At 44.2% G+C, this 576716-nt stretch overlaps 4 protein-coding genes and 2 non-coding genes across 14 annotated transcripts in view; 3 read left to right on the forward strand and 3 right to left on the reverse strand.

Annotated features, from left to right (window-relative positions):
- Positions 1 to 46006: 46006 nt before the first annotated feature.
- Positions 46007 to 476063, forward strand: LOC124716979 (fasciculation and elongation protein zeta-2). Its single transcript, XM_047243583.1, has 8 exons — positions 46007 to 46629; positions 329073 to 329184; positions 396348 to 396512; positions 413162 to 413270; positions 441808 to 442058; positions 447934 to 448009; positions 451618 to 451683; positions 473845 to 476063. The coding sequence occupies exons 1-8, from the start codon at positions 46169 to 46171 to the stop codon at positions 473859 to 473861; spliced, it is 1257 nt and encodes a 418-aa protein (XP_047099539.1). The 5' UTR covers positions 46007 to 46168; the 3' UTR covers positions 473862 to 476063.
- On the forward strand, positions 52752 to 52826 carry Trnas-cga. The gene has a single exon. It is a non-coding gene; the product is annotated as a tRNA-Ser (tRNA).
- Positions 476064 to 483230: 7167 nt separating the features above from the next.
- LOC124717009 (CST complex subunit STN1-like) lies at positions 483231 to 508028 on the reverse strand. 4 transcript variants are annotated; one of them, XM_047243650.1, is made up of 5 exons: positions 507908 to 508028; positions 507560 to 507735; positions 494826 to 494956; positions 487955 to 488093; positions 483231 to 483633 (listed from the first exon to the last, which is right to left on the reverse strand). In XM_047243650.1, coding segments are annotated over exons 1-5 (462 nt in total). In that variant the 5' UTR covers positions 507922 to 508028; the 3' UTR covers positions 483231 to 483631. The 4 variants fall into 4 exon arrangements, with proteins under 4 accessions (XP_047099606.1, XP_047099605.1, XP_047099603.1 ...); XM_047243649.1 differs by having other exon boundaries at positions 483233 to 483640; XM_047243647.1 differs by having other exon boundaries at positions 483234 to 483651; positions 507897 to 508018.
- Positions 495158 to 495232, reverse strand: Trnat-ugu. The gene has a single exon. It is a non-coding gene; the product is annotated as a tRNA-Thr (tRNA).
- A 445-nt stretch (positions 508029 to 508473) lies between the features above and the next one.
- Positions 508474 to 523433, forward strand: LOC124717010 (leucine-rich repeat-containing protein 58). The gene is made up of 4 exons (XM_047243651.1): positions 508474 to 509358; positions 511223 to 511439; positions 512909 to 513098; positions 521546 to 523433. Exons 1-4 carry the CDS (start codon positions 508850 to 508852, stop codon positions 521725 to 521727), a joined length of 1098 nt encoding a protein of 365 aa, XP_047099607.1. The 5' UTR covers positions 508474 to 508849; the 3' UTR covers positions 521728 to 523433.
- A 27671-nt stretch (positions 523434 to 551104) lies between these two features.
- Positions 551105 to 576716, reverse strand: part of LOC124717382 (glycogen synthase kinase-3 beta) — a 326873-nt gene continuing 301261 nt past the window's right edge. For all 6 annotated transcript variants that reach the window (XM_047244229.1, XM_047244232.1, XM_047244231.1 and 3 more), the window contains one exon: positions 551105 to 554322. In XM_047244229.1, the coding sequence (XP_047100185.1) occupies positions 554060 to 554322 (263 nt within the window). In that variant the 3' untranslated portion in view covers positions 551105 to 554059. The remainder of the gene's footprint in view (positions 554323 to 576716) is intronic.

Below are 576716 nucleotides of genomic sequence, written 5' to 3' on the forward strand. Positions count from 1 at the left end.
TGGGGCTGCCTTATAGACGGATCAAATTCTACTTCCGCCGATCCGCGTATTAATATGTAACGCAGCCAAAGAGATTGCTGCTAACGTAGAACCATTTTTTCCTCGCGGATCACACTCGCGCAGTGATACCTGAACGCGCGAGGTATTTAACGAGTGTACAGACCTCCGATTAGTCAGTCTGCATTTGTCTGCACCAGTCTGTATGAGTCTGCATTTGTCTGCACCAGTCTGTACGAGTCTGCATTTGTCTGCACCAGTCTACAGTCAAGTTTCAGTCTGCGCCTAATAAGATTATCATATTCCTGTACGTAGCCATGAAGATAAATGTATAGACACTTTGTCAAGTATCAGATATATGTGAGAATAAGATTAACGTACCAAGACCAAAGGAACTTCATATTGTCAATTGTAAATAGCATCCAGAATCAAGTTACGTAAGGTTTATGATTATTATTATTTTAATAAATGTGTGTCAAAATTAGTCAAGTTCTGTTTAAAGTTGGTCACCGTCAATCTGCTACTCTAAGCGTGTAAGTGGCATTCGTATCGTCTGACCTAACGGCAGAAGATAAACACGCCACGATAAGACCACGAGACATATTGCTGACACTCGCCTACTTCGTTAGAGCGACAAGTCAAATAATCTGATGGTGTGTGTAACGAAGGTCTTACAGTACGCACACCACAACATGTACATCTTTACATATCCAATAAGCATGTCACGCAAATTCAAGCAACTGAGTTTCTCAACAACTTGACATATCGGCAATAAACGCTTGACTGTAAATCCAAGCTACGCGTTTATCTGTCAGAGATAATGCTTTTACCAACCAAGTGTTCCGAGACCACATAACATTCCACAACAAAGCTTCAATCTAACAGCAATTTTCGTGTGCGTCTAAAGACAAATAAAAGCATCTGGACTATACTGGCTGTAATTGCATAATTATCTGACGCTACGAGGCAAATACGGAATTGACAGAAAGCAGATGACCCATACCTTGTGCTGCTATACGGCAGTCCCCGCCTCCCACGAAGAAGCGGCTTAGCTTTCTACAAAGCCGGCAAAATAAGTAGAAGTCTTTAACACCTGATCTTATGCCGTGTTAGAACTGTACGGACAGCCGGTACAAATACGACTGATAATGTTTTTCCTTACTAACTCAGAGCACAAAAACTATTCAGCACACGGAAGAATCGATAAGAACTGCAAAGCGCTGCTAGGCAACGGCTCACGCGGCTTCAGACGACAACGCATTGTTGTGAGCATTCCCTGCGGATTGACCGCACCGCCGTTAACTGCAGGCCAGGCACGGCGTTTGGTGGTGGTGATGGCGTCTGCGTAATGACGACTGTTCACAATAATTAAGTAAACAGGAAACAGCACGTCTATATACTTCATCAATCATCTTCGTTGATTGCTGCGAAACATTATTACACAAATACAAATAGGGTCGGTGTACTGTCATTTTAAGTAAGATACCGATACATCAGACGACTTACTTTATCAGCTAAATGATTGTACGGCGTCTGCTACATTCCTCTTCAAACTACAGCAGGCAGACAGAGGAATCAGAATAAAAGAAAGTTTTTGACTTTTCTTGTACCAATAAAAGTATCTCAGACATTATCTCTTCTGCCTCTCACATGTATGCAAATTAATTTTTTGCCGCTATTCGGAAGATTTATTCCACACACTTCTTTTTCATTTTTTTAATGATCCATTATACTGCCCACTGGCTGAGTGTGAGACGACAGTCAAACTACACTACTGGCCATTAAAATTGCTACACCATGAAGATGACGTGCTACAGACGCGAAATTTAACCGACAGGAAGAAGATGCTGTGATGTGCAAATGATTAGCTTTTCAGAGCATTCACACAAGATTGGCGCCGGTGGCGACACCTACAACTTGCTGACATGGGGAAAGTTTCCAACCGATTTATCATACGCAAACAGCAGTTGACCGGCGTTGCCTGGTGAAACGTTGTTGTGATGCCTCGTGTAAGGAGGAGAAATGCGTACCATCACGTTTCCAACTTTGATAAAGGTCGGATTGTAGCCTATCGCGATTGCGGTTTATCGTATCGTGACATTGCTGCTCGCGTTGGCCGCGATCCACTGACTGTTAGCAGAATATAGAATCGGTGGGTTCAGGACGGTAATACGGAACGCCGTGCTGGATTAATAAGGCCCAGTATCACTATCAGTCGAGATGACAGGCATCTTATCCGCATGGCTGTAACGGATCGTGCAGCCCCGTCTTGATCCCTGAGTCAACAGATGGGGACCTTTGCAAGACAACAACCATCTGCACGAACAGTTCGACGACGTTTGCAGCAGCGTGGACTATCAGCTCGGACACCATGGCTGCGGTTACCCTTGACGCTGCATCACAGACAGGAGCGCCTGCGATGGTGTACTCAACGACGGACCTGGCTGCATGAATGGCAAAATGTCATTTTTTCGGGTGAATCCAGGTTCTGTTTACAGCATCATGATAGTCGCATCCGTGTTTGGCGACATCGCGGTGAACGCACATTGGAAGCGTGTATTCGTCATCGTCATACTGGCGTATCACCCGGCGTGATGGTATGCGGTGCCATTGGTTACACATCTCGGTCACCTCTTCTTCGCGTCGACGGTACTTTGAACAGTGGACGTTACATTTCAAATGTGTTACGACCCGTCGCTCTACCCTTCATTCCATCCCTGCGAAGCGCTACATTTCAGCAGGATACTGCAGGAGCGCATGTTGCAGGTCCTGTACGGGCCTTTCTGGATACAGAAAATGTTCGACTGCTGCCCTGGCCAGGACATTCTACAGATCTCTCACCAATTGAAAACGTCTGGTCAATGGTGGCCGAGCAAATGGCTGGTCACAATACGCCAGTCACTACTCTTGATAAACTGTGGTATCGTGTTGAAGATGCATGGGTAGCTGTACGTGTACACGCCATCCAAGCTCTGTTTGACTCAATGCCCAGGCGCATCAAGGCCGTTATTACGGCCACAGGTGGTTGTTCTGGGTACTGATTTCTCAGGATCTATGCACCCAAATTGCGTGAATATGTAATCACATGTCAGTTCGAGTATAATCTATTTGTCCAATACATACCCGTTTATCATCTGCATTTCTTCTTGGTGTAGCAATTTTAATGGCCAGTAGTGTATTTACATATAAGATTTGTTTACGCACATATACCAGTTCTCTTTTACATTTTTTTACGATGTTGTTCTTGTTGTTGTTGTGGTCTTCAGTCCTGAGACTGGTTTGATGCAGCTCTCCACGCTACTCTATCCTGTGCAAGCTTCTTCATCTGCCAGTACTTACTGCAGCCTACATCCCTCTGAATCTGCTTAGTGTATTGAGCTCTTGGTCTCCCTCTACGATTTTTACCCTCCACGCTGCCCTCCAATACTAAATTGGTGATCCCTTGATGCAAACAGAACATGTCCTACCAACCGATCCCTTCTTCTCCTCAAGTTGTGCCACAAACTCCTCTTCTCCCCAATCCTATTCAGTACCTCCTCATTAGTTATGTGATCTACTCAACTAATCTTCAGCATTCTTCTGTAGCACCACATTTAGATAGCTTCTATTCTCTTCTTGTCCAAACTAGTTATCGTCCATGTTTCACTTCCATACGTGGCTACACTCCATACATATACTTTCAGAAACGACTTCCTGACACTTAAATCTATACTCGACGTTAACAAATTTCTCTTCTTCAGAAATGCTTTCCTTGCCATTACCAGTCTACATTTTATATCCTCTCTATTTCCACCATCATCAGTTATTTTGCTCCCCAAATAGCAAAACTCCTTTGCTACTTTAAGTATCTCATTTTCTAATCTAATTCCCTCAGCATCACCCGACTTAATTCGACTACATTCCATTATCCTCGTTTTGCTTTTGTTGATGTTCATCTTATATCCTCCTTTCAAGACGCTAACCATTCCGTTCAACTGTTCTTCCAAGTCCTTTGCTGTCTCTGACAGAATTACAATGTCATCGGCGAACCTCAAAGTTTTTATTTCTTCTCCCTGGATTTTAATACCTACTCCGAATTTTTCTTTTGTTTCCTTTACTGCTTGCTCAATATACAGATTGAACAACATCGGGGAGAGGCTAGAACCCTGTCTCACTCCCTTCCCAACCACTGCTTCACTTTCATGTCCCTCGACTCTTATAACTGCCATCTGGTTTCTGTACAAATTGTAAATAGCCTCTCGCTCCCTGTATTTTACCCCTGCCACCTTCAGAATTTGAAAGAGAGTATTCCAGTCAACATTGTCAAAAGCTTTCTCTAAGTCTACAAATGCTAGAAACGCAGGTTTGCCTTTTCTTAATCTAGCTTCTAAAATAAGTCGTAGGGTCAGTATTGCCTCACGTGTTCCCATATTTCTACGGAATCCAAACTGATCTTCCCCAAGGTCGGCTTCTACCAGTTTTTTCATTCGTCTGTAAAGAATTCGCGTTAGTATTTTGGAGCCGTGACTTATTAAACTGATAGTTCGGTAATTTTCACATCTGTCAACACCTGCTTTCTTTGGTATTGGAATTATTATATTCTTCTTGAAGTCTGAGGCTATTTCGCCTGTCTCATACATTTTGCTCACCAGATGATAGAGTTTTGCCCAACTGGCTCTCCCGAGGCTGTCAGTAGTTCTAATGGAATGTTGTCTACTCCCAGGGCCTTGTTTCGACTTAGGTCTTTCAGTGTTCTATCAAACTCTTCACTCAGTATCATATCACCTATTTCATCTTTATCTACATCCTCTTCCATTCCTATAAGATTGTCCTCAAGTACATCGCCCTTGTATAGACCCTCTATATACTCCTTCCACCTTTCTGCTTTCCCTTCTTTGCTTAGAACTGGGTTCCTATCTGAGCTCTTGATATTCATACAAGTCATTCTCTTTTCTCCAAAGGTCTCTTTAAGTTTCCTGTAGGCAGTATCTATCTTACCCTAGTGAGATAAGCCTCTACATCCTTACGTTTGTCCTCTATCCATGCCTGCTTAGCCATTTTGCACTTCCTGTCGATCTCATTTTTGAGACGTTTGTGTTCCTTTTTACCTGCTTCATTTACTGCATTTTTATATTTTCTCCTTTCGTAAATTAAATTCAGTATTTCTTCTGTCACCCATTCATTTCTACTAGCCCTCGTCTTTTTACCTACTTGATCCTTTGCTGCCTTTACTACTTCATCCCTCAAAGCTACCCATTCTTCTTCTACTGTATTTCTTTCCCCCATTCTTGTCAATTGTTCCCTTATGCTCTCCCTGAAACTCTGTACAGCCTCTGGTTTAGTCAGTTTATCCATGTCCCATCTCCTTAAATTCCCACCTTTTTGCAGTTTCTTCAGTTTTAATCTACAGTTCATAACCAATTGATTGTGGACAGAGTCCACATCTGCCCCTGGAAATGTCTTACAATTTAAAACCTGGTTCCTAAATCTCTGTGTTACCATTATATAATCTATCTGATACCTTTTAGTATCGCCAGGCTTCTTCCATGTATACAACCTTCTTTTATGATTCTTGAACCAAGTGTTAGCTATGATTAAGTTATGTTCTGTGCAAAATTCCACCAGGCGGCTACCTCTTTCATTTCTTAGTCCCAATCCATATTCACCTACTATGTTTCCTTCTCTCCCTTTCCCTACTACCGAATTCCACTCACCCATGCCTATTAAATTTTCGTCTCCCTTCACTATATGAATAATTTCTTTTATTTCATCATACATTTCTTCAATTTCTTCGTCATCTGTAGAGCTAGTTGGCATATAAACTTGTATTACTGTAGTAGGCGTGGGCTTCGTGTCTATCTTGGCCACAACAATGCATTCGCTGTGCTGTTTGTAGTAGCTTACCCGCATTCCTATTGTTTTATTCATTATTAATCCTACTCCTGCATTACCCCTATTTGATTTTGTATTTATAACCCTGTATTCACCTGACCAAAAGTCTTGTTCCTCCTGCCACCGAACTTCACTAGTTCCTACTATATCCAACTTTAACCTATCCATTTCCCTTTTTAAATTTTCTAACCTACCTGCCCGATTAAGGGATCTGACATTCCACGCTCCGATCCGTAGAACGCCAGTTTTCTTTCTCCTGATAACGACGTCCTCCTGAATAGTCCCCGCCCGGAGATCCGAATGGGGGACTATTTTACCTCCGGAATATTTTACCCAAGAGGACGCCATCGTCATTATCCACACAGTAAAGCTACATGCCCTCGGGAAAAATTATGGCCGTAGTTTCCCCTTGCTTTCAGCCGTTCGCAGTACCAGCACAGCAAGGCCGTTTTGGTTAGTGTTACAAGGCCAGATCAGTCAATCATCCAGACTGTTGCCCCTGCAACTACTGAAAAGGCTGCTGCCCCTCTTCAGGAACCATACGTTTGTCTGGCATCTCAACAGATACCCCTCCGTTGTGGCTGCACCTACGGTAAGGCTATCTGTATCGCTGAGGCACGCAAGCCTCCCCACCAACGGCAAGGTCTATGGTTCATGGTTTTTTTTTACGATAATGAAATTTAAATTCTTGAGATGCGCTTCCGGCGCTTTGTTATTATCTCAATGCAAGCAAAGTAAGTCACAACTGACGTCTCGCAACGTCAGGATATTCTAAAGATGCTGGTCTCGAATTTCGATATGTAATAAGCATCATTTTTAACCAAGAGATGTCTTCAGACGTAAAGCTAACAGTAGGCGTATCCTAAGAGAGTGTCATAGGACCATCGGACTATCCACCACAACATGTTCAATTCCACGGGAATAATTGTGTCCCACGAGCAATGAGTGAGTTAGACTGGAATATGTGCCGTTACAATTACGTTCAGTCTACATGACGACTTTTAACGCACTGATGACAGCTGCATTCTCAGTTGAAATCTGATCTTCAGTGCAAAGAAAAAGACGGATGGCGTTACGACCGATTTTGACCGTCTTTCCGCCATGGTTCACAATACATCAAAGCGAAATTTATTAAAACTTTCCATCGTTCACGGAACCGTAGGACCGCAGACGTTTCGTAAGTTGCTATTAAGAATAAATTTGCCTCAGACTGCAATTAACAATCTTCACTTTTTATTGTAACATAGTCGATAGCTATTTACGCTTATCAAACGGCTGCGTCCCCACGATGGAAAGTTTTGATATTTACAGAGTGTTCATAAATTTATTTACTTATTGCTTATTTAGTCTACCCAGGATAGGTCCTCACGACCCTCTCCTATATCTGATCAGGAATCACGCATACCAAGCATATTACAAAACCTGTCCAATAATAATAATTATAACAACAGTTATGTGTGAGCAAGAGGCATTCAAAAATTGGAATAGTAAACAAAACTAAAAATATATACAACACTTTTCTAACTGTAAGAAAAGAAACATCTAAATTAATCCAACAGACTAAAAGAAACTCCGAAAACGCCCAACTTTTAAGAAATCGAAAAAGGCTTCCAAAAGGACAATGCTAGAAACTTTTATAAAACATTCAAAACAAAACGAACCAGTTACCAATCTCAAAGTCTTTGCTTCAAATATTAAAATGGCCGTTTGGCTCTTACCGACCAGGAAAATTGTAAGGTACTTGCTAATTATTTTGAAAAACTATTAAACTGTCCAGAACCAGCGAATAAATTCCAACCACAGAGAACCAATAACACCAACTCTGAAGAACGTCAAAAATCGAAATAACTAAACAGTTTAAGAGACTTAAAAACAATAACTCATCCGGAGAAGACGGTACAATTACAGAAATACTGAAATCTGCTGGCCCTAACGCTATAAACGAGATCACTCAGCGAATAGGACATGTCTGGCGAACTGAGAAAAGTACTTGAGTACTGGAAAACTGCCTTAAAAACTTGCATAAAAAAGGGGATAGAACCGATGTTAATGATTGCCGAGGAATCTCTCTTCTCTCGATCACATACAAAATTCTCTCGCAATGTTTTGTTGATCGAGTTCAAGAACAGTTAGAACCTAAAATTGGTGAGTACCAGGCAGACTTTAGACCAAACAGATCCTCTCCGGAACAAATTCTAAATTTAAAACTAATCCTTAGGCACCAAAGGATTTCTAGTAACTATATTATATTTACATTTGTGGATTTTAAGAAGGACTATGACTCTATTGATCGTAAATCTCTTTATCAAATTTTAAAGTAATAAGCGTTAGATAATAAAATTCTAACACTGATCAAGGAAACATTAAGAGACACTAGCTCTAAAGTTAAATTCGTGGGAGAAATTTCTGAACCATTTGATATTAAGAGACTGGTGTTAGACAGGAAGATGGACTCTCCCCATTACTATTCAATTATGTTTTGGGAAAGCTAATTACAGAATCGCGAGAGCAATATAGATCAATCAAGTTAGGTAGAAGCAATATTACAGTAGATTGCCTCGCCTTTGCAGATGATCTGCCAATTTTAATTAGGGATATTACCACTGCTCAAAAACAGGTTGAAATCCTTAAAGAAATTGCGGAAAAGATAGGACTACCAATATCTTTCGAAAAAACGGAATATATGACATGCAACAAACAAGCACCAACGTTTTTGAACATCAGATACGGAAAAATAAAAAGGCTTTCTCAGTTTAAATACCTAGGGGAAATCGCTAAACACCCTAATAATTTCAATCGAAAGGAGGAGGGCGTGAAATTAAACGGTACATGGATGCCGGTGTACCACCCGTCCACTACTGGGTGATGGCAACGGCGATCGATGGCAGCGAACAGCGGCCAATTGCACTGACGTTCTCAAAACACGTGACTTCACGCCGCGGCGCGGGAGCCTCCGGGCACGGAATTTAGCGGCAGTCAGTAGCGAGCCAGTGGGTGTGTTGGACCTTCCATCGAGCTGCAGACCCACTTGAAGATGTCTCCCGCAGACAGGGACGAAACGTTGGGAATTGACACAGAATTCATCAACTGACCACGGCATAACAGCCCGGATAATTATAATTCACGCCGGCCGGTGTGGCCGAGCGGTTCTAGGCGCTACAGTCTGGAACCGCGCGAGCGCTACGGTCGCGGGTTCGAATCCTGCCTCGGGCATGGATGTGTGTGATGTCCTTAGGTTATTTAGGTTTAAGTAGTTCTAAGTACCAGGGGACTGGTGGCCTCAGAAGTTAAGTCCCATAGTGCTCAGAGCCATTTGAACCATTTGAACCAATTATAATTCACAGTCTTTCTGCTGCACAATGAATACTATATTATAATGGCGTAGCAATTACTGTGTCCCAGAACAAAGGTGATGGCAACAGAGCTACAGCAAGCCATCGGTCTAGTCTCGCAGAAACATGGTGAGACTATAGGAGGATTCCAACATCAGTCACGGAGAAACGCACTTGCAGGGTGTCATAGAGACACTTGCTGTAGGCCAGGACACGTTAGATGATAGGCACAAGTGAAGGGTAGCCACGGTGTTATGGCGTCGCGCCTGCAGAATCCCTGTAGTACTCTGATGGGGAAGCAACTCCTGTGTCCCAGCGCCAATGAGAGAGAGCAAGGGTTGCAATAAGCAGGCAGCTGTGCCTCGGTTACAAACCATTGGACACCCACATGTCGTTTGATGGTGCGAACTCGCAGAAATACTCCAGCAACGTCGATGAGACAACTGCAGTAGCGCGGCACCCCGGTGGTGGAGGGACTATTCCTCAATAGCAGCATTAGTGTCAAGGTAAGGCGTCTGGAGAATGCCCGGTAATAATAAGATGGCACTAGAGTTACACTAATTTAGCAACTGTGCCTCAGAGACAGAGTATTTGACATCCAAAAGAGGTTCCATAGTGAGTCCAGTGCTAAATTCCAGCAGTATTCTCATAGAGAGGCACTCGAAGAAATACTCCAACAATGTCGACGAGACACTTTCAGTAGGCCGTAGACCGTGTCATGGCGAAGCAATAACAATAGCTATAACAATAGCCGGAGTGTCACATTGTGGCGTCTGCAAGATGTCTATGCTATTGCAATGGCGAAGCAGTTACTGTGTCCCAGTAGGAAGGCGATGGGAGGAAAGTTTCAGCAAGCCATCGGTTTTCTCGCAGTATGACTGCTGGACATCCAGAAGGCGTCCCATGGTGAGACGTCAGAAGGATGCTAGCAAAAGTCTCGGAGAAACACACCTACAGAATGACTCTAGCAGTGTTATAGAGAAACTTGCTTTAGGCCAGCACACGACAGATGGAGAGGCGACTCCTGAAGGACAGCCATAGTGTCATGTTCAAAATGGTTCAAATGGCTCTTAGCACTATGGTACAACATCTGAGGTCATCAGTCCCCTAGAACTTAGAACTACTTAAACCTAACTAACCTAGTGACATCACACACATCCATGCCCGAGGCAGGATTCGAACCTGCGGCCGTAGCGGTCGCGTGGTTCCAGACTGAAGCGCCTAGAACCGCTCGGCCACACCGACCGGCTGTGTCATGGTGAGGTGTCTGCAGAATGCCTGCAGTGGTCTGATGGCGAAGCAACTTCCGTGTCCCACCATCAATGTGATGGAGCGAGGGTTCCAGTAATCCAGCACCTGTGCCTCGGTTACAAACTATTGGACACCCACATGTCGTTTGATGGTGAGAACGTTGGGGAATGATAGATGACGTCGCAGACTTCAGCAGTGTGATGGACTGACATTTGCAGTCGCCCAGTAACGTTGAGATGGAGAATCATTTCTAGAACGATCTCAGGAGTGTCATTGAGATACATCTGCTGAATGCCTATAGTAGAGCAAAAGCGAAGCATTTTTAGTGTCCCAGCAATAATAAGTTGGCACGAGATTCACACTAATTTAGCAACTGTGCCTTGGAGAAAGATTATTGGAAATCCAAAAGAGGTTCCATGGTGAGACCAGTGCTGAATTCCATCAGAATTTTCAAAGAGACACTCGTAGAAATACTCCAACGACGTCGACGAGACACTTGCTGTAGGCCAGCAGTCGTGAGGCAATAACATAATGGTAGCGGGAGTGTCACGGAAGCCCATTTATGATTCTGTGTTTTCCTAAAATGTGATCCTTAAACTGTATTTAATTGATGTGCCTTAAAACTGTATTAATTTCTATAAATTACAAATTTGCATTTGGAATTTGTCTAAGAAAACAGCTTTAACTTGTTTCTTGTCTCTTATTGTAACTTAAGTACTAAGTTTGTCTGCTGGAGGTTCGAACATCGTGTTATTTTACAGTAAGTAACAAAACTATATTATTTAGCATGGAAAAGTGGCAAAGGTATTACATGAAATACATAACAAAAAGAAAAAGTTTGTATAAAATCAAGAAAAGTGGTGCAACTCAAACAAGAATTAAATATTGCCCGATAACATCTGACACTCCACGAACACAGGATAACATGAAACTTCCTGGCAGATTAAAACTGTGTGCCGGACCGATACTCGAACACGGGACCTTTGCTTTTCGCGGGCAAGTGCTCTACCAACTGAGCTACCCAAGCACGACTCACGCCCCCTCCTCACAGCTTTACTTCTGCCAGTACCTCGTCTCCTACCTTCCAAACCTTACAGAAGTTCTCCTGCAACCTTGCAGAACTAGCACTCCTGAAAGAGCTGCTTCCCCCATACCAATAAATCCTCAGTCCAGTCACAAATTTCGGTTGGTACGCCATACAAGGGTAATTTCGATAATAAGCATAGACGTAATACTGAGTCAAATGCAGTTCGGAAATCAATAAATAGTGCAAATACTTGGTCGCCTTGATACAAAGCTTTCAGTGTATCATGTGAGAAGGTGGGAGTTGGGTTTCACATTATCTATACAGGGTGAAAAGTATTTAAACCGACAAACTCTGGGAGGCTGTAGGGGACATAAAAACAAATACTTTTCTCTAATGTCATTTTTTCCTATGAGTAGTATTTTAACCGGTACAGGAAGATTTCTCTGGTGGCAAATTAATTAAACCAACAAACACTTATCCATTTTATGACCAACAGACAACACATTAACACAATCCAATTTCAATTACAGCATATTTTCAAAAATGCTTCCGTTGACATGTAAACAAAGGTTACACCGTCGTATCATGTTCTGTCTGACACGGGCAAAAACCCCAGGAGTATCCTGAATTGTTCCTGCAGCTGCTACTATCCGGGCAACCAGATCCTCTTCTGATGCAACAGGAGTTGCGTAAACAAGGTTGCGCATCTCTCTCCACACAAAAAAGTACAGAGGGGACATATCTGGCGATCGAGCAGGCCATGGTACAGGACCACCTCTGCCAATACACGTTTTTGGGAACCGTCGGTCCAGGAATCGACGCACACGACGACTGAAATGTGCCGGCGCCCCGTCATGTTGGAACCACATGCGTTGTCTTGTACGGAGCGGGACGTCTTCCAGGAATTCTGGCAATGCTCTGGCGAGAAAATTGTAATAGTGCCTGCCATTTAATGGCCTACGTAGCAGATACGGTCCAATTAAACAGTCTCCAACAACACCGACCCACACATTATCGAAGAACAGCACTTGATGAGCGCTAGTAACTGTGGCATGTAGGTTATCCTCACTCCAAACATGCGAATTGTGCATGTTGAAGACTCCATTACCCCCGAATGTTGCTTCATCGGTAAACAACACAGAGGATGGAAATGTAGGATGCATTTCACACTGTTCCAGGTACCACTGCGAAAACTGTGCTCTGGGTGGATAATCAACTGGTCCCAGGCTGTGGACGCGCTGAAAGTGAAATGGACGTAGCAACTGCTCTCGAAGGACTGTTTTTACATTCGTCCGATTCGTCCCCAGGTTAAGTGCAATTGCACGAGTGCTGACTGAAGGAACCCGCGCCACATGCTGCAAGACAGCTTCCTCAAATTGCAGCGTTCTTAGTGTGCGACGGCGTCCCTGTCCACGTAATCTGCTAAATGACCCGGTCTCACGCAGACGTTGGTACACAGCAGCAAAGGTCGTATGATGCGGGATACGGCGAGTAGGATATTGTTGTTGATAAACCCGCTGTGCAGCTCGTCCGTTGTGGTGCACTACGTAGTACGCACCAACCATATCAGTGTACTCACTCCAGGTGTATCGCTCCATTACACTGGTGGACAGCAGTTGTTTACAACTGAAGATTGTAATACGCCCTCTAACAACTGAAGATTGTAATACGGCCTCTAACAACTGAAGAGCGTAATACGGCCTCCTCCGGTTTAAATAACTCTCATAGAAAAAAATGACACTAGGGAAAAATATTTGTTTTGATGTCCCCTACAACCTCCCAGAGTTTGCCGGTTTAAATACCTTTCACCCAGTATTTTCGGAATCCGTCTTGGTTGGCATGGAGGAGGTCATTCTGTTTAAGGTATCTCACTACGTTGGAGCGCCGAATATTTTATAAGATTATGTGGATGGCAAGGAAGTCTTGTGGATCGCTTCTTCTGCCCTCTTGTAGACGGGCGTGCTATCTTGCAACTACTGGGGACGATGTTTTGTTCGAAGGGCAAGTTGAGTATAGAATCGGATAGGGATTCCGTCGGACCATGGAACTTTGTTCAGTTTCAACCATTTCAGCTGTTTCTCAATGCCACTGACTCTAATATCTATTTCACTCATCTTTTCAGTGGTACAATAATTAAACTTCGACAACACTCGTATGTTTTCTTTTGTAAAAGAATATTTGAAGCCGGAGTTAAACATTTCTGCTTTTCATTTGCTATCCTTATTTCCAGTTCCTGCTCATCCGTGAATCACCCGGCACTTAACATTGATGCCTCTACAAGACGATCCGAATTTCTTTGGGTTTAGTGAAACATCTGATTTACCAGAATGGAGAAAGTTTTACAACAGCTGTGGGAAGACTTCGCGTGATTCTAGGGTGCAATGAAACACCGAATGATTCAAACAGTTTGCGGGATTATTGTAATGTGGAATGAAACGGGTTCAACACTGAACTTTAAAGAGTTCCGGGCGCCCTTGTTCTCTGCCGATCTCTGGAGACTAGACCGAAAACTACACTTCGGTAATTTTGGCACACTACATAAATGACGTAGTAAATAGTAAAATTACTGGTAGTTCGGTAAAGCTGGTAGGGAAAGAAACATAAATGAGTGTGTAAGAGAGAAACTGTGAAGCGACGACTTCTCTTTGTTGTTTGTTTGGTTGTTTGCTTTGCTCACGATTACAACCGCACGTCATTCATTATCAGTCCAATGTGTATTTTATATCCTTACAGATCATAAATTGTATTTTATAAGTAATAAAAATTAGTTGTAGTGCAACTCCTGCGCTTTTATGTAACCATAGCAATTATTTTTGATGCAAGTAGTTTACATACATAAGCAATATACAGGGTGAGTCACCACCTATTTCAAACTAGAATAACTCCGAAAGTATGGTAGTAGCTGAAACGTTTGTGGGACAAACGTTGCATGGGACAGTGGGGGCCATAATATGACGTTGGTTTGTTGTTGCTAGGTGGGGTCGCTTCAGAGATATGAAGGTCAGCTTTGTTTTTTTAAATGGGATGCTGTAGTTTGATACTTATTTTTTGATAGCGGCTATCGAGATGAATCCAATGACGTGTAACAGTAAGGTCTTTGAAAGCCGACGAAGGTCAAAAAGGTGGCATGAACGTCCATTTACAGAAAGTGTTCGAAGTGCTCCAATGCAATGCTCCAATCTTCTTATCCTGGATTGAGTGGTATTCCTTATCACTTCGGAACTTGTCGAAGCTTGCTCTGACAATTCTCTCTCGTACATCGTGCAAATAGTAAATACACTACTGGCCATTAAAATTGCTACACAACGAAGATGTGTTACAGACGCGAAATTTAACCGACAGGAAGAAGATGCTGTGATATGCAAATGATCAGATTTTCAGAGCATTCACACAAGGTTGGCCCTGGTGGCGACACCTACAACTTGCTGACATGAGGAAAGTTTCCAATCGATTTCTCATATACAAACAGCAGTTGACCGGCGTTGCCTGGTGAAACGTTGTTGTGATGCCTCGTCTAAGGAGGAGAAATGTGTACCATCACGTTTCAGACTTTGATAAAGGTCGGATTGTAGGCTATCGCGATTGCGGTTTTATCGTATCGCGACATTGCTGCTCACGTTGGTCGAGATCCAATGACTGTTAGCAGAATATGGAATCGGTGGGTTCAGGAGGGTAATATGGAACGCCGTGCTGGATCCCAACGACGTCGTATCACTAGCAGTCGAGATGAGAGGCATCTTATCCGCGTGGCTGCAACGGATGGTGCAGCCACGCCTCGATCCCTGAGTCAACAGATGGGGACATTTGCAAGATAACAACCATCTGCACCAACAGTTCGACAACGTTTGCAGCAGAATGGACTATCAGCTCGGAGACAATGGCTGCGGTTACCCTTGACGCTGCATCACAGACAGGAGCGCCTGCGATGGTGTACTCAACGACGAACCTAGGTGCACGAATGGCAATACGTCATTTTTACGGATGAATCCAGGTTCTGTTTGTCGCATCCGTGTTTGGCGACATCTCGGTGAATGCACATTGGAAGCGTGTATTCGTCATTGACATACTGGCGTATCACCCGGCGTGATGGTATGGGGTGCCATTGGTTACATGTCTCGGTCACCTCTTCTTTGTATCGACGGCACTTTGAACAGTGGACGTTACATTTCAGATGTGTTACGACCCATGGCTCTACCCTTCATTCGATCCCTGCGAAACGCTACATTTCAGCAAGATAATGCACGACCGCATGTTGCAGGTCCTGTAAGGGCCTTTCTGGATACAGAAAATGTTCGACTGCTGCCCTGGCCAGCACATTCTCCAGATCTCTCACCAACTGCAAACGTCTGGTCAATGGTGGCCGGGCAACTGGCTTGTCACAATACTCTTGATGAACTGTGGTATCGTGTTGAAGCTGCATGGGCAGCTGTACCTGTACACGCCATCGAAGCTCTGTTTGACTCAATGCCCAGGCGTATCAAGGCCGTTATTACGGGCAGAGGTGGTTGTTCTGGGTACTGATTTCTGACGATCTATGCACTGAAATTGCGTGAAAATGTAATCACATGTCAGTTCTAGTATAATGTATTTATTCAATGAATACCCGTTTATCATCAGCATTTCTTCTTGGTGTAGCAATTTTAGTGGCCGTTAGTGTAATATCCATGTAACGTGCAATTGACATGTAAACACCATTCGAGGGTTTCACAACACAACATTAATAGGAACGATAAGACTAGTTTTGTCGAATCAAGCGAATGTGAATGATGTATTCCCTCGAAGCACAAGTCCATATGCTTCTCATTTACGGAGAATGCCAACGAAATTCAGTGAGAGCTAGAGACTTAAACGCTGAAAGATATGCTCAGCGTACTCACCCTACAAGTCGTACATTTAAATATGTGCATGATAAATTGAGAACAACTGGATCTTTAACGCATCGGAAACATATCCCGCAGAGGAAAGTTACTAACGAGGAAACGGAAATTGGTAATCTTGCCACTGTGGTTCGAGATCCTTGTGTTAGTTCGCGCCAAATCGCAAGGAAATCTGCCATGAGCCAGAGTAGTGTTGCTCGTGTTCTGCATCGCCATAAATATCATTCTTACCATACCAATCACCACTAAGAAGTAACTGGTACGGATTGTATGCGTCGCACTGAATTCTGCCGATGGGTCAACATCAGATTCAGAGCGATGACCCATTTATTAATTTGATTTTATTTACTGACGAGGCTACATTCATGAACCATGGAAATATTTATTTGCATAACATGATTTATTGGGCAACTCAGAATCCATGTTGGTTGCGACAAGTTGCGCACCAAAAACCGTCGTCGGTCAATGTATGGTGTGGAATTCTGTAGGACAGAACTATGGGCCCCTATTTGATCGAAGGAAATCTTAATGGTAGGAAGTACACCACATTTCTGCAATAAACATTAGGTCTCGTAAATGTGAATATATGCTTTCCCGGCGTATAAGCTGGCGAAGAGTTCTCGGGCTTCCAGCCGGGTGGCGGTGTCTTCAAACTGCAACGTTTCGACGAGTGACATACTCATCATCTTCTGGTGAAGTGCCGAGACTTTCCGACTCCGTTACTCATGTGCCTACCTGAGGCACGTGTGTGAGCAGGGTAAGCACTTGTGTGCTGTTCCTGCAGGACCTGAAAGAGATGTTTTAGAAAAGACTTCCTAACCGTTGTTGGGGTCCTCTCGGTGTTTATCTCGTGGGTCCTGGTGTTGTTGGGGGAAGGGTTATTCCCGCAACAGGTCCGGCCAACGGGTAGTTGGTCGATGGTGTTGCTGCTGGCCCAAGCCCCGAATGAGCCGATTGCGGGATTGACCCGCTTTTTGGTAAAACTGACGTGCTAGGACTCGGAATCGGTCCCGCAACGTCAGGATGCCCGTGTCTTCATGGAGAAAGGTGGTTGGGTAGAACCTGGGAAGGCCCAGCGCAAGCTTCAGCGCCTTGTTTTGCACGCATTGTAGCGATCGTATCGAGGAGTCGGCGGCATTGCCCCACACCACGGCCGCGTACTCTAACACTGGACGTACCAGTGTCAGATACAGCGTGATGCCGTGACGGGAGGGCAATGTGGACTCCGGGTTTAACAAGGGATAGAGTGCACGAAGCCGCCCTATCGCCTTGTTTCGGATCCACTGGATGTGTGGGGCCCAGGTGAGCCGCTGGTCTAGTCTCACTCCGAGGTAGGTAGCTGTTTTTGACCACGTGATGGGGCCTCCCGCGATGTGTAGGGCTTCTAGGTTTGGCGGCACTCTGCGCTTCGTGAACGCCACCGCCTGGCTCTTGCCAGCGTTAAATTTAAGGCGCCACATGGTGGCCCAAGCACCAAGCGCTTCACATCCTTGCTGGAGGCGACGCCCCATGGTATGCGCGTTCATGCTCCGGGTGAACAGAGCAGTGTCGTCCGCATAGAGGGCCAACTCTACTCCGTTCACTCGCGGAGCGTCGGCGGTGAAGAGCGTGTAGAGTATGGGGCCTAGTACCGATCCCTGCGGTACGCCGGCACGTATGGGTCTGTTTGTGGACCTTCCCTGTTCTGCCCGGACGTGGAAAGTCTTGCCAGATAAGTAGGACCTGAGAAGCACTCCGTGCGACGTCGGTACCCCGAGTACAAACAACTTGTAGACGAGGCCGTCATGCCACACGGAGTCGAAGGCGCGTGAGACGTCCAGGAATACCGCCCCAAGGTATTCCCTCGTCTCCAGCGCCCTCATAGCTGGTTCCACGAGGCGGAGCAGCTGGTGGGTCGTGGAGTGACCACCTAAACGGCATACATAAGAATATCACCTTCGCGATGGAAGTAGAAGAGAATGGCTGTATTCCATTCCTGGACATACTGATCAAGAAGAAAGCGGATGGCACGCTGGGCCATTCAGTATATAGAAAAAAGACGCACACAGACCTGTACCTCCATGCAACCAGCTGCCACCATCCGGCGCAACGCCAGTCAGTACTGACCACCTTGGTACATAGGGCGCACGTCATTTGTGACAAAGAAAGCCTCTCAGACGAATTACACCACCTAAGAGAGGTATTTCGGAAAAACAGGTACAGTGAAACACAGATTGGCAGGGCTTTCAAGAGGAGACAGGCTGACAAATTTCAGGAAGAGGAACAGGAAGTTAACAAGAGACTCCCTTTTCTTCCATATTTGGGGCCCACGTCAGCCAAAATCCGGAGGCTATTAAGAAAAGCAAGCATAAACACCGTCTTCCGACCACCGCCGAAGACGAAAGAGCTGCTGGGCTCAGCTAAAGACCCACTCAAACTAAACACACCTGGTATATACAACATTGCCTGCGAATGTGGTGTGCAGTACATCGGTCAAACGCAGCGCTGCATCTCTAAAAGGTGCGAGGAACACATCAGGCATGTTCGACTTAGACAGATGGAGAAATCTGCTATAGCTGAACATAGCATCAAAGAAAACCACACCTTTGATTTCGAAAACACCAGGGTGCCGTGCCGAGCCGGGAGCTATTGGGATAACGTCATTAAAGAATCAATAGAAATACGGGTCCACGAGAATCTTGTGAACAGGGACGAAGGCTATCAACTGAGCGCGGCTTGGAATCCAGCATTAGCCGCAATACGCCAGGAACGCAACAAGAACCGTCGAGCTCACGAGACGCGATCAGAATGCTCTGACGGAGACACGAACGGCGCACCCGCTTCCACCTCCACCCCGCCCGCCGCCTCCTCTAGGACCCAGCCTCCCGCGGCCAGGTGGTGGGGGGCACACCGCAGGTATAAAGAGACCGACATCCGCAAAGTCTCGGCACTTCGCCAGAAGGTGATGACTATGTCACTCGTCGAAACGTCGCAGTTTGAAGACACCGCCACCCGGCTGGAAGCCCGAGAACTCTTCGCCAACATTAGGTCTGCTATTGGAAGAAATACCTTTAGGAACAATGAACAGAATGTGGTATCAACACAATGGGTGTCCGGCACATATTTCGCAGATGGTCAGAAATGAGTTGCAGAGAACAATTCTCAAATCGTTGGACTGGAGGCGGAGAAGATGTGTCGTGGCCGGCTCGTTCGCCAGACTTGACGCCTCTGGACTTTTTCTTGTGGGGATTTGTAGAAACACAACGTTTATAAAGACGTTCCAACTACACCTGTAGATATGCGAGAGAGAATTGTCAGAGTATGTGCTTCGATAAGTGCCGATGTGGTCAGAAATACCACTCAATGCATGATAAGAAGATTGCAGCACTGCATTGATACCAGTGGTCATCACTTCGAATACCTTCTGTCAATGGACGTTCATGCCACCTTTGTGACCTTCGTTGATCTTCAAAGACCTTACTGTTACACATCATTGGATTCGTCCGATAACCGCTATCAGAAAAAAGTACCAAACTATAGCATCCCATTTAAAAAAACAAAGTTGACCTTCATTTTTCTGAAGCGACAGCCAGCCGGGGTGGCCTAGCGGTTCTAGGCGCTACAGTCTGGATCCGCGCGACCGCTACGGTCGCAGGTTCGAATCCTGCCTCGGGCATGGATGTGTGTGATGTCCTTAGGTTAGTTAGGTTTAAGTAGTTCTAAGTTCTAGGGGACTGATGACCACAGCAGTTAAAGTCCCATAGTGCTCAGAGCCATTTGAACCATTTTCTGAAGCGACCCCACCTAGATAATAAAAAACCAACTTCATATTATGGCCCCGATTGTCCCATGCAACTTTTGTCCCACAAACATTTCAGCTCCTACCATACTTTCGGAGTTATTCTTGGTAGCAATAGTTAGTGACTCGTCCTTATATTTATAGAATTGGTGTTATTTTGTATTCAATAGAACGTTCTTCATCATGATCAAAGGCAAGAATTTTCTGCTACCGTTGATAAATGCCTGAGTTGCTTATGAGTGACAGAAACGTGTTTTAGTTCGACGAATTCGACGAAATATTGCAGCGATGTATCATATATTTTTGTTTCGCGGTTTTTTTGCTTTCCCTTTTCGTTGAGAAAATTGTGTTTCCTAGCACTATATGACAGACCTGTATTGTTTATTTTTGCTACAACATTCCTCTGCTTCGCCTTACAAATCAACAGTTTTTGAATGAAACCAGAATTAAACACTGATAATTTCAATTTTGCTGTAAATACTGTAAGTGAGAAACACGGCGCTTTGTATAACCACTCTCAGTTTCTAGACGGCTAACCTCTTTCGGGCTTTAGGGGACGCCGACCCCTTACGTAATGGAAGCGACCGTTATGAGTCTACGCCCCATTGCCACGCATCACACCTAACGTACAGGTGATGCGGGTGGTACCGTAACTGACCAAGTCTTCAAAAAATGGTTCAAATGGCTCTGAGCACTATGGGACTTAACATCTGAGGTCATCAGTCCCCTACAACTTAGAACTACTGAAACCTATCTAACCTAAGGACATCACACACATCCATGCCCGAGGCAGGATTCGAACCTGCGACCGACCAAGTCTACCGGCAAAACCAGCCTACAGTAGTTCTCCACCGCTAGTGGAACCCAATGCTGTGATTCGTGACGGCGTGGCTGTTAGTCCAGTGAAATCGGTTCTTCGCCGTTCCCAAGAACTGGGCACGCGGTATTCTTCACTACGGCAAATTGTGCTGTATGATTTCCGATACCACCTGTACAGAATTGAGTTGACGCCGAGACTGAAAGAAGTCGACCATGAGAAAATGTGCCTTTCGAGAAAACCACAGGTTTTGCGAGGAGCATCATTAGTGAAAAGGCGCACTTTCTCTTACAATGATTTGTAATAAATAGAATTGACGTACTTTGGGAGGGGAGGGGAGGAGGGGCAGTGGAAAATTCTTACGTGGTTGAAGAGAGGGAAAAGCATCCATATCAAGTGACGGTTTAGTGTGGCGTTTGGGCGAGTGGCATCATCGGCCCTTTTCTTTTCTTTTTTTTTTTTTTGTTTTTTTTTTTTTTTTTTAATAGAAATGTTTTGGAGCAGAAGAAGCTGCGACAATTAATGTAGACCGATACCATGCGCTGCTAACAGATTTTTTTGTGGCCTCTTTTCAATGGAATGGTCGTTCAAAGGTCGTGGTTACAGCAGGACGGCGCCACCTTTACACTCTCCCTGAGACAACTGAGTTGCTCCACGAGCGGTTTCCGGATCATTTTGCGTAATAATGCCTGACGGCCGTCACCAAGATCGTGTGAATTGAACGCTTCAGACTTTTTTTTGGGGGGGGGGGGAGCGGTTATCTTAAATCGTCGGTTTATCTCAACAGACCCTGAATCGTTCTGGAGTCAGTGGAGGGACTTTAACTTGTCAGCCGGCCGATGTGGCCGAGCGGTTCTAGGCGCTACAGTCTGGAACCACTCGACTGCTACGGTCGCAGGTTCGAATCCTGCCTCGGGCATGGATGTGTGTGATGTCCTTAGGTTAGTTAGGTTTAAGTAGTTCTAAGTTCTAGGGGACTGATGACCTCAGAAGTTAGGTCCCATAGTGCTCAGAGCCATTTAAATCATTTTTAACGTGTCTCTGGCGAAGTGCAAACGCACTCTTGTCAGGCAGGAGCAGCGAATTCCGCGAAGGGAGTTCTTGCATGGCAGTGTAGCGGAGCATGTCACACGCCGGACATCATATTCCGTTTCTAGAATGAAATTTTCACTCTACAGTGGAGTGTGCGCTGATATGAAACTTGCTGGCAGATTAAAACTGTATGCCGGACCGAGACTCGAACTCGGGACCTTTGCCTTCTGCGGGCAAGTGCCTTACCAAGGCCGACCGGTGTGACCGTGCGGTTCTAGGCGCTTCAGTCTGGAGCCGCGCGACCGCTACGGTCGCAGGTTCGAATCCTGCCTCGGGCATGGATTTGTGTGATGTCCTCAGGTTAGTTAGGTTTAAGTAGTTCTAAGTTCTAGGGGACTGATGACCTGAGATGTTAAGTCCAATAGTGCTCAGAGCCATTTGAACCATTTTTGCTCTACCAACTGAGCTACCCAAGCACGACTCACGCCCCGTCATCACAGCTTTAATTCCGCCATTACCTCGTCTCCTACCTTCCAAACTTTACAGAAGCTCTCCTCCCCCAGGCTGTGGCTAAGCCATGTCTCCGCAATATCCTTTCTTCCAGGAGTGCTAGTTCTGCAAGGTTCGCAGGAGAGCTTCTGTGTAGTTTGGAAGGTAGGAGACGAGGTAATGGCGGAATTAAAGCTGTGAGGACAGGGCGTGAGTCGCGGTTCGGTAGCTCAGTTGGTAGAGAGCACTTGCCCGCCAAAGGCAAAGCTCCCGAGTTCGAGTTCGGTCCGGCACACAGTTTTAATCTTCCAGCAAGTTTGATCATATTCCGTATCTGAAATGGTAAGGTATGATGAACAAGTCTATGTATTTTGTTAATGTATTGTGAAAGAACTCATCTCATCTTCTTCTTCTTCTGCTTATACACTTCTATGTATTTTGTTAATGTATTGTGAAAGAAATCATCCTCTTCTTCTTCTGCTTCTAAACTTCAAGGGTTAGGCATTTGCTCCTGTTCCGTATTCACTTTTCGCTGCCACCTCACTCTGAGTCTTCCAACGTCCCTTCTCCCTCCCGGTAGATGCAGCATGGCCAGATGTGGGGTTCTCGCATGCACTCATTCCATGTAGCTGATGTTCCCACAGTTTTTTATTTTCTTCAGTCTTTTCATTAATATTATAAATATCTAGTTCGTTGCTAATATCTTCATTTCTTATATGGTCTTCCCTGGTAATACCTCTCACTTTCCCAAGAAATCTCATATCTTCTGCTTGTAGTTTGCTATTATCATGTTTTTTTGGGATCCATGACTCACTTCCATACAGCAATACAGGTGTAGCCTTGGTTTTATAAAATTTTAATTTCATTTCCTTCTGCATTTTGTTCTGGAATGTTTTGTTTTTCATTCCACCTATTGATTAACACTTGTTACCGGTAATATTATTTTCTGTGTTCTTGTCCGTGACATAGCTTACAGAGCATCCTAAAATATTAAAGTTGGAGACCTGCTCGAGTGATGTGTTGCGTATTATTATTATTATTATTGTTACTGAGTGTGTGAGGCACTTTCCATTATCAGCTATGATTTCAGTTTTGTTTGCTGATATTCGTAGATTATATTCTCTAATCCATGACTGATACAATTTATGGACTGTTTTTTGTAGTTCATCTTCGCTTTCTTCGAAAATGGAAGCACCATCCGTATCCACAAAGATGTTAACATGTTTATTTCTATTATTCTGTATACGCGGATTTATTTCCCGTCACCATTTTTTATCGGATCATTTATATATACATTAGGTAGAGTTGGCGACAGGCTAGAACCTAGTTTATAGTCCCTTCAAATTGGTAGTGAGTCCTTAAGTTTTATCATTATCAGCTTTTATTATTATTTTATGTGACTGTAAAAGCTTTTTATAGCTTCAGCGCGATGTTTAGTACATGCAGTTTTAATGATTATGTCCCGTACTTTCTTTCTGTTGAAACTGTCAAAAGCTTTTTCCAAGTTAATAAAAGCTATATGTGTTTCTAGATTATCGTCGTTTTACTAAAATTATTTTTGTGGTAAATATATTATCACTGCATGAATGGCCTTTCCGGAATCCACATTTCTCTTCTAATAGAAGATTCTCTGTTATATATTTCTTAAACGATTATTGATTATTTTTGCAAATGTTTTAATGGCTGAGTTTAAGAGGCCAATTTCTCTATAACTTCCACAATTGTTTCTTTGATATTAGACATCACTCCAGCTATTTCCAAGTGTTTGCGATTTTAATGCAGTGCTAACGTTTATTAAATAAAAGTAATAATCAAATAAAATCAAAGCAGGGACCAGATTATTGTAGAAGTTCCATATTAACCCCATCTGATCCATATGTTTTCCTTTTTTCATATTTTTAAAACTACTTGCAGCTGTTTTATAGAGCCCAAGAAAAACTCCCGCGGAATAAACAACAGAAACTGGAGTTTAAGCAAAACCTGATGATGCCAAAGAAGTAACTGGGCTAGCACAAAACTAACTAAAATTGAAAAAGAAATAGACGGAAGACAAACTTTTGTCTATAAACTAATGACGCACTCAAACAGAACGGAGAAAAATACTGCAAAACTACATATTTTGAGAGACATAAAATTCATAATTTGATATACCAAACTAGAGCGCTTTTTTAAGAACCTATACGTCCAAATAAACAAAAAGTGCATTACCTGTCTTACTTTTGTCGAGGTGATAATGAAAAGCTTATGAGTAGCTCTCGTAAGGCAGCGATGGTGACATTTATTTACTATCACCTGTATGAATATCTAGATCTACATCCGTGCAGTGCAGACTGGTGTGAAGTTCATGGCAGAGGGCACGTGCAGTCGAACAAGTGATAGGGCTTCTTTCCGTTGCATTCACGTATGGAGCGCCAGAAGAATAATTGTTTGAACGCCTCCGCGCGTGCTGTAATTATTCTAACCTTATCCTCACGAACACTGTGTGAGCGACACGTAGGTGGCGGTAGTATATTCATCATTTGAACTCAGTTCTTGAAACTTTGTTAGTAGACTTTCCCGTGCTGGTTTACGTCTGTCTTCTAGAGTCTACCATTTCAGTTTCTTCAGAATCTCTGTGACACTGTCCCACAGGTCAAACAAACCTGTGACCATTCGTGCTGCCCATCTCTGTATACCTTCAATATCCCCTGTTAGACACATTCGGTACGGGTCCCACACACCTGAGCAGCATTCCAGAAACGGCCACACAAGTGCACGGTAAGCAATCTCCTTTGACTGCATTTCCCCAGTATTCTACCAATAAACCTGCTTTCAGACCAGAGAAAAGACTCTTGTGAAACATTCCTGTTTAGCGTGGAAGGCAGGTGTAAAAGTGTCGCACACCAGCCGCGTCAGAAAAGCGACGGGTGAGCTTTCTGATCAGTCCACGGCGAGGCGGCATCGCGAAGAAGGGGAGCCCCTATCGTACACTCGCCGTCCTTGGCACACAAAATAACTGCACGGCGCTAAAGACGTGGCCAGCTGAGGCGCAGACAGTCGAGATAGCGGCGTGAGATACTGGCAAAGCATCGCGTTGCGAAACGTCTGCCCGTACATATACTGAAGCGGGCAACAGGCCGCTGTGTAGCGCGTGGCGGAGAGGACATCGAACTGATGTCAGTGAATTACTTAAATAAAACACGCAAGTCTTCCGGTCCAGACTGCATACCAGTTAGGTACCTTTCAGAGTATGCTGATACAATAGCTCCACACTTGACAATCACATATAACCGCTCGCTCGACGAAAGATTTGTACCCAAAGATTGGAAAGTTGCACAGGCCACTCCAATATTCACTAAAGGTAGTCGGAATAATCCACTAGATTACAGGCCCATATCAATAAAGTCGATATGCAGCAGGATTACGGAACACTTATTGTCTTCGAACATTATGAACTACCTCGAAGAAAACGGTCAACACGGATTTAGAAAATATCGTTTTGTGAAACACAACTAAGCTCCTTATTTATACGAAGTGCTGAGTGCTTTTGACAAGGGCTTTCAGATTGATTCCGCATTTATAGATTTCCAGAAGGTTTTTGACACTGTACCCCACAAGCGTCCTGTAGTGAAACTGCGTGCTTATGGAATATCATCTGCCGGCCGTTGTGGCAGAGAGGTTCTAGGCACTTCAGTCGGGAACCGCGCGACCGCTATGGTCGCAGGTTCGAATCCTGCCTCGGGCATGGATGTGTGTGATGTCCTTAGGTTAGTTGGGTTTAAGTAGTTCTAAGTTCTAGGGGACTGATGACCTCAGATGTTAAGTCCCATAGTGCCCAGAGCCATTTGAACCATTTTTGAATATCATCTCAGTTATGTGACTAGATTCGTGATTTCTTGTCAGAGAGATCACAGTTCGTAGTAACGGACGGAAAGCCATCGAGTAAAACGGAAATGATTTCTGGTGTTCCCCAAGGTAGTCTTATAGGCCCTTTGCTCTTCCTTATCTTTATATACGATTTAGGAGACAATCTGAGCAGCCGTCTTAGGTTGTTTCCAGATGATGCTGTCGTTTATCGACTAGTAAAGTCATCAGAAGATCAAGACAAATTGCAAAAAGATTTAGAAGAGATATCTCTATGGTGCAAATTTTGTCAATTGACCATAAATAACGAAAAGTGTGAGGTCATCCACATGAGTGCTAAAAAGAAGTCGTTAAACTTCGGTTACACGATAAATCAGTCAATTCTAAAGGTCGTAAATTCAGCTAAATATCTAGGAATTCCAGAACAACTTAAATTGGAAGTAACACGCAGAAAATGTCGTGGGAAGGCTAACCAAAGACTGCATTTTATTGACAGGCCACTTAGAAAGTGTAACAAATCTGCTAAAGAGACTGCCTACATTACTCTTGTCCGTCCTCTTTTAGAATACTGCTGCGCGGTGTGGGATCCTTACCAGATAGGACTGACGCAGGACATCGAGAAAATTCAAAGAAGGGCAGCACGTTTTGAATTATCGTGAAATAGGGGAGAGGGTGTCACTGAAATCATACAGGATTTGGGGTGGATATCATTGAAACAAAGACGTTTTTCGTTGAGGCGGAAAGTTCTCACGAAATTTCAATCAGCAACTTTCTCCTCCGAATGCGAAAATATTTTGTTGACGCCGATCTACACGGGGAGAAACGATCATCATTATAAAATAAGGGAAAGCAGAGCTTTTACTGAAAGACATAGGTGTTCGATTTTTCCGCCAGCTGTTCGGGGTTGCAATAACAGAGATATACTGCGCAGGTGGTTCTACATCTACATCCATTCTCCGCAAGCCACCTGACGGTGTGTGGCGTAGGGTACCCTGAGTACCTCTATCGGTTCTCCCTTCTATTCCAGTCTCGTATTGTTCGTGGAAAGAAGGATTGTCGGTATGCTTATGTGTGGGCTCTAATCTCTCTGATTTTATCCTCATGGTCTCTTCGCGAGATATACGTAGGAGGGAGTAATATACTGCTTTTCGGTGAAGGTATGTTCTCGAAACTTTAACAAAAGCCCGTACTGAGCTACTGAGCGTCTCTCCTGCAGAGTCTTCCACTGGAGTTTATCTATCATCTCCGTAACGCTTTCGCGATTACTAAATGATCCTGTAACGAAGCGCGCTGCTCTCCGTTGGATCTTCTCTATCTCTTCTATCAACCCTATCTGGTACGGATCCCACACCGCTGAGCAGTATTCAAGCAGTGGGCGAACAAGCGTACTGCAACCTACTTCCTTTGTTTTCGGATTGCATTTCCTTAGGATTCTTCCAATGAATCTCAGTCTGGCATCTGCTTTACCGACGATCAACTTTATATGACCATTCCATTTTAAATCACTCCTAATGCGTACTCCCAGATAATTTATGGAATTAACTGCTTCTAGTTGCTGACCTGCTATTTTGTAGCTAAATGATAAGGGAGCTATCTTTCGATCTATTCGCAGCACATTACACTTGTCTACATTGAGATTAAGTTGCCATTCTCTGTACCACGCGTCAATTCGCTGCAGATCCTCCTGCATTTCAGTGAAATTTTCCATTGTTACAACCTCTCTATACACCACAGCATCATCCGCAAAAAGCCTCAGTGAACTCCTGATGTCATCCACAAGGTCATTTATGTATATTGTGAATAGCAACGGTCCTATGACACTCCCCTGCGGCACACCTGAAATCACTCTTACTTCGGAAGACTTCTCTCCATTGAGAATGACATGCTGCGTTCTGTTATGTAGGAACTCTTCAATCCAATCACACAATTGGTCTGATAGTCCATATGCTCTTACTTTGTTCATTAAACGACTGTGGGGAACTGTATCGAACGCCTTGCGGAAGTCAAGAAACACGGCATCTACCTGCGAACCCGTGTCTATGGCCCTCTGAGTCTCGTGGACGAATAGCACGAGCTGGGTTTCACACGACCGTCTTTTTCGAAACCGATGCTGATTCCTATAGAGTAGATTTCTAGTCTCCAGAAAAGTCATTATACTCGAACATAATACGTGTTCCAAAATTCTACAACTGATCGACATATATAGGTCTATAGTTCTGCACATCTGTTCGACGTCCCTTCTTGAAAACGGGGATGAACTGTGCCTTTTTCCAATCCTTTGGAACGCTACGCTCTTCTAGAGACCTACGGTACACCGCTGCAAGAAGGGGGGCAAGTTCCTTCGCGTACTCTGTGTAAAATCGAACTGGTATCCCATCAGGCCCAGCGGCCTTTCCTCTTTTGAGCGATTTTAATTGTTTCTCTATGAATCCTCTGCCAGGCGCTTAAGTGTGATTTGCAGAGTATCCATTTGGATGTAGATGTAGAAGTCTTAACGCGCGAGGTGTGGTCTATGTCCCCCTCCCCCCTTCCTCAAATCGCCAGCCAAACGATGTTTCGTTGTCAGTTGCATTATCACCTTCATTGTCTGTTCATGCGTATAGTGGCATACGTTGGGGTCTCCTAGACAGCGCCTCGTGAGCTATGTACCTGTTCTCTTCATTATAGCACAAAATGCGCTCGCAGGAACGTCTCAGCTTTAACGATCCTAAGTTAGATGAAATTGTTTGTTAGTGGATGGAGAAAGATGTCAGTGATAGAGATCAAGAAAAAGCCGGTATAGACGACGATTTTAGAATAGCCGCCGATAGCCGTTCTGCTAGCGGAAGGTCATTCAGAGGAGCAACTTGCAAGACAGCCTGTAGTGGTGTCCTCTGTTTCTCCAACAAAATACTTAAAGCGTCAGTTAAAATTAAATGAGTTTTCTGTGGCGATAAAGAAAGCTGTGCATCCCAGCACTGAATTTCGCTTCTGCAGACTTTCTTTTTGTACCTGTCCAGGACAATTTTTACGTACGAGTTTAAACCCTAGAATTTAGTTTCATGTGGAAATTTACTTGCTAGTGATACTATAATTTTTCAGAAAGTAAAATTCAGTTCTTTAACAGTTCGTTTATGAATACTTTTTAAAAAGCAGCAAAAATCTGTGATTTTGTGTGATACAAAGTAAATTCCTGCAGGTTTTATTTATCGCAAAAATATCGACAAGGAGTAGTTAAACAAAACTTAAGAAATTCTTAAACTAAATGTTATTTAACTTTCAATTTCAAATTATTTGCGCCTTACATCTCGGTTTAAACATAGCGTTCTCAGAGACACCGCCTTTTAGTATAGAAAAGTCACCTAATGATTTAAGGGTTACTATAATAAGTTTTTGAAACGGACTAAAAAGTAGACTCCATCACGTTCTATGGCCGTACGCAAACGTTGTGGGAGAGCGTGTATTCCCTGCTGGTGAAAGCTCTTGTCGTGTAGGCTTGGCCATGTTTTCACTCCATGACTGACAGTCTCGTCATCTTCAAAGTGTGTTCCTCGCTCCAACAATTCAGATGGAATGGCCCTTCTCTGAATGTTGAGGTCCACTGTGAGCATTCTTGGAACTCATCGTGAGCACCTCTTTGAATATTCGAGAGTCTCGATCATTGCAGACGCACTTCCAATACTAACCGACAAACTGTAGAGCCAATTGTCGAGTTGTGAAGCGTCGGCCGGCACGAATGATGGCATCCGCACGATTCAGGATGTCTGGAGCAGTGGCTGTGACAGGACGTCCCCAGCGTGGCTGATCATGTTTCTTCATTTCCTGAGGCTGTAACTTTCTTTACTCATCGGCCAACTGTATTCTTATCAACTGCAGCATCGCCATACACTGCACACATACGGTTATGGATGTTCACCACGGGTTTTTTTCTGCACCCAAGAATTCATTAACAGCACGCTGCTTGTAACGTGAGTCGTATGTGGACGCCTTTTTGACGCTGTACTGCGGCTGTGCCATCTACCAGAACGGTTCAAAATTTCTCCGGCGCACAGAACAAACATCAAATGTGAAACGCCAACAAGGACGTTTGCCTATCTATATTAATACCTTCTTAAACAACGTGGGAATTACTTATTGAACAACCCTCGTACATGGGTAACGTATAAAGGGAAAATGTTGTTACAAAAAATCTCGGAAATTTTTACACATTACTCTAATAAACGTTCGGAATACAGGGCGTACGTCATCTGTAACGAAGGAAGCCTCCCAGACAAACCTGAAGGAGGTATTTTGCAAAAATTGGTACAGCGAAGCGAAGATTAGGAGGGCGTTCGAGACAGGTCACGGAAAATCGGGAAGAGGGAGAAGAAGACAAGAAACTCCCTTGTTTTGTATATTTGTCACCGCTGTCAGCCACAATTAGGAGACTTCTGGAAAAAAAAGAACATAAAACCCGATTTTCGACCACCGCTGAAGACGAAAGAGTGGCTTGGCTCTGCGAAAGACCCACTTAAACTCGAAGCACCAGGAATGTACAGCATATTCTGTGAATGTGGTCAACAGTACACTGAACAACCGCAGCGACGTATTTCTACAGGGTGAAAAGTATTTAAACCGACAAAGTCTGGGAGGTTGTAGGGGACATCAAAACAAATATTTTTCCCTAATGCCATTTTTTACTATGGGGATTATTTAAACCAGTGGATGCCGTATCACGCTCTTGTTAGAGGGCGTATTACGCTCTTCAATTGTAGGCAACTGCTGTCCACCAGTGTAGTAGTGCATTGTCTCTGTTTACTAATGAAGCGATACACCTGGAGTCAGAACACTGATATGGTTTGTGCGTACTACGTAGCGCACCACAACGGACGAGCTGCACAGCGGGTTTATCAACAACAATATCCTAATCGCCGTATCCCGCATCATACGACCTTTGCTGCTGTGTACCAACGTCTGCGTGAGACCGGGTCATTTAGCAGATTACCTGGACAGGCGACGCCGTCGCACGGTAAGAACGCAGCAATTTGAGGAAGCTGTCTTGCAGCATGTGGCGCGGGATCCTTCAATCAGCACTCGTGCAATTGCACGTAACATGGGGACGAATCAGACGAATGTAATAACAGTCCTTCGAGAGCAATTGTTACGTCCATTTCACTTATACCGTGTCCACAACCTGGAACCAGTTGATTATCCACCCAGAGCACAGTTTTCGCAGTGGTACCTGGAACAGTGTGAAATGCGTCCTACATTTCCATCCTCTGTGTTTACAGATGAAGCAACGTTCGGGCGTGATGGAGTCTTCAACACGCACAATTCGCATGTTTAGAGTGAGGATAACCCACATGCCACAGTGACTAGCGCTCATCAAGTGCGGCTCTTCGTTAATGTGTGGGTCGGTGCTGTTGGGGACTGTTTAATTGGGCCGTATCTGCTACCTAGGCCATTAAACGGCAGACACTATTACAATTTTCTGGCCAGAGCATTGCCAGAATTGCTGGAAGACGTCCCGCTCACTACAAGACGACGCATGTGGTTCCAACATGACGGGGAGCCGGCACATTCCAGTCGTCGTGTGCGTCGATTCCTGGACCGACGGTTCCCAGAAACGTGGATTGGCAGAGGTGGTCCTGTACCGTGGCCTGCTCGATCCCCAGATATGTCCCCTCTGTACTTTTTTGTGTGGGGAGAGATGCGCAACCTTGTTTACGCAACTCCTGTTGCACCATAAGAGGATCTGGTTGCCCGGATAGTAGCAGCAGCAGGAACAATTCAGGACACTCCTGAGGTTTTTGCCCGTGTCAGAACATGATCCGACGGTGTAACCTTTGTTATCGTGTCAATTGAGGAATTTTTGAAAATCTACTGTAACTGAAATTGGGTTGTGTTAATGTGTTGTCTCTTGGTCATAAAAAAATGGAAAAGTGTTTGTGGGTTTAATTAATTTTGCTGCCAGAGAAATCTTCCTCCACCGGTTTAAATACTCCTCATAGGAAAAAAATGACATTAGGGAAAAATATTTGTTTTGATGTCCCCTACAACCTCCGAGAGTCGGTTTAAATACTTTTCACCCTGTATACGCTGCAAGTGACATACCAGGCATGTGCGGCTGGGACAGACGGAGAAAAATGCGATAGCGGAAGACAACGTCAAGGACACACGTTTGACTTCGAGAACGTCAAAGTTCTCTGCCGAGCTGTCGGCTATTGGGACAACGTCGTGATAAGAGTCCATCGAAATTCGGATTTACGAGAATCCTGTAAACAGTGACGAAAGATACCAGCTGAGTGCGGCACGGGATCCAGCGACAGCGGCAATTCGCTGAAAGCTCATCAACCACAGCCCGCCTCACGAGAATGGACCGAAATGGTCTGACAGAGACGCGAACAGCGCTACCCCCCACCAACCCGAGTTCACCCCCCCCCCTCCCCCACCCCGTCCACCAGTCTCCCACACTCAAGTGGAAAGCGGCACACAGTAGAAAATCTCGACAGTTACGCAGATTGCGAAGGCAGTCACCATCCAATGGACCCCAAATGCCCCAACAGGCTGCAAGCTACCGCCATAATGTAAATCACTCAGGCAGTCAAGTGCACTGACAAACCTGCAGTCGCCGACCCGGAGGAAACACCGGACGAAGATTTCGTCGAGACAGACGATTCCATCAGGGCGATCATTACCCCCGTGATAAACAACCTGCCGGACAGGAGAGCAGAAGTGGTAGAAGCAGTGAAGGAAGTGTCCAGAACCTACTTTGGGAAGAAATTAGAGTCGCTGTCTGCATCTGCACCTGAAGTGCAGCAAAACTAAAACGGAACCCCATAGCACCAACACCCAACAAGTGGAAGCGGCAACCAAAAACTAAACTCCGCCCGAACAGGCCATGAAAGCCCAACGGTACCGACCGGCCGCCGTGTCATCCTCAGCCATAGTTGCTAGTGGATACGGATATGGAGGGGCATGTGGTCAGCACACCGCTCTCCCAGCCCTATGTCGGTTTACGAGACCGGAGCCGCTACTTCTCAATCAAGTAGCTCCTCAGTTGTACCTCACAAGGGCTGAGTGCTACCCGCTTGCCAACAGCGCTCGGCAGACCGGATGCTGTGATATTCGCTATTTTTGAATTCATTAAAACAGCAAATAGTTAATACTTTCAGCCAGAAGGCAAATACTTGTTTATAAAGAATGATTAATGTATAATAAGGCGTCGCATAGCGACGGTGGAATTTCCTAAATAATGTAATTCGTCGTCTTTGGGCGGCAATATAAACATAAGAATACGGATAAATATGCGATCCTTCACTATTTTGTTCGCTGGAGAACAAATGAAGCCTTGAGCGCAAAAGACTTGAACTGTTTTTCTTAAGTAAGACGGACGCAGATTTGTAGCAGTCTGATCTAACTTTTACTAAATGTATAAAAACGTGTTACGTCTAAGTTTGAGTGAAGTGTAAAAAGAAGATGAATTGTTATAACTTATCGTGACGACACACGGGTGACTCAAAAACACAATGGCTATATAAAAGAGCGCTCAATGGACATGAAACGGACATAAAAATCTACAGTCATTGTAGTACTAAGCTTAAGGTACGATATATGTTTCAGTTATAATAAATATTTGTTCTGGGAATACTGAATCATTTAGCAGTGCTCATTCCTATCATCTCCTCAGTATTATTTTCATTTTAATTATGCATTTTGCTAAGATTACAGACACAAAGATTAGCAGTCCAGTGTGCGTGTTACATTGATAAAAAGAAAACTGTTTTATCGTCTCTTCTTGCATCAGCTTTAATACTGAATTTCCCTTTTGTGTGATGTTACAGTTGTTTTTGCGCCCTTAAGAGCTTTCTGGTCCCTTAGGAAATTGTTTTGTCATAACAATAACTTCACCACCTGGTATGTTCGTATCTACGATCATGAAGTAATTAGAAAGACGATAATGCAATTTCTTAATCAATAGCACGCTAGCTGTGACTGCTTCAAGCGACGCGAAACTGCAAATAAAGACTATTCACATTTCATAATGCAATATTTTATGACAATGGTCAATCCATGATTCTTACGCCAATTGTGATTGATAAAACAGTAAGCGAAATCTCAAATTCCAACTTTTCCATTGAATAACAACATCACTTTTATTTTGTTTCATCACAATACCAACCCATCCAAGTGTTGGCCCAGCGCTTAACTTCGGTGATCTGACGGGAACCGGTGTTACCACCAGCAACTGCGTCACAAAAATCTATCACAGGACGAACTCCCCAGCAAGGAAATCCAACCACCAAACCCAGAACATCCAAAGAAGGTGCCAAAGAGACATCGCAAGAAACAAGCGAAAAACAAACCCCTGCTGCAAAAATACACATCAGTCAACCACCCCCCAAGAAGAAACAACTGACCATAACGTTAAAACAGCACAGGGGCCTCATACCGAAAAAGCCTAGACAGAAAAATCGAAGTCACCACAGCCCTAAAACCAAGCTCACAAGCAACGTGCAAAAGCACTCGAAGAAGACCTGACTGTCGGTTTCATAAACGCCAATGGCTTCAAAACCAAGCACTCCATGATATAGCACCTAGTAACGAAAGAAAAATTACATTCAACTTACCTTATATACCGGGTGACCAAAAAGTCAGTATAAATTTGAAAACTGAATAAATCACGGAGTAATGTAGATAGAGAGGTACAAATTGACACACATGCTTGGAATGACATGGGGTTTTATTAGAACCAAAAAATGTCCATAAGATGGCGCTTCATCTGATCAGAATAGCAATAATTAGCATAACAAAGTAAGACCAAGCAAAGATGATGTTCTTTACAGGAAATGCTCAGTATGTCCACCATCATTCCTCAACAATAGCTGTAGTCGAGGAATAATGTTGTGAACAGCACTGTAAAGCATGTCCGGAGTTATGGTGAGGCATTGGCGTCGGATGTTGTCTTTCAGCATCCCTAGAGATGTCGGTCGATCACGATACACTTGCGACTTCAGGTAACCCCAAAGCCAATAATCGCACGGACTGAGGTCTGGGGACCTGGGAGGCCAAGCATGATGAAAGTGGCGGCTGAGTACACGATCATCACCAAACGACGCGCGCAAGAGATCTTTCACGCGTCTGGCGATATGGGGTGGAGCGCCACCCTGCATAAACATCGTACGTTCCAGCAGGTGTTTATCAGCCAGGCTGGGGATGATGCGATTCTGTAACATATCGGCGTACCTCTCACCCGTCACGGTAGCAGTTTTGCTGTCCAGCGCCATGTGTCGGACATTTTGTGAACTTTTTTTTTTTTTTTGTTCTAATAAAATCCCATGTCATTCCAAGCATGTGTGTCAATTTTTACCTCTCTACCTACATTATTCCGTGGCTTATTAAGTTTTCAAATTTATACTGACTTTTTGATCACCCTGTATGTATGAAAAGTGTCACAACTCTGAATATGCCTCTCTTTTTGAATGAACCGTACGTTTCTGCCAGTAACAACAGTGAGATGACACAGTTCTTGCCATGGCGAATCTTTAAATAGCCCACAACAAAACTGACACGACTGCCCTGAACTGGACAAATTGCGAGGTAGAGATGTAATGTTTGTTGTGCACGTCGCGACAGCCCACACGTATTCTTCAATGACAAATACTAAAAACTGGCTTTTTTTTACTTTCGTCGCTTTTTTTACCGGGGGTGCGATGTACTCAGCCGCAGGTAAACCAGTTGGCAGACGTCGTTTCATTGTCAGAGCACTAGGGAAAATGTCGTCAGTATACAAACGAGACTGCTTACAAAAGCACAGGTGACGCCCATCTTAGAGTACTGTTCATGTACGCGCGACCCATACCACTAGGACTGACAGGGGATATTGAACGCACTGACAGATGGCAAGCAACAATGGTTACAGGTTTGTTTGACCCATGGCGGAGTGCCACGGAGGTGCGGAAGAAATTGGACTGGCAAGCGTGTAGTAGGGTGGACGCAAAGTGTACCGTGAAAAGATACTTAGAAGTATGTACAACCAACTTTAACTTAGGAATGTATAAATATACTACAACTCCCTACGTATCACTCCCTTAGGGGTCCCGAAGACAGGATTAGACTTGATGGAACGTGATATGGCGCGCGCCGCTAACCTGTGATCTAGTTCAGAGCGCGCACTGTAATCGATTATAGTTCGCTGTCCTGGTGCGGGTGGCGCTCCGGTGGCGATTTGCTATGACGTCGCTGGCGTGTGTTTGAGGTGGCCGGCGCAAAGCGAGAGGGTAGTTGGTTTTGCGGGTACTGCACGGAACGTGAAGTTCGCTCTGCCTGATCTGCTAGTGACTAGCGATAAGGCTGTTGTGCCTCGCAATATGAGCAGAGTGGTCTGGGGCGGAGGCGACTCGCCGCTGTGCTGGCCATGCGGTGGTGATTAACTGGAGTCGGGGTACTTGTTCTTCCTGCCTGTCTGATGTGGAGGTCCGGTGGGGTCCTGTGATACTCTGGCCCGGAGACGACTAGTTGCTGAATTTTGGAGTCGTCTGCCAGGTTAGGGTGTGGGCTCGGTTGGCTCGTCAGATTTTCCGCTGGAAGCTCCAGCAGCGGTTTCTGAACTTCATTCTGATGTGAGACGGCGCTGTTGGAAGTTTTTGCTGTGTGTGTGTGGCACGTTACGATATTTGTTGGTACTAATTTATTTGCTCAACTGGAGTCCTGCCTGGAGTTGCGTTCATGTGTGGTACATTTGGCAGTCGATGTGTTAGGTAAAGTCTGCCTAAGAAGGGCGGTTTTGTACAGAATATACATAGTTAATTACTGCCGCTTGGTATATGTGGTCTTCTGGGACCTGAACAACACGATCTAGTCAATTTGGTTGTGTAACAGCATTTAGTGGTATGTTCTGTATTTTTTTACTGTGTTATTATTAGATTGGTGGAATAGTCGCGTTTGGTGTCATTAAGGCACTTCTAAGACTGTGGTTTGACTATTCGTGTGCGCTTGGCTTTTATTGTTTCGTTTTAGGAAGCGAGAATTGTTTGAGACTTGTGTGTGTTGGCTTCCGGCACTTATTAAGAGCGCCCGAGTTAACTGCGCTGTGGTTATGTTTTGTCGGGATGTTATGCTGTATTTTTGAATTTTATCTTGTGTTCATATTATCTGTAGTGTGTTACAGAACATAACCAAGGCGCGTAAGTGATGGGCAGTTGTGGGAGGCATGTCGGGGAGCTCTCAGCGGTTTATTTCGGGGACCGTTTCTAGGGGGAAGTCTCCGAAGTGTTGAGAGCTCGCTCGTCTGTGATTGCGTTGGGAATTGCCCCTGGCCTTTGGTTGTATCAAATTATTATTTTGTTATTATATTTATTGTGAGTTGCGTTTCTTTCATTTTATGGTGCCAAGCGCCATTATCTTAAAGTTTTTTATATAAATCATTTTAAATTGTAATGCCAAGTTAACTTATTATTGGATTTTGTCTTTTGGATAAACTCTAAAAGCACTATTGTAAAAGGTTCTTGATTTTATGGTGGCAAGCCGCCGTTATTGTTTTTAAAGCTCACTCTTTAACCATTTGTTAAGTTTTGTAAGTTATATGAATTTGTTGTTATTTAAAAGTGTTTAGTATTGGCAATTTAATTAATTTTGTACAGAGTCTGCTGTTTGGATATTATTGGGTGGAACTCATTGGATAGTCGTCCTATAAGAATACACATTTCAGAACGCAAGAGGGGGGGGGGGGGGAGAGGAGACGCTTTCTATTGATTACAGAATTGTCTTACTTTCCAGTAATTTTTATCAGCGACCATTCTCTGCTGTACGTTTAGCGCTGCTAGCCCGGCGAGAAATATTGTGACTTCAGCAGCGACTATACGTATATCTGTGTTGGACTTTTTGCAACTCTGTGAGATGAGAAAATTCGAGAAATTAGGGCTAATATACAGGCTTCCCTACAATCGTTCTTCCCACCGTTCGCGAGTGTAACAGGGGAAGGGGGATCAGTTAGTGCTACCAGAAGTATCCACCGCCACACTCCGTCAAGTGGCTTGCAGATTACTGATGTAGCTTCACGGGAAACTATGACGATCATCGGCGTCCGCGGTGCAAGGAGGGGGGGGGGGGGGGGAGGGTGGCTAGAGGGGACACTTCTGCCCCCTCCCGCCACAGAATCTGGAGTACAGAGTTCTTATTCATCACAGAATTCTTGTACACTTCTAGGAGTAGTTTCCGTGATTGCGCAGAATTTGTCGTTTAGCCAGTTGTAGCATTATGTGGCTCATCGCAGTGTGACAATACTATAGCAATTACCATCTTCTCTTTAGAAAATGTAACACCAGCCATTCGATTACGGAGCACTGGCTCCAGTCGTTTGAAAGTCGCTCTGCTTTTCTTAACACTGAGCACGTTGATACTCCCAGGATCAAAAGCAGACGGGAAAAAGCCGCTCCCGTGGACCCTGTCGACTTCGTTTACTGCCTTCTTCCAAGTATTGTTATCAAGTTGGCTACGAGGTGTTTCCGAACTATACTGGGACTAGGACTGTCGGTATTTTCAAAACTATAGGGAATCCGATGCATCGATAAAAAAATTATCTATTTATCGGCGGGAAAAACCGGCGTATCGGCCAAAAAAGTACCGACTGCTCATTGTAAACACACTGCCAGTATTAGAGGTGTATATTTAAGTATTGATTTATTATTAGACATTCTTTACGTCAACAAGCTAGCAGCGTGCTTATCATCCTTAGAGCAAGAATTGAAGGGAAAACGATGCACGTTCATGCTTGGCGATTACCACTTTTCTAACAATGGTAACAGATGTAAGTGGCACAACAAAAGGTTCGTCACATATCGGATTAGACTGGAACACTTCCTGTCGACTTTCCTGTTTTTATCATTTCTGCAAACGCCAGTAAACTAGCAGTCGTAGTATCAAAATTGTGTAAACTTAAAACATCACAGTTTCTATTGGTACTCTTTACCCACGACAAAGAGCAATCTTGGTCATTTAGATTTTTGTTCATCAGTTTCAGCCACTGTTTCTGAAGAATACTTATGTGAAGAATTAGCACACTAATTGCCTTAAAAATTGTTTTTTTAACGTAACTGATGTGTATTTCTTCACGTCTTGCTTTTCCATTAACCCCTTCCCCCCCCCCCCCCTCCCTTCCAGTGCGATCGGAGTTCTCCTTTGTGCCATGTATGCTTCCTTCACACAGTCAAAGAGAAAAACTGGGCGTGATGCTCAAAAACTACTAAGACTCCTTCACACAGTGAAAGAAGAACTAAGTTCTACCACAATTTCAAAAGAACAATATCAAATATTTACCGAAGATTTTACTTTCACTGAGTGAAGTAGTCTTACTAGTTTTTGAGTGTTCATCACGTTCTCTTTGACTGTGTGAAGTATACATGGCACAAAATTGCACTGGGAGGGGGAGGGGGGGAGGGGTTAATGGAATAACAAAATGTGAAGAACAATATTTATTTATTTATTTATTTATTTAAAGGTGGCTACACTGAGTCACAGCGCCAGAGATTGCGCCAAAGACTATTTTTCCGCCGCCTCCACTGGGGCAGTAGTAGTTCAGAGGTCGCCGTGGGCAGTGCTTGTTGAGAGCAGTACTAGTTCAGAGTATGTCGTTTGCAGTTGTTCTGTTGGGCGAGACAGTAGATGCTGTTCGGTTGGTGTAATGTATAGATGGAACATGTTGCAATGATCAGTGTATTTTTCGTCAATATATATGGACGCAAAAGAAAAAAATTTTATTTCACATTTCCTCAATGACAATGCCTCTTGGTCACACGTTCAGTCAACAAAGCATCTGGCTCGTGTTCATGTATTAGACTTGCAATTCTCGTTTCTATGTGCAATTATAGTATTTCTGGTTTTTCAATTAGTTCATTGTAAATGGTGTTCAAAATATCTTGTCGTATTGAGGAAGAACCGTGCCAGATACGTGTACGTTGAATCACACTACCACACACAGAACAGTTACACTTGTGCTTTGTTGTTTCGTAGCTTTTATAGTTGGAGGGGACTTAATTAATAAATTGTGTTAACGGAAATTTCCTTTCATTCTTTATTGTTATTTTATGCAGTCAGATTGCGTACTAATACTAGTCAGGTCCAACCGGTTACGAGACTTCGTAACCGGACACACAGCTACTAAAATGACTGCATAATAATTAAGCCCCCATGCAATATATATAAGAAATATCGACATATCGATATTTTTTGGATACTTTATCAACAGCCCTAAGTCATCTTATTCCTTAAATGGTATAGGGGGTCAAAAAGTAGCTTCTAGTGTTCGTCTTTAAAAATTCGTTATGTTTCATTATCTAAATCTCGTGGTTATAGTACCTTCCAAAATGTCAGCTTCACAGATCAATAAAAACCAGAATTCCACTGTCAAAGATGGGATCAGACACGATCGGTCATACAAGTTACGTAAGAATTGTTGATGAAGAATGTGACTGCTTTCTTTTATTACCTGATGTTCAATAATAGTTAATCAGTGACAAAAAAGGTTATGTTTAAAATAAAAGATGTCTGAGCCTGAATGAAACACTGAAACAGTGAAGCTGACGAGCCATCACATCAAGGAAGAGAACATGAGTCAGGTTTTGAATTGTCGCTTACTGAAGATGGAGAGCGAGATATTGGTAACAGTTCTCATTTCTTTGGCATAGGAAATAATTTGAGATGGTCATCACAGCCTCCTGCGTGCGATGTGAGAACATCAGCACATAATTTAGTTAGGAAATATTCAGGCTTCAGGGCTGTTGCAAGGACTGTTGACAATGATGCAAATGAAATTGAATTTTAGTCCTGTCTTTTCTCTGACAGTGGTTAATGAACTAATAAAACACACAAATGAAAAAAAATATCTTGCCAAGGCCAAATATTCAGACAACAGCAGTAACATAGTCCGTGAAGCAGACATAATAGAAATGAAAGCCTTTTTAGGTCTGTAGTGTTTTGCTGTTGCATTCATATCAGGACACAAAAATCTGAATTCTCTCTTTGTCTCTGATGGAACTGGTCGTGATATATTTTAGTGCTCCGTGACTCTCAAGCGCATTTGTGCTAAGCTGAACAGGGAGACAGGCCAATCCTGCAGTAACTGCAAACACCCATATGTGGAATGTGTACTGGCCGGGTTTGCAAAGTGCGAGTCTCAGAAAATAAATGAGAATCGATACAAAATAACCTTTCCATTTTACTTCATTACGTACGGTAATCTTATGACAGAAGAATAATCAGTATAAATATTTGTCATACATTATACCTTCTACTTATTTTACTGATTATCCACCAGTCTTGCAAAATTTACAAGGATCTCATAACGACTATTTTTCAAAGCTTAGCCAACACAACTAATTTTTGTATTTGTCATACAGCATAATCTGTTATATGATTTGGTAATCAAATGGCTCTGAGCACTACGCGACTTAACTTCTGAGGTCATCAGTCGCCTAGAACTTAGAACTAATTAAACCTAACTAACCTAAAGACATCACACACATCCATGCCCGAGGCTGGAGTCGAATCTGCGAGCATATCGGTCGCTCGGTTCCAGACTGTAGCGCCTAGAACCGCACGGCCACTCCGGCCGACATATGGTAATCATTCACTTGTTTTGAATACTTGTCAAAGGGTCAAATATATGTGTTTCTTTATGTTCATCTGGAATGTAATGCTGTTTCCACGATTTAAAAAAGTTGATCATTTTGACCCTAATCATACTACTTAAGCAACAAAAGCTTTCGATACCAGTCAACAATAGCTAAACGCAGAGCATCCTGGAGCATAGTTTGGTTTCACATAACGCAATACAATGTAGTATAAAACGTGTTCTCTGCGTTATTACTTTTGAGGAAGGTTAGTCAAAGACTTTTTACGACTAGAAATTTTTGTTTATAACCAACAGTATTCTCACTTCTGGTTATTTCCTGCTTCAGCCTTTTGACATTCACTATCAACAAACATTACTGGTATAAGAACAAAAATATCTTTTCTAAATATTTTGTTACTTAATTTTCTAGCTTATTGGTAAAAAAAATGGTTCAAATGGCTCTGAGCACTATGGGACTTAACTTCTGAGGTCATCAGTCCCCTACAACTTAGAACTACTTAAACCTAACTAACCTAAGGACATCACACACATCCATGCCCGAGGCAGGATTCGAACCTGCCCCCGTAGCGGTCGCGCGGTTCCAGACTGTAGCGCCTAGAACCGCTCGGCCACTCCGGCCGGCGCTTATTGGTCATTCTGTTGGAAACATGTCAAATTCAATCGTAGAAAGATATACTTTTAGAATGTGAACTTAAAAAAAGTGCACATCCATTCTCGTTTTAATAATGAAAAAAAGTTTACTTTGAGTGTAACCATGAGTTATCAGTTATTTTCAAAAAAATTCTGTATATTGTCTCAACTGCATTCAACATTAATTTTGTTTTTACATAGCGATGACCAGTTTCGTAGCTTAACTACGATCTTCAGATCACATGTAGCATAGCACATGCAACTAGCAGTTCGCTACAGCGTTGTTCGTCCATAACATTCTTATTTTAAATAATCACGTAAAATCCGTTATGTACAGCCACGCTATCTGCGACAGCAATTGAAACAAGAAGCCTGTACTGTGTCATAAAAGATTTTTATGCGCTGAAACGTCCACACAATTATTTTCGCTACAGTCAGTAACTGCAAGCAGAGATTTGCCATGTAAACTGTACTTGAAGTCAAAAGTAAAACATAAAATATGTACACAACAGCGTCACACTGGGTAACTTGTCCAAACAGTAACCAGAACACTGGCTGACACGTGACCCTCAAGTACTCACAGTTAGCAGCAAAAATAAAGTAATCCGTAGAGTGTAGCGGCACATTAGATATTTCGCTGAACTAGAGCGGCCCTCTCACGTTCAATAATATTGTGAGACCATTAACATATTGAGCGACCGACAGGGCGTATTGGCGTATTGTGAGTACCAGAAATAGTGACGAGCAGTATCACAGCCCCCCCAAAATATTTTCAGTGCTGTGAATACCTAATGAGTGAGTACTAGCGGTTTGACGCATTCGGACATTCGGTTGTTTGACGGAGCTTCATGACCAGTGGGCACTGTTTGTGCTTAAAGTTCGCCTTTGTTCCTTTCAATAGATGTTCTGCTTTCTAAAATTAACAAAGAAATGATGGCTGACGTTATCGGGTGCCACAGAAGAAAAGACTCTCTACAATCAGTCTGCATAGGAATATACGCACAAAAATAAATAACAATATGTTGTTTATGAAGAATTACTGATTACTCACACGAGTCTTATAGGCCTGTGTCGGGTAGTCATTGTGTTTACGACTTTAGTGTGGCAACTGGAGATTTAGTAAGGCTTTACTTCCTTCATTAATTTGAAAACTTAAAGTTATTTCTAATGTCTCGCCAACTGCGATTACCTCTCTCATTACCCCTTTTCGCTTCTCTATTTCGTGTCGTATCAACATTTATGATACGGGACTTGTCCGAAAACAGATTATGAAGTCTTTCGGGTCCATAGTTCCGATTTCAGTCAGTAAATTACCATTCAACTAGCAGCTCCTTTTTTTAGCTATTCTCGGCCCCATTTTCTTGTTTGATTGTACTGTAGCGTGGAAAAACGCTTCTACTTTCAGAAGTACGTCATAATCTACATATATAGACGTAATGACTAGTAGGAGGTCTGTGGTATGGATGTCAATCTCACCACAATGCATAAAAATGTTTACGTTAGTTAACTGAATATATCCTTTCAGCGCACGTGCAATCGCTTCAGAAGTTTCCACAACAATTTTCCTAATTGTGTTTGCTGATATTACAGCACTAAACTTCAAATATTCAAATGACTTACCAGTCGCCGGAAGTCGAGAAGTTACTCCTAATCTCTCGTTAATTGTGGTTGCCTCCGTCATTGACGTATTTTGCTTCTCTATTTTACGTCGTACCAACATTAATAATTTGTCTTTACATTGCAGCAGTCATCCGATAATAGATCATGAAATCCTTCAGGTCCGTGGTTCTGATTTCAGTCAGTACATAGATATGCGACAAGCAGTTCCATTTTTTCGGCGATTCTCGTCCTTTTTTGTTTGTTCGAACTATAGGTATATTCTAACTATAGGTATTATAATTGCAACACGCGCTTTCTTTTGGAATGTTGGATATCATAACCTTGCGAAACTGCGTTGCCAGCTAACGATATTGATAACATCATTGATGGTGCGAGAGTCGCTTCAAGATATTGAAGAACGTGTGCAGGTCGCGTCAGTGGGATGTACGTAACACTTTTTTTTACACCAGATACTTCTGTAGCATGTTATAAATATTGTCTCCTGTGTTAAGAGTTTGATTCGTGCTACAATTAATGGAAAAGCCATCTTGTTTCAATCAATGCGCAGTGCTACGCACACTTTTCTACGCTGCTATTGGACAGAGCAGTACGATATTTTATTACTTCCTGCCATCACAGAAGACGTCTGTAGAGTATAGAAGGCTGTGAGTCCATTTTCGATGCGATTAATAACGATTTATAAAAGAAATGCACACGTGTAGATGAGTCGTCCAAAGACAACAGTTTGCTCGTCTACTATCGTTAGAACTTCCTCATGTGATGCTTCTCTGGTATTCAGTGACGGTAACACGGCAAGAACCACAACCTTTCTGAGACTAGGATTTGGTGCAGGTTGCTTCACTGAAATGAAGAAGACTGAAGATGTGCCTATTGCTAGTTCTGCTAGCCAGTGAAGGATATTGCCAAAAGGCCATGCTAGAAGGATCGGACTAGAAGTAAAGAGCTACATGAAGACCAAAAAGGCCAAATGTGTGGTTATGGCCAACATCATGAAACTTTTTTCTGGCATAAATGATAATAAAATGGTTTTTTTCTGCATTTCTCGCAACTTTTATTTTTCAGTGTATAAGGAACATTTGCTGGTAAACCACAGCAAATAAATAGGTGAAATCTGCTACGGACTTCGTGCATTCTAAAACGTAACTTCATGTGGGACAATTTTTTTCAAAGTTCATTACTGTCAATTAACAAAAATAAAAAAGAAAACAAAAAAATTCTTGCGAAATTTCTAAGACTAGTATTAACAAGCTGGTACACAGATTTGTTTATCTAACTGCTAAGAACAACCGACCACGTTTTGAAAGTGAAAAGTAAATTAGCCTTTGAGAAAACTTTTCTGATGCGGTAGTAGGTACTCTGAAGGCATCCAGCAACTTTGAGGAAAGTATTTGACAAAAAAATTGAACAAACATCCACATTATAGTCAATAATATGATAGCATGTGAAAAATTTAGTTGAATTATCTGTCAGATAATAAAAGCTCCATTAGTGTACACGTATCCGCGTATTTTCTCATACTTCCCCCCTTACGAGTTTGGCAGGTTATATTCTCTTACAGCGGGAAACGAAAAACATTCTCGTTTGCGAAAGCGCTATGGAACTGTCAGCAGCTTGTCCATCTAAATAACAGCGAATGTGTGCGAGTCACACGTACGTATACACATACACAGAACACAAACAACGTAGCAAAGTGAGAGAGAGAGAGAGAGAGAGAGAGAGAGAGAGAGACAAACGAAATTCGCACTTCTGCAACTGGATCAATAGGCCGCGACGGTGGCGCTAGTCTGGTGGCGCGCGACGGAACTAGCGAAACGAGCCCGGCGCTCTCTCGGGCCGGCTGCTCAGTCGCCCCTGGGACTTGGACGCGCGCGGATCGGCAGAGCAGGCGCGGGTTGGCGGAAGGCCGTCCCGTCCAGACAGTAAACAACACAGGTGTGCGAGAGGCGGCGGACACACGACGGAGGGGCGCACGCAGAAGGCCTCCGCTGCCCGTAGCGGGAAGCCGTGATCCAGCCATGCGCGATATGGCGGGCAAAATGGCCGAGCTCAAGTTCGAAGCTCCGCTGGCACAGTTCGAGGAGAGCGAAGAGTGGCCCCAAACCACCGGCACGACGGCCCTGTCGGACAACACGAGGCCGGGGGCCGATCCCGCGCCCGACGACAACTTCAACCCGGCCACCAATGGCGAGGGTGGCGGGACCACCACCCCTCCTGGAGAACAGCTGGACAACGACGCGGCCAACAAGCAGTTCCAGGAGCTGCAGCAGCAACAGCAGACGACGACCACCACCATCACAGCGGACCCGGCCAGCGTGTCCAGTGACACTTTCAACGAGATGTTCTCCGGGTCACTGGAGGACCTCGTCAACACGTTCGACGAGAAGATCACTCGCTGCTTTTGCAACTACGACGAGAGCGTCGAAAAGCTAGCCCCAGTGCAAGTTCGCAGCCAGGAAGAGATCATGAACGAGTGCCAGTAAGTACCCGCCGACACTATAGCTGCTTTGCTTCCCGCGTCTTAGCTATTATTGTTGTTGTTTCTGTGTTGGCTTCAGTGCAAGAACAGGTTTGATGCAACTCTGCACGCCACTTTATCTTATGCGTGCCTCTCCATCTCTGCATAACACTAGCAACCTACATCCATTTGAACATGTTTACTGTACTCGAGACTTGACTAGAATTATTACCCCCTCTCTCACACGCACACACACATCTCCATTACCGAACTGCAATTCCTTGACACCTCCAGTGATCCTTTTTTTTAGTCAAGTTGCGTGATAAATTCTTTTTCCCTTAATTCTCCGCCCTAGTTACTCAAGCCATACAACAAATCCTCAGCATTCTTTTGTAGCACATCATCTCAAAACTTTTCATTCTCTTCTTGTCTAAACTGACTATCATCCTCGTTGCACTTACATACGTGGCTACATTCAGGAAAAATATTTTCAGAAAAGACTTCCTGACACTAAATTATTGGTGTTAACGAAGTTCTCTTTTTCAGAAATGCTTTCCTCGACATTGCCCAACTGCATTTTTACCTTCACTAATACGACCATCATCGGTTATTTTTCTGCTCAAATAACAAACCTCACTTTTAGTGGCTCATTTCGTAAATTAATTCCTTCAGCATCGTCTGATTGAATTCGACTACAGTCCAGTTTCTTTCTTTTACTTTTGTTGATGTTTATCTTATAATCTCTCTTCAAGACAATCCACGGCTCTTCCAAGTCATTTGCCATCACTAATAAAATTACTGTTTCAGTGGCAATGTGGAAAGCTTTTTCTCTTCTCTGTGAACTTACGTTCTCTTCGCAAATATCTCTCTGGTTCCCTTTACTGCATATTAACATTTGGATAAGACTATAACTCGTGTTGTTTTTGTTGTTGTTGTTTTGTTGGTGGTCTTTAGTCTGAAGACTGGTTTGATACAGCTCTCCACGCAACTCAGTCTGTTCAAGCCTCTCCATCTCTGCAGAATCACTGGCACATGTACCCATTTGAATCAGCTTACTGTGGTCAAGATTTTCGACCTACAGAACACAAGATTCGTGTTTGAAACGGTGACATCGTCACAGGGATGTAGCGATCGTAATAGTGTTGGTAACAATTATATGTTTTTGTCTCGATCGCAAAGTATTTTTCTTTGCAAACGACACGTTTCAGTGTCTTATGCACTAACGTCAAATATAGAAAGAACAAACAGCAGACTGCTGCTAATGAGATTGCAGTGCACATTGACGTGTCATTCATTTCCAAACATGTTATACCTCATTGTGGTGCGCAAGGCATTGAAGCCTATCATATATTAATAAAATTCTTTATAACTGAGACGTAAAACGTTTATATTTGTAACATATTTGTTTTCCCCAGGGACATGTTTCCGAGTAGTCCCTGACCAGAGATCCGCTTGGGGATTATTTCACCTCCCTAATTCCTTACCCATGCGGATGCCGCCACCATTGGACCACACAGTAGACTTGCATGTACTCAGGAAATACAACGGCTGTGGTTTACCCATGCTTTCAGCCAATCACAGTATCAACATAGCAAGACTATGTTGGTCAGTGTTACAAGGCCAGATCTGTCAATTATCCAGTGTGTTGCTGCTCTTCAGCAACCATACATCAGCCTGTTCCCTACAGGTATCCCTTCCTGTAATGTGGTTACACCTATCGTACAGCTACAGGTATCACTGAGGCACGCAAGCCGCCCTTCCTCTGCAATGTTCATTGTTTGTGACAGATGCGACACACGTAGAACAGAACAATAAGACCTAAAACAAATATTAACAAACTACGATGAAATTATGGCCTGTTTTAGAGGGGTCATTAATGTTACAGTTCCACCAGAGCTCTACATCCAGGAAACATAACCTCCCAACAGCTTTTATAGAGATCTTTATCAAGTCGTTGCAGTTACCTTTGATTTCTCCTACTGGGTAATGTGTTACTGTACAGCCTATTATTTGCTCCATATATACTGGTTTATGTGCAGTTTAATTCTATCCAACCAGAAACGGATGCTTTGCGTTTTGCACGGGGTTGAGATGGTTTCAGATTTCCTTTGGCAGTTCCACACCAGTTGGCGATATGGCTAGCCAGTCTAACTTTCAGGCCTCGTCCCGGATACAGTTTCAAGATCACTATAAAGCGCTCTTCTCAGTGGCAAGGCTGTGATCAAGACAGTAGAGATGAGTGTTTTAGATTGAAGCCTGATATGTGTTAGGTGAGAAAGAGCTTTGTTGATTGGAGAGTTTGTAGAAACTGGCCTGTTACACATCGCTCACTGTTTCTGTCTGAGCTTTAATGGTGCAACATTAATGATACACGCTAAAATCTGCACCAGTTCCCTGTCTTCATGTCTTACTAATACAGCGGCGCTTCATCTCAGACGACGACAACAAGCAGTAGAGTGAGAATGAAGTAAGATGTGGAACAGCTCAATATATCAGTGTCTTCGAGCTGCCAGAAACTAGCATATATTTCCTCAATAACTCTTTGCCACTGCAAAACCGTAAACACAGCTCCCTTGTCTTAAATCACTGACAACGTCACCTATTCACCTACTAACTTTAAAATACTGATAGCCAGCAGTTTGAAAATCTCGACAGAAGGTCATTTTTGTATGATAATATCAACAATAGCTGCGTAGTACGTATACTTATTCAATCTTACCACACTAATGTGGTGCATCGTGATTAGAAACATGCATAAGAAAGGTAGTATACACGTGTTGTGACGTGTGCCATCAAAAATATATCGGACTTACGCCCTGACGCAAACATAGCTACGGTACAATACGAAGACTCGTAAACCATTAAAAAAAAAGTTCAGTGTCCTGGCATTTATCCGTCACTGAATGACAAGCAAAGCAGATGATAGATTCTTCGCAGATGATGCAGTTATCTACAACAAAGTACTGTCTGAAAAAAAAGCTACACATATATCTCGTCAGATCTTGAAAAGATTACAGAGTGGTGCTAAATACTGGCAATTTTTTTGGAATGTTCGGGGATGTAAAATTCTACACTTACCAATGCGAAAAAAGTTATATCCAATGAGTAAAACACCAGCCACTCACAACTGGAATCAACAGACTCGCGTACAAACACCTAGGTGCAACAATGTCTGTAGGGATATGAAATGGAACGATGACAAAGGCTCAGACATAGGAAAAGCAGTTGGCAGACTTGGTTTCATTTGTAGAATACCAAGAAAGTGTAGTCAGTGTGTACAATAAACTTCTTACAAATCAGTTGTGCATTACATCTCAGAGTACTGCTCACGTGTGTGGGAACCATTCAAATAGGATTGAAAGGGGATGCTGAACGTATACAGAGAAGGGAAGCACGAATGGTCACAGGTCTGTTTGATCCACAGAGATGCTGAAGAAACTGAACTGGTAGGCTCTTTAAGATAGACGTTAACTGTCGCGAAAAAGCCTACTTACAAAGTTTCAAGAACCAGCTTTAAATGACGACTCTAAGAATATACTACAACCCCTTCGGATCTCTCCCGTAGCGATCATGACGACCGACAATGTAAGACAAATTACAGCACGCAAATGTAGGCCATTCTTCACTCAGTCCATATGCAATTCCAACATGTGGTATCAAGTTAAGTACCCTTTGCCACGCATTTCACGTAGAATTGCAAAGCATGTGTGTAGATGCAGACATGCCAGTATTACGCTGTTAACCACGGAAATAGTGTTTGCCTGGCCCAGCTGCAAAAGTTCCGCTGCTGCCGAAAACAAATTACTGCACGATATCCCACTTAATCGATAGGCTCATCCATTCTGTTTTGACCCCTCTGGCGGCGTGCTACGGTCATGTGTCGCGTGGATCTCTGTGTGTAACAGGACCGCAGATATGCACAGGGAGTGAACAGAGGTATGAAGAAACCAAAAACTCAACACATTCCCACGCGGGAAACAGTTGGCATTCAAAACAGCTACCAGTCGTCTCGTGATGGATAAATACAGGTCCTGTATGGTTTTCATGGTAATCTTACACCATTCTTCCTGAAAGTTCAGGAAACCATGATGCGAAACGTAACTCGCCCTTTTTCCACATGATATCTTGCAAACCATGGATGAAGGGTATCAGACGGATGTCATATTCCTTGACTTCCAGAAAGCGTTTGACTCGGTGCCCCACTGCAGACTCCTAACTAAGGTACGAGCATATGGGATTGGTTCCCAAATATGTGAGTGGCTCGAAAACTTCTTAAGTAATAGAACCCAGTACGTTGTTCTCGATGGTGAGTGTTCATCGGAGGTGAGAGTATCATCTGGAGTGCCCCAGGGAAGTGTGGTAGGTCCGCTGTTGTTTTCTGTCTACATAAATGATCTTTTGGATAGGGTAGATAGCAATGTGCGGCTGTTTTCTGATGATGCTGTGGTGTACGGAAAGGTGTCGTCGTTGAGTGACTGTAGGAGGATACAAGATGACTTGGACAGGATTTGTGATTGGTGTAAAGAATGGCAGCTAACTCTAAATATAGATAAATGTAAACTAATGCAGATGAATAGGAAAAACAATCCCGTAATGTTTGAATACTCCATCAGTAGTGTAGAGCTTGACACAGTCACGTCGATTAAATATTTGGTCGTAACATTGCAGAGCGATATGAAGTGGGACAAGCATGTAATGGCAGTTGTGGGGAAGGCGGATAGTCGTCTTCGGTAGAATTTTGGGAAGATGTGGTTCATCTGTAAAGGAGACCGCTTACAAAACACTAATACGACCTATCCTTGAGTACTGCTCGAGCGTTTGGATCCCTGTCAGGTCGGATTGAGGGAGGACATAGAAGCAATTCAGAGGCGAGCTGCTAGATTTGTTACTGGTAGGTTTGATCATCACGCGAGTGTTACGGAAATGCTTCAGGAACTCGGGTGGGAGGCGTTCTTCTCGTGAATCGCTACTGAGGAAATTTAGAGAACCAGCATTTGAGGCTGACTGCAGTAAAATTTTACTGCCGCCAACTTAAATTTCGCAGAAAGACTACAGAGATAAGAGAGATTAGGGCTCGCTCAGAGGCATATAGACAGTCATTTTTCCCTCGTTCTGTTTGGGAGTGGAACAGAGAGAGCTTGTATGGAGATGTAGATGTGGATAGCGACCCATGGAACACCACGACATGGCTGTCGAAATCTTCACTGAACCCCCACGACATTTCACTCTCGAGTCGGAAACTCGGTCAGAAGCTGGAAACAGTGTGCAGAAAAACTTGTCCAACAAAATGACTTTCGCCCATTGGCACATAGGGCCAGGTTCTTATGACTTCGGCACCATATTGTTGACGGCATTTGCACCACTGATGGGTGATTTTGAAATTTCAGCTCGACCTGCAGTTCCACGCTTCTGAAGCTCATATCGAATTGTTTTGGTGCTGACAGGCTTTGTGAGTTCGACACACAGTTCTGCAGTGACTTTTGCAGCTGTCGTCCTCCTATTTGTTATCAGAATCCTCTTCAGTGACCGTCTGTCACTATCATTCAACAACTACTTTCGCCTGCATTGTGACTGAGCGGATAACGTTTATCCGCTTCCACTGTATACGGTGTAAATCTTCGATGTGGTGCATCTTGAAACACCATACACTTGGACTCCCTTGGTTGCGGAAGCATCCACCGTATGAACGTCAACAACCTGCCCACGTTCGAATTCTCTCAGCTCCGACCCACAACTACACAGAACACTGTTCTCACACTGATACTTGCTACACGTTGAGTTCATTGCACAGCTGCCGTTTTGGTCAAATACAACGGCGCTAGTGTGGCTGGCATCTGCATTTATGTTCAAGAAGGTCTTTCTCGCAGGGATTTCTTATTTTTGTCCAACCCCAGTATGTGCGAATAGACAAAAAAAATTTTTCTAGGTTATATTAAACCTTAAAATGCCGCAAGATGTTCCAACTATCCGGAAAATACAGGGTGTCCGAAAAGTTTTTCCCTGATTACATAAATTGATAACTCAGGCTACAAGTAAGTACAAATATGAAACTGGCGTCTAACTGTTTACAGACTATCAAAGTTTTCAGAATGAGATTTTCACTCTGCAGCGGAAGTAAAGCTGTGAGCACCGGACGTGAGTCGTGCTTCGGTAGCTCAGTTGGTAGAGCACTTGCCCGCGAAAGGCAAAGGTCCCGAGTTCGAGTCTCGGTCGGGCACACAGTTTTAATCTGCCAGGAAGTTTCATATCAAAGTTTTTTTTTTCACACCTCAGTAAACTTCCACATGAGCACCCTTGGTAGCATGTAGCACATCTAGGCGATATTCAATTTCTATCCACACATTAGCCAACATCACTGGAGGGATCGATTCAACGACTGTGGTTATCCGTTGCCGCAGGGTTTCAAGATCTGGTACACGTGTTCGGTAGACCTAGTCCTTGACATAACCTCATAAAAAGAAGTCTAATGGGGTTATGTCAGGAGAGCGTGGAAGCCAAACCGTTGGCCCATCACGACCAATCCATCGCCCAGGAAAGGTCATATCGAGATAGGCACGGACGTCCAAAACCGAGCGAGGTGGCGCAATGGTTAGCACACTGGACTCGCATTCGGGAGGACGACGGTTCAATCCCGTCTCCAGCCATCCTGATTTAGGTTTTCCGTGATTTCCCTAAATCGTTTCAGGCAAATGCCGGGATGGTTCCTTTGAAAGGGCACGGCCGATTTCCTTCCCAATCCTTCCCTAACCCGAGCTTGCGCTCCGTCTCTAATGACCTCGTTGTCGACGGGACGTTAAACACTAACCACCACCACCACCACGGACGTCCAAACCCCAATGAGGCGGTGCACCGTCTTGCGGAAACATGACATCGGGGTGATACTGAACCAGCTGAGGAACAGCATACAGTTGCAACATGTCCAGATACACTGCAGATGTGATGGTAGCCTCAGCGAAGAAGAATGGCCCGATAATTCGATCGTGCAATAGCGCGCACCAAACATTCACCTTTGGACATAACACTATGACCTCGCCAGGGGGTTGTGAACCCCAAATGCGCACTACTCCACTGACAAAAAAGGTCCCTTCGTCGGAAAAGGCAATTCGTCTGAGATAACCATCATCGTCCTCAATACGTGATAGCATTTGGACCGCAAAGTCATATCGACTTGTACTGTTATCGGGCAACAAGGCCTGAACGATTTGCACTTTGTATGCACGAAACAGTAAACGTTTGTGTAAAATGTCATGAAGAGAGCTTTTTGGCATCTGTAAGTCACGTGAGGCCCTGCGCACTGATTTCTTCGGACTTCGCAGAAAAGACTGCCTTACAGCTTCCACCCTGTCTGCTGAGGTTCTTGGTCGTCCGGACTTCGGAAGGTCAGCAACCGATCCTGTGTTCTTGAACTTCTCATACCAGGCTTTAATGCTCTTGACATGAGGTGGATTCCTTCCAAATGTTGTATGGAAGTGTCTCTGCACTGTGGTTGGTGATCGTGTCTCATGGTACCACAGGACACACAGTGCCTTCTCCTGATTGGTTAACATGGCTTCTTGGGCACTGCACCTCATCTACTACTTACGTACTGCGAACCTAAAACAGAAAAAAACTTTGATAGTTGTGAACAATTCGACATAAGTTTCGTATTTGTATCTTACTTCTAGCCCGAGTTATCAATTTATGTAATCAGGGAAAGTCTTTTCGGGCACCCTGTAGTGTAAGCTATACGAAAAGACGGGTAATACACAATATGCATAAGAACCAAGAGGTACAGTAACAATGGCAGACGAAGAAGTAAGTGCTCGGTAAATGTGTAAGACGCGGATACAGCCTTTGTACCTAACTGTTCAATCGGTTCATCCAAGAAGGAACGACTGATATATAAGATAGGTTCAGGAGTGTGATTAAAAGTCAGGATAAAAGAATATCAACGATAAGGTTCACTGATGACGAGGTGTCCTCACTGGAAGTGAGAAACAATTACAGGACATACTGAACGAAATAAACAGTGTACTGAGCGCATAGTATGGGCTGAGAATAAAGCAAAGAAATATGAAAGTGATGAGGAGAGCCAGAAATGATAGAAATGATAAAATTTCGGACCACGAAGTCGACGAACTGCTGAAACTCTGCTACCTTAGAAACAAAAAACACATGATGTGCAAAAGGAGGAGGACGTAAAAAGTTGACTAGCACAGGCAAACAAGGACAAGCCAGAGCAAAATAAGTCTACTAGTAGCAAACATCTTCCTTAATTTCAAGAAGGGATTTCTGAGCATATAGATCTGCAGCACAGAGTTGTATGGAAGAGAGTCATGGGTTATGGGAAACCTGGAGGATCGAAGTGTCTGAGATGTGGTGCTACAGAAGCACCGCTGTTCTAACCTCAAACGGGACAGTCGGGACCGACCGACCGCCGTGTCACCCATCAGGGAATGACGTTACTTGGATGCAGTGATCTGTGGTCAGCACACCGCTCTGCCCAGCGTTGACGGGTTAGCAGACGCGGAGCCGCTACTGCGCTGGCAGCAAGTAGCTCCTCAATTCGCACCACGATGCTGAGCGGGGTCCGTTCCATTCCACCCACCGAGGAAAAATCCTTGGCTGTAATGGAAATCGAATCCGGGTCTTCCGCATGGCACCTGCACTGTCCGCTCGTCTACAGAGATGGGCGGTGATATACGAAGCTTGTTCAGAAAGTAAGTGTGCTGTGATCATAACACACGGTTGCTTTTTGTTTTTTTGAAGGTTGTCAACACTGAGTGGTACAAATGGGGAGGGGGGGGGGGAAGGGGGAAATCCCCTGACCAGTGCAACCATCGCAGGAACACGGCAGTACGTGAACTCACGTTGTAGCGTCCAGTTTCGTGAAAAGACGTCGGTAAGCAAGCCCGCCCATTGCGAGCAATGTGCTGTCATCCGCTTCCTACTCGCGGAACGTATAACACCAACCTAATTTTTTTTTTTTTTTTTTTTTGCGAATCAAAACAGTTTATGACAAAAGTGTTTTGAACTGGTAGAGCGTGTTTAAGTGTTGTAGGGAGTTTAGTGGAGGCAGAGAAATGTTCGAGACGAACAGAGGCGTGGAAGACCTTCCTTTTTGTCTGATGATTTGGTGAAAAAATCGAGGAAACCGTGAAGACCTCCGACTAACAGTTTATGGAATTTCTGCGATGTTTCCACATCTGTCTTATATGAGACGCAAAGAAACGCTGGGCTTTAGGAGACAATGCGTAAGATGGGTCCCTAAACAGCTGAAAGAGCAGCTCAAGAAATATCGGATCAATAGCGCCAGCCGGCCGGAGTGACCGAGCGGTTCTACGCGCTTCAGTCTGGAACCGCGCGACTGCTACGGTTGCAGGTTCGAATCCTGCCTCGGGCATGGGTGTGTGTGATGTCCTTAGGTGAGTTCTAGGGGACTAATGACCGCAGAAGTTAAGTCCCATAGTGCTCAGAGCCATCTGAACCATTTTTGAACAATAGCGCCCTCCAGTTTCTTGAGCAGCTTGAATTGGAAGGTGATAATTTTCTGAGCTCTGTTGTGACTAAAGATGAAATGTAGGTGGCTCATTACAGGCATGAGAGAAAAAGACACTCGTCAGGGTGGCGTCACAGCAATTATCCATCTGCTAAAAAATTCAAAACCGCAATGTCAGCCAGAAAATTACGGCCTCTGTCTTTAAGGACTGAAAGGGCAATATTCGGACGAATTTCTGCCTCAGGAGGAGACTGTGAATCCACCACGATATTTTGAGACCCTAAAAACACTCAAAAGGAGCATTCAAAACAAAAGGAGGGGGATGCTGACGAGAGGAATATTCTTGTTACACGACAACAGCCTCAGCCACCCAGGCGCTCTTGAACACATTTTGTTGGGATGTTTTGAATCACTCCCCGTATTCCCCTGACTTGGCGAGTTCAGATGTCATCTTTTCACTTCCGTGAAAGCACACGTAAATGAAGTTAGATTTTCAACCGACGAGCAGGTGCAGAAAGAGGTCGTGGAAGGACGGAAGTAACTGTAGAGACAGTTCTTTGAGGAGTGCATAAAGAAGTTTGCGGCACGTCTCGCCACATCCATTGAACATGACGGCGGTTCTGTGGAAAAATAGTCAACAAGTGTATCAACAACATCCCGTAATATATTTTTCAAATACACTTTTTTTAAAAAAGAATATGAAAATTTAGTACGCTACTTTCTGAGCATGCCTCGTATAAGGATGTTGAAATTACGCGGACTGATAAGATGTGAGGATATTCTGCACATAACCAGCGAAGAAAGGAGCGTATGGGAAACATTGATAAGAACAAAGGACTGGGGAATAGGACATGTATTGAGGAGGGAGCATACTATTTTAAAGATACACCAAATCAACAATTTTGAAGATACGGCAGTGAAGTTTTGTACCATGCCTTACATGAAATTAACACTTTTACTGTTAACTATTTTGGAGTATATACATTTAACTTTTTCACTGAATTTAAAAAATTTTCTTTCAAAAAATAGTATATACATTTTTCTCGGCAACTATTCGAGACATCTCTACAAAATTTTCTCTGTTTGATCTCTTTGCGTATAGTAAACTTCTCGCATGAGGGTTTTTTAATATATCGAACAGGAGAATTTTAATATTTTTGTATTATAATTCTGTAAGTATAATATAAAATTTATGCAACATTCCAAGCACTTTGGTACATACGTCACTCTGCACTCAGAATTTCAAAATTTACTCTTGCGACAAGATTTATGGGGTTTATTGAAATAAGTGTACAAAGTCTCGTAATTCTAGCCTTCATAGATTCTGAGGAAAAGGTGCATGAACTTTAACACACGTAATTTTCAGGAAATGAAATTTAAAAATCAAGCTAACGTTTTCTCTTATTCACCTCAATCAGGATGCTCCAGATTTGTACTCAGGGTCCTCTTTCCTTTCTAGGCTTATCTTCTGGTTTCTTGTTTCCTGCCCTCATTCCTTTACCAGGTCTTCAACTGACTTTTCAGTTGCAGAAAGATGCTGTAAATCTTTTTTCTCAATATTCCTTGAATGACATTTCCTAGCTTACGGCCCATTCTCCCTAATATATCCTGCATGCGTTTTCATCACTAAATACGAGAACTGCATCATAAGTTGCATCTGTGGCAGATGAAAATGTGGTTTTGGGCATCGTTTCGCTGTGAGTCAGAAGCACGGAGGTACGGAACGGAGTCACAGATAATGTATAAAACCAAAGGGTATATACCACAGCCTTCTAGAAGTATCCCGGGAGAGATTGCTTGAAACTAATCCACGGAATCTTTGTTCATCGAGCTAATATTGAAGTGTTGCTTCGAAAAGTGGGCGTGACAGAAAGGTTGCGTCATATATTTAATTATTTTTGAAGCACCTCGGATGCTACTTCATCACTGAAGCTTCGTGAACTTATTGTCCACGAGTTCTACTAATAAATAAAAAATAAATTGAAAATTGACATTTTCGTTCAGTTTCATAAACGTCTCACGTTAAGACAGCAGACAATACTATCCACGATACAAGAGGGAGCTGCAGAGGGTAAAAACTGTAGGGGAAGACAGAGGTTGGAATACATCCAGTAGATAATTGACGATGTAGGTTGCAAGTGCTGCCCCGAAATGACGAGGTTGGCACGGGAGAGGAATTCGTGCCGGGTCGCGTCAAACCAGTCAGATGACTGATAAGCCCCAAAAAGAAAATTCAAACTTTATGGCAACCCGTCAGAGACGCTGTGTTACATTGATCATGTAAAGAGAGCTGCCATTCATTACAGCAAGAGAAAAATGAGCGAAAGGATTAGGAAGAATATGGAATGGTACTACGAAGCCATGTTCTCTCTGCCACTCACCGTGCGTGTCTTACAGAGTTCATATACAGCTGTAGATGGGATCACGTGACTCGCCATCATTCAGTGTCCTTCCGGAAGGCCTAATCGGACGCTTAGATGGCATAAGAAGTGGCGGAGGCGAGAAACTTCTGTTGGGAAGAATACCCGCTTTCAGCCATTCGATGAATAATGTCCGTTGGCCGAGATGTCGCTGTGAATAATTCATGCCCGTCTCCCTGCGGAGGCCTGCGAAATATTTGCTATGCATGAGCCGCGCGCTGTTTCGGACAAGAAAAAGAGCGAGTCTTTTAAGGACCCCTCTCGCCACTAATAAAGTTGTCATTTCCACAACACAAGCAAACTGTGCAATGCCACGACGATATTTTTGATACTCATCTAATGCATATTATTAATGAAGGTTAATTCTTACAAAGAAGAAAACAGCAAACAGCCGCTATTAATACTGCTATTTATTTAGGCAAATAGCGCCGTTACCGGTTTCGAACGGGCAAGTTCATCATCAGACGGCTGTTCACATGATTTTTCAAGATACACTTTACATTATCGTCCGTTTTCGATTTTTATTATTCCACTGTGGCGAAGTATTTTTGGTGTGTTGTTGCCGTCGATAATGTAAAGTGTACCTTGAAAATCATGTGAACAGCCGTCTGATGATGAACTTGCCAGTTCGAAACCGGTAACGGCGCTATTTGCCTAAATAAATAGCAGTATTAATAGTGGCTGGTCGCTGTTTCCTTCTCTGTAAGAATTAACCTACATTAACTGTACACAGCCAAGGTCTCACCATGTCAGTTTTAGACAAAATAGCATATTACTGTTCCATAATAACACGGGAGAACTGCCGGATATCAGTATCGTCCTGCCACGATATTTCGGCGCAGAGTCTTCTGGCCATCTTCAGGTGAGTGCCACATCACATCTAGCATACTATTAATTTTTGAAATAATGTCTCGAAGAGAATAACAGAATATAATACTTCGGTTTGCTGCAGAATCCTCGAACGTATTCTCAGTTCGAATGTAATAACCTTCCTTGAGACCGAAAACCTTATGTCCACGAATCTACATCGTTTCAGAAAACATCGCTCATGCGAAACTCAGCTTGCCCTTTCCTTACATGATATACCGCGAACTATGGATGAAGGACAACAGGTAGATTCCAGATTTCCAAAAAGCGTTTGACACCGTGTCTCACTGCAGGCTGTTAAGGATGGAACAGACATATCGAGTAGAGTCACAGATTTTGAGTGGCTCGAAGAACGTCTGTTGTTCTCTGTGATTTGGCGGACAGGTTGGCAGCAGTCTACGGTTGTTTGCTGATGATGCCGTGGTGTACGGGAGGGATCATGGCTCTGAGCACCATGGGACTCAACTGCTGAGGTCATCAGTCCCCTAGAACTTAGAACTACGTAAACCTAAGGACAACACAAACATCCATGCCCGAGGCAGGATTCGAACCTGCGACCGTAGCGGTCTTGCGGTTCCAGACTGCAGCGCCTTTAACCGCACGGCCACTTCGTCCGGCGGAGGGATCATCATTGAGTGACTGTAGAGGTAGATGACTTAGACAAAATTGCTAGTTGGTGTGGTCAGTGGCAACTAGCTCTAAATGTAGAAAAATGTTCCTTAATGCGGTTGAGTAGGAGAAACAAACCCGTAGTTTTCGGATACAGCATTAGTAGTAGCCGGCTTGACAGAGTCCGTCGTTTAAATATCTGTGCGTAACGTTACAAAGCGACATGAAATGGAACGAGAATGTAACGGCTGTGGTAGGAAAAGCGGATGGTCGATTCGGTTTATTGGCAGAATCCTAGGAAAGCGTGTTTTTTTTTGTAAAGGAGACTGCATATGGGACGCTAGAGCGACCTATTCTTGAGCACTGTTCGAATGTTTGGGATCCATACCAGGTAGAATTAAAGGAAGGTATCGAGGCAGTTGAGAGGCGGGCTGCTAGATTTGCTGACGGTAGGTTCGAACAACACGTATGTGTTGCGGAGATGCCGGCCGCGGTGATCTAGCGGTTCCAGGCGCTCAGTCCGGAACTGCGCGACTGCTACGGTCGCAGGTTCGAATCCTGCCTCGGGCATGGATGTGTGTGATGTCCTTAGGTTAGTTAGGTTTAAGTAGTTCTAAGTTCTAGGGGACTGATGAGCACAGATGTTAAGTCCCATAGTGCTCAGAGCCATTTTTTTTCTTGCGGAGATGCTTCAGGAACTCAAACTTCCGCGGAGGAAAGGCGACGTTCTTCTGAGAAACACGAGAAACGTTAGAGAACCGGCGTTTGAAGCTGACTGCCAAACGATTTTACTGCCGCCAACATACATTGCGCAGGACCACGAAGATAAGATGCAAGAAAGAAGGCCTAACACGGAGGCATACAGAAAGTCGTTTTTCCTTCGTTCTATTTGCGAGAGGAACAGGAAAGGAAATGACTAGTTGTTGTACAGGGTACCCTCCGCCACACACCGTAAGGTGGATTGCAGAGTATCGATATAGATGTAGAAGCCACTTCTAAACAGCTTCCTACACTTTGGACTGCACTATTAATATCAGTTCTTTCCTTTATATTTTATTTAAAACACAATTATTACAGAATAATTGCATACCTCCTTGGTAATACGAGGGATGATTAACGAAAATGAAGACTGAAGATTGATTTTTTTTTTCACAAATGTTTATTACTCCGTTTCAATGTTTGCACGAGCTTCTTCAGAGTACTCCCTTCCTATGTGAATGCACTTTTTATATCTTCTCTGCCAGTCCTCGAACACATGGTGCAGGCCATTCTTTGTCAGGTGCTTAAGAATCTCTTCACTTTTCTTCAGCACTGTCTCGGAGTTCTCAAATCAAATGCCCCCAAAATTTTGCCTTTAGTGATAGAAATTAAAAAATAAATCGCAGACTGCAAGATCGACACTATAAGACGGATGCGGTACACATATAACGTCGAATTGAGTCAGAAAAGGCATGACATGATTTGTAACGTGAGGCCGTGCATTGTCATGATGAAGTCGCCACCCAGTCCGAGAAAGTTCTGGTCATTACCCTGTATTGGGGAGGGGGGGGGAGATGGATGCTGACAACACACATATATAAAATGTGTGTGAACTGTTTATTTTACGTTATTCCATGCATTTATTTACAGACTTCCGTTCTTTTTGCAAAGGTTCAATCGATTTGAAGAATTCTCAACAGTTAAAACTAAAATTCACAGCCACTTACAGTTCTGCTTTTATAAGCTCCTTTTTACGTTCGTCGCGCATCTTTGTCCACTTCTCGTTCATTAGGGGAAAAACTATTTCTGCTTCAGAATCTGAACCAAGAATGCTTAATACAAACCAACCTACTTTCAACAAATTTGGAAGCTGAACGTTTTTGGCTATCCAGTACACAAAACGTTTACCCACCTTTGTGACTTTTACTAATCAGAGCCTTGGCTGCCACAAACGTTTCCATTATACTAAGATCAGAGCGTTCTTTACATTAGAAAAATCTAAAAGAAGCAAGAAAGAGAAAGTGTTAAATAAATATCCAAATAAATATCTTTCATTGCCCTCAGAATTATTAAAAATATCCTGTTGGATCACACGGCCGGTTTCAGGCTCTTATACACCCATCTTCAGGTGTCGTACTGAAATAGCAAGAGATGGGAGATGATTTTTACACGCAGCAATACACATAAAAAGCCAAACATTTCATAGAAAGGTTTTTAGTTTTCTGTGTGCATTGCTGCGTGTGAAAATCATGTTCCGTCTCTTGCTATTTCAGTACGACACCTGAAGATGGGCGTACAAGTATAAGAGCACGAAACCGGTCGTGTAACAATAAAGAAAAAGAACTTTACAACTGTAGCGTTATTTTCAACCTCTGGCATTGAAAATATCTTTAGAGATTTGAGACATTCGTTACTACTTTTCATGTAAATTTTAATGAGTCCCCAGTTTGTAATGATTTTGTCAACTGTTAATGCCAAAAAAAGTCATCTAGTTGTTTCATGTAGCATTTCACTCCATTGCACGTCTACAAATTCAAAAAAGGTATTTAGAACTTCCCTTCGTTTTGCAGAAATGGAAAAGTGACTATACGATTTTAGGACAAAATTTTCGAGATCAACTTCTAGGATATCACAGGCACGTATTGTGCAAAATGCAGGACTCGGTACCTGACAAAAACAAGCTTTGGAATTTTCCGGGAAATGCAACCTGTACGGGGCCAGAACAATCGGAACTTCCCGCGGAAATCGACTCATTTGGAAACATTATCCGGACCAGCAACCAGAGGAACCAGCGACTTACGACAGACAACAAGTTAAACTTTTCGTTTTGATGCACTCCCGAGTCCCATTGTTCCTTAATGTAGACTGTTAAGACACTGACCGAAAACGACAATTTGCAATTTATTTTTTTATTTGTTAGTAGAATTCGTGTGCAATAAGTTCGCAAAGTTTCAATGGTGAAATCACATCCGAAATGCTTGAAAAATAATTAAATACGTGACGTGATCTCCGTGCCACGCCCACTTTTTGAAACAATACTTCGGTACTAGCTCGGTGAACGACGATTCGGTTAATTACTTTCCAGCAGGATACATGCAGAAGGCTCTTTGGCTTTATAGATCATCTGTGACTGTGTTCGGTATCTTAAAAACAATAAGAAACCAGCTGTTTTATTTATGAAGAAGCAATTCTTATTTTTCCTTATGCTGCTAACGGATATTTAAGGAAGTTTTTGATTCTTGTATTGAATGATGCGAACGCAGGGAAGCTGAAGACATTAGAGAGAATGGGCCTTAAGTTATGAAATTTCACTCAAGACATCTTTAGAAAAAAAGATTTACAGCGCCTCTCTGCAGCTGAAAAGTCAGTTGAAGACCTGGTAAAGGAAAGAAGGCAGAAAAAAAGAAGCCAGGAGAGAAGTCTGAAGGGAAAGAAGATCCTGAGTACAAATCTCGGGCCTTCGGAAGAGTTAATATAAAAAAAGTTTGGTTGATTTTTAAATTGCATTTCCTGAAAATTATGTTTTTTAAGTTTATTTACAGCTTTCTCAGTACTTTGTTCACTTATTTCTATAAACCCAATAAATGTATCAAGAATAAACTTTTAATTTCTGAGATCAGCTGAGATATGGGGCAAAGCACTTGGGGTGTTGCATGAATTTCTACATCTACATCTACATGGATACTCTACAACTCACGTTTAAGTGCCTGGCAGAGTGTTCATCGAACCACCTTCACAATTCTCTATTATTCCAATCTCGTATAGCGCGCGGAAACAATGAACACCTTATCTTTTCGTACGAGCTCTGATTTCCCTTATTTTATCGTGGTGATCGTTCCTCCCTATGTAGGTCGGTGTCAACAAAATATTTTCGCATTCGGAGGAGAAAGTTGGTGATTGGAATTTCGTGAGTAGATTCCGTCGCAACGAAAAACGCCTTTCTTTTAACAATTTCCAGCCCAAATCCTATATCATTTCTGTGACACTCTCTCCCATATTTCGCGATAATACAAGACGTGCTGCCTTTCTTTGGACTTTTTATATGTACTCCGCCAGTCCTATCTGGTAAGGATCCCACGCCGAGCAGCAGTATTCTAAAAGAGGACGGACAAGCGTAATGTAGGCAGTCTCCTTAGTCGGTATGTTACATTTTCTAAGTGCCCTGCCAATAAAACACAGTCTTTGGTTCGCCTTCCCCACAACATTTTCTATGTGTTACTTCCAGTTTAAGTTGTTCGTAATTGTAATACGTAGGTATTTAGTTGATTGATAATTTCATATTATACTCACAGAATTATAATCACAAATTATTAAAATCCTCCTATTCGACATATTCAAAACCCGGACAAGAGAAACTTGCTGTATGCAAAGAGATTGTTGTTGTTGTTGTTGTGGTCTTCAGTCTTGAGACTGGTTTGATGCAACTTTCCATGCAACCCTATCCTGTGCAAGCTTCTTCATCTCCCAGTACTTACTGCAACCTACATCCTTCAGAATCTGCTTAGTGTATTCATCTCTTGGTCTGTCTCTACCATTTTTACCCTCCACGCTGCCTTACAATGCTAAATTTGCGATCCCTTGATGCCTCAGAACATGTTCTACCAACCGGTCTCCTTCCCCCTTAAGACCTGTGAAATCGGATGACGCTTTTTGAAAGGCAGTGTATTTTCGTCTAGAGTTTGTTACACGAGATCATAAGGAACACGGCGTTTTGATCACTGCTCTCCCCAAACACGGCTGCAGTGACTTCAGGGACGGTGCAGCAGGGTCAGAAGTGCCAAAACAGAGCTGCTGCCGCGGCGTTTGTTGACGGCTGACCCACGGGTTGCCGTGTCCGACATCAAAAGACTGATTGTGGCGCCAAGGCGGAGATATGACAGGTGTCCGCTCTCCGTTTACGAGTAGCGGCGAGACAAAGGCCGCCAGTGCTTCTCGCCGACGACAGATCGGGCCAAGCAAAAGGGCGGCAGCAAAGGCGCCGAGAAATTGTGCAGCCATCCACAAGCCGGCATCTCAGTGCGACTCAAGGATAGAGGCACCGTGTGAGGAAAGTTTATACTGAGGGTGTAACCAGAAAGCACGCGTCGCTTGGTAATACACTGAAGCGCCAAATAGGCAAGTCGATAGGCATGCATATTCAAATACAGAGATACGTAAGCAGGCAGAATACGGCGCTGCGGTCGGCAACGCCTATGCAAGGCAAGTGCCTGGCGCAGTTGTTAGATCGGTTACCGCTTCTACAATGGCAAGTTATCAAGATGTGAGTGAGTTTGAACGTGGTGTTATAGTCGGTGCACGAGCGATAGGACACAGCATCTCCGACGTAGCGATGATGTGGGGATTTTCCAGTACGACCATTTCTCGAGTGTGCCGTGAATATCAGGAACCCGGTAAAACATCAAATCTCCGACATCGCTGCGGCCGAGAAAAGATCCTGCAAGAACGGGACCAACGACGACTGAAAAGAATCGTTCAACGTGACAGAAGTGCAACCCTTCCGCAAATTGCTACAGATTTCAATGCTGAGCCATCAGCAAGTCTCAGCGTGCGAATCACTCAACGAAACATCATCGATATGGGCTTTCCCAGCCTAAGGCCCACTCGTGTACCCATGACGACTGCACGACGCAAAGCTTTATTCCTCGCCTGGACCCGTCAACACCGACATTGGACTGTTGATGACTGGAAACATGTTGCCTGGTCGGACGAGTCTCGTTTCAAATTGTATGGAGCGGATGGACGAGTACGGGTATGGAGACTGTGATGTCACCGCCAGACACCACACTTGCTAGGTGGTAGCCTTTAAATCGGCCGCGGTCCGTTAGTATACGACGGACCCGCGTGTCGCCACTATCAGTGATTGCAGACCGAGCGCCGCCACACGGCAGGTCTAGTCTAGAGAGACCCCCTAGCACTCTCCCAGTTGTACAGCCGACTTTGCTAGCAATGGTTCACTGACTACATACGCTCCCATGTGCAGAGACAACTGTTTGGCATAGCCTTCAGCTACGTCATTTGCTACGACCTAGCAAGGCGCCATATTCAGTTACTTCAAGAATGTATTCTGAACAGATAGTATTGTGAATCATTCTAATTCCTTGTCATGTTCCAGACCTCACGTCAGTACTTCCCTCCTTACGCCAGCCTGCGTGACCTAAAACGCGTGCATTTCGGCCTCCTCTAGTAACACGGTGGTGGCTCTTCTCCCAACACAACAGAGACAACCTCGTGAATCCACGGGCCCTTCACGTCATCAGGAGAGTTCAAGCTGGTGGAGGCTCTGTAATGGTGTGAGCCGTGCGCAGTTGCAGTGATATGGGACCCCTGATCCGTCTAGATACGACCCTGACAAGAGACACGTACGTAAGCATCCTGTCTGATCTCCTGCATCCATTCAGACCCATTGTGCATTCCGACGGGCAATTCCAGCAGGACAATGCGCCACCCCATACGTCCAGAATTGCTACAGAGTGGCTCGAGGAACACTCTTCTGAGTGTAAACACTTCTGCTCGTCACCAAACTCCCCAGACGTGAACATTATTGGGCATATCTGGGATTCCTTGCAAAGTGCTGTTCAGAAGAGATCTCCACCCCATCCTACTCTTATGGATTTATGAACAGCCCTGCAGGATACAAGGTGTCAGTTCCCTCCAGCAATACTTCAGACATTATTTAAGTCCATGCCATGTCGTGTTGCGGCACGTCTGCATACTTGTGGGGGGCCTATACGATATTAGGCAGGTGTACCAGTTTCTTGGCTCTTCAGTGTAAAAACAAGAGTAGAGACACGGGAAAACTATTTATCGAGTAAAAAATCAAATCTTAAACTATCACTCCACATAGCTTCCACTGATTTCGCACGTAGCTGTCACAGCGCGCCACAACTTCTTGTATGCCTTGCACGTAGAAAGTTACTGCCTGTGTTGTCAACCGTGTGACCTCATCATAGTCTAATTACTTATCGTGGCAAGATCAGGGCCGCCAGGTGCTCGCTTACATCCAACCACACATTTTGCATAATGTACGAGGGCGTGTTGAAAAGTAATGCCTCCTAATTTTGTATGTGAAAACTCAAGGGTCTCCGGAAAGCCCTATCTTTCCAATGTTAGAATAGCGCTTATAAATTACAGGTCACAAAGTATTTGAACTAGGAAGTTGAAATTTTGAGATGTTATTTCCTAGAGAATTGGCTACAACTTAACACAGGGATTTTTAAAAATTTGAATTCAGTTGTTAGAAATTAGTTTTTTCTATTGTAATAAAAATTAACTACTTTTTTGTGCCATTTGTTGTTTATAAATTCTACAGTATACACGTATTTGCAAAACACGCTGTGTTAAATTGCGCAGAAGGAACTGTGGCACATTTCCTGAAAATTTGAAGCAAATTGTGGTAGATCCTCAGAAAACATGAAATTAGTATGAAAAATAAAACTTCTGCGAATCGAGCGACAAAGTTTGAATTAGTGCATTCCACGTACATCGTCTGCAAATTAGTCCTGCAGCTTCCTCTTTGTCCTCCTCTTGTCCACTCCGGCTCGTATTTCTAGGCTGTGTACAGCCTTGTCATCTGCCCGCAGACGTTCCTTTTCTAAAGCAGCATCGTTCGTGCCATGTTGAAAACTATCTTCATTCTCATCTTTCGAAATACATTGCACCTTCACAACGCTGCCATCAATGAAAGTAGCAACAGCATTGTACACACCAAAGTGAAGTGTTTATGTTCCAACAAACACGGTCTTGGGAATTCTTTTTCAACAGTTGAAGTGCCGCTAAGTCTCTGAAAATAGGATTTATCACCTCCATTACCACATCAGGCAGACTGTTTATGAGTGTACACTTCATGAGCACAACATCTGACAGCAGTTTAACAGAGCCACAGTGGGTCACGACAATGCAGACCATATTTCTAAAATATTTTTGAGAACAGTTGTAGTCTTCTGAACTGAATAAATTATATGTTGAAAGAGGAAAGTGTAGATTTTTTTAAAATGCAAAAAAGTAAAATTTGAACAATTCATGATTTTTGAACGTTTCTGGATCACCTTAAAGCTTTTTAAGTAAAACAAACGTTATTAACAATGCACATCTTTATTCTTCGTGTCTACATATTTATTTCTCAACGTATACATCTGACGAGGAACACGTTATTCCCAACGAGAGACCAATTTGTTTATACCGTCACTGTAGAGTGTTTGCCTTTGTTGACTGAGCCACTACCTCACCTCTGCTTGCACCGCTTCGTTACTATCAAAGTGAAATCCTCGAAGGTGTTCTAAAATTTGTGGAGACAGATGGAAATCGGTTGCGGCCAAGTCGGGACTGATCGATGATGGTGAACCCAGTGCGTCGGATAGTTGCAGGTGTCGTAACGCTCGTGTGTGCTCCGACATTGTCATGGTGAAGGAGAGGGTGCCCCATGTGTGGACGAAGTTTTCTGCGGTTGGAAACCCGATTACGGCACCCCGTTTCTCACGCACCGACAGAGTTGCGTTACGCACCGCCGTGTTGCACGGTACAATTCGGAGGCCTCTTGAGGCAGATGGTTGCGACTTGCCTCAGCGAAGCGGCAACGTCGATTGAGTAATATGCACGACATGTAAATCCTCAACTAATATTGAGAACAGAATAAAAATAAAAATAAATCGGGGGGGGGGGGGGTTTCTTCCTAGCACGTCCACGTATTTATTTATTGCTGCACTAGTATCGGGCACATGTGCATAAAGGTACATTCTTAATATATGCTAAAGACCTTTGCCAATAACAGTGATATAATTATCTACTTGTATAACTGTTTTAATCCGTGTATTAATTTTGGAGATTTTATGATTGTGTAAGACGTGTCTATTTCTATTGTCTAATCACAATTTATGAAAGATGTTTATATTTTATTAAGAGGTTTAAGTAGGAATAATTAATATTTGTCATGTTGGAAATAATTGTGGTAGCAGGGAATGTCTGCACCAAAGTATTGTTGACAAGAGAGACCGGAAATTGATATAATTTTAAAAAGGGCGGGAGAGGTCGCGTATGGATACATTTTAAGAAAAGAGCGGGAAAGATCGCGCATTGATACATTTTGTAATGGTAGCAGGGATTGTCTGCACCAGAAAGCATTGTTGGCAGGAGAGACCGCACTTTAGCGTTTGTAGGAAGTCAGTAGTAAGCGAGATGTGAAGCGCAGGTCTGAAGCGAGAGGTTGAGAGGAGTAGTGTGCCTGCCAGCCACCAGCTATGATTTACAAGAGATTATAAACGAATGTACAGAGACATCAACTAACTATTATCATAAGAGGAACTAATATTATTGAATTATTTTCTTTGCGAAACTCAAGACTACTGAAGATATGTTTGCGCAATGCTAGTTGTAAGATTATTGTAAAAAGTAAGTCCCATTTGAACTTTTGTAAAATCGTTTCATTACCAACAGTAAATATCTGACGCGTTTTCAGAATATAATTAATTTTTGCCAACAACGTTGCATTACTGATTATAATCCATCCCAAAAACTATCAACATAAAACTTGGCAAAACTTTTATTGTTGTCAAGAAAAAGTGTAACTATGAGCCGGCCGCGGTGGTCTCGCGGTTCTAGGCGCGCAGTCCAGAACCGTGCGACTGCTACGGTCGCAGGTTCGAATCATGCCTCGGGCATGGATGTGTGTGATGTCCTTAGGTTAGTTAGGTTTAAGTAGTTCTAAGTTCTAGGGGACTGATGACCACAGCTGTTAAGTCCCATAGTGCTCAGAGCCATTTGAACCATTTTTGTAACTATGAATTACCTAACTTCAGTCAAATTAATTAAAGAATAACGTCAGCTTTGCTAATAAAGAATAACGTCAGCTTTGGTAATAAATACAGCCACTTATTATGACAGGCCACCAGCACTTAATAGAGTATAGTAAACCAGAGCAAGTATATTCATGTCGCAGTTAGATGTAGCAGTCAGATGGCGATCCAGTAACAGTAAAAAAGGTAAGGAACAGTTTTGGATTATTGCAGATAACGACTGAGGGCAACGACGACGGCACATTCTACGTTTCGTCGAAATAATGAGAAAAATCACTTTTAATAAGCAGCAATTAAATTTGTATGCGAAGATTGAGAAAGAGAAAAAATTTCAAAGGGAAGATTTCATTTGTTATTATTAAGCAAGAGATAGAAATGCTAAGAAAAGGTTACTTAGGTTATTGTAAGAGGGAAGGTTATCACTAACAATAGAGATATAGAGGAGACGGGAAGATTTCAATTGTCAATGGCGATGTGCTTAGCATTCAAAGTACATAACAACCCCAAATTAATAGGCTGATCGAAACTGTCATCTAATTAGATAATTATACGACTGTTACTGGCAAACGTCTTTGGCATCTGCTAAGAAAAAAATGGTTCAAATGGCTCTGAGCACTAGGGGACTCAACTGCTGAGGTCATTAGTCCCCTAGAACTTAGAACTAATTAAACCTAACTAACCTAAGGACATCACAAACATCCATGCCCGAGGCAGGATTCGAACCTGCGACCGTAGCGGTCTTGCGGTTCCAGACTGCAGCGCCTTTAACCGCACGGCCACTTCGGCCGGCATCTGCTAAGAAACCAGCAACCGAGCGAGACAGCGCTGTCGTTAGCAAGCTGGACTCGCATTGGGCAGGACGATGGTTCACACCCGAGTCCAGCCATCCACCTTTGGCTTTTCGTGATTCCACTAAACAGCTTGAGGCAAGTGCCGCGATTGTTCCTTTGGAAGAGCACGGCCGATTTCCTTTTCCGTCCTTCCCTGATCCGGGCTTGCGCTCCGTCTCTAATGACCTCGCTGTTGACGGGACGTTAAACACTTCTCTCCTCCTAAGAAAGCGGTACTGGTACGCAAGATGCCACTAGTAACGGGCATGCGCTCGGTACCAATCTGCCAGTAAATAAACAAGGAAAAGTAATCTCTGTTGTGCAGCTTACGTAAATGTATATGTAACACATCTTAGAAATGGTTTTGGGCCCTTATTGTTTCTTATAACCGTTCCCTTTCACGTATGCACTTCTAAACAGAGTTATCATTCATTACGCCAAGCCCTAAAACTGTTCAAGTCTTTCTGTAGTTAGCCTACTTACGACCGTCCAACTACTGTGCTTTCCTCCGGGCAGCCACATTGTCAGTGCTTGATAGAACATTTACATATACTGAGAGATGTTCCCAGTATGGTGAGCGAGAGGCCTTGGAAGCGAGAAGCTGCCGAGTTCCGCAGAGATACCTCCCCCTCCCCTCCTGTTGTGCTGCAGCCTGCTGCCAGTGGCTGCAGTGCGTGGGAGTCGGCCAACTGGGTCACGACACTGCGACTTGGCTCGGGATTCGCACAGCGCAACACTTACACTCTCAGGACACGGGATCTGTGGACCAGTACGCGCGAGGTCACTCATCCGCGGGCGCGGTAGGTCAGGTCCCCTTCCGGATCTCCGTAAATTATCGGTGGTTTCCCAAAGTCGCTTTAGGCGAAGTTTGGGGACGTTCCTCGGGAAAACACACGGCCAATTTCGTTGCTCATCCTTCCCCCCAATCCAAGGTTGTTCTCCGTCTGTAATGACGTTCCCTACTCTTTTTTTTCTTTCCGGCCAATAATTTCCCTGCAACATTTCATTCACTATCGTTTCTATTGCAGAATCTCCGTTGCGCTTAATAGAAGAACTGCCATCCTGAGCAAAGAACAGTGCAACTTGAGCGATCACTTACGTATGGCTGGAGTAGGAGCGGATCCAGTATTGAACCCTGCGGAACGCCATTCGTACTTTACCACCACTCAGAAGAAAATTCGTGGTGACAACTGCATTTGTTCGTCGTGAAAGGAACGCTACAACCTAATCTTCCCTCTCTTTTACGTCCGTGGTCTCATCTCAGAAGAGAAACACTGGTTGCTGTAGCTCTCTCAACGAAATATCACCATTACAACCACTCTGTGCGATTGCACTTCACAAAATTAGCAGAAATTACCACCTGGATAGCGCTTCCTCCTAATAACAGTGTTCTCTTTTGCGCCATCAGTCTCATGACTGGTCTGGTGCGGCCAGCCACGTCTTTCTCTCTTGTGCCAATCTCTCACCTTCAGAGAAACAGTTGGGTCCAACGTGCTCAGTTATTTGTTAGATGACCCATATTTGCCAATTCTCCGAATTTAGGCGGAAAACTCACGCCTTCCACTTCTTCTACCACCTCCCGATTATTCCATATTTCTCCCGATGTTTAGCTGAGTATCGACAAGCGTAATACATTTGTTTTGAAAACCACAGTTTCAGTTTTTTTCGCTCATTAGTCGATCTTCATCGATCAAATTCTATAAAAATCAGGAACGTGTATATCCATTGTTATTTTTCCTTATTCTCGCACTTTCTGTAGAATGTAAACTAGTATTTCTCAGTCGAAACAGATCACGACTTGTGTTTATACATTGTCATTGTGCTTAAGTGAAGTCGCTTGTTATTCAGCGCTTTTACAATAGATACAAATCTTTAGAGCGTATGATTAAGAGTGTTATTTTGTTACCTCAACCCGTGAAAGGCTTTAGTTTGTGTAAGCGGTTATTAGGAGTGTATCTTATTCGTCATATTCGCAATGTTTTCATTCGGTGTTTTGTTTCTCATTATCGTACAGTCTAGAAAAGCTCCGTCGTCCCCGTTTTGTATTTTTTGCCCATCTGACATTTATATACCACATGGTGGAAAAAACTGTTTCAAAACACGTACCAGCTGCAATCCTATGGAGGCCACTTTGAATATCTTTGTGACATGGATGCGATGCAGCTCTGTACAGTGTCCCGGGACGATTCGTCGTCTTTGCCAGCACACCGTCCATTTCCGCACACATGTTCATAGGGCCTTTTTTCCTCTATTTCCAGTCAAGAGCTTTGGGACGTGATAGGGAAGACATCAGTAGTCTCGAGATAATATTGAAAATGAGCCGCAGTCTCTGGTCATTTGTACCTCCCGCTTTTGAAAAGTGAATCTCCCGATTATTGGTCTTTGAAAGTTTGCCTGTATGTAGATGTATTCCAGCGTATGTCTTCCCATACAGTTTCTACCCCTGCCTCATGAACCACCGAAGTCGTCCGCTGGTGTCTCAACAGATGTGCTGCCATCATCTCCCCTCCCCCCCCCCCCCTTATCAGTGTGTATGCTGTGGTGTACGAGAAGGTGTCGTCGTTGAGTGACTGTAGGATGATACAAGATGACTTGGACAGGATCTGTGATTGGTGTAAAGAATGGCAGCTAACTCTAAATATAGTTAAATGTAAATTAATGCAGATGGATAGGAAAAAGAATTCCGTAATGTTTGAATACATTAGTAGTGTAGCGCTTGACGCAGTCACGTCGATTAAATATTTGGGCGTAACATTGCACAGCGATATGAAGTGGGACAAGCATGTAATGGCAGTCATGGGGAAGGCGGATAGTCGTCTTCTGTTCATTTTCAGAGTTTTGGGAAGATGTGGTTCATCTGGAAAGGAGACCGCTTATAAAGCACTAATACGACCTGTTGTTGAGTACTGCTCGAGCGTTTGGGATCCCTATTAGATCGGATTGAGGGAGGACATAGAAACAATTCAGAGGCGGGCTGCTAGATTTGTTACTGGTAGGTTTGATCATCACGCGAGTGTTACGGAAATGCTTCAGGAACTCGGGTGGGAGTCTCTGGAGGAAAGGAGGCGTTCTTTTCGTGAATCGCTACTGAGGAAATTTAGAGAACCAGCGTTTGAGGCTGACTATAGTACAATTTTACTGCCGCCGACTTATATTTCGCGGAAAGACCACAAAGATAAGATAAGAGAGATTAGGGCTCGTACAGAGGCATATAGGCAGTCATTTTTCCCTCGTTCTGTTTGGGAGTGGAACAGGGAGAGAAGATGCTAGTTGTGGTACGAGGTACCCTCCGCCACGCACCGTATGGTGGATTGCGGAGTATGTATGTAGATGTAGATGTTTTCCGTACACTGTTTCACAGAGGAAGACCGCACTGCAGATCCTTCTCTAAATCCTCGCACAAACGAAAAAATGGCTGACATCGAAAGAAGTGTCCAAGGAAGAGAAAAGCAACCGAAATCACTCAGGAAAGTCCACTGGACCTGACGGGATACCCATTCGATTCTACGCAGAGTACGTGAAAGAGCTTGCCCCCTTTCTAACAGCCGTGTACCGCAAGTCTCTAGAGGAACGGAAGGTTCCAAATGATTCGAAAAGAGCACAGGTAGTCCCAGTCTTCAGGAAGGGTCGTCGAGCAGAAGCGCAAAACTATAGGCCTATATCTCTGACGTCGATCTGTTGTAGAATTTTAGAACATGTTTTTTGCTCGCGTATCATGTCGTTCCTGGAAACCCAGAATCTACTCTATAGGAATCAACAAGGATTCCGGAAACAGCGATCGTGTGAGACCCAACTCGCTTTATTTGTTCATGAGACCCAGAAAATATTAGATACAGGCTCCCAGGTAGATGCTATTTTCCTTGACTTCCGGAAGTTCCGCACTGTCGCCTGTTAAACAAAGTAAGAGCCTTCGGAATATCATACCAGTTGTGTGGCTGGATTGAACAGTTTTTAGCAAACAGAACACAGCATGTTGTTCTCAATGGAGAGACGTCTACAGACGTTAAAGTAACGTCTGGCGTGCCACAGGGGAGTGTTATGGGACCATTGCTTTTCACAGTATATATAAATGACGTAGTAGATAGTGTCGGAAGTTCCATGCGGCTTTTCGCGGATGATGCTGTAGTATACAGAGAAGTTGCAGCATTAGAAAATTGTAGCGAAATGCAGGAAGATCTGCAGCGGATAGGCACTTGGTGCAGGGAGTGGCAACTGACCCTTAACATAGACAATTGTAACGTATTGCGAATACATAGAAAGAAGGATCCTTTATTGTATGATTATATGATAGCGGAACAAACACTGGTAGCAGTTACTTCTGTAAAATATCTGGGAGTATGCGTGCGGAACGATTTGAAGTGGAATGATCATATAAAATTAATTGTTGGTAAGGCGGGTACGAGGTTGAGATTCATTGGGAGAGTCCTTAGAAAATGTAGTCCATCAACAAAGGAGGTGGCTTACAAAACACTCGTTCGACCTATACTTGAGTATTGCTCATCAGTGTGGGATCCGTGCCAGATCGGGTTGAGCCGTGGTCTAGCGGTTCTGGCGCTGCAGTCCGGAACCGCGGGACTGCTACGGTCGCAGGGTCGAATCCTGCCTCGGGTATGGATGTGTGTGATGTCCTTAGGTTAGTTAGGTTTAAGTAGTTCTAAGTTCTAGGGGACTGATGACCTAAGATGTTGAGTCCCATAGTGCTCAGAGCCATTTTAGCCAGATCGGGTTGACGGAGGACATAGAGAAGATCCAAAGAAGAGAGGCGCGTGTCGTCACAGGGTTATTTGGTAAGTGTGGTAGCGTTCGGAGATGTTTAACAAACTCAAGTGGCAGACTCTTGAAGAGAGGCGCTCTGCATCGCGATGTAGCTTGCTGTCCAGGTTTCGAGAGGGTGCGTGTCTGGATGAGGTATCGAATATATTGCTTCCCCCTACTTATACCTATACCTCCCGAGGAGATCACGAATGTAAAATTAGAGAGATTCGAGCGCGCGCGGAGGCTTTCCAGCAGTCGTTCTCCCTGCAAACCATACGCGACTGGAACAGGACAGTGGCACGTAAAGTGCCCTCCGCCACACACCGTTGGGTGGCTTGCGGAGTATAAATGTAGATCGCTTTCCTCGCCGATTATGCGGAGAATCTCCTCATTCTGCACCTCACCAGCCCACCTAATTTTCAACTTCGTTCTATAGCACCCGTATCTCAAACGCTTCCGTTCTCTTCTGTTCCAGTTTTCCTACCAGTCCACGATTCACTACCACACAACATCCTCAGAAATTTCTTATTGAGATTAAGGCCGGTATTTGACACCAGCAGCCTTGTCTTGGCCAGGTGCACTCTCTTTGCCCCTGCTAGTCTGTGCGCCCCCCTCGCTTCGTCCGCTACGTGCCACGTACAGCGCTATTCGCTCCCTACAGCTGGCGGTACGGGCCGCTGCAGCCGCTACCCCGGCACTGACTCAGCAGCCGGAGATGATTTAATCTGCGGCCCTCTGCAGCGCGAGGCGAGATAAGCGATGCTGGCGGCTGACGCACGCCGGCAAAATGGAATTCTGCAGAACTGTCGCGCTCACCGCCGCCCACGTCTGGACGCGCAAACGTCGTTCAGAACCGCCCAGAGCTGCTGATAATCACTTCCTCATTCACAGCCGGTTTCCATCTTAAGATCATCGTCAGCTGCCGCACTACCAACCTGGATCAAATTCAGACCATCCTCGGGCTATAAAAGCCATCACCAACGAACGAGAGGAAGGAGTAGGGGTGTTTTAAGCCCGGTCAACAACGAGGTCATTACAGACGGACCTCGACGTCGGATATACCAGTCTACCGTATGTTCCTTCGTCGTCGGCGTGGTCGTTGTTGCCGTGAGGCACCGTTATACCAAGTGGAAAGGCGCGTCGATCTTAGAACATGGAATATGGTAACCTTAAGTCATTGACAACACACAGCGGTCACGGTAGCACCTGATTCCAGAATAGCTGCAGTAGTTAGGATCTACCAACTACCCCCTCTTGACCAGGTCCCCAAGACTTAACGCCTAACGAGATCCCTTCGAAGCAAATTGTCATAACGATCGTCTATAAATGCTTCGTACAACGATAAGAAATGTTACAGTTCATGGAATAATAACAGATACGACCAAACTGTCTTGCTTCTTCTGTTTTATTTAACGTAACTTTGTTCACAGTTTTGTTTCGCATTCACCACTCATTCACACTCTGATGTGGAGTATATGCGAGTGCCTGAACCCTAACTCCCAAGTTCCATCGAAACCCTTTGATGAACAGTTTTGGTTGCTCGACACCAACAGTCAATGATAATGATACAGTATTGTGTAAGTGACTCTTCTAGTTTAGCCATCGCCTCCACGAATGTTTGTTAGGCGTAAGACAATTACACACTTTTCTCTCCGATCCGCAATTATTAAGAGTTCGCGTAAAAGTTAACGTTTTTCTCCTTTTCATAAATTGGAGCCCGCTCTCCGCGATATAATTAGAAGAAACGGTCTCAATACCGCGTTCCTCGTGAGATGCGTGTAGATTTATCCCTGAATTGACCGCCCTGTAGGTGTACTCAGTTTAATGACCACACTTCGCTATCCGCGATTTCGTGTAACTAAATGCCCTTTTGTTACTCTGATTGTATACCGTAGTTATTTAAAACTCGCCCCTATATTTTTTTCACTACGCACAATTAGCACTTCTTTACTTGTTTATTTCTAAGAGTAAACGAAAAAAATGACGCCGTATCATCGGCTTCGTCAGTATAAAGCAAAACACCTCAATATGCTCAATTTTACCTCTTCTTATAGGATCGGTTACCTTACTCATTAATTTACTACATATTATTTCCAATAACAGTAAACAGGTGTCGCCGTTATATTTTAATTGTATTCAAAAGCATGTTATTATTATTAAAAATCGTAACAAATCGCGCGGCGTGTATTTCTAACGATAGCTTTACACTCGCCCAGCCTTTATTCTTGCAATATTATATATAAAGATACAGACAGGACCGAAAGATCGACCTCTCTACCGTAAGCAATAGAGGCAAATACGCTATTCAAGTTCCGTTACATCTATCTTGGCTCGTATTGTTACAACAGTTTACTCAAGTAATGGAAGAGCAAGGTAAGAAGAACTAGGTTAGAAAAATGAGTATCATAGGTGATAGGTTAAGACAGGCAAATTTACGTTTATAAGATTTTTAGACTTAGGGAGAGCTTTTCACAATGTTGATTGGAATACTCTTCGAAATTCTAGAGGTAGCGGGGAGTCGAGGGGTATGAAAGGGAAGCAGTGGTTGATTAGGGAGTCAGACAGGGTTGTAGAATGAGATTTTCACTCTGCAGCTGAGTGCTGATATGAAACTTCCTAGCAGATTAAAACTGTGTGCCGGACCGAGGCTCGAACTCGGGACCTTTGCCAATCGCGAGCAAGTGCTCTACCATCTGAGCAATCCAAGCACGACTCACGCCCCGTCCTCACAGCTACGGTGAAGTTTGGAAAGTAGGAGACGAGGGACTGGCGGAAGTAAAATTGTGAGGACGGGGCGTGAGTTGTGCTTGGGTAGCTCAGACGGTATAGCACTCGACCGCGAAAGGCAAAGGTCCCGAGTTCGAGTCTCGGTCCGGAACACAGTTTTAATCTGCCAGGTAATTTCAGACAGGGTTGTAGTTCACCCCCGATGTTATTCGGTCTGTACATTGAGCAGCAATAAAGGAAACCGAAGGAGGAATTAAAGTCAAGGGAGAAGGAGTAAAAACTTTGAGGTTTGCCGATGACATTGTAATTCTGTCAGAGACAGCAAAGGACTTGGAAGAGCAGTTGAACGGAATGGACAGCGTTTTGAAAGGAGAATGTGAGATGAACATCGACAAAAGCAAAACAAGGATAATGGAATGCAGTAGAGTTAAATCAGGTGATGCTCAGGGAATTAGATTAGGAAACGAGGAACGAAAAGTAACAGATGAGTTGTGCTGTTTGGGTAACCGAAGAATATGTAGCCTGCAATAGTAAGAAAAGCGCTCTTGAAGAACAAATATTTCATAATATGGAATGTAGATTAAAGTGTTCGGAAGTATTTTCTGAAGGTATGCGCCTGGAGTGTAGCTACGTATGGAAGTGAAACATGGATGATAAACAGACAATAAGAGAACAGAGGGTTTTGAAATGCAGTGCTACAGAGCAATGCTGAAGATTTAGACGGGTAGGTCGCATAAGTAATGAGAAGATTCTGAACAGAATTAGGGAGCCAAAAAATTTGTGGCACAACCACTAAAAGACGGGGTCGGTTGATAGATACGGTCTGGGACATCAAGGGATCACCAATCCCGTATTGCAGGGAAGTGTGGGGGGTAATAAATCGTAGAGGGAGACCGAGAAATGAGTAGAGTAAGCAGAGTCAGAAAGATGTAGGTTGCAGTAGTTATTTGATGATGATGATGATGTTTGGTTGTGCGGGGCGCTCAACTGCGCGGTCATCAGCGCCCGTACAAATTCCGAACCTTTTCTCAGCCCAATTTCGCCACTTTTCATGATGATGAAATGATGAGGACAACACAAACACCCAGTCATCACGAGGCAGGTGAAAATCCCTGACCCCGCCGGGAATCGAACCCGAGACCCCGTCTTTGGAGATGAAGAGGCTTGCACAGGATAGAGTAGCATGGAAACTGCATTGAACCAGTCTTCGGACTGAAGACCACAATAGCTGCAACAAGACAAAAATGTGGAACATATGACGACGATAACAACAACAACATACGGATGCAGTATGTCACCCGTCAGTTTCAGGAAGAAATTTCTGGGAAAGTACATTTGGAGCACAGCATTGTATGGAAGTAAACCATGGTCTGTGGAAAAAAACGGGAAAAGAAGAGAATCAAAGTGATAGTGTAGAAGAATGAAGGAAATTAGGTGAACGGGTAAGGTAAGAATCGGCGAGGAGACGAACACGTGGAAAACATTGACAAGAAGAGGGGACAGGATGATGGGGCATGTGTTAAGAAATCAGGAACTGGTACTGGAGGGAGCCGTAGTGGGTAAAACTGGACGGGGTGACAGAGATTAAAATGCACCCAGCAAGTCACTGAGCGAGTTGGATGCATGTGCTGCTCCGATATGAAGACGTTGGCAAAGGAGAGAAATTCATAGCTGGCCGAATCGAACCGGTGAGGTAAAGGAAGAAACGAAAAGACTAACAACATGTCCCCAATGAAGTATATCAACGCCTGTTTGCAGCTAGGGTGTCCATTTAATTATCATTTCATTTCTAGTAAAGCTGCATGGTCGTCAACGGTAACTGTTCTTTCGGGAACAGATACTACCGTCTTATATACACTAACAACTATCCCGACTTTCCCTCTAATAGGTTTTAGAGGACCATCAAAAATCTAAACCCCCAATGGGAGATCGAGGTTTGAACCGCGGTTCTGCGGAAAGCGAGTGACATTTGCCTCAGCCACCGCCGCAGTTCGCTCGGTCGGAGCGTGCGCCCTCCGGCTGAAGAGGACGGGACATTTCCGATCGAGGCCGCGCTATCAGTGCGTGGCGCGATAAGCGTTATCGGCGGCACTGAATCAGCTGTGAGCAGCGCCTACTGAGGACTGGAGTGTTTGCGCGGCTGTAGCAGGTTACCGGGTGTCAGACCGAACTACAAGCAGCGGCGGCCGTGGCGATAGCGCCAGCCGAGCAAACTGCGCTCCCGGCTTACACTGCGGGCTAACCAAGTTTGCTTCTCCAGCGGTCCTACCTCTTCACAGAGGGGCGCAGAATTCCGGAAGATCCTTTCATGTCGATAGCATGAAGACCAGCTAATCAATACGTATAATGTCCGTTGATTCGAACTTCTCAGACGAAGCAAAAAACCGGTACCTATCAAACTATTGAATAACAGTTAGTTCCGTGTTGAGATACTGAATTACGAGGGTTGCTCAGAAACTAATGCGCCGCATTTTTTTTTTTCTCAGCCGAAAACAACGCTACGAATGCCAAACGTTACGCATGTATTATTTGAAGTACCCTGAGTGAGCGCGCTAAGTTCCCGTCACTTCCGACAGATAGCGTAGCTGCAGGACATTTCAAAATGGCTTCTGAAGGTGACGTACGTTAGAAGCATGGAGGTAAAAATAAGAGGAATTGTCATGACGTCACAAACTTGAAGCCGACCCAAGTGAAGATCCGCCATGTTAGCTACCCAAAAACATTCGCTTCTGGTGGTTTGATTCTGTGTAGTCGTGAAGAGTTTTGATAAAAAATGCCAGCTTGCATCGCTTACGGGTGTACTAATCGTCCTGATTGTAGTCTAAAGTTTAAACAAATCACATTTCATTCGTAAGTGGACTTATTTAAGCGCTATTTTCCTATATATGCTTGAAATTCTGATGTGCTGTTAAGTTTTGCAGTATGGTTTTATACCTGTGATTTGACTTTAGATTTCCAATCAATCCAACACGAAGAGCTCTCTGGAGGTTAGCAGTACACTTGGTTTTCATTGTTTGGTTATTCCCAAGTAACTGAAAAGTCCTGGCAAGAAATATCCTGGAAATGGGGACAAATGTTTTAAAATGCGATAAATTAATATAAAAGTAATGTAACCACATGTAGTTAATTAAATCTTCAGTAAAATGTGTGGAACACCTGTTACTGTGGTTAAATTATAAGTACTTAAAGGGTTACATATATTTTGTTAAAGCAAAGTTCCCCATCTAAGTCCAGGCTATTTAGATTATTACATTAATCGCTGTGCTGTCGTGTTACCCTGTAAATTGCTGTTATCTGCCGCACTGAATGTCATTTGGTAGGTACAATTTAAAAACAAAGCAGACGTGTAAACTATAATGGGCCTCACAATCTTAAATCCCATTTTTTTTCCTTCGTAATTTAACGAATTTTTCACTTTGTTGACATGACAGCTGGCTTGTTTATATCATCCCTGCATACATCTATGGGACACAACAAGTTTCTTGCAAACTTTAACATTTAAAATTTGCATTTGACTTGAAAATGCAACGAATACAAATCGGTGCCCGTAAACTATCAATAATTGCTTTTGGAGTTCTGGCTTTATCAATTATCGATACAAACATAAGTCAATGAGAAAGTGAATAGAAATGGATTACGAAAGCACGCTCTTCATAGCACATACTTCTCGGTTATTCGAAGTGTATAAACAAAAAGGAATTACGGTACTGAGGCCAGAAGCGTCATGTTTTCGTGTCGTATTACTGTATCGATTACGCATTTAAGACCAGAAAAACGTTTGAACTTGCGTTCCTTATGCTGTGTTGTTCACTAAAATAGTGTAACATTTACAATATAAAATAAATATCGCGTGCACACGACAGAAATAACGAACAAGAAGCAATTGTAAACACTCGTCTGCTAATGTTTTGGGGGATCCAAGATGGCGGCAGGCCCCGCACACTGGCTTCAAAACAACGTACAGCGTAAGTATGTAGCGCCATCTCCCCTTATTCTACCTCCGTGGTTAGAAGCAACGTGCCGTCGTTGAATTTCTCTCTGCAGGGAAAGGAACTTGGGGTATATTCACCTACGCTTGTGCAAAGTCTATGGAGCGTCTGCTGTCGACAGCAGTACAGTTAGTCGCTGGGCACGGAGGGTGAGGTTTTCAGAAGGCGGTTCGGCGGAGCTCCACGATTAGCAGCGGTCGGGGAGACCATCCACGGCTGCATGTTGCAGCGAGCTGATGTTGTCATTTGCGAGGACAGATGCATTACGACTCTACAATTATTCCATTCGTAGAAGACATTTTGAGGACAATGAGGAGGTGATTTTCACAGTGAAGCACTGACTCCGCCGCCAGGACAAGGATTTGTATCGACAGGGCATACACGCCCTTGTTTCGCGCATGAGGAAGGCCATAGGACGAGATGGAGATTACGTGGAAAAATAGGGTGTCTAGATAAAATACCATTCTTTCGTGCGTGTAATTCTCGTTATGTTCAATAAAGAATTGTTGCACAAAAAATTGAGGTGCATTACTTTCTGGGAAACCCTCGTAGATTTCGTGCTGCAACAGATCAAAATTTTATTAGGGAGCCTTTTTTTTTTCTTAGTCATCAGCCTTCTGACTGGTTTGATGCGGCCAGCCACGAATTCCTCTCCTGTGCCAACCTCTTCATCTCACAGTAGCACTTGCAGTCTACGTCCTCAGTTATTTGTCGGATGTATTCAGACCTCTGTCTTCCTCCACAGTTTTATGCCCTCTACAGCTCCCTCTAGTACCACGGAAGCTATTCCCGGATGTCTCAACAGATGTCAGATCACCCTGTCCCTTCTTCTTGTCACTGTTTTACATATCTTCTTTCCTCGCCGATTCTGCGGAGAATCCCGTTTATACCGTACTGTACCAGTCAACGTAATTTTCGATACTGATTCTCTTCTGTTCTCGTTTTCCTACGATCCTTGTCTCACTACCATACGCACATTATTACAATTTCGAGGCCTGTGTTTGATTATAAAAGTATCCTTCTCTTGTCCAGGAACGCCGTTTTTTCAGTGCCAGTCTGCATTTCATACCGCACCGGTTCCCGTGAGATCACCGAAGTGAAGCGCTGTTCGGCGTGGCCGGCACTTGGATGGGTGACCATCCAGCCGCCATGCGCTGTTGCCATTTTTTCGGGGTGCACTCAGCCTCGTGATGCCAACTGAGGAGCTACTTGACCGAATAGTAGCGGCTCAGGTCAAAGAAAACCATCATAACGACCGGTAGAGCGGTGTGCTGACCCCACGCCCCTCCTATCCGCATCCTCCTCGGAGGATGACACGGCTGTCGGATGGTCCCGGTAGGCCACTCGTGGCCTGAAGACGGAGTGCTGTACATACTGCGTCTCTCATAAGTTATTTTGCTGCCCAGATAGCAGAAATCCTTGACTTCGTCTACTTCGCGATCCCCAGCACTGATGTTACGTTTTTCGCTGTTCTCATTTCTGCTACTTCTCATTACTTGCGTCTTTCTTCGGTTTACTCTCAGTCCATATTCTGTACTCATTAGATTGTTCATTCCATTCAACAGGTCATGTAATTCTTCTTCACTTTCATTCAAGATAGCAATGCCATCAGCGAATCTTATCATTGATATCCTTCCACTTTGAATTTTAATTCCACTCTTGAACCTTACTTTTATTTTCGTCATTGCTTCTTCGATGTCTAGACTGAATAGTAGCAGCGAAGTCCCTGTCTTACATCCTTTTTAAAATGGCTTCGTTCTTGGTCTCCCAGTATTGTTGTACACTCTTCTTTATTTTACATATTGTTTACTACTCATCTTTCCCCATAGCGTAATCCTATTTTTCTCAGAATTTCGAACATCTACCATTTTGGGAGGTTAGGAAATCGATTTACGTTTTTTGAACATATGCTTTTTGATGTTTCATCTAGGGCATTACGCTTTTTGATGCGTTTTCAATGTTGTACCTTCATAACTTTACCTTAACTTAAATACCTGAAAATATTAACTTACGTTGGATTTTCAATCACTTCACATTAATTATATCGGTTGAGACACCCTAGGATTGACATTCACTTGAAAGAGTACAATAAAGACCTAAATTATTTTGAAAAACTGTTTCAACACAATTTATTACAGGCAGAATACTACTGTGTACAATAAATGTACTACATTTTGTCCATTCCAGCTTCTTCAAGAACACAATCACATACAGTATGTTCAGGAGTGAAGCTGTTGCGTGGAACCTCTAAAGCCCACGAAAAAAAAAAAAGTTGTGCTTCTACTTTCTATCGTTCTGGTCAACACACCTATCAGCAGAGAGTCTGAGAGATATGATAGTTCGGTCAAAGCATGTATCAAAAAGGAAATCTGTTATAGCTGATGTAATTTTTTTGGGCGTGTTTCAGCTTTAGCTTTATTCCGTACATAGAAAATAGGCCGTGTAGCTTCAACACATGTTACACAGAAGCTATAAAATACCATTTGTGGGTCGTAATACGCCTCTCCAGTATTCAGTTTTGGCAGAGGCTGAACTTGCTGTAAGTCAAATGCAAAATGAGGCTTATACTTCCATGTGGCTATTGCTTCATTAATTTTGAAAAAAAAGCTATAGATTTCATACTATGAACACAAAGTTTTGTCATTAACTTTTCCTTTTGATTAGTAACTACAAACCCGGAATTCCATGCCGTATTCTAAGGCAATAACCGCACGCATCACTGGCAGGCAACCTAAAACCCAAATTGAATTGCGATTTAAAACTTCTGACGACGAATTGATCTGAAATTTTCAGATCATTTGTTGCTGGGATGTACAATTGAAAAAGTTTGTTTATACTTAATTCACACAAGAGGTATAATCTTTCGTTTTTTTTCTGTCGTAATCACTTTCGGTGACTTCCAATTATGGTAAGAATTCTACCACATACTTTCTTTTAGTTCTTCAACTAAATGTACAAGATTCGTGCACATGACCGCGACGCTAGACGGAATAAGCAACGGTAATCTGAACGACGGATAGGGTTTGGAGCCAAAGAAGAAAGGAACAGACAAAGGAAGATTACCGCTTAACGTTCCATCACAGTCTGAGTGTAAAAAAACTGAGGTAATTGGCAATTAAATTAATACTGTCGGGTTCTCGAATCTCCAAAGAAAAATGGCGCAGTCAAGAGGGAGGGGACTGCGCCTTTGAAAGGTCGCCCTGGCCCGCTGGAATTTGCGAACTGCGCACCCCGTGATTGTAGCCAAGAACGCGCCATTTGCACACGAGGCGGAAGAACTCGGACATTTCCCAAGGCGAACTCAAAAGGGGGAAAACGGCCTTTTGTCTACTAATCCTCAGACAAGCGACAATTGTCGCTGATCGCACCCAGAATGTCTTTCATTGTTTATGAAATAAAATGTCGAGATGCAGGTACAATATTTCTCCACATACCCTACCTACCCATAAGATGAAGTTAAGATATGTTCAACGTGAACATACATTTCAACAAAACATTGATAGCCGCGCGGGATTAGCCGAGCGGTTTGGGGCGCTGCAGTCATGGACTGTGCGGCTGGTCCCGGCGGAGGTTCGAGTCCTCCCTCGGGCATGGGTGTGTGTGTTTGTCCGTAGGATAATTTAGGTTAAGTAGTGTGTAAGCTTAGGACTGATGACCTTAGCAGTAAAGTCCCATAAGATTTCACACACATTTTTTGAAATCATCGATATGAGGTGCAGCTACAAAATAACGGGACTACTGCTGTAAAATATTTTGTTTCAAAACTTCAAATATTGAGTTGTTGTCACGCTCAGTGTACCCCCATACTCTATTCGTACAATGTTCCGTGCGAATTTTGCATTAACTGAAACAGTTCAAATGGCTCTAAGCACTATGAAACTTAACATCTGAGGTCATCAGTCCCCTAGAACTTAGAACTACTTAAACCTAACTAACCTAAGGACATCACACACATCCATGCCCGAGGCAGGATTCGAACCTGCGACCATAGCGGTCGCACGGTTCCCGACTGAAGAACCTCTGTGGGCTCCTTGCTGACGCGTGCCGCTTTTTCATTCACTGGTTTAACAGCATCAAATCTTGTTCCTTTTAATGAAGGTTTTACTTTCGGGAATAGCTAAGTCACATGGTGCTACGTCAGACCAATAAGGTGTGTGGTCCAACACTGAGATACTGTACTCCGCTAGAAACCACTTAACAGACAATGCGGTGTGAGCCGGTGCGTTGTCTCGACTTGTTCTTTCACGATTCGGGTCTTTTTTCATATTTTCACACGGAGTTGAGGAAGAACCGCAAGGTAGTAATGTTGATTAACAGTCCGACCTATAGCAACACAGTGAAGAAACACCATTCCATGAATATCTAAACAATCATCGTCGCTTTGTCGAACTTCCTCTGCTCCCGGTGAAGGTCGGCCCTTCCAGTGCATGGAGCCAGCTTAGTTTCTGTACCATAAGTGAGAAACCAAGATGTCATCAGTAGATTATATAAAATTTGCCTTACGCATTCCTTCTCAATTCCTACAGTTTCAGCAATTATTGATCGAATACTCTATGACGGTCAGATCGAGTCATACTAGCTACTTTTTCGGTATTGTCATCCGTTTTTTATTTTGAAGGGCGTCTCCACCGTGCTTCACCTACAGCGTCTTCTTGGAAAAGTTTGACCCACTCAAAACCTCGCGTACGTGATAAAAACCTTCGCCACGCACTTCTTTTAGTAAAGGATGAGTTTCGATAGCAGTTTTTCCATGTTTCGTGTGAAACTTCACGACAATTCGTTTCTCTATTGCTACACCTCTCATTTTTCCGACAAACAAAATAAACACAAGCGAAAGCAAAGACCGCACGAATCTTTCTACAGACACAGAAGGTGCGGCATTCGACTGAGAAGGCTTCGCGCTTCAGGGCTATTGGTCGTTAATCTTCGGCGCATGCGTACTTATTCTGTGACAGCATCAGTCCCGTTATTTTACAGCCACACCTCGTATACTAAGTATGTTCGTCTTGGAGCTGGTGTCCACTTATAAGGGACATAAACTTGGTGACAACATTAAAGAAAGAGAAGAGCAAGTTAATGAAGATGAGATGGGGTATATGATACTGCGACAGGAATTTGATAGATATTGAAAGACCGAAGTCGAAACAAGACCCCGGTAGTAGACGACATTCGCTAAGGATTATTGATAGCCTTGGGAGGCACAGCCATTACAAAACTACTCCACCTTCTGTGCAAGAGAAAAAATGTTCAAATGTGTGTGAAATCTTATGGGACTTAAGTGCTAAGGTCATCAGTCCCTAAGCTTACGCACTACTTAACCTAAATTATCCTAAGGACAAACATACACACCCATGCCCAAGGGAGGACTCCAACCTCCGCCGGGACCAGCCGCACAGTCCCATGACTGCAGCGCTTTAGACCGCGCGGCTAATCCCTCGCGGCTATGCAAGAGAGGCGAAATAATCTCAAGAAGAATGTAGTCCATAGGATTTCAAAGAAGGCAGGTGCTCAGACACGTGTGAATATTAAGAACCATCAGTGTCATAACAAGCTTGCAAAATACTGACGCGAATTGTTTACAGAAAAATGGAAACAATGGTAGAAAACATCCTCAGGGAAGATCAGTTTGGGTTCCGAAAAAATGGACGAACGTACGAAGCAAAAATGATCCTACGACTTACGTTAGAGCAAAGCTATGTTTACGGAATTTCTGAATTTAGAAAAAGCTTTTAACACAGTTGACTGTATACATTCTTAGAAGTTCCTAATTTGGCAGCGATGAAATATAGGGAGTGAAAGGTTACTTAGAACTTTTACGGAACTCAGAACGCAGTTATAAGAGTCGAAGGAAAAGAAAGCACAGCGGTAGTTATGAAGGGAGTGAAACAGGTCCGCCTGTCCCCACTGCTATTCAGTGTGGACACTGCGTAAGCAATAAAGAAAATGAAGGAGGAATTTGGAAAGGGGTATAAGGCTCAGGGAGAAGAAATAAAAACTTTCAGATTTGCCGCTGACATTGCGATTTTATCAGACGGGATAGGACTTGCAAGAGCATCTGGACGCAATGGACAATGTGTAGAAAAGAGACTGTCAGATGAATGTTAGCAAAAGTAAAGCGTGGAAAATGGAATGTAGTCGAAGTACGGCCGGCCGGGTTGACCGAGCGGTTCTAGGCGCTACAGTCTGGAACCGCACGACCTTCACAGTCGCAGGTTCGAATCCTGCCTCGGGCATGGATGTGTGTGATGTCCTTAGGTTAGATAGGTTTAAGTAGTTCTAAGTTCTAGTGGACTGATGACCTCAAAAGTTAAGTCCCATAGTGCTCAGAGCCATTTTTTTTTTTCGAAGTACGAGAGGCGTTCAGTACGGAAAGCAAAACATTTTTTTTCTGAAAGCAGGTCAGTTTTGTTCAGGATTCCAATATACTGTATTATTCTGCACTCTTCTGGTTGCAAACCCTATTTTTCAACATAATCTCCTTTCAGTGCAACGGCCTTACGCCACCTTCTTGGGAGGGTCTGTATCCCGCATGGTCGACATCGGAACCAAAGCCTCGCTGCTTCAGTAACCTACAATCACACACACGTACTGCTTCCAGTGTTCATCCTTCATCGGGCCAAACAGATGGAAGTCTGAAGCTGCGATAGCCGGGCTGTAGGAAAGTTTGATGAGCTCTTCTCGGGTGTGCAGACTTGTGTGAGACCTTGCGTTCTTATGGAGAGCGTGAAATTCGTTTCCAATTTTGTGGCGAATAACACGCTCAAGGTATCACAATACACTTCAGAGTTGAGTGCTTCCTTCATTGCGCCAAAGAAATGGAAGTCGATGCACAAAGGTTTACATTTACATTGTAGGCCTAAGCCGGCCTGAGTGGCCGTGCGGTTCTAGGCGCTACAGTCTGGAGCCGAGCGACCGCTACGGTCGCAGGTTCGAATCCTGCCTCGGGCATGCTTGTGTGTGGTGTCCTTAGGTTAGTTAGGTTTAAGTAGTTCTAAGTTCTAGGGGACTGATGACCTTAAGTCCCATAGTGCTCAGAGCCATTTGAACCATTTTTTGTAGCCCTAAATGAAATGCAAAACGAAATGCGTCGGTTCTTAATTGCAAAAACAGGCACACTCGATGTTTGTTGATGCGCCATCTATCACGAATACAAAAGAATGATATGCGTAAACCGTGCGTACTTTTTGGCGTAGACTCCGAATATGCAATAAAAATGGGGAGGTTCCCATTTGAAAATACGAAGTTGATGCCGCCCACGCACGGGTGACTATTCCTACCGCAGAGAGATGTCCGCTTTACTAATATTAACTCTTCGCCTAGGACCTTTTTCCGCACAATACCTTGTTTTCGAAATATTCAGTTTAGTCAAGTTAACAAAATGGTTCAAATGGCTCTGAGCACTATGCGACTCAACTGCTGAGGTCATCAGTCGCCTAGAACTTAGAACTAATTAAACCTAACTAACCTAAGGACAGCACACAACACCCAGCCATCACGAGGCAGAGAAAATCCCTGACCCCGCCGGGAATCGAACCCGGGAACCCGGGGTCAAGTTAACAGAAAGGCCCTGCATATTATATATAAAAAATCTGCATAAAACAGGTACATAGGAACACGTATGTATTCAAACACAACATGGTGAATTTCAAAGCAATCGAGGGACTACTTTTCGAGTTTTGCTGGCGCAAATACTAATAAAACCGAGAAACTGCAGGAACAGGTTCCTGATTTGAAATCGAGGAGAAAGGGTCCTATGAACATGTGTCCGGAAATGGGCAGTGTACGTGCAACGTTTTCCGGGACACAGCACAGAGCTGCATCGCAGCCACGTCACAACAGGGGTGCAAAGCGGCCACCATTCGATTGCTGGTGATAGGGATAGTAGTGGGAGTCATGCAGGACACACACAACCGTACTTTGGCTCACACCATGTTGGCGGACCGCTTGCCTGGCACTTGTACTGGGGTTCGTCTCAGTATCTACATCTACATGGATACTCCGCAAGCCACCGTATGATGAGTTCAAAATGCCTCTGAGCACTATGGGACTTAACTTCTGAGGTCATCAGTCCCCTAGAACTACTCAAACCTAACTAACCTAAGGACATCACACACACCCATGCCCGAGGCAGGATTCGAACCTGCGACCGTAGCGGTCGCGGGGATCCAGACTGTAGCGCCTAGAACCGCTCGTCCACTTCGCCCAGCCGTATGGAGAGTGACGGAGGGTACCCTGTACCCCTACATGTAATTTCCTTTCCTGTTCCAGTCGCAAATGGAGCGAGGGAAGAACGACTGTCTGTAAAGCCTCCGTAGGAGCCCTTACCTTCGTGGTCCCTACGCGCGACGTATGTTGGCGGCAGCAGAATCGTTCAGCAGTCAGCTTCAAATGCCGGTTCTGTAAATTTTCTCAATAGTGTTTCCCGAAAAGAACGCCGCTTTACCGCTAGAGATTTCCATTTGACTTCCCGAAGCATCTCCGTAACACTTACGTTTTGGTTGAACCTGTAGAACCTGGTCCCATTTGACTTCCCGAAGCATCTCCGTAACACGTTTTGGTCGAACCTGTAGAACCCGGTCCCATTTGACTTCCCGAAGCATCTCCGTAACACTTTTTGGTCGAACCTGTAGAACCCGGTCCTCTGTAACACGCACAGTCCGCCGCCTCCCTGCCCGGAAGGACCCACGATCAAACAAACGCCTTAAGAGGGCTCGAAACGTTGTGCGATGTCGTTGGCGTCTGTGAAGGTGCTTGTTTTGGTGTGGCCGTGTCGCGTCTCCCACCGTTTCCATCAGCTCGGTCGTACAGATCTCGCCTTGTTCCCGACGTGAATACCGGACCACTCAGCTGCTTACGCTACGCTGCGTCAATCACACAGCCTGCGACATACAAGGGAAACACGGCACTTCGTCAGAGGAAGTTTCATTTGTGAGCGCCAACGCATTTCGGACAGATGTTCATAGGACCTTTTTTTTCCTGCATTTCCTGTCAGGAATCTTACCTGCAGTTTGTCGATTTTATTAACGTTACTTATAATCCGTCTTGATTGCAAGGTGTAGATTTTAATATTGATAACGAAACGGCGCGTAAAAAGTTGCATGCTTTTTATGAGAGGGTCGTGAACTTAACTGAGATAGAATAAACAAAGGATGAGCAGAATCTTTTAAATAAAGGGCTGCAATATAACCTAAATCCCGTAATTAACTCAAATACAATAAAAAAAGACTGTCAGAGAAGTGAAAGTTGCATGTGATATCGCAAATATGAACAGATACGAACAGACCAACACGGCAGTTAAAGCAAAGAAGTCGATTATAGATAAAATGCACTCTGCTCACAAGAACAGAAACGAACTACTAACTCTTAAGGGCTTGAATAAGAAAGAATCACATAAGGCTATCGTCACAAAGGCAGATAAGGGCGGCACTATGGTTTTAATACATGATACAGACAATACAGACAATACAGAGAAAACCGATAAGTTCTTTATGGAGAACGGAATAGTAGAAGTCAAGAAAGATCCAACCAGGAAATTTCAAATAGACATAAGGAAACAAATAGATAACACTGTGTTTCTATTCACAGAGGAGGAAAAGTTTAAATTGAAAGTGATGAATCCGCGAATCCCCGAATTACGGTCACAAATAAAGCTCCATAAGGTTGAAAAATCGATTCGCCCAATCGTTAATAATACCAGTAGCCCAAGTTATAAATTAAATAAAGAACTAAATAACAGATTGAAGGCGGCATATACATATCGTCGGACTTTCAACATTAAGAACAGCTACGAATTTGCCGAGCAAATTAAAGACGTACTTATACCTCAGAATGCGTCGCTAGCTTCATTGGATGTCACCAATCTGTACACAAACATTCCCGTAAAAGAAACGATTGAGATCATTAAGAACAATCTCCTCACTCATGGTAAATTGGCATTGGGGGAAGTGATTGAACTAGTGGAAATGGAAAAAGTCTTGTCGTTCAATTACTTTACTTTCAATGGTAAAATGTATCAACAGAAAGACGGTTTGGCAATGGGGAACAGTTTAGCTGGGACGCTGGCTGACATTTTTGTAAATCACTTGGAAAACGAATTCTTTGATGAAAATCCTAATATCGCTGAGAAAATTGTATATTACAAGAGATATGTTGACTCTATTTTATTATACAAAGGAGATAAAAATGATATCAAAAACTTGGCACAAAAAATGAGCTCTCAACACCCGAAAATTAGATTCACCATGGAATTTGAAGAAGACAACCGTGTAGATTACTTAGATTTAACACTAATAAAGAAAGATGGGAAGCATGGCTTTAGCATATTCAGAAAACCTACGTGTACAGATTTAGTTATCAATGAGCGCTCTTGTCACCCACCGCGATAGAAATGGGCATATTTTACTTCGATGGTATACAGGCTACTAAGATTGCCACTAAGCCAACAGGAAGTAGAAAACGAGCTAAGTATTGTAAAACAAGTAGCCGTAGCGAACGGATATACGTGTAAGCAGGTGATATTTATGAGAAGATGAAGAGGCAAATGAAACAAATAGTAGGAAGTCAAGTCGCAGTTAAGAGGAACAACAAGAAAAAATATGTGGCTCTCACTTACAGTGGAAGAATTACAGATAAGATTGAAAGATGCTTTCGTAAATCCGACGTTAAAATAGGGCTCCGAACAAATAACACGTTAAAATTGAAGCTCCGGCACAAAATATGTAATAGTAGGAATAAATTTCAGGATTCAGGTGTATATAAGATCAAATGTTGTAGACAATATATAGGGCAGACTGGTAGAAACTTTGAGACCAGCTTTTGGGGCGCATATGGCTGCCTCAAAGCACTCAGTCACGAACATTGAACACAATTTAGACATCCTGCATAGAGCTCATAAGGGACGGTTTCTTAACATTTTGGAAGAAAATGAAATATACACCCACAAAGATAAAGATCCGGATTTAATCCTCAACGAGCAAAGCGAGTTCCATCATAACGCCTATTTTAGCATTTATGACGACTTACTAAGATGACAACTGTTGCGTGTGGAGATCCAGGCCGAGGGATGAGAGATGGTGCGCGGTGGAGAAGCCGGAAGACGCGTGCAACGCCTGGCGTCGTTGACGGGGCCCTCCTGCGCGGCCCTCTTGCCCGCGGCGATGGACAGCAGACGACTGAGCGGACCACGGCACAACACCAAAATGGCGGGAACCACGGAAGCAGACCGTAGAGGAAAACAAGTTCACACCAGCGCCATAGATATAGAAATCGCCCTAGGTTTTTTTAGATCGTATAAAAATGATAATTTTACTGTTTTTTAATTTTGATAAGTACAGATTTTAATCTTGACATGTACAGATTATAATTAAGTATTTTTGGAGATAAAAGTTAATAAAAAAATCTACTGAATACAATATGTGCAAATGGAATGTAACAAATGTACCAGACGCCACCTGTCGGTAATAGTGTAATAAGTAATATAAATGACGTGCATTCTGCCAACCAGTTTTATGTGACGCAGCATGTGAAAGTTGCTGGATTTGGACGGGTTACTCCTGTGACTGAAATATCAGGTACGTTCTGGTACATGTTGATTAGATAGGATGAAAAAGATTTGCTTTCGCGAAATAGTAAATTAGTATCATTATCGTTACAGATCTGAAGATGGTTCTGAATGAACCGAAACCGGTCGTATGAATAAAAAAAAATGCAATCAAGATGGATTATAAGTAACATTATACAATCACTGATTGCTGCTATCCCATCAGACATTGTGTCTGTTTTTTGCAAAGATTTTATTAATGTTTACCCCGTGTATAGCGATAGTCAGATTCGAGTTTTTGTTGCCTCTGAAGGCCGTTACATAGACGACCGTTTTCGCCGTTTCGTAACAAAGACAGCAGAGGCAGCAAGTAGCAGAGGACCGGCACCAGACCGGGATGCTGGGAGAGTTGGCGGCCGCGAGACCTTGAGCTGTTTCGCCCGGACCGCCGTCCAAGGTCCGTTGAGGATGTCAGCGGCGGGCGGCCGCTCATCACGCATTCCACACGCGCCGCTTGTCGCACGCACGCGCCTGCGTGCGCCTCGTGCTTCCCCACCCGCACTCACACACGCGCCCACGCCCGTTCACAGACACGCACACATATATATAGCCGGCACCGCACCGGCGACTGGGAGACTGATGCGACACGCCGCGAGCCACGCGCCTGTGTTTAAAGCACCCTCCGCCATGCCTCACGCGCTGTGTTTTTGTTTGCGGACCCCGGCAGCTACTGAGGAACGACTTGCCTAGACTCGCTCCCCTGGGCCACACGCACCCGCAACTATTGTGCGCCTCTCCCTGCCGTTATAATTAAACTTTCCCTATAACAAGGCCCCGGGAGTACACAACACTCCATTAGAACTACTGATAGCCTTGGGAGAGCCAGTCATGACAAAACTCTTCCATCTGGTGAGCAAGATGTATGAGACAGGCGAAATACCCTCAGACTTCAAGAAGAATATAATAATTCCAATCCCAAAGAAAGCAGGTGTTGACAGATGTCAAAATTACCCAACTATCAGTTTAATAAGTCACAGCTACAAAATACTAACGCGAATTCTTTACAGACGAATGGAAAAACTGGTAGAAGCCGACCTCGGGGAAGATCAGTTTGGATTCCGTAGAAATGTTGGAACACGTGAGACAATACTAACCTTACGACTTATCTTAGAAGAAAGATTAAGAAAAGGCAAACCTACGTTTCTAGCATTTGTAGACTTAGAGAAAGCTTTTGACAATGTTAACTGGAATACTCTCTTTCAAATTCTGAAGGTAGCAGGGGTAGAATACAGGGAGCAAAAGGCTATTTAAAATTTGTACAGAAACCAGATGGTAGTTTAAGAGTCGAAGGGCATTAAAGAGAAGCAGCGGTTGGGAAGGGAGTGACACAGGGTTGTAGCCCATCCCCGATGTTATTCAATCTCTATATTGAGCAAGCAGTGAAGGAAACAAAAGGAAAAATACGGAGTAGGTATTAAAATCCATGGAGAAGAAATAAAAACTTTGAGGTTCGCCGATGACATTGTAATTCTGTCAGAGACAGCAAAGGTCTTGGAAGAGCAGTTGAAGGGAATGGACAGCGTTATGAAAGGAGGGTATAAGATGAACATCAACAAAAGCAAAACGAGGATAATGGAATGTAGTTGAATTATGTCGCGTGATGCTGAGGGAACTAGATTAGGAAATGACACACTTAAAGTAGTTTTGCTATTTGGGGAGCAAAATAACTGATGATGGTCGAAGGAGAGAGGATATAAAATGTAGACCGGCAATGGCAAGGAAAGCGTTTCTGAAGAAGAGAAATTTGTTAACATCGAGTATAGATTTAAATGTCAGGAAGTCGTTTCTGAAAGTATTTGTATGGAGTGTAGCCATGTATGGAAGCGAAACATGGACGATAACTAGTTTGGACAAGAAGAGAATAGAAGCTTTCGAAATGTGGTGCTACAGAAGAATGCTGAAGATAAGGTGGGTAGATCACGTAACTAATGACGAGGTATTGAATAGGATTGGGGAGAAGAGAAGTTTGTGGCACAACTTGACTAGAAGAAGGGATCGGTTGGTAGGACATGTTTTGAGGCATCAAGGGATCACAAATTTACCATTGGAGGGCAGCGTGGAGGGTAAAAATCGGAGAAGGAGAGCAAGAGATGAATACACTAAGCAAATTCAGAAGGATGTAGGTTGCAGTACCTACTGGGAGATGAAGAAGCTTGCACAGGATAAAGTAGCATGGAGGGCTGCATCAAACCAGTCTCAGGACTGAAGATGAGAGTCGCTTCTGCCTTGGTGCCAATGATGGTCGTATGCGTGTTTGGCGCCGTGCAGGTGAGCGCCACAATCAGGACTGCATACGACCGAGGCACACAGGGCCAACACCCGGCATCATGGTGTGGGGAGCGATCTCCTACACTGGCCGTACACCACTGGTGATCGTCGAGGGGACACTGAATAGTGCACGGTACATCCAAACCGTCATCGAACCCATCGTTCTACCATTCCTAGACCGGCAAGGGAACTTGCTGTTCCAACAGGACAATGCACGTCCGCATGTATCCCGTGCCACCCAACGTGCTCAAGAAGGTGTAAGTCAACTACCCTGGCCAGCAAGATCTCCGGATCTGTCCCCCATTGAGCATGTTTGGGACTGGATGAAGCGTCGTCTCACGCGGTCTGCACGTCCAGCACGAACGCTGGTCCAACTGAGGCGCCAGGTGGAAATGGCATGGCAAGCCGTTCCACAGGACTACATCCAGCATCTCTACGATCGTCTCCATGGGAGAATAGCAGCCAGCATTGCTGCGAAAGGTGGATATACACTGTACTAGTGCTGACATTGTGCATGCTCTGTTGCCTGTGTCTATGTTCCTGTGGTTCTGTCAGTGTGATCATGTGATGTATCTGACCCCAGGAATGTGTCAATAAAGTTTCCCCTTCCTGGGACAATGAATTCACGGTGTTCTTATTTCAATTTCCAGGAGTGTATAAGAGTCGACGGGCATGGAAGCCAAGCAGTGGTTCAAAAAGGAGTGAGGCAGGGTTGTAGCCTGTCCCCGATGTTATTATCTGTATATTGAGCAAACAGTAAAGGAAACAAAAGAAAAATTTGGAGTAGGAATTAAAATCGATGGAGAAGAAATAAAAACTTTGAGGTTTGCCGCTGACATTGTAATTCTGTCAGAGACAGCAAAGGACCTGGAAGAGCAGCTGAACGGAATGGACAGTGTCTTGAAGGGAGGATATAAGATGAACATCAACGTAAGCAAAACCAGGATAATGGAATGTAGTCAAATTAAGTCGGGTGATGCTGAGGGAATTAGATTAGGAAATGAGACACGTAAAGTAGTAGATGAGTTTTGATATTTAGGAAGCAAAATAACTGATGACTGTCGATAGGATGTAAAATGTAGACTGGCTATGGCAAGGAAAGCGTTTTTGAAGAAGATAAATTTGTTAACATCGAGTATAGATTTAAGTGTCAGCAAGTCTTTCCTGAAAGTATTTCTGTGGAGTGCAGCCATGTATGGAAGTGAAACAAGGACGATAACTAGCTTAGAGAAGAAGAGAATACAAGCTTTCCAAATGTGGAGCTACAGAAGAATGCTGAAAATTGGATGGGTCGATCACGTAACTAATGAGGAGATAATAGAATTGGGAAGAAGAGGAATTTGTGGCGCAACTTGAGTAGAAGAAGGGATCGGTTGGTAGGACGCGTTCCGAGGCATCAAGGGATCATCAACTTAGTGTTGCAGGGAAGAGTGGATGGTAAAAATCGTAGAGGGAGACAAGAGATGGATACACTGATTCAGAAGGCTGTATGTAGGCTGGAGTAGTTCTTCAGAGATGAAGAGGGTTGCACAGGATAGAGTAGCATGGAGAGCTGCGTCAAACCAGTCTCTGGACTGAAGACCACAACAGCAACAACAACAACAACAACAACAACAACATAAACCAAACTTGGTAGCATTAACTTGAAGGACATGGGAAATAGAAAAAATGCAGAATCAATTCAACTGAAATGCTTTTAATGTGCTGCTACGGCACATCATACCATCACATAACTGTAGCATTACTGTTTGAAAAGGGGCTCAGTATGGCCCCCATCAGTGTCCAGAAGACTGAAAGAGAAGGGTTGCATTCTGCCCAGCAGAACGAAGCGTGTCCGTAGGTACGTTGGCTACCTCTCTTTACATGCTGTGCTTCAGATCAGCACATATATGATTGTTTTTCTGGTAGCCCCATATCCAGAAATAACAGCGAATGAGGTCAGGTGATCGTGTGGGCCAATCATTTGGAAATGAGCGGCTGATAACTCGAACGTTTCCAAATGTGTTTCGGAGAAGCAGGCGAACTTTTTAGCGATGTGCGGTGGGTTCCCATCTTGGATGAAAACTGTTGAGTTCAATGCGTCTCTCCTGTAGGGCGGGTATGACATGCCGGCGAAGCGTATCACAGTAACGCTTGTCAGTCACACTGCTCGTCTTTGGTCCCTGAGCGCCAACCTGTTCACAGATGAATGGTCCAATGATGGACGTATCCGTGAAGCTACACCATACGCTGACACGTTCACCATACAGAGGAACTTCATGCACAGTGAGTGGAGGTGAAGATCCCCTCACTCAGAACTTCTGTGTGTTCATGTTACCCATCATAGAAAATGAGTTTCGTCTCTCCATCGGATGGTCCAGGTCCAGCCCCCGTCAACTCCAATCCTTGCGAGAAAGTGGAGAGCGAAGTCAACATGTCGTTGTGCGTCCTGTGCTGCAAGCTGCTGTCCAGTATGGGTCTTGTACGGATACCATTTGAGAATGGTTCGAAGCAACTTCCGAACGTTGGGCCACGGGATGGTCGACTGTCGTGACACGGCACGCGCGCTCTCTGACGATCGGTAACTGCGAGCAGCGTTGTCTGCCGTAGCAACAGCGATTTCCTCAACCACCTGTGGTGCAACCGGTCGTCGGCCTCTTGTCAGAGCAACGCCCAGTTCTCCAGTTGATTCAAATTTCTTCATCACGGTCCGCGCAGCAGATGGAGAAAGAGGATCCTTCCGTAATCCTGTCAGCTGCAACATTGCTGTTGCTTTGATAATAGAGCTTCACCAGTAATGCCCTGCTCCCTTAGTCCAAGCTCACGTTGACACGTCGACGAGTGCACTGCGAATGGTCAGGTGTGTGAGACCGTGAATCACGGTGACTGATGAAGGCTCCTGGTGGCTGGACGGTGGCGCTGGGACGAATGGAAATCGTGCACCCAATACTCTGGACGTTAATGCTACCACGTTGGTACTCGTACGTAATTAGTTCCCGTGTTATGACGTGTTAAAGAGGGAAAGTTTAATTACAGCCACCCGGTACTTTGCTCCGCTTCCCATTCCAGTAGCAGGCCGACTTGGCTGGAGGAAGCGTGTATCGCGCCACACTCTCTCACAGTCCATCCGGCAGCGATAACAACACGCACACTGGTCTTCCGAGTCAACCGAGTGCATCAAGGTCACCCAGCTTGAGACCATCGAACCGGTGACTCCACAGTTACAACACGGTCGTTTCAAAAGTTCCTCACACCATAAGGTAGAATTGAAGAAAACTATCTGTTTAACGAAATACCTTTACAGCCCTTCAGTGTAATCTCCATTCTCGCTTATGGCAATTTCCGAACGTTTTGGCAGCTTCTGTATTCTGGATGGGTCACGATTTGTGGAGCTGTTCGATCACTCGGGCCACCTTGCTGGAAGCTTAGTCAGTTGTATCAACATGTTTCCTACGCAGATATTCCTTCAATTTGGAAAGAGAAAAACGAAAGACTGGTAGGCTGACATCAGGACTGTATGGTAGGTGTGGAAGAATTTCCCCACCCACTTTTGTCGAGCGTAGGGCAATACGCGGTCTTGTATCTTCGTGCAAAATGAGAATACCATTTCGTCAGGTCTTCTTTGACGAATTTTCAGGCCCAAAACATTTTACAGGAACAGCTTGTAGTAAACGCCTGTTACGGAAGTTTCCTGGAGCACTGTATTTGTAGCTATGATTTCATTCATGTCTTACGCATAAGGTCCATCATGCTTCATCTTTGATTGTTGGCGGTGGAATTTTTTCGGACGTGGAGAGTCGGAACTATTCCATTGTGACGACTCAGACTTCAGTTCTGGTTCAGAGTCTCGTATTCAAGTTTCATCGGGTGCAACAATCCTTTCCTGAAACCGTTCTGCTCCTATTCGATAGGGTCGAAGCAATTCTTCTGCGATTCTTTTGCGACTTGCCTTCTGCTCTTCACTGCAGCAACTTTTCTCATCTTCAACTTTTCAGTTACGATTCTGTAAACTGAAGTGGTAGAACTTCTGGCCTGATATGCAGTTTCCTCAAATGTTATCCGCCGGTCCACTTTTAACAGTAACCTGAGAGGTGTAACCTGTCGCAGTTGATGGCCTCCCACTTCTCGGGCTCTCCTCAGTGCTTAGTCGACCTTGACGAAACGAGCAGATCACCGTCATATTGTGCTGCAGTCCACTGCGCTATACCCAGACACTTCTCTCAAAGTGTCGTAAATTTCTCATGGGTTCTTTCGACGTAAGGATTCGATTCTGATGTAGGAACATTGGCCAGCACGTGTAATCGGATCTGAATTGGTTTTCAGCTTCCATTTTAAAACTGAAATACTCACGACACAACCATGCGAAACAGCAAACAGATACCGTGTCCGATCGTCACGCTTAAGGTGCCGCTCGCAGCTGACATTAATTTCGGTTTGATCTCGCCACCGCAACAGACGCACATGCGCAGTGTGATGGACTGTTTGATCCTCGTATTTCTGCACTACACACTCAGCTGACGGCCACCACGTCGTTATTGACATTGTTTTATACCTAACATGGTCCGGAAATCTTCAGAGCCGATTTATAGGTGTTTATTTGTTATGAGAATTGCATTCCACTGCTTTAGGAAACTGATGACCAGGCGTAAACCTTGAAATCCTGTAAGTCTGAAGAGAGAAGAGAATCTAAGAGGGCGGATTTGATATTTACGCACCAGGCTTAAGTGGCATCAGAAATTTTCGCAGTTCGAACAGAAGAAGCAGCTGACTTCAGCGACTGATTAGAATGGGCTCTAGGTCGCCCGACTATCCTTTAATCCGATCAGCGGATTACAGCTGTAAAGTGAAAAGTGAAAATGGTGCAGGGAATCGTTTCCATAAGAAATTTTAATTTCATTTTAAAATCAAGATATAAGAGACATAATAATCAAACATTCCTAAGCATGTAGTACAGCTGTTTTCTGAGTACCTCTCTCTCTCTCTCTCTCTCTCTCTCTCTCTCTCTCTCTCTCTGTGTGTGTGTGTGTGTGTGTGTGTGTGTGTGTGTGTGTGTGTGTGTCTGTCTCCCCCCCTCTCTCTCATTACACACACACACACACACACACACACACACACACACACACACATATACACACCACCACCACCACCACATACATTCCCCCATTCCCCTCCTCAGCTGAGACTCCAGAATAGTTGTCATCAAACATTCAGAATTAGCGCCAAATTAAAGATAAAGCAAACGATGAAAAAGTCAGCAGCGACGACAACAACATAGCACCTCTCAGTGAGTGAGCCACATACAAGTGTCTGCCCAGATTACGTTTTGCCACGTTTTGTGGAAAATATGTATGAAGTAAATTGTGAGCGAAATTTTTCTGGAAATAACAGTGTGAAAACCGGTAGCAATTGAGAGAGAGATCCACCAGAGGTACACAACCTGGCGGAGAATGTAAGTACAGCAACGTACACAACCACTACCTATGAAACAGTACTTCAGAAATGCTCAAAAAATTTCTTCCTGACTGCTTTGCAGATGACGTGCTGTCAAAATAGACGAAGAAAGGACACAGACACCCATCTATAATAACGCAGTTTCACAAGTAATGTAACTTTCAGACCAGCACTCGAAACAAACCAGACCAAATGCACATGTTACAATTTTTAGGTCTACAATAGATAACTCATTATAAACTGTACATTACACATTACAGAAATAAATCTGCCCCACAGAAGTTCACACATAGGTTCGAAACATGTGTGAGTGAATAAAAATAAATAAATACTGTTTGCATTAGGCGGATGTTGAAAACAACCCAAATTTTAATTAGCAAACTGGAGAAACGTCAAGAGTAACTTGAGAGCTGAACGACATAAGGCGCACTCATGAAGAAATTAGCCGGATACGATATAAAGGAAGCTGCTGAAGGGTTCGCAGTACCATCCCCTACGGGACACGCTGTGGTGGCTGTCTACGTCTGCATACACACTCCCCAAGCCACCGTACTGTGCATGTCGGAGGGTACCGCGTACCAGTAATAGTCGTTTCCTTCGCTGTTCCACTCGCAAACGGAGCGAGGGAAAAACAATAGTCTATAACCGTCCTTACGAGCCCTAATTTCTCTCATCGTACCCTCTGCAGTAGAATCGTCCTGCAGTAACTTGCATCGCTCTGGCGCGAGGAATTCTCTAGAGGCACCTCTCGGAGGCGAATGGCAGTGGGTGGTTCCGCCCGCCGGTGTCTCGGCGCAAATCAGCTGCCGCAATGGAAACCACGTGTCGGCCCTCCCACGTGGGACTCACGTGCAGGCAGCTCTGCGGCTGGTTTGTGCAGGAAGCACGGGTGCGCAGCCACCACGTCTGTGAAGAGGGGAAGTCGGGTCACAGCCTGAAATTCCGCAGAACACGGCACTACTCCTCACATTAGGCATGGCATGATCTCTAAATTTCCTCTGCAGTGCGTCGCCTTCCTTCTAGCGTTTCCCATTCGAGTTCACGGAGCACCCGCCGTAATACTTCCGTACTGATCGGACCTAGAGGACGCCTCGGAATTGCTTTGATGTCTTCCTTTAACCCGACCTGATGGGGATCGCAAACACTCGAGCAGTACTCAAGAATGGGTCGCCGTGCCCGTTCTACACACCGTCTCCTTTGTGGATCAGCTACACTTTCCCACAATTCTCCCAACGCAACCGTGTCGACAACTCGCCTTCCGTACTACCACCAAACCTGACGCGCTCATCCCATTTCATACCGCTTTGCTACATTTCGCCTAGATACTTACTCATTAGACGAATTTTGTAGGGAGCACATTATGCTCATGTTGGAGCGATCTAGATGCTTGTAAAACAATGAACTGGTAGCCAAGATCGCAGGAATTCCTTTTATTCCATGATTACCGGTTTCGGTGAGTACGTAGCTTGCGCGTGTATGTGACGGAGACACTTAACATTTATGTCATCTCTCTTGGACGCTGTAATGGTACTTAAATTACGTAACCATTACGGCACCTCACCTGAACCTCTCGATACCAGTAATATTCTACTGTCTTTCCGTAAAGTAATTAACATATTTCTGGGACAACATTCAGATTTGAATTCATTAATGTAGAAGTACTTTGATTCATCGATATGTTTATATTGCAATGATATTATTCTTATGTGTATTCTTTCTTTTGTCACTATGATCTTTGACGTACTTGTAATTCTGATTTTTGGGGGCGTAAGCGATTATTAGTTTTGCTAGAGAGTCGGACCCTGAAAAAGTCAAGTCTTGGACGTCATGTTTGAAAGACGCATATTGTCAGCTTATAAAATGTGAACTTTAACAGTGAGGAAGATGTTTTCAAGTATGTTTTGTATTGTGAGGTGATGTTTTGTGTGTTACGTGATATTGCAACAAAAGCAATAAAAAGGAAGTGTAACTTAAATTCGGAGTGCTGATTATTTTTTTACATCAGCATTGTGCTAACTTTGAAAGGTTTAATCTTCAAGAATGGTTTGTGAAGCGCATCTACAAAACTTTTGAATATGGCAGAATAAAACCTAGGCCTCTTTGCATCCGAGCTTGGAATCATCACCACCTAGATTTTCCACGATTGAGCCATGATTTTACAACGAGACCAGCGTGGGAAACACGAAAGATGAGTGCCTAGTTTATTCATTATTAGATGAAATGACTTTATTAAATGTACTCTAATTACACCTGCCACATAATAACTTTGTTGTTGCCAGAAAATGCAGTATTTAGCAGCGTGAGCAACACCACAATCATTATTAAATTTTGACCTTTGTTGTGGTAGGGTTGTTAGAACGCCTATATGCCACTTACGATCATTTTGTAAGGCCTGCGTGTTATAGGCAACTATTAATATCACCATTGTTTGTCCTGATGTTGTAACACGTATGTGTCATAAGATCCGATGATGGCGGCTTTAGTTTCGCCGAAACCGGTAATCATGGAATAAAAAGAATTCCTGCGATCTTGGCTACCAGTTTATTGTTTTATTAGACGAATTGTTTCTCCTATACACTATATCCTTTCTTCCTATATATGATTTTAAACTAAATGTGTATATACAACAATGCAGTGTTTCGTTTTATTCCACGCAGTCGGTTTAACATAAAACAGGAAAGTTGTACTTACGGCTTATCAAAAATGGTTCAAATGGCTCTGAGCACTATGGGACTTAACTGCTGAGGTCATGAGTCCCCTAGAACTTAGAACTAGTTAAACCTAACTAACCTAAGGACATCACACACATCCATGCCCGAGGCAGGATTCGAACCTGCGACCGTAGCGGTCGCGCGGTTCCAGACTGTAGCGCCTAGAACCGCTCGGCCACTCCGGCCGGCTTCGGCTTATCGACTTGTGGTTAGAATACTACTGCGGAATCTGAAACGTCTGAAACATTGTAATCCTACCCGTTCGCAGAATAAAACCATGCAAAACACTGTTACTGAAGCTAAAATGCACACCGATGCAGCAGCTGCAGAGGTCTCCCTCATACCTCACATAACAATGATCCCACCCGATTTACCCTTTCATTTTAAGCGACTTCGCTTGTCAGTCAAGGTTTTCTTAACAAAACTAATAGACAAGGCACAAAATCAGAAAGGTAGGGGGAGGTGGTGAACAGAGAGGGAGGGGATGGAAATGAAAATAATGAAGGCGGAGGTGGAGACGGGTAAAGCGAAGAGTGAGGTGGAGAACGGCAGAGAGAGGAGGAGGTGATGAACAGAGAAAGGGGGCGAGGAAGAGATAGATCAAGAGAGGGCAGAGAAAGAGGAGGGCAGAGAGAGTGGCGAAACGGAGATTAGGGCGTACATCCAATTCCCACACATGTTTAGCAATTGCCAGGCATTCACGGCTTCGCTAGTTTTAAATATGTAACTATAATAATGTCTTAAATTACGAGCAGTGAACGCTGAACGGCGCGCGCAAAGAATTGTAAGTCCACGTTTGGCAAAAGGTGTGCAACTGAACGAGGAGGGGCAGACGCAAAACTGAAAGAACTAAAGCTACACGAAGAGTAGCGGAAGTCTGAACGAGTGACCTCTAGAGATGGGTAGTTCGCGAACGAACGGGTGCAAAGGAACGGTTCACCAAGATGAACAAAAGGACCGAGGAACGAATTCCAAGGAACGGTCGGTTCATAGTTCACTTCGCTCGTGGCGGTCTACTAATAGTTCCCGGCAACGATGAACGATCGGTTCATAATTCACTTCGGTCGCGGCGGTCACTTCTGCAGTTCTCGTTCCAGCCTCGGTCGCGAGCTCGTCTCAGTCTCGGTCTCCCTCGGCCGCACTCGTCGTTCTTCGCATGATCACCTACCTGTCTCAGTTCCACTGCCGACTGCTCTTAGTTAGTTCAGTATCCAGTTGTTCGTTTCTTTCACTGCGCCCACCCATTTTACATGTGTTCCAAACTGTTCTTGCACTTGGGTCTGGCTATTCATCGTCCACGACCGGTAATCAAATACACTCCTGGAAATTGAAATAAGAACACCGTGAATTCATTGTCCCAGGAAGGGGAACTTTATTGACACATTCCTGGGGTCAGATACATCACATGATCACACTGACAGAACCACAGGCACATAGACACAGGCAACAGAGCATGCACAATGTCGGCACTAGTACAGTGTATATCCACCTTTCGCAGCAATGCAGGCTGCTATTCTCCCATGGAGACGATCGTAGAGATGCTGGATGTAGTCCTGTGGAACGGCTTGCCATGCCATTTCCACCTGGCGCCTCAGTTGGACCAGCGTTCGTGCTGGACGTGCAGACCGCGTGAGACGACGCTTCATCCAGTCCCAAACATGCTCAATGGGGGACAGATCCGGAGATCTTGCTGGCCAGGGTAGTTGACTTACACCTTCTAGAGCACGCTGGGTGGCACGGGATACATGCGGACGTGCATTGTCCTGTTGGAACAGCAAGTTCCCTTGCCGGTCTAGGAATGGTAGAACGATGGGTTCGATGACGGTTTGGATGTACCGTGCACTATTCAGTGTCCCCTCGACGATCACCAGTGGTGTACGGCCAGTGTAGGAGATCGCTCCCCACACCATGATGCCGGGTGTTGGCCCTGTGTGCCTCGGTCGTATGCAGTCCTGATTGTGGCGCTCACCTGCACGGCGCCAAACACGCATACGACCATCATTGGCACCAAGGCAGAAGCGACTCTCATCGCTGAAGACGACACGTCTCCATTCGTCCCTCCATTCACGCATGTCGCGACACCACTGGAGGCGGGCTGCACGATGTTGGGGCGTGAGCGGAAGACGGCCTAACGGTGTGCGGGACCGTAGCCCAGCTTCATGGAGACGGTTGCGAATGGTCCTCGCCGATACCCCAGGAGCAACAGTGTCCCTAATTTGCTGGGAAGTGGCGGTGCGGTCCCCTACGGCACTGCGTAGGATCCTACGGCCTTGGCGTGCATCCGTGCGTCGCTGCGGTCCGGTCCCAGGTCGACGGGCACGTGCACCTTCCGCCGACCACTGGCGACGACATCGATGTACTGTGGAGACCTCACGCCCCACGTGTTGAGCAATTCGGCGGTACGTCCACCCGGCCTCCCGCATGCCCACTATACGCCCTCGCTCAAAGTCCGTCAACTGCACATACGGTTCACGTCCACGCTGTCGCGGCATGCTACCAGTGTTAAAGACTGCGATGGAGCTCCGTATGCCACGGCAAACTGGCTGACACTGACGGCGGCGGTGCACAAATGCTGCGCAGCTAGCGCCATTCGACGGCCAACACCGCGGTTCCTGGTGTGTCCGCTGTGCCGTGCGTGTGATCATTGCTTGTACAGCCCTCTCGCAGTGTCCGGAGCAAGTATGGTGGGTCTGACACACCGGTGTCAATGTGTTCTTTTTTCCATTTCCAGGAGTGTAGTATTTTATAGTTACGTAAATTACACAAAATTACGTTGTATGTAATAGGTACGTCTTTTCAGGTAACAAAAGGGCATATCAGCTCACTTCATTATATCGATGAACAGCAGAAGACATACTTATAACAAGGCAAGTTTTTTTTGTTATTCATATATTTTTTGGTTTCGTCGACTTGATTTAGAGGCCGCAGTGGCCATGCGGTTCTAGGTGCTTCAGTCTGGAACCGCGCGACCGCTACGGTCGCAGGTTCGAATCCTGCCTTGGGCATCGATGTGTGTGATGTCCTTAGGTTAGTTAGTCTAGGGGACTGATGACCACTGATGTTAAGTCCCATAGTGCTCAGAGCCATTTGAATCATTTTTTGACTTGATTTAGCAACTAACTTTCAATAATTTGCTTAATTTTTAGATTAAGAAAATTCATATAAAACGATTTTCGTGTATCTTTCATATACAAAACATGACATTTAGGAAGGCTCTAATTATTTTTAAGTTTGGTTGTTTCCAATTTGCATTACCTGCTAGTTTGGTATCTTTGGAAAAAAAAAAGTTGTGGGTTGGGGGTCATTTTGGCTCGGTAGGAAAAGCGGTGCCTCTCCATTTGAAAAGACATAGCTTGCCATAAAATCGTATTTACTTATTATCTCAAAAACATTTGTTCAGAAGGAGCTTTCAAACCAAAAACTTTATTACTGCGAACTTATTATTATTATTATTGCTGCATTAACTTTAATAATGCAACATAAAAACCTAATTTTTACTAAGCGTGTGACGCAAGTATGATGAGAAAACCACATTTTATCTTATGCTTCCATAAAGTCCCTACTTCGCCTACGAACTCAGAGACAACGTGAAGTATATATAGGGTGTAAATGATTATTGTTTACAACGTATCGTAGCTATGTAGTGGAAGTCGAAACGAAGAATTTTATACAAGACACTTGTGGTCTATTAACTTGGGAAACAGCCACCAACAGATTTACAAGACTATATGTGCTATAGCCCATGCACGTTACGTGAGATTTTCATGTTCTCTTCTCCAACTCTCTACACATCATCATCGATTGTTTCGCCATTGTTGCTTGCATTAGCTTGTTATTTCTTCACTGCCTAGTTATTACATGTTTGTCTGTTTGTTGTATCTGCTCATAACGGGCAACGCACCGTGCGTAATTGGCGAGCAGTCTGTACTCGGGGCCGGTTTTCCGTGCGCCACCCTATATTACTTCCCTGCGATCAGCCACACAACGCTGCAGTTGGCTAAACGAGAGGATCTGCAGAATCACAGAAATTCCTTCTAAAAATGAGTAAGAATTCTGTAATGAATAAAAACTCTATACTGCAGGGGGGAGGCAAGTGCCCCCTCTTGGTGCCCTCCATCTTTCAGTCACCTTCACTATCAGTTTTCAGTTTTTCATAAGAACCATATACCAAGCACAAACGAATGGTGAACGAGTAAAAATGAACGGTTCCCAAAGAAGAACGATCAGCAGTGAACTAGTTCCCAAGGATGAACGAGTTTGCCCATCTCTAGTGACCTCACGAAAAGGACGAAGCCGACCGAACCAGACCGAGACCGACCTGAAGACAACGGTGAACGAAGTCATTCCTCGGTCCTTCCGCCCAGTTCAGTGAACCATTCCTCTGGGCCCGTTCGTTCGTCGGATGACCCACCTCTAGCGGACGGTCGCGCAGAGTTTCCGACTTGACCTGCGTCGTTGATACGCCGTCCCCGGCCCGTGGCGGCTGACGCACCCTTTATTAAGGCTCCCGCTGGGCGGCGCTTGCGTCACGCGCGTTGTAAACAGAACGCGCCAGACCACTCCGCCCGCAGGTTTCATCAGCGACACTCTGCCCCCCTCGTACAGTTCGTCCCATCTGCTACTCTCGTTCCACACTGCACGTCAGTGCGAATGAGTACAGTCAGCACAAAGGCTCCAGGACAGGCGAAAACGAAAAGAACTCTGAGAGGAAAGCCACAACTCACAGTATGTTTCCAGCACAACTGTCTTGCCTCTAGTAAATCATGGCTCTTCGTACGGTTGTGACTTTACGATAGAATGGAAAGGTTCTTAACAAATACGAGGGGCGTTCAATAGGTAACGCAACACATTTTTCTCTGGAAGCAAGTTATTTTTCAGGATTCGAATACATCATATTATTCCCCACTCTTTTGGCTACAAAACCGTATTTTTCGACATAATCTACGTTCAGTGCCACGGTCCTAACTCACCTGACAGGGGCGGGGAAGAGGGAGGGGGGGGGGACCGATTGTCCGCATGGTACCACTTTTAACGTATTACTATCTTTACGTTCCGGGCGGGAAGGAGCGCCTGGTCCCCGGCACGAATCTCCTCGGCGAATTTGTGTCGAGGTCCGGTGAACCGGCCAGTCTGTGGATGGTTTTCAGGCGGTTTTCCATCTGCCCCGGCGAATGCGGGCTGGTTCCCCTTATTCCGCCTCAGTTACACTATGTCGGCGATTGCTGCGCAAACAAGTTCTCCACGTACCCGTACACCATCATTGCTCTACCACGCAAACATAGGGTTACACTCGTCTGGTGTGGGTCCACGGGGGGGCGAACCGCACAATAACCCTAGGTTCGGTGTGGGGCGACGGAGGAGTGAAGTGGATTGCGGTAGTCGTCGTGGGGTTGTGGACCACTGCGGCTGTGGCGGGGACGGAACCTCTCCGTCGTTTCTAGGCCCCCGGTTAACATACAGTACAATACAATACAGTACCATCTTTACGAAAGGAAATGCTACCCCTGTCCAACACCTTTGGCTGTCACGCCATATATGGGTCTCCAGGGCGTCTCCATACAGGTCTTCTGTCTGGAATCTCATGGAGTAGAGGTGTCTTCAGTGATGAGCCGCCCTCCCCAATGACCAACAAAGTGCGCCCAGGGGCGTCCTATACAGCGGTGGGACACCAACCTCAATGTCGACCGACATCCAAGGTGCGATGGTCTGGGATGACATTTCCTTTCATAGCAGGACTTCTTTGGTTGTCATCCGCGACACCGCTACAGCACAACGCCGGCGATATTGCACGCCCCGTTTTGTTGCCCTCGATGACAAGCCAAGCTGGGCTTCCATCTGAGCCAGGTAATGATCGCCCTTACACTGCGAGACTTTCCACTGCCTGTCTTCGTGCTTGCCAAATCCTGCCTTGGCCAGCAAAATCACCGCATCTCTCTCCAATTGAGAAAGTTTGGAGCACTATGGGCAGGTCCCTCCAACCAGCCCGGGATTTTGACCATCTAAAGTGCCAATTCGACGGAATTTGTCACGATATCCGTCAGGAGGACATCCAACAACTATAACAATCAATGCCAAGCCGCATCATGGCAAGATGTGAATCAACGCTTTATTTTCTTGATCAATTTACGAAGCTCTCTGTCGCGCGGCCTCCCCCCCGCCCCCCTCCCCGTCGGAGGTTCGAGTCCTCCCTCGGGCATGGGTGTCTGTGTTGTCCTTAGCGTAAGTTACTTTAAGTTAGATTAATTAGAGTGTAAGATTAGGGACGCAGGAACTTACCACAAATTTCCAAAAATATGAAGCTCATTCTCTTGAATTAAAATGAAGAACAAACCGCCTTCAGTCACAAGTTGCATTTATTTACTGCACTATGCATTTCGAGCCCTGGAGGCTTAACTTCAGGTGCTTTCTAGTGATTTACATCAAGTTTTTTAGTTGTTTGCCTGTTGATATTACATTTTTGTGTTACAACATGGTATATTGTAGATATAAGTTTAACAGCGTTAATAATATGAAACTAACTTACAGTTTAACATTGTATGATGTCTGCTTCTGTTGTGCGGTTGGTATACACTTACTCATCTTTAATTTTGCAGTACATACTGGGATATATACATTGTCACACACATTTTTTCGCATATTGTAGTAGCACAACGTAAACATGCCAAAGATTCTCGTTCATACAGATATTCTACTTCTAAATATAATCGATTTTCTTGTTTCATAGAAGATAATATGAGATAGTATTACTAGTAAACAGGTATTATTGAAATAATTATTTGGCACCATGTTGTAGGTTGTCAGCTGTTTGTACTATTATAGATTTGATTCCTCAGGAAAAAATAAACTTTTAAAGGTGTAGAAAAAATTGTGGCTGTTAAACTCTGTTTCTTCATTCAACAAGTTTTCGGAATATTATTCTTTGTGTAGCATTATTTCCAAATCTGTTCTAGTAGATTAAGTTTTTTACTGTTGGGTTCCGTGTGAAGCACAGTTAGGCTGTTGTGGATGTCGTCAAGTCTGTGTTTATTAATATATATGTGGTTATCTATTGTAGATTTTTCAAAATGGTTTAGTCGAAAGGCGTCGGTGTGTTCTTTATACCGTGTGTGGAAGGTTCTTCCAGTTTTTCCTATGTAAAATGCAGGGCAACTGTTACATTGTAATTTATATATTCCACTGTGTTGTGTTATTGGCTTGTTTGTGTTCACTGTGTGAGGTAAGTGGTATGCAAGTTTGCTGTTTGTGGAGAAATATAATTTAATATTGGATTTTTTGAATAAGTTAGCTATTTTTTGTGATACTGTGTCAAGTATGGAATGCTTGTGAAGATTTGTTTTGTGTCGATAGTTTTCTTTTCAGTGTTTTTGTGAGTGATGTTGGTCTGAATTTTTCTAGATAGTTTATGTAGTGCTGGCAGAAGATCCAACACCATGTTACTGGTGGAGGCCGAAACGCACGCGTTTTAGCTCACGCAGGCTGGCGTGAGGAGGGAAGAACTATACGGACGTGAGGTCTGGGACATGACAGGGAATGATAATTCAGCAAGCGGACATAATTAGTTTGATACTTAACTTTAATCCATTACTGATGAACATCGCTCTTGACGGTACATGATTCACAATATTATCTGTTCAGAATAGTAACTGAACATGGCGCCTTGCTAGGTCGTAGCAAATGACGTAGCTGAAGTCTATGCTAAACTGTCGTCTCGGCAAATGAGATTGTATGTAGACAGTTCAAAATGGTTCAAATGGCTCTGAGCACTATGGGACTCAACTGCTGTGGTCATAAGTCCCCTAGAACTTAGAACTACTTAAACCTAACTAACCTAAGGACAGCACACAACACCCAGCCATCACGAGGCAGAGAAAATCCCTGACCCCGCCGGGAATCGAACCCGGGAACCCGGTATGTAGACAGTGAACCATCGCTAGCAAAGTCGGCTGTACAACTGGGGCGAGTGCTAGGAAGTCTCTCTAGACCTGCCGTGTGGCGGCGCTTGGTCTGCAATTCACTGATAGTGGCGACACGCGGATCCGACGTATACTAACGGACCGCGGCCGATTTAAAGGCTACCACCTAGCAAGTGTGGTGTCTGGCGGTGACACCACAGTATATCAATTGATTTTACAGAGCAACCATTATTTACTGCAATTGTTTTGATAGTATCTATTTCTTGTGTTAGTGCTTTGGGTTTCAAAGGTAATGTATGTGCCCTGTTCAACATTGATCTAAATGCAGCATACTTATGTGTGTTCGGGTGGTATGAAGATTCATGTATTGTGATGTCAGTGTAGGTTGGTTTTCGGTAAATGTACAAGTTACGTTCTTGTTGTTCATTCACAATTGTGAGGTCTAAGGAATTTGTGGATTGATTTGTTTCATGTTCTATTGTGAACTTTATTTTATTGTGGAGTGAGTTGAATGATGTGAGGAGTTCTTCAAGTTCATCTTTAGTGCCATCAAATAAGTGTGTCATCTACATATCTCTTGTAATACACAATTTTTTGAACAAGTTTATTTTCTCCTTTGAAGAACTTATTCTCTAATTGGTTGATGAAAATGTCAGCTAGAAAACTTGACATGCAGTTGCCCATAGCTAAGCCTTCTTTCTGTTGATAGATTTTGTTATTAAATGAAAAGTAGCTGTGGGACAGTACCAGTTCAAGTAGATCTACCAACTCTGTAATCTCTGGTATGGTTAGTTTTTTGTGTGTGATCAGGTTTTTTCTAATAATTTCAATTGTCTCTTTAATAGGTATATTTGTGAACAGGTTGATAATGTCAGATGAGGCAAATCTAGCTTCTCCGGGGATTTTTACATCTTTGATGAGTGTTGTTAGCTCATGTGAAACACTGAAAAACAATGGATAAAATTAAGTCTTTCTCTTGAATAAATCATCCATTGTTTCTGAAATTGTAATAATTTTTCTGTCTGTACATGTACGTCACATCTATCCTATTTGGATAATTCCTTCACAGTGCGTCGTCTTTTTTTTGCTATTTTTTTCAAGAGTGAATAACGCAGTGGGTTTCTCGTTCAGAATTGAGCGAAATGTGGGTTCCTGAGTGTCTATCAACAGAGATGCCCACAGGAGGGATAAACGCTGAAGGGGGGAAAAAAACCGTGACGACGAAAAGGGGCGTTGCGATCGCTCTGGAGCGAGGAATTCTCTAGAGACACCTCTCGGAGGCGAATGGCAGTGGGTGGTTCCGCCCGCCGGTGTCTCGGCGCAACTCAGCTGCCGCGATGGAAACCACGTGTCGGCCCTCCCACGTGGGACCCACGTGCAGGCAGCTCTGCGGCTGGTTTGTGCAGGAAGCACGGGTGCGCAGCCACCACGTCTGTGAAGGGGGGAAGTCGGGTCACAGCCTGAAATTCCGCAGAACACGGTACTACTCCTTACATTAGGCATGGCATGATCTTCTGACAAACAAACAACATTCAAACATGCTTCTGAACAAGTAATGCTTCCTTGCATAGAGAATGCAGATGATGGTACTCCTGCCTACGTACTTCGGTTGTACTAAAGTGGTAACGAATGTGAGGGATAGCGGTTATCGCTGAAACAACGGGTTTTCCGTTATACTGTTTTTTTTTCATCTCCAGTTTAACCAGTTAAAACCGCTGAAAATAATTTTCGATTTTTTATTGCTAGTATTTCCAGTAGTAGACGTAGACACCAACAGTGCTTAAAAAATTCTAAGACTCCCTCAGGCCTCTACATTATAAATTTCAAGTTACCTCGAATCAAAATATGAAATAAGATAGGTAAATAAAAAAACTTTGTCCATGTACTGTTGGTTACTTTTCACGAAAAGTACTGACGAATTGAATACTATACAAAAAAATCAGTATTCACGTATCGTTTCCAGTTTTCTGAAACTTTGTTCAAATATCATTTTGTAATTGGGGATCATACTACTATTTGGGCATCATGCATAGTCAGTGTTCAAGAATGAAAACTGCGGGCGGTCAACTCTATTTTTCGTGTTATGTTGTCCGTTTCCAATGACTACTGACAGGCGTACTATGCAGACACAGGCAGCAGATCAGATACTTTCTATTTATATTATAAATAATGAAAGAATTGTTTTTAATTTGTTACTGTTGCCTCAGTTTCCTTTCTCTTTTATTATTTAACTCAAATGGCAGGCAAATAAGAGGCTTGTGTGTAAAATTTGTAGCGTTCTTTTTCTTTCAATCATTTCGAATGGAAAACTAGTTTTCTAATCAAATACATTTTTTAAAACTGGAATTTGAGTACAATTCATTTTTACGAGGAAACCGAAACTGAAAAATGAACAATTTTGATAGTAGGCAAAATGGAACATTTACCAGGGACAGTTGGCAACAGTTAAAATTACAGGAGTGAAGAAATCCAATGGCCAATATTTATTGTCCTCTATGTCCATAAATACTTATTCTATAATGTGTTTATCTGTAAGGCTTTTCCTTTCATCAGAAACAATATCATTCAAAGACGCTGTCGATTCTTCAGAAGCCACAGAACTTCCTACCAACTGTAAATATTTTTGGGCTTCATATTACAAGCTACCCACAGGTAGGGGCAGCTGAATCGCCCCGTGTAATACTGACCAACAGAGTGGCATTGATAGTTTGTTGCGCGTTATACTGAATAGGGTAGAGAGCTTTCAAAAATATTGGCGCTCGCTCGGTATATTGTTCTGTGTAATTATAGTACTGCGCAGTAAGTGGCAGTTCCTGCCGGACTCGAGAGAAATTCAATTTGCTCCAAACGAATGTCTGCAAAGAAATGAGGAAACCAAATGACAAAAGATCAGGGACTGTGCTGGACGATATATATGAAAGCATCATGTGGAACTTTGAGAAATGAAATTCTTGTGTTTAGGAAACACCAAATACCTCAATGGTAAAGCGACCGCTGGCGGTAAGCGGGAAATCCGGTTTTGAGTCGCGGTCCGGCACAAATTTTCACTGTCGTCATTCCGTTCTACAGCCGACAGCAGTAATTTTTGGCAATTGCGAATTCATCTGGTGTGTTTCGTAAAAGGCTTTGGTCGCCGCAGCGCATCGTCATAAGAATAACACGGGCACCGCAATATCGTAAATACCTCACTGTCACCAATAGCAAACGAAACTGAAGATTATGGTGTAATGGCAGTAAGAAGAAATGTTTCTTTTACTTGTTGCAGTTGTCAGAATTGGCAAAGAAGATCATCTCAGCTGTCCAGGGAGCTTTCTTCTAGCTCTGTTCACCTGACATAATCATTCAGTGCAGGAGGCAATCTATAATTTTGTACTGTACTCTTCTTTTGAAAACCTGTTTATTCCAAGATCGCTACGGTAGCGTAATTACTGGGTACCATTTGCGGCAATATGTGTTGACATCCTCAGATCTATAAAAAGAAACTATGTCGAGTTACAGGCTTACAGAAAAAAAAGAAACAATGTAGAAGAGCAGACACAGCGGCTGAGTAAGATGTATATCCACACGGATGTTCTATAAATCACACTTAAGTTACTCGCAATTACATACCTATAAAACTGGGCAACGTTAGTTATGTGATACGAGGGTGGTTCAATAAGTAATGCCCCACATTATTTTTTCTCAGAACACATTTATTGCTAAGAGTCAGAATTTGGTGACAACACACATCACCATGTGTTGTCCATGTCCTATTTTTCTACGCAGTCTGCTTCACGTCCTATGGCAGGACGCCAGCGTTGTGGAAGAGCATGTATTTCCTGCTGGTAAAAGCTCTTGTCCTGTAGGCGTAGCCATGTTTTCACTGCGTGACTGACACACTCGTCATCTTCAGAGTGTGTTCCCCGTAGAAAATCTCCGTAGATCTCAAAACGCGCCAACATTTCAGATGAAAAGGCCTTTCTCTGAATCTTGTGGTCCGATGTGCGCATTCGTGGAAACCATTTTTATTTATTTATTTATTTATTGTTCCGTGGGATCAAATTACGGAGAAGTCTCCATGGTCATGGAACGAGTCAATACATGAAATTATAACACGATAGTAGAAACGGATACGATGAAATGTAAGAAACATATTCAGGCAACAAGTCGTAAGTTTAAATAAAGAAAATCAACACTGTAACAATGGAATTTGCTTAATTTTTCAGCTCTTCCAGGAGCTCCTCGACAGAATAGAAGGAGTGAGCCATGAGGAAACTCTTCAGTATAGACTTAAAAGTGTTTGGGCTACTGCCAAGATTTTTTAGTTCTTTTGGTAGCTTATTGAAAATGGATGCAGCAGAATACTAAATGGTTCAAATGGCTCTGAGCACTATGGGACTTAACTTCTGTGGTCATCAGTCCCCTAGAACTTAGAACTACTTAAACCTAACTAACTTAAGGACATCACACACATCCATGCCCGAGGCAGGATTCGAACCTGCGACCGTAGCAGTCGCGCGGTTCCCGACTGCGCGCCTAGAACCGCTAGACCACCGCGGCCGGCAGCAGAATACTGCACTCCTTCCTGCACAAGAGTCAAGGAAGTGCATTCCACGAGCAGATTTGATTTCTGCCTAGTATTAACTGAGTGAAAGCTGCTAACTCTTGGGAATAAGCTAATATTGCTAAGAACAAACGACATTAAAGAAAATATATACTGTGAGGGCAATGTCAGAATTCCCAGACTGTTGAATAGGGGTCGACAAGAGGTTCTCGAACTTACACCACATATAACTCGAACAGCCCGTTTCTGTGCCAAAAATACCCTTTTTGAATCAGAAGAATTACCCCAAAAAGTAATACCATACGACATAAGCGTATGAAAATATGCGAAGTAGACTACTTTTCGTGTTGAACTGTCACTTATTTCAGATACTGTTCTAATGGTAAATAAAGCAGCATTTAGTTTCTGAACAAGATCCTGAACATGAGCTTTCCACAACAGCTTACTATCCATCCGAACGCCTAGGAGCTTAAACTGTTCCGTCTCGCTTATAATATGCCCACTCTGTCTGATCAAAATATCGGTTCTTGTTGAATAGTGAGGTTAGAAACTGTAAAAACTGAGTCTTACTGTAATTTAGCATCAAATTTTTTCCACATGCCACGAACTTATTTCATGAACTACATTATTTGATACTGTTTCAATATTACACACAAGATCCTTCACTACCAAGCTGGTGTCATCAGCAAACAGAAATATTTTTGAATCACCTGTAATACTAGAAGGCATATCATTTATATAAATAAGAAACAGCAGTGGCCCCTGCACCGACTCCTGGGGAATGCCCCACTTAACAGAGCCCCATTGGGACTGAACATCACTACCACTCTCAATATTGCGGAGAATTACCCTCTGCTTTCTGTTCTTAAAGTAAGAGGCGAACCAATTGTAAGCTACCCCCCTTACTGCATAATGGTCCAACTTCTGCAGTAATATTTTGTGGTCAACACAGTCAAAAGCCTTCGTTAAATCAAAGAAAACACCTAGCGTTCGCAACCTTTTATTTAATCCATCCAAAACCTCACAGAGAAAAGAGCATTTTCAGTTGTTGAACCATTTCTAAAACCAAACTGTACATTTGACAGCAAATTATGTCAATTTAAATGCTCCAGTAACCTTGTATATACAACCTTCTCGATAACTTTAGCAAACACCGATGGCATAGAAATAGGTCTAAAATGGTCAACATTATCCCTGCCTCCCTTTTTGTAAAGTGGCTTCATTACCGAGTACTTTAATCGGTCAGGCAACCGACCACTCCTAAAGGAAAAGTTACGGATATGGCTAAGTACTGGGCTAACATACATAGAACACCTCTTTGAATATCCAAGGGTCTCGATCATTGCAGACGCACTTTCAATGCTGACCGACAAGTCGCATCCGCACGATTCAGCATATCTGGAACAGTGCCTGTGGCAGGATGTCCCGAGTATGGCTGATCATGGAGCTCTGTTTCTGCATTTCCTGAGGCAGTAACTTTCTTTACCCATCGCCCAACTGTACTCCTATCGACTGCACCATCGCCATCCACTGCACATAAACGTTTTGGATGTTCACCACGGTTTCTTTTTCTGCATACAAGAATTCAGTAACAGCACACTGCTTGTGAGTCATATGTAGACGCCATTTTGACGCTGTACTACGGCTCTTCCATCTCCAGAACGGTTCGAAACTTCACCGGCGCAGAGAACAAACATCAAATGTGAAGCGCCAACTGTCTATATTAATGGCGTTTAAAAAAAGTGGGGCATTACTTATTGCACAACCCTCGTAGAATGCTCGCATGACTCTGTCACAGGAGAACTATAAAGTATGCTACGAAATAACCACACACATGAACTTATGCTCATATGAACGGATATAATCCAAAGTAATAATGTATAGGTCTAATAAGAAATATGTTTAAAGAAAAACATACCATAAAAAAGTCGAGGCAGTTAAGCGACATACCATGCGTTCTATCATAAAATATGTGTAACTTTGGGTACGTATGTCACATGTTGCCGCTTCGTGGAAGAAAGCCATGCTGGCTGCGACGGGGTAACTGACGACTAGGGATAAGACCAACGGAAGCTAGTGCTGTAAGCTACCGCCAGGTGGCTCTCTGCACTGTCTAACGTCGATTGCAGGGTCACACTTGTGTTTAATATTGGAATTTTTTTCTTGCAATAGCTGTCGCACCACCAACATAAGTCCCTGTAAGCCTCCAATCAGTAGTCAATAAATATTCGTAATTTTTCTATTTCGTTTGTGGAAGTTGTTACAGTGTTGCAGTAGAGAAGTACATAGAAAACAGAACATGTACACAGAAAACAGAAAATGTACGCAATTTATTATACGGTTCCCTTGGTCCACTGAAATGTTCGAAAGCTTTTCAGACTCACTTCATCCGCTCTCCACACTTTGTGCCTGTGTTGTACAAAACAAGCAACTCAGCCGCAACAGTGCAAGGTGCATGTTGTCGAGCGCCGACGTGTTCGCCACGAAGGCAGAACGCTAACTGACGCATCCCGGGCATAAATATTGCGCAGTAATATCTCGCCGTTCTGAGCTACGCACTGTCGCGCATTATATTGGCACAATATTATTGTGGAATAAGTAACACAATATTATTGTGGAATAAATAATGAGCGTGCGATGGCGCCTTTACAAACGGGTATCAACAGAGAAGAAAAATGAAGCAGGTCGAGAGACGAGAGCTCATACTGTGTCCTCCGTTTGCGCGCCGTGTTACGAGTGCGTGTTTACTGTACCCGCCTCGCCAGAGCAACGAAATTCATCTGGCAGCACCCGCAGAAAGACGGATGACAGAAGCATAGCCTTGCCGCTCGTTTATGTTGCTGGTGGAAAAAAGGAGAAAGAAAGTGGTAGAGAGACATGGGACGAGAAGACCAACAAACACCTCCCGCGAGTGTTTGTCCGTTGCGTGCTTCCCACCACCACCGCCTCTCACGCGCGCGTCCCATGAGTCACCGCGGCCGGCCACTTATGTCCTTAGCGGTGCCCGAGATACGTCACACACTCGTAATGAACTCAGCTTTTTTTTTTCTTTTTGCCGCTAGCAGACGGTCTGAGTTACAGACCTGCGGGGCAAATCCAGCGAGGGTCACTTAGTGAGTGCGACTTAGCACTTTAGCAGAGACCACTAACCCCACAACACCACCCACGATTCCTCAGTGAGTCCAACTCCCACGCACAAAATAGATTCGGACGTCTGATTACTGTAAGAATGACTCAATGTGTTAAATACGTACCAAGACAAATGGTTCAAATGGCTCTGAGCACTATGGGACTTAACTTCTCAGGTCATCAGTCCTCTAGAACTTATACTACTTAAATCTAACTAACCTAAGGACATCACACACATCCATGCCCGAAGCAGGATTCGAACCTGCGACCGTAGCGGTAGCGCGATTCCAGACTATAGTGCCTAGAACCGCTCGGCCACTCCGGCCGGCGTACCAAGACAAAAATCGATGCACCACAAAGAAATTATTCTAATGGTACGGAAATCGGTAGATATGACGTACATTTACAGACAAACAGATGATTACAATTTCAGAAAAACTGGATAATTTGTTCAAGAGAAAGAGCTCCTCAAATTCAGCTAGTCACCAATGCGTCGGTCCGTATCTGGACATTACGCATTATTCGGCTTGGCACTGATTTTCAGATTTATGTATGTCCTCCTGAGGGATATCGTGCCAAATTCCGTCGAACTGGCGCGTTAGATCGAGAAAATTCCGAGCTGGTCGGAGGTCCCCACCCATAACGCTCCAAACTACCTCATTTGTGGAGACATCTGGCGATCTTTCTGCCCGAGGTAGGGTTTGACAATCAGCAGAAACTCTGGCCTCGTGCGGATGGGCGTTGTCTTTCTCACATGAAGTCCAGGATGGCTCGCCACAAAGGGCAACAAAACACGGCACAGAATTCCGTCGTCCTGCCACTGTGCTGTAAGGCTGTCGCGGGTAGCTACCGAAGGGGCCCTAACGCGGAAAGAAATGCCTCTCCTGCTTGTGAGGCGGGCAACAGACATTGCGGTATCCCACCGCTCTTTGGGGCGACTCCAAACACGTCTTTCCTGATCACCGGGGATCGTTTCGAAGTGAGCCTCACCAATGAACATCCAGGCCAAAGACATGTCTGAAGACACTCCGGACAGCAAGAGTATGCCAATCTGACACCCACGAGTGATCTACATCTACACTACTGGCCATTAAAATTGCTACACCAAGAAGAAATGCAAATGATAAACGGGTATTCATTGGACAAATATATTATACTAGAACTGACAGGTGATTACATTTTCACGCAATTTGGGTGCATATATCCTGAGAAATCAGTACCCAGAACAACCACCTCTGGCCGTAATAACGGCCTTGATATGCCTGGGCATTGAGTCGAACAGAGCTTGGATGGCGTGTAGAGGTACAGCTGCCAATGCAGCTTCAACAGGATACCACAGTTCATGAAGAGTAGTGCCTGGCGTATTGCGACGAGCCAGTTGTTCGCCCACCATTGACCAGACGTTTTCAGTTGGTGAGAGATCTGGAGAATGTGCTGGTCAGGGCAGCAGTCAAACATTTTCTGTATCCAGAAAGGCCCGTACAGGACCTGCAACATGCGGTCGTGCATTAGCCTGCTGAAATGTAGGGTTCCGCAGGGATCGAATGAAGGGTAGAGCCACGGGTCGTAACACATCTGAAATGTAACGTCCACTGTTCAAAGTGCCGTCAATGCGAACAAGAGGTGACCGAGCCGTGTAACCAATGGCACCCCATACCATCACGCCAGGTGTTAAGCGAGTTTGGCGATGACGAATACACGCTTCCAATGTGCGTTCACCGGGATGTCGTCAAACACGGATGTGACCATCATGATGCTGTAAACAGAACTGGATTCATCCGAAAAAATGACGTTTTGCCATTCGTGCACCCAGGGTCGTCGTTGAGTACACCATCGCAGGCGCTCATGTCTGTGATGCAGCGTCAAGGGTAACCGCAGCCACGGTCTCCGAGATGATAGTCCATGCTGCTGCAAACGTCGTCGAACTGTTCGTGCAAATGGTTGTTGTCTTACAAACGTCCCTATCTGTTGACTCAGGGATCGAGACGTGGCTGCACGATCCGTTACAGCCATGCGGATAAGATGGTTGTCATCTCGACTATACGAGGCCGTTGGGATCGAGCACGGCGTTCCGTATTACTCTCCTGAACCCACCGATTCCATATTCTGCTAACAGTCATTGCATCTCGACCAACGCGAGCACCAATGTCGCGATACGATAAACCTCAATCGCGATAGGCTACAATCCGACCTTTATCAAAGTCGGAAACGTGATGGTACGCATTTCTCCTCCTTACACAAGGCATCACAACAATGTTTCACCAGGCAACGCCGGTCAACTGCTGTTTGCGTATGAGAAATCGGTTGGAAACTTTCCTCATGTCAGCACGTTGTATGTGTCGCCACCGGCGCCAACCTTGTGTGAATGCTCTGAAAAGCTAATCATTTGCATATCACAGCATCTTTTTCCTGTCGGTTAAATTTCGCAACTGTAGCACGCCATCTTTGTGGTGTAGCATTTTTAATGAGCAGTAGTATACAGAGATACTCCGCAAGCCAGCATTCGGTGCGTGGCGGAGCCTAGTGTCTGGCGTTCCATTTCGTAGTAGCACCCCGTTGGTTGTCATCCGTGGTTCCCTTACAGCACAGAGGTCGTCGTCGATATTCTGCGCTACGTTTTGGTGCCTTCCATGGCAAGCCGTCCTGGGCTTACACTGCCCTCCACAAGTTTGGAAACACCATGCTGCGTATTACAACGGAGCAAAATGGAAGTGATCTATGTGAGTTATTGGTTAGAACACGGAAGAGCAAACTCAAATAACGGCTAATAGTGACCCGTACGGTATTGTACACTTAATTATTGTACATTATACATACATATTGGAACATATTAGTATTGCCCCGTTTTATTTAAACCGACATTACCTGTCCAAGCAGTTTCACTAAACCCGCCAGGTGGCGTGAGTAGACCGCATGGCTATGTAGAGGTACCTTGTTTACATTTCTGTTCACTTGTAGTTGCGTTTGCATAAAGGTATAACACGCCGCAAAAGTAACTGAAAATTGCCCCAATGTGCCCGATTCCTTATGAATCACAGGTAATGGTAATCACTTTACACCAAGAAAGCAACAGTGTCCGACAAGTAGCAAAGAAACTGATGATTTCCATCAGCGGAGTTGTCAAAACCGTACACCGGCATCGAGAAACAGGCGCCTATAGAAATCGGCCTCGCTCAGGAGCACCCAGGAAAATATCAGAACGCCAGGAAAAGTATTTGGTAGTGACCAGTAAACGTAACAGATTAAAAACTGTCCGTGAACTGACTGGTGAACTAGACGCAACGAGGGATACACCGGTGAGTGAGTCAACAGTGAGACGACACCTGGCAGACAACAACCTCCGAGGTTATGTAGCAACAAGGAAACCATTGTTGCGCCCTGTTAACAAGAAGAAAAGGCTTCAGTGGACTAAGTCACAAAAACATGGGAAATAGTCTTATTCACTGATGAATCCGAAATATTTGGAAGTAAACGCCGTCAATTTGTACGCCGTTGCACAGGAGGACCGAAAACGGGAAATCATGGGTGGGTGACAATTGTGGGAGGTCCTGCAGCAAGAATGGATATTAATTCCAACTGAAACCTTGGCAAAACTGACGCAGCGCATGCCGAGAGTGTGCAAGGCAGTGATGAAAGCAAAGGGTGGCTATTTTGAGGAATCGAATATTTAACTGTTGCAAATTCCTGTGTATTATTTGAGCTTAATAAACATTTGGAAAACAATAAAATGAATTTTTATACTGTATTTCCTTTCCATTGTCTATAGTTACCATGTGTTTCCAAACTTATGGGGGGTAGTGTATATTTCAGCATAATAATCCCCCCCTCCCCGCATACTGCTAGAGTTTCTACTGCTCGTCCTCGTGCTTCTCAAACCCTACCTAGGCCAGCAAGATCGCCGGATCTTTCCCCAATTGGGAACGTTTGGAGCATTATGGGCAGCGAGCTCCAACCAGCTCGAGATTTTTACGATCTAACGCTGCAGTTGGAGAGAATTTGGTACGATATCCTGGAGGAGGACATCCAACAGATCTAACGCGCGAATTGGACGGAATGTGGGACGATATCCCCGAGGAGAAAAGTTTTGAAATAATATTTAAAGGCTGTCGGAAGTGTTTCATTGCTGTACGTATGAGATCTGTATTACACACTGACTCAAGTATTACGCTTAGGAGCTGTGCACACGTCTTGAGGCAGCACAGTTTGCGGCGCGCAAATTACCCAGACTTTGATCGTCCAGTATTTGAAAGTGAGAGCACTCAAAAAAGAGGTTCAAGTGGCTCTGAGTACTATGGGACTTAACTTCTGACGTCATCAGTCCCCTAGACTTAGAACTACGTAAAGCTACGTAACCTAACGACATCACACACATCCATGCCCGAGGCAGGATGCGAACCTGCGACTGTAGCGGTTGCGCGGTTCCGGACTGAAGCGCCTGGAACCGCTCGGCCACATCGGCCGGCTGAGAGCACTCACCCACAGAAGCCTTCCTGTAAGTTTTTGTAACCAGTATTCAGTCAGGAGTCTACGAAAAAAACTATGCACCCGCAGGGTTCGAGAGGTGAAGATCAGATTAATTACAGCCACACAGAAGCACTAAAGCAGCCATTGTTCCCGCGTCTCATATGTGTCTGGTACAATGGGAAGTACGCTCCATTGTGAGCTGCAGTGTCTGGCTGTAGTTCGGTGTCCCTAGGCTTTCGTAAGAGTTTTGATTCCGTACAACTTCAACCCCTTTTAGAGAAATTTGTTCCTCTTGGATATGTCACTAGACACCTGGGCACCGGTGGGATACGATCCCGGCTTCCGCTCCCCTCCCCCCCTTCTCCACACTCTCTCTCTCTCTCTCTCTCTCTCTCTCTCTCTCTCTCTCTCTGCCTCTGAGGTAGACTAGTCCATATCGAGCCATATCGAACACCTTTCACTCGTCTAGATTCCAAACTTATTTTATTTGGCTGCCAGTTTCGGCGAATTACTACGCCATCTTCAGGCCCCTAGGCGACATGTAGGAAGATTTCACCTCGGTTCTGGTCAAAACAGGGCCCAGCATTCGAACACTGGTATCTGGAGATTTTTGCTTGCTATATCTATCATAAAGTCGGCAGATGATGACTGATACAGCAAGCAGAAATCCAGTATTCGAATGCTGGCCCCTGTTTTGACCAGAACTTCCTACACGTCGTCGAGGGGCCTGAAGACGGCGTAGTAGATCGCCGAAACTGGTAGTCAAATAAAATAAGTTTGGAATCCTGAAATTACAAACGTCTGCTGAAATACCAGAGGAAATGCATCTGACAATTCTTAGGAGAGATACCTATCCATATATGCCCGTCTGAATGTTCATTGAAGCGTCGTGTAAAAATTTGAAGTAAACCGGTCAAGAACTTTCCCAGATTTTTGGAAACAACGTAAAACAATGTCTTGTCTTTATGTAATAGTATAAACATAAATTCCCCGTCTTCCCCTATTGCTTACTCCTATTTCCGTTAGAATTTTGAACATCTTGCACCATTTTACACTGTCGAACAAATCGTGTGAAGGCGTATCGATTTTTAGTCATCTTTGCTTTCGCTGTCAATCTAAACGTCACAAGTGCCTCCCACCCTTCCGGAAGCTAAACTGATCGTCATCTAATAGATCCTCAGTTCTCTTTGCCATTCTTCTGTGCAGACATACAGGGTGTCCGAAAAGTCTTTCCCTGATTACATAAATTGATAACTCAGGCTGGAAGTAAGATACAAATATGAAACTGGTGTCTAATTGTTTACAAACTATCAAAGTTTTTTTCATACATCAGTAAACTTCCGCATGAGCACCCTTGGTAGCACGTAGCACATCTAGGCGATATTCAGTTTCCGTTCACACATTAGCCAACATCACTGGAGGGATCGATTCAACGACTGTGGTTATCCGTTGCCACAGCGTTTCAAGATCTGGTACACGTGTTCGGTAGACCTCGTCCTTGACATAACCCCGTAAAAAGAAGTCTAATGGGGTTATGTCAGGAGAGCGCGGAGGCCAAACCGCTGGCCCATCACGACCAATCCATCGCCCAGGAAAGGTCATATCGAGATAGGCACGGACGTCCAAACCCCAATGAGGCGGTGCACTGTCTTGCGGAAACAAGACATCGGGGTGATACTGAACCAGCTGAGGAACAGCATACAGTTGCAACATGTCCAGATACACTGCAGATGTGATGGTAGCCTCAGCGAAGAAGAATGGCCCGATAATTCGATCGTGCAATAGCGCGCACCAAACATTCACCTTTCGACTGTCTCTGGTGCACGCCAAGACCTCGCCAGGGGGTTGTGAACCCCAAATGCGCACATTATGGCGATTTACTACTCCACTGACAAAAAAGATCGCTTCGTCGGAAAAGACGATTCGTCTGAGATAACCATCATCGTCCTCAATACGTGATAGCATTTCGACCGCAAAGTTATATCGACGTGTCATTGGGCAACAAGGCCTGAACGATTTGCACTTTGTATACACGAAATAATAAACGTTTGTGTAAAATGTCATGGAGAGAGCTTTTTGGCGTTTGTAACTCACGTGAGGCCCTGCGGACCGATTTCTTCGGACTTGGCAGAAAAGACTGCCTTACAGCTTCCACCCTGTCTGCTGAGGTTCTTGGTCGACCAGACCTCGGAAGGTCAGCAACCGATGCTGTGTTCTTGAACTTCTCATACCAGGCTTTAATGCTCTTGACATCAGGTGGATTCCTTCCAAATTTTGTCTGGAAGTGTCTCTGCACTGTCGTTGGTGATCGTCCCTCATGGTACCACAGGACACACTGTGCCTTCTGATTGGTTAACATGGCTTCTTGGGCACTGCACCTCATCCACTACTTACGTACTGCGAACCTAAAACAGAAAAAAAACTTTGATAGTTGTCAACAATTCGATACAGGTTTTTATATTTGCATCTTACTTGTAGCCTGAGTTAACAATTTATGTAATCAGGGAAAGTGATTTTCGGACACCCTGTATTATCCTTGTCAGCAACTTGCGAAGATCAAAGTGCAGTTGTTGGGAGCGCTGACGTTTGACGTTTGCCTGCCGGCACGTGAGGTCGTGCATTGGCGAGCGGTCGGCAGCCGAGGACGCTCCGGCGCTTGCCACACAATGCGAGTATAGGCCGGCCGGCCACTACGGGTACAGTTAGGCTTCCGCAGTCCGGTCACGCCTCGGCCACACGTGCCGTACACGTGGATCCAGCTGCCGCCTCATCCCGCGCCGTAAACATGTCACTTTTCTCGACCACGTGACCTGACGCTCCGCTCCCACCTAACCGCCGCTGCTCTGACAAAACGAAGTGAAACAATCGTGTGGCACTATTGGCCGGGGGCACCGTCTGGGCTGCACGCCTTCTATTTGATGCCGTTTCATCGTCTTACGCACAGGCGAAAATGGCATGAAATTGTTAGCAAAACACAAACACCCAGTCACCGAGTGAATAAAATCTCCGATGCTGCCGAGAATCGATCTCAGGACCTCGCGATCTAGAGGCAGCGATGCTAGCTACTAGACTGCATCTTTATTTATTTCTTAGGGACGCTACAAACAGAACCCCTATGGATGACTATATTATCCGTCTGTCTGTCTGTCCGACACTTAATACCCCTTTCTCTCTGAAACGTCTAGACTTATCCAATTTATGTCAAATACTAACCTCTACGTTCCATTGTCTGTGTAGAAAATTTATGCTTCTAAGTCAGTGCAATCATTTATGTAACATACTTTGATACTCGCAAACTCACTCATGAAAAGTTACGGGCTCAGCTCCCGTTGGCCTAGAATCACGAAGTTTAGCGATAAGCAGGGTGTCACAGTACAGATAAAGAAAGATACGCTACTGGTCATTAAAATTGCTGCACCAAGAAGAAATGCAGATGATAAACTGGTATACATTGGACAAATATATTATACTAGAACTGACATGTGATTACATTTTCACGCAATTTGGGTGCATACATCCCGAGAAATCAGTACCCAGAACAACCACCTCTGGCCGTAATGACGGCCTTGATACGCCTGGTCACAGAGCCAAACAGAGCTTGGATGGTGTGTACAGGTACAGCTGCCCATGCAGCCTCAACACGATACCACAGTTCATCAAGAGTAGTGACTGGAGTATTGTGACGAGCCAGTTGCTCGGCCACCATTGACCAGACGTTTTCAATTGGTGAAAGATGTGGAGAATGTGCTGGCCAGGGCTGCAGTCGAACATTTTCTGTATCCAGAAAGGTCAGTAGAGGAGCTCCAACATGCGGTCTTGCATTATCCTGCTGAAATGTAGGGTTTCGCAGGGATCGAACGAAGGGTAGAGTCACGGGTCGTAACACATCTGAAATGTAACGTCCACTGTTCAAAGTGCCATCAATGCGAACAAGAGGTGACCGCGACGTGTAACCAGTGGCACCCCATACCATCACGCCGGGTGATACGTCAGTATGGCGATGACGAATACACGCTTCCAATGTGCGTTCACCGCGATGTCGCCAAACAGGGATGCGAACATCATGATGCTGTAAATAGAACCTGGATTCATGCGAAAAAGTGACGTTTTGCCATTCGTGCACCCAGGTTCGTCGTCGAGTACACCATCGCAGGCGCTCCTGTCTGTGATGGAGCGTCAAGAGTAACCGCAGCCAAGGTCTCCGAGCTGATAGTCCACGCTGCTGCAAACGTCGTCGAACTGTTCGTGCAGATGGTTGTTGTCTTGCAAACGTCCCCATCTGTTGACTTAGCGATCGAGACGTGGCTGTACGATTCGTTACAGCCGTGCGGATAAGATGCCTCTCATCTCGACTGCTAGTTGTTGTCTTATATAGGAGTTGCCAACATCCGCGCCGTATTCTACACATCTCTGTATATGCATACCTATACCAGTTTCTTTTGCGCTTCTGTGTACGTTCTACGTGAAAAGTTAATATCAGTAAAGGGGACACCTGTCTGTGCTACAGCTGGCCACTTCCTAACCGTCCCCCGTCCGTGGGCGGCGTCGACTTCGTCTTTTTAAATCGAAACCCCTTCCATTTTTATTGCATATTCGGTTTCTATCTCAAAAACATACGTATGGTGTGCTCAACCTGTAGTTTCCCATTCCTGGTAAATGCCGCTGTAACCGACAAGTGTCAAGTGTGCCTGTTTTTGGAATTAAGAACCGTCGCATCTGATTCTACATTTCATTTACGATGTGAATGTAAATCTTTGTGTTCTAACGATTTATATTTATGTTGGCAATTTAGTGTTGCAAATTCGATTGTACAGTACAACACGGTTAGCTGTTTCAATATCTGGTTAGAAACTCCCTTTTGTGCGATCCAGGTGCACCGACGTGGATGTGATACTTTTTTCTTCCCATCGCCATTCTTGATTCGTTACAGCCGTGCGGATAAGATGCCTCTCATCTCGACTGCTAGTTGTTGTCTTATATAGGAGTTGCCAACCTCAGCGCCGTATTCTACACATCTCTGTATATGCATACCTATACCAGTTTCTTTTGCGCTTCTGTGTACGTTCTACGTGAAAAGTTAATATCAGTAAAGGGGACACCTGTCTGTGCTACAGCTGGCCACTTCCTAACCGTCCCCCGTCCGTTTGCATTTCAACACCGGAGTACTCGATTTCGGTGAGTCTCCATGGCAGATCAGCCTGACACTTCATGCCCATGCTTGCTCAAACGTTCATTCTACATTAGGACATGCAGTGAATGTTTGGGCAAGCACGGGCATAATATGTAATGACTTGGTTGTGCCACCATTGCCTCAGTTGCCTGGTCTCATTATTTCTCATAATTTTTGTAAGACCTATGGTCATAATGCCCATTGTATACATCCTACAACTGATGTTTTACATTTGAAAATGACGACGTAGTTCGTTGAAACTGGCAATGTAAACCCTTCTTCTAAAGAAAAAAAATTATGTACTGGGACTATGTCTTCACTATTGTAGTGTCAAATAATCTGTTGGGAATCCCGGGAGGGAAGACGACGTTTTTTTTTTCGGAAACGCTATTACGAAAATTTTGAGAACTGGCATTTGTTGTTTATTGCACAACGCTCATGTACAATCGTGTGACAACTGCGGAGACAAGAGAAATTATGAGTTGTACGGAGGCATATATACGGTCTTTTATCCTTGGCTACATTTGGGAGTGGAATAGGAAAGGAAATGACTGGTAGTGACACAGGGCACCTCCGCTGTGTGCAGTCTGTGAGTATGAGTCTACGTAGACGTAGAGTAGTGGCGCCGTCTCATATAAGGGCAGGTAGGCGAGCGCCTGCTGTGTTTGGACTGGTTGCCTATTGCAGCAACGCGCCTCCCACTTGTTAGCGCGCCTCGGCGCTGTATGCGAACAGCTCCTCCCCCGCCCTGCCTTTGTTTGCGCTGCCTTCGCAGCCAAATTGGAGGTTCGCCTGCAGTTAGCGGGCGACTAGGCAGCTAGGCAGGTAGGCCTTACGTAATGGCGCGCCCGCGCTCGCTGATGTATGCGGGGGAGCGGCCCAGTGCGTGTGTGTGAGTGTGTGAGGCAGAGTCTGCAGACGGCGCGCCACCGCAATACCAGCGCAACGCCTTCATACACACGTCGCGTCTCAGCTCGGCGCCAGGGCTGACACCCGCAGACATCCGCCAAGTCCACTTAACCCTTAATATACCAAGCCTGTGTCGTCAACCTTGTCGACTACGCTTGCGTCCTCTGGGGAATCCATGTTTTGGTTTCTTTTTTTTTCCTTTATTGTCATTTTAATACCTGAACAAGCAGGTAGGCTGTCAGCGGCATGCTACGCCGCTCTTCAGCCATAGTGGTAACAATAACAGTACACAGAATGGAGAATTAGAAAGAATATAGTGACGGGCAAAAAATAGTGGTCACAGATACACAAAAAACACGGGGCCGTTCACACTCGACGATAACGACACTGAAAACACGTTGACACGGCGCACATGACACTGATGAATTCGACGGCACAAGTGAACGTAGAAGTGGAACGGCGGACACTAAAAACACAAAACGACGTCAGACACACGAGACACTGATGGCGATGATCTCCGGCGCGCGAAAGTCCACGTAGCGCGTGCGAGTCCGGGGACCTGCCAAGAGAGGAAGAAGGGTGAGGGGGGGTGGAGAGGGGAGAACAAAGATGCCAATGGCTGAGGAGATGGGAGGAGGAGGAGAGGGACAGCGGAGGGGAGGCCCGGGGGAGGAGTGGGGAGAAAGGGAGGAGGGAGGGAGGGTGCCCAAAGGAACAGACACAGAAAGAGGGAGGGAGGATCAAAGTTGGTAGGAGGGGTAGATGGAGGGAAGGAGGACATCATCAGGGAGGGGGAGCTGTTGGAAGCCACCTTGGGAGAGGGTAAGGAGGGTGGAGAGATGGAGACCGGGTGGGACGTGGGAATACAGGCGCGGCAGCGGGCGGGGGTGGGAGGATGGGTGAGACAAGCGGATGAGGAGGATCGAGTTTGCGGGAGGTGTACAGGATACGTATCTGTTCAAGGAAAAGGAGGAGGTGGGGGAAGGGGATGAGATCGTACAGGATCCGCGTGGGGGAGGGGAGACGGATGCGATAGGCGAGGCGGAGAGCATGGCGTTCAAGGATTTGAAGGGATTTATAAATGGTAGGGGGGCGGAGATCTAGGCCGGATGGGCGTAACAAAGGATAGGGCGGATGAGGGATTTATAGGTGTGGAGGATGGTGGAGGGGTCCAGACCCCACGTACGACCGGAAAGGAGCTCGAGGAGACGGAGTCGGGAGCGTGCCTTGGATTGGATTGTCCGGAGATGGGGAGTTCAGGAGAGGCGACGGTCGAGGATGACGCCAAGGTACTTGAGGGTGGGAGTGAGGGCAATAGGACGGCTATAGATGGTGAGATAGAAATCAAGGAGGCGGAAGGAAGGGGTGGTTTTGCCTACAATGATCGCCTGGGTTTTGGGTTTGGGTTTCATAATTCCTGAAACCAATAGTGTAGATGGTTACTCACAAGGGGTGAGCACAACGTACGGATGACGGATTTACTTCAGACTTCGTATACTTTTAATACTCCATTTGGACAAAATTATGTGCAAGTAATGTGTCTTTTCCAACACCAGTCATATCATTCCACATTTATTAAGTTTGAAAGGTTGTAAGAGGTCCATGATTAAGGAATTTGTTGCTAGCGCCCTCGAGCAGATGTATTTCGATGGATCGCTCACGCGCTGCCTGCGATATGTAAGCTGTAAGAGAATCTCAGACCAGAGAGCGGTGTTGTATGCAGTAGGAACTGTGTAGCAGTAGGAGTTTGTAGTTGCGAGCTATCAGTCGTGTGTGTGGAGTTGGCTGGGCCGGTCGTGGGAGCGATGGCGGTGCCTGAGCGATATAATATAAGGTAAAAGCAGCCTCGCGCATATGTACTATTGTTATGTCAAGCCCCATGTAAATGTTTTTAAAAAATCTATTAATAATAATCCTTCTTATAAAAAATTAACTTTTGATAATCATTCAACTCAATTTAAAGAACTTACTAATTTCTCCAATCCATGGTCATCCCGATTGTTGTAAAGAAAAGTCAGTTGTTTCTTTTTATATATGACAAATCTATCGGCCAGCGATGCACAGGGCTGTGCCAGAAAAATTTCTTATAGGAGCAGATATATACGCGTTATCCGACGACCTTATTGAGGTAAGAATTTTCAATTTATTCAGAATGATCTTTCAGGGCCATGACGCAGCGTTGCTGACGTGCAAAATTCACCACTTTAAATTCACAGTCATTATTGAAGGGTTATAAGTGAGCGACAATTTTATTGAGAGATTAGTCACATTGTGTTATTGGTAGGTTACGAAATTTTACTGTTGGGATGTTTTGGATATATCTGTTGGAAGGTTACGCTGACTGTGAATTATAAATAATTACATTTTTCTGTTGGGAGGTTTTCGGAACTTTTCTGTTGGGAGGTTACAAGGTATATAATAAAAAGACACGTGTATTTGCACGAACTTCTATGGAATTTCCAATGTTATCAGACGGTTTATTAATTTTTGTTATTACAAGAAATATCATACAACTTTAATTTCTATAGACTAGTTAAAAACTTTATCAAGCCCCTTCAGTCTTGTTCATATCTGATTGACAACGAACGAGAAATTGCTTTTCGTGGAGATCTTACTAAAATACATTCTATGGTACATCGTCAATTTTCAGTACCGATACGCGTGGTTTACATCCAAATTTTCAGAAGAGAGGAAATTTTTAAAAAATGTGAACTAGCTTCGTTTTTACTTAGAAACTCAAGATTCCTAGTGCATTCGGGAAAATTTCATTCATTCGATGAAACAGATGTTTTAATTCATGTTTTCCGTGTCTATATGAGAAAAATCATCCTGCGACTTGTAATGTCGAAAGCTCATCCGACGATTAATTGTACATTAGCCTCCTATTCTAGAAACTGGTAACTCACTGTATTATTGAATAATGTTGCCGATTTGCCAAAGAAACTGGTATACGTATGCATATTCAAAAACAGAGATATGTAACAGGCAGAGTAGAGCGGTGCGGTCGGCAACGCCGACATAAGACAACAAGTGTCCGGCGCAGTTGTTAGATTGGTCATTGCTGCTAAAACGGCAGGTTTTCAAAATTTAAGTGAGTTTGAACGTGGTGTTACACAGTCGGCGCACGAGCGACGGGACACAGCATCTCCGAGATGGAGATGAATTGAGAATTTTACAGTTTCACGAGTGTGCCGTGAGTATCAGGAATCCGGTAAAACATCAAATCTCCGACAACGGATAAAAATTCGTGAGATTGTAAAATTGCAGGCGTCTCAACTGCACGGAGAATTGGCTACGGAGAAGCTGTGTGTGAGGTGGATGCCGCGATTGTTCAAGACTCGACCAAAAGTGAATCCGGAAAAACATTTTAACACAATGTCTGGCGATGTTTAATCGCAACCTTCAAGACTTTCTGCAGCACTGTTTAACTGTTGATCAAACATGGATCCATCATTACACAACAGAGTCAGAACAGCAGTCAAAACCGTGGACAGAGGTTGGTGAAAGTGCACCGAACAAGTCAAAGGCCATTTTTTCAGCTGGTAAGGCGATGGCCGCTGTTTTTTGGGATTCCAAAGGAATAATCCTCATAGATTACTTGTTAAAAGGCAAAATCATAACTGGACACTATTATGCTTGATTGTTAGATCGTGTGAAACTTGCATTGGCTGAAGGAAGATCAAGGTCGGAAGGAAAAAAAGTGCTCTCTCACTAGGATAATACACCATCCTAGGCATCAGCAATAACAGTGCTCAAAGTGCACGAATTGGGCTCACACACCGTATTCATCAGACGTAGCCCTAAGTTCAAAAATGGTTCAAATGGCTCTAAGCACTATGGGACTTAACTTCTGAGGTCATCAGTCCCCTAGAACTTAGAACTACTTAAACCTAACTAAGCTAAGGACATCACACACAGCCATGCCCGAGACAGGATTCGAACCTACGACCGTAGCGGTCGCGCGGTTCCAGACTGTTGCGCCTTGAACTGCTCGCCTAGCCCTAATTGACTTATTCCTGTTCCCTAACTTCAACTTTTGGCTTGCTGGCGAGAAATTTTCTTCAGATGAGGAGGTGATATTTGTAATCAACAAGTATTTTGCAGAGTTTGACAGTACCCATTTCTCCGATAGGATGAAACTGCTGGAGGATCGCTAGTGTTTATTTCTCAACTATGTCGAGGCGTAAGTTAAGTTGTTTGCGAAACAAAAGATTTTTCTTGCTCTGTTACCAGATTTACCAAACAGCCGTCGCTCATAACGGTAGTAGCGTTATTGATACTTTCCTTGTCACATAGCTACCGCGAGTGGAACAAGGAGCGAAAAGGGCACAAGTAAACAAAGCACCCTTTGCCACACGCCGTACGGAATACAGACGTTCGTGTGTTACGAGTGATGTTATGTGTAGGCTCCGTGAAGAAACGACGAGTAGGAGTAATCCATCGAACTACAGACCTATATCATTGACGTCGGTTTGCAGTAGGGTTTTGGAGCATATACTGTATTCAAACATTATGAATCACCTCGAAGGGAACGATCTATTGATACGTAATCAGCATGGTTTCAGGAAACATCGTTCTTGTGCAACGCAGCTAGCTCTTTATTCGCACGAAGTAATGGTCGCTATGGACAGGGGATCTCAAGTTGATTCCGTATTTCTGGATTTCCGGAAAGCTTTTGCCACCGTTCCTCACAAGCGACTTCTGATCAAGCTGCGGGCCTATGGGGTATCGTCTCAGTTGTGCGACAGGATTCGTAATTTCCTGTCAGGAAGGTCGTAGTTCGTAGTAATAGACGGCAAATCATCGAGTAAAACTGAAGTGATAGGTGTTCCCCAGGGAAGCGTCCTGGGACCTCTGCTGTTCCTGATCTATATAAATGACCTGGGTGACAATCTGAGCAGTTTTCTTAGGTCGTTCGCAGATGATGCTGTAATTTACCGTCTAGTATGGTCATCCGAAGACCAGTATCAGTTGCAAAGCGATTTAGAAAAGATTGCTGTATGGTGTGGCAGGTGGCAGTTGACGCTAAATAACGAAAAGTGTGAGGTGATCCACATGAATTGCAAAAGAAATCCGTTGGAATTCGATTACTCGATAAATAGTACAATTCTCAAAGCTGTCAATTCAAGTAAGTACCTGGGTGTTAAAATTACGAACAACTTCAGTTGGAAAGACCATATAGATAACATTGTGGGAAAGGCGAGCCAAAGGTCGCGTTTCATTGGCAGGACAGTTAGAAGATGCAACAAGTAAAGTAAAGGGACAGGTTACACTACACTTGTTCGTCTTCTGTTAGAATACTGCTGCGCGGTGTGGGATCCTTACCAGGTGGGACTGACGGAGGACATCGTAAAGGGCAGCTCGTTTTGTATTATCACGTAATAGGGGAGAGAGTGTGGCAGATATGATACGCGAGTTGGGATGGAAGTCATTAAAGCAAAGACGTTTTTCGTCGCGGCGAGATCTATTTACGAAATTTCAGCCACCAACTTTCTCTTCCGAATGGGAAAATATTTTGTTGAGCCCAACCTACATAAGTGGGAATGATCATCAAAATAAAATAAGAGAAATCAGAGCTGGAACAGAAATGTTAAGGTGTTCGTTTTTCCCGCGCGCTGTTCGGGAGTGGAATGGTAGGGAGATAGTATGATTGTGGTTCGATGAACCCTCTTCCAAGCACTTAAAAGTGAATTGCAGAGTAATCATGTAGATGTAGATGAAGAAATTTTCTTCAGATGAGGAGGTGATATTTGCAATCAACAAGTATTTTGCAGAGTTTGACAGTACCCATTTTTCCTGTGGGATGAAACAGCTGGAGGATTGCTGGGCGAGTGTTTATTGCTCAACGAAGACTATGTCTTGACGGAAGGTAAGTTGTTTGCGAAACAAAACTTTTTTGTTGCTGTATTACCAGACTTACCAAACAGCCGTCCCACATAGCGGTAATTGGGGTTATTGATACTTTTCTTCTCACATAGCTTCCGCGAGTGGAACAAGGAGCGAAAAGGGGACAAGAAAACAAAGTACCCTTTGCCACACACCGTACGGATTAGAGAAGTTCGTGTGTTACGAGTGATATGTGTAGGCTCGGTGAAGAAACGGCGAGTGCTGATCGCTCGGGAGGAGCAGGGCAGAAATACTTGTCGACGCCTCGGCCGGTGCGACCTTCAAGTCTCGCGACGGACGAGGAAAAAGCACGGAGCCAGCCTTCCGCGCCTTCCGCCCCGGCAGCTGTGGCGAATCGGCACCTTCTGTCGGCAGACGTCAGCGCGCCAGCACGCCTCCACGGCGACCTTCACCGTCCCCAGACTGGGCGCCCGCATAACACGGTACACCGGTGTGCGGACATTTGCCACGCCGGACACCTGCCACGGTTTTACCTGCTCCGAAGGGTTGGGTCGCTTGTCTCCCCCTCCTCCCCCTCCTCCTCCTCCTCCTCCTCATCGCTTACTGAGCCTTTCAGCTGCAGAATGTCTTTGGATTTTTCGCCACATTTCTGGAGAGAGTTTCTTTGTGGAAACTATTAAATGCATCTCGCATTGAAATCCGCACCAAAATTTCGAGCCACACTAAAACTTCGCCAATCTTGGAGATTTTGCGCTCGTCTAAATTATACGTGCCCTTTTCGGCGCTCCTGCAGCAGCTTTCTGTCGTGTTTTGTGTACCGTGGGGGATCAGTTCCGTCTGATATAAATTTATTTGGTGTGAATTTCTCGAGTGCTGTTGATACTATTTCTTTGAACTTAAGCCACATATGGTCTTCACTTAGTTTGGAAGGATTGGAGACTGTCCCTTAGAAAGACTTCAACCGAATTTTTAGTTGCTTTTATAAATACGTATATTTCGCGTTTAGTTTTGGTGAATTTCTTTGTTACGGAATTGAGCCTCGCTACGACTGTGTGTTCACTAATTGCTGTACCCGTCGTTAGAACAATTATGGAAGTTGTTTTCTATCTACAGTAGGGTATGAAAATGTATTTTTGTCAACATACGGAAGGTAGACTGAAGGCACAGCCAACTATAATTGTGTGAGCAGGGTACCTATTTGCGATGAGACTCGGGTTTTCTTTGAAATGTTCGGCAACTGTGTCATCTCAGACCGGGGTTCGGTAAAAGGAGCCAGTTAATTTATTCCAGTTCTCGAATATAACCTCTGTCTATAGTAAGTCACAGGAGCTACATGCTTCAATGTCGCTTGTGAGCTGGAACACACATTACATTATCTTTCCTTAAGTTGTGCTTCTTGTTTCTGTTGTAGTGCAGATCATTACAATTACGGCTTTTCCCTCCACAACCTAGGATAAAGCTCTGTGACCCCGTAAACACCAGAGCTAAACAACGTAGAACAACAACGTACGTTACGAGCATAGCATTCTGTATTACTTCATTTCCTTATTTCTAACATTTTAAAATTGTACGTCGACTTCAGATGACATGTCAATCACAGATGTTCTTATCTCTGTTTGTGAACGTACTTTCAGTCATGTTTTGAACAATGTCCCGCTACACTTTATTAACTAATGTTTCGCCGCAAGGGATATCGCATTTTAGAGAGTAAATTAATATGGAGTATGTCGTTCTTCGTTTCAAACACTCACATACCCATTTCTTCTTTCCTTATTCTCTTTTGGGCATTCAGCTGTAGTAATTAAAGTAGGAACAAATGCAGCGATCAAAAAGAAATGATTAGCGCACATTCGCATTCTCTTTACATCGCTCCTTTCTTGTTGCTCCCATGGCGATGGACTGTTTCTATCGCAATCGGTAAGCGTGAAAGAAAGCTACCGTACAGACAGAGGGATCTAAGTTTATACTTGGCAGAAATAATCACACACTGACATAATCGTCGGAATTGCTTTCGTTTCCCAAAAGATATAAAAATTTCGATTTGGGAAAAGAAGCTCTGTATTTCGCCAAGATGTCGAAGAAGAAGGTACCTTACGTACTGGTTGTATCGAGTAAGATGTGGAGACGGCGGTTTGAAAGCGGATAGAAGCAGTACGAGGATGGGCGTCCGTTACCTGAGGGATCGCTACCTGGCGAAGTGGCAAGTGTGGCAAATGTCCGGCATTCGGTACACCACAGCCCCTCGGTGGGAACGACAACCACGCACTAATCCGTGAGGCTGGAGACGATCCGCCTCGAAAGGTGCTGGTTAGAGAGCCTGTATAGGGAGAGAGTGGCCAGCCAGACGATACGGCGGCCATTTTTCTGACAAACTGCGGGCGGGACTTTTGAATGGCCAGTACTGGAGTACACACTCACCGAATCAAAAGCACAAGACAATATGGCGAAATCATTCGTTAAATGCCTTTCTTTACTGCTATAATATACTCATATTAGCCTACTACGTACAGCACAGGAAAATTTGATACAATGGCTGTAAAAATTATTCGTTACTTGCATTTATCTCCTTTAAAGTTCGTGTACTAGACATATTGCAATGAAAGTAACGTAAATAAAAAAATATAGTGTGTAGCATTTGTTTTGTATCGTACGTGCAAAAAGCTAAAGATTTAATGTACCTGCATTACATCAGATGAATGATAGTCGTAAGCAGTTGTTTACTTGTGACATGCAAAATGTGTGAGACGTATTAGTACTTCTCGTCACGTCTTCAAACTTTTTGCATGTCACAAGTAAACAACTGCTTACGACTTTCTTTCACACACACACACACACACACACACATATATATATATATATAAAACAAACGAAAAAGATTACAAAAATCAGGTAATGTTAAATGTAGCCGGCCAGAGTGGCCGAGCGGTTCTAGGCGCTACAGTCTGGAACCGCGCGACCACTACGGTCGCAGGTTCGAATCCTGCCTCGGGCATGGATGTGTGTGATGTCCTTAGGTTAGTTAGGTTTAAGTAGTTCTAAGTTCTAGGGGACTGATGACCTCAGCAGTTAAGACCCATAGTGCTCAGATCCATTTGAACCATTTGTTAAATGTAGGCTACTGTAATAACGACCAAATAAAACAAGAGAACTACCGTATCCCTTCTACCCCACAGTAAGTAGGCCTATTAAAATGTGTCTTCAAGAGTACCTACAATTATTTACTACGAGTAATGTTTCAGCAACCACGACAACTGCGGAAAACGTGCTTACAACTTGCCTGCGTCAACAGTCAGGCAATAATAATAAAACCAAAATAATGCCTAGTGTTCTGATTCGGAACGAAATAAAGTTTGACGCTATAAAGTCTAATGAGCATGGCACAACAATTACAGGGACTTCCTGTTTCCAGCAAGGACTGTCAGATACTGGCTTCAGAAAAGCTTGTGATGCTACCAGTATACACGGACTGTTAAAGAAATAAGAGCTTAAAAACGGTATACAACTAAATCGAACATGCATGCACAACGTATAACAGTCTCTCAATTATTAAAATACCTTTTAATAGTTTCCAAAAGTCCTCTGAACTTCAATTCATCTCAAAAGCACACGAGAGATCTTTGGCAGAAAAATGCCGCCAAAGCTAATCAACCAATCACGGGCAGCTTCACCTATGGCCACTCTCTCTGTATACAGGCTCTCTAGTGCTGGTCCAGCGCGACAGCCATCCAGCGGAGAACGGGTGACAGTACGAAAATAAGCAGACACATGATCCGCGCGTTAGAAGTCAATCCGCGCATGCACACTAGGCTGACAACTCGCGCATGGGCAGAAGGGAGTACTGCAATGCTTTCTGCTTGTTATTCGCTTATTGTTACTTTCGTGTTGGGGATTTTCCGCATTTTTTTCAGTAAGCAGGTTTTCATAAATTCAGAAAAAACATTTTTTTTTTTTTTTTTTTGCGAGTACAGCTGCAAAATACTAAGGCGAATTCTTTACAGACGAATGGAAAAACTGGTAGAAGCCGACCTCGGGGAAGATCAGTTTGGATTCCGTAGGAATGTTGGAACACATGAGGCAATACTGACCTTACGACTTATCTTAGAAGAAAGATTAACGAAAGGCAAACCTACGCTTCTAGCATTTTTAGACTTAGAGAAAGCTTTTGACAATGTTGACTGGAATACTCTCTTTCAAATTCTGAAGGTGGCAGGGATAAAATACGGGGAGCGAAAGGCTATTTACAATTTGTACAGAAACCAGGTGGTAGTTATAAGAGTCGAGGGACATGAAAGGGAAGCAGTGGTTGGGAAGGCAGTGAGACAGGGTTGTAGCCTCTACCCGATGTTATTCAATCTGTATATTGAGCAAGCAGTAAAGAAAACAAGAGAAAAATTCAGAGTAGGTATCAAAATCCATGGAGAAGAAATAAAAACTTTGAGGTTCGCAGATGACATTGTAATTCTGTCAGAGACAGCAAAGGACTTGGAATAGCAGTTGAACGGAATGGACAGTGTCTTCAAAGGAGGGTGAAAGATAAACATCAACAAAAGCAAAACGAGGATAATGGAATGTAGTCGAATTAAATCGGGTGATGCTGAGGGAGTCATATTAGGAAATGAGACACTTTAAGTGGTAAAGGAGTTTTGCTATTTGGGGAGCAAAATAACTGATGATGGCCGAAGTAGAGAGGATATAAAATGTAGAATGGCAATGGCAAGGTAAGCGTTTCTGAAGAAGAGAAATTTGTTAACCTCGAGTATAGATTTAAGTTCAGGAAGCGTTCCTGAAAGTATTTGTGTGCAGTGTAGCCATGTATGGTAGTGAAATATGGACGGTAAATAGTTTGGAAAAGAAGAGAATAGAAGCTTTCGAAATGTGGTGCTACAGAAAAATGCTGAAGATTAGATGGGTCGATCACATAACTAATGAGGAGGTATTGAATAGAATTGGGGATAAGAGGAGTTTGTGGCACAACTTGACAAGAAGAAGGGACCGGTTGGTAGGACATGTTCTGAGGCATCAAGGGATCATCTGTTAAGTATTGGAGGGCAGCGTGGAGGGTAAAAATCGTAGAGGGAGACCAAGAGATGAATACACTAAGCACATTCAGAAGGATGTAGGTTGCAGTAGGTAGTGGGAGATCAAGATGCTTGCACAGGCTAGAGTAGCATGGAGAGCTGCATCAAATCAGTCTCAGGACTGAGGACCACAACAACAACAACAACAGGCAATGAGTCCAAAACCTTCAGATAGGATGCACATTTGCGTTCGACCTTCAGGGGCAATGTCAAAGTAGTGAGCATGGAGGACACGGTCCGGAATTGCGGATAAGTGGCACTAAGCGGGAGTGCTGGTTGCGAGCAAGCGGGCCGAGGTCGCATGTACGGTGAACAGTGTGGTCGGATGGCGCAGTGGGGGACGCAAGTGACTAATGAGCGCCGGCACGGTAGCGCAGCGGGTTCGGATTGTTGCCTTCTGTAATAAAAAAACTGAGGGAATAGATCATCGATGAACTTGAACGGGTGTCGTTGGACGTCCGCCCCGAATAAATGCAACGAACAATGACGAACAAAATAAGGTAAAAAAAATAAAATAAAAAGCTGCAGATCCCGGGTTCGAGTCTTGGTCCGGCATACAATTTCACTCGTCGCCGTCGACTCCGCATGCAGTTGCGATGCACCTGATAACAGCAGCTCCTTCCCTCTTCTTTCATTTTTCCCCCCTCCTATCTCCACGTTGAATGTACGCAATAATCAGGTACGTAGCGATACGCACACCATCTTATCTATGGCTAACATTATTTCAAGCGCCGAGTTACTGTTTGACGTTTTATTAAATCTTTGCTAGTGTAATTCCTGCCAACGAATGGCCAGATGGTCGCGGTGCGGAGAAAGTGCGTGTGGCTGGCGAATGGCGAGGCGTGCGGGGCCAGCAGCGTGCGGGTGTGCCAGCGGCTAGGCGCCCGACCCAGTTGGACCCGTCGGGCCGCCGGTCAGCGAACCGCAGTTGAGCCGGCTGCCGGCTGCCGGCCCCTGGCTGCCCCTCACGTCTCGTCTGGCACGGCCAGTCCAGCAGCCTAGATGAACGTTCGTAATCTAAGGCAATACAATACAAACCGAAAACCACCGTCTAACGTCATGACTCACAAGTAAACTATTGGCGACGTACCTTATCATGGTGCAGCGGGTCCTTCGGGTCATACCTGCACCGTTCCTCGCTCTATGCCTGAATTACGACGCTTAACGCCTCTTGCCTCCATTCCACTTATAGAATAAAAAAAAGCTTTTACAAATAGCTACTATAAAAGCGTACGTTGTTGTTGTGGTCTTCAGTCCAGAGACTGGTTTGATGCAGCTCTCCATGCTACTCTATCCTGTGCAAGCATCTTGATCTCCCAGTACTTACTGCACCCTACATCCTTCTCAATCTACTTAGTGCATTCATCTCTTGGCCTCCCTCTACGATTTTTACCCTCCACACTGCCCTCCAATGCTAAATTTGTGATCCCCTGATGCCTCAGAACATGTCATACCAACCGGTCTCTTCTTCGAGTCAAGTTGTGCCACAAACTCCTCTTGTCCCCAATTCTATTCAATACCTCATCATTAGTTATGTGATCTACCCATCTAATCCTCAGCATTCGTCTGTAGCACCACATTTCGAAAGCTTCTATCCTCTTCTTGTCCAAACTATTTATTGTCCATGTTTCACTTCCAGACATGGCTACACTCCATACAAACACTCCCAGAAACGACTTCCTGACACTGAAATCTATGCTCGATGTTAACAAATTTCTCCTCTTCAGAAACGCTATCCTTGCCATTGCCAGTCTACATTTTATATCCTATCTACTTGGACTTGCTTCCCAAATAGCAAAACTCCATTACCACTTTAAGTGTCTCATTTCCTAATCTATTTCCCTCAGCATCACCCGAGTAAACTCGACTACATTCCATTACCCTCGTTTAGCTTTTGTTGATGTTCATCTTATATCCTTCTTTCATGACAGTGTCCATTCCGTTCAGCTGCTCTTCCAAATCCTTTGCTGTCTCTGACAGAATTAAAATGTCATCGGCGAACCTCAAAGTCTTTATTTCTTCTGCATGCATTTTAATATTTACACCGAATTTTTCTTTTGTTTCCTTTACTGCTTGCTCAACATACAGATTGAATAACATCGGGGGGAGGCTACAACACTGTCTCACTCCCTTCCCAACTACTGCTTCCTTTTCATGTCCCTCGACTCTTATAACTGCCATCCGGTTTCTGTACAAATTGTAAATAGCCTTTTGCTCCCTGTATTTTACCCCTGCCACCTTCAGAATTTGAAAGAGAGAATTCGAGTCAACACTGTCAAAAGCTTTCTCTAAGTCTACAAATACTAGAAATGTAGGTTTTCCTTTCCACAGTCTATTTCCTAAGATAAGTCCTAAGGTCAGTATTGCCTCACGTGTTCCAACATTTCTACGGAATCCAAACTGATCTTCCCCGAGGTCGGCTGCTACCAGTTTTTCCATTGGTCTGTAAAGAATTGGCGTTAATATTTTGCAGCTGTGACTTATTAAACTGATAGTTCGGTAATTTTCACATCTGTCAACACCTGCTTTCTTTGGGATTGGAATTATTATATTCCTCTTGAAGTCTGAGGGTATTTCGCTTGTCTCATACATCTTGCTCACCAGATGGTAGAGTTTTATCGAGACGAAAAAGTTGCACGAATACAATACCTTCTTATTTTTCTCCTTTCCGAGATGGCAGCTCAGCTTATTAATAATGAGTCCCACATTGCCTGTACCCCCACGGATAGGCGCGTGTGATAGAGCGCCGCTTACGGTACTGCGAGATGCGCCCAGCGGGTTAGCAGCGAGGGTGGAGCGTGCCGGCACTGGTCCAGCCTGTCGCCCCACTAGCTGCTGCCCAGCTCCTCTCACACTCGCACAGTTCGCAGGCGGTCAGCACACTCTCCGTTGATCCAAAGTTGGTATTGTACAGCGGCCCGTCACATGTTTACCAAAAAAAAGTCACCAAACAGCCGTGTATTTTCAGAAGGTGTTACTTTACTTAAGTGACAGTTTCGGCATCTCATTAACACCGTCACCAGGCCGCTACGCGCACCGTGTATAAACAATCAGATTCGTCGATACCTGTACAACAGGGACCGTGCCGTACCTGGGCTCCGTGCGTTTTATGTGGCGAAAGACTTTTTCGGACTCCAGGTGGGCTCAGTTATCGGTTCTTCGAAGTCCACACATTGGCTTTTGTGTTAGCAGAAGAGCCAACGGCGTGTTACGAGTGGAGGCCGAAATGGACGCGTTTTAGCTCATGCAGGTTGGCGTGAGGAGGGAAGAACTATACTGACGTGAGGTCTGGAACATGACAAGGAATGAGAATTCAGAAAGCGGACGTAATTAGTTTGACACTTAACTTTAATCTATTAATGATGAACGTCGCTCTTGACGGTACATGATTCACAATATTATCTGTTCAGAATACATTCTTGAAGATATTACTCATAGTAACTGAATAGGGCGCCTTGCTAGGTCGTAGCAAATGACGTAGCTGAAGGCTATGCTAAACTGTCGTCTCTGCAAATGAGAACGTATGTAGACAGTGAACCATCGCTAGCAAAGTAGGCTGTACAACTGGGGCGAGTGCTAGGGAGTCTCTCTAGACTAGACCTGCCGTGTGGCGGCGCTCGGTCTGCAATCACTGATAGTGGCGACACGCGGGTCCGACGTATACTAACGGACCGCGGTCGATTTAAAGGCTACCACCTAGCAAGTGTGGTGTCTGGCGGTGACACCACGTTGACAATGTGTATGTTCGACTTCTGGGGAACGTGAGGCACCATATGGCAGCTGTAGAGTATTTCAAAAACATCCATACGATTTACGGGACTTCCTGTTTCACTAAACGCCTAAAGCCAAGGCACCTTCACACTTGCAGATCGTTTATTTAGGGGCAACAAAAGAAATTTCATTCTTCATACAGATACGGACCGAATTACAAAAATGTAAAACGCTACAATGGGGCAGTGGGTTTGTATCCTCGGCTGAAGATCTCCCGTGCTCGTCGAGATGTGTAAGCTCTGGGTCCGTGAGGTACAGAAATAGGCGCACACAGAGTAACTGGCCCTCACACTTTATTCCCACAAAAACAGTTACAGTAAACTGCGCGCTGCGCCGAACGTCCTAACTGCGTGTGATTCAAATGGTTCAAATGGCTCTGAGCGCTATGGGACTTAACATCTGTGGTCATCAGTGCCCTAGAACTTAGAACTAATTAAACCTAACTAACCTAAGGACATCCCACACATCCATGTCCGAGGCAGAATTCGAACCTGCGGCCGGAGCGGTCACGCGGTTCTAGACTGAAGCGCCTAGACCGCACGGCCACACCGGTCGGCAACTGCGTGTGTCGCCCCAGCATCGCGTAAATAGACGTATCGAGACTCAGTTGAGATCCGAGATTCGCATTTATTCCGCGTCCGATTCGCGCTGGTTAACACAACTGTTACTGCGTGCGGTGGCCAGCGACTCGACTGAGGCATGTGTGTGTGTGTGTGTGTGTGTGTGTGTGTGTGTGTGTGTGTGTGTATGTGTATGGGCGCTCTGCGATAGCCGTGTCCTGACACCGTAGTTCGTCAGCATTCCGAGACAGCGCCAGCTCTCACGCATGAGACGGCTTCGTGAACCTCTGGCCCTTACAGTGCTGTCACAATTCACTCCTTAAGAACTGTAACCTTGTGTAAAAAAGGTTTAACGCAGTACGACAAGCTAGAAACTGTGTGTTTGTGTGTCATGAGGGAGCATAGCTCGCGGCGCGAAAGCTACGCATACCACGTCCATTAAGTATTTGAAAATGAGAGCACTTTCCGACCTCCAACAAACGCTCCACATAATTTCAAGCCTTTTCAACACCCCGAAAAATGACAAAAGAAAAAAAAACCGTTTATTCACCGAGTCTTCCCTATCCGAGCAGATCCAGCATCAGGCATAGCATTTTAAATTAACACTTATTTACACATTCTGCAGACAGTATCAAAATACGCCACTCAAAGTAACTGCACCATTATATCATCGTACGACACATAGTTCAGGAAATATAACGTGATAAATAGGTAGACGGCGTGGTCCTTTACTTTCGATACAGTTTTGGACTCCGCCGGCCAGCGTGGCCGAGTGGTTCTAGGCGCTTCAGTCTGGGACCGCGCGACCGCTACGGTCGCAGGTTCGAATCCTGCCTCGGACATGGATGTGTGTGATGTCCTTAGGTTAGTTAGGTTTAAGTAGTACTAAGTTCTAGGGGACTGATGACCACAGATGTTAAATCCCATAGTGCTCAGGGCCATTTAAACCATTTTTGCACTCCAGTCTAATGAACAAAATACGAGCGTATGGAATATCGTACCATCTGTGTGACTGAATTGAACAGTTTTTAACAAACAGAACACAGCATGTGATTGTAAACGGAAAACAGTCTTCAAACGTAAAAGTACTTTAGGGCGTTTTATAATTGTTTATATATATATATATATATATATATATATATATATATATATATATATATATATAGTGATCGTATCTATATATCAGTAAATGGAATAACGTGAACTGGATGCTTTTAGATACTCTTTACTATCAATATATCTTTTGTAATTATTTATGAGCCAGCGTGAAGCGTTTAATGCATGCCACATAACTACGTACGTAAGAATATTGCAAACAGAATTTTTATATCAGGCATTTGTCACAGATTAAAAGCGTGAGGAATTAATTATCGTGGAGTTGCGTTGTGAATATTGTATGTAACTGTTAATAATTTCTTTGTTTAGCATTCTTTCTCTTTAATTCTTCAAAAATCAAATGGCTCTGAGCACTATGGGACTTAACTTCTGTGGTCATCAGTCCCCTAGAACTTAGAACTAATTAAACCTAACTAACCTAAGGACATCACACACATCCATGCCCGAGGCAGGATTCGAACCCGCGACCGTAGCAGTCGCGCGGTTCCGGACTGAGCGCCCTAACCGCGAGGCCACCGCGGCCGGCTTTAATTCTTCAAAAGCTATTAATAAAACATCGGCCGAGAACTAGCTTAATGAAATCACTGTAGTCCTGGTTGAATTTCTTAATATTTTTAAAACAATTGTCATTTCTGTATTTTGAATTTATTTGCACAGTACGTATATGTCGCACTCCCCCGTATCTCGTGCAGGAAGCTGTAAAGGAATTTATTATTATCTGTGGCGTTGTATGGCTGCCAACAATGTTGCCGATCTCGCAGCGCTTAAGTAGGTGCGGCTTCCTCTAAACTATTTAACAGTATTTTGCCTTGAAGGAGGGATCGACTGAATACTTAGATTAAAACAATTTCACCCTAGATAACATATAATTAGCATAAAGTTATTACAATAGTTTACACAAGTATTTTGCTTTGGGAGGAGGGATCGACTGAATACATAAGTTAAAACAATTTTACACTAGATAACACGTAATTAGCATAAAGTTATTACAATAGTTTACACTTTCGTAGTCAATGGCCGACCGTGCGTAAAATAATGTCCTTTGCCTCAAAGAACATACATTTTTATATAGAGATTCGCTGCCGCATTTTCACGACAGTGTAATTGCAGACTGTCTTTTTACTTTTTATTATTATTCGTAGTTATTAATCTTTACTTAAACCAAGAGTCTTTTCTTAATTGACGTTCCCACGAGCTTACAGTACAGCGTGCTCCAGGAGAGTCTTACGGTACCATTACTTTTCGCAAAATGTATAAGTGAGTTACTCCAGTACGTAACATGGGATGTTTGGTGAGGCTTTTCGCAGACATTAGTGCTGCATAGAGATCGCGGCGAAAGAAAACTGCATATACAGGGAGACCAGCGGAGATTCGACACTTGGTGCTGGGTGTGGTAACTGACCCTCAACAAATGTAGCGTGTTGCTGACATATAGACAGAAGGATCCTTTACCGCACTGTCACTAAATTCCAGAATAATCACTGGAAGCGATTACTATATCTAGAAGTGCACGAAGCGGTTTGATGTAGGACGTCCACATAAAATGAATTGCGAGTAAGGCAGGTCCATCAACAAAGCAGGTACATTACGAAACTCTTGTTCGATCAGTACTAGCATAAGGCTCGTCAGTCTGCGATCTGTGCCACATAGCATTGATAGAGGAAGTAGAGAAGATCCAAAGAACAGCAGCACGTTTCGTGACAGGTACACTTAGTGAGCGCCAAAGCGTCACGGAGATGCACAGCCAACTCCAGCGGCAGGCACTGAAAGAGAGGCGTTCTGCATCGCGTTTTGATCTTCTGAGAGCGCACATCGCTGGAAGACTAGCAATGTGGTGATCCCTCATACGTTTATCTCGCAAAAAGAGCACGAAGATAAAATTAGAGACACTCGAGCCCATCACACAGGGACTTCTACGCGCAGTCGTTCTTCCCACGAACCGTAAGCAAGTGGTACACATGAAAACGGGAAAGTGAGATTGGTCCACGAAGCACCCTCCGCCAAACACCGTGAGGTCGAAGTACCCTCCACCAAACACCGTGAGGTGGCTTGCGCAGTATAAATGTAGACCCACAGAGAGCTGAAAGTGTTTTGCATATTTCCCGAGACTCCACTTTTTTAAAAAAAAAATATTTATTTAATTGCAGGACGTACGGTATATACAGCCATTTCGGTTGCACAAAATTTTGTCAGTTTACCATGGTTTCGATTGCACTAGGTCAATCTTCATCAGAATAGAAAGTTACATGGAATACCTAAAAATATAGGGACACCGACTGAAATAATATACACTTAATAGGATTACTTCCATAAATTACGTACGAACAGAATGTACTTACATGTAATCACAGCATGCTTTAAAACGTTTGAGCAAAAGTGCTCTCGTGAAACAGAAATGTCATTCGACTAAGAACTAAAATGTTAAAGTTCTTTTTTATTTTGTAAATTTTTGGTAAGATCTTATTGGACCAAATTGCTGAGGTCATCGGTCCCTAAGCGTACACACTACTTAATCTAACTTAAACTAACTTATGCTATGGACAAGACACACCCACGCCGGAGGGAGGACTCGAACCGCCGACGGGGATAGCCACGCGGACCGTGACAAGACTCCCAAGACCGCGCGGATACCCCGCACTGCTGTAAAAGTATATCATGATTGTCAAGCAGATAGAATAGTCCATGGAACAGAATGACAGCCGCAAGATCGCTTAGGACCTAGAGGGGCATAACACAGCCGCTATCGTCAGACTAAACGGCGAACACGCCGAGGCAGCCACGAGGTGGACGCGAAAACAGCTTCCTGCCATCTAGCAGGAAGCTATCGAAATACAGACAACAGCAAATGAGGCACTGCACGGACAATTTTAAACGTTACTGGTAATAAATAGGAAGTACTGTATGAAAGTTACAACACAACGTACTGTAACAGTCTTTTTTACAAAAGAAAATACAGTTGAGGTAATATACAGGCAGAACATAAGATTGGAAGGGAAAACGATGCTTGGGAGACTACAGTGAGGAAAGTGTCGCCATTCAAACAATTTTAATTAGCGGCTATATACGTTGAAAAAAGTTTTTGTAGCGTAATTGCAACTGTTCGTTAAGAATGAGACCGTCCTTTAGAGATGTTTAAAAATTTCTAGCTCTTCTAAGATGTTCAGCATAAAGCCTTTTTTCTCTGCGTGCAAGAACAAGACGTCTTTTACATCTTTAGCATTATGCCTTGTGATTAATAAATGATCGGCGAAAGTCGAATTATGAACATTGCTGCCTTTTTTTTGCTAGACGATGTTCCTTGAACCTTACCGAAATAGTATGTACACTACTGGCCATTAAAATTGCTGCCGGCCGGAGTGGCCGCGCGGTTCTAGACGCTACAGTCTGGAGTTGCGGGACCGCTACGGTCGCAGGTTCGAATCCTACCTCGGGGATGGATGTGTGTGATGTCCTTAGGTTAGTTAGGTTTAAGCATTTCTAAGGGTGGAGCCACGGGTCGTAACACATGTGAAAAGTAACGTCCACTGTTCAAAGTGGCGTCAATGCGAACAAGAGATGACCGAGACGTGTAACCAATGGCACCCCATACCATCACGCCGGGTGGTACGCCAGTATGTCGATGACGAATACACGCTTCCAATGTGCGTTCACCGCGATGTCGCCAAACACGGATGCGACTATCATGATGCTGTAAACAGAACCTGGATACATCCGAAAAAATGACGCTTTGCCATTCGTGCACCCAGGTTCGTTGTTGAGTACACCATCGCAGGCGATCCTGTCTGTGATGCAGCGTCAAGGGTAACCGCAGCCATGGTCTCCGAGCTGATAGTCCACGCTGCTGCAAACGTCGTCGAACTGTTCGTGCAGATGGTTGTTGTCTTGCAAACGTCCCCATCTGTGCAATCAGGGATCGAGACGCGGCTGCACGATCCGTTACAGCCATGCGGATAAGATGCCTGTCATCTCGACTGCTAATGATACGATGCCGTTGGGATCCAGCACGGCGTTCCGTATTACCCTCCTGAACCCACCGATTCCATATTCTGCTAACAGTCATTGGATCTCGACCAACGCGAGCACCAATGTCGCGATACGATAAACCACAATCGATATAGGCTACAATCCGACCTTTATCAAGGTCGGAAACGTGGTGGTACGCATTTGTCCTACTTACACGAGGCATCACAACAACGTTTCACCAGGCAACGCCGGTCAACTGCTGTTTGTGTATGAGAAATCGGTTGGGAACTTTCCTCATGTCAGCGCGTTGTAGGTGTCGCCACCGGCGCCAACCTAGTGTGAATGCTCTGAAAAGCTAATCATTTGCATATCACAGCATCTTCTTCCTGTCGGTTATATTTCTCGTTTGTAGCACGTCATCTTCGTGGTGCAGCAATTTTAATGGCCAGTAGTGTACTTGTCCCCTTTTTATGGGGAAAAGACTGTGACAGGAATCGTTTAGGCTACTGAAGAGAACAACAATAGCATTAGTGGGTACGGGGAGCTGCTATTTCAGTGTCACGCCGCCGTTCGGTGCGTGTGGCGTGAGGCAGAAGCCACGGCCGTCGGATGGACCCTACTAGCAGCATATGTGCCGGATGGAGTCGTGCCTGGGCAAGTGTGACGCGGCTAGAGTTGACCGCTGATCTCTTCCCACCAGGAGACGCCGCACTGGCTGCCAGGCCGCGCCGGAAGGGCTCGTTAAGGAGAAGCGGCGACTGCGCAGTACACACGCCTCCTGCCCTTTGCTCTGCTCCGTCTTAAGCCGCCCACGTGGCCACGTGCAGGCGCGCGCGCGCAATCCCTCCTGGACCGCTGCTCTCACGTCACCTCAGCTCCGTATCTGAAACGGCAGACTCCCTCGCCGCTTCTACACTTGGGCTCATTTATCTGATTATTATTGCTTACAGTCTCGACACCCTACTCTATAAGACAAGAAAACCCGCACCAGGAAAGAATGGGACGGAAATGTTAGACGTGATGTACCGGGTGATCAAAAGGTCAGTATAAATTTGAAAACTGAATAAATCACGGAATAATGTAGATAGAGAGGTACAAATGACACACTTGCTTCGAATGACATGGGGTTTTACGAGAACCAAAAAAATACCAAAGTTCAAAAAATGTCCGACAGATGGCGCTTCATCTGATCAGAATAGCAGTGTTTAAGAAGGGTAGTAGGAGTAATCCATCGAACTACAGACTTATATCATTGACGTCGGTTTGCAGTAGTGTTTTGGAGCATATACTGTATTCAAACATTATGAATCACCTCGAAGGGAACCATCTATTGATACGTAATCAGCATGGTTTCAGAAAACTTCGTTCTTGTGCAACGCAGCTAGGTCTTTATTCGCACGAAGTAATGGCCGCTATCCACAAGGGATCTCAAGTTGATTCCGTATTTCTAGATTTCCGGAAAGCTTTTGACACCGTTCGTCACAAGCGATTTCTAATCAAGCTGGGTGCCTACGGGGTCTCGTCTCAGTTGTGCAACTGGATTCGTGATTTCCTGTCAGGAAGGTCGCAGTTCGTAGTAATAGACGGCAAATCATCGAGTGAAACTGAAGTGATATCAGGTGTTACCCAGGACCTCTGCTGTTCCTGATCTTTCAAAATGACCTGGGTGACAATCTGAGCGGTTCTCTTAGGTTGTTCGCACATGATGCTGTAATTTACCGTCTAGTAAGGTCATCCGAAGACCAGTATCAGCTGCAAAGCGATTTAGAAAAAATTGCTGAATGGTGTGTCAGGTGGCAGTTGACGCTAAATAACGAAAAGTGTGAGGTGATCCACATGTTTCCCAAAGAAATCCGTTGGAATTCGATTACTCGATAAATAGTGCAATTCTCAAAGCTGTCAATTCAACTAAGTACCTGGGTGTTAAAATTACGAACAGCTTCAGTTGGTAAGACCACATAGATAATATTGTGGGGAAGGTGACCCAAAGGTTGCGTATTATTGGCAGGACACTCAGAAGGTGCAACAAGTCCACTAAAGACACAGCTAACACTACACTCGTTCGTCCTCTGTTAGAAAATTGCTGCGCGGTGTGGGATCCTTACCAGGTGGGATTGACGGAGGACATCGAAAGGGTGCAAAAAAGGGCAGCTCGTTTTGTATTATCACGTAATAGGGGAGAGAGTGGCAGATATGATACGCGAGTTGGGATGGAAGTCATTAAAGCAAAGACGTTTTTCGTCGCGGCGAGATCTATTTACAAAATTTCAGTCACCAGCTTTCTCTTCCGAATGCGAAAATATTTTGTTGAGCCCAACCTACATAGGTAGGAATGATCATCAAAATAAAATAAGAGAAATCAGAGCTGGAAGAGAAATGTTTAGGTGTTCGTTTCTCCCGCGCGCTGTTCGAGAGTTGAATGGTAGAGATATAGTATGATTGTTGTTCGATGAACCCTCTTCCAAGCACTTAAATGTGAATTGCAGAGTATTCATGTAGCTGCAGATGTAGAATTAGCATAACAAAGTAAGACAAAGCAAAGATGATGTTCTTTACAGGAAATGCTCAATATGTCCACCGTCATTCATCAACAATAGCTGTAGTCGAGGAATAATGTTGAGAACAGCACTGTAAAGCATGTGCGGAGTTATGGTGAGGCATTGGCGTCGGATCTTGTCTTTCAGCATCCCTAGATATGTCGGTCGATCACGATACACTTGCGACTTCAGGTAACCCCTTAGCCAATAATCGCACGGACTGATGTCTGGGGACATGGGAGGCCAAGCATGACGAAAGTGGCGGCTGAGCACACGATCATCACCAAACGACGAGCGCAAGAGATCTTTCACGCGTTTAGCAATATGGGGTGGAGCGGCATCCTGCATAAACATCGTACGCTCCAGCAGGTGTTTATCAGCCAGGCTGGGGATGATGCAATTCTGCAACATGTCGGCGTACCTCTCACCCATCACGGTAGCAGTTATAAAACCAGAATCACGCATTTCCTCGAAGAAAAAAGGCCCGATAACGGTAGATGTGGTAAATCCAACCCACACCGTGACTTTCTCGTCGTGCAATGGAGTTTCCAGGGTAGTTCTAGGATTTTCGGTAGCCCAAATTCTGCAGTTGTGGGCGTTGACAGACCCTCGGAGCGTGAAATGAGCTTCGTCGGTCCACAACACGTTACTCAACCAATCGTCATGTTCCGCCATCTTTTGAAAGGGCGCACCTCAAATGCCCTCCGCTTCACTAAATCGCCAGGTAACAGTTCATGATGCCGATGGATTTTGAACAGATAGTGTTGTGACTTGGCAAGACAGCCAAGCCACTATGAGAGGAAGCCGAAAGGCACGCGTTTAAGCTCACGCAGGTTGGCGTGAGGTCTGGAACAGTTAAAGGAGTTGAGTCTAGTAAGAAAAGTACGTAGCTTCTGGAACACTTAACTTTAATCCATAATTGGTGAACATCGGTCTGATGGTACATGCATCACAAGATAAATAGCAAATGATAATGGCGCCTTGCTAGGTCGTAGCAAATGACGTAGCTGAAGGCTATGCTAACTATCGTCTCGGCAAATGAGAGCGTAATTTGTCAGTGAACCATCGCTAGCAAAGTCGGCTGTACAACTGGGGCGAGTGCTAGGAAGTCTTTCTAGACCTGCCTTGTGGCGGCGCTCGGTCTGCAATCACTGATAGTGGCGACACGCGGGTCCGACGTATATTAACGGACCGCGGCCGATTTAAAGGCTACCACCTATCAAGTGTGGTGTCTGGCGGTGACACCACAGATAGCATCGGAGGGTGCGCCTAAGTTCCAACCAAACAGTAGTGTATGGAATGCCGTTCCGACGTGCGACTGCATGAGCGCTGACTTCCCCGTGCATAGAAAAACCCCCTACAGTCTCCATTTCTTCCTGAACTGTCTCAGCAGCATTACACCTTGTGCTCGGCCGGCCACTACGGGGTCTATCGTCTAAACAACCCGGGGATTCGTACTTCGAAATCATTCTCGTCACAGCTGCATTTGTCAACGGACCTTTACCCGCTCGAATCCCCTTCCTATGGCGATAGGATCGTAACGCTGAACTAGCACATTCCCCATTCTAATAATACAGCTTCACTAAAAGCGCCTTTTCAGGTAACGTCAACATGCTGCGACTGCTGGCGCATCTGATTCTTTATCTCACTACAGTTCCTTTTATACACGATTGTCATGCGCAGTCACTGATGTTTTGCTGTCCAGCGCCAGCTGTCGGACATTTTGCGAACTTTTGTATTTTTTTGGTTCTAATAAAATTCCATGTCATTGCAAGTATGTGTGTCAATTTTTACCCCTGTATCTACGTTATTCCGTGGTTTACTAAGTTTTCAAATTTATACTGACTTTTTGATCACCCGGTATATGTACAGCAAGCAAATGATTTCAGTTTCAGAAAGATTGGATTAGTTATTCAAGAGAAAGAGCTCCCTAAGTGCTGAAATGTAAGGCCAGGATAGCCTGCCACGAAGAGCAACAAAAATGGCCGTAGAATATCGTCTATGTACCACCGTGCTGTAAGATGGTGCTACCAAAGAGGTGGTGCAATGAAAAGAAATGACGCTCAAGACCATCCGTCACTCCTGGTTCTCCTGCTGTATGGAGGGCGACAGATGGGTTGATGTCCCACCGCTGGTTGTAGGGGCTCAGTTCGAAGCCGGACTCGTCACCGAGGGCAGTACTATCCCAGTGAAGGCTGACAGCGGCGGGATACCAGCGTGAATTATGCCGCCTTATGTCCCTATAAAAAGGTGTGACTCTCTGGCGTGCCATTTTCTTTCTGTAGCAGGACCCATCGAGCAACACCCCAACATCGAAGATATTCTACGCCCCGTTTTGCTGTCCTACATGGCAGACCATACCGGGCCTACATTTCGGTAAGATAATAGACGCACGCACAAAGCGGAAGTTTCTACCGCTTGTCTTCGTGCCTGCCAAATCCTAAGTTCGCCAGAAAGGTCCCGAATCTCTACCAAGTTGAGAACGTTTGCAGTATTACGGGCAGGGCCGTGCAGGTAATTGGGGATATTTACGATCTAACATTCCAGCTGGACGGAATTCGGCACGATAACCCTCAGGACATCCAAAACTTGCATCAACCAGCGGCAAGCCAAATAACTACTCGCATAAGGTCCAGAGGCGGACCAACGGCCGGCCGCAGTGGCCGAGCGGTTCTAGGCGCTTCAATCTGGAGCCGCGTGACCACTACTGTCTCGGTCCGGTACAAAGTTTTAATCTGCCAGGAAGTTTCATTGTGGAAAAAACTGCGCAGTTTCGGCATAGGAAAAACAAAATTTAGCATTGTTATGCAAGCCTCAGCAGACTTTTTCTCATCAGTAATCAGTTCACAGTTTGTGATAAATTATCAACTAGAACTTAACGTCCTCTCGACAGACACGTTTTCCTGAATACGCGGTTCGACACGCACACAGTTCGGAAAGCAGTCACGAAGATCCTTCGTAAGGCGCTAAGCGGTGACGTTCGTCAGATGACGTGCTGCGTGCTTCCTGCCAAGAAATCCTCAATATGTCGTATTGGAGTTTTGAGGTCAGTTTCGCCCTTGCTGAAAATACTAATTAATTATGAAATTTTCCAAGTTCACGAATTATTGTTCTGTTTCAACACCCAAACATGTTTCATCACACATACAGGGTGTTACAAAAAGGTACGGCCAAACTTTCAGGAAACATTCCTCACACACAAATAAAGAAAAGATGTTATGTGGACATGTGTCCAGAAACGCTTAATTTCCATGTTAGAGCTCATTTTACTTTCGTCAGTATGTACTGCACTTCCTCGATTCACCGCCAGTTGGCACAATTGAAGGAAGGTAATGTTGACTTTGGTGCTTGTGTTGACATACGACTCATTGCTCTACAGTACTAGCATCAAGCACATCAGTACGTAGCATCAACAGCTTAGTGTTCATCACGAACGTGATTTTGCAGTCAGTGCAATGTTTACAAATGCGGAGTTGACAGATGCCCATTTGATGTATGGATTAGCACGGGATAATAGCCGTGGCGCGGTACGTTTGTATCGAGACAGATTTCCAGAACGAAGGTGTCCCGACAGGAAGACGTTCGAAGCAATTGATCGGCTTCTTAGGGAGCACGGAACATTTCATCCTATGACTCGCGACTGGGCAAGACCTAGAACGACGAGGACACCTGCAACGGACGAGGCAATTCTTCGTGCAGTTGACGATAACCCTAATGTCAGCGTCAGAGAAGTTGCTGTACAAGGTAACGTTGAGCACGTCACTGTATGGAGAGTGCTACGGGAGAACCAGTTGTTTCCGTACCGTGTACAGGGTGTGCAGGCACTATCAGCAGCTGATTGGCCTCCATGGGTACACTTCTGCGAATGGTTCATCCAACAATGTGTCAATCCTCATTTCAGTGCAAACGTTCTCTTTACGGATGAGGCTTCATTCCAACGTGATCAAATTGTAAATTTTCACAATCAACATGTGTGGGCTGACGAGAATCCGCACGCAATTGTGCAATCACGTCATCAACACAGATTTTCTGTGAACGTTAGGGCAGGCATTGTTAGTGATGGGCCCCATGTTCTTCCATCTACGATCAATGGAGCACGTTATCATGATTTCATACGGGATACTCCACCTGTGCTGCTAGAACATGTGCCTTTACAAGTACGACACAACATGTGGTTCATGCACGATGGAGCTCTTGCACATTTCAGTCGAAGTGTTCGTACGCTTCTCAACAACAGATTCGGTGACCGATGGATTGGTAGAGGCGGACCAATTCCATGGCCTCCACGCTCTCCTGACCTCAACCCTCTTGACTTTCATTTATGGGGGCATTTGAAAGCTCTTGTCTACGCAACCCCGGTACTAAATGTAGAGACTCTTCGTGCTCGTATTGTGGACGGCTGTGATACAATACGCCATTCTCCAGGGCTGCATCAGTGCATCAGGGATTCCATACGACGGAGGGTGGATGCGTGTATCCTCGCTAACGGAGGACATTTTGAACATTTCCTGTAACAAAGTGTTTGAAGTCACGCTGGTACGTTCTGTTGCTGTGTGTTTCCATTCAATGATTAATGTGATTTGAAGAGAAGTAATGAAATGAGCTCTAACACGGAAAGTAAGCGTTTCCGGACACATGTCCACATAACATATTTTCTTTCTTTGTGTGTGAGGAATGTTTCCTGAAAGTTTGGCCGTACCTTTTCGTAACACCCTGTATAACCAAGACGTCAGTTTGTGTACAAAATCCTGCGTCGCCTACATTTAATGCAATTATGGATGGTTATACAGGCAGCATGGAAATTTGGAAATTTGTGGTAAGGACTACGGGACCAAACTGCAGAGGTCATCGGTCCCTCGGCTTACTCACTAGTTAATCTAACTTTAACTTATGCTAAGGACAACACACACACACACACACACACACACACACACACACACACACACACACACACACATGCTCGAGGGAGGAACCTTCGACGGGGGGAGCCGCGCGAGCCGGCCGTTGTGGCCGAGCGGTTCCAGGCGCTTCAGTCTGGAACCGCAGGTTCGAATCCTGCGTCGGGCATGGATGTGTGTGATGTCCTCAGGTTAGTTAGGTTTAAGTAGTTTTAAGTTCTAGTGGGCTAATGACCTCAGATGTTAGTTTACTACTCAGAGCCATTTGAATCATTTTTGAGCCGCGCGATCCATGACAAGACGAGAGGCAGCGTGGTTCAATATTTCTGTTGAGTCCAAGCCATGTCGTGTTGCTACATTACGCGGGACATATGGAGGTCCGACCCCCTATTAAGATGCATCCCACGGTTTCCGTTACCTCAGTGCATTGTCACGTTCCATTAGCACTAGGATTACTTCGGTAAACAGATCGTGTAACCAGCCAGTATCATTGAGTTTGGCACTTGCCTCGAGGAAACGCGGAGGACATTGGCGAGTCATTGACGCGGGAGCCTTTATGCCGACTTCCGACGCCCGCCACGCCCTCCGGATATGTCGCCTCGTCGCCCGCCTACACACACACACACACACACACACGCACACGCACACGCACACTTCCTGAACAGGCGCGCGACAGCTCCTTCGCACTGCTGCTGTCGGTGACGTCACCCTGAGGACACGGCGCATGCGTTGTTCGCCAGTGCAGCCTGTGCCACTGGAGCCGGGTGCTTGCGGGTATCGGTTCGACGCCGCATTACAGACACGTAAAATTTGAAATACGAAATCCATGCAAGCGATCCTGTTTAACTGCACTTTATTATCTCCTTGAGTCCTCACTAACCAATTTCGCCTACTATAGCAATTTTACTTCGGCAATGTACGCTTCAAGTTGCAGCTCCATCATCAAGGCTTCTATTGGTATCGAAAGATACTGACTACGACGCCTTCACGCCAGAAGCGTACATCTTTGCGAATTTCTTGGTATCTTAATTTAAATTCGGAAGTCTTGCTAGAACATGCATAAAATTACAAAAGAGTACAGAATAATATATTAGATTTTCGTTAAAAAATTCAATATATTATGGGTACATAATATACACCTCCGTCTACGCTACAGTTAAATCTGTCAGCGCAATGTCACAGAACTGAAAACAAAAGCGCGCCCGCACACACACACACACACACACACACACACACACACACACACACACACACACAATAGTTTCGAATACAGTGCAAATCATCACTCCCCTCAATGGATCACCATCTGAACTCGATCTACGAAACATCCGCATTCAGCTTTAAACCTCCAATATTCCTACACCTGTTACGCAAATTTGCCCCTAACTGTATATGCTGTATCCGTCTTAACACGCTTTGCTACCTCTGACTAGACGTAGTTCACAATACGGTGTAATCCATCATCAAGAATAAATAAACGACATGGTATAAGCAAAACATACGAGTAACATGCTCAATTCAAACGTAGACACAAAACCATTCCGGGCACCATCTACATAAAATTGTAAAATATGACGTGTCATTTTGCATTTTCACTAGACCCGAAATTGGTAGCGCCGATGTTTCAATGCGAGACATGAAACATACCACTTACTTCTAAATACACTCTTAAGATAAAAAAAAAGGCGACATACCAAAAGGAATTATCTGAATGGTACGCAAATCGGTAGATGTCGTGTAGGCTAAAAGTACAGACAAAGAAATGATTACACAGGAAAATTGGATGATTTATTCACGACAAAGATCTTCAGAAGTTGAGCAAGTCAATAAGGCGTTGGTCCGCTCAAATGGCTCTATGGGACTTAACATTTGAGGTCATCAGTCCTCAAGAACTTAGAACCACTTAAACCTAACTAACATAAGGACATCACACACATCCATGCCCGAGGCAGGATTCGAACCTGCGACCGTAGCGGTCGCGCGGTTCCAGACTGAAGCGCCTAGAACCACTCGGCCACATCGGCCGCCTTCGGATTAGGGAAGTGTGAATCCTGAATCCTTCCTGGTCACGCTGACAAAGTTTTATGAATTTATTTGTAAAAGTATGTTGTTGTGGTCTTCAGTCCTGAGACTGGTTTGATGCAGCTCTCCATGCTACTCTATCCTGTGCAAGCTTCTTCAACTCTCAGTACTTACTGCAACCTACATCCTTCTGAATCTGCTTAATATATTCATCTCTTGGTCTCCCTATACGATTTTTACCCTCCACGCTGCGCTCCAATGCTAAATTTTTTGATCCCTTGATGCCTCAGAACATGCCCTACCAGCCGGTCCCTTCTTCTTGTCAAGCTGTACCACAAACTCCCCTTCTCCCCTATTCTATTCGATATCTCCTCATTGGTTACGTGATCTACCCATCTAATCTTCAGCATTCATCTGTAGCACCACATTTCGAAAGCTTGTACTCTCTTCGTGTCCAAACTATTTATCGTCCATGTTTCTCTTCCATACATGGCTACACTCCATACAAATACTTTCAGAAATGACTTCCTGACACTTAAATCTATACTCGATGTTAGCAAATTTCTCTTCTTCAGAAACGCTTTCCTTGCCATTGCCAGTCTACATTTTATATCCTCTCTACTTCGACCATCATCAGTTATTTTGCTCCCCAAATAGCAAAACTCATTTACCACTTTGTCTCATTTCCTAATCTAATTCCCCGACTTAATTCGACTACATTCCATTATCCTCGTTTTGCTTTTGTTTATGTTCATCTTATACCCTCCTTTCAAGACACTGTCCATTCCGTTCAACTGCTCTTCCAAGTCCCTTGCTATCTCTGACAGAATTACAATGTCATCGGCGAACCTCAAAGTTTTCATTTCTTCTTCATGGATTGAATACCTACTCCGAATTTTTCTTTTGTTTCCTTTACTGCCTGCTCAATATAGAGATTGAATAACATCGGGGACAGGCTACAACCCTGTCTCACTCCCTTCCCAACCACTGCTTCCCTTTCATGCCACTCGACTCTTATAACGGCCATCTGGTTTCTGTACATATTGTAAATAGCCTTTCGCTCCCTGTATTTTACCCCTGCCACCTTCAGAATTTGAAAGAGAGTACTCCAGTCAACATCGTAAAAGTATAGACAGTGGAAATTAAAATGTCCTGTGGTGCCTCCCCTTCTCGAAGTCGGCGTGTTTGACGTTCTGCACCCTTAAGAGCGGCAAGTTTTGGCCAGCGGCGCGGCCTCGCACGGGTGGGCTTTTTGTGAAAACGACTGCCGAGATGACGCCGACGCCTGGGCGTCTCGCGGGCGCCGGCCGCCGTCTTGTCTGGCAGGCGTCGCCTCACGGGCGCCGGACCGGCGCTGTGACGTCACCGGTCCCGCCGCGCAGTCGCCGTTCGTTCGACCTGCGAGCTATCGATCCCGACAGTCCCACCCTCGCCTCACATCACCGAGCAGGGGCGGAGGCGCGTTTATCCACGAAAAGGCCGCAGCGATCCACCGAAACAACAACGCCGAGCTGCCTTCAAAATTTCGAAGAGTGTATTATACTCAGCGTAGTGGAAAGCTTTCTCTGCACCTACAAAAATTTTCTAAAGGAAGGTTTACGTCTCATGAACCTGTTTTTTAAGATATGCCATACGTTTAGTATTCCATTGCGCACTCGTAAATTTCTCCAATGATATTCGCCGAGCTTGACCCCCTATAACTTAACTTTCTTCCATTTTTGCAGGTCGAATGGTTCAAATGGCTCTGACAAGGGAACATCCCCATCACACACCCCTCAGGTTTAGTTATAAGTTGGCACAGTGGACAGGTCTTGAAAAACTGAACACAGATCAATCGAGAAAACAGGAAGAAGTTGTGTGGAACTATGAAAAAATAACCAAAATATACAAACTGGGTCGTCCATGCGTAAGATAGGCAATATTATGGGGAATGTGAGGCGAGGAACGCCGTGGTCTCGTGGTTAGCGTGGACAGCTGCGGAACGAGAGGTCCTTGGTTCAAATCTGCCCTCGACTGAAAATTTTGCTTTCTTTATTTCCGCAAAGTTATGATCTGTTCGTTCGTTCATTGACGTCTCTGTTCACTGTAATAAGTTTAGTGTCTGTGTTTTGCGACCGCACCGCAAAACCGTGTGATTAGTTGACGAAAGGACGTGCCTCTCCAATGGGAACCGAAAACATTTGATCGCAAGGTCATAGGTCAACCGATTCCTCCACAGGAAAACACGTCTGATATATTGTATACGACACTGGTGACAGCATGTGCGTCACATGACAGGAATATGTTGTCGACCCACGTAACTAATACACTTGGCGAATGGGTGAAAAGATTCTTCTACCTTGCCCGATTTAGGTTTTCTTGTGGATGTAATAATCACTCCAAAAAAAAGTGATGAAAACATAAGAGTTTTTCACATAAACTGAAAATAAAAAGTTAAAATTTTCGGTCGAGGGAAGATTTGAACTGAAGACCTCTCGTTCTGCACCTGTTCACACTAACCACGGGACCACGGCGCTCCTAGTCTCATACTGCCCTTAATAGTGCCTATATTACACATGGACGACCCAGTTTGTATATTTTGCTTATTTTTTTCATAGTTCCACACAACTTCTTCCTATTTTCTCGAGTGATCTGTGTTCAGTTTTTCAAGGCCTATCCACTGTGCCAACCTATAACTAAATCTGAGGGAGGTGCGATGGGGATGTTCCCTTGTGAGCACTATGGGACTTAACATCGATGGTCATCAGTCCCCTAGAACTTAGAACTACTTAAACCTAACTAACCTAAGGACATCACCGAGTCATCACGAGGCAGAGAAAATCCCTGACCCCGCCGGGAATCGAACCCGGGAACCCGGGCGCGGGAAGCGGGAACGCTACCGCACGACCACGAGCTGCGGACTTTGCAGATCGCACCAGTGTTTAAGAAGGGTAGTAGGAGTAATCCATCGAACTACAGACCTATATCATTGACGTCGGTTTGCAGTAGGGTTTTGGAGCATATACTGTATTGCAACATTATCAATCACCTCGAAGGGAACGATCTATTGATACGTAGTCAGCATCGTTTCAGAAAACATCGTTCTTGTGCAGCGCAGCTAGCTCTTTATTCGCACGAAGTAATGGCCGCTATCGACAGGGGATCTCAAGTTGATTCCGTATTTTTAGATTTCCGGAAAGCTTTTGACACAGTTCCTCACAAGCGATTTCTAATCAAGCTGGGGGCCTACGGGGTTTCGTCTCAGTTGTGCAACTGGATTCGTCATTTCCTGTCAGGAAGTTTGCAGTTCGTAGTAATACACGGCAAATCATGGAGTGAAACTGAAGTGATATCAGGTGTTCCCCAGGGAAGCGTCCTGGGACCTCTGCTGTTCCTGATCTATATAAATGACCTGGGTGACAATCTGAGCAGTTCTCTTAGGTTGTACGCACATGATGCTGTAATTTACCGCCTAGTAAGGACATCCGAAGACCAGTATCAGTTGCAAAGCGATTTAGATGAGATCGTTGTATGGTGTGGCAGGTGGCAGTTGCCGCTAAATAACAAAAAGTGTGAGGTGATCCACATGAGTTACAAAAGAAATCCGTTGGAATTCGATTACTCGATAAATAGTACAATTCTCAAGGCTGTCAATTCAACTAAGTACCTGGGCGTTAAAATTACGAACAACTGCAGTTGGAAAGACCACATAGATAATATTGTGGGGAAGGCGAGCCAAAGGTTGCATTTCATTGGCAGGACACTTAGAAGATTCAACAAGTCCACTAAAGAGACAGCTTACACTACACTCGTTCGTCCTCTGTTAGAATATTGCTGCGCGGTGTGGGATCTTTACCAGGTGGGATTGACGGAGGACATCGAAAGGGTGCAAAAAAGGGCAGCTCGTTTTGTATTATCACGTAATAGGGGAGAGAGTGTGGCGGATATGATACGCGAGCTGGGATGGAAGTCATTAAAGCATAGGCGTTTTTATCGCGGCGAGATCTATTTACGAAATTTCAGCCACCAACTTTCTCTTCCGAATGCGAAAATATTTTGTTGAGCCCAACCTACATAAGTAGGAATGATCATCAAAATAAAATAAGAGAAATCAGAGCTCGAACAGAAAGGTTTAGGTGTTCGTCTTTCCCGCGCGTTGTTGGGGAGTGGAATGGTAGAGAGATAGTATGATTGCGGTTCGATGAACCCTCTGCAAAGCACTTAAATGTGAATTGCAGAGTAATCATGTAGATGTAGATGTATAAATGTCAGTATGTTCCAACTTGTTAAACTGATGGTTCTGTAATATTCATACCTGTCAGCACCTGACGTATTTCGAACTGGGAACACTGTATTCTTGTTACGGTACGACGCTCTTTCGCCTGTCGCATGTGCAGTGCCTTACACACCAGGTGGGATAGTTTTCTCATGGGGTATTCTCCTGACTAACTCAGAATTATGAGGGAATATTTTCTATTCCAGGGGCGTTTTTTTCGATTTGAGGCTTTCAGTGCTCTGTCAAAAACTTCTTTTGCTGAAATTTTTCCCATCTGATCTTCATCGAATTTCTCTTTTCTCTCTACACATTGAGCGAGGTGACGCAGTGGTTAGCACACTGGGCTCGCATTCGGAAGCACGACGGTTCAAACCCACGTCCGGCCATCCTGATTTAGGTTTTCCGCGATTTCTCTAAATCGCTCCACGCTAACGCCGGGATGGTTCCTCTAAAAGGGCACTTGCAGGTGTATGAAACTCTAGAATTTATTTAATCTATGAAAAAATGAATGGGCTGTTACGTTTTAAACTTCGTGTTAAGAGAAAACTCCAATTTTATAGTTATTTATCTCAATTTTTTAACAGATTTGGGAAATTCTAGAGTTTCATACACCTGTAAATATGGTTTGTATGCTGTGCAAAATTCATCGAAGAATCTCTCTTACTTATGAAGAAAAGTGTACCTACAGCAACAAATGCAGCCAATACCAAGTGAAAAAATGATGAAATTTCACATGTAGAAAAAAATTTTGTTTTGTTATGTTTTTGAACTTCCTCTGCTATGAGTGTGAATCCTGAATTCTTCCTGGTCATGCTGACAAAGTTTTATGAATTTATTTGTAAAAGTATAGACAGTGCAAATTAAAATGCCCTGTGGTGCCTCTCCTGCACCAAGTCGGCCCGTTTCACGTCTTACCCCCCTTAAGCCGTTTTCGCACGATGAATGAAAGTGTTCAAGAAAGATTATAGTCGACTTAAGGGCTCCAAGCGTACTAGGACCGAACTATAAACTTGTACAAGACCTTGTCACAGCGTGTGTAAATGACAAAACGTAAACAAGCGTGGCGTAATTTCGCAGTAGCGTACCATTAATTATTTATGAAATTTACGAAGATTTAAAAACTTTCGTGAAAATGTTTACGAAAAGTGCACTGTACTCGCTTGCTGAGAGAAATGGCCATAAACAGAAACAGAATTTAACATACGGTAAGCAATATGGCAGAGCCGGCAAGCAGCTGAGATGTGACCATAGCAGGCAGCATGCACAGGGAGGCCATTAGTACCGAATTTGAAACTGGCCCTACTCCTTTATCCCTAAAACTATCGCCCGTCGCTGCTGGAAATTTGATAATTTGTGGTGAGATCTTACGGGACCAAATTGCTGAGGTCATCGGTCCCTAAGCTTACACACTACTTAATCTAACTAACTTGTGCTAAGGACGACACACCCACCCATGCCTGAGGGAGGACTCGAACCCCTGACGGGTGGGAGACGCGCGGACCGTGACAAGACGCCACAGACCGCGCGGCTACCCCGCGCGCGTCGCTACTATCGCGATCATCATAGTGTGCCCGTTCACACGATAGACGACCGCTATTAACGCAGCTGGTTGTCAATCGATTACAAGTTCGTTCATCGTGTAAAACTGCCATTACACGGCCGTGTAGCGGACGCGACTAACCCACAGTCGCGTGGTGCCCGATTCACGTCGCATCGTTTCCATTCCTGTATTCCCATTTCCGATACTTACTGCAATTGTTGTGGATTGGCAAGACAGCCAACCCACTATGAGAGGAAGCCGAAAGGCACGCGTTTTAGCTCACGCAGGCTGGCGTGAGGTCTGGAACAGGTCAAGCAAATGAGGCTAACAAAATACGTACGTAGCTGCTGGAATACTTAACTTTAATCCATAATAAGTGAACATCGCTCTTGACGGTACATGTTTTACAGCATCAATAGTAACTGGTAATGGCGCCATGCTAGGTCGTAGCAAATGACGTAGCTGAAGGCTATGCTAACTATCGTCTCGGCAAATGAGAGCGTAATTTGTCAGTGAACTATCGCTAGCAAAGTCAGCTGTACAACTGGGGCGAGTGCTAGGAAGTCTCTCTAGACCTGCCGTGTGGCGGCGCTCGGTCTGCAATCACTGATAGTGGCGACACGCGGGTCCGACGTATACTAACGGACCGCGGCCGATTTAAAGGCTACCACCTAGCAAGTGTGGTGTCTGGCGGTGACACCACAGTCATACTTCCACAAAAAAGTAAACGGGGTCTACTTCGACAGATATTCACATTGAAAAGTGATTATCGTGACTGTTTTTTAAGCTCTGCTATTTTTATATTAATAAACATTGGGACTTGGATCAAAGGATTACATGCCAGTTAGCACAATACGTTTCCTAAAATGCAGAGGAAGTAATGGAAAAAAATGTACGTGGCCAGCGAAGATAACATGGATTTGGCGACACACCTGACTGACCTGTACTTCCACCACAACTGTCATCTTCCATTCCGGTAGTGGTCAATATTTCTAAAACACAATGAAACTTTGACCATGCATAAATAAATGCATTCATCTAAAGTTTTCTGGGTGCTTTATCAAGCTTCATAAACGAACCTAGTACCGTACATACATCAATGACATCGATCATCAAAATCAGGAATATAATGAAAGGTACTAAGATGGAGTAACTCCAAATTTACCTGGCCACAGTACCTTCAGTTTCATCCATTTTAGACCCAAACGCCCCTTTCAAAACAACCATTGCAGCTAGGTTTAAGATTATCTGACACTTATGGCCAAAACAAACGTCATTCCTTCTTTCCGGAGACATTTTTCATTGTATGTCGCATTTGGATCTCCGCCTGACCCACACAATTGCAATTTTACCAAATATGACTAACATCTGTCTTTCTTAGTTACAGGTACATTAACAATTACAAATGAGGCTCCGTCTGTATACCGATGGTTGACGGATGTATTCCCTACTTTCACACTACCATTGGCATCAACATTTTTAATAAATTGTGTATCTGTAGTGCTGGGGTAATAATCACCGGTGGTCGAAGTAGTCCCGAATGAGAGAAATCATAGTAGCAGACATGTGCAAATGCACAAAACACCAATGAGGGGTCTGTTTTGAGGATTAATCGAGTGACATACGCGATATACTCGAAAACACCGACCACTTTGCAATTAAATGGTATAGGCAGACTTTGAACAACCTGATTTCAACACACTTTTCCGTATGCAGTTATAAGTGGCAACAGTTTCGCCAACTGTTGCACAAGAAAATCGGCACTACACGGTGCCATCTAGAGCATATTGATGTATGTTACGTTATGTTATGTTACGTTAACCGGAGACCTAGAAGCGACGGAGAGGCTCCGTCCCCGCCGTAGCCGCAGTGGTCCACAACCCCACGACGGCTACCGCAGTCCACTTTACCCCTCCACCGCCCCATACCGAACCCAGGGTTATTGTGCGGTTCGGCCCCCGGTGGAACCCCCAGGGAACGTCTCACACCAGACGAGTGTAACCCCTATGTTTGCGTAGTACAGTAATCGTGGTGTACGCGTACGTGGGAACTAGTTTGCGCAGCAATCGCCGACATAGTGTAGCTGAGGTGGAATAAGGGGAACCAGCCCGCATTCGCCAAGGCAGATGGAAAACCGCCTAAAAACCACCCACAGACTGGCCGGTTCACCGGACATCGACACAAATCCGACGGGCGGATTCATGCCGGGGACCGGCGCTGCTTCCTTGGCCGTGCGTTAGACCGCACGGCCAACGGGTCGGGCATATTGATGTAACTTTACCACCAAACAAAGTATGACACCAAACAGGGAGACGGCAGAGAGCTGTAAAACTTTTGGTGTATGAGTGGTAACCACGGCGATCAAAGTATGGCCTTTTTACGGTACTGATTCAGTTAATTGAGAGACGAAATTCGGGCGCACAAGCAAGCACGTTAGTTGGTTTTTCGTGTTCCACGGATCGTTTGCAGTATAAATCGTAATGACGTGAAAACTTCATTTTACATTTCCATCACACATATAACCACATGCTAACAATTTAGAAGCGTTTTCTTTTTTTATTTGGCATTGTACCACATACGGTATGACGGCTTCTTCCCCCAACTCGCGCCAGGAGCGTGGGAACAACAACTGCTTAAGTGCCTCTTATTTATTTACTCGTTCGGCATTTTAAAACGCAATCATCACGTAACGTATTAACTACAATATTCTGGTACATCTTCAGCGCATTATAATATTCTTTACATATGTCCTTATAATTCTACTAGTTGGCAAGCCTGGCATTACCCAGAAACTCATTTCGCCAATTTCCTACAGAAACTAAAACAAAAAATGAAATTTGTTTGTAGTGTAATATCGAAAAAATTTCATTTACATGTATTCGTCAAAATACCCTTGAAATTATGAAATAGTCCTAGTTAGAAATATGCATAATGTACAAGTACAGTATCCAAGCTACGAAACATAGTATGCAAAATACAAATTCTCTGTAACGTTTATTTAACTCAGAACTTGATAACGAAGAACATTTCTAGTACGCTGGGCGCAGCAGCTTAGCGTTGTCTGCAACGCGATTTTGTAAACGTCTCAATGGTAATGCCTTTCGTCCCATTATAGACGGCTATTGTTTTCCATTCGCAGGTTAAAACTACACGAAGGACTGCTATTGAAGCTTCTATCCTCCACATGTAGCAATGGAGAGGTGTTTGTCGCACCCCATACCAATGATCCCAACCGCTTTACCCATTAATTTAAAGCGACTTCAGTTCCTGATCAAGGTTTCGTTTGCAATCGCAATAAATAAGGCTTCAAGGTCTGAGGGAAAGATAAGAGGGCAAAGAGTGAGGGAAGAGGAGGAGATGTGCAGACAGACTGGGGGAAGGAGATTAGAATGTATGTGCAAGTCCCACACGTATATGTCAACACGAAGCACTGCCTGGTTTGCTGGTTTCTTACATATACTTCACATCGTCAGTATGTGGGCGATATGCGTTGTATGGAAACAAGGAAACTTCACAAGCCAAGACCGCTAAGAAAGCATTTTACTGGATTCGACAGAGCTATGCTGTAACCAGGGGGATCTGGGATACGTCGAAACCGGTACTCGAATGAAATGCTTTTCTAGCGATCTTGGCTTGTAAAGTTTCTTCAGTTACCAATTTTATTTCTGTTGCTCGTCATTGCTATCATCTTTCTTCAGTTTACTCTCAGTCCACATTTGTGATCAGTAGGCTGTCCATTCAGTTCAGAATTTCCTGCTGTTCTTCCTCATTTTGCAGACAGCAATGTCGACAGCGAATCTTATCACTGATACTCATTCACCCTGAATTTTAATGCCACTCCTGTGTCTTTTGTTTCTATCATTTGTTTTTCCATGTTCACATCGAACAGTAGTGGAGAAAGCTTGCATCCCTGCCTTTTGCTCTCAAAATGCAGAACATTTGCTAAACGTTCTTCGTGATTTGATCTCCAGTGAGCTGTCTCGGCTCCCGGTTTTGGGTCAGGGAAATGCACAGCCAGCGACTTGCTCGCCTATCTCCAGTGCAGCGAAGAGTCGTCTCGAGTGGGCGGCGAGAGTATCGTATCGCATCGCATCTCGCCGAGGTCGATAGCGAAAGTAGTGCCCTCAGGGGACGCCGAGCTGACTGGCCATTGCGCATGCGCGCTAAGGCAAACCCGGCGGGTCAATGCAGAAGCTCAGGAGATGCGCAAACGGGACGATACGCGTGTCGGAGCGAGCACGTCTGAATCTGTGGTTTGCACATCCCTGTGAACTAAGTACTAGCGACGTTGAAAACTGATCGGCTAACCCGATACCGGTATTTTAATTCTGAATAATCTGTATTTTTTGGTATTTGGTCTCAGTTATAATGGGTGTTTTTTACTAATGACTGGGCAAAAAAAGGAAATATCAATTAACCGCAGCAACAGTGCTAAAACTTTTCGTTTTTAAATAAACCTTTTTGGAGTCATTTCAATTCGTAAAATTTTCAATGGTTCCAAATAATGCGTTATTACAGAAAATGGGAAAAACGATCAGTACCAATTTACTTGCGATGCCGGCAGAAACGAGGAACAAACACACTGCAAAAGAACTTGCACAGTTTTGCTGACTCAATAATTCTCTGTTGCTGTGTGTCCTCGCTTAAGCTACACGACTCGTACAATAAAAACAGAAAGTAGTGTATCTGCTGCCAGTGTCTACATAACATGTCTTTATCTGCTTGTAGCCCTAGAAGAAGTAGAAATTAACACCGAAAACAAAGTTCTTCAACCGCAACGAAAAACGCCCTTCTTTTAATGATTGCCATCCCAACTCGCTTATCATATCCGTGGAATTCTCTCCACTGTTTCGCGATAATAGAAAACGAGCTGCCCTTGTTTAAGCTTCTTCGATGTTCTCCGTCAAACACCTGGTAAGTGTCCCACACAGCAGAGGAACACTTTAGCAGAGAACGAATAATGTAGGCACTGTTGTTTAGGAGACATGATGCATCTTCTAAGTGTTCTGCTGATAGAACACAGTCTCTGGTTTTCCCTCCCGACAACATTGTCCATGTGGTCGTTCCAGTTTAAGTTGACCGCAACTGCAATTGCTAGGTATTTAGTTGAACTGACAGCCTGCAAATTTCTGTGATTTATCGTGCAACAGAAATTCGACGGATTTCTTTTCGTAGAAATGGATGACGTCACATTTTTGCTTATTCAGGGACAAGACTCGGAAGTCATTTTGCAATTGGTTTTGCCCATCTGATGACTTTACTAGGTGGCAAATGACAGAACGATGCGCAAATGATCAATCAGATTGCCTTCCAAAGCGTCTATATAGATCAGGAATACTGGAGGGCCTGTAACACTTTTTTGCGGAACACGGGATATCACTTCCGTTTTATTCGATGATTTTTCGTCGCTTACTACGTACTGCGACCCTACTGAGAGGAAATCTGGGACCCAGTCGCACAAAGGAAGTAGGTTACAGTACGCTTGTTCGCCCACTGCTCGAATACTGCTCAGCAGTGTGGGATCCGTACCAGATAGGGTTGATACAGGAGAGAGAGAAGATCCAACGGAGAGCAGCGCGCTTCGTTACAAGATCATTTAGTAATCGCGAAAGCGTTACGGAGATGATAGATAAACTCCAGTGGAAGATTCTGCAGGAGAGACGCTCAGTAGCTCGGTACGGGCTTTTGTTGAAGTTTCGAGAACATACCTTCACCGAAGAGTCAAGCAGTATATTGCTCCCTCCTACGTAAATCTCGCGAAGAGAACATGAAGATAAAATCAGAGAGATTAGAGCCCACACAGAATCATACCGACAATCCTTCTTTCCACGAACAATACGAGACTGGAATAGAAGGGAGAACCGATAGAGGTACTCAGGGTACCCTCCGCCACACACCATCAGGTGGCTTGCGGAGTATGGATGTAGATGTAGATAGTCTCTTGTAAGGAACGGTGTCAAAGCCTTCTGGACATCTAGAACTATGGAATCAGTTTTGTATGTCCTGTTGATAGCAATCTTTACTATCTGCCAATAAAGATCCAGCTCTATCTGATAAGAGCGATACCTCCTGATTCCGTGCTGCCTCTGTGGCAGTAGACCATCGAGGTCATTCATAATCTTCGGATGCAGTACACACGGCGGCGACAACGGTGATGGTATAGCGATATGCACATTTGCAAAAAGATGGTTCAAATCGCTCTGAGCACTATGGGACTTAACATCTGAGGTCATCAGTCCCCTAGAACTGAGAACTGCTTAAACCTAACTAACCTAAGGACATCACACACATCCATGCCCCAGGCAGGATTCGAACCGGCGACCATAGCGGTCGCGCGGTTCCAGACTGTAGCGCCTAGAACCGCTCAGCCACTCCGGCCGGCGCACATTTGAAGATGGCGGTAGTATCGCGTACACATATAAAAGGGCGTGTATTGGCGGAGCGGCCTTTTGCACTCAGGTGAATCGCGTGAAAAGGTTTGCGACGCGATTATGGCCACACGACGGGACATAACAGACATTGAACTCGGGTTGGTAGTTGGAGCTGGAAGCATGGGACATTCCGTTTCGGAAATCATTAGGGAATCCGATGTTCCGAGGTCCCACAGTGAAAAGAGTGTGCCGAAAATACCAAATTTCGGGCATTACCTCTCACCATGGCCACGACCTTCACTTAACCACCGAGAGCAGCGGCGTTCGCGTAGCGTTGTTAGTGCTAACAGACAAGCAACATCAGGTGAACGACGTGACATGAGGAACTATCCCAACTACTTTCATCACCTCAGTGTGTGTACCAAAATCCTGTTGCAATTCGACGTTAGAGATCTGGGTCTGTAATCCAGTGGGTTACTCCTATTTGCTTCGTTGAGTACTGGTGTCACCAGTGCAATTTTCCAATCATTTGGACTGCTTGTCTTGTCTCTAAAAGCACGTTTAATTTTCAATATGCTGCATCTGTTGTTGTTGTGGTCTTCAGTCCTGAGACTGGTTTCATGCAGCTCTCCATGCTACTCTATCCTGTGCAAGCTTCTTCATCTCCCAGTAACTACTGCAACCTACATCCCTCTGAATCTGCTTAGTGTATTCATCTCTTGGTCTCCCTCTACAATTTTTACCCTCCACGCTGCCCTCCAATGCTAAATTTGTGATCCCTTGATGCCTCAGACCATGTCCTACCAACCGATCCCTTCTTCTAGTCAAGTTGTCCCACAAGTTTCTCTTCTCCCCAATCCTATTCAATACCTCCTCATTAGTTATGTGATCTACCCATCTAATCTTCAGCATTCTTCTGTAGCACCACATTTCAAAAGCTTCTATTCTCTTCTTATCCAAACTATTTATCGTCCATGTTTCACTTCCATACATGGCTACACTCCATACAAATACTCCCAGAAACGACTTCCTGACACTTAAATCTATACTCGATGTTAACAAATTTCTCTTCTTCAGAAACGCTTTCCTTGTCATTGCCAGTCTACATTTTATATCATCTCTACTTAGACCATCATCAGTTATTTTGCTCCCCAAAAAGCAAAACTCCTTTACTACTTTAAGTGTCTCACTTCCTAATCTAATTCACTCAGCATCACCCGACTTAATTCGACAACAATCCATTATCCTCATTTTGCTTTTGTTGATCTTCATCTTATATCCTCCTTTCAAAACACTATCCATTCCGTTCAGCTGCTCTTCCAAGTTCTTTGCTGTCTCTGACAGAATTACAATGTCATCGGCAAACCTCAAAGTTTTTATTTCTTCTCCATGGATTTTAATACCTACTCCGAATGCTTCTTTTGTTTCCTTCACTGCTTGCTCAATATACAGATTGAATAACATCGGGTAGAGGCTACAACCCTGTCTCACTCCCTTCCCAACCACTGCTTCCCTTTCGTGTCCTTCGACTCTTAAACTGCCATCTGGTTTCTGTACAAATTGTAAATAGCCTTTCGCTCCCCGTATTTTACCCCTGTCACCTTTAGAAATTGAAAGAGAGTATTCCAGTCAACATTGTCAAGAGCTTTCTCTAAGTCTACAAATGCTAGAAATGTAGGTTTGCTTTTGCTTAACCTTTCTTCTAAGGTAAGTCGAAAGGCCAGTATTGCCTCACGTGTTCCAACATTTCTACGGAATCCAAACTGATCTTCCCCGAGGTCGGTTTCTACTAGTTTATCCACTGTAAAGAATTCGCGTTGGTATTTTGCAGCCGCCTCTATCTTTCCCATAGTCGTGCATTTCCCATAGTGCTTGTGTTTCTCTTGCAGCCACTCGAGCTTTGCCAGTTTTCACTTTGGTCAGTAAGTTTGCAGAGTATACAAAATGGTTCAAATGGCTCTGAGCACTATGGGACTCAACTGCTGAGGTCATTAGTCCCCCAGAACTTAGAACTAGTTAAACCTAACTAACCTAAGGACATCACAAACATCCATGCCCGAGGCAGGATTCGAACCTGCGACCGTAGCGGTCTTGCGGTTCCAGACTGCAGCGCCTTTAACCGCACGGCCACTTCGGCCGGCCGCAGAGTATACATGTAGTGTGAATAGCACACGATATAAAGACCGAGTTGCCGCGCACCAAATACATGGAACTGTTCACCCGGTTCAGAGCACCGCGACTGGCATCCCTCCCTCCCCCTCGGACAGCCAGGCGCAGCTGTGGCAGGCTTGTCTGTGACCCACGTGTGTGAGGTGTCGAGGGGCGGGGGCGAGTTTCGTTCCTCACGAAGCCGCCTTTGTGTGGTCGGCCGCAGCGCAGGCAGTCGAGGTCTTTGTGCCTCTGTACCGGTCACCTCCACCTCCATCTCCGCCTCCACCGCGACCGCAGAGTCTGCCCCGCTGGCAGCAGCAGCCCGCACCCCGACCAGTCTTCCCACACTCGTGGACTGCCTACCGTACCCCTCGATCCCTCCTGTCTTCAGCGTCTACTGTCTGCTTGCGGCGGTACAGCACAGAGACTGCCAACACTACACTAGTTCATCCTTTTTTTTAAAATACTGCTGCGCGGTTTGGGATCCTTACTGCTGTGTACATAGTTCCGCGTAGTCAGCGCGTACACAACTTTCCCACTATAGCCCGCCCCGCTAAGCACAGCAGCGCAGGCGCAGCTCTCGTCCGTCTCCGCAGTACGAGATGGCGCTGTCTTACAGACGGACCAAATTCTGCTTCTGCCGATCCGCGTATTAATATGCAACGCAGCTAATGAGATTGCTGCTAACGTAGAACCTTTTCTCCTCGCGGATCACACTCGCGCAGTGATACCTGAACGCTCGAGGTATTATAAGGAGTGTACAGACCTCCGATTAGTCAGTCTGCATTTGTCTGTACCAGCCTATAGTCAAGTTTCAGTCTGCGCCTAATAAGATTGTCATATTCCTGTACATAGCCATGAAGAGAAATGTATAGACGCTTTGTCAAGTGTCAGAGATATGTGAGAATAAGATTAACGTACCAAGACCAAAGGAACTTCAGATTGTCCATTGTAAATAGCATCCAGAACCAAGTTCAGTTATTTTTATGCTTGTTATTATTTTAATAAATGTGTGTGAAAATTAATCAAGTTGTGTTTAAAGTTGGTCACCGTCAATCTGCTACTCTAAGCGTGCAAGTGGCATTTCTATCGTCTGACCTAACGGCAGAAGATAAACACGCCACGATAAGACCACGAGACATATTGCTGACACTCGCCTACTTCGTTAGAGCGACAAGTCAAATAATCTGATGGTGTGTGTACTGAAGGTCTTACAGTACGCACACCACACTTACCAGGTAGGATGACGGAATACATCGAGAAAGTTCAAAGAAAGGTAGCAAGTTTTGTATTATCGCCAAATAAGGCATCGATTGTCTCTGAAATGATGCAGGGTTTGGGATGGTCTTAATTATGGACATCATCAAAACAGATGCGCCGGAATCTTCTCACGAAATTTCAATCACGGACTTTCTCCTCCCAATGCGAAAATGTTTTTGTGATGCCGACCGAAACAGGGAGAAAAAATATAGGTGTTCGTTTTTTCCTCCCGCTGTACGGGTTTGGAATAATAGTTGTGAAGGTGGTTCGATAAACCCTCTGCCACGCACTTAAATATGATTTGCAGAGTATCCATGTAGATACACAAGGTGAGTGATCGTGTGCAACTACGCCGTCATCCAGGGGACTCGAAACGTTCACTGGACCACGGAACTGGCTGCTGGAACACTCACCTGTGACGGCAGTCGAAGGCACCGTGGCAGCTGTCGAATACACGTACTGCGGACGGCCTGCATCCATTCGTGCATGATGCCTCCCGCGACGACGGTGGTATCTTCCAACAGGATAACACTCTGTGCCAGAATCGCGCTACAGTGGTCTGAGGAACATGATAGTGAGCTCACGTTGCTCTCTTCCCTACTAGATTCTACATCTACATCCATACTCCGCAAGCCACCTTACGGTGTGTGGCGGAGGGTACCTTGACTACCTACATCTACATGACTACTCTGCAATTCAAATTTAAGTGCTTGGCAGAGGGTTCATCGAACCACAATCATACTATCTCCCTACCATTCCACTCCCGAACAGCGCGCGGGAAAAATGAACACCTAAACCTTTCTGTTCGAGCTCTGATTTCTCTTATTTTATTTTGATGATCATTCCTACCTATGTAGGTTGGGCTCAACAAAATTTTTTCCCATTCGCTAGAGAAAGTTGGTTACTGAAATTTCGTAAATAGATCTCGCCGCGACGAAAAAAATGCAGGAGGATCTGCAGCGAATTGACGCATGGTGCAGGGAATGGCAATTGAATCTCAATGTAGACAAGTGTAATGTGCTGCCAATCCATAGAAAGAAAGATGCCTTGTCATTTAGCTACAATATAGCAGGTCAGCAACTGGAAGCAGTTAATTCCGTAAATTATCTGGGAGTGCGCATTAGGAGTGATTTAAAATGGAATGATCATATAAAGTTGATCGTCGGTAAAGCAGATGCCAGACTGAGATTCATCGGAAGAATCCTAAGGAAATGCAATCCGAAAACAAAGGAAGTAGGTTACAGTACGCTTGTTCGCCCACTGCTTGAATACTGCTCAGCAGTGTGGAATACGTACCAGATAGGGTTGATAGAAGAGATAGAGAAGATCCAACGGAGAGCAGCGCGCTTCGTTACAGGATCATTTAGTAATCGCGAAAGCGTTACGGAGATGATAGATAAACTCCAGTGGAAGACTCTCCAGGAGAGACGCTCAGTAGCTCGGTACGGGCTTTTGTTAAAGTTTCGAGAACATACCTTCAACGAGGAGTCAAGCAGTATATTGCTCCCTCCTACGTATATCTCGCGAAGAGACCATGAGGATAAAATCAGAGAGATCAGAGCCCACACAGAAGCATGCGGACAATCCTTCTTTCCACGAACAATACGAGACTGGAATAGAAGGGAGAACCGATAGAGGTACTCAGGGTACCCTCCGCCACACACCGTCAGGGGGCTTGCGGAGTATGGATGTAGATGTAGAATCTGGTAGGCAAGAGAGCAACGTGAGCTCACTATCATGTTCCTCCGACCAATGTAGCACGATTCTGGCATTCTGGCACAGACTGTTATCCTGTTGGAAGATACCACCGTCGTCACGGGAGGCATCATGCACGAAGATATGTAGATGTACATGTATTCACACAAATATATCCAACCGCGCTCTTATTGTCTGCTGAGACTCGGTAGATATAACTTCTGGACGACGAGATGGAGAGAAACGCACCGCAGACTCCGCTCACACCCCCACACGCCGCCAGGCACTTGTTATGCCGGCCTGGTGCGCACGTTACGCACGCTTCGAGGGCCCTTTGCCGCGCACTCAAAACTACCCCCACGTCTGGCCGCCCTGTTGCTATGGCGACTGCGCTTTCGAGTTATCGACCTCGAGCGGGGAAAACCCTGCCTCCGGGAATCGAGGGGGAAAAGCGCCAGTGACGTCACGCCGAAACTCACGAGCTTCTGTGCTAAGGTAAGAGCAGGCGACGGAAATGTGGACGCCTTCACAACAGAATAGTGATGGGCAAACTGAAACACGTAACTGTTTCGAAACAAATGAAACACTACAATGTAATGTTTCGATACGCTGTTTCGAAACAGTGAAACAGTTTTGTTTTGTAATCTAATAAACCTACACATTTTATCATCTTGAATGTCTACTGTATAAGTATGTCCATATAAACACAAACGAGATGCGAGAGCGCTAATCAAATCGCAGAAAGTATGAAACGATCACTTAGGCGTCTTGGCAGTTTCGTATTTCCTGCAGCAAATGCACTGCTTTTGTGTCGTGTGACTTTCATACTTTTCAATTGGCTGAGGACAGCCATAGCTGAAGACAGAAGAACCACCACGAACGGAACTGGCGATGGGAGCAAACTGCAGGAACAGCGGATATGCTACTGGGATTCCCACATTCCGTTAGTGTGGATAATATACCCATCCTTCTAATTTCCATGCACACAAAGGGAATCATTGTGGATAATAGGCACGGTGACTACAGACTCACAAATAACGCCAAATAATTCGAATAAATAACAAAAAACAACAGAAAAAAATTTTGCCTTGCAAGGTGTTTCGAACCGTTACTATAAATTCACCATGCTTCCCAGCCCTTCCCGTTCACCATTACACTATCAGTGATATGTCAAACAGACTGCTTGCAATTATACCTACATCAGATTTATGTATGTGTCTAATAACTTTCTCTCTACGCCTTTTTTTATTCAAAATGTGTAGGTTTACTTGCGTTTCTTAATATGAATACTGTACATGAACAGAGAAGCGTATGTTATAAAAAAGTGTAATTTAACTGAATGATTTTCACATATTTGTTATTTTGAATGTGAATAATATGCGTTGTTTTATTGTTTGGTTAGTGTTTATAAAGCAGATGTTACGCCATTGCGGAATAGGAGAGTCAGCTAGAAACGAAGCTTTATTTTCGGATATCTTAAGCTTCATGCTATTGCTTGTCGAAAAGATTTCGACACTCTTGAAAGTGTTTCACGAAGTGTTATGTTGTGTTTCAGTACCTGTGCCAAGCCCGAATCTCGTCCGACACAGAGCGGAATGAAACATCACTGTTTCGATACAATTAATCCGTTCTAAGCACAGGTGGACTGAAACAGCCTTATTTTGAAACAACGATACAGTTTCTGTGTCTGGCTCGAAATCGAATCTGGTCCGGTTATCCGAGACAGGGGCGGAATGAAACACCGCTGTTTCGAAATAGTGAACCACAGCCGTTCCGAAACACTGAAACAGTTCCACGTATCGATACACTGTATCGAAACATAGAAACAGTGGCCAAGTCGACAACAGAATATGGCGCATTGCGCTTGCTGAGACTGATTGACGTAAAGATCTCAACTAACCCGTTTCGTCCAATTTGGCAAGGCAGAGAGAGCGACGCGTCCATTGTGTGCGTGGTTTTTTCCCCTGTTTTTCGTATTACTTGTGTGGCCCAGTGGTTAAGTATCATCCAGTCCACATCCACGCGGTTACTCGAAGGTTCATAGAACCAATTTGACTATTTCTCCATCGTTCCACTCTCATATCGCACATGGGGGAAATGAACATGTAAATCTTTCCATGCGAGCTCTGGTGTCTTATTTTATCACGCCAGTCACTTCTATGTATGGAGGTGGGAGTCAACAAAATATTTTGGAACTCGGTGGAGAAAGTTGGTAATTGAAATTTCGTGGAAAAATCTCGCCGCAACGGAAAACGAAAATGAATTGGTACCACAACTCGCGTATCATGTCCATAAGACTTTCTCTCCTATTTCGGGAGAACTCAAAAGGAGCAACCCTTCTTTGAACTTTCTTGATGTCCTCCGTCAATCTCATCTGGCAAGGATACGTTTCCTTCCCTAATTTTGAGTTCACGTTGTTGAGTTGCTGACGGCGAATTGTTCAGTGGCGGATGCACACTTCAGAGGCACCCTACAATGAATTAATTCCTGTGCGACAGCTTTTTTTTTTTTTTTTTTTTCATAATGTAGCACCTCCTTGCCTAGGTGAGAGTCTATGGCTTTGTAACAAAAAAGAAAAGAAAAGAAAGCAGGGCATGCCTGTTCATAAACACAGAAAACCACTTATCTCCCACTGCCTTTTGATTCTTCAAAGCAATTCCTTTCTTCTTTGTTCCACGTAATGGAAACTATCTTGTTTAGCTTCAAAACATCTTACTTCAAAATTTCTACTTGAAAAAAAAGTTTTCAGTTTTTCTGTCGATCTTCTTTTACAACGCAAATAGAAGAGTTCGATCCCCAAATGATTTTTGAGTAAAAAGTCTTTCAGTGCTTTCTAGAATAATTTTGCCCTGCGACGTGCCACTTCAACCTATAAAGTCGTGAAATACACGCGTACTCTGAGGAAATTTCAACCATAAACCAGGCACTGGACCGAACGAGGTGGCGCAGTGGTTAACACACTCGACTCGCATACAGGAGGACGACGGTTCAATCCCGCGTCCGGCCATCCTGATTTAGGTTCAAATGGTTCAAATGGCTCTGAGCGCTATGGGACTTAACATCTATGGTCATCAGTCCCCTAGAACTTAGAACTACTTAAACCTAACTAACCTAAGGATATCACACAACACCCAGTCATCACGAGGCGGAGAAAATCCCTGACCCCGCCGGGAATCGAACCCGGGAACCCAGGCGCGGGAAGCGAGAACACTACCGGACGACCACGAGCTACGGACCATCCTGATTTAGGTTTTCCGTGGTTTCCCTAAATCGCTCCAGGCAAATGCCAGGATGGTTCCTTTGAAAGGGCACGGCCAACTGCCTTCCTAGTCCTTCCCTAATCCGATGAGACCGATGCCCTCGCTGTTTGGTCTCTTCTCCCAAAGAACGCAACCCCCCCCCCCCCCCTCCAGACACTGGTGAACGACGCCTCTCTCGCAGCATCTGCCACTTTTGTTGGCTGAGCTTCTCCGTGACGACTTTGCGCCCGGCAAACGAACGAGTGACGAAAAGTGCTGCTCTTCTTTGGATCGTGTATCAACCCTGTGTGGTACTGACCCCTGACTGACGAGCAGTATTCAAGTACTGATCGAACGAGAGTTTTTTAAGCTACGACCTTTCTGCGTGGACTACACTTATTGAGGATTATTCCAGCGGAATTGCCCGACATCTACCCTATGTGCGATTGGTCTTGTGTGGTCGTTCCACTTTAAATCTCACCGTAGGCATACGCCTACATATTAAATGGATGCGACTGGTGCGGCGCGGGCTAGCCGCGCGGTCTAGTTGCCTTGCCACGGCTCGCTCGCAGCGCCCCCCGTCGGAGGATCGAGCCCTCCCTCGGGCGTCGATGTGTGTGTTGTCCTTAGCGTAAGTTAGTTTAAGTTAGCTTACGTAGTGTGTAAGCCTAGGGACCGGTGACCTCAGCAGTTTGGTCCCACAGGAACTTACGACAAATGGAAATTCATGTGACTGGTTCTAGTGATGGGTCTGAAATCGTGTAGCCATACAATAATGGAACTTTCGAGCTATTTATGAGGAATACGTTACATCTGTTTACGCTGCCAATCCCTGCACCGAGCGTCTTTACTCTGCAAGTATTCCGGCATTTCGTTCCAATTTTCTAGTTTCGCAACTTCTCTGTACACAGCAGCACCATCCGCGGAAAGTCTCACGGAACTTTGTATACAGGACGCATATCATAAGATTGATCAAGAGCGTTTTCTGTGGTGTTTCGGCAGACATTAGCAGTAGCGTTATCGCCATGTGTAGCTGGAGCCAACCCGAACAAATACTGTTCATTAAACGTTTGGTGCCACGCCCAAATGCAACGGAAAGTGTGGGTCTATTTCCCATTACAGTGCTTTTTAAAGTGGAATTTTACGTGCCACATTTCAGATGTGTTACGACCCGTGGCTCTATCATTCATTCGATCCCTGCGAAACCCCACATTTCAGCAGGATAATGCACGACCGCATGTTGCAGGTCCTGTATGGGTCTTTCTGGATACAGAAAATGTTCGACTGCTGCCCTGGCCAGCACATTCTCCAGATATCTCACCAACTGAAAACGTCTGGTCAATGGTGGCCGAGCAACTGGCTCGTCACAATACGCCAGTCACTACTCTGGATGAACTGTGGTATCGTGTTGAAGCTACATAGGCAGCTGTACCTGTACATGCCATCCAAGCTCTGTTTGACTCACGTTGATGTAGTACGGTATACGTGTTACCGATACGCATTAACAGGGGCAGTAAAACACTAATAATGTGCAGGACCCCAAAAGCGACTGAGCAGCGCTGCTGCATGGCCGTAGCAGTTAATGTAGGCTGGGGCCTGCTGAAGAACTCTTTTATCGTCCCTGTTAATAAATATGGGTAACACGACTATCGCACCACACTGACATGAGTCCACTCTGTCGAATGGGCACGTAAAATTCCACTTTAAGAAGGATTTCGTGTCTAACGAAAAACAAACCGACGCTTGCCATTGAGACTGCGCTTAGCATAGAAGATGTGCTTAGCACTATTTGTTTGGGTCAACTCCATGTAAACATTGTAAAAGCGAAGTTTCAAATATGTACCGAAAGATCAGAGAAAATGTACCTGACGACTCTTTGGGGAGACAGCCGGTATATTTTGAAAAGTAATGGTCATACAATACTTAAAGTACGCCCGCAGTAACTTTCTACGTCTGAAGATTGCGCAGAGTCTATTTATTCGTTGACAATGTGTAAAAACCTCGAAACCTGCGCCTGTAGAAGATACGTCGATGTAAAAGGTTTTAAAAGAACAAGGGCTAGATAATAAAACTCTAACACTGATTAAGAAAACGTTAACCCACAGTAGTTCTAGAGCTAAATCAGGGGAGAAATTTCTGACTCATTTGATATAAAGATTAGTGTTAGACAGGGAGATGGACTCGCCCCATTACTGTTTAGCTGTGTTTTGTAAAATGTAATTACAGAATGGAGAATGGCGAGAGCAAAAGTCGAGTCAAAATACAGATCAATCAAATTAGGTAGAAGTAATATTAGAACAGATTGCTTCAAAAATGGTTCACATGGCTCTGAGCACTATGGGACTTAACATTTGAGGTCATCAGTCCCCTAGAACTTAGAACTACTTAAACCTAACTAACGACATCACACACATCCATACCCGAGGCAGGATTCGAAACTGCGACCGCAGCGGTCGCGCACTTACAGACTGAAGCGGCTAGAACCGCTTGGCCACAGCGGCTGGCAGAACAGATTGCCTCACCTTTGCAGATGGTCTGACAATTCTAAGTAGGGATATTACCACGGCTCAGAAACAAATTGAAATTCTTAAAGAACTTGCGGAAAAAGTAGGAATACAAATCTCATTCGAGTAAGCGGAATATATGGCATACTACAAACAAGCATCAAAGTTTTTGGACACGAAATATGGAAAAATAAAAAGATTTCTCAATTTAAATACTTGGGAGAAACCATACAAGAAAACGGTATGGAAAAGTGCAACCGAAGTTAGCTGTCAAAAAATGGCTACTGCATTCAGATTAACACAAAATATTTATAATAAAAATTCACTTTCCACATTCAGTAAACTTAGGCATTACATTAGTCAAACCTGAATGTCTTTATGAAGCAGGAACTTTAATTTTAAATAGAAAGAGGAATATTGCAGAAATTCGAAAGAAAGAAAGAAGCATTATTAGGAAAATATTAGGCGCCAAAGTTATTGACGGAGAAACTTATAGGCTGAGAAGTAATAAGGAAATAGAAGAATACACAGACATACATGATGACATCAGAGAACAAAGGTTAGCAAAGCAAATAGTAGAATTCTACGAAAACAAAAGTAAGACAAAAACTGAGTCAATGAAATGGATCGCTGCGATTGAGAAGGATAGTAAAGCAGCCGGTATAACTCAGGCAGACGTTACAGATAGAAAAACATTCAGACAAAAGATTTTTGTTTGTAACTTGGTCAGGTGGAAATTAGAAAACGGACTGGAACACCACGGCCTGATGAAAGAAAGAGACTTCATTCTAAGAGGCAGAAACAAATTTGTAGACAAGGAAAGGTCAATCATCGAAAGCGACAGTGATTGATTGTATTTCGCGTGGTCGTATTGGGTCCATACGTGAATAATTATAAGTGCGGGATCCACAAAACTCGTCGATTTGTCTACCTACACACCGGGTGATCAAAAAGTCAGTATAAATTTGAAAACTTAATAAACCACGGAATAATGTAGATAGAGAGGAAAAAAATTGACACACATGCTTGCAATGACAAGGGGCTTTATTATAACAAAAAAAAAAAACACCCCGTATTGCTAGACGCGTGAAAGATCTCTTGCGCGCGTCGTTTGGTGATGATCGTATGCTCAGCCGCCGCTTTCGTCATGCTTGGCCTCCCAGGTCCCCAGACCTCAGTCTGTGCGATTATTGGCTTTGGGGTTACCTGAAGTCGCAAGTGTATCGTAATCGACCGACATCTTTAGGGATGCTGAAAGACAACATCCGACGCCTATGCCTCACCATAACTCCGGACATGCTTTACAGTGTTGTTCACAACAGTATTCCTCGACTACAGCTATTGTTGAGGAATGATGGTGGACATATTGAGCATTTTCCGTAAAGAACTTCATCTTTGCTTTGTCTTACTTTGTTATGCTAATTGTTGCTATTCTGATCAGATGAAGCACCATCTGTCGGACATTTTTTGAATTTTTTTTTTTTTTTTGTTCCAATAAAACCCCATGTCATTCCAAGCATGTGTGTCAATTTCTACTACATTATTCCGTGATTTATTCGGTTTTCAAATTTATACTGACTTTTTGATCATCCGCTATTTACAGTGATGAGGCGTAGAAATGCTTGGCAATAAACGCGAGGTAAGTCGCGAATGCCGGACGTTTGCCACGCCGGACATTTGCCACGCCAGACATTTGCCACACTTGCCCCTTCGCCAGATAGCGATTCCTCAGGTAAGGGACGCCCTTCCTCGTACTGCTTCTGTTCGCTTTCAGACCGCCGTCTCCACGTCTCTTTACCGAGCGAGGTGGCGCAGTGGTTAGCACACTGGACTCGCATTCGGGAGGACGACGGTTCAATCCCGTCTCCGGCCATCCTGATTTAGGTTTTCCGTGATTTCCCTAAATCGTTTCAGGCAAATGCCGGGATGGTTCCTTTGAAAGGGCACGGCCGATTTCCTTCCCAATCCTTCCCTAACCCGAGCTTGCGCTCCGTCTCTAATGACCTCGTTGTCGACGGGACGTTAAACACTAACCACCACCATCTCCACGTCTTACTCGATACAACCACTACGTAAGGGACCGTCTTCTTCGACATCTTGGCCAAATACAGAGCTTCTTTCCCGAAATCGAAATATTTATAACTTTTGGGAAACGAAAGCAATACCGATGATTATGTCAGTATGTAATTAGTTCTGCCAAGTATAAGTATAGATCCCTCTGTCTGTACGGTAGCTTCCTTTCACGCTAACTGACTGCAATAGAAACAGTCCATCGCCATGGGAGCAACGAGAAAGGAACGATGTAAAGAGAATGCGAATGTACGCTAATCATTTCTTTTTGATCACTGCATTTGTGCCTACTTTAATTACTACAACTGCATGCCCAAAAGACAACAAGGAAAGAAGAAATTGGTATGTGAATGTTTGAAAAGAAGAACGACATACTCCATATTAATTTACTCTCTAAAATGCGAATCCCTTGCGGCAAAACATTAGTTAATAAAGTGTAGCGTGACAATGTTCAAAACGTGACTGAAAATACGTTCACTAAATAGAGATAAGAACATCTATGATTGACATGTCATCTAAAGTCGATGTACAATTTTAAAATGTTAGGCTTCGTGATGACTGAGTGTTGTGTGATGTCCTTAGGTTAGTTAGGTTTAAGTAGTTCTAAGTTCTAGAGGACTGATGACCATAGATGTTAAGTCCCATAGTGCTCAGAGCCATTTTTTTTAAATGTTAGAAATAAGGAAATGAAGTAATACGGAATGCTATGCTTATAACGTACGTTGTTGTTCTACATTGTTTAGCTCTGGTATTTTCAGGGTCACAGAGAAAGCATCATAGGTTTTGGAGGGAAAAGCCGTAATTGCAATGATCTGCACTACAACAGAAATAAGAAGCACAACTTAAGGAAAAATAATGTAATGTGTGTTTCAGCTCACGAGCGACATTGAAGCACATAGTTCCTGTGACTTAGTATGGGCAGAGGTTATATTCGACAACAGGAATAAATTAATAAATGGCTCCTTTTACCGACCCCCGGTCGCAGATGAAGCAGTTGCTGAACAGTTCAAAGAAAAGTTGTCTCTCATCACAAATAGGTACCCTACTCATACAATTATAGTTGGCAGTGACTTCGATCTACTTTCCGAATGTTGACAAAAATACATTTTCAGACCCTATTGTACATAGAAAACAAGTTCCGTAATTGTTCTAAATGCTTTTTTTAAAATTATTTTGAACAATTAGTTCATGAGGCCATTCAAATTGTAAATGGTTACGAAAACACACTTGACCTCTTAGCCACAAATAATCCTGAGCATCACGATGGATACAGGGATTAGTGAACACACAGTCGTAGCGAGGCTCAATTCCGTATCACCAAAACTAAACGCGAAATATATCTGTTTGTAAAAGCAACTAAAAATTCGGTTGCTGTCTTTCTAAGAGACAGTCTCCAATCCTTCCAAACTATATAAGTGAAGACCATATGTTGCTTAAGTTCAAAGAAATAGTATCAACAGCACTCGAGAGATTCATACCAAATAAATTAATAAGAGACGGAACTGATCCCCCATGGTACGCAAAACACGACAGAAAGCTGCTGCAGGAGCACTGAAAAATGCAAGTATAATTTAAACGAACGCAAAATCTCCAAGACTGGCGAAGTTTTACTGAGGCTCGAAATTTGGTACGGATTTCAATGCGAGATGCATTTAATAGTTTCCACAACGAAACTCTCTCTAGAAATGTGGCGCAAAATCCAAAGAGGTTCTGGTTCTATGTTAAGTAAACCAGCGGAAAGGCTCAGTAAGTGATGATAAGGAGGAGGAGGAGGGGGAGACAAGGGACCCAACCCTTCGGAGCAGGTAAAACCGTGGCAAATGTCCGGCGAGGCAAATGTCCGCACACCGTAAGTCGCAGATCGTCGCACTGCTCTTCCGTGTCCCGGAAGGAGCGCACAAGCCGAGGTGCTAAGCCACGCACAGCCGAGCCTTTGTCCCTGCACCAGGCGGAGCACACGGGCGCTCGCCTCGCGTGTGCAAGTCTGCCGGGAACAGCGGCCCGCCACTGCACTCTAGGTCCTGAAAAGTGTTACACCGTGAACTACCGGTCCTAGTGTCCAAGTGTCCCTCACATAAGGGGTATTGCAGAGGAGGCAAAAGTCATGAGAGCGATCTGCATAGATTGGGTGTTACAAAAAGGTACGGCCAAACTTTCAGGAAACATTCCTCACACACAAATAAAGAAAATATGTTATGTGGAAATGTATCCGGAAACGCTTACTTTCCATATTAGACCTCATTTTAGTTTCGTCAGTATGTACTGTATTTCCTCGATTCACCGCCAGTTGACCCAACTGAAAGAAGGTAATGTTGACTTCGGTGCTTGTCTTGTGTGGTGTCACAGCCAGACGCCACACTTGCTAGGTGGTAGTCTTTAAATCGGCCGCGGTCCATTAGTACATGTCGGACCCGCGTGTCGCCACTGTCAGTGATAGCAGACCGAGCGCCACCACACGGCAGGTCTCGAGAGACGGACTAGCACTCGCCCCAGTTGTACGGACGACTTAGCTAGCGATGCACACTGACGAAGCCTCGCTCATTTGCAGAGCAGATAGTTAGAATAGCCTTCAGCTAAGTCAATGGCTACGACCTAGCAAGGCGCCATAGCAATTGATAGTTATCGTATGAAGCATGTTTCATCAAGAACGATGTATACAAATGATGGATTAAAGTTAAGTATTCCAGAAGCTACGTACTTCTCTTTATAGCATTCATTCCGTATCCTGTTTCAGACCTCACACCATCCTGCGTGAGCTTATAGCGTGCATTTCGGTCTCCTCAAACCACACTGTGTCGGCACTTCTGTCGACACATCATCTTGACATGCGACTCATTGCTCTACAGTACTAGCATCAAGCACATCAGTACGTAGCATCAACAGGTTAGTGTTCATCACGAACGTGGTTTTGCAGTCAGTGCAATGTTTACAAATGCGGAGTTGGCAGATGCCCATTTGATGTATGGATTAGCACGGGGTAATAGCCGTGGCGCCGTACGTTTGTATAGAGACAGATTTCCAGAACGAAGGTGTCCCGACGGGAAGACGTTCGAAGCAATTGATCGGCGTCTTAGGGAGCACGGAACATTCCACTCTATGACTCGCGACTGGGCAAGACCTAGAACGACGAGAACACCTGCAATGGACGAGGCAATTCTTCGTGCAGTTGACGATAACCCTAATGTCAGCGTCAGAGAAGTTGCTGCTGTACAAGGTAACGTTGACCACGTCACTGTATGGAGAGTGCTACGGGAGAACCAGTTGTTTCTGTACCATGTACAGCGTGTGCAGCCACTATCAGCAGCTGATTGGCCTAAACGAGTACACTTCTGCAAATGGTTCATCCAACAATGTGTCAATCCTCATTTCAGTGCAAATGTTCTCTTTACGGATGAGGCTTCATTCCAACGCGATCAAATTGTAAATTTTCACAATCAACATGTGTGGGCTGACGAGAATCCGCACGCAATTGTGCAATCACGTCATCAACACAGATTTTCTGTGGACGTTTGGGCAGGCACTGTTGGTGATGTCTTGATTGGGCCCCATGTTCTTCCACCTACGCTCAGTGGAGCACGTTATCATGATTTCATACGGGATACTCTACCTGTGCTGCTAGAACATGTGCCTTTAGAAGTACGACACAACATGTGGTTCATGCACGATGGAGCTCCTGCACATTTCAGTCGAAGTGTTCGTACGCTTCTCAACAACAGATTCGGTGAACGATGGAGTGGTAGAAGCGGACCAATTCCATGGCCACCACGCTCTCCCGACCTCAACCCTCTTGACTTTCATTTGTGGGGGCATTTGAAAGCTCTTGTCTACGCAACCCCGGTACCAAATGTAGGGACTCTTCGTGCTCGTATTGTGGACGGCTGTGATACAATACGCCATTCTGCAGGGCTGCATCAGCGCATCATGGATTCCATGCGACGGAGGGTGGATGCATGTATCCTCGCTAACGGAGGACATTTTGAACATTTCCTGTAACAAAGTGAAGTCACGCTGGTAGGTTCTGTTGCTGTGTGTTTCCATTCCATGATTAATGTGATTTGAAGAGAAGTAATAAAATGAGCTCTGACATGGAAAGTAAGCGTTTGCGGACACTTGTCCACATAACATATTTTCTTTCTTTGTGTGTGAGGAATGTTTCCTGAAAGTTTGGAAGCACCTTTTTGTAACACCCTGTATACAGACGGCGGTAGTATCGTGTACACGAGATGTACAAGGACAGTGCGCATGTGGAGCTGCCACTTGTACTCGGTTGATTCACGTGTGTATATGGCCACATGACGGGGATGGGAGGTAGTTGTGCTAGACTCACGGGATATTCCACAGTCTGCCGAGAACACTACATTTCAGGCATTACCTCTCACCACAGACAACGCAGTAGCCGATGGGCTGCACTTGGCGATCCAGTGAAGAGGAGCTCGCGTAGAGTTGTCAGTGCTAACAGACAAGCAACACTTCCTGAAATAACCGCAGAAATCAATGTGGCACGTACGGCGAATGGGCCCATCAGGACGGTGCTGCGAAATTTGGCGCATCGGGCTATCGCAGTAGATCATTGACGTGAGTGCTTTGCTAACCATACGAGTCGCGCGGGATTAGCCGAGCGGTCTCAGGCGCTGCAGTCATGGACTGTGCGGCTGATCCTGGCGGAGGTTCGAGTCCTCTCTCGGGCATGGGTGTGTGTGTTTGTCCTTAGGATAATTTTTTTAATCCTCATTCCTTGTAAGTGACATTGCCACGTTTGTGACAAGATGTTGGACACTGGCTCTCTGACAAGAACTGAGACACACGTTGATGTGTCGCCTTGTGGATTAGTTATGTGACAAGTTTCATTGAAAAATAAATTCTTTCACTTACTGCGACTGTATGGGCGGTATTGGTGCTTAATACCCATCTGTCAGTTTGCTTACTGTCAACCACATATTTGAGCACTTTTAGGTATGAACAGTGAGTTTCATAGGCTACTATATTTTGCACCTTCTTGTCACACAGCAAAAAATGGTTGAAATGGCTGTAAGCACTATGGGACTCAACATCTGAGGTTGTCAGTCCCCTAGACTTAGAAATACTTAAACGTAAATAACCTGAGGACATCACCCACATCCATGCCCGAGGCGGGATTCGAACCGGCGACCGTGGCAGCAGCGCGGTTCCGGACTGAAGCGTCTAGAACCGCTGGGCCACAGCGACCGGCTGTCACAGAGCCAGGAACCAGTACCACGGTATGGAAACAAAGATGTAGTTTCTGTATGACCCATCTGAAGATGAGTCTCAAAAGCCACGAAAAGTAGGTAACAACTGTTCTCAGCACGCCGCGCGGGATTAGCCGAGCGGTCTCAGGCGCTACAGTCATGGACAGTGCGACTGGTCCCGACGGAGGTTCGAGTCCTCCCTCGGGCATGGGTGTGTGTGTTTGTCCTTAGGATAATTTAGGTTAAATAGTGTGTAAGCTTAGGGACTGATGGCCTTAGCAGTTAAGTCCCATAAGATTTCACACACATTTCACACACGCTAACCATACGACATCGCCTGCTGCGTCTCTCCCGGGCTCGTGACCACATCGGTTGGTCCGTAGACGACTGGAAAACCGTGATCAGATGTGTCACGATTTCGGTTGCTAAGAGCTGATGGTAGGATCCGAGTGTGGCGCAGACTCCATAAATCCATGGACCTAAGTTCTCAAAAAGGCACCGTGCAATCTGGTGGTGGCTCCAGAATGGTGTGGGCTGTGTTTACATGGAGTGGACTGGATGCTCTCGTCCAACTGAACGCATCATTGCCTGGAAATAGTTGTTTAGATGCTTGGAGACCATTTTCGGCCATTCATGGACTCCATATTCCCAAACAACGATGGAATGTTTGTGGGTGACAATGCGCCGTCTCCTAGGCCACAATTCTTCTGGACAGCTGGAGCGAACCGATTCGGCCACCCAGGTTCTCCGACATGGAACCAATCGAACATCTACGGAATGTAATCGAGAGGTCAGTTCGTGCACAAAATTCTGAACTGGCAACAATTTCGCAACTATGGACGACTTTAGAGGCAACATTTGTTCAATGTTTCTGCAGGGGACTTCCAACGAGTTCTTGAGTCCATGTCACGTCGAATTACTCCACTACGCCGGGCGAAAGCATGTCTGACACGATATGAGGACGTAGCCCATGACTTTTGTGACTCCAGTGTAAATGACTAAGGTCTCATTCCATTCCAATCTTGACTGAACGCTAGCAAAGTAAGAGTCCAGCATTTCCATGCCATTGCCATATCTTCATTAAAGTTTCATCCTTATGCGAGCTTATTTTCAGTAAAAAAAGTTGGCACCCCTACAGATGAAGAACGGCGTGAGTACATGATGACTGTTGGAGTGTCTAACGTTACTGGAAGTTGGTGGAGATCGCAACACAGCATGACCGAAGGACATGCACGTGCGGCTTATTGTCGTCTTTCGGAATTTTAGAATTGTGTGTAAAACAACATAGACAACGGTAAGCAGACATGGGCTATAGAGTGGTGGGGCAACTGTCGTCATAGGAAAGCAGAAATGATTACCTAACGAGTTAACACAGTAAATAGAAGATTTACTGAACTTTTATTTCTCCAATTGAACATAGACTCATTACACATGTTGCAACATGAAATAAGTTCAGCTACTACAACAGCAACAGCAGTGAGGCTCTCTAAGCACGTATGATGGTCTCATAACAAAGAGCGTCCAAGTGTGAGTGGCGTGAGAAGCCGCTGCCGGCCATCCTGTATCGCGGCAGGAGAGGGCGCTCGTAGTCCAGAGCTGTGGCTCAGCGAACGTGCACCATTGGGTCAGCCGGGTCCCGCACGATCGCTATCGGCGTCTTACACAAACTTGTAATTCCATTGCCAACTTAAAAGACGCTTGTGGAGTGGTATCGGTAGGTGATACCACAAAAAGAGAAAGGTCGAGTTATTAGCATGTGAGATGCCAGAACGGTAAACCCTGTTGTCATTCTCTTCTCGACCATCGTAACAAACGCCATATTCCAGCAGGATAATGTAAGGTCCCAGCTGCAGTTCACACCGCAAACGCCCTGGGCAACGTACAGATCCTTGACTGGCCCACGTCGTCCCCCAATTTGCCACCCATGTCTCGGATTTGACGGGCTGATACCTCCAGCAAGCAGTCATCAAGAACTAGCAGCATTTCTTTCAGACATGGCAAGAACTTCCTCCATGTCGTATTTGAAGGTCGTTTGCTTCCATGCCACAACGTACACTCGAGTTTTTGTCCCTGTGTAGGGTGGTCGCACTTCATTCTAATGCTGGTGTTGGACATCAGTCCCGAATGGAGTGAATCTTTAATCATGTAATACCAGTTATGTGGTGAACATCTCCACTAAGTTGGATAAATATGGGTAGGTGATAATGGTGTTAACACGTTCCACTTTCGTCAGTGCAGTTTTATTACTTGAGAAGGGAGTGAACGCGCCAGGAAGGAAGTACAGCGAGGTGACAGAGGTCGTGGGGTACCTCCTAATATCGTATCGGATCTCCTTTTTCCCGGCGCAGTGAGGCTACTCGACGTGGCGTGCAGTCGAAAAGTCGTTGAAAGTCCCCTGCAGAAATACGGGGCCATGCTACCTCCACATTCTTACGTAATTGCGAAAGTGTAGCCAGTGCAGGATCTTGTGCACGATTTGACTTCTCTGTTATGTCCCATAAATGATCGATTGGATTCATGTCTGGCGATATGGGTGACAAAATCATTCGGTCGAATTTTTCAGAATGTTCTTCAAACCAATTGCGAACAGTTGTGCCCTTGTGGCATGGCACATTGTTATCAATAAAAATTAAATCGTTGTTTGGGAACATGAAGTCCACGAATAGCTGCACAAGCTCTCCAAGTAGCTGGACGTAACCATTCCCAGTCAATATTTGGTTTAGTTGGATCGAAGACATAGTCTATTCCGTGTAAATACAGTCCACACCATTAGGGAGCTTCCGACAACTTGCACAGACCGTTCTTGACAACTTGGTTCCAGAGGTTCGTGGGGTCTGCGCCGTACTCGAACGCTACCATCTTAGAAACTGAAACTGTTACATCTGCCACAGACGGCCCCTGCCACGCAGACTACACTCAAGACACCCCTGTGTACCATATAACATACACAAGCACTTGCAGGCGCAACCAAGAGGAAAACAATTCTTCAAAACAAACAGAACTTGCTAGAGACTAATGCGAACCTTTTTCTGCAGAGGTCGCCTCACAGATACAGGGAAAGATGTAGCGCTGTTAGCAAAGGCACTCGCGTCGGTCGTCTGCTGCCATAGCCAGATAAGCCATTTTTTCACAGCGCTGTCCTAACGGATACGATGGTCATACTTCCCACATCGATTTCTGTATATATTTCACGCAGTGTTGCTTGTCTGTTAGCACTGACAGCTACGCAAACGTCGCTGATCTCGGTCGTTAAGTGAAGGCCGTCGGCCGCTGCGTTGTCCGTAGTGAGAGGTAATGCTGTGAATTTGGTATTATCGGCACACCTTTGACACTGTGGATCTGGGTATACTGCTTTCCCTAAAGATTTCCAAAAAGATATGCGTATAATTGCAACTACCATTGTGGTTTGAAAGTCTGTTGAATCCCATCGTGCTGCAGTAATCACGTCACCTGAGTTCAAATGACTGCCGGCCGGAGTGGCCGTGCGGTTTTAGGCGCTACAGTCTGGAACCGCGAGACCTCTACGGTCGCAGGTTCGAATCCTGCCTCGGGCATGGATGTGTGTGATGTCCTTAGGTTAGTTAGGTTTAAGTAGTTCTAAGTTCTAGGGGACTGATGACCTCAGTAGTTAAGTCCCATAGTGCTCAGAGCCATTCTTTTTTTCTTTTCTTTTTTTTTTTTCAAATGACTGGTCCACCAATGCGCTGCCATCTGTATATCTCGTCGCATTTGTCAGCTCAATGTAACACAGAAGAACACGACAGTGTTCGTGCTTGTGTGTGGTGATCACACCTCATTCTAATGTCGATGATGAATATTACTTCCAAATGGAGTCAGTATTCAAGCATTTAATACCCGTTATGTGGTGAACATCACCACGAAATTGGATAAATAGCGGGCAGTGATGTGAACACGTTTCTTTTCCGTCAGTGTAATTTTATTACTTGAGAAGGTGAGTGAACCTACCAAGACGGAACGTCACGAGTTCAACGAAAAAACTGTTTGTCGGAAGAAGGCGTATAAAGAGATTCTGCGAAAGGTGGCGCCTGTCCTGGACGGTGGGCGTGGGCCGCGCGACTTCTGGGAAAGGCCCAGCGTCTCGCGTTACGCAGGCCGGCTGCCTGGTCGCCTACACGGCCAATAACAGACACGTGTGCCGCCTCGCTGCCTAGCGTACAGCACGGGCACATGTTTGTACAGGTGCGCCACCACGCGCTCTGACAGCGGGAGGAAAGCTGCACGGCGTCGAACGTGGCGCAGCGGTAATATCCGGCAGGTGTCGCCACTGTACACTTGTCTCGGCCGTTTACGCTCGAGCAGGAATACATTGAATAAATCTTTCCTCTGCCAGTGTCAGGAATTCTTTGTTTGTTTATTCACAAGACCAGTTTTGAAATATTATCTCGTGCCCCACAGGGTTCCGTTCTGGGCCCACTGCTTTTCTTAGCGGGCGTCAGCGTCCTGTCACTAAACGTATCAGGTGTCTCAAATAAATTACCTGTTTACAGGCGAACACAAGTGTCACTGGGAAGGATGTAATGCACGGTCCGGTCCCAATAATGTTACCACGGCCTGTGTTGGATCTCAACGCGTAATAACCACTCACAGACGGCAGGTAGAACCACTGGCAGTGGCGGGTATATGAAGCGTGCCAGTGGCGGGAGGTTCTGGGATCCCCTGGAATGAGGTGCATTATCCATTTTATGTCCTGCAATTTTGGCAGTGATATTGGTTTACCATTTGGCCACACCACAAACGCCAAGAATCCTGTCAGTACGGCGAAGGTGGGCAGCTTGCTGTACGTCTCTAAATATTCAACGAAATTCTGATCGAAGTTCTTATTCAAGAATACTGAAGAAGGTTTCTCCTCGATATTTGACGAAGTACCAGCGAATTAACTTTGGCGTTGTGTATGTCACACTTCCTGTTGACTACGGTTTTTTTTTTTTTCTTTTCTAACGGTGAAGTATCCCAGAAGTTTTCGTTTGCCATTCTATGGATTTGACGGTGTGTTCTTTTCTGGCTCGTTGCATGACAATGACGTAATCTCCTTGGGCTAAACAGTCTTTGTTGAATCTCCTTGGGCTAAACAGTCTTTGTTGAATCTCCTTGGGCTAAACAGTCTTTGTTGCATTTTTAGTTCACTTTCTCTGTCACCAAAGTCGCTCTCATTCGGTAAGAACGAATGAAATTTTAGGCTTATCGTTTTAAAGGAGACATGTTCCTGCAGAGCAGTCTTCAACACCCTTACATGTATCTGGTTCCGCACTGCAAATCACTGCCACATGGATGCAGCAACTGGTGATTGTTTCAGATTTTTCTAGAGGTCAGTACATTATGGAATGGAGTTTATTCTATTTTGCGTCACGTACTACACATATTCTGTAGTGTCTTCGCCGCCAATGTTGAGTCTTGAATCATAGGAATCAAGGGAGAGGATGTTGTTTGGTGCCCAGTATCCTCTGTCTGCAACACAACTGGACACTTGTATTAACAGGGTTGTTTATTCACCCACACAGGAAGCTACTTATCTTTAAAAAAGTCCAAGAGTTGTGATACAAGCTCTTCCGTAATAGTCTACGTTAGCCTCACTGCTGATGAAGTACAAATCCTGCTACCTACACTAATCTGGTCACAGTGTGTAACCTCCCCCTCACTTATCGACCTTAATGACTGTGAAAAATTAAACCGCTTGCACCTAATGGAAATTTGGGAAAAGCAATCGTCACCGAGCCGGCCGAAGTGGCCGTGCGGTTAAAGGCGCTGCAGTCTGGAACCGCAAGACCGCTACGGTCGCAGGTTCGAATCCTGCCTCGGGCATGGATGTTCGTGATGTCCTTAGGTTAGTTCGGTTTAACTAGTTCTAAGTTCTAGGGGACTAATGACCTCAGCAGTTGAGTCCCATAGTGCTCAGAGCCATTTGAACCATTTGAATCGTCACCGAAGTTAATTTGTCGGTGAAGAGGGAGGAAAGGGTTACATCTAAATGAAAGGAAAAATGCAAGTGAAATTGGTGGAAATTAATTTTGAGAAAAGGATAAAATTAATAAAGAAAGTAAATGTGCGGTCGTTACATTAACAATTAACTGGCGTTAATTAGATATTTGAGATTTGGGGAAAATTACGGTCGCCAGTCCTATGGACAACTACTATAATAACTGAAAATGAAAGATTAATCCACATATAATTAGCACTAAAAGCGTGGCAACTGAAGTAATAAATTTCGCTACACTCTGTCTTAATTTATCAAAAGAATTAATAAAACCGGAAAACTGAAAGTTAATTTCCTGACTGAAATTAATAATGAACTTTGTTTTTGAAGCACTTGAATTAAATGACTCTGAACAATTAACAATAGTAAAATTTAGTACGTACCAACCTGATCTGCAGTCACAGGTATGCTAAAATATGGTAACAAAACTCGCACTCTTAATTTCTGCTTGTGTAATCTAAATATTGTAGCCAGCTATGAATACTTTAACTGAACTTTGAAATTAAAGCAGTGAAATGGAATGATATTACTTTAATGCTGGCGTATGAATTTCAACGACACTCGGGTTCGTTCCAGAAAAGGAAGGGACCCTGCTTGGTGATACAATTGGGACAATGAGCAACAAAGGTTCATGCTAAGTTGCTGTATTTTTGTGATGCAACAGTTTGAACAGCTGAGGTCTGCCATACAGTTCTAAAACTTTGCGTGCTTTTAGTCTTCCTTGTTGGTTGATTGAAGGTTTGAAGTCGTCGATCGAGGAGGTGGCGACAGTCACTCATTGTCGGCCGTCGCTGTTGCAGAAGCTGGATGTTGGCGCGCCTTCTTCTCGACACGGTCACCAGGCGAAACGGGCTCTTGATGTGCGCCAGCTAATGCTTCTCGTCCGCGACACCGTGTCAGAAACTATCATAGGAAATCGAGCGCAATTACATGCTGCCAAACCCCGAAAGCGCGGCAACTCGCGGGAGCGTCACACAACACACCTGCTCCACTGCCGTACTCCAGCCAGACTCTCTCTGCCCGCGCTCCATGCGGCAGAGTTAACACTACCAAAGATCCTAAACACTTTGTGTGGTGTCACCGCCAGACACCACACTTGCTTGGTGGTAGCCTTTAAATCGGCCGCGGTCCGCTAGTATACGTCGGACCCGCGTGTCGCCACTGTCAGTGATTGCAGACCGAGCGCCGCCACACGGCAGGTCTAGAGAGACGTCCTAGCACTCGCCCCAGTTGTACAGCCAACTTTGCTAGCGATGGTTCACTGACAAATTACGCTCTCATTTGCCGAGACGATAGTTAGCATAGCCTTCAGCTACGTCATTTGCTACGACCTAGCAAGGCGCCATTGTCAATTCCTATTTGTCTTGTGATGCATGTACAGTCAGACCGATGTTCACCACTTATGGATTAAAGTTAAGTATTCCTGAAGCTACGTACTTTTCTTGATAGTATAATTACTTTACCTGTTCCAGACCACACGCCAGCCTGCGTGAGCTTAAACGCGTGCCTTTCGGCTTCACCTCCTAGTGGCTTGGCTGTCTTGCCAAGTCACAACACTTTGGTTCTCCACACGACCTATCGATGAAATCGTTCGATACCATAGTTTTCCCTAGGCCAGACCCAGCGTAAAAATAGAAATAATATTTATAAAAAAAACCAACTATACATCGACATAAATGCACAAATATATATATATACAAATAGTAAAACAATTACAATATATAAAGACACAGAAATGTCATATCTTCAGGTAACAAGTAAGGAAAAAATTTATAGTACAATAGATGGAAATAGGAGGATATGCATTTCCGGAGTTACAAGTGTAGTGACGGACTCCAGCTTGCAGTGCCAGTGTGCCAGTGACTGAGCAGCTGAGCTAGTGACTCAGACTAATGACTGGCTGAGACTGAGCCGTCCGGTCTGCAGCGGCGATCTAAATACTTGCGGTCGAGAGGGCGTTGGCGGCGCGTTGCTCGCGAGTCTGTCTCTGGCCTCTCTCACGACAGGCGCATTTGACCCAGAGCCTACTATCGATCTTGTTGCTACGTCTTTGCAGACCGGTGTGCTGGCGACAGCTTACGCCAGCACGTATTCCATCACAGTTTGCAACAGAGAACCGGAAATCTAAAAAGTGGTAGATGGTTCCCAAAGTATAGCGATTGAAACCCATACTGGCAACGCACAGCTGTGCCCCCGCCAGGACGCGACCTGGTGGTGTCATCGGGCTGGAGAAGACAATGCCTCCCCCTGCCCCCCTCTTCAGTGTCTTGAGCTGCTGCCGGCAGATTTAGCGCTCCTCGCCTCGGACGGTATTGCCTGTGCTCGCCGTAACACACCTCCACACACGGATTTACGTGTCGTCAGTGCAGGCTGCTCGTCTTTCTTTGTGGTTTCTTTTTTTCCTTTTCTTCCCTTTCTCGGCAAGTGCACCTGCGTCTCGGCTGTCGCATTCTTGCTGACGCGGTCGTTACGAGCCTGTTTTGAAACCCGACCGCCGCGCGCTCGGTTCCCAAGCACTGGGCGCCCGCCGTGTCGACACCCGACCCGCCAGCAAACCACGCCGCCACACGACGCAGCTCTTTCTGCCCGCTTAGCGCTCAGGCGCCGCCGCCAAACGGGTTTACGACGCGCATCGCGTCTGCCACCTAACTAAACAACATCGCACTTCCCAGTCGCCGAGGATACAGCTAACCCAGCGAATCCCCAAATACATGACTGGGAATAATAAGTTTAAGTCGTCAAGCCGCCATTCATTTTGCTAGACGGCGAGTGTCTACACTACGCGAGACAATTAGAGGATCACTTTATCGAGACTCTATAACTGTTCCCCACTGCGACGGGGAAGTTCGATATTCGACTCAAAGGTCCTCTATAGTGGCGTAAAAGCGTGGCGCCCTGCGAAGGCAACCTCGGGTTCGGCTAGTCTTCGAACAGCAAAGTGTCGAGACGTGCGAGAAGTTCATGTGAGGTGTAAGATGTGTTAATGACGTCAAGTTCACACCAAATTTGAACATAGTTCTGCTCAACGGCGCCGTAGACGCTGTATCCGAACTGAGAATACGTTCAGGGCTTCTGCAGCAAATCGAAGTTAGGGATATGGGTCCGTAACTTTGCGGGTCCTTTCTTTTGCTGTTCTTATGTTCTGGATTCACCTGCGCTTTTTTCCAGTCGCTTGGTGTTTGTGCTGAGCGAGACATTTACGATGAATGCAAGCTAGGTAAGGAGCCAATGCCATAGAGCAGGGCTTCCCAACCTTTTCAGCTGGCGGACCCCTTTTTCAGTCAAAAATCCATGGCGGACCCCTATTCAGTCAAGAGCACAGTAACTTCAGATTTCAGAGCGAAAACCATGGGAACTGAAAGCTTCTTAATGCAGGTGCCATGTTCTCAATGACACCCCCCCCCCCCCCCCCCCCCCCGAAGTATCAATAGTCTTTGGTTTAGAGATGAATGAAAACAACTTGAAATTAACGATCCAATTTGAATTTCCACTGTATCCAGACACTTACTAGTGGATTTACTCCCTTTGTTCAACACACTATAGCCTTATTAAAATTACTTGGTAATTGAAATTTCACACGATGGAGCTTTCTTCCTCCGAGAGCAATCAACGTCACGTTCAAAGTGGTCGCTGTTGACAAGCTGCCGCTTGTGGTCTGTTCACTTCCACTATTTGGCTACTGTTGTTTAAGAAGCATGCATATTTCGTAACAGTCGTGTGTGTGTGTGTGTGTGTGTGTGTGTGTGTGTGTGTGTGGTTTGTCGTGAAATCCGAAGAAAAATGTTCAAATGTATGTAAAGTCTTCCTTTGGTCGTCCTCCCTTCTCAGTCATTTCAACTGGAAACTTCCCTTGATGTGAAGGCGATGGATAAATTGCACCCTTATTCAATGATCCTGTCTTCAGCCACCGATCCATGTTAGAAGTAATAAACTGGTCAAAAATCGACTTATGAAACAGGTAGTGCGTTGACAAAGCAAGTTTAACATTTAATGATGCCTGGGGCTGCATACGTGCCAGCGAGCGCTGTGATTGGTCGACAAAGCTCGCTCCGCGCATACGTAAAAGGTTTCAGCGCATCTAGCGAAACAGTCAATCAGAGAAGCCGCATTCTCCGGCGCTAAACTGTGTATACGTTCTCACTTAGGAACGGCAAAGGCTGCTTGGGGATACGACCTGAACTAAAAGTACACATGTTTTTCACACGAAAAAAAATAGTGATGAATTTGATTTTCACATTTTTATTCAATAATTTTACTCATTATTTTACACTATTTGGTGAAAGGTGGCTGCGGACCCCCTAGAAGGAGCCAGCGGACCCCTAAGGGGTCCGCGGACCACAGGTTGGGAAGCCCTGCCCTAGAGTATTGTTTGCAAAACTGAAATGGGATTCCATCCGGACCTGGTGATTTATGTGGTTTCAAGTCTTTCAGTTGTTTCTCTATCGCAGTGCTGCTTGTTTGTGTGTCATATGTACGGGAGTCTGGCCGTCAAGTCCTTGGAGGAAGGCGGCATTCTTTTCGAGCAACACTATTGAGAAAATTTAGAGAGCTGGCATTTGAAGCTGACTGCAGAACGATTCCAACGCAGTCAGTGGACATTTCGCGTAAGGACAGCGAATATAAGATAACAGAAGTCATTGCTCCTATGGAGGCATATATAGAGTCGTTTTCGCGTCGTTCTATTTGGGAGTGGAACGAGAAAGGAAATGAGTAGTAATTTTACAGGATACCCTCCGCCACGCCCCCTACGGTGGCTTGCGGAGCGTCTATTTAGATGTAAATCTATGTGATCAGAAGTATCTGGACATTTATGAGTGGACATCAATGTGGAATGTGTGGTGTCACCGCCAGACACCACATTTGCTAGGTGGTAGCCTTTAAATCGGCCGCGGTCCGTTAGTATACGTCGGACCCGCGTGTCGCCACTATCAGTGATTGCAGACCGAGCGCAGCCACACGGCAGGTCTAGTCTAGAGAGACTCCCTAGCACTCGCCTCAGTTGTACAGCCGACTTTGCTAGCGATGGTTCACTGTCTACATACGCTCTCATTTGCAGAGACGACAGTTTAGCATAGCCTTCAGCTACGTCATTTGCTACGACCTAGCCAGGCGCCATATTCAGTTACTACAATTACTTCAAGAATGTATTCTGAAAAGATAATATTGTGAATCATGTACCGTCAAGAGCGACGTTCATTATTAATGGATTAAAGTTAAGTATCAAACTAATTACGTCCGCTTTCTGAATTCCCATTCCTTGTCATGTTTCAAACCTCCCGTCAGTATAGTTCTTCCCTCCTCACGCCAGCCTGCGTGAGCTAAAACGCGTGCATTTCGGCCTCCACTCGTAACACGGTGTTGGCTCTTCTGCTATCACAAAAGAATGTGTCCACTCTTCGTCTTTATAAAGGCTTGAACCTTCTGGAGGACGAAGCCGAAACCAGACTAAGAAGTGACGTTGGGCGCTGAGGTTTGGAGTGAAATCGACCTTCTAACTCTGCCCAAAGGTGTTCCATTGGGTCGAAGTCGGGACTGCAGGCAGGCCACTCCGTTTCAGGACCGGTTTTGTCCTCAAACAGCCTCACAGTTGCTGCTTCATGACTGTCATGCTGATACAAACAGTCATCGTCGTGAAGCTGTTCCTCCACTCCACGCAGTGCATAATGATGTACTCCTGTCGTTCCGCATTTAGCGTTTGTTTAGCGGAATAAGGGGAAAAGTCCTATCCACGTAAAAGACCCTCATACTGTTAAACTACCCACTACGCTTGATGGCGGGCGACGTTCCCCAGGCATTCGCCAAACCCGAAGCCATCCATCAGTTTCCCACAGGATACAGCTTGCTTCGTCGCTCCAAATCGCTCGTTCCCAGTTTTCTCTTTACACCAACTCAAGCCTCGTTTAGCGCTGAGTGCAGAAATGTGTGTCTCATGAGTTTCTCGACAACTGTACCCCATTCTTCTTACCTCCCCACGCACAGCCACTGTGCTGCCTCCCCAGCTGCAAGCACAGTGGGACTCACCAGTGATCCCCTCCAATCATTTCATGCGGTTTCTTAGAACCACCTTGCGCATAGCTGGACGGTCCTCCTCTGTCAGTACGTGAGGTCTGTCTTCTCTCGGTTTAGCAGTGCTTCTTACTTCGCATTTCCACTTGACAGTCAAGTGGGCAGCTTTAGAAGGGCTGCAATCTCCCTGATGGTTTTGTTGCTCACAAGGGAACCTCCCAATCGCATTGCCCTCAGATTCAGTTATAAGTTGGCACAGTGGATAGGCCTTGAAAAACTGAACACAGATCACTCGAGAAAATAGGAAGAAGTTGTGTGGAACTACGAAAAAAACAAGCAAAATATACAAACTGAGTAGTCCATGCGCAAGAAAGGCAACATCAAGGATAGTGTGAGCCCAGGAGCGCCGTGGTCCCGTGGTTAGCGCGAGCAGCTGCGGAACGAAAGGTCCTTGGTTCAAGTCTTCCCTCGAGTGAAAAGTTTAATTTTTTATTTTCAGACAATTATTTTGCGAAGCTGCACAGGCACACAGAGCAGTATTGTATACGTGATCGTGTGTCAATTATCAAAGTTCAGGCACTCACACATAATCAACTTCGCTCTCCAAAATTCCAGGACATGTTCAGATTTGCTTGGACATATGCAGGATTTGACGGTCTACACACGGAAAAATTTGAAAACATATGTTTTGACAGAGCACAGGGAAAACTGTGCGACTGTGAAACTGTTGCATTCATTTGCTGCAGTTTATGTGACAAACTCTTATTTTTTCATCACTTTTTTGGGAGTGATTATCACACCCACAAGAAAACCTAAATCGGGCAAGGTAGAAGAATCTTTTTACCCATTCGCCAAGTGTACAAGTTAGTTGGGTCGACAATATATTCGTGTCATGTGACGCACATGCCGTATAGAATATATCAGACGTGTTTTCCTGTGGAGGAATCGGTTGACCAATGACCTTGCGATCAAATGTTTTCGGTTCCCACTGGAGAGGCATGTCCTTTCGTCTACTAATCTCACGGTTTTGCGGTGCGATCGCAAAATACAGACACTAAAGTTATTACAGTGAACAGAGACGTCAATGAACGAACGGACAGATCATAACTTTGCGAAAGTAAAGAAAGTAAACTTTTCACTCGAGGGAAGACTTGAACCAAGGACCTTTACGTTCCGCAGCTGCTCACGCTAACCACGGGACCACGGCGCTCCTGAGCTCACAGTATTCTTTATGTTGCCTATCTTGCGCATAGACTACTCAGTTTGTATATTTTGCTTATTTTTTTCATAGTTCCACACAACTTCTTCCTGTTTTCTCGATTGATCTGTGTTCAGTTTTTCAAGGCCTATCCACTGTGCCAACTTACAACTAAATCTGAGGGGGGTGCGATGAGGAGGTTCCCTTGTCAGGTGACATCCAGTGACTGGTCCACGTTCCGAGTCTCCGAGCTCGCCTGAGCGACCCATCCTGCTGTCACCGCGTCTTCGCTGTCAACACGAGACTCCCCGCCTGCTATTATGAGTACATACTGGCTGGCACGCCTCTGGTGTGACGCCTAGCGGTCAGTTACGCAATACGCGCGGGTATCCGCATACAGTTGTAAAAGTGATTTGTGCAACGGAATTAATATCGTGGATGCAGCTAACTGTAAACAATGCCATCAAGTCGATCTTACAATTGAAGTAGTCCCATATTGTAATCTCCATCCTCCTTCCTAGTCCACCGTAAGCAAAGTCCTTTATGAAAAAGTTGAGAGGAGCGAACATTACAATAAACTTTCTAGTTTACTTAGTTTTTCGTGTAGAGTTGGCTCCAGTTCTTCTTGTGTAGGGGTCATATTCTTTGTAGTGTTGGCAGAAGAGCCAACACTGTTTCTAGAGGAGGCCGAAATGCACGCGTTTAATTATACGCTGACTGGCGTGAGGTCTGGAACAGGACAATATCTTGAGAATTGCAAATAAAGTACGTAGATGATGTAATACTTAACTTTAATCCGCAATTGTAGAACATCGCTCTTGATGATACATGCTTCACATAATAAATATCAATTGAATACGGCGCCTTGCTAGGTCGTAGCAAATGTAGCTGAAGGCTATGCTAACTATCGTCTCGGCAAATGAGAGCGTATTTGTCAGTGAACCTTTCCTAGCAACGTCGGCTGTACAACTGGGACGAGTGCCAGTACGTCTCTCTAGACCTGCCGTGTGGTGGCGCTCGGTCTGCTATCACTGACAGTGGCGACACGCGGGTCCGACGTATACTAATGGACCGCGGCCAATTTAAAGGCTACCACCTAGCAAGTGTGGTGTCTGGCGGTGACACCACATTCTTGAAGCTGAAATTCTCACATTTTAGGTCCTCGTGGTTGACTTGATCTAAATAAATTTGAATATTGTTGTTGCAGAATTTTTGTTGTTACGTTAATACACTCCTGGAAATTGAAATAAGAACACCGTGAATTCATTGTCCCAGGAAGGGGAAACTTTATTGACACATTCCTGGGGTCAGATACATCACATGATCACACTGACAGAACCACAGGCACATAGACACAGGCAACAGAGCATGCACAATGTCGGCACTAGTACAGTGTATATCCACCTTTCGCAGCAATGCAGGCTGCTATTCTCCCATGGAGACGATCGTAGAGATGCTGGATGTAGTCCTGTGGAACGGCTTGCCATGCCATTTCCACCTGGCGCCTCAGTTGGACCAGCGTTCGTGCTGGACGTGCAGACCGCGTGAGACGACGCTTCATCCAGTCCCAAACATGCTCGATGGGGGACAGATCCGGAGATCTTGCTGGCCAGGGTAGTTGACTTACACCTTCTAGAGCACGTTGTGTGGCACGGGATACATGCGGACGTGCATTGTCCTGTTGGAACAGCAAGTTCCCTTGCCGGTCTAGGAATGGTAGAACGATGGGTTCGATGACGGTTTGGATGTACCGTGCACTATTCAGTGTCCCCTCGACGATCACCAGTGGTGTACGGCCAGTGTAGGAGATCGCTCCCCACACCATGATGCCGGGTGTTGGCCCTGTGTGCCTCGGTCGTATGCAGTCCTGATTGTGGCGCTCACCTGCACGGCGCCAAACACGCATACGACCATCATTGGCACCAAGGCAGAAGCGACTCTCATCGCTGAAGACGACACGTCTCCATTCGTCCCTCCATTCACGCCTGTCGCGACACCAATGGAGGCGGCCTGCACGATGTTGGGGCGTGAGCGGAAGACGGCCTAACGGTGTGCGGGACCGTAGCCCAGCTTCATGGAGACGGTTGCGAATGGTCCTCGCCGATACCCCAGGAGCAACAGTGTCCCTAATTTGCTGGGAAGTGGCGGTGCGGTCCCCTACGGCACTGCGTGGGATCCTACGGTCTTGGCGTGCATCCGTGCGTCGCTGCGGTCCGGTCCCAGGTCGACGGGCACGTGCACCTTCCGCCGACCACTGGCGACAACATCGATGTACTGTGGAGACCTCACGCCCCACGTGTTGAGCAATTCGGCGGTACGTCCACCCGGCCTCCCGCATGCCCACTATACGCCCTCGCTCAAAGTCCGTCAACTGCACATACGGTTCACGTCCACGCTGTCGCGGCATGCTACCAGTGTTAAAGACTGCGATGGAGCTCCGTATGCCACGGCAAACTGGCTGACACTGACGGCGGCGGTGCACAAATGCTGCGCAGCTAGCGCCATTCGACGGCCAACACCGCGGTTCCTGGTGTGTCAGCTGTGCCGTGCGTGTGGTCATTGCTTGTACAGCCCTCTCGCAGTGTCCGGAGCAAGTATGGTGGGTCTGACACACCGGTGTCAATGTGTTCTTTTTTCCATTTCCAGGAGTGTATATTCTGTCATATTTTAATACATCATATAGTCTTTTCAATTTTCACATTAACAAAGCCTAAATTTACATTGTTCGCCCAAATTACTTCCGGTCGCATCTCAGAGGCATGCTTACTGCTACTTCACTCTGCGGCAATAGCCATATTTCAAAGGGTTTACAATTTTTGTATTAATTTTGATCATTATTTCATAAATGAATCCAGAAATAAATTTAGTGAACAATACTAGATCGCATAATTCATAATAGAAATATTAAGTGTGCCAAATAATTCGTAATTTGAAACGTTTCTAAAAAAAATAATTTTAACTCTACATTCAGAGCTAACACTTATCGATTGTAATACAGAAAATAAAGTAATTCCTTTTCATAAATTTTAGCTTGAAATGTGGGTAAAATTATATTAAAGTTGTCAGAAAAGTTGCTGAGATAATATTGACCTCTCCAAAATTCGAAAAATAATACTGGTATCGACAACTACTGTTGAGGAAAAGTAATGCTAGAGGAGTATCTCCAGTTACAATGTTCTTCGCCGCTTCCAGTGCGTGCTTGTTTCTGTATTATATTACTGAGATTGTCGAACAATTAAGTTCAGCTACTTTTGCGTTTCGCATACTTGCTAACCTTGGATACAAACGTATCATCCTCCTGACATATTCTGCGTTTTTCCACTCAGTAATGCCGCACCGAATAATTTTCTGCGGTATCTCATTACTGGGAAAGAAAGCATCGATTGCACAAAAGTGAGCAGTAAGAATAATACGCGGTGTTCACCCACGGACGACGTGTAGGCTCCTCTTCAAGGAGCTATGGATTTTAACTGCGCCGTCACATTACATATGTCGCTAGTGAAATTTGTCATAACTAATCCACCACAATTTGAGAAGAACACGATGTCTGTGCCTACAACAGTGGAAGGAAAAAAAAAAGCTTTTATAGCCCATTTTTAAAGCTGTCAATGACTCAGAAAGGATGCAGCAACAAAAATTTTTGATCATTTGCCCAATAACATAAAATTTCTGACAGGTTGCGAAGCAAGTTTTAAATTTAATTTAAAATAACTGCTTCTATTCCAGTGATGAATTTCTACTTGAAAACTGGTAGGCATTAAAAACTAAAAAAATAAATATTTAAGTGTAATTGCATGAGTAAAGCTAAAGTAACAAAGTGTTAATTAAATATTAACATTAAGCATATGTTCATGCCCTGCACATTGGCTCGTTCCACACCATTTCGATAAATAAATCGTTAATATGATTTATGGAGCACGTAACCAACTATCCCTTTCCGTCTTGCAATAGCCACGCACCGATCTCCACAATGTTGTGAACGGGTGATAGAAGTTGACCGTCTGATGTTGAGCAGCTAGAAGATTAGAAACCGGTGGCGCTAAAATTAAAGATTTCTGCCATCACAGAAGGTAACTAATAGCGGTTAATCCTGGAATCTTTTAGCCGTCACAGTCCCACTGGATAACAGTTTTATTTACAGATTTTATTTCCCGTAGCAATGAACATCAACAAAAGCAAAACGAGGATAATGGAATGTAGTCGAATTAAGTCGGGTGATGCTGAGGGAATTAGATTAGGAAATGAGACAAAGTAGTAAAAGAGTTTTGCTATTTGGGGAGCAAAATAACTGATGATGGTCGAAGTAGAGAGGATATAAAATGTAGACTGGCAATGGCAAGGAAAGCGTTTCTGAAGAAGAGAAATTTGTTAACGTCGAGTATAGATTTAAGTGTCAGGAAGTCGTTTCTGAAAGTATTTGTATGGAGTGTAGCCATGTATGGAAGTGAAACATGGACGATAAATAGTTTAGACAAGAAGAGAATAGAAGCTTTCGAAATGTGGTGCTACAGAAGAATGCTGAATATTAAACGGGTAGATCACATAACTAATGAGGAGGTTTGTAGTTGTTGTGGTCTTCAGTCCTGAGACATTTGATGCAGCTCTCCATGCTAATCTATCCTGTGCAAGCACCTTCATCTCCCAGTACCTACTGCAACCTACATCCCTCTGAATCTGCTTAGTGTATTCATCTCTTGGTCTCCCTCTACGATTTTTACCCTCCACGCTGCCCTCCAATGCTAAATTTGTGATCCCTTGATGCCTCTGGACATGTCCTACCAACCGATCCCTTCTTCTAGTCAAGTTGTGCCACAAACTTCTCTTCTCCCCAATCCTATTCAATACCTCCTCATTAGTTACGTGATCTACCCACCTAATCTTCAACATTCTACTGTAGCACCACATTTCGAAAGCTTCTATTCTCTTTTTGTCCAAACTATTTATTGTCCATGTTTCACTTCCATACATGGCTACACTCCATACAAATACTTTCAGAAATGACTTCCTGATACTTAACTCTATACTCGATGTTAACAAATTTCTCTTCTTCAGAAACGCTTTCCTTGCCATTGCCAGTCTACATTTTATATCTTCTCTACTTCGACCATCATCAGTTATTTTGCTCCATAAATAGCAAAACTCCTTTACTACTTTAAGTGTCTCATTTCCTAATCTAATTCCCTCAGCATCACCCGACTTAATTCGACTTTGTTGATGTTCATCTTATTTCCTCCTTTCAACTGCTCTTCCAAGTCCTTTGCTGTCTCTGACAGAATTACAATGTCATCGGCGAACCTCAGGGTTTTTATTTCTTCTCCCTGTAGAAGAATAGAATTGAGGAGAAGAGGGGTTTGTAGCATAATTTGACAAGAAGAAGGGACCGGTTGGTAGGACATGTTGTGAGGCATCAGGGGATCACAGATTTAGCAGTGGACGGCAGCGTGGAGGGTAAAAATCGTAGAGGGAGACCAAGAGATGAATACACTAAACAGATTCAGAAGGATGTAGGTTGTAGTAAGTACTGGGAGATGAAGAAGCTTGCACAGGATAGAGTAGCATGGAGAGCTGCATCAAACCAGTCTCAGGACTGAAGACCATAACAACAACAACAACAGCATTATATTTAACAACGCTTGAAGTTTGCAGCCCTGAGGAAGAGACAAGACAGTGGAGAGTAGCGCCTGGCACGTTAAGGTGCGCGGAGTGCTGGCGACCATAGCAGTCGGAAGAGCAGCCTGCATATTTTCCCCTTCTCAGTTTGAATCATCTCGTGACGTTCAGTGGGTGACAGTTGAGCAGAGAGAACGTGGGTTTGGCTGCTGGCCACACGCGCTTCCTTGGTGGCTGAAGGGCAGAAGTTTCCGACCATAAGCGGTGCGCACAGGTCATGAGTCAGCGGCTGATAACGCTCATCTCCCGGTGACTGCTGACTCAAGGTCAGCGGCGTCAGCAGCTGGGACGCTCCTTATCAGTTCTGTGCTACGCTGCAGCGGAAAATAGCCCGCTGGCAACTGTGAAAGAAACCACTGCATTTGTTTACTTTTAGAAGATCGTGACCCATAGCTCGTAAATATTTGAGCTGCTGACAAAAATACACGGGGTAGACAAAAATACGAAAACACCAAAAACACGACACATCACCATTCCCAATACGGTGTAGGAGAATCGTTGGCTTTCGAAATAACTTCTCGACGTCTCGCAATGGATAAAAGTAGGTGCTGTACAGTTTTCAAGAGATACCATACGCCATGCAAAAAAAACACTGACCCCTGTCTCCAAAGTACACCACAGAGGGTCAATAATACTGAGATTTGGTGACTGTGGCTGACACGACAGATGCCAAAAGTTATCCTCGTGCTCACAAAACCAGTCGGGGGCAACGTCAGCTGTGTGGACAGATACCCTGTCATCTCGGATTACTGCATCGTCACACAAATATTGTACCACGGGATGCATCCGATATGCCAAAATCTTCATATGATCCTTGGCAGTAATGTGACATTACCGGAGTAACCGTGTGGCCCATGGAACATCACGATGTTGTTGTTGCGGTCTTGTCCAGTAACTGGTTTGATGCAGCTCTCCATGCTACTCTATCCTGTGCAAGCTTCTTCATCTCCCAGTAACTACTACAATCTGCTTAGTGTATTCATCTCTTGGTCTCCCTCTACGATTTTTACCCTCCACGCTGCCCTCCTATACTAAATTGGTGATCCCTTTATGCCTCAGAATATGTCCTACCAACCGGTCCCTTCTTCTAGTCAAGTTGTACCACAAATTTCTCTTCTCCAATTCTCTTCAGTACCTCCTCATTAATTACGTGATCTACCCAGCATTCTTCTGTTGCACCGCAGTTCCAAAGCATCTATTTTCTTCTTATCTAATCTATTTATCATCCATGTTTCACTTCCATACATGACTACACTCCATACAAACACTTTCACAACAGACCTCCTGACATTCAAATCTATACTCGATGTTAACAAATTTCTGCTGTTCAGAAACACTTTCCTTTCCATGGCCAGTCTACATATTATATCCTCTCTACTTCGACCATCACCATTTATTTTGCTTCCCAGGTAACAAAACTCATCTACTACTTGGAGTGTCTCATTTCCTAATCTAAGACAAGTGTCTGGCGCAGTTGTTAGATCGGTTACTGCTGCTAGAGTGGCAGGTTATTAAGATTTAAATTTTTTTGAACGTGGCGTTATAGTCGGTGCACGAGAGATGGGACACAGCATCTCCGAGGTAGCGGTGAAGTGGGAATTTTATACGACCATTTCACGAGTGTACCGTTAGTATCAGGAATCCGGTAAAACATCAAATCTCTGACATCGCTGAGGCCGGAAAAACATCCTGCGAGAACGGGAGCAACGACGACTGAAGAGAATCGTTCAACGTGACAGAACAGCCCTTCCGCAGATTGCTGCAGATTTCATTTCTGGGCCATCAAAAAGTATCAGCATGCGAACCAATCGACGAAACATCATCGATATGGCCTTTCCGACACGAAAGCCCATCCGTGTACCCTTGATGACTGCACGACACAAGACTTAACGCCTCGCCTGGGTCCGTCAGTAGCGAGACTGGACTGTTGGTGACGGGAAACATGCTGCCTGGTCGGACGAGTCTCGTTTCAAATTGTATCGAGTGGATGGACGTGCAAGGGTATGGAGACAACCTCATGAATCCATGTACCCTGCATGTGAGCAGGAGACTGGGAGACTGTTCAAGCTGGTGGAGGCTCTGTAATGGTGTGGGGCGTGTGCAGTTGGGGTGTAATGTTACCACTGATATGTCCAGATGCGACTCTGATAGGTGACACGTACGTAAGCATCCTGTCTGACCACCTGAATCGATTCATGTCCATTGTGCATTCCGGTAGACATGGGCAATCCCAGCAGGACAATGCGACACCCAACACGTCCCGAATTGCTACAGAGTGGCTACAGGAACACTTTTCTGAGTTTAAACACTTCCGCTGGCCACCAATCTCAGCATACATGAACATTATTGCTATTCAGAAGAGATCTCTACCACCTCGTACTCTTACGGATTCATGGTGTCAATTCCGTCCAACACTACTTCAGACATTAGCTGAGTCCATGCCACGTCGTGTTGTGGCACTTCTGCGTGCTCGTAGGGGCCCTACACGATATTAGGCAGCTGTACCAGTTTCTTTGGCCCTTCAGTGTATTGGTCAGAGAATCAGGTGCACGGGGGGATGGTGTATTTGGCATATGCGTCGTATATGCTTATGTTAACCGAGCAAATTTGCTTTTGTAGAACAGTACCACTGACCGGTTGTCCTGAGGTATGTAACAGCACAAAGATTCTAGCATGCACTTCCACCTACTGGGATAGTATTGGTAAGGAAGCAGTTGAGATTAAATTAGCTAGTGACCTTATAAACAGAGATGTAGGTTTTTACTTAAATTGTGCTTGGAATGCTGCTCTCTCCCTACAAACAATAGACAGGGTTAATTCAAATGGCTCTGAGCACTGTGGGACTTAACTTCTGGGGTCATCAGTCCCCTAGAATTTAGAACTAATTAAACCTAACTAACCTAAGAACATCACACACATCCATGCCCGAGGCAGGATTCGAACCTGCGACTGTAGCGGTCGCGCGGTTCCAGGCTGTAGCGCCTAGAACCGCTCGTTCACTCCGGCCGGCACAGGGTTAATTCCGTTTGCTCACCCACTGGTAATTAATATTCAGCCGGCCGAAGTGGCCGTGCGGTTAAAGGCGCTGCAGTCTGGAACCGCAAGACCGCTACGGTCGCAGGTTCGAATCCTGCCTCGGGCATGGATGTTTGTGATGTCCTTAGGTTAGTTAGGTTTAACTAGTTCTAAGTTCTAGGGGACTAATGACCTCAGCAGTTGAGTCCCATAGTGCTCAGAGCCAATTAATATTCACTATCGATAATTCCAGATGTTCGTCGTTCTTTGGTTGTGTTGTGGTGCTAGCCTTGTGAGTGTGTGTGTGTGTGTGTGAATGTGTGTGTGTGTGTGTGTGTGTGTGTTTTGTCTTTTTGCATATGCAGTGTTACGGTTCTCGATGGGCGTAACCCCGCGTACTGAGGGTTTAAACTGCCTTGCACGGCGTTGCTTTGTGTATGTTTCTTGAAAATGTGGTTGGAACACTTGCACATAGCGACACTTGCACGAGTGGAAGTTACACGGAGCCTGGGGCTGTTGCCGGGCTAGCCGGCTTTTCGCAGGTACAGGCGCACTAACAAGGGAACCTCCCCATCGCACCCCCCTCACATTTAGTTATAAGTTGGCACAGTGGATAGGCCTTGAAAAACTGAACACAGATCAATCGAGGAAACAGGAAGAAGTTGTGTGGAACTATGAAAAAAATAAGCAAAATATACAAACTGAGTAGTCCATGTGCAATATAGGCAACATCAAGGAGAGTCTGAGCGAAGGAGCGCCGTGGTCCCGTGGTTAGCGTGAGCAGCTGCGGAACGAGAGGTCCTTGGTTCAAGTCTTCCCTCGAGTGAAAAGTTTAAATCTTCATTTTCAGTTTATGTGACAAACTCTTTTGTTTTCATCACTTTTTGGGAATGATTATCACATCCACAAGAAAACCTAAATCGGGCAAGGTAGAAGAATCTTTTTACCCATTCGCCAAGTGTACAAGTTAGGTGGGACGACAACATATTCCTGTCATGTGACGCACATGCCGTCACCAGTGTCGTATAGAATGTATCAGACGTGCTTTCCTGTGGAGGAATCGGTTGACATATGACCTTGCGATCAAATGTTTTCGGTTCCCATTGGAGAGGCATCTCCTTTCGTCTACTAATCGCACGGTTTTGCGGTGCGGTCGCAAAGCACAGACACTAAACTTATTACAGTGAACAGAGACGTCAATGAACGAACGGACAGATCATAACTTTGCGAAAATAAATAAAGTAAAATTTTCACTTGAGGGAAGACTCTCACGCTAACCACGGGACCACGGCGCTCTAGAGCATATACTATGCTTGATGTTGCCTATCTTGCACATGGACTACTCAGTTTGTATATTTTGCTTATTTTTTCATAGTTCCACACAAATTCTTCCTGTTTTCTCGATGATCTGTGTTCAGTTTCTCAAGGCCTATCCACTGTGCCAACTTACAACAAAAACTGAAGGGGTTGCGATGGGGAGGTTCCCTTGTAAGAAGCCTGGCAGTTCGGCACAGCTGTGAGCAATCGTGTAAAGCTTCACGGCGACTCGTTAACGCACTTCGTGGCAAATTTATTTTTTAAGACTGTTCTATTAATGAGTAGTTGCAAAGAACTTCAACATAATGAAAACTGACAATGAAATTCAACATCTCTTTTAATATTTTGATAATGCAAAGAACCGGGGGCAGCTAAGTTAGAAACACGGTATTTCTTACGCCTGTTTTAGCCTTACGATTACTGCCGTTTTAGAACGAAATTTAAACTGACAAATATATATTTCGGAACCATTTTATTTAAATATTAAACATAAAAACACAGACAATTGCTTTTCACTTAAGGTTCAAAGTCTGGTACCACTTTTCGGGTAATGCTAATTCGAAGACAAGCTGTTGAGCTGAAGTCTGCCAGTGACATTAGTCGAGTCGATGCGACGTCGTTTTGCGGCACTTCTGCGTCTTGTCACGGGCCCTACACGATGTTACGCACAGGTGTACCATTTTCTTCGGCTCTTCAGTGTGTGTCGGAGAGTGAGGAGAACAGCGTGCTGTGGTCCAGTGTCGAGTTCGTCAGCGCCAGAACACAGAAGAGAGCTGCGACATAACGACGCACGGGCTCCACTGTCATCCATCATCCTCCATACAGACCCGACTTGGCCGCATCCGATTGTCCAAAACTTGAAGAACGCCTTCGAGGGATTCGATTTAATAGTCACGAAGCGGTGCAAGCAGAAGCGGCGTTGAGGGCCCGTCGGCAAAGAAACATCCTACAGTGACGGTACCAACAAAGTTTTCTCTCGTTGCGAGAAAAGTTTCCGTCGCCAGGCTGACTATGTAGATGGATTAAAAATGGAGACATCGAGAATATAGAAGTTAATAACGTCTCTTCTATTTAGAAAGCTTGAAGAGTTTCCTAATAAAAAAAATCGGAGGCATTACTCTTCGGCACGCCCAAGCATCCTTTATTATACAAGCAGTTTTGCACCGCAGACGATCACCAAGGATGATAAAATATTTACAACAGCTTACAACGCGATACAAAGTCAGTAAAGTAAAAAATATTCGAGGAATTGTGGATTTTTATTATTTTAAGTTCCTCGTTTTATATCAACTGGGGAGCCGTTGTAAACATTTTGCTATACCTGATGATGGCCCGGGACTGAAACTGTTTGAATAACAAAAATTTTTTGTCAGCAGCTCTTAACGGTGAATGATGACGTTATCTCATGCATTTTTTTTTACATTACCAACCAATGTGAGTAACATATCGAAAAAGATTGTGCAGGACCCCTTGCAAAGTGCTTCATCAAAAGCAGTACGATATTAGCTGACGGAAGCAATTTTTGAGTGATTTATGCGAGACGTTTCTCGGCCCACGCACAAAAGTCTCTGGTTTGACTAAACTTTGGCATTTTAGTGGCTTTATTTTTTTACCCCACTAACATAAAAAGCAGGTCTTACAGAATACACTGTTTGCTTTCCTAATAAAGTACAACTAGAAATAAAGTAAAGTTTAATCAATTATGGATAAACTTGAAACGTCCCCCCCTTAGAAAAATTTATGAATGATTGTGCTGGAAAACCTCTTACGTTATTTGATTTTCAAGCAGCTGAGCAGAACTGAACGTACTCAAACATTTCTCTCTTTACTTATTCTGATCAACACTAAACTGACACACAACATTTTTAGCTCAACGCAATCTGACTTTCAATAATCCCTACAAAAGAATGGCCCTGGCTGACAATAACCTATACCTTTCATGATCGCTTACCTCACAAAAATCTTCGTCACTCGAACTACTGCAATGCAGCGAGCGCCAGTACTGCCAGATACATAAAAGATTCTAACTACTGAAGGCACTAACTACTACTGATAGGCATAGTTAGCAAATGAAAGATTTTGGTAGAGAACAAACAATGTATTTACCTTAATAGTGTTCAAAAGTCATAATATATAACAGTTCATGACATCCAGTCTTACAAATCTACTGTCTCCGATGGACACACGTCCAGATCATCCGCTCTTAAAACTCTGCCACCTGTCTCCCCACATCCACCACTGCTGGCGGCTCACCTCCAACTGCGCAACGCTACGCGCTGTTAACAGCCAACTGCCCAACACTACAATAGCGAATATTCTAACAATGCCAACCAGCCACAGACTGCACACAGCACAGTCAGTGATTTTCATACAGAGCGCTACATGGCGTTACCAACATGAAAACCTAAACAGCCTACTTACAAACTATATGCGACAGACGAAAAGGTAAAAACAGTTGTGAAATCGGCATAAAAAGTTTTTCAAGAACATAATATATTTATTTTCAGGCTCCTGATATTAAGCACACTGCTGTAATTAATAGGGGGTTACACACGGACGGTGCATTCACGCAAATAAGACTGACTTGAGTGTTACGTATAGCCCACTGGGCACCCGGCGCTTTTTCTCGCCTCTAGAATTAGAAACGTTTGGCCCGGAAGCGGTGCCTGGAGCACTTACGTCTTCCGCCTCGAGTGGACGCTCTTGACTCGATGCCAGCGCCAATTCAGGGCGGCTCTCTCCCAAACCTGAATGGCTGGAGGGGCGCCGTCCAGCAGAGGCCCAACGGCGGCAGCGATCGGTGCCAGAGACCACGTCGCGTCGCGTGCTGACCCCGGGTATGTCTGCAGGCGTCACACGGAGCCTAGAGGCGAGGGAGCGACATTATTGATATTGCTAACTATATGCCAATTTCGACATCAGTTTGGAAATACAAATAAAATATGTATACGTTTAGGAGACTAAAGTCACGAGGTAGCGGTATGCATATACAGGGTGTTACGAAAAGGTACGGCCAAACTTTCAGGACACATTCCTCACACACAAAGAAAGAAAATATGTTATGTGGACATGTGTCCGGAAACGCTTACTTTCCATGTTAGACCTCATTTTATTACTTCTCTTCAAATCACATTAATCATCGAATGGAAACACACAGCAACAGAACCTACCAGCGTGACTTCAAACACTTTGTTACAGGAAATGTTCAGAATGTCCTCCGTTAGCGAGGATACATGCATCCACCCTCCGTCGCACAGAATCCGTGATGCGCTGATGCAGCCCTGGAGAATGTCGTACTTGTAAAGGCACATGTTCTAGCAGCACAGGTAGAGTATCCCGTATGAAATCATGATAACGTGCTCCATTGAGCGTAGGTGGAAGAACATGGGGCCCAATCGAGACATCACCAACAATGCCTGCCCTAACGTTCACAGAAAATCTGTGTTGATGACGTGATTGCACAATTGCGTGCGGATTCTCGTCAGCCCCTACATGTTGATTGTGAAAATTTACAATTTGATCACGTCGGAATGAAGTCTCATCCGTTAGGGGGGATTTGCACTGGAATGACACATTGTTATATGAACCATTCGCAGAAGTGTACCCGTGGAGGCCAATCAGCTGCTGATAGTGCCTGCACACGCTGTACATGGTACGGAAACAACTGGTTCTCCCGTAGCACTCTCCATACAGTGACGTGGTCAACGTTGCTTGTACAGCAGCAACTTCTCTGACGCTGACATTAGGGTTATCGTCAACTGCACGAAGAATTGCCTCGTCCACTGCAGGTGTCCTCGTCGTTCTAGGTCTTGCCCAGTCGCGAGTCATAGGCTGGAATGTTCCGTGCTCCCTAAGACGCCGATCAATTGCTTCGAACGTCTTCCTGTCGGGACACCTTCGTTCTGGAAATCTGTCTCGATACAAACGTACCGCGCCACGGCTATTGCCCCGTGCTAATCCATACATCAAATGGGCATCTGCCAGCTCCGCATTTGAAAACACTGCACTGACTGCAAAACCACGTTCGTGATGAACACTAACCTGTTGATGCTACGTACTGATGTGCTTGATGCTAGTACTGTAGAGCAATGAGTCGCAAATCAACACAAGCACCGAAGTCAACATTACCTTCCTTCAATTGGGCCAACTGGCGGTGAATCGAGGAAGTACAGAACATACTGACGAAAATAAAATGAGCTGTAACATGGAAAGTAAGCGTTTCCGGACACATCTCCACATAACATCTTTTCTTTATTTGTGTGTGAGGAATGTTTCCTGAAAGTTTGGCCGTACCTTTCCGTAATACCCTGTGTACAGATGGCGGTACTATCGCATCACAAAGTATAAAAGGGAAGTGCACTGTCGGAGCTGAGTTTCTATCACGTCAAAATGCGTCCGACGTAATTATGGCCGCACGACAAGAATTAACAGACTTTGAACGCGGAATGGTGGTTGGAGCTACCCGCATTGGACGTTCCATTTCGAAAATCGTTAGGGAATTGAATATCCGAGACTAAAACTGTGCCGAAAATACCAAATTTGCCGGCCGGAGTGGCCGAGCGGTTCTAGGTGCTATAGTCTGGAACCGCGCGCCCGCTAAGGTTGCAGGTTCGAATCCTGCCTCGGGCATGAATGTGTGTGATGTCCTTAGGTGAGTTAGGTTTAAGTCGTTCTAAGTTCTAGGGAACTGGTGACCTTAGAAGTTAAGTCCCATACTGCTCAGAGCCATTTGAACCACTTGAACATCACATACAAAAAGACAGACCAGTGCAAATGAACACCGACATGTACAGTGTGTAAACGATAGTTCTTTCCGACGCACCACGGTCGTGTAGCACAAGTAGAGACGAACAGTTTGATAAAGGACGCTTATGCTCTGTCGAGCCACCCCGGCCGGCTGTATGTGATGTTGCAAAGAGGCTTCGAAGAGGAGTTCAGCAACACGGCAGTTGTGAAATGTGATCAAACAGTAACAAGACCACAGAGCAACAAACATCTTTCTGCCGTCAGGACAAAAGATCCGACAAACTTAGGCTGTTCTGCACCAAATCTAAGTAGCCCGGGTACTTCTGGCTATCGCGTCCAGCATGACGGGTGGTGCTTTGCTCCCTGACAACGGTCGCGGGGTGAGATGTAGAGATGGGTAAACTCGTTCATCCTTGGGAATTAGTTCACTGCTGATCGTTCTTTTTTTGGGAACCGTTCATTTTTACTCGTTCACCATTCATTTGTGCTTGGTATATGGTTCTTATGAATAACTTAATACTAGAAGTGTAGGTGACTGAAAGATGGAGGGCACCAAGAAGGGGCACTTGCCTCCCCCCTGGACTAAAGAGTTTTTATTCATTACAGAATTCTCACACACTTTTAGAAGTAATTTCTGTGATTCTGCAGAACCTATCATTTAGCCAACTGTAGCGTTGTGTGGCTGATCGCAGGGAAATAATATATGGTGGCGCACGGAAAACCGGCCCCGAGTACAGACTGCTCGCCAATTACGGACGATGTGTTGCCCGTTACGAGCAGATACAACAAACAGACAAACATGTAATAATTAGGCAGTGAAGAAATAACAAGCTAATGCATGCAACAAGTGCGAAACAATCGATGACGATGTGTGCAGAGCTGGAGAAGAGAACATGAAAATCTCACGCGACGCTCATGTCGTCTTGTAAACCTGTTGGTGGCTGTTTCAAAACTTAATAGACCACAAGTGTCTTGTATAAAATTCTTCGTTTCGACTTCCACTACATAGCCATGCTACGTTGTAAACAATAATCATTTACACCCTATATATACGTCACGTTGTCTCTGAGTTCGTAGGCGAAGTAGGGACTTTATGGAAGCATAAAATAAAATGTGGTTTTCTCATCATACCTGCGTCACACGCTTAGTAAAAATTAGGTTTTTATGTTGCATTATTAAAGTTAATGCAGCAATAATAATAATAACTAAGTTCGTAGTAATAAAGTTTTTGGTTTGAAAGCTCCTTCTGAACAAATGTTTATGAGATAATAAGTAAATACGATTTTATGGCAATCTATGTCTTTTCAAATGGAGAGGCACCGCTTTTCCTACTGAGCCAAAATTATCCAAAACCCACTTTTTTTTCCAAAGAAACCAAACTAGCAGGTAATGCAAATTGGAAACAACCAAACTTAAAAATAATTAGAGCCTTCCTAAATGTAATGTTTTGTTTATGAAAGATACACGAAAATCGTTTTATATAAATTTTCTTACACTAAAAATTAAGCAAATTATTGAAAGTTAGTTGCTAAATCAAGTCGATGAAACCAAAAAAATATATGAATAACAAAAAAAACTTGCGTTGTTATAAGTATTTCTTCTGATGTTCATCGATATAATGAAGTGAGCTGATATGCCCTTTTGTTACCTGAAAAGACTACCTATTACATAGAACGTAATTTTTATGTAATTTACGTAACTATGAAACACTTTTTGATTACCGGTCGTGGCCGCTGACTAGCCAGAACCAAGTGCAAGATCTGTTTGGAACACATGTAAAATGGGCGAGTGCAGTGAACGAAACGAACAACTGGATACTGAACTAACTGCGAGCAGTCGGCAGTGGAAGTGAGACAGGTGGTAATGCGAAGAACGACGAGTGCGGCCGAGGGAGACCGAGACTGAGGCGAGCACGCGACCGAGGCTGGAACGAGAACTGCCGAAGTGACCGCCGCGACCGAAGTGAACTAATGAACTATGAACCGATCGTTCCCCGTTCCCGGGAACTATAAGTAGACCGCCACGACCGAAGTGAACTATGAACCGATCGTTCCTCGTTCCCGGGAACTATAAGTAGACCGCCACGACCGAAGTGAACTATGAACCGATCGTTCCCCGTTCCCGGGAACTATAAGTAGACCGCCACGACCGAAGTGAACAATGAACCGATCGTTCCTCGTTCCCGGGAACTGTAAGTAGACCGCCACGACCGAAGTGAACAATGAACCGATCGTTCCCTGTTCCCGGGAACTATAAGTAGACCGCCGCGACCGAAGTGAACTATGAACCGATCGTTCCCTGTTCCCGGGAACTATAAGTAGACCGCCGCGACCGAAGTGAACTATGAACCGATCGTTCCTTAGAATTCGTTCCTCGGTCCTTTCGTTCATCTTGGTGAACCGTTCCTTTGCACCCGTTCTCTAGTGAGATGCGGTGTTGGGAGGTCGGCAGGTGCCCGGGGTTTCTGGCTCCGGCGCCGAACCGCATGTCATCGGCGGGAGCACAGCCGCTGCCCGCCGGCCAGCCCGCGCCATTGTGGCGAGCACAATGGGCCGGCCCAGAGAATGGTCCGTCTGGGGCGAGCCCAGCCATTCTCTGCTTTCATCCTCCCTGGAAACAATGGCTGCCAACGCGGGACACGACACGCCGCCCTCCGGCGCCGCAGGTGCCGACGTCTCCGTCTCCAGCGCCGTCCGAAAACTCCGAGCTGATCGTGTGCTACCCCAACACAGTGTCGGAAGGGTAATGGAGCGAGGCGACAAACGAAATTTTTATTTTGTTTATTTACTTGCATTAGGCGCCAGTGCAAGCTGCACACCCCGCTACTTATTACATCAGCTGATAACATAATAAAACATCGTTAACAGGCAACCGATACGAGAGGCTTTCAGTCAAGCACCGTCACGTCGGCCCGGAACGTCGCAGCAGAGTGGGGGGGGCTCTGAGGCGACGGCAGGCAATAGAAGGCTGACGAGGACAAAACCACGACAGGAGCGGCACCTATGTGAAGAGAATATAAGCGCCGCTCCAGCTAGCCACGGCCGCAATAGAAGGCGAGCCGTCACCTCTCATCTACCGGGTTATTAATGGCTATACCACAGGACGCCATTCGCGCCTTATACGCACCGATGCCATGACGCATGGAACAAGTCATCGGGGCTCTAATCATTTCTGGACAACATGTTAATGTACATGTCCTCTGAATATGAATGTCCTATCTCCAGTCGTTCAAGGTGTCTGTTTTTTTCTCAACATGGGTGATCAAAAAGTCTGTATAAATTTGAAAACTGAATAAATCACGGAATAATGTAGATACAGAGGTACAAATTGACACACATGCTTCGAATGACATGGGGTTTTATTAGACCCAAAAAAATTCAAAAGTTCACAAAATGTCCGACAGATGGAGCTTCATCTGACCAGAATAGCAATAATTAGCATAACAAAGTAAGACAAAGCAAAGATGTTCTTTACAGGAAATGCTCAATATGTCCACCGTCATTCCTCAACAATAGCTGTAGTCGAGGAATAATGTGGACAGCACTGTAAAGCATGTGCGGAGTTATGGTGAGGCATTGGCGTCGGATGTTGTCTTTCAGCATCCCTAGAGATGTCGGTCGATCACGAGACACTTGCGACTTCAGGTAACCACAAAGCCAATAATCATACGGACTGAGGTCTGGGGACCGGGGGGGCCAAGCGTGACGAAAGTGGCGGCTGAGCACACGATCATCACCAAACGACGCGCGCAAGAGATCTTTCACGCGTCTAGCAATATGGGGTGGAGCGCCATCCTGTATAAACATCGTACGTTCCAGCAGGTGTTTATCAGCCAGGATGGGCATGGTGCGATTCTGTAACATATCGGCGTACCTCTCAGCCGTCACGGTAGCAGTTAGAAAACCAGAATCATGCATTTCCTCGAAGAAAAAAGGCCCGATAACGGTAGATGTGGTAAATCCAACCCACACCGTGACTTTCTCCTCTTGCAATGGAGTTTCCACGACAGTTCTAGAATTTTCGGTAGCCCAAATTCTGCAGTTGTGGGTGTTGACAGAGCCTCGGAGCGTGAAATGAGTTTCGTCGGTCCACAACACGTTACTCAACCAATCGACATCTTGCGCCATCTTTTGAACGCCCGCACCTCAAATGCCCTCCGCTTCACTAAATCGCCAGGTAACAGTTCATGATGCCGATGGATTTTGTACGGATAGCGTCGGAGGGTACGCCTAAGTGCCAACCAAACAGTAGTGTATGGAATGCCGGTGCGACGTGCGACTGTACGAGCGCTGACTTCCCCCTGCATAGACGAACCCGCTACAGTCTCCATTTCTTCCTGAACTGTCTCAGCAGCATTACGCCTTGTGCTCGGTCGGCTACTACGGGATCTGTCGTCTAAACAACCCGTGGCTTCGAACTTGGAAATCATTCTTGCCACAGCTGCATTTGTCAACGGACCTTTACCCGTTCGAACCCCTTCAAATGGTTGAAATTGCTCTGAGCACTATGGGACTGAACTTCTGATGTCATTAGTCCCCTAGAACTTAGAACTAGTTTAACCTAACTAACGTAAGGACATCACACACATTCACGCCCGAGGCAGGATTCGAACCTGTGACCGTAGCGGTCACGCGGTTCCAGACTGCAGCGCCTAGAACCGCACGGCCACTTCGGGAGGCTCGAATCCCCTTCCTATGGCGATAGGATCGTAACGCTGAACTAGCACATTCCCCTTTCTGATAATACAGCTTCACTAAAAGCGCCTTTTCAGGTAACGTCAACATGCTGCGACTGCTGGCGCATCTGATTCTCTCTCTCTCTCTCTCTCATTACAGCTCCTTTTATACACGATCGTCATGCGCAGTCACTGACGTTTTGCTGTCCAACGCCATCTGTCTGACATTTTGTGAACTATGTTTTTATTTTTTGTTCTAATAAAACTCCATGTCATTCCAAGCATGTGTGTCAATTTTTACCTCTCTGTCTACATTATTCCGTGGTTTATTAAGTTTTCAAATTTATACTGACATTTTGATCACCCGGTATATTAATTGCTTGCATGGAATTTGTATATATCGAAGGACATTGATTACTTGCATGTCTCAAATTGCTTGCGACACCTTTTTGTAAAAATGCAAGGTTGAGTATTGTCAATTCAGCTTATTGTAATAAGCTCCATTAATAAGATTTGCATGTATGTTGTCTAGCTATCCGAGAAAACAGCCTCCTAGGCATCCTATATTAGATGAGTGAGCAGGATCCCACACTTTTGGGTACGAAACCCTATTTTTCAACGTTATCTCAGTTCATTGCGACAGCCTTACGCCATTTTACTGGAAGGGCCTGTACGCCCGCACGGTAGCAGTCCAATGATCGACGTCAGAACCGAAGTCTCGCTGCATCAGAAACTTCCCCGTCATCTACGTATCACTTCGTGCGGACTGTCTCCTCCATTGACCGAACAGGTGGGCGTCGGTAGGAGACACGGGCTGTAGGGTGGATGAGGAAGAACACTCCAGTAGAGTTTTGTGTGCTCCTCTCGGGAGCGAAGACTTGTTTGAGGCCTTGCGTTCTCGTGTAGAAGGAGAAGTCCGTTTGCATTTTTTAATCGACGAATATGCTGAAGTCGTTTCTTGAGTTTCCTGAGGGTAGCACGATACGTTTCAGACTTTGTCGCTCCATCATGAGGGAGGACGTCAAACAGAGTAACCCCTTCAGACCGCCGCCATAGCTTTACCAGCTGAAGGTCTGCTTTGAACTTTTTCTTTGCAAGTGATGTGGTATGGCGCCATTCTATGAATTGCCGTTTTGTTCCCGCACTGATAAGTCCGCAGCTCGTGGTCTAGTGGCTAGCGTTGCCACCTCTGGATAAATGGGCCCGGGTTCGATTCCCATCCAGGTTCGGGATTTTCTCTACCCGGGGATTGGATGGTTGTGTTGTCCTCATCATTCCATCTTCATTCATGTAAGTGACTAGACTGGACTGTGTACAGTTGGGAATGTGTTTGGGTGAGGATTGCCGCCCAGATGAGCGCCCCACAAACCAAACATCATCATCATCATCATCGAACTGATGAACTCTTGTTTCATCGCCTGTGACGACGTTCAGTCAACCTCTCACCGCCGAAGTAATTCCGCACAGATCGTCCGCCGAAGCAGTTCCTCACAGATGGTCCTTTCTTTGCTCTTTACGGTCTTGTGTTGAGCGGCGAGGAACCCAGCGTGTACACGCCTTTGTGCAGCCCTTCGACGGGTGCCGACACTACCTACAGAGACGTCCAGTTGTGGTCAGTCGGTCACCTCAAATGAGAGTGTCCGCACGTTCCAACGTTTCTGGACTCACACTTGTATGCGGCCGGCCGGCACGCGGGAGATAGGACGGGTTTGCGATGATGTCAGACGCCTCGCCCGTCGACTGACAGTGCTTTTGTCCACTGCCAGGTCTCCGTACATATTCTGCAAGCACGTATCTGTGATGTTCTAGCTTTCCACCAAAAGAAATTCAGTGACAGCTCTCTGCGAGGAAAGCATTTTCGAAGCCATTTTGAAGGCTACGTATGGCGCCGCCACCTAGCGGAACTTCATGAAACTACAGGGCATGAAGTTGGAATACACCACGATGTCTCATAACAAATTTTGCATCTTTTCAACTGAAACTGGCCAAGAGCAAAAATATGTTGCATTACGTATTGGACGTCCCCTTGTGCAGTTCTACGATATTGCAAACGTGAACAGCGTCCACAGGCCGTTGTCGGCCCATCGCTACCGACCGACAGCTTTGTCTCCGTGCGCCAGTGGCCTCACTGGATACGGTGCCGAATCAGCAGGCCGCTCTCACGGGCGTTGTCGGTTTTCGTGACCTGCGGCCGCCACCGCTCTGTCGAGTAACTCCTCAGTTGGCATCACGAGTCTGAGTGCACCCTGTTCCAGTCGTCCCAAAAAAAAAAAAAAAAAAAAAAAAAATCCCTGGCAGTACCGAGACTCTGTAAGTAGGCTGTTAAGGTTTTTATGTTGGTAACGCCACGTAGCGCTCTGTATGAAAATCACTGACTGTGCTGTGCGCAGTCTGTGGCTGGTTTGCATTGTTGGAATATTTGCTATTGTAGTGGTGGGCAGTTGGATGTGAACAGCGCATAGCGTTGGGCAGTTGGAGGTGAGCCGCCAGCAGTGGTGGATGTGGGGAGTGAGATGGCGGCGTTTTGAGAGCGGATGATCTGGACCTGTGTCCATCAGAGATGGACACACGTCCAGATCATCCGCTCTCAAAACTCCGCCATCTCACTCCCCACATCCACCACTGCTGGATAATGACTTTTGATCATTATTAAGGTAAATACATTGTTTGTTCTCTATCAAAATCTTTCATTTGCTAACTATGCCTATCAGTAGTTAGTGCCTTCAGTAGTTAGAATCTTTTATTTAGCTGGCAGTATTGGCGCTCGCTGTATTGCAGTAGTTCGTGTAACGAAGATTTTTGTGACGTAACTGATTAATGAAACGTATAGGTTATTGTTAGTTAGGGCCATTCTTTTGTAGGCATTATTGAAAGTCAGATTGCGTTGCGCTAGAAATATTGTGTGTCAGTTCAGAGTTGATCAGGATAAGTAAAGAGAGAAATGTCTGAGTACGTTCAGTTTTGCTCAGCAGTTTGAAAATCAAATAACGTAGAGGTTTGTCAGCACAGTAATTTATTAATTTTTCAAAGGGGATATTTCAACTCGAACCCTAACCATTGTCTTTGCGGGCAAGTCATCTACGACTGGGCTGTCCAAGCACGGCGGGGGCAAAGGGGTGGGGAGGCGGTAGTCTTTACAAACTAGATGACCATGTAAGAGCCCTCCGCCGTTCTACCTGCCAGATAAGTTGGCGAGTCCGGACACACACACACACACACACACACACACACACAATAGACTTTTCCTCGACGTTTTCTTGCCGTAGATTTGAATGGGCACAGTTTATCCAGGACATCGTCTTCAACTACAAGCACTTTAGCGGCGAAGACGGTGAAAGTTGCGCTATTGTCGTTCCCACGCGCTCCTTGCAAGTGATACGCTATCAGCCTTGCTGTATATCACCCCAGCTATTGAGGTGAGCGCGTTAAAAGCGGCCGTTACCGCTTTCCTCGGAAGAAGCGAAGTCGCCTGAACGTGAGAGTTACCATTTGCTCCGCAGTTAGCTGCTCGCTTAGCAGGTGGCGTTATCACTGCCGGGGCCGACTTCGTGATAAGGCGAACCGGCAGGAGCTACGCGCCACCGTGCTCTCACTGTGGGGGGCCAGCACGGCGTCTAACGCGCGTGGAAACAGACCAGTTGTACCAGCCGCAGACTTGCAACAGTAAAATAGCACCTCATTGAACATACACCTACGAGAGTGGAAGCTGTCATGAAGGCTAAGGTTGGGCCAACACCATTATGAATTCCAGCATTGCCGATGGAGGGTGCCGCGAGCTTGTAAGCCATTTTCAGCCAGGTGTATGAAGAAGGAAGCGGGGGCAGGTTGAGAAGCAAGACGGAGACAAACTGTGACGGAGTGTGCGGGGGAGGAAGCGGGGGCAGGATGAGAAGCAAGAGGGAGACAAACTGTGACGGAGAGTGCGGGGGAGGAGGCGGAGAGCAGCGGGCTGCTACCTGCGGCGTGTTGGCCCTGCCCTGCCCTGCCCCGGCGTGACGCCTCCAGCGCGCCGTCTATTTCGGCGGCCGGCGTGTTTGCTTAGTTAGCCGCGGCGGCGTCAACCGGCTGCTCCTCGCCTCAGAGCCGCCGCCGGCGCGCTATTAATGTCGCTCGCCCGCTGGGCGTGGCACGGCCCCCAAGTTCAAGTTCGGCGCAGGGCGCATGCGCGTCTGGGCCAGAGGGCCGACCTTCCCTATGCCGCGGGCTGTTCGCCCTCCGACGTTCCTCTCAGCCGGTGGAACAGCCAGACAGCGTCACGTCTCACGTCTACTGCACAAGCCTCGACACCTGTGCAGTCGCTCAGTGGTTCAGCACTCCCTGGAGAGCCACCTATACAGGGTGTTACAAAAAGGTACGGCCAAACTTTCAGGAAACATTCCTCACACACAAATAAGGAAAAGATGTACTGTACTTCCTCGATTCACCGCCAGTTGGCCCAATTGAAGGAAGGTAATGTTGACTTCGGTGCTTGTGTTGACATGCGACTCATTGCTCTACAGCACTAGCATCGAGCACATCAGTACGTAGCATCAACAGGTTAGTGTTCATCACGAACGTGCTTTTGCAGTCAGTGCAATGTTTACAAATGGGGAGTTGGCAGATGCCCATTTGGTGTATGGATTAGCACGGGGCAAGAGCCGTGGCGCGGTACGTTTGTATCGAGACAGATTTCCAGAACGAAGGTGTCCCGACAGGAGGAAGTTCGAAGCAATTGATCGGCGTCGTAGGGAGCACGGAACATACCAGCCTATGACTCGCGACTGGGCAAGACCTAGAACGACGAGGACACCTGCAATGGACGAGGCAATTCTTCGTGCAGTTGACGATAACCCTAATGTCAGCGTCAGAGAAGTTGCTGCTGCACAAGGCAACGTTGACCACGTCACTGTATGGAGAGTGTCACGGGAGAACCAGTTGTTTCCGTACCATGTACAGCGTGTGCAGGCACTATCAGCAGCTGATTGGCCTCCACGGGTACACTTCTGTGAAAGGTTCATCCAACAATTTGTCAATCCTCATTTAAGTGCAAATGTTCTCTTTACGGATGAGGCTTCATTCCGACGTGATCAAATTGTAAATTTTCACAATCAGCATGTGTGGGCTGACGAGAATCCGCACGCCATTGTGCAATCACGTCATCAACACAGATTTTCTGTGAACGTTTGGGCAGGAATTGTTGGTGATGTCTTGATTGGGCCCCATGTTCTTCCACCTACACTCAATGGAGCACATTATCATGATTTCACACGGGATACTCTACCTGTGCTGCTAGATCATGTGCCTTTACAAGTACGACGCAACATGTGGTTCATGCACGATGGAGCTCCTGCACATTTCAGTCGGAGTGTTCGTACGCTTCTCAACAACAGATTCGGTGACCAATGGATTGGTAAAGACGGGCCAATTCCATGGCCTCCACGCTCTCCTGACCTCAACACTCTTGACTTTCATTTATGGGGGCATTTGAAAGCACTTGTCTACGCAACCCCGGTACCAAATGTAGAGACTCTTCGTATTCGTATTGTGGACGGCTGTGATACAATACACTATTCTCCAGGGCTGCATCAGCCCATCAGGGATTCCATGCGACGGAGGGTGGATGCATGTATCCTCGCTAACGGAGGACATTTTGAACATTTCCTGTAACAAAGTGTTTGAAGTCACGCTGGAATGTTCTGTTGCTGTGTGTTTCCATTCCACGATTAATGTGATTTGAAGAGAAGTAATAAAATGAGCTCTAACATGGAAAGTAAGCGTTTCCGGACACATGTCCACATGACATATTTTCTTTCTTTGTGTGTGAGGAATGTTTCCTGAAAGTTTGGCCGTACCTTTTTGTAACACCCTGTATACACCATTTATCTTTACATCCAAAGCCCTCAGTACCACTGTAACGTAGCGTTTCGTGTCAAAGCTCGTGTGCTCATCATGTGGCTATCGTGTATGCTGGAACTAGTATCTGGGGGTGGGGGGGCTGGTGTGTTTTCTCGATCCTGGAGGCGATGCGCCGGACTTTCCTTAATCCTCATAAAAAAGAGTCGAGGTCGGAGCCTGTATGGCTACTGTAGAGGTTTGTTATCGGCCACAGTGGCCGGAGTTTGGTGACGCCCATAGAGAAAAAAGTCCTGACAGGAAACCTACAGCTCCGGCTATAGATGTGATCCCAGTCGCTGGTTGTGATAGACTGACCGTACATGTGGGGACTGGAGTGTGGAGGTCTACATCAGACACACCTATTCTCACCTGGTGTCTTCTAAAGATGACACATGTCAGTGTCCCATTCTCTGCAGAAGACAGTGCCCTGCCCGGATGTCGCTTTGTTTGTCGAGTGGCCCTACTAAGTTAACGTTGTAGTAGTAGTGTTATAGGCACTCTGCTGCTTCTTATATCTTTATAAACAATTTAGGACACAATCTGAGTAGACGTCTTAGGTTGTTTGCATGACGTTGTTGTTTATCGTCTAGTAAACTCATCAGAAGGCCAAAACCAATGACAAAACGATTTAGAAAAGATATCTGTATCGTGCGAAAATTGGCATTTGACCCTAAATAATGAAAAATGGTCGGTGTAAAAAAGAGCGTTTTGGGGATCACCGTAAATGGGGACATGGAACCTGATCGCAAAAATCTCAGCGGGGGAAGTGTAGCCATCGGACGTATACGGCTTTCGACGTAGGAAGAACTTTGTGAGAAGATTTTCAGATCTAGCTGTGCTGCATGATTATGATATCAATCTCCACTTGAGAAACAACACAATCAAGCTGCAACATATAGCGTATACATAATATGCCTGGTACAAATCAGGATGTTTAGAGGATCACGCACCACAATTTTTAATGCTACTGAATTTTATATTGTGTTGTCCGTCCTGTCTATTATGTGAAGATATTTCGTTCATTTCATGTGCACGCTGCTAAGAAAACGTTATGTTTTAAGCATTTCTTTACAGATAATCTTTACTGTAATGAATTTATATCATGATAGTGAGTTACTTATTGTTTTGAATGTCCATCTGAAAGATTAAACTGAAAAACACAAGAAACATCACTGTTAAATGTAAAATGACAATTTAAGACAAAATAAAAGTAAGTAAAGAAATAATTAGGATACTAATGAACGTCTAGATATTTTATCTAGGTATGAGGAAATACTTAAATGGCTCTGAGACTATGGGACTGAACATCTGTGGTCATCAGTCCCCTAGAACTTTGAACTACTTAAACCTAACTAAGCTAATGACATCACACACATCCATGCCCGAGGCAAGATTCGAACCTGCGACCGTAGGAGTCGCTCGGCTCCTGACTGTAGCGCCTAGAATCGCTCGGCCACTCCGGCCGGCTGGAGTTTGGTGGTCAGGGAGTACGGTAAACTCATCCTGGTGCTCTTGGAACTACGCACGTACCGTGCGAGCGGTGTGACACACTGCACTGCCCTGCTGCCAGATGCGATCGTGCCGAGGAAAAACAAACAGCTTGGATGCAGGAATTGACATGTTCCCCTACTATAGACTCATACTTCTTCAATAACTTAATTGCCGTCTATATAATTTGTATATTTGCAACTGCGGAAAAAAGAGGCCGAAAAACAAAGTAGACAACATGTAGTTGCATACTTGTATTGATACGTCGTGCCTTCTACAGTGAAGCGCCAAACAAACTGGTACACCCGCCTAATTTCGTGTAGGGCCCCCGCGAACACGACGTGGCATGGACTCGACTGATGTCTGAAGTAGAGCTGGGGGGAATTGACATCATGAATCTTGCAGGACTGTCCATAAATCTGTAAAAGTACGAGGGGGTGGAGATTTCTTCTGAAGAGCACGTTGCAAGGCATCGCAAATACGCTCAATAATGTTCATGTCTGGTGAGTTTGCTGGCCAGGGGAAATACTTAAACTCAGAATAGTGCTTCTGCAACCAGTGTGTAGCGATTCTCAACGTCCTGCTGCATTTGCCGAAGTACGTAGAAATGCACAATGGACGCGAATCGATGCAGGTGATCAGACAGGGCCGGCCGGAGTGGCCGAGCGGTTCTAGGCGCTTCAGTCTGGAACCGCGCGGCCGCTACGGTCACAAGTTCGAATCCTGCCTCGGGCATGGATGTGTGTGATGTCCTTAGGTTAGTTAGGTTTAGGTAGTTGTAAGTTCTAGGGGACTGATGACCCCAGAAGCTAAGTCCCATAGTGCTCAGAGCCATTTGATCAGACAGGATGCCGGCCGAAGTGGCCGTGCGGTTAAAGGCGCTGCAGTCTGGAACCGCAAGACCGCTATGGTCGCAGGTTCGAATCCTGCCTCGGGCATGGATGTTTGTGATGTCCTTAGGTTAGTTAGGTTTAACTAGTTCTAAGTTCTAGGGGACTAATGACCTCAGCAGTTCAGTCCCATAGTGCTCAGAGCCATTTGAACCAATCAGACAGGATGCTTACGTGCATGTGACCTGTCAGAGTCGTATCTAGATGTATGAGGGGTCCCATATCACTCCAACTGCACACGCCCCACACAATTACAGAGCTGACATGCAGGGTTCTTGGATTCATGAAGTTGTCTCCATATTCATACAGATCCATCAGCTCGATACAATTTGACACGAGACCCGTCCATCGGGCAACCTATTTCCGGTCAAAAAATGGCTCTGAGCACTATGGGAGTTAACTGCCGTGTTCAGAACTTAGAACTACTTAAACCTATCTAACCTAAGGACATCACACACATCGATGCCCGTGGCAGGATTCGAACCTGCGACCGTAGCAGTCGCGCGGTTCCAAAGTGTAGCGCGTAGAACCGCTCGGCCACTCTGGCCGGCTGTTTCCGGTCATCCACAGTCCAATGTCGGTGCTGGCGGGCCCAGGCGAGCGTAGGGCTTTGTGTCGCTCAGTCTCCAAGGGTACACCAGTGGGCCTTCGGCTCCGAAAGCCTATATCGATGACGTTTCGTTGAATGGTTCGCACGGTAACATTTGTTGATGGCCCAGCACTGAATTCTGCAGAAATTTGCGGAAGGGTTACACTACTGCCACGTTGAACGATTCTCTGCAGTCGTTGTTCGTCCCGTTCTTGCGCGATCTTTTTCCAACAGCAGCGATGTCCGAGATTTGATATTTTACTGCATTCCTGATATTCACGGTACACTCGTGGTATTATCGTAGAGGAAAATCGCCACTTCATCGCTACCTCAATGTTGCTTCCAGCACCGTATTCTGCCTGTTTACGTATCTCTCTGTTTGAATACGCTTGCCTATACCAGTTGGTTCGGCCGTTCAGTGTAGAATGACGTGATCAGACAGGGTATCACGAAAGTGTTTTGCAGAGAATAGCTCTCCCTCCTCCGGCCTCGACCCTTCCGACGATTGTTGCAGGGTGTGTGCTTTCAGATGTTTCACGCCGATGGGGCATAAAGCGTTATTCATCTGAGAAGGCCACCTGCGGCCGATTAGTCGACGTTCAGTTGCGGCACTGGTGTGCCAGCTAGCATGGCTGCACGAACCAGGTGCCTGCTGCCAAGTCCCATACGCTGCAACGTTCGTGGAAGAGGCTGTGCTGGTAGCCCACTGGATCATCTAGGCAGTCGGTTGCTCAAGAATTTCGTGTCCGCTCGTTCACATTTCCGCACCCGTCGCTGACCCTTAATATCTATGGCTGGTGGTGCAGCACAGTTACCACGGTGCCTATTTTGGATGGCGCCATTTTGCCACCCACGGTATAATTTAACGACGCCGGCAGGCGAACAGTTTACCAACTTAGTCGTCTCGGGAATGCTTCCACCCCTGGCGCGAAAGCTACTGTGCGTGGGCCGTGCAGGGCCCAGTATGGCGCCGCCCTCACGCTGCGTTCTCAGCGCGCCGACCTGGCCGTGCACGGTTGTAACGCGAGACGCTGCTGCAGTTGAGGACGCTTTGCCAAATTCCGCAGCGCCGGCCGGCGGACTAGCGAAGCGAAAAATAGACGCGGCCTTCTCAGTCCCACTCAGCGAGAAACCCGGAACTGGATAGCGCCGCCCACGCAGCGAACGCCAGTACCACCCACACCGACGTACACACACACACGTGGCTGTTCTCGCGGCTGTATACCTCCACACAGAGCTGCGACAACTTTTGGCAAACTCCCTACACGTGTTTGGAAAAACAACAAACTCTCTTTGACCAAAATTCTTGTATATCAAACTTCCGTCCTCAGCATCCTTTTGTATGCATTGGAAACATGGACTACCTATGCCAAACAAGAACGTCGCCTTAATGCTTTACACATGCGGTGCCTGAGATCCATCCTCGGAGTGCCGGGCGCAGTGGCCGAGCGGTTCTAGGCGTTTCAGTCTGGAACCTCGCGACCGCTACGGTCGCAGGTTCAAATCCTGTCTCGGGCATGGATGTATGTGATGTCCTTAGGTTAGTTAGGTTTAAGTAGTTCTAGGGGACTGATGACCTCAGATGTTAAGTCCCATAGTGCTCAGAGCCATTTGAACCATCCTCAGAGTAACGTGGAAGGACCGAGTGACCAACGAAGCAGTGCTATCTAAAACTAACTGCAACAGTACTTCTTGACGACTCCGCTGGCTGGGACACGTCCACCGTATGGATCCTGACGGATTACCACTTGAGGTGATGCTTGGAGAGACCTCTATAGCCAATAGACCTGTAGGACGTCCTGTATTGAGGTTCAAGGACTCCTGTAAACGAGATATGGAGAGCTTTGGAATCGACACAAACAGATGGGAGGCACGGGCTAGCATAAGACCAGAGTGGCGTGATGATATATCATCTGGGATGTCGAAGCACGATGAAGGCTTGTTAGATTAGGGCAGAAAAACCTTCGCAATGCTACCACTGCTGCTGCCTCAGCAGCCAGATACACTTGTGACAATTGCGGCAAGAGATGCCCGTGCTGCCATTGGCTTGACAAGTCAGATGAAGAAATGCAACCCATAAACACACAGACACTGCAAAAATCATTTATCAAGATGTCATGGCCAATACAGGGTGTTACAAAAAGGTACGGCCAAGTATGTACTGTACTTCCTCGATTCACCGCCAGTTGGCCCAATTGAAGGAAGGTAATGTTGACTTCGGAGCTTGTGTTGACATGCGACTCATTGCTCTACAGTACTAGCATCAAGCACATCAGTACGTAGCATCAACAGGTTAGTGGTCATCACAAACGTGATTCTTCAATCAGTGCAATGTTTACAAATGCGGAATTGGCAGATGCCCATTTGATGTATGGATTAGCACTGGGCAATAGCCGAGGCGCGGTACGTTTGTATCGAGACAGATTTCCAGAACGAAGGTGTCCCGACAGGAAGACGTTCGAAGCAATTGATCGGCGTCTTAGGGAGCACGGAACATTCCAGCCTATGACTCGCGACTGGGGAAGACCTAGAACGACGAGGACACCTGCAATGGACGAGGCAATTCTTCGTGCAGTTGACAATAACCCTAATGTCAGCGTCAGAAAAGCTGCTGCTGTACAAGTAACGTTGACCACGTCACTTTATGGAGAGTGCTACAGGAGAACCAGTTGTTTCCGTACCATGTACAGCGTGTGCAGGTACTATCAGCAGCTGATTGGCCTCCACGGGTACACTTCTGCGAATGGTTCATATAACAATGTGTCATTCCAGTGCAAATCCTCTCTTTACGGATGAGACTTCATTCCAACGTGATCAAAATGTAAATCTTGACAATCAACATGTGTGGGCTGACGAGAAACCGCACGCAATTGTGCAATCACGTCATCAACACAGACTTTCTGTGAACGTTTGGGCAGGCATTGTTGGTGATGTCTCGATTGGGCCCCATGTTCTTCCACCTACGCTCAATGGAGTACGTTATCATGATTTCATACGGGATACTCTACCTGTGCTGCTAGAACATGTGCCTTTACAAGTACGACACAACATGTGGTTCATTCACGATGGAGCTCCTGCACAATTCAGTCGAAGTGTTCGTACGCTTCTCAACAACAAATTCGGTGACCGATGGATTGGTAAAGGCGGACCAATTCCATGGCCTCCACGCTCTCCTGACCTCAACCCTCTTGACTTTCATTTATGGGGGCATTTGAAAGCTCTTGTCTACGCAACCCCAGTGCCAAATGTAGAGACTCTTCGTGCTCGTATTGTGGACGGCTGTGATACAATACGCCATTCTCCAGGGCTGCATCAGCGAATCAGGGATTCCATGCGACGGAGGGTGGATGCATGTATCCTCGCTAACGGAGGACATTTTGAACATTTCCTGTAACAAAGTGTTTGAAGTCACGCTGGTAGCTTCTATTGCTGTGTGTTTCCATTCCATGATTAATGTGATTTGAAGTAATAAAATGAGCTCTAACATGGAAAGTAAGCGGTTCCGAACACATGTCCACATAACATATTTTCTTTCTCTGTGTGTGAGGAATGTTTCCTGAAAGTTTGGCCGTACCTTTTTGTAATAACATATATATATATATATATATATATATATATATATATATATACCTCCACACCGGCAGCCAAACCTCTGCAGCTGCCCAACTGTGGCTTGCGGCGGAACGCGGGGCCTAAAACAGTCGGCAGACGGACGTAAACGATGTGCGTGCCGAGATCAAGGTGCTGCTGATCGCTCAGCAACGATGCGACTTGTGCACACGGTACGTGGGGCTCAACGTGATGTACGCGATCGCAACGCGCTCTAGCGGCGGTTGTCGTCTGTATCCGGCTCGTAAATCACACTGCTTGTTTACGAAAAGGACGGACGTAAAATTCCTTCATTAGCTCCACTAAAACGGACTTTCCTCTCTTGTCCATGTGCTAGTCATGTTGTCCCGTCTGCAGCATACATAAATAAGAACCTCAATATCCGTGAAAATCTTGTAAGACAAAAAGGAAAATAGGATATCTAGTCAATAAGGACATCGGCTTATAAAAGTTCAATTACAAATAGTGCAATACAAATTTACAATAGTTCTCGGCATAAGATAAAAATTATTTCATCCTTCTCACTTTTTAGTAAAACCCTGAGGTTATTCATTCTTACCTTATCAATGTTCCTACTCAGTAACAGAATCTCTACATGTTAGCTACAAAAGTTAAAAAAAAAGGCAAAATATCTTTTGCAAGTAGTGCAAGGAGCCCTGTAGATTAAACCAATAAAACAGCGCCCTTATAAGTTTCCTTTAATTTACGTCTGTGGTCACAATCTTTTTTGTTTAACCGATTACCGGTTTCGGTCTTTAATGACCATCATCAGATCTGTTTCATAAAAACAAAGTCCTAATGTACTGCAGCCATAGTGGCATCGTCAAATGTTAAATGCGGATTCAGCACCAGGATCGTCAAAAGACCGAAACCGGTAATGTATCAAACAAAAGAGATTGTGATCATAGACGTAAATTAAAGGAAACTTATTACATATACGGGTCACTGTGTTTTTTCGCGACGATGTCGCAGCTTGTGAAAGCGCCCTTATATTTACATAACATCGAATATTATAGTATATACTTGTATTAAACTAATAAGAAAGTATCAGAACCTATTAAAAAAGCGAAGCTTAAAAGAAAAAAAAAATTTGGGTGAAGTGGGATGCGTACCACCAAGACGTCAAAATTTCCGTATGCACCTGCGACGCTTCTCATTGCGCTACCGCCACGGTGAGTGTTGTATGACCATTTACAGAATCTTACAGTCTTCTGAATGTTTTGGTTGTAGCTATATTACTAATTGAAATTTAATTTTAACAAATTGTACCAAAACAATGCGTTTTTAATGGATGTTCAACATGCTATTGATTTCCATGGGCCTATTCTGATAATACACTACTGGCCATTAAAATTGCTACACCACGAAGATGACGTGCTACAGACGCGAAATTTAACCGACGGAAAGAAGATGCTGAGTTATGCAAATGATTAGCTTTTCAGAGTATTCACATAAGGTTGGCGCCGGTGACGACACCTACATCGTGCTGACATGAGGAAAGCAGTAGCTGACCGGCGTTGTCTGGTGAAACTTTGTTCTGACGCCTCCTGTAAGGAGGAGAAATGCGTACCATCACGTTTCCGACTTTGATAAGGGTCGGATTGTAGCCTATCGCGATTGCGGTTTATCGTATCGCGACGTTGCTGCTCGCGTTGCTCGAGATCCAATGACTGTTGGCAGAATATGGAATCGGTGGGTTCAGGAGGGTAATACGGAACGCCGTGCTGGATCCCAACGGCATCGTATCACTAGCAGTCTAAATGTCAGGCATCTTATCCCCATGGCTGTAACGGTTCGTGCAGCCACGTCTCGATCCCTGAGTCAAAAGATGGGGACGTTTGCAAGACAACAACCATCTGCACGAACAGTTCGACGACGTTTGCAGCAGCATGGACTATCAGTTCGGAGACCATGGCTGCGGTTACCCTTGACGCTGCGTCACAGACAGGAGTGTCTGCGATGGTGGGTGCCGAACGACGAACCTGGGTGCACGAATGGCAAAACGTCATTTTTTCGGATGAATCCAGGTTCTGTTTACAGCATCACGATGGTCGCTTCCGTGTTTGTGGACATCGCGGTGAACGCACATTGGAAGCGTGTATTCGTCATCGCCATGCTGGCGTATCACCTGTCGTGATGGTATGGGGTGCCATTGGTTACACGTCTCGGTCACCTCTTGTTCGCATTGACGGCACTTTGAACAGTGCACGTTACATTTCACATGTGTTACAACCCGTGGCTCTATCCCTCATTCGATCCCTTCGAAACTCTACATTTCAGCAGGATAATGCACGACCGTAATTTGCAGGTCCTGTACGGGCCTTTCTGGATACAGAAAACGTTCGACTGCTGCCCTGGCCAGCACATTCTCCGGATCTCTCACCAATTGGAAACGTCAACGGTGGTCGAGCAACTGGCTCGTCACAGTACGCCAGTCACTACTCTTGATGAACTGTGGTATCGTGTTGAAGCTGCATGGGCAGCTGTACCTGTACACGCCATCCAAGCTCTGATTGACTCAATGCCCAGGCGTATCAAGTGGTGGTTGTTCTGGGTACTGATTTCTCAGGATCTATGCACCCAAATTGCGTGAAAATGTAATCAGATGTCAGTTCTAGTATAACATATTTGTCCAAATAATACCCGTTTATCATCTGCATTTCTTATTGGTGTAGCAATTTTAATGGCCAGTAGTGTACACAAGTTACAGTAACTGTTTTACGACGAATATGGCGTTTCTTGTCGTTTTATTACAACGAATCATACAATCAACGGAGTGTTTTGAAGAGTTCCCAAGTTTGTCAGTGTTCAGAAACGGCGTATATACATATAGACTTCAACTGGAAGCCAATATGGCGCCTCACAACTCTGCTCGGAAGGGAGATGGCGTGCATGTGACGCTGTGCCATCTCGCTGGTGAACGTTTAACCGCACGTTCAGAATATCTGACATGCTAGATATTGGTCTGCACGTTCGGAAAGACGTGCCAACGTGCTATTCCACGCTATGGCGTCAGAAACTCGGCACGCTCAACGTTCGGATGCACGGCCCGTGTGCAGACAGCTGAACTGCAGAGCCCATCTAGAGGAATGCTTCATGCCCCAACGCGTCTCACCCACCGGACCGTGAAGACCTAATTCCACTAATCACAGCACGTTCAGAAGCTCCTACACAGTCGTCTTTCCTGCTCTGCACACAAGAATGGAAAGACAGCAGTCCCTAATGGTATAAGCAGAAGTACCGTTACCATATCCTTTACACAGGTTCCCAAAGTATAGATGTAGATCTATTGCGTTCGTACATACGTTCGTGGAGTTTTTGTTTCGTATGTTGGTATTCCGGCTGCTATGGATCTACTTACCGATTGTCATTTTTATTTGTGTTTCACTGTTGCTATCTGAACTTACAGGGTGTTTCAAAAATGACCGGTATATTTGAAACGGCAATAAAAACTAAACGAGCAGCGATAGAAATACACCGTTTGTTGCAATATGCCTGGGACAACAGTACATTTTCAGGCAGACAAACTTTCGAAATTACAGTAGTTACAATTTTCAACAACAGATGGCGCTGCGGTCTGGGAAACTCTATAGTACGATATTTTCCACATATCCACCATGCGTAGCAATAATATGGCGTAGTCTCTGAATGAAATTACCCGAAACCTTTGACAACGTGTCTGGCGGAATGGCTTCACATGCAGATGAGATGTACCGCTTCAGCTGTTCAATTGTTTCTGGATTCTGGCGGTACACCTGGTCTTTCAAGTGTCCCCACAGAAAGGAGTCACAGGGGTTCATGTCTGGCGAATAGGGAGGCCAATCCACGCCGCCTCCTGTATGTTTCGGATAGCCCAAAGCAATCACACGATCATCGAAATATTCATTCAGGAAATTAAAGACGTCGGCCGTGCGATGTGGCCGGGCACCATCTTGCATAAACCACGAGGTGTTCGCAGTGTCGTCTAAGGCAGTTTGTACCGCCACAAATTCACGAAGAATGTCCAGATAGCGTGATGCAGTAATCGTTTCGGATCTGAAAAATGGGCCAATGATTCCTTTGGAAGAAATGGCGGCCCAGACCAGTACTTTTTGAGGATGCAGGGACGATGGGACTGCAACATGGGGCTTTTCGGTTCCGCCAGTTCTGTTTATTGACGAAGCCGTCCAGGTAAAAATAAGCTTCGTCAGTAAACCAAATGCTGCCCACATGCATATCGCCGTCATCAATCCTGTGCACTATATCGTTAGCGAATGTCTCTCGTGCAGCAATGGTAGCGGCGCTGAGGGGTTGCCGCGTTTGAATTTTGTATGGATAGACGTGTAAACTCTGGCGCATGAGACGATACGTGGACGTTGGCGTCATTTGGACCGCAGCTGCAACACGGCGAACGGAAACCCGAGGCCGCTGTCGGATCACCTGCTGCACTAGCTGCGCGTTGCCCTCTGTGGTTGCCGTCCGCAGTCGCCCTACCTTTCCAGCACGTTCATCCGTCACGTTCCCAGTCCGTTGAAATTTTTCAAACAGATCCTTTATTGTATCGCTTTTCGGTCCTTTGGTTACATTAAACCTCCGTTGAAAACTTCGTCTTGTTGCAACAACACTGTGTTCTAGGCGGTGGAATTCCAACACCAGAAAAATCCTCTGTTCTAAGGACTAAACCATGTTGTCTACAGCACACTTGCACGTTGTGAACAGCACACGCTTACAGCAGAAAGACGACGTACAGAATTGCGCACCCACAGACTGCGTTGTCTTCTATATCTTTCACATCACTTGCAGCGCCATCTGTTGTTGAAAATTGTAACTACAGTAATTTCGAAAGTTTGTCCGCCTGAAAATGTACTGTTGTCCCAAGCATATTGCAACAAACGGTGTATTTCTATCGCTGCTCGTTTAGTTTTTATTGCCGTTTCAAATATACCGGTCATTTTTTAAACACCCTGTAAATATTGCCATTATGTCTTCTGGAGACAGCGAGTAGAACTGTGGACGCTAGAACATGGAGTGCCAGTTGCAGGTATCGGCGTATTCATGTGTTTGAGTTCAGTAGAGGTGTGACACCAGCGGAGGCAGCCAAAAACGTTTGCGCCCTGTATGGGGATAATGCCATTGGACAGAGCACGACAAGAAAATGGTTTTCTCGTCTTAATGAGGATCGTTTTGGCGTCAGTGATTCTCCACGTCAGGAAGACTTTCAGGGCTTGATTACTACCGCGTAAACGCATTAATCTTCAACGATCTACGTCAGTGTATTCGAGAACTGGCGAAGGTGATGAAAACTGATCATTCGACTATCGTGTGAGATCTGCATGCAGTTGAGAAGGTTCAAAAGTGGGGTGTGTGGGTAGCGCATCCTCTGAGCCCAAATCACACAAATCAGCTGGTGGCCATACGTGCATCTCTGCTTGCTCGTCATCGATTCGCTTGTGAACAACACAGACCATTCCTGCCCTGTACCTGCTGACAAGAAGAGAAACGAATGGCTGAACCCAAGCAGAGCAGCAACTCTCCATCCTGTGCGTATCCACGAAAAGTAATGTTACGCAGATGGTGGGACAGCGGCGGTATGGTGTACCAGTAATAGCTTCCCCGAGGTGTAACCATCACTGCTGGTATTTATTGCGAACGACTGGGACGCCTTGCAGACACAATCCAAGAAAGCGACCAGGAAGACTGACGAAGTGATGCTACTCCAAGGTGACTCCCACCCACATTCTGCTAAACTGACAATAAAAACTGTACAGGAGTTGGATTGGCAAGTCATTTCGCACCCACCGTCTTCACCCGATCTTGCACCCTCAGATTCTGACCTTTCTCGCTCTCTATCGAACGACCTTCAAGAAACTTCACTTCTCTATGAAAATACACCCAGAACATGGCTCGGTGAGTTCTTCGCCTCAAACCCACGTGAGTTATCCCAGGGCTGGCAGACTGTTGTAAACAGCGAAGGAAAATATTGATAACCAAGATCTCTGTTATATGTATCTGTTCTGTTTATCAAACTTACGGAAAAACGCTACGAACTTATGCGCCAACGCAATAGTTGTTAATCGCCTACCAATAAATGTTAATAACGCAATTTCTTAAGAACAAGCAGTTCCGTTACGGGCTTTGAACAGACAGCTTCATCAACAGCCTCCTATTCGCCTTTAAAGACACATATAGGGTGAAGCGTTGCTGATTTTGGTTGTGCCGAATGAGTGACAGGCAAAAAAAAAAAAAAAATAAAAAAAAATAAAAATAAAAAAAAGAAAAACGACTATATCTATATACATACTCCGCTAGCCACCGTACGGTTCTCTGCTTCATCGTAACTGGACCTATGAATAGACTAGAATAAAGTAGCCAACTTTCTAAGGTGAGAGGTGAGTTGGTTTTGTGTACCTTGTGTCGAACACCCCCGCCTCACTTGGTGGCATTGCTGACTGCTTTTGAAGAACTTCATACTTCGCAGAATGGTAATGAACCTCAAAAGAAGTCAACAGTGCCATAAAATGCCGTAATTCTCCGTTTCCGAAGAACATTGTACTCGGCACAAAAAAAAATAACAAAAAAAACGCTGCTATTCAGGGTATCGAACGAAATTTTTAACTGACTGGAGATTCTTGGTACGGAGGATGCAGTGTGTTATCTTGGATGACAGTCATCGACAGATGTAGAAGTAACTTGAGGAAAGCGTGTTGGGACCATTGAAATACCTGGCTGTTGCACTTGGTACGGATATGGAATGGAACGATCACAGAGGCTGAGTGGTGCGTAAAACAGGCGCCACAGTTGTGTAACTGGCAGGACTACAAACCAGTTTGAGAACATTGCTCAACTGTGTGGGACACATACTAAACACAACTGCCGGCCGGAGTGGCCGTGCGGTTGTAGGCGCTACAGTCTGGAACCGAGCGACCGCTACGGTCGCAGGTTCGAATCCTGCCTCGGGCATGGATGTGTGTGATGTCCTTAGGTTAGTTAGGTTTAATTAGTTCTAAGTTCTAGGCGACTGATGACCTCAGAAGTTAAATTGCATAGTGCTCAGAGCCATTTGAACCATTTTTGAACCAAACACAACTGATAGGCGGTACTGAACACATGCCAAAGAAACCGACACAAACGGTCACACAGAAACGTTGGAGAAATCCAAGTGCCAGACTCTTGAAGATAGAGGCCATCTCGCGGAAGCTACTTACAGAAGTTCAAGAATCAGTATTAATTGCTGAACGTAGAAACACACTTCAGCCTGTGCGTATCGCTCCTGTGGTGAAATGAAGATAAGATTAAACTAATTACAGCAATCTTACAACCGTTTACGCAGAGTATGGGGAACGTTACCGGCCATCATCTCTAGTGTCAACAGGGAACTACGGACGGGGTAACACAGGGTGCATCAAAAGGAATCATCCCATTTTTAAAAAATCATAATTATTTTGTTATTTGAGAGATGTGCGTGAACAACGTACTGTTGGAAACAGCAAAATCTGGAGCTTTACATGGTTCCCGCTAGGTGGCAGGAGTGTGCGCCCACTTCTCGTAAAAATGGTGTCGGGACAACAGAAAGCTGTTTTGTGTTCTATGTTTTACGCATTGCAGGTCAGTAGTAACTATTCAGTGTGACTTTCGACCTCGTCCTACAGTACAGACCATTAGACGATGACATGAGCAGTTACGAGAAACAGGTTCTTTGCGTAAAGGCAAATCGCCGTGCTGCCCCCGAGTGTCTGACACATACATTGAACGCATCCGCCATAGTTCCACAAGGAGTCCGGAGAAATCCGTTCGCCGTGCACCTCGACAGCTCAACATGCCCCCGATGTCTGGCGTGTGTTGCGTCGGTGTTTATACGTGAAACCGTACGAGATTCAGATACTGCAATCGCTTCTTGAAGGTGACAAACATCGACGTGTAGAGTTCTGTAATTTCATTCTTGGCAAGATGGAGGAGGACAGTTTTCTTCCACGTTTAGTGTTTAGAGACGAGGCAACATTGCATTTAAAAGGAAAGGTGAACCGTCACAATGTGAGAAATGGGGTACGGAACAACTGCATGAAGTTGCAGAACATGAGAGGGACTCTCCAAAATTAGTGTGTTTTGTGGAGTTTCACGGGAAAAGGTGTGTGGTCCATATTTTTTGCCGAGAACACTGTTACAGGAAGCACATATCTCGTTATGCTTCAGAACTTCCTTTTCCCACAAACTGATTCCAACGGTTTCATTTACCAACAGGATGGGGTACCGCCACACTAGCATCTGGAAGTGCGTGAATTTATCAAAGGGAACAATGGATGGGTCGCACTGGACCAAATGATTCAGCGTTACATTACAGGCCTCCAACGTCAGCGGACCAGAATGTATGTAACTATTTCCTATGAGCGTTTATAAAAGACTCTTCTTACGTGCCTCCGTTACCATCAACAATGAATTAACTGATACATTGCATAACAGCAGCTGTGGAAGCTCTAACTCAAGACAACTCCTTGCAATGTGGGAACAATTTGAATACCGCATTGACATACGCCGTCCATCTCAAGGGGGCCACATTGAACACCTATGAAAATGTATGAAAGAAAGACTTTCTGAGTTTAGCGTACATCAGAAAACAAAATTCATTGTATATCTTTATTAGTCTGAGAAATATAGAAGTGCCAAATCGGATGATTCTTCTTGATACACCTTGTATTACGGCGGTATGGGGGTGTTTTTCGTGGTCAAGGTGTAGTCGCCTTATTGCGCTTCAGAATACACTAAATACGGAACGTCAGAAACACATTGTGTACTGCGTGTAGTGCAGGAACAGTTCCAAGACGATGACACTTTCTATTAGCATGACAATACACCTGGGCCGCGCGGACTGGCCGCGCGGTTTGAGGCGCCTTGCCACGGTTCGCGCGGCTTCCCCCGTCGGAGGTTTTAGTCCTCCCTCGGGCGTGGGTGTTTTAGTTAGATTAAGTAGTGTGTAAGCCGGTCAGAGAACAGCATCTGTTAAGCACAACGGTTTGTGGACAATGACGTGACAGATGTGGACGGGCCTGCCTAGAGTCCCGGCTTAAACGCAATGGAACGCCCCTGGGCTCCGTTAGAACGTCTGTTTCGCTCCAGACCTCAGCGCCCAACATGACTACTTTGTCTGATCTCGGCTCTGGAGAAAGAATGGGACAATATTCCTCCAGATATCCTCATTGAAAGTGTCAGTAGCAGGGTTCAAGGCGTTATAAAGCCGAAGAGTGAACTCGTCCCACATTAATGTCCACTAATAGGCTAAAAAATGTTTCAAATGACTCTGAGCAATATGGGACTTAACATCTGACGTCATCAGTTCCCTAGAACTTAGAACTACTTAAACCTAACTAATCTAAGGACATCACACACATCCATGCCCGAGGCAGGATTCGAACCTGCGACCGTAGCAGTCGCGCGGTTCCAGACTGAAGCGCCTAGAATCGCTCGGCCACAACGACCGGCCACTAATAGACGTCCAGATACTTTTGACCAGATATATCTACAACTTCATACACACTCCGCCAGTTACCGTACGACGCGTGGCGGAGGGTACCCTGTACAATTGCCACTCATTTCCTTTCCTGTTCCGTGAGGAAATAGAGCGAGGGAGAAAAGACTATCTGTATGCCTCCGTAGGAGCCCTTTTTTCTCTTGCCTTATATTCTCGGACCTTACGCGAAATGTACATTGACTGCGGAGGAATCGTCTGCAGTCAGCTTCAAATGCCAGTTCTCTAAATATGGCGCCTCACAAGTCTGTACTGAAGGGACACGGCGTGCGTGTGACGTAGGTGGCGTTGTACCATCTCATTGGTCAACGCTCAGACGCACGCTAAGAACACCTGACATGCCAGATATTGCTGTGGACGTTCGGAAAGACTCCCGAACGAGCTATTCCTCGCTATGACGTCAGAAAGTCGGCACGCTCAACACTCAACGTTCGGGTGGACGGTCTGTGTGCCGAAGGCTTTATTGTAGACGATGGTGGAAATGTGCGTTTTAATACAGCTAACGTGGTAATTTTACGCGCCCCCGTTGAGTAAACAGTGTGGTTTACGAACTAGAAACATCCCTCAAACTGCCGCTGGAGTGCGTTGCGATCGCGTATACCACGACGGGGCCCACGTACCGTATGCACGAGTCGCATTGTTCCTGAGCGTTCAGCAGCACGTTGAACTTGGCACGCTCAACGCTAACGTTCGACAGCACGGTCCGTGTGCCGACGGCTTAACAGGATGCAGCAGGAGCAGAGGCGGCGACCGCCGTCAGCTTCCAGGGCAGGTCGGCGGGAACCGGTCCCGGTTCCCCCTTGCTGTGCCCTGGGGCCTCTGCCTCTGCCTCTGCCTCTGCCTCTGCCTGCTCGGCACACCTGTGTGGAGGGAGGCGGCGACCCGGCCTGCAGCGCGGGTCAGCGGCCACCACCGTCGCCTCAGTCCAGCCAGCACACAGCGTGGCTGACCAACACCGAAGGCCTCAGCGCTTGTTCGTGACGTCACGTCAGATAGGCACGGCCAACGCCAGGTCTGTTGCAGGCATACTCATAATGGTGGTGTCTCCCTCTCTGACACAGGAAAATGTGAAACTATTGGCCGTAGTTCACGAACACACATTGTTCTGAGAGATTTCTGCAATCAATTAATTGAGCAATTCATTACACTTCTCAACAAATAGTGTACTCCTGAACTTAAATTTCCACCCGTTTTAAGGATTGACATACAAAAACAACGTCATGGTCCAGCAGCAACAGAATTCGTGCTTCTTTACCTTATTGGTAAATCTGAGCAAGTTACGTTTGTACTGGGTTGCTTTTACAAGAAACTGTGAACATATTGGTGCTCTTCTTTAGGTATCTTCGTTGACTATGGGGTGAGGAGGACTGAATGTTAATGAAATATCTTGCGATCGTACACGTTTGGGGATGAGGTGGGGGACAGAAGAAGAGGCAAAAGAGAGATACTTGTTTTATCAAATAAAATTTTTTTATCTTATAAACTTTCTCCTTTCAGTTGCAGGAGGGGAATATTTGTCTTTTCTAATGTGCATGTTTAAAAAAGTTTAAGCTCAGCAGTATTTTCGATGTATGAAGCTATTTTGTTTCCTGTTTACAATTCGTTTCGTTGAAAATGACTGTAACCTAATGACTGGCAACAGCTGGACATTTACACATGTAAATTAGTTCACATTTCCAGTGGCGATGTCAAACGAAAATAAATAAATAAAAGAAACGAGTTCATTGTAAGGGGATAGGGGTAAGTTTCGACAGCAAAATGGATCACGTAAATATAGTTACTCGAATGTAAAATTTCCGAAGCTTGCAATGGGGCAAAGCGTCTTGTCATATTGGTCTACGTTTGTTTCGACAGGATTCAGTATTAGAGAACTATGATCTTCATTTGTAGCTTTACGATAGTAAGAAAATCTTTTATCTAAATAAAACTGCAGAATCCAAAACAATAGCAAACATTTTGTCCGCAAATAAGAGATTTATAGTGATAAGCACGCCCAGGCGATTTCTGCCTGCAACAGACGTGGCTTTCGCCGTGCCTAGCTGACGTGAAGTCACCAGCAAGCGCCGAGGTCTTCCTTTGAGTCGGTGTTCGGCTGACGCAGCCTCCACGGGAGGGCGCGACAAAACCTGCTGCCGTGCGTGGCGGCAAGGGGCCAGCGACGGCACTCAAAATACTGTCCAGGTACTAATCAGATTCAAACTCGCTGGCGGGCTGAAAATGTATTAAACAGGGAGTCTCATCCGGAATCTTGCCTTTTGCGGGCAATACTCTTACCGACTCAGCTCTCTCCCTAACTCTCACTCTCTCTGTCTCCCTCTCTCCGCCGGCCGAAGTGGCCGTGCGGTTAAAGGCGCTGCAGTCTGGAACCGCAAGACCGCTACGGTCGCAGGTTCGAATCCTGCCTCGGGCATGGATGTTTGTGATGTCCTTAGGTTAGTTAGGTTTAACTAGTTCTAAGTTCTAGGGGACTAATGACCTCAGCAGTTGAGTCCCATAGTGCTCAGAGCCATTTGTCTCCCTCTCTATCTCGCTAACTCCCTCTCTATCTCGCTAACTCCCTCTCTATCTCGCTAACTCTCTCTCTATCTCCCTAACTCTCTCTCTATCTCCCTAACTCTCTCACTCTAACTCTCTCTCTATCTCCCTCACTCTCTCTCTATCTCCCTAACTCTCTATCTCTCTATCTCTCCTTTTTTTCTCCGAAAAACATTATTGTCCTGAAATACGAGCCAACATCAAAAAGTGCCGAAAAAGTGGGTTACGGACGGAAAAGACCCACCGTGCCTTAACATAGCAATTTGGAGAATCTAGAATGAGATTTTCACTCTGTAGCGGAGTGTGCGCTGATATGAAACTTCCTCACAGATTAAAACTGTGTGCCAGGCCGAGACTCGAACTCGGGACCTTTGCCTTTCGCGGGCAAACATCCCCCAGGCTGTGGCTAAGCCATGTCTCTGCAATATCCTTTCTTTCAGGAGTGCTAGTTCTGCAAGTTTCGCAGGAGAGCTTGTGTAAAGTTTGGAAGGTAGGAGACGAGGTACTGGCAGAAGTAAAGCTGTGAGTACGGGGCGTGAGTCGTACTTGAGTAGCTCAGTTGGTAGAGCACTTGCCCACGAAAGGCAAAGGTCCCGACTTCGAGTCTCGGCCTGGCACCCAGTTTTAATCTGTCAGGAAGTTTCAATTCGGAGAATGCTCAGGAAGCAAAGACAGTTGCACTCGCGGTACAAGGAAGATCGGGAAAATGAGGACAAGCAAAAGTTAGTAGAGATTCGTGCTGCTTTAAAAAAAGAGCGGTGCGCGAAGCATACAACCACTACCACCGTCATACCTTAGCAAAAGATCTTATTGAAAACACAAGAAAATTCTGGTCTTACGTAAAAACGGTAAGCGGGTCGAAGGCTTCCATCCAGTCACTCACTGATCAGTCTGGCCTGGCAACGGAAGACAGCAAAACGAAAGCTGAAATTTTAAATTTAGCATTTGAGAAATCTTTCACGCAGGAGGATTGTACAAACATACCGCCGTTTGAGTCTCGTACAGATTCCTGTATGGAGGACATTGTGATCGACATCCCTGGGGTTGTGAAGCAGCTGAATGGGCTGAAGGTAAATGAATCGCCAGGTCCTGATGGGATTCCAATTCGGTTTTACTTAGCTTGCATTTATCGCGAATCTCTTGCCCAACGTAAAGTCCCGATCGACTGGAAAGGGTAGAAGGACGGATCCTCAAAATTATAGACCAATATCCTTAACATCGGTTTGTTGCAGGATTCTCGAACAAATTCTCTGTTCGAATATAATGAATTTCCTTGAGACAGAGAAGTTGCTGTCCATGCATCAGCACGGCTTTAGAAAGCATCGCTCCTGCCAAACTCGCCCCTTTTTTTACACGATATCTTGCGAACCATGAGTAGTGTAGCGCTTGACACAGTCACGTCGATTAAATATTTGGGCGTAACATTGGAGAGCGATATGAAGTGGGACAGGCATGTAATGGCAGTTGTGGGGAAGGCAGATAGTAGTCTTCGGTTCATTGGTAGAATTTTGGGAAGAAGTGGTTCATCTGTAAAGGAGACCGCTTATAAAACACTAATACGACCTATTCTTGAGTACTGCTCGAGCGTTTGGGATTCCTATCAGGTCGGTTTGAGAGAGGACATAGAAGCAATTCAGAGGCGGGCTGCTAGATTTGTTACTGGTAGGTTTGATCATCACGCGCGTGTTACGGAAATGCTTCAGGAACTCGGTTGGGAGTCTCTAGAAGAAAGGAGGCGTTCTTTTCGTGAATCGCTACTGAGGAAATTTAGAGAACCATCATCTGAGGCTGACTGCAGTACAATTTTATTGCCGCTAACTTATATTTCGGGGAAAGACCACAAAAGATAAGAGAGATTAGGGCTCGTACAGAGGCATATAGGCACTCATTTTTCCGTCGTTCTGTTTAGGAGTGGAACAGGGAGAGAAGATGCTAGTTGTGGTACGAGGTACCCTCCGCCACGCACCGTATGGTGGATTGCGGAGTATGTATGTAGATGTAGATGTAGACGTAAGTTGCACACTATCCACATCTTCACCTATACTCCGCGAGACACTGTGAAATGCGTGGCAGAGGGTACGCCGCACTGCACCAGTTACCAAGGCTTTTCCCATATGGACCGTGGGTAAAATGGTTATTTAAATGCCTCCGTGCATGCTGCATGAAACGCCTGGTTAAATCCACAAGACAGAACAGGTAGTTGGAATTGTGGAAAGGGGCCAAAAATGAGCGGCTGTCAGTTACACTCGAACACAACTGAATACGTCACACAATCTTATGGCTTAAGGGCAGAACCTATAATTTTTAAGGGAGGGGGGGGGGGGAGGACGTCAAACGGGCTTCGTTATGATTTCGAACTTCCACTGCCATGAGTGTGAATCCTGAATCCTTCCTGGTGATGCTGACAAAGTATTATAAATTTATTTGTAAACGTATAGACACTGGAAATTAAAATGTCCTGTGATGCCTCTCCTGCTCCAAGTCAGCCCGTTTGACGTCCTAACCCCCTTAAAACAGCTGAGGGCCCATGATTTAAAACACAACTACAATAAATTTTCAAAAGGCAGAAGGCCCAAAGCTTTATCGAAAAAAATATTTTAAATGATGCTGAAGGCCCAAACAATGCAAGACTTGACAAGTAAGTACCTTTCAATTTTAAAGCGGCTGAAGGCCCATTATTTAAAACCCAACTAAAAGCATATAGGTTCAAACCATCACCTATGAGCCATTAAAATACACAATCAAATACCAATAAGAACAGGCAGTACAGCCAGCGGCGCTCAGAAGTTTCCGGGGGTCGGTCTGCACTTGAAACATTAACGATCGCTTAGGGGAGACAGGTAGTCGGCCCAGCTATATCCGATCCGTCGGCAACCCAACCAAGAGACAATCAACGGACCCACCGACAAAACAACACAAGGAACTCCAATGCCAAAACGTAAAAGGCGTAGCCGCCCACAGCCAAGTATGCATAAGCTGTCCAAACTACACACACGTGTTGGACAGCGATAACAGTGAGGAAAGGACAATGCCTGAATTTTACGTCAGCGGCCAGGGCAGGTAACTGGAACACTAACGGCCACAAGGCAGAAAATTCCGCTGGTGCACTTGGACTTCAAATAAGTTACCCTCCACCGGATGGTGGCCAAACTGTCGCCAACTCGAACACTCGCCGTTGCTCACGGGAATACCCCGAACAGCCAACTATGAAAACCAGCGGCACAATGTGAACGGACTGGCTTCGGTAATTAAATCACCACTCAACTTTGATGTCCTGGGTCGGTGAGCCACGAATCCCGTAGCAGTCGGAACAGCCCCCACACACTCCGACACTGCGTAGAGACCGCCAGCGGGCCCAGCCCACTGCGCCGCGAGATTTCCTGGCTGATCCACACCAACCGACCCACTGCCGCACACCGGCTAGCTGGAAACTATAAGCACCAGACCAAAGATAGTACAAGGTGCGAATATCGATACACACCGCTGCTGCCACACGTAGAAACAGGAAGAACCACGGCATAACCCCAATAATGGCGGGAAACGAGACGTAGAGTAACAGTCATGGTTTAAACCAACGCATAAGCCGAGCCTAGCACGGCTCACTTAATTTATTCTACTGTTCTCTTCACGATCCCTACGCTAGCGATCTGTGGGGTGATTTGTAGGGTATTCCTAGAGTTGTCATTTAAAACCAGTTCTTGAAACTTTGTTAGTAGACTTTCTCAGGATAGCTTCCGTCTAGCTTCAGGTGCCTGCCAGTTCAGTTCTTTCAAATCCCCTGTGACACTCTCTCTCTCAGGCCAAACAAACCTGTGACCATTCGTGCCGCCCTTCTCTGTATACGTTCAATATACCCTGCCAGTCCTATAGGGCACGGGTCCACACACTTGAGCAGTATTCTAGGATGGGCCGCGCGAGTGAATTGTAAGCAGTCCCCTTTGTAAACTGATTGCTTTTCCCAAGTATTGTACCAATAAAGCGAAGTCTGCTACCTGCTTTACCCAGGACTGAGCCTATGGGATCGTTCCATTTAATGTACCTACTAAATGCTATACTCAGGTATTTCTATGAGTTTACAGATTCCAGCTGTGACTCACTAATATTATATTCATACGATACTACGTTTTCTCGTTGTGTGAAGTGCACAACTTAACATTTTTGAACAAGCTGCCAATCATCACACCACTTTGAAATCTTATGAAGGTCTCACTGAATATTTGTACAGCTTGTTCTACAGCTACAGCTACATCTACATCTACATACATACTACGCAATCCACCATACGGTGCGTGGCGGAGGGTACCTCGTACCACAACTAGCATCTCCTCTCCCTGTTCCACTCCCAAATAGAACGAGGGAAAAATGACTGCCTATATGCCTCTGGACGAGCCCTAATCTCTCTTATCTTTGTGGTCTTTCCGCGAAATGTAAGTTGGTGGCAGTAAAATTGTACTGCAGTCAGCCTCAAATGCTGGTTCTCTAAATTTCCTCAGTAGCGATTGACGAAAAGAACGCCTCCTTTCCTCTAGAGACTCCTGAAGCATTTCCGTAACACTCGCGTGATGATCAAACCTACCAGTAACAAATCTAGCAGCCCGCCTCTGAATTGCTTCTATGTCCTCCCTCAATCCGACCTGATAGGGATCCCATACTGTATTCCACTGTAGGTAACTGCATCATCTGCAAAAACTCTGAGGTTACCTTAATATTGGCTGCAAGTCATTAATGTACAACACGAACGGCATGCATCGCAACACACTACCCTGGAGCACACCCGACGTTACTTCTACATCTGACGATTCTCCGTGTCTAATAGTTTCCAACCCCCGATAAGCTTTCCATTTCACGTTTACTAGGGAATCAGCTGATTCATTGTATGTCCTTAGTACTACCTGCGAATTCAGGATGCAAGTTACTGCAGCAACGGCCGTGTGTGCTTTTCCTTTGCGTGGTCTCCTACAAGACCCCTGCCGCTCGCCCCCGCACCGTCCCCCCACTCCGGTCGTTGCTCCCACGCCTCCTCCACCTGTCCACACACACACACACACACACACACACACACACACACACACACACACACAGCTGGCAGACCGCTTTCAGAGACCGTGGCTTCCTCCCAGGTTCCCTTTCCGACTGGGAAGCTTCCCACGCCAGCCGCTAGAAGAAAAGACCGCCATTAGCGGAGAATTGCTGCCTCTAGTGCAGCATTCCTACTTATGTATTGCATACATTATAACTAAGTTCCGTTAAATGAATATTCTTATGTTAAATGAATATTCTAATGTATTAACAGCCATCGATGTTTTTCTTAATCACGCTTTGGTTATGAAATTTTTATTTAAAAAATTGTGTGCAGTCACAGCCTCTGCACTCTTGCGTTCTGATTGTTGCGCTATTGATGTGCAGTACGAAAATGGCTGAGGCTGCTTCTTCCTCCATAATGAAACACGCGTGTGGAACACGGTTGAAATGTGCCGAGAAATAGGTCGTTCTTAATATTTTTCATAAATTTACGGAAAAATATCGGTTTCGAGGTTTTACGAAGGGCTGTATTTGATATAGTTGCGATACAAAATGGTTCAAATGGCTCTGAGCACTATGGGGCTTAACATCTGAGGTCATCAGTACCCTAGAACTTAGAACTACTTAAACCTAACTAACCTAAGGACATCACACACATCCATGCATGAGGCAGGATTCGAACCTGCGACCGTAGCGGTCGCGCGGTCCAGACTGAAGCGCCTAGAACCGCTCGGTCACACCGGCCGGCCTCTTGTTTGTAATTAGATAACTGTGTCAGGGGAGAACGAGAGCATTTTATTCTCCTCGTCTGGTCACATAAGAAGCGTGCGGAAGTGCTGGAGCTTTTCCGAATATTATATCATTCCCGTTAAGAATTAAATGACATTCGAAGTTATATTGCTCCTTTGCCCGTCTCTTTTTACGTCTGAACTGCAACTGCTCGCATCATTGCAGGTCAGTTGGATCAGCTCGCTGGCCAGTGCCGTCCGAGTTTAATACGCCAGTAAAGCTGTTGTCCCACATTGCCGTTCAGTCCATGTGCGTGTAACACAGCATAAAACACATCCTTATGATCGTACTTAACTGTACTGGTCACGGCTTCTGCTGCACTTGAAACGAAATCTAATGACATTCAAGAATACGTGGTTTAATGTTTACATCAGGTTTATTCTTATGATTAACGGAGTACAGTGCGGGATGAGGAATTCCTTTGCCTCTCTTATCACTTCCTTTTCCCTTACATCTACATGTACATCCATACTCCGCAAGCCACCTGACGGTGTGTGGCGAAGGGTACCTTGAGTACCTCTATCGGTTCTCCCTTCTATTCCACTCTCGTATTGTTCGTGGATAGGATTGTTGGTATGCCTCTGTGTGGGCTCTAATCTCTCTGATTTTATCCTCATGGTCTCTTCGCGAGATATACGTAGCAGGGAGCAATATACTGCTTGACTCCTCGGTGAAAGTATGTTCTCGAAACTTTAACAAAAGCCTGTACCGAGCTACTGAGCGTCACTCCTGCAGAGTCTTCCACTGGAGTTTATCTATCATCTCCGTAACGCTTTCGCGATTACTAAATGATCCTGTAACGAAGCGCGCTGCTCTCCGTTGGATCTTCTCTATCTCTTCTATCAACCCTATCTGGTACGGATCCCACACTGCTGAGCAGTATTCAAGCAGTGGGCGAACAAGTGTACTGTAACCTACTTCCTTTGTTTTCGGATTGCATTCCCTTAGGATTCTTCCAATGAATCTCAGTCTGGCATTTGCTTTACCGACGATCAACTTTATATGATCATTCCATTTTAAATCACTCCTAATGCGTACTCCCAGATAATTTATGGAATTAACAGCTTCCAGTAGCTGACCTGCTATATTGTAGCTAAATGATAAGGGATCTTTCTTTCTATGTATTCGCAGCACATTACACTTGTCTACATTGAGATTCAATTGCCATTCCCTGCACCATGCGTCAATTCGCTGCAGATCCTCCTGCATTTCAGTACAATTTTCCATTGTTACAACCTCTCGACATACCACAGCATCATCCGCAAAAAGCCTCAGTGAGCTTCCGATGTCATCCACAAGGTCATTTATGTATATTGTGAATAGCAACGGTCCTATGACACTCCCCTGCGGCACACCTGAAATCACTCTTACTTTGGAAGACTTCTCTCCATTGAGAATGACATGCTGCCTTCTGTTATCTAGGAACTCTTCAATCCAATCACACAATTGGTCTGATAGTCTATATGCTCTTACTCTGTTCATTAAATGACCGTGGGGAACTGTATCGAACGCATTGCGGAAGTCAAGAAACACGGCATCTACCTGGGAACCCGTGTCTATGGCCCTCTGAGTCTCGTGGACGAATAGCGCGAGCTGGGTTTCACACGACCTTTTCGAAACCCATGCTGATTCTTACAGCTGTTACATCAGCCGAAACGCAAAGAGTTTTAATAAAGAATTTCTTTCATACTCTGACTTTTTTATTGTCTTTGTTCGAGTAGTATACCTTAGAATCTTTACGTATTTTCAGTGGTTGAACAGTACTTCGTCTCCGTGCTGGAGTTAAACTCCTTGTGTTGCAAAGAATACAATCCTTTCGCCTTGTATAATCACAGTCCCAGAAGCTTCTACAAATAGAGTAACTAATTTCGTCAGAGAAATTTTTGTTGCACTTATATCTACATCTTTCACAGTTAACTGGCTTTGGCTTTTTGTTTTTAATTTTACACTTCTTAATTACATTCTTCCTCCCATTTTTGGGATCACTTTTCTTCCATCTTGGTCGTTTACCGCTAGTAGTTTCCTTTACAGCACTGATTTCTTTGCTCAGGAGATCCGTACCATCTGTATCACTCGAATCTGGTTCGTAGGATTCTTGATGGAGCAATCTGAGTCAAAATCAACGGCTTCTGCACTTTGATTGACACTTTCACTTAAGTGATTCCCCTGTGAACTCACCTGATACAGTTCCTGCTTCGGTTTATCTTCCCCAATAGACTCTACGTGGACGTCATCGAATTCTCTGCGTGCATCATGAACTCTGCTTCCAGTTGTCACACTTGGAGATACACATTCATTACCTTAAAATAAAAATATGAAATAAAATTTATGTATTAATTTTTAAATGTCAGTATACTGTAACAGTTCAGTTCATGTTTACAGTATTGTATTATTCTATTGCTTACCTCCAATACCTTCCGCTGTGAGTATCGTTTTCTTGGTCAATGATACAGTCGGGGCACTTCCTGAATACATTTTAGAATTAAACACACTCTCGGCAAACAGCAAAATGCTACCGCACTCCCTGATAGGGTCTTATTCAAGCAAACTGAAATAATCGACAGTAATGCTGTTCTTGCATTGTTCACGTATTGATATTATTACAGCCTATGTGGAATCACGTGCATTGTTGTTGGCTGTTGGAAATACGATACACAGATTTACCGCAGTCTGCTAAACGAAGCTGATGTAAGAAATACAAGCTTGCATCAGTCGACTTATAAAATTTAAATCCAGTAAGTTGTTGTTTCTTTTTCTGCTGAAATCCATTAAGTAAACTTGAAGGATTCTCGTTGTTCCAATTATTTCATCAAGCATATTGAAAGGTATTGTGTTAGCAGAAGAGCCAACACCGTGCTACGAGTGGAGGCCGAAACGCACGCGTTTTAGCCCACGCAGGCTGGCGTCAGGAGGGAAGAACCATACTGACGTAAGGTCTGGAACATGACAAGGAATGAGAATTCAGAAAGTGGACATAATTAGTTTGATACTTAACTTTAATCCATTAATGATTAACGTCACTCTTGACGGTACATGAGTCACAATATTATCTGTTCAGAATACATTCTTGAATATAGTAAGTATAGTAACTGAATATGGTGCCTTGCTAGGTCGTAGCAAATGACGTAGCTGAAGGCTATGCTAAACTGTCGTCTCTGCAAATGAGAGCGTATGTAGACAGTGAACCATCGCTACCAAAGTCGGCTGTACAACTGGGGCGAGTGCTAGGGAGTCTCTCAAGACTAGACCTGCCGTATGGCGGCGCTCGGTCTGCAATCACTGATAGTGGCGACACGCGGGTCCGACGTATACTAACGGACCGCGGTCGATTTAGAGGCTACCACCTAGCAAGTGTGGTGTCTGGCGGTGACACCACAAAAGGTACTGGAAAAATCATTCAAGTGCACCTGAATGATTTTTGTTGTACAAAACAATCGCTTATGTACTTAGTGGAATCTTGGCATATCTCTCTGACTCCTTAGAGTGATAAATGCTCTTAACTGGTTTCTCCAGACGAAAGATATTCGTTTTCTGATAGCGTCTGTGTACATAACTCGAAAATGTCAAAAATTGGAGTTTACGAGTTTTTGCAGTAAGCCCGCGATATACAGGGTGTTACAAAAAGGTACGGCCAAACTTTCAGTAAACATTCCTCACACACAAAGAAAGAAAATATGTTATGTGGACATGTGTCCGGAAACGCTTACTTTCAATGTTAGAGCTCATTTTATTACTTCTCTTCAAATCACATTAATCATGGAATGGAAACACACAGCAACAGAACCTACCAGCGTGACTTCAAACACTTTGTTACAGGAAATGTTCAAAATGTCCTCCGTTAGCGAGGATACATGCATCCACCCTCCGTCGCACGGAATCTCTGATGCGCTGATGCAGCCCTGGAGAATGGCGTTTTGTATCACAGCCGTCCACAATACGAGCACGAAGAGTCTCTACATTTGGACCGGGGTTGCGTAGACAAGGGCTTTCAAATGCCCCCATAAATGAAAGTCAAGAAGGCTGAGGTCAGGAGAGCGTGGAGGCCATGGAATTAGTCCGCCTCTACCAATCCATCGGTCACCGAATCTGTTGTTGAGAAGCGTACGAACACTTCGACTGAAATGTGCAGGAGCTCCATCGTGCATGAACCACATGTTGTGTCGTATTTGTAAAGGCACATGTTCTAGCAGCACAGGTAGAGTATCCCGTATGAAATCACGATAACGTGCTCCATTGAGCGTAGGTGGAAGAACATGGGGCCCAATCAAGACATCACCAACAATTCCTGCCCAAACGTTCACAGAAAATCTGTGTTGATGACGTGACTGCACAATTGCGTGCGGATTCTCGTCAGCCCACACATGTTGATTGTGAAAATTTACAATTTGATCACGTTGGAATGAGCCCCATCCGTAAAGAGAACATTTGCACTGAAATGAGGATTGACACATTGTTGGATGAACCACTCGCAGAAGTGTACCCGTGGAAGCCAAGCAGCTGCTAATAGTGCCTGCACACACTGTACATGGTACGGAAACAACTGGTTCTCCCATAGCACTCTCCATACAGTGACGTGGGCAACGTTACCTTGTACAGCAGCAACTTCTCTGACGCTGACATTAGGGTTATCGTCAACTGCACGAAGAATTGCCTCGTCCATTGCAGGTGTCCTCGTCGTTCTAGGTCTTCCCCAGTCGCGAGTCATAGGCTGGAATGTTCCGTGTTCCCTAAGACGCCGATCAATTGCTTCGAACGTCTTCCTGTCGGGACACCTTCGTTCTGGAAATCTGTCTCGATACAAACGTACCGCGCCACGGCTGTTGCCCCGTGCTAATCCATACATCAAATGGGCATCTGCCAACTCTGCATTTGTAAACATTGCACTGACTGCAAAACCACGTTCGTGATGAACACTAAGGTGTTGATGCTACGTACTGATGTGCTTGATGCTAGTACTGTAGAGCAATGAGTCGCACGTCAACACATGCACCGAGGTCAACATTACCTTCCTTCAATTGGGCCAACTGGCGGTGAATCGAGGAAGTACAGTACATACTTGGCCATACCTTTTTGTAACACCCTGTAGAGTGTCGTTTTGCCCTACTCAAATTGCAACTGGAAAAGGAAACGCAGTGAGTAGCGGTGGTACACGTACCTTGCTCCGCGCACGATACGGTGGTTTAGCAGTACGTGTGTGGCGGTAGATGCTGTTGGTAGAGCAATTAGCTGCCGGCGTGACCAGAGCAGAGGAGTGGTCTTGCCACAGCACAGCAGAGGCGTGGCCCGCCGTATACTGGGTGCTGTGTGCGAGCCACGCCACACCACGCCATGCCGCAAAAACGGCAGCGCCTGCAAACAGCCAGCAGCTCCGCCAGATGTTCTCCAGGGACGTCCGTTTGCAGTCCCACGCTAGCGGCCTCTCGCGAGCCGGCGAATTCTGCCTCCGCACTCAAACCTAGCCGGCACTATCACTGCTCCTTATTTACTGAGACACTATTGTACCGACCGTACTTTTGGGATTACTTCACGCCGGTCTGTACTTATAAGGCCGTCGTCACACGGGACGAGGCAGCTAACGTTGACGTGGACGGTCACGAGAAATCCAGCCACAAGATGTTCAACGTGATTTTGCGCTCTCCAGCGGCACTAGTCGGCTCGCAAACCGTACAGTTTGTTCACCGAAGTGGACGGGCGTAAAATTCCTACGTTACTTCTATTCAAACGCGCATTTCCTCCTTTGTTTCTAGGCTAGTCATCTTGTTCTCTCTGTAGTATACGTAAATAAAAACTTCAATATCTACGAACATGTAATAAGACAAAAAAGAAAGGCAAATGTCCAGTTAATAAGGACATCAGCTTATAAAGCTTCACAAAATTGAACAAATTTACTCCTCACAGACAGCACACTTGTATTTACGAGGCGTGTTTTTTAAGTAAGTACCGTTTTGAAATTAAAAAAAGACGTGCGAAGATGTCCCAACAATTTTATTTTTACTTGGAAGTCTGTACCTCAATCTACGCACTGACGCCATTACAGTCTGATTCTTCCTTGTTTACGTTGTGTACTGAGTGTTTAAGATTCCTCCGATAATCGTGAGTCCCGCCGACTATGAAATACGGGCTGTTATAAGATTTCTTAGTGCTAAAGGCCCAAAAGCGATCGATATTCATCGTGAGATCTGTGCAGTTTACGGAGAAAACATTATGAGTGATGGAATGGTAAGAAAGTGGGTGAGAGCATTTAAAGATGGCCGCACAAATGTGCATGATGAACAACGGAGTGGGCGTCCTTACGTCGTTAATGAAAGTTTGGTGCAGGAAGTGGACAATAAGGTGAGAGAAAACAGACGCTTTACGATTTCCTCCTTGCGGGATGACTTTCCTAATGTTTCTCGTGGTGTTTTGTATTGTGACCGAGCACTTGAATTACCGAAAATTGTGCGCACGTTGGGTACCGAAAATGTTGACGGATGTGCACAAAACCAAACGTTTAGACAGTGCATTGACTTTCCTTGAGCGGTACCACAACGACGGTGATGATTTCTTAAGCCAAACTGTTACGGGCGATGAAACATCGGTGGCCTACGTCATACCAAAATCAAAGCAACAGTCCGTGGAAGTTGAGCCTCGTTTTGCTGCAAGACAATGCCCGTCCGCATGTGGCGAATCAGACCAAAGATCTCACCACATCTTTTCGATGGGAAACTCTAGATCATCCTCCGTACAGCCCCGATCTTGCGCCCAGTGACTACCACCTGTTCCTGCACTTGAAGAAACACCTGGGCGGTCAGCGTCTTCAAGACGATGGCGACGTCAAATCAGTGGTGATGCAGTGGTTAACAAGTCAGGCGGCAGACTTCTATGAGGAGGGTATTCAAAAACTGGTACAATATTAAGACAAGTGCGTCAATATTGACGGAAATTATGTAGAAAAGTAGAGTAAGGTACAGGCTTTCATGTAAAAATAAAATTATTGAGATATCTTAGCACGTCTTTTTTTAAATTTCAAAACGGTACTTACTTAAAAAAACACGCTTCGTACATAACATGAAATATTACAGATATTACTTCTGTAATATTTACATAACATCAGATATTGCAGAAATTATTTCTATTAATTTAATAAGAAAGTCACACAACTTTTTCAAAAAGGCGAAGGTGGAGAAAAAAGGCTGGATACCGCACTACGCGAGCCCACTACCCATGATTTCTATCGTGGCGCCCCTAACAACTGCCTCACGCTGAAGTTGTATAGCAGTGATCTTGTCTTTTATGTTATGGCCGTCTGAAGAATTTAATGGCTGATCGTACACACTGTTTCTCAAAACTCAACATCACTTTTTGTTACTAATCGTACAGCAGTGAATGAGGTATCGTTAGAAAGGTTTTTTAACCAGCTTCTGACGTTGCATAACAATTTTGAGCTAAAACTTACTATTTTTGGAAAATTTTAACGCAAAAGGGACTTCTAACCATTGTAAGCACAAGGGCATCATGGATACCCGACTTCATACTTATATTTTATACAGGTAACTTATTAATCGCGAATAAAAGACTTCCTTTTCATATTATCTTACTATAAATATCTTATAAATATATTATCTTATTATAAATATTTTCCTTCTCATTCTGTACGGAAAGACTCCACTGACCCGCGGCTCAGGGTGACTTTCCAGAAATCTATCCCTTTTCCTAGACCTTTCCACTCCTTGTCCTTCACCTCTCTTCCTTCCCTTTCAACCATTCTGCCAATTACAACCGTCTTTTATGTATGTGTTCTCCGCCGCTTGGTTCAAAACTTGTTCAAAATGTTCAAATGTGTGTGAAATGTTATGGGACTTAACTGCTAAGGCCATCAGTCCCTAAGCTTACACACAACTTAAATTATCCCAAGGACAAACACACACACCCATGCCCGAGGGAGGACTTGAACCTCCGCCGGGAAGAGCCGCAAAGTCCATGACTGCATCGCCTGAGACCGCTCGGCTAATCCCGCGCGGCTCAAAAATAGTTCAAATGGCTCTAAGCACTATGGGACTTAACATCTGAGGTCATCAGTCCCCTAGACTTAGAACTACTTAAACCTAACTAACCTAAGGACATCACACACATCCATGCCCGAGGCAGGACTCGAACCTGCGACCGTAGCAGCAGCGCAGTTGCGGACTGAAGCGCTTAGAAACTTTTTTTTTAAATTATGAACATCTTTCATCATTTCACAATATCGAAAGCTTTCTGTTGGTCGATAAATCCTATGAAGGTGTCTGGATTTTCTTACAAGCCTCGTATCCATTATCAAATGCAACGTCAAAACTTCCTCCCTGGTGCCTTTGCGTTTCCTGAAGCCAAACTAAGAAAACCTATACTGTATGTTAAAAATGCCAGATTTCACCGTGGTTCAGACTACATGTTAATCTATTGTTTCGGCTAGATAGGCCAGTTGAAACAGCCAGGAGAAGGCGACGGCATCCCACCTCTTAATAGAACCATAGCAAAGCACCATAATGCCCAAACTAAGCTGTAGCTTGGGGATGTTGTTACCTAGTTTTTCCTTTACTTTTATGTAAAGAAGTAGCATAGAAGTCCATTATTTGGGCGTTTGCAGATGTTCTCCTACCTTAAACGGCTGTTCTCTAGCCGCAGTTGGTGTTGGCGTATGTCGCGGTAACACCCCGTGCCAAAAGTCTACGTCGTGGCTGGATTCGCCGCACGGCGGGCCGGAGCCGTAATTCAGCCAATCAGAGCCCTTTTCCCCCCTCACGGCTGCAATCACGACTTCCTACTTCGCGGTGGGCAGCTCCCGTTGAGCGCGCGGAACCTTCCGCTGTCCCAAGACTAACCCTGTAGCGCTTTTCGTGCCGCCGTTTTTCACTTCTTTATTTTCGGGCCATGTGATTTTATTTCAGGCTTTAGAGGAGTTCACGAATTAAAAGAGCCTGCTTTCATAAGCGATTCAGCGCTATTGTGGCCTCTTCAGTGGGTTTTCACTTTAGCGCTTCCCAAAAGCCATACATACGACGGCTGTTCAGTAAATGAAGATCACAATATTTTTTGACAACATACCTCCACTCATCCTCATAATTTTGAAGATCCTTCTCAGAACACGACGCACTTTCCCCAGCGATTCTGCCAGTCTGGTTGGTTCAAATGGCTCTGAGCACTATGGGACTTAACTTCTGAGGTCATCAGTCCCCTAGAACTTAGAACTAAACGTCGTTTGGTGTAGGGAGTGCCTATATTGCTGGCGACACCACAAATCAATTTCGGCTTCCCGGCCTGTGTTCGGTGTATACTGCGGAGCTTTACGCTGTTCTCCAGGCTGTCCACTACATCCGCCGCCATCAGCGGATACAGTATGTTATCTGCTCAGATTCTCTCAGCTCTCTCCTCAGTCTGCAAGCTCTTTACCCTGTCCACCCTCTGGTCCACCGGACTCAGGACTGTCTGCGCTTGCTCCACCTGGGGGCCGTCTCGGTGGCGTTCCTCTGGCTCCCGGGACACGTTGGTATATGTGGAAATGAGGCGGCCGATATGGCGGCCAAGGCTGCAGTCTCTCTTCTTCGGCCAGCTATTCAATCGATTCCCTTCGCCGATCTACGGAGCGTTTTATGTCGTCGTGTTGTTCTTTTATGGCACGCACATTGGTCGACACTTCCCCATAATAAATTGCGGGACGTGAAAGCTCTTCCTTGTACTTGGACCTCTTCCTCCCGAACGCGTCGTCGGGAGGAGGTAATTTTAACTAGACTCCGGATAGGGCACTGTCTTTTTAGCCATAGACATCTATTAAGCGGCGATCCTCCCCCACTCTGTCCCCACTGCTCTCAGCTGTGGACGGTAAGACACCTTTTAATTGAGTGCCCCTATTTTACTCCATTACGCGCCCGTCTACAGCTGTCGCCTGATATATCGTCAATTTTAGCAGATGACACGCGCTCAGCCGATCGCGTTCTCGAGTTTATTAGTGCCAGTGAAAAGCCGTCAGTCATTTGAAGTTTTTTTTTGGGGACAACCACCCCCTTTCTGTAGTGGATTTTTAAGCCTTCCTTCTGCTTTTAGTCTCTCCAATTTTTTGAGTTTCGTTCCCATTGCTGCTGGTTTCCATTTTCGGTTTTTTACTGTTTCCTAAGTCACGGACCGGGCGCTAATGACCATAGCAGTTTTGCGCCCTAAAACCAAAACAAAAAAAAACTTAGAACTACTTAAACCTAACTAACCTAAGGACATCACACACATCCATGCCCGAGGCAGGATTCGAACCTGCGACCGTAGCGGTCGCTCGGTTCCAGACTGTAGCGCCTAGAACCGCTAGGTCACTTCGGCCCTGCCAGTCTGCAAAGATTTGTTGGAACCGATTTTCGAAAAGTCCTTCAGAATCGCCTCCGCAGCCTTCACTACTGCTTCTGGTGGTGGAAAATGTCTCCCACGAAGTTGTTTCTTCAGGTTAGCAACGTATTCAGTAACAACATTCGCAGTATGTGGCCTTGCATTATCATGGCGCGGCATCCAGCCTGTTTCACGGATATGTCGTCTTTTGCACCCCGATGCGGTCGTGTTAAGTTTTCAGGACATTCTTGTAGCATTGTCCGATTACTGACGTGTGCTCAGTTGCAGCACGCTGATAGATATATCAAAAAATGAGATGGCCATAACTTTCCCAGGAGATGTAACAAGTTTGCCTGGTTGGGGACTGTTGAAGAATGAGATTTCCACAGTGAGCTTTGCTATTTGCTCTCAAGATCAAAATGATGTAGTCAAGTGTCATCAGGAGTGATTGCCTCTGAAAGAAACTCCGGATCTTCCTCTAACATTAAGTTCAACTGCATGCAGAGCTGCGCGCGAATGTCCTTTCGTTCCGGCATCAGCAGACGTGGAACAACTGCGCACAAATGCGTCTGGTTCTGTCACCAATTTGTGGGTGGCACAGAATGAAATTATCAGTATTTCATGAAGTGTTGGTAAGGTTATTGGTCGATCCTCCGTCACAATGATGTCAACGGTGCTGATGTTTTCTTCTTTACCAGCAGTAACTGGAGCGCTGGGTCCAGCTTTCTTGGGAATTGATTTTCTCCCCTCTCTAACCAATTTAAACCACTTTTGAGCTGTGGTGAGGAGAGGAACACTCTCCATAGGCCTCCTGCAACACTGCATAGACCTTAGCTGAAGATTTATAGAGACGAAAGCAAAGTTTCAAAAGCGCATTGCTGCGCCTTTCCGGCTTAGATTGTTTTAGAATGTGACTTGTAAGTACTGCATCTCTTCCCAGTCAGTAGACACTTTAGTTTATTAATGTCTTATATACCTATTATGTTTTAGAACAGTTACTTTAATTCTGAAGACGACGCTCATAGTAGCGTCGAAACCTGGTCAATTTTTACTTAATATTTGTGACCGAGGGCTTATTTGTTCTAATATAATTCTGACACGGTCACAGAACCTTAGCAGCTATGTTCAAAGTGTTCGTAATCTTATATACCACCTCCTTCTGCTTCCAGCCAATAATTCCTCATTAGGACAAGTAATTAGCGCAGGCGTCGATCGCGTTACACTCCTTTTCTCCCGACAGTCTCGCGAAGTACCCTCGTGCGACTGCAAGGTGTGGGAGCGGGTGCACACAGCTGGGGTCTCAGCCTTTGTCCAGGGCCAGCGAGAAGCGCCAGACTGCATCTCCTGGCGAGAGCCGCCCTACACCCCGGAACAATCGTCGCCCCCGCAGCTGCGATTGTTCCGGCACTTCGCAATCCGTAAAACACGACTGTGAATTTACGGCCTCGCCGCCGCCGCCGCTGTACGCACTTTCCCTCGAGGCAGCGGCCGTTTTGTTGTTTCACGCCCCGTGAACAGCTGCTGTTGGCACGGCCCTGCACCGTATCTCCTTTTCGACTAAGCCCTCCTAAAGAGACCCTCGCACCGGCTGTTTTGAGTGTTGACATTACAAACGCACCCTGATCCGGAAAGTACCGAGTCGAAAGTCATAAGCGAAAATCGTTCTGATATTCCTGACTGGAATACATGTGCCGGTACCCAGGTTCGTGCAAGATATTCGGCTTGTTTTTCGTCAACGAATTGATTCCAAGTTTTCCACGCCGTGGAGCCCGCTGTGAGGCCTGGACGAATGGTTTGTGAACAGCTGTATCAGACAGTCCCTCGAGCACCTTCGAGGAGTTCACTTTGATAGTGACGAAGCGCTGCTAGCAGAGGCGAGCTTGTGGCTCCGTCAGACATTCTGTAGTACTACAGTAAAACTTTGTTTTCTTGTGAGCTGCTTAATTTTACATAATCCCGTAGATAATCGTATACGGTCGGTTTATGATCACTTTTTCGGTGTATGGCGACCTGTTAGCTCGCCAGATACTGGAACTCATGGTCAGTGTAATTTAGTACTATTTTACCTACCTGATAGTTTTTTTATTAGGAATTTCATGTTTTTACTTTTCGTCCTTTCTGGGTATTACGGGAGCTTTCTATGTTATTTTGCGTTTTTTTATTAGGAATTTCATGTTTTTACTTTTCGTCCTTTCTGGGTATTACGGAAGCTTTCTGTTATTTTGCGCTGTTTTGTATTTGGCGTCCGTTACTTACAAGGGAACCTCCCCATCGAACCCCCCCTCAGATTTAGTTATAAGTTGGCACAGTGGATAGGCCTTGAAAAACTGAACGCAGATCAATCGAGAAAACAGGAAGAAGTTGTGTGGAAGTATGAAAGAAATAAGCAAAATATACAAACTGAGTAGTCCATGCGCAAGATAGGCAACATCAAGGATAATGTGAGCTCAGGAGCGCCGTGGTCGCGTGATTAGCATGAGCAGCTGTGGAACGAGAGGTCCTTGGTTCAAGTCTTCCCTCGAGTGAGAAGTTTAATTTTTCATTTTCAGTTTATGTGACGGACTCTTATGTTTTCATCACTTTTTTGGGAGTGATTATCACATTCACAAGAAAACCTAAATCGGGCAAGGTAGAAGAATCTTTTTACCCATTCGTCAAGTGTACAAGTTAGGTGGGTCGACAACATATTCCTGTCATGTGACGCACATGCCGTCACCAGTGTCGTATAGATATATCAGATGTGTTTTCCTGTGGAGGAATAGGTTGACCTATGACCTTGGGATAATATGTTTTTGGTTCCCATTGGAGAGTCACGTGCTTTCGTCTACTAATCGCACGGTTTTGCGGTGCGGTCGCAAAACACAGACACTAAACTTATTACAGTGAACAGAGACGTCAATGAACGAACGGACAGATCATAACTTTGCGGAAGTAAAGAAAGTAAACTTTTCACTCGAGGAAGACTTGAACCAAGGACCTCTCGTTCGGCAGCTGCTCATGCTAACCACGGGACCACTGCACTATTGAGCTGAGACTACCCTTGACATTTCTTATCTTGCGCATGGACTACTCAGTTTGTATATTTTGCTTATTTCTTTCACGGTTCCACACAACTTCTACCTGTTTTCTCGATTGATCTGTGTTCAGTTTTTCAAGGCCTTTCCACTGCGCCAACTTATAACTAAATCTGAGGGGGGAGCGATGCCGAGGTTCCCTCGTTAGCGAAATATTACTATGACTGATGGATCGTCCCACTCTCTTTTCTCGATCGACATCTGACTTGATTTTTTTAGTATATTCGTTCACTCTACCTCCTTCATTTTAGTTGCGTTTTCTTGCCTTGCATGGCTTTTTGTCTATTAATTTGTACAGCTTGCACGTGATGATGCAGGTAAAATGCCGAGAAACCGGTCGTGCTTATACATACAGGGAACTTACAGCTAAAGCGGTGTTATCTTTAAAATGTTGTATCCGGGCTGTGCCTGCCCTGAATACAAAGTCCGCTGCCAGTGGAGTACCTTTGGGATGTGTCACAACGCCGACATCGCTCCATACCCCAGCGTGCAATATGACTACGTTCCCTGGTTTCGCCTGCCATTCCTCCACAGACATTCACACTGAAAGTGTTTGCCGCGCAGCTGGAGCCTTCGTAAATGCGACGGCTGGACCCAGAAGCGCAGCCACGTCAGTGTGCGCTGATACGTGGCCGGGGACTTACGTGTAGACAGTGTGTACAAGATTTATCAGCCACGGTCCGTAAGGAAACGCGGGAAGACTTACACGTGATTTCCACTTCGTCCAATAGTCGGAGACTCAGAATAAAAGTGTCTATAAGAAAGCGGTGAATGTCTTGAGCACGTCACATCGTGTAACTGTTTCAGGATAATACTAAGAAGCGATATGAAATGCGACTATCAAGTGAAATCTGTATTTTAAAAAGAGTTCTAGCAAAGTGGAGTGCATCTGTAAAGGAAATCACGTGCGGGACGATACTGCGACCAGTTCTACAATACTGTTCTAGTCTTTAGTAAGTGGGAATGACTTCTAACGAGTTCACAGACGTGTTGCCAGGAAAGTGTTACGCAGAAATAGACGCAAAGACGCGTTATTGTACGGTTTCATGGTTGCAGAACAATTGAAACGTCCCCTTAGAAAATTTAATGAATTACTGTGCTGAAAAAACTCTTACATTATTTGCTTTTCAGACATCTGAGCAAAACTGAACGTACTCAGAGATTTCGCTCTTTACCTATTCTGTTCAACACTAAACTGACACACAATATTTTTGGCGCAACCCAATCTGACTTTCAATAATCCTTACAAAAGAATGGCCCTGACTAAGATTAACCTATACCTTTCACAAATCACTTACCTCATAAAAACCTTCGTTACTCGAACTACTGCAATACAGCGAGCGCCATTACTGCCAGCTAAATAAAAGATTCTAACTACTGAAGGCACTAACTACTGATAGGCATAGTTAGCAAATGAAAGATTTTGATAGAGAACAAACAATGTATTTACCTTAATGGTGTTCAAAAGTCATAATATCTATAGCAGTTCATGACAAATGGCTCTGAGCACTATGCGACTCAACTGCTGAGGTCATCAGTCGCCTAGAACTTAGAACTAATTAAACCTAACTAACCTAAGGACATCACACACATCCATGCCCGAGGCAGGATTCGAACCTGCGACCGTAGCGGTCACGCGGTTCGAGACTGAAGCGCCTTTAACCGCACGGCCACACCGGACGGCTAGTTCATGACACCCAGTCTTACAAATTTACTGTCTCTGATGGACACACGTCCATATCATCCGCTCTCAAAACTTCGCTATTTCTCTCCCCACATCCACCACTGCTGGTGGCTCACCTCCAACCGCGCAACGCTACGCGCTGTTAACAGCCAACTGCCCAACACTACAATAGCGAACAACAATGCAAACCAGCCACAGACTGCACACAGCACAGCCAGTGATTTTCATATAGAGCGCTACTTGGCGTTAACAATATAAAAACCTAAACAGCCTATTTACACAATTACAGGTAATGGTCACGTGCATTAAATATCTGCAGGCGATTTAAGGACGACCGACCACAAGAAACAAATTGTGCAGAAAGCAGATGTCAGTCTGAGAATTACTAGGAGAGCCCTAAGGATGTGTAGTCCAACCTCGAAGGAGGTCACTCGCTAGTGTGCTATGCGCGCCGGATAGGAGTGATAACGCAAGTAGAGAAGATCCAAAGAAGAACAGTGCGTTTCGTGACAGGCTCGTTTAGTGAGTCCGAAAGCGTCACAGAGATGCACAGCCGACTGCAGCGGCAGACGCTGCAAAAGAGGCGCTGCGGATCAGAGTGTGGTCTACTGTTAAAATTCCGAGAATTTTTGTGTCAGAGGCAACAGGTATGTTTCTCCCACCTAGGTACATGGCCCGAAAGGACAGTGAAGGTAAAATTGTAGTGATTCAAGTTTATACGGAGACTTACAGGCATTCGTTCTTCCCTTGCCCCATTCGCAACTTGAACAGGGAAAAAAAGGGGTGGACGGGTGGAGGAGTGGCAGTGCTATCCTAAACTACCGTCCGCCACACACCATAGCGTAGTTTCCAGAGTTCAGATATGCAGGGTGTTACAAAAAGGTACGGCCAATCTTTCAGGAAACATTCCTCACACCGAGCGAGGTGGCGCAGTGGTAAGACACTGGACTCGCATTCGGGAGGACGACGGTTCAATCCCGCGTCCGGCCATCCTGATTTAGGTTTTCCGTGATTTCCCTAAATCACTCCAGGCAAATGCCGGGATGGTTCCTCTGAAAGGGCACGGCCGACTTCCTGCCCCATCCTTCCCTAATCCGATGAGACCGATGGCCACGCTGTCTGGTCTCCTTCCCCAAAACCAACCAACCATTCCTCACACACAAAGAAAGAAAATATGTTATGTCGACATGTGTCAGGAAACGCTTACTTTCCATGTTACAGCTCATTTTATTACTTCTCTTCAAATCACATTAATCACGGAATGGAAACGCAGCAACAGAACGTACCAGCGTGACTTCAAACACTTTGTTACAGGAAATGTTCAAAATGTCCTCCGTTAGCGAGGATACATGCATCCACCCTCCGTCGCATGGAATCCCTGATGCGCTGATGCAGCCCTGAAGAATGGCGTATTGTATCACAGCCGTCCACAATACGAGCACGAAGAGTCTCTACATTTGGTACCGGGGTTGCGTAGACAAGAGCTTTCAAATGCCCCCATAAATGAAAGTCAAGAGGGTTGAGGTCAGGAGAGGGTGGAGGCCATGGAATTGGTCCACCTCTACCAATCCATCGGTCACCGAATCTGTTGTTGAGAAGCGTACGAACACTTCGACTGAAATGTGCAGGAGCTCCATCGTGCATAAACCACATGTTGTGTCGTACTTGTAAAGGCACATGTTCTAGCAGCAGAGGTAGATTATCCCGTATGAAATCATGATAACGTGCTCCATTGAGCGTAGGTGGAAGAAACTAAAATGAGCTCTAACATGGAAATAAGCGTTTCCGGACACATGTCCACATAACACCTTTTCTTTATTTGTGTGTGAGGAATGTTTCCTGAAAGACGCGTTATTGTACGGTTACGTGGTTGCAGAACAATTACAGGAAACGGTCACGTCCATTAAATATATGGAGACGATTTAAGGACGACCGACCGCAAGAAACTAATTGTGCAAAAAGCAGATGTCAGTCTGAGAATTACTAGGAGAGCCCTAAGGATGTGTAGTCCAACCTCCAAGGAGTGTGACTCGCCAGTGTGCTATGCGCGCCGGATAGGAGTGATAAAGTAAGTAGAGAAGATCCAAAGAAGAACAGTGCGTTTCGTGACAGGGTCGTTTAGTGAGTCCGAAAGCGTCACGGAGATGCACAGCCGACTGCAGTGGCTGACGCTGCAAGAGAGGCGTTGCGGATCAGGGTGTGGTCTACTGCTAAAATTCCGAGAATGTGCATTCGTGTCAGAGGCAACAGCCGGCCGCTGTGGTCGAGCGGTTCTAGGCGCTTCAGTCCAAAACAGCGCTGCTGCAACGGTCGCAGGTTCGAATCGTGCCTCGGGCATGGATGTGTGTGACGTCCGTAGGTTAGTTACGTTTAAGTAGTTCTAAGTCTAGGGGACTGATGACCTCAGATGTTAAGTACCACAGTGCTTAGAGCCATTTTTCAGAGGCAACAGGTATGTTTCTCCCACCTAGGCACATGGCCCGAAAGGACAGTGAAGGTAAAATTGTAGTGATTCAAGCTTATACGGAGACTTACCGACGTTCGTTCTTCCCTTGCCCCATTCGTAACTTGAACAGGAAAAAAAGGGGTGGACGGGAGGAGGGGTGACAGTGGATTCCTAAGCTACCCTCCGCCACACAGCATAGCGTAGTTTCCAGAGTTCAGATATAGATGTAATCGTAGAAGTTGGAGGGTAAACAGCTGAGACCTACTCCGTATTCAACAGCGCATGCACGCGCGCGCACACACACACACACACACACACACACACACACACACAGTCTTCCTGATATCCAGGTAATTACCAAGTGCGACGCTATTCACTGTTCTGTCACCACTACTGCTGAGGTACTTACCTGTGTGGTGGTCCTATGGCGTGAAGGAGAGAGAGAGAGAGAGAGAGAGAGAGAGTACTACATTGCCAGCATCGTGCTAGGAGCGGTCTAAACAGCGCGAGAGTAATTGCCCGGCGCGTCTCACTGAATACTGCTAACACGCCGCTCCGGGCATGTTTTGGACCCGTCCGCTAACTGCAGAGAAAGCGATGGCGCGTGCTCCGTTTCAGAATGTAGGTCCCAGGCTCAGTGTAACGCTTTCGTATGGAACAGCCCGACCGGTTACGTGTTCTATCGACAAGGGATCTCAGACTGATGCCACTTCTCTAGATCCGAAGAAGGCTTTTGTCACCGTTCCCCTCTAGTGGCTTCTAATTAAACTGCGTGCCTATGGAGTTCTTAGTTATTCCTGTGAATTGGCGACTTTCTGTCAGAAGAGTCACAGTTCGTGATAACTGGCGGAAAGTCATCTAGTGAAATTCAACTCATAGTTGTGATTCTTCGCCGGCCGTTGTGGTCGAGAGGTTCTAGGCGCTTCAGTCCGGAACCGCGCTGCTGCTACGGTCGCAAGTTGGAATCCTGCCTCGGTCATGGATGTGTGTGATGTCCTTAGGGTCGTTAGGTTTAAGTAGTTCCAAGTCTAGAGGACTGATTACTTCAGATGTTAAGTCCCATAGTGCTGAGAGCCATTTGAACATTTTTTTTTATTCTTCAAGGATGTGCTGCAGGTGCTCTGCTGTTTGTAAACTACGAGAGTTGCCCAGAAGGTAATGCACCGCATCTTTTCTTCTCAGTCTATGGACCATCTGCTGTGGACAGAAGTACAGTTAGTCGCTGGGCACGGAGGGTGAGGTTTTCAGAAGGCGGTTCGACGGAGCTCCACGATTTGCAGCGGTCGGACAGGCCATCCATGGCTGTCGCACCTGCTAGGGGATGCCATGGATATCGCGAGCGATGGCTTATCTCGCGCTTACATGAAACTTCGATCTTGCAAAATTAATCACACAAAAACGTTACGTAGACAAATGCACTCCCGAAATTTCATTACTGTACATTAACTATTTTTTAGTGTCATTATATACTGGGTGATCAAAAAGTCAGTATAAATTTGAAAACTGCGTAAATCACGGATTAATGTAGATAGAGAGGTACAAATTGACGCACATGCTTGGAATGACATGGGGTTTTATTAGAACCAAAAAAATACAAAAGTTCAAAAAATGTCGGACAGATGGCGCTTAATCTGATCACAGTCGCAATAATTAGCATAACAAAGTAAGACAAAGCAAAGATGATGTTCTTTACAGGAAATGCTCAATATGTGCACCATCATTCATTAACAATAGCTGTAGTCGACGAATAATGTTGTGAACAGCACTGTAAAGCATGTCCGGAGTTATGGTGAGGCAGTGGCGTTGGATGTTGTCTTTCAGCATCCCTAGATAATTCGGTCGATCACGATACACTTGCGACTTCCCAAAGCCAATAATCGCACGGACTGAGATCTGGGGACCTGGGAGGCCACGCATGACGAAAGTGGCAGCTGAACACACGATCATCACCAAAGACGCGCGCAAGAGATCTTTCATGCGTCTAGCAATATGGGGTGGAGCGCTATCCTGCACAAACATCGTTCGTTCCAGCAGGTGTTTATCAGCCAGGTTGGGGATGATGCGATTCTGTAACATATCGGCGTAATAAAACCCCATGTCACTCCAAGCATGTGTGTAAATTTTTATATCTCTATCTACATTATTCCGTGGTTTATTAAGTTTTCAATTTTTATATATATATATATCATCAGATATCTGCTATATTAGCAGGTCCTTTGCCTCTCCAATTTCTGCGATCCATTGCTTCCTTGTTAAGGCTGCTGTATGTTGTACCGTCCATCATGTCATCCAGTATCTGGAATCTCTTCTTTCCTCGCTTCCTTTTCCCTTCTACATAACCTTCTAAAACTGTTCTTAGCAGTCCGTCATTCATTCTTAATATATGCCCAATCCAGTTTCTTTTTCTTCTCTTTATTACATCTATGTCTTTTCTCTCCCACTCTCTCAGTACCTCTTCATTTTTTACTTTGTCCATCCAACTTATTCTTTCCAGCTTCCGCTATGTCCAGATCTCAAAAGCCTCCAGCCTTCCTCTGTCTTTTTTTCCTCATAGTCCATGTCCATACAAGACATTTTATGGGTCTCTTTCTGAGTTCTCTGTCCAGACCGCTGCAGAAGATTCTCCTTTTCTTATAAAACGCCTCTTTTGCCATTGCTATCCTTGTTTTAATTTCTGTAGTGCACTTCCAGTCGGTGTCTATCCCGCTTTCAAGATACTTAAAATTTTGCACCTGTTCTAGTGTTTCTCCATTCAGCATAATTTTTATTTCCTTATTTCCTCCTAGTGCCAATACTTTTGTTTTATTTGTGTTAATTTTCATTCCACATTTTTTCCGTTAGTTGCAATGGTGTCCACCAAATCCTGTAATTCTTTTTCCCCTGTGTCTAGAAGGACCATGTCATCAGCAAATCGCAAACACCCTACTCTTCTTCCTCCTTCCTCACCTACTCTTTTCAACCTCTACTTGGAAAATATGATTGACCGACGCTCATTAGATGACAAAGGAGTAAAAATTGGAGGAAGAATACATACACACACACACACACACACATATATATATATATATATATATATATATATATATATATATATATATATATATTTCTGAGTGGTAGAAAATTGCTACTACCTTCCACAAGGTTCACTACTGGGATCTTCTATATGAGGCAGGAGTATTCCAATATTGAACATTGAGGAACACCAGTATTAATTGATAGCTGCGATTCATCACGAAAACAGTGTGAAATATCTAACATGAGCTTTGGTCCCTATTAAATGGAAGGTAATGTATAATCAACAGCAAGAGTGGTCCCAGTACTGCACCTTGTGGATGACCAACAGTAGTCTGTTGTTTCCGAGAAGAGGATTCATAGTGAAAACTGCGTAACAAATGTCGAACGTAGCGACAGAGTAAGTAGGTGCGACATTTGACGCCGCTGCGAGCGTGGAGACTGTCTGGGTCGGGTTTTGTGCAGCCCTGCCCCGCCGCGGGGACTCCTCCCCCGCGCAGACATCGGCGGTTCGTGATCGATGGTCTGCCGCCTCCAGAGGGTGAGCGCGCCTGAGACCGGTTCCCTGCTCACCTCACAACAGCCCGCAGCTGCCCGGCCGTGTACAAACCCCACTTTCGTCGCCGAATAGAGATGGGGCCCTCCACGCCCGCACCAACGTGGTGACCAAACCAAAAATTCTACTGTCACCTCCGTCAACATGTTAGTTATCTAGTAAGTGGATCACAGGATGCTGGGCTGTGATGTTATCCGTGCGTCTGGATACGCATTAACACGGTCCATCAGGTGATAGATAATAGAGGACGAAACGCGAGTGAGGGTAGCGATTTGAAGAGCAGAGGGGAAAAAGCGCCAAGGCTCGTGCCGCGGGAAAAAAACCTCTGCGACAGTGGGATGGGTAGTAAGAGCATTAGTGGCTTACTAGCTGCGATAGTTCATGCAAGGTTGGATTTGTTAGTATGGGTATCATGCATTACCGTGGCAAGCGATGGCGATATATCCCAGTTGCTGCAGCCGCTACATTCATGGAACAATCGAGATCGTTATACAGTAGTGGGAGATCGGCCATAGATCATCTCACTGTGTGGGGATGTGTGGAGCTTGTCTGCATGCAGTGTACGGTACGGCTTCCCTGCGTGGTGCCAGTTATTCGGCAGTGTATTCCAGTTGGATATCCGGTAATGGCGTCTGATTAACAGGGGCTCGCCTGTACCGTTGTGTTTGCGTGTGCTTGGCCATAGATATTAGGTCTTTTGGTCTTTTATGTTTCCATCTATGGTTGTGGTCGTAGTTCCCCAGATTCAGAATAAACGGGTTCTGAGAATGTTTGGCTTCTGCTCCACACCAAAGATCGGACACTGCATTTACATCTATAGGGTGGCAATTACTGAACTACATGAGAAGAAACGTGAACTACTTACAAACTATGGTGTGCACACACTTTCTTCAACATGTATTCGGATTTAGATTATGATGTTCGACATGCCTGCCATCATTGGCTATGATGTGGCGCAGACGAACTGCGAAACTCTGCATGATTTGCTGAAGTGTCGGAACATCGATTCTGTCGATGGACTCTTGAATGTCTGTTTTCAGATCAGCAATTCTTTTGGAGCTATTGCTGTACACCTTGTCTTTAACACAGCTCCCAAAAAGGAGTCGTATTGTTCAGATCCGGAGAACATGACGGCCAATCGAGACCCATGCCAGTGGCCTCTGGGTACCTCAGAGTCAGAATGCGGTCCCCAAGGACATCGAACACTCTCCTGCTTCGATTGAGTCGAGCTGCATGAACCACATCTTGTCGAAATCAAGGCCACTTTGGACAAAGAGTATGAAATTATCTTCCAAAACATTCACGTAGTCACCGTGTCATCAAGGAATATCTCACCGATTATTCCGTGACTGGACTGGACACTGCACAGCACACAGTCACCTGTTGTGGGTGAACAGGCTTCTCGAACCCGAAATGAGGATTCTTAGTCTCCCAAATGCGCCAGTTCTGTTTATTGAAGAAACCCATCCACATTAAAGTGGGCTTCGTCGGTAAACCAAACCACATTCACATCAAAGTCCTGTTGGTCAATTCTGTGGCCAGTAGTGATGGCGGAACACAACCGCCGTCCTATGGTCCTGGGGGGTGCTTGAATTTTGTATGGGAACAGAGGCAGGTCTTCAACAGCAATTTGTTGTGGTGTCTCTCGGTTGATTCTGACCTGTTGTGCAGCTCGTCTCGTCGATTTCCTGGAGCTGGTTTGAAACTCAGCGCACGTCTTCTCGATGTTTTCAGGCGTTTTTACACTTTGTGGACGACTGACACTGCCAGAACTACTATCACGAAGACTACCCTTTCTCTCATGCTTGCGAATAAAATTCTTGATCATTAGCACACTTTGTCCAGTTGCTTCAGCTTGAACTCGGTCGCAATTGGGCTGTTATTGCCCGCATAATAGACCTTCACAAGCGCTATACGCTCACGCACGCTGTACCGTGCAAATGGCCGACAACAACGAGGCGAGTGCGCATGCGCACACTAATTCCCATCATGCTCCGCGGCCGACCGTGCAGTTCGAACGTTTAAAAGTTATGACGTACCCCCCTGATAGTGACTTTTCGTCTTTTTATTTCTCCTTTTTCTTGGCCTTGTCCGGTTTCAACACACGGTCGTGTAGGTTGCCCTTCCTGTCCCTACCTCGTCCTCGTCGGTACGCAATCTGTTGATCCCACCTGTCTGCTTCTAGTGTTATCTCATGTCAACGTGTGAGAACGCGTTGCAGATCTTCGCTAATGGTTTAACTACGGCGGGACGCGGCGCTGGGACCAGTCCGGTATTCGCGTGCTCGGACGTGAAAAACCGCCAGAGAATCACATCCAGGATGTCCGACTCACCAACCCTCGCCGTTAATCCGTCGGGCGGATTCGATGCGGTGCCTGCTATCGTCCACGAAAACCGTAAGAGTACAAGTTTACTTGCGACGGCAATATACCGGGTGATCAAAAAGTCAGTATAAATTTGAAAACTTAATAAACCACGGAATAATGTAGATGGAGAGATAAAAATTGACACGCATGCTTGGAATGACATGGGGTTTATTAGAACAAACAGAAAAAAAAGTATTGCTAGACGCGTGAAAGATCTCTTGAGCGCGTCGTTTGGTGATGATCGTGTGCTCAGCCGCCGCTTTCGTCATGCTTGGCCTCCCAGGTCCCCAGTCCGTGCGTTTATTGTCTTTGGGGTTACGTGAAGTCGCAAGTGTATCGTGATCGACCGACATCTCTAGGGATGCTGAAAGACAACATCCGGCGCCTATGCCTCACCATAACTCCGGACCTGCTTTACAGTGCTGTTCACAACATTATTCCTCAACTACAGCTATTGTTGAAGAATGATGGTGTACATATTGAGCATTTCCTGTAAAGAACATCATCTTGGCTTTGTCTTACTTTGTTATGCTAATTATTGCTAGTCTGATCAGATGAAGCGCCATCTGTCGGACATTTTTTGAACGTTTTTATTTTTTTGGTTCTAATAAAACCCCATGTCATTCCAAGCATGTGTGTCAATTTGTACCTCTCTATCTACATTATTCCGTGATTTATTCAGTTCTCAAATTTATACTGACTTTTTGATCACCCGCTACTCTTATCACATGACTCATATGCTGCGATGAATAGTGAGAGCAGGCGAGATGCCGCACAGACCTCTATTGAAAACAACAAGTAAACAGGTGTGAAATCTGTTACAACGAAGGATTTCAAGATTCGAAACTTCCAAAACGGAACGCAAGAGGCATAACATTTGTTATCTGTGTAGAACAAATAGCAGGTACGGTACGTACGTCTGGAGGTCCCTTCGTTACACGTCGCTGTTGCAAACTGCCTTTGCGCCACGACACATACACGAATTTGAATACAGCGAACAGACACGTCAATGACCGGGCGAAAAGTTCGTAATTTTGTGGAGAGGGAAGAAAAGGACCAAGTGAGATTTGAACCCGTATCTGCCCCGTCGCAGTCCAACAACGTGACCACCCAACCACTAGACGATGGTCGTTCACATTGCTCGATACTGTACATACTAACTTCGGACCGTCTTGCGATTAAATTGTAACCATGTGTGTGTGTGTGTGTGTGTGTGTGTGTGTGTGTGTGTGTGTGTTTAAGTGATTAATTAGATTTGTTACAAACTAGTCGGTTAACCTAAGAGGTTAGTCCATGTTGTTGTTGTGGTCTTCAGTCCTGAGACTGGTTTGATGCAGCTCTCCATGCTAATCTATCCTGTGCAAGCTACTTCATCTGCCAGTACCTACTGCAACCTACATCCTTCTGAATCTGCTTGGTGTATTCATCTCTTGGTCTCCCTCTACGATTTTTGCCCTCCACGCTGCCCTCCAATACTAAATTGGTGATCCCTTGATGCCTCAGAACATGTCCTATCAACCGATTCCTTCTTCCAGTCAAATTGTGCCACAAACTTCTCTTCTCCCCAATCCTATTCAACACTTCCTCATTAGTTATGTGATCTACCCATCTAATCTTCAGCATTCTTTTGTAGCACCACATTTCGAAACCTTCTATTCTCTTCTTGTCTAAACTATTTATCGTCCACGTTTCACTTCCATACATGGCTACACTCCATACAAATACTTTCAGAAACGACTTCCCGACACTTAAATCTACACTCGATGTTAACAAATTTCTCTTCTTCAGAAATGCTTTCCTTGCCATTGCCAGTCTACATTTTATATCCTCTCTGCTTCGACCATCATCAGTTATTTTGCTCCCCAAATAGCAAAACTCCTTTACTACTTTAAGTGTCATTTTCTAATCTAATACCCTAAGCAGCACCCGACTTAATTCGACTAAATTCCAGTATCCTCGTTTTGCTTTTGTTGGTGTTCATCTTATATCCTCCTTTCAAGACACTATCCATTCCGTTCAACTGCTCTTCCAAGTCCTTTGCTGTGTCTGACAGAATTACAATGTCATCGGCGAACCTCAAAGTTTTTATTTCTTCTCCATGGATTTTCATACCTACTCCGAATTTTTCTTTTGTTTCCTTTACTGCTTGCTCAATATACAGGTTAAATAACATCGGGGAGAGGCTACAACCCTGTCTCACTCCCTTCCCAACCACTGCTTCGCTTTCATGCCCCTCAACTCTTATAACTGCCATTTGGTTTCTATACAAATTGTAGATAGCCTTTCACTCCCTGTATTTTACCTCTGCCACCTTCAAAATTTGAAAGAGAGTATTCCAGTCAACATTGTCAAAAGCTTTCTCTAAGTCTACAAATGTTAGAAACGTAGGTTTGCCTTTTCTTAGTGTAGCTTCTAAGATAAGTCGTAGGGTCAGTATTGCCTCACGTATTCCGACATTTCTACGGAATCCAAACTGATCTTCCCCGAGGTCGGCTTCTACTAGTTTTTCCATTCGTCTGTAAAGAATTAACGTTAGTATTTTGCAGTCTTGACTTATTAAACTGATAGTTCGGTAATTTTCACACCTGTCAACACCTGCTTTCTTTGGTATTGGAATTATTATATTCTTCTTGAAGTCTGAGGGTATTTCGCCTGTCTCATACATCTTGCTCACCAGATGGTAGAGTTTTGTCATGACTGGCTCTCCCAAGGCCGTCAGTAGTTCTAATGGAATGTTGTCTACTCCTCAGGTCTTTCAGTGCTCTGTCAAACTCTTCACGGAGTATCACATCTCCCATTTCATCTTCATCTACATCCTCTTCCATTTCCATAATATTGTCCTCATAGTTATGTATGTCCATATAGTTATGTATTATTAACCATCTCAATGAAATCTGATCTGAATTCCTCAGAAATTGTTGATCAAATTGTAAATTGCTTGTTGAATTCGTCTTAAAAGTTGCAATTAAATTGTGACCATGTGTGTGTGTGTGCGTGTTTATGTGCTTTAATTAGATTTGCTAGAAACTTGTCAGTTAACCTAAGAGGTTATTCCATATAGTTATGTATTATTAACCATCTCAATGAATTGTAGATAGCCTTTCACTCCCTGTATTTTACCTCTGCCACCTTCAAAATTTGAAAGAGAGTATTCCAGTCAACATTGTCAAAAGCTTTCTCTAAGTCTACAAATGCTAGAAACGTAGGTTTGCCTTTTCTTAGTGTAGCTTCTAAGATAAGTCGTAGGGTCAGTATTGCCTCACGTATTCCGACATTTCTACGGAATCCAAACTGATCTTCCCCGAGGTCGGCTTCTACTAGTTTTTCCATTCGTCTGTAAAGAATTAGCGTTAGTATTTTGCAGTCTTGACTTATTAAACTGATAGTTCGGTAATTTTCACACCTGTCAACACCTGCTTTCTTTGGTATTGGAATTATTATATTCTTCTTGAAGTCTGAGGGTATTTCGCCTGTCTCATACATCTTGCTCACCAGATGGTAGAGTTTTGTCATGACTGGCTCTCCCAAGGCCGTCAGTAGTTCTAATGGAATGTTGTCTACTCCTCAGGTCTTTCAGTGCTCTGTCAAACTCTTCACGGAGTATCACATCTCCCATTTCATCTTCATCTACATCCTCTTCCATTTCCATAATATTGTCCTCATAGTTATGTATGTCCATATAGTTATGTATTATTAACCATCTCAATGAAATCTGATCTGAATTCCTCAGAAATTGTTGATCAAATTGTAAATTGCTTGTTGAATTCGTCTTAAAAGTTGCAATTAAATTGTGACCATGTGTGTGTGTGTGCGTGTTTATGTGCTTTAATTAGATTTGCTAGAAACTTGTCAGTTAACCTAAGAGGTTATTCCATATAGTTATGTATTATTAACCGTCTCAATGAAATTTGTTCTGAATTCCTCAGAAATTGTTGAAACGAGAGATTGATCCCATGAAAAGATAGGCTGAGAAGTTTGGAAAAAAGGAATAAAAAATCTCTAATACCAGTTTGGGGAAAAGAAGGATGTGTGTACTGAAGGCGGACGTGCAGTTTGACGCTATCGCTTTACGAATTCCCTGGTTTCCGTGCGAGTTAGCTCTTTCCGTGCTCCTTCACGGAACTGGTTCGTTCCCTCGGTGTGTGGGCGTTATCGCGTTGTCTGCACCAAATTCAGGCCGCGGTCGCGTCCCGTGAACATCGCCTGCCCCCGCGGCAGAGCGCGCCTACTGTGGTGGGGGCGGGGAACCTAGGGAACCGGTTCTTTCACTCTCTCTCTTTCTTTCTTCCTCTCTCTGGCACTACGCTGCTCTGCGGTCAGCGACTCGCCTCGGTCTGCCTCCGTCTCGACTCCCCCGCGGTATCTCCACAGCGCATGCGCATTGTGCTCCGTCTGCCCCGGCTCGCAGAAGACGAGACGCAGACAGGTATTTCCTCGATAACGTGCACACTCCGTCCACAAAGGCCATTGTAACTGCGCGTGAGGCGGAACAATACAGAGCGTATCGCTCGTGCTGCATTAAGCCGATACGATACATCTGCACGTTGATAATGGTGTAGCGTTTACAGCGAGCGTACAACGATTGGTGAAAATTACCACAAGTTACTGTAGTAGTACGTCACCCCACACATCGAAGACACGTTCCGGGATGGAGAATGGTATTTCCAGCAGCACCGGTACCTCCCCACTACCATTGCAGACTGCCTTGTATACATATGTGTAGGACGAAGAGGCATCTACATCTACATCTGCATCCATACTCCGCAAGCCACCTGACGGTGTGTGGCGGAGGGTACCTTGAATACCTCTATCGCTTCTCCCTTCTATTCCAGTCCCGTATCGTTCGCGGAAAGAAGGACTGTCGGTATGCCTCTGTGTGGGCTCTAATCTCTCTGATTTTATCCTCGTGGTCTCTTCGCGAGATATACGTAGGAGGGAGCAATATACTGCTTGACTCCTCGGTGAAGGTATGTTCTCGAAACTTCAACAAAAGCCCGTACCGAGTTACTGAGCGTCTCTCCTGCACACACTGGAGTGTATCTATCATCTCCGCAACGCTTTCGCGATTACTAAATGATCCTGTAACGAAGCGCGCTGCTCTCCGTTGGATCTTCTCTATCTCTTCTATCAACCCTATCTGGTACGGATCCCACACTGCTGAGCAGTATTCAAGCAGTGGGCGAACAAGTGTACTGTAACCTACTCCCTTTGTTTTTGGATTGCATTTCCTTAGGATTCTTCCAATGAATCTCAGTCTGGCATCTGCTTTACCGACGATCAACTTTATATGATCATTCCATTTTAAATCACTCCTAATGCGTACTCCCAGATAATTTATGGAATTAACAGCTTCCAGTTGCTGACCTGCTATATTGTAGCTAAATGATAAGGGATCTTTCTTTCTATGTCTTCGCAGCACATTACACTTGTCTACATTGAGATTCATTTGCCATTCCCTGCACCATGCGTCAATTCGCTGCAGATCCTCCTGCATTTCAATACAATTTTCCATTGTTACAACCTCTCGATACACCACAGCATCATCTGCAAAAAGCCTTAGTGAACTTCCGATGTCATCCACAAGGTCGTTTATGTATATTGCACTACTGGCGCTATGGCTGACTAAAGGGACTCTCTCTGATTGTATTCAAAACAAACACGAAATCTATGGAACACTATTACTAGCACTCGACAATTGAAGCTTCCTAAAAGCAAAAACACACGGAAGAAGTACCGAATATCCTCCACGCTCTGCAGATTTGACCCCTATGGATTCTTTTTCTACAGCGATATGCCAACCACATTGTTTATAGCACAAGACTAGCTACAGTCAATGAGGTGAAAGCAGCAATGGAACAGGAATGTGCCAAAATACCAACTACAACGTTTAGCAAAGTGTTGGATTCCACTGGTCAGTGTTAAATGTTCAAATGTGTGTGAAATCTTATGTGACTTAACTGCTAAGGTCGTCAATCCCTAAGCTTACACACTACTTAACCTAAATTATCCTAAGGACAAACGCACACACACGCACATGCCCCAGGGAGGACTCAAACCTCTGCCGGGACCAGCCACACAGTCCATGACTGCAGGGTCAGCGTTATCAGCTGCGTCTGGACCACAGTGGCCAACAATCTGAGCCCTTTCGATAAATGGCTGTTTCCTACATTCGCTCACATTATGTTGAATTTTTCTCTATGTTAATAAATATTAGTGTTACAATCACAGAAAGTGTGTATATAGTTTTTTTGGGACACCCTGTATATCCGCATAGGGACACAAAGACATGATTACAGTAATTACACCATGTACAGTGACATTAACCACTCATTCTTTCTGTTCTCCACTCGTGAAAGGAGCAGGAAGAAACCCAGTAACTGCTACATCGGGATGTAGCCTCTGCCTCACACTACACATCGGTGTTGTTGATGCTGTTGCAGTCTGAACCAGGGAAGCGTCTCGTGCAGGAAAGGCCTGCAGAGTCCCAAGACTGCACCAACGTCACTTCCGTATTCATCGACTGTTGATAATTCGATACTCGATAAATAGACGCTCTCGATAAAACTAAGTAGTTCTGAAATCCCTTGGCAAAACCTGAATAAATCGAAGAAATCATATGTGTTTTGGTTGTTGTTGTTGTTGTTTTCAGTCCAAATAATGGGTTTGTTTCTCATATACTTCGCCACTCGATTCAGAAAATAAAACCAAACTAACTTTCTCATATAGGAAAATACATTTGACCTTACTCAAGAGCAAATATTAATTATGTATTAGACTATTTGGACCTGAATATGGACGCACGGGGTCCGAAATGCATTCGTTTAATTTAATAAAACACGAAAAAATTATGACTGAAGACATTTTTATTGAAACTTTCTGTGTACTCTTATTTATTTTCTATTCATGAATACATGGGTAATGTTACATGTCATTTAGCTCGCTCAAATACTCAAAATATTCAGTGTAAAAGTATGGAACTGGCAGCAGTGTGTTCTGGAAGAGTTGCACTACATTTCGATTTTAGTTTTATGTGTGGCAACAAATTATCAAGACGATACATAGACAGTTTACAAAAATCCATTTTCTGACAATGTTACCGAATTTTCGACATGCGGGAAGCTGTTTTGTTATTAAAGAGGTGAACACATCTTGCCAACGAAATCTTAAGAATAGATCACATTTTCACCTACACCGAACAGGAACTCTGTCAGTGTTTCCCAAAAGGAAATAATTTTGGTTAAATATGATGGATACGGTCCGCTCACGCTTCTAGTACTTAGGCGGTCGCCCGTGCGGTTCGTTACAATCAACAGATAGCTAGGTTTGTAATAAACCAGTTATTACGTTCTCTGATCCAGCTACTTACTACGAACGTAACAAAATATAAGACTTATGCAGTGAGAAAACATGGTGATGAAGATCTGCAACTGCCATTTACACAGGTGTCTGGTGTATACATAAGTCTTCCCCTACAGTTTGAAAACTTGGATCTGCTAAATAGCACAAAAATGTTTTCATTTTTGCTTCCTCCCTCTCTTCTTTCATGATTTTCAGGAAGTTCCTCAGAAAAATAATGTTGTTGTTGAAATAATGAATTAAAATTTGTACCACGACCGTGACTTGAACCCAGGTCTCCCGCTTACTAGGCACATGTGCTGACCGCCGTGGCTGCCACAGATGCACAGACCGGCCTAGTCCAGTGCCCTCCCTAACGCAAACTTCAGCCCGTTTTCGCCTTCTGAAATTCACAATATTTCCGAGGCTGTCCAACACTGGAATAGCATCCTGCCTGCTTGCCTAGTAAGCGGGTGACGCAGGTTCAAGACCCATTTGTGACACCAATTTGAATCCATTACTTCATGTTCTATCCTTATCAATGATGAAGTTGACACTCATATGTCCCCAGAAAAATGTGATTCCAAAGCTATTATTGTTAAACCTCTACAAACTTCTACAGTTTCTCACTTCAGTATTTCTTGTGAGTATGTATATCCGAACAACATAAATTCTGCCGTTTTTACTAAAAAAATAAAAAAAGTAAAACGTAACCTCAACACAACCTACTCAGCTCGAAGAATGTCACAGGGTTTACTTCAAAAAACGGAGAATGTTCTTCACTTGTGACAAAATTCTGTAGTCCTCGAAATCGAGGAATGTTATGCGCACTGAGCGACTTCCCCCACCCTTTGACTCAAGCTGAGAACATCCTCAGGTGAAGTACAGGGTGGAGAAAATAAAAGTGGCCCGGAAAACAGAGTTCCTGGGTAGAAAGGAAGGCAGCAGATGTTGAAAGTAACCACCATTCAGCTATTGGCATTTCTGGTCCCTTGCCAGCAAGTTGCTGGTAGTGGATCTAAGCTGAATTGTTGGAATTGTTGCAATCTCATCCCAGATGTTCTGTCGCATTTCCTAAGCACTATTAGGGTTGTTGTAATACACCTTAGACTTGAGGGCTCCCTACACAAAGTCACCGCACGCTGACACGTCAGGTGACCTGGGTGGCCAGCTGGGGCCGCGACCAGACTGCAGATCCATGTGGAGTATTCTACATCTACATCTCCATCTACATTTATACTCCGCAAGCCACCCAACGGTGTGTGGCGGAGGGCACTTTACGTGCCACTGTCATTACCTCCCTTTTCTGTTCCAGTCGCGTATGGTTCACGGGAAGAACGACTGTCTGAAAGCCTCCGTGCGCGCTCGAATCTCTCTAATTTTACATTCGTGATCTCTTCGGGAGCTATAAGTAGGGGGAAGCAATATATTCGATACCTCATCCAGAAACGCACCCTCTCGAAACCTGGACAGCAAGCTACACCGCGATGCAGAGCGCCTCTCTTGCAGAGTCTGCCACTTGAGTTTGCTAAACATCTCCGTAACGCTATCACGGTTACCAAATAACCCTGTGACGAAACGCGCCGCTCTTCTTTGGATCTTCTCTATCTGCTCCGTCAACCCGCTCTGGTACGGATCCCACACTGATGAGCAATACTCAAGTATAGGTCGAACGAGTGTTTTGTAAGCCACCTCCTTTGTTGATGGACTACATTTTCTAAAGACTCTCCCAATGAATCTCAACCTGGTACTCGCCTTACCAACAATTAATTTTATATGATCATTCCACTTCAAATCGTTCCGCACGCATACTCCCAGATATTTTACAGAAGTAACTGGTACCAGTGTTTGTTCCGCTATCATATAATCATACAATAAAGGATCCTTCTTTCTATGTATTCGCAATACATTACATTTATCTATGTTAAGGGTCAGCTGCCTCTCCCTGCACCAAGTGCCTATCCGCTGCAGATCTTCCTGCATTTCGCTACAATTTTCTAATGCTGCAACTTCTCTGTATACTACAGCATCATCCGCGAAAAGCCGCATGGAACTTCCGACACAATCTACTAGGTCATTTATATATATTGTGTGATTTGCGGTGTCTTGAAACAGGCGTCGGGTTGATCTGGTAGGACTTTGACGCATTTTCTGGTGAACTGCAGTCACATTTTCTGCTGTTTGTAGGCACGTTTCGGAATGTTTTTCGGCTTGTTTAAAACAGATTCTGTCTGACGCCTTTTTCGGGCTAAGGGCTGCAAGGCCCTCTTTGCTGGCACTTCGATACCACTAAACTTTTCAGCAAACAACTGACCATACCGTTTCCGCGACTGTTTTCACGTATCTTTCAACAACGAACACCCGCTGCTCCACTGTGATTGCCATCGCCCCCTCAGTACAGCTCCACTCACACTGACGCAGCCCGCAGTGCACTGCGAACCGATGTGGATCACGTGGCGGGCATACACGTGGTGTGCACGTCACGAGATGTGCACTCGCCCGGGTCACTTTTATATGCCCCACAGTGTATATTCTCCGTCTCGCTTTATTCATGCGAACCAAGAGAATGTTCTCCGAAAATACATGCTCACTTTTATTCATACAACCCATTCTTGTGTCTATGCTATTTATAAACGCAAAAATGCTAAACGCTGTTAGTAAGATGTATGCTGGGGGGTGGGGAGGGGAGGGGGGATGACCGCCCAACTCTCTCTTAGGAACGCTCCTGAAAATGCGAAGCCGACGGCCGTAGCTGGCTCGTTAGCAGGCCGAAGTGACTGCTTTCTCTCCTCTGCCTATGCGAGAGAAAGAGAAAGAGAGCGCGCGAGATCGGAGCGGCCCGGTGACCTTGGCAGCGCTTCTGCTGCGGGAGAGCAGACACAAAGGCCAACCACGACACTCCCCGTCCCGGCCCGGCACACTTTTTCTGGTCCGGCTGTCCAGACTTTGGCAACTGTCCACCGCTCCAGAGCGGACGCCGCGGCTATGGCTACTCCCACAGTTCCAACAACTCACTTCTAGCATCACGATCATCAGCAGCACAAACAGCCATCTGACGCCCACTGATTATTACTACTTAAATGAGCATAACACTACAAATCCAAACTTCTGAGGTTCGACACCCTGACACCTCTAGCATCTCTCACTAGTCACTTCGGTCCTCTACGCCTTTTCCCTGCAAACCATTTTAAACTGCATTTCTGTTTTCGCCCAAACTACGTCACACCGTAGCTACTTGGCGAGTCGAGCAGCTCACTTCTGTACATAAAATAACACGGATCAGTAGAACATAATGTAGCCGAGATGTCTTTATAAATGAACGAGATTTTATTATTGATGTTTTCTTTGAAAGTTTTACTGTTTATATATTCCAGTGGAAATATTCAAAAATACTTCAAATGGCTCTGAGCACTATGGGACTTACCATCTATGGTCATCAGTCCCCTAGAACGTAGAACTACTTAAACCTAACTAACCTAAGGACAGCACACAACACCCAGCCATCACGAGGCAGAGAAAATCCCTGACCCCGCCGGGAATCGAACCCGGGAACCCGGGCGTGGGAAGCGAGAACGCTACCGCACGACCACGAGATGCGGGCAGTGGAAATATTGTCCAATACTGCAAACACGACTGCTTCGCTCAACGACAGAGAAAGAAGTCCTTCAGCACACACATACATAACTAACACTGGCGAAGACGTAGCCTTTACTGAAGCCTGACCTTCGGTGAGGTAAGATGGCGGTGTCAGGAAGTTTGTTTCTGGTACTAACACGCTTTCCTGAAATGAAATGGCTTTTCTGCTTTATGAGGTGGCTCAAAGAATTTCTAGAGTTGAGAATATTTGCGTACTAGTGAGTTTAACACATACAATGTAGAATCGTGTTACGAGAAGAATATCAATTTACATGTATGCACTTTTAAAGCAGACTGTAGTTTTCGATGGAACAGTGAAACGAATAAAGACGCTTGTTATCAACGACGAACGGCACATTCTACTTATAGGAGCACTTTCACAAAGAGCATACTATTCGGAGAAAAACCGAAGTCGATCAGGCTGGTTAAAAGCACATCATTAAACTGCGTCTGTTAATACTAGATTATTAAACCTCCTAAAATAGACATAAACTATTTAAATACTACATATATTTCGGGTAACACAAACTGTAATGTGACTATTTAGGTTTACATATAGTGCAAAAGCAAAAATAGGTAAAATGTTTCTAGTTATGCTTGCATTGAGCCATGTTGCTTTCCTTGTCATCTTCCGAAAAATTACAGCCAGACACGACACTTGCATTGAACATTATGTCAGAACTCTAAAGGTAACCCAGTTGTACCAGTTTCTCATTTTTAGAAGTGTATTATCAGTAAATAAACAACTGTTTACAGGTCCTTTCCGCTGGCCGCCATATTGCTATACTCATCTGCTGGCTTGAACGACACCAATGATACTGTATACGGTATTGTCAGTCTAGTAATGTATTTCTGTGTTATTGAGACTGTTATTATTTGTTTCATTAGAGACTATTTAAGCCAGCGATAATTTCTCTGCTTAAAAATTACTGATGTAACTAACTAATCGATAATTAAATGGCTCTGAGCCCTATGGGACTTAACATCTGAGGTCATCAGTCCCATAGAACTACTTAGACCTAACTAACCGAAGGACATCACACAGATCCAGACTGAAGCGCCTAGAACCGCTCGGCCACACGGGCTGGCGACAATTAAATAAATACTAAAGAATAACAATAACAAAAATAAAATATCAACTCCTGCTGCAAAGGGGCGGAAGGGCGGGGAAGGGGGAGCATGAGAAATTACAACGACAGAGGCTGTTTCCCAGTGCACATACAGGGTATTCCACAAGATTTCCGGATTGCAGCTGGACCTCATCGACTTCTTTTCACGATATTTCGGCTGAAAACCTTACAGCCATCTTCAGGCGAGTGTTTGACACTGGAGATTGCTAATTTTTTTTTTTTACTTTATTGTTATTTTAAAACCTGTACAACAGGCAGGCTGTCAGCAGCACACTACGCTGCTCTTCAGCCATAGAAGACACAAGCAGCAAAAACAGTGGGAAGACACAAGTTACAGAACGGTGGGCAATGAAACAGGAGACACATATAGACAAACACGGAGCCGTTCACACTCGTCAATAATCCACACTGCGAACTGATGAGACGACGCACGAACACTGAAGATGACGATGGCACTGGTGAACGAGGGAGTGTGACGGTGAACACTGAACACTAAACACGACGGCACACACGAAACACTGATGGCGGTGATCTCCGGCGCGCGAATGTCCACTTAGCGTGTGCGAGTCCGGGGACCTGCCAAGAGGTGAACAGGGGTGAGGTGGGGGACGTGGAGATTGCTAGTGCAAGTCGCTCTATTTATACGTAAAAGTGCCGCAGGCACGCATGCGCAAGTTACCGTAGCATGCGCGCCACCTGTCGATTCCAAGGCCCTCTACAATATTAATGCATCTATGGAGCGCAATCGAATGCGTGAAAAAAGTAAAACATGCACGCAGACGTGTCCAAAACAATAAAATTTCAATATTAAAATTACTTGTCGCTCGACGTGTCAGAAGCCATAAAAGTTTTCTTTTGGTTGAAATTAAAGAAATCAACGGGTCCCAGGCCTTATTCAATAAAAAGCCGCCATCACGATTAATGAGATTATCCGCTAAACGTATTTCCACGGATTCCTTCACAACTGAATCCCAGAAGGATCTCGATGGGGCCAAGATTTTCGTGGCCGAATAATCCATAGTATGTCCTGTGGAATCTCTCTTATCTTATCCTTCTGGTCTTTCCGCGCAATGTAAGTTGGCGGCAGTAAAATTGTACTGCAGTCAGCTTCAAATGCTGGTTCTCTAAATTTCCTCAGTAGCGATTTACGAAAAGAATGCCTCCTTTTCTCCAGAGACTCCCACCCGAGTTCCTGAAGCATTTCCGTAACACTCGCGTGATGATCAAACCTACCAGTAACAAATCCAGCAGCCCGCCTCTGAATTGCTTCTATGTCCTCCCTCAATCCGATCTGATAGGGATCCCAAACGCTCGAGCAGTACTCAGGAATAGGTCTTATTAGTGTTTTATAAGCGGTCTCCTTTACAGATGAACCACATCTTCCTAAAATTCTACCAATGAACCGAAGACTTCCCCACAACTGCCATTACATGCTTGTCTCATTTCATATCGCTCTGCAATGTTAGCCCAAATATTTAATCGACGTGACTGTGTCAAGCGCTACACTACTAATGCAGTATTCAAACATTACAGGATTCTTTTTCCTATTCATCTGCATTAATTTACATTTATCTATATTAAGAGTTAGCTGCCATTCTTTACACCAATCACAAATCCTGTCCAAGTCATGTTGTATCCTCCTACAGTCACTGAACGACGACACCTTCCCGTACACCACACCATCATCAGCAAACAGCCGCACATTGCCCTCCACCCTATCCAAAAGATCATTTATGTAGATAGAAAACAACAGCGGTCCTATCATCTTCGGAAAGTCTTTGATTGGCACGGAATGGAAAAGTCCGGAAGGTGTGTTCAGTCAGTCGATTCGCGTGTGTTCCAAACAGCCACAGAGCAAGATAGTGCTACGGTAAGACTCCCATTCGGAAATACAGCAGTTCAATCCCGCATTCATCCATCCAGATTTAGATTTTCCGTGGTTTCCCTGAATCTCTTAAGCCAAGTGTCGGGATGGTTCCTCTGATAGGAGAAGAGTGATATACGTCCCCTTCATTCTCCAGTCGCTGCTTGTCCTCTGTGTCAAACGACTTGGTTATCGTAACCCTAAACTCCATCCAAAATCCGCTACAGGCCTATCGGTACCGACCGACCACCGTGTCCTCCTCTGCAAATGGCGTCATTGGATGCGATATGGAGGGGTAGGAGGTCGGCACACACTCTCCCGGACGTTATCAGTTTTCGCGACCTGGAGCCGCTACCACTGGGTCAAGCAGCTCCTCAACAGGCATCACGAGTCTGAGTGCACCCCGTTCCAGTCCTTCTACCAAAGAATAGCGGGAATCGAACCCGCGTCCTCAATATGGAAATCCGCCCCTCTGATCACTTAGCTGTGGAATCGGACGTTAGACGCTGTCTTCGTTCTTACTGAAGAGAGGCCTTCTTTCGAAGTCATCAGAGCCCTCAATGCGGGAAGTATGAGAAAATACACTGGTACCTATACTGATCGGCCAAAATATTATGACCACCTACTAAATAGCCGACATGTCCACTTTTGGCGTGTATAATAGCGACGACGCATCATGGCACGGAAGCAGTGAGGCCTAGAACAACGATGAGCTGTGATGCCGAGTTCAGTCGCACCCCATATGTGTTCGATGGGGGTCTGATCTGGCGGCTTGGGGAGCCAGCGGATCAACTGGAACTCGCCAATGTGTTCCTCGAACCACTTCGTCACACTCCTGGCCTTGCAATATGGCGCATTATCTTGTTGAAAAATGCCACTGCCGTCAGTAAGCACGATCGTCATGAAGGGGTGTCTGCAACCAGTGTACGATACTCCCTGCCCGGTGCCATGGACGAGTTCAAAAATGGCTCTGAGCACTATGGGACTTAACAGCTGTGGTCATCAGTCCCCTAGAACTGAGTACTACTTAAACCTAACTAACGTAAGGACATCACACACATCCATGCCCGAGGCAGGATTCGAACCTGCGACCGTAGCAGTCGCACGGTTCCAGACTGAAGCGCCTAGAACTGCTCGGGCACAACGGCCGGCGTGAGGAGTGTTCGGTCGTTTGTGTGTTCAGACACACTTGTACTCTGACCAGCGTTAAAGTCTGATGTTAGTTCCGCCACAGTTCGCCACCTGTCCTGTTTTACAAGTCTGCCCAACCTACGACGTCGAACATCTGTAATGAGGGGTGGCCGCCGAACCGCACTACGTCTGGACGTGGTTTCTTTCGCCTCGTTTTCGTCCCGTGTTGGAAGACACTCAAAACAGCACTCCCCGAATACCCGACAAGTCGTGCATTTTCCGAAATGTGCCCTCGGTCAAATTCACAAGGGGACCTCCCCATTGCACCCCCCTCAGATTTAGTTATAAGTTGGCACAGTGGATAGGCCTTGGAAAACTGAACACAAATCAATCGAGAAAACAGGAAGAAGTTGTGTGGAACTATGAAAGAAATAAGCAAAATATACAAACTGAGTAGTCCATGCGCAAGATAAGCAATGTCAAGGATAGTCTGAGCTCAACAGTGCAGTGGTCCCGTGGTTAGCGTGAGCAGTTGCGGAACGAGAGGTCCTTGGTTCATCTTTTCCCTTCAGCGAAAAGTTTACTTTTTTTATTTTCGCGAAGTTATGATCTGTCCGTTCGTTCATTGACATCTTTGTTCACTGTAATAAGTTTAGTGTCTGTGTTTTGCGACCGCACCGCAAAACCGTGCGATTAGTAGACGAAAGGACGTGCCTCTCCAATGGCAACAGAAAAAAATTTGATCGCAAGGTCATAGGTCAACCGATTCCTCCACAGGAAAACACGTCTGATATATTCTGTACGACACTGGTGACGGCATGTGCGTCAGATGACAGGAATATGTTGTCGACCCACCTAACTTGTACACTTGGCGAATGGGTAAAAAGATTCTTCTACCTTTCCCGATTTAGGTTTTCTTGTGGATGTGATAATCACTCCCAAAAAAGTGATGAAAACATAAGAGTTTGTCACATAAATTAAAAATAAAAATATTAAACTTTTCGTTCGAGGGAAAACTTGAACCAAGGACCTCACGTTCCGGAGCTGCTCACGCTAACCACGGGACCACGGTGCTAGTGAGCTGACTGTATCCATGATATTGCGTATCTTGCACATGGACTACTCAGTTTCTATATTCTGCTTATTTTTTTCATAGTTCCACATAACTTCTTCCTGTTTCCTCGATTGATCTGTGTTCAGTTTTTCAAGGCCTATCCACTGTGCCAACTTATAACTAAATCTGAGAGGAGTGCGATGGGGAGGTTCCCTTGTCAGATAGATCGCGCGCCTTCCCCATTCTGCACACAGTCATTCACGCTCACTCATACTACACGCACCGCGCCTGTGTCTGACTAGCAGTCATTCCTCGCCATATGACGTTGCTGCCGCATGGACGGGTTAAAATCGATAGTAAGTGGATGATCATAATGTTCTAGTTGATCATGCACAAGCTAATGTATCTTTTACTGTTTGAGAGGTACCTGAACCAAATTTTGGACATGTTGTCATTATGTTATTGGCTATAATACGGATTTTTTCATTTTTTTTGTCAAATAATTTGATCAGAACGTTGCTGAATACTTCTGTAACTCATACTATCCCATGAGGAACATTTTCTCAATGCTTACTTCACTTACCACTTTCAGAATGTCATATGTTATTCTTAGTAATTAAACAAACAAATCTGTGTACCAATTTTCAATATAGGTCTCAGAACTGACGCAACAGTTTCTTAAATTTATGTGTGTGATACAGAGCAATGAAATAAAAAATAAAAATAAAACTTTGAACATAGCTGCTAAGGTTCAGTGACCGTGTCAGAATTATATTAGAACAAATAAGCCCTCGGTCACAAATATTAAGTCAAAATTGGCCAGGTTTCGACGCTACTATGAGCGTCGTCTTCAGAATTAGACTAACTGTTCTAAAACATATTAAGTATATAATACATTAATAAAATTAAAGTTTGTACTGATTGGAAAAAGATGCAGTACTTACAAGTCACATATTAAAAAGATTTAAGCCGTAAAGGTGACGTCATGAATAGTTGTAAGTAAGATGGCTAGCCGCTAAGGGCTGCAACCCTTGTTCACTGAAGAACGAGCAGCCCTTAGCGGCTCGCCATCTTACTTACAACTATTCATGACGTCGCCTTTCCGGCTTAAATCTTTTTTAATATGTGACTTGTAGGTACTGCATCTTTTTCCAGTCAGTACAAACTTTAATTTTATTAATGTATTATATACTTAATATGTTTTAAAACAGTTAGTCTAATTCTGAAGATGACGATCATAGTAACGTCGAAACCTGGCGAATTTTGACTTAATATTTGTGACCAAGGGCTTATTTGTTCTAATATAGCAATGAAATAAATTTTACAGTAACGCATTTTGAAAAATGTTATACCACAGGAAATTGTGTTATTGTATACGAGTATATAAAGTCTATGGCAAATTTCATCTTCTTGTCTGCAATGGTTCAGCAGAAAATGTTCGTTATGCAATGCAAAATGAATGTTGCGAAAAATGCAGAAAAAATATTTTGTTTGTACTAATGCCAGAAAGAAATACCTTAGTGTTGACTGTGACCACACGTTAGGATCTTTTGGTCTTCATGTTCTGACCCTTCTAGAGAGTCCTTTTGGCATATCCTTCACTAATATTTCAGAACTAGCGACACGTACATCTTCACTCTCCTTCGATAGGTTTTAAGTGAAGCAACCTGCACAGTATCATAAGGGCTCTGATTCTTCCCGTGTTATCAACACTGAATACCAGACAGGCGTGATAGGAGGACATTTTAACAACAGTAGACAGCAAAGTCTCTTCTTCTGGAATCTCTTCTAAATGAGGTTATTAAACCTTTTGTTCGGATTTTTTATTCCACCGTGTGTGAACTTCTTCTGTAGATCGTAATTAAGCGCATCGTAAATGGGCTTACAGGCTTCTATACTCTACAGATGTCTTCATTGATGGCAGGAAGTAACAAAATATCGCAAACAAGGACAGAGCCCTGTAGAAAATGGGTCATGGTACTGCGTATTGGTTGAAACAGGATGGCTTTTACATCATTTGCAGCACGATTAAGCACTGAAAGTTGGAGACGATATTTCTAACATGCTATAGAACTATCTGGTGGCAAAAAATTAAACATCTTTGACCAGTTTTACATACATCCCCCCCCGTAAGAAAAGGCTCATATCTCCCATGTAGGGAATGAACAACGGCCCTGTAGCTATCCTCTTCCTTGACCTCTCCGTGTGAATTTCCCTGTCTCACACCATTCATTCTGAACGGAGGCAACAGAAAAAAAGATGTGCACCCCCACTCTCGTTCCCCCCCCCCCCCCCCCCCCCATCGTCACCACGGTGGATGTTGTTGACTGAAGCCACATCACCCCATCCCACATTCTCCGTGGCTTCTCCGGTAACACAGCTGTTGACGTCGCCGTAAACAGGGACCGGAAAAAACGCGAGGTAAATAAACAAACGCCTAACAATTTACGGCTGCCTTCATCGGTAAAATACGGAACTACCCCGCCTTGCTCGCTTCCGTCCGTCGACTTGAGATCCTCACAGCATCCTTACGGACTACTGTCGTAGGCTCAGCTTTCAGACGTCCGTGGCCGTGAAGAAAATACTGTCACCACATACAGGAAGACTTCCACTTGCCTCTGTGCTGTTAAAAAGTTTCCTAACATTTTTCCACAGGAAAACACGGAGCTGTGCCCCAGTCCTTCTACCGAACATTCACTATAGCGGTATAATTCACAACGGCACGAGTAGTAAATGTAAATGTGGTGTGACTAGGGTCTCCTGTCGGGTAGACCGTTCGCCGGGTGGCAAGTCTTTCGATCTGACGCCACTTCGGCGACTCGCGCGTCGATGGAGATTAGGACAATACAACACCCAGTCCCTGAGATAAGAAAATCTCCGACCCAGCCGGGAATCGAACCCGGGCCCTTAGTATTGACGACTCAGCTACCGGGGGCGGACGGCACGAGTAGTGAAGAGCTGAATAATGCTTGCGTGCGTTACATCTCAATATTGGTACACTCAGTAAGGTGGTTACTTCCAGATACGTTGAGTGATTATCGTACTTTTATCTACTTCAAAAAAAAAATATTAATGGCTTTCGGATATCGCCCATATAGCTAGCCCCACAATGATTTTTCAACAGTAAAGCCGTTAGTTAAAAGTCTAGGAACAGCAATTATCCATGACATAACTTTAACCAAAAATCAAGTCAGAGATCAAAGACAATTAAAATGCGGTCGTTAATATGAAAGGAGAATTGATAACAAATATCGTGCTTATTCATTCAATGTATTATAATCGAAAAAAATTAAATAATCATTTCTCCTATACTCATATTCGTCCTTCTGCTATACGTCAGCACAACCACCTAACTGTCAAATGGGTGGGGAGGGGGGGGGGGGAGTCAAAAGCAGCGCATTATTTGAGAATCAGTGTACTTAGTGACTTGCAACAAACTTGGCACCTAATTTCAGACCTTCATGAAAACTTTTCTCGCTGACAACCCCCACAAAAGGACGAAAGGGAAAAATACTATCTCTTAACGACTTTTTCGCTGCTCTTTGCAGTAAATCTGCCGCATGAAGCGTGACGTTTTAATTGATTACTTCTTTACCACAAACTGCATTCGAAACATATATTGGACACATTATTCACATACCACTGACTGTACCGGCAAAATTATATCATTGTACGACATACAGTTCACGAGATACGACGTCGTAAATAAAGATAGGCGCGATAAACTGCAGCACCGCGCATGAGGTTTGAATTTATTACTTATCTGCTACTGACTCTGTTCACAACACAGTTCATAGACAGTACCCACATGTACCACTGGTTGTACCTGCAAAGTTATAAAATTGTACGACGCATAGTGCGGGGGATACGGCGTCTTAAAGATTTAGTCGTGTGAAAATAAAACTGCATGTCGTAATTCGCTAGAGATACAGCCGAAATATGTATACAAATACGTGTGAAAATATGTTAAAGATGTATGAAATGTACACTCCTGGAAATGGAAAAAAGAACACATTGACACCGGTGTGTCAGACCCACCATACTTGCTCCGGACACTGCGAGAGGGCTGTACAAGCAATGATCACACGCACGGCACAGCAGACACACCAGGAACCGCGGTGTTGGCCGTCGAATGGCGCTAGCTGCGCAGCATTTGTGCACCGCCGCCGTCAGTGTCAGCCAGTTTGCCGTGACATACGGAGCTCCATCGCAGTCTTTAACACTGGTAGCATGCCGCGACAGCGTGGACGTGAACCGTATGTGCAGTTGACGGACTTTGAGCGAGGGCGTATGGTGGGCATGCGGGAGGCCGGGTGGACGTACCGCCGAATTGCTCAACACGTGGGGCGTGAGGTCTCCACAGTACATCGATGTTGTCGCCAGTGGTCGGCGGAAGGTGCACGTGCCCGTCGACCTGGGACCGGACCGCAGCGACGCACGGATGCACGCCAAGACCGTAGGATCCTACGCAGTGCCGTAGGGGACCGCACCGCCACTTCCCAGCAAATTAGGGACACTGTTGCTCCTGGGGTATCGGCGAGGACCATTCGCAACCGTCTCCATGAAGCTGGGCTACGGTCCCGCACCCCGTTAGGCCGTCTTCCGCTCACACCCCAACATCGTGCAGCCCGCCTCCAGTGGTGTCGCGACAGGCGTGAATGGAGGGACGAATGGAGACGTGTCGTCTTCAGCGATGAGAGTCGCTTCTGCCTTGGTGCCAATGATGGTCGTGTGCGTGTTTGGCGCCGTGCAGGTGAGCGCCACAATCTGGACTGCATACGACCGAGGCACACAGGGCCAACACCCGGCATCATGGTGTGGGGAGCGATCTCCTACACTGGCCGTACACCACTGGTGATCGTCGAGGGGACACTGAATAGTGCACGGTACATCCAAACCGTCATCGAACCCATCGTTCTACCATTCCTAGACCGGCAAGGGAACTTGCTGTTCCAACAGGACAATGCACGTCCGCATGTATCCCGTGCCACCCAACGTGCTCTAGAAGGTGTAAGTCAACTACCCTGGCCAGCAAGATCTCCGGATCTGTCCCCCATTGAGCATGTTTGGGACTGGATGAAGCGTCGTCTCACGCGGTCTGCACGTCCAGCACGAACGCTGGTCCAACTGAGGCGCCAGGTGGAAATGGCATGGCAAGCCGTTCCACAGGACTACATCCAGCATCTCTACGATCGTCTCCATGGGAGAATAGCAGCCTGCATTGCTGCGAAAGGTGGATATACACTGTACTAGTGCCGACATTGTGCATGCTCTGTTGCCTGTGTCTATGTGCCTGTGGTTCTGTCAGTGTGATAATGTGATGTATCTGACCCCAGGAATGTGTCAATAAAGTTTCCCCTTCCTGGGACAATGAATTCACGGTGTTCTTATTTCAATTTCCAGGAGTGTATTTAACATCCGCGTGCACGGGTAAGAAGTTAATCTTTAAACCTCTGGAGCCGCGCGGGATTAGCCGAGCGATGTCCGCGGCTCGTGGTCTTGCGATAGCGTTCTCGCTTCCCGCGCACGCGGTCCCGGGTTCGATTCCCGGCGGGGTCAGGGATTTTCTCTGCCTCGAGATGAGTGGGTGTTGTGTGTCTTTCATCATCATATGCCGGCGCGGTAGCTCAGAGGGTTAGCTGCGCTCTGTAATAAAAAAACTGAGTTAATCGATCAACAACGAACTTAAACGGATGTCTTACGACGTCCGCCCCGAGCAGATGCAACGAACAAAAGCGATCAAAACGAGATCTCAAAAAAATCTAAGGCGCTGCAGTCATGGCCTGTGCGGCTGATCCCGGCGGAGGTTCGAGTCCTCCCTCGGGCATGGGTTTGTGTGTTTGTCCTTAGGATACGAGGTGTGGCTAGAAAAAAACCGGACTAGTACTGGTGAAACAATAAAACGAATGCAAAAGGCTGAAAGTCGCGTGGCCTGTCACGTGACTCTCGCTCCGCCTACTGCTCGAGTTTCATCTGCCTCCTGCACTCAGTCTGCCCGTGGCGTCTGTTTTAAGTAGTTGACGTTTTGTCTGTGCGTCGGAAAATGTTGAGTGTACAGAAAGAACAGCGTGTTAACATCAAATTTTGTTTCAAACTAGGAAAATCTGCAAGTGAAACGTTTGTAATGTTACAACAAGTGTACGGCGATGATTGTTTATCGCGAACACAAGTGTTTGAGTGGTTTAAACGATTTAAAGATGGCCGCGAAGACACCAGTGATGACACTCGCACTGGCAGACCATTGTCAGCAAAAACTGATGCAAACATTGAAAAAATCGGTAAACTTGTTCGACAAGACAACAAGTCAACTCCTGTTAACTCAGACACTGCTCTGATTGTTAAACGGCGATCTTGTCGAACAAGTTTACCGATTCTTTCAATGTTTGCATCAGTTTTTGCTGACAATGGTCTGCCAGTGCGAGTGTCATCACTGGTGTCTTCGCGGCCATCTTTAAATCGTTTAAACCACTCAAACACTTGTGTTCGCGATAAACAATCATCGCCGTACACTTGTTGTAACATTACAAACGTTTCACTTGCAGATTTTCCTAGTTTGAAACAAAATTTGATGTTAACACGCTGTTCTTTCTGTACACTCAACATTTTCCGACGCACAGACAAAACGTCAACTACTTAAAACAGACGCCACGGGCAGACTGAGTGCAGGAGGCAGATGAAACTCGAGCAGTAGGCGGAGCGAGAGTCACGTGACAGGCCACGCGACTTTCAGCCTTATTGCATTCGTTTTATTGTTTCACCAGTACTAGTCCGGTTTTTTTCTAGCCACACCTCGTAATTTAGGTTAAGTAGTGTGTAAGCTTAGGGACTAATGACATCAGCAGTTAAGTCCCATAAGATTTCACACATATTTGAACATTTTTTTTAAACCTCTGGAATGATTTCAACTAAATTTCGAACACACTCACCGACAGAAAAAAAATCGAAACACGAAAAAATAATTAATGTACGGTAAAGAAATTTCGGGAATACAGTTATCTAAGTAGCATATTGAAGAGGTTAACATTGAAAGATCATAGGTTAATATACGTGCTAGATAATTTATTTCAAATGTGAAATGCTGGTACATTAATAACCAGTGTAAATGCCAGAATGTTGAATGCAAGCATGCAAATGCATGTGCATTATGTTGTACAGGTGCCGCATGTCAGATTGTGCGATGGAGTTCCAAGCATGTCGCACTTGGTCGGTCAGTACAGGGACGGGTAATGCTATCTGCTGGAGTTGTCACCCGACGATGTCGTTTATGTCGCACAACTCCTTCTCCGTTTGCGATTTTTTTTCCGTTAGTGTAGATTTGACATGTGCGTACGCGGGTAAAGGCACGGATAAGAAAATCATCCTAAACCCCTTGAGCGACTTCAACCAAATTTTGTACACATGCGAGGGTAATCCCAAAAGTAAGGTCTCCTATTTTTTTTATAAGTACATAGACCTGTTTATTTCTACAACGGTTTACATCAGTTTACAGCTTGAACATTCAGCTATTTTTCGATATAATCACCATTTCTGTCGATGCAATTTTGTAGACGCTGTGGCAGTTTTTGTATGCCCATGTCATACCAGCTCGCCGCCATGCTGTTCAGAAAGTTAGAACCTCTTTTTTCACATCGTCGTCGGAGCTGAATCGCTGGGACCACAATTAACGCTGACAGGTACTGTGAGACTCTGAAAAAACGGGCAATTCAGAACCGGAGGAAAGGAATGTTGAGCAAGGGCGTACACATGACAACGCTCGCCCACATATCGCTGGGCAAACAGTTGCTCTCCTGCAACAGTTTCAGTGGAACATAATCACCCACTCACCCTATAGTCCTCACTTGGCGCCCAGTGACTATCATCTGTTCCCTACGTTAAAAGAACATTTGGCCGGAAAGCGATTCAGCTCCGACGACGAGATGAAAGAAGAAGTTCATAACTTTCTGAACAGCACGGCGGCGAGCTGGTATGACATGGGCATACAAAAACTGCCACAGCGTATACAAAAATGCATCGACAGAAATGGTGATTACGTCGAAAAATAGTTAAATGTTCAAGCTGTAAACTGATGTAAACCGTTGTAGAAATAAACAGTTCTATGTACTTATAAAAAATAGGAGACGTTACTTTTGGGATTAACCTGGTATTATTTACGATACGGAAAGAATACGGTGGGAGTAACAACTTCCAGCTTCCTATTGGGGTGAGGGTGATAACGTGGAGCGAGAAGGGGGAGGACGTGATGAGAGACAGAGAGAGCGAAGGAGCAGGTGAAGAGAGAGGCGGGGGAAGGGGATAAAAAGAGGGGCAGGAGGAGATGGAATTTGAGGGGGGAGGAAGAGATGGACAGAGGAAGGATGAGCAGACGGACGGGGGGTGGGGGGTTGGAGGAGCAGACGGACAGAGAGAGGGGAAGGAACAGTTGGACAGAGAGAGGGGATGAGGAGACGGAAAGAGAGGGAGTGAGGGAGGGGACCGACACAGTGTGGAGAAATCATGAGATGGACTGTTAGAAGACTGGAATATATTCACTCCCGAGCAGCTAGTAACCAAAAGAAGCGATAGCGCTGCTGTATGTGAGATGTCCTAAGCGGCGTGCGGTGGCTCGCAGACTACACGCTAGACTTGGCCACTGTTTCTATATTTCGATACAGTGCATCGATACGTGGAACTGTTTCACTGTTTCGGAACGGCTGTGGTTCACTGTTTCGAAACAGTGGTGTTTCATTCCGCCAGATTCGATCTCGAGCCAGACACAGAAACCGTATCGTTGTTTCAAAATAAGACTGTTGCAGTCCATCTGTGCTTGGAACGGACTAATTGTATCGAAACTGATGTTTCATTCCGCTCTGTGTCGGACGAGATTCGAGCTCGGCACAGGTACTGAAACACAACATGCCACTTCATGAAACAATTTCAAGAGTGTCGAAATCTTTTTGACAGGCAATAGCATGAAGCTTAAGATATCCGAAAATAAAGCTTCGTTTCTAGCTGACTGTCCTATTCCGAAATGGCGTAACATCTGTTTTATAAACACTAACCAAACAATAAAACAACGCATACTATTCACATTCAAAATAATAAATATGTGAAAATCATTCAGTTAAATTACCCTTTTTTTATAACATACGCCTCTCTGTTCATGTACAGTAATCATATTAAGAAAGGCAAGTAAGCCTACAACATTTTGAATAAAAAAAGGCGTAGAGTGACAGTTATCAGACATATACATAATTTTAATGCAGGTATAATACCAAGCAATCTGTTTGACATATCATTTATAGTGTAATGGTGAACAGGAAGGACTGGGTGAATTTCTAGTAAAGGTTCGAAACACCTTGAAAGACAAAATTTTTTCTGTTATGTTTTGTTATTTATTCGAATTATTTGGCGCTATTTGTGAGTCTATAGTCCATGTGCCTATTATCCACCATGATTCCCTTTGTGTGCATGGAAATTAGCAGGATGGGTATATTACCCATACTAACAGAATGTGGGAATCACAATAGCATATCCGTAGTTTCTGCAGTTTGCTCCCACCTCCAGTTGCGTTCGTGGTGGTTCTTCTGTCTTCAGCTATGGCTGTCCTCAGCCAATTGAGAAGTATGAAAGTCACACGACACAAAAGCAGTGCATTTGCTGCAGGAAATACGAAACTGCGAATACGCCCAAGTTATAGTTTCATACTTTCTGCGATATGATTAGCGATCTCGCGCCTCATTTGTGTTTACATGGACATACTTATACAGTAGACTTTCAAGATGATAAAATGTGTAGGTTTATTAGATTACAAAACACAAAGTCCGTCCCCGGTAGCTGAGTGGTCAGCGCGACAGGCTGTCAATCCTAAGGACCCGGGTTCGATTCCCGGCTGGGTCGGAGATTTTGTTGTGTTGTCCGAATCATCATCATTTCATCCCCATCGACGCACAAGTCGCCGAAGTGGCGTCAAATCGAAAGACTTGCACCAGGCGAGCGGTCTACCCGACGGGAGGCCCTCGTCACACGCCATTATTATTATTATTATTATTATACAAAACACAAACTGTTTCACTGTTTCGAAACAGCGTACCGAAACATTACATTGTACTGTTTCACTTGTTTCCAAACAGTTACGTGTTTCAGTTTGCCCGTCTCTACTACACGCGTACTGCCATACTCAGCGAGTTTCGTAACCCTCGGCGGACCCGCGCTGCTGGAGTGGCAGGCAGCTGGCTCCGCCTACGCGCTTAACCCAATAACGGAGGCGTGAGCGCGTGACGTCACGGCGCGTGGGCCACGGGCTTCCCGACCTTGGCGGAAGGTTGGCACTGCCGGCGTGTGCGGATGCCGGCCGAGCACGAGCGAGCGCAGTCCCAGGCTCACTGGTCTGCCTCACGTTTCCTCTCCCAATGCTGGAGACATAATTACAGGCTGTAAACACCATACGCTCAATACTTACTGACAACATTAGTTTGTCAAATCTTCAGCATAAGGAAGGGAACTCACACTGTCAATAACACTGACAAAAATTGTGAACTGACAATGCGATGTACAAGATTAAGACGTGGAGCACCCAAAAGAAAGCACGTGCTGCAACTGTATTTACTATTGCATGCAAGCAACAGAAAACAACGAAAAACAGGAAACGCATCCAAGAATGGTTGGAAAAAAGGAGCGACTGGCGTCATGTTATTTTACTGACTGACATCAGAGCATACACCCAACAGATTTCATAAATTATCTTTCGATGAGTCCTGCTTGAAGGAGGAGTTATTACTGTTAACACGAGATAAAACAGAGAAGCAATGTACCTTAATAAGGGGGGCAGTCTGTCGGAAAGAGATGTTTGCCGAAAGACAGGTCATTCTAGTGCTCCAAGTATTGTTCTGTAATATCAGCAAGAACAGTTAGTAATATGCTGTGGAAACCTGTGAAGGAATCGTATCTGCCTGGCAACGACCTGTTCAGGCAATTAATACAACACATTTTTTTACGGTTTGTGATAATTTGGTGAAGTTGACAAGCACTTCGCAGACCTCTTACTAGTCGCTGCAGATATATGACGTATTTTTCGGAATTGGAGCTGTGTACTACGACAATCTATCCTACATTTTCAAGTTAATGAAGTAAGCACTGTCAGAGAAAATCCTCCATATCAATCCTAAAATGGCACATAACAATGATTACCCTTGCATAAACCTATTAAATACCTTTTTGTATTAAAAGACTCTTTAAAAACTGAATTTGAGGTATGACACACACAATGTCGAATTGAGAAAGTAAAGAGTGCACACTAACGCCTCGTGGCTGGTTCCTGCAGCTCTGTCAACATCTGGAAGGAGAATACTGTATTGTAAAACTGTCAATATTTGACCTCACACGTTCAGTGTGTATTGACAATGCGGAGAATATTTTGAGGTCTGTCAATACTGCTCATCAATATTTCTAATATTGGCAATACGTTAATACACGCCCTCATACGGCAACATAATGACAGTTTGACAATATTATTGAACATGTGAGGGCTCCTTTAGACAGCATTTACAATCTCAAATAGGCTCCCGACCCGAACTGTTCGTACCTATGGAATTACCCACAGCAGAATTCATAAAAGTAGTACTTGATGCTCTTGCAAACACGTGTGTGTCACATGTACATTTTTAGATCTTTATAAGGCTTTTCATACTGTTGACCGCAGGATTATGCGAAATAAGCTAGAAGCATTAGGAATTAGAGGTAGCTAATGATTGGTTCCCATCACATCTAGCAGATATGTTACAAAGAGTAGATATAACATATACCTCAAGTAAGTCTAACATTTTAATAAAACATTAATGCAGGACTCCCTCGGGCTGGCATTTTAGGAACAATACTGTTCCTGATACAAATTAATAATGACTTACCCACTGGTATTAGTCATGGGGAAAAACTTCCCTTTGCTGGTGACAGAAATATTACAGTCACTGAGAAATTAGGAGAACTCCTTGCCCAGAAAGCAAATGAAACCCTAGAGGAAGTTCACAATTGGTCAATAAACAATAAAGTGACATTGAACGTAATGAAAACAAGCGACAAAAATTTCACTTTGAAGAGGGGAAAATGACACTATTAAATTAAATGTAGATGGCACATCTGCAGACGCTGTAACAAGTGCAGAATTTCTAGGAACGAATAGTGATTCTCAGATGAAGTGGTGTGAATACACGAGGATACCTGGTAAACAGAATGTCATCAGCACCTTATGGCCTCATAGTCCTGTCATCCCTAACAGCCACTGTCTTCGAATTACATGCTATTCATGTGTACAGGCAGTTCTCAGCTAAGGCATTCTTTTCTGGGGATCAAATACACAAAATATAAATACAGTTTTCAAAAAATGGTTCAAATGGCTCTGAGCGCTATGGGACTTAACATCTGAGGTCATCAGTCCCCTAGAACTTAGAACTACTTAAACCTAACTAACCTAAGGACATCACAAACAACCATGCCCGAGGCAGGATTCGAACCTGCGACCGTAGCGGTCGCGCGGTGCCAGGCTGAAGCGCCTACAACCGCTCGGTCACACCGGCCGGCTACAGTTTTCAAACTGCAAGAAAGGGCCATAAGTGTAATAACCAAAAATAGTAGTCGATCTCATTTTGAAGATCTTTTCAAAACGCTGAGTACATTTTCCAATCAGTTTTACACATCAAAAACGACATTGATAATTACTGCACAAACAGCCCTGTCCATGATGCTGGCACAAGATATAGAAACAGCTTACATTTACCCAGAAAGAAAAACATAAAACTCAAAACAGCATATTCTACCAAGCAATAACACTGTACAACAAATTACCAAAGGAGATTAAAGATTTGATCAACCAAACTTATTTAAACAGACAGTTAAAATGTACCTGTTAGCGCAAACAGTCTATACATTTAAGAATTACTAATATACACTCCTGGAAATGGAAAAAAGAACACATTGACACCGGTGTGTCAGACCCACCATACTTGCTCCGGACACTGCGAGAGGGCTGTACAAGCAATGATCACACGCACGGCACAGCGGACACACCAGGAACCGCGGTGTTGGCCGTCGAATGGCGCTAGCTGCGCAGCATTTGTGCACCGCCGCCGTCAGTGTCAGCCAGTTTGCCGTGGCATACGGAGCTCCATCGCAGTCTTTAACACTGGTAGCATGCCGCGACAGCGTGGACGTGAACCGTATGTGCAGTTGACGGACTTTGAGCGAGGGCGTATAGTGGGCATGCGGGAGGCCGGGTGGACGTACCGCCGAATTGCTCAACACGTGGGGCGTGAGGTCTCCACAGTACATCGATGTTGTCGCCAGTGGTCGGCGGAAGGTGCACGTGCCAGTCGACCTGGGACCGGACCGCAGCGACGCACGGATGCACGCCAAGACCCTAGGATCCTACGCAGTGCCGTAGGGGACCGCACCGCCACTTCCCAGCAAATTAGGGACACTGTTGCTCCTGGGGTATCGGCGAGGACCATTCGCAACCGTCTCCATGAAGCTGGGCTACGGTCCCGCACACCGTTAGGCCGTCTTCCGCTCACGCCCCAACATCGTGCAGCCCGCCTCCAGTGGTGTCGCGACAGGCGTGAATGGAGGGACGAATGGAGACGTGTCGTCTTCAGCGATGAGAGTCGCTTCTGCCTTGGTGCCAATGATGGTCGTATGCGTGTTTGGCGCCGTGCAGGTGAGCGCCACAATCAGGACTGCATACGACCGAGGCACACAGGGCCAACACCCGGCATCATGGTGTGGGGAGCGATCTCCTACACTGGCCGTACACCACTGGTGATCGTCGAGGGGACACTGAATAGTGCACGGTACATCCAAACCGTCATCGAACCAATCGTTCTACCATTCCTAGACCGGCAAGGGAACTTGCTGTTCCAACAGGACAATGCACGTCCGCATGTATCCCGTGCCACCCAACGTGCTCTAGAAGGTGTAAGTCAACTACCCTGGCCAGCAAGATCTCCGGATCTGTGCCCCATTGAGCATGTTTGGGACTGGATGAAGCGTCGTCTCACGCGGTCTGCACGTCCAGCACGAACGCTGGTCCAACTGAGGCGCCAGGTGGAAATGGCATGGCAAGCCGTTCCACAGGACTACATCCAGCATCTCTACGATCGTCTCCATGGGAGAATAGCAGCCTGCATTGCTGCGAAAGGTGGATATACACTGTACTAGTGCCGACATTGTGCATGCTCTGTTGCCTGTGTCTATGTGCCTGTGGTTCTGTCAGTGTGATCATGTGATGTATCTGACCCCAGGAATGTGCCAATAAAGTTTCCCCTTCCTGGGACAATGAATTCACGGTGTTCTTATTTCAATTTCCAGGAGTGTATATAGAGGTAGCACGAATAATAGTAACGATAATAAAATATCTGGCATTCCACACAACACTTACACACTAAATTTTTTCCTTGTTATTTCCCCTTTTCTGGGAAAACTTACTCGCAAAGCTATGCAATGTATTTCAACGTCTCACTCATTATAGAAGAATGCTGACTTTTTCCAGGTTAGCAAATGAGAAGTTGTGGTGGAGAAAATGGTCGTGGCATCAGCTGATAATGTGTGTAGTGTCACGAAACAATGTGTGTAAAGTGTGTGCAGTGATTGGGAGCGAAATGAATGAACGGTGTGGCACTAGCCTCTTATCTTTATTAAATGACTTCTACGTAAAACCGTATTTTACACTAGGGGTAAGCGAAATGATGTAGCACTATTTCAGAGTGGAGTTGTATTCCGGATGGTGGAGTCTCCCGCTTTCATTCGACCATCCAGTTTCAGGTTTTCTACGGTTTCGCTAAATTGCTTCAGGCAAATTCCGGGATGGTTCCTACCGTAAGGCCACGCCCGTCTACCTATCCCATCCTTGTCATTTTGAAATCTCTGTGTGTACATGAACTATGTTATTTTTGTTGTTCTTAGATTTTGATACCAAGACACGTCAAATTTCTTTGTAAAAGAGATCTACAGATCTATGAAACTACTAGTACTACTACTACCTCTACTACTTCTATTACTACAACAGTCTTCTGGGTCACACAAACCTGAGACCGTTCTGCTGCCCTTTCAGTGTATACGTTCAATATCTCCTGTTCTATTTGTAGAGGATCAAGTAGGTAAAAAGACGAGGCCTAGTAGAAATCCTTAGGTGACAGAAGAAATATTGAATTTAATTGATGAAAGGACAAAATATAAAAATGCAGTAAATGAAGCAGGCAAAAAGGAATACAAACGTCTCAGAAATGAGATCGACAGGAAAAATAGCTAAGCAGGCATGGCTAGAGGACAAATGTAAGGATGTAGAGGCTTATCTCGGTAGAGGTAAGATAGATACTGCCTACAAGAAAATTAAAGAGACCTTTGGAGAAAAGAGAACCACTTGTATGAATATCAAGAGTTCAGATGGAAACCCAGTTCTAAGCAAAGAAGGGAAATCAGAAAGGTGGAAGGAGTATATAGAAGGTCTATACAAGGGCGATGTACTTGAGGGCAATGTTATACAACGGGAAGAGGATGTAGATGAAGATGAAATGGGAGATATGATACTGCGTGAAGAGTTTGATAGACCACTGAAAGACCTAAGTCGAAACAAGGCCCCGGGAGTAGACAACATTCCATTGGAACTACTGACGGCCTTGGGAGAGCCAGTCCTGACAAAACTCTACCATGTGGTGAGCAAGATGTATGAGACAGGCGAGATACCCGCAGACTTCAAGAAGAATATAATAATTCAAATTCCAAAGAAAGCAGGCGTTGACAGATGTGAAAATTACCGAACTATCAGTTTAACAAGTCATAGCTGCAAAATACTAACGCGAATTCTTTACAGACGAATGGAAAAACTGGTAGAAGCTGCCCTCGGGGAAGATCAGATTGGATTCCGTAGAAATATGGAAACACGTGAGGCAATACTGACCATACGACTTATCTTAGAAGCTAGATTAAGAAAAGGCAAACCTACGTTTCTAGCATTTATAGACTTAGAGAAACCTTTTGGCAATGTTGACTGGAATACTCTCTTTCAAATTCTTAGGGTGGCAGGGGAAAAATACAGGGAGCGAGAGGCTATTTACAATTTGTATAGAAAGCAGATGGCAGTTATAAGAGTTGAGGGCCATGAAACGGAAGCAGTGGTTGGGAAGGGAGTGAGACAGGGTTGTAGCCTCTCCCCGATGTTATTCAATCTGTATATTGAGCAAGCAGTAAAGGAAACAAAAGAAAAATTCGGAATAGGTATTAAAACCCATGGAGAAGAAATAAAAACTTCGAGGTTCGCCGATGACATTGTAATTCTGTCAGAGACAGCAAAGGACTTGGAAGAGCAGTTGAACGGAATGGACAGTGTCTTGAAAGGAGGATATAAGATGAACAACAAAAGCAAAACCATTTAGTCGAATTAAGTCGGGTGATGCTGAGGGAATTAGATTAGGAAATGAGACGCTTAAAGTAGTAAAGGAGTTTTGCTATTTGGGGAGCAAAATAACTAATGATGGTCGAAGTAGAGAGGACATAAAATGTAGACTGGCAATGGCAAGGAAAGCGTTTCTGAAGAAGAGAAATTTGTTAATATCGAGTATAGATTTAAGTGTCAGGAAGTCGTTTCTGAAAGTATTTGTATGGAGTGTAGCCATGTATGGAAGTGAAACATGGACGACAAATAGTTTGGACAAGAAGAGAATAGAAGCTTTCGAAATGTGGTGCTACAGAAGAATGCTGAAGATTAGATGGGTAGATCACATAACTAATGAGCAGGTATTGAATAGAATTGGGGAGAAGAGGAGTTTGTGGCACAACTTGACTAGAAGAAGGGATCGGTTGGTAGGACATGTTCTGAGGCATCAAGAGATCACCAATTCAGTATTGGAGGGCAGCGTGGAGGGTAAAAATCGTAGAGGAAGACCAAGAGATGAATACAGTAAGCAGATTCAGAAGGATGTAGGTTGCAGAAGGTACTGGGAGATGAAGAAGCTTGCACAGGATAGAATAGTATGGAGAGCTGCATCAAACCAGTCTCAGGACTGACGACCACAACAACAACAGTTCTATTTGGTACGGGGCCCACACACATAAGCAATATTCCAGGATGGGTCGCACGAGAATTTTGTAAACAGTTTCCTTTGCAGAGTGATTCCATTTTCCCCAGTGTCTCCTCAACGAGTGTTCAGTGAACGATGCTGCGTACGGGCCTCCACAACAGGCGCCTGGTTAGTGCACCCGTGCTGACTGTTCATCGCCGACGAATGCTGGAATTTGCTCGCCAGTACCCCAACAGGACGTACACTGAATGGCGATGGGTGGCCGTTTCACATGAATCACATTTTTTTCTCCATGGCTGTTCACGTGTACGGCGTGAAACTTCTGAAAGCAAACAACCTGCAACAATCGTAGGAAGGGCACAGGCCGGAGAAAGCGCTATGGACTGGGCGACGTTTTCGTGGCATTCACTGGGTGACCTCTTCTTTCTCGAAGGCACAATGCATCAACATCTGTCCTTGAGGACCATGTAAACGCATTTTGTTTTTCCTCAGCACGATGACATCTACCAGCAGGATAATGCAGAGTGTCGTACAGTTCACAGTGTACTGGCTTGATTCGAAGAGGACCGTTACGAGCTTACCGTACCCCCCTGGCCACCAAACTCCCAACAACTAAACCCATTGAGGACCTGTAGGACCTGTTCGCGCCAAAAGGCTCTTGACAGGTGGTTACAACACTATGACTGAACAGTGTATTATTATTATTATACAAATTTGGCCGTTAAAGACCGTGAAAACATTTCTTGCGCTTCTGGGAAGTCTTCTTTCTCTCAGTCCACACTTCTTTCATTCTTGCGCTGAAGGCGGCTTTTCTCTCTTCAGACCATTTAGTTCCACAAGTCTCCTTAATTTTCACACCGAAACCCGTGAATGAATTCAGTTTTTTTCTAAAAAGGTTTCTGTTAAATATTGTTTCCTGATCTATGTCCATTTCTTTTAGATCTCTTTCTGTGTTGATAAACCATAAATTTTTATTTTTTAGATTTGCGATGTACGAAAATATTTGTTTTGTAAGCCCATTCGGGTTCATCCTCATGATGTGAGCATAAAAGGAGCATCTTCTTTTTCTAATTTCGTCTGTAATTTTGCTGCACTTCGTATACACTTCTTTGTTGCTTTTTAGTCTGTATACAGGCTTGCCTTGATCATCTGTTATTTTCCTGTGTCCATGAATTGTCCTCACAATTCTTCTTTCACGATTTTCTATTGTTATTATTATTATTATTATTATTATTTTCGATTATTCCCATTTAAAGAGAGCGTTTGAACTTGAATTTCTTTATGATGATTGTTTATGTTTTTTCTGAGCCCAAATTTTCTTCATGTGTTCACTGCGTTGTTTCTATCGCTCCGCTGTCCATTTGCATCCTGGTCTCTTCTGTGTTGTGGTGTCAAATTTATGTTTTTTGATGAAGTTCCTGAATGCAGTTCTATTTTCTGCATCGTTTACTGTTATGTGTGCTTGTCTGACGTCCTCTTCAACTTCTTTTATCCATTTTGTTTTTTCCCTGCCTGAGTTGATGACTTTAAGAATTCGCTTTGAAATTCTGTTTTCATTCATCCTGTAGATATGTCCGTAGAACTGCATTCTTCTTTTCCTTATTGTATCCGTAATCGTGTCTGTGTATTTATATAATTCTGATGTTGGTCTCTTCTTCCAGATTCCTTGCTCTTGTATCGGGCCAAAAATTTTCCTGAGAATTTTCCTTTCTTGTTTCTCTATTCCTTTGATTTTAGTTTGCCCACTTATTTGTGTTCTTTCAGATGCATACAATGCCTCCGGAAGTACGACAGTGTTGTAGTGCCTCAATTTTGCGTTAATGGATATGGACTTTTTGTTATAATAGTTCCACGTGAGTTTATATGCTTTCTGTAGTTTTTTTATTCTTTCCTCATTGGCCTTCAGGTTGATCCCTGATGGCTGGATGATTTCTCCCAGGTACTTAAAATGTGGTACTTGTACGATTTTCCCATGGGTTGTCACAATAGGCAATTTGTCTTGTGGCACTCTTTCTATCTACTGGGTTTTCTCATACGAAATTTGCAGGGCAGTTCTTCGTGAAATTTCGTGTAACTTCTCTATGGCATTAGTGGCTTCTTTTCTATTATTTGTGAGGATTGCAAGGTCATTATTATTATTTCTTCTTTCTCTTCTCCGTCGTTATGTCTGGTCAAAAATGGAAAGTGACGAGGACCTCGACCAAGCTTGACTTCCTTTTAACTGTACGATATATGCTACATTGCATTTAGGAACGTACGGGTAATTGAATATGTATCAATAATTATAGATTTCTGTAGTTTGGATGTAGCTGTATTGAGTTGATGTACTGGTGGATATTGTGTGGTATGACTCCTGTAGTTGATAGTATAATTGGTATAATGTCAACTTTATCCTGATGCCACATGTCCTTGACTTACTCAGCCAGTTGGATGTATTTTTCAATTTTTCTCTTGTTATCTTCTGTATATTTGTTGTATTGGGTATGGATATTTCGATTAGTTGTGTTAATTTCTTCTTTTTATTGGTGAGTATGATGTCAGGTTTGTTATGTGGTGTTGTTTTATCTGTTATAATGGTTCTGTTCCAGTATAATTTGTATTCATCATTCTCCAGTACATTTTGTGGTGCATACTTGTATGTGAGAACGTGTTGTTTTATTAATTTATTTATATTTAACATGTGTGTCACTTCGTGTTCTATTTGTGCTTGTCCTGGTGGCTGTCTTAAGATTTCGTTTTCCTCTGATTGTTTAATTGATGCGTGTTGTTCTTTGTTTGTTTGCTCTGGGATATTTGAGTCCATTACTGTATTTTCTTCTTCTTCTGATTGCACATTATTTTTTTCCAGTATTTGTTGCACTTGTTGTTTGATGTTTTCTAATTCTGACTGGGGTATCCTGTTATTTTTGATTATTACACGGGTCTGATCAGCTAGTCGTTGTTCTGTTAAAAATTTTAATTCTGAGTATCTGGTAATAAATGTTGTGTATACTTGTGATCTGTATCCAGTTGTGTTGGTTCCTAAGTTTGTTGTTTGGTAATAACAGAACATGAGGTGTCGGTTAACTTCATCTGACCATCTCATCCTCTGTCTTTGTTTTCCTTCTAGGGTGGTTGCAGGAAGCATATCCTGCAAAACACCTCTATTTGGATTTAAATTATTTTCCGTGTGGCTAGCAGTGTCGTTACCATTGTGGACGGGCATAGGGTTCAAGCGTCGTCCCCGGCCATGACAGCGCTTGCCCGAGGCTTCATTAGTTCTGTCCTGAACCAACTAATCACACTAAAAGGGGGGTTAGTCCCATTAGTGGTTTGTTCTTTTCGTCGCTTTTTACGACTGGCAGAACATACCAGAGGCCTATTCTTTTCCCGGGCCTCCACAGGTTTTATTAGTACTATTATTATTATTATTATTATTATTAATGGCAGTGGTCAGACGCAAAGCATTGGCAGCCTGAAGTCTTCCAGTTCCTGCCAGTCCAGAAGTAACGTATCCAGCAATCGACTTGCAAACAGTAATTGCATTGTACATATTTTAGCATACGTTAGTTGATTTCAAATAGGGGTGCAGGATGTCGGTGAACGAAGTCTCACTACCGAGAGGAGTGGTGCAGAGGGAACATACTCTGTAAATGCGATTCACTTAAAAATGCTACATCATTCATAGTAAGAAGGTGGTTTATAAATCAGCAGTACCAATTGTCTCAATGACTCAATAGTTCATGGTTTAATAAAACACTTACAGAAACTAAATATCATTTATTTTACGTCATTTTAAAACAAAAAATTTTCGAAGAAAATTACTTTTGATGCTACAGTTCCAAGTTTCGCTCCTGTACAACAGTTACAGCCCACACAGGATGTTTGTCATTAGCTGCACTTTAACCAAAAATGGTTCAAATGGCTCTGAGCGCTATGGGACTTAACAGCTGAGGTCATCAGTCCCATAGAACTTAGAACTACTTAAACCCAACTAACCTAAGGACATCACACACATCCATGCCCGAGGCAGGGTTCGAACCTGTGACCGTAGCGGTCGCGCGGTTCCAGACTGAAGAGCCTAGAACCGCTCTGCCACCTCGGCCGGCGCACTTTAATCACAACCACCGTGTAGAGCCCATACCACACACCACCTAAAAACCTACAGTCACATAATAGCGATATCGATGGCAGTCTGCGTAAACTCATAACATTATTCTTCTCTTTGAAAGAATTTTAAACAAGTAACAAGTCAGTATTTTACTTTTAGCCAATCCAACTAAACATCTGTATTTTATTTTGAGAAAATGTTCAATTTTCCTAACACGAATTAAAAAAAATACTGTTTTAAATTTCCAAAACCGTTGACTGGACTGTTCAGCTGCGAATTGTTACTGCTGACAGTACACCCCTGCCCTCGTGAGGCGAGGAGAATGAAACAACGACAAAGAAAAAAGACATTTCAGCAGTCATTATTTCCATGCTCCATACGCGATTGGAATCCGGAAAGTATCCTTGATCACACACTTCACTATAGTTTGCAGAGTACTTATGTAGATGCAGAAATGAGTACAAAACCTAACAGAAAACAGTTCAAGAATCAGACATACGTTAAAGGTGCACCGATAATTTCTGTAAAATTTGTAAGGTATTCCTGTGTAATGCGACAGCCTTGGAAGGAATCAGTACTGGAACTCAAGGGGCAGATTTCGAACGACGCATCCCTTACTGCATGCCCTAAAAGCCTACACTTGTCGCTTGTCTGATAACGTGCAACGGCTAATTGGACCCGGCGTCCTACTGAATGGAAAATTCCTTTTTGTAATAGGTCGGCGGCAATCTTAACTGCTTGACAAGTCGGTAAAGACCGGCTGCTGAGATAGCAAGTTTGCCAGTGACACATGTTTCGTCAACCTGCAGCGATTACCTAATTTGGGTCGAGGAGGAAGTGAGCGCGCGAAGTCATGGAAACCGCCCAACTTACGCGGCTTTGCCTTGCTTTACAGTTCAGTTTGTTTGCATATGGAACACGACTTGGCGACAGTAGATGTACTTGGTTTTGCTAACTTGCCAACATGAGGCTTCATTCACAAAAAGACGTTTCTTGTTGCTAACTGTGAATGGAAGTCCTGCGCAACTTCGAAAAACTGGCGGCGAGATGCTTGCGCAGAAGTTGTGGCATACGGCGCGATCTGTCGGCGAAACAGCGCAGCTTAGTTTCTGCAGAATGCTAGTAGATGGCGTACACTGTAACAAACAGCAACGGGAAGATAAATGCCGCGCTGAATAGAACCCGAGCCTCTTGTTTTCGTGACAGATGTGATAAAGCGAATTCTTCCTTTTTTTTTCTTCTATTTGATAGCGATAGCCTCACAGACCAACGAGTGTCAGACGTGTTATCGCGGGGAGTGCTTGACCGTTTGGCATGGCAATTGTTTATACGTAACAGAGAAAGCACGACCACTGACACTAACATAGCACAACGGCAAGAATTATTGCATCACACTCAAATTTCGGGATTCGACGGACAAGTTTATAGAACTGCAGCCCCAAATACACAGCACAACGGCAAGAATTATTGCAAAAGTCTGTAGAACCACTGCTTCAAATACAATTGAGTTGATTTCGACACGTATCGGTTATAAACGACACAAAAAACCTAATCTATCCTACAGAAATGATGGTTATCTATGGTGTACGGCAATTTGTAATGCGTAAAAAATCGGTACTCCAGTTCTCATTACTTTCGTCTTTCTTCGATATACTCTCAATCCATATCCTTTTCTCATTAGGCTGTTCATTCCGCTCAGCAGGTTCTGTAATTCTTCTTTATTTTCAATGAGGGTAGCAATGTCATCAGCGAATCTTGTCATTAACACCCTTTCATCTTTGTTTTAGGCATTGCTTCTTCGATGTATAGACTGAACAGGGGGACGAAAGACTACATCCCTATAACACGTTACAGTTCGGATAATGTGCATTTTAAAACATAAATATGCAGCCAGAGAGCCTTGAATACAAACATGAAAGGACAATGAGATTTTTGAAAGAAAGATGTGTGTAATAACTTCATTTGTGTGCTGCAGCTATAATTGTTACTTTTACAATATTTCACACTACACTCTGCACTTGGAACATGTTTTTGTGTAGCGTAACACATTTTAATGTTAGATACACAATTTTGAAAAATGGGGAGCAGGAGGCTGAATCATTGGTTCACATGCTACCTCAGTAGTAACGCTGCTCTGAGTTTCGGTTCCGGTCTCAGGATTAATTAGGTGTTTATAAAAGCCCAAACAAGTATCATCTTTCCAGTTGTTGTCATAATCCTTTTTCAAAAGATAAAGAACACTATCACTCTTGTTTAACGGAATTCCCTTTCATTAGCATATTTGGATGAACACCGTACTATGCTTTTCAATGCAGCATTCATCGCTGTGTAGAGTGAGTCACTTTGAAAAAAAATGGCTCTGAGCACTATGGGACTCAACTGCTGAGGTCATTAGTCCCCTAGAACTTAGAACTAGTTAAACCTAACTAACGTAAGGACATCACAAACATCCATGCCCGAGGCAGGATTCGAACCTGCGACCGTAGCGGTCTTGCGGTTCCAGACTGCGACGCCTTTAACCGCACGGAGTCACTTTGAAGCAGAACTTTTTTCCTGCCCTGTTTAAGATACATTAATCTACTCGTTTTCAGTCGGGATGTCAGGCAGGCTACTGGATGTTTTCATAAAGCAATCTCTTTCGGATTTTTAATCTAGAAACTCACTCAATAAGGTATTAAAATTTTGTAAACCGCTTTAATCCGCTCAGTAGGCTGCAATTCATCGACAGGCTTTCCACTTGGTGTGAATTCTCCTGTGCTGAAGGCGGATTTCGTAGTTCTCATTCCATAGATCAAGACGTATAGGTTTCGCTTGTTACAACTTTATGTCGTAAGTACTGAAATAGATTTTGTGAAATTTTCTGCAGAATATTCCTTCAACGCTGCGTAGTTATATGCAGGCATGTTGCAAGCTGGCGTTAAATAATGTATAGTTTTAAAATGGCCAGAATCATGTTAACTTGCTAAACTTCTCAACGTAAGCATTGCATATGATATTTGCAACTATACTAGCGAACCAGGAAATGCTTTGCAATTGCAAAATATGTATGGGAATTATATCTGTGTGCTAATTACCTTTACCTCCCTCCCTCTGTCCTTTTTGGTCCCCCCCCCCCCCAACTTTTACAATCCATGTCCCCTTCTCCCCCCCCCCCCAATCCTATTCCCCCCTCTCCATGACCCTGAGCCTCGTTCATTGTTATTGCAAATTCAGATTCCGTAGTATTATTCTAATCATACGTCGATAAGTCTTAAATACAACTTTCCTGTTCTATGTGAAAATAGACTCCGAGGAAGAAAACGAAGCAGCACAACGTTGTGTACAAAATTTTAGTTTAAAAATATATATGACGAGAAAGAATATGTATAGGAGGAAGAGTTTGTCTACTGGTTTAAATGCCCCGCTAACGTAGTTAAACTGAATGCAAGAAAGAAAACAAAACCGCAAATTATCACAGTAGAGAACAGCCAGCATTTTTTTTCCCACGGTCGATTTTAGTGGAAAACCTGTGCATTGTTGTTTAAAAAAAATATGTACCCAATGTCCATCTGAATGTAAAGTGTAAAAATTTGAAGTATATCGGCCAAGAATTTCTCGAGATTTTTGGCAATGACTTTTTACCTTTGTATATTACATATGTATTCATATATTGCACATATTATGAAAAAGATATAGCCTATGTAACGTCCGAATGTTCAGACGTTCAGCACAATATCATGTAAAAATTTGAAGTAACTCAGTCAAGAACTCTTCGATATTTTTTGGTAACAACTTTCTCCCTTGGTATATTACAGATATATTGCTGTATTACATGTTTTACAAAAAATTATAGCCTATGTCCGTCCGAATGTTCACTAGGGTATCGTGTAAAAAATTGAAGTAAATTGGTCAAGTACTTTTCGAAATTTTTTTGTAACAAGTTTGAACAACGACTTGTCTTTATATAAGAATGCAGAGCATAAATAAATATACTGTGTTATAGTATATTACATATAGTGTATTAAATGTGTAGCACATGAGAGCTTAATAACAAAGGAAGCTATGGCTTGTCAGTAGGAATTACGGCACCATTTGTCTGGAATGATCACGGAGAACCAAAATCGAGATAGCTGTGGATGATAGGCAAGCCTGTGTCGACATTACGCGAAGATCTTTGTACATCGCGGTGCATTTTAGCAGCTACGACTATGTTCGTCAACACGGATAAGTATACGTATGCGCAACGTCTGCTGACAGTGAAAACGCTCAACAGGCGAGTCGGGATTGTTAGCAAACAACAGAGGCTACACTACAATACACCGGAGCCAAACGAATATTCGCTGCAGGTGTTCGCGGGCTGCATAAGAAATATGAAGTAACGCTTCTGTGGTGGGCAGAGCGCGCAAGCGCACTGGTTGAAGACAGTTCAGTCTCATTCCGAAGGACGGCGCTTCAAATCCCCGTTCTGTCAGCCATATCTAGGTTTCCACGAAGCTCTTCAGGCGAATGCCGGTTTTGTTCCTTTGGAAAAGAACACGCGTCCCCCCAATTCGTGCTGTATGCCGAGTCTAATCGTTGCGGCTGTGAAAGTAAACGCCTAAATTTCCTGCCGCATGTATTCGGCATTGTCGAGGCATGCGCCCGTTAGAAACTGTTCGTTACGCGTTACTTTCATTATTCAACGTGAGTACTGATACAACCATTACACGTAAATACTTCTTTTGCTAACCTGTCAAGCTGTAGGTAAAACCGTACTCGTGAATGTGCCATTTGAATGGGATTAACCCTTAACTGCCCAGGTAAAATAGAACTTACTTTACCATCCACGTGTAGTCTAGGAGACATCAAGAAACATTTGTTATATAGAAATTAAATAAAAGCCGTGGAAAGTTTAAATATTCTTTGATTAATACCTTCGAACGCATACAACATAAATTACCACATTGAATGTTCAAAAAAATTAATTGAATGGCTAGAAATATCAATAATCGCAAGTGACAACCACTAAGAATTTGTTTCATAGTTGCATATGAAAAAAACCTAACGCGTTATGGTTTGAACCCTATTTTTTATACTTTATTTATAAAAAACTGTTAGTTTAGAAACACATTTATTTAATTCAAATAACAATTTGAGAATAAATACAATTTCTCAATGAAACTGCAGACAACATATTAAGCATATAAAATTCAATTACTCTGTTTAACAAATACTGCCAGCACACACAATTACAAGTCTTCTTTGCATTGCTTGTCACTTATACACAGAGACAGATCTTCATGCGTGGTGACAATTTTGGCAAGTTTTTACTGTACATTCCATAAACGTAGGCTTTCTACAAGAATTTCATTTGTTACCTTCTCATTCATTAGTCTCATATTATGGATATGGCAAATATTTACACAATTTGTTTTCCAATCAGCATATTTCTGTAAAAATGTTGTCAATAGTAGCACTGCTAATTACCGCAATTTCTAGTGTGAGGATATTCTATGAAATGAGAAGAAACTTGAGATGTAATAATAGATCTGCCCCGAACATTTAATCAAAATGTCCACTTCATTTTACATTACCGATACGTCATCCTGTTTGGAACCTAGAAACTTGAATAATTCGTGTAGTTGTTTCATAAACAATTCACAATCATCAGACGATGCTCAGTAAATCATCACTATTGCTATGGCCTTCTCAGCTACCCTACTTCTTTAGCACAGCCTTCAAAGTGGTAGCCACTACAAGATCGGAGGGTTTGTTTTGTATTAGTCTTAATATAAATGGCAACTCTGGCATCAATTTCACTTTTCAAAGTAGTTCGTGGTCGTTGAATAAATAATTTAATGTAAAGTTGTTATTCGACGAGGGCGAAACGAAACGAAATACGCAACGAAACGCAACAAACTTATAGCTGGTAACCAGCCAGGCAGTCATATAGCATACACGGATCGCATGCAGTCTATCAGACTGGCTGGCATTTCCATGCGATCAGCGACCGATCTCGACGATTTGCCACACACTTTCGACCTATGAAGCGATCGCAAGCACGTGCGACGGATCGCTCGACTGTGGGGTTCTTTAGGTGTAGTGAGAAACAAGGAAGAAAAAAGAGACGTATTGAGAAACACGGAAGAAAAATGAGGCAGCTCCCATTCAAAAGGAAAGAACAGTTTTCAATTGTTCCTTACAGACAAACTGTAAAAGATAGAAAGACATTGCGCATGTCATTGGATAGAGGAAGGTTCAGAGTTTTGACACAGCAGCGCTGCAGTTTGTTTGTACTTTGTACCAACATGGCGACTGCACGACAAGATAAATCATTTTGTGTTGCAATTTGCGCCAAGTCAATCCACCGTTCAAGTGCAACGTTCATTCCGCCGACGATCCAGCAAGAAACCGTCTCTGCGTAAGCAGATTTATGACTGGCATACAAAATTCTTGGAAGTTGGTTGCATATGAAAAGGGAAGGGAGCTGGTCGGCCACGCACGTCTGATACAGTCCTGTCTGTAATAAACAACTGAAATCTGTTCTGTGGTACGCGCGATGTGTTTCTGCCTTTCATAGTCCGTCTGTGATAAACAATTGAAATCTGTTCTTTCTTTCTGAATAACTTGTTTAGAGCGTCGAAAGAAGTGCACTGTGGGAATTCGCTAAGTCAGGGGACGTCGCGCAACAGTGTTTTCCTTTCGGAGACCTTGCGCGATTATCAGCTGCGGTGAGGGCGAGAGGGGAGGGGACAGGAGGGGGGGGGGGGGGGAAGTGACCTGCAGAACGGCGTCCCGTACCGACCACATGTATCGACCGCGTGACTCGACAGTCGTAGTAGAATCGAGATATGCTGACCGCTGTTATCGCCAGTAACGCCTCTCCTTTAATATTCGTGTTCCAGTATCGATTGCACGAAAGTGATGACGATTCCCAGCTAGCAGTACACCGGCGAAAACGAATATGTACAGAAAACAGTTCCAAACTCTCATCATATAGGACGAGAGTTGTGTCTACATGTACAACTGGACGTCTACTCCGCAAGCCACCTTGCGGTGGGTGCGTTTCCCTAATTCTCGCCTCGTTGTCATTTCGTGAGAAGGATGTGTAAGGGAGTGATATTGTTGTCCAACTCTTCTTAGAGCCTGCGCTCTGGGAACTTGAACAACAATCTTCTCCGTGACGCTCAACGTCCCTCTTGTAGCGCCTGCTAGTGCAGTTGACGTGCGTCTACGTAAAGCTGCACGCTGATTAAAACACTGGTCCGAGACCTGTGTGGTGTGGGATTTGTATCAGATAGGAAATAGGGGGGCGAATGCCACGGATATGATAAACGAATTGGGGTCGCTAACATTAAAAAATTACGCTTCTCGTTGCAGCAGGATCTTCTCGTGAAATTTCAATCACCAACTTTCTCCTCCGTTTATGAAAATATTCTGTTGGCGTCCACCTACATAGGAAGAAATGGTCATCATGATAAAATAAAAGAACTCTGAGAGCGTTCGGAAATATTGCTCGTTTTTCCCGCGCGATGTTAGAGAGTGGAACGGTACAAAAATAGCTTGAAGGTGGTTCACAGCCAGACACTTAATTATGAATTGATACGTAATAATGTAGATGTAGACGTTGATGTATTCGGCAGGCCCTGTAACTTGTTCCAGTTTTGTTTTTGGAAGTCTTGGAGTCGAAATTGTACATTTTGTGGATGAACTGTGTGCGTTGGTACTCGTACTGTGGTGTTAAGGCCCCGTAAGCGATCAAACATGTTTGACAAAAATCACTTTTATCTAGCGACGGATTTGCCGAGCAAGCCCGTACACGATCAAACAATGTTTGTCAGTCTAACCTCACTTCGAAACAGGCGCTCTTCGTGCTCATATTTTGATAGTAGTGAGAACTGCCACAAAATCGGACAAAGTAGTCCTGGCATTGACTTTGGCACTGTATTTAAGGAAGAAGAAGAAAACAAGATGCTGGTCCAGGGATGGCTTAGGATTAGAGATTTACTCACGAAAATCTGCGAAAGGAATTCTTCGTCTCAGAGTCCGATGATTACATCAACTTTCTTCGCATAGACAATGAAAATTGTAAAAACTTGTTAAGGCCCCCATAAAAGAGCTGCTATGTAGCTATGGATCTGTCAAATGAGCCCGTACACGTAAAAAGGAAACTTTGTCGATGTAAACTTACTTTACAAGCAGACGCTTTTCGTGTATGCTGTATTTTGGCAGTACAGTGGGAATGGCCACAAATGCACATAAAGCGTTTCTAACATTGACTCTGGCGCTGTGTTTACAACAGAAGAAAAAAGACGCTGTTCCAGGGAATTGTTTAAAATGAGTGAGAAATATACAGAACTGAGAACCTGTTACTGGAAATGTTACACTCAGAACCTAACGATTACATCAACTTTGTATGGATGCACAGCGAAACGCCTTATAACTTGTTTAGCGTCACTTCGCCCTCACACTGAAAAAAAGGACACAAGTATGCGAAAATTTATTCTCTTCTACTTCAGCCTCTAATGATAATTCATTAAAATACTACAATTCATTAAAATACCATAATATGGGAACATATAGCCCACATCGTCCGTGGAAGAACCGCAGAACTACGATTTCTTTTATGACGTTCCACTTCGGCATGCATGTTACTGTTACTGTATACTAAAATATTGATCTTTTTCAAAACCTTTTGCAGCGTAATACGCTGAAGGGCCAAAGAAACCGATATAGGCAAGCGAATTCAAACACTCGTACAGAGATACGAAACAGGCAGAATACGGCGCTGCTGTCGGCAACGCCTATATGAGACAACAAGTGTCTGGCGCAGTTGTTAGATCGGTTACTGCTGCTACAATGGCAGGTCATCAAGATTTAAGTGAGTTTGAACGTGGTGTTATAGTCGGAGCACGAGCGATGGGCCACACCTTTCCGAGTGAGACGTGGGGATTTTCCCGTACGACCATTTCACGAGTGTACCGCGAGTATCAGGAATCCGCTAAAACGTCAAACTCCGACATGGCTGAGGCCGGAAAAAGATCCTGCAAGGACGGAACCAACGACGACTGAAGCGAATCGTTCAATGTGACGGAAGTGCAACCCTTCCTTAAATTGCTGGGCCATCTATAAGTGTCAACGTGCGAACCATACAGCGAAACATCATCGATACGGGCTTTCGAAGGCCACTAGGGTACCCTTGATGACTGCACGACACAAATCTTCACGCCTCGCCTGGGCCCGTCAACACTGACATTCAACTGTTGATGACTGGAAACGTATTGCCTGGTTGGACGAGTCTCGTTTCAAATTGTATCGAGCGGATGGCCGTGTACATGTATGGAGACAACCACATGAGTCCTTGGACCCTGCATTTCAGCAGGGGACTGTTCAAACTGGTGGAGGCTCTGTAATGGTGTAGGGCGTGAGTAGTTGGAGTGACATGGGACTCCTGATACATCTGGATACGACTCTGACAGGTGACAAGTACGTAAGCACGCTGTCTGATCATCTCCAGTCATTCACGTCCATTGTGCGTTCCTATGGACTCAGGCAATTCCAGCAGGACAATGCAACACCCGACACGTCGAGAACTGCTACAGAGTGGCCCCAGGAACACTTTTCTGAGTTTAAACATTTCCGCTGGCCACCAAACTCCCCAGACATGAACATTGTTGAACATATCTGGAGTGCCTTGCAACGTACTGTTCAGAAGAGATCTCCACCCCCTCGTACTCTTACGGATTTATGGATCGCCCTGCAGGATTCATGGTGTCAGTTCCCTCCAGCACTACTTCAAACATTAGTCGAGTCCATGCGACAAGGCCGTCCAGCAGTGTTAATGACGTCACACTAAGCGGCCCATAGCCGACGCAGCAGTCCACGGACACCTCCGTACAGACGCGCCTCATGCTGACGATCTTCTGTCCGTCATACAGAAAGGAGCCAACTATAATTCGAACCAAAGACCAAATTATATATATTCTTGTAAACAGAATAAAGGTTCATAACGAAATACCGATTACATATACGGGCAGGAATAAGTTTAATCGATTGAGGAACTTTGCAACTATTTTATAATTGTCAGAACACTATTTAGCTTTAAATCTCGCATACAGGTGGTGGCAAATGCCAACTGACAGCAGGACTTAACATTTTCAAGCTATTACACTGAAAGTAAGTTATCTTAAACACTGTCATACATAGCAAAACCCTCACAACTTTCGTTCACAATAAGGTAACAAGAGTTCGCTTTATCTCATAAAACACATGACTATTGTGAATTTACTCATATGTTCATGGTGACAGCTCTTTTCAAGAATTTTTACAAACGTATCCCCAGTAATAAAGAATGGAAACAAAAGATAGATATCAAATATTCTCCTTTTAACATAGACATCACTGAACACAAGATTCTGTCTTGCACTGTGATATTAAGGGACTGCTTTTTCCTTTAAGAAATGCCTGACAATTTGAAGTTCACTCTGCTATTGAAGATACACTTCTTGAAACAATATTAAAAATGTTATGAAAGGTACGGAAATGAAAAACAACCAAGTGCATTACATGTAAGAATGTGAGCAAAAGGCTGAGGCTCTCTTCACTTACCATTTTCAATCTCTCTACAGCTTATTTCCTTTTCCACGTAGAAATCACCAACTGCAAGTCTCATTATTGCTGTCTGTTACTAACAAAGTGCTTTTCTATTTAGAAAACCTGACAATTTGATGTTCATTCTGGTACTGAAGATAAACACTTTTCAGAGGAGTTCTAGAACCTATTCCTGCCCATATATGTAAACGGTATTTCGGTATAAACCTTTATGCTGTTTACAAGAATATATATAATTTGGCCTTTGGTTCGAATTATAGTTCGCTCCTTTCTGTATGACGGACAGAAGATCGTTAGCATCAGGCGCGTCTGTACGGAGGTGTCCGTGGACTGCTGCGTCGGCTATGGGCCGCTTAGTGTGACGTCATTAACACTGTGGACGGCCTTGTTATCCCGGGGGTGTCGGTCCATGCCACGTCGTGTTGCGGCACTTCTGGTTGCTCGCAGGGCCCTACACGATATTAGGCCGGTGTACCAGTTTCTTTGGCTGTTCAGTGTATATGTCTGGGAAAGATGTGATACCTCTACATTTTGGTAATAGTCTATGCTGTTAGTGTTTATACTCGATCGTAGTTTCCAAAGTCGTGGAAACTCACGATACAGTGAGATAAACGTAGTAAAACAATTTTTCATTAAACGTATGCGGCGAAACATCGACACAAAATCACGTCCGCCATCTTGTCAAACTTTCTGGCAATCAAAATTTCTCGCAAACAAGTCAAACACGATCTACGCTTGACAAACACGTCAAACTGCACCGTACACGGTCAAATATTAAGCAAACATTGTTAAATTTGGCAAAATGTGTGATCGTTTACGGAGGCTTTTACACGTCGACTAAAAAAAGACAGGGAGCCCATTTGTGTGACTGCTTCGAGTTACTGCGTAATAAGTGTGGGGCCAGGCCAGCCGGTTTCTTATTCGCCAGTGGTGTAGCAGTCTGGCCGATTAGACATGTTGCAGTTTGGCCGGGTGGAGCCGGGGCGGGCGGGGGGGGGGGGGGGGGGGTCATCGCGGCAGATAACCCCCTGTGGAGCGACGTGACGTGTCTGCCCAGCTCCACACTCTGCGCCACCACGCACTCGCCAAAATCGACGCAGCCTGCTTGCTTACTAGTGAAATCAAACGTCCCAGCTGCAGCATCGGGGAAATCAGTTCCTACCTCGTTCCAAGCATAGCTCCTCAGTGTTCCCGCCGTCTCTAAAAACACTGACATCGACGGCACACGTCTGGTTTACTAAAAAGCAAATATAAGGCACGCTTTTTGCTGGCACAGTACCTTGTTGTTGTTGTTGTTATCTTCCCGAAGACTGGTTTGATGCAACTCTCCAAGAAAGTCTACACTGTGCACGCATGCTACAACCTACATCTGTTTGAAGCAGCTGACTGTTGTCAAGCTTTGATCTTCTGCCACAATTTTTAACCCCCACACTGCCCTCCATCAGCACTTTGTCGATTTGTTGATGCCTTTCGATGTCTCCTGTCGACCAATCCTTTCAGTCAATTTGTGCTATAAATTTCTTTGCTAACCAATTACATTTAGTGCCGCCTTATCATTACGTACCCAATCTACTGACTTAATCCAGCATTCATCTGTAGCACTACATTGGAAAAATTTCTGTTCTGGATTTCTATGTACTCCTTGTCGCCCACATTTCTCTACCATACACGGCTACAGACAGATACCTTCAGAAAAGATTACCTAATACATACATTTGTATCAGATGCTAGCCAATTTCTGTTTTCCAGAAACGCTTTTCCCACTATTACCTGTATTCTGTATGGAACCAGGGACCTAGAAACGACGGAGAGGCTTCGTCCCCACAACAGGCTACAGCAGTCCACTCATCCACTGCCGCCCCACATCGAACCCAGGGTTAGTGTGCGGTTCGCCCCCTCCCCCCTCCCCCCCCCCTCCCCCCGGGAACGTCTCATTCCAGACGAGTGTAACCCCAAATGCTTGGGTAGTAGAGTAATTATGGTGTACGCGTACGTGGAGACTGTGTTTGCGCAGCAATCTCCGACTTAGTGTAACTGAGGCGGAATAAGGGGAACCAGCCCGCATTCGCCGACGCAGATGGAAAACCGCCTTAAACACCATCCACAAGCTGGCCGGCACACCGGACCTCGACACTGATCTGTGGGGCGGATTCGTGCCGGGGACCGGCACGCCTTCCCGCTCGGGAAGCAGCCCGTTAGACGGCGCAGCTAGCCAGGCGGGCACTGCTAAAAGTGGAATATAGATGATCACATTATGGGTCAAAATTAAGATTCTGGGAAATCTCTCACGAAGATGCGTGTTCGTAAGAATAAAATAGACGAATAGTCGGAGAATGAACGTTTAGCGCCCTCACAGGCTTTATCGTCACATCATCAGATATACAGGGTGTTTCAAAAATGACCGGTGTATTTGAAACGGCAATAAAAACTAAACGAGCAGCGATAGAAATACACCGTTTGTTGCAATATGCTTGGGACAACAGTACATTTTCAGGCAGACAAACTTTCGAAATTACAGTATTTACAATTTTCAACAACAGATGGCGCTGCGGTCTGGGAAACTCTATAGTACGATATTTTCCACATATCCACCATGCGTAGCAATAATATGTCGTAGTCTCTGAATGAAATTACCCGAAACCTTTGACAACGTGTCTGGCGGAATGGCTTCACATGCAGATGAGATGTACTGCTTCAGCTGTTCAATTGTTTCTGGATTCTGGCGGTACACCTGGTCTTTCAAGTGTCCCCACAGAAAGAAGTCACAGACAGGGGTTCATGTCTGGCGAATAGGGAGGCCAATCCACGCCGCCTCCTGTATGTTTCGGATAGCCCAAAGCAATCACACGATCATCGAAATATTCATTCAGGAAATTAAAGACGTCGGCCGTGCGATGTGGCCGGGCACCATCTTGCATAAACCACGAGGTGTTCGCAGTGTCGTCTAAGGCAGTTTGTACCGCCACAAATTCACGAAGAATGTCCAGATAGCGTGATGCAGTAATCGTTTCGGATCTGAAAAATGGGCCAATGATTCCTTTGGAAGAAATGGCGGCCCAGACCAGTACTTTTTGAGGACGCAGGGACGATGGGACTGCAACATGGGGCTTTTCGGTTCCGCCAGTTCTGTTTATTGACGAAGCCGTCCAGGTAAAAATAAGCCTCGTCAGTAAACCAAATGCTGCCCACATGCATATCGCCGTCATCAATCCTGTGCACTATATCGTTAGCGAATGTCTCTCGTGCAGCAATGGTAGCGGCGCTGAGGGGTTGGCGCGTTTGAATTTTGTATGGATAGAGGTGTAAACTCTGGCGCATGAGACGATACGTGGACGTTGGCGTCATTTGGACCGCAGCTGCAACATGGCGAACTGAAACCCGAGGCCGCTGTTGGATCACCTGCTGCACTAGCTGCGCATTGCCCTCTGTGGTTGCCGTACACGGTCGCCCTACTTTTCCAGCACGTTCATCCGTCACGTTCCCAGTCCGTTGAAATTTTTCAAACAGATCCTTTATTGTATCGCTTTTCGGTCCTTGGTTACATTAAACCTCCGTTGAAAACTTCGTCTTGTTGCAACAACACTGTGTTCTAGGCGGTGGAATTCCAACACCAGAAAAATCCTCTGTTCTAAGGAATAAACCATGTTGTCTACAGCACACTTGCACGTTGTGAACAGCACACGCTTACAGCAGAAAGACGACGTACAGAATGGCGCACCCACAGACTGCGTTGTCTTCTATATCTTTCACATCACTTGCGTAACTACTGTAATTTCGAAAGTTTGTCCGCCTGAAAATGTACTGTTGTCCCAAGCATATTGCAACAAACGGTGTATTTCTATCGCTGCTCGTGTAGTTTTTATTGCCGTTTCAAATATACCGGTCATTTTTGAAACACCCTGTACAAACAACTATTACACTATACTAGTACTTACAAAGCCCATATGACCATCCCGATATATACGCCTATAATATTAATAATAATGTAATGTAATAGAAATATTAAGTTATCTTGCTCATGGAGTAAGACGAACAATTTATGGGTGCAATGCGGTTCAGAATAGGGCGTCAGTGTGCATCAATCGTATATGCCCCAACTCGTTAGCCCTCCGGGACAAAATGGTGGATTCTCTGTAGATTATTATTATTATTATTATTATTTATATTATGTATTTCATAGTGGAGCGAAGAAAAAAAGAAGGCTGACAGAATTCAAAACCAGCGCGCGAACGTTTTCGATTATTGCTGTCACTACGGCAAAAATTATCGCTATCGCAAACTTCTGAGGTTTAACTCTAACGATATTAAATCTCCTGATTTATTCTGACTACATACCATTACCCTTTGGTTATTGTTATGTACGGTTAACTCTGTAAGAATATCTGGTTAGATGTAAGAGGATCCCTGGAAGCACCAACGTTACCAAAATGCATAAATAAATAAAAATAAGTAAACCGACCACCTAAACTTTTTTTACAAAGGTCCTTGTGTTTCTTCTGTTGTCTGAAATTGTTCGCTCGCCTCTCCTTATGATCTGCTACAGTTACATATTTTTCTCTTGTCTGTGTTTCAGGATGTGGTGGACGATCACAGGGAACTTCGGGAACATACTGCCCATCGACTGGTCCAAGTCTTACGCCCGAAAGCTGCACATGCCCACACTCAACTTGAACGAGAACAATAAGGTGAGCACGTCGCCTCGTTACAATCATCCACATTCGAGTCACGTGTCATAAACGCCATGCTGCGCGGCATAATATTCCGGGCTCATTAAGGTCTCAAAACACGTTCCTTGCTGAGCATGTGTGAGACACGATGAGACAGCCTCTAGTTCTGTGTGCATTACTGGCAACATCCCGTTAGACCTATTGCTGAACACTGCCTGTCGGTTGGTACCGGAGAAGAGCTGTTTCTGAACTATAGCATTAGTGAATGAACTGGCCGTGAGACCCTGTCTGAGATTGTTAGGTAGTTAGTTAGTTACATGTGCCATATATCATTTGAACGGCTTTTTTATCGAATGATGTGGAACGAGTAAGTTTCTAGGATATGTATATGTTGTTGTTGTTGTTGTGGTCTTCAGTCCTGAGACTGGTTTGATGCAGCTCTCCATGCTACACTATCCTGTGCAAGCTTCTTCATCTCCCAATACGTACTGCAGCCTACATCCTTCTGAATCTGTTTAGTGTATTCATCTCTTGGTCTTCCTCTACGATTTTTACCCTCCACGCTGCCCTCCAATACTAAATTGGTGATCCCTTGATGCCTCAGAACATGTCTTACCAACCGATACCTTCTTCTTGTCAAGTTGTGCCACAAACTCCTCTTCTCCCCAATTCTATTCAAACTTCCTCATTAGTTACGTGATCTACCCATCTAATCTTCAGCATTCTTCTGTAGCACCACATTTCAAAGGCTTCTATTCTCTTCTTGTACAAACTATTTATCGTCCATGTTTCACTTCGATACATGGCTACACTCCATACAAATACTTTCAGAAACGACTTCCTGACATTTAAATCTATACTCGATGTTAACAAATTTCTCTTCTTCAGAAACGCTTTCCTTGCCATTGCCAGTCTACATTTTATATCCTCTCTACTTCGACCATCATCAGTTACTTTGCTCCCCAAATAACAAAACTTTCATTTCCTAATCTAATTCCCTCAGCATCGCCCGACTTAATTCGACTACATTCCATTATCCTCGATTTGCTTTTGTTGATGTTCATCTTACATCCTCCCTTCAAGACACTGTCCATTCCGTTCAACTGCTCTTCCAAGTCCTATGCTGTCTCTGACAGAATTACAATGTCATCGGCGAACCTCAAAGTTTTTATTTCTTTTCCATGGATTTTAATACCTACTCCGAACTTTTCTTTTGTTTTCTTTACTGCTTGCTCAATATACAGATTGAATAACATCGGGGAGAGGCTACAACCCTGTCTCACTCCCTTCCCAACCACTGCTTCCCTTTCATGTCCCTCGACTCTTATAACTGCCATCTGGTTTCTGTACAAATTGTAAATAGCCTTTCGCTCCCTGTATTTTACCCCTGCCACCTTCAGAATTTGAAATAGATTATTCCAGTCAATATTGTCAAAAGCTTTCTCCAAGTCTACAAATGCTAGAAACGTAGGTTTGCCTTTTCTTAATCTAGCTTCTAAGATAAGTCGTAGGGTCAGTATTGCCTCACGTGTTCCCATATTTCTACGGAATCCAAACTGATCTTCCCCGAGGCCGGCTTCTACCAGTTTTTCCATTAGTCTGTAAAGAATTCATGTTAGTAATTTGCAGCCGTTACTTATTAAACTGATAGTTCGATAATTTTCACATCTGTGAGCGCCTGCTTTCTTTGGGATTGGAATTATTACATTCTTCTTTAAGTCTGAGGGTATTTCGCCTGTCTCATACATTTTGCTCACCAGATGGTAGAGTTTTGTCAGGACTGGGTCTCCCAAGGCTGTCAGTAGTTCTAATGGAATGTTGTCTACACCCGGGGCCTTGTTTCGACTTAGGTCTTTCAGTGCTCTATCAAATTCTTCACGCAGTATCATATCTCCCATTTCATCTTCATCTACATCCTCTTCCATTTCCATAATATTGTCCTCAAGAAAATCGCCCTTGTATAGTCCTTCTATATACTCCTTCCACCTTTCTGCTTTCCCTTCTTTGCTTAGAACTGGGTTTCCATCTGAGCCCTTGATATTCATACAAGTGGTTCTCTTTTCCCCAAAGGTCTCTTTAATTTTCCTGTAGGCAGTATCTATCTTACCCCCAGTGAGGTAAGCCTCTACATCCTTACATTTGTCCTCTAGCCATGCTTGCTTAGCCATTTTGCACTTCCTGTCGATCTCATTTTTGAGACGTTTGTATTCCTGTTTGCCTGCTTCATTTATATGTATGTATATGTATGTAGTGTTAATATCAACGAACATACCAGAATGATTTGGCAAGTCTGGTAAATTTTCACGAAAGAATGAAATAATTTTGTTCTGCTTTCGTAGTAGGGAAGCTTCATTATTGCAAGGATCATGTAAAGAAATTCAACAATGTACAGCGTAAGTTCATTGTTCACAGCCGTCTGGATTTGTCAGTGTGTCGACAGCGGTTGAAAAATGGAGGAAACTGAGTTTCGTGCTGTTAACAAAAATTTTCATTTGAAGGCGTGGACTGGCGCACCAATCAAAAAACAATTCTTTGAAGTTCACGCGGACTTTGCACCATCGTTGAAGACCGTTTACTTTTCGATTAATGAATTTAAACGTACTCGGACAATAGCCGAAGACGAAGCGCGCTCAGGGCGTCCAGTTCAGCCCACGACAAAGGAAACCATTGATAAAATCCATCATATGGTAATGCAAGACCACCGAATAAAAATTCGTGTGACTGCAAAGATTGCAGGCGTTTCCACTGAGCGAATGCATAACTTTCTGCACTGAGAATTGGCTATGGACAAGCTGCGTGTGAGGTGGATGCTGCGATTGTTCACAGTCGACCAAAAGCACATACGGCACCACATTTCAGCACTTTGTTTGGCGATATTCAGTTGCAGTCGTCAAGACTTTTTGTGCCGATTTGTGACTTTTGGTGAAACCTAGATCCACCATTACACACCAGAGTCAAAACGGCAGTCAAAACAATGGACAAAGGCTGGTGAAAGTGCATCGAAGAAGATAAAGGCGATTTTGTCAGCTGGTAAGGAGATGGCCACTGTTTCTTGGGATTCCCAAAGAATAATCGTCATAGATTACTTGGAAAAAGGCAGAACCATAATTGTACCCTTTTATGCTTCATTGCTGAATCGTTTGAAACTTGCGTTAGTTGTAAAAAGACCAAGGTTGGCAGGCAAGCCGCCGGAGTGGCCGTGCGGTTCTAGGCGCTACAGTCTGGAACCCAGAGGGCGCTACGGTCGCAAGTTCGAATCCTGCCTCGGGCATGGATGTGTGTGATGTCCTTAGGTTAGTTAGGTTTAAGTAGTTCTAAGTTCCAGGCGACTGATGACCTCAGAAGTTAAGTCGCATACTGCTCAGAGCCATTTGGTTGGCAGGCAAAAGAGTGCTCTCTCACCAGGATAAAGCACCATCCCACACATCAGCGATAACAATGACGAAACTGCATGAACTGGGCTTTGAATTTTGTTACTCATCCACCTTACACACCACACTTGGCCCCAAATGACTTTTTCCTGTTTCCTAGCTTGAAACTTAGGCTTGCTGGGGGAAATTTTCATCAAACGAGGTAACGATAGTTACTGTCAACGAATATTTTGCAGAGTTGACAGAACCAATTTTTCCCACGAGATGAAAAAGCTGGACGATCGCTGGACTAAGAGAAAATGCCTGAAAGGAGACTATGTCGTGATGTAACGTGAGTTATTTACGAAACAACCATTTTTATTGCTTTTTTACGAGACTTATCAAACCATCGTCGCATTTTTTTAGTCCTACCCGTGCTACTATACTTAAAACGTAGGTGTGGCATTTTTCTTACTGGCTACCAGTTTTTTTTAAAAAATCGTGCATCGAATACAAGGAGTTATCCAAGAGAAATGAATTTAGGTTACATTTAAAACTTGCATTGCTCTCTGTCAGGCATTTTATGTTATTCTTTAGATAATCAATTTTTTTGTTGCTGTATATTGAATTTTTTTCTGAGTCACTGACAACTTTAGTACTGGCTAATGAAGGTCATTTTTTCCTCTAGTGGTGGAGGTGTGGTCATCACTATTCTTCTCGAATTATGATGGGTTAATTATGATAAATTTCATTAGCGAATATATATATATTGTGATGGTGCAGTTAAAATGCCTAGCTCTTTGAAAATGTAACTATACGAAGACCGCAGGCGGACGCCACATATTATTTTTACTGCTCGCTTTTGCGTACTGAGTAATTTGTTTCTAAATGAAGTTACCCCAGAAAATTATTCCGTATCACATTATTGAGTGGAAACATATAAAAGAATATGCCAGGAGAATGATTCGTTTGTTTTCAAGACTAGCAAATATACAAATAGCAAAAGCAGCTGAACTTAATTGTTTGAGAAGCTCTGTAATATGCTTCTTCCAGTTCAAGTTTCTATCACAATGTACACTCAGGAAACTGGAGCATTCTACCCTATTTACTGGCGCCAGTTCATGTACTACAACTATTGTCGTGGCTGTGTTTCCTGTACAGAACTGAATAAAGTGTGTTTTCTCTAAAGTAACGGAGAGTACATTTTCAGAGGAGCACTTGATAAGTGTTTGAGAAACACCATAAACAGTCTCTTCTGTTGCCTTTTGTCTGGTGAGATCTATTATAAGATTAGTATCGTCTACAAAACGGAAAAATTTTGCTTGTTGAATGGTTAAGTGGAAGGTCATACACATCTATAAGGAATACGAGTCGACGCAAAATTGAATCCTGTGGGACTCCCTCTGTGATTTTACCCCAGTCACTGATATTTTCTGCCTTTCCAAAATCGTGTGAATAACTCAGAACAACCTTTTGCATTGTGTTTCTTAGGTCGGTATTACACTGTCATATTCCTTTGATAAAGGAAAGGGGTATTACACTGTCGTCATATTTTTTGCCAAATTTCAAGATGGCGGACGTCAACGCGTTACTATGCGCTGCAGTTGCTAGTGCCACGATTACATTGTGCGTGTATTTGGAAGAAAAGCGGCGGAAGAAAGGAAAAATACTTGGATGAAGCCCTACGTATTACGTCGAGATTATAAAAGCATTCAGCAAAATCTGTTACGAGACCTGCAAGTGGAGTAAGTTAAGTCTTAAAATTTTAATTACTTACGAAGAGATGAGAGTGTATTTCAGCATTTGCTCATTAAAGTGGCTTTTCATATTACAAAACAGAATATCCTCTTGAGAAATGCTATATGTGCCGAAGACAGGCAAACTGTGACAATATGATTTCTGGATACATGAGAGAGCTACGCTGGTTTACGACACAGAACTCAAATATCACATTGCACATTAACCAAAAGAATGCCAAAAACGTGTGAAGCAATTTGCAAGGCATTGAAGGGGAATATGTGAATGTAAGTAAATGTTTAGTGCACTGTATGGGCAATAACTATTTTTAATTTTGAATAATTAATGGTTATTTTCATCATGGCAGCGAAAACCGTTACAAATTGTCTCGAATGAATTCATTCGAGACAATAATTAATGGAATTGGTGTTCCAACAACCACAAGATTAATAAAAAGTACGGAACAGATGAAGCGCTTCTTAACTTGTCGAAGTAGGTTCATTAAAAAAAAAAAGTCGAAGGAACAAACCAACTTTGAAGCCACGTTAACAAACACACTACAGAGACGTCAAATAGCTGTAGAGACGCCAGCGCTCGAAGTGGTTATATTTCACGTTGCAGTGAACAGAAGACGAACGACTTTTATTAACAAATCTTAGGCGACGCCCTAGATTTGATCATATTTATTTGATGACAGGCGAGATTTGACAAACTTTCCTATTACACCATCAAATTTCTTTGACACATCAACTTTGACAAAGAAATATGTTAGTATAATACCGGCGTAAGGTACGACCGACCACCGCGTATCCCATAAGCCATTGGCGGCGCGCGTGTGCGGTATGAACTCCATACTGTGAGGGGATGCACAGCACACTCCCTCCCGTTGTCGGGTCGGGACACCTGGCGGCGCTGGTAGCATTTAGTGAAGTAGCTCCTCATTCGGCATCAGAGGGCCGAGTGCGTCACGTGCTAGTGCTCCCACCAAGGGGGGGGGGGGGGGGGGGGGGGAAATCCCTCGCAGCACCGGGAATCGAACCAGGGTCCTCCGCATGATAGATAGCCTCAGTGACCACTGAGTTACAGACTCGGACATTTTGTGACATATGTATAGTAATGTGAGGTCCTAGCTATCACGTTTGTCTCACTAAATTTTATTTCGTGATCACCGTCATTGAAAACGTGTTCCGCTACAGCTGATTTGTCAATCTGTCCCAATCTACAGTTCCTTTTGTATTCCGTTAGGCGGGTATTAACACTCCTTTCAGTTGTTCCAATATAAATCATGCCACAGCTACACGGAATTTTATACACACCTGGGGTAGCTAAGGGGTGTCGTGCGTCTTTCACCGATCTTAAACTTTCACTAATTTTCTTGGTAGGTCGAAAGATTGTCTCCACTTGAAACTTGGCCAAAACTTTCCCAATACGGTCCGTGATGTTATGAAGAAATGGAAGAAAAACTTTTCCAGCTGACGGTTGTTATTGTCGTGTATTTCCGGAAAGATTAGAGAACTAATTAGGGTGCGAGACAACTATGACAGTGAAAAAAAGTAGAAGTGTCTTACACAGTTCCTAGGAAGATGGGTGGTAGATGGAAAGCAAAGAGCTTACAGTAGAAGGGATCCAGTGTTGGAGGAATCAGAACGACTTTCGTTTACGAAACGGTCGTTTCCAAACTAATGTCCCGTATCTCAAATTGATACCTTAACCTTCCCCATTATTCCGCAAAGTTTGTAACACACGGTTATCTCCCTCTACTTAATTTAGAGTGGTCGCCAATGCTTCATCGAATCAATTTTGTTTTTAATCTCAGTCATTTTTATTTCACTCTTCAGGGAGCAGCGAGTAACGTACCCCCCCGCCTTAAAACCAATGTTTTCTAGAATCAAAAGTCAATCATTTCCTGAAATGCACGAGAATTCTGTAATGAATTAAAACGCTGTACCCAGATTCCAGGAGGATGCAAGTGCTCCCCCCCCCCCCCCCCCCCCCCCCGCCAACCCCTCCGCACCTGTAACGGTGGCTTCTGCGACTGTGGTACCTATGCAAAAAACAGCGTGAAAGTTTATATCAAAGCACTTTTAGTGGAAAGCAACCCGAGAGGAGCAGGTTTTGAATTTCCATCTCGTCACCCATATTCTACCCTCCGTAAGCGTCTTGGATGAATGTTGGATCGGTTCACTGAAGAATAGCACGCTCGATTCCGTTCCTAATTTGTCCTCCGTCCTTGTACAACTTAGCAAGAGCTCATCTTTTTATCGGCACAGATAGCAACAACACGTTAGGTTATTCGTTCTTTGTCTTACTTGCTGATATTTCATGATCAGTCTTTTTTTATCCCACGGGTCTCTCGGAAAAGCCCAGTCCTGTGTGCACCACTTGCTCCGCGCTCCGTTTCGCAGACCCGTTATCGCGTTCAGGCTCTTTATGGCTGGAGAACTCAATCTTTTCATTGATTTTTTTCGCTCAAACTTCCACTGCGCAGCCGTTATCTGAAAACAGTTGCTACAACTCACTCAATAAGTGTCCCTGTCAATGTAACACATTTTATACACTCTGTTATCACGATGCCGGAGACAGTTTCTCTTGTGGATTAATCACACTCCTTATCGGAGATAGCTGTTAATGAATTACTCGTGGCAGAATGATGCAACTAATTACAGAACTTGCGACAGACTCGGTTGCGCATTGTTACAGAAATGGTGACACGACCCAAGAAGGTGATAGGTGAGATTTGCTCCTTATTTCTGAATTTTGAAAAGTGTGCGCCAATTCGTAAGGAACAAATTCGCAGGTATTGATGGTATACCAGTGCAGTTCTTGGGGACACCTTTCCAGACAGCCCAACAATAAACGGCACATGCTTTTCAACGAAATTTTTGTGACTGGGTAAATACCATCACATATTGGAATTGCAGAAGAAACTAAGATCGGTTCGACGTGAGAATTACCTCCAAGACATTATAGTAACACGTACAGGGGCACAGAAAACTGTCGAAACTTGTTGTTATCAAGTACTCTCATCAAGAAAGCAATATTTTTTTTACTGAATCCTGATATTTTTCGTATATCAGCACTTTTTTTTATCGAATGAACCAAGTAATAGTGTATTACATTTTTATTATTATCAAAAAGTGAGGCCCTCACGGCTCAGTTTCAGTACATTGAACAATTGACTACTCGGCTGTTTTTTTCTGACAGTCTGTTCTGTAGTTTCATGTTTAAAGTTGAAGGTTTTTAAATTCTGTAATCTGCAATGAGAGTAAAGACATTATTTGATTTCAGGATAGGATTATTCTATTTCAGACAATCTCTCTATTATAGATAGACATTAAAAACATAAATGGAGATACTGGAGCCAGTAGACAGTATCTACTGCAATCTTTTTGTTATACACTAACTTCTTTCTCGTGGTATGGCGCAAGTGGGACTTTGGATTATGGAGGGAGCTGTCCTAAGATAGTCCATGCAGCTGTGCAAAGCTACTGCGCCAGTGTGGCGTAGTGGTTGGCGCATCTGCCTACTGAGTACTCGCCTAATAGTTCGGAACACTCTATCCTGTTTATCATTTCTTTTTTGTTACTAATTTAATGAGAGGTTCAAATGGTTCAAATGGCTCTGAGCACTATGGGACTTAACATCTGTGGTCATCAGTCCCCTAGAACTTAGAACTACTTAAACCTAACTAACCTAAGGACATCACACACATCCATGCCCGAGGCAGGATTCGAACCTGCGACCGTAGCGGTCACGCGGTTCCAGACTGAAGCGCCTAGAACCGCACGGCCAACCCCCCGGCTGAGTTGTAGGGTTTTTCTATAAAGCTAACAAACACAACAGATACACATAACGAAGACTTTAGTCATCAGTAATACGAGGATATTCTCACCCTGTGTTTAAAACAGTCTGCTAACGCTGGCGGAACTTTTCGATTCCGCGACTGTAGAAATCACGTGGTTTTGAGGCGAAGAACTCCTAGAGCCGTGTTGGGAGCGTATTTTCACCCGACAAGGAAGTTCCTTGAAGGTTGTTCGATCAGAGAGCGGAAAAAGTGAAAATCTGAGGACGCAAGATCAGGCGAATAAGGTGGTACTGAATGACTTCCAACCCACCTCCTGTATAGTATTCTTGTCTGTCTAGCACAATGCGGGCGGGCGTTACCGTGGAGTAGCGTCACATCACGCAGTCTTCCTGGTCGTTGTTCTTGGACTGCGTCTGCAAGACGTCTCAGTTGTTGACATTCAAATGTCAGCAGCGATGGCTACACCTCGGGGAAGCAATTCGTAGCACACCATACTGTCGCTGTTCCACCAAAGCATAGCATTACCTTTTGCGACTCCGCGCAGGTATTCATATGGGGAGTTGCTGCATTATTTGGGCTCACCCATTCCGTTCTTTTCCTTGTGTTAGCATTGTTGTTGTTGTGGTCTTCAGTCCTGAGACTGGTTTGATGCAGCTCTCCATGCTACTCTATCCTGTGCAAGCTTCATCATCTCCCAGTACCTACTGCAACCTACATCGTTCTGAATCTGCTTAGTGTATTCATCTCTTGGTCTCCCCCTATGATTTTTACCCTCCACGCTGCCCTCCAATACTAAAATCCCTTGATGCCTCAGAACATGTCCTACCAACCGATCCCTTCTTCTGGTCAAGTTGTGCCACAAACTTCTCTTCTCCCCAATCCTATTCAATACTTCATCATTAGTTATGTGATCTACCCATCTAATCTTCAGCATTCTTCTGTAGCACCACATTTCAAAAGCTTCTATTCTCTTCTTGTCCAAACTATTTACCGTCCATGTTTCACTTCCATACATGGCTACACTCCATACAAATACTTTCAGAAATAACTTCCTGACACTTAAATCTATACTCGATGTTAACAAATTTCTCTTCTTCAGAAACGCTTTCCTTGCCATTGCCAGTCTACATTTTACATCCTCTCTACTTCGTCCATCATCAGTTAGCATAAGGCCACCATTTCTCGTTACCAGTAATGCCACAAAATAGGAATGTTAGGTGTTGTTCACGAGCCACTCTATGGCAAGCAAGCAGAGATGACCACCCACTGATTTTTATGTTTTTGGCTTAGGGCATGCGGTACCCACGCAGCCGAGTCTTGAACCTTCCCCATTACATGCAAATGTCACACGATAGTGGAATGATCACATTTGCTATTTCTGTAGCACTCTGTGCGTCATTGTGGATTAACGCGTTTAAACAATCTTCATCAAACCGCGATGGTCTTCCTGAACGCGGAGAATCGCTAATAACAACACGATCTTCCTTGAAACAAGGAAACATTTTCTTGCCGTGCTCTGTCCAGTGGCATTATCTCCAAACACAGCGCAAATGTTTCTGGCTGCCTTCGTTGCTGTCACCCTTATATTGAACTCAAACAGAACAGTATGCCCGAAATGTTCCGATTTCTCCACTTGGCATTGCATTTTCTAGTGTCCACATCTCCACTCACTATCTCGAAATGACAGTATGTTAACTCATACAGCAACAATGAACTACAAATAAAAAATGGCAGCCGGCCACTGTGGCCGAGCGGTTCTAGGCGCTTCAGTCCGGAACCACGCAGCTGCTACAGTCGCAGGTTCGAATCCTGCATCGTCATGTATGTGTGTAATGTCCTTAGGTTAGTTAGGTTTAATCAGTTCTAAGTCTAGGGGACTGATGACCTCAGACGTTAAGCCCCATAGTGCTTAGAGCCATAAAATGGTAATCGATAAATAATGGCATCCGTATAATGGGATCCGTCCATCCTTGAGGGATGATGGTGTAACATGCTTGGTTCATAGTCTGCAGCGTCTGCTGTGGCTAAAAAGTCCCACTCGAGAGTGGCAGTCCCTACTGCAGTGAAATTTGAGGGACTTCGAACAGAAGCCGCTCTGTCTCTTCGCTTTGTCCTCTTCCTGATTTGTTCCTGTGTGCGTTCGTCCTCTGAGAGCTTGACGCCGTTGCGCACAGTTACTCGCCACATGACACGGTCGTCTGCAATGCTTTCCCAGCGACTTAGATTGATTCTGGTCTCGATCAGGTCTCTCTTGCAGACATCCTTGAAACGAAGATGCGGTCGTCCCACTGGCCTCACACCCTCCTGAAGTTCTCCGTATTCGGTATCCGTTCACGATCCATGCGCCTGGCATGTCCCACCCATCTTAGACGCCGATGACTCAGTTCAAAGATGCTGGTTGTGCTTGCACTATGAAAGACTTCGGTGTTGGGTACTCTATCTCTCCAAGAGATCTGAAGGATCTTCCGGAGACAGCGGAGATGGAAGCTGCTGAGTCGAGATTCGTGCTTAGAAAGAGTTGTCCATGTCTCACAGCTATAGAGAAGGGTGCTTATAACACAAGCGTTGTAGACTTTTAATTTAGTTTTTGTGGTAAGCAGTCCGTTGTTCCATAATCTGTTTTTCAATCTAGCCATGACAGATGATGCCTTTGCGATTCTGTTAGTAAGTTCAGTGTCCATGGACAAGTTGCTACATATTGTGGATCCCAAGTAGGTAAAGTCATCAACTACCTGGAGAGGATTGCCATCAATGCTGATGGATGGAACGTTGGAAGTGCTCTGCGCCATGATCTCAGTCTTTCGAAGGCTGATGAGTAGACCAAATTTTTCACAGGCATGTGACAATTTGTTAATTATATACTGCAGCTCATATTCTGTGTTCGCTACTAGAGTTGCATCGGCTGCATATAACAACTCACGGATAACAACTGTATTTACTTTGGTCTTGGCCTTGAGGCGAGCAATGTTGAAAAGATTTCCATCAGGCCTCGTATGTAGATACACTCCCTCCTCACAGTCTTCAAAGGCAAATCTGAGCAGAAGGGAAAAGAAAATCCCAAATAATGTAGGAGCTAACACACACCCCTGTTTCACACCGCTATTAACAGGGAATGCTTCTGATGTTTTACCGTTGAAGCAGATTGTTGCTTGTGTTTTCTCATGGAAAGAGACAATTATTTGTAGTAGTTTAGGTGGGCATCCAGTCTTCTGCAACAGTTTGAAAAGCCCATTTCTGCTCACTAAATCAAACGCTTTAACAAGGTCAATGAAAGCAATATAAAGTGGCCTCTGCTGCTCACGACATTTCTCTTGTAGCTGTCTTAAGGAGAAGATCATATCTACGGTTGATCGGCAAGGCCTGAAGCCACACTGAGATTCTGGGTAGATTCTGGAAGCTGAGATTTGTAATCGCATTAGGATGACTCTTGTATAAGCTTTCCCGGCTAATGCCTCGGTAATTGTTACAGTCACTTCTGTTCCCTTTCTGTTTATATAGAATAACTATCCTCGAATTCCGCATACTCGTCGGGACATAACCTTCTTCCCAGCTGGTTGTGGTAAGTGAATATAAATGTCTGAGAAGAACAGACTTGTTATACTCAATAACCTCTGCAGAGATGCCATCTTCACCTGGGGCCTTTCCGTTACCAAGAGAACTTATTTCTCTACGGGCAAGGGGAAAGCCTCAGACACGGCTAACCGATTCGGCTCAAATTTGGCAGGTCGCTTGAGTACAACCTAAAACGAAGGACTCCAAGATATTTTGGGTCAACACCCCTGCAATTTTGAGAAAATCACCCCTAAAGGTTATGACGGGCAATCGACTCAAAATTGGAGGGATCGATAGATAATTGTAAATAGAGCATTTTTCATCATCAGGTATGGGGTCCGCAAATGCATAGGCGCGCAGTCCGGAACCGTGCGACTGCTACGGTCGCAGGTTTGAATCCTGCCTCGGGCATGGATGTGTGTGCTGTCCTTAGGTTAGTTAGGTTTAAGTAGTTCTAAGTTCTAGGGGACTGATGACCACGGCAGTTGAGTCCCATAGTGCTCAGAGCCATTTTTTGAACTGCAAATGCAAACTTTTCCAGAAATCGAGGAAAGAAACTTTTACAACTGCCGCTTCTGTATCCACATGGTAAACGCTTTTTGGCGACAGCGCCGATAGCGCAACGGATAAGGTAACTCGCTGGGAATTGGTAAACTCGGGTTCGAATTTCCAAAAAACCTTCACGGTATAGTACTTCAGTATCAACAAAAGTCATTTCGTTCGTCAGCTCCAAAAATCGCTCGACGATAGTCGCTCATATCAATCTGGAACGCCGAGAAACAGAACTGCCTGCTTCCAGTAGTGCATTGATAAGCATCTGTCTTGCAACACTTTTACAAACCAAAACACAGCGTCGGTAATACTGTGACAAGCTCCCAAATATATATTACAGCGCTAGTCGAAGGGTGTACATCCTCCATTATTCAGATTATGCATCTGAAAGATATGACACAACAAACAATAACCAGTTACTACGGCATAAACAGACGAGCTAATTACTACAAACTACATGCAGTACTCGTCATATGTTACTTCGGCGCATTAACGATGAAAAAATCACTATATGTATCCGCGAGGTTCTCGGCAGCCTAATAACGGAAAAAAACTCTTTCCGATTGACTTCTATAAGGCTCGTGCTGGTCACTTTTCACTCTTCGAGGTCCACAACTATGATATGACGAAGTGGCAACCGGGACAACATAACTCTCCCCGCGATCATTCTATCCCGTGCCTCGCTGTAAACAAGCGTCGCGAACTTGGCTATCTGTGATCTCTCGTGAGAAATTCGCAACACTCTTACTCGGAGTTGTTTTTATGTGACAAGGATTGAAAGTTTAATACTTTACTAACTCACGGCGTTTGGGAAATTAGATGGCCTACCTTATTATTATCATTCCTTACTGATTTACTTACCTTATTAACCCTCCTATCCCTATCAATTGAGATATGGAAAAATGCAAACGAAAAGAAGAATATCCACTGGGTTTCTTCGAGATTGATTCCCAGTCAGTTACCTTGCCGTTGCGCTGTCGATGTTGTCGGCGAAAAGCGTTTACCATGTGGGTACGGAAACGAAACTTATAAGAGTTTCTTTCCTCGATTTCTGGAAAAGTGTGCGTTTTCGGACCCCATACCTGATGATGAAAAATGTTCTGTTTACCATTATCTATCAAAAAAATGGTTCAAATGGCTCTGAGCACTATGGGACTCAACATCTGAGGTCATCAGTCCCCTAGAACTTAGAACTACTTAAACCTAACTAACCTAAGGACATCACACACATCCATGCCCGAGGCAGGATTCGAACCTGCGACCGTAGCGGTCCCGCAGTTCCAGACTGAAGCGCCTAGAACCGCTCGGCCACATCCATTATCTATCGATCCCACCAATTTTGAGTCGATTGCTCATTATAACCTTTAGGAGTAATTTTCTCAAAATTGCGGGGGTGTTGACCCAAAATATCTTAGAGTCCTTCGTTTTAGGTTGAACACAAGCGACCTGCCAAATTTCAGCCGAATCGGTTGGCCGTGTCTGAGGCCTTCCCCTTGTGAGTTCTTCCATAGTAGGCATTGCATCTAGTTCTTGCATAACTGGCATTTGTTTGATGGCGTCACATGCATCCTTGCTAACTTCATTCTCGCCTGCATACAACTCGAGATAGTGTTCAACCCACCGTTTCGCTTGTTTGCCTTCATCAGTAATGACTTCACCCGTCTTGGACTTCAGAGGAGCTGTTTTTCTGAGAGTTGGTCCAATTGCTTCCTTAATACCATCGTACATTGCCTTAGCATCCCCAGAATCGATAAATACACCCATAGAAACATGCAAAAAAAGACGCTACGAACTTATACACCAACCTAATAGATAAAATCCGAGAAAACTGTCGTTACGTTGGCGCCGACGTGCGCTAGGCTGCGAACCCTTCACCCCAGGCTCGCGCAGCTGTCTGAGGCTGAGCTGTGGCCACGTGGCGGATGGCCGGCCAGAGCGTGCGGCCGAGTCGGCACGCGGCTGCCCAGGGGTCATCTGTGTTATCAGCGCCTCTGCTCTGCTGAACGACCCCCAGCCATCTCATGATTCAGCATCCGCCACTCGCAAAGCGACGCCCGCTGCCGTAGTGGAATCGCTACAGCCGTGTTCCCCATCAGTGGCGGCTCCTAGTTACATTATGTGATCAAAAGTATCCCGACACCTGGCCGAGAATGACTTACAAGTTCTTGGTGCCCTGTTGACTGGCAGAGACCGCTGACAGTTGAACAGGGTCGGTAATGCTGGCCCATCCTTAGCCTTGATGACAGCTTCCTCTCTCGCAGGCATACGTTCAATCAGGTGCTGGAAGGTTTCTTGGTGAATGGCAGCCCATTCTTCACGGAGTGCTGCACTGAGGAGAGGTATCGATGTCGGTCGTTGAGACCACGCACGAAGCTGGCGTTCCAAAACATCCCAGATCTGTTCTATAGGGTTCATGTCAGCACTCTGTGCAGGCCATTCCACTACAGGCATGTTATTGTCTTGTAACCACTCCGCCCCAGGCCGTGCATTATGAACAGGTGGTCGATCGTGTTGAAAGATGCAATCGCCATCCCCGAACTGCTGTTCAACAGTGGGAAGCAAGAAGGTGCTTAAAACATTTATGTAGGCCTGTGCTGTGAAAGTGCCACGCAAAACAACAAGGGGTGCACGCCCCCTCCACGAAGAACACGACCACACCATAACACCACCGCCTCCGAATTTTACTGTTGGCACTGCACACGCTGCCAGATGACGTTCACCGGAAATTCGCCATACCCACACCGTGTCATCGGATCGCCACATTGTGTACACTGTCTAACGTTTTCCACTGTTCAATCGTAAAATGTTAACGCTCCTTACACCAAGCAAGGCGTCGTTTGGCATTTACCGCCGTGATGTGTGACTTCTGAGCAGCCGCTCGACCGTGAAATCCAAGTTTTCTCACCTCCCGCTAAACTGTCATAGTATCTGCTATGGATCCTGATGCAGTTTGTAATTCCTGTGTGATGGTCTGGATAGATGTCTGCCTCTTACACATTACGACCCTCTTCAACTGTCGACAGTCTCTGTCAGTCAACAGATGAGGTCGGCCTGCACGCTTTTGCGCTGTACGTGTCCCTTCACGTCTCCACTATCACATCGGAAACAGTCGACCTAGAGATGGTTAGGAGCACGGAAATGTCGCGTACAGACGTTTGACACATGTGACACCCGATCACCTGACCACGTTCGAAGTCCGTAAGTCCTGCTGAGCGTCCCATTCTGCTCTCTCACGATGTCCAATGACTAATGAGGACGCTGATACGGAGTACCTGGCAGTCAGTAGGTGGCAGTACAATGCACCTAATATGAAAATCGTGTTTTTGGGGGTGTCCTGGCACTTTTGATCATATAGTGCATACATTCTGGGTGTTCTCAAATTTTTAAATTCAGATAAATACGAGACTGCAAAATTAATAACATTCGCCCTATAGCAGCCTCTGTCAAAAATAATAATAATTTGCATAACTTGTGTGAAAAAAGGAAGAATTGTTTTTGTGGATTTTTATTGCTTTGTACACAATTAAGTACATTTTATGGCAAGAACGAAATTATGTTTAAGCTTTCACCACTCTCCGTTACGGATTTTTGTGTAACTTTCGTGGTTTTTTTTTCGGACAAACGTACAAGCTCCCTGATTCATATATTACACTACTGGCCATTAAAACTGCTACACCAAGAAGAAATGCAGATGATAAACGGGTATTCATTGGACATATTATGCTAGAACAGACATGTGATTACATTTTCACGCAATTTGGGTGCATAGATCCTGAGAAATCAGTACCCAGAACAACCACCTCTGGCCGTAATAACGGCCTTGATACGCCTTGGCATTGAGTCAAACAGAGCTTGGATGGTGTGTACAGGTACAGCTGCCCATACAGCTTCGACACGATACCACAGTTCATCAAGAATAGTGACTGGCGTATTTTGACGAGCCAGTTGCTCGGCCACCATTGACCAGAAGTTTTCAATTGGTGAGAGATCTGGAGAATACACTGGCCAGGGCAGCAGTCAAACATTTTCTCTATCCAGAAATACCCGTACAGGACCTGCAAATTGCGGTCGTGCATTATCCTGCTGAAATGTAGGGTTTCGCAGGGATCGAATGAAGGTTAGAGCCACGGGTCGTAACACATCTGAAATGTAACGTCCACTGTTCAAAGTGCCGTCAGTGCGAACAAGAGGTGACCGAGACGTGTGACCAATGGCACCCCATACCATCATGCCGGGTGATACGCCAGGATGGCGAAGACGAATACACGCTTCCAATGTGCGTTCACCGCGATGTCGCCAAACACGGATGCGACCATCATGATGCTGTACACAGAACCTGGATTCATCCGAAAAAATGACGTTTTGCCATTGGTGCACCCAGGTTCGTCGTTGAGTACACCATCACAAGCGCTCCTGTCTGTGAAGCAGCGTGCGGTTAAAGGCGCTGCAATCTGGAACCGCAGGACCGCTACGGTCGCAGGTTCGAATCCTGCCTCGGGCATGGATGTTTGTGATGTCCTTAGGTTAGTTAGGTTTAACTAGTTCTAAGTTCTAGGGGACTAATTACCTCAGCAGTTGAGTCCCATAGTGCTCAGACCCATTTGAACCATTTTTTTGATCGAGACGTGGCTGCACGATCCGTTACAGCCATGCGGATAAGATGCCTGTCATTTCGACTGCTAGTGATACGAGGCCGTTGGGATCCAGCACTGCATTCTATATTACCCTCCTGAAACCACTGATTCCATATTCTGCTAACAGTCATTGTATCTCGACCAACGCGAGCAGCAATGTCGCGATACGATAAACCGCAATCGCGATAGGCTACAATCCGATCTTTATCAAAGTCGGATACGTGATGGTACGCATTTCTCCCCCTTACACGAGGCATCACAACAACGTTTCACCAGGCAACGCCGGTCAACTGCTGTTTGTGTATGAGAAATCGGTCGGAAACTTTCCTCATGTCAGCACGTTGTAGGTGTCGCTACCGGTGCCAACCTTATGCGAATCCTCTGAAAAGCTAATCATTTGCATATCACAGCATCTTCTTCCTGTCGGTCAAATTTCGCGTCTGTAGCACGTCATCTTCGTGGTGTATCAGTTTTAATGGCCAGTAGTGTAGCTAACGAATAAATTCTTTGCCAAAAATCAAGCATTCTTATGTTGTACCCGCATAACGACTTAGGCTTATTATACAGGGTGAGTCACCTAACGTTACCGCTGGATATATTTCGTAAATCACATCAAATACTGACGAATCGATTCCACAGAACGGATGTGAGTAGAGGGGCTAGTGTAATTGTTTAATACAAACCATACAAAAATGCACGGAAGTATGTTTTTTAACACAAAACTACGTTTTTTTAAATGGAACCACGTTAGTTTTGCTAGCACATCTGAACATATAAACAAATACGTAATCTGTGCTGTTTGTTGCATTGTAAAATGTTTATTACATCCGGAGATATTGTAACCTAAAGTTGACGCTTGAAACCTCCGACGTTCAGTTGCGTGTTGTAACAAACACGGGCCACGGTCGGCGAGCAGAATCTGCAGGGACGTTGCTCGAAAATGTCCCACTGGAAACGCGTCGACGTATGTGGTATCAGCATGATGGTGCACCTGCACATTCCGCAATTAACACTAGGCTGACCCTTGACAGGATGTTCGACGGGTGTTTCATAGGACGTGGAGGACGCATAAATTGGCCAGCCCGTTCTCCTTATCTTACACCTCTGGACTTCTTTCTGTGGGGTACGTTAAAGGAGAATGTGTACCGCGATGTGCCTACAACCCCAGAGGATATGAAACAACGTATCGTGGCAGCCTGCGGCGACATTACACCAGATGTACTGCGGCGTGTACGACATTCATTACGCCAGAGACTGCAATTGTGTGCAGCAAATGATGGTCACCACATTGAACATCTATTGGCCTGACAAGTCGGGACACACTCTATTCCACTCCGTAACTGAAAACGGAAACCACGTGTGTACGTGTACCTCACCCCTCATGGTAATGTACATGTGCGTCAGTGAAAAACACCAATAAAAAAGTGTTAGCATGGGGACGTAATGTGCTGTTCCAGTCTCTTCTGTACCTAAAGTCCATCACCGTTCCCTTTAGATCCCTACGTGATTCGGTGCTCTCCGATACACACGATCGAACAGCGGAGGAGTGGTACTCAAGCGTCAACTTTAGGTTACAATATCTCCGGATGTAATTAACATTTTACAATGCAACAAACGGCACTGATTACGTATTTGTTTATATGTTGAGATGTGCTAACAAAACTAACGGGGTTCCATTTAAAAAAACGTAGGTTTGTGTTAAAAAAACATACTTCCGTGCATTTTTGTATGGTTTGTATTAACCAATTACACTAGCCGCACTCCTCACGTTCGGTCTGTGGAATCGATTCGTCAGTATTTGATGTGGTTTACGAAATATATCCAGCGGTAATGTTAGGTGACTCACCCTGTATACTTCTTTATTACATGTTCGTCTGTAGTCACGCTTATTTGATTTCGTCACATTCTCAGACAACCAATCTAATCTGGAATGCCTTAGTTTCTTTGCAGCTAACTTCCCCTGGTAGTTTTCTTTAACTTAGCGCTTAATACAGATTCAACAAAGTTCATGTTGACACTGCACAGGAGAGCCGATTCCTGCACAGTAGGCAACCAACTCCAAGTTGCCGTTTGAGGAAAGTACTATATACCTATAAGGTCTCTTGACTAGAATACGAATGAGTCGCTGAAGACCATAGGGACAAAAATACAGCGTCTTAGACGTTCCCCTCCCCTCCCACCCCATTTAAGTGAATATCAGAAAACGAGTGAGACAACTTTTCGTGAATGTTCAAATATATGTACAATGTGGGCCTGCAGTAAAGATAAGCCGTAAGATCAACAGATTTCAGAAGCGCGAATAAATGCTACGGTCTCACAATCGACGATGATGTGATTTATGGTTCTCAGTGCCTATGATAAAATCCGAAACTTTATGTACCATATCTCATTCAGAATCCCACAAAATAGGTTTTTCTCTCAGAATAACATATACTGATGTCCGATCTAATTTTAGTATCTATCACAAAGCGAAAAAAGTACTACACGAATATGTAATAAAAAAAGGAGGTTCCCATTTAAAAAAAAAAACACAGTTGATATCCGTTTGACCTATGGCAGCGGCATCTAGCGGGCCAACCATAGCGCCATCTGGTTTCCCCCTTCAAGCTAGACAAGTTTCGTTCTTTGTAGTTTTTTCGTTTGACGCTTATTTCGTGAGATATTTGGCCCGGTCACTATCAATTGACCACCCCGTATAAGACAAGTGTCTGGCGCAGTTGTTAGATCGGTTACTGCTGCTACAATAGCAGGGTATCAAGATTTAAGTGAGTTTGAACGTGGTGTTAATAGTCGGCGCATCAGCGATGGGACACACATTTCCGAGTGAGACGTGAGGATTTTCCCGTACGACCATGTCATGAATGTACCGTGAGTATCAGGAATCCGGTAAAACATCGCTGCGGCCGGAAAAAGTTCCTGCAAGAAAGAGACCAACGGCGACTGAAGAGAATCGTTCAACGTGAGGGAAGTGCAACCCTTCCGCTAACTACTGCAGATTTCAGTGCTGGGCCATAAATAAGTGTCAGCGTGAGAACCATTCAACGAAACATCATCTATTTGTGCTTTCGAAGACGAAGGCCACCTCTTGTACCTTTGACGACTGCACGACACAAAGCTTTACTCCTAGCCTGGGCCCAGAACTACCGACATTGGACTGTTGATGACTGTGTCTGGTCAGACAAGTTTTATTCCAAATTGTACCGAGCGTACGGGTATGGAAATCACCTCATGAAAGAATGTACCCTGCATGTCAGCAGCGGACTGTTCAGGCTAGTGGAGGCTCTGTAATGGTGTGGGGCGTGTGCAGTTGGTGTGCATGGGACTGCTGATACATCTGGATACGACTCTGACAGGTGACACGTACATAAGCGTGCTGTCTTATCACCTGCATCCATTCATGTCCGTTGTGAATTCCGACGAGCTTGGGCAATTCCAGCTGGACAATGCGAACTCCACACGTCCAGAATTGCTACAGAGTGGCTCCAGGAAAACTGTTCTGAGTTTAAACACTACCGCTGGCCACCAAACTCCCCAGACATGAACATTATTGAGCGTATCTGGGATGCCGTGCAACGCGCTGTTCAGAAGAGATCTCCACCCCCTCGCTCTCTTACGGATTTATGAGCTGCCCTGCAGGATTTATGTTGTCAATTCCCTCCAAGGGTACTTCACACATTAGTCGGGTCCATGCCACGTCGTGCTGCGGCACTTCTGCGTGCTCGCGGGGGACCTACAGGAAATTAGGCTGGTGTACCAGTTTCTTTGGCACTTCAGTGTATTTCGAATAATTTTTTACAGCTGTTGATCGCCAACAACGTCTGCTCTTTCACAGTTGCAAGTGAAGTGTTGCAAGCCTAGACGACAACAAGAATGGTTTCGATTCTTCGTAGTTTTTTTTTCTCCCTCTGTGAGGATCCGGTTAATAATGTTGGTGAGGGTTAGGTGATGGAATATGAGGGTCTAGAGGTGTGGAGAGAGTGAGGAATGGAGGTTTGGGTCGGCCTGGGTAACGCGCACGGATGCAGAAGTGGTTAACGGCACCGCGCGCGGTAAGCGTGAAGGCCTGGTTCGTTTACCGGTCCGGCACAAATTTTCATATGTCACTAATAGGCAGTACATCTGTGTCTCATTGAGCTGATATCTAGTCAGCGAATAAAATATCGAATTGTTTGGTTCAGCCGTGCATCTTCAATAATGTCTGTCCTTTCAGACGCGCAAGTAAAGGACTATATGTTCACCATCCACAGGATTGCGTGTTCTCTGCATCAGAATAACCAGCGATCTCTGGGAGATCTGACGACAGTGGAGGTGAGGGGACAAGTGTTCCGGAGGACAGTGTTCAGTGGACATTGTTGGGCATGGTCTACTGCAGCAGATGACCTCTTACGTGTTCCGACCGTGGACATTCCGAAATGCGGTAAGGGTGCCGCAGTTGACAACCAAAGGCGTCCTGCTATGAAAGGAAATGTTGAAAGATTACCGTCAAACCTCCTTGCCTAGGGACGCCAGATGTAAGTTGATTTCGTCAAGCCCTGAATGAAAATTGCGCATCGGATAACTGGGGAGGAGAGCTTGAGAGCGCTACCTAGAGAGCGTGCCCTTTCTGTAAGATACTAGGCAAGGGGCTGGAGGGCTCACACGCTGATGTGTGGGTCCCTGCATTCTATATCTTCTATTTTCAAATTAATTCCTTTAACTGGACTCCTATGTGATTTTTTAAAGGTGTGTTAAAGATTGATGACAATTGATTACCTATTTATTTGAAACATTATGACTCGATTTTACAGCGATTGCAGCAATTGTTCCAGTTTACAGATATTACAATTTTACAACTTATAGCTCGGGTACATTATATACTAATCTGCACGCACATTTCTACGTGCAAGACGGAATTGCGTTGGCCAAATGTATAGCACCAAAGTCTCCCAATATTTTACATGGGACATCCACTATGTGAGGAGGATAACGGGCAAACTGGGGACCAGATACATTAACACAGGGGGTCAAATTTCCTAAATTAACGAGATCATTCATTTCCTTACACAATCCGAAGCTGGAAATAAAAGAATTAGTACAAGTATTCAAATACCTCTATTCCATGCGTGAACATTGAGACAGACGCACTGAAGACATGTCTGCTCACTTACCCGTCTTCTGTAACGCGCTCCTAGAATATGGCGGGCACCCGGAGGTCTTCCTGGGACCCGGTGGAGGGGGTGGTCGAACCACTTGGCCGTGACCAACCTCTCCACCCCAAATCTTGTGACACTGGAAAGTCTTTGACTTTTACCTGCCTGTGCTGTCTCTCTGATCCCCTACCCAGGAGTAAGGTTGGCACAACTGTACTACAGAACTACTTCCCAACTAAGATTTGGCCACGCTTTACGGAAAGGTGTGAGGAGGATTAGGAAAGTTAATGTGCAGATTCACATTCACGTACAAGAAATGCATAATACACGACACAACCTCTCCACCCCAAATCTTGTGACACTGGAAAGTCTTTAACTTTTACCTGCCTGTGCTGTCTCTCTGATCCCCTACCCAGGAGTGAGGTTGGCACTACTGTACTACAGAACTACTTCCCAACTGAGATTTGGCCACACTTTACGGAAAGGTGTGAGGAGGATTAGGAAAGTTCATCTGCAGATTCACATTCACGTACAAGAAATGAGTAATACACGACACATATAAATACGTATTATGAAGTCTGACACATTTCTTTCCACCCGTCCACATGGGTTCTGTTGCACCCGCGGCCGGCCGCGTCGTGTAATAAAATTGGCGGCGGAGCCGCCTCTGTTTGTATTTCCCAGTGCGAGCGAGCATCGAAACCTGCTCCTTATGGAGCGGAAGCTACTGTACCGTTTCAAGGTCACCCCAGACCATGACTCGTGTTGTTGGGCCGTATGGCGGGCAAAGGTCAGGTTGGTATCGCACCCCTGTCTAGGACGTCCAGAGACAAGTCTTCGCTGGCCATCGGGGCTCAGTTCGAAGCGAGAGTCATCACTGATAACAGTTCTACTCCACTTAATGAGATTCCTGGCCAGAGGTGTGTCTGGGGAAGTCACGAACGGCGGTGCGATACCAGCTTGACTGTCGGTCACGATACAGCCCGACAGCAAAGAGTGATGGTCTGGGGCCCCATTTCATTTCATAACACGACCCATTTGGTTCTCATTCGCGGCACCCTTATAGCGTAGCAGTACGTCGACGATATTCCACGTTCCGTGTTGTTGCTGTCCATGACAAGCCATACTGGGTTTACATTTAAACAAGACAATGGCTACGGTCGCAGGTTAGAACCCTGCCTCGGGCATGGATGTGTGTGATGTCCTTAGGTTAGTTAGGTTTAAGTAGTTCTAAGTTCTAGGGGACTGATGACCTCAGATGTTAAGTCCCATAGTGCTCAGAGCCATTTGAACCATTTGAACTATGGACAGTGCCCTCCAACCATCGCGAGATTTTCACGATCTAACGCACCATTTAGTGGGAATATCGCACGATATCCCTCAAGAGAACATCCAGCTACTTCATCAATCAGTGTCAAGCCGAATGACTGCTTGCACAAGGGCCCGAAGTGGACGAACGCATTATTGACCTTTCTCAATTTGTAAAGAACTCTCTCTTGAGTAAATCATGCAATTTTTCTGAGATTGTAGTCATTTGTTTGTACATGTGCATCACATCTACCGATTTCCGTCCCATTCGGATAATTTCATCATAGTGCTTTTTTTTTTTTTTTTTTTTTTTTTGCAGTGTATAACAGACACGGCTTGCAGCGGTGTAACTCACAGCGCGCAAATTACGCAGACTATATTCAAATAGTTCAAATGGCTCTGAGCGCTATGGGACTTAACTTCTGAGGTCATCAGTCCCCTAGAACTTAGAACTACTTAAACCCAACTAACACACATCCACGCCCGAGGCAGGATTCGAACCTGCGACCTTAGCATTCGCGCGGTTCCAGACTGTAGCGCCTAGAACCGCTCGGCCACACCATATTCTACATCTACATGATTACTCTGCAATTCACATTTAAGTGTTTGGCAGAGGGTTCATCGAACCACAATCATACTATCTCTCTACCATTCCACTCCCGAACAGCGCGCGGGAAAAACGAACACCTAAACCTTTCTGTTCGAGCTCTGATTTCTCTCATTTTATTTTGATGATCATTCCTACGTATGTAGGTTGGGCTCAACAAAATATTTTCGCATTCGGAAGAGAAAGTTGGAGACTGAAATTTTCGTAAATAGATCTCGCCGCGACGAAAAACGTCTTTGCTTTAATGACTTCCATCCCAACTCGCGTATCATATCTGCCACACTCTCTCCCCTATAACGTGATAATACAAAACGAGCTGCCCTTTTTTGCACCCTTTCGATGTCCTCCGTCAATCCCACCTGGTAAGGATCCCACACCGCGCAGCAATATTCTGACAGAGGACGAACGAGTGTGGTGTAAGCTGTTTCTTTAGTGGACTTGTTGCATCTTCTGAGTGTCCTGCCAATGAAACGCAACCTTTGGCTCGCCTTCCCCACAATATTATCTATGTGGTCTTTCCAACTGAAGCATTTGAGAATAGCAGCACTTATCTACTTACAACAAACTTTACACATAATTTAAAACACTCGCAATAGTTTTTGTCGCTGACACCTCCCAAAAACGTTCTCCGTTTACCACATTTTCCCTGGTTATGCAGTAAAACTGCAGCATCAGGCATGACATTTTAATTTATTGCTTCTTTACAACTAACTCAATTCGCAACACATTTATCAGACAGTATGTCCATATACCACTGAAAGCACTTGCGAAATTAGGTCATTGTACAACCCACGGTGCAGGGCACATGACGCCACAAACACTGAGACGATTGAAAACATGGCTTCTGCTTAAACGGAGAGCAAGTTAACGAGAGTGTGCTTGATAATGAGAGCACATACAGAAACTTCCGACAAACTGTAAACATAATTTCAAACCTCTTCTAAGCTTTCCACTCGCTTACGTGCTTAATGTGAAATATTTTGCACATTAATTCATTTGGAAAGTCAGCAAGGTCGTGTAACTGTGAAGGATAGAACATGCCAACCAAAAAGAGCAGCAGCTGTGAGAAAAATGCAGGTAACGTCTGGCCAGTGTGGCCGAGCGATTCTAAGCGCTACAGTCTGGAACCGTGGGACCGCTACGGTCGCAGGTTCGAATCCTGCCTCAGTCATGGATGTGTGTGATGTCCTTAGGTTAGTTAGGTTTAAGTGGTTCTAAGTTCTAGGGGACTGATGACCTCAGAAGTTAAGTCCCATAGTGCTCAGAGTCATTTGAACCATTTGAGCCAGGTAACCTCTTACCAGCGGCAAAACACAGTCCACACGGCAGTCGGGGCAGTTGGATGTGCGAACATGATCAGCCAGTTGAGTGTTACATTCCACCGCATTTCGCCCTTTCCATATTTTGCTCAATCAGCAGCAACTTGGCAGTGACCTTTAAAATTTTGTCTGGGAACAATGACGCGGTTTTTTTTATGCAAGATGCAGCACCGTTTAAAAACTGTGGACAAATGAAGTTTCGTAAATAGTTCACTTAAAAATCGATGCTGTCTGGGGGAAGTAGTTAAACAACGACATTGGTCTGTCTACGTGTTTTCGGGGTGACCACGTCACTGGTCCTTGTCTTAGTGATGGAACTCAAGTTTCTCCAGTTCTTAACAGATTTGTAGCCGCAACTATTTAGGCAGTCCATGTGGTACCAACGTGACAGATGGGTAGCCCATTCCGCCTACATTACTACAGACCTTTCTAAGACATCACTTGGAAATCGGTATGTCAGTCGTTCTGGCAACACAAAATGTCCTGACTGCTCACAAGACACTTTACATCTCTGAAGTTTTACCTGTGTTCAAGATTAAAACTATGCTAGGAAACAATGACGATTCTCGAAGACATCAAATGCCATGTAACACTCTCCTTTGCTACAATAAGTCCACATGAAATTGTTTCTGGATGGCCACACAGCTTCGATAAATATGCGGCAAAACGCCATTACACCGGGCTGTATTTTAAAAATGTACTGGTCGTATCATCTGGAGCGGCAGTGCCACACCAGAGTCGGCAACGTGCGTCTATACCACAGACATGAGTGATGCCTCGCTGCAGTCCGCAATGGCGAGTGGAGTGGCTGAAGAAGCCACACTTACTCTTTCAGCACAGCAGCGCACTCGCACGGAGGTCAATATAGAGGCGGGTGTGGAAACGCGCAGCTTGTGAGCTCAGCTGAAGCGGTCAACATAATCAAGTAGGACTAGAGAGTTAATCAAGTCTCAGATCGAAATGTACTTTTGTGAATGATGAACATTGTACTTTAAGAGGACAGTTAGTGATTCTATGCATCAAGGGATGCTGTAGTACTCAATGAAGCTGTAAATATTCAAGCACTCCTGTGGCTAAGGATCGTATAAAGTTAAATAAATCATTTTACTCATTCATGCAATAAAGTGAACCAACATTTCAATTGTTGTAGTTCCTGTGAGCCATCTCCGAGACCGATCAAGGAACTCACAGTTATGGCCAAACATTTGTAGTTTCGTCTGGTCATAACACTACCACATTTGGCTGTACTAGTTCGAGTATGGCCCATTTTCAAGTGAACCTATCACAAAGTGAGTACATCGTCCCCTTCAAGTCGTACAGCTGCGTCTAGGTGCACTATGTGATCGAAAGTATCCGGACACCCCAATAACATTCGTTTTTCATATTAGGTGCCTTGTGCTGCCACCTACTGCCAGGTACTCCATATCAGCGACCTCAGTAGCCATCAGACATCGTGGGAGGGCAGAATGGGGCGTTCCGCGGAACTCACGGGCTTCAATGGCTCTGAGCACTATGCGACTTAACTCAGTCGCCTAGAACTTAGAACTAATTAAACCTAACTAACCGAAGGACATCACACACATCCATGCCCGAGGCACGATTCGAACCTGCGACCGTAGTGGTCACGCGGTTCCAGACTGAAGCGCCTTTAACCGCACGGCCACACCGGCCGGCTCACGGGCTTCGAACATGCTCAGGTGATTGGGGGTCACTTGTGTCATACGTCTGTACGCGATATTTCAACACTCTTCATTATCCCTAGGTCCACTGTTTCCGATGTGTAAGTGAAGTGGAAACGTGAAGGGACACGTACAGCACAAAAGCGTACAGGCGGACCTCGTCTGTTGACTGACAGAGACCACTGATAGTTAAAGATGGTCGTAATGAGTAATAAGCAGACATCTAACATCTGTATAGACAATCATATAGGAATCCCAAACTGCATAAGGATCCACCGCCAGTACTATGACAGTTAGGCAGGAGGTGAGAAAACTTGGATTTCGTGGTCGAGCGGCTGCTCAGAAGCCACTCGTCACGCCGGTAAATGCCAAACGACGCCTCGCTTGGTGTAAGGAGTGTAAACATTGAACCATTGAACAGTGGAAAAACGTTGTGTGAACTGACGAATCACGGTACACAATGTGGCGATCCGAAGGCAGTGTGTGGGTATGGTGAATGTCCATGGACGTCATCTCCTAGCATGTGCAGTGCCAGCAGCAAAATTCAGAGGCTGTGGTGTTGTGGTGTGGTCGTGGTTTTCGTGGAAGGGCTTGCACCCCTTGTTGTTTTGCGTGGCACTGTCACTGCACAGGCCTACCTTAATGTTCTAAGCAACTTCTTGTTACCCATTGTTGAAGCTCAATTCGGGAATGGCGACTGCATCTTTCAGCACGATCGAGCAGCTGTTCATAATGCACGGCCTGTGGCGGAGTGGTTACAAGACAATAACATCCCTGTAGTGGAATGGCCTGCACAGAGTCCTGACCTGAATCCTATAGAACACCTTTGGGATGTTTTGGAACGCCAACTTCGTAGCAGGCCTCACCGACCGAAGTCGGTATCTCTCCTCAGTGCAGCACTCCGTGAAGAATGGGCTGCCATTCCCCAAGAAACCTTCCAGCACCTGGCTAAACATATGGCTGCGATAGAGGAAGCTGTCATCAAGGCTAAGGGTGTGCCAACACCATACTGAATTCCAGCATTACCGATGGAGGGCGCCACGAACTTGTAAATCATTTTCAGCCAGGTGTCCGGATACGTTTGATCACATAGTGTATGTTTTGCAGCTACGCATGATGACTCCGTGCGGAGTAGCCGCGCGGTCTGTCTTGCCCTCGGTCCTTAGGATAAGTTCGTTTTAGTTAGATTAAGTAGTGCGTAAACCTAGGGACCGATGATCTCAGCAGTTTGGTGCCATAGGAAGTTACCACATATTTCCAGTTTCCAAAAAGTTTGACAACCGTGATATGCACAGTTGTGGATGGGGCGTGCTTTCATATGACGGGACGAAGACGATGCGTCCACAACTTGCATTTGAAAATGGGCCATGTCCGAAACTAGTGGTGCTAAATAAAGGACAACTTTAAAATGCAGCCCTTTGGAATGACGTCTTTCCTCAGATGGAATTCGAAGTGCACTTTTGTCTGTCCTCATGCGCTCTATAACAAAATGGTCCAAATGGCTCTGAGCACTGTGGGACTTAACATCTGTGGTCATCAGTCCCCTAGTAGAACTAATTAACCTAACTAACCTAAGGACATCACACACATCCATGCCTGAGGCAGGATTCGAACCTGCGACCGTAGCGCTCTATAACATTTATCAATAAAGTAAACACTGTTGTTTTTTTAAAACGTCATACAAGCCTCACGGAGGGAGCTTCTCGTGGACTACAGAGGCTCTCTTTGATTCCGTACTCACGTCCAGAGGCTACCACGGTAGAAAGTGAGAGCTTGACAGTAAACTCAACTCCCGTGGTATCCATTCCCGTCATGCTGCTTGTTTGTGTGTTGTCGTACACATAATTTTTGCTTTTTGCTGTCGTGGTCTTCGGTCGGAAGACCGATTTGGAGCAGCTCTCCACACAAATCAGCGCTGTGTAAGTTTCTTCAACTCTGCGTAACTACTGCAGCCTACAACCATTTGAACCAGCTTACTGTAGTTAAATCTGGGTCCCTCTGCAATTTTTGGACGGTTTAGGAGCACCCTCTGTCCGATTCTCGGTGCTGGCAAGGATTTTTCCTCGATGGGAGGACCGGCACGAGGTGGACTCAGCGTCGTTATGCGAGCTGAGGAGCTTCTTGGCCGAGCAGTACCGGTTCCCCGGTGTGGAAGGTCTACAAAACGGTCGGGAGGTGTGGTGTGCCGACTACATGCCCCACCATACTGCATCCACATGACGCCGCGAGGCAGAGGATGTCAAGGCGGCTGGCAGACGCGCCTTTGGTCTTCGAGAACCGGTGAAGAGCTCTCGTTAGAAGCACTCCATCGCGGTCCCACGTCTCAGATCAACGAAAGGCTGCCCGCATCACGTGGTCGTGCGGTAGCGTTCTCGCTTCCCACGCCCGGGTTCCCGGGTTCGATTCCCGGCGGGGTCAGGGATTTTCTCTGCCTCGTGATGGCTGGGTGTCGTGTGCTGTCCTTAGGTTAGTTAGGTTTAAGTAGTTCTAAGTTCTAGGGGACTGATGACCATAGACGTTGCGTCCCATAGTGCTCAGAGCCATTTGAACCATTTGAACGTAAGGCTTCTCCTAGACAACCAGACCTCCCCAGAGGCCAAACGTATTCAACTGTAGAAGGAATCGTCCCTATAAGGCAGAATTCGCGTCACTCGAGGATAAAAAATTAGAGACGAACATCAATTACCAGGCGTCATTTGGAGAACTGGCAGGACTTAATGTTCAGGGAGAAGAAACGACCTTGAGGTTTGCCGGTGACATCGTCCTTCTGTCAGGGACAGCAAAAGGCTTGGGACTGCAGTTGAACGGAATGAATGATGGCCTGAAAAGAGCTTATAAGATGCACATCAATAAAGTAAAAAAGGTCAATGGAATGTAATCCAATTAAGTCAAGTGATGCTGAGCGAATTACATTAGGAAATGGGGCAGGAAAAGTAGTACTTGAATGTTGCTATTTGAGCAGAAAAACAACTGATGATGGCTGAAGCAGAGAGGATATAAGACGCCGACTGGCAATTGCAAGGAAAGCATTTCTGAAGAAGAGAAATTTGTTAACCTCGAATGTGAATTTAAGTGTTAGAAAGCATTTTCTGCGGGTACTCGTATTTCTCTGCAGTGTGGCCTTCTGAGAATATGAAACGTGAACGGTAGGCAGTCCAGGCAAGAAGAGCACAGAAGTTTTTGGAATATTGTGGTACAGAAGACTACTGAATATCAGGTGGGTAGATCGTGTAACTAATGACCTCGTTGTGAGTCTAATTGGGGAAAAAAGAAATTTACGGCAGACATTGGCTAAGGGAATGGATCGGTTGGTAGGGCACATGCTGAGACAGCAAGGAATTGTCAGTTTGATGATGGAGAGTAAATATTGTGGACGGAGACCTAGGCAGCTTGACACGGATGTAGGTTGCTGCAGAGGAGAGGGCAGCGCGCAGCACGGCTGCTTCAGACCCGTCCGCGGGTTGCGCAGTGCAGACCGCGCCGACAACGGCAAAACGCGGCACAGCCGGGCTTTGTGGGTGCAGGGGCAGCGGCACCGTGGTGACGTGGGGCTGCGCTACTGACATGAGCGTGATCAACGTCACTGTGGACAACTCTGCACTCTAGACCAGTCGCGGTCAACCTGGTCCCTACCGCTCACCAGCGGACCTTCCAGCTTGCATGGCAGGCGGTAGGGATTAACAAAAAAATAAAAAATAAAAAAAAATAAAAAAAATTCATTAGGATTTCATAATATTTGGATATAAAAGGTGTGATCAAAAAGTAACGGAAATTTTTTAATTTTCACTTTTTTTGTATCTCGTTGATATCCATGTTCCTCATGTAGATTCGTACTTTCAGCTCTTTTCAATACTCAGTTTATAATTATTGAAACTGGAAAAGGTTATATGTGTTTTCGAGTCCTTGGACAATTTTTACTTTCGAAGAAGGCGAATCAAACATTATGCATTAAATTTTCGTTGAAAATGAAATAAAGTGCAACATCGCATACAAAATGTTGACTGTGGCTTTTGGCGCATCTACTACGAGTAAGACCAGAGTTTACGAGTGGTATAAACGTTTCAGAGAAGGTCGAGAAGACGCTGAAGATGACGACCGCCTTGGGCGCCTAGCACATTAGTTACTGACGACAATATGGAAGAAATAAAGTAAATGGTTCTGGAAAATCGCTGATTCACCATCAGAGAGGTTGCTGATGGTGTCGGTTTATGCTTTGGCTCACGCACAGCAATTTCCTCGGATGTTTGGGCGCGGAACGTGTAGAGCAAAGTCTGTTCCGAAATTGTTGAATTTCGGTCAAAAACGACGTCAGGTAGACGTCGCTCAAGAATTACTGAATGAAGTCGATAACGGGGAGGAGGATGTTAGTGTTTAACGTCCCTTCGACAGCGAGGTCATTAGAGACGGAGCGCAAGCTCGGGCTAGGGAAGGATAGGGAAGGAATTCGGCCGTGCCCTTTCAAAGGAACCATCCCGGCATTTGCCAGAAACGATTTAGGGAAATCACGGAAAACCTAAATCAGGATGGCTGGAGACGGGATTGAACCGTCGTCCTCCCGAATGCGAGTCCAGTGTGCTAACCACTGCGCCACCTCGCTCGGTGAAGTCCATAACGATCCAGAACTTCTATGTTGTTGTTGTGGTCTTCAGTCCTGAGACTGGTTTGATGCAGCTCTCCATGCTACTCTATCCTGTGCAAGCTTCTTCATCTCCCAGTACCTACTGCAGCCTACATCCTTCTGTATCTGTTTAGTGTATTCATCTCTTGGTCTCCCTCTACGATTTTTACCCTCCACGCTGCCCTCCAGTACTAAATTGGTGATCCCTTGACGCCTCAGACCACGTCCTACCAATCGATCCCTTCTTCTAGTCAAGCTGTGCCACAAGCTCCTCTTTTCCCCAATTCTATTCAATACCTCCTCGTTAGTTATGTGATCTACCCATTTAATTTTCAGCATTCTTCTGTAGCACCACATTTCGGAAGCTTCTACCCTCTTCTTGTCTAAACTATTTATCGCCCACGTTTCACTTCCATACATGGCTATACTCCATACAAATACTTTCAGAAACGACTTCCTAACACTCGATGTTAACAAATTTCTCTTCTTCAGAAACGCTTTCCTTGCCGTTGCCAGTCTACATTTTATATCCTCTCTACTTCGACCATCATCAGTTATTTTGCTCCCCAAACATTTTCATCAGGATTTCATAATATTTGGATATACAAGGTGTGATCAAAAAGTAACGGAAATTTTTAATTATCTTTTTTTTTTTGTATCTTGTTGATGCACATGTTCCTGATGTAGATTCGTACTTTCAGCTCTTTTGAATACTCAGTTTATAATTATTGAAATTGGAAAATTTTATAGGTGTTTTCGAGTCCTTAGACAATTTTTACTTACGAAGGAGGCGAATCAAACATTATGCATTAAATTTTCGTTGAAAATGGAATTAAGTACAACATCGCATACAAAATGTTGACTGTGGCTTTTGGCGAATCTACTACGAGTAAGACCAGAGTTTACGAGTCCTATAAACGTTTCAAAGAAGGTCGAGAAGACGTTGAAGATGACGACTGCCTTGGGTGCCTGGCACATCAGTTGCTGACGACGATGTGGAAGCCGGCCAGAGTGGCCGAGCGGTTCTAGGCGCTTCAGTCTGGAACCGCACGACCGCTACGGTCGCAGGTTCGAATCCTGCCTCGGGCATGGATGTGTGTGATGTCCTTAGGTTAGTTAGGTTTAAGTAGTTCTAAGTTCTAGGGGACTGATGACCTCAGATGTTAAGTCCCGTAGTGCTCAGAGCCATTTGAATCATTTTGAACAATGTGCAAGAAGTAAAGAAAATGGTTCTGGAAGATCGCTGATTCACCATCAGAGAGTTTGCTGATGATGTCGGTTTATCCTTTGGCTCACGCACAGCAATTTCCTCGGATGTTTGGGCATGGAACGTGTACAGCAAAGTATGTTCCGAAATTGTTGAATTTCGGTCAAAAACGACGTCATGTAGACGTCGCTCAAGAATTACTGAATGAAGTCGATAACGATCCAGAATTTCTAAAGAACGTTATTACAGGCGACAGAACAAGGGTACACCAACATGACGTCGAAACCGAGGTCCAATCGTTCCACCGGAAACTGCCTTAAGAGCCAAAGCCGAAAAAAAAAAATTCTACAAGAGAGTCACATATGGAAGTTGTTCTGACTGTTTCCTTCCATTACAGTGGCATAGTGCACCATGAGTTCCTGCCTTAGGGCCGTACGGTCAATAAGGAATACTATCTGGAAGATATGCGCCGTTTGCATCAAGCAGTCCGAAGATGGCTGTGGCAAAAACACTCGTGGAAATTGCATCACGATAATGCTCTCCCTCATACCTCAATGTTCGTTCGTGATTTTTTGGCAAAAAATAAAACCATTATGTTGCCTCAGCCGCCGTTATCACCGGACGCGCCCCCCTTATATTCCCCAGGCTGAAAAGAGCAATGAAAGGACGTCGTTTTGCCACCACTAATCAGACAAAAACAGAGTCGCTGAACGCCATAACGACAAGCTAGTTCCAGAAGTGCTTCTAAAATGGGAAAAAGCGCAGTGCGTTATACCTGACGGGAACGACTTTGAACGGGTCAAACATTCTTTAAGAAAAAACTAAAATTCCCATTACTTTTTGATCACACATCGTAAAGCATTTGGTAAGTAATTATCATTATATGGCTTAACTTGCTGTAACTCTGCTTTACAAATTAGTGAAGCTACTTCCCTACTTTATAAATCAGCATTACTGACAAGGGAACCTCCCCATCGCACCCCCCTCAGATTTAGTTATAAGTTGGCACAGTGGATAGGCCTTGAAAAACTGAACACAGATCAATCGAGAAAACAGGAAGAAGTTGTGTGGAACTATGAAAAAATAAGCAAAATATACAAACTGAGTAGTCCATGTGCAAGATAGGCAACATCAAGGAGAGCGTAAGCGCAGTAACGCCGTGGTCACGTGGTTAGCGTGAGCAGGTACGGAGCGAGAGGCCCTTGATTCAAGTCTTCCCTCGAGTGAAAAATTTACTTTATTTTCGCAAAGTTATGATCTGTCCGTTCGTTCATTGACGTCACTGTTCACTGTAATAAGTTTAGTGTCTGTGTTTTGCGACCGCACCGCAAAACCGTGCGATTAGTAGACGAAAGGACGTGCCTCTCCAATGGGAACCGATAACATTCGATCGCAAGGTCATAGGTCAACCGATTCCTCCACAGAAAAACACGTCTGATATATTCTATACGACACTGGTGACGGCATGTGCGTCACATGATAATAATTTGTTGTCGACCCACCTAACTTGTACACATGGCGAATGGGTAAAAAGATTCTTCTACCTTGCCCGATTTAGGTTTTCTTGTGGATGTGATAATCACGCCCAAAAAACGGACAAAATATAATAGTTTATCACATAAACTGAAAATTAAAAATTAAATTTTTCACTCGAGGGAAGACTTGAACCAAGGACCTCTTGTTCCGGAGCTGCTCACGCTAATCACGGGACCACGGCGCTCCTGAGTTTATACTATCCTTGATGTTGCCTATCTTGCGCATGGACTACTCAATTTACATATTTTGCTCATTTTTTCATAGTTCCATACAACTTCTTCCTGTTTTCTCGATTGATGTGTATTCAGTTTTTCAAGGCCTATCCACTGTGCCAACTTATAACTAAATCTGAGGGGGGTGCGATGGGGAGGTTCCCTTGTGAGGAACAGATGGGTGGTTAGCAATTTTACTACTAAGAGAGGTAGAAAAAGCGCGGTAGGTAAAAAAGGTTGACTATCCGTGCTCCAGAATACCTTCTTCTCCACGCAAGTATAATTGAATACGTGATCGACAAAAACGTGATTGTGCCGAGGGACAGTTGCAAAACACTGGGCAATACTGGGAATCTCAGATTCCGTGCGCTCTGTACTCGGGTACTGGAGTGAGTGCGTTTTCCCTTCCCTGATTTTACATAACAGCTGGCGCCAATGTTTGCGTAAGGTCACGCCAGGATATGTTTTCGCCGATTGTAGATTGCAGCAAGTCATCAAAATAACCAACAGGCCTTTGCCTGTATCTCAGTAAACAAGATGAACGTATCGGAACATGACTGCAATTTGTGTTACTTTTTACCCCGGACTCAAGATAATGTACTGCAAGGAAGTTGTACAGTATATACGACAGGTTTCCCATCTCTACTGAAACATGTTTCGGTAAAGTTTAACCATCTGCTTGGGGTTTCATTCCCGAAGTTATTAAAATGGTTCAAATGGCTCTGAGCACTATGGGACTCAACTTCTGAGGTCATTAGTCCCCTAGAACTGAGAACTAATTAAACCTAACTAACCTAAGGACATCACACACATCCATGCCCGAGGCAGGATTCGAACCTGCGACCGTAGCGGTCTCGCGGTTCCAGACTGCAGCGCCTAGAACCGCACGGCCACTTCGGCCGGCCCCCGAAGTTATTAAAAAATATAGAAGGTTGTAACGGTGGCTTCGTGTGTAAAACCCGATGGTCGACCTAAATTTAAATAGCATAAACGCTCGTGTATCAAGTGGTAACCTGATGTCGTTAGGTTATTCAGTGTGAACATTAGTGGGTTAGACAAGAGCGGTTATTTCCACGTGGATTCAGAGGTAAAAGGAATGAATTTAACGTCCAATTCAAAATCGTAAAGCTGCCCGCATATGTTCGCACTGCATCTTTACTCGAGCATGCATAAGGGTGGATCACGATAATTGAATAGACACCACTCTCTCACATTAAATACAGTTAGCACATGTACAGTGGTGGGCGAAACTTGAAGAACTAAAGTAACTTTCGCATGATGTGTGACTGCCAGGCGACATAGCTTGATGAAATTTGGCCATACGTATTACGGGCGTTCAATAAGTAATGCAACACATTTTTTTCTGAACGCAGGTTGGTTTTATTCAGGATTCCAATACACTGTATTATTCCGCACTCTTTTGGCTACGAAACCTTATTTTTCAAAATAATCTCCGTTCAACGCGACGGCCTTACGCCACATTACTGGGAGGGTCTGTATGCCGCATGGTACAATTCTACTTGTCGATGTCGGACACAACGTCTTGCTGCACCAGTAACCTCTCCATCATCCACGTACTGTTTCCAGCAAAGTGCATCCGTCATAGGGCCAGACAGGTAGAAGACGGAAGGAGCGAGATCCGGGCTGTGGGGAGGATGAAGAAGAACAGTCCAGTGGAGTTTTGTCAGCTCCTCTTCGGTGTGCAGATTTGCGTAAGACGTTGTGTTGTCGTGGAGAAGGAGAAATTCGTAGCTCAATACATCTCAGAGTTGATCGCTGCACCATGAGGGAGGACATCAAAGAGAGTAATACCTTCAGATTCCTGGAAGACGGTCGCAATGACTTTACTGGCTGAGGGCACTGCACGGAAAGTTTTGTTTGAAGGAGTGGTGATATGGCGCCACTCCACGGATTGACATTTTGTTTCCGGTTCAAAGTGGATTCATCGCCTGTGACGATTTTCAGCAAAACAATTGTCACGTTAGGCCTCGTAAGGCGCAAGCAGTTCCGCACATACGATCATTCGTTGCTCTCTATAGTCTTCTGTTAACGCGGCGAGGAACACAGCGGGCTCACGCCTTTGAGTGCCCCAACTGATGGACCAGTGTGTCATCGCTACCGGCAGAGACATTCGGTGGAGCAAGGAAGTGTTCCGTCCATCAGCTCTAATGAGAGTGTCCGCACGTTCCGACACTGCAGGAGTCACGGCTGTGTGCGGCCGGCCGGCACGCGGCAGATCGGACGGGTTTGCGCTGCCTTGTTGCGACAGTGACAGACGCCTCGCCCAACGGCTCGCACTGCTTTTGTTCATTCTCAGGTCTCCGTAGACATGCTTCTGAACATTTGCGATGCTCTGATTTTCCGCTAAAAGAAACCCAATGACAGCTCCTGCCTGGAAAGCACCCACGTTACAGAGGCCATTTCGAGGGCTACGTGTAGCGCCGCCACCTATCAGAAGTTGGTGAAACTGTAGAGGCTGAAGCTGCAATATGCCACCATGTCCCACAGCAAATTCCGCACATTTTAAACCGAAGCTGACCGAGAGATCGCGCGGGATCAGCCGAGCGGTCTAGGGCGCTGCAGTCATGGCCTGTGCGGCTGGTCCCGGCGGAGGTTCGGGTCCTCCCTTGGGCATGGGTGTGTGTGTTTGTCCTTAGGATAATTTAGGTTAAGTAGTGTGTAAGTTTAGGCACTGATGAAAAAAATGGTTCAAATGGCTCTGAGCACTATGGGACTTAACATCTGAGGTCATCAGTCCCGTAGAACTTAGAACTACTTAAACCTAACTAACCTAAGGACATCACAAACATCCATGCCCGAGGCAGGATTCGAACCTACGGCCGTAGCGGTCGCGTGGTTCCAGACTGAAGCGACTAGAACCGCTCGGCCACATATGCCGGCGGCACTGATGACCTTAGCAGTTAAGTCCCATAAGATTTCACACATATTTGACCGAGAGAAAAAAAAAAACTCTGCTCGTAGAAACAGCTCCTGCAGTAGAGTACAAAATGTAACTGAAAGGCATACGGAATGAGACAACGGACATGTCGCATTTTTGCAGCGCAACAGTTACGTTGAAGTTGTCGCGATTCGTGATGGTCCGTGGGCATTACACAAAGCGGAACATAATTCTTAGTACGGTATGCGATCACCGCAGACGGCCTCCGCACCAGTAGCTAAGTGATGCCGGCACGGTAGCTCAGCGTGTTGGGTCAGAGAGCCTGTTGGCCTCTGTAATAAAAAACTGAGTGGAAGGACCAACCACCGAACTTGAACAGGATGTCTTGCGAAGTCCGCAACGACCAAACACAACGATAAAAAAAAAAGTGGTCAGCGTGACAAAATGTCAATCCTAAGGGGCCGGGTTCGATTCCCGGCTGGGTCGGAGATTTTCTCTGCTCAGTGACAGGGTGTTGTGTTGTCCTAATCATCATCATTTCTTCCCCATCGACGCGCAAGTCTCCGCAGTGGCGACAAATCGAAAGACTTGCACCAGGCGAACAGTCTACCCGACGGGAGGCCCTAATCACGACCGCAGACGGCAATGCATGTATGAAAAGCAAATGTGCGAACAAGAGAAAAGACAGGAACCAAATCGGTCGCTATATTCAAAAGGAATGGATCCGAATTGAAGTTCGAGGTGGAAGGTGTTGTGGACTGGCAAGACAGCCAATCCACTATGACAGGTACCCGAAAGGCACGCGTTTAAGCTCACGCAGGCTGGCGTGAGGTCTGGAAAATGACAAGGAATTGAGACTAGCAAAAAAGGTAAGTAGCTTCTGGAATACTTAACTTTAACCCATAATTGGTGAACATCGGTTTGACGGTACATGCATCACAAGATAAATAGCAAATGATAATGGCGCCTTGCTAGGTCGTAGCAAATGACGTAGCTGAAGGCTATGCTAACTATCGTCTCGGCAAATGAGAGCGTAATTTGTCAGTGAACCATCGCTAGCAAAGTCGGCTGTACAACTGGGCGAGTGCTAGTAAGCCTCTCTAGACCTGCCGTGTGGCGGCGCTCGGTCTGCAATCACTGATAGTGGCGACACGCGGGTCCGACGTATACTACCGGACCGCGGCCGATTTAAAGGCTACCACCTAGCAAGTGTGGTGTCTGGCGGTGACACCACAGAAGGTATACAAAATTGGATAAGTAAGTACGCACTGATCAACGTGCCAGAGATGTACGACGGGGAAGGATACAGGAACGAATAGAGAGTCAGCAGTGGAGCAGACGGGAGGAGATGATACTGAATGCGGTATCGTCCAGAGACTACTGTGCCACACCACCGCCGGCTATTCGAGTCGATACCACAGACATCGGCGATCTCTCGCTGCAGTCCGCAACGTCGAATCGCAGGCACTCCTGCTGGCCACGTCTCTTGACAGCCCTGCGGCACGCTCACACTGAGGTCAATATAGTGCGAGCACGCATGAGCTTAGCTGCAGTCCGAGACCTAAGCTTTAGCAATCAGCATCATCTAGCAGGACAGTCTCAGTGACTTTACACACCGAAGCGCCAAAGGAACTGGTATGGGCATGTGTATTGAAATACAGAATATCTAAATAGGCACAATACTGCGCTGCGGTCGGCAACGCCTATATAGGACAACAAGTGTCTGGCGCAATTGTTAGATCGGTTACTTCTGCTGCAATGGCAGATTATCAAGATTTAAGTGAGTTTGAACGTGCTGTTACAGTCGGCACACGAGCGATGCGACACAGCGTCTCCGAGGTACCGATGAAGTGGGGATTTTCCCGTGCGACCAGTTCTGGCGGTGACACCACAGAAGGTATACAAAATTGGATAAGTAAGTACTGTATTGTGAATATCAGGAATCCGGTAAAACATCAAATCTCCGACATCGCTGCGACCGGAAAAATATCCTGCAAGAACGGGATCAACGACGACAGAAGAAAATCGTTCAACGTGTCAGAAGTGCAAACCTTCCGCAAACTGCTGTAGATTTCAATGCTGGGCCATCAGCAAGTGTCAACGTGGGAACCATTCCATCAAATATCATCAATATGGGCTTCCGCAGCCGAAGGCCCTCTCGTGTACCCTTGATGACTGCACGAAACAAAGCTTTACGCATCGCCTGGGCCCGTCGGCACCGACATTGGACTGTTCATGACTGGAAAGATCTTGTATGGTCGGACGAATCCCGTTTCAAATTGTATCGAGCGGATGGACGTATACGGGTATGGGGACAACCTCATGAATCCATGGACCCTGCATTTTAGCAGTTTTCAAGTTGGTGAAGGCTCTGTAATGGTATGGAACGTGTGCAGTTGGAGTGATACGGGACCCGTGATACGTCTAGATACGACTCTGACAGGTGACACGTACGTAAGTATCCTGTCTGATCACCTGCATCCATTCATGTCCATTGTGCATTCCGACGGACTTGGGCAATTCCAGCAACAGACAGTGCGACGCCACACACGTCCATAATTGCTACAGAGTGGCTACAGGAACACTTTTTTTGAGTTTAAACACTTTCGCTTGCCACCAAGCTCCCTCGATGTGAACATTATTGAGTATTTTTGGGATGCCTTGCAACGTACTGTTCAGAAGACATCTTCACCCATTCGTACTCTTACGGATTTATAGACAGCCCTGCAGGATTCGTGGTGTTAGTTCCCTCCAGCACTACTTCAGACGTTAGTCGAGTCCATGCCACATCGTGTTGCGGCACTTCTGCGTGCTCACGGGGGACATACACGGTATGTGTACCAGTTTCTGTGGCTCTTCAGTGTATTTCTTATTTCTCGTCGTTTCTATTGTTGACCACCACCCTCAGATATTTAAACTCGCCTACTTGTTGAAACACGTGGTTATCAATTGCAGGGTTTTCAGTCTTTTTGTCTGGTAACTTCTTTGTGCCCTAATGAATTTTGTTTTCCCGTTATTTACATGTGAAGATAGTAACTCTTCTCGAAAGAACAGGGACCATTGATGACCTTGCAGCTCCTCTCGAATAAGTGATAATTAATTGAAATCCTCAGCTGCTAACAGGTGTTGTTGACATGCCTTGATGGGGATAGCTGAAAATGTGCGCCCCGACCGAGACTCGAACCCGGGATCTCCTGCTTACATGGCAGACGCTCTATTCATCTGAGCCACCGAGGACACAGATGAATAGCGCGACTGCAGGGACTTATCCCTTGCACGCTTCCCGAGAGACCCACATTCCCAATTGTCCACAATCTACATACGTAATGTTCCTAATAGATACTTTGCCCATCCACGGGAAGCGTGCAAGGGATAAGTCCCTGCAGTCGCACTATTCATCTGTGTCTTCGATGGCTCAGATGGATAGAGCGTCTGCCATGCAAGCAGGAGATCTCGGGTTCGAGTCCCGGTGGGGGCATACATTTTCAACTGTCCCCATCAAGGTATGTCAACAACACCTGTTAGCAGCAGAGGGTTTCAATTAATTATCATTTATCCCGTTATCTACCTATAAATCATATTCACTAGCTTTTTTTTTTTTTTTTAAAGTATCCTTCCCAGTATTTTCAGGCCATCTGAGTAATTAATTCTACATCACTTTTAGGTTGAACAAGAGCAGTTATATTCCGTCTCCTTGTTTGACTGCTGTTTTTATGTCAAGAACGGTGGAATATTCTCCGTCCAGTTTCATCTACATCTACGTGGCTATTCTGCTATTCACAATAAAGTGCCTGGCAGAGGGTTCCGTGAACCACCTTCAAGCTGTCTCGATACCGTTCCACTCTCGAATGGCGCGCGGGAAAAACGAGCACTTAATTTTTTTTTGTGCGAGCCCTGATTTCTCTTATTTTATCGCGATGATCATTTCTCCCTATGCAGGTGGGAGCCAACAGAATGTTTTCGCAAACGGAGGAGAAAACTAGTGATTGAAATTTCATGAGAAGATCCCGTCGCAATGAAAAACGCTTTTGTTTTAATGATTGCCACTCCTATTCACCTATCATGTCTGTGGCACTGTCTCTTCTGTTTCGCGATAATATAAAACGAGCTGCCCTTCTTTGAACTTTTGCGATGTCATCCGTCAGTCCCACCTGATGCGGATCCCACACTGCACAGAAATACTCGAGAGTAGGGCGAACAAGCGTGGTGTAAGCAGTCTCTTTAGTAGACCTGTTGCACCTTCTCAGTGTTCTGCCAATGAATCGCAGTCTTTGGTTTGCTCTACCCACAACATTATCTACGTCATCGTTCCAATTTAGGTTATTTGTAATTGTAATCCATAAGTATGTAGTTGAATTTACAGCCTTCAGATTTGTGTGACTTATCGCATAATCTAAATTAAGCGGGTTTCTTTTTGTACTCATGTGAATAACTTCACACTTTTGTCACTTTTCGCACCATACAGGTATCTTATCTAAATCATTTTGCAATTCGTTTTGGTCATCTGATGACGTTACAAGACGGTAAATAACAGCATGATCTCCAAACAATCTAAGAGAGCTACTCAGATTGTGTCCTATGTCAACCAGCGTAACTCTTACGAGATTTGTAAACTTCTTAGCTAAGCAAATAAAGTAAAGAAAAATAAAAAGAGACAAAATGCAAAAATTGGACGGACTTTTATTCACAGAATATTTTAGAGCTAATTGGTGGCCACGGTTGGTGTTTATGTTGTTGTTGTGGTCGTCAGTCCCGAGACTGGTTTGATGCAGCTCTCCATGCTACTCTATCCTGTGCAAGCTTCTGCATCTCCCAGTACCTACTGCAACCTACATCCTTCTGAATCTGCTTAGTAAATTCATCTCTTGACCTCCCTCTACGATTTTTACCCTCCACGCTGCCCTCCAATACTAAATTGGTGATCCCTTGATGCCTTAGAACATGTCCCACCAACCGATCCCTTCTTCTAGTCAAGTTGTGCCACAAACCTCTCTTCTCCCCAATCCTATTCAATACCTCTTCATTAGTTATGTGATCTACCCATCTAATCTTCAGCATTCTTCTGTAGCACCACATTTCGAAAGCTTCTGTTCTCTTCTTGTCCAAACTATTTATCGTCCATGTTTCACTTCCATACATGGCTACACTCCATACAAATTCTTTCAGAAACGACTTCCTGACACTTAAATCTATACTCGATGTTAACAAATTTCTCTTCTTCAGAAACGCTTTCCTTGCCATTGCCAGTCTACATTTTATATCCTCTCTACTTCGACCATCATCAGTTATTTTGCTCCCCAAATACTACTTTAAGCGTCTCATTTCCTAATCTAATTCACTCAGTATCACCCGACTTAATTCGACTACATTCCATTATACTCGTTTTGTTTTTGTTGATGTTCATCTTATATCCTCCTTTCAAGACACTATCCATTCCGTTCAACTGCTCTTCCAAGTCCTTTGCTGTCTCTGACAGAATTACAATGTCATCGGCAAACCTCAAAGTTTTTATTTCTTCTCCATGGATTTTAATACCTACTCCGAATTTTTCTTTTGTTTCCTACACTGCTTGCTCAATATACATATTGACCAACATCGGGGACAGGCTACAACCCTGTCTCACTCCTTTCCCAACCACTGCTTCCCTTTCATGCCCCTCGACTCTTATAAGTGCCATCTGGTTTCTGTACAAATTGTAAATAGCCTTTCGCTCCCTGTATTTTGCCCCTGCCACCTTCAGAATTTGAAAGAGAGTATTCCAGTCAACATTGTCAAAAGCTTTGTCTAAGTCTACAAATGCTAGAAACGTAGGTTTGCCTTTCCTTAATCTAGATTCTAAGATAAGTCGTAAGGTCAGTATTGCCTCACGTGTTCCAATATTTCTACAGAATCCCAACTGATCTTCCCTTCTTCTCGGCTTCTACTAGTTTTTCCATTCGTCTGTAAAGAATTCGCGTTGGTATTTTGCAGCTGTGGCTTATTAAACTGATTTTCATATCTGTCAACACCTGCTTTCTTTGGGATTGGAATTATTATATTCTTCTTGAAGTCTGAGGGTATTTCGCCTGTCTCATACATCTTGCTCACCAGATGGTAGAGATTTGTCAGGACTGGCTCTCCCAAGGCCGTCAGTAGTTCCCGGGGACCTGCTTCGACTCATGTCTTTCAGTGCTCTGTCAAACTCTTGACGCAGAATCACATCTCCCATTTCATCTTCATCTACATCCTCTTCCATTACCATAATATTGTCCTCAAGTACATCGCCCTTGTATAGACCCTGTATATACTCCTTCCAACTTTCTGCTTTCCCTTCTTTGCTTAGAACTGGATTTCCATCTGAGCTCTTGATGTTCATACAAGCGGTTCTCTTTTCTCCAAAGGTCTCCTTAATTTTCCTGTAGGCTGTATCTATCTTACCCCTAGTGAGATAAGCCTCTACGTCCTTACATTTGTCCTCTAGCCATCCCTGCTTAGCCATTTTGCACTTCCTGCCGATCTCATTTTTGAGACGTTTGTATTCCTTTTTGCCTGCTTCATTTACTGCATTTTTATATTTTCTCCTTTTATCAATTAAATTCAATATTTCTTCTGTTACCCAAGGAGTTCTACCAGCCCTCGTCTTTTTACCTACTTGATCCTCTGCTACCTTCACTACTTCATCCGTCAAAGCTACCCATTCTTCTTCTTCTGTATTTCTTTCCTCCATTCCTGCCATTTGTTACCTTACGCTCTCCCTGAAACTCTGTACAACCTCTGGTGTAGTCAGTTTATACAGGTCCCATCTCCTCAAATTCCCACCTTTTTGCAGTTTCTTCAGTTTTAATCTACAGTTCATAACCAATAGATTGTTGTCAGAGTCAACATCTGCCCCTGGAAATGTCTTACAATTTTAAAACCTGGTTCCTAAATCTCTGTCTTACCATTATATAATCTATCCGATACCTGTCAGTATCTCCAGGCTTCTTCCATGTATACAACCTTCTTTCATGATTCTTAAACCAACTGTTAGCTATGATTAAGTTGTGCTCTGTGCAAAATTCTACGAGGCGGCTTCCTCTTTCATTTTTTAGCCCCAATCCATTTTCACGTACTATGTTTCCTTCTCTCCCCTTTCCTACTACCGAATTCCAGTCACCCATGACTATTAAATTTTCGTCTCCCTTCACTATCTGAATAATTTCTTTGATTTCATCATACATTTCATCAATTTCTTCGTCATCTGCAGAGCTAGTTGGCATATAAACTTGTGCTACTGTAGTTGGCCGTGGCTTCGTGTCTATCTTGGCCACAATAATGCGTTCACTATGCTGTTGGTAGTAGCTTACCCGAACTCCTATTTTTTTATTCATTATTAAACCTACTCCTGCATTACTCCTATTTGATTTTGTATTTATAGTCCTGTATTCGCCTGACCAAAACTCTTGTTCCTCCTGCCACCGAACTTCACTAATTCCCACTATATCTAACTTTAACCTATCCATTTCCCTTTTTAAATTTTCTAACCTACCTGCCCAGTTAAGGGATCTTACATTCCACGCTCCGATCCGTAGAACGCCAGTTTTCTTTATCTGATGTATATTACAGCCATTTATTTGTGTCCGTCACTGCTGGTCCGTATCTGTGTTACTTCGGTCCAATAGTGCTGTGTCACCAGCCACTCCAGTCTGATTTAGCATCGCCGCATTATCAACACATCACAGCACGGCACAGCTGTCGCTCGCCTTCCCACAGCTCTGGACTTCCGCTGACCTCATCGCGTACAGGGGCAATCAACCAGATCTGAGCGGGCCATCTTCGAAGCGAGGCAGTGGCACAAGGGAAAGGTACTGCAAGGCTGTCAAAAGGAAAGAGTCCTGCATTAAGTTATCGTGCGTCATCCAACTGTGAACTAATTACATGTGGTGTTCCATATGGTTGCATCTTAGGGCCCTTAATGTGTACATCAGTGATCTATCATCATCAACATTACCAGATACCGAGTTAGTTTTATTTGCAGGCGATACGAACATTTTAATAAATAGCAAATCGAATATGGTTTTAGAAAGATCGGCTAATGAAATTTTCATGAACATCGATAAATGTCTTCCTAGTCATTCTTATGTCGATGATGATAAATGCAGCAGAGCTGCTGAAGTGCCCAAAAAAATCATTGTTTGCAATATGGATGATGTCGGACATCGGTGACACAAAAATAAAAAGCTAGCGCACTTCGCTTACTTTCAATCCATGACGGCATACGGGATCACTTTTTGGGACACTGATCAATCCAAGATAAAGTTTTTCAAGTCCACAAGCGTTTAGTACGTGTTAATTATTATGTGAACTCAATAGCATCCTGCAGAACCCTGTTCGTCGAGTTGGGGATACTGATTACCGTACTACTTCCCTATTTATTTATTCCATATCGAACTTATCACATATATCTGTTTTTTAAGCCAACAGCTCATTTCGTAGAACCAATATAAGAAATAAGACTGTTTCTGACAAAGATTTCTGTGTCCAGAAACATGTTTTTGAAACAGATCTTCAGTAACTTGTCAGCAGCCTAAAAAAGTTCAACTGCTCCTTCAACTCCATCGACGAATTTCTTAATAGACTCGATTGATTTGTATACGTTATTGTTAAAATCGGATAACGTGAGCATTACGTAAAATCTGAATTTTATACATATTCTGCACGTACCTCGCGGTAACAACGAGCCTTGAACTACAACCACATTCTGCAGTGACAGATGCTACTGACCTCTTAAATGTTTCTGTGCGCTGTCATTATTCTAACCTTGTCTTACGGTGAGGTCGGGCAGTAGTTTTGTGTATCACTTTTGTTACCCTTCTGCACACGAGTGTGACCTGTGTTTAGCACATGTGCTTGTACCTCGACAAAACACGTGTTCCCTACGAGTTGATCTCCGTAACGTGAATCCACAGCAAGTCATGCCCTTACGTGGACACTTGGCCGTTATCGTACTGAGATCATCACACGATGACAAAGACGCAATCTTTCTCCCATGGATGATAAGTCTGTGATAAGAGTACACGGAACGTGGTGTGACCGAGAAAGCAGCCTTCTTATCTCATACTGGCCGACATTAAGTCTCATCTGATTACAGAGCTCTGAGAAAATGACCAAGACGCCGCTTCTGTCAATAAATACAGTCAAAACACTCACTGTAGAGTGGCACTAACTCATGGAACGTCGTCCATCTAAGCATTTTCTTTATACGATGTCGTTGTGGTCTTCACTCGTAAGACTGGTTTGACGCTACCGTACCCACTACATGACTGCTGCGCAATGCAGCCAAGCTTTGGTTTCCCCCGCACTTCTCTCCATTGTTATTCATGTCTTATGATATCCCCTCTCATTCGACCCCTTCTTTTAGTCAAGTTGTCCCATAAACTTGTTTTCTCGCAGTACTTTTTCATTAGTTACTCTATATGATTATTGCCGGTAATAACGTGGAACTTGCTTTATATTCTGAATCCGTTAATTAAGAGTTTTAAATGTTTAGTGAAATTAAGTATTGGAACTCTGTCTTTGGCGGTAACGTTATAAGGAAACTGGGACCTATTTTTATCTTTGGTTTAACGTCATTTACTTTCGTGAAAATCAATAATGATAATAATACCGTTAACTTTCATTTACTTTAAAATTGTAAAATAGCTGCGGCCCATAGTTAGCTTGGAAATAATTAGTTTGCTACTTTCCTGACCGTGAAAATAAATAAAGTTTAAAAATGGTTCAAATGGCTCTGAACACTATGGGACTTAACAGCTGAGGTCATCAGTCCCCTATAACTTAGAACTACTTAAACCTAACGAACCTAAGGACATCACACACATCCATGTCCGAGGCAGGATTCGAACCTGCGACCGTAGCGGTCGCGCGGTTCCAGACTGAAGCGCCTAGAACCCCGCGGCCACCACGGCCGGCAAAATAAAGTTTACTTTCGTAATAATCGTACTCAGAAAAATTACCGGACTTCGAAAAAATAAATGACGGTAGGTTTCTTACGAATGTAATACGCAAGTAGTAATTACACGCCAAAGGGCTTTTGAAATAATCGTAAACCATAGGAAAAACTTCCTTACTTGATTTTCTAATTGCTTATGAATAAAATTTATCTTTCTCCTCTTATCCAAACTGGAGGAGGATCTTCAAATAACATAGTAGCAATACGCAGCTAATTTTTTATTCTTTAATGAACACAAATTCCCAACAAGACCTAATCGTAAGAGAAGAAGGGCGCGAGAGAGAGAGCTAAAGAACATCAGGGCTTTTCACTCTTTTACATGTCCTTTTACGATATTCTAACAGTGCTGATTTGCGTCATTTTTATCTCAGTACTAATTACAAGGCTCATGCACCGCTGTATTACATAGATCTGTTAATCAGCAAAATTAATACTAGACGCTGTAATTTCTCCTGATATATGAAAATCTCGTTATGTCTGGCTGTGACGCCATAACGCCATCTGCCCATCTAACCTTCTTCACTGTTCTCTTCTTGTCTGAACCTTATATCGTCTACGTTTCGCTTCCGTACAATGCTACACTCCAGACAAATGCCTCTAAACACTTAAATTTATACTCGCCATTAACAAATTTCTCTTCTTCCGAAACTCTTTTCTTGCGATTGCTACTCTACATTTTTCCATCGTCCCTACTTCGGCCATCAGTAATTTTGCAGCAAAGAAAGCAAAACTCGTCATCTACTTTGTGCTTCATTCCCTATTCTAATTCTCCTAACACCGCTGATGGAAGCCGACCTCGGGGAAGATCAGTCTGGATTCGAGAGAAATGTAACAACGCGTAGGGCGGTTCTGGCCCTAACCCTTGTCTCAGATGATGCCTTGAAGTGGGGAAAACTAATATTTATAGTCCGTGTAGATTTATAGATATCGTTTGACAATGTAGACCGGTATACACTCGCTGAAATTATTAAAGTAGTGGGGACAAAATGTAGGGAGCGAAGGTTACTTGCAACTTGAACAGAAATCAGACTGCTGCTGTAAGAGGCAACGGCCACGAAATAGAAGCAGTGACTGAAGAGGCAATGAGACCGTATGTAGCTTGTGTTCAGTGTTATTCAATACAATGAGCAAACAGTAATGAAAATCAAGGAAAAATTGGAAAGGGTGTTAAACAAGAGACAAGAAATCAGAAGTTTAAAGTTTGCCCGATGACATCGGACTTGGAAGAACAATTGAACGGAATGTATAGTGTCTGGAAAATAATTATATCAACAGAAGTAAAACAAAGGTAACGAAATGTAAACGAATAAAATCGAGCGATGATAAGAGAATTAGATTTGGAATGGGACACTAGAAGTAGTCGAAGGGATTTGCTATTTCTGTAGTGACGATGGGCGAAGTAAAAAGGATATAAAATGCGGACTGAGAATAGAAGGAAAAGCGTTTCTGGGGAAAAAAGAAATTTATTAACATCGAAAAAGTATTTAAGTGGAAGAAAGTCTTTTCTGAAAGTATTTGTCTTTATATGGAAGCGAAACGTTGACAACAGCTGAGTCAGGAAGAGGGTACGAACTTTGGAAATGTGGTGCTGTAGAATAAGGCCGTAGATTAGATCAGTAAATCGAATAGCTCATGAGGAGGTATCCAAATCTACATGATTACAACTAAGTGCCTGGCTGGGGGTTCATCGTACCACCTTCGAACTATTACACGTCCTTAATCAGATTTCTCCTCTTATATTATCATGATCATTTTTCCCTATGTAGGTAGGCGCCAGCAAAATATTTTTAGACTCTCAGAAGAAAGTTGGTGATTGAGATTTCATCTAATGACTACTACTCCAAATCCTGCATCATTTCAGTGACACTCTCTCCTCTACTTCGCAGTGATACAAAACGTGCTGCCCTTCTTTGAACTTTTTCGACGCACTCCGTCAATCCTACCTGCTGAGGATCCCACACCACACAGCAGTATTCTAAAAGAGAACGGACAAGCGTAGTTTTGGCAGTCTCTTTAGTAGATCTGTTATATTTTCTAAGTGTTCTGCCAGTAAATCGAAGTCTTTGATTTCCTTTCCTCACAACTTTATCTACGTGATCGTTCCAGTTTAAGTTATTCGTAACTGTAATCCGTAAGTATTTAGCTGCATTGACAGCCTTTACATTTGTGGTATCTGTCGTGTAACCGAAATTTAGCGGATTCCTTTTAGTACTCATGTGGATGACTTCACACTTTCCACTTTTCGCACCATAGAGACATCTTGTCTAAATCATTTTGGTTTTGATCATTTGACGACTTTATAAGACGGTAAATGTTTGCACCATCTGCAAACAATCTAAGACAGTTGCTCAGATTGTTTGTTTAACGTTTATGTACAGCGGATCAGCGACAGCATAGGGTCTGCAACATTTCGTTGGGAAACGCCGGATATTACTTCTGTTTCACTCGATGACTTTCCGTCATTTACTACGAACTGTGGTCTTTCTGAGAGGAAATCACGAATCCAGTCGCACAGCTGAGACTCCGTAGGGACGCAGATTGATCAGAAATCCCTTGTGCGGAACGGTATCGAAAGCCTTATGGAAATTTAGAAATATGGAATCAATCTGACATCCCCTGACGATAGCACTCATTACTTCGTGAGAGTAAAGACAATAACGATATTTTCTGTATGAGTCCTGATTATTTGTTACTACATCGTTTTCAACGAGGTTATTCATAACGGCCAAACACAGAATATGTTCTGATATCGTACTCCAAATCGACGTTAGTGATATCGGTCTGTACTTCAGCGCATTACTCCCGTTTCCTTTCTCCTGTATTGATGTGAACTATGCAACTCTCCATTCTTTAGGTACGGATCTTGTGTAGGATTGCGAAGTATGAAGCTATTGCACCAGCATACACTGTAAAAGCAGTATGTGCTCACTGTCAACAACGGGGAAAATCATCTGACAAACGTTATTTTTACAGTTTGACTACAGAAGCTGTGAGATAGCTGATGTTAGAAATTGCTTTGTTTCTTGATTAATCTCTGTATACAAAGGGAAATGTGCTGACTAACCGGTTCATCGTCGCCCAGACCAGTCCGCCAAGGACAGAAACATGAAATTTGTAGATTTTATACTGTAAAGATCGTTTAAGAAGCGATTTTTCGAAATTTCACTCCTAAGGGGGTGAAATAAGGGATGAAAATTTTTTTGAAAGTGTGCCGCTATTAAGATATTTTGAACCTAGAACTACGAAAATTAGTATTGTGTTTCTCGGTCGGAAAAATAATACGTGTTTCAGCGTTTTTAAAATCCAACCACTAATGGAATAAAGCTGTGGGTGAAAGACTTTTTTTAAAAAAATAAAGTTTTGTTACAGTACTACTTTAAGCATTTTTAAAGCTGTATTTATGAAAATTGTTATTTTATATCTCGGCTGGAAATAAAAAAAATACGTATTTCATTGTTTTTGGAAATGCAACACCTAATGGAGTGGAATAGGGGATGAAAATTTTAATGAAAATATTTCATTACGAAAACATTTTTAAAGCTAAATATAAGGAAATTTTGTGTTTGCTTCTCGGATAGAAATAAAAAAATGTGTTTCATTGGTTTCGAAAATATTTCGTTATTTCTGAGGCCAAATCTATGATGACTGGTATCTGATTTCTAAAGAAATGTGTGTTAGGGGATGAAAGTTTGTATGGAAATATCGCCATAAGAACTCAAAAGGCAGGATTAATAAAGACCCCCGACTCCACCTAGCAGAATCGTTTTTTGGTCAGAAGTACATTCGGAAAAGACCATGCTTCTACAGCGTTCAATAACGTTAAAAGTTTAGAAGATGTTGCAATTTGTGACAAACATAAAAATTCGGTTAAGGAAAAACAAAAAAATGTGTGGGGACCACATAGTTTACGCGAGCGAAGCAGCGGATACTAAGCTAGTAAAACACACGGTGTATCAAAAAAAATTCGTAACTGTTATGTTATTTGAGGCATGTGCGTGTTGGAAAGAGCAAACTCTCTAGTTTTACGTGGTTCCCGGTAGGTAGCAGCAATGTGCGCCCACTTCATTTCTAGTAAAAATGTTGTCGGGACAACAGAAAGCGTTGTGTGTTCTACGTTTTGCGCAGTGCGCGTCAGTAATAACTGTTCAGCGTGACTTTTATACTAGGTATGGCGTGGGTCCACCTACAGCACAGATAATTAGACGATGACGTGAACAATTCCGAGAAGCAGGTTGTTTGTGTAAAGCCAAATCGCCGGGCCGTCCCCGAGTGTCTGCCACAGACGTCGAACGCATCCGCCATACTTTCACGTAGAATCCGCAGAAATCCGTTCGCCGAACAGCTCGACAGCTCAACGTGGCCCCGATGTCCGTCTGGCGTCTGTTGCGTCGACCTTTACACGTGAATCCGTACAAAATTCAGCTACTGCAACCTCTTCGTGAAGGTAACAAACAACAACGTGTAGAGTTCTGTAATTTCGTACTTTGCAAGATGGAGGATGACAGTTTTCTTCCACGCTTAGTGCAAATGTTCAAATGTGTGTGAATTCCTAAGGGACCAAACTGCTTAGGTCATCGGTCCGTAGGCTTACCCACTACTTAAACTAACTTAAACTAACCTAAGCTAAGAACAACACACACACTCGTGCCCGAGGGAGGACTCGAACCTCCGATGGGAGGGGCCACGCATCCGTGATATGACGCCTCAAACCGCGCGGCCACTCCGCGGAAATGGAACCGTTATAATGTGAGGATGTGGGGTACGGAACAACCACATGCAGTTGTACAACATAGCAAGGACTCTCCAAAATGTAATGTGTTTTGTGCAGTTTCACGGAAAAATGTGTATGGTCCGTATCTCGATATACTTGAGAACTTTCTTTTCCCACCGTTGGAAGTCGAACGACTTCATTCACCAAGAGGGTGAGGCGCCCCCACACTGGCATCTGGAATTCGGAGAATGCTCAAGAAGCAAAGGCAGTTGCACTCGCGGTGCAAGAAAGATCGGGAGAATGAGGACAGGCAAAAGTTAGTAGATTCGTGCTGCTGTAAAAAGAGCGATGCGCGAAGCATTCAACCACTACCACCGTCATACCTTAGCAAAAGATCTTGCTGAAAACCCAAGGAAATCGGTAAGCTGGCCAAACGCTTCCATCCAGTCACTCACTGATCAGTCTGGCCTGTCAACGGAAGACAGCAAAACGAAAGCTGAAATTTTAAATTTAGCATTTGAGAAATCTTTCACGCAGGAGGATCGGGAACATACCGCCGTTTGAGCCTCGTACAGATTCCCGTATGGAGGACATAGTGATAGACATCCCTGGGGTTGTGAAGCAGCTGAATGGGTTGAAAATAAATAAATCGCCAGGTCCTGATGGGATTCCAATTCGGTTTTACAGAGAGTACTCTACTGCATTGGCTCCTCACTTAGCTTGCATTTATCGCGAATCTCTTGCCCAACGTAAAGTCCCGAGCGATTGGAAAAAAGCGCAGGTGACGCCTGTATATAAGAAGGGTAGAAGGACGGATCCTCAAAATTGCAGACCAATATCCTTAACATCGGTTTGTTGCAGGATTCTCGAACATATTCTCAGTTCGACTATAATGAATTTCCTTGAGACAGAGAAGTTGCTGTCCATGCATCAGCACGGCTTTAGAAAGCATCGCTCCTGCGAAACGCAACTCGCCCTTTATTCACATGATATCTTGCGAACCATGGATGAAGGGTATCAGACGGATGCCATATTCCTTGACTTCCGGAAAGCGTTTGACTCGGTGCCCCAATGCAGACTCCTAACTAAGGTACGAGCATATGGGATTGGTTCCCAAGTATGTGAGTGGCTCGAAGACTTCATAAGTAATAGAACCCAGTACGTTGTCCTCGGTGGTGAGTGTTCATCGGAGGTGAGGGTATCATCTGGAGTGCCCCAGGGAAGTGTGGTAGGTCCGCTGTTGTTTTCTATCTACATAAATGGTCTTTTGGATAGGGTGGATAGCATTGTGCGGCTGTTTGCTGATGATGCTGTGGTGTACGGGAAGGTGTGGTCGTTGAGTGACTGTAGGAGGATAGAAGATGACTTGGACAGGATTTGTGATTGGTGTAAAGAATGGCAGCTACCTCTAAATATAGATAATTGTAAATTTATGCAGATGAATAGGAAAAAGAATCCTGTAATGTTTGAATACTCCATTAGTAGTGTAGCGCTTGACACAGTCACGTCGATAAATATATGGGCGTAACATTGCAGAGCGATATGAAGTGGAGACAAGCATGTAATGGCAGTTGTGGGGAAGGCGGATAGTCGTCTTCGGTTCATTGGTAGAATTTTGGGAAGATGTGGTTCATCTGTAAAGGCGACCGCTTATAAAACACTACTACGACCTATTCTTGAGTACTGCTCGAGCGTTTGGGATCCCTATCAGGTCGGATTGAGGGAGGACATAGAAGCAATTCAGAGGCGGGCTACTGGATTTGTCACTGGTAGGTTTGATCATCACGCGAGTGTTACGGAAATGCTTCAGGAACTCGGGTGGGAGTCTCTAGAGGAAAGGAGGCGTTCTTTTCGTGAATCGCTACTGAGGAAATTTAGAGAACCAGCATTTGAGACTGACTGCAGTACAATTTTACTGCCGCCCACTTATATTTCGTGGAAAGACCACAAAGATAAGAGAGATTAGGGGTCGTACAGAGGCATATAGGCAGTCATTTTTCCCTCGTTCTGTTTGAGAGTGGAACAGAGAGAGAAGATGTTAGTTGTGGTACGAGGTACCCTCCGCCACGCACCGTATGGTGAATTGCGGAGTATGTATGTAGATGTAGATGTAGATGGAAGAGCGGGAATTTTCAAATCAAAGGATTACTGAACGATGGGTCGGACGCACTGGACCAAATGGTCCCGCCTTACATTACTGGCCTCCAAGGTCGCCGGACTTGACTGTATGTGATTATATCCTGTGGGGGTTTATAAAAGATTCTGTTTATGTGGCTCCGTTACCAAGAATAATGACTGATCTGAGACATGGCATAACAGCAGCTGTGAGGCTGTAACTCATAACAAGCTCGCTGCAGTGTGGGAACAATTTGAATACTGCGTGAACGTATGCCGCGCTTCTCACGGGGGCCATATTGAACACCTATGAAAAGGTATGAAAAAAAATTGAGTTTCCCGTTCATCGAAAAACAAAATTCATTGTATATTTTTATTAGTTTCAGAAATATAGACGTGACATATAGGATGATTCCTTTTGATACACCCTGTACAGTATAATACTGGATGTATTTGTGTGTAGCTCATTGTGTTACTCTATAAATCCATCTTTTAAGATCGCTCTTTTTGGATCGATTATCATCAGCAGCAACGCTGATCTGGCAACATCATTCATCTCTAGGACGGAGCCGAAGGAACGTCTGAAATGGAGGTCGGGCCTTGTGGATGCACACGCCTTCCTGGAGCCCGACTGCCGTGTCACGGTAGTTAGGCTTTGCCCGCTGCCAGCTCGAGTTGTCGCTTATCACGAGAATGACGGCATTGATTCTCCTCGGAATAGATCGGTGGCGCGTGGCTCTGATGGCACGAATAAGCACACTCGGATGCTTTATCTCGGCGCGACGCACTTCACTAGTTCTCACGGGAGCTCCCTAATCACAACCATTAAACGCGGGCGGCCTCATTATGTAAACCGGTGATGCCGGGCGGACACCAAGCATCTTCAGTTATTTGTTCCATGTATTCCAGTCTCCGTCTTTTCCTCTACAGCTCCCTCTCCAAGCACAGATGTTGCTCCCTGGTGTCTTAATACGTAGCCTATCATCCTGTCCCTTCTTCGGACATGTCCGAAAGAACAGATACCATCTTAGTAAATATATAGTTAAGGCTCACCAGCCACTTGACCATCTTCTTTATCTGTGCGAATGCACAAACAGCGCCCGAACTCTTACGGGAATCGGCAACGCGCCGCGAGTAATGAGTATAATGGGCGGGGGCACTACGAATGTAGTGCGGGACAATACGTTGAGAATGTGGGTTTCGCGGCAGGCGTGCCAGAGATAAATCCTGCAGTCGCGCTATCCTCTGTGTCTTCGGTGGCTCAGATGGATAGAGCGTCTGCCATGTAAGCAGGAGATACCAGGTTCGAGTCCCGGTCTGGGCACACTTTTTCATCTGTCCCCGTTGACGTATGTCAACGCATGTAAGCAGCTAAGGGTGTTCATTTCATTGTAATTTCACCCAAAATAATCTCAGAAACGTATAAAGCAAAGTGGTTCAAATGGCTCTGAGCACTATGGGACTTAACTTCTGAGGTCATCATTCCCCTTAGAGTGTGAACACATCTTCTATTCCGGCTTGCTGAAAAGCTGCCTGGATGTTTCCAGGTGAGAGGTGGATGGCTGTGGCTGTGATTGCGGACATGAAGTCACCTGCAGCATATTCCACCTGCCTATGTTTACAAACACACTGAGCGCTCCCAGCGCCTACATTTCACTTTGCTGTGAACAGAAGACGAACGACTTTTAGAGATCAAATTAATCATATTTATTTGACGACAGGGGAGATTTCACAAAGTTCCCTCTTGCACCATCAAATTTCTTTGACATATCAATTTTGGCAAAGAAATCTGATAGTGGAAGACCGGCCTAAGCTCCGCCCCCCTCCCCTCCCTAGAAAGATGTCCCTCCGCTCACGGCACCGCTCTTCAAAGTGAGGATCTTCTTTAACGGGCACCGGCTCTTGCTGACGACCAGCAGTTACCGTAACAAAGGCGTTGTTTTAAAATTAATCTGGCCCAAATTTATTCCTTTACAGATTGAATGATGATATGTTATTTCTTTTGTGCATGTGGATTCCTAAGGGACCAAGCAGCTGAGGTCATCAGTCCCTAGACTTACACACTACTGAAACCAACTTAAACTAACTTATGCTAAGAACAACGCACACATGCCCGAGGGAGGGCTCGAACCTCCGGCGGGAGGGGTCGCGCAGTCCGTGACATGGCGCCTCAAACCACTCGGCCGCTCCGCGCGGCTGTTATTTCTTCTATTGGGTCACGCATAAAACGGGGGGGGGGGGGGGGGGAGGGGACAAAGTTTTTCGAAATTCTGTCTCAACTTCATTAAAGAATCGAATTTCTGCTTATGAAACCGCTTCAAACGTCAGATTGTTTCACAAATGAGTAAGTGTTTTTAATATTTGACGTTAAGCATATAAAATCTTTATAGTTGAAGACGCAAAACTCTGACTGTGTTTACTGTTTTGGTTTCAGATTATTCAGCCGTAGGCTAATCGAAAAGTCAAACCCAAAACTGGTTTTACCGCATGAACAATGAACATTCAGCGAGCGACAAACCGTTTTCCTTTATTTTGTGGGGCTGTAAGCGAAAAATAGTTTAGAAAAGGTTTGAAATTATGTTAGTGTTTGTTGGAAGTCGCTGTCATTGCCACAAACTGGGTGAGTGTGATGTGGACAGTTGGCGCACTGCTTTAAGATGAAGTTAGTTTTTCACTCATTTGAATGTTTATGACATATCACCTGAACATTGTGTCTTTCAATGATGTGATTTTGCAAGCACATTGAGTGGTACATGCGGGTAGTGTCTGCAAACTGCGCTGCGAATAGAGTCGGTAATAAATTAGTAATAAATTAAAACGCCATGACTGACGTTATAGTTTAGCTACATGAACAGCGAAAATCCAGAAACGGTAAAATTTTTCCTTTCTATCATCTTGCAGGACGTTGTCAGCGAGAAAAAGTTTCGAAAAGATATCAGATTAGGTATAAAGTTTGTTGGAAGTCGTTAAGTGTTCTCATTGTAAAATACTAAATGCATATAGTTCGAGTAATTTGCACGCCGTGAATTACGCTGCCATGTAAGTGAGAGCGTCTTCAAAAGTAATGATCCCGAGTTCTTTACTTGAAAACTCTTAAATCTTTTCAAATAAAACAAACGTTATTAACATTCTTTCCTCCCAATGAGAGTCCAGTTTGTTGATACCGTCACTGTAGAATGTTTGGCTTTCTTGACGGACCTTACTTCTGCTTGTACCGGTTCATCACTATCAAAGTGAAGTCCTTGGAGGTGTTTGTTAAGTTCTGGAAACAGATGAAAATCGGGTGGGGCCAAGTCGGGACTATATGGGTAATGATCGGTGACATTGAATCCAAGGCGTCGGATTGCCGCAGGCGGACGGACTCTTCGAATTCCAAACTCGACTACAGCACGCTGTTTCTCACGCAGCGGCATAGCTACGTTACACACCGCCATGTTGACACGCTACAGAGGGCATGTTAATAACAAAAAAAAAAAAAAAAAAAAAAAAATGGCTCTGAGCACTATGGGACTCAACTGCTGAGGTCATTAGTCCCCTAGAACTTAGAACTAGTTAAACCTAACTAACCTAAGGACATCACAAACATCCATGCCCGAGGCAGGATTCGAACCTGCGACCGTAGCGGTCTCGCGGTGCCAGACTGCAGCGCCTTTAACCGCACGGCCACTTCGGCCGGCTGTTAATAACATTTGTTTTATTTAAAAACCTGTAAGAGTTTTCACATAAAAAATTCCGAGACATTACTTTTCAGCACACCCTCGTACACTGTTTTTGTCTTTATTGTTCAAAATGGCTGTGAGCACTATGGGACTTAACATCTGAGGTTATCAGTCCCCTAGACTTAGAACTACTTAAACCTAACTAACCTAAGGACATCACACACATCCAGGCCCGAGGCAGGATTCGAACCTGCGACCGTAGCGTTTGTCTTAATAAGTAGATTATGATACCATTTTAAATTTTTAAATCATGTCAGTAATTACTGGGTGGTCATAATTAAAGTGCAGCTTCTTACGGCGGTACAGTCTGGGCTGCACTTGTGTGGCAGCGAAACTTGACAGATATGCTAATGCGTTAATTTGAAACGGATTTACGCTTTAAAAAGAATTAGTTCCAGTTTTTGCCACCAGGTGCAAGTATGGCGCTGTAGAGCGCTTCATCGACGTCTCCACATCGTGTAAGTGATAGTTAACAATAAAATCAATATTCACACTTCTTTGACCTTTTGTGCCCACGTCCGATTCCTCATCCATTACACATGGAAACATTTCTATACGCCTTTCACGCATTCACAGCACCAGATTTGCACCTGGTAGCCAAAACTGGAACTAATTTTTATTTTCAGCGTAAATCGGCTCCGCATTAGCACATCAGCATATTGAGATTTTCACTCTGAAGCGGAGTGTGCGCTGATATGAAACTTCGTGGCTGATTAAAACTGTATGTCTGACCGAGACTCGAAGTCGGGACTTTTGCCTTTCGCGGGCAAGTGCTCTACCAACTGAGCTACCCAAGCACGACTCACGCCCGATACTCACAGCTTTACTTCTGCCAGTACCTCGTCTCCTACCTTCCAAACTTCACGAGAGCTCTCCTGCGAACCTCGCAGAACTAGCACTCCTGGAAGAAAGGATGTTGCGGAGACATGGCTTAAGCCGTCGGCACACGGACCGTGCATCCGAACGTTGAGCGTTGAGCGTGCCGAGCTTCTGACGTCATACCGTGGAATACCATGTTCGGGGGTCTTTCCGAACGTGCAGAGCAATAGCTGGCATGTCAGATATTCTGAGCGTGCGTCTGAGCGTTGACCAATGAGATGGCACAACGCTACCTCCCTTCAGTACAGAGTTGTGAGGCGCCATATTGGCATTCATTTCAAGCCTATATGTATATATGCCGTTTCTGAGCACCAGCAAATTAAGAATCACTGGAAAACCCGTTGTTAACTGCGTTATTCGTTCCAATAAAATAATGAGAAACATCATATTCGTGTCAAAAGAATTATTGTAACTTGCGTATTATGAGAGTAGGCTATTTGAAGGCAGTGACACACTGAAGATCCACCCAAAACGCATTGTTCTTGGTACAATTTGTTATAATTAAATTTCAGTTAGTAAGATGTCTACGATTAAGGTTTTCAGCATGGCATAACATAATGTGATTAGTGACACAAGATGTGTTGTTGGTTTAGAGTAATGGGTAGCGTCAGTCTCCCAGACCAAGAATTTTATTGACGGCGGTGGTTCGCTACTTGACACTCCCAAATTTTTTTTCTTAAGATTCGCGTTTTTATTAGGTTCTGACACTTTATTATTAGTTTAATATAAGTATATACTATAATATTTGATGCTATGTAAATATAAGTTCCTTTTTTTTGAGGGGTGACTTTATTCGGTAGGCTTAATCTACAGGACAGCTTGCGCTACTTGTATAACGATATTTTGCTCCTTTTTCTTTTACGCTTCGTAATTCACAAGTTGCAAAGATTCTGCTACTTGGTAGGAACAGTTATCAAGTAAGACTCTGTAGTGTCGGTAGCTGGACCGACACCGTGATGTTGATTGCTGAAAAGGAATGCTAAACTAACGCTGTGGCCGATAGTGCACGAACGGCAATAAGCAGACGGGCGTGAAGTCTGGAACATGAGAACTTATAAATGAATAAGAAGAAAAGTATGTAGATGCTTTTTACTTATCTTTTAATAATTCCTTGGAATACATCTCTCTTGAATACTCGTAAGCTATAGGCACTGATACAAATGGCTCCTTGCTAGTTCGTAGCCATTAACTTCTGATGGCTATTCTGTCTCTCGGCTAATGAGAGAGAAAGGCTTCGTACAACTGGGCGATAGCTAGGTTCGCGTACAACTGGTCGGTAGCTTGGTTCTCGTACAACTGGGGTCGAGTCCACTCTCGTATCACGAGACCTGCCTTGGTGGTGGCGCTAGGTCTGCGATCACAGTGGCGACACGCGGGTCCGACATGTACTACATGGACCGCGGCCGATTTAAACTACCACCTAGCAAGTGTGGTGTCTGGCGGTGACACCACATTCCTCCCCCGCAAATCGGCGAACGGTCGTGTAATAAGGCTTCCGCCCGCCGTGGGGAGGACCACATGTTGACGTATGCGATGAGGTGGGGAGCCTAACAACAGGCGAGGCTGTGCCACCCGCACCCGGCCATCCGGTCCGAGGGGAGCTAGGAAACGCCTGCAAAACTAGTCCAGGGTGCACGTCAACATGCGGTGTATGCGCCCGTAAAGAGACAGGAGGTAGTGAAGGGTCGACCTCCATTGCGTCGGGGTAGCCGACGCGCGATGACGTCATGTGGTCCGGAGCGGGCGGGCGTTCCATGGCGGAGGACAGCTGGTCACGGGAAGCGATCGGCGGCGCGTGACCCTGGGAGGCGCTTGGCGGCTGCAACGAGGCGTCGAATGCGGTCGGCGGCGGCGGCGGCTGCTGCTGCTGCTGCTGCTGCGGCGGCGGCGGCGCGTCGCCATGGGGCAAAATGGAAGGCATCGTCGGTAACACCTGGGGATGAGGCGAGCCAGTAGATGGTTCCCCAGGGCGCTGACCGGACGGCACCGTCGCTGAAAGCAGACGGGGAGCGGCAGAACCCGAGCGACGACAGAGGCGCAGCTGATTGAGATGCCGACGCACCTCACCAGAGGCCCCCAAAACCATATACATCGCGCGGCCGAGGCAGCGAAGAATGCGCCCTGCGAGCCAACGCCGTGAACCTCGATAGTTGCGATAAAATACAACGTCGCCTGGAGCAAAAGCAGGAGTCTGCCGCTGCACAGGAACCAGATGCAGCGGATGCAGCAAAGACATCAAGGTGCGATGAGGACGACCGTGGAGCAACTCAGCCGGCGAGCGCCCATCTCGGGGCTGAGAGCGATCCGAAGACAAAAAGAGCAACAATGCGTCCTCCCGAGAATGCGACTCTTTCAATTTCAACATCTGTGACTTGAAAGTCCGGACCAATCGTTCAGCGGCACCGTTGGACTGAGGCGAAAACGGCGCGGATGTCAGATGTTGAATACCATTGGCCTGGCAGAAAGACTGGAATTCTGCGGACATGAATTGTGGGCCATTGTCGGAAACAATAGTCTGCGGAAGACCTTCAATGCAAAAGATAGCAGACAACGCTTGGATGGTGGCGGAGGACGTCGTGGAAGACATCCGGACAACAAAAGGAAAATTACTGAAGGCGTCGACCAGAACCAACCATCGAGCATTCCAGAATGGACCAGCAAAATCAATGTGCAAGCGTTGCCAAGGGGAAGTGGCTTTTGGCCACGCAAAGACTTTCCGCGGCGGTGCGGATTGTTGTTCGGCACACGCCGGGCACGAAGAACACATATTCGTAATCGCAGCATCGATTTCGAACCAAGTACAGTGCTGACGAGCAAGTTGTTTCGTTCGCACTATACCCCAATGTCCTTGATGAAGAAGCCGTAAAACAGAGGACTGTAACGAACGTGGGACCACGACTCTGGACTGATCATTATCAGAACGCAACAACAAAACACCACGTCGAACAAAAAGTCTCTCCTTGTGAGCAAAAAATCGGCGAACCAACGGATCCTCGATCCGAGACTTTGACAAAGGCCATTGCGTAGCAACAAAACGTAAAACAGTAGCAAGGACAGGGTCAGCAGCTGTGGCTGTAGCGACACGACGAAAATCAATCGGAAACGATTCGACCACTTCATCGGTTTCCGAATCAATGAACATGCAAGCAAGTTCGGAAGAATCGAATGCTTTATCCTCAGCAACAGGCAAACGGGACAACGCATCGGCGTTTCCGTGCTTAGCAGTGGACCGATACAAGATATCGTAGCGGTACTGCAAGAGGAAAATAGACCAGCGAATGAATTTCTGCGCTGTACGTGGAGGTACAGGCTTGGTCGGATGAAAAAGCGATGTCAAAGGTTTGTGGTCTGTGATGATGGTAAAGTGACGACCATACAAGAAATCATGGAACTTAGTAACACCAAACACGAGAGCCAACGCTTCTTTCTCTATCTGTGAATAATTTCTTTGCGCAGACGAGAGCAATTTGGACGCAAAGGCAATAGGGCGATCATGTGAGCCAACTTTGTGCGCAAGCACAGCACCGATCCCGAAATCCGATGCATCTACCATCAACAAAAGGGGTGTCTGGGGATCGAATGGCGTAAGGCAAGTATTAGAAAGCAACGCCGATTTCAACTGGCGAAAGGCGCGTTCGCATTCCGTCGTCCAGACGAACGGAACACCTTTACGGCGTAAGCGATGAAGCGGAGCTGAAATGGAAGAGGCATTGCGCACATATTTATGATAATAGTTAATTTTACCCAACACACTCTGTAGCTGTTTCAGATTTTGAGGGGAAGGCAATTCTTGTATGGCACGGAGGTGCTCTGGACTCGGATGTATGCCTTGGGCATTAATGACATGTCCCAGGTATGGTAAGTCACGAGCAAAAAACACACATTTGTCCTTCCTCAAGCGAAGACCATTTTGCCGCAAGACCTGAAATAATGTTCGTAAATTCGCAAGATGATCTTCTTCTGTCCGTCCGGAGATCACTATATCGTCCAGATAGTTTGCTGCAGTAGGGACCGACGCACAAACAGTTTGTAAATATTGCTGAAACAAGGCAGGGGCGGATGCACACCCGAATGGCAGTCTTTTGAAGCGGTACAATCCAAGATGCGTGTTAACGACCAATACGCGCTGGGATTCGTCGTCCACCGGTATTTGCAAGTACGCATCGGCTAGGTCCAACTTTGAAAAATATTTTCCCGGGCACAGTTTAGCAAAAAGATCTTCCGGGCGGGGCAAAGGAAAAGTAGCAGTCACTAGCTGTGGATTCACTGTGGCCTTGAAGTCCACGCAAAGTCTCAATTTTCCGGAAGGTTTTGGCAAAATGACTAAGGGTGAGGCCCAGAGAGAAGCTTGCACACGTTCAAGTACACCCTGTGATTCGAGATCGTGTAACGTTCTTGCGACCTCATCACGCAATGCGTGGGGAACATTGCGCGCCCTGAAAAATTTCGGTTGCGCGTTTACCTTCAGTTCTAAATGTGCTTCATAGTTTTTAGCGCAACCTAAGCCCGGTGCAAAAATATCTGCAAATTCGTCACACAGCCGAGAAACACTGTCTGTAGGCACAGTCTGATTCACTGATAGGACCTGATTTACAATAGACATGTTGAACAACTGAAACAAATCTAGACCAAACAAGTTCACTGCAGAAGAAGAACGAAGAACGTAAAATGACACAAGTTTTGTTTGTCCCTTGAATGTTGCAAGAAGGCTGCACTGTCCTAACACAGGAATTTTCTGTCCGGAATATGTAGTTAGCTTAACATTTGCGGCACGCAACGGAGGTGCGCCCAGTTGTTTGTATGTGTCGTGATTGAGCAATGAAACTGCAGCTCCGGTATCGAGCTGGAATGGTATCACTTTGCCTTCAAAGTCTAAGTCCACAAAAAGTTTATTGTCCTGCTGACGACAAGAGCGACTGTTTTGTGCAATTGGAACAGACACTGGTACAGAATCACTTGCTAATTGACGTGATTTCCGGCGACGTCGACGCACAGTTTTTGTGGGACTAACACAGTTACAGTTAGAGAAAGTGTCACTGGACGAAGTGGAATTAACGACATGAACGTCCATAGGCGAAGGTCCACGAGCCTGAGTGTCCTTGGTTCGATTCCGGCGCGAAGCAAAGGGCCTGGAATGATCGTGATTGTCTGATCTGAGCTTTTTCTGGCAAACACTTTGAACATGTCCTTTCTTATTGCAGAAAAAGCAAATAGCTTGGCGTGACGGGCAATGTTCACGCGAATGTCTAGTAGCACACCGCGGGCATGATTTCACTACATTTGTGGGCTGGCGCGGCACACCTGGCTTAGCACGCGGCGGTCGCTGTGCGTCCGTGCGCGAGGCCCCGTTACCGGGCCGCGCAGCGCGTCCAGCGGGCCGGTTAATGTTACACACGGCTGGCGAAGTTGCAAAAGATTCCTGAGCACAGTCCAGTGTGTCCTGTCTATCCAATATGTCTATCACTTGTTGAAGGGAGGGATTAACTAGTTTCAAAATTTGCTCCCGTATGCGAACATCAGAAACGTTCTGTGCAATTGCATCACGCACCATTGTATCTGAATAAGAAAGACCACAGTCACATTCAAAGGCACAGTCCCTAGGAAGTCCTTGCAATGTTGCTACCCACTCCCTATTAGTTTGACCGGCCGTACGTTTTGTACGAAAAAACGTATACCGTTTTGCAACCACATTAACTGTTTCTTTGAAATAGGCATCTAATGCAGACAAAATTTCCTCGTATGACAAAGTTGCTACGTCGCGTCGGGGAAACAATTTCACTATCACACGGTATGTGGACACACCGACACAAGAAAGCAAAAACGGCTGCCGCTCATTACCTTGAATTCTGTAGGCAGCAAGGTGGAAGGCGAACTGACGAGACCACTCTTGCCACGTCTCATCGGCTGCCACGTATGGTCGAAAGGGAGGTGCAACAGCGTTCAGTGGCAGCGGTAGCGAAGAAGCGGCGGCGGCCGCATCGGTGTGCAGCGCACGTTGACCCTGGACGAGCTGTCCAAGGGCATCCAGTAACGCCTGCGTCTGCTGATTCTGCAAGCGATAAAATTCGGACAGTACATCTGGAGAATGTGGCGAAGCCATGACACAATTAAATGTAAGCAATCAGAAATAAATGTAAGCAAGCAGAAAAAAGGTCACTTTTCCCTCGTCGCCATTAATTGTAGTGTCGGTAGCTGGACCGACACCGTGATGTTGATTGCTGAAAAGGAATGCTAAACTAACGCTGTGGCCGATAGTGCACGAACGGCAATAAGCAGACGGGCGTGAAGTCTGGAACATGAGAACTTATAAATGAATAAGAAGAAAAGTATGTAGATGCTTTTTACTTATCTTTTATTTAGTTCTTGGAATACATCTCTCTTGAATACTCGTAAGCTATAGGCACTGATACAATTGGCTCCTTGCTAGTTCGTAGCCATTAACTTAGCTGATGGCTATTCTGTCTCTCGGCTAATGAGAGAGAAAGGCTTCGTACAACTGGGCGATAGCTAGGTTCACGTACAACTGGGCGGTAGCTTGGTTCTCGTACAACTGGGGTCGAGTCCACTCTCGTATCACGAGACCTGCCTTGGTGGTGGCGCTAGGTCTGCGATCACAGTGGCGACACGCGGGTCCGACATGTACTACATGGACCGCGGCCGATTTAAACTACCACCTAGCAAGTGTGGTGTCTGGCGGTGACACCACAGACTCACCTTGTGATTTTATTAAAATGTGGGAATGATGAAATAATGTTTATCTTATGTGGAGAGGTATTCCAAATTTGTACTGCACTGTTTGTAATGGAACTTTTATAAGCCAGTGTCCTTATTGATTGGACATGGTACTTTCCTTTTCGTGGACGAAGGAGGAAATGTGCGTTTTAATAGAGCTAACGTGGGAATTTTACGCTCGCCCGTTGAGTAATCAGTGTGATTTACGAACTAGAAACATCCCTCAACTGCCGCTGGAGAGCGTTGCGATCGCGTTTACCACGTTATGGCTCACGTACCGTATGCACAAGTCGCATCGTTCCTGAGCGTTCAGCAGCACGTTGAACTTGGCACGCTCAACGTTAACGTTCGACAGCACGGTCCGTGTGCCGACGGCTTTAGGCACAGCCTGGGGGATGTTTCCAGAATGAGATTTTCGCTCTGCAGCGGAGTGTGCGCTGATATGAAACTTCCTGGCAGATTAAAACTGTGTGTCGTACCGAGACTGGAGCACGGGACCTTTGCCTTTCACGGGCAAGTGGTAGAGCACGCGAAAGGCAAAAGTCCCGAGTTCCAGTCTCGGTCTAGACTGCCACGAAGTTTCACATCAGCAGATCTATCAAGTTTCGGAGCCATACGATAAGTACAGCGCCCACTGCACTTCTGTGAGTAGCATCATTTTAATTGCAACCACACAGTATATGGAATACTGGAAGCCATAGCTTTGTTGCCCCTGGAAGGCGTTAGATGGGCAGTCTGCCACTGGACCAGGTGGCTGTATGAGCCATTTAGTTATACATATGCGCAAACAAATTGAATGTAGTAGCAGAGTATGAAGAATCAGCGTCAGCAAAGCGAGGCTTTCGCACGTTTGGCTCGCACGCTGCGCGCCGTGCCTCTGTCCAATACTTACCCGTGTGCTTCTCTCGCAGGACAAGCTGTCCCCTGACGAGGACCCCCTGGACCTGAGCTCGGAGGACGAGGCGGTGGCCAGCGACCTGGACATGCACGCGCTCATCCTGTCGGGCCTCAACGCCGACAAGGAGCCCATCAAGACCGCCGACGAGGTCATCCGCGAGATCGACGACATGATGCAGGTGAGCCGGCCATCTGCTCTCAGCCGAGGACTGTCAGTTGTTGGCTCCCTACACGTGGCTGCTACCGTACAGGGCGAGCGTCAACTCTGTCCACTATTACTGTGGTGTGCGTACTGTAAGAACTTCGGTACACACACCATCAGATTATTTGACTTGCCGCTCTAACGAAGTAGGCGAGTGTCAGCAATATGTGTCGTGGTCTTATCGTGGCGTGTTTATCTTCTGCCGTTAGGTCAGACGATAGAAATGCCACTCACATGCTTAGAGTAGCAGATTGACGGTGACCAACTTTAAGCAGAACTTGATTAATTTTCACACACATTTATTAAAATAATAAAAAGCATAGACATTACGTAACATGAGTCTAGATGCTGTTTACAATTGACAATCTGAAGTTCCTTTGGTCTTGGTACGTTAATCTTATTCTCACATATCTCTGATACTTGACAAAGTGTCTATACATTTATCTTCATGGCAATGTACAGGAATATGATAATCTTATTAGGTGCAGACTGAAACTTGACAATAGACTAATGCAGACTGACTAATCGGAGGTCTGTACACTCGTTATAATACCTCACACGTTCAGGTATCACTGGGCGAGTGTGATCCGCGAAGAGAAAAGGTTCTACGTTAGCAGCAATCTCATTGGTTCCGTTACATATTAATACATGGCTCGGCGGAAGCAGAATTTGGTCCTTCTCTAAGGCAGCGCCATCTCGTAGTGCGGAGACGGACGAGCGCTGCACCTGCGCTGTTGTGCTTAGCGGGGCGCGCTCTAGTGGGGAAGTTGTGTACGCGCTGACTACGCAGAACTATGTACACAACGATTATAAAAAGTTGTTTCTAAGGAGCTATGCTGCATACAGCTGTCCGGCTTGTTGCAAATGGTAGCTGAACTTGTGGTAAAGTTTTCTACGGATACACTCCCGCATGTGCTCCGTTTGCTGACTGAAGGCGATACTCAATTCCTCTCCGTGTGTTTCACATCATCTCTTTCCTCACTGTCTGTACAGCATCTCGTATTCGTGCCGTAAGAATTTGCACATAAGAAACTGGTTAACTAAACATGTTATCCTTAACGTCAACAGGGATTACGTCTGGTGAATGTGGTTGTTGTCTACATAGTTCCGCGTAGTCAGCGCGTACACAACTTTCCCACTAGAGCGCGCCCCGCTAAGCACAACAGCGCAGGTGCAGCGCTCGTCCGTCTCCGCACTACGAGATGGCGCTGTCTTAGAGAGACGGACCAAATTCTGCTTCCGCCGATCCGTGTATTAATATGCAATGCAGCCAATGAGATTGCTGCTAACGTAGAACCTTTTCTTCTCGCATATCACACTCGCGCAGTGATACATGAACGCGCGAGGTATTATAACGAGTGTACAGACCTCCGATTAGTAGGTCTGCACCAACCTGTACCAGTCTGCATTAGTCTATACCAGTCTGCATTTCTCTGCAACAGTCTGTAAGAGTTCTACATTTGTCTGTACCAGTCTATAGTCAAGTTTCAGTCTGCGCCTAATAAGATTACCATATTCCTGTACATAGCCATGAAGATAAATGTACAGACACTTTTGTCAAGTATCAGACATGTGAGAAAAAGATTAAGGTACCAATACCAAAAGAACTTCAGATTGTCAATTGTAAATAGCATCCACAACCAAGTTAAGTAATTTTTATGCTTGTTATTATTGTAATTAATATGTGTGAAAATTAATCCAGCTCTGTTTAAAGTTGGTCACCGTCAATCTGCTACTCTAAGCGTGCAAGTGGCATTTCTATTGTCTGACCTAACGGCAGAAGATAAACACGCCTCGATAAGACCACGAGACATATTGCTGACACTCGCCTACTTCGTTAGAGTGACAAGTCAAATAATCTGATGGTGCGTGTATTGAAGATCTTACAGTACGCACACCACAATGGTGGTCGAGATATTCGACCTTTTCTACCAATCCATCTGTCGGGAAATGAACAAATAACCCCATCTTGTTGCAACACCACCCGTGGTAAAAATTCATTAAGTGAGGTGCACTCTAGAGTTAGAGCACATATTGAAGTGAAGGGTGATTCAAAAAGAAAGGACAGATTTAAGGTTTTTTTTGCAAACGAACTAAGAAAGATAGACATGTTGCTCGTGTCACTGGATACATCTACATCTACATACATACTCCGCAATCCACCATACGGTGCGTGGCGGAGGGTACCTCGTACCACAACTAGCATCTTCTCTCCCTGTTCCAATCCCAAACAGAACGAGGGAAAAATGACTGCCTGTATGCCTCTGTACAGAAACCAGAGGGCAGTTATAAGAGTCGAGGGGCGTGAAAGGGAAGCAGTGATTGGGAAAGGAGTGAGACAGGGTTGTAGCCTCTCCCCAATGTTATTCAATCTGTATATTGAGCAAGCAGTAAAGGAAACAAAAGAAAACCTCGGAGTAGGTATTAAAATCCATGGAGAAGAAATAAAAACTTTGAGGTTCGCCGATGACATTGTAATTCTGTCAGAGACAGTAAAGGACTTGGAAGAGCAGTTGAACGTAATGGACAGTGTCTTGAAAGGAGGATATAAGATGAACATCAACAAAAGCAAAATGAGGATAATGGAATGTAGTCGAATTAAGTCGGGTGATGCGGAGGGAATTAGATTCGGAAATGAGACACTTAAAGTAGTAAAGGAGTTTTGCTATTTGGGGAGCAAAATAACTAATGATGGTCGAAGTAGAGAGGATATAAAATGTAGACTGGCAATGGCAAGGAAAGCGTTTCTGAAGAAGAGAAATTTGTTACCATCGAGTATAGATTTAAGTGTCAGGAAGTCGTTTCTGAAAGTATTTGTATGGAGTGTAGCCATGTATGGAAGTGAAACATGGACGATAAATAGTTTGGATAAGAAGAGAATAGAAGCTATCGAAATGTGGTGCTACAAAAGAATGCTGAAGATTAGATGGGTAGATCACATAACTAATGATGAAGTATTGAATAGAACTGGGGAGAAGAGGAGTTTGTGGCACAACTTGACTAGAAGAAGGGATCGGTTGGGAGGACATGTTCTGAGGCATCAAGGGATCACAAATTTAGCATTGGAGGACAGCGTGGATGGTACATATCGTAGAGGGAGACCAAGAGATGAATACACTAATCAGATTCAGAAGGTGCAGGCTGCAGTACCTACTGTGAGATGAAGAAGCTTGCACAGGATGGAGTAGCATGGAGAGCTGCATCAAACCAGTCTCAGGACTGAAGACCACAACAACAACAACAACAACATATGCCTCTGTACGAGCCCTAATCTCTCTTATCTTTGTGGTCTTTCCGCGAAATATAAGTGGGCGGCAGTAAAATTGTACTGCAGTCTGTCTCAAATGCTGGTTCTGTAAATTTCCTCAGTAGTGATTCACGAAAAGAACACCTCCTTTCCTCCAGAGACTCCCACCCGAGTTCCAGAAGCATTTCCGTAACACTCGCATGATGATCAAACCTACCAGTAACAAATCTAGCAGACCGCCTCTGAATTGCTTCTATGTCCTCCCTCAATCCGACCTGATAGGGATCCCAAACGCTGGAGCAGTACTCAAGAATAGGTCAGTTTAGTGTTTTATAAGCGGTCTCCTGTACAGGTGAACCACATCTCCCCAAAATTCTACCAATGAACCGAAGACGACTATCCGCCTCCCCCACAACTGCCATTACATGCTTGTCCCACTTCATATCGCTCTACAATGTTACGCCCATATATTTATCGACATGACTGTGTCAAGCGCTACACCACTAATGGAGTATTCAAACATTACAGGATTCTTTTTCCTATTCATCTGCATAAATTTACAATTATCTATATTTAGTTGCCATTCTGTACATCAATCACAAATCCTGTCCAAGTCATCTTGTATCCTCCTACAGTCACTCAACGACCACACCTTCCCGTACACCACAGCATCATCAGCAAACAGCCGCACATTGCTATCCACCCTATCCAAAAGATCATTTATGTAGATAGAAAACAACAGCGGACCTACCACACTTCCCTGGGGCACTCCAGATGATACCCTCACCTCCGATGAACACTGACCATCGAGGACAACGTACTGCGTTCTATTATTTGAGAAGTCAAGATAGACGAAGGTTCAAAGTTTTATGTTCGCACAGACATTATACCGTAACTGAACATAAGCACCACGCGTTGCTCGAGAAACATCGAAACGGTAGTCCATTTCATTCCACACACGAATCAACAGGTTCCCGTTTAATGAATCGACAGCTTCAAAATTCGTTTTCTCAGCTCTTGTAAGAATAGCTGCCATAGGCGCAACAATGACTTTTATGCATCCCCACACAAAAAAATCCCAACATCTGTGATCTGGTGACATCGGAGGTCAAAAGCAATGAACGAGAAGTTGTTGGCCAATCGAGCGTTGTGGAATGTAGTGATAAGATAAATTCGCACCTCAAGGTGAAAGTAAAGCAGAGCCGCCGTCAAGCATAAAAATGAAATCATTGCAATCTTCGTGAAGTTGAGGAAAGAACCAATTTTCAGCATGTTGTAATGCACCTCTTTCTCCGGGGGACAAATATTAATTATTATCAGTAGTAGTATATTAAGCTACAAATTATCATTTTAAACCTGTGTGGTCTCCCTGGTGTGCCTAGTCGACCCCAAGTCCCCGTCACGCTGTTTACTCTAACAACAGAGTACATACAGGGTTGAAGACATGGAGAAGGATAGGTGGCATCACTTTCTTACCTTTATTGGTCGTTGTTGCACGCTCGTCGTCCAGTGATGAATCTCGCCATCCGCTGTTTGTTACATCAATTTGAGGCCCAGGGTGTGTATTTTGCTGCGTAAGAACTGACACATAGTAAAATTTCCAGCTTTTATTTTATAAATGCTGATCATGACGATATTCAATAATTTTCAAAGCAACTGCTTTTCCAATACATCATTTCGTTCCCTCTATCCTTGACCTTCTCAAAGCATGCGTATTACAAGACGTCCCAACACCAACTGCCCATTGTCTCTACACCCGCCAACAACTGGCTCCTGTTCACAGAGCTTACAAACGGTACAGTACTGCCAGCCTTGGTTGTATATCGATATTTTACGCATCGCACGTATACATAGATGAAAAACATAGTATGAAAAATGAAAAGTGTTTATAATATAGTTCTGTGACAATATACCTCATTATTGTCGTCATATTAGCAGTTTTGTAACAAAATAATAATACTTCACTTTATGTTTACGTAGTTAATGTTCACCTGCTCCTTCAAGTTGATTGACGGCACCGCCCATCTTGCCAATTACAAGGTCCAGGTATGACGTTCCTGTCACAGGTTCCTCCACAAAAAAAAGATCCGTAAACTCTGTGAACAGAAACGGCACAAAACACATTCAGTTTCGGTGAGTCTTTTTTATGTTCGACGACGACGACAGAATATTGTAGCCTGCAAGTTCTTATATTATGTTGCTTCACTTTACCCAATGGATGAAACGTCGATTCGTCCGAAAAGATAAGTCGTTTGCGAAAAGTGTCCTCTACCATATCGTGGATAACTGAAATACGAAAATTAGTAACTTATGTTACGGTGCCGGGATGTAATTGCTGCAGTAACTGCAACTTGTGAGGCTTTATATGCAGCCGTCATTTCAGAACACACCACAGCGTTGTCTGAGCAAGTAGAAGTTCCTGGCTTACCCGTCTTGTGGACTTCCGAGGGCTCCGTGTGAGCGCATCTCGGATACGCTCGACATTTTCATCAGACGTGCGTGGCGACCAATGCTCTTCTCTTTGCATACGCAACCATCCTCCGCGGATTTTGTATACCAGTCATAAATTTGGTTGTCCAGAGGCGGATTTTTGCTGAATCGACGGCGGATTGACATCGCGCAAATTCCAACACACAAAATCATTTCTGTTGTGGTATATTCTCCATGTCGCCACAAAAAAGCAACATCGCAGCTGTGTCAAAACTTTAAACCTTCCTCTGCCCAGTAACATGCGCAATGTATTTCTATCTGTTATACTTAGTCTGCAATAAACAACTAAATCTGTTCTTTCTATTTGAATCACTCTGTACAGCCATTAAAACTGCACGAGTTACACTACCACTATTACCAAACCGCATAGCTGTACCTAGAAATAAATTTTTGTGATCAGGGCGAAAACTTCATGCCTACCCTGTATTACAATATTGGAATCTTCCAGGCAAATCCTATTCTCAGGTAGTGAGCTTCTTGACCCACGGTGCTAATGCCTTTTCGTCAAGTCGGTATGTATTTTTTGATTGACTTGGCGTTTAGTTGAATGGAATAGACAGTGTCTTGAAAGGAGGATATAAGATGAACATCAACAAAAGCAAAACGAGAATAATGGAATGTAGTCGATTTAAATCGGGTGATGCTGCGGGAATTAGATTAGAAAATAAAACGCTTAAAGTAGTAAATGAGTTTTGCTATTTGGGGAGCAGTAGAGAGAATATAAAATGTAGACTGGCAATGGCAAGGAAAGCGTTTCTGAAGAAGAGAAATTTGTTAACATCCAGTATTGATTTAAGTGTCAGGAAGTCGTTTCTGAAAGTATTTGTATGGAGTGTAGCCATGTATGGAAGTGAAACATGGACGATAAATAGTTTAGACAAGAAGAGAATAGAAGCTTTCGAAATGTGGTGCTACAGAAGAATGATGAAGATTAGATGGGTAGATCACATAACTAATGAGGAGGTACTGAATAGGATTTGGGGAGAAGAGGAGTTTGTGGCACAACTTGACTAGAAGAAGGGATCGGTTGGTAGGACATGTTCTGAGGGATCAAGGGATCACCAATTTAGTATTGGAGGGCAGCGTGGAGGGTATAAATCGTAGAGGGAGACCAAGAGATGAATACACTAAGCAGATTCAGAACGATGTAGGCTGCAGTAGGTACTTGGACATGAAGAAGCTTGCACAGCATAGAGTAGCATGGAGAGCTGCATCAAACCAGTCTGAGGACTGAAGACCACAACAACAACAACAACAACAACAACAACATAAAATTCATAGAACTAATGAAAACTTCGAGGTTTACACAGTGTCATTGTAAGTGTCAGAGGAGGAAAAGGATTTGCATGATCAGTCGAACAGAGGTTCACGGCTAAGGTGACAAAAGTCGTGGGATAGCGATGTGAACATGTAAAGATGGCGCAGCAATATCGCGCACACAAGGTATAAAGAGGTAGTGCAAAGGTAGAGCTATCATTTGTACTCATGTGGTTCATGTAAATACGTTTCTGACGGAATTATGGCCGCGACGGGAATTAACACACTTCGAACGTGGAGTGTTACTCGCAGCTAGACGCATGAGGCATGCATTTCGGAAATTGTTACGAAATTCAGTATTTCGTGATTCACAGTGTCAATAGTGTGTCGAGAATACCGAATTTCAGGGATTACCTCTCACCACGGACAACGCAGTGGCCGACGTGCGGCGGCGCGGTTCTTTCCGTCCCTTTACGACGGACCTGCACCTACCTGTGAATATTGTCTCAGCAGATCATCAATAGGAAAGCCGAGTGAAACCCACTGTACTTCGAGGGAACCAGGCTGCAATTAAAGTCACTAATCTACGTTTCGGGAGAAAGTTTTCATATGAAATGAAAGGTTGAAAATTTGGCCTCAATTAATATATTCTGAAACTTAGGTGAACAAGTATCACTGCGAAGCCCGTGCTAGTCTTAACACAGTCACTCGCAATCCCTTTCACTCACGTTAGCAAGTTTATGGTGTTGCATTTCCCGAAAACGTAATAGCTACAAAAATACTGATTGTTTTAGATCGATAATGCTTCGCCAAATATTAAGTCTGTCGGTACCAAATGCAGTCACAGTTTTTAGCCACCGACCTGCTCAATAAGCCACGCGGAATATATGTCTTATCTCGTCACAAAATTCACTTAAAAATTCCGAAATTTCTACACACACATCGGAATAATTATGCCATCACTTTCCAACACTTTTGATGTATGAAACACTGCTAGATCCGGCAACTTATCATTTCCATCGGAACTACTACTGCACACGTCCGAACTGTTTCATGGCTAGGCTCCGACTCTTCTCTAGAATACTCCAAGTCTTCTCTACCAGCAGAGAAAGGCGCGCGAAGAATATTGCTTTACTATTGGTCAATTTACTCAACAGCCAATAGCAGAACAACATTCTTCCGCGTCAGTCCGCGCTTTTCATCAATAACCAATCGCAAAATAGTAAACCTAACGACTGCACTTTTTACCGACGTAATTATCTAATAAGCTGATGTTTTGTTTATGCATAAAGTTATTTACTATTGTTATTTATACCTGAATTAACTTCCCCTTTACCATAAACGTACTTTACAATTCTATTCTACAAAAATACTCTTTGTTCATATCCATACTTCTTTAAAATGTTCCCACACTAAATCCCACTACATAACTCTTTAAACAATTATCTTCATATTAACTTTAAACCACACTCACGCATCATTCGTACTGATACAACACATTTATAACATTTTACCTACACAAAAAGACATAATAACACTTTATGAAAATACTAGAACAGTTATGAATAACATTCTATTACTGTAGTGCACTCTCGTGGGCACAATCGAAACTAAAATCACAGTCCCCCTATCCAATATTGTCCTCTATCGGCTGATACATAAACTACGTGCGCGTCCAGTCTCGCGTCACCATCTGTCACTCTCCAGCTCTGAGACACATCTCCCACTTAACCGCCTCCAAGGCAGGATCGGTATACGGCACTACGCCTCAAACGGCCTACACTTGACTACCAAGAGCAGCGGCGTTTGCGTAGTGTTGTCAGTGCTATCAGATAACGATGTCGGTTGGACCCTAGACGACCGGAAAACTGTGGCCTGCTCGGATGAATCCTGGTCTTTTGATGGTAAGAGCTGATGGCAAGGTTCGAGTATAGCGCAGACCCTACGGAGCCACGCAGCCGAGTTGTCAACAAAGCTATGTGCAAGCTGGTGGAGGCTTCATAATGTTGTGGGCTGCATTTACATGAATCAGTGACTGAAAATGGCTATGTTCGGCTACATGGAGACCATTTGCAGCCATTCATGGACTTCATGTTCCCAAACAACGATGGAATTTTTATGGATGACAATGCACCGTGTCTCTGAGCCACAGTTCTTTCGGACTGGCTGGATGAACATTGTGGACAATTAGGGAAAAGACAACGCATGTGGTTCCAACATGACGGGGCGCCGGCACATTTCAGTCGTCGTGTGCGTCGATTCCTGGACCGACGGTTCCCAGAAACGTGGATTGGCAGATGTGTCCCCTCTGGACTCTTTTGTGTGGGGAGAGATGCGCAACCTTGTTTACGCAACCCCTGTTGCATCAGAAGATGATCTGGTTGCCCGGATAGTAGCAGCAGCAGCAGGAACAATTCAGGACACTCCCGGGGTTTTTGCCCATGTCAGACAGAACATGATCCGACGGTGTAACCTTTGTTTACGTGTCAATGGGGGCATTTTTGAAAATCTACTGTAACTGAAATTGAGTTGCGTTAATGTGTTGTCTCTTGGTCATAAAAAATGGAAAAGTATTTGTTGGTTTAATTAATTTGCCGCCAGAGAAATCTTCCTCTACCGTTTTAAATACTCCTCATAGGAAAAAATGACATTAGGGAAAAATATTTGTTTTGATGTCCCCTACAACCTCCCCGAGTTTGTCGGTTTAAATACTTTTCACCCTGTGTAGTTCAGTTAAAACACGTGGAGCTAATGGAATTAGTTTAGCAAACGAGACACTAAAAGTAGTAGAAAAGTACTTGATGGTGATCAACGTAGAAAGGATATAAAATGTATACGGCATTAGCAAGGAAAACGTTTCGAAGGAAGCAGGGAAATAGAAATTTGCTAAATTTGTCTCGAGTTTAGCCTCGTACATGGCCAATAAACAGTTCAGCAAGACAGAATATAGAAACTGCGGAAGTGAATGGAACAGATTTATTAGAAGGGTGCGGCGAAAATGAAAGGCATCTTACAAGAAAATCGCATACGAGATACTGGAGTGAGCAAGTCTGTTGTTCCACTATTTTGTGGTCAGTGGCTAGTAGGCGCGGTAACAGGTATCGAATTCTGAGAGGTGCTCCAGGAGCATAACGGGTCGATATAGTCCAGGGCCGGCCACGGCGTGCCAAACTGCACGCGAGCACCTTGTGCTGGACGCGTGTGGCCACAGTTTCGGCTCTTCTCGGCTTTGCTTGGGCGTTCTCGGAAGTAGACGGTACTGCGCGACCATTCGTTCACCACTGCAGTGCGCCGTTTTTCGGTGGACAACGACTTCCTTCAGTACGGCAGAATCGTAGTGTCACCTCAGTTTACCCTTCGCAATTTGTTTGTGGTATAAAGGATTTCACAGGTCCAGTGGCTGTTTCCTCAGAAAGAGGCATTCCAGCGATCTCGAGCCTTTAAAAATGAATGGGAATGACGGAAGGAGAGGATAAAATTCTCAATATCACTTAATAGATACAGAATCACATAATCGACAGGTACTACAAATTTGGTACGGAACAAGATTACACCGTGTAGAAACAATTTTAAGATTTAGTTGATGATGAAAGAGCAAAAAATTACAATGACCTTGAGAGGGGATTCATTGTTCCCTACTTCAAGAAGCTCTTTGTGCTACATTTGCAGGCATGGAGCAAGTGATGAAATTGGTGCTACGCATAATCAGTTCAAGAGTTTTCGATGGAAATGAATGAAGAGAATGCACGCTATATACAATACTGCAGAGTACGTCGGTTAAGTCAGGGGGCATGACTGAATACACGTTTGGAAAAGGAGGCAGGAATGACACTTAGAACATCAGAAAAGAATTTCAGACCTCATATCGTAAGTGGACTCCATTGCACTTTGCCCACAGTAAGATATTGCAAGGTGAGAAACAACTAATTTTTGATTTGGTGGCAATGCATGTAAAAAGAAAATAACATAGTGGAAGGGACAAGTTGTGCCAAAAAAAAGCACCGTCCAGTTCCTAAGCTCACTGACATTAAAGAAAATGCGATGTCTGAAGAACTCATTGTGGACTTAAAAGTATTACAAGTATAGTTTTGTAAACCTTTTGAGGACATTGACATGTTTACATCTGTTTTCCAGACCGTTTGCTGTTTCAGTTGAAAGGGCCTCTGTGCATATACATATGGAACTGACTGACCTGCAGTGAAATTCCCGTTTAAAAGACCAATTCTTTTACACTAACGCTGTCCTGGAGGTCTAAGTTGTTTTCCTCAGGAAAGATTCCACATCTCCATAATGATGTTGCAAATATGATAAAATATTTCGATCTATACAGGGTGGTCCATTGATCGTGACCAGGCCAAATATCTCACGAGATAAGCGTCAAACGAAAAAACTACAAAGAACGAAACTTGTCTAGCTTGAAGGGGGAAACCAGATGGCACTATGGTCGGCCCGCTAGATGGTCAAACGGATATCAACTGCGTTTTTTTAAAATAGGAACCCCCATTTTTTATTACATATTCGTGTAGTACGTAAAGAAATATGAATGTTTTAGTTGGACCACTTTTTCCGCTTTGTGGCCGGCCGGGGTGGCCGAGCGGTTCTAGGCGCTACAGTCTGGAACCGCACTACCGCTACGGTCGCATGTTCGAATCCTGCCTCGTGCATGGATGTGTGTGATGTCTTTAGGTTAGTTAGGTTTAAGTAGTTCTAAGTTCTAGGGGACTGATGACCGCAGCAGTTAAGTCCCATGGAGCTCAGAGCCATTTGAACCATTTTTTCGCTTTGTGATAGATGGCGCTGTAATAGTCACAAACATATGGCTTACAATTTTAGACGAAAAGTTGGTAACAGATAGGTTTTTTAAATTAAAATACAGAACGTAGGTACGTTTGAACATTTCGGTTGTTCCAATGTGATACATGCACCTTTGTGAACTTATCATTTCAGAGAATGCATGCTGTTACAGCGTGATTACCTGTAAATACCACATTAATGCAATAAATGCTCAAAATGATGTCCGCCAACCTCAATGCATTTGGCAATACGTGTAATGACATTCCTCTCAGCAGCGAGTAGTTCGCCTTCCATAATGTTCGCACATGCATTGACAATGCGCTACACATGTTGTCAGGCGTTGTCGGTGGATCACGATAGCAAACATCCTTCAACTTTCCCCACAGAAAGAAATCCGGGGACGTCAGATCCGGTGAACGTGCTTCGACGACCAATCCACCAGTCATGAAATATGCGATTCAATACCGCTTCAACCGCACGCGAGCTATGTGCCGGACATCCATCATGTTGGAAGTACATCGCCCTTCTGTCATGCAGTGAAACATCTTGTAGTAACATCGGTAGAACATTACGTAGGAAATCAGCATACATTGCACCATTTAGATTGCCATCGATAACATGGGGGCCAATTATCCTTCCTCCCATAATGTCGCACCATACATTAACCCGGCAAGGTCGCTGATGTTCCACTTGTCGCAGCCATCGTGGATTTTCCGTTGCCCAATAGCGCATATTATGCCGGTTTACGTTACCGCTGTTGGTGAATGACGCTTCGTCGCTAGATAGAACGCTTGCAAAAAATCTGTCATCGTACCGTAATTTCTCGTGTGTCCAGTGGCAGAACTGTACACGGCGTTCAAAGTCGTCGCCATGCAATATCTGGTGCATAGAAATATGGTATGGGTGCAACTGATGTTGATGTAGCATTCTCAACACCGACGTTTTTGAGATTCCCGATTCTCGCGCAATTTGTCTGCTACTGATGTGCGGATTAGCCACGACAGCAGCTAAAACACCTACTTGGGCATCATCATTTGTTGCAGGTTGACGTTTCCCATGTGGCTGAACGCTTCCCGTTTCCTTAAATTACGTAATTATCCGGCGAACGATCCGGATACTTGGTTGATGTCGTCTAGGATACCGAGCAGCATACATAGCACACGTCCGTTGGGCATTTTGATCACAATAGCGATACATGAACACGATATCGAGATTTTCCGCAATTGGTAAATGGTCCATTTTAACACGGGTAATGTATCACGAAGCAAATACTGTCCGCACTGGCGGAATGTAACGTGATACCACGTACTTATATGTTTGTGACTATTAGAGCGCTACTTATCACAAAGCGAAAAAAGTGGTCCAACTAAAACATTCATATTTCTTTACGTACTACATGAATATGTAATAAAAATGGGGGTTCCTATTAAAAAAAACGCAGTTGATATCCGTTTGATCTATGGCAGCGCCATCTAGCAGGCCAACCATAGCGCCATCTGGTTTCCCCCTTCAAGCTAGACGAGATTCGTTCTTTGTAGTTTTTTCGTTTGACGCTTATTTCGTGAGATATTTGGCCCGGTCACTATCAATGGACCACCCTGTATGTGTGTGTGAACGGCTTTTTTCGATTACGAAACTAAATCAGTCACGATTATGTGGCAACCTGAGTAGAAAATCAGTGAAATTGTGTGCTTCTGACGTACATCGACAGTTTGTACCAAATAAACATCATGTTACGTCTTCAGTGTGCCAAAAAAATAAATAACAATACAAACTTGTTTTGTTTGTGATTTATGTTGTTGAATAAAAGAAACCAAGTTGTATGCAGTGTGACTGCATTACCACCTAAATGTGGTGCTATCGCAATTTCCCTCTTCTTCGCCTCCTCACACCCAGACTGCGTGGCGTGGTGGTGGGGGAAGTGTACAGCCAGATGATGATGATGTTTGGTTTGTGGGGCGCTCAAGTGCGCGGTTATCAGCGCCCGTACAATGTCCCAATTTGTACACAGTCCAATTTTTACACAATCCAATCTAACCACTGTCACGAATGATGATGAGGATGATGTTGTGCGACTGGGGCCTCCCGTCGGGTAGACCGCTCGCCTGGTGCAAGTCTTTCGATTTGACGCCACTTCGGCGACTTGCGCGTCGATGGGGATGAAATGATGATGATTAGGACAACATAACACCCAGTCCCTGAGCGGGAATCGAATCCGGGCCCTTAGGATTGACAGTCTGTCGCGCTGACAACCTTTTTTTTTCTTTTTTTCTCTAAATCTCATTTTGTTCGCTTTTATTCGCTGCCTCTGCTCGGGGCGGACGTCGTAAGACATCCGTTTAAGTTCGTTGTTGATCGATTAACTCAGTTTTTTTATTACAGAGGGCAGCTAACCCTATGACCGAACACGCTGAGCTACCGTGACGGCACCACTCAGCTACCGGGGGCGGACATGAGGATGATGAAATGATAAGGACAACACGAACACCCAGTCCCCGGGCAGAAAAAAAATGTACAACCCGACCGAGGATCGGACCCAGCACCCAGTGATCCAGAGGCGGCAACGCTAGCCACTTTTTTTTTTTTTAATCTCATTTTGTTCGTTTTCGTTCGTTGCATTTGCTTGGGGCGGACGTTGCAAGAAACCCGTTTCAAGTCGTCGTTTATCCATTAACTCAGTTTTTTTATTACAGAGGGCAGCTAACCCTCTGACCGAACAACCTGAGTTTCAGTGCCGGCCCCAGTAGACCACGAGCTGCGGGCGCAGCCACGTGGGAGAGCTACGGCTCACGAGCGAGAGCACTGCTCACGCGCCAGATTCAAAAAATGGTTCAAATGGCTCTCAGCACTATGGGACTTAACATCTGAGGTCATCAGTCCCCTAGACTTAGAACTACTTAAACGTAACCAACCTAAGGACATCACACACATCCATGCCCGAGGCAGGATTCGAACCTGCGACCGTAGCGGTCGCGCGGTTCCAGACTGAAGCGCCTAGAACCGCTCAGCCACATCGGCGGGCCACGTGCCAGATTCTCGGCCGTCCCAGCTCGGCAGCATCTCGTATTCGAGCCGTAAGACTTTGTACTTCAGGAACTGGCGGGCTGAACACAACCCCACACAGAAAAGTCAAGATGGGTTAGTCTGGTGACCGTGGCACTTCGATGTCGGACCAGTCCAGCTGCTCGGAATGATTTCGTCCAAAACTGGCGAACAGTTGTTCTGCTAACACAAAATGTCGTTTATGAATGTGCTGCAGTACTATACTACGCGTACCCGTCTATACAAGAAAACATAATTGTAATTACTTTTCTGCTAGATGAGTGGCACTTCTACCTTCTCGTGGTTCGTGACTTCTGCTCACGCAAATCTTGAACTGAAGACGGTGTGCATTTTCCTTGTGTTTTCATTTGTTTACTGTCAACTCCAGCAAGTGGACAAGTTACGTTACCGGCGGTACCTCCACTGACCAGGAAAGTACTTGGGCTCGAAGAAACAGATCTGTATGAACGTTTGGTTACAGGACCATTAATTACCTCTGAATGTGCTGGCGGGTGTCGTTTTCCTGCAAAACTCTGCAGTCATGCTCTAGATATCACTGTAGATGTAATTGTAGACGCCATACGCAATGCATCAATCTTCACTATAAATATAAATGCGGAATGTCGATAAAATGCTCCGAGCAATACGAATGACTGCAAAACGCACAGCGAAGAAACGCAAGTTGATCGCATGGCTTATTTGCACATTCTAAAATATCGGTGTTGAACGCCACGTCAGTTTAGGGTATCTTTTCAGAAGCTTGTCGTATGTGTTGAAACCTCTTACGTAATAATCATCGTACATGTTCTCTTGTGTGTTGTCATCAAACGCCGTGATGATACTTGCAACTTTAACCTTCTTCTTGGTAGACGGTTGGTATTCACTGTCACTGCTTCCATCGCCTCTTCCCGCACTTGCCGTAGCACTACCGTTTGCAATGAGTTGTTCGTCATTTTCATCCCTATTATCATCATTATGTGTTAGTGTTACAACAGTATCTGTTTCTAACTTATGCTCATATTTCTGCACTATAATAGATACCAGAAAACATGCGAATGATTCGTCTTCTACACCAGTACCATCTTCACGAAGAAGGTTTCTTCGTAACTTCATCTCAGCCAATCGCAATACACTAGCAGGATTGATTACCAATCGCCGAGCCATCTGATGCTTCAATACACAAGTAATGTCACAAAACGCAACTTCAGAGGCACACTGCACCGTCCCTCCTGGTCCCGACTGGCGTACCGGCAGGTCAGTGTGCAATGCGGCATGGCGTACGCAGAGGCCTGTAACGGACGACTGCAGAGTTTTGCAGATGTGGGAGTATCACTAGTGCAATAAGAGACCTTTACACTATTTCTCACACGATTTTGGTGTATTTGTGTTTGTTCGAGCCCAAGTACTTTCCTGGTGAGTGCTAGTATGGAGAGTCACAGTAAGTTTTGTGTTGCGTTTTTGAGTGGGTCTTGAGGAAGTGGATTACAGAATAAAAAATATTGTGTACGACATGAAAAATACTTACTAAACAAAGTTACAAGAAAATCAGCGATGCTGCTTAATGTCGCTGTCATAGCTAAACAAAATTGCCTCGACACATTTTTTTTTCTTTCTGGGCAAAAGATTATTTGGAGTTGTGAAACTGTGTATAGCAACATGGAAGGGAAAAAGATATTAACTCTATACAAAAAAACGTGAAATTGTTTACTTGATTCCATCATACCACTGGAAGTTGTCAAACTAAACTACCATACCATTAATTTTTCATACTGTACCTTGTCCCCTCTGCTTTCCAGGAGACGCCATCCACCGAGTGCTCGCCAGATTCAGACTCATTCCTCGACTCCACCGACGCCCTCGACTCGCGAAGCAAGGAAGTGTTGCAGTCACCTCTCTACGAGGACAGTAAGTTCACGTGTTACGTATCATCTCCTGTTCAGGAAAGAATCGTAGCAAGAATTTTAACTTGTTAATACTGTTGTGACTTATAGAATGTTGGAAGTGTAACAGTTGATACTTCTTGACATTTTGCTCGGAGGCGTTTCTTTTGGGACCTCTGTCCTGCGTCTGGACCGATAACGTAACGTTTTGCCAACAAGAGTGTTTCCGCACTGGGCTTTCGACAATGACTGGAATACAGTCTTTGGAATTCTAAGTTTACCAGATATAGATATAGGAGGCCTAACACTTGGTTCAAGAATCATGAAAGAAGGTTGTATACATGGAAGAACCCTGGAGATACTAAAAGGTATCAGATAGATTATATAATGGTAAGACCGAGATTTAGGAACCATGTTTTAAATTGTAAGACATTTCCAGGGGCAGATGTGGACTCTGACCACAATCTATTGGTTACGAACTGTAGATTAAAACTGAAGAAACTGCAAAAAAGTGGGAATTTAAGGAGTTGGGACCTGGATAAACCGACTAAACCAGAGGTTGTAGAGAGTTTCAGGGAGAGCATAAGGGAACAATTGACAGGAATGGGGGAAAGAGATACAGTAGAAGAAGAATGAGTAGCTTTGAGGGATGAAGTAGTGAAGGCAACAGACGATCAAGTAGGTAAAAAGACGAGGGCTGGTAGAAATCCTTGGGTAACAAAAGAAGTATTGAATTTAATTGATAAAGGGAAAAAATATAAAAATGCAGTAAATGAAGCAGGCAAAAAGGAATACAAACATCTCAAAAATGAGATCGACAGGAAGTGCAAAATGGCTAAGCAGGGATGGCTAGAGGACAAATGTAAGGATGTAGAGGCTTATCTGACAAGGGGTAAGATAGATACTGCCTACAGGAAATTTAAAGAGACCTTTGGAGAAAAGATAACCACTTGTATGAAAATCAAGAGCTCAGATTGGAAACCCAGTTCTAAGCAAAGAGGGGAAAGCAGCAAGGTGGAAGGAGTATATAGAGGGTCTATACGAGGGCGATGTACTTGAGGACAGTATTATGGAAATGGAACAGGATGAAGATGAAATGCGAGATACGATACTGCGTGAAGAGTTTGACAGAGCACTGAAAGACCTGAGTCGAAACAAGGCCCCAGGAGTAGAGAACATTCTATTAGAACTACTGACGGCCTTGGGAGAGCCAGTCATGACAAAACTCTACCATCTGGTGAGCAAGATGTATAAGGCGAAATACCCTCAGACTCCAAGAAGAATATAATAATTCCAATACCAAAGAAAGCAGGTGTTGACAGATGTGAAAATTACCGAACTATCAGTTTAATAAGTCACAGCTGCAAAATACTAACGCGAATTCTTTACAGACGAATGGAAAAACTCGGGGAAGATCAGTTTGGATTCGGTAGAAATGTTGGAACACGTGAGGAAACACTGACCTTACGACTTATCATAGAAGAAAGATTAAGGAAAGGCAATCCTACGTTTCTAGCATTTGTAGACTTAGAGATAGCTTTTGACAATGTTGACTGGAATACTCTCTTTCAAATTCTGAAGGTCGCAGGGGTAAAATACAGGGAGCGAAAGGCTATTTACAATTTGTACAGAAACCAGATGGCAGTTATAAGAGTCGAGGGGCATGAAAGGGAAGCAGTGTTTGGGATGAGAGTGGGACAGGGTTGTAGCCTCTCCCCGATGTTATTCAATCTGTATATTGAGCAAGCAGTAAAGGAAACGAAAGAAAAATTTGGAGTAGGTATTAAAATCCATGGAGAAGAAATAAAAACTTTGAGGTTCGCCGATGACATTGTAGTTCTGTCAGAGACAGCAAAGGTTTTGGAAGAGCAGTTGAACGGAATGGACAGTGTCTTGAAAGGAGGATATAAGATGAACATCAACAAAAGTAAAACGAAGATCATGGAATGTAGTCGAATTAAGTCGGGTGATGCTGAGGGAATTATATTAGGAAATGAGACACTTAAAGTAGTAAAGGAGTTTTGCTATTTGGGGAGCAAAATAACTGATGATGGTCGAAGTAGGGAGGATATAAAATGTAGACTGGCAATGGCAAGGAAAGCGTTTCTGAAGAAGAGAAATTTGTTAATATCGAGTGTGGATTAAGTGTCAGGAAGTCGTTTCTGAAAATATTTGTATGGAGTGTAGTCATGTATGGTAGTGAAACATGGAAGATAAATAGTTTAGACAAGAAGAGAACAGAAGCTTTCGAAATGTAGTGCTACAGAAGAATGCTGATGATTATATGAGTAGATCACATAACTAATGAGGAGGTATTGAATAGAATAGGGGAGGGGTTTGTGGCACAACTTGACAAGAAGAAGGGACCGGTTGGTAGGCATGTTCTGAGGCCTCAAGGATCACAATTTTAGCATTGGAGGGCAGCGTGGAGGGTAAAAATCGTAGAGGGAGACCAAGAGATGAATATACTAAGCAGATTTAGAAGGATGTTGGTTGCAGTAAGTACTGGGTGATGAAGAAGCTTGAACAGGATAGAGTAGCATGGAGAGCTGCATCAAACCAGTCTCAGGACTGAAGACCACAACAACAACAACAACAACAACAGCGTTATTTACAGCCTGTGCAGAAACCAGTCTGTACTTCTGGGTGTTGAAGATAATGGAACGTAAGAAGTGGTTGTGAAGAGAGCAACGCAGGATTGGAGTCTATCGCTGATGTTATTCAGGACAGACACCAGGCATCCGTACTCGGAACTTTCAGTGAGCTTGCGCCATACAATGCGAACCTTTGCAGGACTTGGCGAATGCTACGAGCAGTGGGGCTGATGGATAGGAGTGCCATTTGACCGTGACAGGTGGAGAATTTGGATCGGACCGAAAGTGTGTCCGGATGGCCGAGGCGGTTAAGGCAAGGTAACCGTTCTAAAGAAGTCAAGCATCCGTGTTCGAGTCCCGGTCTGGTACAAATTTTCAGCCTTCATCGTTGATGTACACTCCTGGAAATTGAAATAAGAACACCGTGAATTCATTGTCCCTGGAAGGGGAAACTTTATTGACACATTCCTGGGGTCAGATACATCACATGATCACACTGACAGAACCACAGGCACATAGACACAGGCAACAGAGCATGCACAATGTCGGCACTAGTACAGTGTATATCCACCTTTCGCAGCAATGCAGGCTGCTATTCTCCCATGGAGACGATCGTAGAGATGCTGGATGTAGTCCTGTGGAATGGCTTGCCATGCCATTTCCACCTGGCGCCTCAGTTGGACCAGCGTTCGTGCTGGACGTGCAGACCGCGTGAGACGACGCTTCATCCAGTCCCAAACATGCTCAATGGGGGACAGATCCGGAGATCTTGCTGGCCAGGGTAGTTGACTTACACCTTCTAGAGCACGTTGAGTGGCACGGGATACATGCGGACGTGTATTGTCCTGTTCGAACAGCAAGTTCCCTTGCCGGTCTAGGAATGGTAGAACGATGGGTTCGATGACGGTTTGGATGTACCGTGCACTATTCAGTGTCCCCTCGACGATCACCAGTGGTGTACGGCCAGTGTAGGAGATCGCCCCCCCCCCCCCCCCCCACCCATGATGCCGGGTGTTGGCCCTGTGTGCCTCGGTCGTATGCAGTCCTGATTGTGGCGCTCACCTGCACGGCGCCAAACACGCATACGACCATCATTGGCACCAAGGCAGAAGCGACTCTCATCGCTGAAGACGACACGTCTCCATTCGTCCCTCCATTCACGCCTGTCGCGACACCACTGGAGGCGGGCTGCACGATGTTGGGGCGTGAGCGGAAGACGGCCTAATGGTGTGCGGGACCGTAGCCCAGCTTCATGGAGACGGTTGCGAATGGTCCTCGCCGATACCCCAGGAGCAACAGTGTCCCTAATTTGCTGGGAGGTGGCGGTGCGGTCCCCTACGGCACTGCGTAGGATCCTACGGTCTTGGCGTGCATCCGTGCGTCGCTGCGGTCCGGTCCCAGGTCGACGGGCACGTGCACCTTCCGCCGACCACTGGCGACAACATCGATGTACTGTGGAGACCTCACGCCCCACGTGTTGAGCAATTCGGCGGTACGTCCACCCGGCCTCCCGCATGCCCACTATACGCCCTCGCTCAAAGTCCGTCAGCTGCACATACGGTTCACGTCCACGCTGTCGCGGCATGCTACCAGTGTTAAAGACTGCGATGGAGCTCCGTATGCCACGGCAAACTGGCTGACACTGACGGCGGCGGTGCACAAATGCTGCGCAGCTAGCGCCATTCGACGGCCAACACCGCGGTTCCTGGTGTGTCCGCTGTGCCGTGCGTGTGATCATTGCTTGTACAGCCCTCTCGCAGTGTCCTGAGCAAGTATGGTGGGTCTGACACACCAGTGTCAATGTGTTCTTTTTTCCACTTCCAGGAGTGTATTTCAATGGCAGCAGACGGCCGACTATCACGATTTCTCTAAATCGTGTAACTCACGTGGCCGCAGCAGTACCAGTCGTGTGCGCTCTACCGGACGCTATCTTTTCTGAAAATACACTATTGGCCATTAAAATTGCTACACCACGAAGATGTCGTGCTACAGACACGAAATTTAACCGACAGGAAGAAGATGCTGTGATATGCAAATGGTCCGCTTTTCAGAGCATTCACACAAGGTTGGCGCCGGTGGCGACACCTACAACGTGCTGACACGAGGAAAGTTTCCAACCGATTTCTCATACAGAAACTGCAGTTTACCGGCGTTGCCTGGTGAAACGTTGTTGTGATGCCTCGTGTAAGGAGGAGAAATGCATACCATCACGTTTCCGACTTTGACTAAGGTCAGATTGTAACATATCGCGATTGCGGTTTATCGTATCGCGACATTGATGCTCCCGTTGGTCGAGATCCAATGACTGTTTGCAGAATATGGAATCGGTGGGTTCAGGAGGGTAATACGGAACGCCGTGCTGGATCCCAACGACGTCGTATCACTAGCAGTCGAGATGACAGGCATCTTATCCGCATGGCTGTAATGGATCGTGCAGCCACGTCTCGGTCCCTGAGTCAACAGATGGGGACGTTTGCAAGACATCAACCATCTGAGCGAACAGTTGGACGGCGTTTGCAGCAGCATGGACTATCAGCTCGGAGACCGTGGCTGCGGTTACCCTTGACGCTGCATCACAGACAGGAGCGCCTGCGATGGTGTACTCAACGACGAACCTGGATGCACATATGGCAAAACGTCATTTTTACGGATGAATCCAGGTTCTATTTGCAGCATCATGATGGTCGCATCCGTGTTTGGCGACATCGCGGTGACCGCACATTGGAAGCGTGTATTCGTCATCGCCATATTGGCATATCACCCGGCGTGATGGTATGGGGTGCCATTGGTTACACGTCTCGGTCACCTCTTGTTCGCATTGACGGCACTTTGAACAGATGTGTTATGACCCGTGGCTATACCCTTCATTCGATCGCTGCGAATCCCTACATTTCAGCAGGATAATGGACGACCGCATGTTGCAGGTCCTGTACGGGCCTTTCTGGATACAGAAAATGTTCGACTGCTGTCCTGCCCAGCACATTCTCCAGACCTCTCACCAATTGAAAACGTCTGGTCAATGGTGGCCGAGCAACTGGTTCGTCACAATACGCCAGTCAGTACTTTTGATGAACTGTGCTATCGTGTTGAAGCTGCACGGGCAGCTGTACCTGTACATGGCATCCAAGCTCTGTTTGACTGAATGCCGTAGTGAAATGTGCGTGTCGCTAGGGCCTCCCGTCTGCTAGATAGATCGCCCAATGCCAGTCTTTCTAGTTAACGCCACTTCGATGACTTGTCTGTCGATGATCATGAAATGATGACGAAGACAACACAACACCCAGTTCCCGAGCGGAGAAATCTCCGTCCCGATCGGGAATCGAACCCTGGCCCCTTGCATGGCATTCTGCCGAGCTAACCACTCAGCTATGGGGGCATTGTATAGTTGCAACCTCAGAAAGCTGTAGTGAAGTGCAGAAAGAGCTGCAGAGAATAGACGTGACCCTCAACCTAACTACTACACTCAACCGCCAAGGAAACTTATTCCAATACGGAGATATTTGAACAGGAAGAACACGGCGCTACGGTTTGCAATGTCTATATAAGACTAAAAGTGCCTGGTGCAGTTGTTAGATCGGTTACTGCTGCTACAACGGCAGGATATCAAGATCTAAGTGAGTTTGAACGTCCGCAGCTCGTGGTCGTGCGGTAGCGTTCTCGCTTCCCGTGCCCGGGTTCCCGGGTTCGATTCCCGGCGGGGTTAGGGATTTTCTCTGCCTCGTGATGACTGGGTGTTGTGTGATGTCCTTAGGTTAGGTAGGTTTAAGTAGTTCTAAGTTCTAGGGGACTGATGACCATAGATGTTAAGTCTCATAGTGCTCAGAGGCATTTGAACCATTTTTGAGTTTGAACGTGGTGTTATGGTCGGCGCACGAGAGATGGGAAACAGCATCTCCGAGGTAGCCATGAGATGGGCATTTTTCCGTACGACCATTTCACGACTGTACCGTGAATATTAGGGATCCGGTAATACATCAAATCCCCCATATCCCTGCAGTTGTAAAAAGATCCTGCAAGAACGGGACCAAAGACGACTGAAGAGAATCGTTCAACGTGGCACAAGTACAGCCCTTCCGCAAACTGCTGCAGTTTTCAGTGCTGAGCCATAAACAAGTGTCAGCGTGCGAATTATTCATCGAAACATCATGGATACGGGCTTTTGGAGCCGAAGGGCCACTCGTGTACCCTTGACGAATGCACGCCACAAAGCTTTGCGCCTCGCCTGAGCCCGTCAACACCGGCATTAGACTGTTGATGACCGGAAACATGTTGCCTGGTCGGACGACTCTCGTTTCAAATTGCATCGAGCGGATGGTCGTGTAGCGTTATGGAGACAACCTCATGAATCCATGGACTCTGCATATCGACAGAGGACTGCTCAAGCTGGTGGAGGCTCCGTACTGGTGTTGGCCGTGTACAGTTGGAGTGATATGGGATCCCTGATACGTCTAGATACGACCTGTGACAGAGACACGTATGTAAGCGTCCTGTCCGATCACATGCATCCACTCGTCCATTGTGCATTCCGATAGCCTTGGGCAATTCCAGCAGGACAATGTGACACCCCACATGTGCAGAATTTCTACAGAATGGCTCCCGAAACACTCTTCTGAGCTTAAATACTTTAGCTTGCCACCAAACTCCCCAGACATGAACATTATGTAACATATCTGAGATGTCTTGGAACGTGCTGTTCAGAATAGATCTCGACCCCTTCGTACTCTTACGGATTTATGGACAGCCCTGCAGGATTCATGGTGACTATGGCCTCCAGCACTATTTCAGGCATTAATGGAGTCCATGCCACGACGTGTTGCGGCACTTTTGCGTGCTCGTGGGGGCCCTACACGATATTAGGCAGGTGTACCAGTTTCTTTCGCTCTTCAGTGTACAATTGTAATGTATTGTGTGTTCATAGACGGAAAGCAGGCTTTTCAGTAGTTGCAGGGGCAACAGTCTGGATTATTGACTGATCTGGCCTTGTAACACCAACCAAAACGGCCTTACTGTGTTGGTACTGCGAACGGCTGAAAGCAAGGAGAAACTACAGCCGTAATTTTTCCCGAGGGCATGCAGCTTTACTGTATGATTAAATGATGATGGCGTCGTCTTGGGTAAAATATTCCGGAGGTAAAATAGTCCCCCATTCGGATCTCCGGGCGGGGACTACTCAGGAGGACGTTCTTATCAGGAGAAAGAAAACTGGCGTTCTACGGATCGGAGCGTGGAATGTCAGATCCCTTATTCGGACAGGTAGGTTAGAAAATTTAAAAAGGGAAATGGATAGGGTAAACTTAGATATAGTGGGAATTAGTGAGGTTCGGTGGCAGAAGGAACAAGACTTCTGGACAGGTGAATACAGGGTTATAAATACAAAATCAAATAGGGGTAATGCAGGAGTAGGTTTAATAATGAATAGGCAGCAGTAGCCGACCGAGACAGACGCAGCAACAGGGAAGTAAATGGCTTTTGTCACTTACGAGTTTCTGACCAGGAGCCAATTTTATTATATCATCTGTGTGCTTTAATAATTCAGTTTCTTGAGTTTCTGCGTATAAATTTAAAATCTAATAGCCACAATTCTCGCGTTTTCGTTTGCGTCGGAAAGTAAACCGATTCTGTGATATATTACAAGTTCCTTATCAGGGGCAAATTATTTAGTTTCACCTGAATGCTTCGTTAGTTAGGTTTTTGAATATCTGCATATTACTAGACACAGTTCGTGTGTTTTCGTCAGGGTCTACAGTAGATTTGCGCAGGATGTACCGATAGTCCGTTTATCTGCATAGTTTAGTTTTCCACGGTCTTTGGTATGGACAGGGACTGCGATTGTTGTGTGCGGATGCGAGCCGAGTTGGTGACACTTCGCTCTCAGCTTCAGGCTGTGATGGCTTCGGTTACACAGCTTGAGGCTGCAGTGGATGGGCACCACTGTTGTGGGCCGGCCGTGGGGATCCAACGGACGTCCAGCACGTCCCAGTCCTCCGATCGGTCCTCACCGGTGGCCAACCCAGTTACTGCAAGCACTGAGGATGAACCCTCACCTGTGGTCGAGTGGAAGGTCACCCCAGGGCGAAGCAGGCGGCGAAAGACTTCCCAGGCGGCCGCACATAAGGGCTCCCCGGTTTGTCTGAGAAACAGGTTCCAGATGCTGTCTGTGGCTGACACTGTCGCTGAGACAGATGCTGTCGCCTGTCCTGTGTCAGAGGAAACCACTCAGCCTGTGAGATTCGGACAATCGCAGAGGGTGGAATTATTGGTAGTTGGGAGCTCCAAAGTTAGGCGCGTTATGGGGCTCTTTAGGGACTTGCCCGACAGGGAGGGTAAGAAATCCAATGTGCACTCCGTGTGCATACTGGGTGGAGTCGTTCCAGATGTGGGAAGGGTCCTCCCGGATGCCATGAAGAGAACAGGGTGCAGCCAACAGCAGGTGGTTGCTCACGTCGGTACCAATGATGTGTGTCACTTTGGATCAGAAGAGATTCTCTCTGGTTTCGAGCGGCTAACAGAAGTGGTAAAGGTTGCCGGTCTTGCTTGCAAGATGAAAGCAGAGCTGACCATTTGCAGCATAGTCGACAGGACCGATTGCGGACCTCTGGTACAGAGCCGAGTGGAGAGTCTGAATCAGAGGCTCAGACGGTTCTGCGACCGTGTAGGCTACAGATTCCTCCACTTGCGCCAAAGGGTGGTTGGGTTTCGGGTTCCGCTGAATAGGTCAGGTGTCCACTATACGAAGGAGGCGGTTACACGGGTAGCAGGGGCTGTGTGGCGTGGACTAGGCGGTTTTTTAGGTTTGAGGGTCTCGGGAAAACACAAGAAGGGCTTCAGTCACAAAGGGTACTGGCTGAACACAGGAAAAACGTAGATACAGGAACCATTGGTATAACAGTTGTAAATTGTCGTAGCTGTGTTGGGAAAGTACCAGAGCTCCAAGCGCTAATAGAAAGCACTGATGTTCAAATCGTGTAGACACTGAAAGCTGGCTAAAGCCGGATATAAGCTCAGTGGAAATTTTTGCGAAGAACCTAATGGTGTTCCTAAAGGACAGGCTTAACACGGTTGGCGGTGGCGTGTTTGTTGCTGCAAGTAGTAGTTGTCGCGAAATTGAAGTAGACACTTCCTGTGAGTTAGTATGGGCAGAGGTCATTGTTGGCTCATTGTTGGCAACCGGAGTAAAATAATAAATGGATCCTTTTATCGACCTCCCAATTCAGATGATACAGTTATTGAAAGGTTCAAAGAAAACTTGAGTCTGATTTCAAACCCGTACCCGACTCATACGATAGTAGTTGGTGGTGACTTTAATTTACCATCGATATGTTGGCGAAAATACTTGTTTAATTCCGGAGGTACGCATAAAATATCATCCGAAATTGTGCTAAACGCATTCTCTGAAAATTGTTTCGAGCAGTTAGTTCATGAGCCCAAGCGAATATTAAACGGTTGTGAAAACAGACTTGACCTCTTGGCAACAAATAATCCTGAGTTAATAACAAGCATCAAAACCGATTCAGGGAGAGTGAACACAGGGTTGTCGTAGCGAGAATAAATACTGTAATCCCCAAATCCTCGAAAAATAAGCGAAAAATATACCTATTCAAGAAAGCAGATAAGAATTCACTCGACGCCTTCCTGAGAGACAATTCCCACTCATTCCAAATTAATAATATAAGTGTAGATCAAATGTGTCTTAAATTCAAAGAAATAGTATCGGCAGCAATTGAGAAGTTTATACCAAATAAATTAACAAACGAAGGGGCTGATCCTCCTTGGTACACAAAACGGGTTAGAGCACTGTTGCAGAAACAACGAAACAAACATGTCCAATTTAAACAGCAAAATCCCGAAGATTGGCGATCTTTTACAGAAGCTCGAAATTTAGCGCGGACTTTAATGCGAGATGCCTATAACAGTTTCCACAACGAAATTTTGTCTCAAAACCTGGCAAAAAATCGAATGAGATTCTGGTCGTATGTGAAGTGTGTTAGCGGCAAGAAACAATCAGTGCCTTCTCTGCACGATAGCAATGGAGATACTATCGAAGACAGTGCTGCCAAAGCAGAGTTACTAAACACAGCCTTCCGAAATGCCTTCACAAAAGAAGACTAAGTAAATATTCCAGAATTCGAATCGACAACAGCTGCCAACATGAGTAACGTAGAAGTAAATATCCTCGGAGTAGTGAAGCAACTTAAATCACTTAATAAAAGCAAGTCTTCTGATCCAGACTGTATACCAATTACATTCCTTTCGGAGTATGCTGATGCATTAGCTCCATACTTAACAATCATATACAACCGTTCGCTCGACGAAAAATCCGTACCCAAAGACTGGAAAGTTGCACAGGTCACACCAATATTCAAGAAAGGTAGTAGCAGTAATCCACTAAATTACAGGCCCATATCGTTAACGTCGATATGCAGTAGGGTTTTACAACATATATTGTGCTCGAACATTATGAATTACCTCGAAGAAAACGGTCTATTGACACACAGTCAACATGGGTTTAGAAAACATCGTTCCTGTGAAACACAACTAGCTCTTTATTCACATGAAGTGGTGAGTGCTCTTGACAAGGGATTCCAGATCGATCCTTCCAGATCGATCCCGTATTTCTGGATGTCCGAAGGCTTTTGACACTGTACCACACAAGCGGCCCGTAGTGAAATTGCGTGCTTATGGAATATCGTCTCTGTTATGTGACTGGATTTGTGATTTCCTCTGAGAGAGGTCACAGTTCGTAGTTATTGACGGAAAGTCATCGAGTAAAACAGAAGTGATTTCTGGCGTTCCCCAAGGTAGTGTTATAGGCCCTTTGATGTTCCTTATCTATATCAACGATTTTGGAGACAATCTGAGCAGCCGCCTTCGGTTTTTGCAGATGACGCTGTCGTTTATCGACTAATAATGTCATCAGAAGATCAAAACAAACTGTAAAACGATTTAGAAAAGGTATCTGAATGGTGCGAAAAGTGGCAGCTGACCCTAAATAACGAAAAGTATGAGGTCATCCACATGAGTGCTAAAAGGAACTCGTTTAACTTCAGTTACACGATAAATCAGTCTAATCTAAAAGCCGTAAATTCAACTAAATACCTCGGCATTACAATTACGAACAACTTAAATTGGAAGGAACACATAGAAAATGTTGTTGGGAAGGCTAACCAAAGACTGCGCGTTATTGACAGGACACTTAGAAAATGTAACAGGTCTACTAAGGAGGCTGCATACACTACGCTTGTCCATCCTCTTTTAAAATACTGTTGCACAGTGTGCGATCCTTACCACATAGGACTGACGGAGCACATCGAAAAAGTCCAAAGAAAGGCAACACGTTTTGTATTATTGCGAAATATGGGAGAGAGTGTCACAGAAATAATACAGGATTTGGGCTGGACATCATTACAAGAATGGCCTTTTTCGTTGCGACGGAAACTTCTCACCAAATTCCAATCACCAACTTTCTACTCAGTATGCGAAAATATTTTGTTGACACCGACCTATATAGGTAGGACCGATCACCTAGATAAAATAAGGGAAATCAGAGCTCATACGGAAAGATACAGGTGTTCATTCTTTCCGTGCGCTATACGGGATTGGAATAATAGAGAATTGTGATGGTGGTTCGATGAACACTCTGCCACGAACTTAAATGTGATTTCCAGTGTATCTATGTGGATGTAGATGAAAATAGGAATGCGGGTAAGCTACTACAAACAGCATAGTGAACGCATTATTGCGGCCAAGATAGATACGAAGCCCACGCCTACCACAGTAGTACAAGTTTATTTGCCAACTAGCTCCGCAGATGACGAAGAGATTGATGAAATCTATGATGAGATAAAAGAAATTATTGAGATAGTGAAGAGAGATGAAAATTTAATAGTCATGGGTGACTGGAATTCGATAATAGGAAAAGGAAGAGAAGGAAACGTAGTAGGTGAATATGGAATGGGAGTAAGGAATGAAAGAGGAAGCCGCTTGGTAGAATTTTGCACAGAGCATAACTTAATCATAGCTAACACTTGGTTCAAGAATCATAAAAGAAGGTTGTATACATGGAAGATGCCCGGAGATACTGGAAGGTCTCAGATAGGTTTTAAATTGTAAGACATTTCCAGGGCAGATGTGGACTCTGACCACAGTCTATTGTTTATGAACTGTAGATTGAAACTGAAGAAACTGCAATAAGGTAGAAATCTGAGGAGATGGGACCTGGACAAACTGAAAGAACCAGAGGTTGTAGGGTGCTACAGGGAGAGCATTAGGGAACGATCGACAAGAATGCGGGAAAGAATTACAGAAGAAGAAGAATGGGTAGCTTTGAGAGATGAAATAGCGAAGGCAACAGAGGATAAAGTAGGTAAAAAGACGAGGGATAATAGAAATCCTTGAGTAACAGAAAAGATATTGAATTTAATTGATGAAAGGAGAAAATATAAAAATGTAGTAAATGAAGCAGGCAAAAAGGAATACAAACGTCTCAAAAATGAGATCGACAGGAAGTGAGAAAAGGGAACCACTTGTATGAATGTCAAGAGCTCAGATGGAAACCCAGTTCGAAGCAAAGAAGGGAAAGCAGAAAGGTCTACACAAGGGCGACGTACTTGAGGACAATATTATGGAAATGGAAGAGAATGTAGATGAAGATGAAATGGGAGATATGATAATGCGTGAAGAGTTTGACAGAGCACTGAAAGACCTGAGTCGAAACAAGGCCCCAGGAGTAGACAACATTCCATTAGCCTTGGGAGAGCAAGGCCTAACCAAACTCTACCATCTAGTGAGCAAGATGTATGAGACAAGCGAAATACCCTCAGACTTCAAGAAGAATATAATAATCCAATTCCAAAGAAAGCAGCTGTTGACAGACGTGAAAATTACCGAACTATCAGTTTAATAAGCCAAGGCTGCAAAATACTAACACGAATTCTTTACAGACGAATGGAAAAACTGGTAGAAGCCGACCTCGGGGAAGATCAATTTGGATTCCGTAGGAATGTTGGAACACGTGAGGCAATACTTACCCTACGACTTAACTTAGAAAATAGATTAAGGAAAGGCAAACCCTCGTTTCTAGCATTTGTAGACTTAGAGAAAGCTTTTGACAATGTTGACTGGAATACCCTCTTTCAAATTCTTAAGGTGGCAGGGGTAAAATATACGGAGCGAAAGGCTATTTACAATTTGTACACAAACCAGATGGCAGTTATAAGAGTCGAGGGGCACGAAAGAGAAGCAGTGGTTGGGAAGGGAGTGAGACAGGGTTGTAGCTTATCCCCATGTTATTCAATCTGTATATTGAGCAAGCAGTAAAGGAAACAAAAGAAAAATTCGGAGTAGGTATTAAAATTCATGGAGAAGAAGTAAAAACTTTGAGGTTCGCCGATGACATTGTAATTCTGTCAGAGACAGCAAAGGACCTGGAAGAGCAGCTGAACGGAATAGACAGTGTCTTGAAAGTAGGATATTTAAATGAACATCAACAAAAGCAAAACGAGAATAATGGAATGTAGTCGAATTAAATCGGGTGATGCTGCGGGAATTAGATTAGGAAATGAGACGCTTAAAGTATTAAATGAGTTTTGCTATTTGGGGAACAAAATAACTGATGGTAGTCGAAGTAGAGCGGATATCAAATGTAGACTGGCAATGGCAAGGAAAGCGTTTCTCAAGAAGAGAAATTTGTTAACATCGAATATAGATTTAAGTGTCAGGAAGTCGTTTCTGAAAGTATTTGTATGGAGTGTAGCCATGTATGGAAGTGAAACACGGACGATAAAGAGAAACTTTCGAACTGTGGTGCTACAGAAGAATGCTGAAGATTAGATGGGTAGATCACATAACTAATGAGGATGTATTGAATAGAATTGGAGAGAAATTTGTGGCACAACTTGACTAGAAGAAGGGACCGGTTGGTAGGGCATATTCTAAGGGATCACCAATTTAGTATTGGAGGGCAGCGTGGAGGGTAAAAATCGTAGAGGGAGACCAAGAGATGAATACACTAAACAGATTCAGAAGGATGTAGGTTGCAGTAGGTATTGGGAGATGAAGAAGCTTGCACAGGATAGAGTAGCATGGAGGGCTGCATCAAACCACCCTCTGGACTGAAAACCACAACAACAACAGGCGGAAAGGTTCGTTATCATTCCATGAAGCTAACCTTGTGCATACTGGAGCTATTGATGTTGTGAGCCCACCGCTTCATTCGTCTTCCGCGTGATCGTAGGCTGACTTGGTCACAGCGTACAGTTGCCTTCCGATTACGTGACTGTATCAGCGGAAACGAGTTTCCTTCACTTATTCCACATTCTCCTTATGCTTTTCCGTCGTTAAACGGCATTTTGACGGATAGATGGATTCTGGGCATACCTTGGCCTTATATAAGTTTGCCATTAGATGTTGGGTATTTGAGTTGTAGAGGTCTCCGGTGACTTCTCTGCACTGCATCGAAACTGTGTTTAACCTTCTTTGGGTACAGGAAGTGGTACCACGGGTTGAGGTGATACTGCATGCTAGGTATTTAAAATGCGTGGACTTACGAACGTCTTGATCATTGATAGCACCATCAGTTTCAGGGCCACATCCAGATATTCATTCTTCTGCCAGTCTGTTGGTTTTAGCCCGTGCCAGATGTTCAAGTTGAAGACCTATTTCTTGGGCTAGGATCACATCACCTGATGTCTGTAGGTCAGCGGTTGCTGTATGCTTGGAGAAGGTGGTACTAGGTGTGATAGGGGGATCCCTGGTGATCACAGAAAGTGACACGAAGAGATCGAGAAACTCCAGCGGGGTTCCGGACCACATTAGTGGCGTTGTAACTAGCTTACACAGCCCTCTGAGACTTAATGAGGGCGAAGAGCTCACTGGATCAGTTCATGCGGAACACGGTCGAATGCTTATTGTTTTCCAGAAATTTCATGTGTTCATTCTTCTGTTTCTGCTTGTGCTTCACTGTCAGTAGGTGAGTGAGATGGGTTGCACTAATGGTGCTGCAGCTCTTACGAATCCGCTCTGGTTGGGTGTTACCATGACAATTTTTCTGAGATTACCATTCAGCACTTAATCAAATATTTTCAGTGCTAGAGGACAAAGAATTCGAACTTAAGAGTTGGGGGTCCGCAAAGAATCAGTCCACTACTTCTGAATCTGGTTATGAACTGTGCCACAGTACGTCTACAGAAACAAGCATCATCGATGCTTACGTACGCTGAGGCTTTGTTTTAATAGAGTCTCGTCCAGAAATTCAAGACAACCTTAATGGACGGCGGTAGAACATAGAGTGCTGTGAGTAAGTAGAATCAAAACGGAACATGCGTGTTGCAAATTTTCAAGAACAACCACCATTTCTAAGTGGCTGCTACATCTAGACAATGCCCTTACAACATCAACTGTTCAGTTCAACTACCTCCGATTTGTAATAACATTCACAGCTTCCACGCACAAAGATGCTTATGAAAACCGTATAAAAATTTGGTGGTTGGAATGGAGGTCAGGTCACTAACAGAGGTCATCTGAGACGCGAAAATGCCTGTCGAAATCAAAGGAACTACGTAGAAACGAGCAATAAGATCAGCTCTAATGTACGGTTCAGTAAGCTGGGCCATAGGAAGACCGGACCAACGGATGCTCCATGTCACAGAGAGACGCTGGTCTGGAGCACTGGTCCTAAGAGACAGTAAAAAATGGCGGGATCCGAGGTTCGTTTAAGGTAGCAAACACAGCTTCAAGAGAATGGCCTACGCTGGTACAAGCATTTCGTGCGCCGTGAAACTAACCATATAACAAGAACAGCACTCGACAGAAAAGAAACAAAAACAGGCTCTGGAAGCCGTCTGAATACATTGGCTAGAAATCCTAAACAGTGACTTGAAAACGATGGGATTGCACTGTGAAATGACGTGAATATTCTCAGGGTGGCGTAACAAGACTGGGGGAGCCGACCCCAAGAGGTATGGGAAATAAGGCACGGAGAAAGGAGGAGGTAGATGAGTCGAACGGGGCGCTAAGTCAGCAGTCGCCCACATCTCTATCACCCCTGCAGATGGGGAACGGCCATGCTAGGTGTCTAGAAGCAAGGAAGCGTGCAATCGGTGACGACCTGTTTGAAAAGTGAGGCAGGTATCCTGTTCACAGTTGCTTTACCATATCCCATATTCTTGACGGCAACCAGTCCTTTTCGCTATTGACGACAAATCATTGCGAGCAGTCATAGCCGTAAAATCTCCAGGTAGCACTAGTCTGACGCAACTTTTCCTTTCTGCAATATGAAAGACTGCCACATAACCTATAGCCTGTTTTTAAAAAACGTCAGTCGCGGTTTTCGTCGCGCTATCTTCTCTGGTAACGTTCCTTCTAGAACATTTGCGAGGAACTGATTGTGTCGTATTATGTGACCAATCCACTCGTGTCTTATTCTCTCTGTTGTTCTCCTAAATGACTTTCCTGATTGTTGGTTTTATCTATTAGTTTTTTTCTTATTCTCAGAATATTTCCGTCTTTTTCGAATTAATTTCCATTTTGCACTGATCGCTTGGTACTTTATCCAGAACTTGTAAGATTCTTTGAAGATTTTTTTCATCTGGTGCTATCAAAGAGTTATGTCAGCCAGAAATCTAAGCATCTGTTTCCTGTCTCCATGTATTCGGGTACCTGTACGTTTTTCTTTGCAGTCGTTTATTGCATAGACCATATATAACATAGTCCGCGCATGTCCCGATCTCTGCCGTGTTAGCGCTTGAAACCAACATCTAAGTCACGTGACGGGCAGAAAGCCGAGTTCCTGTCGCTAGGCGCCGTGTGAAGTGGAGCTGACAGTTACAGTTTATAGCTGAAATCAAGCATTGATTTTAACAATTCAGTGAACTGTAGTACTACTCTCACACATGTAGTAGTGCAGTTAACCTGTTCTTCCGAAATTCTTGATAATAAATCAGCGGTTATCGTTTTTACATGTGGTCACGTTGAAACGTATTGACAGTTCTTTTAACAGGCGACAGAATGATTGTTCTTTAGCGAATATTTGTTTTCTTTTGCACTGTGAATTCTTGTGCTTAACCACTTCCACAGGAGTGGAAGACAAAATAACAATTTCGAAGGCAGCATTAGTTTTCTAACGATTCCACAAGAATAAGTGTGAAATGCTTTAGTAAGCCTTTGTAAGAAACGAATTTCGTTTATGCGCAAAATGTCAGGTATTTACACAAAATAAGCACGTATGTTTTCTGACGTTTTCTTAATCCAGTACAGATACCGAAACGATATCAAGGTAGGAAGCGTAATACATCACAAAAAGTGGATCATACTGGTGTAGTGAGCTAGATATTAACGATACGCCGTCTCAAAATCTTAGTCATTCACCAAGTTTTACATCCAGGGATCAACATCCATCCTAACGTTCAACTTATGGAAATACTTCTGCAAGTATTTTCAAGTAATTCACTTACACAACTGAGATTTTCGTCACTTTAGGTAAAGTTAGATTAGGTAATCTGTAGTATACAAAACAAGACTAATCTGAGCATATGTGGAGGTATTTACTTCTGCATCTAGTAAAAAGCACAACATTTGATCTGTAACAAAAATTTCATAAATTGTGCACTTTAAATGCGTAATGACATGCTTGGCTTCGTGCCCCGAGTCACGTGACGTAGATATTGGTTTCAGTGAAATGAAATGAAATGTTCAAATGGCTCTGAGCACTATGGGACTTAACATTGAGGTCATCAGTCCCATTGATCTTAGAACTACTTAAACCTAACCAACCTAAGGACATCACACACATCCATGCCCGAGGCAGGATTAGAGCCTGCGACCGTAGCAGCAGCGCGGTTCCGAAATGAAGCGCCTAGAACCGCTCTGTCACTGCGGCCGGCTTGGTTTCAGTACAGTGACGTCATGCGCACTCTACGTTATCTATGGTCTGTGGTTTATTGCCTGTTCTGTGAAGATGTTGAATAGGGTTGGGGACTGACTGCGTCCTCGTCTAACGTCTGTAAGCATTATAGCTTCTGTTTGTTCATTTCTTGTGTTTACTAGAATCCTAAGGAAATGCGGTTCACCTACGAATGACGTGACTTACACAATCCGTGTTCGACTGATCGCCGAGTGGGCGCCAGGTTCCCACCAGATCTGTATAGATAGCAGATCGTTCCATCATTTTATAAACTCATTGTCATTACTATTAATAGTTATTTTCATTCCAGAGAAATAACGGAACCAAGGCAGTTCAAGAACATTTTTTCACCACACTCCCCCCGAGTCCCTCAGGGAGAAGTTGTTTTTTCTTCGGCTCTTGCTATGATCTGTAATAATACATATAAATCTACTGATTCTCAAAGTGCTTTTTTCTCTTAAATAAATACTACATAGATAAACAATAAATTTCAAAATCATATTCCATTGCTAAAGAGAAGAAGAACTTGATTTCGATTTAACTAATTCTTGAGATCTTTAAAGCTTTAAGTGGAACAATTTTGTTATTAGTTATACAGGGTGGATTATGATCAACGGCGAAAACTGACACGAGTTAAAATAGGAAAAACATTCCAGTAAACAAACTGTCTGCTAGGTACCAACCCCACAGCCTTCAGTATGAAGTATTGACGTAGTCAATACAAAAGTAAAAATGCGCCCAAATTCAGTCTCGAGATCGCTTTCCTTTATTTCCGTATCACTGGTTTCGGGCTAGCTGCCCATCTTTAGATCATTAGTTACAGTTATAGAGTAACCTGTCCAATGTGGAACTAAAAGTTCACTATCATAACTCAGTGTTATGACAGTGAACTCTCAGATCCACGTTGGACTGGTTACTCTGTAACTGTAACAAATGATCTGAAGATGGACAGCTGGTCCGAAACCAGTCACGCAGAATAAAGAAAAGCGATTTGGAGACTAAATTTGGGCACTTTTTTATAAGAAACGATCGCGGTAATTTCATCCAGACGAATACGTCTAGTTCTGATAAAATACAAATGTACTTCAAACGTAAACTGTTCTATCAAGTTCCTATCTAATTGGGCTCGATTTTCACCTCAAGGCTACATTACATATCGCAACGTTGTGGAATGTGGTACATGCATGATGGGTCACAGATACATTTTGTTGCTGATGTAAGACGACAGATAACACGTCACGGTGGTCCAAGGTGTATGGGTCAAACTCAGCGTGCACCTTACCCTCCAAGATATCGGGACCACTGCAGAGGCGAGTGCAGTCTTTCTTTCTCCTGGCCTTTACCCTGCATTTTCACGGCGACGGCGCGGCGTTTAATTTCTCGGATTTGGCAATGTAGAGGCTAGAGGGTGAGCGAACGTCACTCCTGTCGCCACACCCCATCCCCAGGATGGATTTTGTGCAGCAGAAAGGGACCCAAAACGACATGCTATAAAGTTAATTACCTTTCCCAATTTTTCATTTCAATTACAGTTATACAGGGTGTTACAAAAAGGTACGGCCAAACTTTCAAGAAACATTCCTCACACGCAAATAAAGAAAAGATGTTATGTGGACGTGTCCGGAAACGCTTAATTTCCATGTTAGAGCTCATTTTAGTTTCGTCAGTATGTACTGTACTTCCTCGATTCACCGCCAGTTGGCCCAATTGAAGGAAGGTAATGTTGACTTCGGTGCTTATGTTGACATGAGAGTCATTGCTCTACAGCACCAAGCACATCAGTACGTAGCATCAACAGGTTAGGGTTAATCACGAACGTGGTTTTCCAGTCAGTGCAATGTTTACAAATGCGGAGTTGGCAGATGCCCATTTGATGTATGAATTAGCACGGGGCAATAGCCGTGGCGCGGTACGTTTGTATCGAGACAGATTTCCAGAACGAAGGTGTCCCGACAGGAAGACGTTCGAAGCAATTGATCGGCGTCTTAGGGAGCACGGAACATTCCAGCCTATGACTCGCTACTGGGGAAGACCTAGAACGACGAGGACTCCTGCAATGGACGAGGCAATTCTTCGTGCAGTTGACGATAACCCTAATGTCAGCGTCAGAGAAGTTGCTGCTGTACAAGGTAACGTTGATAACGTCACTGTATGAAGAGTGCTACGGGAGAGCCAGTTGTTTCCGTACCATGTACAGCATGTGCAGGCACTATCAGCAGCTGATTGGCCTCCACGGGTACACTTCTGCGAATGGTTCATCCAACAATGTGTCAATCCTGATTTCAGTGCAAATGTTCTCTTTACGGATGAGGCTTCATTGCGACGTGATAATATTGTAAATTTTCACAATCGACATATGTGGGCTGACGAGAATCCGCACGCAATTGTGGAATCACGTCATCAACACAGATTTTCTGTGAACGTTTGGGCAAGCATTGTTGGTGATGTCTTGATTGGGCCCGATGTTCTTCCACCTACGCTCAATGGAGCACGTTATCATGATTTCACCTGTGCTGCTAGAACATGTGCCTTTGCAAGTACGACACAACATGTGGTTCATGCACGATGGAGCTCCTGCACATTTCAGTCGAAGTGTTCGTACGCTTCTCAACAACAGATTCGGTGGCCGATGGATTGGTAGAGGCGGACGACACAACATGTGGTTCATGCACGATGGAGCTCCTGCACATTTCAGTCGAAGTGTTCGTACGCTTCTCAACAACAGATTCGGTGGCCGATGGATTGGTAGAGGCGGACGACACAACATGTGGTTCATGCACGGTGGAGCTCCTGCACATTTCAGTCGAAGTGTTCGTACGCTTCTCAACAACAGATTCGGTGACCGATGGATTGGTAGAGGCGGACCAATTCCATGGCCTCCACGCTCTCCTGACCTCAACCCTCTTGACTTTCATTTATGGGGGCATTTGAAAGCTCTTGTCTACGCAACCCCAGTACCAAATGTAGAGACTCTTCGTGCTCGTATTGTGGACGGCTGTGATACAATACGCCATTATCCAGGGCTGCATCAGCGCATGAGGGATTCCATGCGACGGAGGGTGGATGCATGTGTCCTCGCTAACGGAGGACATTTTGTACATTTCCTGTAACAAAGTGTTTGAAGCCACGGTGGTACGTTTTGTTGCTGTGTGTTTCCACTCCATGATTAATGTGATTTGAAGAGAAGTAATAAAATGAGCTGTAACATGGAAAGTCAGCATTTCCGGACACATGTCCACATAACATATTTTCTTTCTTTGTGTGTAAGGAATGTTTCCTGAAAGCTTGGCCGTACCTTTTTGTAACACCCTATATAAATGCAATTTTACATTGGACTGAGATTTGTAGAGTAGCACATGCATAAAGAATTAGTTTTGCTATGAATTCACAATTTCCACAATGTTGTCAGCGAGTAATTTTGGGCTACCCAGTGGGACATAATGACACATCATTCCTCTTTGCAGGGTTGTTACTTTATTTTTACCTCTAAGGTGTTAGCATATACATAAATTATTGTATAAATAAACTGAAAAGCCAAAGAAACTGGCACGCCTGCGTAATATCGTGTAGGGCCCCCGCGAGCACGCAGAAGTGCTGCCACACGACGTGGCATGGACTCGAGAAATGTCTGAAGTAGTGCTGGAAGGAATTGACACCATGAATCCTGCAGGGCTGTCCATAAATCCATAAGAGTACGAAGGGGTGGAGTTCTCTTCTGAACAGCACGTTGCAAGGCGTCCCAGATATGCTCAATAATGTTCGTGTCTGGGGAGCTTGGTGGCCAGCGGAAGTGTTTAAACTCAGAAGAGTGATCCTGTAGCCACTGTGTAGCAATTCTGGACGTGTGAGGTATCGCACTGTCCTCCTGGAATTGCCCAAGCCCGTAGGAATGGACATTGGACATGAATGCAGGGATGCTTACGCTCATGTCAGAGTCGTATCTAGATGTATCACGGGTCCCATGTCACTCCAACTGCAGGCGCCCCATGCCATTACAGAGCGTCCACCAGCTTGAAAAGTCCCCCGCTGACATGCAGAGTCCTTGCATTCATGAGGTTGTCTCCATACCCGTACACGTCCAACCGCTTGATACAATTTGAAACGAGACTCGTCCGACCAGACAACACGTTTCTAGTCATCAACAGTCTAATGTCAGTGTTGATGGGGCCAGGCGAGACGTAAAGCTTGGTGTCTTCCAACCATCAAGGGTAGACGAGTGGGCCTACGGCTCCAAAACACCATATCGATGATGTTTCGTTGAATGGTTCGCACGTTGACACTTGTTTACGGCCAAGCATTGAAATTTGCACCAATCTGCGGAAGGATTGCACTTCTGGCACGTTGAACGATTCTCTTCAATCGTCGTTGATCCCGTTCTTGCAAGATCTTTACCGCCCGCAGCGATGTCGGAGATTTGATGTTTTACACACGTGAAATGGTCGTACGGGAAAATCCCCACTTCATCGCTACCTCGGAAACGCTATGGTCCTATCGTTCGTGCGGCGACAATAACACCACGTCCAAACTCACTACAATCTTGATAACCTGCCATTGTAGAAGCAGTAACGGATCTAACAACTGCGTCAGACCCTTGTTGTCATATATAGGCGCTGCCGACCGCAGCGCCGTGTTCTGCCTGTTTACATATGTCTGTAGTTGAATACACATACCTGTACCAGTTACTTTGGCGCCTCCTTGTATATGCTGTATCTTAATATTAAGTGTTAATATTAAAAATGTGTGCTAGTGAAATATACCATAATTTATGGCAAATTATTTCCAGAATCATAGAATAGTATCTGCTTTTGCTAGTTACTGTTTTAATTTCTGATAGACTTTTTATAAGCAGACACACTACATTTAATCAGTCGGTAAGGTATGTGATGGAGCAATACAAGAACGCCCTAGTCCTGTGTCACCATGCCCTTTTCAACAAAAGCATAATCTTTGGTCGTAATTGCGACAACTAACAAAGACACTATCAAAATATTTCTACACATTTAAAGATTTACCTTTATAAGAGATCCCCCTGTCAGTAAATCTTTCACACAAATAATCAACACTGCACAATTTGAGAAGTCCCCTAACAGAAATATTTGTTTTGTTGCCTTCGAAAATGGTTTCCCACATCTCACGTCACCAAATGGGTGTAGACAAGGATTAATGTCTTGTGACCACCAGAGGCAATCAGGTAAACCAGAAACTACTAACCTGTCAGTCGCCAAGTTAAAAAAACAAACCACTATGTCATTTTGGAATACTTTTCTCTACCCCACCTATCTGCGTGAGAATGTGTTCGAAATGTTTGTTAATCGTGCAACTGAGGTGGGGCGTGGATACAAGCCCGGTATTCGCCCAGTTGGACATGCGAAACCACCTAAAAGCCACGTCCGTGCTGGCCGGAACACCAGTCTTCATTGTTGACCGGCATATTTTTTTTTTTACATTTTATTTCACAGAACAGCTAGAAACATAACGAATATTTGGACAAATAAACTAAACGAACATCATGATCATAAATTAATTCAGAGCTATAGTCTGTAATTACAAGATTACCTGCAGTATAGTTCGAGATGAGTTAACTGCATGGACAAATCCAGTGGTTTCGGAAAAACCTCGATAAAGTACCAGAACACTTAGTTCCAGCACAATGATAGCCTGATTGGGCACAGATAAATGTTAGCGCTTGGTACATATGTAATAACAAACTCATTTAAGATGGTACACTAACTTTTACAAAAGCTTTTATGTTAAAATATTGTCATAAACTTTATATATTGTAATCTTACGAAAATTCTCGTACCGGTGTGTGATTTTGTAGTTTGGATGATGAGTTGCTTTCTCATGTTCATCCGATGAATATGCGAGATACTGTAATTTTTCTGTTAATTCAACTCCAAAAAATTGTGTGTGCCTTGATCCACAGTGCTGCGTATCACTTCGCTCTTGGAAACTGTTTCCCGTCCGTTCTATTCATCTGTCGAATCGTATCCCTTGCAGTTAAAACTGTCCGCTGCATGTAGAAACTGTAATGCAACTTGGAAGTTGGCCGCTACTGTCCGGTTTACCACTTAGTACCAAGTCGATCTGTTATAGTTTTATTTACTTCTTTTTTTTTCGTTAACCTCCTACCCATGTCCGTAGGAGAATATTAAAAGAATGTTTCTCATTCAGTTATGAGATACCGGGGCGTTACAGTAATTGTGAAATTACAACTGTGTTTCATAAATAACTGCCACATTTAGTATAAAATATATGTGTGTGTATTGTATTATTTTAAGGCGTTAACAGTTTTTTTTAAATTTTCATAGTGTTATTTCATTCTAATATTGTTGTTGTTGTGGCCTTCAGTCCAGAGACTTGTTGATGCAGCTCTACATGCTACTCTGTCCTGTGCAAGCTTCTTCATCTCCCAGTACCTACTGCAACCTACATCCTTCTGAATCTGTTTAGTGTATTCATCTCTTGGTCTCCCTCTACGATTTTTACCCTCCACGCTGCCCTCCAATACTAAACTGATGATCCCTTGATGCCTCAGAACATGCCCTACCAACCAATCCCTTCTTCTAGTCAAGCTGTGCCACAAATTTCTCTTCTCTCCAATTCTATTCAATACCTCCTCATTAGTTATGTGATCTACCCATCTAATCTTCAGCATTCTTCTGTAGCACCACAGTTCGAAAGTTTCTCTTTATCGTCCGTGTTTCACTTCTATACATGGCTACACTCCATACAAATACTTTCAGAAACGATTTCCTGACACTTAAATCTATATTCGATGTTAACAAATTTCTCTTCTTCAGAAAAGCTTTCTTTGCCATTGCCAGTCTACATTTGATATCCTCTCTACTTCGACTATCATCAGTTATTTTGCTCCCCAAATAGCAAAACTCATTTACTACTTTAAGCGTCTCATTTCCTAATATAATTCCCTCAGCATCACCCGATTTAATTCGACTACATTCCATTATTCTCGTTTTGCTTTTGTTGATGTTCATCTTATATCTTCCTTTCAAGTCCATTCCGTTCAGCTGCTCTTCCAAGTCCTTTGCTGTCTCTGACAATGTCATCGGCGAACCTCAAAGATTTCATTTCGTCTCCATGAATTTTAAATCCAACTCCGAATTTTTCTTTTGTTTCCTTTACAGCTTGGTCAATATACAGCTAAAATAACATCGGGGATAAGCTACAACCCCGTCTCACTCCCTTCCCAACCACTGCTTCCCTTTCATGCCCCTCGACTCTTATAACTGCCATCTGGTTTCTGTACAAATTGTAAATAGCCTTTCGCTCCCTGTATTTGACCCCTGCAACCTTCAGAATTTGAAAGAGAGTATTCCAGTCAACACTGTCAAAAACTTTCTCTAAGCCTAGAAATGCTAGAAACGTAGGTTTGCCTTTCCTTAATCTATTCTCTAAGATAAGTCGTAAGGTCAGTATTGCCTCACGTGTTCCAACATTTCTACGGAATCCAAACTGATCTTCCCCAAGGTCGGCTTCTACCAGTTTTTCCATTCGACTGTAAAGAATTCGTGTTAGTGTTTTGCAGCCTTGGCTTATTAAACTGATAGTTCGGTAATTTTCACATCTGTCAACGCCTGCTTTCTTTGGGATTGGAATTATTATATTCTTCTTGAAGTCTGAGGGTATTTCGCTGGTCTCATACATCTTGCTCACTAGATGGAAGAGTTTTGTTAGCCCTGGCTCTCCCAAGGCTGTCAGGCTGTCAGCAGTTCTAATGGAATGTTGTCTACTCCCGGGGCCTTGTTTTGACTCAGGTAATTCAATATCTCTTCTGTTACCCAAGGATTTCTATGAGCCCTCGTCTTTTTACCTACTTGATCCTGTGCTACCTTCACTATTTCGTCTCTCAAAGCTACCCATTCTTCTTCTACTGTATTTCTTTCCCCCCATTCTTGTCAATCGTTCCCTAATGCTCTCCCTGAAGCTCTCTACAACCTCTGGTTCTTTCAGTTTATCCAGGTCCCATCTCCTCAAATTCCCACCTTTTTGCAGTTTTTTCAGATTTAATCTACAGTTCATAGCCAATAGATTGTGGTCAGAGTCCACATCTGCCCCAGGAAATGTCTTACAATTTAAAACCTGGTTCCTAAATCTCTGTTTACCATTATATAATCTATCTGATACCTTCTAGTATCTCCAGGCTTCTTCCATGTATACAACCTTCTTTCATGATTCTTGAACCAAGTGTTAGCTATGATTAAGTTATGCTCTGTGCAAAATTCTACCAGACGGCTTCCTCTTTCATTTCTTACCCCCAATCCATATTCACCTACTATGTTACCTTCTCTCCCTTTTCCTACTCTCGAATTCCAGTCACCCATGACTATTAAATTTTCGCCTCCCTTAGTTATCTGAATAATTTCTTTTATGTCGTCATACATTTCATCCATCTCTTCGTCATCTGCGGAGCTAGTTGGCATATAAACTTGTACTACTGTGGTAGGCGTGGGCTTCGTATCTATCTTGGCCACAATAATGCGTTCACTATGCTGTTTGTAGTAGCTTACCCGCACTCCTATTTTTTTATTCATTATTAAACCTACTACTGCATTACCCCTATTTGATTTTGTATTTATAACCCTGTATTCACCTGACCAAAAGTCTTGTTCCTCCTGCCACCGAACTTCACTAATTCCTACTATATCCAACTTTAACCTATCCATTTCCCTTTTTAAATTTTCTAACCTACCTGCCCGATTAAGGGATCTGACATTCCACGCTCCGAACCGTAGAATGCCAGTTTTCTTTCTGCTGATAACGACGTCCTCCTGAATAGTCCCCGCCCGGAGATCCGAATGGGGACTATTTTACCTCCGGAATATTTTACCCAAGAGGACGCCATCGTCATTTATCCACATAGTAAAGCTACATGCCCTCGGGAAAAATTATGGCCGTAGTTTCCCCTTGCTTTCAGCCGTTCGCAGTACCAGCACAGTAAGGCCGTTTTGGTTAGTGTTACAAGGCCAGATCAGTCAGTCATCCAGACTGTCGCCCCTGCAACTACTGAAAAGGCTGCTGCCCCTCTTTTGAACCACACGTTTCTCTGGCCTCTCAACAGATACCCCTCCGTTGTTGTTGCACCTACGGTACGGCTATCTGTTTCGCTGTTCCAATATCGTCCATTGGTCCTGGATATAAATTTCCTCCGTTGTATTGTATTGAACCATGTTGTCCCGTGCTTAAATACTCATTTAACCAAGACATTGTGCTGACTAAATATATATTACTAGTTTCTGTATTTATATACGTAACAGCAACATCTGTCACTGCATGGCGCAAATGGCTGTGACCGATTAGGCGCGATTTCTTTCTGTCGCCAACCTTTTGCTGGCGTGGGTGCTTGCCCAGGTAGCCGGCTTGAAAAGCCAACTATCTCAGCACCACCGCCACAGGCGCCATGGCGACCTTGGGACCAGGGGACCCAGGGTGGGAGATCGAGTGTATGGTCAACATGAATCATGACGCACGTGCGGCCGCACATGTGCGTCGATTCGATGACCATTCATTTATTTATTTTTTATTCATTCGTGTGACATACAATTAGTAGACGGATAAGGACAACGTTATTTCGGTATACATTGGAAACATACGTGTTGTAATCTTCTGCGAACACGGGTGGATTGGCGAAAAACAAACATAAAAATAATAATGCGGTTTCGAACACGGGGCGCAAAACTGTGAAGCCGCGAAGGTAGTCATTGTGCCACCGCTGCTGTTGAACTATTTACTCGTTAAAAGACACAGTTATGAACTGGTACCTCGAAAACTTCGTCCGTCGCTTTCTCAGAAACGGTCGAGTATCTACGGATAAGCCGAGATTCGTGTCTGCTTATTTTCACCCCTCTTCCGCTGAGCGAAGTATCGAGGAAGCCGGCCTTGTTCTCCCCGTAAGCGAAAAAGACAACACTCGCGAAACCGTGCATCGAAATAACAGCACGAGGCGTTCCCCTCTGACGTCACGCGCACGATGGAACAATCGCGTTTACATCCGCGCAGCGTCTACTCCGCCCCCACCTCCACTGACAGAAGCATCTCTTCCGTTGCAGAGCTGAAGACGCTCGGGCTGTCGCAGCTGAACGAGCTGTACCTCGAACTGGAGGTGCTGATCCGCGAGTTCTCGGAGACGCTGATCGCCGAGCTGGCGCTGCGCGACGAGCTGGAGTACGAGAAGGAGCTGAAGAACACGTTCATCTCGCTGCTGCTCGCCGTGCAGAACCGCCGGCGCCAGTACCACGTGGAGCGGAAACGCGGCAGCCGTAACGGCACCACCCGCACGCCCAACGGACTCGACCCTAAGGTGAGCTCTACAGGAGGCAGCCTCTCATTTTCTCTGCTGTACTTGGAATTTCACTTCTTGAAGACAGGTACTATGTAAATCTGCAGGCTTTCGTGGCCATTGTCACTGAAGTTATAATCTTCTGGGTTATTAGGCCGCGTCATGTTTCTCCTAAAATGTTCGACGTTTCGACCCCTCTGCTGGGATCTTCCTCAGTGTCCACTACTGCTAACACTGTCAGAGACGATTTTTTTTCTTTATTGTTATTTAAAAACCTGTACAACAGGCAGGCTGGCAGCAGCATTCTACGCTGCTCTTCAGCCGTAGAATAGACAATGATAAAAAATACAGAAGGAATACACAGAAGTTACATAATGGCGGGTAATAAAACAGTAGACACATAAATACAAAACCACGGAGCCGTTCACACTCGATGATAATCCACACTACAAGCTGGTGACACGACGCACAAACACTGAAGATGTCGATGGCACATGTGAACGATGGAGTGTGACGGTGAATACTAAACACAAAACACGACGGCAAACACGAGAAATGGATGGCGATGATCTCCGGCGCGCTAATGTTCACGTAACGTGTGCGAGTCCGGGGACTTGCCAAGAGGGGGAGAAGGGTGAGGGGGAGGGAGATGGGAGTGCAAAGACGCCAGTGGCAGAGGAGAAGGAAGGAGGAAGAGAGGGACGGGTGTAGGGGAAGCCCGGGGGAGGAGTGGGAAGAAAGGGAGGAGGGGGCGAAGGAGGAGAGAAGGGAGGGACGGTGCCCAAAGGAAAAACACAGGAAGTGGGAGGGGAGGATCAAAGTTAATAGGAGGGGTAGATGGTGGGGAGGAGAGCATCATCAGGGAGGGGGAGCTGGCGGAAGCCACCTCGGGAGAGGGTAAGGAGGGTGGAAAGATGGAGACCGGATGGGACGTGGGAATACAGGTGCGGCAGCGGGCGGGGGTGGGAGAAGAGGGGTGAGACAAGCGGGTGAGGAGGATCGAGTTTACGGGAGGTGTAGAGGATCCGTATCCGTTCGAGGAAAAGGAGGAGGTGGGGGAACGGAATTAGGTTGTACACGATCCGCGTGGGGGAGGGGAGACGGGTGCGATATGCGAGGCTGAGAGCATGGCATTCAAGGATCTGAAGGGATTTATAAAAGGTAGGGGGGGCGGAGATCCAGGCCGGATGGGTGTCAGAGACGAGTGTCGCGTCCACTTATAAAGGGGGAATTTTCCGGCGTTTGGGCTGGAGAAGTGATAGTATTGGTTAAAATACATGTGGCAACCATTGGTGGGCCAGAGTCATTGGCCAATACAGAAGAAGGGGCGTTGGTAGCTCGAGAAGTGATAGTATTGGTTAAAATACATGTGGCTACCATTGTTGGGCCATAGTCATTGGCTAATACAGAAGCTCAGGTGCATCCGTTTTCCGTCGGAAAAAGTCTTTTATTTTGTTTTGACTAAAGAAAGATGTCTAAATACCATTTTTCTTTAAAATTCTGCTTATGCGGTCAGTGACACTGGAAACGAACGGTAACTTGACGGAGTGAGAACAGAAGCTCATCTCCTGTGGATACCATTGGCGGCCATCGTCATTGGATAGAAAGGCACTGTTCCACACTTATGCTGGAGAAGGGTTATTGATTGAAATACCTGCTACCGCTATTGGTTGGTCGTCATCAGTGGCTGGATTCGAAACGGACAGAGCAAGAGAGGGGGAATGTTTACCCAAAATTTTATTGTCCGCCGAGGTGACTTGCAGTGCGTTGTTTATGCCACTCACACACCGCCCCCGCGTATTTACTTCCTTGATGGCGGGGAGCCACGATACCGGAAGCCTATAGCCGTCCTTTCTATTGAAATTAGACGAATTCTTAGAAATTTCAACCGCTTATCGGACCTTTCTTCTATAAATGTTTGTTTCTTTTGCCAGTACACGTACGTTATTAAAATCGATGTCAGAGGCACAGTTCTCGTGATGTTCCGCTACTGCCGATTTTGCACTTTGATTTAGCAGCATGTGCCGTTCGTGTTCCTTAATGCGTTCTTTAACAGTTCTTCCCGTTTCGCCTGTATACACTTTGCCGCAGCCACATGACGCTTGATAGACGCCTGCACTGTGGAGGTAATCAGGTGCATCCGTTTTCCGTCGGAAAAAGTCTTTTATTTTGTTTTGACTAAAGAAAGATGTCTAAATACCATTTTTCTTTAAAATTCTGCTTATGCGGTCAGTGACACTGGAAACGAACGGTAACTTGACGGAGTGAGAACTGTGGCTCTGACATCGATTTTAATAACGTACGTGTACTGGCTAAAGAAACAAACATTTATAGAAGAAAGGTGCGAGAAGCGGTTGAAATTTCTAAGAATTCATCTAATTTCAATAGAGAGGACGGCTATAGGCTTCCGGCATCGTGGCTCCTCGCCATCAAAGAAGAAAATACGCGGCCGCGGTGTGTGAGCGGCATGAACAACGCGCTGCAAGTCACCTCGGCGGACAATAATATTTTGGGTAAACATTCCCCCTCTCTTGCTCTGTCCGTTTCGAATCTAGCCACTGATGAGGACCAACCAATAACCCTTCTCCAGCATAAGTGTGGAACAGTGCTTTCTATCCAATGACGATGACCGCCAATGGTATCCACGGGAGATGAGCTACCAACGACCCTTCTTCTGTATTAGCCTATGACTATGGCCCAACAATGGTAGCCACATGTATTTTAACCAATACTATCACTTCTCGAGCACGAACGCCAGAAAATTCCCCCTTTATAAGTGGACGCGTCACTCGTCTCTGACAGTGTTCTAGCAGCAGTGGACACCAAAAGTTCCTGAGGAAGATCCCAGCAGAGGGATCGAAACGGCGAACATTTTAGAAGAAACATGACGCGGCCTAATAACTCAGAAGATTTTAACTTCAAACACATGTACTGCCCGGCCATTCTAGCTTCTTATAATGTTAAAAGTCCACTTCCGATTTTCTACGAGGGGCGTTCAATAAGTAATGAAACGCATTTTTTTCTCGCCCGATTTCAGTTGAAAAAATTCGGAATTAGTTGTGGGACATAGCGAAATATTTTCGCTTCAGCCACTATAGTTTCGTGAAGTTCCTATCCGTGGCTGAGCTATACGTACCCTTCAAAATGGCGTCTGTAACAGAGGTGCGTTCCGAGCAGAGAGCTGTCATCGAGTTTCTTTTGGCGGAAAACCAGAGCATCGCAGATATTCCTAAGCACTTGCAGAATGTCTATGGAGACCTCGCAGTGAACAAAAGCACGGTGAGTCGTCAGGCGAGTTGTCTGTCACAGTCACAACGAGATCGCGCGAACCTGTCCGATCTCCCGCGAGCCGACCGGCCGCACGCAACTGTGACTGCTGCGATGCCGGAGTGTGTGGACACACTCATTTGTTGTGACCGAAGGATCACAATCGAACACCTCGCTGCTCGACTCGACGTCTCTGTCGGTCTTCTTTGACTGTTCTCCCTCGTCCATCTTATAGCCCAGATCTCTTACCCTCCGACTTCCATTTGTTTGGCTCAATAAAGGATGCACTTTGCGGGAAACAATATGTGGAGGATGGGAAGGTTACTGATGCAGCGAGACGTCAGCTCTGATGTTGACCAAAAGAGTGGTACCGTGCAACGGTATGAGCCCTCCCCAATAAGATGGCATAAGGGGGCCACACTGAATGGAGATTATATTGAAAGTAGGGTTTTGTAGCCAAAAGAATGAGGAATAATATGGTCTATTACAATCCCAAATGAAACCGACCTGCTTCCAGAAAAAAAGTGTCGCATTACTTATCGAATGCCCCTTGTAGTAGCAGCATTTACTGTGTTGCAAACAGCGTGCAAGTAAGTGTCACAGTGGGTTACCGTGTCATAGATTGCACACATCCAGGCATTGCAACATGTGGCTGCAATTGTCTCACACCACATGCAGCAATAGTCTGTCCTTTGTAGCCTGCACCTGAGCATCCATTTCCTCGAGATCAGTTGCTACAGGTGGGGGTCACAATCACACGTTACAAAACACCACAGACACTTTCAACTGAGCAGAGGTCTGCCTGTGCCACTGGCTGTGGCAGAGTACCCACAGCTGGAAGTGCTTGCAAGGCGAGCATTGTCCCGTTAAATTAGACACTAGAGGTGGCTGTTCGGGAAGGATGACACCAGTGGGTACAGGACCTCCTGGACATACCTTGAGGCTGTTATAGTACCCAAGAGAAACTACGTAAGATCTCGCATCACCACACCGACACTCGGGATGGTAGAATGTGTGTTTGGACACTTCCGATAACTTGTCGTGGTGCTCCCCACCTCAACTGCAGACACCAATCCACTGGTTGCTACCACTAAGATAGAAGTGCAACTCAGCACTGAAGATGATCCATTGTCTGCTTGACCCCATACCTGTTACTCCCAAATGGGCAGTACAGTCCGGTTTCCAGCCTCATGACTACCAGCAACCAGTTAACGACTTTAGCGCCAGATTGTAAGAGATTCATAATCTATTTTTTCTTTCTTTCCTTTTGTCATTAGTTTTATGACCAGTCTGATGTGGCCTGCCATAAATTCCTCTCTCGTCAGTCTCTTATTTCCTGGATATATTCCAACCTCTGTCTTCCCCTACAGTTTTTGCCCTCTAGCATTCCCTCGAGTACTGTGGAAGCTGTTCTCTGTTGTCTTAAACATGTCCCTGCTTCCTGTGCCTTCTTCTAGTCAGTGTTTTCTCTCTTCACAAATTTTACACCGAACTTCCTCATCTCTTACGTCATCCATCCTCCAATTTTGAAAGTTGTTGTATAGTACCAGATTGCAAATATTTTGATTGTCTTATTTTCCAGTTTTCCCACAGTCCGTGACACTTCCACAAATTCCATGCTATAAATGTGCATTCTCAAAGAATTTCTCACATTAAGGCTATATCTGACATTAGAATTCTTTTGGCCAGGAATGCCTAGTCTTTTTTTTAAATTTATTATAGGACTTAACTGCTAAGGTCATCAGTCCCTAGGCTTACACACTACTTAACCTAAATCATCCTAAAGACAAACACACACACACACACACACCCATGCCCGAGGGAGGACTCAACCTCCGCCGGGACCAGCTGCACAGCCCATGACTGCAGCACCTTAGACCGCTCGGCTAATCCCGCGAATGCCTAGTCTGCTTTTTATGTCCTCCTCATTTTGTCCATCATATATTTTTTGCTTTCAAGGTAGCACAATCTTTTCACTTAATCTGCATTATGGTCCCCAGTTTTAATGTCAGTTTTATTACTAATCCCTCTGGTACTACCCATTACTTTCATCTTTCTTAGATTTATTCTCTGTTCACAGTGTGGGTTGATTAGAATGTTCATTCAGTCAATAGGTCCTGCAAACCTTCCTCACTTTCAACTGAGGATACCAGCGCCATCAATGAATCTGATCATTGAATCTTAATCCCAGTTCTAAACCTTTCATTTATTTCTGTCATTACCTCTTCGATGTATAGGTTGAACAGTGGGGGCAAAGTCTGCATCTACAAGTATATTATTGTTACTTCTTGTAATGTGATCAGAATTATACAATTCATATTATATTTACCTTCATTTGCGACCACTAACACCATAAGAGAACATGTGTTGGCACTCAAATGTAGAAATCCCAGTGCTTCTGAGTTGTCTTCTGTTAGATGTTCAACCATCAGCTTTACATTAGTGTTACGGTAACTCAATTGATCTGAAACTTGCAAGACAGTAGATCACGTTTGGTATGTAACTGATTACAAGTTGGACAAGAGGCTGGGTTGCTTTAGAAAACAAAACTAAGGCATCTGTGTGTAAGGCCAAGGATTTTTCTCAGCATGGTAGCAGTAAAATAATATATTGTAATTTTGTGTTTCAGTACCTGACAACAGTCATCCCATATCACTTAGGCAGTGGACCTCCAGACAATCAAGCTCTACAAGTGCTTATAAAAAGTAAGTAGTATTATACAGTGTAGTGACTTCATTCATTACAACTATCTCGTAGCATACTGAGTAGAAATTGTGAAACATATACTGTGCTCACTTGTGATGATTTTTCTGGGTGCAGAAAGACTACAAAGTAGGAAGCACTGTGCTTTCCACAAGCACAGATAATGTGACACACAGCTTCCTCTGATCATCCATGACATCAAAAGATAGGAGACAACAGTTCAGTGGTTGGTACCATTTTATTGACTTTCAGAATGCCTCAGATACAGTTTCCAACAGAGCCCAGTAAGCAAAATACATATGAAATATCCAAAAATATGTGCAACTGGACTGGACACAGAACTTGGTATGTTGTTCTTAACGGGTAAACACTTTCAGAAGCAAAGGCAGAATCTTGCGTACTTCAAGGTCGTCTGACAGGATCGCTGTTTTTCGTGATGTAAATGACCTGATGGATAATGTCAGTAGCCCTGTGAAGTTGTTGGGATGGATGCAGATGTATACAGCGAGGTGATTTTCAATAGAAACTTGTTGCAAAATGCAAAGTGACATGCAGATGACCAACACCTGTTGCAAAGATTGGCAGCTGTCTCTAAAGCAGTTTAACGAGAATAACTGGAAAAAAAAAATCTGATGCAAAAAGGAACTAAAAAATAACTGGAATCTTAATGCTCTGCACCGTGTAGTTGTAGTACCACTAGGAGGCTGTTGCAGGACCTCTCCTAAGTCTGCCCGCCAAGCAGCATCAGCTGACAACGATGAGAGTGGTTTTTTAAAACTCGTGTATAAATGGTTTTCTCATTATAAAAAAGCGGAAATGGCTGCTAAAGATCAGCCATAGTCTGCCAAAACTGAGGTACAGAGTGGCAAAACCTGTAATCCCATCAGCGAAGATCAACAGAGGACAATCTACATATCATCATGAAGACCTATATGGGTTATCCTGGAGCACAATTCAGTGCATTTTGAACCTTGATTTGGGAAGAGTGGCAGTAAAGTTTGTGTGTAGACTTCTCACTGCCAATCAAAAATGACACATTTGAAGACTATCTTAATTATTTCAACAAAACTGTCACATTCAGTGAATCCAATGGATCGTGGTGCTATGGGTATGATCCAGAAAGTAAACAACATTCAGGTCAATGGCAATCCCCTGGCTTGCCACGTCCAAAAAAAGCTCATCAAGTGAAATGATCAAATATCAAGACAATGCTGATCTGGCCCTTTTTATTTTCTTTTTTTCAGATCAGAGGGATTGCACACTCAAATTTTACTCTCGAAGGCAAGCATTAAACCAACTATTCTATTTGCACATTATGAAAAGGTTGCACAGGAGTTTGATGCAAAAAGTCCGGCTTTGAGGATTTTCAACGAGTGGTTGCTGCAACATTACAATGTTTCCGTCCATAGCACTCTCACTGTTTGACAGTTTTTTGCCTCAACGAAGACAACTACCTTGATCCACATGCCTTATTCATCACATTTAGCTCCCTCAGACTTCTTCCTGCTCCTTAGCATGAAAAGAGTCTTGAAAGGAAAGCATTTTGTCGATGTCAACAACATAAAACATTATGTTGTGACATTTTTAGCAGGTATCACGGAGGAAGGTGCTTCCAACACTGGAATGTAGGTTTGGACATGTGCACTAGTACTAATGAAGAGTACATTCAAGGATATAAAAGCTGTATTAAAAATTACATACATGCCTTTTATAAAGAAATTCAAATTATTTTTGGGCACCCTTTCGTGCTGTTTGACAGTGCGGTCAGTAATCACTCACTGGGATCAGTCATAACCTTCAAGTATGTACGAGTACCTGATGGGAGTGATTAAGTTGGAAGAGCCACAGGACTCTATCCACTGCATGGGAAGAGGCCAAATTCAGGTGTTTCAGAAGAATTTTAAGGAGACGTAAATCACACATGAAGTTACACACAAAACCATACTTTGATACTTGTTTGAATATAATTGATTGTTCTGGCATCTTTAACGAATTGGATGAGCAGAAAAGAAGTGTGGCACAGCTCATCATGGATTTGTTTGGTCAGTATCAAAGTTTCGCAGCACTTCTCAACAAATTGTAGTGAGAGAAGCTAACATTCAAAGATATAAGCCTTGATGACGAAAGAATGTTCATAAAAGTTACATTTTGTGCACAGCTCTCAATGGATGTGGAACATGCACAGTGGGAGAAGACAGAAGTGAAATGGTTCAAAGTTTTAGAGTATAGTGTTTCCGAAAATTGTTGAAGATCAGTTGAATTGGTCGAGTAAGGAGTGAAGACTTGCAACAACAAGAAAAAGTAAAATAATGACTTGAAGGGCACTCAAATATGTCAGTAGCACGAAGACTTTTTAAGTACTAGAACCCAGCATGTTGTCCTGTATGGCAAGTGTTCATTGGAGACATGCTTATCAACAGGAGTGCCTCAGGAAAGTGGGATACGACCACTCTTGTTCTCCACGTACATACGCTACTAGACAGACAGAGTGAGCAGCAACCTGCGACTTATTGCTGCCGATGCTGTAATTTACAGAAAAGTGTTTGTCTTTGAACAACTACAGGAGGATACAGGATGACTTTGATAGACTTTCTGTTTGGTATAATGGGTGGCTACTTGCACTAAATGTGGAAAAAATGTAAGTTACATCAGACAAGCGACACATATTACAGCACAAGTTGTTGCTGAAAATTGTTGTTGGAGGAATAGCATAGGGATGAACCACAGGGGCTGTCCTATATAAGAGTATATAAGTCACGTCATCAGTGATGAGAGATGCAGCAGCTATGCTGAAATGAATAGCATGTCTGGAAAATGATGGGAATGGAGAAAGGCTCCTAACCAGCTGTGAGGGTGGGTCGTGAGTTGTGCTCAGAAGCTCAGACGGTAGAGAACATGCCCGTGAAAAGCAAAGGTTCTGGCTTGAGTTTCTGCTCCGGTACACCGTTTTAATCTGCCAGCAAGTTTCCATTGTTTGTTTATATGTACATGTCCACAATCCTGGGACACACAAATCCCAGCACCATGGCATGACAGCACACCACCAGAGGAGCCAAAACAAAACTGCCGAGCCTGTGGATAAGGCGGAGTACAGTGCGATAACTTGCTTTTAGCGGCATTGAAAATATTTTTGCTACCACAAACTGATCCAGTTTACTTCTTTATCGGTCTGCAGTGGCCTGACCCAGCTGCAACATTTTCACTGGTCTTGTAAACAAATTACTGAATGACACACTGCTTTATCAATGGTTGCTCGATTTTATTTTGTCTTCTCTAGCAGCATGCTATGGTCCTAAGTAGCAGAAATTACACTCTGTATCAAGCGTGTACCTGCAAAGAGAAAAAGACTTAATAATATAATTTTATTTTTTTGAGTTGATAGTTAAATCTTTATGACTACCCCTTTAGTGAATGTGTATTGTGGAGTCGGGGGGGGGGGGGGGGGTGTTGTTGTAATGAAGTACTTTGACTTCGAAGACTTTTTTCTACATTCTATACTGCAAGACAACAGTGATTTACTTTTTTGATGTGACTGTTAACATGTGTCAACAGTTGTCCAACTCAAGTACCTGTCACCATATATAATTTTATGCTTCTTTTTTACTTTCAGTCCTGAAGGCTATAAATGAGGACAGCCCAACGGTTCCTACTCTGCTCACGGATTACATTCTGAAAGGTAAAGCTGCTCTCTGTTTTGGGATAAGATGATAACAACATATGTCTGTATCTAGTCTTTTTCTCTATTGTTTAGGAATAAAGGAGACAACTCACCAAAAGGCAGAAGCTCTGTTTTGTGGCGGTGTTCGTAGCGACAAACAATTTGCTGTAGAAACGGCTTACGAAGTCACCGCCACACTTTTAATAGCGGGCCGACCGGTCCGCTGGAACAGTAAACAGAAAGATGAAAACCCAAACACTCTGATTAAATAAAAGTCGGTACTTATCTTTATTACGAAGATGCAGAAACACAGTGGTGAACTCCGTGTCTACAGAAATCTGTCTAGTTCGAGTCGGAGCGGCTAGGTCAGCGTCGGCTGACGACAAACAACAACTCTGCTGCGATGAACACACAACTGACTAGCAGGTACACAATTCGGTGGCGAGTATACAACTGAGCAGCGAATACAGAACTGTCCTAGCGCTTACGACTCCAGCGCTTAAGAACCCAGAAGCCAGCGGTGGCGCGCGCAGACTTGCGGCGATTTCCTGTCTCGCTGGCGCTGCTTATGCGGACGGCGTCCGGACTTTGATGCTGCCAACCTTTTGGCAGCGGGCTCGGGTGGCATTACTGGCTAGGATATAACACTCCTCCCCCCCAAATCGCCGCACCGTCGTTGAATAATGACGTGGCGAGCGTCGACGGCGGGGGAGGGGTCTGGCCGCAGGCGTAGCAGAAGAGACCGGGGCGGAGACTGTTGTCGGTGGCAGTCCCCGGTCCGCACCCCAGCATTGGCTGCGCGGGGCCTCGGGAAACACCGACTGAAAACCGAGGTCAGGGTGCACGCCTGTGACCACGGGCGCAGCTTCTGGTACTGGACGCGACGAGGCGTCAGGACCCACGAAGAGAGGCAGCGTCTCCTGACGCTGCGTCGACGGCTGCTGAGTGGGCGCCGGACAAGGCGCTGCGGGGTCAGACTCCTTGGGGGTGCCCAAGGAAAGCGGCTGCAGGACAGGCTGCACAGCCACCGCTTGGGAAGGCGGCCCGGCTGAGGGGTCGACGTCCATCAGCTCCGAAGGCGGTGGCGACTGAAGAGGGACCGCAGGCGCCGGAGCGACCACCTGGGGCGCTCCCGGATGAAGCTGCGAGGGAGGCATCAACGGGACGGGCTGTCGGCGTGGTAGCGGCGACGGCTGCTGCTGCTGCCCTGGGGGCGGCAGCGAAGTCGGAAGGCGCGGCTGGAACCCGCCGCGGACCAAATCTGTGGACATAGAACGAGCGGCAGAATCCGGGCGGCCAGCGCGGCGCAACTGGTTCTGATGCCTCCTGTGCACCCCAGTAGCACCTTGAACAGTATAAAAACCGCGACCCTGGACACTTATCACGGTACCACGTTCCCAACGACGGCGACCATGATAAACTCTGAAAAAAACGGCGTCGTTGCGCTGAAAACGCGTGCGATGCTCAGAAGCGGCGGGTCGATCCGGGGGGTGCAACAACCGTAGTAGGGTGCGATGACGACGGCCGTGGAGAAGCTCAGCAGGCGAAGGGCCGTCGCGTGGCGTGGTCCGGTACGACGACAGGAACGTGATGAGGGCCTGCTGACGAGAGTGCGTAGCACGAAGGCGGTCCATATGATCCTTGAATGTGCGTACAAAACGTTCCGCTGCACCATTCGATTGAGGGTGGAACGGCGGAGTAAGATCATGGCGACTGCCATTGGCAGAACAAAAACTTTCAAATTCAGCAGAGGTAAATTGTGGACCATTGTCAGACACTAAAACTTCCGGAAGACCCTCAATACAAAAAATTGAAGTCAACGCCTGTATAGTTTGTGCAGACGTTGTAGACTGCATGGGCACAACAAACGGAAAATTACTAAATGCATCTATCACGATGAGCCAACGAGAATTCCAATATGGACCAGTGAAATCAATATGTACTCGCTGCCAGGGACCGGCAGGGCGTGCCCACTCAAAATAGCGTTGAGGCGGAGCAGCTTGGTGTTCGGCACACGTCGAACAATCTGTAGACATCTGCGTAATCTGCTTATCAATGCCGATCCATGTACAATGACAGCGGGCAAGCTGCTTGGTGCGGACCACTCCCCAATGACCTTGATGCAACAAGTCGAGGACCTTGGATTGGAGCACTTGGGGAACCACTACACGAAGCTGGTCATTCTCGGTGCGTAACAGCAAAACTCCGTGCGAAACAGACAACAGATGACGTTGCGGATAATAGCGACGAACCACAGGATCCGATATGTCCTTTGCCTTGGACGGCCAACCACGTTGAACAAAACGTAATAGTAAACTCAGATGAGGATCCGTAGCTGTCTCACGTGCCACCTGACGATAATCAATCGGAAAATCCCGGAGGGATTGATGCTCATCGGCGTCAATCTGATGGCAAGAGTCGTCAGAGGAATCGAAGACATCATCCGCAGCAATCGGCAATCTAGAAAGCGCGTCAGCGTTTGCATGCTGAGCTGTAGGGCGATACAGTATCTCATACTGGTATTGTGATTACAAAAGAGCCCAACGTTGTAGTCTCTGAGCTGTCCGCTGAGGAACTGGTTTAGACGGATGAAACAGTGACGTCAGGGGCTTGTGATCTGTTACTAAATAGAATGGTCTACCATAGAGGTAGTGATGGAATTTTGTGACACCGAACACAATAGCCAACGCTTCCTTGTCCAATTGGCTATAATTACACTGAGCTTTGTTTAACAATTTAGATGCGAACGCAATAGGACGTTCGGTGTTACCGACTCGGTGAGACAACACAGCACCGAGGCCGAAAGAAGAGGCATCACAAGCTAACACCAGAGGCTTGTTAGGGTCGTAATGGACCAGACAACGATCATTCAATAAAGCCTCTTTAAGCTGCTGAAAGGCTGATTGGCAATCAGCTGACCACACAAACGGAACATTCTTACGGCGGAGACGATGCAACGGTGCAGCAATCTGTGATGCATTAGGTATAAACCTAATATAATACGTCAATTTGCCAAGAACTGCTTGCAATTCATGCAGATTGCGAGGGGCGGGCAAATCACGAATAGCTGCTAAATGTGACTGGGAGGGATGAATGCCTTGAGCATTAATAACATGTCCCAGATACTCCAGCTCCGTAAGGAAAAATGAACATTTATCGATGTTGCAACGTAGGCCTGCCTGAGACAACACTTTAAACAAACACTCCAAATTACGGAAATGTTCAGCACGCGTCCGATCGGACACAACAATATCGTCTAAATAGTTGCAACACGATGGCACATTAGCCAGAAGTTGTGACAAAAAACGCTGAAAAACAGCTAGAGCTGACGCACAACCAAAAGGCAAACGCAGAAAACGGAACAACCCCAACGACGTGTTTATGACAAAATACTATTGTGATTGCTCGTCGAGGGGCAATTGCAAATATGCTTCACGGAGATCAATTTTGGAAAAGAAACGAGCTTCCCCTAACTTATCCATCAGCTCGTCCGGTCTAGGCAAAGGAAAAGAATCAATGACAGTCTGAGGATTAACTGTCGACTTAAAATCAGCACACAAACGTAACTTGCCAGACGGTTTCTTTATAATAACTAAGGGAGAAGCCCACTGGCTCGCTGAAACGGGTTGAATAACACCGTTGTTTTGCCATCGACGAAGTTCATCTTCTACAGGTGCCCGGAGGGCGTGAGGCACTGGACGAGCACGACAAAATCGAGGCTGAGCATTATCTTTTAACGTAATATGAGCGGCAAAGTTCGCAGCACAACCTAGTTCGTCTTTAAATATGTCACTGTATTGTTTACACAAATCGGTTATGCTGTCTTGAGGAACAACAACAGAATTAAGTTGCAACACATTGTCTTGGATAGACAGGTCAAACAAGTCAAAACAGTCCAATCCGAAAATGTTTACACTGTCTGTAGCGCGGAGCACTGTGAAGGAAACTGTTTTTGTATTGCCACGGAATGTGGCTGGCACGCTACATACACCTAACACAGGAATTTGTTCTCCACTATAAGTAGCCAAAGAATGTTTTGCCGCTGAAAGTTTAGGGCGGCCGATAGCCGCATACGTAGCACTATTTATGAGAGTCACAGACGCACCAGTGTCTAATTGAAAATTGAAGGTCTTATCCTGGATGCGTAGCTGCACAAATAGTTTATTACACTGTCTCTGGATCGGTGCAGTGGAGGCGGAAGACACAAAATCAGCGCGTTTAGCGCGTGTTCGCTGCTTACGACAACTCGTGGGTTGGGCGGGTGGAACAACAACTCCCGCTTCACTTGCAGTCTGTACAGTACTTTTTACAGCGTTTGAATTACGCTTGGGTCGCATAGCAGAGGGCTGGGTGGGTGGCTTATTGCGAACAAGTTTATTACCGACACGAACCGTGGAAGAGTCTTTAAACGCGACCTTCTGGGCGGGCTGGCTTTGAAGAACCTGAATATCCATGGGCTGGGCAGCACTAGAATTGTTCTTGCGTTTACGCAAACAAACAGTCTGGATGTGTCCTTTCCTTTGACAAAAGTGACAAACCGCGTTTCTTAACGGGCAACGGTCACGAGGATGAGCAAGAACACACTTAGGGCAAGCCTTAACTCTATCATTTTGCACACGCGGCTGACGAATGTGTTTAACATGACGCGGCCGGCTAGTGTTTACAGTCTGACTCTGCCGGTGGGGCCGCGGGCGTGACATAACTTGCTTAGCACAGGCAATTTGAGAAATACATGGTTGATCTAACTCACACTCAGCATAGTCAAAAGTATCTTGGGCTTCAATGATGTTCATCACAGTCTCTAATGACGGGTCAGGCAACTTTAAGATAGCAGCACGAATACGAGAATCTGCAATGTTTTGAGTAATAGCGTCTCGTAGCATGACATCACTGTAGGAAGCTCCACACACACAATTAAATCGGCACTGACGGGTGAGGCCCCGCAAATCTGTTAACCACTGTTTATTAGATTGATGTGGCAGTTTCTTTAATCTGAAGAACTTGAATCTGGCTGCTGCCACATGAACTCGCGACTCGAAATACTCAGCAAGCTTGTTAACAACAACGTCATAGTCTAAAGCTTCTGGTTGGGATTCCGGGAACAACTTACAAAGTAGTCGATAGATTTCCACGCCTGCAGTGGAAATTAAATAAAGCTGCCGCTCAGTACCTGTGATTTTGTAGACTGTCATGTGCGCCTGCAACTGCGCGAAATATTCTCGCCATTCTTCTCTTGATGCATCAAAAGCACGGAAATGTGGTGCTGCCTGTGCTTGTTCCTTTTGTGTTGGAGGATTAGCCGCTTGTTTGGCGATTGCTTCCACCAGACTTTGTATTTGCTGACTCTGTAACAAGATCAACTGTTGTAATTCGGCAGACATAGTGAACACAAATTAAACCAGCCCCCAAAAGGTTATCGCTATAATTAGTATAACCAGAAACAAGTTGAACCAGCCCTGCACACGAGTTCGGCAGTCCTCGTCGCCAGTTTTGTGGCGGCGTTCGTAGCGACAAACAATTCGCTGTAGAAACGGCTTACGAAGTCACCGCCACACTTTTAATAGCGGGCCGACCGGTCCGCTGGAACAGTAAACAGAAAGATGAAAACCCAAACACTCTGATTAAATAAAAGTCGGTACTTATCTTTATTACGAAGATACAGAAACACAGTGGTGAACTCCGTGTCTACAGAAATCTGTCTAGTTCGAGTCGGAGCGGCTAGGTCAGCGTCGGCTGACGACAAACAGCAACTCTGCTGCGATGAACACACAACTGACTAGCAAGTACACAATTCGGTGGCGAGTATACAACTGAGCGGCGAATACAGAACTGTCCTAGCGCTCACGACTCCAGCGCTTAAGAACCCAGAAGCCACCGGTGGCGCGCGCAGACTTGCGGCGATTTCCTGTCTCGCTGGCGCTGCTTATGCGGACGGCGTCCGGACTTTGATGCTGCCAACCTTTTGGCAGCGGGCTCGGGTGGCATTACTGGCTAGGATATAACACTCTGCATCATCGATACGTACTAATTCGTGAACTGATCTCCCATGCCATATCCTTAGACACGCCCGATCCTCACATTGACCCCAAGAATCACCCACAAAGAAGCAGCCCCCTTGTCACCCAATACCACCCCGGAATGGAATGACTGAACCACATCATTTTTTTTTTTTCATTATCTATCATCATGCTCTGAAATGAGGGACATCCTACCCAAGATACTTCCAACCCTTCCCAAACTGGTGTTCCGCTGCCCACCCAACCTCACAACATTCTAGTCCATCCCTGTGCCTTCCACCCTCAATCCCCTGTGACAGGGATCATACCCCCGTGGAAGTCCCGGATACAATACCTGCCCAATCCAGCCATCCAGCAGCACCTGCTCCAGTGCCATCACATGCTCATTCTACTGCCACCAGAGGCGAGGCCACCTGTGAAAGCACCCATATTAGATACCAGCTCTGCTGCAACCACTGCACAGCATTTTACATTGGTATGACAACCAACCAGCTGTCAACTAGAATGAGTGGCCACTGCCAAACTGTTTCCAAAAACAAAGTGGACAGTCCAGTAGCACAATGTGCAGCAGTACACAGCGTGTGAGATTTCAGTAGATGCTTCACAACCCATGCCATCTGGTTCTTCCTTACCAAAACCACCAGCTTTTCTGAGTTACGCAGATGGGACCTATCCTTACAGCACAACCTTCACCCCCACCCAATTTGTGCCCCCACATCAGCTAGTTATGTGCTGTTATCTCACACGCTAGGCCATGAAATTGCGTGCCCGGCTGTCTGCCACCAGCCCTGTCTACCTGCAACCCTAGCTAGCCCACAGACAGCTCCCCACTCTCCCAAGAGCCGCTGAACACTTCCCTCCAACCCTCTCCCTGCCTCCCACCTCTCTCTGCCCCTCCCCTCATCCCAGTACATTCAGTCTGGACCAGGAAAGTTCTGGCAGTCGCCTGAACTTAATATGGGTAGACAGGTGTGTGTGTGTGTGTGGGGAGGGGGGGGGGGGCGAGCACGCATGTGCGTGCATGTTTTTCACAAGCTTAAAAAAGGAAATGCATTCCGAAAGCTAGACAAGCTCTGTACCTTCTGTCTTTTGATGAGTCATCTCCTTTATTCCTAAATAATTCGTAATTCTCAGCCAGAACTTTCCATACATTATTAGTCTTTTTCTCTCTTTGATTTCCTTTTGGTAACATCCAATACTATCTGGTCTTTGTTTTTTGCTAGTTAAGTTCGTTTTTTTTCGCTAATGTATTTTTAGCATAAATACATGCAGGAAAATTATTTTCGAATGTAAACTCAGTTAAATCACAGACATTTATCGTATGATGAATACAAATAAAAATACATAACTTTTATGGACAAATGTCCACAATCACAAGCTCATACGTTCTTACATCGCCAGACCTAGATTCTTGACCTATTCGATTGCTTCATACAATGCACAGTGAATGTCCATTATTGTTCCTTTTTGCACTTGAACATGGCAGTCAGCCACAATATGGTGGATTGACTGTAAGAAGTCAGTAAAAAAAAAATGGTTCAAATGGCTCTGAGCACTATGGGACTTAATTGCTAAGGTCATCAGTCCTCTAGAACTTAGAACTACTTAAACCTAACTAACCTAAGAACACGACATACATCCACGCCTGAGGGAGGATTTGAGCCTGCGACCGTAGCGGTCACGCGGTTCCAGACAGTAGCGCCTAGAGCCGCTCGGCCACTCCGGCCGGCCGAAGACAGTGCAGTCACAGTTTGTAGAAATAGCCCATCCCCACTTTTGCAATAGGTAATCACCCATGCCTTGCCCAGTTTTAATCCACATTCCTGATCCTTAATTGACATCTGCAGAGTTTTAATCCTCGTATCCACATGGAAGGATTCTCAATTGGATGCTTGTTGAGAACTGATGACAAATCTCACTGGATTTTTCATGAAGCGCTGACACTGACAGAGGACCCAACAAAGTTGTTTGTTGTACATGACCACAGCTTCCTTGATTTCAAGTGTTGGTGTTACTTTGTTTTAGGGCACAAAAATAACTAGGGTCAGATGCACCCATGTCAAAACTGTAGAACACGAAAAAAAAAGGAGTTAAGAATGACTACGTTCCGCCCAATTGATGGAAGGAAAGACAGCTAAATACAGTGACTTGCATAAAGGCCCATAAAATACGCCATAGAGAACAGAGGTACTGAATTAAAGATTAAATGTTCTTCACCATATTGCTGCGATGGGCAAAAAATAAAATGCGGTCGACAGCCCACTCATCATTTGCTAAAGTGGCCGACAACTTACATGGCAAACATAAATGAGAATGTTAGTGGTTAAAAAAAAGGGCATTCTGTCAGGAAATGGCGAACCGTTAAAAGTTGAGCAAAGTGAGCTCAAAAAGGTAGGGGAACACCACTTGACAAATGGCAATGGCTAAAAAGACAGTGCCCAATACGCCTAGCTAAAATGATCTTACAGCGAGAGGGCCAAGAGCAGGTTGTCCACAAGTGACAGCTTTCCTGGACCTGTTGCACTAAGAGATGGATGGTGTAAAGCACACAGAGACTCTGAAGGGCACTGAGAGAGTTGGAGCAGATGATGCAATCGATTTCCCAGTCTCCGGATGTACTGCGTGGCCTGATACAGGATGAAGAGCTCGTCGGTGCCAATGACGAAGGAACACCCGACACAGTGGTCAGTCCGAGATCCATCAGTTACACAAAGGTACTATTGCAGAGTTCTGTACGAAGGTCATGAAACTGAAGGCAATAGACCAAGACTGGACTACTGTCCTTAGGAAGTGAATGAAGGCCAAGATGAACTTGGGCTGCTGCACGAAACCGAGGTGATGAAGGGTTCACACACATTGGCAAGGTGGCAGGTAGCATCAGGTTAAGCTGCCGGAGTAAGAGGGACAGACGTGAAGATGCATGAACGAAACACCCATAGTGTAGTTTCCAATGGACAAAGGGCTGGTGCAAATGGAGGAGGGTGGTCTGATCTGTTTGCCAAGAAGTATGGCTGAGGACACGTAGGACACTGAAGGACCACTTACAGCGGGCTGCCAGGTAAGACTCGTGGGAGGACCCAGAAAGTTTCCTACCGAGCATGAGCCCCAGGAATTTCGTAGTTTCAACGAACGGAAGAGCAAGAGGCCGAAGATGTAAAGGCATTGGAACAAACCAATTGCTCCACAAGAAATTCATACAAATGGTTTTGTCACTGGAAAAGCAAATGCCATTGTCAATGCTCCACGAGTAAAGATGATCGAGTCATCGTTGAAGATGCTCTCAAGGAGACAAGTCCGTGGGGAACTGCAATAGATCACAAAATCATCAACGAAAAGGAAGCCGGAGATGTCCAGGAGACAGGCCATATTAGAGTTAGTGGCGCTAGCAAAAGGGGACGACGCCCGGGACGGAACCTGAGACACACTGTTCCTGTGGACGAAGATGTCCGACAAGGCAGAACCCACATGTACCTTGAAAACACTGTCTTCTAAAAATTCCTGAAGGGAATGGGGCATGTGGCCACGGAAGCCCTGAGTGTAGAGATCGTGGAGGATACCAGTCCTCCAGCAGGTGTCATGGGCTTTCTCCAAATCGAAAAACACGGCCACAGGCTGGTATTTCTGCAGAAAACCATTCTTGACATGGGTTGAAAAAGCGACAAGATAGCCAACTGCAGAATGGTGCGCTCGAAATCCACATTGTGCAGTGGTCAGTAAATTGTGAGACTCGAGGCACTGTACCAGCCGGGCATGAATCGTAGGCTCCATCACCTTGCAAACACAGCTGGTGAGAGAAATCAGGTGAAAACTACGAGGGTTGCCCAGAAAGTAATGTACCACATTTTTTTTCTTCAACAATTCTTTATTGAAGATGGCGAGAATTACACACATGAAAGAATGGTGTTTTATCTATACACCCTATTTATCTCCATCCTGTTCTGTGGCCTTCCTCCAGCACGAAACAAGGGCATGTATGCCCTGTCGGTACCAATCCTTGTCCTGGTAGTGGAGCCAGTGCTTCACTGTGTGAATCGCCTCCTCATTGTCCTTAAGATGTCTTCCTCGATTGTTATCCTTTAATGGCCCAAACAAGTGAAAGTCCGAGGGGGCTAGGTCAGTGTTGTAAGGTGGATGGGGTAACACTGTCCAACCCTGTTTTGCGATGTGTTCAGCAGCTCTGAGATTTGTTGGGGCCGAGCGTTATCATGTTGCAGCAAAACACCTCCGGGGTTGCTGTGGCGTCTAAGTCGCCGGAAGGGCGTCTTGAGTTTTGCTAATGTGTAGACATATGCTTCTGAATTAATGGTACTGCCTCTTGGAATCACGTCAATGAGAATCACACCTTCACAGTCCCAGAACACGGTGGTCATGACCTTACCGACAGAACCAGTTGCTTTGAAATTTTTCTTCTGTGGGGAGTGGGAATGTCACCATTTCACTGTCGTTTTGTTTCAGGCTCAAAATGGTAAACCCAGGTTTCACCACCTGTCACAATCCGGGACAAGAAGGCCTCCCCCTCAGCCTCAAAACGCTGCAACAAATCAAGACAAATGTATTTTCTGTGTGATTTGTGATCCTCCGTTAGACGCTGTTAGACCCATCCTGCACACACTTCCTTTATTGATTGACAGATGCAGCGCCAACTGTTGAGTCATAATGCTTCTGTCCTCGCAAATGACAGTGTCAACTCACTGCAACGTCAGGTGTGACAGCCGTGGATGGTTTCCCTGACCGCTGCAAATTGTGGAGCTCGGCCAAACTGCCTTCTGATGACCTCACCCTCCATGCTCAGTGACTGACTGTACTTCTGTCAGCAGATGCTCCATAGACTTTGCACAAGTGTTTGTGAATATTCCCAACACTTTCTTTCTCTACACTGAGAAATTCAATGACAGCACATTGCTTGTAACGTACATCACCTTGTAACCTCCCTCTTATTAATCGATTTATTCTGCTTGCGATATAAAATATGACTGTGGATCGCGTGTATGCCTAATGGATTTTTTCTAATTGTATAAGGCTATCTTTCCCAAAGAAGTGATACCAGTAAGTAGGAGGAAAGTGTACAACCGACTCTTCTGATGGAAAGTCTACTAAAAATACAAGTAATTAAACCGAACAAGGCTATAATTTCACTGGACAGAAATCATGAATCCAAAAGTTACACTAATGAACGAAAAGGAAGTAATTAACGGTCGCTAGCCCGATAGGGCAATTTACATCCAAAATCCTGTACAAAATGATGGGAAAGAAGAACGTGTATTATTAAACACTGACATGGCAATTAAAGGTTGCCACTTTTTTTTACACTAATTTTAAGTGAGAATGTAATGATAAAGAAAACTGAGAAGCCACTCTTACATTATGTTTGGCATTAAATTTTGAAAAAGGCAATCGAGTAATGATTTGAAAATATGCAATTAAACTGTATGTTAGTACTGAATTTCGCTACGTGAACAATGGCTTTCAGTGACCTCAGCATTACGTCATCAAAGAAATTTAGAAAAAAAGAAAGCACTTTTTACTTTGCCGTTACTTATTTTGCAAATTGGATTTCATATTATTGTCTAAACAACTGAGCCTTTTTTTTTACTGACTTGAACAGAATTAAATACTAGAATACAAACTAAACCAAACAGGCATGTGCTCCAAGCTATATGTAAAATAAATAAAACTTCCGCACTCTTAATTTGTGCATTTCGTTAGATTTGGATTTTTTTCCAGTGATTGATTCTCAAACTTGAAAAATGAAATTGCTTTACTTTAGTCATATACTGAAGCCTCTGTTTACAACATTTAATTGAAGGTAGACTGAGGCTAAAATTCTTAAAAGAGAAATTATTCATTAATAAACTGGTTGTAACCATTTAATTTGTTTCTTATGACACTCAGCATATTAGGGAAAAAAGGAACAAGGATCAAGCTTGGTAACAATGAGGACACAATCGCCCTGAGTTTAACTGATTATTATTTAAATAAATCTTATCAATCAAATCACATTCAGTTGTGCTTCTGGGTTAGCCGTTAATACTTTCTACCAATGAAGTCTTACTTCAGTGTTGTGCATACGACGAAATTCGGAGCCGACGACGAAACTGTGTTGCTGGAACTGCTGCTGTTGTTGAAGATGGTAGCACATTGTGGAGCTAATTATAGGAACGGGCAATCGTAATTAATACAACCTGTCCGCCCGTCCACTCCTGGTCTTGACATCTGGCCAGCGCACGTACACGATGGTGCCGAATATGGTACACTGTACTGCGAGAGCAGTACTACAGGCACTGGTGGAACCCGTCTCTCGCTCTCCGTGCGCTCTGCACAACTCCCTACCCAAAGATTTTACAACGTACAAGCACTGCTATTATCGTTGCTAGTCGATGCAAATAAAATACCTTTGGCTTTTTCCCAGAGCTTATAAGTTTCACAGTAAAACACAGATAAATACAATGAAACGTCAACAGACTTCTACCTAAATGTACACATACAGTGAAGCAATGTCCTTACTTATTAAAAGAAAGCATTTAAATTACAAATACTTATATAGAATTCAGAAAAAAAGTTATATATGGGTAGCACGTGCCATTCATCCTGCATTTTCCGTGTTACAACCTACAGATGACATTTTAAAACTGTCCTGCAGCTGTGCTATCTGTCGGAAGTTACAGAAACACTACATGCTCACTCAGGAGACATCAAATAATACCTATGTCACGTTTTGCATGAGAAAAAAAGGTGCTACATAACTTTCTGGGCAACCCTCGTAGAAGGAAGGTGTTTGCCCTTACCTGGCTTAGGTATGGATATAACAGTGACTTCACGCGCTAGTGGTTGGGAAACGTGCCCTCTGCCCAGCTGTGATTTTACACTACTGGCCATTAAAATTGCTACACCAAGAAGAAATGCAGATGATAAACGGATATTCATTGGACAAATATATTATACTAGAACTGACATGTGATTACATTTTCACGCAATTTCGGTGCATAGATCCTGAGAAATCAGTACCCAGAACAACCACCGTTGGCCGTAATAACGGCCTTGATACGCCTGGGCATTGAGTCAAAACAGAGCTTGGATGGCGTGCACAGGTATATCTGCTCATGCAGCTTCAACACGATACCACAGTTCATCAACAGTAGTGACTGGCGTGTTGTGACGAGCCAGTTGCTCGGCCACAATTGACCAGACGTTTTCAGTTGGAGGGAGATCTGCAGAATGTGCGGGCCAGGACAACAGTCGAACATTTTCTGTATCCAGAAAGGCCCGTACAGGACCTGCAACATGTAGTCGTACATTATCCTGCTGAAATGTAGGGTTTCGCAGAGATCGAATGAAGGGTAGAGCCATGGGTCGTAACACATCAGAAATGTAACGTTCACTTTTCAAAGTGCAGTCAGTGCGAACAAGAGGTGACCGAGACGTGTAGCCAATGGCACCTCATACCATCATGCCGGGTGATACACCAGTATGGTGATGACGAATACACGCTTCCAATGTGAGTTCACCGCTATGTCACCAAACACGGATGCGACCATCATGATGCTGTAAACAGAACCTGGATTCATCCGAAAAAATGACTTTTTGGCATTCGTGCACCCAGGACCGTCGTTGAGTACACCATCGCTGGCGCTCCTGTCTGTGATGCAGCGTCAAGGTAAACCGCAGCCACGGTCTCCGAGCTGACAGTCCATGCTGCTGCAAACGTCGTCGAACTGTTCGTGCAGATGGTTGTTGTCTTGCCAACGTCCGCATCTGTTGACTCAGGGATCGAGACATGGCTGCACGATCCGTTACAGCCATGCGGATAAGATGCTTGTCATCTCGACTGCTAATGATACGAGGCCGTTGGGATCCAGCACGGCGCTTCGTATTACGCTCCTGAGCCCACCGCTTCCATATTCTGCTAACAGTCTTTGGATCTCGACCAACGTGAGCAGCAGTGTCGCGATACGATAAACCGCAGTCGCGATAGGCCGACCTTTATCAAAGTTGGAAACGTGATGAGAAATCGGTCGGAAACTTTCCTCATGTCAGCACGTTGTAGGTGTCGCCACCGGTGCCAGCCTTGTGTGAATGCTCCGAAAAGCTAATCATTTGCATATCACAGCATCTTCTTCCTGTCGGTTAAATTTCGCGTCTGTAGCACGTCATTTTCGTGGTGTAGCAAATTTAATGGCCAGTAGTGTACGTATGAAGGAGAAAGTGCTAGCCCGCAAGAGAGAGGTTCTGCAACTTCTGAATGTGATCATCGTCCAGCCCTGGGGCAGAGGATTGGGACGAAGTTAGTGATCTAGCTCCCTCACAGTAAAGGCGGCATTGTAGCACTCAGGATTCTGAGAAGAGAAGCCTATCACCGAAGCATTCCCCACTCGTTTACAACGGAGAAGGCAGGATGGTAGTGAGTGGAGCTCAAAATCTTCGCAAATAAGGTGTTGTAGATAACAATATGGTCCAGTATGACATCATCTGCTACTGTCAGGCTGGAAATTGAGCAATGAACCTTGGTCCCAGAGAGCCGTCGGAGGTTGCCACAGGAAACAAGAGGGAGTGGAACTGTTAAAAGAACTTGTTAAGGGAATACAGCTATCTTTATTGCTATCCCGAAGAATTCGAAAACACTGTTCATGCAACTGTTTATAACAAATGCAGTTTTTCATCATAGGATGACGGTTAAAAATGCGGAGAGCACATCTGCACACGCGTATCGCATCATTGCATGCCTCGGTCAGCGTGGTAAAGAGGAATTGCGAGGAATGGAACGTTCTGCGGCAGTAAGGATAACGTTTGTAAGATATTCTCCCTTGTCATCATGACTGGGGAAATGATGTTCCTCGTAGGTCGCCAGGGAGCGGTAAAGCCTCCAGCCGGCCTTCGAAAGCTGTCATTTGGATGTGCATGTAGTTGAGGTAGGAGTCAGCAAACGGACAGCGCAAGGGGAATAGTCGCTCGAGTACATGTCAGAGATAACAGACCACTCGAGATGATGGGGAAGCTGGGCAATTGTGTTTTGTTTTAGGGCACAAAAACAACTAGGGTCATACACACACATGTCAAAACTGTAAAACACGAAGCCAAAGAGAGGAGTTAAAAACGACTACACGTCAATCCGAATCAACGGAAGAGAAGACAGCTGAAACAGGGACGTGGAGAAAAGTCTATAAGATGTCCCACAGAGAAACGGAGGTCCAGAACTAAAAATTAAACGGGCTTCACCATATTGCTACGACGGATAAAAAGTAAAATGTGGTCGATGGCCCGCACGTCGTTCGATAAAACGGCTGATAACTTAGACGGCAAACACAAATGAGAACGTAATTGGTTTAAAAAAAAGGTCATTCCATCAGGAAATGGCGGACCGTCGAAAGTTGAGCACAATGTGCACAAAGTGGTGGGGGATCACCACTTAACAAACGGCGATGTTTAAAACGACAGTGCCCAATACGCAACCTAGTTAAAATAATCTCCTCACAGCAAGAGGGCTGAGAGGTCACCCAAGCAACTGGGAAAGGCTTAATAACCTGGAGTTTGTTTCCAGTGGTGATGCCAAAGTGGAACCACCTGCTGAGGTACGAGGACTGCAGCCTTGGCAGCAGGATCAGCAGCCTCGTTTCCTGTCAGACTGGCGTGATGAGGAACCCATATAAACATCACAGTGGCTCCATCAAGAGCAAGCAAGTCAGTCACATCTATCCTGGACCCGTTGCATGAAGCGATGAACAGTAATCAGCTGACACGGTCTTAGAAGGGCACTGAGAGAGTCTGAGCAGATGCCGCAATGTCGCTCGACACATTCCGAGGCCTGATACAAGGCGAAGAGCTCTGCTGTGAATACTGAACAGTGTTCCAGAAACTGATACCGAAAAACGTTGGTGCCAATGATGAACACATACCCGACACTACGTCAGTTTGAGAGCCATCAGTGTACATAATGGTACTATCGCAAAGTTCCATGCAAAGGTTGTGAAACTGAAGGCGATAGAGCAAGGCTGGAGTAGTGTCATTAGGAAGTGAATGAAGGCCAAGGTGAACACGTTCCGCCGCAAGAAGCCAAGGTGGTGAAGGGTTCACTCCCACCAGGAAAGTTACAGGTAGCGTGAAGTTAACCTGGTGGAGCAAGAGCTGAAAGCAAACTCCAGGAGGTTACAGAGAAGACAGACACGCCCCATTCTGGAGATCCAAGGAGTCATCGACGAAGGAGGCATAGGATGGTTGGCCATGCATGACAAATGGCATGCATATCAAATGAGAAGAAAGTCACAGAAGTAACACAGAGGTATTTTGGCAGTTTCTGCTTACAGACTCTCAACGTGGTTAGTGAAACAGGCGTCGGTGGCAAACAGATGCCACGATGGTGGATAGAATTGAGACGGCATAAGAGGGCAGACATGCAGATGCAAAAACGAAACATCCATAGTCTAGTATCGAACGGACAAGGGACCGGAACAAACAGAGGGGACGGTTCGATCAGCTCACCAGGAAGTATCAGTGAGGACACGTAGGACATTGAGGGACCGCATACAGTGGACTGCCACTTACGACATGTGGGAGAACCAAGAAAGTTTATTGTCGAGATCCAGGAATTTCATAGTTTCAATGAACGGAAGAGCAACAGGCCCAAGATGTAAAGACAGTGGAAGAAACCAATTGTGCCACCACAAATTCATACAAACGGTTTTGTCAATGGAAAAATGAAAGCCATTGTCGATGCTCCATGAGTAAAGACGATCGAGACATCGTTGAATGCGCCACTCAATCAGACAAGTCCATAGAAAGCTGCAATACATGGCAAAATCGTTGAAAAAAAGGGAGCTGGAGATGCTCCATGGGAGACAGCCCATAATAGGGTTAGTGGTGATAGCAAAGAGGGCGACGCTCAGGACAGAATCCTGAGGCACACCATTTTCCTGGATAAAGGTGTCTGAGTCAAGGCAGAACCCAAACATACATTGAAAACACGGTCTTTTAAAAATTCCTGAGGGAAATGGGACATGCGGCCTTTGAGGCCCCACGTGTAGAGGGTATGGAGGATACCAGTCCTCCAGCAGGTGTCATGGGCTTTGTCCAAATCGAAAAACATGGTCACAGTCTGAGATTTCTGCAGGAACCCACTCATGACATGGGTGGATAAAGTCATGAGACTGTCAACTGCAGAACGGCGAGCACGAAAGCTGCACTGCACGGTGGTTCATAAATTTTGAGACTCAAGCCACCATACCAGCCAGGCATGAATCATACGTTCCATCACCTTGCAAACACAACTGATGAGAGAAATTGAGTGGTAGCTAGAAGAAAAGTGTTTGTCCTTACCAGTCTTAGATATGGGTATAACAGTGGCTTCATGCCAGCGTCTGGGAAACTTGCCCTCTGCCGAGATGTGGCGGAGGTTCAGCATGAAGTGAGAGCATGATCTAGCTCCCTCATAGTAAAGGCAGCACTGTAGCAGTTACGATTCTGAGATGAGAAGGGAATCGCCCGAGCATCCTCCGCTCGTAGGAAGGCAGGATGATGGTGAGTGCAACTCGAAATCTCAGCAAAATGGCGGCCCAATGTGTTGGAGAGAGCAATAGAGTCCACAATGAAATCGATTGCCACAGTCAGGCCAGAAATTGAGGAGTGGATCATGGTCCCAGATTGCTGTCGGAGGTTGGCCCACTCAATGAAACAGGGAGTGGAACTGCTAAAAGAACTTGTGAGTGAAATCCAGCTATCATTTTAGCTATCCCAGAGCACGCGACAACACTGTGCGTGCAACTGTTTATAATGAATGAGTTTTACATCATAGGACGATAGTTAAAAATGCGGAGAGCACATCTCCACGCACGAATTGCGTCAAGGCATGCCTCAGTCCACCAAAGGACTGAGACACAGCCTGGTAAAGATGCAGTGCAAGGAATGAAACGTTCTGTGGCAGTAAGAATAATATTTGTAATATATTCTACATGTTGATCACAACTGCAGAAATGTTGTACATCGAAGGTCGCCAGGAAGAAAGTCTCCAGTCGACATTAGTAAGCTGCCATTTGGGTGTACACATAGGTGGGGTAGTGGTCAGCAAACGGATAGCACATGGGAAATGGTCCCTGAGGTATGTGTTACAGAGAATGGGCCACTCCAGACGATGAGCAAGCTGGGCAGTGCAGAAGGATAGGTCCAAATGGGAATAGGTGTGTGTGGATTCTGAAAGGAACATGGGTGCTGCAGGTTTAAGGCAGATGATTGAGAAGGTCAGCCACGACAGCACCTCTCTGACAGATTCTAGGAGAACCCCAAAGGAGATGGATTGCATTAAAGTCATTGAGCAGCAGAAAGAGGTGACGTAGCAACCCAATAAGCTGGAGGAAGTCTACCCTGGTGACATGGAATGACAGAGGGATGTAAACGGTACAGAGGGAAAAGGTCAAGAGAGGAAGGAAAAGGCAAACTGCAACAGCCTGAAGCCACATAGTCATGGAGATGGGTTGGCTAGGAATGTCATCCTGGATGAGCAGCATGACTCCCCCATGAGATGGAATGCTGTCCTCGGGGGAAGGTCAAAACGATCACGAAGAAACGCGAGAGCTTAAAGCAATCATGAGGATACAATCCAGTCTCCTGCAAGCAGAGAACAACTGGACACTGCGATTCTAAGAGCAGCCGTAAATTTTCTTTGTTTGATCAGAGGCCATGAATGTTCCACTGAAGGAGAGTCATAATGAGAAATGGTGATGAGGAAGAAAATGAAGGGGTGCCACCTTGGCAGCTGCCAAGTGCCAGCCTTCAAATACTCACTGCTACAGGATGCAGAGTCTCGAGGATCCTGCTGCATCAGGTCTACAGAGGCGTCAGCATTCACTCTCTGTCAATCTGCTGAGTTCAGGGCCGAAAAACGGTTGACCGTGTGCACAAGCAACACGGAGGTCACCTGGACGAGGGTATCACGTGGTCACACTATTGAAGAGGATCATAGAGTCGGTGAAGGAGAAGACCATTTGCCTTTGTTTGACTTCTTGGAGCCTTTCCAGTCGGCAGAGAATGACTCAGATGTTTGTTGACTAGAGGGATGTAGGAAGTCGTCGCAAGGTAATTCCTTCTGTCCATCGAGCCTGCCAGTTGTGTAGCTGATGATTTCACTCTGGGAGTGAATGTTTGGTGGCTTCTTCCACAGCTGGAGAAAAGGGATGCTACCGTGACACAGTGGTGAATTTGAGGTCGCACGTCTGCGTGGCCACATCCTTCATGGAGCAAGATCGGTACTGTAAGTGCCAGATGGTAGAATGCAAGGTTTGCGACTTGCCAGTAACTTGCAAGTGACCAGGTAAGCCACTTTTTCCTTTACGCTGATCTCCTGGAAAGCCCGCTCATCAAGATACATGGAACAATCTCAAGAGGAGACAACATGGTCACCATTGCAGTTGATGCAGCAAGTAGAAAGCGGCAGACAGTCGCCCTCGCTCACGTCCCTACCATAGGTTACACATTTGGTCGGTTGTTGAGAAGACATTCAAGTGTGGTAGAAATGTGGCATTGGTAGCAGGGCATTGGATTTGGAATGTATGATTGGGCTGTGATAGCTTCATAGCCTGCTTTGATCTTGGACGGAAGCACCACTCTATCAAAGGCCAGAAAAAGAGTGCGTGTGGGCACTAAGGATGGATCTACATTTTTCATGACCCGATGAATGGCAATTACACCATGATCAGAAAGCTACATTTGGATTTCTGCCTTACTCAGATCATCGAGCAGCTTTGTGTAACACCACAGGAAGAATGCAGTGTTCGATGGGCCTCAACATGAACGGGATAGCCATGGAGGAGCGAAATTGCAAGCAGTTGTTGTACTTGTGAATCAGAAGTTACCTCGAAAATCAAATTGTCACGGGGCCAGCAATTGCATCAACACCTTTCTGAATAATAAACAGATTTACCATAGGGAAGGACTGACTGTCTTCATTAAGTAAAACCATGAGGAACTGTAGTGAAGGTGGGAGGGTCTTTGATTCATTACACTCATTCTGTTTACATTTACTACACGTTGACTGTAAAAAAGACAATTCGCTCATGCAAGAAAATCCCCATGATTGCCAGCATCTCCGATGGTGCACTCCTTCCAACTGGCCCCCTCTCAGAGGGGGGCGCACCCACCTTATGCAATTGTTCACACCTCAGGTCACACCTCCCGAACACCTGACAGGGGGACTAATCGGCAATTTGGGAAGGTAGTAGTTCAGGCAACCACCCCTTCCTGGGCCTAGCCTGTACCAGAGGATACGTGCGAACCCTACCTGTCAACCCAGGGCTGGGAATTACGCGTTACCCGGTCACATGTTACGTGTCAGATGCGTGGGCAGCCTTCAGGAGCACACAGGGAGAAAGAAGAAAAAGAGGAACCTCAAACACCAAATCGGAGGAAGGATAGGAGAGGGGAAGAAAGAAAAGAGGAACGAAAAACAGTGGAGAAACTGCTCTGATATCGGCTACTGAAAATGCAGAACAAATTTTCAAAAAGATCCCAGACATGTTCTCCAAGGGAGTGGAAAAAGATTAGTGAGAGGATAGACATGCAGCATGGAAGGATAAGATGCTGCAAAGGCTGGGACCCCTTGCTAGCCAAGCACAAACCCGCCAAAGAGTTATGAACTCCCTGTGGGGTGTGTTGGTGTTGTGCTTGTATGATATCTGGATGAGAGGATAGCCGAGGATTCTTCTGAATGTTGTTTCAGATCATCCGGAGAGCTTCTAAAGTTCTTCGAGCTGGAGGTGGGGTTCTGCTGAGAACAGGAAGCCATAGGGTGTTTGTATGCTGAAATAGGTCCCATAATTATTCACACTGCCTGATTGAGTTGCTTGTCTATCTTCTGAGCACTATTGACCCAAACTGCAGTATTCAGCAACACAGTATGATATAACCAAGGCTATGGATATTAAAACATGAGAATTAGCTCCACATGAGTTACCAGCACGTTTTTGAAGAACATTACTTCAGACATCCTCTTTAGCAGCTACATCTGTGAGAGTGTGCTTGAAAGTTAGAATTCCATCTTGTGTTATTCCTAGGTATTTTTGTGTACTGGAGTATGAAAAGATTTGGCCTATGAATTTGACTTCTAGTTTTTAATTTCCCTGTCTGTTGCATAGGTAAAAATGTAGATATAACCCTTTTCTGAGGCTTTACTTGGGGACACCATTTCTTGCAGTACACATCTAAGGCTTCCGTATCAGTGGACAAAGTGGTTTGAGCATCAGAATAATTGGAGCTGTATATTACCAAACAAATGTCATCAGCGTAAATGAATTTTCTTGCAGACGTTTCCAGTAAGTTATATATATATATATGTATACAGATTGAAAAGGAAGGAAGCCAAAACAGGCCTCTGAGGTAAACCATCACTTAGTTTCAGTGCTCTGCTTCTGTCAAGTCAAAATAGATTCAAATCCCATCAGATTCGAACAGAAAAAGCAATCACTCAATTACTTATTCTTTCTGTAAGTTTCTTTCCCCATTTTTCTTTGTACTTCTTATTTTCTTGCTATGTTCTCTACTTCTCATGAAAATTTTGTCTTGAAAAGACTGGAAGCTTGTACTTTTAGTTTTGAATTATTGTCTGTTTAGATCATATTCATGCAGTACACTCATCTCTAATTTGTTTAGTTAACTTGTGTTATCCCATGTTTTTTACAGTGGGGAAAAATCATAGCATGTCTCTGCATTATCGAATTATAGTTTTTTGAACATTTCATGTATGTTTTTAGTTGCTTCTGAATAGGTGTTCCACCAGCTTTTGACACCTGGACTTTTATATGTTTTGTTATTTTATATTACACTCTAATGCAACAGAAAATAGTCTCATTGATGATGACAGTGAACAGTGCACATAAGACTGTGGTTACTGCAAAACTATCACTATTTTAGCCCAAATAGTTTTACAAGTTCTTTAAACCACCTACAAGACACAATCTGAGAAATGTATTCTGACATAATCATTGTGCAAAAGCATGTAGTAATAGCATTTAGTATAAACATTGTCTGTGGTACTAATCATTTGTATGTTGTTGTTTTCCTAGTCAGTGGTATAAAGTTTATTACATATGCTTCTCAATTGTGTGTGTATACAGAATTCTGCTTATAAAAAAAAAAGAGTTGCCCAAGATCGTCTACCATAAATATCTCTTTTTATTTGTTTCAGTTTTATGTCCGACGTAAAGTTATCGCCGCCTCTGTTCTACTTTTGGAGGTATACTACAATCCTTGTCGAAGCACATTTTCCCAAATGTGCATCTGCCGTATGCTGTATCTTAGCTATCTCAGCAACAAGTATTTATTGTACACAAGTTCTGCGATGTATGAAATGGAGTGATCTGAAAATATGAAACAGGAGTGATTATCGGGAGGGGGAGCAAAATTTTGCACTGTCCAATCCATTTTATACATTTCAGCATGCACCTTCTTTATACCTTCAAATTATTCTTGATTATGTGTAATTTAGGCTCAGTGTTATCAAGCAAACAGGCACTCGTAAATTAAAGGCACAGGAACAAAACCTTAAAACCACAAGAGTTACCACAAATACCAGTTCAGTTTATTAGGTACTCTCATATGGCTTCCCACTAGAACTGGACCTGCTAGATTTGTGAGCAACGTTTATAATTCAGCGGAAAAATTTATACAAAAAAAAAATCTATATTTGACTTATAAAGCACAAGAAACTTCAAATTACAAAACACTCTGTGATAAATAAAGGGAGTGATCACATATTACACTTGTGCCTGTTAGCAGTACAGTTGGTATACTGAGTTGCCCAGTTCCACTGCTAAACATTACCTGTTCATCAGCTTTATGTATTGACAGCAGCCATTCCACATATTTATGTGTGTGCATATGTATCTCCAATCTTTAATTAAAGCATTAATTAAAAATGTAAAGTAAATATTATGTAAATGCTGTATATTACTCTAAAGATGTCTATATAAATATATATATTGGTTTCTGAGTGTTAGACACTGAACCTTATAATTTTTGTACAAAATGCAATGGTTGATATTTTTGTATTTACAATTTTATTTATTATTTAATTCCTACATTGTTGCAGTTGTGCTGCTTCAGTTAGTTAGAAATGCCTTGCTGTATCACTTCCTTCACTGTAGTTAATTAAAGTGTGAGTCATTACAAAACATTACTTCAGAACCTGCTGTAAGATTCGTTTACAAATGCTGTCTCTGGTTTTGGGAAGAAGCCTGAAAAGTTCATAATGAACATGTTTAAATGATTTTTCAGGAGCTAAAAATTCCAGCACTGCTTACCTTCTGCACTATATTTGGTCTTAAATTTGCAAATGAAACAGGAAGAAGAAGAAGAGAAGTCATGTTAAAGATGAGTCATCAGCTTTTTGGAATGGTATGATGTAGAAGAGCCTGACTGCAATAATTATGTTTGAGAAAGTTTAACTTTAGAAAAGGACTGTAGCAGTTGAGGCAGACATTAATAAGGGTTTAAAATCATCCATAAAAGTTGCACAAGATCGAAAATTTTGATGATACTTTTGTTGGCATTAATTCAGTATTCTGAGACATTTGAAAGAAGCATTCAGTGTGTAGTATCATATCAAAATGGAAATCAGAGTGCACACAGTTTTCTCTTTTCTGCAACAGAGAAAGCCATTTAAAAAAAAAAAAAAAAAAAAAAAAGAGTCAGTAGCATCAAACATATTCCATATTTCTGAACAAGTTTGCTGGTTGGAGCACTTTACTTATCAATAGCTAACATTCTGTGGCAACATTGTTTCAATGTCCTAACAAAGTTTACTGACTGTGCATTTTATAAAATTTTGATATTTTACCGCACAAGACCTGCTGCATCAAAAGGAAAGGAAAGGAAAAACGATCTACATCACAGTTTATTAGCAAAGTGTTATAATCTTCTCGCAAAAACCAACTTACTGCGCCCACAAAAGTACCATGAAAAGAAACCAGTGTTAATGTGTCACAGGAATTAAATGAAAGGTAAGATTACCGAGTAAGTCAGAGCACGTTCTTTTTCTGTGCACAATTTTGAATGGGAAGAGAAATGCTTATGCTACACTAACGAAGAAAAAAAGGGATTTTCAAAACCTTGGACAACTTAACCACTTGATTTCTTTTTGTAGGTTAATTATTACTTATGAAAGGGACACTGTTCATAGGGTAGTAAGTTCTGTATTACCTGTTTTGAAAATATGTCAAGTGATTGCATCAGCCAATAGTAAATGTAATGTCAAACACAATGAGCTTTATTTTTGTGTGTGTGCATTGAAGTACACAAGAAATGGCACAAGTCCTGCAGTGTGACATACTGTGAGATTGTACCAGTAGAGGAGTAAGAATAGCTTAATATCACTGTAAAATACTGAAAAATAAAGAGGAAAACAAATGTTCTTTGATTCAATTATTTCTCTCCCCCCCCCCCCCCCCCCCCCCCCCCCAGACAATCATTATCAACACAGTAAAACTATGATTCCTTTTACTTCCCAGGTGGCATAAAATTGTTAGTTCCTTGTTATATATTACATTGCTGAAGCAGTATCCCACTCCCAAATTAAAATTTATCACTAATCTCTTGTGCAATGAATCACCCCAATTACCTGGAAAAACAGTACTGGTCTCAGCATTTTTATAAGAAGGATAACAGAACTGTTGTATCGAACTTTGTGCCCTGGTGTCCATTGTTGTAAGACATTAAACCATATTCTAAATTTCAGTACAATGACATTTCCTGACCACATCAAGGTATTAGCACAGATTCTGTACACAACATTCATGCAAAAAAACCATTCTCCACTTCACAATCATGTGAAACCACTAAACAAATCGGTCACAATATTCATTAACTTGAGTTACAGAAATAACCTGAAAATTTTTAAACATGAACACTACTGAGTTTTTGTGGATGCTGATGAACATTTTTTTTAACAAATTGCACATAGCTGTGGCATGAGCAAACACTGGAAGTAGATTGACACAGATACCACATGTTTGTTAGCTTGACCATATCTGGGCAAAGACTGTTGATTTTGAGTAGCATTTGACTGTTTAAAGACTGATGTGTGAACAAATTTTAGAAAATATACAATCCTTTGATAAAATGCTCCATCATATTTCACTACTTGGATCGATAATAAGTATTGATAAAAATTTGGTTTGTGAAGAATGTGGTGGTCTACAAATTTTGAAAAGTTAATGCAATCATTTTATGCATTTGCATTAGGAATACAAATGCCATATCAAAAAATCTCAACAGCTTAGGCAAAAACCTTAATTAATGGCTTATTCAATTAATGAAGTGTGACATATTGTGTATAAAATTCAGATCTGCAAACGTATAATGGCAAAGGCCAAAATTTAATAAGCATAGATGCAAAATCTACAATGAAAACTATTAATTATCTTGTGAATTAATTAATTTCACAGAATTGGAAATGTGTTATTTCAAAGTTTAGCTGCAAATCTTTATAATTGGTGATATCACTATGCCCAAAAATATATTAGATCACACAGGTTTATCTATACTGTAGTGGAATTTTCAATTAGGTATAACTTTTAATTAAGTGATTTCCCAGTGAAATCAAGTGCAGCATTATGATCAGCACATCAAAATTATTAGCTCGAATAATGAATCTAAGTGAGAAACAGTTTAACTGATGTTTTGGAATATATGAACACCTCCCACACGTACAGTGTATAGAAAATGTACAATATTTAATAAATGAACAAGGGAAAAATACTGTTAATAGGAGAAGCTGAAGTCATAACAGATGGAGTAATTCCAATTTGCTATGTCACAACATTCTTTCAATGATTAACAAAACAGCACTGTTGCTCCAACTATGGCTTATGTTTGATGAAGCAAATTTTTTCACGAATGGATATGTTAGTAAAAAAATATATATATTTGGTATTGGTCTGAGGAAAATCCACAGTGTTTACATGAAAAGCCACAGGTGAGTCCACAACTTGTGATTTGGTGTGAAGCTCACAGATGTTGGATTATTGGTCCCGATTTTTATTTTAGGATGATGCCGGGTGTGTAGCAACAGTGAATGCCATCCATTACTGCCAAATTTTGCAGAATTTCCGTATTCCAAAATTGCAGGCAGAAGATGGCCAAATGACATTTGGTTTCAGCAGGATAGAGCAACGGCTTGCACAGCACACTTAGTGCAGCTGTGCTCTGATGAACATTTTCAAAGAGTGTAATATCCTGTTTCGTCAATGTGATGTGTCCATCCCATTTCTCAGATTTAACAGTCATGGATTACCTCTTCTGGGATTTTGTGAAGGAAAAGGGCTTTGCCAATAATTTGCGGACAACTGACGAACTCCATTTGCTGCGAAATAAGTGCCATTCTGCAGGATACATTAAGGCTTATTACGGAAGCTTTCTCGCAGTCCCTTCAACAGTGTATACAGGCAAACAAAGAACATTTCAGGGAAGTTATTTTCAGGGTGTAGTGAGGTCTGCCAATATGTGCTACATATTGTAGTGATTGCCCATTTGTGTAATTGTATTTACGACTATTAAATTATTACATATTTGCATTCACCAAGCTTCTGTTATCACTTGAAGCTGATGGAAACATTATGTGCCAACCCATACTAAATGTAAACAAGCAAGTAGATTCCATTTTACTACATTTCCAAAACACATCTGACAATATTGACTGGTAATACATATACTGTCATATGGAGTATGTCCTCAAATATGTGACTGGCTTCAAGAATTTTTTATCCACAGAATGTAATATGGTATAAAAGACAGAAATGTACCACAAAACTATCATCAGGTGTGCCCCAAGCACAATGGGATCATTATTGATCTCAATATATATTAGCAAACTTTATCAGATGAAGTCAGCAGTGCCCACTTGTCAATTGCTGATAATGCAGCTGCCTACAGGTAAGTATTGCCAATGGACGGGAGCAAGGACATCTGTAACGACTTTGACATTATTCCAGGTTGGCATACCGAATGCCACCTGTGCTACAAATAAATTCATGGTGATGTCCACAACTGAGAGACTGAAACTAACAGTATCCTATGACACAATTAGTGGTGAATTTCTGGATTTTGTCATATGACATGATTTGTTGAGAGGATTCTGGAAAAGCACAATTCGTGTACTAAGGAAACAGTATACAAGAGTTGTTCAATATATTCTTAAGTAGTGATCCGGTATTTGGGGACGCTGGGTGTTTAGCAATATGTGCAAATCCAAAGTTCGGGGATCGGATTCTCAGTCGGCCCGAGAACTTTTTACTGAAACTTGCATCTTTCACGTCTGGCAACAATTTGTTAATGTGAAATGTTAATGTGAAAACTTCCAAAATCGCACCACAGTTCAGAGCCCACATTAAACTGTATGCTGCCCCATTACTGGCTGTATAAGCCAATTCAGAAGAAGCAGGAAGGCGACGGCACACCTCTTCCGAGAGGTTCATGTCTGCAGTGTCCGAACCGATCTCGAGTAGTGTACAGCTTCATTTATCAATTTGGAGGAAAGACATCACCAAAGTAGCTGAGGACTACATTGCTCGGCTCATAACAGGTCAATATAAAGCACACAACACATATGCTCTGGGAGCTTAACTGGTTATCACTGGAAGAAATGTAGTGCCATTCTCCCAAAAATACACAACCCGACAAAGAACACAAAGCAGCCATAATCTGAGAGAGTATACAATGTCATTTCAGTGATAACAATATCAGGTCCAATTTACAAAGAATTCGACAGTACGAGTCCACTTATCGGCACGACATTGCGCCCCTGTTGCCTGGCTGAATGCACACATTCGGTTAGGAAGCGTGTCATGGAGCCCGCGTATCCTCTCCTGAGACAAGATGGTCCACAACTATTATAACTGATCCTTTGTGTCCTGAATACTGATATTAGGATGGACTTGCAGGATCCCGATGGCCAAACGAGTACCTCAGCAGTTTCTAGAGATGTGTGCCACGTGTGGACAAGCACTGCCCTGTCGAAAAATGGCACTACAATACCATCACACGAGAGGTAACACATGACTGCGCAGGATGTCCAACGTATCACTGTGCCGTGAGACTTCCCTAAATACTTGAAGTCATGGAAGAAGGCTCCCCGCAATGTGACGCCAAGAGAAACGCCACTGTGCCTCTCCAAAACACTGGAAGAATGGGACCTCTTCCCGAGGCATCACCGACCTAGCTGACAGTGCTCGTCTGCCACGGTTCAGAACTGCAATTCATCACTCGGCAGCTTCCAAGTCGAGGTACCACTCTAAATGCAGCCATTTGTGTTAAGGTGTTACCAGCAGCTGCCTACACACAGGACGGTTGCTGCTAGTCTCTGACCGACGGTGAGGTGACACAAAATATTGCAGGGAATCCATTACTTGCTCTCAGATCACAGGACCAGATGCGAACAGGTTTCGATGCATATAATGCACGATATGGCTACCATCCCGTGTCGTCGAGACACGGTCGATCAGAACTGTGACGATTAGTACAGCCGCCTTCTGTGCTGTCCGACATTGGGCCACTGTTATTTCCAAGTACCCCACAAATTTAGATACTGCACGATTTGACAACCCAACCAAATGGAGACTCACAATGAGGCCCATTTCAAACTCTGTCAAGTGCTGACAATGCCGACTGATACGAGTTTGTGGCATCTCTGTAACCTTCACAGTAATCACGCAACTTCTGACATTGTTTGTGCTCTTACTTACCCTATCAGGCCCAGTGACAACTCTAATAAATGATCCTTTACATGCTTATTAATGGTATGAACACACTAAAAGAGATGCACCATGAAGCAATTATCGGAATGGGATGGAAGTTGGTAAATGTGATGTACATGTACAGACAAAAATGATTACACTTTCAGAAAAATTGGATGATTTATTCGAGGCAAAGAGCTTCACAAATTGAGTGAGCCAATGAAACATCAGTCCACCTCTGACCATTATGCAAGCAGTTATTCGGCTTGACATTGATTGACAGAGTTGTTGGATGTCTTTCTGAAGGATATTGTACCAAATTCCGTCCAACTGGTGCATTAAATCATCAAAATTCTGAGTCGGTTAGGGGACACTACACATAATGCTCCAAATGTTCTCAATTTGGGAGAGATTCAGTGACTTTACTGGCCCAGGTAGAGTTTAGCAAGCACAAAGACGAGCAGCACAAATTCTCGCCGTTTGCAAACAGGCATTATCTTGCTGAAATGTAAGCTCAGGACGGCTTGCCAAGAAGGGCAACAAAATGAAGTGAAGAATATCACCAGTCTACCAAAGGGCTGTAAGGGTATTGCAGATGACAACCACAGCAGTCCTGTTATGAAAAGAAACAGCACCCCAGGCCGTTCCTCCTGGTTGCTGAGCTGTATGGCAGGCAACAGTCAGGTTGGTATCCCACCATCCTCCAGAGCATCTCCAGAAACGTTTTCACAGGCAAACGGTGTTCAGTTTGAAGTGGGACTCATTGCTGAATATATTTCTACTCTCGTCAATGAGATTCCAAGATGAATGTGGTCAACACCACCACAAATGAGCTTGTCGGTGAACAGAGGCCAATGGTAGTTGGCGCAAGCTGAGTCGTGAGCACAGATCACTATCTGTGAGCCATCTATTAATGGTTACTGTTGTCACTGAAGCACCAACTGCACCTTATATTGATGATAATGATGAATCTGGGGCTCTAAGTGCTTCTCCGACAGTTGTTTGGTCCTCTCTTTCTGTCATCTCTCTAGGTCGACTGCTTTCTTCTCGACACTGTGTTCGGACACGGATCACCCATTCCTGCCAAAATTGTCAGACAGTGGCATTGCTCCCATTCAATTGCCCTAATATTCCAACTGGCTTCTTTCAGCCCAGCTACACATACTCTGTCAAATGCTGACATCTGCGTATGTTGTTCGTGCACCTGTCTGCGAGGCACAGTTACTGTCCAATTGAGTACACAGAATGAAATTCGCAAAGACTTTATGCCCTGGTATCTACATGTCACCTGTTTAATATCCTCGCCAACTGCATCACACATTCATCCATCGGTTGTCCCAAAGTTTACAATTTTCCATTTTCCATCGATGTTTGTACAAATGTCAATTTGTGACCAATTTACATAATTCCTTCATGGTGTCCTTTTTCTTTTGTCTTGGAGTGTAAGTGAACTAAGTTACCCAACATCCAACAATGTCCTCTGGGTGATTATTGTCAGGCAGTGTATTTTGGGTAAAGTTAATTGAAGTTGACTATTGTCTTCATTATCTTCTTGCACAGTGGCCGTGACAAGTTAGAGCAGTTTTAGTAAGAATGGAACAAATGCAGATAGTACCTTTCCCATTGCTTCATATATAAACAGAATACAAAAACGAGTAGCTAGTATTGGTATGAAGTACCATCCAATGACCATAGATATCACAGTTTATGCAGAACAACAATATGAAGAGGATAGAAAGTCGTTCACCACATAGAGGTGACACTGAGCAGCAGACAGGCACTTGTAAAACTAGATTAAACTTTTGGACAGTCCTTCCGATTTAGAAAAACACATACACATTCATATACACTCATACACAGTCACTCATCTCCAGCCAGTGAGACCCTACCAGAGTTAAAAGTGATTTCGGCTGGGGCAAATAGTGGGGGTAAGTATGGTAGAGGTGAGGGTGACAGGATGGTGGGCTGCTAGGTGCAGCATGGAGAGGCTGCACTGGGAGGGGGGAAAGGAGCAGGAGAGGAGAGGAGAGGAGAGGAGAAAAGACTTTGGAGGCGCACTGGGTTAACAGCAGATGTGTATCAGGCTGGAGTGGTTGGAGCAGGAGAGGGGGAGGTCACGGACTAGCAAAGGCTGGGCTGGCAGGGGGGGGGGGGGGAGATTATGGGAAACAAGGCATATGTTGCAAGGAGAGTTTCCAACTGCATAACTCACAAAAGCTGGTGCAGTTAGGAAGAACCCAAGCCACACACACTCTGAAGCAATCAAAATCAAGAACTGTATTAGATGGTATGCTTGGGAACTGGGTAATCCAGCTGACTCTCAGCCACAATTTGGCGGTGGCAATTTGGCAGACAGATAGCTTGCTGTGTATATGTAGCAGTCTTCACTCCCGAGATATCCCACTTTAAAAAGCTTTTGTAATTAGTTATTTTGTTTGATATCTATGAGGGATTATCCTTAGAGTATTTCAAAAGAAGCCTGAGAGAAGTGCCTCAAATGTTGGAATAACACTGAACAACTGTTGAGAGTGTTTATCAGAACGTCTCAAAAGGTGCCACTGAACCTAATGATATACTGTCAATGTTATTGTTACACATTCATAGCATAGAGAGGTTCTAGGTATAAGTGATAAACCAGCATCTGAGGTTTACAGCGAAACAGATTCATCATCTAAATACATACATTAACAAGTGTAAACAGCTGTGTATACACGGCAAGTAGAAGCATTTAAGGATATTAAAGTATGCCATTACACACAAAACAGAAGAATATTTACACACAGAATAAATAGTGATAATATCATTTATTTAACAATCACAGAAAAAACACAATGCTGTATTCTTCATTGGTCAAAACATGTAAACATATATTTTCTTAAAACACATCAACAAAAACTGTTATGTACATCAACGTTTAACCATTCACAGACCAACCAACCAAGTAAAAAAAATATTTATTGCCCAAAAAGTAAAAATGAATTTACGAAACAATGGGGTAAAACTAAGAGCAAGAGAGCAAAGCATAAAAATAAAAGAAATGGTACAGAAGGAATTTTAGGTAAAATCAGAAGTTCTGCATAACAAGTTAACCTATATAATCCACGGATCATATGCTCGTCGATGTTGCCTTTCTGGAAAATGGGAAATTTCCAGTACTAAATCCAGAGTCTTAGCTTTCCTGGCAGATTCTACGCGGTCATACATCTTATACAATGCACAAACTTTCAAAATGTGATCTGCTTCTTCTTCTAAGCTCTTGATGACAGATAAATGTGTGTTAAGGTTGAAGGAATCGATACAAGTGCAGTGAAACTTGCTGCCAAGAGCTGACAGACTGCATCAGTCAAATAGCATGTATTGCATGCAACTTTAACACACTTTTTCAGTAATAAACAAGATGAACAACTACAAATTAACTAAATGGAAACTGTGTTAAACTGAGAAATAACCAAAGGTAAGTATTCAAGCAAAAGAAAAAGGAAGATGAGAATTGAACAACTCGCCAGTTGTTAGGTCATTAGGGTTGGAGTACTTGCTCAGATGGAAAAGCCACTTATTAATCATCCTGGTTCACACCTGAAGTAAAGCCATCTCTCTACAGGCAACAATAATTTGCACAGGCATCCACCCCCCCCCCCCCCCCCCTCAATCACCCACTGAGACGAGTAAGTGTTTCCACATGCAAATCTGAGTTCCTATTTGTACTATATTCAATATAGCGTCAATTTAAATAAGACATGCAGGCGTAAACATAATGTCAACCAGAAGAACATAGCCTCACAAATAACAAGTATGAAAACGTATTCCTCGTTGAAATTGCTTGGGGGGCATCAACACACTAGTAACATCATTGTTGACACAGGACAAAGCGTTGTTCGAAAAGTAAATGAATAAGTAAAAACTATTTTCTAAATCCTTTTGAGCTACATTTCTTGTTCTATGCAAAATTAGGCATATGTGTGACACGACACGGCAGCTCGCCTTACGTTCCACATAACACTGGGACGCCTGGCAACTGCAGACTTCTTTATTATCGCTGTTGAATACTCGCTTCTTTTCTAAAAAGACAATTTCTATATTTTCACTTGAAATTGTGCCTGGTACTTATAATACCCTGCAGTTATATTGCAAAGTACTGCTTTTCTCTCAAAAGTTCTGCCTCATTTTTATTTTTAGAGTTAGTCAAGGCTCTGATAGGTCACAGATACTGTAAATATATTATATTCTTTACTTAATTTTATCACCAAATTTTCTACTACTGTGCGGAACATTCATCATTCAGTGATTGTGTCAATAAGAGCACTATTATATTTACATGCTGTTTTAATTAGGTCAAAGCCAGCTTTAAATCTCTGAAGAGATAAATAAAAAAATATAATTCCACTTCATCATAATACAATATATTCAAAATATTGATTGTTATGCAGTAATATGAATTTCGACAAGCCCGTACTCTCAGTTACAAAACTTTTGGAAAATGTTACGTCATTTACAATAGTCCACAGCTCGTGGTCTAGTGGATATCGTTGCTGCCTCTGGATCACGGGGTCCCAGGTTCGATTCTGGGCCGGGTTGGGGATTCTCTCTGTCCAGGGACTGGGTGTTTGTGTTGTCTTCATCATCATCATCATCATCATTTGTGACAGTAGCTAGATTGGACAGTGTAAAAACAATAGACTGCATAAAAAATGAGACTTTGTATGGGCACTGATAACCGCGCAGTTGAGTGCCCCACAAACCAATCATCATCATCAAAATCATCATCATCATCATCATCATCATCATCATCATTTACAATGATGCTGTGTTTCTTTATTACAGCTGATTATAAAGAACTGCTGAAGGCTGTTATTAGAACCCTATCACAAGGTTTAGAACAGTTTGCCACTTTACAAAGTATTTAGTCACTTAGCTGAAGACAAAGCTCATTCTTTCAACATGACACTAACTATTCACATACATAAATGAAAGGTGCTGTCCAATAAAAAAAGCAGAATGAGAACAGCTCCACATAGTAGCATTTTCTGAAAGTCTTGAATGGTGGTGGGGGAAGGTGCATGTGGCCAGCAAGTTAAACAATTTTTAATTTTTCTGTCAGGTCAGCTGGCATCACTGAGACAATAGGGTGGTTCCAGAAGCCACCTGTCTGGCCAGTGTGGCAGTATCATTGCCTGTGGAAATGAGACTTAATGTACCAAAATTTGTCGATGTTGTTGTTTTGGCGTTCAGTTGAGAGACTGAACCACAACTAATCTACAGAACATTATAAAACTGAGACAGAATTGTTTGCTAGTAATTCAGCAGAAATGTTAGTACTACCGACAGACTCACATGAAAGCACATAAGCCATCCTAGGTCAGGAAAGGGAGGGTGGGGAAGACAGGTCACTCAGACCCCAGGTTGAGAGGAACCCACCAGCTGTGAAGATGAAAGGAAACAGAGTTGAAAAGGGGGAGGGGGAGGGGGGGAGAAGCATGGGTGGGCAGAAAAGAGAGTAGGAGCTCAAACAAAGATCACTGACCTCCTGAAGCTTCACGTGACACCACTGCACTTCATTAGGCATCCTTGCTCCAGCTTTTGAACTGGCTTCCTCACTCAGTTTTAGGTGGACATATAATTTAATGTGCACCCCACACCACCATGCCTCTTGCCATTTTTCATATACACTGATGAGACAACCTATTAGTTTAATAGTGTAGTGGTATACTTTCAGAATACAATATAGCAGCAACTGTGCAGGGCACAGATTGAATTAGTCCTCAGTCAGTTTCCAGAAGTGTGTGGCACCCGGTATCTACACACAGACTACACAATTCCCATAAATCACAGACTGATGGTTTGTGGATGCAGAACTGGCCCGTGACAGCAACCCCCACGCATTCCATTGGGTTTAGATCAACAAAATTCTGTGGCCGAGACACTTCTCAAACAGCTGTAAGACAATTATGACCTTGTGAGATCGACAATTATCCTGCTGGAAAATGTAGGGATGCTGGTGGTCCGTAATAATGTTCATGTAGCCACAGCTACGGCCCACAATGGTCCACGGAAGTGCAGGTGAATGCCCCCCATACCATAACACTGCCTACAAAGGCCCGTGATATCGGAGTGGTGCATATTTTGAGCACACAGACGGCGGTGTATCCAGACCTGAATGTTGATCTGCTGTAACAATTAATATGATTCATCCAGCTACAAGACATATTTCCACTGATCCACAGTCCAGTGTCGACAATCCCATGTCCACTGTAATCACTACTGACGATGTCATCGGGTCAACACGGGACCACATAGTGGTCGTCTGATGGGGGGGGCCCACACTCGACAGTGTGTGCTGTATAGTTTGCTTCGAAACACTTCTGCCTGCTGCAGCGTTGTAGTATGTCATCAGGTCTGCCACAGATCTATGCTGCTTTATAGACTGGCAAGTCTCTGACTTCCACATTATATTATGAGACAAGGATATTCACGGACTTGTCACCTACTCATGATTTCACTGTCCTTTACGTGCTGTCGTCTGAAGAGCGAGGTGCCTGAGGAAGGTCGATATCTCGCAACACGACCACAAGAAACAATAGTCGCTGCAAGTTGCATCAACGAATGAGCAACAGCAACGCAGCCAGGCCTACAAACATTTCACTATGCCGCCGCATGCACTTGTCTATTTACCGCCAAGCACACAACCATCCTGCCCCAGTCAGTGAGCACTGACTTAAGATGACAGCATCGTCTTCTAGTATGCCAGTTGTGTAATCAATGTATTAGGCAGAGCTATAAGCGAAGGTTACTATTGCACATACTCAGAGTGAGAGACTTAATTTTGTCTGTATCAAGCGAGACAATGTTGAGAGACAGTAGTAAATACTCATTAAATGGATTGGACAAAGTAATTTTCTTATCTATGTTACAAAAAACTGAAATAATATTCTCCGTGTTATAGTATCCACTCGGTCCCCTCCCAGAGCAAAACAAGGCACCCACCATAGCGTCAGCAAGTGTATTTTTGTCCAGCACAACACTTCAACCACCTTCCATAGATGTTCATGACAGTTTCATGTGAATTGTTGACTGGCTTTGCCGTTTACAATCTGCCTGCTCCCAAGTGCTGGACATAACAATCTGTCCTTTGCCAGACTTACTCACATCAGTACATTCCCAATTTTCAGTACATGTAGTTGCTAGAATGATTCCCCATTTGCTCTATTCTGCTCACACATTTCCCGGACCACATCATGTGCTCGCAGCACTACCAGGCAGCATTCAGTCTCATGCTGCACAATGGTCACAATGCTTCAGCTCATCAGTGTAAACTAATCACCATCGTCTGTGAAAGTCGTGGAAGAGACAGATAAAATCTTATGGCTGACTAAGGGTTGAACTCCAGGCCTTAGTTTGCCATTCACCCAATGAGTCAAACATATACATTAGTTACTTCACATTGCATGCAAGGAAAACAAGATTTAGTGAAAGTAATGGTATCAGAGCTAAAAGAAAAAAGTGTTTCACAGACAACGTTAATGCTACAAGAGACAATAAAAGTGATTGATGTCAGTGCACATGTAAGGATACAGATGTCTGTCACGAACACTTGGCGCCTCTCGTAACGCTTGTATACCTTGCCCTGAATATGTACCGTTGTGCCCAGATCCAAAAGTTCACGTGCTGCGTCAGCTTTTGTCATCACTTTTTCCATAAAAGAAAGTCTTGCCTGTGAAAACAAAATACCTATACAATGTTTTCTTGCAAATTAGGTTTTCAGCCACAATAAACATTTTAACAGTTGTTATTTTCTGCTTACAGTTGCTATTTTATTCAAAATGTTGGTTTTTTAAAATATTCATCAGGTTTCACAATCACACAGAAATTAATACTAAAAAACAAACAGAGAAATAGATTCCCCTCAAAAAAGTTTTTGTTCAATGTGTGGTCAGGTACTATGATGCATATGACATGTATCAAGTGTATAGATTACTAGTGTTGGGGTATGTAATGGTGGATAAAATAAATACCCTAGACACTCGTTAACATAGCAGTTCCTTGCATACGTAGGTGCCAGATAATGGAACTGCTGGGTTATTAAATGTGTATGATTTTCTTCTTCTTTCTTTTTTTCTTTGCGTCATCTAAGGACCACACACCAGTTTCAATGCTTCCTTCTTTGTTGTTCTTTCTTTTTCCTCCAGTATTCTTTCATCTTTTCACTATGTATCCTTTTTCTCTCCTCAGACCATTTTGACCCTGTCTTCTTCTCCCTCTTGCCTTGGAATCCTTCCATTTTTAACACTTTCCTCTTGAAACTCTCTTTTTCTGTTGCATCTTTTTCACTTATGTTGTTTCTTTCCAAATCTTTCCTAACTTCTTGAATCCAGACTATTGTTGACTTCTTGTCCCAAAAATATTTAAAAATCTGTTTGGTTAACCTGTTGCTGTTCATTCTGTATAAGTGTCCGAAAAATAGCAGTCACCTCTTTCGTAGTGTTTCATTTACGTTTTCTATGTCGCGATAAAATACTTCACTGCTTCTTAATTTCCATACCTCTGTATTTTTTGGTGGTCCAAGTATTTTTTGAATGGTTTTTCTTTCTAGGACTTCAAGTCTGTGTAATTTGTAGCTGAGTACTAAACGTTCACTTCCATAAAGACATTCTGGTTTTACTACTGTGTTGTAGTGCTGTATCTTCAAATTTTTAGACAGACACCTTTTGTTGTAGACATTCCTAGTTATTCCATAAGCTCTCTCCATTTTATGTACTTTTTCTTCTATAGCGAATTTTTCTAAGCCATTACCTTGGATAGTTGTGTATGATTTTATTATTATTATTATTATTCAGGTGACATATACTTCATTAAATCCAAAGATGCAATTTTAAAAATACCCAAAGATACAATTTAAAAACATAGGGGATATACTTTGGTAAGTCCAAAGATACATTTATTTTCAAAGAAAACTTTTTCTTGAATGTTTATGTAGTTATACAGCAGTATCACTCACTATGAAACTTTTAACTGTCGCAAAGATGACATGCGATGGGACACGCTTTATTGCATAAACTCTTTACAAGCACTACTTCAGTACTGTGTGTATCTGTTTATTGCATAATGTACTCCAGGAAGATGTCTGTAGCTTCAGCACCAGCAGTGTGAGAAATCTTCATGCTCTCTCCTCTGATGTCCTCTTCTTCACTACTATCATCAATACTTTCCTGCACACTTTTGATTATTTCTTTGTCTGTTAAACTTGGGTCTTTCTCACAGTCTTCCTCAATGAGCCACTTAGCAATATCATCTTCATCAATATCCCCTCTTCCTGGAAGCATGTGGAACATGTCAGTGTGCAAAGTATCAGCAGTTGATGATTCCGAACTGACTGGCTCGTCACTGTTGTTGAGTGCTGAATTCAACTCTGCATCAATAGATGGCCTCACTTATCTTCAGGTCTTCATTATCGTAGTGCTCTCCACTTTACGCTTTGCTTCGGCTGCTTGGAAAACAACATCACATGAGTTGATTGCTTTCCACACCTTCAGCATAGTCTCAGTACAGAAGTTTTCACATTCGTTCAGCAAGAAGACAATTTTGATAATGACATTTAGTTGATTCCAAAATTCTCTTTGTGCTGAAGCAAGACTGTCAAACTGAATGATGGAAGAGACACTGGTATTTGTATACTAGCAAACTTTACAGTCAAATCAGATGGATGACTGACAACATTGTCAATAACAGGGAGAGCTTTCAATGTAAGATTTTTCTTCTTCAGCTCTTTTCTCGCTGTTGGTGCAAAACTTTAGTGGAACCACCAAGAGAATACTTCTCTGTCTGTGTACAGTTCCTTCTAAGTGCAATATTGCACTGGTAGCGTATTTATGTCACTGTGTCGAAAACAAAGTGGTTGTTGGGATTTCCCAGTCAGCACAAGCAGTAGTTCATGACTCCCATTTGCATCACAACACACCATTAAGATTACAAGCTGTTTCTGTTGTTTCCACCCACGAGCTTACTTCTTGTTCTTGGCAGCTAATGCTTTTGAAGAAAACATATTGAAAAACAGCCCAGTTTCATCAGCATTGTACAAGGCATCATCAGTTACATCCTCTTCCTCTATTATCTTCTGTATCTCATTTACAAACTCATCTACATCTCCTTTGTCAGCCAAGTGACTTTCCCCGGTGACTGTCAGCTGCCAATGGCTGTGTCGTTTCTTCCACTTTGATAACCAACCCTCTGTTACTGCTAACAAGTTGTGTCTACTTTCATAACTGCACTGTTCAAACCTCCATTCTCACACTTTCGCACAACCCTACATTTTCCCAATTCACTATCCATTCGGGTTGCATATGGTTGAATAACATCATCTTTCTTCTTGATGTCTCAAATAGTCACTCGTCCCTAGATTGTACTTGTCAGCAATGACTTTCTGTGAAGAACTTCATTTCAACTTATCTAAAATGTCAAGGTGTAGCATAACTTGTTTCCTTTTAGAAGAAATGATTCTGAACTGTAAAGAATGCCACAATTTCAAATATGCACAGCATTGTTTAACTTTGTAGTTCACTAACAATATTGTTGTTCATGATAATTCATTGTTGTGTACCATTTTCGATTTGGGCCAGATTACTGAGAGGATACACTACTGAGGGCCGGATAAGTGAGAGTTTAGTGTATTTCAATTTGGACACATTTCTTTCAGTAAAACAGTAGCTTCTTTAAATGCCACCCTGAAAAGAAAACCAGGAAGGTGTGGCCTGTCGACTACTATAATGATAATGATGATGTGCACTTTATGGAGACAAACCAAGTCTTTCCTTGAATGTAATTTCTTGAGGTGATGGCCCACGGGCACATATTACACACTTTATAAAGAGTGTTGGGCAATGCCAAATAGGGTCACCCCTCGGAACCAGAGCTTGACTACATCATAGTTCCATTAAAACATGAAGTAGCAGATGTTTATGTCCTTTACACTCATCAATCCACAAAAAAAGGTCATGACATTAATAACTTAATGTGCGATAACAGACAAGAAAACCATTTTGATAGGCGACTGTGGGACTAGTAGTTTAAGTTTAATGCAAATTAAGGTATCATCCCATCTCCTCCCTACACGTCTGAGAGACTTTCAATAGCTAATCAGTTCGTGTAGCCAAGCACATACCTCAGTTATGATCTTAGCATTTTAACAGCAGTTTTGTTCTTTTACATAGGTGGAATGGAGAATGTTTGTTTACTCATTCTCCCCAAACATATAGTCTGGTTACTTTTTCTCCTACTATTCTATTTTACTAATCTGTATATCATCATTCATAACATCAATCTTTCTAAAACATTAGCTTTCCGACAAAGAAACACAACACGAACAGAACAGACTGGTTATGGCAGTGGCACGGTCGGGAGCGTTGCTCCTGTTACAGGTGGAACTGGTCTCTTGACAGCCTGTCATGTACAAACTCAACCACCGCAGTTTTATTTTCAGAATACTGTTCTCTCATTTCATGCTTAAGTTGTACCAATAAAAACAATGAATTAGTGTATGTACATGTCCACTAACTGTACATCTGAGTGATAACAGGAAAGGGAAGTGGAGCACAAGAAACAGAAGAGCAAAACAAATTACTGACAAAACAATGAAGGTGAAGAATCATAGACCTGTGGAACTGTAGACCATCCTAAAGTGAGCATCAACTGTCGTCGAACATGTTGTGCTCACCGGCACGGTATACCACTAGATGACTACACTCACTGTTGGTCAAATTCTGTCAGTGCCCATTCATACTAGTGGACAGCCATTTAGCAGTCACTTCTACATTGAGCTATGCTGTCATAGACCAAATCTGATTCAGATACTGCATTCTCAGTGACCTTACTGGATTGGACAAAATCATATAAACACATGGTATAAACATTTCATTTATGGATTATTTTCCAGTTTTTCTGTAATACACGACTTTGTTTCTGCATTTGCTGTTTTCTTCAAATCCTCTCAAAAGTAATTGAAAAATAATATGCTACCCAGATATAAAATTTTATTGCAAAATGTGAGAGTATTTTTCAATTACAGATCTGGCTTCCAGCAAGAGAAAAAAATTTGCTGATAAGATTAGCTCATTACTAGACAAGAAGAATAAAGCTGCAGAAATCTTCTGTGACCGTATAAAAGCTTCTAAACTGGTAAACCACATCCTGCTCATCTGCAAATTACATAGGTATGCAATTAGGGGCAGAACTCTACAATGACTTATTTCAAACATTTATAACAGGATAAAAAGACTAATTATCTCTTCAAGTATAGAAACTTTTCCTTTTACATGGATATCAATACAAGGTGTCCCCAAGGTCCTATTTAAGGACCTATTCCGTTTTTGTTTTATGTGAATCATTTGCCCATAAATATTAATTGCCCATTTTGTTTGCAGATGATACTTCTATAGTAACTGAAAGTCATGAAGCAGAAAAGATTCCGATTGCATTATTAATACACATGACGGCGTATAATCATGGTTTCTGCTAAATGGGTTGACCTTGAACATTACAGAAATTCATATGGTACAGTTCACGAATGTCTCAGTTCATTGTTGGGATTAAATCTACATAACAATGTAGACAAGAATAAACATGTTGAGTAGCTGGCTAGTAAATTGTGCAGCTTTGCATCTGCATTATAAATATTAAGCAGTGTTACTGAGGTTAACTAACGAAAAACTGTACTCCACAGTTACTTTTTGTCAATCACAAGGTGTGACAATGGTTTTTGGGGAAATTAACGAACATACTATGCATACTGAAAATCATTATGAACACATGTGCCCAACATTCAAGTGTGTCATGTTGCTATTATTTAGAAACCTATACCTCCCTGCACATCTATAAAATTATCATGTTCGTATAAAGCAAATCAGAGTTTTTTTTACTGATAGCCATTTTGACCATTCACGTAACACACAAAATAAAGATAATTTTACACTCCCTGTTCAAAGCTGAAAATTACATGCTCAGATTCCCAACATGCTTTGATGAAACCACAAAAAATGAAAATATGTGTGTTATATGCAAGAAGGCAGGTCCACTCCAAAAAGGAAATAAAGAAAGAATGAAGAAAAAGAAGAAGCTGTATGATATCCTACATCAGAGATTCTACTGCACAGCCAAAGAGTTCATGAAGAATGGACTAACAGTTCGAGCAGGATGTACATCACTATTATTCTTCATTGACTAAACAACAAAACATGCACTAATATTAAAACACTGCTGCCTCTCTCTACCTATAGTTTTATACTAGCGAACTTGTATTATGGTACACATCTGACTTTTGCTTTGCACACCAATCACAGTATACGAAAGTAATGCTAGAACAAACACTGACAACTGCTTTGGGAATTTCTTTATTGTGCTACAAGTTTTGAACAGAAACATCATAATCAGGCTAAAGAACAGACCATTGATATGCAGATGTATAAGTCATCATAATTTTGATAATGATCATTACATGCTCAAACACCAACTGTTGAGGAAATGTGTATTCTACATCTGCAAGACTACTCTGCAATACACACTTAAGCACCTGGCAGAGGGCTCACAAAACTACCTTCAGACTATTTCTCTGCCGTTCCACTCCATAGCACCACATGGGGGAAAAAAAAAAAAAAAGCATTGACCACCAGTGAGGATTTAGTTATTTGGCCACGATAAGTTGACCCTTCGTGCAGTAGCTGTCAAGAAGGGCAGAAGGCACGCTTTGTCCCTGCATGAGAACTGCTTAGGGGATAGCGGTGAGTGGAAGGCAGCGCTGACTTCTTCCCGCAATGCTGAAACCCTTACTTATGTTTTGTGCTTACATGAAAGCAGAGGTGACACATGCAGAAATATTTGCAGCACTCAGACAAATGAATCTCTTCCAACTAGTGCAAATTTTCCTCATTACTGGAAGAACCAGTAAAAAGGATTAACTAATCGTGACCAAACAGTACATGAATAGTCACTCGAAATGATGCAGGCTGTTCTCCACAGCAAAACTGATCTTTCAGCATGTTAGGATTAAAAATAATATTAATGATTTTAGTGAAGTTCCAGGATACACATCATGGAGCAAGAGCCAGCATTGAAATGTTAACAACCAGTGCAGACAGCAATGTCATTTCAAAAGCAATACATTCAAATGAAGATTCCTTTTCTTGTTCTTTCCACTGTTTGAATCTATTTGATCAGCTTTTGTTGGAGATTATCAATATTCTATGGATCAACATACAGCAAGATAACAGAAAAGAAAGGCAAACAAAATGTTAAAATCAGCAAATAACTGTGACACGCGAGAAATAGGATCGTCACAGAGTGATACTGGACAGACGACCATAATAGCTCTTGTAAATAATGAAGAATTTAAATATTTTAATACTGGTGATTTGTAAACCACAACTAATCAGAGAAATAATAAAACTTCATAACTTGCCTGCTTCACGTGAGCTGGCATAGGGGATTCAGCAATTCTCCTCTTTGAAAGCAGAAGTTCTTCATACCTGTCTTCATCTATTTTTAAGTTCTTATTAAGTTTGCATACAATGGCTCCTGTACCATCATCCACTGCAATACAAGAATACATCCATGAAAATCAGTCCTACAAGTCTGTTTTATTTAACTATATATGACGGTAGTGTCTGTTCCCGAAAGAACAGTTACCGTGGATGACCATGCAGCTTTGCTAGAAATGAAATGATAATTAAATGGACACCCTAGCTGCAAACAGGCGTTGATGTACTTCATTGGGGACATGTTGAAAATGTGTGCCCCGACCGGGACTCGAACCCAGGATCTCCTGCTTACATGGCAGACGCTCTATCCATCTGAGCCACCGCGGGCACAGAGAATAGTGCGTCTGTACGGACTTATCCCTTGCACGCTCCCCGTGAGATCCACATTCCCAACATGTCCACACCACTACATTCGTAGTGCGCCTAATGGAGCCTAATAGCAGGAGATCCCGGGTTCGAGTCCCGGTCGGGGCATACATTTTCAAGATGTCCCCAATGAAGTACATCAGCGCCTGTTTGCAGCTAGGGTGTCCATTTAATTATCATTTCATTGTTTTATTTAACATTCAAATAAAACTATCTAATGGCAAAAGTGCATTTACGGTGTCAGCAGCTGGTGTATGGCATGCTTTTGTTGGTAATACCTTGTGTGATAAGGATGGGAACTGATTACAAGAAACTGTGGGTCAGTTGGTGGTAGCAAATCAGAATACTCCTTTGTAATTTTCTATGGTTTGTAAATAAAGTTATCTGGTATTTTGCTCTATTAGGTAAGAATTTAATCATGCCAGCGCAGTTTTTGGCAAAATAAGAGCGACAAGTATGTTATTGGTATGACAAATGTATGTCTCAGGCTACATTATACATCAGTCTGTTATAGCAATTGTTTGTGTGTGTGTGTGTGTGTCTATATATATAATAGAAGGAAACATTCCACGTGGGAAAAATTATATATAAAAACAAAGATGAGGTGACTTACCGAATGAAAGCGCTGGCAGGTCGATAGACACACAAACAAACACAAACATACACACAAAATTCAAGCTTTCGCAACAAACTGTTGCCTCATCAGGAAAGAGGGAAGGAGAGGGGAAGACGAAAGGAAGTGGGTTTTAAGGGAGAGGGTAAGGAGTCATTCCAATCCCGGGAGCGGAAAGACTTACCTTAGGGGGAAAAAAGGACAGGTATACACTCGCACACACGCACATATCCATCCACACATACAGACACAAGCACCCTCTCCCTTAAAACCCACTTCCTTTCGTCTTCCCCTCTCCTTCCCTCTTTCCTGATGAGGCAACAGTTTGTTGCGAAAGCTTGAATTTTGTGTGTATGTTTGTGTGTCTATCGACCTGCCAGCACTTTCATTCGGTAAGTCACCTCATCTTTGTTTTTATATATAATTTTTCCCACGTGGAATGTTTCCTTCTATTATATATATATATATATATATATATATATATATATATATATATATATATATATATATATATATATATATATATATAATTTTTTTTTTTTTGAGACCCAGGGGTTTTGCCACCTCACAAGTAAATTATCACATCCCAACCTAACCTAGGCCTCAGGCCACACTACAAGTCAGTCTGTCAGAAGATCAATTTTTCTTCCATTCACATTCGTTGGCTTTGTGAACTCTCACCCAAATTGTCACATTCAAACTAACTTAAGCCTCAGGTCAGTGTATCAGCACATCTACATTTTTTCCATACACCAAATAAGAATGAAAAGCAGTAACTAACCTTAAAATTTATAATAACCATACCAGTAAATATTATTCCGGCACTCTCATATTGAAAACAGATGTAATCAAATTATATCTTCTCCTGAAAGAAACCATTAGATTCATTAATTCTCATTGGCTACCATAGTATATATCACCTGATTGGCTATGATGAATGGCAATGAACTGCCAACATCAGCATGCAACGCAAGAGCCCCTGACACTTTAGCTCTAGCCAATCGACCAATGTAGAAACTTGTGGCAAATTCGAATCACATGATAATGTGTTTAGAGTGTAGATACTGGCAACAGTTCCTCAACTACCGCTGCAAGTCCTTGTGGCTGCATCTCAGCCTGAAAGTAATACTCAACAACAAAATAAGAAACTGGTAGATCCACATCCAAGACATGTTTTGCCCTATTTTCTAAAGTTGTTAACAATAATGTTATCAAACTATCAACTAATACACGCAGTGAATAAAGGTTCTTAAACTCACAGTAAACCCCCCAAAGCATACTTATTATGAATGTTGTGTTGGGTATCCTAATCTATTACAAAACTATTCACAGAAAGATTAAAAAAGCTCTCTAAAACAATGGTGGTATTAATGGGAGCTTTCAAGGATTGTTTGTGTTTACCTCCACTACCAGCTGACTTAGTCAATTTGAAACAACTGTTGCATTAATTACTCCAGAAATATTGATCAATGTATGGGAACTATGATGATGTTTGGAGCTCACGGGCACTCAACGGTGAGGTCATCAGCACCCTTACACTCGTTAACACAAATAAATGTGGCTAAAATTTCAAAAATTGTTCCACACTCATGCACCCGAATCGACCACACAATCACTCTATCTTATATGGTCTAAAACAACGGAGGAAGAGTAAAAGTAACTATACATGAGATTGAAACACACTTAAAATGACGAGGGAGGTAAAAGATACACATAGTCAAATGTCACTGGCTGACTACCTATAAATAATATGGGTGAGTCAGAAACCCTGTTAACAAATTAAAAGCATCTCCCTAAAATATTGGGACAAATGTTGGACAATTTACAAACCTTTAAAACTCGAACCAAATTCATTTGAATGTTACCTAAAACATGGGGCACGTCCATCGGCAAATCTGCCGCAGCCCACTGGTCGGAAAATAAAACACAGTCCAATAAAATTTGACGCACAGTGATCTGTATGCCACAAGCACCACACACTGCAGTGTCCTCTTGCCGGACCAAGAAGCCATGCGTCTTAGGGCTGTGGCCTATACGAGGATGAGTAAGGACATCGTCCTGTTGACATGGCTGGAAAGATGTATGCCATAGCCGCATTGTGGGTTTTACTAAATGTAGTTCCCTGTCTGTTACTTCCAGCCACTCTTCCTCCCACCGATGCAGGACTCTGGAGCTCAACAGCAAGGTTACAGCATGCACACTCAAATACCTGGGTATCAAAACACGCCTCCTTGGTTGCTACATCTGCCCTTTAATTCCCTGCAAGTCCCATGTGCCCTGGTACCCAGCAGAAAGACCCACCTTCTCCAGTCATGGTATTTGGAGGAGGGCATCCTGAATATTCTGGACTACTTTATCTGCTGGGTACAAATGTTTCAGACAGTGAAGGGGGCTCAGAGAATCGGAACAGACAAGAAATTTAGCACTGGAAGAATGTCTCATCTGCTCCAATGCCCGCAAGATCGCATATGATTTGGCATCGAACACAGTAAAATCTTGAGGCAATCAGGGCTTGTGGACATGATACACAAAAATAACAGAGCAACCAAGAGTCCCCCCCATTTCAACCCACCTGTAAAGACAGCTACATAGTTGCAGTGCTTGTATAAAATATCAGAAAACACTATATGGGAAACAGAAGCAGGAATGCAATCTCTTCCGTACTGCGCCAAATCTAAAATTACACTGGGCCTCTCCAGTAACCAGGGTAACAGACGGTTAAAACCCTGGATTTGGAGCTGTACTTGCTCCACACAGAGTGACTCCAGCACACGCTGCATGCAGATTCCAAATGGCATTATGGCTCATGGATGGTTGGTGAAAAGGCGTTTCAGAGGCAGGTGAGCAACAGTACGATATACAGGTGAAGTCGGAGCTGTGAGGGACTTACGTGCCTGATGCACTGTGAGGACCTGCCACCAGATGGTAAGTGGTGGTTTCCCGGCCTCAGCACAGAGACTGAGTATGGGAATGATCCTATAAGCACCCATGGCCAGCTGAATCCCTCATGGTGAGCAGCGTCAATGATCTTCGAATCGAAGGCCTCGCCGAACCGTACACAGTGCACTCATAGTCCAGCTGCAAGTGCACAAAAGCCCCTGAAATCCCGTTTTGGCAGCCCATTCCTCTAACCTCTGCAATGTATGTTGCAACTGACAGCTCTCGCTCTCGCAACACTGGAGGAATAGAAAACAACAAAATTGTCCACAAATAAAGAGCACGGTACAGGACTCCTTACCACAGACATGACACTGTTTATGGCTACAGTGAAGAGGGTAACATTTAAAATATCGAATAGTCCACAGGTGTACTGCCGGTCCATAGCGTCCAACGGGCACAATATTTCGGCGATCAGAAATTTCACCATCATCAGGTGCGCTGACGAACTGAGCTCCTGAGGGCGGGTGGCCGTATTAAATCCCCTCCCCTCACAAGGCATTCTCTCCACCGTCCGTGCCCACCCGTCAGTGGCCGCTGAGACACTGGCGTCGGTGTAATTGCCTCGTCTGCCCTAGTCACTCATTCATTTCCTTTGCTGAGTGTCTTTTTAATTAGACTCAGTGCTGGTACCCATGCCCTGCTGAGGTTGTAGCCGCAATGTCGGTTGATGAGTCCGTCCCTGGTACGAATTTCGGTAGCCTCTCTAACAACGCTGTCCCAGTATTTAGATGTCTTTGCCAAGACCCTGGTATGTTGGTAGTCCATTTCGTGATTTTCGGACAAACAGTGCTCTGCGGCCGCCGATTTGTTGGAGTACCCAAGTCGAGTGTACCTCTGATGTTCTCGGCAACGATCTTCGATGGTGCGCACTGTCTGTCCAACGTAAGTCTTCCCACATTGACACGGAATCTGGTATATGCCGGCCTTCTGCATAGGAACCAGCATAGAGTCTAATTAAAAAGATGCTCACCAAAGGAAACGAAGGGGGCAACTAGCGAGGACAAGGCAAATACACCAGTGCCACCACAGATGCCGATGCCAGCGTCTAGGTGTGCGAGCACGGACTGCGGAGAGAACGCCTCACGAGGGGAGGGGATTTAATATGACTGCCCGCCCTCAGGAGCTCAGTTCTTCAGCACACCTGACGATGGCGACATGTCTGATCACCGAAATATAGTGCCCGTCGGACGCTATGGACCAGCGGTACATCCGTGGACTGTTCGAGGAAGAAATACACCGGGAGAAACTGAAAAATCACACTCAAAACACTGTCCTGAGGGACACCATTCTCCTGCTCAAATGAATTTGACAGCGTTTCACCAACTCCAGTCCTAAAAAATCACTGAGACAGGAAAGACCATAAGAAGATGGAGAGGTGACCATAAAAACCCCATTGATGCAGTTGTGCGAGAATACTGTGTCCCCAAGTAGTGTCATAGGTCTTACTGATATCAAAGAAGATGCCAGTACAGTTACATTTACGTAGGTCAGATTATCGACAGTGGACTGAAATCTCCGAAATCCACATACAGTGGCTAAGAAGTTACCTGGTCTCTAACAAACAGACTGTGTGACAGATAACCGTTCGCTCCAGGGTCTTTCCTACAAAGCCCATTAAGGTGATAGTCGTGTAAGTACTGCGAGATGTGTGATCTTTTCCTAGTTTGAGGAGACGTGCCAGAACTGCCTCCCTCCATGAGTTGGAGAAGTCTGCCATATAAGATTAAAACATTTGAAAATGATTTCCTTTGATGCCGTTGGAAAATGATGAAGCATGCAGTACCAGATTTGGTCGTGACTGAGCAGTGTCACAAGTCTCAGACAGTGCCAATTTCAGCTCCCACATAGAGAAAGGAGAGCTGTAAGATTCAGAAATGTTGGATCTGAAGTCCAACTGACCCTCTCTACACTCGCATGGTAGCGACAAAACGGAAGATCTTGGCTTGCATTGGCAATAGTTTTTGCAAAATGCTCTGCCAGCATCTGAGTGATATCTCCTGGTGTTGTTTGGAGATGCATATTTCAGTACTGCTGCTATTGGTAAACAACTGAGTTTACGGGAAATCTTTCAGATGCCTTCACATACTTTCGTGAAACAAGTGGAACAGTTTATAGAGACCAGGAACGCTTGCACAACTTTTCCTTGCTCTCCTTAATTATGTGTCTAGCCTTGGCTCTCACGACTCGAAAGGCTATGTTATTTGCTGCACGGCGGCATTTAAATTGTCGAAGAACTGCATACCTGACCCAGATTGCTGAATGGCACTCATCTGTCCACCAAGGTACAGGTCACCTCCTAAGATGACCAGAGCACTTTGGGATGGATAAGTCAAGGGCAGGATGGATCACTCGTGTGATGTGGTCCACCAATTCTTGGACTTTGTTGCAATGTTCAAACACAGCCAGCCGGCTGAACGGCATCCAGGTAGCCCTGCTGACCACCCATTTTGGTGGGTTCTGATGAAGCAATCCTCCATGCAGTAGGTTAATGCAGAGTGGGAAATGGGCACTGGAATGAAGGTCATCAATGACTTCCCACTCAACAGTGTCTGCCAGCACTGGACATCAGAGAGAGAGAGAGAGAGAGAGAGAGAGAGAGAGAGGTTAATGGCTGAGAATGAACCAGTTGTTGTTGTTGTTGTGGTCTTCAGTCCTGAGACTGGTTTGATGCAGCTCTCCATGCTACTCTCTCCTGTGCAAGCTTCTTCATCTCCCAGTACCTACTGCAACCTACATCCTTCTGAACCTGCTTAGTGTATTCATCTCTTGGTCTCCCTCTACGATTTTTACCCTCCACGCTGCCCTCCAATGCTAAATTTGTGATCCCTTGATGCCTCAAAACATGTCCTACCAACCGATCCCTTCTTCTAGTCAAGTTGTGCCACAAACTTCTCTTCTCCCCAATCCTATTCAATACCTCCTCATTAGTTACGTGATCTACCCACCTTATCTTCAGCATTCTTCTGTAGCACCACATTTCAAAAGCTTCTATTCTCTTCTTGTCCAAACTATTTATCGTCCATGTTTCACTTTCATACATGGCTACACTCCATACAAATACTTTCAGAAACGACTTCCTGACACTTAAATCTATACTTGATGTTAACAAATTTCTCTTCTTCAGAAACGATTTCCTTGCCACTGCCAGTCTACATTTTATTTCCTCTCTACTTCGATCATCATCAGTTATTTTACTCCCTAAATAGCAAAACTCCTTTACTACTTTAAGTGTCTCATTTCCTAATCTATTTCCCTCAACGTCACCCGATTTAATTTGACCACACTCCATTATCCTTGTTTTGCTTTTGTTGATGTTCATCTTACATCCTCCTTTCAAGACACTGTTCATTCCGTTCAACTGCTCTTCCAAGTCCTTTGCTGTCTCTGACAGAATTACAATGTCATCGGCGAACCTCAAAGTTTTTACTTCTTCTCCATGGATTTTAATACCTACTCCGAATTTTTCTTTTGCTTCCTTTACTGCTTGCTCAATATACAGATTGAATAACATCGGGGACAGGCTACAACCCTGTCTCACTCCTTTCCCAACCACTGCTTCCCTTTCATGCCCCTCGACTCTTATAACTGCCATCTGGTTTCTGTACAAATTGTAAATAGCCTTTCGCTCCCTGTATTTTACCCCTGCCACCTTCAGAATTTGAAAGAGAGTATTCCAGTTAACATTGTCAAAAGCTTTCTCTAAGTCTACAAATGCTAGAAACGTAGGTTTGCCTTTTCTTAATCTTTCTTCTAAGATAAGTCGTAAGGTTAGTGTTGCCTCACGTGTTCCAACATTTCTACGGAATCCAAACTGATCTTCCCCGAGGTCTGCTTCTACCAGTTTTTCCATTCGTCTGTAAAGAATTCGCGTTAGTATTTTGCAGCTGTGACTTATTAAACTGATAGTTCGGTAATTTTCACACCTGTCAACACCTGCTTTCTTTGGGATTGGAATTATTATATTCTTCTTGAAGTCCGAGGGTATTTCGCCTGTCTCATACATCTTGCTCACCAGATGGTAGAGTTTTGTCATGACTGGCTCTCCCAAGGCCATCAGTAGTTCTAATGGAATGTTGTCTATTCCCGGGGCCTTGTTTCGACTCAGGTCTTTCAGTGCTCTGTCAAACTCTTCACGCAGTATCTTATCTCCCATTTCATCTTCATTTACATCCTCTTGCATTTCCATAATATTGTCCTCAAGTACATCACCCTTGTATAAACCCTCTGTATACTCCTTCCACCTTTCTGCCTTCCCTTCTTTGCTTAGAACTGGGTTGCCATCTGAGCTCTTGATATTCATACAAGTGGTTCTCTTCTTTCCAAAGGTCTCCTTAATTTTCCTGTAGGCAGTATCTATCTTACCCCTAGTGAGACAAGCCTCTACATCCTTACATTTGTCCTCTAGCCATCCCTGCTTAGCCAGGTTTCACTTCCTGTCGATCTCATTTTTGAGACGTTTGTATTCCTTTTTGAATGCTTCATTTACTGCATTTTTATATTTTCTCCTTTCATCAATTAAATTCAATATTTCTTCTGTTACCCAAGGATTTCTATTAGCCCTCGTCTTTTTACCTACTTGATCTTCTGCTGCCTTCACTACTTCATCCCTCAGAGCTACCCATTCTTCTTCTACTGTATTTCTTTCCCCCATTCCTGTCGATTGTTCCCTTATGCTCTCCCTGAAACTCTGTACAACCTCTGGTTCTTTCAGTTTATCCAGGTCCCATCTCCTTAAATTCCCACCTTTTTGCAGTTTCTTCAGTTTCAATCTGCAGTTCATAACCAATAGATTGTGGTCAGAATCCACATCAGCCCGTGGAAATGTCTTACAATTTAAAACCTGGTTCCTAAATCTCTGTCTTACCATTATATAATCTATCTGATACCTTTTAGTATCTCCAGGATTCTTCCAGGTATACAACCTTCTTTTATGATTCTTGAACCAAGTGTTAGCTATGATTAAGTTATGCTCTGTACAAAATTCTACAAGGCGGCTTCCTCTTTCATTTCTTCCCCCCAATCCATATTCACCTACTACGTTTCCTTCTCTCCCTTTTCCTACTGACGAATTCCAGTCACCCATGACTATTAAATTTTCGTCTCCCTTCACTACCTGAATAATTTCTTTTATCTCGTCATACATTTCATCAATTTCTTCATCATCTGCAGAGCTAGTTGGCATATAAACTTGTACTACTGTAGTAGGCATGAGCTTTGTGTCTATCTTGGCCACAATAATGCGTTCACTATGCTGTTTGTAGTAGCTTACCCGCACTCCTATTTTTTTATTCATTATTAAACCTACTCCTGCATTACCCCTATTTGATTTTGTATTTATAACCCTGTAATCACCTGACCAAAAGTCTTGTTCCTCCTGCCACCGTACTTCACTAATTCCCACTATATCTAACTTTAACCTGTCCATTTCCCTTTTTAAATTTACTTACCTACCTGCCCGATTAAGGGATCTGACATTCCACGCTCCGATCTGTAGAATGCCAGTTTTCTTTCTTCTGATAACGACGTCCTCTTGAGTAGTCCCCGCCCAGAGATCCGAATGGGGGACTATTTTACCTCTGGAATATTTTACCCAAGAGGACGCCATCATCATTTAATCATACAGTAAAGCTGCATGTCCTCGGGAAAAATTACGGCTGTAGTTTCCCCTTGCTTTCAGCCATTCGCAGTACCAGCACAGCAAGGCTGTTTTGGTTAATGTTACAAGGCCAGATAAGTCAATCATCCAGACTGTTTCCCCTGCAACTACTGAAAAGGCTGCCGCCCCTCTTCAGGAACCACACGTTTGTCTGGCCTCTCAACAGATACCCCTCCGTTGTGGTTGCACCTACAGTACGGCCATCTGTATCGCTGAGGCACGCAAGCCTCCCCACCAACGGCAAGGTCCATGGTTCATGGCGGGGGGGGGTGGGGGGAGGGTGGGGGGGGGGGGGGGGAATGAACCAGTGGCAGCACAGAAATGAGAGGGAATATCAGTGTTTAGGGTGCACAGCTCTTCGGATGTTATGAGGCCCTCCAAAACCCAACCCTGAGGGCAAGTGGAGCTCGAACCCCACAAGACATGATGATTGTAGGTCAGTAGCTGGTGGGGGCATATGGGTAGAGGAATGGGCGGGGTGCGGGGGTGGGGGCAGCGCAGAAAGAAAGACACTGCAGTCCCTATTCCAGACCAGGTGATCCCCAGAGCTGTTGACACACTTCACAGGTGACGAACAACCACTCCTCGTTTCATGTTGTTGAACATAAGTATGGAGTCCAATTTCACTAGATCGCCATCCACCCTTTTCATTATATTTTGTACATCAACAATACCTTCTTGGGCCCCCTCATTTTCCAATTCTTCTCTGGGGATGTCAACAACATTGCTAGAAGTCACAACACCTTTGCTGTAGTTCGAGGTGTTGTAGAGTTCTGTCTCTATTGCATACTTCCAAAGACATGTACCTTTTTGGAGGTTAACTGCTTGCTGGGAATTAGAAGTTTCCACTAGCAATGTTCCATTTCACAAGCACGTGACTGACATTAAAGAGCCACAAATACCCTCAGAACCCTTTTGAACACACAAGGGAGAAACCTTGTCGAAACTACCCTCTTTCCATTTGACTACAAAAAATATATTCTGGCCAGCAGGATGTGTTTTGTTACAATAACTACCACCACTCTGAATGAGTTGAGAATCAGGAGGACTGGCTACATGAGACATCTTGTTTGACTGTGTTGGTACCTACCAGTGAGCCACATTTTCTGCGGGGAGGAGAAAGAGGGCGTTTCAAAGGATCCATCCTGGACCCATGAACATTTAGGAAAATTAAATTTCGCCTACACAGAGCCTCACATGCCTAGCTAAGCCTTATACAAATGAGGCAGGGCAGGGTCCCCAGAGATTGCCCGCTAATGACTGTTCCACCTCAACAGTCAAGCAACTCATCAGTGCACAGCATACCTGCAGATTGAGAGGTTTTTAACTTCCTCACAGACCGAGCAGTCAAGTCAAGATCCCCATTCCCTGTGGCACACAATGTTCCACTGCCGCATTGCATGGTGGTCGCTGAAGCTTGACCAGAGCTTAAGGTGACACAGGACCAGCGGCACTTACCAGTCTTCAGCTCAGGAACCTCCGGCATCACCAAGACATGCTCAGCAAAGTATGGGAAGAACTTTATATATTACAAATTCCAGTTACTTTTCATCTCTGATGAAGAGCTTTATCTTCCCACTGTCATCTGATCTCTTCAAGATTTTAATATGTTTGAAGGTATTAACATGAACATCCCGCAACTCCCTATTTACACGGAAGTAACATTAGTTAGTTTATCAGTGTATTATTTACTACTGTTCTCATGTTAGTGACATCACTCACTGGGTCTTTCTGGAGACTTGAATCTACAACATTTTAATGTTGTCAATGATCAATCAGCCCAGTACTGAGCTATTTACTAATCCCATAAATATTCCCATAATAATATACTGGCTATTTGATTATAAAATGATTAATAAAGGGCAGTACAATCCTCAGCACAAAAAATGGAGCCACCATGATTACGACAAAGAGAGGAAGAGAAACTGCTACATAATTTTTGAATTTCATCTTCTGCAATGATGAATAAGAACATAAGTGACAAAATAATGACTATCTTCTAAAACAATGGTGTATTTTCTTTTGATAAAAAATTGTTATTTGTGGAATTAAAAAGAACAAACTATGAAGTTTGTGCCAAAAGAAAGGTAGATCATTCAAAGTATAGACACCATGAGATACATGAAGCATGAGATACATCAAGGGCAGGCAGGAAACTAATGAGCCTGGTGAACCTTTCCAAATTACGAGTGATACTACTACTACTAGTTAGTAGTACTACTACTACTACTACTAATAATAATAATAATAATAATAATAATAATCCTACTTTTTGTTTTTCTGAGCAGTGTAATATAATCCTGTGTGAAACATAATTTTCCAAGATATATTAAAAAGGGGAGGTGCTGAACAGCAGATGGGCACATTTAAAATACACTGTTGGATATTATAAGCTTTTGGACAATTTCCTTCATCAGATGAAGAAACATACACACAGTCACACAAGCACAACTCACATATGCATGGCCACTGTCACCTCTGGTCGCTACAGCCACACTGCAGTGAGCAGTGATCTCGGCTGGAATGGGCAGACGGATTGCAAGAAAAATGTGAGGTGGGGAGAGGAACTGACAGAAGGGTAGAGGAGGGGTAAGATCCAATAGTGCTATCCAAAGTTATTCTATAAAGTGCTATCTGCATTCATGTGCAGGGATGTGGCAGAGACAAGGAGGTGGGCTGCTAGGTACAGCATAGTGAGGCTGAATTATGGAGGGGAATGGGGGGGTGGAAGGGAGAGAAGAGAAGCAGACATTGGTGCGGGCGGGGGCAGAAGGCATATATGAGGCTGGAGTGGGAGTTATTGCTATTCCATTCCAGATTTCCCATTTCTGTATCTCAGTGCTTACATTAATGCATAAGATGTGACACAAAAAGAATGGAGCTTTCTCAAACTCGAGCAGAAGTTGCTACACACACACACACACACAAACACACACACACACACACACACACACACACACACACACACACACACAAAAGGCACTCCATGAAAATTTCATCTGGCATTACAAAACTCTGACATACGTGGCACTCCGTCATTACAAACGGACTGATCACGAACAATATCAAGAACAACCAACCAATGTATATAAAGAACGATGCATATTCCGCTCTTGAAGTCACTGTTCCCATAATATCAACAGACTTTGTGAATCTTCCTTTAAAAATGTAAGCGAACGTGAAAATATGATGTTGGCGCATGTTACTGATATCTGCTATCCATAGTTTCACTGGAATATCGCAAGATTGTAATCTCCTGTAATGAAAACAGAAATTTTAGAAATTACAGCTATTAATACTCAAATCACTCATCATATGTTCTCTCCTGAAATATATGTGATTCTGGTTAAGCATTGATGAAACATATTTTGCACAGTAAATCTAAGTCAACTGATTATTTAGATGAAGCACACTAACTCATACTTTACCGATTTCCTTGCATTCACTTTCACACGTTTATGACAGCAAAAACATTCAATATTATGACTTATAAAAGAAAAGTCTGATTTCGATCACGCTACAAACGAGCAAGATTTCGCGCGTCGAAATTAAAACTCAAAGATATTACACGAATTGTTCATACGTTGTTTTTGCTCGCTCTATTAACTGGAAAACATTACTTTTCAGCGAATGAGTATGAAAATATGTTAATTTTATTTAATTATTGTAATATAAAATTAAAGTGTGTAGTGCGTATCTCAAAGATCACATACATGTGATTAATGTCTGACGATGACATACAAATGTTGTCAGTTTATCTCTTTTAAGATGTGAAACGTTGCCACCGCGAAATGAAAATTTTTTTTAAAACAGCAATATCTTCGTACTGGTACATTTGTTGTTTATTCGTCTTGTTTGTAGCCATGAAAGTGCTGTGGTATGAACACGACCAATATAGGCGGCCGTTGTAAGAGCTTTCCAAGCAGAGTAGCAGACGGTAACCGATGTTGCGTAACGTTTGCAATGGAGTTTCTGTGTGCTAGGCGCTTAGTAAGTGGGCGGTTTTGTTTTGAAATTGAAATGTTTTTGTCACACACAGCAGAAGTTGGATGGAACGTACACTATTACGTGTATAAAATATCAGAGACGCTGCGACAATTACTAGAGAAAGGTTGAGAATCTCAAGTGCAAAAGAAGGGGGGGCTTAATGCATCCTCGTACTGGAGTGTTTGCCGCAAAAGTGCTGCCTAATTCCGTAACTTATCAGCAGATGACGTCATAGGATATTGCTGTATCATTTCCGTTATCAGCTGCCTTGAAATGAATTGCAGTTAATTGGCCTATAAGTACTGAGTGGTGAGACTGCCTTAGTCCAGCAGTGGTGACTGTCTCGGAGTATCCACGCCAGGTCCTGACGTAGGGAAGTAAAAATGAGTGTGTATCAGGCAGTGCAACCGGAGTACACGACGTCTGACAGTAGTGATGCGGACAGAAACGTTACGTTGGACTACTCGAGGCTGTTACTCGATTCGGACACACTGATGTACAACTTGGAAGAGTATGCAGCGAAGGACAAAAAAGCTACTGAGGACGTAGACACGTTATTGCTGTACAACAATAACTTGGATACACTGCCGGCAAGCGTTTCGAAGTTCACAAATCTAAAAATGCTTGATATCAGTTACAATAATATAACCCACCTTCCAGAAGCTTTAACGGAATGCAGACTCACCTCCCTCATAGCAAGGAATAATATGTTGGAAAGTGACTCCTTCCCTAAATCGTTTGGTGCACTTACCAGTTTGAAAGAACTGAATTTAAGTGGTAATAGTCTAACGTCATTCCCACAGCAAATTTTGGAACTTACAGCACTGAAGTACTTGTACCTTGGTTCTAACAGCATCACCAACATCCCAAAAGACGTCTGGAAATTACAGAGGTAAGACTCACTAGAAACTATTGAAACTTGTGTTGTACAATTAGCATTGCTGTGTTTGTTTTACTGGAATCCAGATAATAGGCTTATGTGCTAAGTGGTTGAGTTTTTATGTATATAATTTAGCTTATTTTTCAGTAGTATTACCACTTTCCTTCCATACGGAATAACACTAAAGTTTAGCTGGCAAAGTCAGAGCATTTAGAAGTGTAGTTGTGATCTGTTTCATTTTTCTGTTGTAATAAAGTGAAAATCACCAGTAAGATTATCAAGATTTTTTATTTGCTGCACATTTGCCTTCACAAATTACTGGAACAGAAGCAGCTCAAAACAAATTAGAGATGTAGGTGTACACTCACTTATCAAATAATGTAAAATGTAATTATGTGTCAACAGATCTGAAATTTTTAATGTTGTATCATAGGTCATTTATTATACAAATCTCAATGGTGTTGTCTATACTACAATACGAGGTGTCCCAGGAGGAAAGGTCAATATTCAGGGATATGATAGGAATGGTCATTTGAAGCAAAAAGGTGTAGTAAATATGCATACCTTAGGAGGTATGCACATCTGTTTGGTAGAAGAAATGTTTCACTGTAGGAAAGATGGAAAAGTGCTCCTAGCCCTTGAGATGCATTTTAGAGGTCATATTTACTAGGCTTAGACTTTTTTTGCTTTGAATGATCGTTCTCATCATATATCTGAATAATGACTATTCATCCTGGGACACCTGCGTAGTATCTGGATTGAATTTACACAATATTAGCCTAAACAGAAATTTTAAAATACACAGTATTTAATTAGTATTAGCTAATATTTATGCTAAGACCTAAACTTAATCATAATAGACCCTGTTGTATTATTTTGATTTTAGTGTTCCAATGTGGGCATAAACTATGTAGATAAATAAATTAGCTAATATGTTTAAATTTGAAAGAATACATGCATTAATAAAAAAATAACACTGCATCAGTTCATAAATATTTACAGTTTTATTTGTGAATATTCATTTGGCATGAACTCTTTCAAATATTTCGTTTTTAAACAGTTTGTAGCCTTAGTTATTAAAACTGTGGGCCTATATTCAGGAAGTGACAGGTTCCAATTCCTATCACACACATTTTAGTGTTTTTCATAAATTTCTTTATGTACCAATCAGTAATAATGTGACAGAATCATAATATTTACTCCCAATGTACAGGACAACTTTATTTGACTAAATTTCAGACATTTTTCTGCTTATACTGTCAGGATTTGCAGTATATTTTACCTGGGAAATTTGAGTTTTAACCTTGGCTCATGTTATACCAGCTCGTTTCTTAAGAGTGCAGCAGAAATATATATGAAGCATATAAATTCTTCACAGGCTTCCAGCTGCGTCAAGTGGTTAAAATCATGGCTGCAATGCAGTCGTTGACCACTTGACAATGGCCGTGGAGAGCTTGTCGAAAGTTTGTGGGATTTTAACCGTGTGATGCAGCTGGAAGTTGGAAAAGATATTCATATTGCTGTGAGACCATGCATACATGCGTGAAGCATGTTAACAAGAGCCACAGATGCCTTGTTGAGTGCTAAAATTCTTTTACAGTTACGCACATGTATAAAACAATTACATGGCAAGTGTAATCACTGCGGCATAATTTACTGTGAGTGTTTAAGGCCAGTTCGAAGATTGTGAACAAACAAGTGAGACATACTATCGACATACTATCGAAAAATGCACTGACTGGCTGTTGTATAACAATTTTTGTGGTAATTTTGAAGATAAAAGAAATGAGTTTTTCAGAGAGGTCTAATAGTTAACTTAGTATTTATGCAACTTTTCATTGTTGTGAGTTCTTAGCAGACTTACCTTCTTTCGCAGTTTGCAGTACTTGTACATGGGTGGCAATAAGCTTCAAGAAGTACCTGCATCTGTTGGTAAACTCAAAAACCTTCAAGCTTTGGTGCTGTGTGATAACTTGTTGGAAAGTCTGCCAGCAGCTATAGCAAATCTTAAGTACCTGAAGTCACTTCTGCTACACAAGAACCGTTTAACAGTTCTTCCACCAGAAATTGTGGGTCTAAACAGCCTTGCAGAAGTAAGTGGCAATTTAAATGTATGAGTATGCTTTGAGTGATAAAATTTTGTGCCAGACAGGGATTCAAACCCAGATTTCCTGCTTTTTACAAACGTTCATCTTAACCATTAGGCCATCAAAGCACACCTACAGCCTTAATTAAAAACTTCAATTGTCACTTATGTTTCCACTTTGGATTTAGTTCTGTTTACAACAATAAATTGTGTTATCTGTTGCTAATATTATTTGACAATATTTTTTATGGTTTGATTACATAATGGGCCCTATTTGGTAAAGATAAACACATTAGACATCTCTTGTGGAAAATTCATGCCCAAATGAAGATGTCGTCCTACAGAACTTTTACTGTTGACCACTGATATGATGTCAAACCATTTCAAAAATTATAGAGCAGCATGAGAAGCTGAATAAAAATGTAGTTGCATACAATACCCAAACAGTTTTTAAAGAGACTCCTTACATATTTAGTGAAAAAATGCAGTGGTCACTGTGCAGTCTGTGTCCGTGCAAAGTGTTTCATGACAGAGTATTTGGAGATTACAAAGATGGCATTTTAATAATAGCATACTATGAAAATTTGTATTTACGTACATTATCAAATAATAGTTGAGCTATGAAAATTGCAGATTATTCCTTCCTGAAGTGTTGTCCCCATCACTCTCTGACTCCCTCCCCACTCTCCCCATCACTCTCCCAACCCCTGCAGCTTCAACATACAGAGCTTGTATGTAAGAAAAAATTAGGTATATGGTCATTTTCATTTCATATTATTTGTCAATGTATAGACATTTCTAAGTAATTTCTTGACCAGTTTTATCACAAACATCTTGAACCATCTGTTTGTTATAAATCCTGAAAGCTAGTAACAACTTTGACTCAGGTGTCTCTGCCCATAATGTTGTTGTCTTGTGTCTTACTATTACTGTGATGCAGCTCTCCTTGCTAATCAATCTTGTTAAGGTCTCTACATCTCTGTGTAACTTCTTCAAGCTACATGCACTCGAACCTGCCTTGGCCTCGCTCAAAAATTATTGCACCTGTTACTTACTTCCATTATCAAATTAACTATTCTTTATGAATGAAGACATGTCCTATCAACTTTTCACCAAGTTTTGCCATAAATTTCTTCTCTCCCCAATTTGATTCAGTACTTCTTCATTAGGTAGGATCCACTCTTAATTTTTTGGGTACACCGCATTTCGAAAGCTTCCTATCCATATTATTGCATCTGTAACTAGTGTCTCGTGAACGAGGTTCCTCTAAAACACACAATTCCCTCAAAGTCTCAATCACTGTCTTTGGAAAGGAGTTTGAAAATAATTGCTAGTAACTATGTGACTGAAACATCCGATCTGTGAAGTCCAGCAATAAGCCTAGTTGCACTTTGGACATTGTTCTTAGTTTTTATATGTGGTGGTTACATATGGTTTGTTTGGTGATTTATGACATTGTGCTTTATTTATTTGCAGTTGAGTCTCAGGGACAACCCACTTGTGGTGAGGTTTGCCACGAACATGTCTCTGGACCCTCCAACACTGTTGGAGCTGGCAGCACGCACAGTGAAGCTTGCTAAGGTCACATACTCTCCGTATGACCTCCCAAGAACTCTTGTACATTACCTGGACAGTGCACACCACTGTGTCAATCCTCACTGCAAAGGTAGGTAAATTGAATGTGTCTTCTATTCCTCTTTTATGAGTAACATCCCAAACCTAAGTTGGCAGTTGAGATGTTTTCAGTAAAAAATGCCATACGACATCTTGTGTCTCTCTCTCTCTCTCTCTCTCTCTCTCTCTCTCTCTCTCTCTCTCTCTCTCTCTCTCTCTCTCTCTGTCTCTCACCTGCCTGGGAATGTGGAACCAGAACTTTATTTTATGGTTAAATAATGTAATAACACATTTCACCATTCACAGGTCTTTGTTAAGTTTATTCTATTCAAATACAGTGTGCTATTTTTGTGTGCAGTTTAATACCTTTCATGACCATCTTTGCTTCTAATGATTAGACTGCCTGTTCTGTTTTCAAAGATTACTGTTGTGCCCATCTCATTTTTGGCCTGCCTGGGTCTTCTCTGACTGTATCTTAACAGTTGGTTCATTAGTTATTCTTCTGACATTCTGCTCACACGCTGTTTCCATTAGTTTCTGTATTTCTGTGTTGTGTTGTTTATTATTCCTTCAACATACAGTTCTACTCAAATTCATTCATTCCTAAAGTGGTCCCTCACCCATGGATCCATGAGCTATTGCAGCCCATTCTTGCTTCCCGAGCTGCATTTCCTTTCCAGTGCCTCTCCCTCACTGTCCTCGCTCCTCCCCCTCTGTGCCTTCCTTCTCCTCTCTTGGTGTTCTCACTTTTGCTGACCTGGGTGTCCACCTGGCTTCTTGAATTCCTTGTGATTTTGTTTGCCTTGCCTTTTCTCTTTCATCCTTTTTGGTCCCCCTTTAGTATTTGACCTCCACTGCCAAATTTTTTCTCTGTAATGTGAGCCATTTGTAGAACAACTCCCTCCTTAGCATCTACAGTGTGGATTCCTCTCACCCCCCCTTTCCTTCCCCCCTTTCCTTTCCCCCTTTCCTTTCCTACCGTAAGCCCTTTGGCCCCACGATGTCACCAGCACTTGTCGCCAGTCCATGTAACAATCTGGCTGAGCCACCTGACAACACGGGGATCACGCTTCTGATACCCAAGCTGTTGCCTTTCCATGGTTGCTTGTCATTCCAGAGCATCAGAACTTACAGCAACAGCTGCTGTGCTGTGGCTGGGTGGCATCTCTGGGGAGAGCCCCTGATCGGAGTGGGTGGTATCGGGGCGGATACTTCACGCATGAAGTGTATCGAGCTCCAAAAATCTGACCAATCTCCTACAGCTGTCTCTTTGATTGCCAACCGATCATTGAATGCTGCTGCTTCTGGCCCTGTGACCTTCTCTTCTCTGGCTGCACCCTGGAAGGAGGACCAGGCTCGCTGGCTTGTAGTGAAACGAATCCTTTACTTTTTGTGGAAAATATCGAAGGTAAGTTTGGCAAAGTGGAGTGTCTAAATAAGATGCGATCGGGTTCCCCATTGTTGAAAACTTCTTTTGCCACCCAGTCTGCAGCTCTTTGTGCTCGTTATCATCCTGGAAACGTTCTGGTATCCATTACACCTCACCAGTCTTCGAATATGGTCCAGGGAGCCATTTTTCATACAAATCTCACCTTTAAAACTGATAAGGAACTCCGGGCAAATCTGGAATGGCGGTGCGTTCATTCTCTTCGGCATGTGCAGAAAGGTTGTAAGGACAACTGCACAGATACTGGTGCCTTATTCTGTCTTTTGAGGGAGATACCCTCTCAGAGAAGGTCAAGGTTATGAAGGTGTACGCACCTCCCCTGAGCATTGGGCATTTGTACGGGCGCTAATAACCACACAGTTGAACACCCCACAAACTCATCTTCATTATCATCATTTGTCATTCCCTTCTCACCTCCCACTGACCAGGTTACCCCACTAGGCTTTCCATTGTGCTGATTGCCCTGTATACCTTCCAGGTCATGTGTCCGCCTTTTTTGTCGGGTTGTATTGATGAAGTCGTCAGTGATCTGTTCAATAAGAAAATCTATGCTGCTGGCATTGCTGTCCCTGCTTGACGGGCCCTGTTTGATGGCAGCCACCCATCCCCATTCTCCATGACATCTCTGGGGGCAGATTTGCGGCTTTACACTAAATCCCTTTCTGCTCAATCGTGAGCTGGCTCTTAGGAGGCTACTCTCGCCATCTAATAAACTTCACGCCATCGATGAGAGTCCCACCATTGGGAATCTACCATCCTCTGCCATCTTCGTATTGGCTGTACTGGGTGGACCTGTGGGTTTTTATTCCACAATAAGCCGTCCCCCTTTGTAGTTGTAGGGCTCTGCTCACAGTGATCCATATCTCACTGGACTGCCCCCATCTTTTGACCCTTCACATTAAATATGTCCTCCCAACATCTCAGGTGTTAGTGAGTGACCCTCACATGTTTACTTCTGCCCTCGGTTTTTTTTGTGAAAATGGTTTGTACTCTCAGGTATAGGTTCTTGACTTTTCCTCTGGAATTAGTCGCTCAGCATAGGCATTGGTTATGGAGGCCTTGACCGTGCCCTCACACTGAGCAGGTTCTTTCTACATTTTATTGGTCTGTTGTGCTATTTTGTTTCTGTTTTCCTGTGTCTTCTTCCCCTGATGATGTCCCTATTGTATCGTGATCATGGTATGGTGTGGTGTGGTGTTGATGTAAGGATGGGTCTTGGTGGTGCAGGTGTCCCACCACATGTAGCGTTTCTGGGGCACCCATGCTTTCTCCATTGCCGCCCACCCCCTGCTGTTCTTTCCTCTTCCTGCTGCCCTGACGTCCCTTTTTCCTCTTTGTTTTCATGATATCCCTTTCCCTTGGCTGGGTTGTGCTGTTTGTGTTGTTGCTCTGCCATCCTAGATCACTGGCATGACGACCTCATTGTTTTGTCCCCTCCCCCAAATCGACCAACCAACCAACATAATCCATTCTTAGCCTGTGCCACCTTTCACAGTTTTTAGAAATCTCATGTTAGCTGCCTATATAATGCTTTTATCCCTCTTTGTGAGAACACGAGTTTCACACATGTACAGCAGAGAAGTCACAGCCATTGTTTTATAAAACTTTATATTTGTTCTCTTTCAAACTCTGCTCTTTAAAGTTTTATTAATAGTGCCACATACATATTGAGAGTGATAAAGCTTGCTGTCTGTGTTTCTGTCATGCTGATATATCAATGAAAATAATAAATTTTTGAAAATATAATTGGGTAGATAAAAGAATCTACTCACCAAGTGGTGGTAGGTCAAACCACACAAACCCCTACAAATGTTAAGGAAAGATGCAAACTTTTGGAGCCAATGGCTCCTCCTCCTGGCAGAAGGGTTGAAGGGGTACGAAGACAGGTTAAGGAAAAGAAATGGCGAGGTTTGTGAAATGGAGTAGTTTGGAAAAGTTGCCCTGAACCCCGGGCCAGGGGACACTTATCGGATGGAATGAGAACCTTTGTGTGATTGTTTTTTCTCCTGCCCCCTCACTTCTTGCTGACTTGTTTTTTTATATGTCCAATTACATTATCTCTGTTTGGTTGGTAGCTTATTTGATTTCGTAAATAATTAAATCTGTTAACTTATTCAGTTATTCTGTTGATAGCAATTATTGGGCTGGATTGGCTCAAACCCCTTAAATGCAATTACCCCTTTGTTTTATTAATTGAGATTTCCATATTGCACAAAAAAAGCCCCAGGAAACACGGACTGAGAGGGTGGTGGCATTTGTAGACGTGGTAAGGAATTCTCCTGCTTCACGACACAACTGTGCAGACAGCATCAGTGTGAAGGTGAATATGTGAGTGTAGTCTTCGGGTTTTCTGACTGTTGGTGTGTTCCACTTTTGAAGTTGGATGGCAACTTCAAAAGAACAAAGAGTGTGTGTGGAATTTTGTTTCCTGCCTAAAAAATTGAGAATGGAGACTCACCAAATGCATCAAGAGGCTTTCCAGGAGGATGCTATGATCTGTACAAAAGTTTTCAACTGGTTTGTGTGCTTTCAATGTGGTGAGATGATACGAGTGTTGAAGACCAACCTCGTTCTGGACACCCTGCAACATAGTGAAACGAGGAAAACATTGGGAAAAATCTGCCAAAAAATCATCGAAGATCGTCATTTCGTGATCTACCAAACTTCAGTGTGAGTTGGAGATCATGCCAGTGGATTTTGAGTGACGATTTGCACCCGAGCCGTGTTGCCGCTAAATTTGTTCCGTTCCTTCTGACACAGGAGCAAAAAACCGTGCACATGAATGCGTGCCGCAAATTGGAAACAGAGATTGAAAGTGATCAAAACTTTTTGAACAAAGTCATTAGAGATGATGAGAGTTAGTGTTACGCTTATGACACAGAAACCAAGCAGGCATCCAGCCAGTGGAAGACTTCCAACTCTCTCAGACCAAAAAGAGCAAGGCAACTGAAGTTGAATATGAAGATGATTACCACTATCTTGTTTGATGTTTGTGGAATTGTGCATCATGAATTTTTTTACCCCCTGGCCAGATTGTTAATGAGCAGTTTTATTTGGAAGTTTAAAGAAGTCTGCAAGAGGATGTTTGGAGGAAATGCCTAGAATTTTGGTGTTCAGCTGACTGGTTTATTCATCACGAATACGCTCCTGCACCCATGGCCTTAAGAGTGACCCACTGTTTGGCATCTTGGGGATGGTCTGTGGTTCCCCACTTTCCATGTTCCCCAGACCTAGAACCCATGCGACTTTTTCCTATTCCCGCAAATGAAAAAAAACAAAGTGTTATGATAATGTGGAGGCGATAAAACAGCTTCGCAAAGGGCTGTGGGCAAGATCAATGTGGAAGAGTTCCAGACGTGCTTCAGACAGTGGGCAAAAAGACTTGACAAGTGCATCACATCTAATGGAGAGTACTTTGAAGATGATTGAAGGATTTTGTAAAATGATTCATGAATAAATTTTTTATAGCTTTATTTTGGGGGGGGGGGGGGGGGTGGTTGGTCGTCCCCCTCGTATTATTTGCAAAGTAGTTGTTACTTAAATATGGCATATTGTAATTGATTTTCATCATCAAATACAATAAACTGATTGTCTGCAAATAGGCAGCTGTTCGTGGTTCCATGCTGTGGTATCTGTAACCCAGGATATACTTCTTGTTTCCTTCTTCTTAAGATGTCAGTTTCTATATTAAATAATGTCTCTGATAACTGCACCCTTGTCTGGCACCCTGACTCACCAGTTTCCTATCCGAAATTCTTGCTTCTGTTTTAATCATTATTTTAGTGTCTGTCTACATATCTTTCAGAATTTTTATGATGTGTTTATGATAATCTCAGTTTTTTAGGATGCTCAATAGTATCTGTCTACTTACACAGTTGAAAATTTTTACGTAATCGATAAAGGTTTGTGCATTTCCATACTAAATTCATACCTTTCCTTTATTAACTGTTTTATAATGAATATGACCTTCCCATTCGGAAACTGTCCTTTCAAAAGGAGTATTTTACTGACAGTCTGTTGTCTCTTGCCATTGACTGTAGCATGTGTCTTACAGACTCTCTCTATCAAATGTGTCGCTCATAATTATAACTGTTATTCAATTCTCCCCCGCCCCCTTTCTTTCAATAAAAAAAAAGGGATGACAGTTGCAGTCAGCCATGCACTTTGTATATGCCCATTCTACTAGCACACATTAAACAGGTAGAGCCTTATTACAACATACTGTCATATTTTATGAACACTCTATCCTGTTGTATATAGTGGCCTGATATACGGTCCAATACTGTCATCAGTAATCTACACTACTGGCCATTAAAATTGCTACACCAAGAAGAAATGCAGATGATAAACGGGTATTCATTGGACAAATATATTATACTATAGCTAAGATGTGATTACATTTTCATGCAATTTCAGTAATGGCCTTGATACGCCTGGGCATTGAGTCAGAGTTTGAATGGCATGTACAGGTGGTACAGCTGCCCATGCAGCTTCAACACGATACCACAGTTCACCAAGAGTAGTGACTGGCGTATTGTGATGAGCCAGTTGCTCGGCCACCATTGACCAGACGTTTTCAATTGGTGAGAGATCTGGAGGATGAGCTGGCCACGGCAGCATTCGAACATTTTCTCTATCCAGAAAGGCCCGTACAGAACCTGCAACATGCGGTCGTGCATTATCCTGCTGTAATGTAGGGTTTCGCAGGGATAGAATGAAGGGTAGAGCCACGGATCATAACACATCTGAAATGAACGTCCACTGTTCAAAGTGCCGTCAATGCGAACAAGAGGTGACCGAGATGTGTAACCAATGGCACCCCATACCATCACGCTGGGTGATAAATCAGTATGGCGATGACGAATACACACTTCCAATGTGTGTTCACCGCGATTTTGCCAAACGGGGATGCGACCATCATGATGCTGTAAACAGAACTGGGATTCATCCGAAAAAATGACTTTTTGCCATTCTTACAACCAGGCTCGTCGTTGAGTACACCATCGCAGGCGCTCCTGTCTGTGATGCAGCGTCTAGGGTAACCGCAGCCAAGGTCTCCGAGCTGATAGTCCAGGCTGCTGCAAATGTCCTGCGAACGTCCCCATCCGTTGACTCGGGGATCGAGACGTGGCTGCAAGATCCGTTACAGCCATGCAGATAAGATGCCTGTCATCTCGACTGCTAGTGATACGAGGCCGTTGGGATCCAGCACGGCGTTCCGTATTACCCTCCTGAACCCACCAATTCCATATTCTGCTAACAGTCATTGGATCTCGACCAACGCGAGCAGCAATGTCGCGATACGATAAACCTCAATCGCGATAGGCTACAATCCAACCTTTATCGAAGTCGGAAACGTGATGGTACGCATTTCTCCTCCTTACATGAGGCATCACGACGACATTTCACCAGGCAACACCGGTCAACTGCTGTTAGTGCATGAGAAATCGGTTGGAAACTTTCCTTATGTCAGCACGTTGTAGGCGTCGCCACCAGTGCCAACCTTGTGTTAATGCTCTGAAAAGATAATCATTTGCATATCACAGCATCTTCTTCCTGTCGGTTAAATTTCGCGTCTGTAGCAAGTCATCTTCGTGGTGTAGCAATTTTAATGGCCAGTGGTGGAATAAATCTGAATTCTCTTTGATGTATTGAATTGCCTAATCTTTAGTTTTCTTAAGATTATCATTAATGAAAATTACACGAAAATATGGAGTTCAACTGATGTAGTGTGATGGTTTCAGACCATATTAGTAAAGGGAAGGATTTAACCTTACAGAGTGAATCAAACTTTGCACTTAAATGAGGGAGAGACAAGATATCTTGTCAGTACTTACCTTAAGGAGGTGAAGTTGCAAGTGCTACTGATGGAAACACTTAGAAGTAGAAGAAACTATTCATAGCTTTTGAAACTTCCACCTCTTCCTCATGGAGGTCTGATGTGTGGATGGTTGGAAAGGAGGGACAGGTCACTCAGATCCCAGATTGAAAGGGAAAATTTGAGATTTCTTATGAGTAAAACATCTTAAATGTTGATTTTTCAATCTTCAGTTGCCAGTAATATTATATTAATGATTTTTAGCTCATTTCTATAAGAAACTATATAAATTTATTTTGCTCTATGTGTTTTGTGTCAGTTTCTCGAAGCATCATTAATGACATTATGTGTTGGTTTTGCACTAAGTGCATCCACACCGTTCTACTAGTGAAGCTGTTCTTCGGCAGGCCCTACAAATCATGTCAATGCAGCACACAAACTTCTCTGCCTTGTTTTTATATGTAAAATGTTTATGATAAATAAGTAAATTCCATTTTCTCAGACATAATCTAGAAACTATCGGTATGAGGAGACCAAAACATTGGAGCAGGCTGAAGTTAACTGGTTTTATGTGCTCTCCCCTCTTCCCTCTCGCCCCCCTTCCCCCCCCCCTCCCCCCCGCTCTCGCTCTCTCTCTCTCTCTCTCTCTCTCTCTCTCTCTCTCTCTCTCTCTCTCTCTCCTGCACATAAGTACAGAAGAAATTTTGCAAGCAAATTGAAGGATAATGGTATGTGAACACAGCAATGCCTGCATGCTTTTCTGAAAATTGTAAGCAAACATACTTTCCTTATCAATTATCTAGCCATCCTGATACTGCATATGGCATTTCCTGGATCGCTAAGGCAAATGCTGGGAATGTTCCATAATAAAGGCCGTTGCTGACCAACTTTCCTATCCCCATAAGCTACCTGTCCTAGCCTAACAAAGGTGTGTGTCGTATATTTTGGCCTATTGATTTGCATTGCATTACTTTGACAAGTCCTGTAACACTGAGAGAACCCTTGCAAGAATAAATAAATATCCCCCAGTAAAAGGATAAACATCCTTTTTAAAAGAAGGCCCTAAAGAAATTAAATGAAGTTAAGGGAAATGTTTTCTAAAGGAAAAGCAGATCTGTATCGCAGACTGAACTATCCATTTTGCTATGGCATTAACTGTTTTTTGTGTCAACTATTTTTTAGACATAGTTTGCGAAAATTTCCTTTAGCTCATGAAATTTTGTGTATCTTTCAGGAGTGTATTTCGACAGCCGAGTGGAACACGTGAAATTTGTCGACTTCTGTGGCAAATACAGGATACCGCTGATGCAATATCTATGCTCTTCACGTTGTATCAGCGAATCGTCCCCTTCGTCAGCAAGCGAGTCTTCGGAAGAGGAAGCATGTCATATGGTGAAGAGAGTACTGCTTGGCTGATTGTTGACTCGCTGCAAAGTTTTGTCGTTACAGGCTTATTGCTGCTGATGTTGGCAAGTCATTGACATTATTTTTGGTGTAAAGAATAGGGTGTGTGTTGTGCAGTGAATGTCAATATAAGCAAAGTTTTTCTTTCTGTTAGTTGACTTCCTGCCCTTCGCAATGTTCCATATGCCATCCTATGCAGTCCAAAGTGTGTGTCTGATAAGTAACTTCAGCATTTTATCGGCTGAATACTAGACACACAGTGGGATATCAGAAGCATATCTAAGGGAAAAGAATGTTATGATGTATTACAAAATCTCTGAAAGCCTGTCATCTATGGTGCGTGCCCCGTGAAACATTCAGTGTAATGGAATTAACATTTCTCTGATTGTAACAGTGGGAGGTGAAGCAGTGATGCACCGATGGAGGAGTTAGTGTTTCTGTAGTGAACAAAGGAAGAAGAGGATTGAAGCTTGTGAGAGACTAAGAGGAAGAGGGGGGGATGGAGGGGGGGGGGGAGAGAGAGAGAGAGAGAGAGAGAGAGAGAGAGAGAGAGAGAGAGAGAGAGAGAGAGAGAGAGAGAGATACTTTTGTAATTGGGCAACTTAATGTCTTGATTGTGCTGGAATTATGTTTGTTGCTGCAAGATGTGCCTTTTATAAAGGCGCACTTGACAGATATGTGAATGGTTTCTGATGCCTTGGAAATTGTCTCCATTATAAATAGATTTTTTACTTGTCGTTGGAATTGGTGGAAATTAAAAATTTCATACTCTGCAGCAAACTGATTTGAAAAGGAAATTTTCAAATTTTTAAACTTGATGTGTATCACATTTGTTAACATGTAACTGTTCAAAGAGCTGCACTTCGTGGAATTCAGTTTCTTTTTTCCATTGCAACTGTACTACCAGACAGAATGACATCTTCTTTACCTGAAAACTAACTGTGTTTGGCTCCTACCATTTCACATAAAATAGCAGATGTTGAAAGTGAGATGTATCAGTGTATTGCATTCTGTTTAGAAACTTCATTTTATTGCTTCAGTGAAATAGATGTCATGTTTGTTTCCAAACTGATCTACTAAGATACTGTCACAAAGTAGGAAAGTAGACACTGTTGTCGTTTGTAAAATACCGTCACTATGCACCTTTTAGAGAATTTTTCACACTGACATCATAGTCTCTTTCCAGAAACAAAGTATTGTAAATCAGTGTGGAAAATAGAATTATTAGAATATTTTGTTTTAAATAGGAACACAGACTTCTTGAACTTTGAAAGTATCGGAGACACAGGAATCATTGTATTATATTCTCATAATGCAGTTGTTACCTAGTATTTGATGGAATGATGTACCTTATTGCTCAACAACACTCATACTGACTGATACATTTTGCTTTCCCCTGGATTATGGGACCATTTTAATTATGAAGTAATTTTCTTGCTAAATATGAACAGTCTGACTTGCGGCAGAAATGTAATTGACCATTATTTGGTAAGAATTGACTGGATTACTTTTATTACTACTCTGTCTATAGAGGAAAAAAGTCGTAATTTAATGAAATGTGTGAAATACAAGCCTTTGTATAATGATCTGATAACTAATTCTGATTGTGGTTGTGTGTACAGTAGCTGGACTTACTGTGTGAATTTTGTATGATATTTGTAGTTTTATAAAATTTCATAAGAATTGAGATATAAAATGCAATAAAGTTTTGTAAATTATTTCAGATTCTTGTATGCTTTGCCTTTTTGATAATAGTTATTGTGAATATTTATGATTGCCAAGCCGAGTATGGCAAACACTGATCAGCCGGGACATTAAGACCACCAACCTTATAGCGAATATGTCCACCTTTGGTACATATAACAGCGGCAATGCTTCGTGCAATGGAAGCAATGAGGCCTTGGTAGCTTGCTGCTGGGAATTGGCACCACTTCTGCCTAATTCCCGTAAATTCCAGGGAGGGGGATGATGAGCTCCGACGCCAGGTTCAGTCACATCCTAGATGTGTTAAATTGGGTTCAGATCCAGTGAGTTGGGGGTCAGCACACTAATTCGAACTCGCCACTGTGTTCCTTGAACTATTCCATCACACTCCTAGCCTTGTGACATGGCATATTATCTTGCTGAAAATACCACTGGCATCAGGAAACATGATCATCATGAAGGGCTGTATGTAGTCTACGACCAGTGTACGAAATCCTTGGCCATCATGATGCCTTGCACAAGCTTCACTGGACCGTGGATGCCCACTTGAATGTTTCCCAGAGCATAATGTTGCCGCGACCAAATTGTCTCTGTCCCATAATATAGGTGTCGAAGAGCTGTCGCCCTGGAATGATGAAGAAGGTATTGGGATTCATTAGAACATACAACATGCTGCCACAGCGCCAATGTCCAGTGCTGATGATCACACGCCCATTACCATTGTAGTTGCCTTGTTTCATAATGGTGACCATTTCTCCATATGTAGGTCAGTGTCAACAAAATATTTTCGCATTTGGAGGAGAAAGTTGGTGATTGGGATTTTGTGAGAAGATTCTGCTGCAGTGAAAAAGCCTTTGTTTTAATTATGTACACACCCAAATCCTGTATCATTGCAGTGACACTCTCTTCCCTATTTTGCATTAATACAAAATGTGCTGCCCTTCTTTGAACTTTTTCAATGTACCTCCATCAGTCCTATCTGGTAAGGATCCCACACCATGCAGCAGTATTCTAAAAGAGGAACGACAAGTGTAGTGAAGGCAGTCTCCTTAGTATATCTGTTAAATCTTCTAAGTGTCCTGCCAACAAAACGCAGTCTTCGGTTAGCCTTCCCCACAACATTTTCTCTGTGTTCCTTCTAATTTAAGTTGTTTGCAATTGTAATTCCTAGGTATTTAGTTGAATTTATGGCCTTTATATTTGAGGGATGTATCGCGTAACTGAAGTTTAACGAATTCCTTTTTGCACTCATGTGGATGAGCTCACATTTTTCGTTATTTAGGGTCAACTGCCGATTTTCTCACCATTCAGATATCTTTTCTAAATGGTTCTGCAATTTGTTTTGACCTTCTGATGACTATTATTTGATAAAGGACAGCGTCATCTGTAAACAACCTAAGGCAACTGCTCAGATTGTCTTGCAAATCGTTTATGTAGACAAGGAACAGTAAAGGACCTACAACACAACCTTGGAGAACACCAAAAATCACTTCTGTTTTACTCGATAACTTTCCGTCAATTGCTACAAACTGTGACCTCTCGGACAAGAAATCACGAATCCAGTCACATAACTGAGACGGTATTCCCCAAGCACGCAATTTCGCTATAAGCCACGTGTGTGGTACAGTGTCAAAAGCCTTCCGGAAATCCAGAATCAATCTGAAATCCCTTGTCAATAGCACCCACCACCTCATGTGACTAAAGAGCTAGTTGTGTTTCACAAGAACGATGTTTTCTAAATCGATGTTGACTGTGTGTCAGTAGACTGTTTTCTTAGAGGTAATCACAGAATCTGAACAACACTACAAAGAGAGTTTGGCATAGTAATCTTCACATGGGTAGAATTGCTCATATAAGTTTAAGCTTACATTAGAAAACTACTATTTCACTGTATGTGACTTAAACATAACAAGAACTGAGCTGCTGCAGAAACTAAAAACTCTGCAAAACATGAAAACCTGTTTACAAAAAGGGCACTGAAAGTGATCCAAAAAAACTACTGTCCAGTTTCATTAACATACATTAGTTTAATCTTAGGAAATATTCTGAACGCAGATGTAACGTGGAATCACCTCCATGCCATCCAGCATGGATTGTGAAAACATCGATTGTGTGATACCCAAATGTGCATTTCTCACATGACCTCCTGAAAGCCATGGATGTGATCGTATCGGGTATTGAACAAAATCTGTGACAGGATTGAGGATTTGCCAGTAGAGAAGGTACAACTTGGAGAGTCACTGACAGATGTAGGAGTAACTATGTGTATGCCCCATGGAAGAGTGTTGGGACTCCTGCTGTTCATGTTGTATGTTAATGAACTTCCAGACAATATTAATAGCAACTTTAGTCTTTTTTGCAGATGATGCAGTTATCTATAATGAAGTTCTGTCTGAAAAATGCTGCACGAATGTTCAGTTAGAAGTTGACTGGATTTCTAAGTAGTACAAGGATTGGCAACTTGCTATAGAAGTACATAAATGTGATACTGTGAACATGACAAAACAGAAATGTAGAACCCTGATCAATGAGTCACAGTTGCAGTCAGTCAACCCACATGAATACCTTGTGTGTAACAATGTGAATGAAATGGAATGGTCACATGGACTCAGTTACAGGTAACACAGATGACAGACTTGAGTTCATAGTTAGAACCCTTTGGAAATGCAATCAGTCTACAAAGGAGATTGCTTACAAATCACTCCTACAACCAATCTTAGAATAATGCTCAAGTGTGTGGAACCCCCAATAGGACTAACAGAGACCATTGTATGTGTGCAGAAAAGGGCAGCACAAATGATCACAGATTTGAGAGACCATGGGAAAGTGTCATGGAGATGCCGAAGAAACTGAAATGGCACTCTCTTGGAGATAGACACAGACAATCCCAAGAAAGCCTATTTAATAAGTTTCAAGAATCAGCTTTAAATGATGAATTTAGGACCCCCAGCGTATCGCTCCGCATGGATCTCGAAGATAAGATTAAACTAATTGTAGCAGACACGCAAGGGTTTAAACAATTGTTCTTACCAAAGTGTTCTTACAAGACAGCCCTAACTGTACAACTGTTTATACCATTTGTTACTATTACGTAGTGTTTTGTTGGCGTTTCTGGTCATGTAGCTCATCTCTTTTACTCTTTTCACACAGAATCTTTGGTTCCGTGACAACATTGGGGTGACGATGACCTCAGATGATTAAGTGATTTTGTTTTTTACACCAGACGATGGAACTTCAAGTGTTCTAGAAATGGTCGTGTACCCCATAAATACTGGATTAAGCAACTGTCCTGCGGTTTCGTCATTTTTCAAAATCATTCTTTCCATGCTCCACATAAAATTTGAAAGGAAATAAGCCCAAAGAACCATTGCAGTGGAAAGTACCCTCTGAGATGCACTTCACATTGGTTTGTAGAAAATGGATGTAGATCTAGCACTGAGGAAGAAAATATTTGGTGCACAAAGGTTATGTCGTACCTGTTTAGAACCTCTTATAAGCGTTAGGCATACGATCAACAGCCTTGCAGTACATTTAAGGTTACAAGGAGCTGTAACGGCTGGTCAGTGCATATCCACAGGAGAAAAATCCAGGTCCATGCATCCTGGAGCCCACTTCCCAACCTTACCCAGTCTATCCCTCTGTCATTCCTAGGGAAGAAAGTAACAGTTACAAAAGCTGAAATAATGTTCCTTACTAGTTGTGAATATCAACAAACTATTAACTTGAATAAGTAGAGCCCAGATTTCCATGTAGATGCAGGCATGTTTTGGCCACCTGGGGAATAAATGTATATTTTGAAGGTTTCTTGAATATTACTGCTTGAATTTAGGTATTTATAATGTGTGAGGTAACGGGCAAGTTGTGGCGCCCTGGATATATTCTAAGTTCAGAGTTGGCAGCCACTGCTCGGGCTACGTGGCAGGGCCGAGCTCGTTAGCATCCACGTGGTGCCTCATAACAGCCAGAGCACGTCGTCCATCAAACACGTGGCTGGGAATTCCTTGGTGATGCTGTGCACCAGGGGGGCCAAAGATGGCGGACTTTATGAAACCTTAATGGCAGACATTTCACAGTTTGTATAGAAATTAATAGTAGCCACATGTATCATGATACCCCAAAAAGAAACATGTGGATTACTATTATTTGCACGATGATTCTGATGGTGTAATCAGATTTTCAGTATCTTTATTAGTTTAAAGTTTAGTATCTGATGGTAAATTATACAAGTAACACCAGCAACAAATTTCCAAAATCTAAACGCTTCATCCGATTTCGTCAATAGATGTGTCTTTAGAAAGCTATTAGTGTAAACCTAAATTGGTATAAATTACAGGCGTGTAACTTGAGTAGTACATGAGTTATTGGAGGTCAAAGTGGCCAATTACTATCAATGGCGTCAAGCCTTAAGTACTCCACAGTTACATGAAAAAACGGTAACAGCATGCTTATAAATATATTTATTTATATATGTCTTTGTTTATATCCAATATATATACTATTCATGAAGAAATTGGTTAAATATTTACTGTGTTATAGAAAGCACAGAGAAATTAGGCTACTGGCCTACCTTTTGTTCTATTCCTTTATATATGTTTATAAATAATTTGTTTATGTATCTAATAATGTGTGTTAGGGCGTGTTTATGGTCCAGCCATAGGAATATTTATAAAATTTAAAGTTATTTAAATGTAAATCCAGTACTCCGAATGTATTTCATTATGTTTGTGGGGGTGCGTTGGCATGAAGACATGGCGTGAGCGCTCTAGCCAGACACAGTGCTCGTGAATGGGGAGACTGGATGGAAGAAAGTTCGGGTGAAGAGTGTGGGGGGTATGGTAGACGACATGAGGAGTGCTGGATGTGACAGCACAACGGACGCTCGAAGTCGGCTGAAGGACTTGGAGAGTGGAGCGGTTTGTGCGTGGTCGCGAGAGAGAGAAATACTTAAGAGTGCCGTTTTGTGAACTTGTGAGATTTCCGTAGTTTCTACAGTGAAGACACAGTACACGTTTGGAAGTGAATATCTCGCGAGCTATGTTGTTGTTCTTAACTAATTACGTGAAGTAGGAATCTATAGTTTCCCTGTTATTTAACTTATATTTTATTTAATTACTCGACAATTGACACCAATAAGTGTTTGGCAGAAATATACCACATTCTCAACAGTACTTCTACTATCGTACTCATCATTTAAAGTCGTTAAGATAGTACGTGCAGATTTTATTTAATTGCTATCTTTCATTTATAAATTTATATGTTACATTCATAATTCGCAATTGCCGAGTGATAGAAACCTTCAAACCATTCAATTCATGTGTGTACTCTTATCGTATACTGTAGACTCAGCAGTATTTGGCCTGTAATGCGGCAACTACGTATCCCAGCCCCTAGAGAACGAAACACGCCAAAACTTTTAATACAACAACTGTGAGTCAGAGGGTATGTAGTTGAGGGCCACCATAATTTCATACATTTTTATTTTGAAAGCCTGCAAATTTATATATCATTTTTTCTGGCCTGAGTGCATATATACCAACAACTTGCATGATAGTACCTCTTATTGATGTTTTTTCACATGAAGTACGCCACAGGTGCAGAACATGAGTAATTTCACTAATTTTGTTACAGCGTATAAACCTCATAGTGAGCTCATGCATCCCAATTCAGCTTGATAGATATCAGAAGAAGTGAGCCCAAGTATCCCAGTTCAGCTTGGTAGATATCAGAAGTCGATATAATTCTTGCCAATAAATTTAAATAAAAAAGGGACATGTTGTTGTTAAGTGACGCTGCCCCTTATATGATGAAAGGACAAGCAATTAAAATACTTTATCTTAACCTAAAGCACTATATATATTTGCCCATGGTCTACATAAATCAGCTGAAATAGTACACCTAAAATATGACAGTTTGATTATGCTGATATCCTCCATAAACAGGGCAAATAATGCACAAAATACAAAGGTTTGATAGTTCTGACAGCATTAATTAAGTCATATGCTGCCCTTTTTTCCCTAGTGAAAGTATTCTGGAAAGTTGCCACATTTAGAGTTGTACTGCCAGATTTAGCTTTGCCACCACAACCTGTTTTAACCAGACTGGATACTTAAATAATTTCTGCCATTCAATGATTTTGATGAAATTGAGTCAGTAAGAGACGGTAAATTCCCATAAATTTATTGAAGTTAACATCTGTTAGCTTCATTTTACTGAAAAGCTGTAACCACCTTCCCTACCCTCTGGCTCCTACCCTTGTAACCGCCCCCGGTGTAAAACCTGTCCCATGCACCCTCCCACCACCACCTACTCCAGTCCTGTAACCCGGAAGGTGTACATGATCAAAGGCAGAGCCACGTGTGAAAGCACCCACGTGATTTACCAACTTTCTATGTGGGAATGACCAGCAACAAACTGTCCATTCGCATGAATGGACACAGGCAGACAGTGTTTGTTGGTAATGAGGATCACCCTGTGGCTAAACATGCCTTGGTGCACGGCCAGCACATCTTGGCACAGTGTTACACCATCCGGGTTATCTGGATACTTCCCACTAACACCAACCTGTCAGAACTCCGGAGATGGGAACTTGCCCTTCAGAATATCCTCTCTTCTCGTTACCCGCCAGGCCTCAATCTCCGCTAATTTCAATTTGCCGCCGCTCATACCTCACTTGTCTTTCAACAACATCTTTGCCTCTGTACTTCCGCCTCGACTGACATCTCTGCCCAAACTCTTTGCCTTTACAAATGTCTGCTTGTGTGTGTGTGTGTGTGTGTGTGTGTGTGTGTGTGTGTGTGTGTGTGTGTGCGCGCGCGCGCGCGCGCGCGCGCGCGCGCGAGTGTATACCCCTTCTTTCCCCCTAAGGTAAGTCTTTCTGCTCCCGGGATTGGAATGACTCCTTACCCTCTCCCTTAAAACCCACATCCTTTAGACTTTCCCTCTCCTTCCCTCTTTCCTGATGAGGCAACAGTTTGTTGCGAAAGCTTGAATTTCATGTGTATGTTTGTGTTTGTTTGTGTGTCTATCGACCTGCCAGCACTTTCGTTCGGTAAGTCACATCATCTGTGTTTTTATATATATATATAATCACAATTGTAAATATTGTAATAATGTTGACACTAATGATGTTGGGGGCATGGACTCACAAAAAAATAAATAAAATATCTCTTTGTTCTTCCTCCACCTCTGTTCTCTCCCAGTCATAAACTGCTGCTTCACTTCACCATGCACCACATGCAACTTCCCCTGCCTGCTGCGGGACAGCCTCCCACATACCATCTTCCTATCCTGCCCTACAAAATCCCTCCACCGGTGCCACCCACTGGATTGCAGTACCAGGACAATGTGCAGAGCACAAAAAAGACAAATATTGAATATGTCCCTCTTTAAAAAGACTGATAGAAAAGTGGGGAACCAACTGTCTTTCCTCACCATAAATTTTGGCATGTTTACATATTTGCACTCTTTCAACTAAGAACATTCTAAATCCTTTAAACCAATCACTCTTAGTAGTTAAGGCTACATACTCAGCATCTCCCTCATATTGCCACTATCTATGTACCTGTATGTACCTCTCCCACTTTCTCCTGTTTCTCTCTTCATCCCTTTCTCTCACTCTTCCTTACCACTCTCTCCCCTGCCACTTTCACTGCCTCTCCCCCCCCCCCCCCTTCCCCCCCTCCCCCATTGCCACTGTCTCTTTCTTTCTCGCTTACAGTCTGCTGTCTTTCTCTTCGAGCACCATTGCCTCCTCTACACACCACCCCCTTGGATATGTTTTGCTCAGGGTTTTGACCCCTAGAATGGGAAAGTAACATGTGGTACAGGAGATGGGGAAATATCCAAATTTTTTCACGTTAATGTTCCCTGGTCCGGTGGGGTCCAGATCCCTGAAGCCTCTCCTTCATTTCCACTGTCTCCTCTCTCTTTTACTCCCACTGTTACTATCTCCACCACCGAGTGCGGTGGTGCAGTGGCTAGCACTCTGGACTCACATTCAGGACGACGACGGTTCAATCCCACGTCTGGCCATCCTGATTTAGGTTTTCCGTGATTTCCCTAAATCGCTTCAGGCAAACGTCGGCATGATTCCTTTGAAAGGGCACGACAGACTTACTTCCTTGTCCTTCCCTAATCCGATGAGACCGATGAGCTCGCTGTCTGGTCTGCTCCCCAAAACAACCCAACCGAACTGTCTCCACCCATCCCTCTTTCTCTTTTACTACCATTGTCTTTCACTGAATACCACAATCTCATTTCTCTTTTGTTCATACTGCTATTGTCTTCATCCATATCTCTTTCTCTTTCACTGCCACTTTCTCTCTATCATCATCGTCTCCTCTTTCTTTCACTCCTACTGCTACTCTCTTTTAGCATAAAAAAGCATGAACATGTTTGCTTGCAAATCCTTTAGTGAATAAGGTGGAATGAGCATGGAGGCTGCTGGTTACCCACTTTTCTGTCACAGTCTTTTACAGAGAAACATATTGGCCTTTGTTCGGCTGATTCCCATCTTTTCTCTGTTACAGCACTGTGTGCTGCTTCTGTAAAACAAATTCTGTAGGCCAGTAAAGTTTTGACAGGTTATTTACGTAATTTGACACATATACAGACTTTGACACATATAAACTACAAATAAGTGTACATAATATAAGGTTATAGCTTTGAGCCTCTGAATCTGGTAACTGAATATGTTTCTAAATTCCCCTGAGATCATCAGCTTAAGAACAAATGGTAAAAATTTTGAACAATTTGCCATGAATATAAATTAAAGAAGTGGTATACCCACAACTGGTACTGTCGGTACCCAAAAGTCGAGGTTTTTTTTTTTCATTTTCTTAGAAACTGGCATTGAACAAATAGTGCTTTTATAAGCTGCTAAAGGCCCACCCTAGACCACACCTAATGCAAAAGAACCAACTGATTTTCTCAATTTGTCTGGACTGGAGGAAGTGTGTAATGCTTAAAATTTGTCCCTGTACTGTAGGACAATTACAGTATGCCGATTCTTCTGATAGGTATACAATGGTCACTGCGCCAAAAGCTACCCGAAACAGCTAACCATTTATCTCTGCAATCAACGAAACCCAAGATACAACCACCTGAAAAATTGCATTTTTGGAACGTATTGGCAGTATGCACTGTCGTGCACAAACTAATCAGGTTTTGCAAGGCCGTCAAGAATGCAAGTCTTCATGGATGTGTAATGCATACATCTACATCTGCACTCTGTGAACAACTGTAAAGTGCATGGCAGAGACAAAGGAGTCATACAACAGTGAACGGTCACTAGTGCTAATTGTGCTTATACCATCAAAATTTAATTGAGTACGCTACTTTGAAAATAAACTGCTGGTTCCTCAGTTTTACTACAAAGCTGCTATTACTAGCTTAATGCTTACTTAATTACAACAGTATTTTTCAAAAATAACATTTTTTATATTTATAAACACATGATTTTTATAGTACATTATTACTAATCATACAGCTTTATAGAAAACACTGTTACTTGCCATGTAGCTAACACAACTTTGCACTTCATGTATTTAGATAGTCAAATAATTTGTAGGAACAGTGGCTAAAAAGGTATGATATTAATTTTATTTTGAACCAGTCAGGATTCCCAGATTCTAGCTGTATGTTGGACAGGAGCTTGCTGAATATCTTACCACCAGAATACAAAACTCCATTCTGAATTCTGTAAGCAGGCTAAGTCTACTTCAAAATTATTTTGTGTCTTGTGACTGTCTACATCACTTATATTACCAGCAATAAAAACGGTTGATTAGTAAGTCCAGTGGGAAGTTTGTGGAAGGATTCCAAGACCATCAAAAAGGCATCTGCAATATGTAAGGTTATCTGCTTTACACAATATTCTTTTTGCTCACCTCTGCCGAATAAGCACTTTACTTTCTTTAGGTGTACTATCCCAAAACACAATTCCATAAGACAACAGTGAATGGAAATACTAAAAATAAGCCAACACACCTGTCTTTATGTCAACACAGTGAGAGGTGCTGCTAAGGGGATAACATGCTGACCTAAGCTTTGTGATTTCTTTTCCACGTGTTAGACCCATTTTAACTTTTCATTCAACTGCACCACAAGGAATTTTACATACATTATCTCATTCAGAGTATGACACTTGACATTTACTTTTAGTGTCTAAAGGTCATTGCCACTTGTTTGAAATTGCTTAATATAGGTCTTTGTGGCGTTAAGAATTAAACTGTTAGCTGTGTATCACTTGTAGGCCTCTTCAACTAACATCTGAGCTGTGCCTGCTGGGAGTATAGTGTCGTACGGCTCAGCAACATTTTCAGCCACAGTTATATGCTTGCCGATTGAGTGCCTCATGTACTAAACTAAACTCCGCCCAAATAGGCCCGATGGTACCGACCGGCCACTGTGTCATCCTCAGCCAGGTGTCACTGGATGCAGATATGGAGGGGCATGTGGTCAGCACACTGCTCTCCCAGCCATATGTCAGTTTATGAGACTGGAGCCACTACTTCTCAATCAAGTCACTCCTCAGTTTGCCTCACAAGGGCTGAGTGCACCCCGTTTGCCCACAACGCTCAGCAGACTGGATGGTCAACCATCCGAGTGCTAGCCCAGCCCAACAGCACTTCGATGATCTGATGGGTGCCAGTATTACTGCTTTGGCAAGACCATTGGCATATATGGTGAATGGTTATCATTATTCCTTCTATTATATCTTATTACTCACCTATACAAAGAAAATGAGATGATGCTGCCTTAAAGGCTATAGGTGTAAAACAAAGCATAGGAATATAGATAGAGAGGTGCTGAATGAAATGCATTTTGCTGTCAAGAGAGCAATGCTTGATGCCTTCAAAGACTACCATAGCAGAATATTGTTAAATGGTCTTTCACAGAACCCACAGAAATTCTGGTCATTTGTAAAGGCTGTTAGTGGCACCAAAGTTAGTGTCCAGTCCCTAGCGAATGAGACAGGAACTGAAATTGACGGTAGCAAAGCAAAAACTGAACTCCATTTTCAAATGTTCCTTTACAAAGCAAAACCCAGGAGATCTGCCCTAATTTAATCCATGTACCACTGAAAAGATGAATGAAATAAGTATTAGTCAGTGGTGTTGACAAACAGCTGAAATTGTTAAAACTGAACAAAGTTCCAAATCCCTGTTAGATTCTATACTGAATTTGTGATCGAGTTAACCCTTCTTCTAACTATAATCTACCAAAAAAACTGTGCCCAGTTCTTGGAAAAAGGCACAGGTCACACCCGTCTACAAGAAGGGTAGTAGAAGTGATCCAAAAAACTTGACATTGATTTGTTGTAGAATCTTAGAATACATTCTGAGCTCAAAAATAATGAGATATCTTGAACAGAATGACCTCCTCAGTCCCAACCAGTATGGATTTTGAAAACATCGATCGTGTGAAACCCAACTTGCACTTTTCTCATGTGATGTACTGAAAGCTTTGCATCAAGGCAACCATGTGGATGCATTGTTTCTTGATTTCTGAAAAGCATTTGACTCTCAGTATTGCACCTACTCTTATTGTCAAAAGTGTGATCATATAGGTATAAAGTGATATTTGTGACTTGACTGAGAACTTTTTTGTAGGGTGGTTATCTTGGATGGAGAGTCATTGACAAATGTAGAGGTTATTTTGGGTGTGCCCCAGGGAAGTGTGTTGTGACCCTTGCTGTTCACGTTGTACATTAATGACTTTGCAGACAATATTAATAGTAGAATCGGGCTTTCTGCAGATGATGCAGTTATCTATAATGAAGTACTATCTGAGAGAAGCTATATAACTATTCATCCAGATTTTGATAAGATTTCAACATGCTGCAGAGACTGGCAACTTGCTTTAAATGTTCAGAAATGTTAAATTTTGCACTTCACAAAATGAAAAAAATGTATCTTATGACTGTATCAATGAGTCACAGTTGGAATCAGCAAACTCATACAAACACTTGGGTGTAGCACTTTGTAGGGATTTGAAATGGAATGATCACACAGGTTCAGTTGTGGGTAAATCAGGTGGTAGACTTCAGTTTATTAGCAGAATACTGAGGAAGCAAAATTAGTCTACACAGGAGATTGATTACAAATCACTCGTGTGACTGGTTCTAGAATATTGCTCAAGTTTGTGGGATGCATATGAGATAGGCCTTACAGGGGATATTGAATGTGTACAGAGGGGGACAGCACAAATTGTCACAGGTTTGTTTAATCCACGGGAGAGTATCACAGACAAACTGAAGGAACTGAACTGGCAGTCTCTTGAAGACAGATGTAAACCATGCTAGAAAAGTCTATAAACAAGGTTTCAAGAACCGACTTTAAATCATTACTATTGGGGGTATACTAAAACCCCCTAAGTGTCGCTCACACAGGGATTGTGAGGATAAGATTAGAATAATTACTATAGGCATTCAGACAATCATTCTCCCCATGCTCCATACATGAATGGAACAGGAAGAAACCCTAATAACTAGGACAAAGAGAGACTTAGAAAAAAGAGACAGGGTTGGGAAAAAGTTGGGCCACATTTGGAACATGATATTTACAAATTATAATCACAAACAGTCAAAATTATTAAAAACCTAAACATTGAGATAAAAGAGAATGTGAAAGTAAATTTCTTTTCTTTACCTAAACTGCTGCAGTACTTTGGTTTCAATATCAAAACGGCTTACAGCCCAGCTCTATGGGAACTATTCAAGAGAAGCCCCCTCTAAGTGTGAACTTAATGTATTACACAAACTAAAAAATAATTTAAAGCCCCAGGAGAAGATTCCATCAGTCTAGAGCTGTTTAAATGTATAAGCAAGTCATTTAAACATAGGTTCATAAGTTTCTTAAATGTGATTTGATCAGGAGATGATTTACCTGTGAGCTGGACTAAATCAATTGTTATCCATATTTTCAAAACAGGATATCTGAAAAAATGTGGTGACTCCTGAGCAGTAATCTTACTGAACTCTGCATATAAAATGTTTGCCAACATTATCAAAAATAAATTATACAGACACTGTGGACTCATTGAAGCTGAAGAGCCAAATGGCTTTCATAAAGATCACACTGTGATTGCTACTTTTCATTGATATTGTTAAAAAAAGGAAGAAACTATGGAATTCAACCTAGAAACAAGTACTGCCTTCATCAACTTCAAAGAAATTTTTGATGAAGTGAACAGAAACAAATTATTACAGATTCTGGCAAATGAACATGTTCCCCAGCAACTTACTGATAACGTACATTACTGGGAAAAAATGCAACACCCTCAAGGGCTGTGTTCAGTGGCACCAGGGCATAATATGTGTATGCTGAATCTTTGTAATGTTAGTGATTCATCTGTCACAGTCATCGGTGATCTGACAGTGCTCAGGAGGCCCGTGTGCAGGCAACAGCTGTGCTGACTTTAGAGGTGGACAGTGTTTGTGATGTTCATTCTATGGTGCAGCCACGCCTCACCGATGAGTACTTACTCCTATTGTATAGCTTCAGCAATTCGAACTGTGTCGCACTGTGGGCCAGCAGGAAGCTGTATCGATGTACCGACAGATTGCCGCACCTGTCAGAAACATCGTGTTGGTGGCGTGTCACCATTTTCCACAGTGGTCTGTGGAATGTTGCCACCCCTGTAGACCAGAAGTAGTATGGACTGCATCAAGATCAGTGCATCGTGCGAGTGGTGGCGACCGATCGGATGTCATCTGGAGATGAAAACCGGGCATGCATCATACCTGCTGTGTCATCTGGTATGATGGGCACAGTCTGCCTACGGCAGGATTAAGATCACATATTCCTTCAGCTAGGAACCACCAACACCAACACGTCACCAAGTGTGGCTACTCTATTGCTGTGAAGGAATTGACTGGAGTGCGGAATGGTGCTCAGTGATTAAAATAGGTTCTGTCTGTATGAGACTAATACATCTACATCTATATTATACTCCACAAGCCACCTAATGGTGGGTGGCAGAGGGTACTTTTTGTACCACTAACTGTGCCCTCTGTGTTGGAGGCGTGGCAAAAATGATTGTGAATAAGCCTCTGTATTGGCTCTAATTTCTCGAATTTTCTCCTCATGGTCACTATGTGAGAAGCACTCTCTCGAAATTTCAGCAGTAAATCCCTCCGTGATGCACAATGCCTCTTTTGTAACATCTCCCAATGTACATGTAGTTTGTTGAGCATCTGCATAACACTCTCGTGCCAGCTAAACGATCCTGTGATGAAACATTGCACTTTTCATTGGATCTTCTCTATCTCTTCTATCAGTCCTATCTGGTATGGATGCCAAATGGATGAACAGTACTCAACAATGGGTTGAACAAGCACCTTTTAAGTCTTTTCCTTTGTGGATGAGTTACTTTTCCTTAGGATTCTTCCTATCAATCTGAGTTTGGCAATTGCTTTTCCCACTATTTCTTTTATGTGGTTATTCCACTTAAGGTCACTCCAGATGGTTACTCCTAGATATATTACAGCAGATACTGTTCCCACCAGTTATCAATAGCGTAGCTGTATAGTAGTGGATTTCTTTTCAACGTATGCGCAATATGTTACATTTATTTGTTTTCAGAGTTAACTGTCAAGAGCCTGCACCATTCATCAATTCTCTGGAGGTCATTCTGCAAACTGTTACTATCTTCTGGCATTGCCATTTTGTTATAGGCAACCACATCATCTGTGAACAGTGAAAAGTCCAATGCTTTCTACTATATCGTTTATGTATAATGTAGACAGTAATGGTCCTATAACACTTCCTAGTGGTACATCAGAAATTGATTCTGTTCCATTAAGGGCGACATGTTGAGTTCTACCTACAAGGAAGTCTCGAATCTAGTCGCAAATCTGCTCCAATACTCGAAAAGCTCATATTTTTTTCACTAAATGACAGTGCGGTATGGTGTCAAATGCCTTCCTGAAGCCAAGGAACACGGTATCAACCTGAGTGCCATTGTCTGCAGCACTGGAGATCTCGTGGAGCAACAGAGCAAGCTGAGTTTTGCAGGATCTCTGTTTGCAGAATCCATGTTGATTTTTATAGAGGAGATTTTCCTTCTCTAAGAACGTTATACTTCTTGAGTACAAAACATGTTCCATAATTCTACAACAGATTGATGTCAACGATGTAAGTCTATAACTGAGTGCATCTGTTCTACAGCCCTTCTAAAAAGCAGGAATGACCTTCGCTTTCATCCAGTCACTACGTACTCTTTGTTGCTCAAGCGATCTATGATAAATTACTGCTAGAACGGCAGCAAGTTCTTCCATATAATCTTTGTAGAATCTTATAGGTATCTCATCTGGTCATGACACCTTTCCACTACTAGGCGATTGTAGTTGTTTTTTTATTCCACGGTCTGTTATCCTAATATCTGCCATTTTGACATTTGTATGGCTTGTAGGAAGGACTGTGTTAAAAACTTCTGCTGTAAAACAATTTTGGAAGACCGAATTCAGTATTTTGGCCTTCTCTCTGTCATCATCTGTTTCCACGCCAGTATGGTCACTGAGTGAATGAATAGATACGACCCACTTACTGATTTTACATACGACCAAATCCTCTAAGGGTTTTTACTCAGATCAGCTGATGAAGCTTTACTTTCAAAGTTGTTGAATGCATCTCTCATTGCTCTCCTTATGCCCACTTTTTGCTTCGTTCAGCTTTTGTTTGTCAGCTAGGCTTTTACTTTTCTCGATTCTGGGGAGAAGTTCTTTGTTTATGGAGCAGTTTCCTAACACGGCTATTTGGTGGTTCTTTCTCATTCCTTAACACCCTACTCAGAACATATTTGTTCATGACATATTGCACGATTCCTTTGAATTTTTTCCGTTTGTTTTTCTCATCTCCAAATTTTTGATGCTGATTGCTAAGCCGATAGTAGTACATTTGTACGGCATGGACCTGGTGAGCTGCCTATACCAGAATCCATTTGGCCAAGACACGCAGTACCCATCCTAGGCTTCACAGGGTGGGGAGCCATCAGTTACAACTGGCCGTTACATTTGGTGTTTCTGCAGGGTAAAGTAATTGGTGCCTGCTACACTGCAGAGGCTGTTATTGCCATGATAGTGCCACTTCTTTGACAGGTAGGTGATGCGCTTATCCATCAGGACAATGCACATCCACATACAGCGGCTGCAATGCGGTACGTTCTGTGTGGTGCACAACAGACCTGGCCAGCAAGATCACCAGATCTCTCACCAATTGAACACGTACGAGAGACGATTAACAGGTTGTTACTCATTTTCCGGGGCCTATAAGAGCCACTGCACAATTGTGACCAAATGCACAAAAAGATCGGTACAATCCAGTGCGGGATGCCATTAATGTGCGTTAACTACTTGACACCTCTCTTGTCAATAAAACATTTTTGTCCTTCAGGGCATTGCATTTTTATAAAATTTAAAAAACATCTGTGTTAAGAAAGAGGGCAACCTGTCAGAGTGGGGGCAGAATACATGCAGGAGTACAACAGGGATGCAGTGTCACTCTAGTCTTGTTTATTACAATATTGTGAAAAGGAAAGTTGCCACTCACCATATAGCAGAGATGCTGAGTCGCAGATAGACACAACAAAAACACTGTCACAAATATAGCTTTCAGCAAGCAAGGCCTTCATCAAAATTAGACGACAAACATACACGCACGCACACACTCACGCAACTGCAACTCGCACACACATGACTGCAGTCTCAGGCAACTGAGGCCTCAGTTGCCTGAGACTGCAGTCACGTTTGTGTGTGTGTGTGTGTGTGTGTGTGTGTGTGTGCGTGCGTGTGTGTGTGTCATATGATTTTGATGAAGGCCTTACCAGCCGAAAGCTACATATGTGACAGTCTTTGTTGTGCCTATCTGTGATTCAGCATCTCTGCTATATGGTGAGTGGCAACTTTCCTTTTCACAATATTCTTACATTCCATCCTGGATTTTCCATTGTTATATTCTTGTTTATTATGTATATGACTAAAATCACCCATAAATGGGGTCAAATGTCAACTGCTTTATTTAAATCAACAGAAACACAAAGCTACGTACTTTACTTTTGCAGATAATTTAGCTCTTGCATCTCCAGAGGATGACCTGTAGTGTTCTGCATGCAATTTACAGATTATATCTGAGAAATACAGCATGGTCATTGTCACCGAAGCAACTGTGGCTTTCTGCAGAAAGTACCCAGTACAAAGCAAGAAAAAATGAAATCGTTACATATTTTGGCTGCTATAAACTATCCTTTCTGGAAAGGAAAAAAAAAGAGACATACCTGAAAAAGCCACCATGAATCAATGGAGTCATTAGTAGTGTAATGAAACTTTCCCTAATACAGAAGCAATCCAGAACACCTTTATATGACATTGGCAAGACCTGTGCTGTATTATGGCAGTGAAGCCTTGACAATAAAGGCAAAAAACACAAAAAAAACTAACAGCCCGTGAAACGAAATTCTTGAGATGAACACCTGGTCACATCAAATGGGATCACAAATCGAATGAAGACATTTTGAAGGAGCTTAAAATGGAATCCATCACTCATTTTATTCATAACTACCAAAACAACTGGATGAATTACATACAACGAATGAGCTCAAGGAGGATCTCAAAATCGATACTACATTAACACACCAACATGTACTATCAATAGGTTGACCATTGGAAAGATGGCAGGAGAACTTCCTGATGAGACTGTAACAGATTGACACTCTGAAAGAAGAAGAAGAAGAAGAAGATGATGATGATGAAGAAAGAACCTTCTTTATATAAACTGAAGTTTTGCTGCTTGTTCTATCATCATTCTATTCTGTCTATAACTTTCAGTGTTATTGGAGCTATTGTCATCAACATGGCTGACAATTAACATTGCAATACCAGGAACAATATAAAATAAAAACATTACTTTTTCACATATATCATATGGTAAGAATAACACGTGATTAAATTTGTAGGTTATTTGGGATATATATGGTGTGTTATTCCTAGCTACTTTTTGGGAGAGGGAGGGGGGGGGGGGAGAGAAAAGAGAGAGAGAGAGAGAGAGAGAGAGAGAGAGAGAGAGAGAGAGAGAGAGGGGGGGGGGCTCGTATGGGGGAAGGAGAGTGGTGGGAGAGGTCAGTACACAATTTGGATGGCGAAGGAGAGATGTCGACAGAAGGGAAAAGGTAACGTCAGGTAGTGGTAAACATGTTAGTGGAGGTCTAGGCCAGGAGGATTGTCAGAGCACAGAATACGCTGGAGAGACAATTAAGACTTGTGTAGCTCAGAGAAAATTGTGCTAGAAGGAATTAAAAGTCTCTTCCTTGCAGCCTTGCTACCCGTGGATGGCACATCTACAGAGAAAAGTAGGAGTTCTCAGAATGTACCAATAACCACACCAAACCCATTATTGACAGCCTATATCCCATCCAACTCATCCATAAACAGATCTCCTCCTCTGGTACCAGTAAATATGTTAACCAGACATTGACAAGCTCTCATCTGATTACTCAGTATCACTTTCGCCTCGAAAAACTCAACCACATCCTTCACCAACCATGGCTATGACTACCTCTCATTGTGACCTGAGATGACGTATATCCTACCCACATCAACCAAATTAACGTTCAGCAGTCCACCAAACTTACAGAATATCCTTGTCCACCCCCAATCCAATCGTGCGCCCCGTATGCCATCCCCGTGTGGTTGGCCCAGGTGTAAGACCTGGGCCACACACCCTCCCATAACCTCCAATTCCAGCCCAGTCACAACTATTTCTTAGACAATAAAAGGCAGGGCTATGTGTAAAAGCAGCCAAGTTACATGTCGGTTATGCTGCAGCCATGTTACATGTCGGTTATGCTGCAGTTACTGTACAGAATTTTATATGGGCACAACAAGTAACCAGCTGCTTATTCCCATGAATGGCTACCATGAAACTGTGGCAATCTAGGAACCTCGCCTTCCATTTACCGAACACACTGCACACCACAACAGAAAAGACTTCAACAGCTGTTTGCATAGGCCATTTGGATACTCCCTTCCTGCAATAGTTTCTCCAAACCATGCAAGTGGGAATTGTTTCACTAACATACCTTCTCTCTTGCAATCCCTCTGGCCTAAACATCCTCTAACATGTTCTCCATTCCAGATTGTGTACTGCCTTCTCCCATCACTCTTCTTCCCCCATGCACATATAGCACCAGCACCCACCTCCCTTTTCCATCCGTCACCCTTTCTCTGTGTCCACCTTCCTCTCCTTTTACTCCCTCCACTCTTTCTCTCTCTCTTTGATGCTCTACCCTCTGTATTCTTTTCAACATCTTATGCAGCTGCCAAATAACCTGTCAAAAGTCCTACCTCTTTTCCACTACCCTCTCCTTATATCCTTCCTTACAGCCCTCCCACTTACTTCAGCCAAGACAACTGCTTTCAGTTATCAATAATCAGGCTCACTTTAGCCATGGCAATGTGTGTTTAAGTGTCTGTGAGAATAGTGTTTCCTGTTATGTTTTTCTACTGTCTTCACATCGGTCCTCTATAAGTGAGTTGCTACCTTTCCCATATTTCACATATCAGCCTGGCATCCGCTTTTCTTATCATTTTAGGTCACTTCAGATAGTTCCTCTTAGGTATTTTATGGTAGTTGCAGTTTCCACCAGTTTGCCACCAACAGTGTAATCGTCAGTACTGGATTTCTTCTGTGTAGGCACAATGTCACATTTATTTGGGTTCAGGGTCAATCACCAGTTCGTGCACCGTTCATCAGTCCTCTGTATGTCACAACAGACTTGTTGCAGAAGCACTTCGGGTAAATAAACATTTCACTGAAAAACACCCATCGGATTCTGAATGATCAGTTACAACTGAGCACAACCCAACTAAGTTTCATGTGGTCCAGTCAACCAACCACACACTCCAAGACCTCAGCCTAATGACTATACTCCTCTGCACAAACTTTTGCCACAAGAGAATTGTCATACACCTTAACTTGCTTTTCCTCACAATCTACAGAGTTATACACACACAGTCTGTATACTTTAATACTGTGTGTGTGTGTTTGCTATGCACTATGTTTACTACTATCCATCTTGTAAACTAATTTAGCACCATAATTTAACACATTTGTTGTATAACAAGAGTGATGAATGCTCAATTTGACATTCCTTACCTAATACACTGGCAGGAAAAAAAATTAGTACACCCTTTCAGAGTTTTCCAATTCACTCAAGATTAATTGCTGCAACAGTAAATACGGAGTACACGAACTGAGTACATTTACAGATGAATAGCACAAGTGGTTTTCAGGTACCAGGTATCGACCTATGCTGAAGGACCCATATTAGTATTTGGTGTAGTCTCCACGGGCAGCAATGCAGGCGCCAACTCTGACACCCAGCCAATCGTACAGATGGCAAATACTGTCCTAGGATACATTATGCCACGCTTGCTTGACCTGTTTGCGTAGTTTTGTAAGAGCTGTTAGTTGACAAGTTGCACTAATCACTTCTCATCCCATCACATCCCACATGTGCTCATTTGGATACAAGTGGGTACATTGTGCTGGCCAGAAAATTTTTGCACATCTCGCTGAGCACACTGAGTTTCACGGGCAGTGTGTTGGAAAAACATATCACCTTCCTGCTGCAATAATGGCAAAAGAATGGGTCTAACAATATTCTGTATGTACCAAGTGCTGGTTAGCATCCCCTCCAGAAACACAAGAGGTGAACAAGAGCTGTAACTTATCGCACCCCAGACCGTTAAGACCTGCGGTGAGGCCAGTCTGTCTCAGATGAATGCACTCTAAATGACTATCACTTACATACTGGCAGGATCTGCTTTCACTGCGGAAGACTACAGAGTGCCATTCCATCTTCAAAGTTATCCTCTGATGTCATCAGTCCAACCATGCAAGACTGCAGGTTGATACTGTGGCACGAGTGGAAAACAGGCTGGAGGTGTGTGCACCCATAGTCACTCTACTGATAACAGGTTCGCAACACGGGGGGTTGACCCATCTGGGCTCACAAGTGTGCTGTGGTAGCTGTACAGTCTGCCACTGCTGCCCTTATTATAACGATCCTGCTGATGTCTGTGCTGCACGGACATCGAGAACTTCATCTATGGCTGCGAGAATGTTCTCACGACTACCAGCTTCGTTTGCTCAACTGATGTCATCTTTCCAGGTGTATTATCCTCCCCTCCCCCCAACCCTCCTCCCTAGCAGTGTATCATGAGCATTGATTGTGTGTGTGCGCCAATAGTATCTGTCTTTATCACATTTGTCTTCACACATTAGTGTAAGCCAAAACCAGTCTGAAATAAACAAATGTTAATAAAACAAAAGTGCAGCTTGTTGTTGAACTTCAAATAAAAAGTCTGCTGTAACCTTTTTAAAGGTCTTGAGATTTTTACACTCACTGCCCAACGTGTTTGATCCTTAATAGTTTTTGTTGCTGATTAAATCAGTTTCAGCTGAAATGCGGCTTAGCCTATCATTATACAAGACAAAAAAATAATTTGCATTTAAAGTTTGCCTCCTTGTCTGGGGTTCAGAATGGGAAGAAATTTGACAGGCTCCCATCCGACATAAAACAGGAAATTGTGAATACCTACCAACTGAAACTAAAATCAAAAATATACTTCATTAGCCACACTCTTTACAAATTATCTGAATACCTATGTTCATGGATTTAAAACTTCTTTCAGCTAAATAGCAAGTAGCAGTGTTCATTGCAAATCTGCACAACAAGTATTAACGTAGGCCTACTGCACACAGTACGCAGTATTTACAGACAATGTGCCAACCAAACGCTGTCATCCTCTGCCAATGCCCTTTACAGAGATAAAGTCAGTTGTGGCAAGGAATAACAACTAGTTTGTTCTACTACTGTAATTAAAGTTTTCATTACTTTTTCTGAATTGTAATTGATTAGAAATCCTACGAGGAAACACGTACTGTGGACTTGCAATTAAAACATTTAATTTTTTAAAACATCACCACGATAATGCAGATATGCACTACATGTTAGTCATACTGCACATTTTAGTGTGATAGGCATTTTTATTCTTAAGGTCTCATTGTTCCGAGATATAAATTCACACAATTTTGTCAAATGAAAAGTAGTAAAGTATGTCGACACTGGGATTTCTTTCTTTCCGATAGTTGCAGTGACATGAATAGTGGAAGAGACTAAACTGGGTTTATTTTTCTAACCTAATACAAATTCTACATAAGTGTGCAGTCAGAGTGTTATGTATCGTAAACAGCCAACATCCCGTAGATATCTCTACAGGGATCTAATGATTCTCACACTTACATTTAATCCCTGCTGGTATTTGTGGTTCATAATAAGAGTACACATGAGGTGAACTGTGACACAACCACAGTACTAGAAGTACGATTACAGGATACGAAAACCGAGAGTAAAAAAAAAAGTATGTTAGTACTCACTCACATACTGTTCAAAGTACACACACAACTATTTAAATTCTATGGCTTCAGCAAACTGGTATAAATATTTGGTATGGAGTGGTAGGTAAGAAGAGTAGCTAAGTAGTGGAGGTTTTTATTTAAATATCTGCTTTTCTCAATAAACATGTATAAACTAATTGAGAAGTGAGAGTATGTTAGCATTGATCACTGTTTGTCTGCTTCATGAAAGTGGCTTTCGGTGCCTGCTGCTGCCTTGTCATGTTTACTTATTCCACATTCCTGTTGGCTGGATTTATAGAGCACAAAGCGTAAATGAACATATGCATGGAAGTAAATTTACATTATCAATAAGCCCACTCCAATGTAAAGAGTTGAAAATTTGTATCAATCTGTATGTTGTCTGCAAATTTCCCCTGTTCTTTTATGGTTAACTACAGTATTTGTATTGGAAGAAAAATTCACTTGAGAAGACTATAAAATTATGACATACAATGGTTGACAAGTGCTAAACTACATGCGATGAAAACCCTTAGTACAACTGAGAGGCATGTAAAGGTAGGAGTAATGATTATAGCTTTTGAAACTATTAGTTATTTCTTCAGCGTTGGTCCATTGTAACACGAGAGACAATTTAGGTTGAATGGATGAAGATACTGTAGTTTGGTTCGAGTCTTAAGCTTAACAGTAAAACTTTACCAAGCAGCCACTGCTATGTGCCAAGTGCTCCATCCGTATTTATGCGGGTACCCTTCCTTTTTCACCTGCTTCGTCTGGTTTGAATCGATTGCTTATTTTGCTTTAATCTGATAAGTGCTGTTGTCTTTGTTACAGGTTTTTACGCCATTCTAAGCTGAAACTGCATTATTGTACTGTGTCATGCATTGTTTGCCGCATTCTGATAATGAGTGTTTACGGCCTGTCTCCGCTCGCGGCACATCTTGCTTTTGTGCGTGCTACCACCGCTTACAATAATCAAAATAAAAGGGGGGGGGGAAGGGGGGAGGGGGAGGGAGGGAGGGAGGGAGGGAGGGAGGGAGAGGGAGAGAGAGAGAGAGAGAGAGAGAGAGAGAGAGAGAGAGAGAGAGAGAGAGAGAGAGAGAGGAATTGTCTCATTAGCGAAACAATGGCAAGAGACTGCTATTTGTTGTTACTTACACTGCTGCTTTCTTTGATAATGATCAACAAGAACCAAATAAGACTGTGTATGATAGATGTTCTGAACAAGAGTTTACCGAAAAATTTTCTCCATTTGAAAATCTTTGCAGACGCCTCTTTAGTACATTACATTCTGCACAGAAATTAGTCAGCTTAGATTTAAAAATGTAGTCAGTTAGCGTGTTTCAATTCTGACTGTATCACTATTCAGCATAAGAATAATAATAATATGAATATAAACATGACAGGATATGTATATTCTACTGCGTTTGCTCTTGTCTCACTCTAGTACTGTAGTTTATTAGGCAGACAGGATTTAAATGAGACAGCAGCAAACACGAAAAAATACATGGCATAATGTTTACATTCTTCTACCTTTTCTTTTAATTTGTTTACTGACACAGAGGTTTTGGCACCAGTATTTATCTTTGTGCCTCCAAAGCACGCCTGTGAAGCGCTACATATATTCGACGGCAGAAGTTGGTTGTGCCGGCACCCACCAACATTTTTCAGAACTTCCGCTTACTTTGCCCTCGATTCTAAGCCGCAGGCGGATTTTTGGATTACAAAAACCAGAAAAAAAGTGCGGCTTAGATTCGACTAAATACGGTAGGCTGGGGTGATTAGAAAGGAAGGGTAAGTCACTCAGGCCCTACGATCAGAAGGACTCGCCTGTTGTAGGAACGTTGGTTGATTTACGGTGGTCAACAGCATCTCTAACAGAGCCCTTACTGGGTATCAACATAAACAGTATCTAATTGAGAATAGCCAGACATCCCTGAATAATGCGAAAGCAGTACATCAGTATCACCTCGCATTTCAGAAATGTGCAGGGTACACGTTTCACGTGATTTGCCCAGTATAGTGGATTTGTTTCTTAGTGGGTCTTTCCCTGCGACAAAAATATATACCACCCAATCAAAAGTATCCATACATAGTGGAGAACTGACCTCCAAATGTCGTGAAACGCAGAACAACCACTGCGAAATGAGGTGAGGTGTACTCCGTTGTCAGTACAAAAGCAGTAACAGCAGAGTGGACCAGCCAGAAGAGCACAGTGACCTCAGACACGGACTAGCCATTAGATTTCACATCAGTAACACATCCGTCAGGGATAGTTCAACCCTTCTAAAGCTACTCAAGCCAACTATTGGTGACGCGATTCTGAAGTGGAAATGCAAAGAAACAACCAGCCAGACATCACGTACCGACGGAGAGGGACTGACGAGCTTCGCAGAGTGTGTTTGCAAAAAAATCGTGTGGAATCACAGAAACGAACTGCTCGTGGGCTCCCAAGTGCTCCGAGCAGTCCAGCTAGCACAATTAGTTTGTGTAGGGAGTTAAAAAGAATGGGGTACAAGCAACTCCTTATTGGCCACACATTTCTGCAGTCAGTGCTAAGCAGTGCTAGAGCGATCCCAATGGACAGAGTACGACTGCAAACGAGCGAGTTGGAGTGACGGATCACATTATATCCTAGGGCAATGGGATGTGTCTGGAGAAGTACGGAGGAGATGATGTTGCAGTATGATGTTTTTCGTGTTACGGTGTGGTCTCCTAATGCTAAATGCAAAATGATACGAACACATTTTACAGCACTGTGTACTGCGTGCAGTAGACGAACAGGTCAGAGATGACTGACGCGACAATGCAATCATGAAGCACTAACTGAGGTAATGGCCTGTTGACAGTACGATTCGTGAAATGAACTGGCCTGACAAGAGTCCTGACCTGAACCCAATGGAGCACCTTCGGGACGAGGTAGAAGGTCGACTCAGCTCCAGAGCCCAGCATCCGACATCACTGCCTTCTGTTTTTTCAGCTCTCGAGGAACAATAGGCTGCCATTCCTCTGCAGTCACCCACCTCAAGTGTCCGCAGCACAGGTCAAGATGTCTAAAGTGAAGGGTGGGCACGTACCATACTAAACGTCCACCATTACGTGTCCAGGCTCTTCATCAGATAGTGTATACAACAATAAAATCTTTATACAGACTTAAGGTTGAAGAAAAACTTTTGAAAACAGTCTAGAGTAGAAGATTTCTTGCACTCGGTCAATGTTACAATAATTTTGGGGTTCTGAAGAAGTCTGTCCCATCCCTGGCACCTGATCCTGGGATGACACATTCAGAGCCACAAGACAAACTTTGACACGAATATCTAATGGCTCGGTCATGTGCAGTCACTCTGAAAGATCCACACTAAGGATTGTTCAGTCCACAACACTGTGCGCCCGAGGTAATGCTAATATTTTCAGAGCCTGTCTTGCCACGATGAGGTGTTGCTGTATTTGAAGTGACGGGTGACGGTTTTCCAGTCTCCACAAACAAACTTTAAACTGGGCTGGTAAAACAGGAGCCCGCCGATAGTGTGACAAACTCTTAGTGGATACCACTTGGCATCGTGAAGTAGAAGGCTGATCCATAAACGACACTGATGTGATCTACACAGTGGGATGTTACACACATTCTATAAAAATTGCAAGAGAGAAACTGTCTACAGCTTACATCTTTCTGCTGTAGCATTTCAAAATAGTCAAAGATTTTGCACCATTTGTTCTCAGGCCTTTCAGGTGACACACACAGGTTAGTTGTGTCGGATATTAGGCCCAGAAATCTTACACATTCCTTAAAATCAAAAACAGTGTCTTCTACTTTTAGCTCTGCTTGGTTAAAATTAAAATGTAGGTGGCTGAAATTTACACGGACAGTAATTATCTGATGAGAACCTAAAACCAGTTGCCTTATCCCATTTTCCAGGCTCCTGATGGTCACCAGCAGTTGAAACGTGGTGGCTGCAAGATTGGACAAAGAACAGAAAGTGGCAAAATCATCCATATACAATAACAGAAAATGGCAAAAATCATCCTTATACAATAAACTTTCAATAGAATTCCTGACTGTCGATGAGATGTCATCAATAGTTATTGCAAGAAGTGTTACACTTTGCACTACACCTTCAGGAACTACTATCTCCTGGATAAGGCGGTCCGACAGGAAATTGCCAATGTGGTAACTGAAGCACCAGTCATTGAGGAAAGACTGAATAAGATCTGGCAGGCACTCCCATAGTCTCCAGTCATAAGCTGGCAAAGTATGTTGTATTCAAACTGAAATGGATAGATTGCTACTCAACTTGTAGGAGACGGCATTGAGTCACTGACAGGCACAATGGAAGAACAATTCACATGCATACGACCACTCTTTCCAGTCACTGTGGCCTGACTACTTCTAATATTACTGTTATTCCATCCTGAGCTTCCTACTGTTTGCTCTTATGTCTGATTGGTTTAATTTTTTTTTCCCGATCAGACTGTACTGGGAGAGGCTAGATGGTTTTACGATTCAAGGATCCATAAGATTCTGCAGTCAAGAGCAAGAGCAACGCTCTGTTAACTATTAAGAGCTGGTATGATCTTTCCCAAGGGTGAGGGATGACAAAAATAAAGGAGGAGGTGTTAGAGATGATGACAGAGTGAGAAATGGATGTTGGCAAAGAGGAAGAGCAGTGAAATAAACAGTGCAAGGACAAGTAGTAGTTTGAGAAAAACTGGCGATGGAGGAGGGGGAGAGGGGGGGGGGGGAGGGAGAGAGAGAGAGAGAGAGAGAGAGAGAGAGAGAGAATTGGGGGGGGGGGGGGGGGGGGGCGGATGCAGTACACAGAAACAAACAAAGAATTTCAAATTGGAGTTCAGCTTTTCATCTTGTCCTTCAGAGTGCAACAAAAGGCTATAAAGAATGAAGGTGAAGGTGTGTGTGTGTGTGTGTGTGTGTGTGTGTGTGTGTGTGTGTGTTGCGGGGGGGGGGGGGGGGGGGGGGGGCAGGGGAGTGTGGGGAAGGGGCAGGGGGGCATGAGTGTGTTTTGCCTCAACCACTCAATCCTTCCCAATACATTTTTATTATTTTTAAACAACTGTTTTCTTTTTTTCAACATTTCAATGCTTTCTTGTTTTTTTTTTTTTTTTTTTTGTCTGTCTGTCATTACGTCTACTTCATTTCAATTGGGGCATTACAATCTCAAAGCATAAATAGTAATTAAATTTAAACTGTCCTCAAATACTGAGGCATACAACTTTTGTTAAAACACCAAAATGCACTATAATGAAACTAAAAATGTATTCAAGTGTTATGAAAATTTATTGAAGTATTGCACAACATCTAGTGATAAGTATTTGTTTCTTTTCTTTTTCAACTCATTGCAGCAGCAGTAAGATCCTTAGAAGACAACATAAGTAAGTTTTACATTGACTGTAACAGCTCAAAAATGTGAGAATGGAAATGCAGCGCTCTAAATGATTCCACAGCAAAAGATGCAAGGCTTTTGTCAAGGGTAAATTCAAGAAATTAAAAATACAATATATTGTTCATAAAATTATTTTTATGATGTACATTTCTGGGAAACACAGATACACAAGTAAGTCTCAAAAAAATCTGTTACTATTTAAAACTTTTATGTTACATAAAGGAATTATAATTATTTTCTATTTATATATATATATGTATATATTATATATACCTCTCCAATAAAACCTTCATTCTCATGACAAATGTATCTGAAGATACCGATAGGATATCAGTCCCCTACAACGTCTATTTTTAGTAAACCACTCACAACAAGTCCACAAAACAGGAATATTTACATGTAGAATATATATTCATTTGCTTACAAAATAAAAAAAAGAATCATTCATGCAAGCCTGTGTTGACAGAGAAACAAGCAAAAGATGCTTTACATAAGACTAGTAGACAACTCCAAAACAATGCCAAACAACAACTATTATGTGGGTATAAAACGATTTATTGGTTCTTTCTTAAATTACTGTGTTAAATTTCACAGAGGTTTCCTGTCTTCTCAAAATATCACAATATTTATACATGCAACAATATGCAGTGTCAAATATGCACACACAGAAGTACTGACAGAAAGTTTCTCATTGTGAGTGGCCAAACAATGTGTAACTTTGTCACACTTATTAGGATATGACTGAGTGTCTACAGATTGTTATTACATTTGCCATTCCATTGCATTTCTTTTTATTTTTTGTCTGTTTGGTACTAAACTCATTACACAAAGGAAAGTGGGTTATACAACAGTTCAAGCTGTAAGGTATCACAGATGGCACATTTATGGTGTTCGACCTTTGAAGAAGTGCACGTTACTTGTACCATCACACATAAATACTACAGTCTTATTTTCAAATACAGCATTTATAGAATTGGAACTCATCAACCTTCAACACATCTGCCTGGAAAAGTGACGGTCTTCCACCTACAAAATGAAGGCATCCCCTTTCCCTTGCATAATATTAAGAAATTCTGCTTCTATTTTTTTTTGTTATTACTTATCACTTTAAACTCATAACTGTTTAACATTACATACTTTTATTATATTTATACACGAGGAAACAAGAAAAAAATCCTTAGTCAACTATACAAGCATCTGAATCTGACGTGACTTATCATGACTACTTCTGCATAATTAACTGTGGCTATTTAAATTCTTTTCCGATAATATTCATTTACATCTAATAGCACGAAAACACACGGCTTCTGGGACAAACTTCCTACACGGAAGATCTTTGCGTGGAGTTCATTTTTTTTAAATATTTATATTAACAGCAGTCTCTAATGAAGCAGGAGATATAGTACTATGTCGTTCCTCTTTAGTGGTACTCTCTCGCCGACTCAGCCCTTAAGACACACACGAGGAAAAGTCACAGAAGTGCAGAACGGCAGGAAGAGAAAAGTAAAATCCAAAATCAAACTGCTGCAAGCCACTACTCCAAGAAGAGCTGCTATCGGAGTTGCCACCTAGCTCAGGAACAGCGGCAAATCGAACCGAACAAACTCTCAGGATAATAACGATAAACAATTCCCACATCAGTTAGGCTAAGTTTTGTACTTATGAAACACGGTACCACAGGAAACTGTGGGAATTCTGATACTGTGACACTACAATTTCACTCTGGATGCTAATCGTGACAGTAACCTCAATCCAGCAACACTCAAACTCTTTAACAAGATCTCCAAGCAATATAAGCTGCAACATTGAAATCACATGGCACAATTAAAGAATAGCTTCGATACAGTGAAAACAGTATGCCGATGGCAGTTGAGAATGAATCAATATGTACAGTCCTTACCATCTACAGGTAAGACCAAGAAAAATCTTATTCATCACAGAAAATACACAATTCCTCTGATCAACATCAAAAACAACTGCTAAAGGAAAAATTTACAAAATAATGTCATAGCAACTGCATTTATTCTGTCAATGTTAGACCCATATAAAAGTACAATTCTTCATCATCTTGTATAAATTTAAATCACGATCAAAGCGGCCCAGGATACAAACAATATTTATTCAAATTTTGTCAAACTGTTCAGTTTTCCAAGTCACTGCTCCCCAGTGAGATCAAATTATACATGTGCATCATTTAACCATAAATTATATAAATTAAACAGACATCAGGACAAATATTGCTAAATAAATTGACCAATTAGCATCAATATTTGTACACTGGTAAAACATAATGCCATGGCCATAAAAAGGATGGCAACTGCCACACTAGTATATACACTATCTCCTCGCATCTTTTTTTTTTTAAAAAAAGGAAACTGACTGTAGTCCAGCAGAGTGGCACTGGTATCTAAAACATTTCCTGCCTAATTAAAACAATCACATACATGACTTCAATAAGCCAACCGATAAATCAATTTTCTTACACATATCTAATGCCAAGTTTTTGAAAGGCTAATTATACATTCCATTCAGCAGGTACTTTTCATTTACAGTAAAATGCCAACATTTTTTTAAAAAAGTTAGTAACAATCATAAGATCCAAAGACTACAGCAGGAGATGAAATATTCTTAGAAACAAAAAGTAAAAAAGGTAATAATTATAAAATGAAATAAAATATTTGGACAAATGCCCACGACTACGCCCTGTAGCAGCTGTTCCTCTTCTCCCTCCTCACCCTTCTCCGCGTTCCAGTGCCTCCTTACGTGGTCTGTTCACACCTCTGCCAACTGCCCTCAACCTCACCCTCACGAAAGGCAAACAAGCACCTAGGCCATGCTCGTCGAAGCGGCCGTCGCCGCAGATCCGCCGCCCCCGCTGCTCGGAGCGCCGGCTCCGACACCTCCGGCGTCGTTGCCCGCCCCTCCGGAGCTGCCGGCACCTTCGGTTACACTACTCCCCGTGCCAACAGCTCCCCCACTGCCTGGGTTGGCACCTGCCGTGGCGTCTGACACGGCACCGCTCGCTCCACCCGCTTCCTGTATGTGGCGCGGGATGAGGATGGGGTTCAGAGATGGCTGGATGCTTAGCTCTGTAACACACACAAATATAAAATTTCAAATTAGTACAGTGTTAAGATGTACAAGCAGCTAGTGAGCGCTTTTCAGCAGCAACTACAGCCCAACCAACCCAAGTGCCTGGAGAAATAATAAGTCATGCTGTAAAGTAAATGCAAACACTGTAATATTGCAGAATACAACACACACAAGCCAACCTACAACTCGACAAATATGTATGTTGCAATTTTTTATTATTTCTCTGAGAAGTTTCTCTCATGTATAAGCATTATTTAGTAAATGTGCAAGTTAAAAATCTACCAATAATAAACATATAAAAAGCGATGTATTGCACAGTCACTTAAATTCATGTTTTTTCCTAAAATATCTCCAGCTTTGTAAAAGTCTTATTTACAGACAGGATGAACACACAAATTAATATTCAAATACTTGTGGGCAAATGTTGAAGCACTTTGTAAGCAAGAAAAATGTTAAAAAGAGTAAAGTGAGAGAGAATGGAGAGAGATTTTGGGTTTGGCCAGAAAAAAGTAAAATTAATCAAAAATTATGATTGTAATTACACTGATTAAAAATATCAAGTAATACATAAGAAATAATTGTAAAGTTACTTGGCTTGTTGTTGTTGTTGTTGTTGTGGTCATCAGTCCAGAGACTGGTTTGATGCAGCCCTCCATATTACTCTATCCTGTGCATGCTGCTTCATCTCCAAGTAACTACTGCGACCTACATCCCTCTGAATCTCTACGATATTTACCCTCCATGCTTCCCTCCAATACTAAATTGGTGATCCCTTGATGCCTCAGAACATGTCCTACCAACTGATCCCTTCTTCTAGTCAAGTTGTGCCACAAATTTCTCTTCTGCCCATTTTTATTTAGTACCACCTCATTAGTTACGTAATCTACCCATCTAATCTTCAGCTTTCTTCTGTAGCACCACATTTAGAAAGCTTCTATTCTCTTCTTGCCTAAACTAGTAATCGTCCATGTTTCACTTCCATACATCGCTACACTCCATACAAATATTTTCAGAAAAGACTTCCTGACACTTAAATCTACACTCTATGTTAACAAATTTCTCTTCTTCAGAAACACTTTCCTTGCCATTTCCAGTCTACATTTTATATCCTCTCTACTTCGGCCACCATCAGTTATTTTGCTCCCCAAATAGCAAAACTCCTTTACTACTCTAAATGTCTCATTTCCTAATCTAATTCCCTCAGCATCACCCGATTTAATTCGACTACATTCCATTATCCTCATTTTGCTTTTGTTGATGTTCATCTTATATGACAGAATTACAATGTCATTGGCAAACCTCAAAGTTTTTATTTCTTCTCCATGGATTTTAATTCCTATTTCAAATTTTTCTTTTGTTTCCTTTACTGCTTGCTCAATACACAGGATGAATAACGTTGGGGATAAGCTACAACCCTGTCTCACTCCCTTCCCAACCACTGCTTCCCTTTCATGCCCCTCGACTCTTATGCCATCTGGTTTCTGTACAAACTGTAAATAGCCTTTCGCTCCCTGTATTTGACCCCGGGCACTTTCAGAATCTGAAAGGGAGTATTTCAGTCAACATCGTCAAAAGCTTCCTCCAAGTCTACAAATGCTATATAAACATAGCTTTGCCTTTCCTTAATCTATCTTCTAATGTAAGACGTACCGTCAGAATTGTCTTATGTGTTTCAACATTTCTACGGAATCCAAACTGATCCTCCCCGAGGTCGGCTTCTACCAGTTTTTCCATTCATCTGTAAAAAATTCATATAGTATTTTGCAGCCGTTAAACTGATAGTTCGGTAATTTCCACATCTGTCAACACCTGCTGTCTCTAGGATTTGAATTATTATATTCTTCTTGAAGTCTGAGGGTATTTCACCTGTCTCGTACATCTTGCTCACCAGATGGTAGAGTTTTGTCAGGGCTGGCTCTCCCAAGGCTATCAATATCTCTAATAGAATGTTGTCTACTCCTGGGGCCCTATTTTGACTTGCTTTGTCAAACTCTTCACGCAGTACCGTATCTCCCATTTCATATTATTCTACCTCCTCTTCCATTTCCATAACATTGTCCTCAAGAACATCGCCCCTGTATAGACCCTCTATATACTCCTTCCACCTTTCTGCTTTCCCTTCTTTGCTTAGAACTGGTTCCCATATAAACTCTTGATTTCATACAGGTGGTTCTCTCTTATTTTTCTGTAGGCAGTATCTATTTTACCCCTCGTGATATACGACTTTACATCCTTACATTTGTCCTCTAGCCATCCCTGTTTAGCCACTTTGAACTTCTTGTCGATCTTATTTTTGAGATGTTTGTATTCATTTTTGCTTACTTCATTTACTGCATTTTTATATTTTCTCCTTTCATGAATTAAATTCAATATCTCTTCTGTTACCCAAGGATTTCTATTAGCCCTCATCTTTTTACCTACTTGATCCTCTGCTGCCTTTACAATTTCATCTTTCAAAGCTACTGATTCTTCTTCTACTGTATTTCTTTCCCCCATTCTTGTCAATCGTTCCCTGATGCTCTCTTTGAAACTCTACAACCTCTGGTTCTTTCAATTTATCCAGATCCCATCCCCTTAAATTCCCACCTTTTCGCAGTTTCCTCAGTTTTAATCAACAGTTCATAACCAACAGAACATGGTCAGAGTCCACATATGCCCCTGTAAATGTTTTACAATTTAAAATCTGGCACCTAAATCTCTGTCTTACCATTATATAATCTATCTGAAACCTTCCAGTGTCTCCAGGCCTCTTCCATGTATACAACCTTCTTTCAAGATTTTTAAACCAAGTGTTACTTATGATTAAGTTATGCTCTGTGGAAAATTCTACTAAGTGGCTTCCTCTTTCATACCTTATCCCCATTCCATGTTCGCCTGTAACTTCACCTTCTCTTCCTTTTCCTACTATCAAATTCCAGTCCCCCATGACCATTAAATTTTGTCTCCCTTCACGATCTGAATAATTTCTTTTATCTCGTAATACATTTCTTCAATCTCTTCGTCGTCTGTGGAGCGAGTTAGCATATGAACTTTTACTACTGTGGTAGGCGTGTGCTTCGTGCCTATCTTGGCTACAATAATGTGTTCACTATGCTGTTTGTAGTAACTTACCCACCTACTATTTTTTATTCATTACTAAACCTACTCCTGCATTATCCCCTATTACCCCTACTACTTGGATTATGGAAACTTAATTACATGGTAAGCTGTAATAAAGATGAGCATGTGTTGATTGACAATAAGTTATAAATATTAAAGCAGCTGTTAGCACAGGTCTCACTACTGTGTTATAATGACTAATTTCAGTTCAGCTCGTTGTTGTTGAAGACAGGACTTCAATTTTTATGCAAACTGGAATCAACCATTGTAGAAAATTCTGAATTTTGTTCATCACACATTGAAAGAGTAAATGGAGAGAGAAAAAATTCTCTGTCAGGTTATTTCTTTCAATTAAGGAACTTCGATCTGACTATTTAGCACAGAAGGTAGGTATCGCTATTGTTCTAACAATATCCATTTCATCATTGGCACATGAGATGTTTCATTTAGTCTTGATAACAAAATCATCCAGCGAATGAAATTATTCATAATATTTATCAAAATTCAGTTTTTCATAGAGGAAACAATAAGATATTGTGTTACAAAACCCAGGACACACTGTTGCTCATCACAACTAGAACTTTGCCTACACCAGAAAAAAATCTCAAGCATAATGAATATTCTAGCTTAGTAGCAGTCAACAATGTTCATATAGCACAGCAAAGAGATTTGAGGCTTCCATTATCGGGTTAACAACATTTTAATCATCTCGTGAAAGTAACTAAAACACATGTAGCGAACTTCACAATGTGTTACACGTTGGACACAATGTTCACTTCCCTTTCCAATCACCCAACTCTCTTCTGTTTGCCAATCCCATTACAACTTCCACTTCCACACCAGTCTGCGTCACCTTCACTGTATTATGATCCTAAACATTCCTTACAAAAGTTGGCGAGGGGATTATATGACCTCAGGAAAAATTTCCAAACGAACAAAAAGCAACATTTTAAATGTTAAAACAGCTTTTCAAACAAACAATATAGTGAAATATAGCCTAAAACCATAGTTGGGAACAGGAAGATTAAGTCTGAGAAATCGGGTGTATACAAGATGCACTGTACAACGTGTGACTTAAGACATATTGGGCGCAAAGGGAGAACTTTGTAAGGGAGAACTTTCTCCTTCAGATACAGGTAACATAAGGACGCATCATTCAGGCTAGGTAGTCATGGCAAGTCAACAACAGTTAGTCACGTTTTCACATCCTGCCACACATTAAAAATAACTACGACTTACAAGTATTGGCCCAAGCTGTGACGCATGCAATGTGCTGTACCACAGTCATCAGCTGATGCGTTGCGGGTTGCCGGTTCAAACTGTATCACCAGCAAATATTTTTTATTTAGTATTTATCTTTTCTAGAAAGTTCTCAAAATTCTTTACATTTGTAACATTTGCATATCCTGAAATATTCAATGTCTGTGTAAATTAGTAGTACTCTCTGCTCAGGAAACACTTCTGTCTCTATGTTGGTGTCAGTAATGAACATACTTCCAGCACTAAATGTTGTAGTGCACTGATGACACTCTTAGATTTGGACCTTGGTGCACTGTTTGGTGGAGACGCCAGATACTTCAAAACTTCTACTTCAGGTATTTCCAAACCTCTGCATCACCACAGCTCCAATTAGGCAACGTAAAAGCTGTCGCCGGCATTGACAGGAACCTAAATATATGCAGTACATTATACCTAAGATCTGTATATTCAGGAGACAGAAGATTCTAAAACAGCATTAACTCATCTACACATCTGGCATCCATTAGCATTTTCCAGAAAGGTTGTTCATGAACTGATAAATGGCTGAAAAGACTCTACCAAGTTGTCAAACACAGTTGGTGGTATGACACGGTGCATTTGGCAAATATGTATTTTTACTCTGACAGCGCAGTCCTGCAGTGGTTCGAGAGCAGCGAAGAGAAGCTCAAAAGGTGACAAAAATCCAGACCAAACTTAAAAAAAACATTTGGCAACAATCACTGGTGAGTCCATTTAGTGAAAGAACAATTAAAGAGCAGAGGGCCAACATCCTGAGGAAACAACAGTGTGTTACAGAGAGAATGATTTGGCCTTATGCCACATTGTGAAACTGAATACGACAGATGCAAATAAAATCTCTCACTTCACGAAATGTGTAGCGGAAGTGCGTGCTGAGCTCTTGTGCTAAGGAATGTCACACCTACAAAGGAATTCATCATCTGGTGCTAGCACACTGAGGAAATGCAACAGGTAATACTCTGATTACAGAAGTATGACGACTCCCAAATGTTGTCCCTAAAGCAATTGTGGAAAACCACCATGACCTTGCATCTCTCACACGTGAGGTAATAGGAGAGTAGATACAGCAGTTGATGGCAGCCAAAAAAGTTGGACTGAGTACATAAGAGACAACATCCACCAATGTCGATTCTGTGTGTCAGGAGATAATAGATAATGTTAAAATAGTAGTACATGACCAACATTTAGCACCAATCTCTGCCACAAGTCGAATGCACTGTGAAGAATGGACCCAGCTGACTCAGGCTTATGTCTTAGCCTTGAAACAACAATCCAGCATTTGAGCAATGCACATACAACCGACTCCTCCATGAAGTTTAATGCCCACAGAAGGACAGACATTTGGAGGACACAAGACAACATGTCCGCATGTTTCTGCTGTGGTGTACCCAAGACATTTGTATGCTGCTTCAGAGAAAGATCACTATTATGCTACATGTCACACACCACAATTTTATTCACGCAAGTCAGATGTAGATGACTGTTGTCAACCTGTAGTTCGAAGCCTATCACCTTTCCCTGGACAAGGTTGCACTACAATATGCCACTGCTGTTCTCAATTCTTGTACAGAGGTACCAACTGCTCGCCTAGGGAAATTGAGACATGTGACCATCTATGGAGCTGAAGCTACCACAGATGACATACTTCCACGGATGACACTTACCAACACGTCAGGAAATCTCATCGACGTTGATCACTGACATCAAACTTGTCCAGCAACTAGTCAACTTGGGGGTTCCTTTCCCTGTAATGCTGAATGCTTATCACCAGCTAAAGAAGACTATATTCCATGAAAACAACTATGCTGAAAATAGCAAATGGGAAATATGTCCAGACGACAGGAACATATATTCGAGAAATATATGCCAATGATAGAAAGTATGCCTTCAATTTTGTTGTTTTAACAGAATGTCGTCTTCATGTTATTCTTGGACAGTGCTTTTGGCAGGCATCACAAGCAGTTTGACTGTGGAAAATCAGGGCTCAAGACTGACGAAGCTATTCCGACAAGCGCACATAACAAACCTTGCTCTAGCCAGTTGTTTGCAATTGAAGACATTATCTTACCATCAAAGAGATGAGATCCAGTCTTCAACTGAGATGCTTAGTTAAACTGTGAAGTTTTTGTTGATTGAAAAAAGTTATAAATATGAAGACACAATTTCAGAGGCTTTATGGTTCTCATATAGATATGATTTTGTGAATACAGACTGAAGCAGAAGTGAAACTTTGTACCAAGGCCAGGAACCACTGTCACCAGCAGCCAATAAATCCACAAGTGTACGATTACAGATAGGTGACAAATCACTGATTAGCAAACCACCAAAAATTACCTACGATTACCATCCAGAGATAATGTGGAATGACCACATAGAACAAATGGTAGAATAAGCAGATGTGAGATTGAGAATCACTAAGAAAATCTTAAGGAATTTAAGTCACAGATGGGCAAAAGAAAAAGACTTAACAAGTAAGTTTTCCACCCAAAGGCCTCCTTCTGAATTAAACAACACAACTAACTATCTATCTATCTCTCCCTCTCTCCCACCCACCCACCCTTACCACTCCCAACACTCCTACCTTCTAAATGCTTCCTGAAGTCCATATACCCAACCACCTAGGACATCGTATTGTGGTCGCTTACTATGCCTCCAAGGAGGGACTCAGACCAATATCTCCAGGCTATTTACCTGCAACCTACTCTCCTATATGGAAGATACCAACCACTTCCTCCACTGACTCAACAGTTACTGTTCCTCTACCACATGGGGCCCTGCTCATCACTATTGACGCCACCTCCCTTTACACTAACATCCCTAATGCCCATGGCCTTGCCACTCTTCAGCTGTTGAGAATTTTTCTGGGTTGTATGGCCGTAGTCCCTGGAACTCTTCAACATGACACTATTGAACTCTACCTTCCACACCACCCAGGGGATTCCAGGCCTATAACATCCTTCCTGACCAACTATATCTTCACCCACAATTACTTCTCCTTTGAAAGCATATCCTACAAACAAATTTGGGGTACAGCAATGGACACCTGCATGACACTATCTTGTGCAAACCTATACACGTAGAGGAATGAGAGGAATCATTCCTAATCAAAGAGAATCCCAAACCAGTCACTTGGTTCTGATTCACTGATTACATCTTTGTGATTTGGATTGAGGTTAAGGACACCCTATGTTGTGACTTGGCAAGACAGGCAAGTCACTATGAGAGGAAGCCTAAAGGCACGCGCTTAAGCTCACGCAGGCTGGCGCGAGGTCTGGAACAGTTAAGGGAATTAATAGTAGCAAATAAAGGTTGGTTGGTTGGTTTGTTTGTGGGATGAAAGGGACCAGACTGCTACGGTCATCGGTCCCTTTTTCCAAGTACTAAAAACACCCACAGAGAATAAAACCGATTATAAGAATAGAGCACAGACGACACAGAACAAGAGAGAGTGAGACAAAGACCAGACAAAACGAACTAAAATCACACAGAGTGTGACGGTGGGTGGCCGACCGTAGAGATAAAAAGGAAAAGCCAACCACCGAGAACACATTAAAAACTCAGCTTAAAATCGTAGGCCAATGGCCAGAATCAACACAAAAGAACAGAACAAACACTCAGAGTAAACGATAAAAACCCCCTCCCCGAATAAAACATAAAACTAAGCCAGCCATAACAGGGTCATCAGATAAAAGGGCAGGGAGCGTATCAGGCAGCGCTAATGTCTGCCTGACCACAGCTAAAAGGGGGCAGGCCAACAAAATGTGGGCCACTGTCAGAGCCGCCCCGCAGCGACATACAGGAGGGTCCTCCCGGGGCAGTAAATAACTGTGTGTCAGCCGGGAGTGGCCAATGCGGAGCCGACAAAGGACGACTGAGTCCCTGCGGTTGGCGCACATGGATGACTGCCACACAGTCGTCGTCTCCTTAATGGCAGTCCCAAAGCGCAAAAACTTTTCGGCGGAGGACTGCTCGCAAATCAGTCTCTGGGAGGCCAACATCCAGAGACGGTTGTCTCGTGGCCTCCTTCGCCAGGCGGTCAGCATGTTCATTGCCCGGGATACCGACATGACCGGGGGTCCACACAAAGACCACAGAGCGGCCGCAACGCGCAAGAGTATGCAGGGACTCGTGGATAGCCATCACCAGACGAGAACGAGGAAAACACTGGTCAAGAGCCCGTAAACCGCTCAGGGAATCGCTACAGATAACGAAGGACTCACCTGAGCAGGAGCGGATATACTCTAGGGCTCGAAAGATGGCGACTAGCTCAGCAGTGTAAACACTGCAGCCAGCCGCCAAGGACCGTTGTTCGGAATGGTCCCCTAGAGTTAGCGCATACCCGACACGACCAGCAACCATCGAACCGTCGGTGTAAACAATTCCAGAGCCCTGATACGTGGCCAGGATGGAATAAAAGCGGCGGCGGAAGGCGTCTGGAGGGACTGAGTCCTTCGAGCCCTGTGCCAAGTCGAGTCGAAGGCAAGGGCGAAGAACACACCACGGGGGTGTACGCAGAGGCGCCCGGAAAGGAGGTGGAACAGGGAAAAACCCAAGCCCGCAGAGAAGCTCCTTGACGCGTACGGCGATCGGACAACCCGACCGGGGCCGATGGCCTGGCAGATGGACGACTGACTGCGGGAACAGGACACGGTAATTTGGATGCCCGGGCAAGCTAAAAACATGGACAGCATAAGCAGCCAGTAATTGTTGGCGTCGTAACCGCAGTGGAGGGACACCTGCCTCAACAAGGATGCTGTCCACAGGGCTGGTGCGGAAGGCACCAGTGACAAGGCGTATCCCACTGTGGAGGATTGGGTCCAACACCCGTAACGCAGATGGGGATGCTGAGCCATAAGCCAGGCTCCCATAATCCAGACGGGACTGGATTAAAGCCTGGTAGAGCCGTAACAGGGTAGATCGGTCGGCGCCCCAGCTGGTGTGGCTCAAGCATCGCAGAGCATTTAGATGCCTCCAACATGCCTGTTTAAGCTGCCGGATATGAGGCAGCCAAGTCAACCGAGCATCAAAAACGACCCCCAAAAACCTGTGGATCTCAACCACTGCAAGGAGTTCGTCGGCAAGATAAAGCTGCGGCTCAGGATGGACTGTTCAAACCGGCAGAAATGCATAACACGGGTCTTGGCAGCCGAAAACTGAAAGCCATGCGCTACAGCCCAAGACTGCGCCTTGCGGATAGCGCCCTGTAGCTGACGTTCAACAGCTGCAATGCCATTAGAGCTGTAGTAAAGGCAGAAGTCGTCAGCATACAGGGAAGCGGAGACAGAACTTCCCACGGACGCAGCGAGCCCATTAATGGCTATTAAAAACAGGCAGACACTTAAAACAGAACCCTGTGGCACACCGTTCTCCTGGACGTGGGAGGAACTATATGAGGCTGCGACTTGCACGCGGAAGGTACGATACGACAGGAAATTGCGGATAAAAATCGGCAGAGGGCCCCGAAGACCCCATCCATGAAGCGTAGAAAGGATGTGATGACGCCATGTCGTATCGTACGCCTTCTGCATGTCGAAAAAGACAGCGACCAGGTGCTGACGGCGGGCAAAGGCAGTACGGATGGCCGACTCCAGGCTCACCAGATTGTCGGTGGCGGAGCGGCCTTTACGGAACCCACCCTGAGACGGAGCCAGAAGGCCCCGAGACTCCAGTACCCAATTCAAGCGCCGGCTCACCATCCGTTCGAGAAGCTTGCAAAGAACGTTGGTGAGGCTAATGGGACGGTAGCTGTCCACCTCCAGAGGGGTCTTTCCAGGTTTCAAAACGGGGATGACAATGCCTTCCCGCCATTGCGACGGAAACTCCCCCTCGACCCAAAGACGGTTGTAAAGATCGAGAAGGCGCCGCTGGCAGTCCACTGAAAGGTGTTTCAGCATCTGACAGTGGATGCCATCTGGCCCAGGAGCGGTATCAGGGCAAGCAGCTAGGGCACTGCGAAATTCCCACTCACGAAATGGAGCATTGTAAGATTCTGGGTGGTTGGTGCAAAACGAAAGGCTCTGACGCTCCATCCGCTCTTCAATGGAGCGGAAGGCCTGGGGGTAATTCGCAGAAGCGAAACTCATAGCAAAATGCTCTGCTAAGCAATTCGCAATGATGTCGGAGTCAGTACAAACTGCTCCATTCAGTGAGAGCGCAGGGACGCTGGCAGGGGTCCGATAGCCGTAGAAGCGTCGAATCTTGGCCCAGACCTGCGATGGAGGGACATGAGGCCAATGGTGGACACATACCGCTCCCAGCACTCCTTCTTGCCTTGGCGGATAAGGAGGCGGGCCCGCGCACGCAGCCGTTTGAAGGCGATAAGGTGGTCTATGGAGGGATGTCGCTTGTGACGCTGGAGCGCCCGCCGGCGATCTTTAATCGCTTCAGCGATCTCAGGCGACCACCAAGGCACAGCCTTCCGCCGAGGGGACCCAGAAGAACGGGGAATGGCAGATTCGGCGGCAGAAACGATGCCGATGGTGACCAATTGAACCACCGCATCAATGTCATCAGTAGAGAGAGGCTCAAAAGCGGCAGTGGAGGAGAACAAGTCCCAGTCAGCCTTATTCATAGCCCATCTGCTAGGGCGCCCAGAAGAGTGACGCTGTGGTAGTGACAAAAAGAGCGGAAAGTGGTCACTACCACACAGGTCGTCATGCACACTCCATTGGACAGACGGTAAGAGGCTATGGCTACAGATTGAAAGGTCAATGGCGGAGTAGGTGCCATGCGCCACACTGAAGTGTGTGAAGGCACCATCATTTAACAGCGAGAGATCGAGCTGCGACAATAAATGCTCAACGATGGCGCCTCGACCTGTTGCCACTGACCCACCCCACAGAGGGTTATGGCCGTTGATGTCGCCCAATAGCAAGAAAGGTGGCGGCAATTGGGCGACCAGTGCAGCCAGGACATGCTGCGAGACATCACCATCCGGTGGAATGTTAAGACTGCAGACGGTAACAGCCTGTGGCGTCCACACGCGTACAGCGACAGCCTCTAAAGGCGTCTGGAGAGGGACAGACTCGCTGTGCAGAGTGTGAAGGACATATATGCAGACGCCACCAGACACCCTTTAAGCTGCTCGGTTCTTATAATAACCCCGATAGCCACGGAGGGCGGGGGTTCGCATTGCTGGAAACCAAGTTTCCTGGAGAGCAATGCAGAAGAAAGGGTGAAGGCTGATAAGTTGGCAGAGCTCAGCTAGATGGTGGAAGAAACCGCTGCAGTTCCACTGGAGGATGGTATTGGCCATGGCTGGGAAAGGCGTGACGGGACGGGGAAGGCAGATCACGCCGCTGGGTCACCTGCTGCCTCCAAGTGAGCACCTGTGACAGTGCTTCCCTTGGCGTCAGAGGGACTGGCGAGATCGAGGTCCTCAGCAGACGCCAGGATCTCCACTTCGTCCTCAGACGCAGAGTTTGAAGGTTGCGGTGGGACAGGTGCCACCGCAATGTCAGGATGCTTGGAAGCCTTTTTCTTCAACTGCTTCGCACGCTGTGCCTTTCGAGGGTCTGGCTGGGAGGGCCCCACTGGGTCAGTCTCAGGGACGGACGACGACCGTGAAGCCCTATGACCAGCGACCAGTTGTTGTTTCAAAACTTTGCGGGTGTCCGCTTTGACACTGGGCAAAGCCTGGGAAGGGAGGGCCCCAAGGGACCCCTTCCTGGCTAGAGTAGCCGAAGAAGCCCCACACTTCTCCGGCTGGGAAGGGGGGCCGAATGTCCCCGATGGTTGGGATGGTGTTGCTCCTGGAGTAGATGGAGCAACAGAGGGGGAAGTGCCCCCCACAACCAAGGGGGCCGGTTCATTGTGACATAGCTGAGAGGCAACAGTACGTGACGACACGGGAGAGGAGCGGACCGCTGTTGCAGCAGCGGCATAGGTGGATGTCATGGGCACGGGATGTAGCCGCTCATATTTCCGCCTTGCCTCGGTGTAGGTCAGGCGGTCCAGAGTCTTATACTCCATTATTCTCCTTTCTTTCTGGAAGATCCTACAGTCCGGCGAGCAGGGGGAATGGTGTTCTCCGCAGTTAACACAGATAGGAGGCGGGGCACATGGAGTATCAGGATGCGAAGGACGTCCACAATCCCGACACGTGATGCTGGAAGTACAGCGAGATGACATGTGCCCGAACTTCTAGCATTTAAAACACCGCATCACAACGGTAAACCATCACCTTGACCTTTTCGGGTAATACTTCACCTTCGAAGGCCAAGATGAAGGCACCGGTGGCTACCTGATTATCCCTCGGACCCCGATGGACGCGCCGGACGAAGTGAACACCCCGTCGTTCGAGGTTGGCGCGTAATTCATCGTCGGACTGCAGAAGAAGATCCCTGTGGAATATAATACCGTGGACCATGTTGAGACTCTTATGCGGCGTGATGCTAACGGAAACATCCCCCAACTTGTCACAATTGAGCAACCTCTGTGACTGGGCAGAGGATGCCGTTTTGATGAGCACAGAACCAGAGCGCATCTTGGACAAGCCCTCCACCTCCCCGAACTTGTCCTCTAAATGCTCCACAAAAAACTGGGGCTTGGTCGACATGAACGATTCTCCATCAACCCGCGTACACACGAGGTACCGGGGTGAATATTCTCCACTGCCTTCTTTAGTAAGACGTTCCTCCCATGGAGTAGCTAGGGAGGGAAACGATCTCTGATCAAATTTCTTCCCGTTGAGGTTAGACCTCGATCGCTTAGAGACTGCTGGTGGAGGCCCACCAGCGATAGATGATGTACCACGCTTCATTGCGGGTCATCTGCCCTGATGCCACCTACTCCGACCAAGGGCCCTCTCCACGGGAGCCACCCAGCCGCAGCAATAGCCACCTGGCAGGATGGCCATTGCCGGGAGTCCCGATGCCCCAGGGAGATGGGCATCTACTCCTTGGCATACGTGGGGAGGTAACGGCGCAGGCATCAGTAGAGCGATCCCTGTGTTGTCAGAGGGCTACAACCAAGAGGGTACATGGCGGCCCCACCACAACGGACTGGCTACCGTGCTGGATCTTAGGTGCAAAAATGGCCAAGGTCGTCGGCGCAGTTAAAAGAAACACTGCAGAGTGCAGCGTGGTAATCGCCCAAGAGATCGAAAACGAGCGGGACACCATTGCAAAGACGAGAAAGACGGCTAAAGGTCTAATTGCACGACGGATACAGTGCACCATGTAAGGTGCCCTTCCCCAATTGGCTCGCTCTTCGGAATAATTTAGAAAGATGGAGGTCAAACCCGAGAGGGGACCAACACATAAGGCCGAAACATTTGAGACTCCTTTTAGTCGCCTCTTACGACAGGCAGGAATACCGCGGGCCTATTCTTACCCCTGAACCCGCAGGGGGGAGCAAATAAAGTACGTAGTTGACGTAATACTTAACTTTAATCCATAAGTGGTGTACATCGGTCTGACGGTACAGGCATCACAACTTAAATATCTATTGATAATGGCGCCTTGCTAGGTCGTAGCAAATGACGTAGCTGAAGGCTATGCTAACTATCGTCTCGGCAAATGAGAGCGTATTTGTCAGTGTAGCATCGCTAGCAAAGTCTCTGCCATGCACATTATTGAAGATATTTGCATAGGAACAGCCAAACCAGTTCCGAATGGGCAGTGCAGTCCACTGATGTAGAATTCTGCTCTGCCACCACTACAGCTACGTATGTATTGTTGACATTGTCAGTCTGGAAGTGGGGGGGGGGGGGGGGGGGGGGATCTGCAGTGTATGACAATTGTAGAAAACTTAACAAGCCAAAAATCACTAAAAAAAACATTTGTTTTGGATTATCTGTTTCGACAGAACTATACTGTAACCACCAGATCTGCAAGAGGAAGAACGGAAGTTGAATGGAAAATATTTTACAATCATGATATTCCAACTTGTTACATAACCTATGGAATTAAAATATACCTTAGCCTTTAAAATCTTTACTACATATTGTGCATCAGTGTTGCGAGTGGCTTTACACTGCATATGCACTTCCCACTGCTACGAAAATCACTACACATCAGCAAGTCAAATATAGAAGTTAGTCATCCACCCAGCCCCTTCCAGCACTACTGTGCCCTCAATCCACTATCTCAGACAGTCTTACTTTTCTCCTCTTCTGCTAACCACCCCCCCTCCCCACCTCTCCCCCGCCTACCATCTAACCTCCCAACCGCACGTAGCTACCCTACCCTACCCTACCGTACCCTGTCTCCACCTCGTCCCTGCGCACTCCCCAGCAGCACTTCACTGTTCCCACTCCACCCCACTATCTCTACCCCTCCCCACCCCAGCATTCTCCTTACCCCACCCAGTCGCCACTCCCATCATGCGCTGGTGCTGTTGCTCGCAGTGTGGCTTCAGTTGCCAGAGACTGCAGTGTCGTGTGTGTGTGTGTGTGTGTGTGTGTGTGTGTGTGTGAGAGAGAGAGAGAGAGAGAGAGAGAGAGAGAGAGAGAGAGAGAGAGAGAGATAGATATATTTCTGCCGAAGGCCTTATTGGCCGAAAGCTTATTTGTGGAGGTCTTGTTGTGCCTATCTGCGACTACCATCTCCGCTATATGGTGAGTAGCAACTTTACTTTTCATAATATTGTTATATTCTGTCCTGCATCATTTTCCACTGTTTGATAAAAGTATTATGTATGTACATAATCATAACTATACTGTGCAGATTACTATAGTCAGAGTGAAATTATCCTTTCTTTTGGAATCTGCCTGTATTGCCTATAATCTGTAATCTAGTTTCAATGAGGACTGCTCATCGGTGATATTGCATTATCTCACACAGCAAAAGGGAGAAGTTACCCTTCGCTTTTTGTCTTGAGTTAGTTTGTACGGGTCAGCTTTAATCGCCACAAGCAAAGTGAGCACAATTAATTGTCCTGCTGCAGGTTGCTGACAGCTGGTTTCTCATCACACATTAAGAAGTTATTAGGTTTGGATGTGAGTGTAAATTGAGAGCTACAAAATACATTGTCTGCCACAGTTCCATCATTGGTCATTCAAAATCAGCTGCGGGTAATGTTCCTTGCATTCCCGATAACTGATGGTGACAGCTCCATCATTGGTCCGTGTTACATGAGAAATAAAAAGAAATTAAAAGACTGGGTGCAGCGGTGAAATGACGGCTGTGTAGTGCTGGAATGGAAACAGGGAGGGGGTTAGATGTGTGAGGACAGTGACTAACGAAGGTTGAGGCCAGGAGAGTTACGGGAACATCGGATGTATTGCAGGGAAAGTTCCCACCTGAGCAATTCAGAAAAGCCAGTTGTTGGTGGGAAGGATCCATATGGCACAGGCTGTGAAGCAGATATTTTGTGAGGAACTGCTCGTCACTGCAGATGCGACGACCACAGGTGGCTAGGCTGTACCGAAGAGACTTCTTGGTATGGAATGAGTGGCAGCTGTCAAAGTGGAGGTATTGCCGGTGGTTAGTAGGTTTGATATGGATGGAGGTACTGATGCTGCCATCTCTGAGTTGGAGATCAACATCTAGGAAGGTGGCTTGTTGGGTTGAGTAGGACCAGGTGAAGCAAACGGGGGAGAAGTTTTTGAGGTTCTGGAGGAATGTGGATAGGGTGTCCTCACCTTCAACCCAGATAGCAAAGATGTCATCAATGAATCTGAACCAGGTGAGGGGTTTAGGATTCTGGGCTTTTAGGAAGGATTCCTCTAGATGGCCCATGAACAGGTTGGCAAAGGATGGTGCCATGCAGGTGCTCATAGCTGTACCCGAGGTTTGTTTGTATGTAATGCCTTCAAAGGAAAAGTAATTGTGGGTGAGGATATAGTTGGTCATTGCGAATAGGAAGGAGGTGGTTGGTTTGGAATCCATAGGGCATCTGGAAAGGTAGTGTTTAATAGTGGTAAGGTCATGGGCATTAGTAATGTTAGTGTACAGGGAGGTGGCATCAACAGTGACGAGCAGGGCACCGTGTAGTAAAGGGACAGGAACTGTGGAGATTCAGTGTAGGAAATGATTGGTATGTTTTATAAAGGAGTCTAGGTTCCGGGTAATAGGTTGAAGGTGTTGGTCTATGAGAGCAGATTCTCTCAGTGGGGGCACAGTAACCGGCCACAATGGGTCGTCTCTTAGATAAATGGGACACCTTGTATAATTACTCAATATAATAGATAATAATAAGGATAATTTTTATTCACATTATTATACAACCTAACTCAGAGACATATAGATGTTTTATGTATAACTGTAATTAACCTTTGGTAATGTCTCATGTTGTAAATATTTTATCCTATAAAATTACCAAAGGTACATACATTAATTAAAAATTTCTACATTTCTCTGAGTTGCATTGTACAATAAAGGTAAATAAAAATTGTCCTTAATAATGTACTACCTGGTACATGTAATTTGTGTTATGCTATACAGGTATATAAAATACACCAATCAACTGTCACAGTGCCGTCTAATGGATGTATATGGTGGTTGTAATGTTTGCACCATTTCTGAGCAGTTAATCAGTGCAATATTTTCACACAGAAGAAGGTGTAATTAGATGAATGATGAACACTAACTTCACTTAACGAATGCAACAGTTTAGTATCATAACCACCACAACACAGCACTAGTCAGCTTCTTCTGCGACAATATAGTTATGTTTACAGTTGTACATAATCCTTTTACATTTGACATGCCAATATATAGTGATCTCTGTGGTAGTTGGAAGTGCATATGCAATGTGAAGCCACTTGCAACATTGATGACCAATATGGTGTCAAAATTTTAAAGCATAGGGTATTATAATTCTGTAGGGTATGTAACACGGGTAACACGGCAGTTTATCAAGTTGTAATATCACGAGTGTAAAATATTTTCCTATCAATTTCTGTTCACCCTCTTGCATATCTGACGACAGCATAGGTTCTGCTGAAACTGCTCATCCAATAAAATGTTGTGATCTTGGCTTTTGACTTTTTTTCAGTTATAATGCAGGTACTATCGAACTGTCGATAGGATCTGGCGACTGATGAATATTGTCAGTGAGCGTCAGCTGTTCTGCACCAATTTTCGGATGCCTAGAAATCCTGAAGGGAGGAAAGACAGAGCAAGCAGCCCATGATAAAACACTGGCAATCATCCACCAATTAGCCAGCAATTGTGTAAGGTGTTGCTACCTGGACAAGGCACAATTTGGAAGGAAGGGGAAAAGATGCTGAAAGGTGATAACATTCAGATTGTCCTTTCTCTTCCTTTGATCTTTATGAAGGAGGAGGATGGCACACGAAGTTAGAGACGAGTACCACAAACTGAATAAAAATATGAAATAAGATATCTACCCATTGGCACACAGTGATGATGACTTACTGCTCTTAAGTAAGGACATGTAGCGAGGTTACTGGCAAATCAAGATTGATGAGGCCGACTGTGAAAAGATTGCCTTCACGAAACCTGACGGCCTCCATGAGTTCAAAGTTATGCTGTTTGGCCTGTGAAATTCTACAACTTTCAGCAAACATCAAACATACACTATGTGATCAAAAGTATCCAGACACATGGCTGAAAATTTCTTACAAGTTCGTGCCACCCTCCATCGATAACGCTGGAATTCAATATGGTGTTGGCCCACACCTAGCCTTGATTGCAGCTTCCACTCTCACAGGCATACGCTCAATCAAGTGGTCAGAGGTTTTTTGGGGAATGGCGACCCATTCTTCATGGACTGCTGCACTGAGGAGAGGTATCGATGTCCATAGGTGAGGCCTGGCACAAAGTCAGCGTTCCAAAACATCCCAAAGGTGTTCTGTAGGATTCAGGCCAGGACTCTGAGCAGGCCAGTCCATTACAGGGATGTTATTGTCGTGTAACCACTCCGCCACAAGCCGTGGATTATGAACAGGTGTTCCATCATGTTGAAAGATGCAGTCACCATCGCCGAGTTGCTCTTCAACGTGGAAAGCAAGAAGGTGCTTAAAACACAAATGTAGGGCTGTGCCGTTATAGTGCCACGCAAAACAACAAAGAGTGCAAGCCCTATTCATGAAAAACACGACCACACCACAACACCACTGCCTCCGAATTTTACTCTTGGCACTACACAAGCTGTAAGATGATGTTCACTAGGCATTCGCCATACCCACATCCTGCCATTGGATCACCACATGGTGTACTGTGATTCGTAACTCCACACAATGTTTTTCCACTGCCCAATCGTCAAATGTTTATGCTTCTTACACCAAGCGAGGTGTCATTTGGCATTTACCAGCGCAATGTGTGGCTTATGAGCAGCCACTTGACCACGAAATCAAAGTTTTCTCACCTCCCGCCTAACTGTAATAGTACTTGCAGTGGATCCTGATGCAGTTTGGAATACCTGTGTGATGGTCTGGACAGATGTCTGCCTATTAGACATTAGAACCATCTTCCCCTGTCGGCGGTCTCTCTCAGCGAACAGGTGAGGTCGGCTTGTACGCTTGTGTGCTGTATGTGTCCCTTCACATTTCCACCTCACTATCACATAGGAAACAGTGGACCTAGGGATGTTCAGGAGTGTGGAAACCTCGTGTACAGACATATGACAAATGACACCCAATCACCTGACCACATTTGAAGTCCGTGAGTTCCACAGAGTGCCCCACTCTGCTCTCTCAAAATGTGTAATGGCTACTGAGGTCCCTGATATTGAGTACCTGGCAGTAGGTGGCAGCACAATGCCCGTAATAGGAAAAACTTATGTTTTTGGGGGTGTCTGGATACTTTAGATGAAATAGTGTATAGTGGACAACCTACTTCAACACCTTAATGGATGACACGTGTCTGCTATATAGAAGACACTGTCACTGTTTTGAAGACACTTTAACATCTAAGCCACCTGACAATTGCGCTGTAATGTGTCTAGACTCATACCTCCATCTAAATCCCAGGAAGTGGCTCTTCTTTGCCCACGACATAATCTTTGAGGACCTAGTCAGTGGGAATGAAGTGCATCCTGCTCTAGAGAAATTAAGAGCACTCACCAATTTTCTGACTCCTTGGTCTATTTGTTTTTCTCAGACTGTGCTCGTACTAATTGCGATTCATAAAGGACTTTTGTACAAATGCACATCGCCTGCAAGAACTACTGCAGGGAGATGCCAAATTTCCTGGAAACAAGGTGCATAAGAGATCTTTCCTTGTCTTTAAAAAATGCTACTAAATTCTCCAGTCTTAGCACTGAGAGACGAGAATGACGATACAGAGCACCACACCGACGGGGTAGCAGTTATGGGTTAGGCCCAGTTCCAGTGCAAATCGGAGATAATGTACTCAACAACAGAGAAAGAGTGCTTCGCAGTTGTTTGGGCTATCAAGTTCTGACTGTATTTATTTGGCGAACCATTCACTGGTTGTCAGATCATTATTCTGACTTAATAGCATGAAGAATCCATCGGGCCGGATGGTGAGATGGTCACTCAGGCTTCAGGGGTATGAAATCACAATAGTAAACAAAATCGGACACAAACATTGGTATATGACAGCCTTTCAGGGAATCCTTTGACAGACCACATCAGCATGGATGAAAGCTCCGTCATCACTCAATTAAATAATGATGCTGCTGAATAGAGGGAAGAGCTAGCATTGCTGAAAACCATAGAAGCCTTGAATGGAGAACCAACCAAACAAGAATATTGATTAATAAAAGGAACATTGTATACAAGGAACAATGATCCAATGGGGTGGAAATACATCATCACCCCAGCTCATCTACAGCCAGCTGTCCAGAAGTATTTCCATGACGCTCTGACATCTGGTCACAAGGAACTTGTGAAGATGGTAGAATCAGATGCATGCCTGCACTAACTACCTCACACAGCATGCTGTCATCAAAGTTACCAAATTTGCCATGTTCCTGGAAGGTGGTTATCTTTTGAAGCACAATGATCCCTCATGATTATTTCTGATCGTGGAAATGTTTTCCAGTAGAGACTAATATCAGGGGTAACTTCACATTGTGATAGCACACACAGAACGATGACAGCTTATCACTCACAGACAGACAGACAGCCTCACAGAATGATTTAATGAAACATTGGCGGACATGCTCTCGATCTACAATAATGTGTAACAGAGACCGAGATTTAATACAGCTCTCTGTGACGTTCGTATGTGCAGCAACATAGCAAAGTGAGACGCTACAGGCTACTTCACGTTTGCAAGGCCGAAATGATGAGATATACCCATAAATCAATTATCAGCAATAAAGAGATATGTTGTTCCTGTTTCAACCAAATGATACTTAGAATGACTACATGGAACAGCTCATCATCAGGATTGGAAAAGCAGACAGCTGGCTCCCATGCACACCACGGACACTTAAGAAAAGAAAAAAAGCATGCTAGAATACAAAGCACCAGTCAGTGAAGCACATTTCAGGAGACTCAGCATAGATTTTTATGCCTGTGCAGAAACTGGGACTATCAGAAAAAATTATTATATTGCTACTTTGCACTGTATCATATGCTTAGTTGCTTTTTCGATTTCATGAGGATTACGACACTTCAGCAAAGGCACAAAAGCAAAGAGAGTGTGTGCCGATCCATTGTGGGCACAGGACAGCGACTGGTCAAATATTTAACAACATTCACCAACCAGCTGTGCAATTGAGATGTTATTTTATTTTTGCTACCAGTTTCAGCAATTTATTGCGCCATCTTCAAAGACTTGACTACGAGTTGAAGTCAAGACTTTGAGGGAAGCACCGGAGCTACAAATTCCCAACAACCAAAAACAAACGGCTCCAGTATGCCAATACTGATTATTTTTCAGATGTGTTTATGGGGCCTCAAGATGCCGTAATGAATTGTCAAAACTGGTAGTGAAGATACAATAAAATAAAATAATATCTCAACTGCACGGCTGTTTGGCGAATTTCATTGTTACATAAAAGAGACATTGTCTATGCCTTCTGTACGAAGCTCAATGAGAGTCCTGAGGTGGCTTCTTTTTCAAGGAAACTAAACACTGGCTCAACAGTATGAAGGTTTGATAGGAGGGGGCTACCTCTGATGCTCATCACAGTGAAGAGGATACAAAAGTATCTCAAGCGCAGGGATCCTCCAGCAATTCCAGAGCACTGTTGAAAAGATCTAGATTTAGGATGATGTATTCAGCTCCAATGAGAACTTCTGGAACAGCGAGGCACTGTTTCTTCAGGAGAGGGAGCAATGCCACGAGCTATGCTGCACGCAGTAGTGCTGTCGGTCACCAGAGGAACCCAGATCGTCAGCAAATACTTGTAATTTAGTATTCATTGTCATTTATCATTTCTAAAATCTTCTGGAAATTAGTCATGTTTACATTTTCTGGAAAATCTTATGTTTGAATCAATGACAGAACTCTCTGTCCAGAAGGTAATTATTTTCAGTCTGCACGTTTGTGTCATTATAAAGATGTTTTCAGTGCTAGATGGTGTACCTCATTACCGAAACTGCTTTTAGATTTGCTTAGATTTGCACTCTAGCGTGCTTGTGTGACATCACCACACACTGAACAGATAGCAAAGGAATAGAAGAAAACATGACCTACAAAAGAAGCTTGAAATAATTATTCATGAAGTCAAATATGAAACTGTTCTAATTGTGTAAATGGGGGTTACCAAGACTGAATGTTTTAACAGCTTTCAACCTTTCCAAATAAGAATATAAAAGTCCTTAAAGTAGATTACAGATATGATAGAAACAGAATTAAACATAGAACTTCAAATTCTTTAAGGTGCATCTGGAACTGGGCAACGAGAAAGTGACAACTTGACAGCATTTGCACTGTGTCTTTCTGAGCATAGCAGCATGTGGGTCTCCGAGTGGGATGAACTGAATTTGGTCGGAAAGGATGCCGAGAGGTAGAAGGATGTCGACAACGAGGTTATCACAGGCGGAACACAAGCTCGGTCGGGGAAGGAAATCGGCCACGACCTCTCGAAAGGAACCATCCTGGCATTTGTCTGCAGCTGCTTCTTCTTCTTCTTCTTCTTCTTCTTCTTCTTCCTTATAATTTGTCCCATTCAGTAGCAGGTTCCACGG

This window comes from Schistocerca piceifrons, chromosome 9, assembly GCF_021461385.2.
Source record: "Schistocerca piceifrons isolate TAMUIC-IGC-003096 chromosome 9, iqSchPice1.1, whole genome shotgun sequence".
NCBI lineage: Eukaryota > Metazoa > Arthropoda > Insecta > Orthoptera > Acrididae > Schistocerca > Schistocerca piceifrons.

Excerpts from the sequence above, each read along its gene's own strand:
- LOC124717009 (XM_047243646.1), bottom strand. Across the intron at positions 488,094-494,825 it reads TGCCAGCTCACGTGAAGCAG|GCAAGACTTTCTTTTATGGA; the intron begins GCAAGTTATGAA and ends TTGTTTTCACAG. Across the intron at positions 483,652-487,954 it reads AGTGTTCGTGACAGACATCT|CTGTCATCAAGAGCTTAGAA; the intron begins GTATCCTTACAT and ends ACACACATTTAT.
- LOC124716979 (XM_047243583.1), top strand. The coding sequence starts at position 46,169 with ATGCGCGATATGGCGGGCAAAATGGCCGAGCTCAAGTTCGAAGCTCCG. Across the intron at positions 46,630-329,072 it reads GAGATCATGAACGAGTGCCA|GATGTGGTGGACGATCACAG; the intron begins GTAAGTACCCGC and ends TCTGTGTTTCAG. Across the intron at positions 396,513-413,161 it reads AGATCGACGACATGATGCAG|GAGACGCCATCCACCGAGTG; the intron begins GTGAGCCGGCCA and ends TCTGCTTTCCAG.
- LOC124717010 (XM_047243651.1), top strand. The coding sequence starts at position 508,850 with ATGAGTGTGTATCAGGCAGTGCAACCGGAGTACACGACGTCTGACAGT. Across the intron at positions 509,359-511,222 it reads GACGTCTGGAAATTACAGAG|TTTGCAGTACTTGTACATGG; the intron begins GTAAGACTCACT and ends CTTCTTTCGCAG. Across the intron at positions 513,099-521,545 it reads TGTCAATCCTCACTGCAAAG|GAGTGTATTTCGACAGCCGA; the intron begins GTAGGTAAATTG and ends TGTATCTTTCAG.